Source organism: Marmota flaviventris, chromosome 1 (assembly GCF_047511675.1).
Source record: "Marmota flaviventris isolate mMarFla1 chromosome 1, mMarFla1.hap1, whole genome shotgun sequence".
Classification (NCBI taxonomy): Eukaryota; Metazoa; Chordata; class Mammalia; order Rodentia; family Sciuridae; genus Marmota; species Marmota flaviventris.
In genome coordinates, this window is record NC_092498.1 from 207,489,654 (window position 1) to 208,055,326 (window position 565,673).

The following is a 565,673-nucleotide window of genomic DNA, read 5'->3' on the forward strand; positions in this document are numbered from 1 at the left end:
TCTCTCCACTATGAGTTTGTTCATGTCTTCGAAAATTACTCAAAGAAAAGAAGGCTCTCCCACATTGCTTACATTCATAGGGTTTCTCTCCACTGTGAATTCTTTCATGTGTTCGAATGGAACTGTAATCCCTGAAGCCTTTACCACATTGTTTACATACATGGGGTTTCTCTCCAGTGTGAGTCCTTTCATGTTTCCGAACAGAACTGGAACAGGCAAAAGATTCCCCACATTGCTTATATTTATAGGGTTTCTCTCCAGTGTGAGTTCTTTCATGTATTTGAATATAACTGGAAAAACTGAAGGTTTTCCCACATTGCTTACATTCATGGTGTTTATTTCCACTGTGAATTCTTTCATGCTTCAGAAAACATTTGGTAAAACTGAAGGTTTTCCCACATTGCTTACATTCATGGTGTTTATTTCCACTGTGAATTCTTTCATGCTTAAGAAAACATTTGGTAAAACTGAAGGCTTTCCCATGTTCCTTACATTGATAAGGTTTCTCTCCATATTTCCAATATTCATATGGTTTGTATCCAGAGTGAGTTCTGTGTGTATCATTTAAGGATGAATGACCAACGAGGACTTTTCTACACACATGCCTTTCATCTGGTTTTATTGAAGGAGTTTTCTTATTCAGGAAAGGATCTGCAGACCAGCTGAATACTTTTCCACATTTGCTACCTAGTTTATGTTCAAAGAGTCTCTCTACAACTTGACTTCTGTAAAGGAAAAAAAAATAGAAGCAGTACATAACAAATGATTTGTTTATTAATGAGACATGCTCTTTTTATGTACGAATATCTGAACATGAATGTCCTGAATGTCCTGCACTATAGGTTAAGAATAGTTATCATCAAAACAGTGGTATTCACATCAGGTTTCTTTTTTCTTTTCTTACTTTTTTTTTTTTTTTGTGTGTGTGTGGTACTGGAGACAGAAGCAGGGTCTTGTACCTGCAAGGCAAGAGTTCTACCACTGAGATACATCCCCAATCCTTTTTGAGACAGGGTCTCAATTTGTTGAGGCTGGCCTCAAATTTCTGATCCTTCTGTATTTCTTTCACAAGAGATTACAGGCAGGAATTACTATACCAGCTCATATGAGGTTTCTAATACTATTTCCCAGGTAATTATTTGACTACACTGAATGTTTATATCACATTGAAATACAGTTGAGTGTTACTTATTGTTTTAGATAGCTTTTCACTGCTGTGGCTAAAAAACTTGGTGAGAACAACTTTAGAGGAGGAAAAGTTTATTTGAGGGCTCATAGTTTCAGAGGTCTCAGTCCATAAACAACTGGCTGGGGCTTGAGGTAAGGCTTAACATCATAGTGGAAGAGTGTGGTGGAAGGAACTGGCTCATATGATAATCAAGAAGCAGAGAAAGAGACACTATTTGCCAGATACAAAATATATGCCCCAAAGGCACACTCACAATGCCCACCTCCTCCAGCTATGCACTACTTGCCTCTAGTTACCACTCAGTTAACGCATGATTAACTCACTGATTGGGTTAAGGCTCTCATAACCCAATCATTTCTCCTCTAAACCATCTTACATTGTCTCACATGAACTTTTGGGAGACACCTCACATCCAAACCATAACACTTATGCAAAAATTTCAAGACCAAATCCATTTTGGATTTTGAAATATTTGCATGTACATAATGAGATCTTGAAGCTGTGCCCCACCTTAAACACAAAATTTACTTTTATATCATATATACCTTACACCCACACCTGCAAGGAATTTCATACATCATTTTTAATAATATTGTGCATGGAACAAAGTTCATATACATTAAGACATCAGAAAAATATCACTTGTGTTGACATGATATTGGTGCTTCACATGTTTCCAACATTGGAACATCTTTTTATTTTGGATTTTTCAATTATGGATGTTCAACTTGTATGCATTTTAAAAAATATTTTGAGATTTAATCAATTTGAAGCTGAAGTTATTTTTCCTCATTTGCTCATTTTTAAAATTTCCTGTCACTCCAGGATTCTTGAGGGACACTGCTTTCTTTTGTGAGTGTAAATTACCTTAGATTTCTCCTGCAGTTTTTGTAGTCATTTTTAATGCTCTCATCTTCCTGTCCTCTTCCTAAGAGTAGACAAAAAAATCATTATGAATTACTACAGTGTTATAGAAATTACTACAGTGTTAAATCCTAGGTAGGTTCATGGTATAATGTGCTCATGACTGGAATATTCATCAAAGTTTTCCTTTACTTAGTCCAAATCATGAAGCAACATTGATGACAAGAAACACTTGTTCTCTGATTGATTATATAAGGCAATGATGTTACTCTTACCTAGAGAAGCCAGGTTCCTGAAGGTTTCCCGCATCACATTTCTGTACAGCTTCTTTTGAGAAGGATCCAGCAAAGCCCACTCCTCCAGGGTGAAGTTCACAGTCACATCCTCAAAGGTCACTGACTCCTAAAACATCCCACACATTTCCAGCAGGAAAGGTGAGACTTGCTTTACTGGAAATCCATATTCACTACATAGTAAGATAACATGATTCTATGTTCTCTAAATGTTCATTCCATATTACTCAGTCATAAAGAAGAATGACATTACAGCATTTGAATTGGAGACTATCGTGCTAATGAAATAAGCCAATTCCCAAAATCAAAGGCCAAATGTTGTTTCCGATATGTGGATGCTATCATACAATAAGGGGTGGGGGATGGATGAATAGAAGTTCATTGGGTTAGATAAAGGGGAATGAAGAGAAGGGAGGGGGGAGGGAATCGAAAAGACAGTAGAATGAATCAGACATAACTTTCCTCTGATCATATAAGAATATACAATCAGGGTAACTCCACATCATGTACAAACACAAGAATAGGAAGTTAAACTCCACGTATGTATAATATGTCAAAATATAGTCTATTGTCATGTATAATTAAAAATAACAAATTAAAAATCTTTAAAAAATGTTCATTCCACTTCTTGGTCATCACACTAATTCTGACACTAGACTAGGGAACCATTAGTAAAGTGACAGCAGAACAAGAACACCTGTCATGCTGCTGGGTCACCCAACTTCTCTTTGTACAGAGTGTGCACAGCACCTCTCACAACAAACTACTACTACTCAGTGTTCACAAGAGAGTTAACAGCATCTGTACTGAGATTGCATGTTCTCAGAAATGCTTGAGAACAGAGTTTGACCTTTGCTAGTGTGTTTGGGAACTGCTCTTGGGATGGATCTCAGAATCCTACCTTTAAAGAGGGGTTAGCTGTTCCTAACCAGTTTCTGCCACCACATGATATTTGTCTAACTCCTACTGTCCCTGTGAATGTTTGCAGGTTTCTGACAGGTTCATCAGAGGAAGCCTACCTGATAAGCCCCCAAAGTACACTATGGATGATGAATTTCTAATGAGCAAGTCTGGTAGATATTATTTAATACCTCTTGTCACAACTTGTTACTTAGGGAACTGAGCACATCATCTGTGATTGTACAGAGACAACTTTGGAAGTTTCTAATTGTTTCTTATAGGCAAACCTTAATTAAATACTAAGACTCATGGAGAACAGTTTACTAGGCTAAAAGAAAAATGTTATAGTTTTTATTTGAGATGTAAAGGGACAATGAAATTAGGGAAAAGATAGCCCATGTTTTTAGAAAGAGCTCAATATTACGAAGATGTCACTTCTCATACATATGTACAAAATTCTATAATTCCAAAAACACACTTTTGACTTGACAACAAAATGTCTAATGATGTTTAAAATCTTTTTTTTTTCTGTTTTTTTAAATTTTGAGACCAGATCTCACTAAATTGCTTAGGGCCTTGCAAAACTGAAGCTGGTATCAAACTTGCAATCTTCATGCCTCAGGAGGATTACAGGCATTACAGGCATTCACCACAATGCACTGGCTGATTGTTTAAAGTCTTTGGGACAAGAAAAGTGATAGCTTACCTAACCTGGTCTGAGTTTCCTGTCAGCTCCAAAAAAAAAACAAGGAGTCCCCAGCCTTTTCATCATTTTATCTTGATGTGAGGCACAAAGGGAAGGAGTGTTGAGGGTTAAATACTGCCACAAAACATCCAAAAAAGGAATTAACATTTTTCCACTTTCTAGAATAGCATGGAAGCATATAGAAGAGGATATTCCTGTCCACAGAGGAAAAACACAAAGAAATTTAAAATCAACAACTCTTCTAAACTTGGAGAAGTAAGGTGGTATTCACTATAGCTTAATATTTCAAAATCCAACATTTTCCTACATATCAAATACAAACAACTGGATTTGAAATTAAAACCACAACACTATTTATACAGGAGAGAGAAACAATTTAATATAACATGAAAGCCTACACCAAATGTCATCGACAAAACCAAAATATAAACATAGAGATGCTGTTTATAATAGCTGGACAAAAATTAGATTTATTAGGGCTGGGGTTGTGGCTCAGTGGTAGAGCACTTGCCTAGTATGTTTGAGGCACTGGGTTTGATTCTCAGCACTACATATAAAAGTCAGATGATAAATTCATATGCTACCAAAATTCCTTACTAGCTGGGTGTGGTGGCCCCTGCCTATAATCTCAGCAACTGGGGAAGCTGAGGCAGGAGGATCATAGTTCAAGACCAGTCTGGACAACTTAATGAGACCCTATCTCAAGGGGGGGAAAAAAAAAAGACTAGAGATGGAGTTCAGTGATAAGAGTGCCCCAAGTTCAATCACCAATACTTGAAAAGAAAAAAAAAAATCTCTAATGCCTTTAAATTTATCCATCACTCTATCACCTACACATTATTATCCAAAGTACATGTATGAAGACATGAATTGGTGTGAATATACTTTCTATACAACCAGAGATATGAAAATTTGTGCTCTATATGTGTAATAGGAATTGTAATGTCATATATAAACAAAAAATTAATCTAAAAACTCTGCTTAGTAATAAAACACATGAGAAAGCTATAAAGAATACCAAAAACTGCATCTTGTGGTCATCTCTGGGTACAAACAAAGATGAAATCAGGAAGACACACCAGAAGTAACCTATTTATTCACCTGCATGGTGAGTCCTCCAATATTTATATTCTTACCTAAATTCAGTATGAAACTCATCATCCCACTCTCAGGTTCCAAACAAGAAAATCACCATACTGCACTAACATTAAAAAGGACAATTCTTAAATGGTGACGTAAACTGCTATTTTTTGAGAAGGACAATTATATCAAGGAAACAAAAGAAAGCAATAGGTTTCACAGGTCAAACACACTCCTAAATTTATAGACCACTCTCACTGTGCAGTTGCAGCCCAGGGGGGCTTCCTCCCACAATGTGCGGGGAAACCTGAGTAGCCAGGAAATGGAATTCTGGAATCTCCCCACACTATACTTGCCCCTCCTCTCAGCATAAAAAAATCTCCCTCCTCCACAGGTTCGATTCTGACAAGTGACCAAACTATCACTCAAAGCAATTGGAAAATTCCAACCTGTTGTGTTTTATCGACATCACTTCTGACTCCAAAGGTGTGCTGTTTGCTCAACACCAACCAATTCTCCAAGAAAGTGTCCCACAATTTAATTCTGATACCACCCAGATTTAGCACAGTCCTGAAAAATTCAGGGTTCAGTCTGACCACTGTCTCCACTGCAGATGCCAGTTCAAAGGAGGTGTTTGCTCTGTCTGGTCACCAATTCCCATAGAAGTTAAAGAAAGGTAACACCTTGAGTTTCCTCATTAGCATAAATTCAGACATTGCCTGAAAGAGGCTTATGATAACTAATCAAAGAGATTCCTACTGTTCAGAAATTCCGAGGGTTAAGCTTGCCAGAAGCTGGGACAAAGACCATTTGTTGTTGTTGTTTATTATACTATACACCAAAATAAAACCTCAAATTCATAAGCCATTTTCTCCAGCAGATAGACACCAAAGGTGTCTCTCAGACTGTACCTCACAGGTTTTCTCAATTAACATACATTGCACTCTGACCAGACTAACACTGTGAATATAAAAGCAAACAGCATAAAATGTTGAATTTTAACCAAGAGCTCTAATCTTGGTAAAGAGCAGTGATCAAAAATCTCCTACCTCCAGTACTTTGATTTGGAGAAACATCCTACCCCAAACGAACACTATCCCTTTACACTTAGAAAATGTTCCCATTTTTTTTTTTTTTTAAACCAACAAGGCCAGATACACGCTTTACAAATTCCCACTTTGGGCTTAATGATTAACTAAACTGATCAGTAGAAAAGAAACAAAACACTTAAATAAGCAAACTTTCCTTGTATCTCTCCTTTTTCCAGGTCTGACCCACCACATAAACCCCTCTTTAGCGTTACCCAAGCACAGGCGGACCTCAGGGGGAAAGTTCTCCTCTCCCCTAACTTTTCCTACCTACTCTTCTTTCCTACTCCCTACAAAAGAAAAGCCCTCTTCTGCCTTTGTATGCTTGCAAACCATACGGTTAGGACTTTTTCACCAATACTTCCAGGTGGTCACTTATGTCAATCACTTCGTTTTTAAAAACGAGGTGTAGTAACAGTCTAAGGACAGTATCAATGTGTCCTCTTCCACCTCAACCCCAACCGTGTTGAAGCGGAAGACCCCCTCTCCAAGGAGTCTGGCTTCGTGGAGAAGCACCTGGTAAATCAGAGATTGACTGGCAGCCAGCCCTAAGAAGCACTGGAAGATTGTGGATTTGAGACCTTCCTTCGCAAACATGTAGGAATTCCGGGCAATTAAGTATGCCACGGGGGAAAATGAGAAAAAGCTGGCGGCTCCCCAATCCCGCAGCTCCTCCCGCGCACGAGCCCACACGCGAGTCCGTGTCTCCCCGGGACCCTCCCGCCGACACCGCATTCTGGGGAGAGCGGGACTCCGGGCTGGCCCAAGTCGCCGCGCAGGGATGGGACAGGACGCCGGGGTCCCGGCTGCCAGGTCAGCCCCACGGCGAGGTCGGAAGGACCGAGGGCCGAGCGACGCCAGCGGCGGACTCATTCACCGGCTCCGGGGCCGACGTGGGGGGCCGGTCCCTCCGCCGCTCCCGCCGGCTCTCCTTCCCCACCCCGGCCCGCTCCCCAACACTGACCATTTCCGGCTTCCGGGGTCGCCCGGAGTCCTCCCGACGGTAACTGGCATCAGTGGACGTCACAAAGCGAAGGAGGCTGAGGCGCTGGCGTCTCTCAGAACAGCTGACCACCCGCCCGCCCGTCGCTGCGGCGCCTCAAATACGGACCCTTCAGAGTCTGGACCGCCCCTCCCGCCGCCGGGGCTCCTGATTGGACAGTTCGTACGGCCCCGCGCCCCGCGCCTCTGATTGGCTAGTGCTCCAGGACCCGCTCCCTAGGACCCGAACGACAGGAGCGGTCCCCTAACTTGGCAGATTCTGGCTACAGCACTTACCCGGCCTTGCTTCCTCCCCAGCACAGACCTGGCTCAGGCTGAGGATAAGGGGAACTTGCTCCTGGCTTTCCCGAGCGGTCAACCGCTTCCTATTGTAACTCAGCGGTCTCGCTTCTTCTTCCTGGAAATGGGGTCATAAGCATGCTCAAGGAATTCCAGACGGTGCCCACTGCCGCCTTTTCTGCGTCTAAGCCCACCCTGTCCTCTGCAGTCTGGTCTCCTCATAAAAGCCAGAGAACTCTCTATACTCAGAAATCTGGCTAATCATTCATGCTTAAAACCAACCTACTGTTACACTTTGGAAACATGTTTGGCAGTATCTATGCAAGCTGATGGAGGCCTCCCCTATGACCCAGCAATTACATTCCCAGGTAGACCCAAAGAGCCCATGAGATTTCCTGCTAAGGACACATAGTAGGCATTCATGAGAACTCCAAATTAGAAATAACAAACACCCATGGATATGTTCAGAGATATCAAAGATTATTTCTGAACGCTTTTAAAAATTTTTAGGGTTTCCTACTTCCCTAAGAACAAACTTTTCAAGTGGACTTCGTGGTCATCTGTGCTCTTGAACTCTGACCTGTCTGCCTTCATCAGGACTCCCTCAGCCAGTTTCACCTGGCTAGAACTCAGTGGACATCCCATTATTCCAAACACACCAGCTCTATCACCCTGAGCCTGTGCACTTGCTGTTCCTTCTACCTGGAAACTCCCCATCCATCAGCCTGCTTCATCTGAATCACAAGTGCATGCATTTCCATTTTACACATCACTCCCTCCAGACACTTTCTCTAAGCCCCTAGCTAGCTCTTAGAACTACACTTAGCCCCTATAGATGTCTAGGTTTCTCATTACAACTCTGACCATTTGGTCATCTCTTGATACAGGAGAGCTTCCAAAACTGAACCATGAGAAGCAGAGGACAGAGAATTCCTTTCTTCTTAATCACTGCTGACTCACAGCACCCCGAATATTTCCATATCAAATGAGCATGAAACTGACATTTATTGACTCTGAGAAAAACTCTATGAGGACAAGAGGCTGTAAGAACACAGAAGGAGTGTGAATCTGACTAGGCTCATTGAAAAACTGGCAATTCACTTGGAGGACTCTGAAGAACAAAGAGCTTCCCAGGACACGCTGGAATAGTGTTCTTGGCAGAGGGAACAGTTTGAGCAAAGGTGTGGAGGTGTGCTGAGGATGAGAGGGAAACCTGGAAATACATACTGGGCATATGTTATGTGGGGTCTTGATGATTCCCAGAGAGTCATCACTTTTGAAAGTAGGAGTCCAGGTAAAAGGCTGGGGCATCTTGAAAGTTCAGGCCAAATTCCATTTGGAATGAGGCAGCCATATCATTCCTTTGCCCTATGTATCAGGTAGCTCTATTGTGCTCTGGACCGGAATTTTCAGAAAACACAATTTAGCAGTTCATTGACAGTATGTTCTCTCAGCATAGAAGAAATCTGAAAAGGACCTAAGAGAGGGACAAGAAGTCTGTGAATATAAGAATGCTGGGCTCCATAAACTCGTTCTTCACTGATCCTTCTGGCACTCGGGCCAGAGAGAAAAAAGACCTAAGGCTAAGGCACAGAGATGGATGGAGATTGGCCATGGACAGCAGCGTTGCTGCTTCTCATAGACCACTTCTGTAGGTATCCACCCTATAGTATGTAATTCTAGTGACTATGGTGGAACATCCTGACCATCTTCGGATCATCCATGATGCTGGTTCCTCTATGTTCCCATTTCTGTGAAAAGACACAGATCATGTTAGGTTGGAGAAAGATCTCTTCCTTAGCTCAAGACTGTCTTCCTAAAGCCAGAGTCTAGTCCACTGGACACTTAAGATGACAAAGAATCATAACATAACCTCACATCTAAGAGTGGTCATCTGGTCAACCTCACTTTAAGAAAGTAGAAACTGAGGCTCAGAAAGAAGTAATCAGGTATAGACGCCATAGTAGGTCTGCACAGTCCTGGCTGTCACCAAAACATCATCTGATTGACCAGCACTTGGTTTTCTCTCTTCCTATATCTGTGTGATAGTCTCCTTAACTGTTTATAACACTCTGAATCTGGAGACAGCTTTCTGAAGTGGGACAAGTGACATTTTTTTACTTTTAGTTTCTACTATGACACATTATCAATATGTGTGGTTATCAAGTCTAATGTATGTAGAATACTGTGGCACATAGTAGCTGCTTGGTCTGTCAACCAAGTCCCTTCTGATTCCCTTTCTGTGCATTCCTCTTCCTAGGTCTACAACACTCATTCATTCCAAACATACTCTCTGTTCCAGTCTCTTAGATTTCAGATGAGTCAGACATTTTTTTCCTCCCTCAAGAGACTCGATCCAATGAAGAGTCAGGCACAGATGAAGGCACGGTAAGAAGAACACGAGCTGGGGGAACCCAGAATGGGAGAGTTGGAAGACTTCCCAGGATCAGGGCAATTTAGAGCTGGGAGTGTAAGAGTGGTTTCTCTTGGGCAATGTATGTGCTCAGTGTCTTCTGGTCAAACTGCATAGCCCTGCCTCTCTCCTTGGTCAACTTCTATCCTATCCCCATCATCCTGGTGATACCAGCCAGTCTAACAAGAGCAGTGTGTTCCTCTACAATAAACATATCCAAGACGATATGTTCCCCAGTGGATGCCTGAAACAATGGATAGCATTTAACCCTATATATATTATGTTTTTTTTCTTATACATACATACCTATGATAAAGTTTCATTTACGAATTAGGCACAGTAAGAGATTAACAATAGTTAAGAATAAAATAGAACCATTATAACAGTACACTGTAAAAAATATCATAATAATGTGGTCTCTTTCTCAGTGTGCCACATTATTCTGTAGTCACCCTTCTTCTAGTGATGATGTGACATCATAAAATGACTACCTGATGAGATGAAGTGAAATGATTGATGGCACAGGAGGGCACAAGATTTCATCAAGGTACTCAGAACAGCACTCAATTTAGAATTTATGAGTGTTTCTGAAATTTTCCATTTAATATTTTCAGACCATGGTAATCATGGTATATGAAACCACAGAATGCTATCTATAGATAAGGAGGGTATGACTATAATCTTTACAAACCCCACAGCAAGGGCTGTGTCCACATAGCTCAGGGCAGCCTTGCCTTGAAGGCTTGTATAGGTGAAGCCAATGCTTTTGTGCATTGAACTAATATGCTGTGGCTGCCAAAGAAGTGTGCTACAGGCTGGTGGCTGTACAATGGAAAGTAGGCCAGAGGTAAGGTGCAGCTTAGGTGGGGGTCACCTTCACCAGGGGGAGTGATGGCTGAGAAGGGAAGTCATCAGTTGCTTTGTCATGATGCAGAGATGGATGTTTCTACACAGGTAACATTAGCTGGTAAATCTCAGAGAGGACACGAGCTTGGAGAGAGGTGACAAGATTGAATCTGGACAGTGGTAGAGGCATATGGTGAAAATTAGTGTTGGAGGAAAGAGGTAGGAAGGAATAAGGAGGCCAATCCCCTGGCTTGACAGACCCCAGCCTACCTCTCTTCAGGGGAGACTACCCACCTGCCTGTAACCTATGGCAGACTGAGCCCATTGCAGGAAACTACACTCAGGTAACAACTGTACTAATATCATGGTGTCTCAGACTCCCAGCCTAGCCCCTCCACCAGATCCTCATTTGGTAAATGGGGATCAGCACGTCACCTGGACGTCCCTCCTCTCAGCCACACCTCTTCTTCTTCTATGTTCCACCTGTGCACCGAGACAGGAATGGGGAGCAGCAGTGCCTCACCTGGACACCTTCACACACAGGATGGGGATAAGACAGCTCCCAGGGGTAAGTGAGGCGATGCTCTGTGCAGATGAGGGTCCTCCTACCACACCTTTACCTGGTTCTACACAGGTCACCCCACGTGGCCTTTATCTTACCAGTTTTCACTCAGCTACACCCGTCCTCAGGCACTTGCCCTTGTCTTCACTCAGGTGTCCACAGCTGGCCTGTGATACCTTCATACTATAATGTCTGGTTCCCACTGTAATCTTTGGCCTCTCCCCAGTTCCAGTCACCTGCCAGGTGTCCCCAACAGGGCATGAGGTATGGACTAGAAGCCTTGGACCCACCCTTTTAAGTTCCTCATTATCAATCCCTTGCCCTCAACCTGGCCAGAACACTTGTGCAATACAGGTCCCCAGGTTGTGTCCTTGTCTCCTCCTTGTCCTGATAACTTTTCTTGATCCAACTCCTGTTCCTTCTCGGTTCCCTTGCCAGACCTTTACCCTCGAGCATCTGAAGGCTTCAACTCACCTGGTTTTCCCTGAGTCCCTCCCAATCCCCTACCCACTCACTTCCACCTGACCTCATTCTCCCTAGTCACGTTCTCTCCAAGGCTCTCATCCTATCTGGTCGATGTTTAGCCAGGTGCTCGGAGTGTGGTGTCGAACGCTGTCCTAGGTTTATTTCAGCTGTTGCTGGGCTAGCAGGGCTGGGGCTGTGGGTGCTAGGGCACCCGCTCAGCCCTGCACTCCCTGCCTCATTCTGCACCTTCTGGCTCAGCTCCGCCCCCAGCCAAAGCCCGCCCCTTCTTGGCTTAGCTACGCCTACCCATAGGTCATCCCCATTCTTCTTGCCAAAGCAAACCCCTTCTGGGTCATCCCAGCTCCAGGGACCCTCCCTCCCCTCCATGATCCCTCCCAGCCCATCTAGCAGCTCACCCCTTCTCCCTGATCTCAGCTCTACCAATCTCATTTTCATACAGGCCCTAAACTCCAAGTGGACCGACGCTTCCTCTTCTCCCAGCCGCCTGACTTCCATCCCCTTTTCCTGACTTCCATCCCCTTTTCGGGTGATTCTCCGTCAGTCTTCGCTCAGCCCACCCACCCCACCCCTGACCTCAGCCATGCATTCCCCAGGCTACTCTTAGCTCTCAGTCCAGCTTGTTTCCTACTCCCACATTTTTGTACTGGGGATTGAACCCAGGATGTCTCGAATGGTAGGCCAGTGAAGCAAGAGAGAAGAAGGGGAACCCCATTCATTACAGTAGGATCTCTTCTCTTTCCCCATCACCCATAGGCAGGAGGCTACACCGGAGGCCACCTCCAGTGGCTGCACAGCCAGCTGGTAAGACAGAGAGTGGAAGCAAGTTGAGGAGCTTGCGTGGCCAGAGATAGAGTTCTGAATCTCAAGGCAGAATGTGATGACGTGGGTTGGGATCTAAACTTTCAAGGTGGATTCTGTGTCTTGGGTCAACTGAAGGACATGAAAAAGGGCTTGAGGATCTGGGGTGGCTATCAGTGACTTGGAGTGGGGAATGGAGGGATCCAGGTCCCAGGAATTCATTTGTGGATCTGGAGACAGTGCCCAAGAACAAAGGGTTGGATTTGAGGGACCAGTGGCAAGGTCCAGGCACAAAAAGGGATTTTAGAGATTCACTGCAGAGGTGTCATGCAAGGAACAGAGAAGGATCTAGAAGATTGTCCAGACCTAAAGGAGGCATCAACATAGGGTTGGACTATGAGGTGAAAAAAAGATAAAACTCAAAAGGTTTCAGAAGTATTTCCTTGAAAATATGTCGTTAGAACTACTTCCTTCTTCCCTTCCAAATGCTTTTCCAATTTATTTCTCCACCTCTAACATCCTCTCTTTTGGTATTCTAACTTCTAAAGAAAGCCCTCAGTAATGCCCTTTCCTTTCTAAATTTAAAAGGAAGTCCTGGTTTATTAGTATGTAAATTTCTGGATAACAGTTAATAAACTATTTCTAAGAAACATGCCTGGAAATTTTGTTTAGTAGAACAAGCCCTATGTAGTTGTTTTGATTGCACACTTGTAGTTGTCAACCAGAATCAGGAACACTCATTCCCAATATGAACAGAGTTGTTTACTATGCAATAAAAGGTCTATGTAATTAGATTAGACTGTATCTATAGACTTTGGAGTCAGTCCATCCGACAATACTCTCAACAGTGACAGTCTGATCTGTCTGGTACACACAGGGCTTGCAGGAAAATGCAAACTGTGAATGTACCTGTAACGTGGAACTTCTAGAGACATCTGTGCAACCTACAAAACTGAGAAAATAGAAATGCAATAGTCAATGGTAGTTTGGGGGATACTCTTGAGTGATAATTCAAAAAGTCAGGAAAGGGAACTGGAAGAAGGTATCTTTATGACCTAACACATCTGGCTATCTCCAGGTATGATGTCTGCAAAACCTGACTTACGCCTACCTCACAGTCTATTAGTGTATTCTAACATAGAACCATAAAGGACAGGGAATCTGGAAAATACTAGTTCCCAATATTTCTCACACACACATAACTCAATCCAGAAAAATTCTCCCACCCTAGGTTTTCATTGTCCTTCCTGTTTAACCCAAAGTCAATCATCCATCTAACAGAAAAAATAACAGAGTAAAGGGCAACAGATTAAATTCACACAGAACTTATAATAAACTTGACATATTTACAAATTAATGCCAATTATTTATTAGCAATGAGAAGAGAATGAACTTCATTATACCAAATTTTCCCCCACAATAAAGAAGGGTAGAAAGTATATAATAGAAAAGGGATATCCCAAATCTGCCGATTTAGGACAGTGACAAAACTCTCAATAATTGTGGGCACAGTGGTGCATGCCTGTAGTCCCAGCTACTCAGAAGTCTAAGGCTGGAGGAACCCTTGAACCCAAGAGTTTGAAGATCAGCCTGAATGATATAACAAGACCCTGATTCAACAAACACCAAAATACCTGACAAAACACTCAACTATTAACAAAGACTAATTTTTCAATGTTCCATTAACCACAGAATAATTTAAAACTATATAAAAAAAATCAGATCTACTGCATAATAGAACTACATCTCAATTCATTCAGGAATCTTACAAACTTACATATATAAAATGAATGAGAAAAAAAATTATTAACTGGCATAAGAGAAAAAACAATACCTATTGAACTCATTAATTCAAGGGTACTTACAGAATTATCTCAGTTCAACATTTCTTTGTGAGAATAAGATTTTGAAATCCATAGCAGAGAGATCTACTTTAAGAGAAAGTCACTGATAAAGATTATTAATAAAGGTATAGCTTTTATAACATTTCCTTCAAATTGTGGTTTCTGGTGAGCAATACACCCAAATTAGTTTGTATCAAGCATTTTATATTTCTTTGATATATAGAATTTCAAAACATTGGTAGTTTCCACAAAAATCTTTGAAATGTTTGTTAAATTGAAAATTCCTTGGTTGGTTTATTTTTTTCAGTGTTGGGGATCAAACCTAGGGCTTCACATATGCTAGGCAAATGCTCTGCCACTAAGCTACATCCCCAGCCCCAATGTACATTTTTACATGCTGTTAGGACATAAGCCAACTGAAGACATTTGAATACCGTTCATATTCTTTCCCTGTGCGTTCTTCCATGGCTTTGAATTGAACTGTGAGGATTAAAAGCTTTTCCAAACTCCATTCATAGTAGTTCTCTACACATGCATTCTTGTGTGTGCTAGAAAGGCTGTGAGATTATCAGCTTTCCTGCATTCCTTAGGTAGGATTTCTCCTCAGGATCAGTTCTTTCATTCTTACAAAAGGAACTGGGACAAGAGAGTATTTTCCAACATCCCTTACATCCACAGGGTGTCTGTACAGTATTAAATTCATTCACATATTCATGACTGAAACAACAGAAGACTTTATCACATGTCTTATACTTGTACAATTATTCTTTGCTATGAGTCTTTCCATGTTTATACAAGGAATTTTGACACCTGAAGGCTTTCCCACATTCATTACATTCATAAGGTTTCTCTCCAGTATGAATTTTTTCATGTCTTCGAAAGGAATTAGAACTACTTAAGCCTTTCCCACACTGCTTACATTCATAGGGTTTCTCTCCAGTGTGAGTTCTTTCATGTATTCTAACATAACTGGAACTACTGAAGGCTTTCCCACATTGCTTACATTTATAAGGTCTCTCTCCACTGTGTATTATCATGTGTCTTCGAACACTTTTGAGACAAGTGAATATTTTCCCACATTCCTCACATTCATAAGGTTTCTCTCCAGCATGTGTTCTTACATGCATTCGAATGTAACTTGGACAACTGAAGGCTTTCCCACACTGCTTACATTCATAGGGTTTCTCACCAGAGTGAGTTGTTTCATGATTTCGAACAGAACTGGGACACTTAAAGGCTTTACCACATTGTTTACATTCATAGGGTTTCTCTCCAGTGTGTGTTCTTTCATGTATACGAAATAAACTGGGATAATGAAATGTTTTCCCACATACCTCACATTTATATGGTCCATCTCCACTGTGCATTATCATGTGTCTTCTAACACTCTGGAGATAAGTGAACATTTTCCCACACTGCTTACATTCATAGGGTTTCTCTCCAGTGTGAGTTCTTTCGTGTATTCGAATGTAACTGGAACAGCTGAAAGATTTCCCACATTGCTTACATTCATAGGGTTTCACTCCATTGTGAGTTCTTTCATGTATCTGAACATAACTGGAACTCCTGAAGGCTTTCCCACATTGCTTACATTCATAGAGTTTTAATCCATTGTGAGTTCTTTCATGTATCTGAACATAACTGGAGCTCCTACAGGCTTCTGCATGTTGCTTACATTCATAGGGTTTCTCCCCAGTATGAGTTATTTCATAGTTTTGAATGAGATTGGTCCAGTTAAAGATTTCATCATGTTCTTCATGTTCATAGGATTTTTCCTGATACTCATATAGTCTATGTCCAAAATCAGATGTGATGTGCCCATTAAGGGATGAATGACCAATGGTCACTTCTCCACATACAGGGCTTTCACGTGGTTTTAAAGCAGGAGTTTTCTTTTTCACAATGTGATCTGAAATCTGGCTGAAGATTGCTTCATATGGACTACCTTCTTTATATCCACATAGTCTCTCTATCACTTGACTTCTGCAAAAAATGAGAAGCACATTACTAAAGGTTTGTTTACTAATAATTTTATATTTATTTACAGATACTGAATTTACATTTTTAACATTATCAGTGAAAATATAGGCTTTATGCCCTGCCTCAATCTTCTGAACATGAATGAACTGAACGCTTTGCCAATGGCTAGACCATAACTTCTATGAAAACAGTGACACCCACACTGGATTACTTAATACTGCTTTCAAGTTAACTATTTTGCAAACATATGTATGTCACATTTAAGTTTTAGAAAAAATTTTATAAAAATAAATAAATCTGAAGTTTAATTTCTCATTTTTAAAATTTGCTGTCATTTTAAGATTCTCCAGGGACACTGCTTTCTCTTGCTAGTACAAATTACCTTAGATTTCTTTCTTTTTTTTTTAAAGAGAGAGAGAGAGAGAGAGAGAGAGAGAGAGAATTTTTTAATATTTATTTTTTATTTTTTGGCAGACACAACATCTTTATTTGTATGTGGTGCTGAGGATTGAACCCAGCGCTGTGCGCATGCCAGGCAAGCACACATCCGCAGCCCACAAATTACCTTAGATTTCTTCTACAATTTCTGTATTCATTGTCAATGTTCTGGTCTTCCCATTGTATTCCTAAAATACAGACACAGAAAAATCATTATGAGTTGGACATGGTAGTGAATGCTTGTAGCCCCAGTTACTCAAGATGCTGAGGTGGGAGAATCACATGAACTCAGGAGTTCAAGACCAGCCTGGGCAACATAAAATACCCCATCTCGAAAATCAGTCAATCAATCAAAAGGAAAAAAAAAGGGAAATAATTGTTATTACAACATTATAAAAACATTATAAAAATGTTGTTTATAATGTTGTCATTACAACTTTATAAAAAAATTATTAGTCTCTATTCATGATACTCTGTGACCATGCTTGACTTATTCAGCAACATAATTTTTTTCTACATTCCAAATCACCAAGAAGCATTGATGAGCAAAAAATACTTGTTCTCTAATTGATTAAGTGAGGAAAAGACATCACCCTTACCTACAGAGGTCAGGTTCCTGAAGGTTTCTAGCATCACTTCTCTGTAAAGATCCTTTTGGGAATGATCCAGCAAAGCCCACTCCTCCAGGGTGAAGTTCACTGCTACATCCTCAAAGGTCATTAAGTCCTAAAATATCCCACATGTTTAATATAGGAAGGGTAAGACTCAACACTGTTGATCTACACTGAAATCATAATAGGTTCACATAATGCTGTGGACTCAAAATATTTATTCTATGACTTGGTAATCAGATTTACCCTTTATTCACTCTCACATCCTCCAGCACAGCAATTGTGGTGATAGACTTGAACTATGCATAAAGCAATGGCTGAACAGGAACACACCTCTCATTGATGAGTTTATAGAGTAAGATGTGCAGCTTAGTTCACCGTTAATGTCTCTTTGAACAGAAGACCTACAGTCCCTGTCATAGCAAAGTGTTGGTGTACTGAAGGGCCTACCATTAGCAGTCCTGAGACTGCATATCCTTAGAACAGTCTCTTTCAATATTTGACCTTTTTATTTCTTCTAATTAGTCATATGACAGTAGAATGCATTTTGATACATCATACATACATTCTTCTGGTATTGACCTTTGATAGCATTCAGAATCTAGATTTTGGGAAAGACCCCACCAATCTAATAAAGAATCATAACTTATGGGAATAAAAACCTGTATGCAGAAACCTCTGTGAAGCATTATAGAGGATAAAAAATATATATAAGAGGATGGGGAGGGAGAACAAGAAAAGAACAAGAACAAAAGAAAATGTGAACTAAACCATATTGATGAATTGCTGAAGTCTGAATTGAATGGGCACAAGTTTGAGAGGTAAAAAGTAGAGTGGGGCCCATTCTTAGGAAGTCCCCCTTCATTTATGAGTTTTACCTCCAGAAACACTACAGTTCTCATTGTGATGGTCAGATTAAAAACTGTTTCCTGCTTTGAGCAGGAAGAAAATAAAAGTAGTCATTTTGAAATATGCCCACAGACATGTGTTCTTAAGTCCAGTCTTCAAAACAATTTCTCAAAGGCCTTATCAACAGGGATGTTATCAGAGCTTTATGTTACTAAGGCAGGCTACTTTATTTAAAAAAAAAAAAAAAAAAGCAGCAGCTTCTTTTGGCTCAAAGTTCTGAGGATACAAAGTCAAGAGCCTACATCTGATGATGGCCTTCTTGCAAGCAGAGTCTTGAGACAGTGCAGAGCATCACATGGCAAAAGACAAGATGTAGGGGTGTGTGTGTGTGTGTGTGTGTGTGTGTGTGTGTTTATGTTCTGGTTTCTCTCCCTCTGGTGATAAAACCAAAAGGATTCAATCATGGGGGCTCCACTCTGATTACCTAATCACCTCCAAAAGGCTCTAACTCTAAATACTACAGTGAGGTTAAGTGTCTATCCTCTTAATTCCTAAGGGTAGGGGTTAAATTTCAACACATGAAGCCTTGAGGGACACTCAAACTACATCCAAATCACAGTAAGAGCCAAACCTCTGGTGAAGTGTAACACCCAGCTCCACCCCTCTGTAACCTTCCTGCTCAACTAAGGCTTAAGGATGAAGAGTACTTACGGTAGTCACAACCCAGGAACACAAGCATCCTAAAAAATGAGGTCAAAATACATCAGTGCAATGTTCTGCCTTCCCCTACAGTTTACCATGACATGAATGAGGCTCCTGTGTAACAACTGTAGAATAAAACTGATAGAACTGCATGCTTCATACCTTATTTAAGAAGTCTCAGGGGCACACCAACAAATAGGGTAACCTGAATGGAGCATAAAAATGTCTAGAAACACACCATCTACTGAGACTGGGTCATGAAAAACTACAAAATATGTGTAGACCTACAACTAATAAGGAGGCTGATAAAGTAATCAACCTCAACCCTGTCCCCAACAAATGAAAGTCTGGAACCAAACAGTTTCACTGGAAAATCTACCAAACATTTAAGGAAGAAATGTTATCCAAAAACCCTGAAGGATAGCATTTCCAAATTTATCATACAAGACCAAAATTAGGCTAACAACAGCAACAACAACAAAACTACGGTCAACTGTCCCTTATGAATGAATATTGGTGCTGAAATCCTCAAATTCTTATTCAATGGTAGAGTAATCAAAACAATGTGGTGACGGACGGTATAAAGACAGAGATCTAGACCAATGGAATATGACAGAGAGCCTAGAAAGATACCACCTATCTTTTTTAAAATGGTAGATGACTTTTTTAAAAAATGTTTTTATGAGTGCACTATAGTTAAACATAACAGTAGGGATTATTTTGTTTTTTCAGTTTCTCTCAGTACCAAGGGCTCTGCATTGTCACACACCAGCAAGGCAGGTTCCTAGGAATAAACAACTGGGCCTTCCCTGACTTCCATTTGCAGACTCAACATTGGCCTTAACATGAAGTCACCGGGCATGGAACTCCTCCTTGACCAACACTATTCACTTACTTTTAAGGGAGAAAATACCCAGTGTTTGAGGAATCTATTAAAATCACTTAGGCTTTGTTTATATATATAGGAGGTAAAGAATTCTAAGGCACTTATCCATCATAGCTCAACTGCAAAAGCACAAGTGACTACCCCTTTAGACAATTACAATGTAACTTAATTATCATTTCCATGGCAACAAATTAGCTAGCATTAATTATATTTGAATATTTCTGGATGTTGCCTCTTAAGTCTAAGTACCAGAAAAGAGAACAGTGTTCATTGTCCACTGTCCCAAGCTCCTCACCCAGGAATGGAGACAAACTCAAGTTTTGGTGAGTCCTTGTCATCCACTAATCTACCTACCATACCTTCTGGTGGAATTGTCTTTATTTCTCTGCAGCCACTGTGGAACAGTGATTTTTCCCTATGCTCTGAGATTCTCATCCCTAGCAGCATTCTCAAGGCTAAGTGTTATTATCCCATTTGAAGTCAACCAAAAGATAAGACCAGATCTGGGAAATGTACTACACACAATATGGAGAAGAACAAAGGTTAATAAAAATTTTTAAAAGAAAGGATAAGGCTAGATATTTAACTTTTTTTTTCTGAAATCACCTCTTTCTTGCTTCTTTGGATATATTTTGTCTTATCACTCAAGTTCCACTGAAAAACTGAGGCTCAAAGAAGTAAATCTTTCCTAAATGACAAGGCTAGGGAGTGTCAGTGCTGGTGTTCAATCGATCCAGCCTACCACACAGGACATTTCCCCTCACCTCCCTTCCTGCTGACATGCTCAATATCCACCCTCCAAGGGATAACAGACTTCCCTGCTGTGTGCCCAAAGTGCATTTTCCCTTTCAGGAAAGGAAAGGAAATGGCACCACCTTATTGGGGTGGGTTTTCCTAGTCCTTTGGGATAGTTTTATCCCTTCACAAGGAATCCAGGGGGCAGGAATTATTTCTATCTTGTCCCCTCAGCACCAACATCTGATATTGTTGGTGCTAACAATATGGTGCTAACAAAGTGGGCTAACCAATATGTTTTCAAGGAATAAAGACCTGGTTAGGGAAAAAAAAAAGGCTTAACCACATAAATGAGGGTATATCAAGAGACTCCTCCCTGCCATGGGCATCCATCTGCTCCGTTATGAGATATCAACAAGCAGGACCTTTAAGAGGTGCGTAAGCCCTACCCTCATGAATGGATTAATGCATCCATGGATTAATGGATTAATGGGTTATTTTAAACTTAGCCAGTTTGGCTAAGTCTCTCTGGCACTTCCTTTCTCTGGACATGTGATGCCCTGTGCCTATTCCAGCTCTGCCAGCAAACAACCAGATGGCACCTCTCAACTCTGGACTAGAACCATGAACTAAAAATAAGCTTTTCTTTATAAATTACCCAGACTGTGGTGTTGAGTTATGAGCAACTAAAAATGGACTGAGAAACCTAGGAAGAGCTATGCTGAGAAGACAGGGTCGTGGATTTGAGGCCTTGCTTCCAGATATTTAGAAAATTCAGGGGGAATCAGATCCTCTCTGGGGAGAAAGGAGGGAGGGGGACCCCACATACCACAGCTCCTCTGCAGGAGCCCCCCCACACACACACACACACATACACACACTCACACACACACCCCAGATCCTCCCAGGGGAGACAGGCACGGGGACCCCACATACCACAGCTCCTCTGCAGGAGCCCTGCACACACACACACACACTCACACACACCCCAGATCCTCCCAGGGGAGACAGGCACAGGGACCCCACACACCACAGCTCCTCTGCAGGACACACACACACACACACACACACACCCCAGATCCTCCCAGGGGAGACAGGCACGGGGACCCCACATACCACAGCTCCTCTGCAGGAGCCCTGCACACACACACACACACTCACACACACCCCAGATCCTCCCAGGGGAGACAGGCACAGGGACCCCACACACCACAGCTCCTCTGCAGGACACACACACACACACACACACACACCCCAGATCCTCCCAGGGGAGACAGGCACGGGGACCCCACATACCACAGCTCCTCTGCAGGACACACACACACACACACACACACCCCAGATCCTCCCAGGGGAGACAGGCACGGGGACCCCACATACCACAGCTCCTCTGCAGGAGCCCTGCACACACACACACACACTCACACACACCCCAGATCCTCCCAGGGGAGACAGGCACAGGGACCCCACACACCACAGCTCCTCTGCAGGACACACACACACACACACACACACCCCAGATCCTCCCAGGGGAGACAGGCACGGGGACCCCACATACCACAGCTCCTCTGCAGGAGCCCTGCACACACACACACACACTCACACACACCCCAGATCCTCCCAGGGGAGACAGGCACAGGGACCCCACACACCACAGCTCCTCTGCAGGACACACACACACACTCACACACACCCCAGATCCTCCCAGGGGAGACAGGCACGGGGACCCCACACACCACAGCTCCTCTGCAGGACACACACACACCCCAGATCCTCCCAGGGGAGACAGGCACAGGGACCCCACACACCACAGCTCCTCTGCGGGAGCCCTACACACACGCACGCGCGCGCGCGCACACACACACACACCCCACGCCTCCCGCCGCCACCGTCTGGGCAGACGCAGGGCTGCGCGGCGAGCTGTCCAGAGAGGGTCCCGGCTGCCGGCCCAGCCCCCACGGGGCGGAGGGACCGAGAGCCCAGCGGCGCCAGCCGCGGTCGGCCTCCCGAGCAGAGGCGGAGAACACGGGTCCCCGCTGCGGGTTCCGCGGTCCAGCCGGCCCCTCCTTCCCCCTCCGCCTCCCACACTCACCATTTCTCTGCTTCCGAGGACTCGCGGCGTCCTGCCGACTGCTCCTGAGGTCAGCGGAGGTCACAGCGTAACAAAGGCTGAGCCGCTAGGCGCCTCTCCCGGGAGCGGTGGCCAGACCCCTACTGCGGCTGCGCATAAACGATCCCCAAGGTTCAGGCCGTCTCCCCAGCCTCTTGCCGGCGCTCCTGATTGGACAGTTCGTACAGCCCCGCCCCAGAGGCCCTGATTGACTAGTGATCCAGGACCCGCCCCGGACCCTCAAGAGACAGCGACCCTTACGTGTCTGAGTGGAGCCCAAGTGACAGATTCCAGCCACAGCCCTTGCTAGCCCAGGTGGCCTTCTGGGGCACAAGCCTGGCCTCACCCCGGGAAAAGCAGAACTCGTTCCTCCTTTCCAGAGCTGGCGCCTGCTTCCTACTGAACTCAGTGGGTCTTTCCCGCTTCTCGTCCTGGAGATGGGGTCACAAGCATTGAATAAATAACTTTCCTTTTCAAACAGTCTGACTAGACCCTTCTTGAAGTCACTTGAGGCTCTCTCAATCCCTCTATTTAAAGTTATCGATTTGAGACTTTCTTCGAGAATAGACTGTGGTATCTTGGGTGAGTACTCTGTCCATTTTATTTGCTTCTGTTCTTTCTAACCAGGTCACACCATCTGCTCACACAGAATACACACAGAGCACACACAGAATACTACAGCAGTCCTCCTTTACCCGCAGGAGATACATTCCAAGAACTCTAGTGGATGTCCTAAATCTCAGTATCAAACCCCATATATACTATGTTTTTCTCTATATGTGCACGCTGTGATAAAGTTTAATTTGTAAATTAGGTACAGTAAGAGATAAAAACAATAAGACAATAACAGAATTTTACATTATAATGTAATAAAGGTTATGTGAAGGTGATTCCTTTCTTTCTCTAGCTTGTTATACTCTACTCACCCTTCTTGGGATGACACGAGATGGTACAACGCATGCATGATGAGATGAAGTGAGGTGAATCACATAGGCATTGTGAGCTAAGTTAAGCTACTATCAATTCACTGTCTGAGCTGGTTCAGTGATCAAGATAGAAAAGTTCAGGCTAGATGTGTAGCTTAGAGTGCTTGCCTTGAATGTGCAAAGTCCTGGGCGCCACGTCTAGCACTGAGAAAGAGAAAGGGTTTGAGGAGGGGCAGAAGGAGAGAGAATCATCTGCCTCTAGTGATCCTGTATCATTTTCCTCTTAATATTTTTTTGTCCCAAGTTTAACCAAGAATAACCAAAATCTTAGAAAGCAAAAGTGCTCTTAAAGAGGACTTCTATATTGTATCTTCCTTCATTCCAGGTCCCAGGTTCATCCCTGGAGAAATGAGACTGCTTTTGTGTGTTAATAAAATACACACAGCTCAAGGACGGAGGCTAGTCAGTTCACCAGGAAAGTCCATGGAGTGGAACTTCTTAGTTGTTTAACTTAGTTGTTTTTAATTGTCAAAGAAGGTTGGAAATTTGAGCCTACTCTCTAGATCTCTGAGGATGGAGCCAATCCCCAGTGACAGATGATTTAATCAATCATGCCTACAGAATGAAACTTGCATAAAACTCCTAAATGATGGGGCGTGGAGAACCTCTGTGTTGGTGAACACATAGAGATGCTGGAAGGTTGACACCCCCAAATAGGACTTGGAAGTTCCACATATCCCCTTCTCCCATACCTTGCCCTACGCACCCCTCCCATTTAGCTATTCCTGGGTCGTATCTTTTATAAAGCATTGATAATAGTAAGGGAAGTGTTTTCTTGGGTCCTGTGGATCATTCTAGCAAATTATCAAGCACAAAGTGAGGAAGAGAGTGTGGGAACCTGACTTTGTAGCCAAGATGGAAAGAAGTGCGGGTTCTCTGAGCACCCAATTTTTCTGACACATTTCTCAAGAGTGCCCCACTTGTGGGACTGAACCCTTAAACCTGTGGTTCATTGAATAATGACTGTAGAGAATGATGGGTCTGAGTTTACAGATGATTCTCCACGAGTGAGCATTGGCTAGGAGAAGGTACCAAGTGACATCTTTATGGAACGATGACCCTGCAGGGCAGCAAGGTAGAGAAGCCTTCATATTGAGTATTACTTCAATTAGTGTTTGCCTGGAAGGCTAGATTTATAGATATATGTACCTATACTGATTCATAGGTAGTAGCTATCCATCCAGCAGATGACTTGGAAGGAGCCAGATTTTAGGACTGATAACAAAGAGCTATTGCACCAAGAATGTGAGAACAATTTGCTCCCAGTGAAGGATCACTGCAGAAGTGCTCTCAATAATCAAGTGGCAATAGACCCCTTATCTGGTTATCAGTAGGTCTCATCTCAGTGTAGGGGTAAAAAATAATAAGATTAAGTTTTCCCTGTTGTCTAAGAGAAAGGAACATTTCCCCCCCCCCCGCGCTTTTTCTTAGAACTTATATCTGTAAATTCTTCCTCTGTCCTTCAATATATACATGAATCTTTTAACAAGCTAATAAGCCTCTTGCCAGCATTAGAACTCAGGAATGTTTTTCTTAAGACTCTGGGAGCCACTTGTTTGAAATGTAAACATCCAAAGAAGATAGGGCCCTATCTTCCATGGGAGGTTAGCTTAAGTGCTTTCTTTGTCTTAACTATAACTGTTGCTTGTTGTGGAGAGTCAATGTTTAAATGCAACTAACCAAAACAGATGGCCACCCTAATTACCAGGTAAACTTAGGATGAAAGAATGTTAAACAATTCATGCTATCAAGTCCTTTCCCATGAAGACAAGTTCTGGTCTATCTTGAGAAAATGTAGTAATGGATTATATCTGCTGATTTTATTTAAAAGACAGAGTATCTTTTTGTCTTTGCCCTGCTGAGCCACACAGGGATGACATCAGGAATGGAGCACGAGATGGGTGATCCCTCACCAAGGCTGGTCTGGATGCTGCCATTGCCAAATGCTTTACCAACTAATTGTAGAGACCAGTGCTGATCCCGGAATACAACAACCTTAGTGCAAGGTTGATTGTTTGGATGCCTACTACCATAGAAGGGGCTTGGAATTTAAATGTGTCCTGAATATGGATTTATCTTTCCTACCAACCAAGAATCATGTTAGTTAGCTTTCCAGGACTATGACCAAATAGCTGAGATGAACAATTTATAAGGAGGAAAGCTTTATTTTGGCTCACAGTTTCGGAGGTTTCAGTCCATGGACTATTGGTGGCGCAGTACATCATGGCAGGAGAGCAAAAAAGAGGAGACCTGTTTATTTCATGATGGTCAGGTAGAAGAAAGAAAGAGAGAGGGGGAAGGAAGGAAAGAAGGAAGGAGAGAAGGGAGGGAGGGAGAGAGGGAGGGAGAAGCTGAAATCTCAAAATCCCCTTAAAGGCACCCCCACCCCAGTGACCTAACTTCCTTCCACTGTGCTTCACCACCCAAAGGTGCCACACTTCCCAATAGTGCCATTGCCTGGGGAACAAGCCATCAAAACATGAACCTTTGGGGGACATTTAAGATTCAAATTATATCATATTATATCAATTAGTTATACATAGTCTTTTAAGAGTTCTGTACCCCTGAGATTCTATACATAGTCTTTTAAGAGTTTTATACCCCTGAGATTCACTTACTTCATCATGTACTCTATCAAGAAAACAGTGAAATGGCACCTGCAAAATTCAATATGACTTATTTTCCTAGCTCTATGGTGAGTTAGATATGTGGGTCATGCCTCCCACTGTGAAAAGCTATAAAGAATAAGAAAATATAAAACTCATGTTCTTGTAAATATTGACGACTTGGGAAGGAAATGAAATGTTCTCAGGCCAGAATTTGGATAGAGACAGGAGCTCAGGAGTTAAACAGAGTCAGCTTTAACCAGGAATGAGCTGATGTAAATGAGCCTACATTTCAGTTTCCAAGGTCTGTAGAGTACAGGAAATGAACAAACCCTGACACAGACAGATTGGAAAGTGTCGGTAGAGATCTTCCTCCCCATAAAGCAAGGAATCATCAATGCAAGAGTACACTAGGAGCAAGGAATTCTGCTATAAGGGGAATTCAAAGAAAAATGATGATCAAGTTTCTGCACTGAGTTGAGGAAGGAATTACTTCTAGAGAGAATTTGGAACTATAAATGCAGGTTTCCAGAAGGAAATAATGGTTTCTTGGGCACCCAAAAATCTTAAAAGTAATTTAAGTTATCTCAGATTCATCCTGTCCTTCAGGGAGACTGGCTGAAGCACAAACAAATCTCTCGGAGAAATCCATCTTTAAATCAGATCTCAAATATCATAATGAACAGGGAAAAGTTTAAAACTCTTCTCTAACACAAGGCGCCCACTTTTATTCAACATAGTACTTGAAGTCCTAGCTAGAGCAATTATACAAAAGAAACAAAGTCACCCAAATTGAAAAGGAGGTAATCAAATTTCCTTAATTGTAGACAACATGATGTTATGTATAGAAAAACCTAAAATCTCCACCCAAAAGTCAGATCTGTTCAATAAATTCAGGAAAGTTGCAGGATACAAAATGAATATGCAAAAATCAGTAGCCTTTTTGTATGCCAAATAGTAAATTATCTGAAAAGAAGTTTTAAAATTTTTATTTGCAATAGCTAATGAAAAAGTACCTAGAACTAGTCAGCTATGCATGCGAAAAATCTCTATAATGAAAACCATACAAGACTGATGAAAGAAATTGAAGAGGACACACAAAAAAAAGAAAAATATTCTCTGTGTTTACGGATTCAAAGAATTAATATTGTTAAATTGTCCATACTGTCCAAAGAAATATACAGACTCAATGCATTTTCTATCAAAGCGCCAATGACATTCTTCACAGAAATAGAAAAACATTCCTAAAATTCATACAGAACCAAAAATAAAATTCTCAAATAACTAAAGCAATCCTGAACACAAAGAAGAAAAGTGAAAGAATTACAATACCAGATTTTAAAATATACTACAAAGCTGTGGAAACAAAAAAAAGCATGTTACTGACATTAAAAAAACTTCATAGATAACTCAGAAATAAATCCATATATTTACAGCCAACTTATTTTTACAAAGGTGCCAAACGCGTACTAGGGAAGACAGTCTCTTCAATAAATGATGCTAGGGAAATTGATATCCATAAGCATAATAATTAAACCAGACTGCTCACCATATGCATAAATCAACACATGGATTAGAGACTTAATGTAAGATCCGAAACTATGAAACTAGAAGAAAACACAGGGGACTACCTCTGGACATTGGCTTGGGCAAAGATTTTTTTTTAAAATAGACCTCAAAAGGCAATAAAAGCAAGGAAGTAAATGGCATTATCTACACATCAAAGAGATAATCAACAGAGTAAAGACAATTTTCAGAAAGGAAGGAATATTTGAAAACTGTTCATCCATCAAGGGATTAATATCTAGAAAAACTTAAGGAACTCAAACAACTAAAAAAAAGTTTTCATCAGTTACCAAACTACAGATACATAGGAGCAATTAGTTCCAAAGTTCTACAGCACAACAGGAAAACTAAAGTCTACAATAATATCTTAAACATTTCAACGTAACTAGAGGAGAATTTGAAGATTTCCAACAAATAGAAATGATGGTATTTGAAGAGATGAAGTGCTTTTACCATGATTTGACCATGTCTAATCTGTTTGTGTCTGAACATAAATTTAAATTTCCACAGGATTTTTATGTACATTTGTTGTAGGGACAAACAAGGCAAGACACCAAATATAGCAGGAAACAGTTTTATTTGGCTGCAGCCAGGTTCAGAGGGCACAGCTTTTGCTGTAATCAGTCAATCCCCTGAACCCCGAGTTCAGGTAGTTTCAGAGTTTTATACCCAGCACATAAGGGGAGGGGCTCAGAAGTTCACAGTCTGCAGAAGTTCACATAAAAGTAGCTTTTTCTTTCACTGTTCTGGGCATGTTAACTCTTCAAGGACAACACCTGAGATGGGGAGAGCTTCTTCTCCCCTTTCTTTCCTCCCCCTGCCAGCTGTTACCATGGAGCCTAATTGTAACTTATCTTAAAAATGTAGACATCTCTGTGAAGCCCAGCTCAAGGCCAGAGGCCTTGTTTGCAGAGTTCTACAAAGTACTGTACTGGATATGTTTGTGAAAAACTAGTAAGGGGGTGTCCAGCACCTGGAGTGGCCAAGTAAAACAGGGCAACACAAATAGGAAGTTTATCTACATTGGACTCTTTTGCAGACAGTCCTAAAATCAGCCATGGTGAAGAGGGCTTTTCTGTAGAGAAAGGGGGTGCCACTTCACATTCAGTCCCAGAATCACATGCAAAACCATGTCAATTTAAAAGTTTTAAAAAAGAAAATCTCTGCCTTTTCTCTACCACCTACTCCTCAATAGCCAATGCTCAAAGCAGAAACAAATCTTTCTTATGACTCAATCTCTTTCACAGTCAGTAAGCAATTATATTGCCAAGCTATTTCATCTGGCACAATTATCTTTCTTTTCCTTCACAGGTCTTTAGTAATAAAGAGATGGTTTATGAAAAAAACAGACATAGTATACTACTCAATATACAATGTCTGGAATACATATACAATATGTATTCAGAGAGTGGCTTTTTTGACTCTTGCCATACAGCAGCAGGGACAACAACCTAATATTCAGCAATAAAGTTTTGTTTCCTATTTCAATATGAATAATGTATAATCCAAGTGTATGTGTGTGATGATTTCCACATTCTTTAAAAAATTATATAATCATAGGCCTGGGTCACAGATGGCAGTTTACAGATATAGTCAGTTTCAAGGAAAAATATTGAGTACTGCTAAAATTAAGATTAGCCTCCAACCCCATATCAGATCCAAAACTACCTCAAAATGGATCAAAGACCTATGTGTAAGAGCTAAAACTATAAAAATCCTATTAGATGACTTTAGGTGTTCATGAAGTTAGATTAAGCTATAGTTTCTTACACAAATGGCATCAAAAGCACAGACAACCAAAAAAAAAATAGATCATTGATATCATCAAAATCAAAATCCTTTGGGCTGCAAAAAAAAAAAAAAAAAAAACCCAAAACAAAGTAAAAAGACAACCTGTAGAATGTGAGCAAATTTTTTTTTAAAGAGAGAGAGAGAGAATTTATTTATTTTTCAGTTTTCAGTGGACACAACATCTTTATTTTATTTTTATGTGGTACTGAGGATCGAACCCAGCGCACCTTGCATGCCAGGCGAGCTTGAGCCACATCCCCAGCCCGTGAGCAAATATTTGAAAATCACATATCTGATAACAGACTTGTTAACTAGAAAATACAAACATTCTTACAATTCAACAAAAAGAAAAAACAATCCTATTAAAGATGGTTATGTAGAAAAATATTCCCTTAAAAAGATATAGAAATGGTGCAAAAGCACATAATAAGATGCACAGCATCCTTATTCATTAGGGAAATGCAAATCAAAACCACAGTGAGATACCACTTCACACCTGATAAGATGGCTGGTGAAAAAGAAAGATAACAACAAGAACTGGCAAGGTTGAAAAGAAATTGGAACCCTAGGGCATTGCTAGTGGTAACGTAAAATGGTGCAGACTTTGGGATATAGTCTAGCAGTTTCTAAGTTAAACACAGAGATGCCATTTGGTCCAGGAATTCTACCCCTAAGTATATATTCAAGAAACATAAAAACATATATTCCAACAAAAACTTATACATAATCATGTGTAGCAGCATTATTAAAAAGAACAAAAAAAAATTAGAAATGCTGAAATATCCATCAATGATGAATGGATAAACAGAGTGTATTATATCCGTACAATGGAAGATCCTTTGATTAAAGGGAATGAAGACTGACACATGCTACAACATGGGAGAACCTTGGAAATATTATGCTCGGTAAAATAATCCAGTTGAAAAGACTGTGATTTCATTTATGAGTCATAGTAAATGTCTGGGATGAACAAACTGGTACAGAAAGTAGATTGGTGGCTGCCTGGGGCTGAGGGCAAAGGGATTAGGAGAAATGGGGAGTGACTGCTAATGGTGAGTTTCTTTTTGGGGGGTGATGAAATTTTTCTAAAATAGTTTGTGGTGCAGGTTGCCTAATTCCAAATGTACTAAAACCGTTGAAATAAGCACTTTAATGGATAAACTGTATGGAATTTGAATTATATCCTGATAAATCTGTCACATCTCAATAAAAACAAAACGAATATAAGAACTCATAAAGATGAAGAAAAGTTTTAAATATTTATTGAGCAACACCTATGTGATATACACAACTCTTTACACCAGTCTTAAAAAGTACATATATTATTATTATTATTATTATTATTGTGTGTGTGTGTGGGAGGTGCTGGGGATTGAACCCAGGGCCTTGTGCATATGAGGCAAGCACTCTAACAACTGAGCTACATCCCCAGCCCCAAAGTACCTCTTATTAACTCCATTTATAGATAAGGGCATGATCCTCTTTGTACTGAATTCTCCCAACACTTCCACGCTGGCTACTCAGGTGCTTGAGGAATAAAATTTCCTGAGGAAGGTCTTCTTCATGGCGTTCTTCAGCTCCTTGTTCCTTAAGCTAAAGATGATGGGGCTGAGAAAGGGTGTGAGGACCGTGTAGGTGGTGGCCATGAGGGTATCGCCTTCCTGAGAGTGGGGACCCTTGGGCTTGAGGTAGATGACAGAGGCAAAGCCGTAGTGCACGATCACCACAATAAGGTGGGAGGCACAGGTGGAGAAGGCCTTGTGCCGCCCCTCAGCAGATGGTATCCTCAAGATGGCAGCCACGATGAAGGTGTAGGAGAGGAGGATGAGGAGGAAGCAGCCCAGCAGGGCCGTGATGCACACCAGGCCCACACCAAGGGCAGTAGTTGGTACATTATTCCCACAGGCCAACTTCAACAGAGGTGGCACATGACATAAGAAATGCTGGATCTCATTGGGTCCACAGAAAGTGAGGTGGAAAATAGATGTTGTCACCACCAGTCCCACCGCCATGCCACCTGCCCAGGACCAGGCCACCAGGCAGGCACAGGCACGGGGGCTCATGAGCACGTTGTAGCGCAGCGGGTGGCCGATGGCCACGAAGCGGTCATAGCCCATGACGGTGAGCAGCAAGGAGTGGGTGAAGCCAAATGTGAAGGAGAAGAACATCTGGCTGGCACAGGCCAGGAAGGCGATGGAGTGGTGGGCGGAGAGCAGGTCAGCCAGCATGCGGGGGATGATGGCCAAGGTGTAGAGGATCTCGGAGATGGAGAGGGCGCACAGGAAGAGGTACATGGGGGTGTGGAGGCTGCGCTCGCCCCAGATGGTGGCCATGATGAGCAGGTTGCCCAGCAGCGTGAAGAGGTACATGAGCAGGAAGAGCAGGAAGAAGACAGGCAGAAGCTGCTGTGGGAAGGTGGAGAAGCCGATGAGGATGAACTCAGACGCCCAGGTGTAGTTTGGCCCCGGCATTGTGGTTGCACCTGGGGGAGGAGAAAGGGAAGAAAAACCCGTGGATAGGAGCACAGGGTCTTTAACGGGTCCTACCTGGGGAGACTTCCTGAAGAGGGTAATTCAGCCATCTAAGCCACAGTTAGTCATTATTTTTTAAATTTGTTGAGGTTTAAGTACGATTATACATCTTTCCAGGTGCAGTGGGGCACACCTGTAATCCCAGCAGCTCCGGAGGCTGAGGCAGGAGGATCTTGAGTTCAAAGCCAGCCTCAGCAATTTAGCGAAGCCCTAAGCAACTCAGTGAGACTCTGTCTCTAAATAAAATACAAAATAGAGCTGCGGATGTGGCACAGTGGTCAAGTGCCCCTTAGTTCAATCCCTGGTACTGCCCTCCCCCCAAAAAGATCATACATACAGTGCTTGTACAGGTCCTAGTAAGGATTCAACACATAAGAACTGCTACTGATAATAATTATTACACTATTATTACTATGTTAGCCTCATACACTCCTAACCCACCATGCATTTCTTTGTTCCAGTTTCTCTACCCTTCCCCCCATCATTATGAGTACAAATCCCACAAGGGTTAAGACAAAGTCACTCTCTAGTTGCCCCCATTAGTTGGAAGTCATCTCTTCCCTGTGTCACAGAAAGGATGTAGGGTCTGTTTAATTCTCGACACCACTGCTTACTAGCTGTGAGACTTGGAACAGGTTGCTTGCCCTCTCTGAGACTCATTACTCACCTGGAAAATGAACTAATAGTCTTTATCTCAGAGCCATTACTTAAGTTGATGCTTAAATGAGTTGATGCACAAGAAGCACTTAGCTGTCATCACCGCCGTTTGGTATAACTTGTGAGTTGCCCAAAAGGATGGCATCACCACGGAGTCATGTTGTCTGGCCCCAGCGGAGCCCTCTATCTCCAGGCACTTGCCAATATTATTCTCTGAGTCTCCTCCCCTCTCCCTATCCCTGAACTTCCCATCCTCAGCCTCTTGCTTAGTGCAGAAACAAAACAAGACTCAGTGATGGGTTCTCTTACGATAGGTGGGTTCTCAGGAAGAGAGGAAAAAGAAACCCTCAGTGGATGGACACTCCCATCATTGAGCATGACTAGCCACGCTTGTCCCTCTAGATAGATGAACAAAATCTCCCGCATATCCTTATAACAGGTCAACTAGAATAAAAACGTAGTCAATTTAAATGTCAACAGATTTAAAGACTTACACAATGTGCCCACAATTGATTTATGGATAGATTGCTTAACCAAAAAAAAAATTCTGAACCCCAAATATCAAATGATTATCATGGGATTGGATCTTCAAAGAAGCTTGCCTGAGCACCTGCTTCCCAGAAAATCAGAGACCTCAATCTTCTGCATCACTCATCTTCTCTTCTCTGAGAAGAAAGGGGCACCCACACTCTGCCTTTGGGGTATGTACATTTTACTGTCTTTAAATAATAAATCTTTGCTTGTACCTTGCTTTTGATGTATCCTGGGATTCTTTTCAGCTAAGGAAGTCAAGAACAAGCCCAGGCTGAATTGAGGTCCTATTGCCTACCCCTCAAGGGGTGGGGGGCTCTTTGGACCCTGTTCAATGGCACTCCATCTCCTTCCCTGAGCAGCAACAAGTAATATCTGTTCTCAGTGAGGGAAGTTCCCCGTCCTGCACCCACTCTAACAGGATTCCTTCTCTCTGCTATGGCTCCTCTCCTCTCTTTTCTCCAGGCTGCAAACAGACCTGACGCAAAATACAAAATTTATTTTAAAATGCAAAATGGATTGACACGTGGATAGACAAAAAGCAGTCCACTCATACAATGGAACATCATGCAGCACTATGAAGGGGAGGAGCATGATCCGTGCTACAATGTGGAGGACCCTTGAAAATATGATGATAAGGGAAAGAAATCAGACACAAAAATTCCATGGAGTATGTGACTCTATTTATTTGAGATGTCCAGAATAGGTAAATCAGCAGGGAAAGAAAGCAGATTTGTGATTGGCAAGGAATGAGGGCAGGGTAGAATAGGGAGTGACTAACAGTGGGTATGAGTTGTGAAAGTGCCTTGGAACTAAATAGAGGTGGGGGTTGTTCAACACTGTGAATATACTAACTGCCAAAGAATTGTAGGCTTCGTATGAATGAGTGTGTATGTGGGGTGTGTGTGTGTGTGTGTGTGTGTGTGTGTGGCACTGGGGATTGGACCCAGGCCACTGAGCTACATCCCAAGCCAGCCCTGTCCACTCCCCCCTTTTATTTTTACTTTGAGGCAGAATCTTGCAAAGTTACCTGGGCTGACCTCCATCCTCCTGCCTGAATCTCACAAGTCACTGAGATTATAGGTGTGTGCCACCCTATTCAGCTGAATTTTACATTTTAAAATGCTTAATAATTAACTTTATGTTCAATGAATTTCACCTGAATTTTTAAAATGAACTACATACTGCAACAAGATGAACCCTGAAAACATACTAACTGAAAGAATCCAGACAAAAAGGATCTGATTCTTAATATGAAAAGTCCAGAACAGACAAGTTCATAGAGACAGAGAGAGTCCACATTACCAGAGCCTGGTGCATGGGGAAGGAGAAGTGGGGGCTACTGGTATCTTCTGGGGTGATGAAAATATTTTAGAACTAGAGAGAGGTGATGATTGCACATTGCGAATGTTTTAGATGCCACTGAATTTGTGCCCTTGGAAATGGTGAATTCTATGTTGTGTGAAATTTACATCAAAATATTTAAAAGCAAAATGGGCCTCCCTCAGCCCTCCTCTACTCCTGACTCTCCTCTGTGTTCACTGCCCAGCTTGTCCACAGCAAGGAAGAAGGGTCTCAAGGTGCTGCTGGCTGATCCAGGGCTAAGGGACGGGCTCAGCCTCCCTTCTCCTGCTCCCTTCTCCTTCTCCTGCTTCCTTCTCCTCCTGCTCAGGGCAGCCTGAGCCTCAACCAGGTGCGTTGAGAGCAGTGCGGGAGGCTCCGCTGGAAAGCTCTCCTCGGGGTGGGCAGCCTCCTGTGTCTGCAGATTGGGGCACGGTGCCAGAGATCTCATACCCACTCCTCCACATACCTGCCTCCAACTTCCCACTATCACTTGCGCAGGCGCTGTAGGCTCCGTTACTTAAACCAAACATGCACAAAGTGTGTGCGTGCACACAAGCTGTGTTCAGACCCGAGCTTTTACACAGATGTCTAGATCCCGCCCGTGGAGATGGATGCACAATTGCAGAGTCCATAAGTCTGCACCCTGGGGTGGAACACTAATATGCACACTCACAGTACAGCACGGCACAGCAGAAGCATGCGGGCGATGGGCGAGCGCCGGTCTGTGTCCCTCACTAAGACCTGCGTGGACAAGTGCACAGTGATCGTAGGCACAGGACTCTGGGATGAGGTCCCTCGCCGCCGGGCCCTGCTCGCCTGGAGCCTCCTTCGTCTGCCTTTAGGTCCAAGATCCTCCTCCCACCCCAACACTCCGTTCACCCTCAGCCCTTTCCCGGATCCCTCGCTTCAGTCACCTCCCCAGAAGACAGCCTGGGACAAACACTCGCCGAGTAGCGGGGAGGTGGGGGACACCCGGCCGCCTGCGCCCGGCACAGCAAGCCCAGAAACGGGAGTGGGCGGGGCGAGAAGCTGTGTCCTCGCTTTATCCCTGTGGTCTCCAGCGTCGCCTTCCAAAAGAATCTCAGGGGATCCCAGGGCGGGATGCACCCCATCACCCCCCGGGCGAACCTGAAGACCCAGGCGGGACCTCAGGTTTCCCTGGGACTGGCTCACAGCTGCGCACGGGGTCCTCGGTGCTCAGGTCGGAGTGTGGCTCTTCTGAGGCCCCAGATGGGACTGTTAGGCCGAAGGATGGGAGTGACAAAGTGCCCAAGTCTGGACAGGATTGAAATAGGTCCTGGGGCACAGAAGGAATTTTAAAATGAGGCCTGGACCCGCCCCTTGTCCTCCAACCCCGGGCTCCTTCCCTCCCCGGGAAGGACTAGAGTGTGCAAACCCTCTCCCGGAGGAGGCCCAAACTTCCAAACCGCTTCCTTTGACTTTCCCTGGCTCCATGGTTCTGGATCAGGAACCAGGCAAGGGCCCGCCGGGTCAGGAAGTCCAGGGTCGGACTACTGAGTCTATAAAGGTGGCAGGGACTTGGCTGAGCCAGGCCTGTGGGAAGCACAAGTGGCCAGAGCAGGACTCTCAGGTGCTACCACGCAGTGCAGGGCAGGACTGGAGGGGAGAGGAGGACACAGCGCCAGGCCTGATCCTGTAGCCTGGAAGCTTGGGTGGGATTTCCTTGACTTCTGGGCTTGTCTGGTTCTTGGACCTAAATGGAGCTCAAGTGTTTAGAGGACTGCCAAAGCCTGCTGGTTGCTGTGGAAGGTGATGGTGACACTTGTAACCTGGAAGGCAGCATGAGACCTGCATTTGATTGTTAGGTTTGTCATAGGAAATAACCACAAACTACTGTAAAACAATTGTATTCATCCTGTTCTGGGGCCCAAAATCCCAAACCAAGGTGCTGGCTTCCCTCTGGGGTCTCCGAGGAGGAATGACTCCCAACTTGTCCCCTGGCTTCTGCCAGCAACCTTTGGCAGCTTCTTGCTTTGTGGACAGATGGCTCAACATCTGTCTCTGTGTTCATATTGCATTCCTCCCTGTCCCTTGTCCCCTTATAGGCCCACCCTCAACCCAGGAGAGTTTCATCTCAAGATCTCTACTAAGAACACCCACAAAGCCTGCATTTACAAAGGAGGTCATATTCTGAGGTTCCTGATGGACATGAGTTTCCTGGAGGACCCTACACAGCCCACTAGAGCCCCCTTCCTAGTCTCCTTGCTTCATCTCTCACCCTAGGTTCCTGCTGAACAAACCAGATTACAATCTTTCTCTGCTTAGAACCTGCCATGGCTCCACGTGCCCATGCAGTCCACAAGTTACTGTCTGCTCCTTCTTAACCTCTCTGATTTTCTCTCTAGATTCTCTTCTCCAATTCCAGCAACCCTCAACTTTTAACCTCTAGTCTAAAATGAGTCTAGAGCATTTTTAAGTCCTTGTATGGGCCAGGCTTTCTCTCACTTCGACCCCTGTGCCTCCGCTGTTCCCTGCTCCCAAGTGCCTCTGTCAACTGGTCTCAGGTTGCATGTCACGTCCTCCAGGAAGTCTTCCAAGATTTCCCCACTCTGCCTGGGTCAGGTGCCCCTCTGCCTCCTAGTACCCTTAGAAGTCCCCTGTCTCACAGTGTTGTCATTGCCTGGTTATGAGTCCCTAGCTCCCACTCAACTGTTACGTCCTAGTATCCGGGAGAGCATCTTCCTGGGTCCATACTGAGTTTCCAATCCCTGGAATGGTCTCTGTGTATAGGAAATATTCAGTAAGAATATAATGTGGGCATGATGCTGTGAGAGCGCATGGGTCAGGAGGATGAACGGGGAGGTGGCCCTTGTGCTGAATTTTATTTTATTTTTTAAATTTGGAGACAGGATCTGCTAAGTTGCTTGGGACCCCACTTAGTTGCTGAAGCTGGCCTTGAACTTGCAATCCTCCTGTCTCAGCCTCCTGTGTCGCTGGGATTACAGGCATGCACCACTACGCCTCCTTGTGCTGAATTTAAAAGAATGAGCAAGAGGTACTGAGCATCCAGTACCAGGGAGGGTGTCCCAGGCATGCAACAGAAGAAACAGTAGAACTGGCATGAGCAAAAGCATAGAGAAGTACCCAGAATGGACTTGGGTAGGCTGGGAAGTCAGCTGGGGCCAGACCGTGAAGGGCTGTTAGGCAGCTTAGAATAATCACTCCGGGACTGTGAACGGGAGGACAGATGATGATGGGTTTGGAGTAAAAGACAGGAAGGGTCTGGAGACTGCCACCTCGGGAGGGCAATGCCAGCAGGAGCTGAGGACCCAGCAAACGGTTTTCTCTAAGTTCCATCCTCCCAGAAGAGCAGAATACTTAGAATTTGCAGGAATTAGACTGGGTCCCCAGATATTCTTTCATAAGGCATTTTCTTGGCACAGCCTAAGCCAGGAAAGGACATCAGAGGGACAATCAGCCAAGAGATGGAGCCAGGACATAGGAAAAGGAAGCTTTGTTGCTGCACATCTGCACTGGGTTTGATTCAGTGGATGAACAGTACGTTTAAGTCATCTCACTCTCTGCACGTGCATCAGCCCCTACTGTGCACAGAACCTGTGTCCAGGAGAAAGACAGAAGGTGGATCAGACCCATCTGTTGCTCAAGAAAAAACCCCACCTCCTTCCCTTCACTGCATCCTGCCCTTGATTTAGGGAGAGAAAAGCTCTCTTTGTTTAATCTGATGCCAAATAGGAGAAATCTGGCAGATGTTCTTTAATGGTTTTGGTAATTTAATTGTGGATGGTTTCTTTTTATGTATCCTCTTACCTGCAGGGGCTCTGGAGAAGGAAAGGGGGCGATGACGACCTCAGGACTCTGACATCTTTATCACCGTTATCTTGCAGTATCTGGACAACGTATGATTAATAGCCCTTCCTTGTCCAGCAGCCCTCAGAGGTAGAATTGAGTCCTGATCATCTTTCATCTCTAGCACATAGCCCATGGTCCGTAAGTATTTATAGAGTAAATTTATTTATAGGGTAAATTTAAGTATTTATAGAGTGAATTTGTGGACTCAGTCTGAAGCACCCTTCCATGTCTAGGTCAATGTCTTGCTCAAATGGTCTCCTCTTTCTGAGATCAGCATCTACTTGGCAATAAACAGAAGCAGGAAACCTCATGCTTGATCTGGTCCTTGATGGTGGGGAGAAGAGAGGGCGGCCCCACTAGCTGCTTCCTATGGCAGAGATGACTCCCCTGGAACCTCAAGCCTGTGCATGAGATATCTTACCTCCCACTCAGAGGAGCCAGGAGCTGGAGACCCACAATGGCCAGGGCAGACATGATACCTGCTCTTGTGGACTTTATAGTGGAGGGAGAAGGTGGAGGGGGAGTAACTGAATTTCACACAAGAGAGTGGGGAGAGGAACGCAGTGACACAAACACTGGACAACCTCTCCCTCAGAGAGAAGGGCAGGCTGGTGGGGAAGGGCTTCATGGAGGAGGTGGCATTTCAGCGGACACATTCTTCTCCAGGGCTGGAGGGAGAAGAAAGGCTGGGCCAGGTAGAGGGGAGAGCATGTGCACAGGACCTGAGGTAGGAAGATGATTACCCACCCAAGGAAAAAGAAAAGATGATAGACAGGGTGCGTGGGCAGTGAGGAGCAGGGAGTAGCTCAAGATGCCGGAAAGGACAAACAGGGGTTCAAATTCAAAGGACCTTCCTGGAAATCCTGATAGTCCACGGATGACATTCACCTACATGGAGGATACTGCTTATGATACACGTGAGGGTATGTGGATTCAGTGATGTCAACCACTGCCGCAGTCAGGCTGGCTGGGCAAAATAACCGGGGGGTGACGAACGACTTGTGTACGTTGATACAGCAGGAGTAGGAGCCGTTTATTGCAGGACAGGAGCAGTATTTATACATTCCACACAGCTTATCTAATTAGCATAAACTAGATACATCAGTCAACCAATAAGGAATCTCCACAGTTAATGGCTTGTTTTTGTTACTTCTCAAACCACTCCCTCTGACATTTTGCCAGGCACCATCCAGACTTGTTTACGAACTCTAACATTCCCCTGGCAAAATTCCAGGTGTTACTTTGACTTGTTTACAGACTCCAACAAACCACATCTCAAAAATGCATTTCAGATAAATTGGAGCACAGTTGCCCACAATTTAGAGGGATTTTGCAACCCATAGACTCCCCATAGGTTGTAATGACAGAGTCATTTGCTTGTTGACTCAGCAAGTGTGTACTGAGCACCTCTGCAGTGCCAGGCAGTGGGAACTCCCTGCTCAGCAGGCCCAGAGGGGTCCTACCCTCAAGGGCCACCAATCTAGAAGGCAAAGAGGGTACCTGTAGCCCTACCTAAAGTAAATGAAGCTTGAAGCTATAAAGGGAGGGTTCTTGTGTGGACGTGCGTGATAATGCTGAGTACCAAGAACTCTAGAGTCACAAGTTTGTCCTGAGTTGATTTGAGCCTGATCTCATAGACTTACAAATCTTTCTAACTTCCTGTTGATAAACTCCATCTGATTTTCACTGATATGAGTATGACTTACTGTCTTCATGGTTTTCAGAGACTGGCTGAAATACTAATTGCTTTTGTGATAAATGTTTACCAAAAGGCAATGCTTTGCTGTCCTGTTTGTTATTGTCTTAGCGTGATTCCTGTCCTATGTATGCCGTGTCCAGCCACCTGCCACCTGCCACTGTGGGTTTCTGGACTGCTCTGATGCTGAATGCCCTTAACTGTCCCCATCCCACCTGACAGAGAACAAGGACTTTGGGTTGCTTCCCCCATCTTTGTCCTCTTTCAGCAGGAAGCAGCTTGATGACACCCCCCATTTTTCCACAGAAATGGAATATAAAAATTGACAGTGGGGAAATGTAACCGTGTCCACTTCATGCTTTGAATGTGGCCCTTGCTGCTCTGCCACTACAACTTATTTTTAAAATGGACACGTTTCTTTCTTTCCCTCTCTCCTTTCTCCTCCTTATTCTCTCCCCACCCCTGATCTCAGGGGAAACAGGATTACTTTTGTTCCCCATCCTAGGCAGTTACCTGTCCCTGAGTACATACCCACCATAGGAATGAAGTCATCCAGACTTTGGGGATGGCACAGGAAGGTCTCAGAAATGACTATCTCTCAAATTAACAAGTGAATTACAACTCCAACAGAGATCCCATGGAATGTAACCTTTGAAACACCTCTTTAAAAGCCCCCTGTTCCTGCTGATGGGCAGAATCACAACCTCTGGGACAGGAGTACCCTCTGTTTCTCCTTCACTAGCAAAGCAATAAACCTTCTTTTTCCTTTTTCTCAAAAAAAAAAAAAAGAGTATGTGTTAGAGAAGGAATTTATACAACAGGGTGAGCATTTTGATGGGGGAGGTAACAGAGGATGTAGAAGCTTTGGTGGCCCCCCCCCAACCCTGGAGGCCACCTCCGTCTGTGCTGTTAGCATGGAACATTCCCAGGGGCCGCACAGCTCTGCATGCTGAGGGGTTAAAGTTTGTTCTGTGGCATTGGGTTGTTTGAAGCTCTTTTGTGTCTTGAGGGAAAAGAGGGCCACTGCTAATTTTTATCTACCTGTCTGGTTGTTAATCAGAAACCATCTGGGGATCCTCCCTCCACAGTGGGCTGCTAGTGTCGCCACATTAGCTCTGAGCTGCTTCAAAACTTTTCTGCCTGCAGCTCTGTGTATGATAATTAGGGAATTTTTAATTTACACAAGTAAAGGGAGATGAGAATTGCATGTCAACTTTTAATAAGTCCCCAGGCGTCCCTTAATATCCCATGGCATGTTCACTGACAAAACTTGGAATTGGTTTCTGGGGATTGATAAGGCCCCAGTTGGGTGAGTTGTGCAGGTGGATGTTCCACTGGGCTTTTTAATGTAAGGCAAGGCGCTAACCTGGTTCATCTCTCATGTGCCCTCAAGGAAGGATGCCCAGGGGCTTGGACCAATGGGCACTGAGAGCTGAACATGGGAGGGTCAGAAAACTTCTACTAATTGCCTGGTACGCCTGGTATGACACCATGGCATTACTTCAATAGAATTCTCTGGTGACATTTTTGTTTTCTGGAAGAGACCAGCTGGTTACCGATGTGAACTATTTCTCCTCTCCTTACACGCAGATTAATAGGCATGTGGAAACTTGTATAGTAGAGTGGATGAGTTGGTGTCTCGGGGCACTGAATCCCACTGGAGAGATGCAGGCTAAAATCCTGTGACTTTGGTGAAGTACCTTTACCTCTCCAAGCCTCCTACTGCAAAAAGGGAGTCTAATAATAATAGTCCCTGCCTCATCATGTGTGTGCAGGTGAACTTGCGGGCACTTAGGAAATGCTCCATGAATGCTGGGTAGTATTATCTCAGTCCTAGAGGGTGTTTGCCAACCAACAGCTTCTTTTAGCATCCTCCATGCATGCCTTTCATTGAACCTCATTGAGCGGTTTCTATGCTTTCTGCTCTGGGAATTCAAGCACAGAGTGAGCAGGATGAGGTCCCTGTCCTCCTAGTGTGAAGCAAACTATAGGGAGAAAATAGTTCACAAGCATATGAGTAAGTGAATAGAACAGTTACACTTATGTATCAGAGTGTGTTGTGGTTGGATAGGGTTTGTCCCCACAAAGGTTCATGTCTCCAGTGTGGCAGTATTAAGAGATGGTGGGACCTTTAATAGGTGAGAACTAGTGGAAGGTGGTTAGGTCAATGGGGGCATAGCTCTCAGAAGGGATTAATGCTGGTTTCACAGAGTGAGTTATTTCTCAGGAGACAAAGTTGTAGAAGAGCAAGCCTGGATCTTGAATCCCTCTCAGTCTTTGTTTCTCGCCATGTGATCACTCTTCTTGCATGTTCTGCTATGATGTCATCCAAAATGTTATGATGTAGCCAAGGGGCCACCCAAACAGATGGGGCCACCCAATCTTTTAACCTCCAAAACTGTAAGTTGAATAAACCTTCATTCTCTACAAGAATGAAGGTTTATTCAACTTATAATTTGCTTATTTTGTTACAAGAAAAGAAAACTAAGCTGGGCGCGGTGGTGCACGCCTGTAACCCCAGTGGCTTGGAAGGCTGAGACAGGAAGATCACGAGTTCAAAGCCAGCCTCAGCAACTTATTGAGGCACTAAGCCCCCAGTGAGACCCTGTCTCTAAATAAAATACAAAATAGGCTGGGGATGTGGCTCAGTGGTTGAGAACCCCTGAGTTCAATTCCTAGTACCAAAAAAAAAAAAAAGACAACATTTTAAAGGAAATAAAAACAGTGTTGTGATTTTAAAATCAGGAAAACAATATTGGAAATGGTGGGCACAAAAGGCTTCTCTGAGAAGGTGACAATGTAGAACTAAAGAAAGAGGGAGCCATAACCCCAGTTGCTCAAGAGTCAGAGGCAGGAGGATGGTAGATTGCTTGCTAGTGTTTGCAAGTTCCGGGTACTTTCCCACAGCTCAGCATCAGTAATTATCAACCTTTGTTTGCTTTTTTGTTTGCAGTACTGAGGATTGAACCTGGGGCCTCACACATGCCAGGCAAGTGCTCCTTCACTAAGCTACACCCCCAGCCCCATTTGGAGTGAGCAGGATGAGGTCTATTTCGTTTCATTTATAACCTCTTCCCACTAATTTGCTTTTATAATCAATGGCGCTCTTTAACTCTACCTGTAATGGCCTAGGTACTTTACCTGTATATCTATAGCATAGAATATCTTCTTTTAAGGTCATAACTCCATTTCAAGCACTATGTAACTTACCCTATATTTACTTAAGGAGGTATACTGAATTTTGTAACACTTTCTGTTTTTAGATTTTATATATATATATATATATATATATATATATATATACATATATATATATACACACACACACATACATATATATTTATTTATTTATTTTATGTGGTGCTAAGGATCAAACCCATTTTCTTTATCCATTCATCTCTTGACAGGCATCTCGGTTGGTTCCTTAACATGCTATTGCTATAAACATTGATGTGTCTGTATCTCTAGGGTATGCTGATTTTAGGTCTTTTGGATAAATACCAAGGAATAGAGTAATTGGTTCATATGTCAAATGGATTGCTAACTTTTTGATTTCCATCCTGCTTCCTGATTTCCAAGACACCCAGGATTCTCCCAATAGATCTTCCAGAACCTGTATGACAGAGTAAATCCGGCCTCCTAAGCATTGGAGGGGAAGCCTTGGGATGGATCCCAAGAGTAAAGGGTCCCAGCCATAATTGTTTGAAATCCCAAGTCTGACTGTTCCAACAATCCTTCCATAGCTGGGGTGTTTTTGATTCTCTCTTGGTCTCTTCAAACATTTTTTTTTTGTCTTGTAGAATGTCTTATAATTTTTTTTAATGATAGCCAAAAATGGCATACTGGGTAAAAGGAACTGCTTCAAACAAGCTGTTAGTCATTGGTGGTGAGGTGTCGGGGAGCAGGACGTTCTATGGCCCCATGACTAGATCTCATGTGATCCCTGTGAGTGACCCGGTTCCTCTGGAGTCTGACAAACACATGTGTTATTCAGTTTCTCCACCCCTCCCCCTGCTGTCTCGCTCTCTTTCTCTGCCGCAGCCCGGCTGCAGCAAAATAACGCGGGTGGGGGTGGTGGGGGTGGGGGGGTTGGTGACGAAGAACTTGCCTACATTGATACAGCAGTAGTGGGAGCCTTTATTGCAGGACAGGAGCAGTATTTATACATTCCACACAGCTTATCTAATTAGCATAAACTAGATACATCAGTCAACCAATCAGGAATCTCCACACTTAATGGCTCTCTTTTGTTACTTCTCAAACCACTCCCTCTGGCATTTTTCCAGGCACCATCCAGACTTGTTTACGAACTCTAACATTCCCCTGGCAAAATGCCAGGTGTTATTTTGACTTGTTTACAGACTCTAACATTTCTCTCTCTAAAACACACACACACACACACACACACACACACACACACCCCCCAGATGGAACAGGATGGCTAAAACTGACTAGAGTTGGGTATTTTCATTCTCCGAGGTCATTAAGTTCTGTTAAAACCCCAGTTGCTAGATAAAAATAAGAAAGGAAAACAGGGGAATCCCCTGAAAATAGAAGGGAGATCAGTAGAATAGACCAGGGGGATTGAGGGGAAGGGGGAGGGAGGGGAAAAGGGAGGAATGGGGGAGTGAAACTGACCCAGCCCTATGACATCCATGAGCATACCACAGTGAAGCTCGCCTTCATGTATATCTATAATGAACTAATTTTTAAAAAACAATTATGAATAAATAGAAGAAAGACTGGGAGAATAGCCAGAAAAGATAGGAGAGGAGAGGAAGGGGAAGTACTGGGGTTGTGATGGAGCAAATTAAATTCCATGCTTCTATAATTGTGTCAAAAAGAACCCCAATATTATGTAAAATGATTATGCACTAATTTTTTTCAAAACCCAGCAGGTTAGGCTGCAGTTGAGTAGTTTCCGGAGCTCAGACCTTGTAGGAAGAGCAGGATGCACGGGCATCCCTCCAAATGGCTCCTCTTCCCCCCCTCAGCCAGAAGCACACCCTTCCCATTTACAGTCCTGTGACAACCTGGTACACAAAAGAGGCGGCTGATAACTGGATCTGCCAGAATTTTAACTCTGCTCCTGTCCACACTGAGCTTCCAGCATTCTCCAATTACAGTGGACATGTCCTGCCCTTGGCTCTGGCATTTAAGAGGTTGCCACCCAGGGGACTTTTCATCCCAGTAAATGGCGACTTTCTTGATTTGCCTGTTTATCTTTTCGAGAGTGGACGCAGCAATATGTCCTGTGACCTGTGACCTCTTACAAATCTAAACGTTTGCCTTTTCAGCTTATTCACATTTTTACTTATTGTTAGGCTCGAGTAGCCACTCTTACTTTCTTCCATGCCAGACCAGAAACTGGAAGTCCAGAATCAATTCATTTTGACAGGTAACTACCCTATTATTAGTTAGTTAATATTGCATTAAGTTAATTACTATTACTATTAATTAACCATCCTGCCAAAAGTTAGTAAAGTCTTAAAATGTCACGATACCCAGTGAGAACTCAAATATTGTTGTTTCCTCAAACACAACATTTCTCATCAAAATCCAAACAAGAACCAAACATTAATTCAGTTGTTTCATAGGACAATTTTACTCTATAATATTCTCACACTCAACTTGTTTATACCATTTATTTTCTGAACAAACTGTGTTATTTTTCTCCTATGAGAAGTTCTCTAAGTCATATGTGCTCGCTGTCTTACCCCAGTATCATTTTATGTGTCTCTGCAGAATTTAAGAAGAGAAGACAGGCCCAGGAGGACTGGTGCTGAGGGAGACTTCTTTCCTGGAGAGAAGCTGGGGGTGGTTAATGAGATTGCACCCCAGGATAAACTGAGGATGGAGGGGAAAGCAGCTCAGCAGATCTATGGCTTCTCTCAGATCCAATATCAGGTGAAAAGTTCAATACCATAATAACTGGATCAGTGACCAGATGTCTCATGTATGCCAGCAATGGAGATGAGAAAGTGCTTCATTCCAGTTGCTGTGAAAACACATCCAAGTATCAGTCAAGTCCTGTGATCACAGAGCACAGCTCAGGCACAATAAGCCTTTCCCATTGACTTCTCCCTGCCAGGATCCCAGGTGAAGTTCTTCTCCCACCCCCTGGGGCACTGGTGACATCCAAGGGAAGAAAACCTTCATGCTGTAGATTATACTAAAGCTTCTTCATCCTGGAACTATTGATATTTGCTGCACATCAGACTATGAACCACATCCCTATCTCTACCCAGTAGAGGCAAATACCAGCCACACGCAGGTATGACAACCAAGATATTTTGCATACAATATAATACATCTCTGAGGGTCAAACACTCCTACTTAAGTACCCCTGTTTTCTAACAATGACCTACTGAAAACTCTTGCATTTATGTGATGCAAATGAATAAGTGAACAGATACCTCAGGAACTCTGGGGCCAGAGTTTCAGGAAATCATTTCTTTGCATGATTGGCATTTAATTTGTCGTATGAGAGCCCTACTCTCTTTCCTAAATGTTTTAGAAATGTTTAAAGTGTGTGTGTGTGTGTGTGTGTGTGTGTGAGTGTGTGTGTGTGTGTGTGTGTGTAAGTTCATTGAACACCTGATGGATATAAATCCCTGTAGCAGTTACTGGAAACAGATGAGCTGAACGCACTGGGAACTGCCTGGAGCTAAGGGTTCTGAACCCCCAAAGAGACCACTTGAAGGTGGGGACTGAGCCATCTTTGTTAGACCAGGACACAAGAAAAGACCACTGACTCCAATTAAAATCATATTAAAGCAAGCTTATTATTTTGACCAGCCAGGCTGCCTCTCCCACCCAAAACTGCCCACAGCTTTCTTGCAGCCCAGCTTTATAGCCCAGAAAGTTACATAAAGGGGAGGGGGTTACAGATAATAAAACTCTGACGAGCATAACACAAAGGCTGGTTTACATTTTTGCTGGCCCTGACGTCAGAATTTATGAAGGTCATTAGAGCCTCAGAGAGGGTCATTATCTGGCCAGGGAAGGCCAAGATTGATGAGGCGACACTAAAGTTTAGAGAGGGCTGCTATCTGGTCAGAGAGCCAGGCATGGGTGAGTTCAAGGCATGGGCAGGCATTCCAAGCAAGTTCAGAATTTGCAGTAATTTATAGTAAAACTGAAATTATCTTTTCCTGGCTTTGTGGAGAGATGGCTCCCAATTTTAAGAGAAAATCAGGCTGGGTCTATCACTTGGCACATTGCAAAAAAGCACATTGCCTTTGCATATGTCCATTCCCTGTCTAGACTACCCAAAGATAGGATACAGAAATAGGGAGTGGATCAAAGTGGAAACTAATCTCGCCTGTGAGTTGGGTTGCATAAAATGCCCCTCACGCTGTCATCTGTTGCAGAAGCTACCTCTGTGAACCATGTAAAAAGAACAACCTCCTTCTCCCAGCTCTCTTCCCACCACCCACCCCTGCCTCTGGCTTCCTTACCATTCCTGGCCTGCAGAGCCCCCACTTGCCGGAACATTTCTCCCCACGTGGCGTCTCTTTTGTGTCCACCATTGGCCGGTCTCTGCTGAGAGCCATAGCTAAGTAAGAATGACGCATGGCAATTTCTTTGTCAGCCTACCCCATGTTGCTTAGAGGGAGGACTCTCCATTGTGGAAATGGGCTTGCCTTGGACCCAGGTCATTTGCAGTGACTTTGCATGAAAGGTGACCTTGCTCAAGGACCAGGGCGGATCTGGGTTTAGGGTGGATCAGGGTTTAGGGCGGATTGGGGTTTAGGGTGGTTCCAGGTTTAAGTGATTCCTGCTGGGAATAGGGCGTATCCTGCTGCCTCAGGCGCCCACCCGCTCCTTGAGTTCCCCTTGAGTTCTCGCGGGATTGAGAGAGTATTTGGGATGTAGAGTGCCGGTGGATTTTCCCCAGAACGTGCTTGTAGAGTGCCGTGTGAGTTCGGGAATAAAGAATTGCTGTTTGAATCTACAAGGCTGTGAGTGGCTCATGATTTTGTGCCCAGCCAGACTGCGGCAGGTCTCTGTGAGACGAACAGACCCAGGTTAAAGGCTGGTCATACTGGAGGGGTAAAGGAGTGGCAGGTGGGTGGGCCGCACACCGTTTCAATCATCACTCACATTTGGTGTCTAGTTGCTTCAGCTCATCTCTCACCTGGTTTAGAAAGAGCAAGACTGGATGGGAGAGGAAAGAAAGGATGTGCTCTAGAGCTTTAGGTGACTCGTCCCTTCATTTCCCACCACTAACCTCCTGCAGACTAGGCTCAGGAAGACCATTTTCTTCTAAGATGCTCATGCTCAGGATTGGAGGAGTGGCTGAGTGGGAAAGTACTTGCTTAGAGTGTACAAGGCCCCACGTTGACAGCAACAACAATAAAACAAAACACACCCTCCCAGAGAAACAGTCCAGCCATGCCTTCCTACTCCACCTCCACCTCAGCTCCTGGGGCCCCTGTCCACACACTACAGACTCAGGGCCTGTTTCTTTCCCATCGCCCATTACTAATGGCCTGGTCACCTCACCTCTGACCAGGTCCACCCCAAGGATAATGACCAACAAGCAGGGTCAGGACCACTGCCAGGCAGACAAACTTCCAAGGCTCATCCTGGGATAGCTGGGGATCCTGCTGCGCTGTGGGGCATGGGGCAGGGCTCAGCATGTGCGTGCTCAGTCAGTGCTGGGAGGGTCAAGGCCTCCATTCCATGGAAGGAGCAGAAGTCAGTTACACACTCAGAAAAGTACTGGGATAGTCTGGGTGGACAAAATGACTCCTTCCCAAGCCCCTTGACTCACCTGGTTCCCAGAGTGTTGCACATGGGTTTTTCTTCCATTGGCATAAGGTCCTGTTCAGCCTCCAACCCACAGTGCCTCCCTTCAGCCATGGCTGCAGCCTCCAAAAAAAAAACTCACTCTCCTCTGCTGGGCTCATAGCCCTGGGGTATTACTGGAGACACACCCATCCTGTAGGACTTCATCCTCTCTGGGTGAGTCTGAATCACTCATTGCTAGAGTGATTAGACAGAGTGATCATGAGATTATGGGGATCCGGAGTTTCCCCCTCCTTCTTGGTGGTCAATCATTAAAGGGTACACTGGACATCTGGATGGACAAATGACTCCTGCCCAAGCCCCTTGATTCATCTGGCTCCCTGGGCGTGCACGTAGGTTGTTCTTCCATTGGCATAAGGTCCTGTTCAGCCTCAACCCACAGTGCCTCCCTTCAGCCACGGCTGCAGCTCACTGTCCTCTGCTGCGCTCACAGCCCTTGGAGTTATGGCGACCTCTTGGGTGTTGTCTGGAGACACACCCGTCCTGTGATAGGCAATGTCCACTATCAGATGTTTCCTCCCTGGCTCTGCAAGGCCCCCAGGAACTCTAGAGACATTATCACAGTTCACGTCTTGGGGAGATGACACATTGTCTAGGGGAGGCCTTTTTGTTCCAAGTTTCTGCCACACATTCCATTCCCCTCCACATTGGTACATCCGTAGCTTCCCTAGAGTAAGTTTGGAGATTGCTGATGCCTTTTCCCTCTAGGTTTCCTGTTACATTTGTTCGTAAAGAGCTTGTACATGTGAGAGAGGAAGTGGCTATGACAAGTTAGGAGCCACTTCTACAATTTTTTTTTTCTCAGAAGATGTAGCCAAAGTCATTTGGACCCATTTCTTTACCATTTCAAAAAATAATGTAGCGGGCTGAGGTTGGGGCTCAGTGGTAGATCACTTGCCCAGCATGTGCCAGGCCCTGGATTCCATCCCCAGCTCTCAAGAAAACTGTAGAATACCAAGTAACCTGGAGAAGTGAGCTCAGGGGCATGAAGAACCTCTCGAGGACCACACCCCTTGTTAGGAAAATTTCATATTTTGTATCATTTTTCTGTTTCTTTCCTTTCTGGCTATAATCCTGACTTTTTCTCATCTGGTTTTTAGCAGTTTGACTAGGATGGGCCAAAGGCTCTGTGTGCACGATTATGTCCCCATCCATTGGAGATTATGCCTTGTGTTAATCCAGGGATATTTTTAACTGGTGGGATCTCCAGCAATGTGGTGGCTCCATCTTGAGGCCCTTTAATCACCACCTGGGTCACCCTCCTGCAGCTAGGAGACGCCACCCAAGAGACCATGTGTTTGGCCCTCTCAGGATCCTGGCCATAATTTCCTTCTGTGGTTGCCTCAAGTGAGAACTTCAGGAATTCAGCTCATAGCAGAGCAGGAGAGAGATGGTCTCCTGACACTGGTAGGATGCTAAGAAGATACCAAATTTCCCTCTGCACCATGACTACCACCTCCACTCAATAGCTAGGAGACTCATGTGGCTGGTCCTAGAGTCATGGGGCAGTACAGTGGTGTGTACCCTCCCCTGAATCTCCTATGCCACCCAAGGGGAAGGCTTCACCTGCCGGCAGGTCCATCCATGTCATGATCAGGGGACAGTCCAGAGCGGGATCAACCAGCCATAGTTTTGGAGACAGGAGAAAGACACCCCAGTGTCTGCAGTTACTGAGCTCACTGAAGACCCACTACGTGCCTAGGAGCATCGGGCAGCCTAGGGCAGATATGCTGGTTGGCACCGCATTTTCATGGGCTTCATGGCCAGTACAGAGCATCTTTAAGCAGAAGCTTACATGTAAATGTAATACATTTAGACAAAGATTAATTTTCACATGTAAAACATTTCTTATAATTTAAAATTGGGATTTTGGATGAGAGCATATTAACAGTGATTATTGAGATATGTTGGTATTGTAGAATTTTATTTTTTACACTTTCTTCTATGGATACATATCATTTTGTAATAAGAAAAGGACTTGCAAGATAAATAAAGAGAAAAATAAAGGTGACTTTCCTCTAATACTGCATTTATTTATTTATTTATTTTGGTCTCACTTGGCCATCGGTGTTCCTCTCTAATTTTACAGCCAGTAGTCCTCCCATCCACCCAGTCTGTGGCCTCCTGTGTCCAGCGGGAGACACCTACAGGCAGAGAGAGGAGCCAGGGCAGGGGAAGCTACTGTCCGTGGTGCTGAAGTGGACACCCCCTTACCCCCACCTCAGCCCCCACCATTCCACCCATAACCTCACTCCTTTGTCTTCCCACTGTATTCAAAACCCCTGCAACTTCCACTACCTGCAACATCTAAGGGAGAAGGGATTTCTGGTTGTGCATCTTCAAATTTTAAGTTCACATTGGAGCCAGTAGCAGACCAGATCAAAGTTTCTCAGACATAACTGTGGATACTTAGAAACTACTGAATGTTCCAGTGGTTTCCTCCAACATCAGGTTGCCATGTTTTCCAAAACTCAAACATCTCTTTGGGGTTAGGAAGTTACCTCAGGGGAAGAGCACTTCCCTAGCATGTGCAAAGTCTTGGGTTCTATCCCAAGTACCATAAAGAAATAAATATAGAAATGTAAACATATTTCTTTTATGATTTTAAAACATTTAAGCTTTAAAGTCATGATGCAAAAATAAAGAAAGGAAAAAATTGGACTCTATGTACTGCAAATGCTTAGAAGGTATTGGCTCAGTTATATTGTACATGCAGACTTGTAAATCTTCAAAAGAGAACAAAAGGGGGTGTGATTAAGTAGTAAGGAAGGAAGCCTTAGTGAGATAAACAATTTCCCCCAAGCCAAACAGCTAGTAAGTAGCAGACTAGGATTCTGATCTTGATAGGATAACCCCAAGAGGAAAGGAATTATCTTAGTCCATCTGGGATGCCATAGCAAAATAAATATCTTAGGCTGGAGAATTCATAAACAGTAAAAATGTCTAGTCACAGTTCTGGAGGCTGGAAAGAACAAGGTGCTAACAGTTTTGGTGTTTGGAGAAGGCCTGCTCATCATAGATGGAACTTCTGTGTGTTTCCTTGCATGTTGGAAGGGTAAAGAAATCTCCCACTGAGCTCATTCAAAAGAGGGAACTATACCTATTCATAAAGGATAATGACATAATCACCTTCCAAAATTCCTCCCTTTTCATGCCACCATATTGGACTTCAACTTATGAATCTGGGGTGGGGGGAGTACAGATCACAAATAATCAGACCCGAGCATGGACTCAGGGTCATCTGCCCAGATTGACTCTAGCTATCTATCCCTTGTTCCTGAAAGTAGATCTTGTCCTCATGGTCTGAGATGGGGCTCCAGTTACATCATCGATATTGCAAGCAGCAGAAAGGATGAAGGTGGAAGATGGGGACAGACTGTCCTAGTTTTCTGTTAGCGAAAGCTATCAGAATTATCACAAAACCTTTGACTTTTCCACTGACAGGACAAAGTCATTTAATCAAACCAGCTTCAAGAAAGTGGTTCAAATATAATCTATATATTCCAGAATGCTATGCATCTTAGTAAAACATTGATGATTCTAAAAGGGCAAAGATGGATATCAGGATAAACAATCCACAGTCCCTGACCAGTCCACCCCAGACACTCCCAAAATATCCACTGTACACTCGCCTTCCTAAACACAGGAACACAATCATAAAATCTCCAAAGGCTACAAACACAAAGTTCATCTGTCCTCTCCACTTTGCTCTCTTTTGCAGAACTTTCCCACAGATAATCTTTTGATGATAAAAACCCATATAATAAACATGTTGAGCCAGCTCTGGGTCACTGTTCTCAACTAGAGGTCAGTGTCTCACCTGATCCCAGCTTTCTCTCTTAATGTTTGTGTGTCTTTATTAATACCCCATGGCCCCTTGCTGGTTTCTAGAGTTTGGCCATGCAGGTCACGGCAAATGATCATCCCAATATATCCAAAAATTGGATAATCACAAGATCATGCCAACTTAAAATCTCACTGTAAGCTAGCTGCTTCCATTAATTGCAGACCAAGTTTGGATTAAGTTCCCCACTGCTTTAAAACAACTTTTAAAGCTGGATGCTTTTCCAATTCCATAGGTGAATAAGTGATGTGAAAAGACAGAAAGGAATCACAAAACTGGCTGGGGTTTAGTTCACAGGAAATGGCTTTCCTAACGTGCACGAGACCCAGGGTTCCATTTCCAGCAAGGGGGGAAAAAAAGCAGGCATTATTCTGATGAAAGCAGAAAGTTATAAATGAAATGAACATGAAGTAGGCTTTTGTTCTCAAGTCAGGAAAATGGGAAGCTCATGAGGAGATGAAAAGAATCAAAACCCAGGAGTGAAACAAGAGGGGTTGAAATCTCCAAGATCCTCTTCACAGAAGTGGGACCTCAGGGGACGTCTCTAGGCAGGGAGTAAACTGAAATGAAGGCAACCTCAAGTGTGATTGCAGAGTGAATTAAACTGCCGTAATGACCTTGGATACCACAAGCTTTGATCTTCCTTTCACATAATCTACAGAACGTTGCTTTCTTCACATTGTGCAAGTATTCAAACACGACAGCCACTATCAAGGTAAAGATAACCAGCCAATAAAAAGTGACCCTAATAAAAAGTTTTTGAAAAATCAGCAAAAATAACAGGCAATAAAAATACAGCGACTCCAATGATCAGACACAATATAAAGCAACCATGCTTAGTCATGCTGAGCTCGGAGCGCGGGCCCATGCCTGGTGCCCGGCTATCCAGAGGATGAAGCAAGATTTGCGCTGGAGCCCAGGAGTTAGACATTGCTCTGCATAGATTCTGTCTCTTAAAGTAAGAAAAGCAGAAGATGGTGGGAAGGAGCAGGAGCAAAGAAAACACAACTGAGTTTGCTATTTTTAATAAACCTAGTAATTTAGTAGCCACAGCAACAGTGAAAAAATCCCATGATGAGAAAATGCAGGCTACATTAGGAGATGCGAACAGAGGTAAGGATGGTAAATATTTAGTGTTCTGAGCGTTTGTGACTCAGAGGCTCAACCCTGCCCTTACTCTAGGTCCACCTTCTGCTCCAAACCCTCCCAAGACTCCCACCATGTGCTCAGGGGCTGTGAGGCCAGCCAGAGCCAGCGAGGGTCGGGCCTCACCTCCCGCACCTAGGCCACCACTTTGGTTGCCCGACTTCCCCAGCGCCCCCTGCTGACGCTCGGTGAGACTCAAACGCAGGTGAAACCGTTTTATTGCTGGTATCTGCCCAGGTAGCTTGGGGGATCTGCATGGAGGGGTCCCCGGACCGGCCTCGGTGGGTCACTACGCGCCGGAGCTCAGCGGCTCCACGCGCAGCCAGAGCCCGCCCTCGGCGCGCAGGATCAGCTCGGGCTTCCTGCGCGGCTCGGTGTCGTCGGGCAGGACGCGGAAGCGCAGCAGCGTCAGCGCCAGCACCACCTTCATCTCGCTCATGGCGAACGTCTGTCCGATGCAGTTCCTGCGGGCGGGGTGGGGACTCTTACTGCGCCAGGGACCCCCATCCAGGACGGGATCCCCCTTCCGACCCTGAACAGCCTGAAGGGCAGCGAGGGGGGCTGACGTGCCTGGACCGTTGTGGGTGATCCTGTCCCCAGAGCCTGGCCCAAGCCCCCCCCCCCCCACAAAACTCAGCCTAGAAGCTGGGGTGGGAAGGCTCTGAGCACACGGTGAGTGGGCCCCATTTTGGACCGACCTCTTTGGGGACACACCCAACAGCCACTCTCCTAACCTCGGCACACAAACTACAAGAGCGGCAGGAAAGACACCAGCATCTGACCATCCGCAACTTCCCCCCTTTCCGCACTACCATCCCCAAAGTCCCGATGCCATCACCCCTCCCCCATCTCAGACTCCCGCTTTCCTTACCTAGGTCCCGCGGAGAAAGGAATAAAAGCTAGAGGTGACCTGTCCTTGGCGTTTTCTGGGTCAAAGCGGAAGGGGTCATACACCTGGAGGGGAGGTCCACCAAGACACAGTTGCTGGGTGGGGTCTGCCAGCACACCCACGGAGAGACAGGGGTGCGTGTGGTGGGGTCAAAACGCCACTCCACCCCTGCAGTGGACAAGAATGGGAAGAGGGAAAGGCAGGCAGCACCTCAGGGTTCGGCCACACAGCTGGGTTGTGATGAGTCCCGAAAATACTGATGAGGCAGGTGACTCCTGTGGGAGAGAAGGGACAAGGTCCAACTGCCTGATGGAGCCCTTTTCCTGCACAGGAGCCTCCTCCCCCTGCCTTGTGGGTACCTTTGGGGATGACCCGGCCATCGGGGAGCACAACGTCCTGGGTGCAGCAGCGGGAGATAACTGTAACTGGGGGGTGCAACCGCAGACTCTCCTTGATGCACATGGTCAGGAAGGGCAACTGGGCCAGGTCGTCCCTAAAACCACCACCACCCCCAAATTATCCCGAGAGCAAAACAGAGTTTGCCCGCGTCTGGGTGAAACCTTTTCTCCTTCTCATAAAATAAGCCCCAGATGGATCAAGTATTTGAGAATTGGAAAAGCAATTAGGAAAGGACTGGAGAAGCTGTAACTAGGTATCTTTAGCAGTTTTTCTTCAAACACAGTATCCAAAAAAAAAAAAAACACCACTGTAAAGAAGTCAATAGTTTGCATGAAAATAAGTGTCCTTGATACTATAGAGAAGAATAAAAATATAAACAAGTAAAAAACAAAATACACACATTTAATTGTGTGGGGGGGTATCAATTTTGTTTTTTTTATTATTATTATTATTGTTTTTGTTGTTTCAAGACAAGGTCTGGCCCCCAAACCTTGATCCTCCACCTCAGCCTCCCCGGTAGCTGGGATTACAGGTGTGCACCAGTAAACCCAGCTCACTGTACCCACTACAGCTCTTCTTCATCCCCCTCTGTCTCTCAGTCCCCCCTTCTCTTTCTCTGTACTCTCTTTCTCTCTCTTCCTTTCCACCTTCTTCCTTTTCCATCTGAGCCTTTCCTCTTCACACACAAACCTTCACCTCTCTTCTCTCCTCCCCCTTCTGTTTTACTCCTCCTCCCTCTGCACCGCCCATTTTGGTAAAGACTTGCTTCTTGACCTAGAGCACTGTTCCTCAGATGAAAAAGAAAATTCTTCTGCTAATCATTCAGGGGCTCAGTTGAAACCATTATTTTACCTCTAGCCGTGTTTCTCTTCCTCTCAACCCCATTCCTACCCTTGTATGCTTGCAGTGTCCCCCACCAGGGATCATTTGCCCACCAATCTGAGAGCTCGTGGAAGGAGATCCCGGGACTGTTTCCTTCTCAGGTCTCTAGAGCACAGAGCAGGGCTGAGCACAGAATGGGGCATGGGAAGACAGTGTGGGCCTGTTTTCTGAATGAAGGCTGCACCGATGAAGGATGCAGGTGCTCTGGGTACAACAGATGACTTTTACTTCCAGGTATCTCCTATGAATCCTTGGATTGGATAGGAAGTTAAGAATTACGTACAAGAGAAGAACAAACTTTTAGGAGGTGAAGATCCTTGAAAAAGTGCTATTTGAAAGAAAATAGAGGAAGTTCAGGGGAAGTCCATTTCCTGACCATGGCTGACAGTCCTGTTCTACCCTCACAGATTGTCACAGTGTCACTGAATCTCCCATAAGTTCAGATCATTTGTCCCCAAATACTGCAAATGTACCCTTGCTAGTCAGGTTGGGTACTAGGCCCTGCCTCTGAATTGGATCCTATTCCCACAAAGCAATAATGAAATCACAAGCATCTTACCCATCCCCACCTGGGGAGCAGGGCCCATGAGAGGGGCTCAGGGAGGGCCTTGAGGACTCACTCACCACTCAATCTCTTTAGGATCACGGTCCCTCAGCAGGTCTTGCACCTCCTTCCGGCAGCGCTCCTGGTATTCCGGGTGCTTTGCCAGGTTGTACAGGGCCCAGGAGAGACCACTGGCCGTGGTGTCATGGCCTGAGGGGCAGTCAGGCAGCCTTGGGCCTCTGGGCTGCTTCAGCACCAGAGGGTGGACAGCGCCCAAGCATTGAGGTCCCAGGAAGGATGGGAAAGAGGAGAATGGACAGAATGCAGTGATCCAGGGTCCACCCAGCCCATCGCTGGGGTGGAGAGACCCTCCACCCCCTCTGTAGTCCTGCACTGGGGCCCTCACCCTCAAACATGAAGGTGTCAGCTTCTGCTCTTATATCCTCATCCGACAACTCTTTTCCATCTTCATCCTGGAGAGAAGACAGGACATCCCACACCCCAAATTACACCAGGTCTGCAGGATCTTCAGTGTGACTGACACAATCTCTACAGATCTGACTTCAGGGGCTGGGGCTGGGGCTCAGCGGTAGAGGGCTAGCCTAGCCCATGTGTAGGCGCTGGGTTCAATCCTCAGCACCACATGAAAATAAATAAATAAAATAAAGGTATTGTGTTTGACTACAACTAAAATACTTAAAAAAAGATCTGTCTTCCATCCAGAAACCCAAGCCACATGCACCCCTAGACCTCTGTTGGTCACCATCATCTGAATCCCCACCACACAGTCATCCTGCTGGGCTTCCTTGCCTCCTAGTTTGTCCCTGGCAGGAAGAATAAATGATCCATGAATATTTTCATATTCTGTATAATTTCTGTATAATGAGGAATTTCTGAGAAAGGGTTACTTACTGGAACTTGGGTTAGAGGATTATTAAATGGCAATTTACCTTGGACATTAAGCATTTAACATTCCAAATACATTTGCTCACACTCTCAAGTGAGAATCTTACCTTAAGTCCCCAGAGGGATTTGGTTCTCAGGCTAATTGACTTTACCTTTCCACTGAAGATAACTTGTTTATTTTCCAGAACAAAGTTTGTCCCCTCCCTCTCCACCCTGCCAGAAGAGCAATTGTGCCACCTGTCCTATATAAGCTTAAAAACTCAAGATTGGAAGCTTCAAAACAGATTAAAATCTTGCATCATCTGGGGAAGGAAGAGTTGGGAATTGGGAACCATTGCTACAATCCTACTCAGGGTGCCATTACTGTAATAACTGGATTTTGTATGTCACTTAGTCACTTATGGAATTGATCAAAGTGTTTGGTGCATTTGTCAATATAGATATAGATACAGATATAAATGTAGTATACAAACTTCTTAACTTGCAAATAGATTAAGTTATCAGGCCCTTCACAGTTTCAGACTATGGAGTCCCCTGCTGGCTGCATCCAAGAGTTATCTCTAAGACCTATTCAGTTCTGGCTTGATCCTCCCTTCTCAGATACCTCCTATGGCTTCCCAGTGTCCTCCTGTTGAGAAGCTCACCTTGGTCAGCAGGAGCACATCGATGAAGTCCAAAGTTTTGGACTCAGCCTTGGCCTTGAGGAAGTCACTAATACCATGATCAGGGAGGGTGCGGCGCCGCTCCTGGATGACAGCATCTGTGAAGTCATGCACCAGGCGGCAGGCCTTACGGAAGCGCTGCCCACTGGGGCTGAGAAGGTACAGGAAGTCCATGTGCATGAGGAGTTGCTCATTTCTTTTGACCACAAGGGCACTGAGCTCCAAGATGGCAGCAATATATTCACTGGGCTTCCTGTAGGATGAGGACATAAAAGGAGGCAACATCTCAACATAACTGATGCCCAAGGAGGACTTCTCACCAGCAGCTGGGAGCTACCTCCCATCAGGAAAAGTGAGTATCCAGCAACACATGGCCTCTCAGATACACAGTGGATATAGGCCATCAGGTTGACTTTCCTTTGTCTCTTCTCTCTCTGCATCCCATGTCTGTGACCCACCTTCATGCCCCAAGGAACCCAGAGCACAGTCTGGTCATCAAGCTCCTCTCCTTTGTTCAGTATCCAGTCCTGTCCTCTTTCCTGCCTGATACTGTTCACAGCTCACACATCGTTCTCTTCTAACTGGTCCTAGAAGCAGCCCCTGCCCTAGCCTCCTTGCACCCAGTGTCAACTCCAGGTACTGTCTACACGAGAAGTCCCACAGAGTTCAGCTCTGATCATGCCCATCATCAGCTCAAACACCTTCATTGGTTCCCTGAAAACCTCCTGATAAAATTCACACTCCTTTGCCTGACTTTCAATCTCCTTAAGACCAACCCACTCCTGCCACTTGATCCTCATCCACAGAGTCTCCTTCTTGCCTGTTGTACACACTCTGCTCATTTGAGCCCCCTTACCTTTACTCAAACAATTCCACCTACTTGGAAGAACTAATTTCTCTCTCCCCTTCCCTGTCCTTCAGTGCCAGTTCTAACTCACAACCTCCTGGAAGCCTCCTCTGGCCCCTACACATAGCCCTCCCTCCCCCACGGACTCACTTGAGTCCCTGGCCTAGGTTCCAAGACCTTAGGAAAGGACTCACTCCTGACAATTGCTGTCGAAACTGAAGACGCATTTCTGCAGACTGTCCAAGGTCATGAGGCTGATGTGCTCAAACATGTCCAGACAGGTGCTGCCCTCTGAGACCAGTTGCCGCCACTTGGCCTGGCCAGAAAAGAGAACACGGCTGGGGCTTGGCCTTGGCTCCCAGAGCCCCTGCCCAACTACTCCTACCAGGATGGACTCTTCAGAGCCAGCCTCATTGAGGGTCTTCTGTCCAAGGCCCCCAAACCCAGGGAGGATCATGTTCAGTAGGAGCAGAAGCTGTTCCTACTGAGAAATGAATGCCCAAGGCTGGCAATCAGTCCAAGTCCCAGCACTGCCTCTGTGCACCTTTAATCACCTGTTTGCTTCTCTGAAGTTCCACATGTCAAATCTTCAGCAACAGTTAACCTGATCTGCTTCAAAGGCTGATTATCGGAGATTAAAAACCCTGCTTCACCATTCATGCTCACTTACTAGCTAGGTGATCCTGAGCAAACTCCCTAATTTCTCTCACACTCAGAATGATTATTTGTCATGGGCAAAATAACCTGTGCTATTCATGGTTGTGGAAAATAAATTGGACAATATGTATTAAGCAATTGGCATATGGCATAATTTCTGGTATACATCGAGTCTTCAGGGTTAGCTTTCCTCATCTTCATAGAGATATATTGATTTTAAAAATATTTTTTAAAAATCTCTTATATTGGGAGAAGGAGTCATGCATAGATACTGAATGCAAGGTTCCTAGCCTGGACCATTTCTCAAAGGTATGTTTGTAGAAAATAACCCCAAGATGGAATGACTCCTCTGGGTGAGATTCAGGCTAGTTTCTGTTTGCTATTAAAGCAGATTCCCTAAATCTAGTGTAATGGAATATATCAATGAGCAGGCACCTAATGAAGCCAGCCTTGTCACCACCATGGGATTCGGTGGCTTGCAGCAAAGATTAAAGCAACAAGAAGCACAGGTTGCTTGGTGAGTCATGAGTAATCAACTACCCTTTGCCACTGATCCAGGAATCTCATGTCTTCTGGAAGAATCCAAGAACTGATAACAAGCTAACTTATTAACTTACAAGTAAGAAAAATCCTAAGCACTTCACAGAAACCTCATCCCCAACATTACCCTGCTTCCTAAATCCACATCTTTTGCAATGTGATTTTTCAGCAAGAAAAGAAGGAGAATCTATTTTAACCCCATTTGATTATGTGATAGAATTCTGACTTTGGCCCATACAATGTGACTAAAATGAGGTCATAAGCTCAATGAAGCCTATACTTCAAGAGACACTGCAGCCTCCTCTCACACCCATGGAACCCTATCTCTGCCTTGGATCCCCAGATTATCTTCTGAAGGGACAGAATCATGCAGAAGAGTACAGTTGTCCGAGATGAGGACATTCTACATCAGTCAACCCCTAAACATGCGAGGGAATCTTCCCAGGGTCATCAAAGTTGCCTACCTGACCCACAGCTGATCATATACCTTGAGTGATTCCATCTGCATCCAATTTATTTAGAAGAACCAGCCTACTGACTTATACCCTTGTTAGCAACTCTAAACCTCATTGATTTTCAACCAATGGGTTCAGAAATGACTTGTTAACAACAAATTCATCAGCACTGTGGCTTTACAGACCTTCTGTGAGAAAAGCATAGAAACTAACCCCTTCTGAGCACCTACCATGCACCAGGGACATAACTCCACTATATTATTTAGGACAACTTTTAAGTACAGATTTTTATTCCCATTTTACTAATGTGGAAACCGAGGCACAGAGAGAAAGACCAATGGTCTCAAAATGGTTCATCAGAGCCAGATCTGTAGATCGGCTCTGTCTGTGACCCTTCTCCCACCCAGGTTCAACTTTGGACACTAGGTTCAAGAGACTCACATGCATGACATTCGTACTGTCATTGAAAATCTTCATATAGGGCTTCAGGATGTTGAAATGGAAGGCAGGTGTCAGCAGGCGACGATGGTGGTTCCATTTGTCACCAGAACTCAGCAAGAGCCCATCCCCTGGTAGGGCAGCCATGGGCAGTGGGCAAGGGCACCACCTCACCCTGGCACCCAGGGTTCCCCCAAGCCCTGTCATCTGCAGTTACTTACCCAGCCAGGGCTTCAGGAAGCCGTAGAAGATCACATCCTTCAGTGCAACCGCAGCTGACGTGAACAAGAACAATTAGGGCCATGGAGAGGGGTAACGGGTGGACTGTGGGAGGAGGTGGAGGCTCCTTTAGGCAGGGCTTGCACTCCCCCCCTCTAAGACCAGCATAGCAGGAAGGATTCCAGGGGAGAGGAAATAGGGAAGAGGGAGGAGGCTAGAGGGGACCAGGCCAGGCTGCAGCAGCAGAGCCATGAAATAGCTACACACGGCACAAGACAGACCAGCATACCTGGGCGTGAGTCCTACAAGCTCCAACATGTTCTACAACATTCTAGCACAGCACAACACTCCACAGAACTTATAGGAAACCCTGTCCACCCAGCACCATTTGACATCTCCTGACATAGACCCGAGACATGTGACAGGGACACTTGTTATGTCCTGACATGGGCAAAACATACATGACCTGCCAAGACATATACAACATCCTCTGACATGAACCAGAGAAGGTCTAACGTGACATCTGTGCCCCACAGACAGAATTGAAATATGGTCCTATTCATATCCCAAATATGGCCCAGATGTGACCCAACACATGTTATCCAATGTGACCTGGATAATAAGACCTGCTTTAGACAACACTCAAATTAGGTCTCAGTCTCTTCTCCAAGGGACTCTGGGACCCAGACTCCAGACACACACCACACACATGGCCCAGATGAGGCCAGCAGAAAGAAAAGATAATCTACAATAGAATCACAGACAAAACCACACAGACTCTGACATGCCCCAAATGTCCTTGGCCACAACAGAGCCCTAGGCAGGACCATCACCAAGGATCCAGGTGTAACCAGGCATACATTAGCCAGCTGTAACCAGGATCCGGGAGTAAATGTACATTGGCAAGTTGTGACCATTCAACAGATGTCACATAGACATGCTCCAGACATGAGCAGACATGACCAGAGGTTAGACAGGTGGGGGTCCAGGTGAGACAGAGGCAGGAGCATCACTGCTGCAGCCCCTCCAGCTTGCACTAGGTCCCCGAACAGCTTGAGGCAGCACAGAGACCTTGGCAGCAGGCCAGCTGGGGTCATGCCAGTGTCTACCTGGAGCAAAGAGCACCGGCTTGATGCAGGTGGGGTGGAAGATGCGGACCACGGGGTTCCAGGGCCCCACCCACCAGCAGCACACATCCCCAAAGGTGCTCGCCAGACCCTGCGTGTACAGCAGACCTTCTTCTGAGCCCCGGATCTGGAGAACAAACAGAACCGGATGCACACTCCCCTGGGCTACCAGAGAAGGACCTACAGCACTAGACCAGGACAGGGAGTGCAGGGAATTCCACTCAGCAGGTCATCATCCTCCATGCTGAGCCCTGCCTGGGCTCTCTGCCCGCATCCTCTGCACATAACAGTCTGGATCCCTCAGCTACAGTCACAGAAATACTCCTTCCCCTCTTGCATCCCAAACACTACACACCTGGGTCATCTTCCATTGAGTTTCCCAGATAGGCATTGAGGCTCTGAATGAGAAAGTCACATACACGCTCATGGCCCTCCAGATAGTGAGTCACATGCCTGTGACCAGAGTCTGAATCCATATCCTGAGTGCTTAACCACTAACCTGCTTTGTGTTCCCCCAAACAATCACACTGGGGGTCCCATGCCTGCCAAGACTTGGGCAATCAGAATTGCAGTGATTAAATGGGAAATCTACCCTCCGATTCAGGCCAGGACAATTGAAGTGAATAATGGGTCATTGATGGGAATGCTGGGGGAATGAAGAGCTCTTTCATGGAAGTGAACTTCGGGGGCTCTTCATTCAAGCCCTGCCTTGAACGGAAAGTGGTGCCAAGAGAGCAGACAGATCTCTCTGGACATTATTTGAGAGCTGGATCTAACTGAGCCTGAAGATCAGCCTCCCTGGACTTTACACTAAACAGATTCCCTCTCTGACTTAGAGCACACCGTAGTGAGTCTCCACCATCCACAACTGAAAGAGACTTGAGCAGCCAGAGAGTCAGGGACCTGCCCCAATCACCAAGCACTTTGGTATCAGAGCCGTTGCTCTTTCCCCTGCTCAACTTGGTCTAGCCAAGAATGGGAAGGGCAGGGGGCAGGGGGAATGAACTAGGCTGGGGTGGAGTCTCCTAAGAAAGACTCCTAGGGCCTGGAGCAGGAGGGCAGGGAAAATGCAGGGGACAAGCCACAAGAAGGAATCCACCCACCAGAGTTGGGTATCGTGGAAATAGCAGCCACGCTCCTCCTCCAGCCACAAGCCCTCCTCGTGGCTCTGGGTCTGCAGAAGGGCAAGGCTGGGGCAGGAGTGGCAGAGGGGCTTGGGCGCATCCCCTGCCCTGCTCTGGTAGCTCCTCCTCCAGGAGGGCTCCAGCTGCCCTGGCAGAGACCCTGCTGTCCACCAGCTGCCACAATCTGTCTCCCTCCAGCCCATACAAAATGTTGGGGTTATTGGTCCAGATCCATTTCCTTGAACTAGGGGATCCCTCCAGGAAAGAGCCCTGGATTAAGGCCTCTTGGGACTCTGGAGGCACTGAGAACACTAGGGTGGAGGGGTGACCACAGTGGAAGAAAAAGACAGTGAGATGGGGTCTGTGGAGCCCACGAAAGAGAGAGGAAGAAGGTGGAGAGGAAGAGGGAAGAGGGGGCTGGGCGAGGCAGGGGCCCACGGAAGCCTGTAGGTGGAGAGCACTCAGATGTGTCATAGCGCCCACCACCAAGAGCTCTGCATGGGTACCTGAGGCACTGAGGACAGATCGGACGATGTTGGGGTGGCACAGAGTGACGATGGGAATGATGGGGCCCAGCCATGTCATAAAGCCCTGAGGATAGGTGCCCACCAGCTTCGACACTTCCTTCAAGCCCTGCTCTGTGGGTTGGATCTGAAAACAAGGCAGGGGTGGTCACCTCCTGACATGGTTGATGTCAAGTGTCAGCTTGTCAGATGTCCCCTGAAACATGATTTCTGGGTGTGTCTGTTGGGTCATTTCCAGAGGAGAGTGGCGTCTGCATTGGTAGACTGAAGACACACCCTCCCCAGTGTGGGTCCCCTGAGGGTCCAGAGAGGACGTGCAGGCAGGGAAAGGACAGGTTCTATCTCTCTTTGGAGCTGAGAACTCTTTCCTGCCCCTGGACATCAGAACTTCAGTTCTCAAACCTTTGGACTCAGAACTTAACATCAGCAATCTCCACCCAAGGTTTTTATGCCCTTAGGCTCAGACTGAACTAATGACACCACCATTCCCTGGTTCTCCAGCATTGATAGTGTGTAGTGAGACTTCTTGGACTTCATAATATATGAACCAGTTCCCCTAATAATCCCCTCTTCTCTCTCTCTCTCTCTCTCTCTCTAAATATACATACATATGTGTGTGTACGTATATACACCACACATGCATACGTACATACACACATATCTTATATACATATGTACACAGATATATGTATTTATTTATGTTTGCGTAATGTCTATATATATATGTGTGTGTACGTATATATATGCACGTCTGTATGTGTAGTACAATCATGTGTATAGTAGTCCCTTAAGATTGCAGTGCAGCTGTTGGGTGTGGTAGTTTTCACCTGTAATCCCAGTGACTCAGGAGGCTGGATTAGGAGAATCTTGAGTTCAAGTTCAGCTTCAGGAACTTAGTGAGGCCCTAAGCAACTGAGCAAGACCCTGTCTCTAAATAAAATATAAAAAAAGGGGCTGGGGATATGGCTCAGTGGTTAAGCACCCCTGGGTTCAATCCTTAGAACACAACAACAACAACAACAAAAATTACAGTAGCTGAAGAATTTGAAGAACGGCTATCACCCAGCACTTTGTTCTTTTTCTGTGTTCGAATACTTTTAGATACATAAATACTTAGTACTGTGCTCCACTTGCCTACAGCTTTCAGAAAGGTAACAGGCTGCCCAGGCATGAACCTAGGAACAACAGGCAACACCACGTAGCCTGGGTGTGTGCACGGCTACACCGTCTAGGTGTGTGTGAGGCCACCCCCTGGTGTAGGCAAAGGACAAAATCGCCTCATGACGAATTACTCAGTAGGGTTCCCATGATTAAGTGATGAAGGACTTTGTGTGTGTGTGTGTGGTGTGTGTGTGTGTGTGTGTGTGTGTGTGTGTGTGTCCGTGTCCTTTCGTTCTCTTTCTCTGGAGAACCCTGACTAATAAACCATCCCAAGAGCCACAATACGGGCTTCCTATGGCCTCTGCAGGTGGTTTGCCTTCTGCAGTGAACACATGTCCCAATTTTGTAGGGATGGAGGGAATCTCTGCCGCTCCTGTCCCATCCCTCTCAAGACCCTATCCGAGTCCCAACAGTGCATCCCAGGGCAGACGGAGAAGTCAGGTGACCTCCATCTCTCCATCAGGACTCTCCCACCCATGAGCACCTGCTGCTACCCACATTCTGGCAGATCATTCTGCGCATGCTCTCACTAAACCTGTGCCCTTTACAAGGGAAGCAGCCAGAGCACAGCTCCCTAAAGTGGAGGGCAGATCTAAGGTCAAGGTTTAGAGTAAAGGGTGGGGTCGAGGAAGGCTTCTGCAAAGGGAAGTGGCAACCAACTTCAATCTGGGTTGGGCAACAGGGCCCATGGGTTCATCTTAGGGGAGAAGAGAGATAAGAGGAAGGCGCCCCAGGAGGGAGAAGGGGGAGGCAACCCAGACCCACCTCTTGGCTGAGCTAGTCCACGGGAAGCGATTGCTCATTTCCGTGAACAGCCCGAAGCCCATAGATGGGCAGACACAAAGAAATGGTTCAGGTAGGAGCAGACCTGATCAGCACCCCTGTGGAGGACTCAAGTCCAGCAGCAGAGAATACGGGAACACCAGGGGGTCCTCACTCCGTGTAGCCCACCCTGGGAGCCCCTCAGGGATGCACCAACGCGGCAAAGACAGGCCAGAAATGAATCCCAAAGCAGACTAGGCCGCGGGAACAAGGAGGTAAGAGGGGCTCGGCCCATCCCGGGGTGAGCACACCCCAGAGCACCTGCCTTCCTTGTTCTCTGCTGTCCGAGACCTTAGCCCACCCGACACCCAGCTCCCTGAGCCCCATTCCTGACCCCTCAGCAGTCCATACACCCCAATAGCCCAACCCAGCCTGCTGCCACACTCACCATGCCCACGTGACCCAAGAGCCAATTCCGTTTGGGGGGCTGCGGGAAACATTGGAGGCGACGAGATTTTTCATAAAAAGCATAGATCCAGGTCAGGCTGCGGGCCAGGAGCCAGGAGGCCCCCACCAGCAGCAGGAGGACCCAGGGAGAGGCTTCCATGGGCCCCAGTCCCAGCCAGGACAGGCTCAGCTGTGGCATGCTGCAGGAAAGAGGGGACAGAGGGTGAGCTGCGGAGGCCCAGGAGAGACGATTTCTCTAGGGTCCCTGGGCAGGGACAGTGGTGTGAAAAGGGCAGGAGGGCTCAGAGAGGGGAGCAAGAGCGAGGGCAACCCAGGGAAAGCATCAGGGAGAGCAGAGACGAAGGTGGAGGAGGAAGAGGAGAAATTGGAGATGGGAGGAGAACAATGAAGAGAGACTGATGAGAGTCCAGATCTTCCTGAGTCATAGACAAATTTCCGGGGACTGTTACCCGGAAACCACCAGTTTCCCAGGCTGGCTGGCTCCCTGGAGCTGCCCCAGCCCTGGGCAACATCCTTCCCATATCAGGTAAAGATCCTCCAGTCCCACCAAATCTAGTCTGGCACCTTCTGTCAGGAGCAGCTTGTCCCCAACAGGCTCTTCTCCTCTCCTCTGGGATTTCTTTGTCCCTGGTTGATGACCTGGAGGAATCTGTGGGAGGCTGAGCTGGGCTGGGCTGGACCAGCCAATCCCAGCAGGCCTGCCTGGGCAGGCAGCCAAGAGTCGGGGTGGAGCCAACTGGGTGCAAAGGGGAACCCTTCCGTGGTCACGGGCATGGGCACGGGCACTACGTCCTTAGAACTTGGCATCTCCTACCTGAATAGAAAACATGTTGTGGGGGGTGAGAAAGGGTGACTGAGTGATAAAGTCTACAGCCCCACCTGCTCTTTCAAAGCCAGGGTGCAGGAGGTCGAAGGATGGATTTATGAGTTCAGGAGAGCAGGGCCAGGCCAGGCCTTCCCCCAGAAGGTCTCCAGACCTCCTCTCCAAGCATGGACTGCGGGAACATCACGCACCATTGCTCAGTGAAAAAACAAGGAGGCTCAGAGATGGAGACCTGTGGCTGACCAGCGGCATAGCCTGGCAAGAGTTCAAGTCCTGCTTCCAGCCAGCGCAAGGCCTGGAGTGAGACCTGACTTCTAGGAGCAGCAACAAAGAATCCAGCCCTGCCGAGCATTACCTGGATCAGATTCCAGGGATAAGGAAACCAGCTGAAAGAGCTCACCTGGGGCTGGGCTCATTTGGAGCAGGAAGGTGAGAGAAGAGAAGGGCTAAGAGGGGACCTCAGGTAATGGGGCCCAGGCAAGGGAGGGCAGAGCCAGGAGACCCTCGTCCTTGCTCTGATTGTGGAGCGCTAGCCCTCCTGGGCTCAGTCTTTCTATATGGGAATTGGGGTATCAGGTGAGAACATTAGAGGGGGCATATGGAGTATAGGAAAGGGGCTGGCAATTACGGCCTCACCTGCTTGAAGCCAGTCCTGTACTCTGCAAAAGACTGTAGGTCAAGTCTTTCTACTGTAGGCTCTACTTTTACATAAGGCAAGACTACTGTGTGCCAGCAGCTCTACATAAATGGGACCTACTAAATGCAACTTGATCTGCATAAACTATGCCCACGGAATGCTACTTACTTTTCACAGGGTCTATGTGCTGTACCCGTAGCATAAAGCATGCCTACTGAATGCCACCTGCTCTACATAAGGCATGTCAACTGTGTGCTGAAATACTCTACAGAAAACATCCCTCCTGAATATTATGTGCTCTACTTAAAGGGCACCTATTGCACACCATCTATAGTGCTTAAAGCATGGCTACTGTGTGCATATTCTACACAAAGTGTGTCTGATTTGTGCCGGATGCTCAGCTGCATCACAATGCCCAAGGTTTCCTGCTAACCTCTCCTCAGTATCTAAGAACCCAGACCCTGAAGCCCAATCCCTCTTCCAGGCTGATTCACCTCCATTAATTGAGAACAATGCCCTTTTATTAATTGGGACATTTAGACATGGTGGAAGCTCAGACCATATGGTGGCCCCAGAAGAGAAACACCTTGAGACACTTGAATCACCTGTCCCCTCCTCCTGCACTCAGAAGCTTTCACCCAACAGGTCTGGGGCTCCCCTCCTGGCCCTCTCTGTGTCCTGTCCAGGGTTGCCCTGCAGGGTGGTCTCAGGTGGTGGGGGGCTTCAGGGATTGAGCTTCTGGGAAGGAATGTGGGAAAGAGACGATCTCCTGACACTGGTAGGATGTTAGGGAGACCCCCAAACCTCCCTCTTTACCCCCACTCAGTGGCTCTCTGTTCCTAGAGCCCAAAGTATGGTAGTGTGTGCCCTCTCCAGAGTCCCCTACACCACCCAGGGAAAGACTTCACCTGTTGGCAGGTCCATCTGTGTCAAGGCCAGGGGACAGTGCAGCTAGATCCACAGCCCTAGTCCTGGAGACAGGATAAAGATGCCCTGTGGCTGCAGTTGAAGATGCACTATGTGCCTGGGAGCATCAGGCAGCCTAGAGCAGGTTGCTGGCCACTGCCACATTTGCCTGCATGTCACAGGCCTTGACTGAGTCCTTTAGGTATAGTAAGCGCTCCCCCACTTTATGAATGGGAATAAGGCTGAAAGAAATTTAGATGATTCGCCCAAAGTCACACTGCTGGTGGAGTCAGGGGGCCTGGCTTCGTACTGTGTGCCACTAACCACTAGGCTGCACTGCTTTTTGTCTGTGCCCCACTCCCAACAGAAACAGCCAGCAGATGCAGCACAGCAGCCTCCAGGCATGCAGGTTCAGGCCCTCGGCCGACAAACTGACCGGTGAAAACTCTGGAGCAACCTGGAAGTAGCTCCTGTGCCCTGTTTTTCCAGGAGGATCCATAGCTGTGAGTCCCAGAGTTATCAGGTGACTCAATTCTCATTCAGACATATGGGCCCACAGAAGGCATTTCCTGAGGATAACCCCAAGCAGCCTGTGGAGAAATTCACACATACACAATGGCAGTACATCCACAAAAGGGCTTACAGAGGAGCATGCCACAGACGCCAGCCACCAACCAGTGTGTCCAGATACAAGGCCCTGACCTCAGACCTGTGCACTCCAGAGGGCAACAACCCTATGCTCTCCTCCCCTCGGCTACCAAACACCACATCAAACAGACTTCCATGCCTCTGCCTTAGACTGCCGCACCATGCACACCCCAAAATGTACACAGAGAGCCCACACTGGATTTGACAGAACTGAATATGCGGAGCTTTTCTTCAGGAGGGTGCACAAGACTATACCCCTAATAGGGAATAGCCAGGCTGCTAAGTCACAGACAATCAGAGACCATCTTGTATGACCCAACAGAAAGCTAATAGATACCCAGACACAGTGAACATCAGAGAGAGCCTCCTAGGGTGGTGTTAGAGGTGAGCAGGGGTGATCACTACCTCCATACCAGGGAAACCGAGGTAAAGCTCAAGGCTGGTGGACATCTTCTAAAGGTTCCAGTCCTAATGAAATCCAAATCAGGAAGTCTCAATAAGAAATTTCTCCACCTTGGATTATTATAAATAGCTCTTATGTCTTTTTTTTTTTTTTTTTTGTACCAGGGATTGAACCCAATGGCACTTAGCCACTGAGCCACATCCTCAACCCTTTTTATGTTTTTTATTTAGAGACAGAGTCTTGCTGAGTTGCTTACGGCAACTAAGCAAGTTACTGAGGTTGTCTTTGAACTTGTGACCCTCCTGCCTCGGTCTCCCTGGTAGCTGGGATTACAGGCATGTACCACTGTGCCAGGCTCTAATGTCAATTTTAACTTTACATATATTAGTTTTCATTTTGCATCAGCAAATGTTCCTTTATTATTCAATATTGCACCCTTGCTTGGCTGAGTCTCAGGCCCTAGAAAGAAGTTTTGGGGTTCTGACAATTGAAAGAAGCAAGGTGCAGCTGGGATAAGAGACATACTTTATTTGGAGGTGGCAGCAGCCCTTCCTCTTATCCCCAAGTCTCTCCATAAGTCTTTTTTATATGCAGGCCAACCAAAGAAGGCACAGTGCCAACAGGTCACACAGTGAGCACACGCTCACAAACAGATATTTATGACTTTGAGTACATATGCTGAATCAGTTTATGACCTTGACTACATACTAAAAATATAGCTCACCAAAGTCTCAGTGAGGGATCCTAACTATAGCCATCTTGGACCTTCCTTAAAACTCTCAACCCATTAGATTCTATTTCTCCTGTTGTTTTAAAGCATTAACTGGAGTCACTCTCTTAATCTTTGTTTTCCTAGCTCGGGTTTATACCTGCCCCTCTTAGTCTCTCTTTCCTTCTTACATTACCTACTCCTGCCTTAAATCCCCTCATTTTTTCTTCTTCTTCTTGCCTTGGTTTGTATTATTCTTTTCTTTTTATTTTTAAAAAATATTTATTTTTTTAGTTATAGGTGGAGACAATATCTTTATTTTATTTTGATGTGGTGCTGAGGATCGAACCTAGTGCCTCATGAATGCTAGACTAGTGCTCTACCTCAACCCCAGCCCTCTTTTTATTTTTTTTACTTGCTCAATTTTTCTCTCCTCCCATTTTCAGCCCCTGTATAATAATAATTTAATGATCTTTAATAACTAATTTCTTAATCTATTTCAAACAGTACTGCAATTTTATACCCAGATTAGGGGAACTGTGGAGTACATTTTCAACCAGTTTTCCTCCTAAGATTTATTAGTACATGACTTTGCTCTGAGTGATTGCAGTTAATAGAGCTTAGTATCTTCTCTCCAAGTGGCACTGATTCTGGGCACAGTGGAGCGTACACACTGAGTGGGAGTATCAATACCTGGATATTCACCCAACCTGGGGAACTGAAAAGAAAGAAGCTCACTAAATTGTCCCTTGCATTAGTCTAGAAGAATAATCGTCCCAGCAGATGGATAGACATACAAAAAATATAAAAAACTACCTGCAAAAGCCCACAACACTTGAACACTTGATCCATTGACATAATAGTGGAGGAAATGTTGGAGAAAAAATTTAGAGAGTTCCTGGTTCAATGAGCTAAAAGAAGATGTAAGGAATAAACTTAGAGAGAAAATACAGAAAGAGAAATCATTTCAATAAAGAGGGATTCCGATAAAGAACCGAACAAAAATCCTGGAAATGACTCAATAAATGAAATTTTTAAAACAGTTGAAATTATCATCAATAGATTAGATCACAAAGAATAAGAATTCTTAGACCTTGAAGACAAAGTATATAGTCTTTAAAAGAAAGCTGACAATAAAGGAAAAATGTCAATAGACCATGCATGTCCAAAAGTTTAAAAAATTTGTGGTAACATTAAGAGACTAAATCTAATAATCATTGGTGTCAACAAAGGCACCAAAATCCAAACTAAAGGAATGCACAATCTTTTCAATCACATAATATCAGAAAATTTTCTGAATCTTAGTAATGAAGTAGAAATCTAAAATACAAGGTGCAAACAGGCAAGATGTAAAAGACACATTGTAATGAAAATGCCTAATACACAGAATAAGAATAGAATTTTAAAAGCCATGAGAGAAAACTAGCAGATCATATTTAGAGGAAGGTCAATTAAGATTTCAACTGATTCTTAGCAAGAAGAGTGAAGCAGGAGGCATCGTAATACCAGACCTTAAACTTTACTACAAATGGTATTGTCACCAAAATGGACATGTAGACCAGTGGTACAGAATAGAAGACACAGAGATAAACCCACATAAATACAGTTGTCTTATACTAGACAAAGGTGCCAAAAACACACAATTGAGAAAAGATAGCCTCTTCAACAAATGGTGCTGGGAGAACTGGAAATCCATAAGCAGCAAAATGAAGATAAACCCCTATCTCTCCCTATGCACAGAATTCAACTCAAAGTGTATCAAGGACCTAGGAATTAGTCCAGAGACCCTGCACCTAACAGGAAAAAGTAAACCCAAATCTTCATCATATCGGATTAGGCCCTGACTTCCTTAACAAGACCCCTAAAGCACAAGAAATAAAACCAAGAATTAATAAATGGGATGGACTCAAACTAAAAAGCTTCTTCTCAGCAAAAGAAACAATCAATGAGGTGAACAGAGAGCCTATATTTTTGGGAGCAGATTTTTGCTACACACACGTCAGATAGAGCACTAATCTCTAGGATATATAAAGAATTCAAAAAACTTAACACCAAAAAATAAAAACAAAAACAAAAAAACAACCCAATCAACAAATGGGCTAAGAAGCTGAACAGACACTTCTCAGAAGGAGATATACATTTGATCAACAAATATATTAAAAAATGTTCAACATCTCTGATAATTAGAAAAATGCAAATCAAAACTACTCTAAGATTTCAATGCACGCCAGACAGAATGGCAGTGATCAAGAATACAGACAACAATAAATGTTGGTGAGGATGTGGGGGGAAGGGCACTCTCATACATTGCTGGGGGGACTGCAAATTGGAGCAACCACTCAGGAAGGCCTCAGAAAACTTGGAATGGAGCCACCATTTGACCCAGCTATCCCACTCCTTGGTCTATATCCAAAGGACTTAAAATCAGCATACTATAGTAACACAGCCACATAAATGTTCATAGCAGCTCAATTCACAATAGCTAAACTGTGGAAGCAACCTAGAGGCCCTTCAATAGATGAACGGATAAATACACAATGGACTATTACTCACAATTAAAAGAGAATAAAACTATGGCATTTGCAGGTAAATTGATGGAGTTGGAGAATATCATGCTAAGAGAAGTAAGCCAATCCCAAAAAACTAAAGGCCAAATGTTCTCTCTGATAAGTGGATGTTGAACCATAACAGAGATGGGGGAGACATGGGAAAAAGGGAGGAACTTTGATTGGGCAAAGGGGAGGGAGGGGAGGGAGGTAGCATGGGGCAGGAAAGATGGTGGAATGAAATGGACATCATTACCCTAGGTACATGTATGACTGCACATATGGTGTGACACCACATCATGTACAACCATAGATATGTAAAGTTGAGCTACAATTGTGTACAATGAATCAAAATGCATTCTGATATCATATATACCTAATTAAAATAAATCAATCAATTAAAAAAAAGATTTCAACTGATTTCTCAGTTTTAACCCTAAAAGTCATGAGAGCTTGAGATAATATACACCAAGCCCTGAAAGAAAACGGATGCCAACCAAGATTACAATATCTTGGACAAGCAAAGCTGTCCTTCAGAATTAAAAATAAAAGCCTTTCATGATAAGCAGAAACTACAAGAATTCATAACCACTAAGCTTGTACTACAAAAAAATAAAATATTTATGCAGAAGAAATGAAAATTAAAAGTCAGAGCCTGCAGAGGGGTGAATCTCACTAGAAGAACAGTCAAAGGTGAATAAATTCTGAATTATCATTAGAAATAAACTGAAATGGCAAGAAATAAAAATCATCTCTCTATAATAACCCTAAATGTAAGTGGTCTAAACTCTGCAATCAAAAGACATAGATTGGGGCTCGAGTTGTAGCTCAGTAGTTGAACACTTGCTTTGCATGCGTGAGGTACCGGGTTGGATCCTCAGCACCACATACAAAAATAAATAAATAAAATAAAGATTAAAAAAAAGACATAGATTGGCAGAATGGATTAAAAAATAAGAGCCAACAAAATGTTGCTTGTAAGAGTCTCATCTCACAGTCAAAGACATTCATAGGCTGTAAGTGAATTGATGGGAAGAGATATACCATGCAAATTAAGACCAAAGGCAAGCAGGGCTAGCTGTCAAACAAAGTAGATTTCAAGTCAAAATTAATCAGAAGAAACAAAGAAGGTAATTTAATACTGGTTAAGGAAATCATTGAACAACAAGATATAATTTTTGAAATGTTTTTGCCCCAAACATCAGTGCACCTATGTACATAAAACAAACTTTTCTCAATATAAAGAATCCAAGTGAACACAATACAATATTTCTGGGTGATTTCAACAAACCTCTGTTACCACTAGACAGGCCATCCAGACGGACTCTTCAGAACTAAAAAATATTATTATTCAAATGGACCTAACAGACACATATAGAATATTTTATTTGCCAACAACTGAATTCACTTCCTTCTCAGTGGCACATGGAACTTTCTTTGAAATAGATCATATTTTTGGGCACAAGGTGGTCTTAGGAAATACGAAAAAGAGAGATAATTTCTTGCAGCCTATCAGATCACAATGGAATGACATTAGAAATGACAAGATTTTTTTTTTTAAAAAGAAACAATGTTTAACACCTGGAGATTAATAATACACTTTTGAATGAGGAATGGATCATAGACAAAATTGGAGAGAGATTAAAAAATTCTTGGAAACAAATGAGAATATAGATATAACATATCAAAATCTCTGGTACAGTATGAAGGCAGTTCTAACATCAGAAAAATAAAGATATCAAATAAATAATCTAATGTTACAACTCAAGGCCCTATAAAAAGAAGAAAGTACTAGTTCCACAGTTAGTGGAAGACAGTAAATAATTAAGATCAGAATGAAATTGAAAATAAAACAATACAAAAGTTTCATTCAACAAAGAGTTAATTCTTTGAAAATATAACTAAGATTGATAAACCCTTAGTCAAACTAACCAAAAGAGAGAAAAAGAGAAGTTCCAAATCAACAAAATTAGAGATGAAAGGGGAGAAGTACCACAAACACTTCAGAAATCCAGAGGATCATTTTGAAAATTTATATTCCAATAAAGTGGAAAATCTAGAATATATTGATAAATTTTGAGACACATGATCTGCTCAAATTGAACCATGAGGATATGGAAAACTTAAATAGACCAACATCAAGCAAGGAAATTCAGGCAGAAATTAAAAGTCTTCCAACAAAGAAAAACCCAGGACCAAATGAATTTTTAGTCAAGTTCTAACAGATCTTTAAAGAACAACGAACACCAGTCCTTTTCAAACTACTCTGTGAAGTAGAAGGGGAGGGAATACTCCAAAATGCATTCTATACAACCAGTATCATCCTGATACCAAAACCAGACAAAGACATATTAAGGAAAGAAATCTTCAAACCAATATCCCTGATGAACATAGATGAAAAAATTCTCCATAAAATATTGACAAACCACATAAAAAAGTACTTTAGGAAGATAGTATATCATTATCAAGTGAGTTTCATTCCAGTAATGCAAGGTTGTTGAACATACAAAACTCAATAAGTGTAATGCACCACCTAAATAGAGTTAAGGACAAAAATCAGATGATCGTCTAAATAAATGGAGAAAAAGCATTAGATAAAATCCAGCACCTATTCATGTTAAAAATGTTGGAGAAACTAGGGTTAGAGGGAACTTACCTCAACATTGCAAAGACTGTATGTGAAAAACCCAAGATCAACGTCATACTGAATGGAGAAAAAAACCAAAAACATTTTCTCTGAAATCAAGAACAAGATAAGGATGTCTACTTTCACCACTTCTATTCAAATATAGTTCTTGAAACTAAGAGCAATCAGGCAAGAAAATGAAATTAAAAGGATACAAATAGAAAAAGAAATCAAAATTCTCCTTTTTTTTTTGCTGATGTCATGATCCTATATCTACAAGACCCAAAAAACTCCCCCAAAAGACTTCTAGAGCTGATAAATTCAGCAAAGTAGCAGGATACAATACCAGCATGCATAAATCAATCACTTGCTTAATCTCCAATAATATCTGCTGAGAAAGAAATCTATCCCGTATATGCTAACCTCAAAATATACTTGGAAATTAATCTAATTTTGCTAAGTGACTGAAGCAAGACAGCGTTTTTTAACAAATGGTTCTGGGAAAACTGGTTGTTTCTATGTAGAAGAATGAGACTAGATTCTTACCCTGCACAAAAGTCAATTCAAAAATGGGTCAGAAACCTAGGAATTAGACCAGAAACTGTGCAACTCATAGAAGAAAATGTAGGGTCAGTGCTCCAACATGAAGGCACAGGCAATGACTTTCTCAGTAGGAATCCTAAAGCTTGGGAGAAAATGCCAAGAGTTAATAAATGGGATGACATCAAGTTAAAAAGCTATTGCACTAAAGAGGAAACAGTAATGTGAAAGAGAACCCACAGAATGAGAGAAAATCTTGGGTAGCTACTCCTCTGACAGAAGATTAATATATAGATTATATAAAGAACTCAAAAAGCATGAGGAAACCAAATAACTCAATTAGTAGCTGGGCAAATGAACTAAACACACACTCCTCAAAAGAAGAAATTACAAATGGCCAAAAAATATATGAAAAACCTTCAACATATTTAGTGACTAGGAAAATATAAGTCAAAACTACACTGAGGTTTCCTCTCATTCCAGTTAGAAAGTCAGTCATCAAGAAAACAAAAAATAATAATAAATGCTGGAGATGATATGGAGAAAAAAGGACATTTTTACACTGCTGATGGGATTGTAAATGAGTACAACCACTATGGAAATCAGTACAGAGTTTCTTCAAAATACTAGACATGAAACCACCATGTGACCAGCTACACCACTCCTTTGCATACCCATGTTTATAGCAGCACAATTCACAATAGCCCAACTATGGTCCAGCCCAAATGTCCACTGGTAGATGAATGGATAAAGAAATGTGACATATAAGCAAAATGGAGTTTTATTCAGCCATAAAGAAGAATGAGATTATGATTTTTTTCAGGAAAATGGATGAAACTTGAGATTATGTTAAGCAAAACAAGCCAAAATCAGAAGGTCAAGGGTTGTCTCTCATATCTGGAAAGAAACATGGAGAAGTCTCCTGAACACTGAAGGGAGATCAGTCAAGTGGAGGAAAGAGACCATGGGGCGGGGAGGGAGAGGGAAAGGGGAAATACTGGGGAAAGATTGACAAATTGTATTGTTATATTCGTGTATGTACAAATATGCAAAATAATTTGCCAATATGATGTACAATTATAATGCACCAATAAAAAATATGGGGGAAAAAAAGAAGCAAGCATTGAGCAGAAACCTGAATGCCACGGAGGAGTGGTCTGTGCATCAGGGCCAAGTCAGGAGTGGAAGAGCCGAGCACCAGCTGGGACAAACAAATGGCCTAAAAAAGTGTAGCCATTCTTGCTTCCTTCCTCAGCCCTGGTGAGACAAACAGAGATGTGGGGCAAGTTCCCCCAAGGGTCTGTGGGGAGCGGAACCAGCTGTGCCCAGGTGGTGAGGAAATCTGGCCCCATGTTCAAGTGGAAGCAGTTGTTGCTGTGTTTCACTCACCAAAACAAAGTTCATGAAACCAACGAGCCCCTGCAGACTCATCCAGGACAGATCCATTAGTGGGGCCTGTGAGTGTCTTGGCAGAGGGGCCAGGAGAGCAAATGAGCCAGTTTGAGGGTTTTTTTTTTTTTTTAATATATTTTTATTTGTAGTTGGACACAATACCTTTATTTATTTATTTTTATGTGGTGCTGAGGATGGAACCCAGAGCCTCACATGTGCTACGCAGGTGCTCTACCACTGAGCCCCAGCCCCAGCCCCGGTTTGGAGGGTTTTTAAAGGAGCAAATAAACTTCAGACAGAGAAGGATCCACAGGACTCAGGGTGGTCAATTCCATCCTCTCCTGGATGAGTGCCAGTTCTAGAGCTGGCCCAACTCACTCCAGCCCTAGAACGGGGGAACTCCTGCTGGTCCACAGGCCGTCCAAGAGCAGGGAAAGAAGTTTACTTCATCCAAAACTAAAGGAGGGGACTACCATGGAGTCTGCAGGGGAGACACAGAATTTTGTTCCTCATCAGGGGGTCTGCTTAGCCAGCGGGCAGGGGGACCCACCCAAGGCATAGGCGCTGAGTGAACCCCCTCTGCAGGGCCACTGTGTAGGTGACAGGCTTCAACAGACAGGAGCTACTATCCACCTGCCTGCAGCCCTCCAGGTCAAATAAGGAGACGAGGTTTTGTCAGTGGGGACATCTGCAGGTGGGCAGAGGGGCGGGGGGGTGATAGTCTGGGTCTGGCTCTTGCCTCCAAATCTTATGTTGGGGTCTAACCCCATTTGGGGGATATCACAGGATAGAAACCTAATGCTACTACAGTGTTTAGAAGTGGGTCCTTTGAGAGGTGACTAGGATTAGATAAGGTCACCAGGGTGAAGGCTCCATAGTTGAATCCTAATGGCTTTGTAAGAAGAGGCAGAGAGACCAGAGGATTTATCTATCTATCTATCTATCTATCTATCTATCTATCTATCTATCTATTGGAGCTGGGGATTGAACCCAGGGCCTTGTGCGTGCAAGGCAGGCACTCTACCAACTGAGCTATATCCCCAGCCCCCAGAGGATTTATAACATATGCACATGCACTGTTTCTTGACATGGGATACATGTGCAGCACAGGGACTCTGCTAACAAGAAGGCCATCACCCAGATGTAGTCCCTTGACCTTGGACCAGAACTTGCATCAAAATAAACCTGTTTTCTTTATAACCTAGCCAGTCTCTGATATAACACTATTAGTAACAGAAAATGGACTAAGATGGAGAATGACATCACCCTCTGCCCTCCTCTTTCCAACCAGTTACCCTTTTGGCCAGTCACTCCCACTGACTCCAGGAATGGCTGTCCCTGGGCCTTGCCAGGCGCTCAGCTGATGCTGCCCCCAGGTTGCTATGCTGTACTTCATGGTTTCCTTTGACCCTGCCCACACCCTTGTGCAGGGCCCCTCCTTAATCCACCTTGTTCAGCCCACTCAAGGTCCCTGCCAGGGCCTGATGGCTACTTCACCCAAAGGTAAGGGACTCCTCAACAGACCAGCTATGTGGGTGTAGAAGCTTATATGTTCACAGAAACTCTGAAAAGTCCCACCCAGCTGTTAGAATGGGAAGGAGGAGTGGAAAGATTGAATGTGCCTTGCAAACACTGAGACTTACCAATTATTTCCTTTTCTTATATGAAGCCTTTTAAATTATAAGTACTTATTCATATAATTATAAACTGTGTTTTGCCTGTCCTACAGCAGCACCCCTCACAGTGTCTTGTGAGGAGCCAGAGAGCATCGCGGTTAAGAACAAGGTGTCAAGGGACAGACCGCTTTGTCCACACCAGGACCAGCTGTGTGACTTGGAGCATATCTCTGTACTATTCTGTGACTCTGTTTTTTCTCCTTAAATCCGGGGATAATGACAAGGTGTTGTAAACATTAAATAAGTTAAAACAAGTGTAAAGAGTCTACAACAATGCCCCCTGATAAGCGATCAGCACCAAGCTGGTTGCCATTATTACTGTTCTGATAGAACATGGGCACCAGCTGTTTGGGGTCCCTCCAGCACCCAAAACAGAAAATTGATGGCTATAAAAATCCCCCATTCATCTCTCTCTCTCACTCTCTCTCTCCCTGTGTTTTCAGGATTTTAGGAAAGCAGTGAGCACCTAGCTTGGGGTCAGAAAGCCCAGGTCAAAGTTGGCCTACGCCACTTACCAGTTGTGTGGCCTTGTGCAAGTGACTTCCTGTCTCTGAGGCTCTTATTCCTCCTGGTTAAAAAAAGCATAAGAATAGGTCTAAGAGGGTTGCAGGAGTCAGTCAATATAGGTCTTATTTGGGGTTCCCCAGAAGCAGATCCTGACACAAAGGTTCAAGTGCAAATACTTTATTTAGAGGTGACCTCAAGACAGGAATTTAACTGCGCATTGTCTCTTTGGGCAGTGATCCCAGGGAGGTAGGATGGAAAGGGAAGGGAGCATTTCCACTGTGGATGGCAGGGCACAGTCCTGCTGGGAAGCTCCAGGAGGCAGACAGCACCTGAGTGACCCCCCAGAGTGAGGGAGCGGAGCCCTCTATCCACCATATCCACCCACCAGTACTCAGGGTGCTTCAAGGGCAGTGTGTCTCCAGAATGTCCTGCCTGCTCTGCAAGGGTCAGGCCTGGGGACAGGCAGGGCTCTCTCAGCAGTTTCCAGCCATAATCACAGCCTGGTGTGAACAGACACCGTTGCTCACACACTCACCTATGTACACACACTCAAACACCAACAGTGTGTAAACACATACACAAAGAGGCACAAAAACATGCACACCCATTGTGTGCACCCTCACATACACTCATGTGCACACCAATGCATGTTTTTGCACAGTTGCACAAATACACAGCCACACATACACTTGCACACAGTCACAGACACACATGGTCTCTCACATTCTCACACACTGAATCAGACTCCTTAGAGCACGTTGTCCCCAAATGGCCCAGCAGAGGGAGCCTCCTCACGTTCAGAGGAGGAAGAGGCCTAAGCAGCCAGTGACAACACCAGGCCTGGGTGAGTTTGGGGGATTACAGGGGCAGGTGTGCCAGAGTCTCAGGGACCCACATACCACCCTTCATCACTCCATTCACTGACCTGCTTAGTCCTTGGTGGAACCTCCAAGACTCCTGTTGGGCTGGGAAAGGAAATTCTTTTTTTTTTTTTTTTTTGTACTGGGGATTGAACCTGGGGACACTTTACTAACAAGAGACATCCCGCCTTTTTTATATTTTATTTTGAGACAGGGCCTCACCAAGTTGCTGAGGCTGGCCTTGAACCTACGGTCCTCCCTTCTCAGCCTCCCCAGCCGCTGAGATTACAGGCAGAAAAAGAGACATTTAACACCAAATGTAGATGACACTTTGAAGGAGTTGGCTTCATTGTGAAGCAGAAAAATAGAGTATTGGCTGTTGGGAAAGTGAGGACCAGGGCAGGAGTGTGTGGAGTGTGTGTGTGTGTGTGTGTGTGTTTGTGAGAGAGAGAGAGAGAGAGATTTTGAGGAACTACAATTACTTCAACTCTAATGAGAAAGATATCTGGTCAAAATACAAAAATCAATTCTGTTTCTATATTTCTATATTCCAGGGGTCAAACCACTAAGGTCTGTGGACAAAAACCTTTGGCCCCTTTTTGTTTGGCCTATGAGCTAAGAATAGTATTTAAATTTTAAATGGGTTAGAAGAGAAAGAGGAGGGGTAGAAAGAGGAGAAGCCGGATGGGGACATGTAAGGCCTAAAATATTTACTATGTGGCCCTTTAAAGAAAAGAAGTTAGCCAAGTCCTGCCATGAATAACAAATGGAATACAAATATTTTAAACTATCATTTTTTAAAACACCAGAAAAAGTGTACTAACACAGGTGTAAATCTAACAAAAACCCACAGGATATTTATGGTGGAGACTTTGATACAGTGATGAAAGAAATCCAAAAAGATCCAAATAAATGGATAGAAGAATAACGTTTGTGGATGGGAAGGATCAATACTGTTAAGATGTTACTGAGCAAGGTGGTGCATGCCTGTAATCCAAGCATTCGGGAGACTGAGGCAGGATCACAAGTTAGCAACCAGCCTAGGGAACCTAGCAAGACTCTGGCTCAGAATAAAAAAATTAAAAGGGCTGGGGGTGTAGCTCAGTGGTAGAGTGTCCCTGGGTTAAATCTCCAGTACTGCACAATAATATAATAATTAATAAAATTAAAGGGCTAGGGATGTAGCTCATTAGTACAGTGACTCTGGGTTCAATCCCCACTACCAATATATACATACATATGTGTGTGTGTATGTATGATATATAATACATATATGTGCTATATATGTATATAATATATAGTATGCATATGCATTATTTTTTTAATATTTCTTTTTTGTTGTTGTAGTTGGACACAATACCTTTATTTTATTTTATTTTAGGTGGTGCTGAGGATTGAACCCAGGGCCTCACACGTACTAGGAGAGCGCTCTACCGCTGAGCCCCAGCCCCAGCCCTGCATATGAATTCTTAAGAAGTTAATTCTCCTCAGTTTAACTGACAGACTTCTTAAAATATTAAATCCCAGCATGGCTCTCTATAGAAACAGACAAGCTGGTTATGAAATTTACATGAAATGCAAAAGGCATATAGTAGCCAAAAATTATTTAAAAATAAAATTGTAGTTGAAGAATTCTCTTTGCCTTTTCAAGATGTTCTATAAAACTGCAGTAATCATGAGTCTGGGCAAAAAATTAGACACATAAATTAATGGAACAGAAGAGAAACTCCAGAAATGCATCCACTGAAAATCAGCCAATTTATTTTAATCACAAACATTAAAGGCCAGTTTAGGCAAAAAGAATAGATTTTTCAGCACATGGTACTGGAGCTATCCACATATCCATAAACAATGGGACAAATCAAATCATTCCTCAGTTTATACAAACCTTAATTACATAAAATATAACATAGCATTAAATACAAAATCTTAAACTATAGAAACTAATAGAAGAAAATACAAGAGTAAAACTTTGTGGTCTTGGCTTAGGCAAGGATTCTTAAGAATAATTCATAAAAAGAAAAGAGTTGATAAATTATACTTTATAAAATTTTAAAACCCCATGAATAAAGGATGATTCTGAGAAGACAATCCACAAGCCAGAAAGAAGAGGATGAATAAATTATACCTCAGGCAAAGGACTTGTGTATTAATGCAAATATATAAAGAGCTCTCAAAATCCAAAAATAAACTAGGTGTGGTGGCTCATGCTTATAATCCCAGTGACTCAGGAGGATGAGGCAGGAGAATCACAAGTTCAAAGCTAGCCTCAGCAATTTAGTGAGGCTAGAAGCAAATTTAGAGACCTTGTCTCAAAAAATTAAAAATAAAAAGGGCTGGGGATGTGGCTTAGTGGTTAAGTGCCTCTGGGTTCAATCCCCAGTGCAACCCCCTCCCCCCAAATTCCAATAATAAGAAAGCAAACAAAGCATTTGAATAGACACTCTACCAAATAAATAGGTACATGAAAAGATGTTAAACACCATTAGTCTTTAGGAAATGCAAATTACAATCTCATTGATATTCCACTGCACACCCATAGAATGGCTCGAAAAAACTGATACCACCAAGTGCTGCTGAATCCATGCAGCAGTCAGACCTCTCATCCATTACTGATGGGGATTCAAATTGGCACCGACACTGTTAAAGCATTGAAAGAAATTCTAATGTGAAACATACACATAGAATATGAAGGAGCCATCCTTCTCCAAGAGCAATGAAAACAGATTCACACGAAAACCTATACACAATATACATAGCAGCTTTATTGACGATAACGCCACACTGAAAACAACCCTCATGTCCTTCAACTGGTGAACGAAACTCATTCCATGCACTGAAAGAGAAACAAAGGCTTGATACATACAACACGTGACTCTCAAATGCAATATGCTGATGAACAACCCAGACTCTAAAGCTGCACACGGTACAAACCCATCTGTACAAACACATGAAGAAAGCAAAACTACAGGCAGAGGGAATAGATCAGTGGGTGATTTTTTGCTACCAAAGGTGACTCTGGTAGTTGTGATTACATGGCTCTGGGCACTGTCAAAACTCAGAACTGCAAGACGTAACGCAACTTGTACATCTGAACATTTTGGTGCAATTTTAAGATGAAACAAAAAGCAACTGTATTCATATATTATATACTGTTTTTCTAAGTACACAATGGGAGAATATACCAGAAAGCGTTTATCTAAAAGTGAAGCAAATCTGCACAGCAAAAGAAACAATTTAGAGCATGAAGAGAGAGCCTAAAGAATGGGCTGCTCCTCAGGATGTTAATATCCAGAATATATAAAAAATAAAAAAAAACAAATAAAAACTTAGCATCAGAAAAACAAATGACCCAATTAATAAATGGGCAAAAGAACTAAACAGACACTTCTCAAAAGAAGAATAAAGGAAAAAAAAAGGTTCAACATCTCTAGCAATTAGGGAAATGCACATCAAAGCTATATTGAGATGTCACTCCAGTCAGAATGACAAGTATCAAGAATACAAGTAATAATAAGTATTGGTGAGGATGTGGGGAAAAGGTGCACTCATACATTGTTGCAAATTAGTGCAACCACTCTGTAAAGCTTCTGTAAAGCAGTATGGAGATTCCTCAAAAAACTAAGAAGAGTTTTCTGCACATCTCTTGGCACCTCGAGTGACTCTGCTCAGATTTACTCTTCAGTCTAGGCTGCGTGCCGGGCTTTCTGGACCTCAGACCCCTGAAGTCTGAATTTGCGGTTGCTCCTTTCTCTTCTGGTTTCTTGTGAGGACTGCCAAGCTTTTCTCCCTCACTTCATCCTCTGCTCTGTTGTTGTAGGGACAAACGAGGCAGGAAACAGTTTTATTTGGCTGCAGCCAGGTTCAGAGGGCACAGCTTTTGTTGTAATCAGTCAATCCCCTGAACCCCGAGTTCAGGGAGTTTCAGAGTTTTATACCCAGCATGTAAGGGGAGGGGCTCAGAAGTTCACAGTCTGCAGAAGTTCAGAGAAAAGCAGCTTTTTCTTTCACTGTTATGGGCAAGTTAACCCTTCAACACCTGAGAAGGGGAGAGCTTCTTGTCCCCTTTCTTTCCTCCCCCTGCCAGCTGTTACCGTGGAGCCCATTTGTAACTTATCTTAAAAAATGTAGACATCTCTGTGAAGCCCAGCTCAAGGCCAGAGGCCTTGTTTGCACATTTCTACAAAGTACTGTTGGGAGTCCCCTGGCTCCAAAGACTAACTTCCCCATCCCCCAAGAAGAGCCGTCCAGTGGGGAGCCCTGCTGGCTCACCTGATCCTTACCCACCAATCAGACTAGCCCTGCTGGCTCACCTGATCCTTACCCACCAATCAGACTAGCCCTGCTGGCTCACCTGATCCTTACCCACCAATCAGACTAGCCCTGCTGGCTCACCTGATCCTTACCCTCCAATCAAAAAGCACCCCATTCCAACTGTCAAACCACCCCTGGCTTTATAAATATGCAGAGCTGTTCCTCAACAAACCAGCATTTGCTCTGAGGAGCCTTGTTTGTTCTTTCAAGTACTATACTGGATATGTTTCTGAAAAACTAATAAGGGGGTGTATCTTCTCGGCCAGTGGCCAAGTAAACAGGGCGACACGAAAATAGGAAGTTTATCTACATTGGACTCTTTCACAGAGACTCTTTTGCTGACAGTCCTAAAATCAGCCATGGTGAAGAGGGCTTTTCTGTGGAGGGAGGGGGCCACTTCAGTGGGAGTCTGAGAAATCTGATTCCGCCTTCCAGATCTCAAGCACATTCTCTCTTCCCTGAATTTGCCCCTAGATAGTTTCTTATCTCTATCTACTGAGAGGTTTTCATGAGCTTCTTTTAAGGACAAATAAGAAGCAGAAGGTCACCGGGACAGTGAAGACATTTAGCAAAGAAATTTAAGAGGGAAAAAAATATAAAGTTAGTTTAGTGATAAATTTTTAGTATAATTTTTGATAACCAGTATAAAAGTAAATTCTGTAAATAATTATATGGGTGTGTTTATGGGAAGAAAGAATTTTGGGGCTCTGGTTTGTCTTTAGAACCCTGCAAGGTGTCCACAAAGGGCATTGCTGGCCAGTTCCTGAGTGGTAACAATTTATGTCTGGAGCAAGTGGGCAAAGCATGTTTCCTCCATATTGCAGAATAAAGCCGTGCTTCCTGAACAAACAAACAAACAAACCCCAACTAGGAATGGAACCACCATATGACCCAGCTATCTCACTCCTCAGTATATATCCAAAAGATCTAAAATTGGCATGTTACAGGGATGCAGACACATCAATGTTCACTTTTTTCCTTTTATAATACTTTTTCAGAATTTATTAGGTGTTCTTTTTATTTAATTGATTTTAATATTTTTTAAAATACACGACACACATCAATGTTCCTAGCAGCACAATTCACAATAGCCAAGATATAGAACCAATCGAGGTGCCCTTCAACAGATGAATGGATAGAGAAAAAGTGGTATAACACACAATGGAGTATCATTCGGCCATGAAGAATATGAAATTATGGCATTTGCCAGTAAGTGGATGGGACTGGAGACCACTGTGCTAAGTGAAATGAGCTAGACCCAGAAAGTCAGAGGCCATTTTTTTTTTCTGATATGTGAAAGCAAGTCCAAACTGAGGGGAAGAAAAAGGAAAAGAAAAGTGGGGCAGGGGGATCCATCAAAATAGAAGAAAGATCAAGGGAGTAGAGGAGGGGATTGAGAGGGAGGGAGGAGGGATGGGATAAGGGAAACACAGTGGGGTGAATCCGACCTAACTTTCCCAGGTACATATATGAATACACCATAGTGAATCTCACCACTGTGTATAGCCACAAAATCCTATTTTTTTTTAAGTTGTAAGTTAATAGCAGAAGATCAGTAGAGAGAAGGGAACAGCAGAAGAAGGAGTGGAAAGACAGGGCAAGCACTGCAGACTAAATCAGAGAAAATTCTATTCCATGCTTCAGTAATTATGTCCAAATGAATATTAACATGATATATAACTAAAAAGAATCAATAAAAAAGAAATGAAAACAAGCATACTTGAATTGATGAATAAATAAACTGGCAGGCAATTTTTAAAAAATATATTACATAAATGAAGAGACAGGCAGATGAAGAACCAATATTTCACACTGTGCATTTTATTTCTTACAAGAGTGAATGTTTCCTGTCAAAAGTATTACTTTGAGGTCCAGGGTGGTGGCTCAGTGGTAGAGCACTCGCCTAGCACATGTGAGGCAAAAAATAAATTTTTATAAAAACTATTACATTGATAATTTGAGGCTCCACCTGTCAGAGACTCACCTACTAATTCTGGGATGGTTCCATGGGTATCTAATATGCCTGGAGCTGAGACCCACTTTGAAAATGTCTTCACTTGTAGGTTGAGGTGTGATCTCTGTAGGAACCTGACCAAATTCACCTTGCTGCACACTGAATAACCTTGAGCAAGTGATTTGTTCTCTATCATCCTTAAGAATGAAGTGAAGGTGAATTGGGCGTTCAGCTGGGGGAGCTGCAGCATCACCTTGTTCCCCCCCCCCACAACAGTGTCTACTTCTGTGAACAGGAACAAAACTTCAGTGTCGGTGGAGTTACCAGGCCACAGTTATTCTGTGGAAGATGTCCAACCACACCCATATCTTACATGAAAATATTCTCACCTATTTCTATAAAAATTAAATATTTAGCCCAAAAGCTAATGGATGAAGAGTAACTGGACTTTTAATTGACAGTGATATCTGAAGCCATTTTGTTCTGACATGAAAATGTAATGTGAGACTTAAATATAATTTTCACCTGTGAAACATTTCAGATAGTTAGAAACTTGAAGTATGTGTGAGAGAATATAAGCAGTGATTATTAAGACATGTGTGGATTGTAGGTGATTTTATTCCTTCCATTTCCTTACAGGATTTTCCCCTATGGATAGGCATTGTTCTGGAATATGAAAAGCACTTGAATGGAGACTGCTACAGGCAAAGAAAAACGACTGTGATTTTCCACTTACACTATGTATTTTTTTTCGCCTCATTTTTCAGTGTCAGTTGTTATTTTACAGCCTGTGATCCTCCCAGGTCCTGGATCTGTGGCCTCCTGAAAAGCACTCAGTCTTTGCACTGTGTCCTGATGAAGACCCCTACACAGAGGAGCCAGTCGTGAGGCAGCCGCTGTCCCTGGTGCTGAAGGGGAGGCCCCGTCGGGCCCCTCACCCTCAACCCTGCTCTGCGGTCTCTATTCAATCAAGCCCAGGGCCACTTCCATTTACTCCCTGGAACTTCTAGATGAAATGGAAGTCCTGGTAGTGCCTCTCTAAAATATATATGTTTATATATATATATATATATATATATATATATATATATATATATATTTTATAGATATATTTTTATTTATATATTTATATATAAATATATTATGCATTATATATTATATAAATATATTTATATCTATATATAAATATCATATATATATATAATATTTTAAAAATATATTTATATATTTTTTCCAGTTCTAAGCTTCAGGCTCTTGTCAGACCAACTTGTAGTTTCTCAGATTTAAAATATAGATATTTAGAAACTTGCCAGTCATGGTAGCACATGCCTGTAATCCTAGCAGCTTGGAAGACTGATGCAGGAAGATCACCAGTTCAAAGCCAAACTCAGCAACTTGTCAAGGTCCTAAGCAACTCAGGGAGACCCTGTATCTAAATAAAACATTAAAAGGGGCTGAAGATGTGGTTCAGTGGCTAAGTACCCCTGAGTTCAAACCCCAGCACCAAAAAAAAAAAAAAAAAAAAAAGCTGACTGAATATTCCAATGGTTTTCTCCAATAGATGCTAGCCACACTTTTCAAAACTCAAACTCCTCTTTTGGGCTGAGGATATGGCTCAGTGTGACTTTAAAACATTTCAAAACCTAAAATGTAATGCCAAAAAGAAGAGAGAAAGAAGAAAACTAATTTTCATGGACTGTGGGTGCTTAAGAGATGTGGATGTGGATGCTTGGTTCAGTTGTGTTGTGCATGTAAACTTGTTCAATCTTCAGAATATACTAGTGGGGTGGGGTACTATTAGGTGGTAAAGGAACTGGGGCTTCGAAAACTAAACAATAAAATATGAAGCTCTGTTTTAATGATCTTGTGATGAAAGGGAAAAAAAATCAAAGACACGGAGCAATACAAGAAGGAGAATTTTTAAGAAGGTTCTTCTCACATAAGAACCTTAATGATCTACATCTCCCTGGGAGAGAGCAAATTGAAGCCAAGAAGCCACACAAGTGTTTGGTCAGCTTGTGTTTAAATGGCCTCAGTGACCTTGGGCACCACAAGCCCGGAACTTGGTTTAACATAATCCTCAAGCACAAGGGCTCCAAGGACACCTCTACCGAAAACTGCCTTTTTCAAATTCTACAAATATTCTTTCAAATCTGTTAGCAAATACCCAGGCGAAGATAAGCAGGAACACAAAAATCAGGGCCCCCATGAGTGAAAATCAGCAAAAATGACAGGCAATGTAATAGATGCACAGATACCACAATGATCAGACACACTGTAAAACAACCAGGCTTGTTAGGTTTAATAAACATAGTAATTTAGTAACCATAGAAACAGTAAAAATCCTGAGGTGAGAAAAGATTGGGTGTATTAAGAAGATCAGAATAAAGGTCAGGATGGCAGAAATGTTAGTACTATTAATTGCCTGCATTACAAGAGTCTCAACACGGCCTTCAATCCTGGTTCCTCTCCTGCTCAAACACCTCCCATGGTTGCCTTTGGGCCACACGATGAAATCCATATTTGAGCAACGGGAGAACCTGCCATCAGCGCGGGGCGCTGTAGTCAGCCAGGGACGCTGTCACGGTCTTGGGCTCAAAGACCTCAGCCTCGCCTCCCCCCAACCCACGCGCCCCGTCACCTCTGTCCCCCTGCGCCCCCTGCTGGCGCTCGGTAAAGTTCAAGCACAGGTGATCACCATCTTATTCCCGGGAATCTGCAAAGGTGGGTGGGCGGGTGTTGTGTCCCAGGACAGCTCTCTGAAGGTCACTCGGCACCCGCGCTCAGCGGCTCCAGGCGCAGCCAGAGCCCGCCCTCGGCGCGCAGGATCAGCTCGGGCTTCCTGCGCGGCTCGGTGTCGTCGGGCAGGACGCGGAAGCGCAGCAGCGTCAGCGCCAGCCCCACCTTCATCTCGTTCATGGCGAACGTCTGCCCGATGCAGTTCCTGCAGGCGGGGTGGGGACTCTCACTGTGTCGGGATCCCCATCTGGGCTGCATCCCACCGCTACGAGCTGGGGACCTCCCACCCACCCACCCAGATCAAGCTGAGGGGCAGCGAGGGACGCTGACGCGCCTGGACCACTGTGGGCGTCCCCATGTCTCGGGGCCTGGCCCAGACTCCTGCCCCAGCTCGCACCAGCAGCAGGGAGGGGACTCTGCCACACACACCCCTTTCCTGGGATCCCGTTCCAAACCTCGAGCCCTGACGCACGCGCCCCACAATCAGGCACGGGGCGTTCGGACGAGGCCACTCTGCACACCCTCACCCATCCCGCCTCCATGCCCGCTGCCCTCACCTGGGCCCCGCCGAGAAGGGAATAAAAGCCAGAGGTGACCTCTTCTGGGGGCTGTCTGGGTCGAAGCGCGAGGGGTCATAGACCTGGGGACAGGGCAAGAGAGGGCTGCTGGGAGGGGCCTCTTGGCAGGCACACCAGCCACCCCGGGGGAAGTCGGGCAGGTGCAGTAGAGGCACAGAGTCTGGTGTCCCAGGTCAGGTCCGCGCCCCATCACCAGGCCCCAGGAATGGGGAGGAGGAGCAGCACCTCAGGATCTGGCCAGACAGATGGATTGTGATGGATCCCAAAGATGCTGATAGCACAGACGTTCCCTGTAGGGAAAGAGGGGACAATCAGGATGAGGACCGTGCTGCCCCATGAGACCACCACCGTGCCCAGGAGCCTCCTCCCCCTGCCGTTGTGGGCACCTTTGGGGATGACCCGGCCGTCGGGGAGGGCAACGTCCTGGGTACAGCAGCGGGAGATGATTGTGACTGGGGGGTGCAACCGCAGACTCTCCTTGATGCACATGGTCAGGAAGGGCAACTGGGCCAGGTCGTCCCTAAGGAACCGCCCCCAAACAATTATCCAAGGAGCAAACAGAAAAACTCCCCCAGCCTTACTGCTGCCCCATGAAACCCTCTTGCCACCGCCCTCTGCCCCTCTGTCCTACAACAAAATGAATCCCAGACGGATCAAAGGTTTAAACATTAGAAAATCAAAATTACAAAAATACTAGAAGAAAAGTTGACCTGGTGTTTTTAGAAATATTTCTCAGCAAAATACACCTTTCAAAAGTGTACTCTTAAAAATATTGATATATTTGAAAGAAAGCATTATTAAAATGATAAAATGACTGAACAAAAGCAGAAACAAATATCCTTAAAGGGTTAATAAGGTTATCTGAATGTATAAGATTCACCCACATGCTAGGGAGGCATGACCTATTAACATAAAGGTGTGACTTCTTTCTAAATCAGTATATATCCAATGTGATCCAATAAAAATCTAGTTGGATTTTTAAGCTAGACAATTTTTAATCTTTATTTATTTATTTATTTTTGGTGCAGGAGATCAAACCGAAGGCTTTGCACATTAGAGGCAAGCACTGTTGCAACTAAGCTAGATCCCCAGCCCAATGATCTTATTCCAATTGGAAGGGTTAAAGTTCATCAGGGGCTGGGTCAATATAAAAATAAAAGTATCAAAGAAGAGGAGCCTAATCTACCCATTATTAAGACCTATTACAAAGGTATAGTATTTAAAGTATTTTTTTAAAAAATATATGGTACTGCAACAAGAACAGGAAAATAGATCCATAGAACAAAGTAGAGAGCTTGGAGTCAGACACATCAACTTTAGCATCTGGTAAAGAGGTTCCACACATTCCTGGAAAATGGATATATGGTCTGGTGGAGGTGTTCAGACAACTGGCAATATGGAAACAAAAAGAACTAAATCCTCCTCTACTCCACATGCAGGGTAGAGCCTCCCCCATAACTAAAAGATAAAACTGTAAATTTAATAGCATATCCATCATTTCCAACATTTGTCATATCTTTGTCAAAATTCTCTCTTTCAGCTATTTTGAAATGTATAATACATTGTTGTGCAGAATATCAGAACTATTCCTCCCCCCTAACTATAACTTTGTACCCATTTACAAACTGTCCCCATCAGTCCACCCCCTTCCCAGCCTGAGTAAAGAAAAAAAAACTACAAAGAAGATAACAGATATTTTTGTGACCTAGCAATAAGGAATTCTTAAAATCTCAAAAATACAAACCATAAAACCAAAATTAAAAAGGATAAATACAAACAAAAATGAAGAATTACTATATAATAAAAGATACCATGGACCAAATTCACATTCTGATGAGAGGTTCAGAGATATATGTAGATCTAGAATATACAAGGAATTCCTGCAAATCAACAAACAAAATGACAGGTGACCCAAGAAAAAAATAAACAAAAAGATATAATCTAGGAATTCCCAGAGATCAACCACAAGAGATTTAAGAAGGGGTGCACAGAGTCACTGGTTATCAGAGAAATGGAAGTATTAACAATGAGATGTTACTTCATATCTGTTTGAGGTAGGAATCAACAATGTGAGGAGTGCTGAGGATTGGCTGAGGGGTGTGGAGGGGTTGGTGGATCTCATGCACTGATTGTGGGGATGTGGGCAGGGGCTGCCATTCTGGAGGGCAACTGCCAGTATGTGGTCAAGGAAAAATGGTATGTGTTTACAACCCTTCCAACTGGCTCCCAAGTATGGGTTTCAGAGAGGTCTTCAGACAAGTGGATGAAGAGTCCATACAAAGATGTTTGCTGCAGGGACAGGATGGAAGCAGCCTGAGTGTCCAGCACTTAGGGGACTAAAGAGGAAAGCACCACATGACAGTTAAACACAATAATCTACATGGACTTAGAACCATGGAAGGCTAATAAAATCCCAGTGCTGCATCTCTGGAAAAGGTGAAAATCAGTATCAGAGCTGTGACCCAACAGCATATTTGCAAAGTTTATAATATACCCACTTCAACAACAAATTTTACAAAATAAAAGCATCAGTTTCTTTAGAATCACATTAGGGAAGACTAGACTTGGGATAAATGGGAGAAAATAAGTATTGCACAGTAAAATGATGACATCTAGTCAGGAATTTGGAGAGAGTGGTTAATTAAACTCCTGGAAACTGAGGAGTTTAATTTGAAAAATATTAATTATTTAAAAATTTCAAGGTTATTTTTTCAGGCTAGCCAATTGGATTATAGCTATCATGTGGAAAAATAAGAAGTCAAGAAAAAAATGTAAAAGCAAAATAAGTAGATGAGACAAACTTTATCGAATATGAAGTGTTCTTTAAAGTAATGATAATAAAGATTCTTGGAGCTTATTATCACTAAATAAATACATGGCACAGAGTAGAGTCCAGAAATAAACTCAAATACATATAAATGAAGTTGGCTTATTATGAAGCAACTGTTTAAAATCCTAAGGTAATTTCATTACATTCTGTTGGGACAATTAGCTATTTGGGAAAAAATAGATTCTTACCTCAGTACTTATACCTCAGTACTTAAACAGTACTTATAGATTTCATAGGGAAATGTTAAATATAAAAAGTAAATAAAATGTTAAATAAATAAACTATATTTGAAAAGAAATAAACCCTTTAGGGGAAAACACACAAGAACTTTACATTTTAAAATTAAAATGTGATGGGGCTGGGGTTGTGGCTCAGCAGTAGAGTGCTCGCCTAGTATGTGCAGGGTGCTGGGTTCTATCCTCAGAACCTCATAAAAATAAATAAAATAAAGTATTGTGTCCAACTACAACTAAAAAAAATGCAAAAAAATTAAAGTGTGAAATGTTTAGTAACACAAATTTAAAAATAAACAAAAACAGGAGCTAAAAAAGAATTAATAAATTTGACTACAAATAGATGAATCAAACCAAAATAAATAAACCCAAACAAAAAATAAAGTCAAAGATAATTTGGGGAAGGATATTGCATGGCAGAAAAAAAGAGCTAATTTGGGGCTGGGGTTGTGGCTCAGTGGTAGAGCGCTTGCCTAGCATGTGTGAGGCACTGGGTTCAATTCTCAGCACTGCATTTAAACAAATAAATAAAGGTCCATCAATAATATATATATATATATATATATATATTTTTTTTTTTTTTAAGAGAGAGAGAGAGAGAGAATTTTTTAATATTTATTTTTTAGTTCTCGGCGGACACAACATCCTTGTTTGTATGTGGTGCTGAGGATCGAACCCGGGCCGCACGCATGCCAGGCAAGCGTGCTACCGCTTGAGCCACACCCCCAGCCCATATATTTTTTTTAAAGAGCTAATTTTACTAATATGTAAAGAGTTCTTATACATCAATAAGAAAAACTAAAAATCCCAAAGTAGAAAGGATAAATTTTATGTGAACTGACATATCACATAATAAGAAATATGCATGGCTTATCAACAGATGAACCCAAAGCTCAAGATTACTAGTGCTTAATTGATGTTCATTAAAATAACAAAGAATTATATTTCACTTATCAGATTGGCAAATATTTTAAAGTTTCTTAGTGTAAACTCTTGGTAAGCACTCAAGGAATGGAGCATTCTCACAGTTTCTATGTAAGACTGGATTTTCCAAGAGCTATTAAGTTATAAAAGTCAAGTACCTTTTCTTTAGCAACTGCATTTCTAGGACTTTGTCCTGCAAAGGTATTCACATGTTTAAGCAAAGTGTCAGTATACACAGATATTTACTATGTTGTGTTTGTGATAGCAAAACAATGGAAACTGTACAAATTTCCATTGAGGGGGGAATGTTTTGATAAGGATATGGTGGAATACTAAATAGCTACCTGAAAGGTAGAAATAGGTATCACTAGTCCTATCACACTCTAGAGGATAGACTGGTACAGAAATACTAAAGGGAATTCAGCAATATTTTTTATAATTGAAAATGTTTACATAAATGTCCCCAACAGAGTTGTGAGATGAATAAACTACGGCATGCTCCATAGCACTCAAAATAAGGAGTCTCAAGACACAGTGTTGAGTGTAAAAACAAGGGCATATTTATACACATCTATAGAATCAGTGTCAAGAAAAAGATCTGGAAGGACATGTGACAAATTTCTGGCTCTAGGGACCTCTCAGGAGACAAGAGACAGGATCAGGTGTGGGGAAGAGGCTAACAAGATCATCTGCATCCATGAATGAAATTGGAGAGCATTATGTTAAGTAAAATAAGCCAAACACACATAGACAAGTACTGTCTCACTTAGAAGTAGAATCAAGAGCAATTGAACTCCTAGGAGCAAAGACTAGCATGTTGTTATCAGAGGCTGTGAGGTGGGAGGATGGGGAAGTGATAGTCCAAAGGTCCAAAGTCTCAGCTAGATAGGGGAAAGAAGGTTGTTGTTTGTGATTGGATTGAACCAGAGGGTGCTGTACCACTGAACTACATCCCATCCTTTTTAGTTTTTGAGACAGAGTCTTGCTAAGTTTCCCAGGCTGGTCTTAAACTATGATTCTCCTGACTCAGCTTCCAAATTGCGGAGATTACAGGCATGTGCCACAACTCCCAGCGAGCTTCATTATTTAAAGATCAATTGAACCGATGGGCTGGGGATGTGGCTCAAGCGGTAGCACACTTGCCTGGCATGCGTGCGGCCGGGTTTGATCCTCAGCACCACATACGAACAAAGATGTGTCCGCCAATAACTAAAAAATAAATATTAGAAATTCATTCTCTCTCTCTCTCTCTAAAAAAAAAAAAGATCAATTGAACCGAATAGTAAATGTGGCTAATGATTGAGTGCTATACATTCCAAAATTGCTAAGAGAGTAAGTTTTCAAATAGTTTCATTATAAAAGAATGTTAAGTAGTTGAGGTGATGGGTATGTTAATTAGTTTCATATAATCATTCTACATTATATTAAAAATCATAACATCTCTTTCCACCCCATATATATATATATATATATATTTTAAAATTTTTAAGTTTTAAAAAAATTAAAGAGAGGGGCTGGGATTGTGGCTCAGCAGTAGAGTGCTCGCCTAGCACGGGCGGGACCCAGGTTTGATCCTCAGTACCACATAAAAATAAAGGCATTGTGTTGTGTCCATCTACACCTAAAAAATAAATATTAAAAAAAGAGAAACGTAATTTATAATGTTTCAGTGTTTCAATTTCTGAAAAGGAAAAAAAATGTGTTCCCATGATTGTCTTGACAATTCAAAGTTATCTTTCAAATTTTGAGTTAAAAAAAAAAAAGAAAAGACCTTGAAGCGCTATTGCTTCAATGTGGGAGCTGAGGGCTCTGTATCTCCTCCCAGCTGAACAGAAATGGAGGGAAGGAAAGAATGAGCAAGAGGAGAGAATGTGAACAGACCCAGCATTGTCTGGAAAGACACAGGCAATCATCAAAAGCAGGAAGGGGACAAATGATGGCCTAAACAATACAAAAGGGTTATAATGAATTATTTGAACTTTTACCAAGGGCATAATTATTTGAAGGTGGAGGAATCAAAAAACATCATCTGTACTGGGCAAAGATTTAAAGTTGAGGACACTTTCCAAAATGTCTGACCAGTCCAATACCTCTTCCCCATCCCTGGACCCCCTGGGCCCCACCTCGTCCCCTCCAATTTGCCCTCATAATCACAGAGAAATGTTTCTTAATGCCCAGATCTGATCTGCCCCTCCCTTACTCAAATATCTGCCATGGCTCCTCATTGCCCTCTGGGTTAGTCATGAATCTTCCTTTAAGTAAGAACTTACTTTCCAGCTGCAAGAAATGCACTTATCTGTCAGCCTCCAGCTATGGGGTCTTCAGGCTCTATCACACAGCATCCAAGCCACAGCCTCGCTTTCCCAGACAGCACCTAGCCAATAATTGACCATGCTGATCCACAAGCACATGAGCATCTGTGCCCAATGTCTGGCTCCCCTAACAGCAGCATCCCTGCCCACTTTAATCTTTCTTCTAATATGGGATTCCAAAGGACTCAAACTGACACATTTTTGATTAAAGTCCAAACATGGTTTTCAAAGCATTGCAAGCAGGGCATCTGATACCACCCCCAGGAGTCTCTCTGTTCTTGACACTGCTTCACAAAGATTCAGCCACTGCTTCCCCTGAACCCTAAAACATGCCAGGCTTCTCGTACAAACTCCCAACCTAGCCTCTGCACAACCGTCCCCCTTGACCAGCTCTTCTGATCCCCACATTCAATATGGAAAATCTGTATTCACTGTCTCATTACCAGTCTGGCCTCCATTCTTTCTGCCCCAGCTTTGTCCAGGTAGGATTAAAAATGAAAAAGGAAAGATGGGCATGCAAGCATGTACCCAGAGTGCCAGCAACTCTGGAGTCTGAGATGCTGGGATCATTTGATCCCAGGAGTTTGAGCCTGGACAACATAGCAAGACCCCATTGCAAATAAGTAAATATGAAAGTAAATTCTAAAAATGGGACTGGACACATAGTTAGGAGATGGCAGGGCTGAAAATATGGATGTGTTTACCAAGTGAAGAGATGAATGAGTTTTGCCCACTGAGATCTTTGTGAACTCTTGGAATAGCCTGCAAGTTTTTTAAAAGAATAAAAATTAAAGCCAGACATGGTGGCATACACCTATAATCCCAGCGGCTAGGGAAGCTGAGGCAAGAATATCATGAGTTCAAAGCCAGCCTCAGCAACAGTGAGGCGCTAAGCAACTCAGTGAGACCCTGCCTCTAAATATAAAGTACAAAATAGGGCTGGGGATGTGGATCGGTGGTCGAGTGCCCCTGAGTTCAATCCCCGGTACCAAAATAATAATGATAATAATAATAATAATAATAATAATAATAATAATAAAGAGGAGTAAATGTCTTAGGGAAATGCAAGTTTAGACAGAAGTGCAAAGCAGAGGAGGATGGTTCATTTACTGAATCCATGCTGGGTGGCATCTGCTCGACTTATATTGTCACTAGTTCTCCAAGTAACTCTATGGGGTAGAGATGCCCTCCAGTTTACAGGTAAGAAAAGAGATTCAGAAAAGGGAATTGATTTTGCTAAATGTTGCGTAGCAAGTTCAAAAAGTGATACATGTGGATTCCCAGATAACTCCCAGCAAAAACATCTTCCTGTTCCCCACCTAGGAAGCAGGGCCCATGATAGGGGCTCAGGGAGGGCCTTGAGGACTCACTCACCACTCAATCTCCTTAGGATCACGGTCGCTCAGCAGGTCTTGCACCTCCTTCCGGCAGCGCTCCTGGTATTCTGGGTGCCTTGCCAGGTTGTACAGGGCCCAGGAGAGACCACTGGCCGTGGTGTCATGGCCTGAGGGGCAGTCAGGCAGCCTTGGGCCTCTGGGCTGCTTCAGCACCAGAGGGTGGACAGCGCCCAAGCATTGAGGTCCTGGGAAGGGTGGGGAAAGGGGAGGAGGGACAGAATGCCATGACCCCACCCCCTCTGTACTGCCACATTAGTCCCTCACCTCCAAACATAAAGGTGTCAGCCTCCGCTCGTATGTCCTCATCTGACAACTTCTTCCCATTTTCATCCTGGACACAGGACAAGACCCTCAAATCAGACCAAGTCTAACAGCACCTGGGTCTAAGCAGGGTCCGTCTCTTATCATCTCCAGAGCCTGACCTAGTTCTTCCTCCCGTGTTTCCTGCCTCTGTGCTCCTCAGAGGCAGCCTTCTACAGCGTGACCTCCAGCACTTATCTCTGACTGGTCTCTCCTTTCCTCAAGCACCTTCCATGGCTCCCCACAACCTTCTCAATCCCGTTCAACTTCTGTCTAATATTTACCATTAAGGTCCACGCTACCTCTTCAATTCAAGTCTCAGGGAAGCCCACCTTGGACAGCAGGAGCAAATCAATAAAGTCCACAGTCTTAGACTTGGCCTTGGCCTTGAGGAAATCATCAACATCCTGGGCAGCCAGAGTGCAGCGCCGCTCCTGGATGACCGCATCTGTGAAGTCGTGCACCAGGTCGCACGCCCTGCGGAAGCGGCGCCCATCAGGAGTGAGGTAGTACAGAAAGTCCCAGTACAGGAAGATCTGGTGGTGCCGTTTGGTTACGAGGGCACTGAGCTCCAAGATGGCGGCAATATATTCACTGGGCTGCCTGCAGGGCCAGGACAGAGGGGAAGCAGCTCCTTAGCACACAGGGAGCACTCCCAGCCAGGGTCCCAGGGCCACAAACCATCCAGAAAGGCATGCTGCCAAGCACAGTCCTCTGTGCCACTCTCTCTGAGCTGGCTCACATCCCAGGTGTCCGGGGCAGAGCATGGGCCTGATGCTTATCTCCTCGCCCTCTTATTCAACATCTGCTCCTGCCCATTCTTCCTTGGTTTCTCCTGAATCTGCCCCATTTTCTCCACCAAGACCTCCTCCTCTCTAGGTTTCCTTGCATCCTGTGTCTATGCGACCATCAGTCTTCCAGGGAATCAAACATCCAAGTTCAGCTCTGACCATGACTCTCACCTGCTCCCACACCTTCTATGGCTCCCTGGGAGCCCCAGGATAAAGTTCACACCCCTTTGCCTGGCTACTCAGTGTCCTCAAGATCTAGCCACTCCTTCCCTCCAACCTCATTTCCAAGGGGTATCCTCACTACTCTTGCACACGCTCTGCTGTGAGCCCACTTGCCCTTGCTCACACAAGTCCGCTACCTGGAAAGACTACTATCTCTTCCCCTCCCTGTCCTTCAGTGCCCAGTTCTGACCCACCCCCTCCAGAAGCTTCCACTGATTCCTCTGGTCAGTCCTTCCTCCTCCACCAATTTCCCAGGCCCTGGGCAAGAACTCACTCCTGACAATTGCTGTCGAAGCTGAAGACGCATTTCTGCAGACTGTCCAAGGTCATGAGGCTGATGTGCTCAAACATGTCCAGACGGGCACTGCCCTCTGAGATCAGTCGTTGCCACTTGGCCTGGCCAGAGAAGGGAACAGGGCTGGGGCTTGGCCTTGGCTCCCAGAGCCCTTGCTCAACTACTCCTACCAGGATGGACTCCCCAGAACCAGCCTTTTGGTCCTGTGCCTGTGGCTCCCAAACCCAGAAGGGACCAGGTTTGGTGAGAGCAGAAGCTGTTCCTAGTAGGAGCTGAAGACTCAGGTGGGAGTCAGGAGACCTGAGCTCAAGTCCAGCTCTGCCCCCCATGCTCCATGCACCTGGGCAACTCACTGCCCTCCCCCAGGTCAGTAACCTGCCAAGTCTTCAGCAACATTTAGTTAAGTTTACCTGGTTCAATGTCACATAAACCAGGTTAGAATGCCTGCTCACTTACTGCTGGGTAAACTTGGACAAGATCCATAATCTCTCTGACCTTTGGTTTCATCATTCAATGTGGCAATCATAATCCTCTCTACCTCAGAGGGTTGTGAAAATCACATTAGCACAGGGTTTCTGTATATAGTCAGTGTGGAGTAAGTGTTGGCTAGCATTATCATCTTCATTAGCATAATGAAGGATTTGGAAATGTTGCAAAATTCATTTATTTATTTATTTTTAGTACCAGAGATTGAGCCCAGGCGTGCTTAAACAGTGAGTCACACCCTCAGTACTTTTTTTTTTTTTTTTGAGACAGGGTCACACTAAGTTCCTTACAGCCTCAGTATGTTGCTGGCTTTGAACTCATGATCCTCCTCCCTCAGCCTCCTGAGTTGCTGGGATTACAGATGTGCACTACCGCACCCAGCTTTCCCTAAAATTTCTGAACACGGCCCTTCCCTGCTTAAGACACACTACCGTCCAACAAAGCACAGTCTTAGCCTTTGAGACTTTGTAGCTCCTTCCATTAGGAAGTGGAGACTTTTTTTTTTCCATCTCTTGAACCTAAGCTGGATTTGAGACTTGCTTTGGCCCATAGAGTATGTTCAACACCAGCCTCAGCAACTTAGTGAGGCCCTAAAACAACTTAGCAAGACCATGTCTGAAGGGGCTGGGGCTGTGGCTCTGTGGCTGAGCACTCCTGGGTTCGATCTCCAGCACACACACAAAAAATCATGTGCTAGTTCTAAAACTAAGCATAGAGAGGGACTGAATGTTTCTTCTCTCTCTCTCTCTCTCTCTCTCTCTCTCTCTCAACCCAGTCTCTGCCACGCTAGCAAGCCCAGGCTTGGTAGATAAGAAACAAATGGAAGAGTCCCACTGGACCACTAAAGCCAATGAGTTTTAAAATAGTAGACTGTGCAGAAAGAACTACTGTATACAGCATTACTGTGTTGAGTTTCTAGGGCTTCTGTGAGGGACACTAGAAACTAATGCCTTAGAAGCACCCACTATGTGCCAGGACCATAGCTCTGTGACATCATCTTGACCTCATTTTAAGTAGAGGTTATTACTCCCAATTTACAGATGAGGAAACCAAGACTTGGAGAGAAAAAGCTATAGCCCCAAATCTACCAGCAGAAACAGGTCTGCTGGTCTGTTGGGAGCCACTCCCCCTTTCTAGCTGGGCCCTGGGTTCAAGGAACTCACATGCATGATGTCCACACTCTGGTTGAAAATCTTCATGTAGTGCTTCAGGATGTTGAAGTGGAAGGCAGGTGTCAGCAGGCGCCGGCGGTGGCTCCACTTGTCACCGGCACTCAGCAAGAGCCCATCCCCTGGTAGAGCAACCATGGGCAGTAGGCAAGGCAACACCATTCCCTGGCCCCCCAGGTTGTCCCCAATCCCTTTCACCTGCAGTTACTCACCCAGCCAGGGTCTCAGGTAGCCATAGAAAGCCATTTCCTTGGGTACAACCATAGCTGGCAAAAGTGAGCATCATCAGGGCCCATGGAGTGAGGGAGGGTGGAGATTCCCAGCCAAGGGTCTGCACTTCCCTCCTCTGAGCCCAGAACAGCAGGAAGAGAGCCAAGAGCATAGGAATCAGGAAGGAGTGAGGAACTAGGGGCACCAGACCAGGCTGCAGAAGCAGAGGTTCAGCACCCTCCAGCAGGCCTTGACAGAAGGCCTCCGTGTTCTCTCTCACTCGAGAATGGCCCGGCACTCTACAACACGCCTTTCCAGGGACTAGAATGCCTGTCTCAGCACTCTCTGACATCTCCTGACATGCTGGGGACATATGTCATGGATACAACATGTGTTACCATGACCCACCACTACACAACATACATGATCTTCCCCAACATGATACCACATGGTCTGAAATAGACAGTCTAAGACAGTCTGACATGAACCAAATGTGACCTACATATGATCCCCAGACAGGATTTAAATGTGGTCCCATTAACATTCCAGATGTGACACAGGGATGACCCAGACTGTCTCAGTGTCCTCCTCTACTCCACACTAAGCACTAAGTGTTAGGGCTCCTAGAAAGACCAGAGGATCCACCTCCCTGCTCAGAGGCTGAGCTTAGGGACGCTTCCATCAGAGGCAGCTGAGACATACCAGAGTGCACAGAACTAAGGAGGAGGCCTTGGTATGTGGGGTGAACTTGAGAAGTCCTAGCACCTCCCTGAGCCCCAGTTTCCTTACCCAGGAACCGCCTGTCTTACAGCTAGTAGATAAATGTCTTCCGTTTCAGCTGCTGGACCCTTTCTCTTGGAACCAGCACCTCACACCTTCCCCAGCCTTAATCCAAGGAGCTGAGAGGTGGTTCCACCATCCAGAGCTGAGCTAGGCCTCCACAGTCAAGTCACAGTGACTAAGTGAAGCATGGGTTCTTCACTCAAATGAGGCAAATTTAAGAGAATCCTGGAACTACAGGGAATTTTCCCCAGGACTTGAGATCCTAGGACTCATCTTTAGCAGCATAAGAGTGAAGCCATCACAGGAGGAAGCAGAACTGAGATGAAGACTCTTGCTGGTATTGTTTGAAGAACTGGATCCAGCTTATCTGAAGACATTCTCCTGCCCTTTTCTTTGCTTAGACCACACCGAGTTGAGTTCCATCACTCACAACTGAAAAAGACCTGAGCCCCCAGAGAGGGCCAAGACCCTGTCCAGAGTCACTTGCCTGTGATAGGCAGAGCCATGGTCTTTATTGGATATCGCCCCTTCCCCGGCTCAGCCTGGCCTATCCAGAGGTGGGAAGGGCTGGGAACAGGAACAGGGAAAAGAGGCCAGGGGTCAGGACTGGGAGAGATACCTGGGGCCTGGAGCAGGGGGGCAACGAACTTAGGGTGGACAAGCCGCAGGACGGGGTAGAGGGGCCCGACCCACCAGAGGTGGACATCACGGAAGCAGTGGCCCAGCTCCTCCACCAGCTGCATGCCTTCTTCATTGTTCTGGGCCTGGGGAAGGAGAGGGCTGAGGCCAGTCCTGCCAGGGGACTGGGATTCCACCACAGCCCCACCTCTTACCCCTTCCACCTGAACTGTTCTCGTCTGTCTCTGTTTCTGTATCTCTATCCATGTGTCTATCCATGTGTCTCTGAACCCTCCCCCTCTTCATCTCTCTTTTCCTAGATAGGTATACAGACGATGAATGGATGGATGATGGATGATGGATAGATAGATAGATGTGATGTATTGTGAATAGATTATAGATAGGTATGATAGATAAAATGGTGAAGGCGTTCCTACACCCGCTGTCTGACAGGGTCACAGCGTGGGGGATGCTGCGGCAGGGCCACACCATCTGGAAACCGGAACCATTAGGAATGTTAAGTGTTTTGTTTATGATCCTCATGATATGGATAACAGGGCATACATCAATCAATAATAGAAGTACGTATGGCCTGAGATTGCAGGAAAAGTCCCAGAACGAGACGAAGGATGCAATTGAGACATGCCATGAGGTGCGTTTCAGTGTCTCTCAGGATACAGGCAATGGTGTTATTCCTCAAGCTTAAACAACAGAAATATTTATCCCATGGTTAACGATTTACACTAGCCCCCCCAACCCCATCCAAAAGCCACAACCTGTACAACAGCCTAGCTACAGAAAAACAATTGCTGTGCCAACAGTACAAGGACCACCGTGTAGCTTATGGTATCCCCTCGAGGACAAGAGGCGAATAAAAATACATTACCCCAACCAATAGACCCTCCTTTGCCTTATGCAGAAACTTATGATGAAAATGGAAAACACGTAGTTAATATAAATGACAAATGAGTTGAGGTGTAAAGCCTGCCCTTTAGTTAAAGATTACAAAGACATAGGAATTGGTGTGTTTTGACCAAGGATCAAGGAAGTTCTTTAAGAAAGCAGTTGAATAGGTCATATGAAAAAAAGGAAATTACCTTGGAAATTAAAAATAGAATAATGTAAAATTAACATAGATATAGTTTAGAGGCACTTCGGAGTAGTAGGCTTTTAAATAATAGACTTTCACTACTTTAAGTGTGTTTTACTGGGATTTTAGTTTAGAAGTAAGAAAGCTTACCAATAATCATAAGTCTGCTTTAAAGTTAAAGGTTAATGAAATAATTATAGGTATGCTTTAAAGTTAGAAGTGAATAATAGGTCAGGAGTCATGTAGTCTAGTTGCATCCCCTAGCACCTAGTGATTGACATGAAAACGTAAAAGCTTAATCATGATTGTCTAAGGTTACAGAAAAATATTTTGAACAATGTACTCAATATCTTAGGTAATCATTGTATGTCAGAAAAGATTGTAATTCTTAAAAATTATGTAAATCAAAAAAGTTTCCGCCTCAGGGTTATACAAAAGTACATACAAGAGGAAGTGAGGGGAAAGGGAAAAATAATACAAGGGGGACAAATGAATGACAGTAGAGGGGGCAGAGAGAGAAGAGGGGAGGGGAGGGGAGGGGAGGGGGGATAGTAGAGGATAGGAAAGGCAGCAGAACACAACAGACACTAGTATGGCAATATGTAAATCAATGGATGTGTAACTGATGTGATTCTGCAATCTGTATATGGGGTAAAAATGGGAGCTCATAACCCACTTGAATCAAAGGGTGAAATATGATATATCAAGAACTATGTAATGTTTTGAATAACCAACAATAAAAAATTAAAAAAAAAAAGTTTCCGGCTTTGAAACTATCCATTAACTACCTGAGAAAACACCTGTTAAAAGGTATAAAAATAAAGGTCCCTCCAGGGGCAGAGAGATGTCTTCTGGAAGTTGCTCTACTCTTCTTTTGTCGATGCCACTCTTCCTTCAGGACCACCCTGGACCTCTCTCCACCCCCCCCACCCCCACCCCCCTGCGGGGGCTGGACCTCAGCAATAAGAGATACAAAGATGGATACATAGATTAGTGATTGATGTGATGCATTATAGACAGATAGGGATACAGAGATGAACGTACAGATGATTGACAGATGGAGAAATGATAAATTAAATATAGATAAGATAGATACATTGCTAGATAATGACACATTATAGGCAGGTAAGATGAATAGATAATATATCGAAGAGATTAAAGATAAATAAGTAGCTAACAGAGGTAGAGATTAAATAGATAGATACTTGTGTCTGCATTTGTTTCTTTACTCCAGTTTATCTGTCCTTCTGTGTGTTTTTCCATCTTTTCTCCTCATTCTGTCTCTGTTCTGCCTCCCTCCCCCTTCCATGTGTATGTGCATCTCTGTCTCTATGTCTCTGATTATTCTTATCTCAGCTCCCCATCTCTCTCTCTCTCTCTCTCTCTCTCTCTCTCTCTCTCTCTGTCCTCCCCACCAACACCTTAAGATTCACTCCCATTCATTGTGGACTCATAGCTATTTCACTCCATCCGACTTTCTCCCTTGTCCCCAAACCCCAGCACAGCCTCTTGCCACTAGCTCTGGTTCCTCCCCAGCTTGGCAGAAAACAAGTTTAGAGGCGGTTCTAATCTTAGTCCCCAGCTCAGGAGAGATGTGAACTTGGAACTCACTTCAGGAGGGAACTGATGGTCAACTTAGGAGCTGGACCCCTGGCCAAGGAGGTGGCTTCAGGAGAGAGAGGAGGAGGAGAATTTGAGATCCCAGAGAATCCCATATGAAAAGCCTGGGGAAACAGCCGGAGGGAGATAGAGGGGCCACAGGGAGCTCAGGGGACACCAGGGGAAGGTGTCATCCAGGAACCAAGAGAAGAGGAGGTCCCTGGGCATGGGACAGTTAGCATAGCAGAGAACTTCTGGGAGATGGATGGGATGGGGCTGGAGATGTCCATGGGACTTAGGGAAACTGGAGGTCATGAGGGTGGTAGGGGTGGGGACCAGATGAGGAATGAGCAGGGAAAGGGAGGCCACGAACAAAGGGGAGTCTTCGTCCTTGAGGCTGATCAAGGAGATGGGAGGTTTGGTGCAGAGTGAATCTGATTAGAGGTGAGTGGAGAGGAATCTACATGGAACCTAACTGTCCAGTTCTGTGACCTTCTCCAGCATCATTGTGGAGGAGACCTCAGAGAACATGGTTGGCTGAGTTTCTCCAAAGCAATTTTTTTCCCCAAACATCCATGTAGAAAAGCCCAAACAGCAAGAGACTGCAGCTTGTGAGTCATGATAGGAACTGAGCTAGAGGTGGTCGAGGAAGGAGGATTGGAAAGAAGTTGTTGGACTAGGATGCAGAGGGGATGGAAGTCCTGAGGGTGATGAGAGGAGGTGAACAAGAAAGCGGGAAGGAGAGTTGTAGTGAGAGGCGGCCACACATCATCAGTGGCACTGGCGGTGATGCTCCAGCAAGTAACAGCAAAGCCAAGGTATGGTTCTGGAAACAGCAGATGCCCACAACACAGAGCAAAGGCCTCTGGGAATGAGGCCCAGGATGGTGAGTGAGGAGCCCCATCCCAGCAGGCGTAGCCACCACGGCAGAGGCCACAGCAATTCTTTCTGGAAAAGAAAGTGGCTGGGTGCTGCTCAGTGACAGAGGATTCACGGAGCACGTGTGCAGCCCTGGAAAGAGAGGAAGGGAGGGAGAGAGAGGTGAGAGAGGGGGATAGTGGCCGACTTGGGTCCATTGATACATCTTGGCGGTGGAGGGCAGGATAAGAAAAGAGAAGTTCCTGAGAAGTTGGAGTGGGAAGAAACCGCGGGCCCAGCTGTGTCCCTGTGGGGATGTGGGGAGGGGGAGGTGGGTCACAGCTCATTCATGCAGAGAACTGGCAGCCCTGAGGCCAACAGAGATGGGCCAGGCAGGAAGTAGACCCTGGATAATGCCCCACGGAGGCCACAAATCCAAGGGTGGAGACTGTGGACTGGCCGGGGGTCCCAGCTCTGTGCAGTCTTCCCCGGGAGCCCCCCAAGCAGGACAGGATGCACTAATGGGAGGAAGGCAGTAACCCATGTGACCCAAAGCAGTGGGGTAGGGAAGGGAAAGAAAGAGAAAGGGCTCAGGGCAGGAGGGGGACAGAGAAGAGGGAAGGCATCCAGTGGCGCAGAGGAAAAAGAGGTTGCCCACCGTCTCCCTCACTTCTCCGAGTCCACTCCCTGGTCCCAACTCTCTGAACCCACTCCCGCCTCTCAGAAAGTCCACCCACTCTGATGGTCCAGACGCAGTATGCCACACTCACCAGGCCTAGGTGACCCCAAAACCAGTTCCGTCTGGGGGGCTGTGGGAAGCATCGGAGGCGGTAGCAGTTGTCATAGAAAGTGTAGATCTTGGTCAGGATGCGGGCCAGGAACCAGGAGGCCCCGGCCAACAGCAGGAGTTGCCAAGGAGAGGCTGCCCAGGGCCCCAGTCCCAGCCAGGACAGGCTCAGCTGCGGCATCCTGCAGGGAAGATGGGACAGACGGTGAGCTACTGAGGCCCTGGAAAGGGACAGGAAACTCCAGCGACACTGGACAGGGGTGGAGACTTCAAGAAGGGGGTAGGACTGAGAGGGGGAAGACCCAGGGCAATCCAGAGAAGAGGCAGTGAGAAAGGAGAAGAGAGGGAGAGAGAGAGAGAGAGAGAGAGAGAGAGAGAGAGAGAGAGAGAGAGAGTCTGTTCAAAGCCCAGAGGGGCTCAGCCTGAATCATGGGGAAGTGGCCAGGGACTCGGTTACCCAGACACCAGGCCAACACGCTCCCGGGAGCCTCCCCAGCCTTGGGCTGATGTCACCCTCCCCATTCCAGGCCAAGGCCCCCCTCTCCCACCCCTGCTTGGCACCTTCTATCAGGAGTAGCCCGTCCCCCACAATCTCCTTTCCCCTCCTCTAGGACCTCTTTGTCCCTGGCTCCCGACCTGTAGGAGGCTGCAGGAAGCTGGCCTGGGCAGGGCTGAGCCAACCAATCCCCACAGGCTTGACTGCCTCCTCCCTGCCTGGGAAGGCAGCCAGGACATGGGGGAGGAGCCAGCTGGGTGCAGAGGAAGCCACCTCAGGGTCACAGGCATGGGTGGATCCTCAGGATTTCATGCCTTCTGCCTGATTTAGGGGCAAAGGTAGCTCTGGGCCCCCAGGTTGATAGCAGCCTCTGCCTCTCGAAGCCCAAGGGATGGCAGGCAAAAGCAATGAAAAGAGTTTGGGTGCCCCGAAGCCAGGGCCAGGTTCCTGGCTCCTTGAGCTCCTCTTCAAGAATAGATGGGGAGGGCATCCTGCACCATCTCTCAGGGCAGAAGGAGGAGGCTCAGAGAGGAAGACCTGTGCTCACCAGAGGCACGGCCTGGCAAGAGTACAAGTCCTGCCTCTAGCCAGCCCAGGACTTTTATTGAGACACGACTTCAAGGAGCAGGAACAAAGAATCCAACAGCGTTAATTTATCTGGGTCAGATTCTGGAGATAAAGAGCCCAGCTGGAAAAGCACATCTGTAGGCTCAGCATTGGAGGTCAGAGGACAGAGGGACATGTAAGGTTCAGAGGGACCATGAGTGAAAGGGGTCCAGGCTGCCCAAGTGGAGTCCTCGTTCTGTCATGGGAAATGCTGGTCCTCTCTGGGCTCAGTTTTACCATCTGGGAAATGGGATGTTGGGTTTTGTTGTTTTTGGTTTTGAGACAGGGTCTCCCTGAGTTGCCCAGGCTGACCTCCAACTTGCAATCCTCCTGCCTCAGCCTCCTGAGTAACAGCTTGTTCCGCTGCATGCCCAGCAGGATGTTGGCCTTAAAGCGGGTACGTCCTGTCCAGAAACTGTCCTGAATTCCCCTTTATGGTAGTCTTGGCTCCTCTGAGACCTCCCCTTAGTCAGGCTCCAAATGAGAGTGAGTTTGGAGGGTGGAGCTGTTGAGGGAGAGAGATAACGATGATCAAGTTTCCCCCAGCAATTGACCAAATGTTGGGAGATACCAACACTTGCCCTCCTGCTCCCCATGTGCCTTCTAGCCCTTGCTGACCCAGCTTCAGGTCCTGAAGGACTCAGAGCCCTTTGCAACTTGGGGTGTGCTGCCCCAGATTCTCCCTTCTCTGTGGAGGAATATCCACCTGGTGGTAGGTTCCTCCAGAGAAGAGCCAGGCGGAGGGGGGAAAGCAGCAGAGTTGAGCAGCCAGGTCTGGGGAGACGCAGGAGGGAAGGAGAGAAACCAGAAGTCACTTCCTTCAGCCACACAGTTAAGTAGTGAAGCAGGACAGCTAAGCAGTTGAAAGTGAGTCCTAGCACGCAGGAGGTGCTCATTAAGTATTTAGGAATGAAGAACTTCCGCAGTCGGGAGGTCTAAGAACCCGCCACCCACACTGTGACTGTTAGGACAGCAGCATCGGCTTTACCGGCTGCACTTTGGAAATGCAGAATCCCAAGGTCTAACCCAGACCCTCAAATGGGTGCAAATTCTTTGTCATTGTCCCCAATGGAAGGATGAGCTAATTTCCTTTCCCTTGAGTCTGGACTGGCCTGGGGCTGCTGAGCCAATAGATAGCTGTGGAGGTGATGACATGTCGCTTATGTTGTGGGGAATTAGAGTAAAACCTGCTAGAGAGTGACTGGCTGAGGGGCTGGTTGGAACTCAGTGATCAAGAAGGACTCCCCAAGAGGTGGCCTTTGAGTAGAAACCTGAATGAAATGGAGAAATGGGCCAGGGGTGAGGCAGAGCATCATGGCGGGGGGCTCATGGCAGAGCTCACTTCATGGTGACCAGGAAGCAGAGAAAGAGGAAAGGGCTGGGTTGCAATGTCCCCTTCAAGGGCACCCCCCCACCCCACAATGACCTAACTTCTTTCTGCTGGGCCCCACCTCCTACAGGCTCCACGATCTCCCAACAGGGCCATCAGCTAAGGACCAAGCCTTCAAATATGGCTTTAGGGGACATTTAAGATCTAAACCATGATAGGTAAGTAGATAGACAGACAGACAGATGGATAATAGGTACTACTGGTTCTGAGTCTAATTCCATTCTCCTTGAATCCTACTTGAGCATAACTGAGAACTCCAGTCAATTGCAAGCCACCAGAGTGATCCATCTTCAAAGTGCCTCTTTTTTTTGGTGGGGGTAGGGAGGTACCAAGGATTGAACTCAAGGGCACTCAACCACTGAGCCACATCCCCAGCCCTATTTTGTATTTTATTTAGAAATAAGATCTCACTGAGTTGCTTAGTGCCTCCCTTTTGCAGAGGCTGGCTTTGAATTCATGATCCTCCTGCCTCAGTCTCCCAAGCTGCTGGGCCAAGTGGCTCTTTCAGCCTCAGACAGGTTGTCCCAGCTGATACTCTGGAGAAAGTATCAGTTGAGAAAGTTGAGAAAGCTGTCCCTGCTCACCCTGACCAAATTGTACATTTCAGCATTACCAACAGATTTCTACACTTACAAATTAAAATATATATATATATATATCTCAAAACCAGGTAAGAAAGAAACAGGAGAAATGATTAAAATGCCTACAGCATTCTCTGGCACATGTTCAGCACCAAGCAATAAGGACACAGACAATAGCTCTGTGCTTTGGACTTTTCTGGAACATGCATCAGGGACTTGGCTGGCTGTGAACATTCCTTGTTCATTCCTGTGACAAGGAGGAGATACTCTGGAGAAGGGGGGGCAAGTGAGAGACTTGAGGTGAGACAGCTCAAAGTCAAAGCTGAACTCTGCCACTTGCCAGCTGTGTGACCTTCGTGTAATGGTTAATTTGAATTGTCAATTTGATTGGATTAAGAGATGCCAAGGATTAAGAGGATTATGGGTGGGTTGATGAGGGAATGATTGGCATGTGGAATAGCCAACTGAAATGGATACCCTCCCTAAGCCTGAGAAGCAACGACCAATAGGATGATGGCTTGGATGGAATAAAAATTGGAAGAACAAAAAAGCAGCAGCAGATGCAAGCTCAGTTCTTCTTGAAGGGGTTCTTGGTCGCTACTGTAATCGTCTGAGGATGTTGGACTCTCACTTCTTCACTCTTCCAAAGCAGACTCTGACTGATTCTCCAGAAGGCTTAGATCTCAGTCTAGGGTTGCACCATTGATTCCTTTTATTCTGGGGCTTCAGCCTCCTGGACTGCGCAGCTACTGGTCCTTCCAGCTCTCCAGCCTGCAGATGGCCATTGTGGACTATCCAACTTCTGGTTGCATAAGTCCCCTTTTTGTAATTACACTTCCTGTTGGTTCTGTTTCTCTAGAGAACCCTGACTAATACACTTGGGCAAGTGACTTACCCTATCTGAGCCTCATATTCCTTGTCCATGAAGAGGGAACAAGAATAGCCCAAGGGACCCAGGCACCCATGTGTAACTCAGCTGCTTGGGAAGCTGAGGCAGGAGAACTGCAAGGTCCAGGCAAACCTCAGCAATTTAGTGATATCCTAACTCAAAAAAAAAAAAAAAATGTCTGGGGATGTTGCTCAGTGGTAGAGCACCCCTGGGTTTAATACTCAGCACCAAAAATAAAGAATAGGCCTGAGGGGGCGAGGAGCCCAGTCAACATGTGTGTCTTATTTTGGATTCCCCAGAAGCAGACTCTGACAGAAGGGTTCAAATGCAAATACTTTATTCAGAGGTGACCTCAAGACAAGAATTCAACTGCAAGTTGTCTCTGTGGGAGGTGATCCCAAGAAACACAAAGTGGGATGGAAAGAGAAGAAAGCAGTTAAAGGGAGCTTAATATAGGATGTTTCCACTATGGGAGACAGGGCTCAGTCCTGCTGGGGAGCTCCAGGAGGTAGACAGCACCTGAGTGACCTCACCCAAAGCAAGGGAGCTGGGCTCTTTATCCACCCTTATCCATCCACCAGTATTCAGCGTCTCCAGAATGTCCTGCCTGCACTGCAAGGGTCAGGACTGGGCACAGGCAGAGCTCTCTCAGCGGCTTCCAGCCATGATAAGAGCCTGGTGTGCACACAGTTGTTCAGTGGGTAGTTCTCTCACCTCTGCTCTCAACACACACCCACATGCACACACACTGGCACACACAAATACACTTAGATACACACATACATGCATTTGCATACACACATACCTACATATGACACACAGTCGTCTAAATGCATACACAGTCACGCGTGCACACAGTGCACATGCAAACGTTGAATTAGTAGAGAATTAATTCCTTAGAGCCTGTTGTTTCGGAACTGGCCAGCAGAGGGAGCGTCATTCCCGCTTAAAAGAGGAAGGAGAGTCCGCAGCAGCCAGTAAGGAGACCCAGCCTGGTTGTATTATTAGAATTACACACGCAGGTGTAGCAGAGTCCCCGGGACTCAGTGGTTCCACATCTTTCCTCCTCCCGCCCAATGAAGTTGATTCCCCCTCGCAGCTCTTAGTGGGTGTTCATTACAAGTACAATGATCCTGTAAGATCCACGTGACAAGGGAAAACTGAGTTCAGAGAGAGGCAGTCATGTGCTCATGGCCTCTGCCAAGAAGGGGCAGAGCAGGAAGTAATGGCTCTTCAAGACCAAAGTATCTTGCTGGCAAGATGACAGGGTTGCTTCAAAGGAGGCTAAGGGATGTTTGGCAGACGACGCAAGTTGAAAATCCTCCATCAGAACAGGGTTGTGGGAGCAGCAGCAGCAGCAAGGGCCGAATAGCTCTAGCAAAAAGGGCAGGGTGCAGGGACCACACACTCCCATTCAATCCCAGAGTACCCCAGACAGGGGGTTCTGGACCACCATCCCAGAACCTGCTGCCAGCAGGACACCTCAGGCTGCTGCCTCCAGCATCGACACAGCCGAGCCCCTGTTGACACCAGCTTCTAAGCAGAAAGACTGGAGGCCTAAGCAGGGACCAGGACTCTGAGGGATGGGGCAGAAAAGGACTCAGGATCCCTGCTGAGGCCCTAACATAAGGTATTTTTAGGACTTTGAGTGAGTTGCTTCCCTCTGGGGTATCAGTTTTCACCTCTGTTAAGTGAAACACTAAAGTGATCTCATCAATCAGTATGAAGATTAAATGAGAACATAGGAAGAGCACACAGGATCATGCAATCCATTTCAGTCTCACCACTGCTAACTTTGGAGACATGCTTCCCAGGGCTCCGTCCTTAATGCCTCCTCCATGCATCTCTCCTCTCTCTCTCTCTCTCTCTCTCTCTCTCTCTCACACACACACACACACACACACACACACAAATTCCACTCAGCCTTAGTTCTTTAGAGACTGAGACTTCCAAAACATGCAACTCCCAAACATGAATCTCCCAAGTTCAAGAACCATCTAGCCAACCACCTGTTTGACATCTCCAACTCCTCCCAGCCAAAACTGATATCCTGAGCTCATACTCAAAGAAATAACTTACTCCACTCGCGTTCCTTCATGTCAGTTGGTGACAGTTCCCTGTATCCAGGGGCTCAAGTCCAAACCTAGACCACCCCCCACACACACTGCTTCTCCCAAACTCTACATTCTATTAACAAAATTAATGAGTGTACAAACTGTCCCCCCAAAAGCTGAGTTTACGTCCTAGGACAAATGACTTCCCAGCCTCCTACCCCTCACACAGCTTCCCTCAGTTGCTTCCCAACTGCCCAGAGCCCCTCCTTCCCATCCTGGGCTCCAGGTGTAAGGGTCTGGCAGGCTAGGGGATGAGGGTAGGAGGAGGTGTTTGCAAACCTTTCTTTTTATTCTTCAAAAATTAGAACCCTCAGCAAAAGGCCTTTGAGTAAGAGAGGTAGGAAGGGGCTTGTAAGCTTACATCTGGGCTTACAATAAACAAAAGAAAACAGCCCGATTTCTGGGATGACTCCTGAAAGACCGCCATATGAGATGGGGGGGTCTAAGAAAGTGATGTCCAGGTTCAGGGTCTGACCCCAGGTTCCAACTTCCAAGTCCTCAATTTAGAAGCCAGCCTGGGGAGGCGTGTCTTGAGTCCAAGAGATGGGTCCTCAGAAGGCTCAGTGGGCGGGGCCTGGGAACGTTGATCCGCAGGGGCGTGGCCTGAGAAACAATCCATCATACTCCGGGGGCTGGGCCTGAGCCCGAGGGGGCGGGGCCGAAGCTGGTCCCTCTAGCAGGAGGGCAGGTACGGGAACTCAAGGGGCGGGACCTGGACCTCAAGGGGCGGGATCAGACCCTCGTGGGTGGAGCCCTGCCTTGAGGGGCATGGCCAGCACCAACTGGCTGGTCAAAGGCGGAGCCTGGTCCTCCAGTAACAGAGCCAAGACTTCGAGGGGCGTGGTCTATGACCTCAGGACCTGGGGCGGGGCCTGATTCCTCAGGGGCGGGGCCTGGGCCTCTGCCCACGGGACTCAGGCCCGCGGAGGCAGCGGCTCCACGTTGAGCCAGATGCCATTCTCCGTGCGCAAGATGAGCTCCGGCTTCCTCCGCACTTTCCGCGTTCGGTCCACGCTCAGGCGGAAGCGCAGCAGCGTCAACGCCACCGCCACGCGCATCTCAGCCATGGCGAAGCTCTGTCCGATGCAGTTCCTGGAGAAAGGGGGGCATGGCCTCAGGCGCCGCCGCTGTTTGTGCGGGGGGGGGGGGGGGGGTGTCCCTGGGCCTCACATGACTCATCTCTAAAATAGGGAGAGCATCTTAGGCTAAATGAGGGTTAATGAGACCCCAAGAATTGCTGAATAAATGTGACTTTGGGGTCGAGTGTTAGAATCCTGGTGCAGCCTCGTACTAGCTTTGTGTTCCCGATAAATGACCTCTGAGCCTCAATTCCTGCATCTGTAAAGTGGAGACAGTGGCGGCCTAGAGCTGTTGGAAATGTGAGCCCAGAACTCAGGTTCTGGCACACAGTAGGTATGCCCAGCCCCCAGGAACGCTGTTGCAGAGTCTGATTTGGGAGTCTCTTGCTTCACTGGGGGTACAGAGAGGACCTGGGTTGGTGAAAGGGACACCTAGGTGGGGCGTGGTCTGTGCTTCTGATGGGCACACACTTGAACTTCCATTAGCTCTGTATCTTCCCCATGTGGCTTACCTGGGTCCTGCAGAAAAGGGCACAAAGGCCAGCGGAGAGCGCTGCTGTGGATTGTCTGGGTCAAAGCGGTAAGGGTTGTACACCTAGACAGGAACAGACCGGGGTGAGTCTGGGAGCTGGCCCAGCCATTCTAGCCTGGCCCCCTGGCTCAGCCTCTGGGGGCAGAGGCACTTTAGGACCTCCTCTTCCATTCAACCCCACACTCACTACAATCCAGCCACACCTGCACACCTGTCAGGTGTGCAAGGCTTAGGGCAAGGTTAGGGCAGGAGCTCACCTTGGAGTCAGGCCACACGGTAGGGTTGTGGTGGGTTCCATAGATGCTGACCAAACAGATGATTCCTGTGGCGACAGGTGGGATCAGTGGGACCAAAGGGAGATACGGCCTCCTCTAGAAACATCCCCCTTCCCAGATCCACCTCTGAGCCATCTGCTACCACTTCCTGTCCATTCTTCCCTGAAAAACCCTGCTGCCCTAACCTCCCCACCACCCCCGCCTGTCCCTAAGAAGCCTCCATTGCCTTTCTGGTTGTCGCACTGGCCACACACGGAGCTTTCTCTCAAGTGCAGCTCAGCCTCCTCCCTTGGCTCCTCACTGCCCTCAAAATGGGGTTCAAGTGCCTGCATCTGTCATTCAAGGATTCTACAGTCTGCACCCTGAGGCTCTGCTCCATGAGCGTCCTTGTTCTTCCATTTCCAGCCTCCAAGACTGTCCTTCCTCCTCCAAGAAGCACTCCTGATATTCCTCCCTAGTGGAGACATCCCTCCACATTTGGGCTTCGCTGGCCCTCCTCTCTCCCTTTAGCCCATCCCTGAGCCCATGTGGCTGGGAATGTCTGTGCCCTGCCGTTGCTCTCTGCAGACTGGGAGAGATCCTCAAGGCCTGGGCCTGGGGATGAGACATCTTTAGATGCCCAGCATCAACCAGGAAAGGTCTCCAGGTAACAGCTGGTGACTGAATGAAACACCTTCCCCTACTTGCACCCTCCCAGGGCCAACCCTGCCACACCAGCTCTTTCCTTTCCAACAGGATTCACCCACCTGTATCTCCCCCATTCACAACTAGGCTTCCCCCTGGCACCCAGAAACTAGGAGGGGACACAGCTGCCACATCCACAGGGACAAGGCACCTGGGGCAGACATGGCCAGGCCCCTATGGGCAACAAAGTAGCCACATAATGGGACAGTGCACCAGCATGGAGGGGCACACAGTGGGCACCTTTGGGAATGACACGCCCATCTGGAAGCTTAATGTCCTCTGTGCAGCGACGAGAGACAAGGGTCACAGGTGGGAACTGACGCAGGCTCTCCTTGATGCACATAGTGGTGAATGGCAGCTGGGTCAGGTCATCCCTGGAGAGAATGAGAGAATGGAACTGTGACTCTCCCAAACACATACACACACACACACACACACACACACACACACACACACGAGCAGCTGGGCAGGAAAACAATTCAGGGTGTCAACGCTGCCCAACTTCTGCTATTTGTAGTGTCCCATGTTGTACCGCTAACACTTAGGATGCAAAATATCTGACCGTCAACCAATCAGAAAAGTAACCAATAAAAAGAGCAAGCCAGGTGTAGTGGCGCACACCTGTAATCACAGCAACTTGGAAGATGGTGGCAGGAGGATTCTAAGTTTGAGGCAAGCCTCAGCAACTGAGTGAGACTTTGTCTCAAAATATAAACATGAAAGGGTTGGTATTTAGCTCAGTGGTAGAGTACCCCTGAGACTGGGTTCACCAGTCTCTCTCTCTCTCTCTCTCTCTCTCTCTCTCTTTCTCTCTCTCTCTCTCTCTAACACACACACACACACACACACACACACACACACACAAATAGCAAGCACTTGGGCTGGTTTCTGGGGGTCCCTATTGAGCCCAGCATTGATGCTTCAATGATGGATTACGTGGTGGACAGGGGGCACTCGGGGAGGTACCAGCATAACTAGAGAGGCTCAGAGCAACAGCAATTTATTTGCTTATATGGATCCATTTAAGTATGTATGTATGTATGTACAGAGACAGGGTCTCACTGTGTTACCCAGGCTGACTTAAACTCCTGGATTCAAGTGATCCTCCTACCTCAGCCTCCCAGTAGCTGGGACTATAGGCATGCACTACTGTACCCAACTATTTCATTATTTTAAAATCCTAGATGAAAGGAATAATAAAACCATGTGTACCAAAGGTTACTGCATAATCCAAATAGAGGGCTTTAGGTTAAACTGTGTCCATGAAAGAAAAAAAAAAAAAGACATGTTGAAGTCCCAGCCTCCAGCGCCTCCAAATGTAACTTATTTGGAAAGCAGTTTGTGTGAGGGTTAATGCTTCTGGACTTGGCATGAGAAGAATATGCCCCAGGATAGCCATTGATCCAGTGAGAATGAGGAGACCTATGGAACAGACCTGAACCAACTCTCTAACCCCAGAAGCCACAAGAGTGATGTACTGATGAGCAATAATTAAATACTTGCAGGGGCTGTGGTTATAACTCAGTGGTAGAGTATGTGCCTAGCATGTGTGAGGCATTGGGTTCAATCCTTATTGCCACATAAAAATAATAAATAAAAGTATTCTGTCTATTCACAAAAAAATTTTTTTAAATACAATAACATTTTTAAAATTTAATAAATAAATGCTTGCTGAAAATCACTGCATGTGAGGGATGTTTGTTCTGCAGCATTATAGCAAAAATTGCTGACTAAGACTATTGCATCCTGAGGCAGGCATAGGCATCATTATCATCCCCATGTTATAGCTGAAGAAATTGGGATTCAGGAAGCTCAAGTGACTTGTCTAAGGTCACACAATCAATCAGTAGTGGAGGAGAGAGTCACACTCAAGGCTCTGGCCTCAGCATGCCCCTTCAGCCACCTGACCTCCCCTGGCCCCCCCCCCCCCACAAAACTGACCACTCCAGTTCCTCCAGCTCCCGGCCTTTCATGACTTCCTGGATCTCTTCCCGGCACTTCTCCTGGTATTCTGGGTACTTTGCCAAGTTGAACAGCACCCAAGAGAGCCCACTGGATGTTGTGTCGTGACCTGCAGGCAGATGAGGTGTTTGAATGGAGGCTGCCATCTCCAGGCAGACAATAGTGTCCACTTCAGTGTCCCCTAAAGGGACAATCGTGGCCCTTCCCACCCTCCCACTCCACATTCTCACCCTCAAACATGAAGGTGTCTGCCTCAGCTCGGATGTCCTCATCTGACAGTTCCTTTCCATCTTCATCCTGGAATGGGTAGAACCGATGCTCAGGCCCCTGCATCCCACCCTCTGCCTCCTAGCGGCTCCTCCAGCGTTAGATCTGTCCCTTCTCTCTTAAGTCAAGTTGTGGGGAGAAATAATCTAGATGGAAGGAGATATGCTACTTGTATAAGAAAGATGGAGATAAAGTGAAAGATGGAGAAGGAAGTTCATACAGCTGTGCACTGTTTAATGATAGGAACCCATAATGAAATGCATTGTGAGTCAATTTCATGATGGTGCAAACATCGGAGTGCACTTATGCAAACGAAGATGGCTATTATGTCACTGGAGGATAAAATCTATGGAAACACCATCACACATGTGGTCCATCACCAACCAAAACATCATCATGAAGCACATGGCTGACTTATTGAGGAGCTACTAACATGATGTATTCCAAAGGCTGCCCCATGATAACTCTGTCTTCAGGTCTCAGAATCACCATGAGGAAACTGACATTCAGAGAAAAGAGTGATATGATTAAGGTTAAATATCCACTCAGTGGCAGAGACAGGGGTGGAATACAGGACCCTCTGGACCCAGAACCCAAATGCTGCTCAGAAATTCTATAGAAGGGCTGGGGATATAGCTCAGTGGCAGAGTGCTTGCTTAGCATGCATGAGACCCCAAGTTCCATCTCCAGCACTGCAAAAAAAAAAATCCACAGTGACCCTACATCTTCTGTCACATGTCTTCAAGGTCATATATCTCATCTTTGTAAACGTTTTGGACTGAATTGTGCCCTGTCCCCTAGAATTTGTAAGTCCTAACTCCTAGCATCTCAGAATGTGACCACGATTGGAGGGAGGGTCTTTGTGAAGGTAAGCAAGTGAAAATGAGGTCATAAAGGTGGCCTTAATCCAATGTAGCTATGGTTCTTATAAGAAAAGATTAGGGGGCTGGGGCTGGGGCTCAGTGGTGGAGCGCTTGCCTAGCACAGGTGAGGCACTGGGTTCAAATCCTCAACACCACATAAAAAGTAAATAAATAGTTATAAAAAAATATACTAAAGGGGCTGTGGCTGTGGCTCAGCTGTAGAGCACTCGTCTCACATGTGTGAGGCCCTAGGTTCGATCCTCAGCACCACATAAATAAAATAAAGGTATTGTGTCCACCTACAACTAAAAAAAAAAATTTAAATATATTTTAAAAAAAGAAAAGATTAAGACAGAGACACACGCAGGGGGGAGATGATATGCAGACACAAGAAAGTGGCCATCCCCAAGCCAAAGAAAGATGCCTGCAGTAGACTATTCCCTCACGGCCTCTAAGAGAACTCAACCTTGCAGGCACGTTGGATTTCTAGCTTCCAGAACTGTAAGAGAACACATTTCTGTTGCTCAAGCCACCTCCTCTGAGGCAGAGGCATCCCTTGGTATCCACAGAGCACTAGTTCTGGGACATCCCCCCATGGATACCAAAATCCATGGATGCTCAAGTCCCTTATATGAAATGGCATGGGGCTGGGGGTGTGGCTCAGTGGTAGAACACTTGCCTAGTATGCGGAAGGCCCTGGGTTCAATCCCCAGATCATCAAAAAATAATTAAATTAAAAATCAAATAAAACAAAAAAAATCAAATAAATTATATAGCATAGTGTTACATGTTACCATGCAAAACCTCCCATACTTACACTTTAGGTGACTTAGAATACCTAATACAATAGCTAGCTATTGTACTATAATAATAAATAATGACAAGAAAAAAGCCTATACATACTCAATACAGATGCAATTCTTTTCAAATGTTATCAACCTGAGGTTGGTTAAATCTGCCTATGTGGAACTTGTGGATATGGAGGGAGGACCCACCATCCACATTCTTTACAAGCACATAATGAACCTTCCACAGGATAGCCCACCTCAGAGGTGCCCCCCCCCCCCAATCCCAGCTACCCAGGAGGCCCAGGCAGGAGGATGGCAAGTTTGAGGCCAGCCTGGACAACTTAGCAAGACCCTGTCTCAAAATACCGTAAAATAATAAAAGGGCTTAGGATGTTGCTCAGAGGTAAGTGCTCCTGGGTTCAGTCCCAGTACCACAAAACAAAACCTCAGTTCATTTAAAAGGACCGAAATGTTTGTTACAGCAGCCTGAGCAGACACACAGTGGGTCTCACTTACATGCCCACATCTGACTCCATCCTAGATCTATGTGAGTTTGGGCATTTGTCATTTTACACACTTGGTGCAGTTCTGGGGAAGTCCCGGCTCCAGGGCCCCGCCTCACCCTGGCCAGGAGCAGCACATCGATGAAGTCCAAGGTCTTGCCCTGCTTGGCCTTCAGCCAGGCCTCGGCCCCCTGGTGGCGCAGCGCCTGCCTCCGCTTCTGGATGACTTCGGTGGTGAAGCGGTGCACGGTGTCGCAGGCCTGGCGGAAGCGCCGCCCGTCCGCTGTGAGGTAGTAGATGAAGTCGAGGTGGTGATGCAGGCGGTACTGGCGCCTGACGACCAGCGCGCTCAGCTCAATGATGGCCGATATATAATCGCTCATCTTCCTGCCAGGGAGAAGACCATGAGCCGAGGACCATGCCCAGTCCCCGCCAGCCAGGGGCACAGCTTGGCTAGGTCAGGCCTCCTCTCTCCACTGGGCAACGACAAGAGAGGCCCCATATCACCTATATTTTCTGTAGATTTTGTATGCCTGTCTGTGTGTGTGTGTGTGTGTGTGTGTGTATGTTAGTTTTTGCACTACTGGGGATAGAACCCAGGGCCTGGTACATGCTAGGCAATTTCTATCACTAAGCCCAGGGGGCTGGGGAGCCCCCATGATGACTCTCTGGTGAATTAATGAATGAACTAACAAACCAGGGTAATGACTATTTTATTAGGTCATTCAACAGATAGTCATTGAGCACCTCCCATGTGCCAGGGCAACTGTGACATCATTTTATCCTTCCTGCACCTCCCCAAGAGTCAGATATTATCATCTTTGTTTTACAAATAAGGAAACCGAGACTCAGAAAGGGAGGGGCACTTTCCAAGGACTGTATGCTATTTGCGGAGGAATGAGGGAAAGTAGCATTGCCTCATCCCTGTTACGTGCCAAGCCACTGACAACCATCTAATTAAGATAGTTACACCATGACCATGGGGGAAAATTATAATGTCTCTTTTTTGGGGGGAAGGGAACTGAGGCTCAGAAAGGTGGTATCGTTTAAAAAAAAAATAGGTGTAGAAGGACAGAGCACCTTTGTTTTGTTCATTTTTATGCGGTGCTGAGGATCAAACCCAGGGCCTCACAAGTGCCAGGCGAGGGCTTTCCCCTGCCTATACTCCAGCCCTGGTGATGTCATTTTTTTTGGAACCAAACAGCCATCTGTCCATCAGTGGCAGATGCCAGCAGCCTGGGTTGCCCAAGAGCTGGGAGTTCCCTTTCTCCTCCCACTGCCTCTCCCTGGGCAGCTGGCTCTGTCTCCCGAGGGAGGTCACACTCACTCCTGGCAGTCGCTGTTGTAACTGAACACACATTTCTGAAGACTGTCCAGGGTCATGAGGCTGATGTGCTCAAACATGTCAAAGGAGGCCACCGAGCCTTCTGCCAGAGTCCTCCGCCATTTAGCCTGGAAGAGAGCCAGGGCATGGGGACCTCAGACAGCATGCCACAGGTCATCACTCACCACACACCCGAGGTATAGCTCAAGGACTTGAGGTCTCCCCACAGCACGTGGCTCGCCCTGGAGCTGGGCTGGAGCAGTTGCTGTCCCCTTCCCCTGTCGCCTGAGACTCACGTGCATGACATTGGTGCACTGGTTGAAAATCTTCATGTAGGGTTTCAGGATGTCGAAGTGGAAGGCAGGCGTCAGCAGGCGGCGGTGACGGCTCCACTTGTCGCCTTTGCTGAGCAGAAGCCCGTCCCCTGGGCCCAGGAGACTGAGGTCAGGGGGCCTCCCCTGCTCCTCTGACTCCCTCCAAGGAACCCCTTGCCCTGCCCTCTCCTCCCTGAAACCCCAGCCCCAGCCTACCCGCTCGGCACTCACCTAGCCAAGGTTTCAGGAAGCTGTAGAAAAGGTCGTCCTTGGGAGCAATGGCAGCTGTGCAGAGACAGGAGGCAAAGATGACTCAAGACAGAGTTCTGACCCTGACCTCTGCTTATGACTTCCTAGGGCCACCTCTCCCACCTCCCACCTCACCCCTCCAGTCTACCCTTCACATCCAAACCAGAAAGATCCCTGAAACACACTGATCTGAACACGAAACCCCTGTTCATGTTACCTCCCACGATTCCCCATTGCCCTTGTGAAAGAGTTCAAGCTCAGCCTAGTGCTGAAAGGCCCTGCCCCGTGTGGCCTCCACATGCCTCTCACACATCAGATAATCCCTTTCTCATTGCACGCTGACATTCACCTCCAAACCTACAGCCAAGCTGGGTGCTCCATACGGAATGGAGTCATCCTCTAACCCTCCCCACTCTTTCCTGCCAGCTCCGGCCATCCGGAATTATACCTCCTGGGTTTCCCACCTGCAGTCACACCCTCCCTGTCTGTCCATCACGCTGGCTGTGGGGGGGGGGGGGTGGATCTTACCTGACTATCAGATCTGACCAGGTCTCTCCCAGTTCACACACCCATCAACCCTCAAGCACCAGCAGCTCAGCCCATTTCCAAAGCCCTGGATGATCTGCCCTTGTGCAGACCTCTCTCAACACAGACACCTTTAGCTGCATGTGGTGGTGCATGCCTGTAATCCCAGGGACTGGGGAGGCTGAGGCAGGAGGATCGCAAGTTCAAGGTCCACCTCAGCAACTTAATGAGGCCCTAAGCAACTTAGAGACCCTGTCTCAAAACTTTTAAAACGGGGGGGGGGGGGGGTAGGGATGTTGCCCAGTGGTAAAACACCCCTGGGTTCAATCCCTAGTTAAAAAAAAAAAAAAAAGACACCTCTATTGCCCAGCCCCCTCCTGCTCAATATCACAGAACTTTTCCCAGCTCTTCAAAAAGGCCATGTGCCCGCTCCACTCCAAGTCTTTCCAGGAGCTGCCACCTCATCCCCAAACACTCTGTCCTTATCCTCTGGTCTCAGATTGGGTGCTGCATTTTCTCTCTACAATCCGACTGGATGGTAATTGTCCAGTTCTAAGCCCTTCACGGGAAGAGACCATTTTGATCACTAACATTTGGTGCTGAAGAAATTTTTATTCAATGAATGAATGAGCCAATCAATCAATCAAAGAATGGGTGAATAAAAGAAAAATGGATTGGTGGAAGGATGCACGGGTGGTGTGTGGGTGGATGCACGGATAGCTGCATGGCCCTTCTATACAATGAAAAGATTTGGGACTGAATGGGGAGTGGCCCAAAAAGGAAGGACCTGAGATGCAAACGCAGTCACTGAAGACTGGATATGACTCAGCTCCCGCCCCACACACGCGCCCTGCAGTTGGCCAGTTGGTACACACAGTCATCAGTCTCCTCATCCTCCCATTCGACACACCCCTCAGCTGCCGTTCCCTGCCCAACCCATGATGTGTGACGCTGGGGACCCAAGGATGGCTGAGCTCCACGCCCTGCCTGGAGGAGCTCTGGGGTGGTGTGGGAAAAAGGAAGCAGAGGCACACCGTGCAATTATCAAGAAGACAGAAAGTGTGCCAGCTGCTAAGGGTGGCACAGGGAAAGGGCTACTAGAAGTCGGGGCAGGCTTCCTGGAGGAGGCAGCGTTGGAGAGGAAGGTGGGAGTCCGGTTACACCTCTCCTCCCCGGACTTTGAACTCCAGGTTAGGTGCCCGGTGGGGTTTGACTTGACACTCAGATCTGATCGATGGCTGCCCTGCTCAAAAACCTCCCATGGCTCCCTATTGATCAAGGGCAAGTTCATTTGCTTTTCAATCCAGCTGTTGCTTAACTCTCAATCTCGTTTCCTACTCCCCACGCACACAACCTGCACTCCAGCCAACCCAGTGACCTGAATTTTTCCTGGTATTTTCCACAGCTGTACCTTGAGAATGTCAGGTGCCTCTAGTTGGTAAACTCCTAGGCATCCTTCAAGGCCTGGTTTCACTGAAGCCTCCTCCAGGAAGCCTTCACCAATCCCTCTCCCCAGGGGAACCCTGGTTCTCCTGTCCTCAGGTCCCTCTCCACTCCAACTCTATCCCCCGGGCCAAGAGAGTCTGCGTCTGGGTCTCCTCCCATCAGATTCCCTCTCCAGCAAAGTGGAGCCCTTGATGCCTCACTCAGGAGAAAAGCCCCCCACGTGGTGCCCAGCAGGGGGCAGCTCTCCCACCCAAGGCTACAGATCATGGGGGTTGAGAGCTTGAGTTGGGTTCAAACCCCAGCCCTGCTACTCACTGACTGTCCAGACTTGGACCTTTACCACTCTGCCCCTTCCATCTCCTCATCTGCGGAAGGAGGAAACAGAACAATCTTGCCTCATGGCATCCTGTGACACTCAGCAAGCCAATGTGTCCTGGCACCCGGTAGATGCTCATTAAATATGTGTGCGCGTAAATGAATAATTGACCCGCTGCTGGCTATTTGGTTACTGCAATTATAATTATTGCTTATTGGCATCAAAAACTTGTGAGGTGGCTATCCAGGTCCCCTATTAGTGACAAATGAACGCACAGCTGGTGTGGAAGATCGCAAGGGCCTTCCTTAGAAAGTCAAATACACAGCTGGGGGTGTGGCTGGGTGGCACTGTATGTGCTTAGCCGGTGTGAGGCCCTGGGTTCCAAAAAAAAAAGTCAAATGTAGAATTACAAAAGACCGACCATTCCACTCCTAGGTATCCCAAGAGCAATGAAAACACAGAGGCTGGAGCTCGGGGTAGAGAGCTTGCCTGGCATGTGGGAGGCCCTGGGTTTAATCCCCAGCACAGGAGAAAGAAAAGGGGGGAGAAAAGGAAAGGAAAGAAAGAAAAGAGACGGAGGAAGGAAGAAGAGGGAATGCGGCCATACCAAGACGTGAGAGCAGAGACCCAGTGTGTGTGACTCCTTTTATATGACTTTATAGACCAGATGAATGCAAGGACAGGAAGCAGAGGGAGGTACCAGGAAACAGGCAGGGGGATGGATGTGATTACTTCTTGAACACAGGGGGTTTTACAGGGTGAGGAACATCTTCTGACACTAGGGAGACCTGTGGTTGCACAACTCTGTGACCACATCAGATGCCACCGACTATTCCCTTTAAAATGGTTGATTGTACGTTATATGAATTTCACCCCAATAAAAAAATGAGTGCATCCCAACAAGCTGTGCTGACGGGCTTAGAGATCATGACTTGTCTTCTGTAAAGGTTTCCACCTACTTTTGCCCATGCATAGTCCCTATTCCACGTGCCCAGAAGACTAGGAGGTGAAAGTTCCAAGAGACACCATCCCTGCCTTCCTTGGGGCCCAGGGACTCTGTAGGTTCAACCCCAGAGCAGCATCCCCCCCGCTGCGGTCCCAGGAGGTCCCAGAGGAGGACAGAGGCTGTGAGCTGCAGTCAGGCCAGCCTAATCCCAGCAGGAAGGACAGAGGGACGGGAGCTCCTGGGCCAGGAGGCCCCCTCCATGCTGACAGCCTCACCCTCTCCTGTCAGGAGACCCCCGTCCACTCCTCCGTGGCAGGAGGCAGTGGATATCCTGCCTGTCCTGAAGGAGAGGAGAGGAGGGGAGGGAAAGGGGCCTGAGTGTCTATGAAGTGCGGGGACCATGCTGGGGCTCTACCTGGGGACTTAACCACCACTCAGAAGGTGCTCAGGACACTGATGTTCTAAGGAGTCAGATGAGAAGGAAGAGGAGGAGGAGATGGAGGCAAAAGAGACAGAGGAAAGGCAGGGGGAGAGAGAGAAAGGGGGGAAGGAGGAAGTGGAGAGAGAAGAAGGAAAAGTACACTAAAAAGACATACAGCCTGCCCAGTGGTGTGGGTCTGCCATTCCAGCTACTTAGGAGGCTGAGGCAGGAGGATCTCAAGTTCAAGGCGAAACTGGAGAACATAGCAAGAGCCTGATTCCAAACAAAATAAAAAGGGCTCAAGATGTGGCTTAGTGGTAGAGCAGTTGACCAGCATGTAAGAGGCATGGGGTGCGTTCCATCCCCAGCACTGCAAAAAATAAGCCCTTATTCACGTCTACCCATGTTATTATAGCTATGCTTTTGCAATACTGGGGTTGGAACCCAGGACCTCGTCGTGCTAGGTGAGCACTCCACCACTGAACTACACCCCGGGCCTCACATTATGTTAGTCAGTCTTAGTAACAGCCCCCCTTTTACAGATCAGAAACAGGCTCTGAGAGGCTTGCAAAACCACTAGCATCACACAGCAAATATGGGCAGAAACCAAGATTTGGACCCAGCCCTTTGGAGCTCTGATTCAGGCTTCTGGCCACAAATGGGTGCCCAGTGCTTGGAAGAAAGAACCACTTCTCCCAGGGTCTAGGATCCCCTGTAGTTCAGTGGGGATCATCATTCCTTCCCAGATGCAATAAGGGGGGACCACGGGGCTGCGGAGGGCATAGCTGGGGAAGGAAAGGTGGGCAGCCCTGCCCTCTTTCACCACCCCTGGGGGGCAGCTTGGAAGGCAATCTCCAGATGTGGGTTTGTAGAGGCCCAAATTGGGGCCAGAGACCCCCAAATTCTTGGGGATCTTTCCTTCACTTCCCTCCATGCTCCAATGTCCCCTGATGCCCAAATCCATGCGAGACTATGTCCCACCGTGAGGCAGAAGAGCTGGACGTGGCCTCACCGAGCCCCAGTGGATCAAGACTGAGAACAAAATGTCCCGAGGGGAGAGCTACGAGTCTCTGGAGTTGGGTGCTGAGGGATGAGAGAGATGAGGGACAGCTGGAGTCCCAGAGCTTGGGACAGGTGTGGACCGCAGCAAGGAGACGCAAGCCTTCCATGTCCTTCCTGCCGGTCAAGGCCAGCCCAGGTGGTGAAAGCAGGCTGAAGGATGGGCCACCAAGAAGCCAGTCATGGTGGGAGTGTCACAACTCAAACGATGGGTGTGTCACGGGCTGGGATTGAGCAACACCTACTTAACCAAACCTGAAGAGAACAACTTCCTATCCAAACCTGCTTGGTTCTGACTTCCAGGGAGGTGGACAGCCTCTAGGCATCGTCACACTTCTGCCCTCGATGTTCCATGACCCATATTGCCATTGCTGCCTTGGTGAACTCCTATTCATTCCTTAAAGCCCTACTCAAATGCCCCTTCCTCTGGAGAGACCACCTGCCTAGAAGCCCAGATAGAATACGGGAGATGAGGGTTCAGTCAGCACTCACCCAAGAGGCCCAGCCTGCCTACCTGAGGCGCCCACCAGGGGCTTGATGTAATCAGGGTGCACAAGAACCAAGAGCGGCAGGACGGGTCCGATCCACACCAGGACCACATGGTGCATGCTGTCCAACACCTTCTTCTCGTCCTGAAGGCCCGACTCGTTTGGAAGGTACTGCGGCAGGTAAAAGAGGGGAGTGAGGACATGCTCAGCCTCAGCCTCCTCCAGTCCTGCCCTCCTGCCACCTCCCTCCCCTCAAAAATGAGCCCAGAAGTGCTAAATGATGGCGGGTGGTGGCTGCACCTGGCTGAGCCTCCACCTCCTCCTCTGAAAAATGGAGAACACCAAGTCTCCCTCTGAAGGCAGCCCAGAGGGTCAGAGAAAGAAGTGAGAGCCACCATGGGGCCTGACACACAGCTGGCTCAAGAAACAAAGATAAACCCAACACGGTGACACAAGCCTGTAGGACCAACAGCTTGGGAGGCTGAGGCAGGAGGACCCCTTGAGCCCAGGAGTACAGAGGCCACCTGGGCAACATAGTGAGACCCCATCACAAAAAAAGAAAGGAAAATAGTAATTGTAAACACATTAGTGGTAGGTGTTGGCTTTTTTCAAATATTTGCTATTTTATTAAAAAATACCACTAGGACCCTTGTACTGGGGCACATGCCTAGATCCCAGCCACTTGGGAGGCTGAGGCAGGAGGATCTCAAGTTCAGTTCCAGCCTGGGCAACTTAGCAAGACCCTGTCTCAAAAAAGAAAAAAGGGGCTGGGGCTGTAGCTCAGTGGCAGAGCACTTGCTTAGCACATGTGAGGTGCTGGGTTAGATACTTAGCATCACATAAAGACACACAAATGAAATGAAGGCATGCTGTCCATCTACAACTAAAAAAAAAAAAATTAAAGAAAAATCAAAAGGGCTGGGGCTGCAGCTTGGTGGTAAAGCATCCCAGGTTCAATTCTAGTACGTACGTGCATATGTATTTATTTATATATACATTTACATTGTATTTGTATATGTATCCATAGATACATATGTATATATTTATTTATAGAAAAGTTTACTTATTAGAAGTTCAAAGCCAGGTGCAGTGGTGCACCGCCTGTATTCCTAGTGGCTCGGGAGGCTGAGGCAGGAGGATCGCAGGTTCAAAGCCAGCCTCAGCAACCTAGCGAGGCTCTAAGCAACTTAGTGAGACCCTGTTTTGAAACTTAAAAAAGGATGTGGCTCAGTGGTTAAGCACCCTTGGGTTCAATCCTTGGTACCCAAAAAAAAAAAAAGTTCACTTACACAGTAGTGCAAATACACTAACACTAACCCTATCAATAAAACTAGGATTAACCCCACTTCATGTTTTTTAATTGGAGTTTTTCCCACATCTTTATTGGTGCATTATAGTTGTACATAGTGATAGGATTTGTTGTCACGTATTTGCACATGCACACAACATATAATACCACAATATAATTTGGCCCACTCTTTTTTTTTTTTTGGTACCGGAGATTGAACTCAGGGGCACTTAACCACTGAGCCACATCCCCAGCCCAATTTTGTATTTTATTTAGAGTTTTGAGGACCAGAAGTGACACTAGGTATCCCACTCGTCTCAGGCCTCATTCTTCTACCGGGTCTCAATTGTGTGCAAAGCTGCACCGTCAGCGACCCACCACTAATAATAACCACAGGCACTGCCACCGATCCCCCCAGGCGGCTGGGGAGGACTTAATAAACCCAGCTGGGAAAGCCCTCGCCCATCTCCACTGCCCACGGAGGAGGAGCAGGAGCCCCCTTAGCCCCCCTTAGCCCTCCTTAGCCCCCCTTAGCCCCCCCTTAGCCCTCCTTAGCCCTTCACAGCTCGGACAACCTCTGCATTTACGAGGTTCAACCTTAACTGTCAAACTACACGTGCGCACACGCTGCGCTGCTGAGTGATGCCTGTTCCACATGGACCTCTGGACGTGTCCGAGAACCCGGGGAGGTTTATTCTTTTTTCCACTTGACTGTTTAGAAAGGTCAAACGGCTTGTCTGGGGTTCCAAGTGAGTGGGCAACTGTCCTGGTGGGGCTCCCTCGCAAGCAGGTGCTGAAACAAGGGTCCTGGGGAAGCAGCTCATGTGGGAGGTGACCCTCCCAAACATGGGGAGATGTGGGGAAGTGAGACCGGAGGGACAGGGACGGCAGCCAGCGCAGGGGAGCTGTCAAGCCACCCGAGGGGGAGGCGACGGAGAGTCTATCCACCCGTGTCCATCAGTCCTTGGCTGCAGGCTGCTCCTGGGGGCACGAACTCCCAAAGCCCCTAGAATGCAGGTGCCAGCAGTGGAGGATGGACCATTTGCACCCAGACACGGGACAAGAGAAATGGGCAGGTTTGGGCATTGTCTGTCACAGTGGCAAAGTCGGGATCTGAAGGTGGACAGCCCAGCTCTATATATTCTGGGAGGCAGCCCTTCAGGATCCCGTCAGATGGATCTGAGTTCAAATTCATCTTCAGCAGCTGTGTGGCTGTGGGCAAGTCAACTCAACCTCTCTGGGCTCACATCTATAAAAGTGAATCCATTATACAGGGCAGATCCATCCCTGTTTTATAGACTGAGAAATCCAGGAAGGCTGGGCTGGGGCGGTGGCTCAGGGGTAGAGCGTTTGCCTAGCACGTGTGAGGCACTGGGCTTGATCCTCAGCACCATGTAAGAAAATAAATAAATAAAATAGAGGGACCGTGTCCATCTACAACTAAAAAGTATATTCAAAAAAAGAAACAGGGGTAGTTGGGGCTCAGTAGTAGTGCACTTGTCTGGCACGTGTGAGGCACTGGGTTCGATTCTCAGTACCGCATATAAATAAATAAAATAAAGGTCCATCAACAATTAAAAAAAGAAACAGGAAAAGGCTCTGATTCTAACAACCTAACCCAGTACTGGCCAGTGATTGGTCCCAATGATAATTAAATGAACAAATTAATCTCTTTGGTTCCGGCCTCTCCTTCTCTACCAGGTTCAGCCCTCTGCCCATCCGTACCCAAGGCAAATCGGGCCTCACCCAGTCCTCATGGGCCTCATGGGCTCAAGACTGGGCTGCAGAGCTAGCCCTGGCCAACTGCCCAGGGCCCCAGAGGCCAGTCACCACTGCCTCTTGGACCACCATCGAAGCCAGAAAGGGCTTCCTGGAGCAAGGACATTGGACATGGGGCGTGAAGACCGAGGAGAAGTTTATCTAGCAGAGAACAGAGGGCATCATTCAGCAAAGGCTGTTGGAAGCTGGAGCCTTGGTACAGAAACTGGAAGCCAATCCTCGGGACTGGGGAGGATGGTGAAGCAGGTGAGAGGGTGTGGTCAGAGTTGAAAGGGTGAGCCTTTCTCCCAAGGGCACTGGGGAGCCATGGAGGGTATGTGAGCAGGAGAGGGTCGTGGTTTGATTCAAGAATCCCTCTGGAGGACTGGGGGCATGGGTCAGTGTAGAGCTCCTGCCTAAAAACTGTACAAGGCCCTGGGTTCAGTGCCCAGCACTGCAAAAGTCAAAAACAAAGAAAACCTCTGGGGTCAGGATGGGAGACAAATTGAAGGACTGAGATGGAAAGCAGCTGTACCCTGGCCCAGCTGGGGAGGATGGACAGGGCTGGGGCTGGGGGAAGGAAGGAGACTCAGGCACACACAGGCAAAATCTGATGGTCCCCAGGGGGGAAGAAGGGCTGGGAACCTCCTCCCTCCTAAGCCTTCCATCTGAGATAATTCTCACCATTAAACAAAATGTTCTTTGAGCTACTAAGTGCAAATATGTATCCCAGTCCTTCTTCCCAGACAGTCAATCCAAGCATGCCCAAAATTACTTCTAGAATCCTTCCATGCTTCCGGTTTCTGCAGGACCCAGCAGCTGAGCAGACACTTCTGCCACAAGGCGCTTGCTAAAAGCCAAGCTCAGTGTCAAGGGCACAACAAGCACAACCCGGGGAATCCAAACAACGACCGTGAGGCTACCAAGAACTGTAGAGCAAGTGGGGAAACTGAGGCACGGGGCAGTTAAGTCGCCTGCTCCAGGCCACAGAACCAGTACATGGTAGAGACGGGTCTCCAACCCAGGGCTCCAAAATCCACAATGATGACCATTGCCTATCCAAAGTCCACTCGAAGCCCAGCATGATGCCTGGACCAGGAATCTCCAGAGGCTGTTCCTGAACTTCACTGAGGCCTACAAGTGGGTCCAGGGGTCCAAGCAGCTGGGTCCTGGGACCCGCAAACCTCCCTGCTCTCAGGATCTGGATTTCTCTCCTGACTTCTGTAGGCTTTTTGGAAAAGCCCAGGCTGTCTCATCCATAGCAGGGACAGTGAAGCCAAACAGCCTGAGTTTGAACCCTGGCTCAGTCACATACTTACTGGGTTACCTAGGGCCAGCTACTTAACCTCTCTGTACCTTGGTATTCTTAGGTACAAAATAATAATAGATAGTCCTGAGACCTAACTTCTAGGATTGTCAAGAGGGCTGAAGGAGTTAATATTTGCCTAGAATAATACTCGGAATATGTTCATGAAATAAAACATTGAAAGACAAGAAATGGTAAAAGGCTAGAATGGTGACCTGGGATCCACAGCATTTGAGGGAGAGAGTGAAGCCACACTGGGGTGTAGAGGAAGCAACAAAACCTATAGGAGCCTCCTTCCCCACTCCTGCTCCCACCCCTGCATCCCCCACTTTACAAGGGATGGTACCTAATGCTACAGCAGTAGCTACAGAATTATAGAAAGAATTCATCTTTAAAGTCAGCTCTGCCTCATCCCAACTGTGTGACCTCGGGTAAGTTGCTTGCCGCCTCTGAGCTCCAGTGGATGCACTCATAAGAGCAATGGGGAGCCATGGAGGGTATGTGACCAGAGTCCTGGAGGCCAGCAGAGCCACACCCTTGCTGAATCCCGGGGCGTGCCCAGCTCTGCCCGGCTGTACTCACCATACCCAGGTGGCCCAGCAGCCAGTTGCGCCGGGGCGGCTGGGGGAAGCAGCGCAGCCGGCGGCAGGTGACGTGGAAGCCCCAGCAGAGGCGCCAGAGCTGCAGCAGCAGGCGGAAGAGGAAGAAGAGCCCGGAGAGCAGGAGCGCGGAGACGGCGTACACGCGGAACGCGGTCCTCTGCAGCCCCAGGAGCTGCAGGAGTTGGTCGGTGATGGGCAGCATCTGGGGGGGTGGAGAGTCGGAGCTGGTGGGGCCACGCCCCTGCTACACCAGGCCACCCACGAGATGGCCAAGGGGTCAAGCAAGGTGTGCTCAAGTCCTGACACCAAGACCCCTCTGCATCCCCAGCCACGACAGCAGCTGGCACTCAGCCCCATCCGGATGCCTTCAAGCCTTGACGCCTGCAGGGCCACCCCTGGTGACCTCTGCCCCATAGAACTCTCTGCCCCTGTCCGGCTGATCAGAGTCCTCGAAGGAGCGGCTCTCAACCAATGGAGGATGCACATTGGTGGATAAATACCCCGGCTCCTTTGTCCTGGCTTTCCCAGCAGGACTAAACTCCAGCTGCCCACTGCAGAAACTTTCTCTGTTGGCTGTCTCTCTGCCCCTGTCTTACCTCCCTCTCCCTCTTCCTTTCCCCCCCCCCCCCCCACCAATTGAGCTGAAATTCACATAAGACAAAATAAAGCATTTTAAAGTGAGCAATCCACACAATGGAATATTATTCAGCCATAAAGAAAGAACAATATCCTACAATAGAATCCTATTGTAAAGGGAGCAACAAAAATATTGGCAGCCAAATGGATGGAGCTGGGGGGGACATTATGTCAAGCAAAATAAGTCACTCAACCTGTTGATCGTTTATTACAGGGTCTCACTATGTTGCCATACTGACCTTGAACTCCTGGACTCAATCGATCCTTTTGCTTAGGCTTCCTGAGTAGCTGGGACTGCAACACCACACCTGGCAAGTGAAATCAATAAGACACAGAAAGATAAATATGTACGTTTCCCTCATATGTGGATATTTACAAAGAAAGTCAGCTGGAATATGTAACAGTAATTATTAGAAGATGGAAAGCCAGGAAGGCAGAGAGGGGAATGGGTACCAGCACACAGTTAGGTTGAAGGAATAAGTTCTATCTACTATATAGAGATATATACACTAGAACTGGAAATTGAACTGAGGGGCACACTACCCCTGAGCTACATCCCAGCCCTTTTTATTTTGAGACAGGGTCTCACTAAATTGCTGAGGCTGGCCTCAAATTCGCTATCTTCCTGCCTCAGCCTCCAAATCACTGGGATTACTAGTGTGCACCACTGTACCTAGCAACCTATTTTTTAAAAAAATATTTCTTAGCTGTCAATGAACCTTTAATTAATTAATTTATTTATTTGTTTATTTATGATGCTGAGGATCAAACCCAGGACCTCACTCATGCCAGGCAAGTGCTCTACCATTGAGCCACAACCCCAGCCCTATTTTATGTATTTTTTTTAATGAAGAACCAGAAGAGAGTTATTCAAAGGCTCCAAACACAAAGAGATGAAAATATTGAGAGCCACAATCTAATTAGTATATATCATATACACACACTGAAATATCACACTGTACCCCATAAACATGTACAATGATGATGTGTCAATCCATTTTTTGAACGTTTAAGGGGAGAGAGAGGTTGACTACCTGCTCTGATCATTACACACTGTACACAGGTGTTGAATTTTGACCCTGCACCCCATAAACATGTATAATTGAGACTTTTGAAAATTAATTAAAAAGTTAACCATTCAGTGGCATTTAAGATATTCACAGGGTCATACAGCCATCAACTCTACCCAGTTCCAGAACATTCATCACACCAAAAAGGAACCCATGCCCGTTAGCACTCACTCCCCATCTTCCCTCCCTGAGACCCCTGGCAACAATTAACCTGCCTTCCGTCCCCGTGGATGTGACTATTCTGGATGTTTCATATAAAAGGACTCACAGAGGATGTGGCCTTTGGTGTCTAACTTAATCTACTCGGCATAGTGCTGTTAAGGCTCATCCACACCTTGCAAGACTCAGCGCTTCATTCCTACACTGCTCAGTGATATTCCCCTGAATGGACATGCCACATTTAAAAAAAAAAAAAAAAAACAACTGTAGTTGTAAGTGGACACCATGCCTTTACTTGTTTATTTTTATGCGGTGCTAAGGTGTGAACCCAGTGCCTCACACGTAATAGGCAAATGCTCTGCCCCTGAGCTACAGCCCCAATCCTGGGCATGCCACGTTTTGTTAATTCATTCATCTGTTGGACGGTCATTTGGGCTGTCTCCACTTTGGGGCAACTGAGAAATATACTACGCTGAACATGTATGCACACATTTTTTTTTAGTACCTGTTTTCAATTCTTTGGGATTCTTCGTCCTTACTGGTATTTTCTGCAGTGGCCTCTCAAAGACACAGTTGGCACTTGCCTTGGGGTAGCTCCTGGAGAAACCAAAACAAGAACATGAAGAAAACAGTGAGCAGGGATGAAGGGCTTACTGGGTGCCAGGCACCGTGATCAGGCTGCGAAACCCTCCTCGTGGAATCTCACATTGGTCCTTCGAAATAGGTTTCACCCTTCTCTCCATTTTCCAGGCCCCGTTCCTGAAATTCAAAGGAGACAGGAGCATGCGGAGGTTCCCTGAGCCCCTACCAGGGGCCAACGTCAATCACTCTCACTTTGGGGACCACAATTCCCGGGTAACCCCAAGAAGGTTCTTGAAAATGGCTGGGTCCTGCCCTCTTCTCTTTTGCTCCCAATCCTACCACCTAAGTGATCCTATCTGCTTGGACAACACAGCTAGAGGAATCCCTGTGCTCAGGTCCTCTCCCGGGTCCCCTATCCCCACATGCCCACCCGTGACGCCCTCCCTCCATCAAGTCTCTTCTAGGAGTCAACACCAAACCGCATCAGAAGTGAAATTTCCCCTCATTATCACACCCTGGGAAAACAGCTAGGAGCTAGGCAAAGGTGGGTCGTCGGCAAATTTGGAGAGCTCCGTTGGGAAGGGTGGTATGACTGAAGCACAGAACTACATGATCATGCATTAGGGTGGCTACTATATCCAAAAAAGCAGGGCTGAGGCATAGCTCAGTGGTAGAGCACTTGCCTACCATGCCTGAGTCCTGGTCCCATCCCCTGCATGATTTAAAAAAAAAAAAAAAGACATAAAATAACACGTGTTGGAAAAGATATGGAGAAATTGGAAACTCAATGCACTATTGGTGGGAAGGTTAAAGGGTGCAGCTGCTATGGAAAACATTAACGCTATTTGTTTTAAAAATTAAGTATGGAATTATCATAAAATCCAACCATTCCACCTCTAGGTAGAAACCAAAAAAAGTGAAAGTCCGATCTTCAGGAGCAGTTTGTACAGCCGCGTTCCCAGCAGCACTACTAACAACAGCCGAAAGGTGGACGCCACTCAAATGTCCATCCATGAAGAATAGATAAACAAAATGTGGAGCATCCTCAGAACAGACTGTATTCTGCACTCATTCTTAAAAAGGAAGGACATTCTACCTCCTGCTGCAGTATGTAGGAGCCTTGGGGACATCATACAAATATTGCGTGATTCCGTTTCTCTGTCATCCTCAGAACATAAAATCCACAGACAGAAAGCAGAGTCGTGGGTTCGGGGACTGGAGGAGGGAGACGGGGAGTGAAGGTGTCCTAGGCACAGAGTTTCAGTTTTGCAGGATGAAAACAGTTCTGGGGACCGAGGGTGGTGAAGGACGATGGTGGTGAAGGACAATGTAAGCCTATGTCAACACTCCATGCTTCCCAACTGTACGCTTAAAATAATTAAAAAGGCAACATTGTATCCAATGAGTATTTTATCAAGTTTAAAAATTTTGAAGAAATACAGACCCAGAGTTGGCAATCTTCCCTTTGGATGTTCCCCCGGGGTCAGGGTCGGGATGGAAAATAACCAAACTCCCAAATGGACTCACAAGGAGGTCCAAGTCCCGAGTCCCAGGTACATGCTTTGAACTTGGTGGGCAGCTCCAGGTGACACCCTGCACTGAGGCAGACTTGAGTTTTCATTTCTTTTTCCATTAAACAGTAGCTAAAGATTGTCTTCAGCAACGTCAGGAAGGCCAGCCACCTACTCTTCATTGTGACCATCCTCTTAGTGCCGGCCCGTGCCACACCCTCACTGAATGCTTTGCTTCAGCATTCAGTTGGCAAATACTTTCTGTGCCCCAGCTCTGGGTGTGACTCAGCACCAGGTGTTTGGGGAACTGATGGTATGAGCAGGATGCATGTGGCCCAGGCGCTCAAGGGAGGAGACCACTCACATGATGAAACATGATGTTAAGTACCTGGTCGAGTTGAAAGGAGGGAAAGCCCGGAGTGGCACGTTGGATAATGTCCCCTCGTAGATACCCTTTCCTAATCCTGCAACCTGTGAATGTAACCTCCTATGGCAAAGTCTTTGCAGATGTGATGAAGTTGGGAATTTTTTTTTTTTTATTACTTGGGATTGAACCCAGGGTGCTCTACCACCAAGCTACATTCCCAGCACTTTTAACTCAATTGCCGAGGTTGGCCTCAAACTTGCCATCCTCCTGTCTCAGCCTCCAGAGCCACTGGGACTTACAGGTGTGCACCAAAAATATTTTTTATTCATTCTAATTAGTTACACATGACAGTAGCATGGACAAATTAAGGATCTTGAGCTGGAGAGATAAGTCTAGATTACTCAGCTGAACTTAAATATAATCGCAAGTGTCCTTGTAAGAAAGAAGCTGAGTGAGATTTGTCACATAGAAAAGGAGAAGGCCAGGTGAAGAAGAGGCAGAAGTTGGTATGACAGGGCCACAAGAAGCTGAGAAAGTGAGGACAGAATCTTCCCTAAAACCTTCTGGGGGTGGGTGTGTCTGCCCAGCTGACTGAGTGTCAGGCTTCTGACCTCCAGACTGTGGGAGAATAGATATATATTGTTTGAAGCCACCCGGTTTGTGGTCATTTTTGTTACAGCAGCCACAGAAAACTCATACACAGGGTAAGGGGATGAAGAACAATTCTTTTACACAAAATGGTCTAAGGGAGCCCCCCTGGGAAGGACATCTGGGCAGAGACCTGAGTGAAGTGAGGAACCTAAATTAAAGGGGGGGGGGTCTTGTTAAATGCATGCAAAACATACATGCACACACACATGCCATTAACATGTGAACATCTAGGTCCTAATTCTGACTCCTTCAGTGGCTGACTATCTGGCCTGGGCCTCAGTTTACCCATGTGCACCTGGAGGTGATTGTAACACATGATTTCTGGGTTGACCCCATTGTGATCCTTCCTGCACATAACCCAGTGATGGTGGGGAGCCTATAGCATCATATGGGTTGGTTCGAGAGTTCTTGGAGGGATTCAACCTACTCAGCCCACAGGGGGCCACATGCATCATCTCTGCCCCTTGGGCTCTCTGGCTCCCATCTCAGCCACCATAATCAGCTTCTCAAGGCCTGAACTCCTGTGCTCTAACACCTTCCATGGCGCCAGTCTTCCCTCAGCCTGGCATCCAAAGCCCTTTGGAAGCGCAGCCCTGCCCACCCTCCACTTCAGCCTCAAAGATCCCCTTTCCCAATCTTCTTTGGATCCCTCTTTCTTCATCCAACTTATATATTTTGGGGCTCCCGAGGTTGCTCCTTCCCTTCCTTCTGGGAACACTTCCTGGGGATGTCAGCCCCTCCTGTGGCTTCAATGACCTAGTCTCTGGGTCATTTCTATGTCTTGGTGTCCCACACTGAGTATCCTATGGTGGGCTCAGCCACTGCCTGGATTTTCCCCTGAGGGCATCTCCCAGATTCACCTCAACCCCTTCCTCCCTCCTGTCCCCACATCCGAACTCCTGCCCAGTTCTGCCAGTTGTCTGCCCTGAGCTCGTTTCACATCCCCCCTTCTCCATCCCCATCATTCCAACTTGCACCAGGCCACCGTTGGAAAGTAGCCTCCTAACGGTCTCCAGAACTCCATCCTTGCCCTCCAGGAGCATGCCATCCTCCACACAGCAGCCAGAGGGGTCTTCCCAAAATTGAACCTCTCCTGCTGAAAATCCTGTCACGGCTCCCCATTATACTCTGAAAAAAAAAATCAGACTCCTCATGGATCACAGCACTCTTCATGGGACTGCTTCAGCCATAAAAAAGAAGGAAACAAATATTCAAATAAAATTTTGTGATTGTGTGTGCATGCACAATGTGTGTGTGTGTGTTGCTGGAGATGGAACCCAGGGCCTCATGCATGCTAGGCAAGGGCTCTGTTGCTGAGCTACATCTCCAGTTCTCAAGCAAATTCTTGTATACAAGAATCATCAAGAAGTGGAAAAATCCAAACATTCATCAACGATGAATGCAAAAATAAAATATGGTATATCCATACAATGGGATATTATTCAGCCATAAAAAAAGAATGAAATACTGATCCATGACACAACATGGATAAACCTAGAAAACATGATGCCGAGTGACAGAAGGTAGTCACAAAAGACCATAGAAGGTATGATCCAATTTATATGAAATGACCAGAACAAGCAAATCCATAGAGACAGAGAGCAGAGGAGTTGTTGCCAGGTGCTGGGGCGGGGGTGGGGGGCGGGTGGTGGGTGCAGGGCATAGATGCTAATGATGATGGACTCTTTTGGGGGATGAAAATGTTCTGGAACTAGACAGTGGTGGTGGTTGCACATCATTATGAGTGGCCTAAATGCCACTGAACTATGCACTTAAAAATGGTTAATTTGTAATATTGTTAAAATGGCCACACTACCAGAAGTAACATACAGATTCAATGCAATCCCCATCAAAATACCAATGGCATTCTTCACAGAGATAGGAAAAAAAACAGTCTAAAGATTCATTTGGAAAAATGAAAGATCCAGAATAGCCAAAGCAATTCGAAGCCAAAAAAGCAATGCTGGAGGCATCATAATCCCTGATTTCAAATTATACTACAGAGCTATCATAACAAAAACTGTATGGTACCAGTATAAAAACAGACACAGAGATCAATGGTCAACAATAGAACACACAGAGAAAAACCCACTCAGATACAGTCATCTGATACTTGTCAAAAACACAGATTGGAGAAAAGACAGCCTTTTTAACAAGTGTGCTCATAAAACTGGTTATCCAATGTAGAAGAATGAGACTAGACCCTTATCTCTCATCCTGAACAAAAATCAACTCAAAATGGATCAAAGACCTCAGAATTAGAACAGAAACTATGCAACCCCTAGAAGAAAATGTAGGGTTAAAAAAAAGAAAGAGAGTCTGCCACAGTGGCGCACGTCTGCAATCCCAGTGGGTCAGGAGGCTGAGGCAGGAGGATCTCGAGTTCAAAGCCAGCCTCAGCAAACCAAGGCACTAAGCAACTCAGTGAGACCCTTTCTCTAAAAAAAAATACAAAATAGGGCTGGGGATGTGGCTCAGTGGTTAAGCACCCCTGGGTTCAATTCCTGGTACCCCCCCCCCAAAAAAAAATAAAGAAAATGTGGGGTCAACTCTAACCTATAAGCATAGGCCACAACTTTCTCAATAGGACCCCTAAAGCTCAGGAGAAAATGCTAAGAATTAATTAATGGGGTGGCATCAAATTAAAAAGCTGCACAGTAAAGAAATCAATTAAGAATGTCAAGAGAGAGCCTATAGAATGGAGAAAATCTGCTAGCTAAGCTACTCTTCTGACAGAGGATTAATATCCAGAATATATAAAGAACTCAAAAAAGCTTAATACCAAAAAAACCCCCAAAATTAATAGATGGGCAAATGAATTAAACAGACACTTCTCAAAAGAAGAAATACAAATGGCCAACAAATAAATTTAAAAAATGTTCTACATCATTAGCAATTAGAGAAATGCAAATCAAAACCGCACTGAGATTTCATCTCATTCTAGTCAGAATGGCAGCCACCAGCAATACGAACAACAATACCTGCTGGAGAGGATGTGGAGGAAAAGGAACCCTTTTTATACTGTTGGTGGAACTGCAAATTGGTACCATCACTACGGAAATCAGTACGGAGGTTTCTCAAAAACCTAGGAATGGAAGCACCATATGACCCAGCTGTACCACTCCTTGGGATTTATCCTGAAGAATTAAAGTCAACTGACTACAGTGACCCATGCTCATACCATGTTTATAGCAGCACAATTCACAATAGCCAAGATATGGAACCAGCCAGGTGCCCTTCCATGGATAAATACATAAGAAAAATGTGATATATATGCACAATGGAGTTTGGTTCAGCCTTAAAAAGGATGAAATTATGTCATTTGCAGGAAAACGGATGAAACTCGAGAACATTATGTTAAACGAAATAAACCGAAATCAGAAATTCAAGGGTTGTATGTTTTCTCTCATATGCGGAAGCTAGAGAGGAAAAGAAAGCTGGGGGTGGGGGGTGGGGTGGGTTTGTCCTTGAAAATGGAAGGGAGATCAGTAGAGGAAAGGGCCCAGGGAGAGGGAGGATGGAAGGGAAAGGGAAATGCTGTGAATGACTATGGACGGATTATGTTGTTATGTTGTGTGCACGTATGAATATGGAACAACAAATCCCGCCATTATGAGCAATCAGCATGCGCCAATACAATGTAGAAAAAAGTAAAATGACTAATTCAGAGGCTGGGGGTGCTACTCAATGCTGGAGCATGTGCTTAGCACACACAAGGCCCTGGGTTCCATTCCCAGGACCAAAGAAAGAAAAAGAAAAAATGTTATATATAACTTTTAAAAAACACTTTGAGAAATTGACCATGGTGGCTGTTTCTGAAAGGGTCCTGGAAGAACTAGAGACAGGAGTAGAGAAGAAACCTAATTCAGTCTCCACCTTTCCAACTTCTAAACCATGTAACCCATTCAAAAGTGTTATCGCAGCTGGGTTCTGTGGTGCACACCTGTAATATCAGCTACTTGGGAGACTGAGGCAGGAGGACTGCAAGTTTGAGGCCAGCCTCTGTAACTTACGGAGACTCTGTCTCAAAAAAAAAAAAAAGGAGGGGGGCCTGGGGGTTGAGCTCAGTGACGGAATACCCCTGGGTTCAATCCCTAGTGCCACATACACACAGAAACTGTTGTAATTAATTACAAAAATTTATTTGTAGACTGCACCACACAAAGTGTGAGTCCTAATGTAAACTCAGGAGTTTAGTTAATAACAATGTATTGACATGGGTTCATTAATCATTACAATTGCATAGCATTAATGAGATGTCAATAATAGGGGATCTACAGGGGAGAAGAGTGGGCACGTGGGGACTGGACTTTCTCTGAAACTTTTTTATAAGCCTAAAACCTCTCTAAACACAGGGTCTTTAAAAATAGTTTATGCCAGGGGTGAAGCTCAATGGTAGAGTCCCAAGTTCAAATTTAGCTCTGCCCCCTCCCCAGGTGAGCCACCTGGGTGGAGCTGAGCCCTGTCCCTCTGCCCTCCTCTGCCAATCTGTGAAATGAGTTAGTAATAACAGGACCTGCCTTCTCGGGCTGTTGGGAGGGGTCAGTGAGACCAGGCATGGAAAGGCCTGGTCACAACCATTATTGCTCTTCCTGTGGCTGCTGCTTTATAAAAGTGGAAGAGATTCAAAACTGTCACCTCAGAATGCTGTGGGCGGCTGGTATGCCCATCCTCTCTCTAAGCCAGTCCCTAATATCCTCCCTGATGCCAAGCAAGGCACCCAGCAGCCCGGCCCTGGCAGAGCTGGCTCCACCCACCTCGCTGGGGCCCGGCCTTATCTGGCAGTGGAGACTGGCCCTGCAGCATAGCCCACGCCCACGGCGCTCTGGTTTGTCAGGTTGGCCCAGCCAGCCACCAGATGGGGACTTGTTATACAAGGTGTGTGGGCTCCCTTCTCGGGAGAGAAGGAATGCAGGATTTGGACCACGGCTTAGTACCGGGCACCACACACATGGCCCTTCTTGAATGGCAGGTGTCGGCCCATGGCCTGGCATCCCATAGTTGGCCGGCCCCATCACCCCACATCCCGGCCAGTAATCAAGGCAGTCTGTCTCCTGTCTGTCTCCTGGTACCCTCCTTGACTCTCTCAACACCAAAGGGCTGCCTTGCCCAGAGATTCTATCCCCCCAGGGTGCCAGACTCCAGAAGGTCCAGAAGGAGGGTGGTTCTAGGTCTGGGTGCTCTACACTAAGCACCTCAAATTTCTGGGGTTATGAGGGTCAACTATGACTAATAAAGACAGAACCAAGTCACCCAATGAGATGGGGAGAGTCTCACTGAAGCTTGGAAGCCTGCAGCTTCTTTGGGCCAAAGGAAATCATGGCAGAAAAAAGTTTTAAAACTACCTGTAATCTAGCTCGTTCTTGGGATGTCATTGTTTCTGTGTGCCATCCCAAGTGTGGCCACACCTGGACAAGAGCTTTATAAGCTTCAAATTCTATAAAGCTCTACCCTTAGCTGTGTGGCCTCAGGCAGCTCTCTGCACCTCTCTGAGCCTCGATTTCTTCATCTTAAGACAGGAACCATATTTCCTCATCTCATGACTGTGATGACATGTCATAGCTGTTGGCGTTGCCATCATAGTCATTATTGTTACCTGGCCATCTGGGATTTGGAGAATCCAAGGTTTCTCGTGGAGGGGAGGGAGGAGGTGGAGTCCCATTTTCTGAATGTCTGCCAGGTCATCCAAGCCCCTCTATGGATATCAACCCAGATCACCGCCAAGACACCAGTCCAGAGCTAATGTTACTGCTCGGAAACCTAAGCTGGGTTATAAAGAGACACTGGGGCCATCAGAAAGTGGCCCAGGATTTGGGGGTCAGACAGGGCTTGTTTGTTCAAATCCCAGCTCCCCCACTGAGTGTCAAGGGACACATGCTCCTCCTCTCTGGCCTTCAGTGTCCTCACCTGTAAAATGAGGGTGGTAGGGAAGAGGGGAATTTCCTCCTCTTCAGGGCCGGCCAGAAGCTTACAAGTACTTAAGGAGGAGTTTGATGTCGCCAGCTCTGGATGGGCTCCCATCCAGGAGCCAGAAATGGGGGAAAGGGAGGAGTTCAGGAAAGAGAGCTTCACCCATGGGGTGGTGAGCGCTTTGCCCTGAGTGCAAGATCAGTATTCAGGGTGAGTGGGCAGACAGACCAGATGGGGTGCCCTGAGCTCAGGAACCTCCAGCCAGCCCACATGGAGGCCAGAGGCAGCCTCCTTTTAAAAAAAAGAAAAAAAATCTCATTCTCTTCCTTCTTGTCTCCCTCTCACCTCCAGCCTGAGATTCCACAGGTGGTGGCCCTCCGGTGGCTTTGCAAGGCCCATGCTGGCCAGACACCCAGGGGAATGAATCAGACCCCTGGGACACCAGATAGCATCTATCAGACAAATGTCACCCAGGACCAATTGCACGCTCTCACACAACCTTCACAGGCGACTCTGGTGGCCTGGAAGGAGACCTTATCACAGAAGGGTACTCGGAGCCTCTGTGTCTACCAAGGATGGGGAGAGGGTCCCGGATGGTTGTCGGACCACCGGAGTACACCCCGTCCGCAGGACGTTTGGCCTCCCCCTCAAGACGACACACAGTGGCGAAATGTCAGGGACTTCGGCCAACCCCCAGGAGGCGTCACAGCGCAGAGCTTGAGCCCATTTGGGATGTCCCGGCCAGGAAAGGTCCCTGTCTCCATCATTCACACTCAGAAAAATACACCAGGATTCCGAGAGCGCACGGGGCGGGGGCGACCGGTACACACCCCTGGTGTCCTGGACACGCAGCCGGGTCCGAGGTCCCCGTGGTCCCCGAGGCCGGCTGCTCGCTGCCTGCCGCCCCGCGCAGACCTGGCACCCGCCCAGCGCGCCCCGAGCCCCGCGAGCCTCAGGTCACGGCCCGGCGCGCTCCGGTTACAGCCCCGGCCCCGGCTCACTCACCCTCGGGTCTCGGCCTCCCGCCTGGACGCCGATCTGTGGGCGCCGCAACCTCGGCCTGGACCGCGCTGCCCCAGACCCAGCCCTTTAACCCCGCCCGGCGGCGAAGCTGGGGTTCCGCCCGGGACACGCCCCCGGACACGCCCCCGAAGGCCCCACCCGGGTCCAGGAGGCCTCTGCGCGGGGACGGCAGCGCGGCCCCCGGAGATGGAGGGAACTGGAGACGGAGCCGCGGAGGCGTGGAGACAGACTGACAGGAAGGGAAACTGAGGCCGCGATGAATAAGGGACGGATGGAGACAGGGGAAAAGAGCTCGAGGACTTGGGCACCTAGAAGTCCCAAACCAGAGGACTCCCCACCCTCCTACCCCTGCTTGGCTCCCATTAGTGCCCCCTCCCACTCCAGCGTCTCTGAAGGCCCTCACCTCAAGGCTGGCCCCCAAGCCATCCCCTCTGAGACCCTACTAGCCCCCTCGGGGCCCTCAGGAGTTCTCAGACGCCACCAGCCCTTGGGAACCATCCCTTCTGTTCTCTCGGGGTCCAACTTGCCCCTCTGGGGTTCTGCAGCCAGCAGCAGCTGCCCCTCCTGGAAGACCCCTGGCCTCGACCAGCAGCACTTGACCAGTTCTGCCCCCCCCCACCCCTAACCCTCCCTGCCCACAGCCAGACACCATGACCCTTCCGCCAGGATGTTGTCCTTGGCCAGCCCTTCTGCTCCAGGTGTGTCCAGTCAACACTGCCCCTGGATGTGAGGCAGATACCACTCCTGGGTCGGTGGGGGGTGGGTGACTAACTTGGGCAAGTGGGCAGACAGTTGGGAGGACAAATGTAAGAAGCTACAACTCCACCCGCCCCGACTTAGAAGATTCCTCTACCACTTTGCTTTTCAGTAATGCTGCTTCACTTGGCGCTTGGCCCTTGGAAAGTGGGGGGATCGCGGTGAACATGTTTCCAAAAGAAGAAGAGGAGATACAAATAATTGAAGCTTGGCTGCTTAGAGGACGCAGACGTGAAGGATGTGACATTTGAGCTGAGACTACAGGGAGAGGTTGGATTTCAACAGGTGCAGGAGAGGGGGCGGGGCTCAGGTGGGGAGAAACTGGAAGGTGTGGCTTGGCAAGCGGCTTTCCCTGGCCTTGGGGTGTGAGAGATGAGGAAGCTGAAGGGGCACAGGAGCTGGCTGCCAAGGGCTTTAACAGCCACCCTAAGTAGCTGGGACAATAGGGAGCCATGCATGGTGCTTGAGCAGGGAAAAATCCTCTTGTTGACTAGTTTTAATTCACAGTAGAGTTTTTGTTTGTTTGTTTGTTTGTTTGTTTTCAGGGTTGTGGATTTGGTTTTGCCAATGGTGCAGGCAAAGAGGAGCTCATTAGGGACACTGGAAAAGACTGAAATTTGAGAATTTGAGAGGGATCCTGGAGGTGGCTGAGGGGGACATGGATAAAGGGTGGGATGGTTGAGACCTAGGAAGGGATGAGCCGAGGCCCAGATCCTCAGCCACTTTGATCACTGGCTGGATGTGGAACTCTAAGAAGCGGAGAAGGAGAGGAAAAGAGGGGTTCTCCAGTTTCTCTGCTGTTAGAAAGATGGAGATCGGGAAGAGGAATGAGTCAAAGAGGCTGGTGGTAAGAAGCAGTGACAGTTGACTTCCTGGCTCTGTGTCCTAGGGGAAGTCACATGTCTGTTCCATCCCTCTACAGATGAAATGGAGGTTATAGATGAAATGGATCATGAGATGAGGTGGTGTTTGCATTGTTGAGGGCATGAGCTGTATAAATATCAGCTCTTTGATTTTGGGGTCTGATTTGGGTTAGCCTAGGAATTCTCAACTAAAGCAGGTTTGGGCAATGTCCAGTGATACTTTTGTCACACTGGGGAAGGAGGGGGGGTGTCTACTGGCACGGAGTCAATACAGGCTGTAGATGCTGTTCAACATCCTGCAACACACAGAATGGCCCCACAACAGAGAGTGATCCAGCCCCAAGTGTCAACAGCGCTGAGGTTGGGAAACCCTGGGCAGGTCACCTCCAATCTAAAAGGCCTGTGGGATGCTCAGGGAGTCACCTGGGAGGCAGCTGGGCCCGTCATATGAGGACACAGCAGAGGAGTGTCTCTGAGTCACCTACTGTGGAAAGATGGCAGATCACTGGAAAGACGGGAGTGGGTAAATGAGGCCACTCAGGGAGGGAGGTGGACAGTTCAGAAGAGGATGAGAAGATGGAATTGTTGGTGACAGCAGCATTTGGAGAGAGGACTGGCAGAGGCGAGGAGCTGGGGGTGGAGATTAGGGAAAGGTGATAATAGGAACCATCACATGTACCCAGAGGTCAAGGAGCCCCGGACCTAGGAAGGAATGGAACTGCGTGGTGACCAGGTCACCAAAGTCATCAGAAGCAGAGGCAGTGGTTAGGCTTGGGAGGGACAGTGCAGCTGCTGGGGAAAACAATTTGGCAGGTTCTCAAAAAGTTAAACCTAAGGCTGGGGCTGGGGTTCGGTGATCCAGCACTTGCCTAGCATGTGTGAGGCACTGGCTTCGATCCTCAGTGCCACATAAAGTAATAAAAGAAAGGTACTGTGTCCATCTACAACTATCAAAAATAATTTTTAAGTTAAACATAAAATTACCATCTGACTCAGAAATTCTACTACCGTGTATAAACTAAAAAAATTAAAATGAGAAAACAAGGACACATGTCCATACATACACTTGTCTGGGAATGCTCCCAGCTATACCGTGTATGAGAGATGAAAGGTGGAAACGACCCAACTGTCCATCAACAGATGGGTGGATGGATAGATGAAAGTCGTCCATCCATACAATGGAATAATACTCAGTCATAAAAAAGAATGAGGTTTGGATGCATGCCACAATGTAGAAACCCCAGGACATTGTGCCAAGTGAGAGGAGCCGGACACAAAAGGTCATACTTGGTATGATTCCTTTTACATGAAGTATCCAGATCCGTAAATTCAAGGAGACAGAAATAGCATAATGGTTGCCAGAGGTCTGGTGGAGGAGGAGCAAGGAGTGAAGCCCATGTCCAGGGGTAATGGTTGTGGATCTCTTTTGGAGGTAACTAGATAGAGATGATGGGTGCACATTGTGAATACACTAAATGCCAATGAACTGTACATTTTAAGGTGGTTAATATTTAGTTGGGCACAGTGGTGCCTGCCGGTATTCCCGGCTACTTGGGAGGCTAAGGCAGGAAGGCAACTGAGCCCAGGAAGCAACATAGCCAGACCCCACCTCAAAGATAAATAAATAGCCAGATGTGGTAGTGCCTGCCTGTAAACCCAGTGACATGGGAGGCCAAGGCTTAAAGATCCCAAGTTCAAGACCAACCTCATCAATTTAGCAAGACCCTATCTCAAATAAAAAATAGAAAGGACTGGGGGTGTAGCTCAGTCATAGCGCACCCCTGGGTTCAACCCCCCAGTACCAATAAATAAACAAATAAAATAAAGTAGTTCAGTTTATTTACATGACTTTCATCTCATATTTTTAAAAATATTTTCTGGGCCATGGGTTGCAGCTCAGTGGTAAAGCAATTGCTGAGCATGTGCAAAGCCCTGGGTTCCATCCCCAGCACTGGAAAACAAAAAGATTTGGAAGGAAACAAATGTAACACTCAGCGGGATAAGTTGAAGATGGTTTAAGATAAACTCTATTCTCAAAGGGATAGTGTAGCACCCTGGGGGCTAGAACCAGCCAAGAGCTCTATCAGTTCTAGGACCCAGGGCAGGGGCTTAAGCAGTTACTGGAACAGGAACCAGAGAGGGCTCTGTGGAGAGGGCTGCCTGGAAGGAGCTAGGAACCTTCAGTCCATGGACAAAACCAGCCTGCGTGGACTACAGGAAAGTGATGAGGCATAAATGCCCAGCTTCACTCTCCCCCCCACCTCCAGTGCCTGCTGTGGCTCCCTGTTAGTTGAAACTAGCCAGAAGCCTCAAGGCAAAGGACCACTGAATGGTTCATACAGGTCAGCCTTCTGGGACACAGACAGGGGAACAGAAGGGAGGAGACAGGACAGGGAGAGCAGAGATCTGGAGCCAGGAGAATAGTTCAAAAGTGAGGGGTGAAAGTGGGGGCAAACAGCCCTCCCAACTCAAGCTATTCCCTCCTAACCACGCACACAAATGCCACCTGGGACCATTTTTGCCAAACCACCAAGACCATCTCTCCTACCACTAAGCCTTTGCACTTGCTGTGCCCTCTGCTTGAATTCTCTTCCTCTCACCCACTCAACTAACCCCTGCTTATCCTCCAGGTCTCGGCTCAAAGGCCATTTTCTCTGAGGGCTTCCCCAACCACTGGACTCAGTTCAGGCCCAGATTCAGTTCCAGAAAAATTGCTTTTGGAATGTTTTATTTATGAACTCTCCAGATGGGGTCGTGATCACCCCATGGGTGGACAGTGTTTTTCTCTTTCTGTGCCTTTTCCCCAGCCCCAGCTGGTGCACAAGGTAGATTCATTCAACAAACGCCAAGTTCCCACAGAATGCTAGGCACTGATCTACAGTAAACAAACAGAAACACATCATCTAAAAGCGTTTGAAACGTGCTATGGAGCAAAACCTAAAGTGGGAGGAGAGGAGGGTACAGAGGTCACAGGATAGACTGTGTAGGGCCTTGTGGGCTACAGGGAGGACTTAGATTCTATTACTCAGGAAGGCAAGAGCCAGGAGGGTTCTATGCAGAGGAGAGATGTGGCCAGACTTAGGTTTTAACAGGCTCCCTCTGGCTGCAATACTATGAACAGACTGAAGGAGGAGCAAGAGTGCCCCCAGCACTCAGCACTGGAAGGACTGAGAGCTGGGAATAGGGCAAAATTGGGGGTTCGTTATAAAGGGAGAACTGATTGGATATGCTGATAGACTGGATGCAGGCAGGAGAGAATCAGAAGAATCACAGTGACCCCAGGGGTTTTGGCCTGGGGGATATTTAGGCTGGAGTTTTCAATAGAGTGAACAGGAGAAAAGCAGGGAGTGGAGGAGGAAAGGGTAGAGAGAAAGGCCAACAGGTAGAGAGGGGTTCAGGGGGGAACAGGGAGCACTCGGGAGGGAGTAAAGACCCAGGTGGGTGCAGGGGGATGCCTTGGGACCAGAGGAGGGAGGAGGGGTACCCTATCTTCAGGAACCACTAAAAACTTGTTCCCTTAAAAGGAGGTGAGTGGGTGAGGCGGGGCTGCCGGGAGGTTTAGGAGCTGGGGTATTTAGGTGAAAGTACCTCTCCTCTGTCATGGGGACAGGCAAGAAAGGACACCTCTCCCACCTGAGCCAGAAACCTCATGGCTGGGTCACTCTGGAGGAGGTGCTATGGGGGAATGGAGAAAAAGACACTTCTCACGTAGGTAGGTATATCTTCTCATGTAGGTAGGTATGTCTTCTCACGTAAGTAGGCATGTCTAGGAAGGTGTCCTCTCTGGCCTTTGCCCAGAGTGACCCAGCCCCTCCCCTCCCCCCCACACACCTGCCTCCTTTCCCCATAGTCCACAGGGACTAACCTCCACCTGCCTCCACCGGAGCCCAGCGACACACATAGGACTTGCAAATAAGATAAATGACACTTCTAAAACCACAGATAGCTCATTCTTGCATTGCTCTCCTCCCTCACTTCTTTCCGACCTTCACCCTCCTACCCCTCCAGGCTGGCCTATCCCTCAGCCAATCAAACGCCAATCTCCTTTTTCTCATCCAATTAGATGCTGCCCCCAGACTCCCATTCAATTAAATGCTGAGCTCCGCCCTCTTAGCCAATCAGGTGCTGTTCTCTTTCCCTTCAGCCAATTGGACACTTGTCTGCTTTGCAGCCAATTAAACCTCACCTTTCTGCTCGCTAGCCAATTAAACTACTCTCCTAACTCTCACCTAATCAGAGTCTCTCTCTTCCCAGCCAATCAGAATTTTCCTGCCTGTTCACTTAACCAACGACTTCCACATTATCGCCCTTCAGCCAATCAGGTTTGACTTATACCCACCTCAACCTATTAGAAAAACCCTCCTGGGCTGAGGTTGTAGCTCAATGGTAGAGCACTCGCTTAGCATGTGTGAATCCCTGGGTCCCATCCTCTGCAGCACACATAAATAAATAAAGGTCCATCGACAACTAGAAGAAAAAATTTTTTTAAAAAGAAAAATCCCTCCTGTCCCTCAGCCAATAAGAATGGCCTTTCAGAAGAAGTCAGAAGGTACCTAGACCTGGCCCTGTCACTAGTTCCGTGGCGTTATATACACCACTTAGCAACCTTGAGCTTTCGTTTTTCTTAATTTAAAATGGGATGATCATCCTCCCTTCCTCTTAGGAACATCCTGAGGCAGATAGGTGTGAAAAGTGTGTAAATATCCTTTATTATTTCTCTTGCTTCCCTCAAATCCCCAAAAGTCGTTCCCTCTGCTCTTAAAGCCCAGTTTCAGCAACCCTTCCTCCAGAACCTTTCTATACCCCCTCCTCAGGCTAACCCCTAGCTCACCGGGCTCTCTCAGCTAGCTCATTACTGACTACTTGGGGCGGAGAGTGGCTGGCTGCCACTGTCCCCACTTTGGGAACAAGAGTCCAGAGCTGAGAACTTCTGGGGACCCAGCATCTCCCATCATGAGGCTTGGCAGAGTGTAGGTGCCATTTGAATAGTTCCTGACGAACTGAGTGAATGAACAAATGAACTCTAATGCCTATCAGCTATCAGGAGTGGGAGTCCTAGAATTGGACTTTGGGTAGGTCATTAATTTGCTTAAAATCATGTGCAATATCATGAGTTGTTTTTCCAGGAATACTGGGAGCCATAGTTTTAACCAAAGGAGCAGTGACTTGCCCAGGGTCATACAGCATGGTGGGGTCAGAGTCAGGACTTGAACCCTTGTGACCTGAGGAGCTTCCCTAGACTCTGATGCTGGCACAGAAAAGGCTTTCATTTGCATGAGCCAATTTACAAAGAAAAGTCACATTTATAGTAATAAGCAAGTGGAATAGCCAGTCAGTGGGAAGATGTTTCCTGAGCACTGTGGGCAAAGTACTGGTCTCAGCCCCCCAGATGGAGCCAGCACTGAGCAGGACAGTTCCCATCCAACTGGGGAAGGCAGCAGGAAACAAGCAAATGAATTAGATAATGTCGGAGAAGAATCTGAGTAAATACACAGGGAGGGACTGAGAACCTAGTTGGATGAGGTGGTCAAGGAAGGCTTCCAGGAGGAAGTGAAGCTCGATGTAATCACTGAACGAAAGGGAAGACAGTTCTGTTGGCATGCCAAGCAAAGTGGGCATCAGGGGCAAAGGCCCTGTGGCTGGAATGAGAGTGGCCTCCTCAGGGAGCCAGAGGACAGTGGGCTGGAGTGGAGAACCCATCAGAAGAAATCAGAGGAGCCAAACCACCCGGGTTCTTGTGAGATTCCACTGTGCACCAGGCAGAAATGAGGGGGGAAGAGAAAGGATGCCCCAGAGCAGAGGAACCAGCCGTGGTCAAGGACTGGAGGAAAAGAAATGCCTGTCACTTTGCCCTATTTGGGGTCTAGAAGTTACCGTGCCTTTGGTTGTGCTGATATAAACAGAAGAGCAGAGAGGGGGAGTGAGTGGGTTGGGGCAGAGGTGACACGGTCACCTCCATCAGGGAACCAGCTGTGTCATCCATGACCACAGGCCATCTCAGGCTAATTTGGCAAGATCTTTTATTGTCAAAGGTCAGCTCCCCAAAGAACAAAACATTGCAGCAGCAAACTCCCTCCCAAGAGGACCTGTCTGCAGTCTCCCCACACTGGCTTCCAGAGGGGTTAAGAAGGTTCTGGAAACTCCTCAAAAATGCTTGCAGGCTGGATCCAGTTGCGTGTGTGACTTTTAACAAGTCATTTCACCCCTCTGAGCCGCAGCTGGCCATTTTTTTGTTTGTTTGTTTGTTTGCTTGATACATTTGAAAATCAAATGCTTAATATAGGCTCCATCTTCTGCCCCTATTATCAAACTCACTCTCCACAAGAGGGCTGTGTGGTAGGGAGTTGGATTCTGATCATTTACAGGCAGAAACACAGAAGCTCAGAATAAGGGAGAAAGTTATCCAAGTTAGAAGTTGAACCTAGATGGGTTGAATTCCAGGGACCATCAGGCCATTTGGGTGGCCAGTCTTAAGACTCTTTTTTTTTTTTTTTGGTGCTGGGGATTGAACCCAGGGCCTTGTGCATGCAAGGCAAGCACTCTACCATCTGAGCTGTCTCCCCAGCCCCCTAAGAATCCTCTTAGCAGTCGACTGGCATTCAGTGGTGGAGCAAACAAGAGCTCCTCTGGTAGTAATTAGCCTCAGATGGGCAAGGGGCCCTCTTTCCTGGCCTCAACATCCTTGTCTGCAAAATGTGGATGTGAAACAGTTTCCACCTAGAATTCTCTTCTCACTGGCTTTGGGAGGCGCCGGAGATCAAGTGTGTGAAAATAAATGGTGGGGTTTTATAGTTCCTCAAAAAGTTAAGCAGTTATCACATGATCCAGCCAAGACGCTCCTAGGTATATATCAAAAAGAATGGAAAGCAAGCACTCAAATAAGTTCGTGTATGCAAGTGGCCATAGCAGTACTACATGCAAAGGACAAAACTGGGAACAATCCAGATGGTCATCAAATGATGAATGGATCATCATTTGATGGATACAATGATGAATGGATACAAATGCCATATACCCTTAGAGTAGGATGTTATTCAGCCATGAAAAGGACTAACGCGCTGATACTGCTCTAACATGATTGAACCTTGGAAACATGATGTCGAGTGACAGCCACGAGACACAACAGGCCACATAATGTGTGACTCCGTTTATATGAAATGTCCAGAACAGGCAAATCCACAGAGACAGATGCAGATTAGTGGTTGCTAGGGGATAGTGGGAGGGGGGGAGCAAGGAGTGGTTGCTTAATGGGTACAGAACTTCCGTTTGGGGTGACGAAAATGTTTTGGAACTAGAGGTGACGATTGCACAACGCCGTGAATGTCCTAAATGCCAATGAATTGTTTGCTTTAAAATGATGACGTTTTATGTCCTATGGATTTCACTTAATAAATAAATAAGCAAATGGTGGAAAGTAGATTTGACGTGCTTTTGTTTCACCGATTCCTTTGCCGCAGCCAGGAGACGGACACATTATGATTCCCATTTTAGAGATGGAAAGGTCAAGGCACAGAGAAAGGGCGTGCTCCAGCCAGGGAGTTGGGAAGTCTGGATTGGATCTGGGGGTCTCCCTGAGCTTAGGCAGATTTTCCTCTCTGGCCAAGAAACCACACAGGTGACAGACACTCACAGGGAAGTCACCACCCTGGGCTATGTGTGACTCAGAGAGAGGGCAGAGAGCGGGACTCAGGATATCGGCCAGCCTGACCCTGACCCAGTAAAGCCCAGCAGAGGCCCAGAGCTGGGGGACTCTCCCTTTATGTAGGCAGAAAAACTTGCAGAGTTTTCACAGCTCCATGCCACCCCTGGGACAAGTGCTCCAAGACCCGCCCTGCCCTGGGGCTGGATCTCAAAGAGCTGTCAGTCTGGATCCTACCAGGTTAGACACAGAGGTCTCCCAACCTCTTAGGGCTAATTAGGGCTGAACTAGAGAAGGGAACCCAGAACTAGGAAAGCCAAGAGCAGGAAGCCAAAAGGCAAAGAGGTTTCCTAGAAAGTGGGATATTGCAGTTGGGTTTTGAAGAATGTATAGGAGTTCGCCAGGTCAAATGAGATTATACTCACATACTTTACTAGTCACGATGCAAAGTTATAGAATCTCTGGGAAGGGGAGATTGGTGATATCTGGCAAAATTATACATGCACTTATCCACATATAGTACTAGTTACCAGTGATTAACTTGCCAAAACAAGAAAAGACTTATGGACAAGACTTTTATAACAATAAAGTATCAAAAGACTGGGGGCGCTGGGGAACATAGCTCAGGGGTAGAGCATGGGCTCAAGGCCCTGGGTTCAATTGCCAGCATTGCCCAAAGAAAGAAAGAAACAGAGTAAATAGTCCACATGACCATCAACAGAAGATAGTTGGATAAACTATGCCACATTTACACTGTGAAGTACTATACAGCTGTAAAACAAACCCAAGACAATCCAACAATTCCATTTCTGGGTACGAACCCAAAAGAATTGAAAGCAAAGGCTCAAAGTGTCTTTGGACACCTATGTTCACAACAGTGTTACTCATAATAGCCAAAGTGTGGAAGCTGCCCAAATACCCATCAATGGGTAAAAGATGTCCTAAACACACACACACACACACACACACACCTTAGAATACGATTTTGCCATGAAAAAGGAAAGAAATTCTGACACATTCTACAGTGTAGATGAAGATATTTTGCTGTGTAAAGTAAGCCCATCACAAAAGAACAAATCCTGTCTGATTCCAGTTCTATGAGGTGCCTAGATTTGTCACATGCACTGATTAGAACAGTGGGTGCCAGGGACCAAAGTAGGCAGATGGGGAGTGATGCTCAGTGGGACAGAGTTTCAGTTTTGCAGGATGGAAACAGCTCTGGCAGTGGATGGTGGTGAATGTGCTCAGTGCTACCGTCCTACTCACTTAAAAAGGTTTAAGATGGTAAATCTTACCTCAGGTGTGTTGTACCACAATGCAAAAAAGCAATGCGGCATCACCTCATGTGAATGGTCCCGTACCTCTAAGTCACATTTGTAGCAGAACTATTTCAGTGATGTTTTTAAACAGGATAGGTCGTGGGTGTGAAGATGAGATAAATTTTGCAATAAAGGCATAAAAATAGCCGGATGTGGTGGTGCACGCCCATAATCCCAGCTGCTAGGGAGGCTGAGGCAGGAGAATCACAAGCCTAAGGCCAGCCTCAGCAACTTACCAAGTCCCTGTCTCTAAATAAAACATAAAAAGGACTGTGGCCAGGTGCAGTGGCACACACCTGTAATCCAAGTGGCTCAGGAGGCTGAGGCAGGAGAATCATGAGTTCAAAGCCAGCCTCAGCAACAGTGAGGTGCTAAGCAACTCAGTGAGACCCTGTCTCTAAATAAAATACAAAAATGGGGTGGGGCTGGGGCTGGGGCTCAGTGGTAGAGTGCATGCTTAGCATATATAGGGTCCTGGGTTCCATCCCCATTACTGACAAAGAAAAATTTTAAACTTTCTGCACTCAAAAAGCAAAAATATTCCCTAAAAGTCAAATGGTTCAGGTTGAAAGAAACTATTTAGGGTGACTTTACAACCACAGTAATTTTTTTAAAAAGAGAGAGAGAGAGAGAAGAGAGAGATTTTTTTAATATTTATTTTTCAGTTTTCAGTGGACACATCTCTATTTTATTTTATGTGGTGCTGAGGATTGAACCCAGCGCCCCGCGCACACCAGGCGAGCATGTTACCACTTGAGCCACATCCCCAGCCCACAACCACAGTAATTTGATGACACATCCCCAGTGGCATATATCCACATGTTCAAAAAGAACCAGAGGGGCTGGGGTTGTAGCTCAGCGGTAGAGCGCTCGCCTTGCATGCTCGAGACCCTGGGTTGGATCCTCAGCACCACATGAAAATAAAGAAGTGAAATAAAGGTATTGTGTCCAACTACAACTAAAAATAAAACAAAAAATAAAAAAAGAACCAGAAAAAATCAAAAACTATTTTCAATACTCATATTGTTTAAGATACTACCTGTGAGCTTTGAGATGGGCGTGTGTGTGTGTGTGTGTGTGTGTGTGTGTGGTGGGATAAAGCAAACGAGTGGTTATGTTGATGCCATTGTACATGTAGCTTTTCAATGTGGGAAAACGAAAACACAGAAATAAGATTTATCAGGTTCAGTAAAAGCCATGCAACCCTGAATATGAATTGCAAGTGTCAGCATCAACCCATGATGTTTATTGTGTTCTAAAAAGTGGGATAAGTGGGGTGGAGGTGTGTCTCGGTGGTGGAGTGCTTGCTTAGCATGCAAGAGACCCTGGGTTCCATCTCTAGCAAGAGGGAGGGACAGAAGGAGAGAAAAGAAGGAGGAGAAGAGAAGAGAGAACTTCCTAAAACTCCAAACCATGTCAGAAGAGCTCAGAAGCCACTTCTAAGAAACTTCCATTGTCCAGAGAAAGCAGAGAATTTGATTATCAGTAATGATAAGAACTGCAATGTACATTTCAACAGTTCAAATATATGGATTCGTAAACATATGGGGAAGGGGATGGAATCTCTTTTACCTTTAGAGGATTTTAAGGAGCTTAATTAATATCTTGAATACTAGCAAAGGAGTCTGGGGTTATAGCTCAGTGGTAGAGCCCCCCACCAAAAAAAGAAAAAAATGGGTGTGTGTGTGTGTGTTGTGGGATAAAGCAAATGAGCGGATGTGTTGATGTCATTGTACATGTAGCAAAGGAAAAGAATCGAGCTTGTGCACAAGGGACTGTTTGCCTTTAGAGAAGTCTTCCAGAGAATAAAGGAGGTAAGAATAATAGCATTTAGGTTGCACTATGTTGTTGCTTCTAATGAATTACTAAATCTTGGCCATGATCATCAACAGATAATATCATAACAAAATACTATCCCTAAAGATGGAGGTTTAGAAGAAATAAGATGGACCACATGAGCAAGAGGACATCTGAGGTGTACTGGCGTGATGGGTGCCTAGAAAGGCTCATTTTACCATTTTCTCTACTTTTTTTTATACTGGGGATTGAACCCAGGGGTGCTTTACTACTGAGCGACACCTCCAACCCTTTTTTATTCTTATTTTATTTTGAGAAAAGAGTCTTCCTAATTTGCTTAGGGCCTCCCTTAATTGCTGAGGCTGGCCTTGAACTTGAGATCTCCCTGCCTCAGCCTCCCGAGTTGTTGGGATTACAGGCATGCACCACTGTACCCAGCTCTGTACTTTTGAATATGTTCGAAATTTTCTATTAAAAAAAAAATGTTTGGGGCCTAGTGCTGTGGCACACACCTGCAGTTCCAGCTAAGGGGGTGCTGAGCAGGTGGACAGGTGCCCCAGATGCAGAAATAATATGTGACCATGAACCTGGACTCACCTAGGGTATGGGAGTGTGGACATCACTTGAGCCCAGGAGTTGGAAGACAGCCTAGGCAATACAGTCAGTCCCTGTTAAAAAAAAAAAAAAAAAAGGTTTAGGGCTGGGGGTGTCCAGAGGGAATGTGTGTGGGTGCAGGGGGACTTCACAGCAGCCAATGTGGGGGCTAAAGGTATTGGGCTGTTCCTTGTATTGTTCTTGTAACTTTCTTGTACATTGAGATTATGTTCAGATTGTGTCCAGAAGAGAAAGCAAGGCGGGGCTCTCTGTTCTCAGAAATGCCCAACAGATAACCAGGGCTTTGTCTCACCTGGCAGGGCCAGTCCTGCACACAGGTGGCTAGAGGCCTGAGGGACCACGAGAGGCCGCATGACATGGTCAAGGCCCTCGGTTCCATGCCCAGCATCCCAAAAATAAATAAATAAATAAAAACACTTTTCCCTGTGTCATTCTCTTGAGGACGCTGGCTGTAACTAGAAGCCTGTGGTACATGGTCAATGTCCCCCCAGCGAGTGCCCACCATGGTCCCACCCACCCCGCACTCATGCCCCTCCACACCACTAAGGACTGAGCTCAGACTATCTGTGCAATATCCTGTGTCCTCAATGACAAAACTCCCTGCTCTCCAGTTCCAGGGCAGGTGCCTGAGAGATTAAATCTCACCTCTGCTCTTCCAGCAAAATAAAACTGATGTCAACTTCTGCCTGCCTGGAGGCAGCGGGGTCAACAGCTTGAACCACAACTTGCTTTTTCCCTTAGGCTGATGGAGTTCGACCAATTTAATGATTTGGCTGCAGCTTCAGACTGGCTCCAAGCCCAGCCCCAAGGCTTCTGCTGGCTGCTGGGGTGCTGGGGGCCAGCAGGGAAGCTCTGCATTTGGACAGATGCCCCAGATGCAGAAATAATATGTGACTATGAACCTAGACTTACCTAGGGTGTGGGAGTGTGGACAAACTAATAATTAAATGGATTATTCCATGGGCTGGACTGAATCTCTGTTGGGGAGGCTGAGGTAGGCAGGGTCAGCAAGAGCTCGGACTGCCACTGTCCCCAACTCCCCACCTGCTAAGCACCATCCCAACCATTGTATGCATGTGACCTCATTCTACCTTATGAGGTTGGTACTGTTCTCCCACTTTAGAGATGGACAAAGTAAGGCCTAGAGATGAAAATGGTGGAGCTGGTGAGCTACAGAGCAAGAATCTGAATCCAGGTGAGCTGGTTCAGCAGGGGTCAACAAACTTCTTGTTATTCTTTTTTTTTTTTTGATTCTGGGCACTCGACCACTGAGCCACATCCGCAGCTGTATTTTGTAGTTTATTTAGAGACAGGGTCTCACTGAGTTGCTAAGTGCCTCACTTTTGTTGAGGCTGCTTCTTGTTATTCTTCCTAAGCATGTGCTCTACCTCTGAGCCAAAACCCCAACAAACTTTTGCTTTTTTTTTGAGATGGGTTGGTTGGTCATGCTGTGTTACTCACATTGAGCTTCAGATCCTCCTGTAGCACATTTTTTTATTAAAAGGCCATATGGTAAATATTTTAGCTTTGTAATTCAGTTCTGGCTATTATAGCATGAAAATAGCCAGAGATAATGTGTAAATGAGTGGGAATTATGTGTTCCAATAAACTAAACCAATTGCATAAACAAATTACAGTCCTTCCATGCAATGGGATATTATGTAGCCATAAAAAAGATAAAAAATGATCCATGCGACAATGTGGAAGAACCTCGAAAACATCTTGCTGCCACTTGCCATAGCACATGCCTATAATCCCAGTTACTAGGGAGGCTGAGGCAGGAAGATTGCAAGTTCAAGGCCACCCTCAGCAACTTAGTGAGGCCCTTTCTCAAAATAAAAATAATAATAAAAAGGACTGGGATGGGGCTCAGTGATTAAGCACCCCAGTGTTCAATCCCTGGTACAAAAAAAAAAAAATGAAGGCAAGTGAAAAAAGCCAGACATAAAAGGTCCCACAGTGACCTGTTCAGAGCAGGTACATCCATAGAGACAGGAAGCAGGTTAGTGGTTGCCAAAGGTTCCAGGAGAAGGGAATGGAGAGGGATTGTTAAAGAGGACAAACGGGGACAGGGTTTTATTTTGGGGTGGTGACAATGTTTTGGAACATCGGTACATGTGATGGTTGCGCAACACTGTGAACACTAAACCACCAATGGGGAGTGGGGAGTTTTCCAAACCCATTAGCCACGAGGCAGATGCTTTCAGAGACAACCACCTAAGATTGCAAGAAAAAGCGTTGCCCCATAAATGACTGCAAACCTGCCTCTAAAGTTGCTTTTTGTTTCAGATGGGGGCTGCCAGATAAACTCACAAGGAGCCGGCAAAAATTATCAGGGCATTCTACCTCACCCCTTTTAGGTGACCTGGAGTAAATTTTGCTCATGATAATACTAAAATCTCCTCCCGAAGGCATTCTCAAACCTGCTGTTTTTGAATGTGTGACATATAAAGAAGCTTGACAAGGAACTGAGCAAGCCCAAGAATGTGCCTGCCTCTACATGCAATGACAAGATTTTGCTGCATGAATATGAATATGTATGAGTTTCCCCATAAAAACCCCTTGCTTTGTTTGCTCGGGGAGACACCACTTTGGGAATTATCCCTTGTGCACTCCTTATTTGCTGCAAGGGATAAACTGTTTTATCTCCTGGTTGTGCTTATCCGCTTTGTACTCACCAAAGAGTGTACCCACTGTGTTCTGTTACATACCCATTAAAAACAAGATGGGAGGGCTGAGGGTGTGGCACAATGCCCTGGCATGCACAGGGTCCTGGGTTCCATCCCCCTTACTGAAAAATAGCAACAATAATAAGATGATGGAGAATAATATCATGAAGTGTTTCGTATAATGGAGAGTTTCATGATATCTTGTTAAGTTAAAAATAAATAAATAAATAAATAAGTTCATGGGTACAGTCAGTTTTGCAAGGTGAAGGATTGGGACAGGAGTTGTAGCTCAGAGATAGAGCAGTTGCCTGGCATGTGCAAGGCTGTGGGTCTAATCCCCGGCGAAGGAAGGAAGGAAGGAAGGAAGGAAGGGAGGGAGGAAAAAAGGGTCTAACCCTAGAGCAGTGGTACATTCCTGTAGGCAGGAAAATTGCAAGTTCAAGGCCAGCCAGGGTAACTTAATAGATCCCATCTCAACATTTAAAAAATCAAAAGACTGGAAATGTAGCTCAGTGGGAAAGTGCTTCTAGCATGCATGAGGCCCTAGCACAGTACTGGGGGGAAAAAAAGTGCAAAGGTGAACTTCACAACAATATGAATGTACTTAACACTGGTGAACTGCACACGTAAGAAGGGTTAAGATGGTCTCAGACTGGTTGGAGGGCCCAGAGCTCTGCCTGTCTGTGCCACCAATGCAATCTCCATAGGAGCTGGCCCCACTCCCTAGCCAGTGGTTATTCTCAAGAGATCCCTGATCTGCCTGCAACCTGAGGGGTCTTGATCTCTCCTAGAAGGTGGACCTCAGAGATGAGAGGGAAACCTGGGGTAGAGGGTGACTCATCATGGGATCCCCAGTCTTTCTGCTGCCACCCAGGCCCAGTCCTGCCCAGGTGCCTTGGTGTGTGGGTGCTTGGATGTGTGTGTACCTGTGCGTGTGTTTCAGAGCCCAGCCCCAAACTGACCTCACAATCTTCCTCCATCAGATTTTACTCAACAAATCCTCCTGGACACCCACTTGGTCCTGAGTCTGTGTTGGGTAATTCTGGGTACCCCCAAAAGACTCAGCATCTCCCACTCTGGGGAAGACAGATCTACACAGAGACTCAAAGCCCTGAAAGACCCCGGCCTGGATCAAAGCGAGGCACCTCAGGCCAGGGAGCCCAGAGGCAATCAGTCATGGAGTCTTCTGGAGGGGATTCTCCTCCAGAAAGTCACAAACCCCAGATAGACCCTAAGAGAAATGGCCACTGCCTGGGACATGTCCTTGGCTCAGATCCAGTGCAGCTTCTCCAATTCTCTTTTTTCAGTGCTGAGGATGGAACCCAGAACCTTCTGCTTGCTAGGCAAGGGCTCTACCACTATGGTATACCCAGAGTTCAAGTTTTAAAAGGAGATTAAGGCTATCCAAACGCAGTGGCGCACGTCTGTAATCCCAGCTTCTCAGGAGGTTAAGACAGGAGGTTGACAAGTTCAAATCCAGCCCCTGCAAAAGCGAGGTGCTAAGTAACTCAGTGAGGCCCTGTCTCTAGATAAAATACAAAATAGGGCTGGGGATGTGGCTCAGTGGTCGAGTGTCCTGAGTTCAATCCCTGGTACCAAAAAAAAAAAAAGGAAATTAGGGCTGCCTGTCTGGCTGGCCCATGAATTTCTGAATTTGCACTGAGGCCAATCTGCAAACTTCTCCCCTTCATAATTACTCTGGCCATGATCACCCCTGGGCTGGTGCTTTGGAAGACCTCAGGGAATAATGAAAACAAGTGTCAGGTTTGGAGCCCTCCCCGTCCCTGGGTTCTAACTGTGTGACCTTTGGCAACTTACATAACCTTTCTGAGCTTCCTTAATGGATAAAATGGGGATAAATGGGTGGTTAGATAAAACCATCAAGGCCCCCCCACAACCCCTGTCAGTGGGGAGACAGAGGAGCAAACCCAGAGTTCTTGATGCTGAATCAAGATTATTCCCAAATTCAGTGGACACAATGAGGAGAGCTCATGTAAGAGCCAGCCCCTCGGCCTCCTGGGTTCCCAAGCCTGGTGGCCATACGGCCAGAACTAGCACAAGATAAGTGAGCTGAAAGATGAAATCAGAATTCCTGATTTTTCCTTTTGTCTCTGGTTCCAATTTATCTCAGCACAGAACTGTAACTGATCCTGTTTTATTTAAAATCTGAATATTTTATTTATCATTGAATCTTTGCATTCACTTTGATCTTTAAAGACATTGCATTCAGAATTTATTTTTCTCAAGAAAATGAGAAGAAAAGTCACAGACAGGGAGAAAATACCAGCAAAAGACAAATATGATAAAGGACTTGTAAGGTCAGGCACCGGTGACCAAAAGGAGGCAGATTAACAGCTGCGGAACAAGGCTTCTTTGAGATTAATTCCCAGGCGAGACCCTCCAGACCGATACAGCGGGTCCAGGAGAGTCGTACCCAGGCTCAGCCGGATTGGAATTTTATTGGGCCTAGGACAGAAAGGGAAGGTTTGGGACAGCAAAGGGAGTTTTTTAGAGGTCCTTGTCCTCCTGGGGTTGGTTGGGGGATCTTGGTGAGATCTTTGTCCTTCCAGGATTGATCAGGAGACTCTGTTGATTGACAGGTGTTGCGGGTTACCTGGTGCTTTGTTCCTTAGCCACCTCAAACCGACCTAACGGGACTGGGATCCAAAATACACCAAGGGCTCTTGAACCTTCACAATAAAAATAAATAAATAAATAAGCAACCTGATTTAAAAATAGGCCAAAGGTCTGGGCAGACCCCCCCCTCTCCAAATATATATATATATATATATATATATATATATATATATATATATGCATATGGAAAGATGCCCCACATAGTGTCATCTGGGAAATGCAAATTTTAAAAATGAGATACTATACATACCTATTAGAAGGGCCAAAATCCAGAACACTGAATGCTGGTGCGGATGGCGATCAAGAGGAACTCCCATTCACTGCTGCAAAATGAGGCAGCCTGGAAATTTCTTTGGAAGACACCTTGGCAGTTTCTTGCAGAAGTAAACATCCTCTTATGCGATCCAGTAATCACTCCCTGTTCCACTCCGAGGAGTTAAAAATTTAAGTACAATTTTGTGTACACTTTGTGCACACCGATGTTTATAGCAACCTCGTTCATTATTGCCAGTGCTTGAAAGCAACCAAAAATCCCTTCAGTAAGTGAACAGACAGTGGTACATCCGAATGATGGAATATTATTCAGCACTTAAAAAGGGAAAGAAAATAAAGTGAGCTGTAGAGTCACGGAAAGACAAGCAGGAACCTTAAATGCAAATGACTCGGTTAAAGAAGCCAGTCTGAAACGGCTACGGGCTGAATGATTCCAACTGTGTGATGTTCTGTAAAAGGCAAAATTGGGGGTTAGATTCTTTTTGTGGGGTTGTTGATTTGTTTGCTTGTTTTGGTACCAGGGATTGAACCCAGAGATGTATAATCACTGAGCCACATCCCCAGTCCAAAAAAGCATGGGGAAAAGAAAATAATTATTGGCTCACGTGGCTTAGGGGGAGGGGAAAATGAATAAATGGAGTACTAGGGATTTTTAGGTCAGTGAAGCACTCAGATTGACATTATGATGTCATATGTGTCATTAGGTTTGTCCAATTTCATAGAAGTCACAACACCAAGAGCAAACCCTGATGTAGACTATGGACTTTGGGTGATGGCAAGTGTCACATTAGTCACCGACTGTAGCAGATGTCCCACTCTGGTGGGAGATGTTGACAGTGGGGGAGGTTGTGCATGTGTGGGAGGGGGTTAGGGGAAACCTCTGTGCCTTCTGCACCATTTTGCTATGAACCTAAAACTTCTTTTTGAAAAATGATTAGTCTTGCTGAGCACAGAGGCACAGGCCTGTACACCCAGTGGCTCCGGAGGCTGAGGCAAGTGGATGGCTAGTTCAAGACCAGTCTGGGCAATGAGAGGGACCTTCTCTCAAAATAAAAAATAAAAAGGGTTTGGGGTATAACTCAGTGGTAAAGCACCCCTGGGTTCAATCCTTAGTAATGGAAAAAAATCATCTTAAAAATTAATTCATCTTGATGACTGAGGTTTTCAACTGCACCCAAGGAAGATGTCTTACCCTAGTACTGTCCCAGGGTGATTTGCAGCCCACATCTTCATTTGGCTGTACCAGGCAGAGCCCTCCCATCCCCCAAATCCTTGAAACATGAGGCTTGGAGGGGGATATTGCTTCTGACTTCCCTGGGGAGTGGACGCCCTTCACTCAATCCCTTAGCCTCCCCACTGTCTGCCCAGCTTTGTGCTGAGTGATGCTGCGTCCCCAGAAAGAGGTTAACTGATAACTGCAGATCCCAGGGGTGACTCCCTGGGGAATTCCAGGCCTGGGTCAGTCTGGGCTTTTCCAGGCCCGCCCAGGGCCTGCCTCATGCTAAATCCCCAGCCTGGTGGGATTCCTAGAAACTCCTAGGGCAGGTTTTGGGGTGGGAAGCAATTTAATTACATATGCAGCAGTTCAACCTCATCAAGCCCGCCCCATCTAAGGGCAGAATAAATGGGAGATGAGCTGATTTGGTAGGACACAGCCATGAGCACCTAGGGAAGAAGAAGGACCCTGCACTGTCAATCCAGGTAAGCCCATAAACTAGCTCCTCAAACAAAACCAGCTCTCAGCTACATCGGGTGTCTTGGGATCAGGGGCTGAACTGGGTAAGAGTTAACATCACCATGATCCCCAGGGCCTTGGAGCAAGCCTCGGGTAAAATAATTCTCAGTTCCTGAACCCATCCTTTGCCTGGGCCCAGACTTGGAGCAGGGGGTCAAGGCCAGCCTGGGCTTCTCGGTGCTTGCTCTAGTTTGTATCTAAAGCATCCCCCCAAAACCCATGTATAGAAGCCTTGGTTCCCAGCCTGTGGCACTACTGGGAAATGGTGGGGCCTCTAAGAGGGGGAACCTAGTGAGAGGAGATCAGGGTCATAGAGCATACCCTGTGGAATACGGGGTCCCTGGCACCTTCTGTCTCTCTTTTTGCTTCCAAGCTGCCACGAGGTGGGCAACTCCCTCTGCCAAGTGCTCCTTCCATGATGGGCTGCCTGGCCACAGGCCCCAGAGCGGTCCTCACTGCTCTGGACAACTGACCATGGACTACACCCTCCAAAACAGAGATCCAAAATAAACCTTTATTCCCCATTAGCTGATGATCTCAGTATTTTGTCACAGTGACAAAAACCTAGTTAGAAAAACCCACTCTCCCAGCACAGCCAGTTTTAGCAGGCAACTGAGAGTCCCTCTGTGGCCAGCAGCAGCCTCAGAGCTGTCATTGCTGGAAGTGGGCAGGGATTGCTGGATTGGCCTCCACTGATCTCTCTCAACATTGGGCAGAGTTTGCAGGAGTCAGAACAACCTGGTCTTCAGGCCTCTCTTGGTAGGGGCCTGGCTTACTGACCCTTAATATCAGCTTGGGAGGGACAGGAAAGGAAGAGCCCTTGGGGCCCAGATGACTTTGATCCAGAACACTCTGCTCCCGTGTCCCCACTGTCTCCCGCTCCAGCTCTGCAAGGGGACAGCCGTGTCATTCACCACTGGACTTTGACAGAGGCCAAAGGCTCTGCTTGGTTGTCCATGCCCATCACCTTCCAGCACTGCCGAGTACTTTGCTGAGGTCAACTGGGTATGTCCCCTGGAAGCTGGAGCCCCAAGATGACAGCCCAGGGTGTCCTCTGGATCCTGCTTGCATTTCTGGTGTGGTCTAAGCCAGGAACAGGTAAGTCAGAGGCACAGACCTACGGCCAGGACTCTCAGCTCTGAAGAAGTATAGGGAGGCCCTTTCTGTATCGGCCCCTGCATGGGGTGAAGCCAAAGAGTACAGGAAGCTCTGGATCTCAAGGATCCTTCAATCTGGCCACTTAGATGTTCCCAACCCACAAGTTAAGATAGGGATAGGGAGAAAGGCCTGGGAACTGGGAAGCAAAAACTAGGAAAAGCTTCCTGGAGGAGAGAATCATAAAACTAGGATTTGGGGTCATGCTGCTGGTCCCCAAGGCATCAAACTAGAACAAAATTACAGAGGAATTACAGAATGGACTATCTGGACAAAATCCAGGATTCTAGACAGCAGAGCATGGGGATTAAAACTCTGGGTTTGGAGCTGGGGTAGAGCTCAGTATTTGAGTGCTTTCCTAGCATGTACAGGCCCTGGGTATGGGGTGAACTTGCTGGTTTCAAATCCTACCTCTGCCACTTCCTAGCTCTGTGACCTTAGGTAGTTAACTTACCTTCTCTACCCTTCAGGCACCTCATCTGTAAAAGGGAGCTAATAAGACCTATCTCATAGCCTTGTGAAGATTAAATGAGTTACATAAGTCACCTCGCGTGGTTCTGGTAAATGTTTAATAAACACTGTTGATTACCCAACAACCCACTCCTAACCCAGCTCTGGGTCAGGTCACCTAGCACTTCTAGTTTCCAAGTTTACCCACCCAAAAAAGGCACATATCCACCTGTTCCTCCCTTGGGCATCTTGGAAGATACCCTTCCCTTAAAAATTCCCTAACTTCAATCTGTTATCCGAGACTGTCCATCTTTCCCTCTAGATATATGGGGACACTCCTGGGTCCTGTATATCGCACTGCCACCACCCTGCCATCAACCACCTTCAATACTCACCTCTTCACTGTCCCCCTTCTGTATTCTAGCACCCTAAGAATCAATCATCACATGGAAGCCAAAGGAATAATCTTAGGATGCCAGCCGGGCTGTATCTCTCTCTTGCTTATAATTTTGCCATAGCTCAACCATGCTCAGAGTCCAAGCCCCTCAACCAGCAGGCAATAGTCTCCGAGCCTCAGTTTCCTCCTCTACATAGAGACAGGGCTGGGAGCCACACTGTCATCATCAGATGGAGCACTAGCATGGGCATTGGGAAGACATGGAACAGCAGGGGACCCTCAGGGACAGGTGAGGCTGGATGGCTGAGCTGATGCACTCTCTCCTCCCACAGCCTCCTTGCCCCTGGTCATGGATTCTGTCATCCAGGTCCTGGCTGAGCTGGAGCAGAAGGCGCCAGTGACGGAAGTCAGTCTAACTGCCTCTGCACGGCTGCTGTCAGCCCAGGACTCTGGTGCCTCCAATCCCCTTCACCACTTCCTGCTTGAGACACCAAGTCACAAAGCTGCTGAACTGGATGCCCACCCACTGAGTCCGGAGCTTCAAGGCCTGATGAAGATGGTGGCCCAACACGAGATACGGGGAGGGCAGGAACACGGGGTGGTGCTGGCCCCCGATGGTTCCACAGTGGCTGTGAAGCCTTTGCTGGCGGGGCTGGAAGCTGGACTGCAGGGGCGCAGGGTTGTCAACTTGCCCTTGGACAGCCAAGCCACCCCTTGGGATGCTGAAGCCACCCCTCCAGGACACAGGGATGCTCCTCCAGAGGGAACCTCTGCAGATGCTGGAGCTGCCTCTTCAGATACTGAAGCCACCTTACCAAATGACAAAGCCAAGTCCCCCACCACTGTGGACCGAATCCTGGCAGTCACCCTCGCAGCAGATCTAGGCCTGACTTTCCTCCAGCCTCCCCAGACCCAGAGCCTTCCAGGCCTGGGGACAGAGGGCTGTTGGGACCAGCTCTCTGACCCCCAGATCTTCACGCTGCTGGACCCCAAGGCATCAATGCTCACCATGGCCTTTCTCAATGGGGCACTGGATGGTGCCCTCCTTGGAGACTACCTGAGCCGAATCCCTGAGCCGCGGCCACCCCTCAGTCACCTGCTGAGCCAATACTATGGAGCAGGGGTGGCTGGAGACCCAGGCTTCCGCAGCAACTTCCGACGGCAGAATGGGGCAGCTCTCACTTCACCCTCCACCTTGGCCCAGCAGGTGTGGGGGACCCTTGTCCTGCTACAGAGACTGAAGCCGGCACGCACCCAGCTGCAAAACGTGAGCCAAGAACAGCTGGCCCAGGTGGCCACCTATGCTGCCAAGGAGTTCACTGAGGCCTTCTTGGGTGAGAAGTTCCCCTACCCTAGTGACCCTCCTCACAGATACAGACACTCCCAGCCCCATGGTCAGGGGGATCTGGGACTAAGGGAGTCTAGAGGCAATGATAAGGGCTCTGGGTTGGGGGCCAGGACTGGTGAGGAAATGCTAAAGTTGGGCTTCAAAGGATGAATAGGAGTTCATCTGATTTTTTTAAAAAAGGAAGAGGACTCTGATACTTTCTGTTACTGAAAAAACAAACACTTGAGATAAAGAAACTTAAAACAAGAATGGTTTATTTTGGCTCACAGTTTTGGGGGTTTCAATGCATGGTGGGTTAACCCATTGTTTCTGGTCTGTAGCAAAGCAGTTCATAATGATAGAAGTATCAAGTGACAGACGAAGCTTCTCTCCTCATGGCAGCTGATAAGCAAAGAGAGACTAGGGACAAGGTTCTCATTATCCCCTTGGAGAGCAGGCCCCCAATGATTTAACTTAATCCCATTAGGCCCCACCTCTAAATATCACCAAGCTGATGACAAGGCTGTTAATACATAGGCCTTTGGGGACATTCCAGATTCAAACAGTAGCAAGGGCATTCCAGGAAATGGGTTCAGCAAATGCATAGAAGTTCAAGTGGGACTTCACCCAGTTTTTCCTGTGCACCTTTAGGTGAGATACTTCACTTCTCTGAACCTATATTCTTAAATAAAGTCTGATAAGCCATTGCAACCTCTTAGATTTGCTGGTTGGTTAAGAAGTAGCACATGCCGGGCATGGTGATGCACTCCTGTTATCCCAGTGTCTTGAGAGACTGAGGCAGGAGGATTTTTGAGTTCAAAGCCAGCCTCAGCAACTTAGGCCCTGAGCAACTTATGGAGACCCTGTCTCCAAACATTAAAAAAAAAAAAAAAAATTGGGGCTAAGAATGTGGCTCAGTGGTTAAGGGCCCCTCGTTTCAATCCCTGGTACTGAAAAAAAAAAAAAAAGAAAGAAAGAAAAAAGAAAAAAAAGAAAGTAGCACACAGTAGGAGCTCAGTAAATGGGTTGAGATTCCCCCCATCCCCGTCAGCATGGCTAACCCTCCCTAGGGTTCAGGGCAAGGCCATCTGGAGAAAGCATCCGACCTTGAGGTCTGAGCTAAAATTCTTGAGCTTTATTCTGAAGTTGATGGGAAACAGTGGGTATCCCTACAAGACCGGAATGCTGTTAGATTTAAAACAGATCCCAGTGACTCTTACTGAATCTGGGAAGATCCTGGAGGGCTGGTCCATATGTGCACTTTAACGAGGCTGCAGGCGACAGGCAGGAAACGCTTGCTGACACCACGTTGGACTCCTTTGCCCACAGGATGCCCAGCCATCCATCCCCGATGTCGCTGGGAAGCGGCACCTTACCGGGGCCGCCCGAAGCCATTGCAGCTGCCGCTTGGGTTCTTATACGTGCATCACACGTACGTGCCAGCGCTACCCTGCACCACCTTCACTGGATGCTCAGCCAACATGCGCTCCATGCAGCGTTTCCACCAGGACACGCGAGGCTGGGATGACATCGGTTACAGGTGAGCTGACCCTTCCCCAAGGCTCCTCCTTCCCCTCCAGACCAGGGGCGGAGCTGTAGATCCAGGATAGAGTGAGTGGGCGGAGCCTGACAGGGTGGAGGAGGAGTTTGCGGTGGGTGGGGCCAAGCCAGAATGGGGGCGTGGTCTAGACTAAGGACGGGGACCTTAACAGAGGTCAGAAACACCTAAACAGTGGGCTGCCTGGATGAGGGGAAAGAACTAGGCCAGGAAGCAGAACCTGGGCGAAGGATGGGCCCCGTGGTAGTGTCTGGGTTTGGAATGGGGCAGTGAAGGCCGAGCCAGAATAAAGCTGCGAATGGGTCAAGAGCTGGACTTGAGGCTAGGGGAAGAGAGTGGAGAAGCGCGGCCAGTGCTGAGAGGGGGATCCAGAGAGCAAGTCAGTTTCCCAGGTGGCACTTGGTGTGGGAGTGGCACTGAGCCGCATAGATTAGGGGCAGTGTGTCTGGGCAGGTCTTGTGGTCAGATGGCCCTTGTCCCTGGGGCAAAATCTCGGGGAGGGTTCAGATGAGGGGCAGAGCCTGGCTCACGCCACATGATACCTCCTTCCCCTTCCCCTCTGAAGTTTTGTGGTGGGCTCCGAAGGCTACGTGTACGAGGGCCGCGGCTGGCACTGGGTGGGCGCGCACACGCTCGGCCACAACTCCCGTGGTTTCGGCGTGGCCTTCGTGGGCAACTACACGGCGACACTGCCCACCGAGGCCGCGCTACGCATGGTGCGCGAAGTGCTGCCGAGTTGCGCGTCACGCGCTGGACTCCTGCAACCAGACTACAAGCTGCTCGGCCACCGCCAGCTCGTGGCCACTGACTGCCCGGGTGACGCGCTCTTTGGTCTGCTGCGCACCTGGCCGCACTTCACCGAGGTAAGTCTGCGCCGCCTGCACTCCTGCAGATGGCCGCCCTTCTGCGTGCACAGACAGCTCAGTGGCCTCTGACCCCTGTCTGTCATCCCCTGCCTCTACAGACCGAACCAGGCTCGGATCTTATTTGCAACCCTATTCTGGCAAGCAAAGCCCAGTCTTCAGTCCCTGCTGGCAACATCCCCTGTCCTGGAACTTCTACCTGTACAATCTCAGCCCAAACCCTGAGCCAGCCACTTTGTTCTTTGCCTAGGCCCCAATATCTCTGCCCTCCCACCATTGCCTGGGCCCTGACCCTGCCAGCGTCCCTCTGCCCTCGCAGCCTCAGCTAGGTGTTTATGACCTAAATCCAAGTCCTAACCTGTCTGCCTGCACAAACTCATCCCAGAAGGCAGACTCTACTGCTCAGGCCTGTAATCCCAACAGCTCAGGAGGCTGAGGCAGGAGGATGGTGAATTCAAAGCCAGCCTCAGCAAAAGCTAGCTTCTGGCTTTCTACCCAAAACTCCTTTGTCTTCACAACCTCTGTCCAGTCTCCAGTTGTCTGTTGCCCAGATAATCTGAGCCCTAGGAAAGCTTGTTCAGCCCCTGAAATCTGGTGAGAACTGGAGCAATCTAGGCCCAGCACAATCTCTGCCTGAAGACCTCATCCCAGTCCCTGACCTCATTCCCTAAAACACTTAATCACTAGCCAGGTGTAGTGGTGCATACCTGTAATACCAGTTACTGGGGAGGCTAAGGCAGGAGGATCCAAGATTCAAGGCCAACCGCAGCAATTTAGCCAGACTATCTCAAAATAAAAATGAAAAGGAATGGGGATATAGCACAATTGTAGAATGTTTGCCTAGCATGCTCAAGGCCCTAGGTTCAATCCTTAGTAGCACAAAACAAACAAACAAACAAACAACAACAACAACAACACACATCTGGACAATCATGCTACTTGTATAACTACCACTCTATTTCATTAAGCTGTTGATCTTTCCATCCTGGCCTGCAATCAGTTTTATATTCACTCCCTCACTTTGAACCCTGATCCTCTCCCATGTCCAAGATCCCAAGGGGAGAGCAGACCCAGCTACAAACAGCCCCAAGAATCATACTCTCCTGTCTTTTCTAGACTGAAAATTAAGAACTACCAGGAGGCCCTTCCAGAGATTCAAGAGGGAGCCACCTCTAATGATCCTGCCAGCCGCCACAGATCTCCAATAAAGACACCATGGAAAGGAAGTTCTTGTTCACACATTGTCTGTGTTTGCATGCATCATCCTGGTTTGACTTTGCCCAGAAGCAGACCCTAAGACAAGAGTGCTGATACAAAGGGCTGGGGATATGGTTCAGTGGTACAGCGCTTGCCTAGCATGTGGGTGGCCCTGGGTTTGATCCCAGCGCTACGAAAAAGAAGGAGAAGGAGAAGGAGAGAGAGAGAGAGAGAGAGAGAGAGAGAGAGAGAGAGAGAAAGAAAGAAAGAAAGAAAGAAAGAAATCTAGTACAAATGGTTGATTGGGGGGTTATCTCAGGACATATCAGTTGCAGAATGAGAAAGCAAAGCAGGGAAGGAGAAGTAACCAGGAAGAGATGTGTTTTCTAGCAAGTTTCCACTGTGAGCAAACAAGGTTTAAGCCCACTGGGGGACAGTGGAGGACACATATCTCAGAGTTATCCCACCCAAGAGGTGAGGGTCATTGACAAAGAGGAAGTATTAATTTGATGGCACTTTTGGAATGCTTGTCCCCTGGGTGAATTAGTCTCAGTTTGCTAGAGAAAATCCTCCAGCAAAAAATGCAGGGTATTGGGAGCTGGGAATGGGGCTGGTGTGCAGTAGAAGAGTAAAGGCCCAGATGATGTGGTGGGACACAGTCTTGACACGTGTACAGTGAGTGGTGTGAGTGTGGTCTGAATGACATGTCTAAGGTGGACATATCTGAGGTGTATGTACACGTGCATAAATACATCCAGCTCCAGAAGAAGGGTCTTTGGCTCTCACTAAAGCCCCCCCCCCCCCCGCCACCTTGATTTAATCACTCCATGTGGCACATGTACCATAACATCACATTGTACTTCACAAATGGATACAATTACAATTTATCAGTTAAAAATAAAGATAGGACCAGGAGTGTAGCTCAGTGTTAGAGCAGTTGCTCAGCATGCATGAGGCCCTGGGTTTGATTCCCAGCACCACAAAATAAATAAATAAAATTTAAAAATAAAAATAATTGCCAGGTATAGTGGTGCATGCCTGTAATCCTCATGATTCAGGAAACTGAGGCAGGAAGATCACAAATGTCAATCTCAACAATTTAGCAAGACGCTGTCTCAAATAAAAAATATTTTAGCCAGGTGTGGTGACACATGCCTATAAGCCCAGAGGCTCGGAAGCCTGAGATAGGAGGATCACGAGTTCAAAGCCAGCCTCAGCAAAAGCGAGGCATTAAGCAACTCAGTGAGACCCTGTCTCTAAATAAAATACAAAATAAGGCTGGGAGGTGGCTCAGGGGTTGAGTGTCCCTGAGTTCAAGCCCCAGTACCCCAAAATAAATAAATATAATATTTTTTAAAGTTTTAACGTAGCTCAGTGGTAAACTCCAGTACCAAAAACTAAAAGTTAATTAATTAATTAAAAATAATTACAAAAAAAAGACCCTCCTGTTCAGAGAGGGCTACAGAGTTTTCAAGGCCCAGTGTGAAATAAAAATATAAGATCTCCTGTTCAAAGTAAGCATTTCAAGATGATGACAGCAAAGTGTTAAACTAAGCATGGGACCTTTCTGTGTCTGGGGTCCTTTGTGACCGTCCAGGACCATATACCCATGGAGTCAGTCCTGTCTTTCCTGCTCCATGGATTCTTTTTTTTTTTTCTTCTTTCTTCAGTACTGGACATTGAACCGAAGACCTCACACATGCTAAACAAATGCTCTACCACTGAGCTGCATTCCCAGCCCTTTTTACTTTGAGATAGGATCTTGCTAATTTGCCTACACTGGCCTTGATGTTGAGACCCTCCACCTCAACCCCCAGAGTTGCTAGGATTACAGGCATGCACTACTATGCCCACCTGCCACTCCATGGATTCTTGTTATCTTTGCCTTTGCACAAACTGTTGCTTTTCCTTGGTATGATCTTCTAATTTCTTTTATGCTTCAGGTTGCAAAGATATCGCAAAGAACAGAGAAGTCCTCCTGAATTTTTCCAGCTCAAAGAGCGTCACTGCTGCTCAGCCTTATTTCCCTCCAAGTCCACCTCACCAGTGAGAAACATCCTCTATTTGCATTCATTATCTGTATCCCCCAATATACTGGGAGCTCCAGGAGAGTAGGAACCAAGTTCATGTAGTTCCCAGTGGCTTCTTCAGTACCTAGCACACAGCAGGCACTCAGGAAACATTTGTCAAATAAACGAAGGCTCGCATGATGAACCTTTTGAAACTGATATTATCATCTTGTACAAATAAGGAAACCGAGGCTCAGACAAAGGAAGTGACTTGTCTGAGGTTACACAGCGAGAGAGGGACCAGCTGGCACTCAAACCCACCCCTGTCCAGCTTCTGGGCCATAGTGATGCTGACTCACTCATTTATCATAACAGCTTTTTTTCTGCCCCCATTTTCAAGTAAACATTTATTGAAGCGTAAGATACAGGACAGTGCACCAAACCATGTAACCTGACGAATTTTCACAACAGAACACACCCAAGTAACCAGCACTGAGCTCAAAAACTAGAACATGTTAAACGTGTGTCACATGAATTTCACTTCCATTTAAGGAACAACAACAACAAAAAATGTCATGGTGGTACACATCTGTAATCAGAGTTACTCTGGAGGTTGAGGCAAGAAAATGGAAAAGTTTGGGGCCAGCCTGGGCAACTTAGCAAAACCCTGTCTCAAATTAAAATTTTAAAAGGTGGGAGGAGCTGGAAGTATAGCTCAGTCACATATCGCTTGCCAAGCATCATGCCAAAGGAAAAAGAGAGAGAGAGAGAGAGAGAGAGAGAGAGAGAGAGAGAGAGAGAGAGAAGACTTTTTCCCATTTCTATAAGGAGATCATGCCAAACATTTTTCCAGTATGAGTGAATCAATCTACACTGGCTAGCATCAGATGAGAACTCTCAGTGCTCCATATCCTTACCAACATTTATTCAGCATGTGCCCATTTTGCAGAGAAGCCAACTGAATTTCAGGGAGAGGAGCATGTGTTGCCTTCCGGTCAGTGAGGGATTCTGGGACCTTCTTGCCAGAAATGTACTCTGCTGCCTTCCCTCTGCCACCTACCCTCCATCCCCGCCCCTGCATCCTGCCCCTTCTGTGCCCTCCCAGCCTGGCTGTGGTGTGGGGTGGGACAGACAGGGTCACGTGGACCTGGGTTCAGCGGGAGGAAGCCAGGCAGGGTGCAGAAAGCTGCTGATTCTGGGGCTGGCCAGGAAATCAAGGTAAGAGGGATAATACATGTGGCCCCCCAAGTGGGTTATCTGGAGGTAGAGCTGAGAACCGAGGGGCAGTCAAGATGCGGAAAGTATGTGGGCAGACACTGGGCAGCACTGTCTCTCTCTAGTCCTACAGGAGAGCCTCCACCATGGAGTCACCGAGACAGAGCTCCCAAACCCAGCCCGCTGCCCCACCTCTGCCGACATCCTACCGCTGGCACACAGGAGGTGGAGGGGAGAAGGGGACTGGTGGGTTCCGCTGGGGCCGCTTCGTTGGTTGGGGAAGAGCACTGAGCCACCAGGAGCCCATGATTAGCAGCCAGCCAGCCCCCCGCTTGCTGTTCCGTCGGGTCCTCTCTGCACCCCCCAAGGAGTCACGGACCAGTCGCCTCAGGCTATCCAGGACCCTCTGGGGAAGACATAAGAACCCACCGCAGGAGCCAGAGCTGGAGCCAGAAGCCCCAGGTACATGCTTCCCCCCACCCTGAACTTGGGCAGGGCTGGGTGGCCGGATGCTTGGGTTTTGTCTGCCACCAGAGCATCAGCCCTCTAGACACAGGAAGTTGTGGGGAGTGCAGAAGCCCAGCAGGAAGTGACTGGGGCCGGCAGCCCTCTTCCCTCTTTTCACCTAAAGAGGGATGACATAGAGTTGCCAAGGACCTATGTCAGGGGCTTCAGACTGATGAAAGGAGAGGGAGCAGAGCACATGAGTACTGTCCAGATGCCAAATGGCTCTCAGCCCCAACAGGTCTCTCCTGTATTCAATGGTCTAGGCTCCGTCTCTTCTGCCTGGATACCCACCTCCTCTGCCTTCTGATCTCCAGCCTTGAGTCTTACCTGTGTCTCTTGGTCTCCTTTGAGCCTCCACTTCCCCATTAGTTAAGCGGGAAAATGATGATCTCCACCTTGAAGGTCACAGTGTTTCATTCATTCATATTCATCCCTCCATTTATTCATTCAGACAGGCGTTTGTTGAGCATGGATCATGTGCCAGTCCCCGGTTGAGGCACTAAGATGCACAAGTGAACAAGGCAGATGACATTCCCTGCCCTGTGGAGCCCACAGTGTGGTGGTGGTGGTGGGTGGAGGCGACAGACAGTAAAAAAAAAAAAAAAAAAAGGTCAACCAAAAAATGACAGATGGTTCCAAGTGTCGTGCCAAGGGATCTAGAAGGTAATGGATATCATGAGGATTAGAGCTCAGGAATGTGGCACAAGCCCAGCCCAGCATATTGTAAGTGATCCATTAATAAGTAGGAGTTATCATTTGTTGCCCCTAGTGGTAAAGCAAGGGAGCAGGCGGTCATTTGACAGGGCTGATTCCACTCTTCTATTACTGGGAGCTCAGTTAAATCTCTCTATTCATATTTCTAGTTTGCAGAGGCATCTCCTCCCGGGATGTCAAGGCTTGTTCACTGCATAGGATCCAGAGAAAGCACTCCAACAAGCAAATCTGCTCAAACACCTCTCATGGGTCTCTACTACCCTTAGAATAAAACCCTAGTTCCTCCAACAGGGAAACCTCCACCCAAGACCTGGCTCCCATCTCTTCCTGGGCTTTCTCCTCCTGCCTCCGAGCCCTCCCCTCTGTGTCTCTGGGCTGTGCTCATCATCAGTCTTTGCTCAAGATGTTCCTGCCACCTTTTCCCTCATCTCTGCTTACCAAAATCTAGCCTTTTGTTCAAGACCTACCATGAGCTTATTCTCTCTGGGAAGCCTTCCTGACCCACTGACTGCTACCTCCCCTTCCCCAAGAAAGGGACCTCCCCCTACCCTGAGGTTTTTCTGTTCTTTCTCAAACTTTGAATCTTTCCACCTTAGACTTATTTGTATAAGGACTCATGGCTTCTGTCCTGTTTAGCCTTTTTTAGTGATTTTTTTTTAAATTTTTATATGGTGCTGAGGACCAAACCCAGTACCTCACATGTGCTAGGCCAGGGCTCTACCACAGAGCTACAACACCAACCCCTGTGTTTTAGCCTCTTGAACCTACCCACTACCTTGGTTAAGAAAATAATGCTGTGTTTGTAGCCTGGCTTGGCCACTCACAAACTGTGTCACCTGGGCAAGCGGGTGGGCTGTGTGTTTGGGGGGACAAGGACAAGAGAGTGGTAGATGCATGCCTGACATGATTATCAGAGAGTGCACCTAAGAGGGGACCGCTGATGAGCCTTGGTGCATGGAGACGGTGACCGGAGGGAGAAGAAATGACTAAGTCATCTAGCACCTCCTTCTCTTCCCAGATCCAGAGCCGGAGCCTCATGTCCCACAGATCCCCGAGGCCCCCACCCCTGATGTGCCTGTCTGGGATATTGGGGGCTTCACCCTGCTTGATGGAAGGCTGGTGCTGCTCGGGGGCGAGGAGGAAGTGAGAGAGGGCACGTGGGCAAAGGGAGGGAAGGAGGGAAAGGGACAAAATAGGGTTGGCATGGGAGAGAAAGGCATCTGCCCCTTCCTCTGCCTTTCTCCCTCCGCTTTCTCACTGCCTGCTCCTGTGGGAAAACAGGGTCCTCGCCGGCCAAGGGTGGGAAGTGCCAGCTCAGAAGGCAGCATGCAAGTGGCCATGGGAAACCTCAGGGATGCAGGTAAGTCTCTTGAGAGGCGGGGAAGGCTCGGGTATTTGGGAGCCTCTCAAAGTGGGGCAGACTAAAATGATTCCAAGCCCTAAACTGCCACTTCCGACCACCCACAGATCGGACCCTTGGAAAGGCAGAGCCAGAGGCTGCTGGCTCCAACCAGGTCCACAATGTTCGGGTGAGGCAGCCAGTGGGAAGAGGGGAGTGCGGGCAGGGGTGAGCAAGGACTCCGAAACCCTCAGAGCCGAAGGGGCACTTTTACTGGTTGATCTGGTGTAGGTCGCTGATCCTCTATGGGTCTCTGTGTCCCCCTATCCATCAGATAGGGATAATGAGAATTTTCCTCTTGGGTCTGTTTACAAGGAGTCAATAGAGAATGCAGAAAAGCTGATGGTGGATGCTTTAGAAATGCAAGCTGCCGGTTGTCTTTATTATTGCTGGTAATACAGCCTGGGTTTGGTGTGAGTCCACTGAGACCAGCAGATCCTCCAGGACATCTGGGAGGGAAAGAGCTGAGAAGGAAGCACAGAGTTCTTCCCAGCTGATGTCCACCTCTCCCCAGGGGTTGCTCAAGAGGCTGAAAGAGAAGAAAAAGGCCAGGTCTGAGCTGGGAGCCAATACCTCCAGGGATGGGTAAGGGTCTCTGAGGGGCTGGAGCGGGCAGAGGGCCTGGGGTTCAATATGTGTCCCACAGCACCTATCAATCCCACCTTCCCTAAACACCTCCTATCCCTTCCTCTGTGTTCTGCCCCAGGTCACATGATGCTGGGGCCATAAATATCCTGACACAGAGCCTGCTTTTGGTTGAAGGGTTGGGGTGAGCTCTAAAATGGAGCCAAGTCAAGACCCTGGTCTGTGAGGGTCAGGGAAGGAACACTTTAGCTGACACCTTGGTTGAAAGTTAGGCCAAGGGTTGGGAAAAGCAGAAGGAACAGCAATGCAAAGGCTAAGAGGCAGAAAGGATCAAAAAACAAGGCCAACTGTGGAGTTCAGAAAGAGGGTGACAAGGGTTGGTCTTTCTGAGGTCATGCAGGCCACCTTGAGAGAGGGTAGGAATAGGATCCAATTTAAGTTCAAGTTCCTGGCCTTCCTCTACCCTTCAGGCTATGGTGGGTGTGGAGGGAAGGGAGGAATGATGCTTGTTCATGGGTTTCTGCCCCCCCCCCATCCCCCAGTACTATGGGCTCTAAAGAATCACTGGCCACACTCTCTGAGCTGGACCTGGGTGCCGAACGGGAGGTGCGGGTCTGGCCACTGCACCCCAGCCTCCTGGGAGAGCCCTACTGTTTCCAGGTTAGTGCAAGCCATCCTCCCCCTGCGTCCCACCCCCGACCTTTTGGCGCCACCATTGGCTTCAACCACGCCCTTGGATCCCCTGCCCCAACAGGTAACGTGGGTGGGCGGTAGCCGCTGCTTCTCCTGTCGCTCGGGCGCTGAGAGAGATCGCTGGATTGAAGATCTTCGTCGCCACTTCCAGCCCAGTCAGGTCATTCATTGCCCGAGAAAAGCTGGACATGGAGACCCTGCCCACGGGCCCCTGGCGCGCCCCTTCCATTCTACCCAAACGCTGCGCGATCCAAACTCTCTCCCCTGAAACACCCTCGCCCACACCTTCACAACCTTTCCATCTATGATGGAACCAGTCAGCAACAGATCAGACAGCCCCTCTATTTCATCCTGGCACGATCTGCGTCCAAAACCCTACCTACCCGTTACTCCTCTATATCATGGAGCCCCGATCTCTCCGGGAACCGCAACCCCTCCCAAAGCTAGAACCTTCTGTTTAGTTATCTTGGACCCCCGAGGCCCCACGCTTTTTCCCAAGGGCCAGCAATCTCCTTGGGGCAGGGCGCACAGCGTTGGACGCTCCGCGCTTCTCCCGCTTATCCAATTTGGAGCGCTGAGGCCTCCGAAACACTCTGCCTCCTGGTTCCTGCCCACAGGACAACGTGGAGCGGGAAGAGACGTGGCTGAGCGTGTGGGTGCACGAGGCGAAGGGGCTGCCCCGAGCGGCAGGGCCATCGGGCGTGCGAGCCGAGTTGTGGCTAGATGGCGCGCTGCTGGCGCGCACCGCACCGCGGGCTGGCCCAGGCCAGCTCTTCTGGGCCGAGCGCTTCCACTTCGAGGCGCTGCCACCGGCCCGTCGGCTGTCACTGAGGCTTCGCGGCGGAGGCTCAGCGGGAGCAGATCTGGGCCGTGTGACGCTGAATCTGGAGGAGCTGAGCGCTCCCCGCGCGCCCGCGGCGGGACTGGAGCGCTGGTTCCCGCTGCTGGGGCAGCCAGCGGGTGCGGCCCTGCGGGCGCGAATCCGGGCCAGACGCCTACGGGTGCTGCCGTCGGAGCGCTACAAGGAGCTGGCGGAGTTTCTCACCTTCCACTACGCGCGCCTCTGCGGAGCGCTCGAGCCCGCGCTGCCTGCGCAGGCCAAGGAGGAGCTGGCAGCCGCCATGGTGCGCGTGCTGCAGGCCACCGGCCGGGCGCAGGTGAGGCGCTACGACTGCGCGGACCGGGACAACCTAGGGACAGATAGTGGAGTGGGGAGGCGAAACCTGAGCAGTACTAGTAAGGGACGAGAATCTCGGGCGGGGCCTGAGCATCACCTGTGAGGGGCAGGGCTTGAACTTCAGCTGCGAGAGGCGGAGCCTGAGCAGAGCCTCCGTAATACAGGGCTTGTTTTTGCCGTGAGGAGTGGAGGTTTTGGTCTCAGCTATGAGCCCCAAAAGTGAGGAGTGGGCAGTCAACAAGGAAGGGCAAGAATGAAGAATGGTGTGAAGATCGGGGTCTAGGGCCAAGATTACCCCGGCTCAGTCTGCACAACGTGACTGACCCCTGCCTTATCCAGGCGTTGGTAACAGACCTGGGCACTGCGGAGCTCGCACGCTGTGGAGGCCGTGAGGCACTGCTGTTCCGAGAAAACACATTAGCCACCAAGGCCATTGATGAGTACATGAAGCTAGTGGCCCAGGATTACCTCCAGAAGACCCTAGGTGAGCTGGGGAGGGGAGCAGCTAGTGTTAAAGGCTTGTTGGGTGGGCTAAGGGACCCGAAGAGATGTAGGAGGCCCTGGGTAGCCTGGATTCTGGTGGTTCTTTGGGGGTGCTAGTATCCTGGGGGGAAATGGAAACTCCTCAAGATGTTAGATGCCTCTGGAGTAAGTTAGAGATGGGTTGAAGGCTGGGTGCAGTGAGTTTGGGTCATAATGACCCTGGACTTTATCTGGCTCTTCCTATCTTCAGGGGAGGTTGTTCAGCATCTCTGTGCCTCCACTGAGGACTGTGAGGTGGACCCCAGCAAGTGCCCAGCATCAGAGCTGCCCCAGCACCAGTCCAGACTTCGAAGCAGTTGTGAGGAGGTCTTTGAAACCATCATTCACTCCTATGAGTAAGAATCAAGGACCCAGCACCTGAGCCCACCCCATTCCCCACCACTCAGCCACTGTGATAACTTCAACCCTCCTGTTAGGGCTGCCAGACGAAATTTAGGACACTAAGTTAAATTTGATGCAATATTTGGGTTATACTTACACTAGAAAAATTACTTGTTATTTATTTGAAAGTCAAGTTTAACAGAATGTCCTGAAATTTTATTGGCTGTCTGTCAACCATATCTTCAATTCCATGACACCTGACCCCAGGTAACCTTGAGGAGGTTCCATACCCCAATTTCATGCCATTTGACCCTAGTTAACAGGAAACCTCAATCCTATGACTTCTGGTTCCAGATGATGCATACCCCTAATCCCATGACTCTCCAACTTTAAGTCACCCTGTATCCCAAATCTTATAAAACTGAACACAGGAAACCTGGGATTCCTGTCCCTTGACTACTTCTGACTCTAGCTTAACTTTGGTGCTTAAATCCCATGGCATCTGACTCTAAGTGGCCCTGTAACCCTAATCCCATCCTACTTCATATCATATACTCTGACACCTCAGTCTCATCTCCAATTATAACTACATCTCAAGCACATGAACTTTGTTCCTATGTGATCCAGGATACCAAATCCAAGAGTACTGATTCCAGAGGTTGCCATAACAACTACACTATAAGTACTGACCTTATGGGGACTTATAACCCCAAGTATCATTAAATCCTCAATCCTGGTACCTGGACCCCAGTGAGAAGGAAGCCTACATGGCTTCATGAGTAGCTCCTTGGGGGATCATAGACAAGCCATGCAATGCTTCCTTTGATGTATGACCCCTGCTCTTATAACCTTAACCATCCAGGACCTTTATGCCCATAGCTGCCTCCTCTGACTATTATCTCTTCTGCCCTAGCTGGTTCCCGTCAGAGCTGGGCACTGTCTTCTCAAGCTGGAGAGAAGCATGCAAAGCACGTGGCTCCGAGGCACTGGGCCCCCGACTAGTGTGTGCCTCCCTCTTCCTGAGGCTCCTATGCCCTGCTCTCCTGGCACCCAGCCTCTTTGGCCTGGCACCAGAGCACCCAGCACCTGGTCCAGCTCGCACCCTCACATTGATCGCCAAAGTTATCCAGAACCTCGCCAACCGTGCCCCGTAGGTGCTGGGAGATTGGGAGGCCATGCTGGGGGCACAAGGGTGGCAAGATGCCTGACCTGACTCATCCAGCCTGGCTCTGATTTAGGTTTGGTGAGAAGGAAGCCTACATGGGCTTCATGAATACCTTCCTGGAAGATCATGGACCAGCTATGCAACACTTCTTGGACCAGGTGGCCATGGTGGATGTGAATGCTGCACCCAGTGGCTACCAAGGCAGTAGCGACCTGGCTCTCCAGTTGGCAGTCCTGCATGCGCAGCTCTGTACGATCTTTGCTGAGCTTGACCAGGTGTGACCTGAGCACAAAGCCCTGGGAAGGCAAAAAGCCTGGGAGACTCTGGCTCCAGAAGCTCACTTAACATCCTCCTTGCATGCCTCACCAGACAACCCGTGACAGCTTGGAACCACTGCCCACCATCCTGAGGGCCATCGAGGAGGGCCAGCCTGTCCCTGTATCTGTGCCAATGCGTCTTCCATCACCCCAGGTCCATTCCAGGTAACCTCAAGTCTGGTCTGGGTTATGATGGTTGGGAGCAGAGGCAGGGCTCTCACACTGGGGGGGGGGGGTCACAAGTGAAAATCACAGGGATCGTGGGGCAGGACCATGGTGGGGACAGTGTCAGAATGGACAGAGGCCAGAGGTGGGGGGCTCACATATGGTAGAGGGCAGCTAGTCACTGAGTCAGATTGAATATAAGGTGAGGATAGAGTCATGTCGGAGGGCAGAGAGAGGTCACCTCATGTCAGAGAGAGAGAGTGACTTTGCAATCAGAGATCTAAGGTCGCTTTTCAATCAGATGTTGTGGAGGGGGTAAAATCAGGGGTTGGTTTGAGATCAGATGTTAGAACATAGTCATCAAGTGTCAGGGCAGATTCATATTGTAAGCAGAGGTCAGGCTTAGGTCAGATGAGGTCAGGCATTATGGGCAGGGTCATATTTGGGTTCAAGGTCAGGGATCATATTCTACCAATGAACAGGAACAACAGGATCAGCGTAACATTTGTTGGGGAGAAGATGGGGCCACATTGCTAAGGAAGAGGGTGCCCTTGTAAGCAGAGGTCAAACCCAGGATCAGAATGTAATCAGAGGTAATGGAAAGGATCAGATCAAGGATTACAAGTGTCAGAGGTCAGGGGAGAGGCTAGAAAGAGAGGAAAGGTTATGTCAAGAGTCATAGAGATGACAGAATGTAGTCAGAAATCAAGGATAGGGTCTCATTAGGGTCATAGGTTAAAATATGATCTTTGGGGACAAGGTCACAGGGATGGGGTCATTTCTGGCCAATGGGCAGGGGTCATTTCAGGGGCTAGTTGAGGGTCTGAGATTCTCGATGGCACCCCAGTTTCTCCGCAGGGGAGAAGCCCGGCTTCTTGGCCCCCCGGGACCTCCCCAAGCACACCCCTCTCATCTCCAAGAGCCAGTCTCTGCGCAGCTTTCACGGTGCAGGGAGTTGGGCCCGGCCCCGACCCGATGAGGAGCGCCCCCCGCGGCGCCCCCGGCAAGTGCAGCGCACCCAGAGCGTCCCCGCCGGGCGCCCTGCCCGCCGCCGTCCATCTGCCGGGCCCCGGCCGCGACCCAAAGGCTCCCTGCACGCCGGCCCCGCGCCCCGTGGCCGACCCTGGACGGGGGCCTCTGCCTCGCTGCCTCGGAAGCCATCGGTGCCCTGGCAGCGCCAGCTGGACCAGCCGCGGGACCGAGACCAGGCTCTGGGCTCGCACCGCCCAGTGGGCAAGGTGAGGTCTGGCCCAGCTCCATGTGGGCGCGGGGTCTGGGAGTGGATAGGAACGGGACTGGAGGAAAGACCGAAAGCCAGGCAAGACTGAGTTCAAATACCAAGCTCGCGGCACTTCGTGACTCCAGGGCCAGACTAACCCTCTCTGAGCCTCAGTTTCTCCCTCCGTATAACAGGAACGTTATATGGCAGAACCGTGGGGAAGCAGATCAGGATCTCTGGGGAAAGGAAGAAACGAGATGACGCTTCAGATAACAGCTGCTGTCTCCCCACAGTTGGCAGAGCTACAGTGCGAAGTGGCGGCGCTTCGCGAGGAGCAGAAAGCATTGTCCCGCCTCGTGGAATCACTAAGTACCCACATCCAAGCTTTGACCGAGCAGCAGGAGCAGCTGCGGTGTCAGCTGCAGGACCTAGACTCTAGGCTCAGTCCTAGGTGAGCCCCGCCCTCTCCACTAGTTCCACCTCCAATCGGGCCGCACCAATGAGATCTCACCAAGCTCCGCATCCCCCCCACCCCCATACCCGGGATTGAACTCAGAGGCTAACCACTGAGTCACATCCGCAGCCCTTTTTATTTTTTTGTTTTGAGACAAGTTCTTACTAAGGTGCTTAGGGCCTCACTAAATTGCTGAGGATGGCCTCGAACTTGTGATCCTCCCGCCTCAGCCTCCTGAGTCGCTAGAATTACAAGCCTGAGCCACTATGACCAAGCTCGGCTTTCATTCAGGGCTCCCAAATCTCTCCTTGAACGGACACGGACACGTCCCCAAGCCACAGGTCCAGGCCCTGGCAGCCCCGCCCCTCTGCAGCGTGGTCAGTCCCCTAACAAGTCCTCTTCTCCAGGTCGCCCCCCTCAATCAGTCCCTCTTAATCAGGTTGGGCCAGGACAGGGATCACTTAGCCTGGTGGTTCTCCCACCCTGTCACAACCCCTCCCAGGAGGGGCCAATCTCCACCTCCAGGCGTTGATTACCTGTCTTCACATCTTATCCATGCCAGCTCTGATCAGACCTCTCTTCAGACATATTTAGGCCCCACCCTCCAGCCTAAACAAACCCTGCCTTCACTTCAAGCCCCGCCCCCTAGGTCTCCTGTCCTACCTAGAGCTGAAAGAGACTTCTCAGCCTCTGTTCTTTCCCCCTTGCCCCTGACCCCTACAGGGCATTGCAGTCGAATCCAGAGGGTGGTCTTTCAAGTAGTGAGGGTCACAGGCTGAAAAATATGGTAAGACTCCTGCTGGAGCCCTGGGGAAGATCTGGGCTGGAAAGGAGCCAGGGCTGGAGATCAATCCTTCTCTGGCTACAAACCCACCTCCACTGCCTCCCCAGGAGCGCCGCCTGACTGACATGGAGCATACTCAGGCCCAGCTGAGGGATGCTGTTCAGAACCTACAATTTCGTCCAAAGATACCAGAGTCACGGAGTCAGCCCCTGCCTCTCAAAGCACCTTGCATCAATGGAGATACCACCTGAGCTGCCCATTCTCTATCCCATGTGGTCTGGGAGCAGACAGCCGACTTAGGAGGGTATCTGACCCTGCCTTTAGCCCTATGTGACCTACAGTGGAGAGTGGCACTGTAGGTGCCAACCAACCACTCTGGCACTATGAGGTTGCCCAGTAAAATCTTAATTTCAGTAAAATCAGTGGTTTGTTTGTCCCTAAGGTTTGCTAATCACGGAGTAACCCCTCACCCCCATTCAGTTCTCCCAAATTCTCTCCTAATTTGAGGTCTCATGGAAGGGAAATGTAAGCACATTCTCACCAGCTATGTGACCTTAGGCCATCACTCTAGAAGCCTTTATTTCATTGTCTATAAAATGGATCTGAAGTTCTCCTACACCGTGGAAGACCCCTAAAAGTATTCAAAAAAAGGTATTCATCATTGGTATAGGCAGTGCCTGTTTCTCAAGGAGGCATGGATCCTACAACCCATTTATCCCATACCACCCTCCCTACCTAATCCTCAGGCTCCAGATAAGAGAATTCTCCTAAACCCCAAATCCCAAACCAGCTCCCTCATGGCATGGAGAGCGTAGTCTGGGAGGCAGATGAAGGAAGGGTAAGGAAATGTGAAGTTCTGTGGGTGAATGGTGAGTAAATTAGTAGGCCTTTAAATCATGGGTGAGGGGTAGGGTGGAATATTAGGCAGGTGAATAGGTTAGTATTTGTTGGATGTTTGACCTATAGATGACTAGTTAGGTAGGCAGGTAACCAGGATGGATATGTCTACTTAGAAAAGACCTGGCTCATAGTAGGAAATAAATATTTGAATTAATTAAGTGATTATATATATTGTGTGTACATTTGTTAAGATCTTCTGAAACTGAGCTGGGCTGTGGGGAAACAATGAACACAGGACCCTTGTCCTCGTGTGGAGAAGATAAACAAACATGAAAATGACGAATGAATGGGTGGCAGAGTGAAAGGATGTGAATTGGGATGATTGGGTGCTTACTTGGTTTTCCAGATAAATAAATATTTTCTTAAGTGGTGGAGGGACGGGCATGTAGGTGGGTTGTGAATAGATGAGTGTGTGTTTGGATAGATGAATAGGTGGTTGGAGGGGTGGATGGTAGGTGATTAGTTGATTGGATGGGTAGAGGAGTGGATGACTGATTAGGCATGTGGATGAAAGGATGGGAAGGTAGATGAACCGTAGATGGGAGAAGATAGCAGTCTTGTAATAGGCTAGTCCTGGAGGGGCAGTGAATTAGGGGGCCTTAGCAATGGGGATCTAGGGCAGCTCTAGGGGCATGGAGATGCTTAAGTCCAGTGTGAACGATGGAGAAGGATGGAGTGAGTTTGTGGTTGGAAGACAGCTGAAGTGGACAAGGGACTGGAACTAAGGATTGGGTGGAGTTCTCAATGACCTATGAATGACCCATGGAGGAACTTCTCTGCCCCCTTCCCACTCCTCTGGTGCTATTAGCAAACCTAGCTTTGGAAGGACCAGCGGGGTGATGGGAGCCATTGGGGGCGAGGACAAGGGGGTTGTCATGGCAACAGAGCCTCTCCCTGGACACTGAGGTCGCGCGGGCCCTTTAAGGGTGACCTGCTTGGACACTCCCAACATGGCTGCGCGCCCGCTGGCCGCCCCCCCCCCCGCCCCCCAGCCGGGCGGCGCGCGGTGGGGGGTGGTGGGGGCTCCCCAGACCTCCCCATCATGGCGGCGCGGCGGGGCTGTCGCGCTGAGGTCACGGCTGCGCGCCGGGGGGGCGGGGCAGCGGGGGGAGCGATTTAAAGGGACAATGTCCCCCGAGCGGTGGAGGCGGCGGCGGCTGCGGAGGCCGCGGCACCGGCACCGGGAGCGGCAGCAGCGGTAGCGGTGCGGAGGACCGCACCAAGGAGGGGAGCTCCGAGCCCCGGGACCCGGCCGGCGGCACCGCCTCCTCGGTGAGGCCCGACTGGGCCTGGGGAGCCCGAGGGCGGGGCGGAGCCGGAGCGGGGAGGGGGAGGCCTGGGCCGGGCCGGGCCAGGCGGGACCCCCCAGGGCGGGGGGCGGGGCGGGGCCTGCAGGGGCGGGGCCTGGTCGGGGGCGGGGCCGTGCAGGTGGGGGGAGGGGCGGGGGTCTTGGGGCAGGCAGGTGTCTCCCCCTACCTCGGCGGCCCCGCGGGGTCTCCCGCCCCGGGGTGCACGGGCGAAGCGCGCATCCCCGGGACCCAGGACCCCCAAGGGGTGCGCCAGCGCGGCGCAGCCCCCGTCTCTGCGGCCCTCTGGGGGCGTCTGGCCAGGAGCCCCCTCCCCAAGCTGCCAAAGTGCTCCGAAGTTGCGGTCCAGCCTGTTCCCCGCGGGCAGTGCCCACCCGGTGGGCACCTGCAGGTGCTTCCTCCAGGCCTGGCCAGGAACCCCCACCAAGACTGCCAGCCCACCGACAGGCCCCCCGGGAGCCCCAGGCCCCCTGAGGTCAGCGCCTGCAACCAGGCCTGGAGCCCCGGCCCCGCCCCGGTTGCCTGGGCCCGGCCTCCCCACCATCTCCCTGGGGAGGGCGCCTCATTCCTGCCCTTCACTTTCTGCCTTTACCTTGAAGGTATTTATAGGTGGAGAGACAGCCCCCTTTCCCTGGGGTCCTCGTTTCTGGACCAGAAGCCCCAGGGGTCCCTTTTGGCCTCGGACCAGAGCATTCTTGGTGGAGGGTGGGGAATGGAGGAACCCAGGCTGGGTATGCGTGAGGGATCATGCTGGTGAGAAGCAAAAGGGTTAATTGGTAGGGTCATTTGAGGCTGTATGTGGGTGTGAAGGGGTTAACGCTGGAGAACCCTAAGGTCTTTCGGGGGAGGGTTGGAGTGTGGGAAAAGTGCATGGGTAATTGATACAGGCAACCCAAGTGAGAAAAGTAAAAGGGTAATGATGGGGGGACTTAAGTAAGTGTATAGGGTCAGAATGTGGAAGTGGCTGGGATGTGAGGAAACAGGCATGGCCATACGGTGTGCACGTGCAGAGAAGCCAGGGTGCGACTGGCTAAGGTGAAGCTGTCTGTGAATGGACAGAGGAATCTGAGAAAAGTGATAGGATTCATGATGGAAGAAAATAAGGTGGCTGGGTGTGCAGTGTAAAAATGGGGTAAACCGAGGCAGTAAAGGATCTCAGTAAATAAAGGGGTTATCCGTGGGAGATGGAGGCATGCTGCTAGAAGGGATCATTGGAATATAATATGTAAGGATGGGACCTCAGCACCGTTTATCTAGCCCACTTGGACTGGGAGGTAAACTGAGGGAATGAACTACAAGGGTAAGGATTAGAGTTTTGAGGGAGAAAAAACTGAGAAGTCCTTTTCTTACCTCTGCTAAGCATTGCCCCCTCTCTGTCTCCAGACCCACAATGACCCGCTGAGCCAATCCAGCACTGAGAGGAGTCAAGCAGAGAGCACCCATGGAGGGGCCCCTGGCAGGTGGCCTGGCCGCCCCAGATCGTCCTCGAGGCCCAGAGAGACTGCCTGGCCCAGCTCCGAGGGAGGACATCGAGGGTGGGGCCGAGGCTGCTGAAGGGGAAGGTAGCATCTTCCGGTCTACCCGTTACCTGCCTATCACCAAAGAAGGCCCCCGGGACATTCTGGATGGCAGAGGTGGCATTTCTGGTAAGAAGGTGGGCCCTGTGGCCCTGAAGGAACATTCAGCCTGTTCCCCAAAGTTCAGAGAGATCCAGGTTACATAGCACAGCAGGGTCTGAGTTGGAAGTCCAGAGCCTTCTCTTTGCACTCTAGTTTCCCATTTTAGAATTGTGAAAACCAAGACACCCCCCCCCCCGTTAGGTGGCAAGGAGCTAGGACTCAAACTCAGGTTAGCCTGGCTCCCACCTCTGAGCCAGAACTAACTGGACCCAGATGCCCATCTTGGCATCCTGAGCAACCTGCCTCAAGCATACCTGTTCCCCAGGTGCACCTTATTCCCATCAGTCTTTCTCAGGTCCTCTTTTCAGTCTTGGGAATTCTTGCTCCAGAGCCATGGGCCAAAACAGCTTGTGCCCTCTAGTGGCTAGGGAAAGACTGGGGAGTCGGGGATGCCTGCCACCCCTTGGTGCATTGGTTTGCCCTGCAAAAGGGTATCTCACTTTGTCCCCATCTCAAGATTTGTTATTAATGCATTAAATACTGAGCACCTACTATGTGCCAGGCTCTGTTCTGGGTGCTGGGAAAACAGCTATTAACAAAAGAGGCCAGAGTTCCTGCCCTCTGGGCAAAGGTATTCTAGAAGGGAAGATGGATGACAAGTAACTAAACACATATTGTAAGTGCAGGTAGTGACACAGACTGTGAAGGTATTAAGCAAAGTTCCAGTATCATGCCTAAGGGACCTGGGAAAGCCTCCCTGAGAAGGTGGCATTTGAGTGGAGCATGAGATGAATGGTGGGAAAGGCATGCCGGATGGAGGGAAGAGCAAGTGTAAAGGTCCTGTGGTGGGCAGGAGCCTGGCATTTTTCAAGGACCAGGCTGGAGCCTGATGTGGCTGGAGAATAGTGGGTCGATACATCAGACTTCTCCCTTCATCTCCTTGGCCTGTCCCCAAAGGCTGTTTTTCAGGAACTTCCAAACACCTTGTCAGAGGTTTCCAACATGCCATACCCTTTCTGTGATCATTTCACTTCATTCTTAAAAGAATCCTGTGGGGTAGCCTTGGTGACTATTATCCCCTGTTAGGGATTGGGAAGACCAAGACTTTGTGGTGAAATACATTGCCTAAGGTCGCAGAACATGGCAGTCACATGGCTCAACAGCCCTCATCCCTTTCCACTGTGCTGCATCCTTGTGGGTCCTGCCCATCAGCACCACTCACGTTGCTCAGGTATTTACAGAGGCATCTTTGTGGGCCTGGTATTGGGACACAGCAGCGACCACGGACCCCACCATCTGGAGCAGGGGAGATGGAAGCACACTGTGCACATGTTGTGGCCCAGTTGCTGGGGCTATGAGTGGAGGGAGTACCTAGCCCAGCCTTGGAGCCTCCAGTAGTCTGCCAGATAGTGAAAGAAACAGGATGAGGGATGATCAGCCTGCGAAGCTGGTGGGAGGTATCCAGGCAGGGATCTCCACACATGCAAAACTTGGAGACGTGGTGGCACCTACAGGTGTCAGGCAGCAGGGTGATAGTGAAGTGAGACTCATTTGGGCTGAGGGTTAGCTGGTCAGTACCCAGTGAACCTTAGAAATCCCCTCAAAGCTCAGAGAGTGGCAGGATCTTGTCGCAGGTTACACAGTTGGCCAGGGGAAGGCTGGGATCTTGACTGTGTAGGAGCCCAAGGAAACAGACCTGTAGGTTGTGAAGAATGGGGCATTTCTTCTCCACCTGCAGAAACTCCAGGTCTGGAGAGAAGGAAAAGTTAGGTAAATATGTGTGTCTCCCTCCCCCCCCCCCCCCCCCGGGGATCAACCAGAGGGATTCATGCATGCACCTGTTTTGCAGCCTGGAGAGGAGGGGACTGTGGCTGCCAGGGAAGGTCAGGTCCACTCTTCATCAGTTTTCCTGAGCAAATGGGGAAACGGGATGGGGATGGACTGGTGGTGTGGAGGCTAGAGGAAGGCCTGGGCTTTGGACTCTCTGTCTCTCGCCTGCCTTCTTCTGTTGTTCAACCCCTGCACCTGCCCTGAGAGTCTTGTGATGCCTATAGATGAGAAAAGTCTCTGGGGGATGCTGTTCTACCCCAAGGTCTGGGCCCTCCCTCATCCTCACTCAGCCCTTGGATCCCTTCCAAGGACTCTCTGGAGTGGTCACCTCCAAACTTCTCTGTCTGGACATGATGTATCTACTACCTGTTCTGTCTTCTGCTGTGGATTTTGGCCAGGAGTCCCCACAACTGCCCTGGAGCCTCTATCCAACATGTCGCTAAGTTGGGGCTCTCAGGTACGACAAAGTGTCAGGGGGCTGAACCATTCCACATGGATCAGTAAAGAGCCTGGTGCATGCCTGGCATTGTACTGGGCACAGGGGACTCAGGGACAAACGACGCATCATTTGTGCCCTCTTGGGGCCCCAAACTGGAAAGGAAGTCAGAGCGTGGAGTCAGCAGGTCTGAGGCTCTGAGTTCAGCCTCCAGCTTTCACCTTGAGAAGTCACAGAGACATCCCCAAACCCCCGGAAATTCTACCTCCTTTCTTTCCTTCTACCACCATTTCTCTGGATGGAGCATTTTACTGTGGTCTCATTGGCACCCATCACTGTCCCTACAAGACTTATTTGGTGCTCGTACCCATTGTACAGAGGAGAAAACGGAGCCTTGGAGCAGGAAAGGCAAGCCATTCAGGTCATACTACTGAGCCTTGAACTCGGATCTGTCTGGTTCCAAAGTGTGGCTCTTGGCCACTCTGCCAAGCTGCCTGGCCTGAGATTCAAGTTGTTCATGGATACCTCCTTTTGTCGTTTGCAAGCCCTCTCTGGGATCCCAGATGGCAGGAGCCTAAGAGGGCCCCTTCGCATGGTCACTGCTTGAGGGTTGCATCCCAGGCACCTCCTGCAACCCACAGGGACTGCTGGATCCCCATTGGTATGGAGGCCTCTGGGCAAAGCCCCACCTCCAACGAGTCTCAGACATGGGCCCTCCTTGGCCTCTTTCCTCCAAAGTTGCTGCCACTAAAAATAGGAGCCTCGCCGGAGCTGCTCAGACAAAGAGGCCAGTGTGGCCCCCTGGCTCTTGGAGTTCTTAGACAACAGCAGACTTACCAAATCTGGGACACCCAGAGTCTCAAGAGCTTGGGGTCTCAGAATCTTAGAAGCAGGACACCCAGGATCCTCAGACCCACACCTCTAGGCTGTACTGGGACTGGTTAGTTGCAAATCAGTCACCCTCTCCTAAGAAACTTCTGTCTGTGACTTGAGTTCATTTGGAGCCTGTGTCCTAGGGTCCAAGCCCTGCTTCCCAGCCCTCATGCTCTGCAACCCCCAATCCTAACTCCAAACATGGCTCTGCTCCCTGCCCATCTACACTAGTGGTTTTCAAATAGGGGCAGTTAGGCCACCGGGGGGACACCTTGGTAATGTCTGGAGACACTTTTGTTTGTCATGATTGTGAGATAGGGAGGTAGTGGCATCTAGTGGGCAGAGGCCAAAGCTGCTGTTCAACTTCCTGCATTGCCCTCACCCGGAGAATGATCTGGCTCCAAATGTTCAACTGTGCCAAGGTTGAGTAACTCTGCTCTGGAATATGCAAATTTCAGTACCCCCACCCCACCCTTCAGAAGTGATGCCACTGTCACAGCCCTTTTCTCAGGGTCAGAAGCCAGACCCCCAGGCAGCGACCTAAGGCACCCCCCTCCAGTTTTTATTCCTCGACTCCCAAAGGTCAGCTCTTAATTTCCAGGGCAAATTGGATGGTGGGTATTAGAAAGAATTATTCCCAGCCCTTGCCCTCTTTCTGGACCATCCTCAAATTGAGGCTAGTCCAGCAATTGCATCTGTCGAGCCCTGGCCAGGGCACAAGTTCCCCCAGTGTGTTAACCTTGGCCCAGGAAATTGGCCTGCTCCCCAGTTGGCACGCTTGCCCATGGCAGGCAAGCGTGGCAGGCAGAGGAGACGCAGGCCAGGATTCCTGTGGTCGCTCCAGGCGTCGGCTCCACAGGTGGATAATGGAGAGTTGGCCCTATCTGTGTCGGGGGATTCCCGGGAGGGAATTCCATTCTAGGATTTAAGCCTGGGAGAGGGTCCAGAAGGCATAGCTCAGACTGGCCAGGCTCATCACTCATCATCTGGCATGTATTTGTTGAGCACTGTGCGCCAGGCACTGGGATACTGTAGTGGGTAAGGCTGACACAGTCCATGCTCTAGTGGGGCTTATGTGCTTGCAAGGGACCCACACAAGCAAGCATCCTGAGAGGGACCCAAGCAACTTGTGGGACAGCTAAGAAAAAAATGAAGCAGATGCTAAGAGAGAGAGAGAGAAAAAAAAAAAAAATCTGAGTCACTTGAGTAGCTGGCCAGGCAGAGGGCACAGCAAAGGCCTGAGGCTGGGAAGAGTTAGGTGGCCTTGAGGCTTCACAGGAGGGTCCCGAAGTCAGGGCAGGGGCAGTGAGGGACCAACAAGGGGCAGGTGAGGTTGGAGAAAACAACAAAGATCCAACTTCTGAGGGCATTGTGGTGGCAGTTGGGAATCTGGCTTTTACTGTAAGTATAATGAGAAGCCAGGTGAGTTTTTACCAGTGTGTGACTTTAAGAAATCACCCTGGCTTCCAGGTCAGGAGAAAGAGAGGAGGTTTGGAAAGTAGCAAGGCCCTGGGATCCCCCAGAAGACTGAAGAAGACTCCTCAGAGAAACCCCTTTCAGGGCTCAGTACAGAGGCCAACGGCCTCTTGGGGAGAGTGGTTGAGAGCCGGCAGGGCCCTTCTGAGGCACCTGCAGGGCTCCCAGAGCTGGGGCATGGAGCCCCGGCCAGGGGGACCCCAGCCCCTCAGGGTCTCCCCTCTCTGTTGCAGACGGGCAGTCCCATCCTGGCCTCAGCGAAGCCCTCCCCTGTGCCACCTCCGCCACCCATCGGATCAGCAGCTGGTGAGTGCCATGCTGGCCCTGACCTCAGGGAGGGCAGGGGGGCAAGCAGGATGTGCCCAGGCCTAAGAGAAGTCCCTGGGGAGTAGAAGGGGTCAGGAGGGAAACAGGAGGCCAGGCACAGGAGGTGGATCCCAATAGACAAGCCCCTGGGTATGTGCTAAGGGCGGGGGAGAGGTCTGGGGTGACACAGACGGTCAACTCTCATTATCCCTGCCAGGAGCAGGGCCAGAGAGGCAAGAGCCTGGAGATTGGACCCTTGAAGTCCTCTTTCTGCCAACTGACCCTTAGAACGATGCTAGGCCTCTCTGAGCCTCAGTTTCCTCAACTGCAAAATCAAGCTTATAAGATATATCTCACAAATTTGCCTTAAGAACCCAAGGAGCACTGGGTAAGAAGAATCAACCACAGTGCTCATGTCCAGCCACCCTTTATTAAACAGACTAGCAGGTGCTAATATATGATAATGATGGTATCAGGATTAATTGTTAGCTTTCAGAATTAATAATAAGTGCTAAGGGCAGGGCTCTCAGCATGTGTTTATCCCACTGAATCTTTGCCACAGCCCTGGAAGAATAGTTCTGTTAGTGATGCATGTCACCAGTGAGCATCAGAGAGGTGACGTCGTTGTCTCTGCTCCCCTGTCTGTCAGCCCATTTCCTCATCTGTTCCATGTGCATGATTGATACCCCTCATGGAGGCAGGACTTTAATAAGGAAGGGAGACTTGATCAGGAACAATCTTAATAAGAACTTGCATTGGTCACTGGCTAACTGGGAGCCAGATATCCAGTGAAGCAAAATGTTTTCTTGAACACCAAATTGTGTGTATCTTCATCCTGTGTCTTATGGAGTCAAGGTCCCCGTTTTAAAGGTTGTGGTTACAAGCATTTAAATAAGCCCCTGCCACATGTGATGTTTTAATTGATGACACCCATGATAAGGCTTCTTAGACATTGTACAAGGACAAGGAGATCCCTCTTAGATATCATCCCAATTTTTAGGATTAGAAACTGAGGCCCAGAGAAGTTGCCTTACCTTCTCCAACCCTGACTCCATCTACCTCCCACTTGAGAGAGTCAGGTCACTGGGGCCAGAGGCTAAGTGGGGACCATCAAGCTTTTCTGACTCTGCCTTTCCAAGAGGGGAGATGGAGGGAGCAGGTGCATCCTTCAACCTTTCTGCTGCAAAGTTAATTTTTACCAAATTCAGGGGAGAGGTTTAACTAAATTAACCAAGTCACCCCATTTTGGAGAGAATCAACACAGAAGCAGCTTGATACACAGGTCAGAGCCTTAAGTCCTCCTGGGAGAGATGAGAGTTGACTGGGCCACCAGACTTGGGGACACTCCTTAGAAGTAATTCCATCCCCCAGACACTCTCCTATGATGCAGTAGGGTCAGGCTATGTGGACAGGTGTATTCTGGGAGTTGAAACTGGCTTTTGACCCAGCAGCTCTGGAAGGGTTCGCCTGGACTCCCTTGTCCCTCCCTTCCCTCACCCCAATGCTACCAGACTCTCTGAGGTCACCCTTGGGCTGGATATCTGGGGCCTGCCTCAAACTGCCTGGGAGGACTCCTTACCACCACTACCCTAGAAAGGTAAACTGAGGCCCATGGCTAACCTGTCCCCCTTGGCACTTCCTTGCAGCTGCTGGGATGGAGGCAGCCTGGACTTCCAGCCAGGCTCCTTACCACCCCATCTCCTGGGCCCTTTCCCTGGTCCCCCAGATGGCCAGGGGCCCTGGGAGCACCCCCTGGTCCAGGAGGCCAGGGAGGGCATCCCATCTGAGCGGAGATTCGAGGACTCAGTCATTGTGAGAACCATGAAACCCCATGCTGAGCTCCAGGGCTCTAGAAAGTTCTTGCACCACCAGGGAGAACTGAAGCTTTTGGAAAAAGCCCCCAGGGGTCGCCCCAGGTTTGACTGGCTCCAAGACACAGATGAGCAGGAGCCCCCACGGGACTCAAGGCTGCACCTGGACCTGTCTCCTCAGCCACCACCCCTGGCCTCCTTCAGGAGGGTGATTGTGCCGGTGGAAGATACCTCCAAGACGTTGGACATGGAGATGGTGGGCACCAGAGAGGACCTGGAGGATCTTGAAGGCTTGGCCCAGCCTTCTGAGTGGGGTCTGCCGACATCGGCCTCCGAAGTAGCAACACAGACCTGGACGGTGAACTCAGAAGCATCTGTGGAGCGGCTGCAGCCACTGCTGCCCCCAGTCCGAACAGGGCCATACCTGTGTGAGCTGCTGGAGGAGGTGGCTGAGGGGACGGGCAGCCCTGATGAGGATGAAGATGAGGAGCCAGCTGTGTTCCCCTGCATCGAGTGCAGTATCTACTTCAAGCACAAGGAACACCTTCTGGAACACATGAGCCAGCACCGCCGAGCCCCGGGCCAGGAGCCCCCCGCTGACTTGGCCCCCCTAGCCTGTGGAGAGTGCGGCTGGGCCTTTGCTGACCCTGCTGCCCTCGAGCAACACCGGCAGCTGCATCAGGCCTCCCGGGAGAAGATCATCGAGGAAATCCAGAAGCTGAAGCAATTTCCAGGTGACGAGGGCCGTGAGGCACGGCTCCAGTGCCCCAAGTGCGTTTTTGGCACCAATTCCTCCAGGGCCTTTGTGCAGCATGCTAAGCTGCATGTACGGGGCCAGCCGACCAAGGAGCCTTTTGGTGGTGGCAGCAGGGTTGGAAGCCCAGGCCCCGACGCCAGCACTCTCCTCTATCCAACTTATGGAGCTGCTTCAGGCCTCAGTGCCTGTGTCTTCTGTGGCTTCCCTGCATCCAGTGAGAGCCTGCTCAGGGAGCATGTGAGGCTCCTGCATGCTCATTCCCACTGGGAAGAGGATGGCGAGGCGTTCGAGGTGGACCCAGCCAGCCAGCCAGGCACAAGCCAGGATGCATACACCCGCTTCTCTGACAGCACCATGGACTACTTTGGCAAAGCTGAGCCGCTCTTGGCCCCCGCGTGGCGGGAGAACCCTGTTGGATATGACCCCGACCTGGCCTATGGCCCAGATTGCCAGCAGCTGGGCATGAGGAATTTCTCACTGTCAAAGCCAATCCCGCACGACTCAGGCCAGAGACCTCTTGGAAGGCTGGCCTTTCCCTCACCCCTGGCATCTGCCCCCTACTCCATACAGCTCAGTAGAAACAAAAGCACTGTCCACCTGCCGGAGCTGGGGGACCATCGCCACCCTTGGAGCGAAGAGGAGGAGGAAGAGGAGGATGAAGATGTAGCACTGACTTCTGAAATGGATTTTTCTCTGGGAAATGAAGTCTTTCCACCTCCATCTGTCCCCAGCCTCATCCCCCAGCCAGCCCTAGAGCTGAAGCGGACTTTCCGAGATGCCCTACAGGCAGCCGAGGCCTCCAGGGCACAACAGCAGCAGCTCCGAGGGATGGTGCCCATTGTTCTGATGGCGAAGCTAGGGCCCCAGGTCATGGCGGCAGCAGCTAGGGTACCCCCCACACTGCAACCAGAGGAGTTGGGGCTGCAGGGCACCCACCCCCTGGATTTCCTGCTCCTGGATGCTCCGCTGGGTGGCCCCCTCGGGCTAGACACACTCCTGGAGGGAGACCCAGCCATGGCCCTGAAGCACGAGGAGCGGAAATGCCCCTACTGCCCTGATCGCTTCCACAATGGCATCGGCTTGGCCAACCACGTCCGTGGCCACCTGAACCGCGTGGGCGTCAGCTACAATGTGCGGCACTTCATCTCTGCTGAGGAGGTGAAGGCCATTGAGCGCAGGTTTTCCTTCCAGAAGAAGAAGAAAAAAGGTAGAGTGGCTTTGCTTTGGCACCCACCTCCCTCCACAGCCTGGGCGCCAGGAGGCTGGGAAGCTGAGTTCTACACCCACCCACCCTCACTCTAAATCCTCCCTTAGTGCCATGCAGGGTGAAATTGGGGTCTTCCTTCCTGTGAGACCTGGGAGCCACAGCAAAGGTCACCACCAAAGGTTGGTGGATGTGTGGGGATGCCCCAATGTCTTGGCCATGCCTGCAGTGGAGGAAGGAGCCTGGGCAGAGGAATTGGCCCCAGGCAAAGAATTCCATTTAATTTCTTCATTCAACAAATATTTATTGAGTGAGGTCCCCTCTGTTCTGGGCACAGGGGCCGAGGGACACAGAAGTAAACAAAACAGGAGACCTTGCTCTCCTGGAATTCATGGCCCAAGTCAAGAGCGAGGGGACCCTTGGTGGACTTCACAACTTGGGGCTGCCTGTGAGGTATGCAGATTCTCAGGTGACAAGGTTCTGATTCTGAAGGTCTATCTCCCACAGGAGTGCCCTGGGTGGTTCTGACATTGGCAGTCACAGAGTCCACTTGGGGAGATGCTGGTGTGGTGCATTTGAGTGTGAGAGAGTGTGTTTGTATACACTAAGCTGGGGGGGTGTGGGGTAGACAGGCAGGAAACCAGGCAGTTATGACGTCAAGCAATGAAGGCTGGGAGAACCTGGAGGCTGGGAGAACCTGGAGGCTGGGGAAGCCAAGGGAGGAAATCTCTGACTCCACCTGGGGGCGGGGCTCAGAGAAGGCTCCCAGAGGAGGGGGCAGCACATCCTCTGTTTGCCGTTTCTTTATACAGTATGTATTTAATCTGCAGTACTGGGCAGTGGTGAGCAAAAATAGACACAAGAAGGTCATGCACTGAGTATTCACCAAACTGATTGTGAATCCACAACTGGAGAATGACAGGATCCCTGGAGGGAGTTCAGCCTTCTAGAACTTGAGAGATCAGCCTTCTAGAGTGTGTCTGGGGTTGGGATGCAGGAGCTGAATGCTGTGAGGCAGGCAGGAATGCAGTGGCAAAGGGAAAGAAGGCCGTCCAGTGTGGTCCAGAGGGTGAGAACCCCGGGGAAACAGAAGGGGTTGGGCCTAGAAAGTGGCTACCCCATCCCTGCCCCATCATAGACAGTCTATGTCTTCTCTTTTCAGTGGCCAACTTTGATCCCGGCACCTTCAGCTTAATGCGCTGTGACTTCTGTGGGGCTGGGTTTGATACTCGGGCCGGTCTCTCCAGCCATGCCCGGGCCCACCTGCGTGACTTTGGCATCACCAACTGGGAGCTCACCGTCTCGCCCATCAACATCCTCCAGGAGCTGCTGGCCACCTCGGCTGCTGAGTTGCCCCCCAGTCCCCTGGGCCGAGAGCCTGGTGGGCCACCTGGCAGCTTCCTGACCTCCCGTCGGCCTCGCTTACCTCTTACCGTGCCCTTCCCACCCACCTGGGCTGAGGACCCTGGGCCAGCCTACGGAGATGGTAAGGGGAGGGGGTGGGCCAGGCTGGAGCCCTGACCCTTTCCAGGAGCTCCGAGGGATGGAGTGGATGGGGGTGGGGGCAGCCACTACTTTTTTGGAAGCATTTTGAGTCATTTTACAAAGTATATTGACAACTTTTCTCACCACCTTCCTGCTATTTAGGGGTCATTTCTGTTTTGCTCAGGGGCTGGGCCAGTGCCCTTTCTGAATCTAATTTCCAGGCAAATGGTTATTGAAGTCTTAGGAGGAATCAGACATTGTACTAAACACTTTACAGTCACAAACTCATTGAGATCCTTATAACAACCCTATTAGGGTGGGATGTTATGACCATCCACATTTTACAGATGAGGAAACTGAGGCACAGAAAGCCTAATTAACCTTTCTGAAGTTACAGAGCCAGAAGGAGCCAAGTTTTGAAGTCCAAGCAGTTGGGCTCCAGGTTTCTTGTTTTTGATGAATGAATCTTCTATCTTGAGCAGTGCTGCCCAGTAGAACTTTCTGAGATGATGAAAGTGTTCTTTAGTTATCTGTTCTGTTCTGGAGAGTCACCCCTGGCCACATGTGGCAGCTGCGCACTTGAGATATGGCTAGTATTGAGTTAGTGGCAATTCTACTGGACAGGGCAGATCTACAAGTCCAGATTGCAGATGCTCAACCAAAGTCAGCACTGGTAAATCCCTCCCACACTCAAAATCTAGAATCTATATTTCACACAGGGGGCCTGGGATATGGTAGAGGAAGTGGAGAAGTGAAGGTCTCAGCCTTGAAAAAGCTGACTTTGCAGCAACTTTTATAAAGCAGAGAACTTGTCTATGTGGAGCAGTTGGGCCCTGAGAAATGAAAGATATCTGAGCAAGGGAAATTGGCCCAGTTGTGTTTGGGGCTGGGGCTTCCGTTTTCCTTACTTGCAGTTTCAGGGTTCTACCCAGATCTGTTTTCTAGGCTTGACTGGACTCATCCCACCTGCAAGTCCACTGAAGAGCACTTTGGAGTTTGCAAAGGGTAGGGGTAGGGATATCAAAGACTCTTCTCTTCCTTGAACAAGGAAGAAATTGAGGCAAGTGCCTAGTTGAGATTATATCTCTAGGAGAGAGAGAGTGGGGATGTGATCTCAGACTTCTTGTCTTTGTTAGTGTTCAGCTTACTCCATTTGGTTTGTAGTGCCTCAGTAGTGGTTGGGAGGCATAGCTAGCTCTGAGGATGGCTGCAGGAGATGGTTGGTAGATTCCAGCCCTGCCCCCCTTTCTTCTGTATCATCCTAGCAGAGACCTGGATGTCAGGCTCATACTTTCTTATCTGGCACTTGGAACAGGATGGGAGTATGTGCTCCGCAGCCAGTTTCACCTCTGGCCAAGTTGTTTCTAACCAGAATACCAATGTGTCAGCCCTATGCGCCTGCCAAGGGAGCTGACCAAGCCACTGGGGTGTGAGGAGTCAGCCAATGGATGGGAGGAAGTGAATTTGGCATTGCCCTGGCCTTGTCCAGAGGGAGGAAAGAGAGCTATGATTTATTCAGTGAACATCTGGGGGTGGGGGGGCGCGAGGAAAAGGAGCAGTTGGGACGGTCCTAGAAGCTTTATCTTAAGTACGAATGCCCGAGATCCCGGCTAGCTGTGGGCAGTGGCCCTGCAGGGCTGTTCTTAGAAGTCTCCTCCCCTCTCCCCAAGTGGGCCGGAGCTGGCGGGTGCCAAGTTGGGGGCGGGGCAACGGCCTGATTCTGGCCCCACCCAGCTGTCAAGGAACAGCTGGGCGCCATCGGTTTGGAGTTGAGGAGGGAGGAGCCGGTGGAGCTTGAAATGTTAGATGTCTGAGCGTTCCCTAGGACTGCAGGACAGCACCGTCGGAAGACAGCTGGATACCAGGATGATGTTGGTGGGAATCCTCGTGGTTGAGGATCAGGTGTCTTCCAGAATCGTCGACCCAAAGAGGGAGACTTGCAGGAAAGAGAATGGGTTAGGATCCCGGGGCAGGTCCTAGCTCCACCCCCCAAGCCCCGTCGGGTCTCTAAAGTCTGATAATATTGAGGTAGATGCCTGTGGCAGGAGGATTCCAATCCTAGCCGGGGATATCCGGAGCCCGGGATGGGGCGGCAGTTGGAAGCCGCTCGGCGCGCGACCTGGCTGCATGGGTGAGCCTGGGCCCGCGGAGAATTCCCAGCGCCTGCTGCCTTGAGTCCACAGGGCCCAGACTAACGCTTCACTCGTGGCGCTAGGCGCTCAGCAGGCCATCCTGGACGTACCCCGAGGGGCGGGGCGGAGCGCGCTCTGTGGCGGTGGTGCTCGGCGCTCGGCTGCTTTCGCCTGGGGCGGCCGCCCCGCGTGCGCCGGAGCCAAGATGGCCGCCTCCACCGCCCAGTGCCGAGTGACAAAAGCGGAGAGCAAAGCGGCGGCGGGGCCGCGCACGGGGGCCGCCCGGGAGCGCGCGCCCACGGGGGCGCCCCCGCCCTGCCCCCCGAGCCCGGGCCCCGTGACCCTGCCGGCGCCGGCGCCGCCGCCGCCCCCACCCCCGCTGCCGCCGCCGCCGCCGCGGGACGGGCCCAAGGCCGAGCCGGAGCCGGGGCCCGGGCCCGCGCCCCCGCCGGGTAAGAGCCGGCACCGGGGAGGGTGCTGGGTGGGGAAAGTCGGCGTCCAGCCCGCCGCTGCCGCCCTCAACGCCCGCCGTCCAGTCTCCGGGACGCCCCCTCCCCCCAGGCCCTCTAGTCGCGCAGGTCTCGGGCCTCCTGTCGCTGCTCGCGGGGTCCCGGGCCTCAGAAACACTGCCACTGGCCCTTGGGATCCTCATCCCGCCTGACAAATGCCCCCTGCCTCTTTTGGAGTCCCAGGATCGTCCCTTGTCACGGTTCCGGTTTCGTTGGTGCGGAAACCCACTTTGGCCCTGTCCCATCTGACAGACGCCCCCCCCCCCCCCCCCCCCCGCACGCGGAGACTTTGACAAAGCCCTCGGTGTCCCCGTTGCCGACGGCTTCCCTGTCTGCCTTCTCCTTGCCTCTGTAGGACTCAAACTGATCAGGGGACCTGCCTGGACTCCTGCCCCATTGCCTCCCACTGAGCGCCTCCGAGGCCATCCAAGACACAGTTCCCATCCTACAGAGCTCTTGTCATGCTCTGAACTCTCAACTTGCAGCTCAACAGACCTCCCAGGCTCCTTTCCTTGAAAAATTAGACCATGAACACCCACCTCTTACTTGGGGAATCTTCCTGGCCTGATACTCATAAACTTCACACAAAATTCAGTGATTGTCACTGTTCTTTTTACCAATCGGATCCTTCTGGGCTTGTCCAGGTTCCCAGTTCTTGCCATTTTTCATTCAGATTTCAGCTAGTAATGGGCAGACCTCCCCTTCCCCACATTATCTCTGAAGGCCCAGCCTAAGCTGTCTTGCCAGCAGAGATTCCTCATTAAGTCTCAAGTCCCTGTCCTTGGTTCCTTGCCTTTGCATTGCCTCTCTGGCCTCCTTACCCTGGTCTTCTTTTGTCAGATTCCCTTTCTGACTGTACCCACCTCTACCTTCTCTGTAAGTTCTGCCCAGAGATATGTTTTCTCTAAGGTTCTCCAGGATGGGAATCTGAGCTCAGACTTGTACACAGGACTTGCACTGTGTACCCTGACCTTCCCATGTTCTGGTGGGTGGAAACTGCTGCTCCTCTTTCCTGTGTACCTGCATTGTGCTGGTGTTGGGAGTTATGGGTTGAATTTCAGCTTTCATGGGTGAGCTGCTTCTTAGAGTGAGAGCAGGCACCGAAAATGAAGAAGTGCCACATTCTTCATCCTTCTGGGAGTAGACAGCCTGACCCTTGCCTGGGCTGAGCCCATCTCCTCCACCCCACAGGCCTGGGTTCTGAGGAAAACACAATGGTGGCCATGGACTTGGGTTCTCCCCTGCTTCCTAAGAAGAGCCTTCCTGTCCCTGGGGCCTTGGAGCAGGTGGCTAGTCGACTGAGCAGCAAAGTGGCCGCCGAGGTTCCTCATGGCAGCAAACAGGAGCTGCCGGACCTCAAGGGTGAGTGGCCCAGGTGACAGGGCAGGGATTATGGCTGGTCCAGGTTCCTGGTTTACAGGGGACCTCTCAGGCGTGGGGGTTAATATGGGTTCCCAGGTTGGCCGTGGCTTTCTCTAGTACATCTTAAGGTGCCAAGGAGACACTTAGCTGTTTATACCCTTGAGCTTATGCAGCCCTGGCCATGCCCAGCATCCAGCTTCACACTGGGCAAGAGAAGGGCATCCAGAGAAGCAGCGGTCATGGCAGTCAAGAGCTCACACTCAAAAGCCAGGTCATTTGCCCACCATCCCTTGTTAGCAATGCGATCTTCCAGATGACACTGATTCATTTTGTTGACTCTAAGGTGGTTATGAGTCTTGACTTGTACTGTGCTAGTTCCCAGGGATGTGACAGGAACAAAATGGACCTGGCCCTTGACTTTAGATCATTAAAGTTGGGGGTGGAAAAGCAAAGAAGCAGGTGGGCAGGGGAAAAATGTCCTTTTGTAGAAGCAGGTGCAAGGGAACCACAGAGACCCTGGCTGAGGCCTCTGGCCTAGTGTTTGGGGCATGGGTTGAGCTGTAGAGAGCAGTTAGGACTTAGCTCAGTGTGAAGCATGTGTCTGGCAAGTCATTGTTTGTGTGAACCTGTTGCCAGGGCATCCTTATGAATAGGAGATCTGAAAAGTGTCCATATTGGCTGGACCACAGAAGGGCTCTATCTGCTGCTGTGTGCCCTTGGGCACAACTCTTCCCCTCTCTGAGCCTCAGTTTCCTTACTTGCAAACCAGACTGGCTAATCCCCACCTCATTAGAATCATTGTGAGGCTCAAGGGGCCTTGACAAAAGTAAAACATTTACACAGAACTGGGTGTGAAGTGGGAGGAGAAAGGACAAGCTGAGCCCACAGGCTTCACAGTTTGTTCTCCTGACCTCCATTTCACCCTCCAGCCCAGAGCCTGACCACCTGTGAGGTCTGCGGCGCCTGCTTTGAGACCCGCAAGGGCCTGTCCAGCCACGCACGTTCCCACCTGCGGCAGCTGGGTGTAGCAGAGTCGGAGAGCAGTGGTGCCCCCATCGACCTCCTCTACGAGCTGGTGAAGCAGAAGGGCCTGCCTGATGCTCCCCTTGGGCTGCCCCCAGGCCTAACTAAGAAGTCCAACTCGCCGAAAGAATTGGTCTCTGGGGCTACCCGGCCAGGTCTGCTTGCCCTGGCCAAGCCCTTGGATGCCCCTGCTGTCAACAAAGCCATCAAGTCTCCTCCTGGCTTCTCGACCAAAGGCCTGGCCCACACACCCAGCTCTCCGCTCCTCAAGAAGGCACCGCTGGCCCTGACGGGTTCCCCTACCCCCAAGAATCCTGAGGACAAGAGCCCCCAGCTGTCCCTGAGCCCCCGGCCGACCTCCCCAAAGGCACAGTGGCCCCAGTCTGAGGACGAGGGGCCCCTGAATCTCAGTGAGTGTGGGTCCTGGGAGCTGAGGGAGGCCCCAGTGTTGGGAGGGACTGGGATGTCAGTTGGGCCTCAGATCAGGATGGTTCAGGGTGGGGAGAGTGGGGACTGCAGCTCCCACATCCTGGGTTAGCCAAGGAAGCTTGTTGGTTGAGGCACTCACTGTGTCTCCTGTTGGACCAGCCTGCATATGATCATCTCTCTCCAACTTTGCTGATCTTCCCCTGGAGGCCTGGCAACAATTGCTGAGCCTGCCAGGGTCATCCTTACCACTTTGTGGCAGCTCTTTATTCTTTGCTGGGCTAAGGATGGGGTAGTGTAAGTAAACAGGGCTCCTGTGGGCCTGGATTCCTCAGTGGGATTTCAGGGCATTTGAGGTCCTGTAGGTAGATGAGTAGTCCATCTGACAGGAGGTCCCTGTAGTTGGCCCTGTCTTTACATCTTCCTGGTCATTCTTTGCATAGGTTTCTCTGTTTGTGCCTGAGGGTGGAGTTCCTCCAGCTGGGCTGCCTATGGGCCTGGAAAGTAGGATTTGGGAAGAAACCCTCCAAATGCAATGAGCAGGTTTTGTGAGGATGTACTGTAGAACATCAGGCTTTCCCATGTATTTGTGAGCATTAGAGTCTGGGGATGACCCCAGAGTCTAGTCACCACCACCACTACCTCCCACCCACCAAGTTGGCACCTCATGTTCCCTTGAAATTACTCTACTGAAAGTGCTGTGTCTTCAGAAACAGGGTTCTTGGCAACCATGCCCTTGGCTGTATGATGCTTAGCAACCCATCCGGGCCCCTGCTATCTGCCCCCACAGCTGTCATAGCAAGGGTCCCAGGGAAGAGGGCCCAGGAGCGTCAGACTTTGCCGCAGGAATTTGGTCACTGTCCACCCCACTTCCTTAAGCTCTCTACCTTCACCTTGATGCCAAAGAACTAGGCAAGGAACAGGATGTTCTGCTGCCCAAAGCTTCTCAAAATAAGTCTGCACCATGAGACTTGGACCCTGAACTGCCTGGGCAGCTGAGAATCACACCAGACCCTCCTGTCTCCTTCCCCCAGGGCCGGCCAAGGTGGCGGCCGTGAACCCCCCCTGTGTTTTGTCTCCGCAGCTTTAGATAGTGACGGGGGCAGAGAGCTGGACTGCCAGCTGTGTGGTGCCTGGTTTGAGACCCGCAAGGGCCTGTCCAGCCACGCCCGTGCCCACCTGCGCCACCTGGGCGTCAGCGACCCGGACGCCAAGGGATCCCCCATAGACGTGCTCCACGGGCTCATCAGGAGGGACGGCGTCCAGATCCGCCTCCCACCCGGGCGCGGAGCCCTGGCCCAGCTGGGGCGGCCTCCTCCCGCCTCTGCGGCCCTCTCCTTGCTCCCCCCCCCACCGCCGGCCAAGAAGGCCAAGCTGAAGGCCGCGGGTACGGCCAGCCCCTGGGGGAAGCAGGACCTCTCGGCCGCCGCAGCCGCCGGCATTTTCTGGGCCTCTGATGTGGAGCCATCTCCTCTCAACCTCTGTAGGTTCTCGCTTCAGCCGCCCTCTCCTCCCTGCGGGCCCTGGAGCCCCTCCCGGGGGAGGGGGGTCACGGCCCCCTCCCTACTCTCTCCCCGTTGAGGCAGGGAGTAGACAGGGGCCCTTGGCAATGGTCCGGCTCTGCCCAGGGAACTTTTTGGCAGTGGGCTATTCAGCCCTCTCTCTTGGCCTTTGACCTCCATGACCATGACCCTCCCTGAGAATGAAGGCCAAGGGGAGGGTCCTGCCTTTTGATGTGGAAGGTGCTCACATCTGCCTCCCCAGTCTGGGTGGCATGTGGTGCCTAGGTTGCCGCTTCCTTCCCCCATCAGTTTTGGGTTCCTCAGAGCTATGGAATCTTGGTTCTGTCCTCTGTCAGGACTGGGGGCCCATTTGCTCTCTGGAGTCTTCCCCTTGTTCCAACTGGGTGTCTGTCCCCCTGCCCTAATCCTTATTTCCCTTACTTGCACCTGCCCACCATCACCACCCTAGCCTGTGGGCATGCTGCTGCCCACACCCAGCTGACCAGGACACTACTGCAGATGACCATTGTAATAATAAATTCTAACTGCTCCTCTCTCCTGCTGCAGCCTCCGGCCCAGAACCAGCTCGAGACATCCGCTGTGAGTTCTGTGGTGAGTTCTTCGAGAACCGCAAGGGTCTGTCGAGCCATGCACGTTCCCACCTGCGGCAGATGGGCGTGACTGAGTGGTACGTCAATGGTTCGCCCATCGACACACTGAGGGAGATCCTGAAGAGACGGACCCAGTCTCGGCCAGGTGGACCCCCCCACCCACCAGGGCCTAGCCCAAAATCCCTGGCAAAGGTGGTGGGCACCGGAGGCCCTGGCAGCTCATTAGAAGCCCGCAACCCTTCGGACCTTCACATCTCACCTCTGGCTAAGAAGTTGCCACCACCACCAGGCAGCCCCCTGGGCCACTCACCAGCTGCCTCTCCTCCTCCCACGGCCCGGAAGATGTTCCCAGGCCTGACAGCAACCTCCCTGCCTAAGAAGCTGAAGCCTGAACAAATGCGGGTGGAGATCAAGCGGGAGATGCTGCCAGGGGCCCTTCATGGGGAGCCGCACCCATCTGAGGGTCCCTGGGGGGCGCCGAGGGAAGACATGACACCCTTGAACCTGTGTAAGTGTGAACCTATGGCAGGGCAGGGAAAAGGAATGGATGGGTTTCTTCCCTGCCTCCCCTTGCAGGTATCTGTAGCACCCAGGGTTGAATTAGAAGGGAGGATACATGTGAAGCCAGTTATACATTCCCCCTGTGCAGATCTGGGCAACAGAGCTGCTGCTTGATTCTCCTTTATTCATACAGGGGAGGTAGAACTGTGTCATATGTGATGGCAAAACTATTTTATCTTTTGTGCCATCTTCAATCAGTTGGTAGTGGCTGCCATCCAGATTCCTGGGGAGGTCAATTAGTGATATCTACCATGGCAGGAGTAGAGGGACTGGCAGTAGATGTCTGAACTGTCTTTCTGATGTTCCTGGTAATTGATTGCTTGACGTTTGGAGTCAAATTTGAGTCAAGAAATCTTCTCCTCCATAATCTGATAATATCCAACCTTGGGCAAGTTTCCTCATTTGGAAGATGGAGATCAACATAGTCCCACATTTGTGGTTGTCTCAAAGATGAAGCACTTAGCACAGTGCCTGGTTACAGAAAGCTCTGTGCATAGTAATTGTCATCATGTCACCGTCACTTGTTTCCCTCTCAGACCATTGCTATGTTTATTCTGCTTAGGTCGATTGACTGCCTGCTGTATGCCAAGCAGGTGAGGATGGCCTAAGGTCTGCCTTATAGCTTGTATGCCAACTCTGTGCCACGTGCTTTGAACCATTCTCATTTTAGATTCTCCCAGTAACACTGGGAAGTGAAGATTTTTCATCTCCATCTTGCAGAGGAGGAAACCAAGGCTCAGAGAGGGGAGGTGACTTGCCCAGCATCACACAGGGAACCATTGTGAATCCAGCTAGAATTTGAGGTGACAGAATAAGCAGAAGGGCTCGATGTACATAAGGACCTATGAAGGCCCAAATGTGGGAGCAAGTCACTGGAGTCTGGAGGTGGGGTGGGGACAGGGGCAGCTAGGCAGCTGGCACTAACATGGGCCTTGAGCTTGGAGGCTTCCTGCCCGCAGCCGCTGCCTCCTTCTCCCCCCACCCCAACCTTGGACCCCCTGCAGCGTCCCGGGCAGAGCCGGTGCGCGACATCCGCTGCGAGTTCTGCGGTGAGTTCTTCGAGAACCGCAAGGGCCTGTCGAGCCATGCACGCTCCCATCTACGGCAGATGGGTGTGACCGAGTGGTCTGTCAACGGCTCTCCCATCGACACGCTGCGGGAGATCCTGAAGAAGAAGGCCAAGCCGTGCCTCATCAAGAAGGAGCCGCCAGCTGGAGACCTGGCTCCTGCCTTGGCTGAGGATGGGTCCCCCACAGTGGCCCCTGGGCCTGTGCAGTCCCCACTGCCATTGTCGCCCCTGGCTGGCCGGCCAGGCAAACCAGGAGCTGGGCCAGCCCAGGTTCCCCGGGAGCTCAGCCTGACACCCATCACTGGGGCCAAACCCTCAGCCACTGGCTACCTGAGCTCAGTGGCAGCCAAGCGGCCCCTGCAGGAGGACCGACTCCTCCCCGCAGAGGTCAAGGCCAAGACCTACATCCAGACTGAACTGCCCTTCAAGGCAAAGACCCTCCATGAGAAGACCTCCCACTCTTGTAAGCAGTGGGTGGCAGGGTCCTGGGAGGGCATTTGCCAGGGCCTGCAAGGCCGGGCTATGCCACATAAACCCGCACTGACCCCCAAATAGGGCCCCTGTGGGAGGCGGGATTGGCTCCTGGCCTGAGCAAGGCCCTCTGGGTATTCCTGCCCCCTTCGGGCCGTGGCTCAGCAGTACCCCCTCTGCCTGCAGCCACCGAGGCCTGCTGCGAGCTCTGTGGCCTTTACTTTGAAAATCGCAAAGCCCTGGCCAGCCATGCACGGGCACACCTGCGGCAGTTTGGTGTGACAGAGTGGTGTGTCAACGGCTCGCCCATCGAGACGCTGAGCGAGTGGATCAAGCATCGGCCCCAGAAGGTGGGCGCCTACCGCAGTTACATCCAAGGCGGCCGCCCTTTTACCAAGAAGTTCCGAAGTGCTGGCCATGGCCGTGACAATGACAAGCGACCGCCCCTGGGGCTGGCACCTGGGGGCCTGGCCTTGGTTGGCCGCAGTGCTGGGGGGGAGCCAGGGCCTGAGGCTGGCCGGGCAGCCGACAGCGGTGAGCGGCCTCTGGCAGCCAGCCCACCAGGCTCTGTGAAGGCTGAGGAACATCAGCGGCAGAACATCAACAGTGAGTGCATGTGGAGGTGGGTCATGAGGGAGGTGGGCACCTGCTGGGCCCTACTCACTGGGTTCTGCCCTACATTCACTCCCTCAGATGCTTGCTTCTCCATTCAGCCTTCCACTACCCAGGCGGCAGCTGGTCACCAGCTGTATGAGTCCCCAGAGTATCTGCCCCTTACTTGCTGAAGCAGGGTGTCTTCAGGGCCCTGGCCCTTCTGCTCATTTCCCATCTCTCTCCCCACCTTAGAATTTGAACGTCGACAAGCCCGCCCCCCAGATTCCACTGGGGTCCGGGGGAGTGAGGAGGCCAATGACTTGCATCAGAAGCTGGAAGAGGTGCGGCAACCTCCACCCCGGGTGCGGCCAGTCCCATCCTTGGTGCCCCGACCCCCTCAAACATCACTTGTCAAGTTTGTAGGCAACATCTACACCCTCAAGTGCAGGTATGCTGCCCCTCGGGGAGTGAGGGAGAACGCCCACCTGGGCCTCGGCCACCAGGCTCAGAGCAGGATGGGGTCCAGCAGGGGTGGCAGATATAGCTATAGGAGGTACTACCCTTAGGTGCAGTGGGGCCCAGGGTTCCTCAGACTTTGGCATCTCAGAGCATCAGGCTGACACCCCAAGCTTTGTAGCCAGTGAGACCCGGGTTAGTGACCTTAGGCAGGGACTTACCTCCCCAATGTCTCAATTTTCCCATCCTTAAGACCTGCTTGAAAGATTTTTTTATGAGGACCAAGTTTCATAGTCATAAAGCACTGAGAACTGTGCCTGGCACTTGGTAAGCCCTCAACATATATGTGTCTGATTAAGAAAAAATAGGTCTTAGTTAATTCTTACCAAAGTCCAAACATACATCAGAGACCAGGAAACAGGACATCTTGAGATGAGGTGACTCAACTCAGGCCATACAGGCCAAGTGAGAGTAGGATTTAAATCCAAGTCTTTGGAACCCTATGTTATGAGGCCTTGTTGATGCTGGCTTGACAAGAAGAAGAGGGGCCTGGTGAGTTGGGTAGACTCTGCTTCTCTGTACCTTCTACCATCTCAGATCATATGCATTAGACAGATGGTAGAGGTACTTGGGAAGCAGGAGGTCTCTTACCCAGCACCAGTGACTTCATCTCCAGGGGACCCTGCCAGAGCCCCATGATGAATCGAGGTGACCGTCCACAGAGAGACACATGGCTTCTGGACCCCTCTTCCCTCAAATCTTGAATTTGATCTGTTTATCTGAGTAGTAGCAGGTGTGTCAGGGATGTGTTCTGTCCTCATGGCAGCAGCCTCTCCCTCTTCCTGTTCTCCCACACAGGTTCTGTGAAGTGGAATTCCAGGGCCCCCTCTCCATCCAGGAAGAGTGGGTACGACACTTACAGCGGCACATCCTGGAGATGAATTTCTCCAAAGCAGACCCTGCACCTGAGGAGCCCCAAGCCCCACAGGCACAGACAGCAGCAGCAGAGGCACCCTAACAAAAGCATTCCAGATTTCCTCTTGTGCCACCTCTGTCTACTGTTTCTCCTCTACGTCCTCTTCCCTCTCTTCCTTTCTTTTCCGTTTCCAAAGGAGCAAGCCAAAACCTCAAACCGGTGCCCCTCGGGGGCCGGGCACACTACAGATGGGCGCCGGGAGCCAGCTAGCCACCCTTCCCCCAGCCTGAGGACTCTGGGGCCACAAGGGTGTCTTCCACAGGGGTAGCAGCCAGTCCCTGGTGGCAGCTGATCTGTTCACAGGGGAGGACAGCATTACCCCATGTCTAGCAGCCAGACAGGGCTATTTCTGCCATCCATGGCCATTTGCAGAGACCCCAAAGACTCCCGTTCTGGTCCCCTTTTGTCCCCATGAATATCCTCTCACACACGCACATGCAAACATACACGCACACACGCACCTCGTGAGACCCGGGATCTGCCCTAGCCCCCCAGTTCCCGAGTTAAACGATCACATCATGCCACGGTGCTTGCTCAGGGGAAACTACGCTCCCTCTGTTGACCCGCTTGGGCCTGGGAGCCCCCGTTGAGCCCACAATGCCACGGAAATCCTTGTTGGTTGCCCCCCAGAGGGGCCTTCCTAGCTGGGGAAGAGCTCAGAGCTGACAGCTGCCTCCTGCCATGTCAAGGCCCCCCAGAGCCTCAGGGGCTCCAGGGCCGGAGGGTGGGGGGGGATGGGACTCTCCTCCCCCATCCCTCCCTCCCTCCCCCTTTTCACTGTTGCTTTCTATGTATAGCTCCCTAGATCTTTCACTTTTTTAAAAACGCGTTTTGTGTAGAGAAGAAGGAACGTGGATCTTTTTATTTTGCAATCCTGGGCCAGCTAGATACCGGGAGCAGATTGACCTTTTAACTTTTTTCAGTGGCCACCTTTTGGTTATCGATGTACCTAGAAGTATGTAAATTAGATTAAATTTCTCTTCTGGAAACACCCCGGGGCAGGCGGCCAGCGTGTGTTTTTCTGTCTAGTGGACAGGCTGGCATTGGCCGGTAGCCGGGGCTGGGATAAGGGCCTCATCCACTGCTCAGAGCCCTGGAGGCCCTGAATTTCCCCTTTGGCCGCCAAGTCAGCCAGACACAGCTGGGGATGACCAAGTTCCCAGCTGTTGGCTTTGATGCCACTGTTGGTGGGGAACTTGCTGGCTGGTGAAGTGGCTTCTATGAGCAGAGAAACCAGGGCTCTGGGCAGCTGGTCTGGGAAGGGAGCCAAGATCAAGAAACGATTGAGGCTAGAAAGAGCTTTCCAAGGGTAGGAGCTGTCCACGGAGGGAGTTGGAGATGCAGTGGGGTGGGGGGTAAGAAGCAGCACACAGCTACTGGAAGCATTTGTGGGGGGAGGTGGGTTGGTAGGGTGCAGAGAGCTGGAATTCACTTGCCTTTAAAACATGAAACTTTTTTTTTTTTTGGTGGTGGGGGTGCTGCTGGGGATTTCACCTAGGGCCTTACAAGTGCTAGGTAAGCACTACTCTAGCACTGAATGCTACAGCCCTAAAACATGATTTGTATGAGACACTGCACCCCAAACCCAAGTAACACCAGAGGAAGAAGGGGGAGCTACTAACTCCGTTGTGATATTTTCCTGCTTGGCAAATGTTTATTGAACATTTTCTGAGACTTAAGATTTTGTTGGCTGCCCCTCCTTGTTCATTGCATGTGGTTTTCAGCTCACTGTTTTCACTAAAAAGCCAAGTGGAAATGATCTCATGAGGTGTGGATTGCAGGGGCCTCATCTACCCTAACCCTGTTTTTCCTTGATCCTTTGTGCTGTGCCCACCCCTGGGAAGGAAGCTTTAACAGGTGGCAATAACATGCTCACACAGGTGGTCTGGGCCCCCAAGCTTCTCTTACCTGATGGTGCTTCCCATCTAGCACTGGGTGGATATAATCAAGACTTGGGAAGCAAGGAGGGTGTATTTGTGAAAGGAGAGCTGATCCAATGTTGCTTCCTTTTCAACTTTTTAAAAAAATATAAAATGAGCTAGGCAAGTCTGTAACCTCAGTTATCCTGGAGGCAGAGACTGGAGGATCACACGTTCAAGGCCAGCTGGGGCAACTTAAGCCAGACCGTGTCTCAATAAAAAATAAGGCTGGGTATGTAGCTTGGTGGTAGAGCACCTAGGTTTAGTCTTTGTACCACAAAAGAATAAAATATAAAATGGTGGGTGAATGTAAAAAAAGTTCAGATAATACAAGTTCATATTACAGTAACGTGGGAAACCCCTCCTCACCTGCCACTGTACACTAATAACTCTGCCTGTCTTTGTGAGGGTCACCTATAATTCTTGCCATGGAAAGTCTTTTCCTAAAACTTCTGAGCATGGTTCTTCCCTGCTTAAGCCATTCTACTTTCCAACAAAGTACAGTCTTGGCCTTTGAACTGCTCACTCTCAGCCTGTCAAGGTGTTGGATGTTAAAATCTTCAAATCAGTGAATGATGGCTGTGGCAAGTTCCACAATGAAAGCTGTAGGATGTAGGAGAGGTGTCCTAGGAACTTGACATAGTTTGGAGGCCAGGCAGGCATCCCCAAGGATTACAAAGATGGACCTCAAACTAGTGCACATCAATGAGAGCCCTGTGCTTCCTATGTGGAGTTTTTCATCTAATGTATCCTAAATGGTTTTTCCATGGGGCAATGAGTTCTGCGTAAGCTCCATTCTGGGAGGAGGTATGCTATCAAAACATTTATGCACAATTTCAACCATATAAAAGATAATAAAATGAACCCTCATTAATTGTTATCAGGTATTATTAATTCATGAGTTATAACTCACGAACTTATCTATAGCCCTCTGCCTACCTCCCATTTCTTCCTTTCCCCACATAAACTACAAGTGAAGCATATCCTGGCCATCGGTTCAATTATTCTCTTAATATTTCAGTATGTTTCTCTGAAAAATAAGGACTTCAAAATGCCATCATTACTCCTAAAGTGACAATCATTTTTAAATATCCAAAAGTAACAATAGCAGGGCTGGGGTTGTGCCTCAGTGGTAGAGTGCTTGCCTCATTCATGAGGCACTGGGTTCGATTCTCAGCACCACATAATAAAATGAAGGTCCATCAACAACTAAAAAAAAAAAAAAAAAATTTTAAAAACAACAGTATACCTTAAAAAAACAAAACTTTAAAGCACACCAAAAAGTGCACAAGTCATAATTGCACTCCTTGGTGACTTTCACAAACATGCTAAATACCATTTTCAGTGTCTGGTTCTGTCAAGTTATCTCTCAGAAATTATGAGATGTCCTTAACAGTGGTTCCCACATACCTAAGGATAATGCTGAGGGCAAACCTGGCCCTGGGCTGTACTGTGTGTGTGTTGGGGGTTGTTTCCAGGCATCAAACATAGGCTCTCCTGAATACTAGGTGAGTGCTCTACCACTGAGCTACACCCCCAGCTGTAGCCAGCACTATCATAGAGTCTTTAAAGTTCAGAAGGGGTTTAGAAGAGACATTCCATTTTTTAACATTTAAGCATCAAGGACCTTGAGGAAATCAGGAATTCAAAGTCCCCATTTTATTTTTTAAATTATTATGCTTTAAATAAGGATAAAAAAATCCTTGCAGGTTTGAGGGAACATTTGAGGTTAGATAATACAAATAGATGTATTTCATCTTTTACATAAATATATATCATATTCATGTACATACATATATTTTTTAAATGTGAGGTGTTGGGTGTCGATTTAGGGCTCCAAGCATACTAGACAAGCGCTCGACCACTGAGCTACACCCTCATCCCCTACAAATCTGTTGATTGTTATGCAGCAAAAAGAAAATGTAGCAATTATCTAGTGCATCTGGCACCAGAATGATTTCTTTACATATATTATTTCATGTAAAATTTGCCACTTAGTCTTAATTTTCTCATTCCAGTATGACTTAACCATGCTTGTTTCGGAGCCGAAGTCCAGAGAAGTATATAAATTTAGCACAGGTCGGCTCAGTACTTCGATAGCACAGTTGGGACTTGGAAAGTGTTCTGCGTGGTGGAATCCGTTCCCTCAGGCGCGTCTCCAACCGCACACGCACTTCTTAAGTGCGACCGCTCTTGGGCCTCGGGTCTTTCCGTAGTGTATGCTCCTCCTCTCAGAACCCCGCGGAACTCCACCTCTCCACCGGCTCATTTCGACCAATCAACGCTGGCTTGGAATAACGGGAGGCGGGTAAGGGGCGGGGCCTTAATGAGATTGGCAGGGTCTTAAGCCACTGGTACGAGGAGATTCTGAGATAGACAGCAAGACAGTCAAATGGACGCGAAGTCCGCGGCTGGCACGAGCCAATGCGGTCGAGAGGCGGGACTGTGGTGTGTGTAGACGGGGCCCGGGCGATTGTCGCCGCTATTGCGGCGTCAGACGCGCAGAGCAGCTCCCCGGAGTCTTCAGATGTAGTGTTCGCCGCCGCCATGAGCTACACAGGTGGGCCCGGCAGGGTGGGAGTCGCGCCCGGGGTGGTGGGCGCGACAGGGACATGCCGGTGCCGTGCCAGACTCGCCCACGCCTCCCCTGGCGCTGGGGTCACTGCCCTCTGCGGTCACAAAATGGCGTCTTGGGCCGGTAGCTTCAGAGTCGCGCCCCTCTCGTCACGGCGCCTTGGTTTGCTGTGCTTGTAGATTGGCGTCTTGGATCTTGGCCGCCCGAGGTCTTGGCTTCTGTTGTCTGTCTCTATAGGCCCCGAAACCTTGGCGCTGAGGTCTAGGTTCTCATGACCTCCATCCCTGGCCGGTGCGTCTTGAACCTCGACGCCTCCAGTCGTCGTTTTTAAGGCCTTGGCCTGTCAGATCAGTCTGCGGGCTCCGCTGCCGTCGCCATTGCGTCCCCTACCCTACGCAGTTTTGCGGCAAAATGCCGCAGCTACTTCCCCATCCCACTCTCCTTAGCCCGCTTGGGAGCTGGGAGAGGAGCCAGGCCCCAGGGGAATACGTAAATATTTGAAGGGTTTGGGCTGAGTGGGGGACTTTGGGTCCTTAGGGACTAAGCTTAGCCTTGGCAAGGAAAGGCTAACTTCCAAATGATTCACTCAGTATCTGTCAAATTTACCGTGTCAGGTGCAGAATGGGCACTGGGAATGCTGACAAGAATTCTTAAAGCAACTTAGAGACGGGGGTAGACCTTAACAGGCAAATAAATAAGCACAGGCAGTATTCTGATGGTCAGTACTCTGAAATGGTTGATACATTATATGGAGAGCATGGAGACCTTTGTATAGACGTGAGGGTTAAGCAGATACTAAGTGGAGTGGAAGAGAGTAAAGATTGTTGGTCCAGGAAGTTGTTGTTGTAAAAGGCCCCAGGGCATGAACTGCTTGACTTGTTGATCTGCCAAGGAGACCAGTGGGATTTGAGCATAGAGGAAGGTGGAGGATGAAACCATAGAGGGGATGAGGCAGAGGTATGTTTTGGCAATCCTAAGTCATCCCTGGGGAAATTGCCAAGGCCACCTGAGTTTGCCTTGGCAGTGACCATTGAGGTTTCTCAGCACCATAGACTGGACCTCCCCTTAGGGGAGGTATTTGAGGCTTGAGCATATGTGGTTGCTGGGTAACCTGCATTCTACTCAGAATGTTCAAGACTGAGAATGGAACTTCAGTCTCTAGCTTCTTTGTAGGCTACTCTATGTTGACCTATGCCACATAATGTTGGCTACTATATGTACCGGTTCTCCCTGTTCTGGCCCCCAGGTCAAGAACTTGTCAAGAACCCCACTGTTTCTAGCAGCCATCTCCTAGCTCTGTAGTTTTCAACTAGGTTGATCCTGACCCTTCCTCCTCACCCCCAATTTGGCAATGTCTGGTTGTCTCTAGGAGTAGGGGGGTTCTACTGACATCTAGTGGATAGAGGCCAGTGATGATGCTCAGCATTCTACAATGCACAGTAAGTGCCCCACCACTACTGGTCCCATACATCCGTGGTGCCAAGATTAGGCAAGCTGTGCTGCAGCCTTTTTGTAGCATTTCTAGTTTGAGGAAAGTCAGGGCTGTTGCTGACCTCTCTGAAATTGAGTTGTAATTCTTGTCTCCAAGTGTTACCAAGAACTGAAGATGGTTCTATGGAATTTAGGGGCAGGACTGCAGAAGATTCCAAATGAAGGGTTGAATGCTGTGGGCTAGCTTAATAATGGAGCATTAATTTTTATAGATGAGGGAACTGAATCAGAGAAGTCACTAATGGCTAAGCCTGAATTTTAGCTCCAGATCTTATAGACTAATAAGCTACTGATTATTTTTTTTCTTAATATTGATAAGATGAAAACTGCAGTAGCTTTATAATGTTGGTCTTTTCTTTTTAAGAAGTACGTCAGGGTTGGGGGTGTAGCTCAGTGAGGAGAGTTGTATAGCATGTAGCATGTGTGAGGCCCTGGGTTCCATCTCCAGTCCAAAAAAAAAAAAAAAAAAAGAGGAAGAAGCAGATCACTAAATTCAAAGGCATTTTAAGTCACATTTCAGGTGACTGCTTTAAGGATAAGCCCTGAAAGCCTTGAAGCAAATGTTACCATTATTATTAAGCATAAAAGGATGGGACTGGAGTGGTGGCTCAGAGGTAGAGTGCTTGCCTAGCACATGTGAGGCCCTGGGTTCAATTCTCAGCACCACATACAAATAAATAAATAAAGGTCCATCAATGACTAAAAAATATTTTTTAAAAACACAAAAGGTGACAGAAATAATTATCTTTTTGTTAACTTATCAAGCTTGTGAACTCCTTTGCTTTATTTATACTTGGGAAGGGTGTCTCCCTCTTTAGGGAGAATGAAAATGGGAGCAGTAGAAAAAATAGGGCAGAAAAAAATTCTGGAATCAGGCTTTCAAACAAAGGTCTGAAATGCTGCCATCTTTTTAGAAACATTATCACTCACAACTGCATTGTGTTAGGAATGCACAAGTGGTTTAGCTGAGTGGTTGTAGCTTGGGTTACATTTAGGTTGCGTTTTGGATGTCAGTTGAGACAATCAATCTGAAAGCTTGCCTGTAGTGGAGGCCTTGCCTCCAGGGTGACTCAAAACTCCTGTGTCTAGCAGATTGATGCTGGCAGTGGTTCCTTACCATATGGAGCTCTCTGTAGAGCTGGAAGAAACCTAACAAATGATCCAAGAAGGAGCAAAGCAGAAGTCTTTAAGAAGTCACTCAGCCGGGAGCAGTGGTGCGTGCCCATAATCCCAACGGCTCAGGAGGCTGCAGCAGGAGGATCATGAGAAAAGCCAGTTCAGCAATTTAGCAAGGCCCTAAGCAACTTAATGAGACCCTGTGTCTAAATAAAATATAAAAAAAGGGCTGGGGTTGAGCTCAGCGGTTGAGCACCCCTGGATTCAATCCAAGTACCAAAAGCAAAAGAGAAGTAACTCAGTCATATTGGTCATACTGGCTACTTCTGTTTCTTTGGAAGGGGACTATATCACCCCAGGACATAAGAATCATTGGAGGTCATCTTGGAGGCTGGTTATCGCCGTTTTCGGCTCAGTTAGTTGAGGTTGGAAGCAACCTAACCAAGTTTAATTGTCCTAAATTTTGTCACTCTATGTCATTTTTTTCAAAGAATACTCTTAAAAAGGGGGGTGGGCTGGGATTGTAGCTCAATGATAGAGCGCTTGCCTCGCACGCATGAGGCTCTGGGTTCAATCCTCAGCACCACATAAAAATAATACATCTATAACTAAAAAATATTTTTTTAAAAAAGAAAAGGAATTAAACTAGAGATACTTTTGTATTTTTAAGGCTGCTAAGAGGGAAGGGTTATATTGCCAAATTTGCATTCCGTGGTCTAACCCTTAGCTTTATAGGACCATCCAGGACTTATTTTTTACCCCAGAGCTGATCAGTCTGTAAAATTGAAAGAAGAAGAAAACACTTTATGCACACAATAAAAATTTATTCATGACTGGCTAAAAAAAGACTTCCCCAGAGACAGTGTTGTGGGATAGAATATTAATGTGGGTAGCACAGTGTAGAGCAGATGTTGCTATTGGCCTCTGGAGGTTTGATAAGTTTGCTGGATTGACTTCTTTTTCTCTTCTTGATGATACTGGGGATCCTACCCAGGACCTTGAATATTCTAGGCAAGTGATCTACCACTGAGCCACATCCCCAAGCCCTATCTTTTCTTTATTCTCAGGGAGAAATAGGGCTCCTCTCCTGAATCAACAGATCTCTTACTTATGTACTGCAATCTACAGATCTCTTACTCTATAGTTATGTACTGCAATCTAGTATGTATTTTTATCAGGGTGTGGTAGGTTCCCCATTGGAGTTGCAGTATGGTCATCTCTCTGTTTCCTCAGTTTCTGTATCTGTGGATTTAACTAACAGAAGATTGAAAACATTCAGGAAAAATAATTGCATCTGTACTGAATATGTACAGATAATTTTTTTCTTATTATTTCCTAAACAATGTGGTGTAACTACGTAGCATTTATGTTGTATTAAAGTATACAGGAGTATACTTTAAATATATTTTAAATGGATTCATCCCAGCATTATAAAACAAACAACACATTAATTCTGCACCAACTAGGCTAAAGAAAGATTGTAGATGTCCCACAGCTCTGTTTACCTCTATATGGGTTTTGACATATATGTGGGAAAGAGTAGGTTTGCAGATCTTTTTTGGACCTTGGGAATTGCAGGTTAAGGGATCTTGCCTGGTACTCTTCTGTTGGCTGCCGTGAAGATGGAATGAGATACTCAGACAAAACTCTTAGCACCCTGCAGGGGAAGCACTTGTTCAGTGTTGGCTGCTTTTTGCTGTTATCGTTGTTGTTAAGATCTTAAGAGATGAAATAGAGACTGTCAACAAATGTGAGAATGTCTGCCAAGGGGAGGTACTTGGTTTTGTTTTGTTTTTCTTTTTCTTTTTTTTTTTTTTAAGAGAGAGAGAATTTTTTTTAATATTTATTTTTTAGTTTTCGGCGGACACAACATCTTTGTTTGTATGTGGTGCTGAGGATCGAACCTGGGCCGCACGCATGCCAGGCGAGTGCGCTACTGCTTGAGCCACATCCCCAGCCCAGGGGTTTTGTATTTTTAATGTAAATAAGCTTTTGAGGGTTTGACTTTAATTTTCAGATCATGGACTGTCTCCAATGAAAAGAGGCAAATATTGCCTATTTCCTTTCATGTCATTTATCATAATTTCAGTGCTAAAAGTAAATCTTTTTTCTTTTTCTTATTTGTTTGTGTGATTGGGAAGAGGGTGCTAGGGATTGAATCCAGTGACACTTTACCACTGAGCTACATTCCTAGCCCTTTTCATTTTTATTCTGAGATTGTCTCACTAAATTGCCCAGGCTAACTCCAAGTCACTGGGGTTGCAGCGACTAAAATATAGTTTTAAATCAAGTGTTAGGGGCTGGGGATGTGGCTCAAGCGGTAGCGTGCTCGCCTGGCGTGCTTGCGGCCCAGGTTCGATCCTCAGCACCACATACAAAGATGTTGTGTCCGCCGAGAACTAAAAAATAAATATTAAAAAATTCTCTCTCTCTCTCTCTCTCCCCCCCACACACTCTCTCTTTAAAAAAAAAAAAAAATCAAGTGTTAGGATCAATCATAGTTTGTTATAATCAGTCTTTAAGAGTAGTGGTTCTTGATAGAGGGTCAAATTTTCCTTACTTGATGCTAATTCCTTTTAAATGAAGATATAGTTTTAGAGCGAGAAAAGAAAGTATTTCATACCACTACAGGTTGAGTATCCCTTGTCTAATACTTGGGATCAGAAGTGTTTCAGATTTCAGATTTTTTTGGATTTTGGAATATTTGCATATACTTTATATCTTGGAATGGTACTTAAATCTAAATGTGAAATTCATTTGTTTCATATGCCTCTTGATACTTAGCCTGAAGGTGATTTTGTAGTGTACCTCCATTTTGACCATGATCTGTCACATAGGAGGTCAGATGTGGAATTTGCCACTTGTGCCATTGTTATTGATGCTCAAGAAGTTTTCAGATTTTGAAGCATTTCAGATTAGGAATGCTCAGCCTGTATGTAGTTTGATACTTAATATTTCCTTGTAAGCATGCCAGCTCCAGATAATTACACCTGAGAAATAACAGGGACTGGAGGTGCAGCTCAGAGGTAAAATGAGGCCCTGGGTTTGATCTCAAGCACCATGACCAAAAGAAAAAAAGGTAATAAACACTGTTTTTCTTCTTCTTTTTTGGTGGCACTCTGTATTGAACCCAGGAGCACTTTACCACTGAGTTACATCCCCGGACCCTTTTTATGTATTATTTTGAGACAGAGCCTCATTAAGTTACTCTGGCTGTCCTCAAACTTGGAATCCTCCTGCCTTAGTCTCCCAAGTTGTTGGGATTGTAGGTGTGTGCCATTAAACCCAACATATACACTTTCTTAAATGGAAAACCTAAAATATAAAGTAGTTTCTGTTTCAGATTTAGATTAGGAGGAGGAGGCATTTGCTTTAATATCACTTCAAAACTAACCATCATCCTTGTTTGAATTGGAAGTAGCATATTTTACAGTGATTTGGTAAAAAGTATTTTCCTGATTGAACTGAATGATAATTTGAGTATTCATTTGGCAAAATGGGTTACCGGCTTAAATGTTTAAAGTTTTTATCTAGTCCTTCTGGTGCAGCAAGTTAAACATAGCCTACCATCCATTGGTTAATATGTTCCAGAGATCTGATTAGAATATAGAATGTAGCTGGGAGCTCCAGTAGCTTGGGAGACTGAGGCAGGAGGATTGCAAGTTCAAAGACAGCCTCAGCTCTGTCTCTAAATAAAAAACAAAAAGAGCTGGGGATGAGGTTCAGTGGTTAAGTGTCCCTGGGTTCAATCCCTGGTACCAAAACAATAAAAAATAAATACAACATGGAATTCAGAGGTTTGGGTGGTTTTCCAACTGGATGGAGGGCTTCGTCTGTACTGTAGAGGAAAGTGTTAGTCATTTTCCTGTGATTTGTTCGGAGAAATTAACCACACTGTGTATATGTTTAGGCTTTGTCCAGGGATCTGAAACCACTTTGCAGTCGACATATTCAGATACCAGCGCTCAACCCACCTGTGATTATGGTAAGTGTGGGCTCCTAGTGGGAACTAGAGTGTTCTGCCTTTTATCAGCAGTGTTGTCTTTGTTGCCTTGGACTTTACTGTCAGTCTGTCTTCCTTTACTAAACCCAAACTTGTATCAAGTGTTACAGTGGGCCATGTGAATAGCTAGTGCTTCCTTTTGGCAATTAGGATAACAATGTCTGTGTTACTGAACAAGCCAGAGTATAAATGATTAGTTTCTTTGGCCCTTAAACATTTTATAGAAGTAAGTACCTATGGTCTTCGACTAAAGATCTGTCTTCAGAAAATTCTCCTTGAGAACCTGGAAAGGAAAGTAGCCAATCAAAGTCTAAATGATTAGAAACTGAGCTTTTTACTGAGTTTCCAGGAGAAACTGAGCTTTTAACTTACCCCAGGGTGGTACTCGTGCCCACTCTCGGGGAGAGGCTGTTTGAATCTAGTTGGCTTTTAGAGATTGCAGTCAGGCCACCTTAAGCCAGTGACCTCCACACACATACAGCGTTAAATAAAATTGTCCAGTTGATTTCTCAATTGTGGACAGACAAACTTAATTCTCTAATTCAGAAATAGCCATCCAACAAGATTCAGAGGTGCTGTTCTGTTGGTGTGCAGCAGCAGCCCAGAACACCAGTAAAGCTTGTCTTTCCATGGTCTCTGACCCTAGGGATGTCTGTTGAGAAGGAAAGGAGTTCTCTTTGGAATGGTTAATGTCTTGGTTACTGAGGTGGGTGATTTGTTTTACTCTCAAGGTCTAAGGAAAGATTGAACTGACATTCCCTCAGGAGTCACTGAATATATGGACTTAAATAAGCTCCCCGTGAATTAGAAAGTAGTCCCAGGGTAGGAAGAGAATAAAAATGTTTTGAAATTGGGTAAGGAGTGTCAGATATTTCATAAATGAGGAGAATTTTGGTTTTTGTGGCTTATCTGTCCTGTTGTCTCTTTCTGCCTCTTTTTTTTAAATCAAATGTAGTCCCAAATGGCACATCTTTTTTTTTTTTTTTTTTAGTTTGGGCATGTAACCCAGGATCTTAGAGCATGCTAGGCGAGCACTCTACCACTGAGTCAATCCTCAGCCCTTGGTACATCTTTTTAACTTTCTTTTTTATCTGGTTTATATATTCTGGATACAAGCCTTTTCTCAGATTTGCCATTTGCAGATATTTTCTCTCAGACGAACTTGTCTATACTCTTTGTCATTATCTTTTATTTTTAATCTATAATAAATTTATAAATTTTTTTTTTAGTTGTGGATGCAAACAGTATTTATTCATGTAGTGCTAAGGCTCGAACGCAGTGCCTCACACATGCGAAGCAAGTGCTCTACCACTGAGCCATAACCCCAGCCCCTGTCATTGTCTTTTTTTTTTTTTTTAATTTTTTTTTATTTTTTAGTTTTTGGTGGACACAACATCTTTATCTGTACGTGGTGCTGAGGATCAAACCCAGGACTGCGCACATGCCAGGCGAGCGCGCTACCGCTTGAGCCACATCCCCAGCCCCTGTCATTGTCTTTTTTGGTTTTGTTTGTTTGTTTGTTTCTGACAGTTGTTAATTGCTAATATGTAGAAATATGATTATTCAATTTATGTATTTGATATGTTTTATTTATTTATTTATTTAATCATATCTGGGTTTGAACCCAGGGACACTTTGCCACTGAGCTACATCTTCAGCCCTTTTTATTTTGAAGACAAGGTCTTGCTAAATTGATGAGACTGGCCTCAAACTTGTGATCTTCCTGCTTCAGCCTCCTGAATCACTGGGATTACAAGCATGTGTTACTACTCCAGGCTTTATTTGACACTTATAAATTTAGCTGGGTGTGGTGGCACAGGACTTGATCTCTATAGCTCAGAAGGTTGAGGCAGGAGGATTGCAAGTTCAAAGCCAGCTGTAGCAACTTAGTGAGGCCCTAAGCAACTTGGCAAGATCCTATCTCAGAAATAAAAAGCATTGGGGATGTGGCTCAGTGGTAAAGCACGCCTGGGTTCAATTCCTGGCACCAATATATATGTATATATTTATATGTATGTGTGTGTGTGTGTGTGTGTGTATATATATATATATATATATATATATATATATATATAAATTTACAGTATTTGAATTTAGTTTGTATGTTAACCTTGTAATAAGCCTTGCTAAGTTCATTTGTTCTCTTTTGTAGATTTGAGGGTTTTAATATAGACCATTGTTGAATGGAATTTTTTTTCTTTGTAAGTTGCAGGAACAATATAACAACATTTAAATATCACTTAAACATTGGTCAACCGGGATCCTACCATTTTAATATTTAATCTTCATTAACTTACCTATTTTATATGTTTGAATAATTTACAGGTGGAAGGGTTGTGTGTCCTGCTTTATTTTGCTTATGTTAGATGCATTTCCTTGTGCTACATAAAACAGGAGTTTTTGTTGTTGTTACCAGGGATTTTGAACCTGGGGAGCTTAACTGAGCCACATCCCCAGCCGTTTTTATATAAACTTTGAGATGAGGTCTAAGTTGCCAAGGCTGGCTACCTGGCTATAAATTGTTTTGGTGGCTATATTCTCACTGAGTAAGTAGGCTGTAATCCTGGAAGTTGAATATTTAAATTGTGTTCTGTTTTTGGTCTGTAAGTATTGCTTATTGTGACTACCTCCTTTTTCTTTTGAAAAAAAGTTGTAGCTGGACACTGTGGTGCCCATGTATAATCCTAGCTACTTGGGAGGCCAAGGCAGGAGAATTGTAGATTCAAAGGTCAGCTTGGGCAATTTATGTCTCAAATGTCCCAAAACAAAAAAATGGAAAGGTCTGGGGATTTAGCTCAGAGTTCAGTAACAAAAGCCAAAAAGAACAAAACTGTCCTTAAAATTCCCTTTGTCGTCCATGATCTCATTCTTTCGGGGGACAGAGTGAATTGGGGTCTTCTTTCAGACTTGGCAGGTCCTATGGAGTCCTCAAGTCCCCAAACATCAGTCTAGGCACAGGCTTTCTCTTGCCAAGGGACCCAGCTGGTGAGTGCATTAGGGAGCCTGGTCGCTCCAGGTATAGCAAGTAGCACATAGTGAGTGCTTGACCAAAGGGACTCCTCTAGTGGCAGCTTTTCACAGAATGTACCATACTGTTTGCTTCCTTACTCCTTTCTATCAGATTCTCAGCACCTGAAGCCTGAGGTGACCAGATTGTGACTCATAGACAGAGCCCCAATGACTCTGCCTTTCTCTCTCAATCCTTCTTCCTTTGAAATAGCCAGAGGCCAGGCTCTTGTTAGTTGTTCACAGTGTAGCTTTGCTGGCCTCTCTTTTGTTTGTGGGAATGGCTCCTTCATTGCCCTTTCTTTAAAAGGTTTCCAACTCCTGGCCATCCCTTGTTACTCTCCCTTAACGTCAAGCAGCATTCTGGGTTTGAACAGTGTCTGGGACAGCCAGCCTCTGCTTAGAATGATAGTTGTTGCTGGGTGGCCTATAATCCCAGCTACTCAGGAGGCTGAGGCAGGAGGATCATAAGTTTGAGGCTAGCCTTGGCAACTTGGTGAATCCCTGTCTCAAAATTTAAAAGGTCTCAGTATGGGGCTAGGCTTGTAGCTCAGTGGTAGAGTACTTGCCTTGCATGCATGAGGCCCTGGGTTCGATCCTCAGCACCACATAAAAATAAATAAATAAAAATAAAGATATTGTGTCCATCTACAACTAAAAAAAAAATTTTTTTAAAAAAGGAAAAAAAGTTCTGGTATGTATGTAGCTCAGTGGTAAAGCACTCCTGGGTTCAATCCCTGGTTTTACCCTTGCCCTCACACCACTGGGTGTGGTGGTGCACGCTTGTAGTACCAGTGGCACCAGAGGCTGAGACAGAAGGATCACAAGCTTGAGGCCAGCCTCGGCAATTTAGCGAAACCCCATCTCAAAAAAAAAAGGGCTGAGAATGTGGCTCAGTGGTTGAGCATCCCCCGGGTTCAGTTTCTGGTACCAAAAAAAAAATGTTTCGTAGAACCATGGTTTTGTTTGCCATACGCAAAGAGGACTTTTTCTTTGTGAGCTCTTTCATACCCATAGTTCATTAAATGTAGCAGTCATCTAGAGTACTTTGGCTAGTTTCTGACACCTTTCCATTCTCTGCGTTTGTTGGGTTGTAGGGGAACCCAAATGCAGAACCATTTTCCTGGTTCATCTTTTTAGTTCACTGTTTCTCTTCTGTGGTCTGGATTCTGCCATTTGTCAGGCTGCCATTTCAACAAGCTCTGTTAGCCTCCTCTGGGGTGAGCTTGTCTCGATTGTCTGTAGGGCAGAGATGACATGTAATAGGAGGGAACTAGAGGGTCTTACCATATTTACAGGGTGTGGATTTACCTTTCTCATGTGCTCCTTTGAGGAACATTGATATTCAAAGTTCCCCTTGTCAGTTCTTAGTGGCTTTGTGCTCCTGAAGGAATGGATTTTATCACTTGTTACTATCGACTCCAGAGCATAATCATCTTATAATCCAGATTGTTTTTTCAATGGCTTTTCTCAAGCTAGGAGTTGCTCTTGGCTTTCCCTCAGTGATGTGCCTCCCACTCAGCACACTTATACACTTCAAGGGCTTGTTGGCCCTCCCTATTTAGGCAGACATTTGGGGGACTGGGGTGGTTTGTTTTCCTGCTCCTTGTAGCTTGATGGGTAATTTGGGTGACATTTCAGCATTGATATCAATTGTACCAACAGCCTCTTGCACAACACAGTCTGTGACATCTGTCTTATCTATGAACCCAGGGCTTCAGGCATGCCAGGCAAGAGCTCTAACCTGCAGTCTACATGAGAAAAAAAAAAAAAAAAAAAACAGTTTTCTTCTTCCTCTAATTAGTACTTGGGAGGCAGGGGTGGAGGGATGTTATGTTTTAATTCTAGCTTTTCAATTTAGAAGTGTAGGAGCCAAGTTCAGTAGTTGAAAGTTTTGGGAACAAGAGACTCCTTAAATACCACAGCTCAGGGACTGGGATTGTGGCTCAGCAGTGGAGCGCTCGCCTAGCACGGGCCTTACCCGGGTTCGATCCTCAGCACCACATAAAAATAAAGGCATTGTGTTGTGTCCATCTACACCTAGAAAATAAATATTTATATATATATAAAAAAATACCACATGCTCAGAGCTATTTGTTGCCAGGGGCCAGGGCAACGAATAGCCTGGTGTATTTGTAGGGGGCTGTCTAGCGTGAGGCATCTATCTCAGTTAGAGGAAGTCCTACAGCCAGCCAGTCAGGTAGTGGGAGTAACTATTTTCATTTGTGAATTAAACTGAGTTAAATTCATGTTCTTTTGGAAGTGATTATAGATGTAATTGCAGTTTTATTTTTTGTAGGCTATGGAACTTGGAACTCTGGGACAAACAGAGGTAAGTATCATTCCTGCAACCACTCTCCTCTCCCCCAGGATTGAACCAGTTGTTTCTCTGCCACTGCCAGCTTGACCAAAGGGGGATTTGGGTGTCTTTGGGGCCAGCTGCTACATCAGAGAAGATCTTTATTGGAATAGCTGGGGCCCACCTGCCCTTGGGTGGCTAGGGTCCCCAGCTTATCTCTTGTGACAGAGACACCCTTTTCTGTATGTTTGTTTTGATCTGCCTTCTCCTTCCTGCCCTGTCATCTGTCTATCTCTGTCTCCTCCGCTGCAGGCTACGAGAATTATGGTTATGGCTATGGCTATGGCCAGGATAACACCACCAACTATGGGTATGGTATGGCCACTTCAAACTCTTGGGAAATGCCTAGCTCTGACACAAATGCAAACCCTAGTGCCTCGGGTAGCGCCAGTGCCGATTCCGTTTTATCCAGAATTAACCAGCGCTTAGATATGGTTCCACACTTGGAGACAGACATGATACAAGGCGGCGTGTACAGCTCAGGTGGAGAAAGGTGAGTAGGGGCTTACCTAGGATCTGAGATTCTGCAGGGGTATCTCCTGCCTGCTGGCATTTCAGTTGAATATGCTTCTGTGACCCTTTTCTCCATCCTTGCTCTGTTCTACTGGGTGCTTTGCTCTCAATGGGGTCCATTGTACTTCCTTTCTCTGACCTATGTTGCCCTCGTGGTCAGCTTCTCTCTAGCTTCAGGCAGGGAACAAGTTTGGATTGGCCTGGCTGCATCATACCCACAGAATGGCTCCTCAGGAGCAGTGTGTCCAGCAGCCCCTCTCTTTGGGACAACACTTTGGTGTTCAATCTAGACTTTGCATCCTGCAAGACAGAGCAAGGTTGAGCTGGGGATGTGGCTCAAGCGGTAGCAAGCTCGCCTGGCATGTGTGCGGCCCGGGTTCGATCCTCAGCACCACATACAAACAAAGATGTTGTGTCTGCCGAAAACTAAATAAATAAATAAATATTTAAAAAAAAAAAAAAAAAGACAGAGCAAGGACGGGTTAGGTTTGTGTGAACAGTGGGCAAGCCCTTGGGACTGACCACTGTGAGCTATGCTGTCTTCCATACAGAGGAGGGACAGAAATGGACACTTGCTGGTCATTTTTCAATGCCTTATAAATGTACACCTGTTGAAAACATCCTTATGAGGAACTCTTGCTATCCTCATTTTATAGATGGAGAAACTAAAGCGCAGTCATGTCATTCCCTTTGCCAGAAAGGGCCCCTTGACTAAGTGGTGGGGCTGGGTGGGACTTGCACCTAGATATACCACACTGCAAAGCATTGTCTATGGGTAGTTGTCATTGACTGAACTGGTATCCATCTAGGGGTACTTGTGCCCTAGTGAGGAGAATAAAGAGGGGCCTGGCGGTCACTGGTAAGGCCAAGTGTGGCCCCAGGGCCATTGGGGGAGGGAGCAAGGGAACTTGCTTGCATGGACTTGAGTCGCTGTAGTGCACCACCTTGCCATAGCTTGGAGCCCAGGGAGCAGGGACGAGGGGAGGAATGGCAGTGCTAGCTGCTTCTCTTGTATCTGCTGGTGCCTTCTAGGGACTTAGGTTAGGGGAGGAGAATGTAAGGAGGGTCCCCTGTGTATGTGAGGTTTGTGTGGTGTGGGGCATGGGCTATCGCTATGGTTAAACTGCCTCTCCTGGGCAGGAGTCCTTGCCTCCTTCCCAGTTGCTGTATAGGGTTTAGAGCCCTTTTCCAGCGCTTTGGCAAGGTCACAATGTCTACTAAGAAACATTCACCATTTTATCCCAGTTCATCTGGATTGTGAGGGGCTTTGGAGGGTTTTTGTGGGTCCCCCTAGTCACGTAGGATGAAGTCTGAATTGTTTCTCATGGGCATCATTTGCCTCAGTGGCTAAGCATACATTATGCTGGGATACTTACCTCTTCTCCTGAAGAGCACCCTTGGGCATTGTGGCTGTCACAAATGGATTTTGATTTCTGAAGGGTCATGGGAGCAGCCTGCCTCTCATAGGGCCTTGGATTAGAGCTTTCCTGCTAGGTGTTAGTCCTTCTTAGTGGCCCCTATGAGAATGTCATCTGAGAAGCCTTTCCTCCTTCTAAAATTCTCTGCTTTGTTAGAGTCCAGAACATTTTAACTGGCATTTCTAAACACTGAGTCTCCCTGACAGGGCAGGGTGAGTGCTAGAGTTGCATTTCCTGTCCCTGGTCTGGGAGGTTGAAAGGATAGCAGGAGCAGTTGGCTTGGCCAAAAGGCCAGCTGAATATGAGCAATTCTGAGGGAACTCTGCCTGATGCTTGCCACATGTCTCTGCAGATATGATTCCTACGAGGCCTGTGACTCAAGGGCCGTCCTGAGTGAGCGTGACCTGTACCGGTCGGGCTATGACTATGGCGAGCTTGACCCTGAGATGGAAATGGCCTATGAGGGCCAGTATGATGCCTACCGTGACCAGTTCCGCATGCGTGGCGGCGATACCTTTGGTCCAAGGGCTCAGGGCTGGGCCCGGGATGCCCGGAGCGGCAGGCCAATGGCCTCGGGCTATGGGCGCATGTGGGAAGATCCCATGGGGGCCCGGGGCCAGTGCATGCCTGGTGCCTCCCGGCTGCCCTCCCTCTTCTCCCAGAACATCATCCCTGAGTATGGCATGTTCCAGGGCATGCGTGGCGGGGGCGCCTTCCCAGGTGGCTCCCGCTTTGGCTTCGGATTTGGCAATGGCATGAAGCAGATGAGGCGAACCTGGAAGACCTGGACTACGGCTGACTTCCGGGTAAGTGAGGAGGCCTATCCCTCCTGGTCTCTGGTTGGAGTGGAGTCATCCCCTCTGACCCAGTTCCCTTTCTCTGGCTCAGACCAAAAAGAAGAAGAGAAAGCAGGGTGGCAGTCCTGACGAGCCGGACAGCAAAGCTACCCGGACGGACTGCTCAGAGAACAGTGACTCAGACAATGGTGAGCACGGGGCCTTGCCTCCTTCCCTTTACCAGCCTCTGTGGAGATTCTGGGATGAATTTGACTCCTGTCTCCTTACAGATGAGGGCACTGAGGGGGAAGCCGCAGAGGGCACTGAAGGTATCGACACTATGGAAAAAGGATCCAGAGCAGTAAGTGGCCCCTGGCCCTGAGCTTTTTCTCCCTGCAGGTGAGGCCTGTGAATACCAAACTGAGCTGAAATGCAGGCCTCACCACAGGGGTCTTAGGCAGTGTTATCGCCTGTGTGCATGGGTGGTGGGTGACCAGCACCAGCTCCTGGCCCTGGGTCTTGTTATTTGGAGTCATTATAAGTAACTGCACACTTTAAAGTTGGATTTTAAAATTATATTAGGAAGGAGAGGATGAGGAAGGAAAAGAGGATGGGAGAGAAGAAGGCAAAGAAGATTCAGAGAAAGGTGAGTCTTCTAGGGGGCCTGGGTTTTAGGTGGCTCTTCCAGGTACTCATGGGAAGGATCCAGCTGAGGGTAGGGTTGTGGCAGAAAAGTGGCTGGCTGGCTGGCTGGGGACCTGCCTTGTGGGGCTGGGTATGTGCTGGCAGGGACTTTGCTTCCTCCCCTGCCCCTTCCTATCCTGACCCTATTCTTCCTAGGTGGAGTCTGTGGATGGCATTGTCCCTGTCTAGCATTATTGGTTTTGCCTTCAGGTTGGGGCAGCAAGCAAAAGTGTGGGGACCCCTAGGCACAATCCCTGCTATTGGTCCCTCAGTAACGTGCAATTCCGAGTCCTCAGTGGCTGGTGTCTTGAGTTGGGACCCTTGGTGCAGTTTTTACGGCTGTGGTTTGCGTGTCCTCTCCCTTAGCGCCTCTCCAGCCCCTGTTGGGAGTCCGTGTCCCCCCATCTGAGTGATGAGCGCCAGCAGGTACCTACCAGCAAATCCAGCCTCAGCCTACTGTTGCCGCGGTGCCCGGTGGGGGGTGGGCAGGGCCTTGTGAGCAGCCTCCCTGCATCCCACCACCTGGCCCCTCTGAACATGTGCCAGTGTCCCCTCCAAGACAGCTTCTTTTTGCCTTCCAGCTTCCCCATGGCCCACTCCACAGAGAGTGAGGGTATCCTGGAGAGCAGAGGGTTCAGCGTGTATCTCCCCATTCCTGGCGCCTAGGCCAAACCTACTTCCTGCCCAGCCCAGGGTATCCAGCCCTGCTCATGGCCAAAGGCCTTGCGTAAACAACTGCTCTCAGATGGACCCTCTGGAATGGACAGCGGGTGATTCAGCCAGAGGCCTTAGGCCTGCCCTTTCCTGGCAGAGCCAAACTGGTGATTGTGCCCCTCTGTTCCCACAGGGGCCCTTATCACCCAGGATGAGAGTAGCCAGGCCAAACGCAAGTTGCAGGCAAGCAAGAAGAGCCAGGACAAACAGAAAAAGCGGCAGCGAGACCGCATGGTGGAAAGGTAACCAGCTTCCCTCCATCCCTTTGCCTCTGCCTCGCTCTGGGGCTGCCGCCAGGAGAGCAGGGCCATAGCTCTGCCATCTCGCCGCCCTCTGGCCTCCCTTGGGAGCCACCACCTGCTCGGCCGTGCATGGACCCTGCTTCCCGCCAGGCCCAGCTCCTAAGGCCTGACTCATCCCCTGCCCCTCTGTGGCCGCCTGGCGACCGCTGGCATCTGTGGCCTGAGACCCGACACTGCTCGGCACCGTTGCCCAGAAGCTCCGGCGCTAGGTCACTCAGCGCACGAGCCCCGAGGTGCACTGGGGGCCCGATGCCCCTGAGGGAGGGGGCCAGCTCATCAGAGACTCAAGGTCCAAGGCGCCTGTGCCACCCCAACTAGCTGCCAAGAGGCCGCCGCCGTGCTCAGGAGAGATGGCAGCACCTGTGGGCTATGGCAGCCTCGGGCCTGCCCTCTGCCCTACCCGCCGGCCCTGTCAGGCCGGGCCTGTCTGTGGCTGAGCCCTTCACGCCCCTTGGTCGGGTCTGTCTGCCCTCAGGGCTCCCGCACTGGCGCTTGCCTCCTCCGCCTCAGACTCTTGCTCTTGCTGGACCTTCCTCAGCCTCGCCGGCGCCTGGCCCCTGGGCTCTCCAGACAAAGCTGACCCCGTGGCCCAGATAAGGACGTCCGGCAGAGGTAGGGACCCGCCCCGAGGCCTCGGTGGCGGCTGGCCTCCTCCGCCCCTTGCCACGGCGGCCTGCTCCAGCCCAGGCCCCAGACCCCCGGCTTCTGCTGTGGACACCAGGCCCAGACAGAGCACCTCGCCCAGGTGACTCCAGGCTGCCCTCTGGCAGGCCGGGCAGGCGCCCTCCTTCCAGCTCAGACTGGTCTCTTCTTGGAAGAGGAAGATGAGGCAGCAGGTGCCCAGGCCTGCTTGCCTTCCATCCCTCCCGACACCACCCCCAAGCATTCTGAGCAGAGGATGGGCTGGGCCTTTGAGTTCCCCAGAACCCAGAAGGAAGATGCAGCACCTTTTCGGGCCCTGCCTCGGGACTGCGTACTCCACTCTGCACCTCAGGGCCACCTGGCTCAAGCCAGGGCATCCTTCCTTCCGGTTCCCACCTGGGCCAAGTGCACAAGCTCCTGCCCAGCCTTGGTAGAGTGGCCCTCCGGCAACCTTCCAGCGACTCCTTGCCTGTTGCAGCAGCTGCTGCCTCAGGCTTCGGCCTCCTGCCTATGGGAAGGAAGAGCTCCTCCCCTGTCCCCTACGTTGCAGTAACTGCAGCCTGCAGACTCGCCCTTTCTGCTCCCGACCCTCCTGGTCCCAGCCTGTCCCTCTGTTGGGACCGCACTTCAGAGGCCCGTGAGCAAGCCCTGTTTCAGGGCTCGCAGCTGGGTTGGGTGAGGCGGCAGCACCTTTCCCTGGGACCTTTGCAGCCTCAGCTGCTTGTTTCCCTCCTGTGGCAGGATCCAGTTTGTGTGTTCTCTCTGCAAATACCGGACCTTCTATGAGGATGAGATGGCCAGCCACCTTGACAGCAAGTTCCACAAGGAGCACTTTAAGTATGTAGGCACCAAGCTCCCTAAGCAGACGGCTGACTTTCTGCAGGTAAGCCTCAGAGCAGCATAGCTACTCTTGATATTTTTGGGTCCCTGGTGACACAGGGCAGCCCTCATGAAATTCCGTGTCTCTGGCAGGAGTATGTCACCAACAAAACCAAAAAGACAGAGGAACTCCGAAAAACTGTGGAGGACCTTGATGGTCTGATCCAGCAGATTTACAGAGATCAGGATCTGACCCAAGGTGAGGAGGTTCTATCCCACTGCCCACCAAGTAGCATCTTGGCCTGCCCTCCTCTGCTTCTCCATACAGGATTGTGACATCCCTTTGTTTCTTTGGAAGATTGAACGAGAAAAGCCTCAGTCCCATATAGATAATCATGTTGAAAAGCTGGGCTGATATTTTTCCTAGACTTCTGGGTTTGTCTTAGGCACTTAGGACCAATGGTGACTCCCTTCTTCCTCCCTCCTCCCCCCACAGAAATTGCCATGGAGCATTTTGTGAAGAAGGTGGAGGCAGCCCATTGTGCTGCCTGTGACCTCTTTATTCCCATGCAGTTTGGGATCATCCAGAAGCATCTCAAGACCATGGATCACAACCGGAACCGCAGGGTGAGTTGCCATAGGTGGCCTCTCCCTCCTATTGGTGAACTGATTGAGGCCTCTGGGGATGTCCTGTGGTTGTAATGAGGAGAGGGGGAAGGCAGGGGACAATAGATAAAGACAGTTCCAGTCCAGTGCAATCACTGTGGTTACATAGAGAAAGCCAGGAGATGAGGACATGGCCTGGGAGAAGGTGATGTTGAGCTGGGCCTTCAAGACCAGTGCACCAAGGGATATGGGAACCACCATTTCCATAGGGGCCAACCACCAGATTAGGTTCAGAAAAAAGATGGAGAAACATACAGGGCCCCTGTTGCTGGAGCAGTGGTTGGACTTCAGAGGTTCATAGGCACTATAATCTAGGGTGAGAGGAGAGCCTTCGAAGTACAGGAACAGGAGGTTGGCCTGTGGGAGTGACCAGGAGCCAGGGATGACTCAGGTTTCTGACTCTGAGAACTGAGTAGACAATGGTGCTGCTGAGATTATGCGTGGCAGGGGGTGGGGTATATCTAGTTCGCACATTTGGCAAGAAAATGAGTATGTTCTTTTTTGCTGGCATATCCGGAGAAGATGTTTTCTGATTGAAGTGGTAATATGTTGGGTAGGAGGTAGCTGTTAAAAATCAGGTGATGTTGCAGGACTGCAGTAAGGAGATAGCACAGAGGCCCAGATCCAGTTCTGAGCTAAAAGGAGATGTGGCCGACGACACAGAATGATGGGATTTATTTGTTGATAGCACCTAAGGTGAGCATGGGAAATGGCATCTCTCATCCTTTTTCATACCCATCTCAACTCATTTCTGGTCGTCTTCAGTGCACCAATTCTCATTGAGGGGTCTGGCTTGGTAGTTACAGGTTGAGAATTGGCAAATATCTAGAAAGATTAGGAAAGGATCCATTGGCTTTGGCAACAGAAAAGCTGTATTGCCAAGAACAGTTTCTTAGGCTGGGAACTGATGGGGGATAGAGAGAAAAGACAGTGAATGGTGCAGTATACATGAATTATTAAAATTGTTGAAAAATCTTGGGGTGCAGTGATGTGTTCCTGTAATCTGAGCTACTTAAGAGGCTGAAACAGGAGGATAACAAGTTCAAGGTCAGCCTGGACAATTTAGCAAGAAGAGATATAGTTTAGGACTGGGATGTAGCTCAGTAGTAGAGTGCTTGCCTAGCATACAAGAAGCCCTGGGTTTAATCCCCAGTGGGCCGCCCCCCTCAAACATGTAGGAAATGAGTGATAGCAGTTGATCCTAAAAGAATTTAAATGCTACATGTGGTTTTTTTTTTTTGTTTAAATTTAATTCCCCCTCCCCATCCCAGTACTGGGGATTGAATCTAGGGCCTCATGTTTGCTAGGTAAGCACTCCACCACTGAGATATACCCCAGCCCTTTTTATTTACTCTGAGACATGATCTAAGTTGCCTAAACTAACCTTAACTTGTGATGCTCTTGCCTCAGTTGCCAAGTTACTGTGTGTACCACCACATGCAGATAAATACTCTTATTCTTTAAAAAATATTTATTTTTTAGTTGTAGGGGGACACAATATCCTTATTTTATGTGGTGCTGAAGATTGAACCCAGTTCCTCACACACGCTAAGGGAGTGCTCTACCTCTGAGCCACAACCTCAGCCCGATACTTCTATTTATTTATTTATTTTTTAAGTTCTGGACTATGATCATGAAAGGAAAGCTTCCTGTTATTATTTTAGTAACAGCTTTACTGAGGTATAATTCATATGCCATATAATTCACCCATTTAAGATGTATAGTTCAGGGGCTGGGGCTGGGGCTTAGCAGTAGTGCACTTGCCTGGCATATGTGAGGCACTGGGTTTGATTCTCAGCACCGCATATAAATAAATAAAATAAAGGTCTATCAACAACTAAAAAGTCTATTTTAAAAAAAGATGTACAGTTCAATAGTTTTTAGTTGATACATAGATTTCTGTATACTCAGAAGCCACTGCCACAATCAATTATAGGATTTTCATCACCTCAAAAAGGAATTCATACCTTTTAGCTATCACCTCTCGTCTTCCCCTTATATTAGTTATCAGTCTGGTACATATATTCTTTTTTTTTTTTTTTTTTGGTACCATGGATTGAATTCAGGGTGTGCTTAACCACTAAATCACTTCCCCAGTCGTTTTTTATATTTTATTTAGAGACAGGGTCTTGCTGAGTTGCTTAGGACCTTGCTAAGTTGCTGAGGCTGGTTTTGAACTTAGGATCCTCCTGCCTCAGCTTCCGGAGCCTCTGGGATTATAGGCATGTACCAATATACCCAGCCACATTTATTTGGGTATTTGGGTTGTTTCTTCCTTTTGGCTATTAAGAGTAATGCTCTCAGGAACAGTGGTGTGCAAGTTCTTCTGTGCACATTTGTTTTCATTTCTCTTGGGTATTTACATAGGAATGGACTGCTTGAGTTAAATAGTAAATCTTTTTTAGGGTGTGTGTAGTACTCGTGGTTGAATTTAGGAATATTCTGCTTCTGAGCTATATTCCCATTCCTTTCTAAATTTTATTTTGAGATAGGGTCTTATTCAGTTGCTGAGGCTAGCCTCAAGCTTGTAATCCTCCTGCTTCAGTCTCCTGTGTCACTGGGATTACAGGAGTGAACCACCATGCCCAGATCAAATTTTTTTTTCTTTTATTGCTTTCACTTTGGGTGTCATATCCAAGAATCCATTGACAAATACAAGATTATGAGGATTTACCCCTATGATTTCTTCTTGAAGAGTTTTATGGTTCTAGTTTTTACAGTTAGGCCTCGATCCACTTTGTTTTTTTCATATGGTGTGAGGTCAGGGTCTCACTTTATTCTTTTACATGTGGGTATTCAGTTGTCCTAGCACCATTTGAAAGAGACTATTTTTTCCTCATTGAATGATCTTGGCACTCTTGTTAAGTTAGTGGACCATAGCTGTGTGGTTTTATTTCTGGACTTAGAATTTTTTTAAATTATTATTTTTAATTTTTATATATATATATGTAATAGCGGAATGCATTACAATTCTTATTATACATACAGAGCACAATTTTTTATATCTCTGGTTGTATACAAAGTATATTCTATTCACACCAATTTGTGTCTTTATACATTTGGATAGTAATGTCCACCACATTCCACCATCATTTCTAACTCCATGCTCCCATCCTTTCCCTCCCACCCCTCTGCCCTATCTAGAGTTCATCTATTCTTCCCACGCTCCCCCTACCTACCCCATTATGAATCAGCCTCCTTATATCAGAGAAGACATTCGGCATTTGTATTTTTGGGGATTGGGTAACTTAGCATTATCTTCTCTAACTCTCCATCCATTTACCTGCAAATGCCATGATTTTATTCTCTTTTATTGCTGAGTAATATTCCATTGTGTATATATGTCACATTTTTTTAATCCATTCATCTATCAAAGGGCATCTAGGTTGGCTCCACAGTGGACTTAAAATTCTATTCCATGGTTCTGTCTTTATGTTAGTACAGTTATGTTAGAAAGTACTTTATGTTAGTACTTTATGTTAGGAAATAGCCTTGTGAGATTTGAAATGATAAAATGTGCATTTTCCAACTCTATTGTTATATTTCAAAATTGTTTGGATTATTATGTGTCCCTTGAATTTCCATGAGTTTTAGGATCAACTTAACAATTTCTTCAAAGAAGTCAGCTGGTATTCTGATAGGATTGTGTTTCATTTCTAGACCAAATTGTGGACTATTACCACTTTTACAATATGTCCACTAATCCTTGAATGTGGAATGTCTGAATTTATTTAGATATTCAATTTTTTTAATATTTATTTTAGTTGTATTTGGACACAATATCTTTAATTTATTTATTCATTTTTATGTGGTGCTGAGGATCGAACCCAAGGCCTCACTCGTGCTAGGCGAGCCCTTTACCTCTGAGCCACAACCCCAGCCCAAGATATTCAATTTCTTTCAAAACTGTTTTGTAGTTTTCAGAATGTGTTCTGTGCTTTTTGTGAGTGTGCGATTGTTAAAAGGAAAACAATATTTTAGAATAAATTTGATATATTTAGAAATGGAATCAAACCCTGGGTCTTGCACATGCTAAGCAAGTTCTTTTGTTTATTAAGGGTATATCAGTTATTTGCAGAATTAGTTGTGCTTTTTCCTTTTCAATCTGGATGCCTATTTTTTCTTTTTCTTAATTAATTATCCTGGCTACAACCTCTGGTATTTGGTTGAACAGAAGTGGTGAGAGTGCATGTCCTTGTCTTGTTTATATTGTTCATATCTTAAGGGGAGAGCCCCAGACTCATCATTACCCATTTTGTCCCATCATCCCAGGTAGAACATTTATAAAAATGAGCAATATATAGATCACTTATGGTAACCTTGAAATAATATTTGAATTTCTTATTATGTTTATAGAATTGAAAACTTGGGACTTTATGGGTCCAGTGTGATAGCTGAGGGTTTTGATTTGACTGAGGTAGTTCTCTCCTTGGTCTAATTTGTTTATAGTGTTTTTATCCTGAAAGGGTGTTGTATTTTGTTGTTTATAGTATTGTTCTATAATTCTTTTTATTATTGTAAGGTTGGTAGTGATGTCCTCTAGTCATCTGAGTCTTCTGTTTCTCTTGGTAAATCTTGCTGAAGGTCCTTGTGCTTGAGAAGAATCTGTATTCTGTTATTGTTTGCTAGAATATTCTAGAGATTATTGTTTGCCTAACCGTTTTATTGTGCTTATTCCTTTTTTAAAAAATATACCTTTATTTTATTTATTTTTATGTGGTGCTGAGGATCGAACCCAGGGCCTCACAAGTGCTAGGCAAGCGTTCCACCATTGAGCCACAACCCCAACACTGATCGTGCTTATTTCTTTGTTTTATTTTATTCTATTTTTTGGTACTGGGGATTGGACCCAGGGGCACTTAACCACTGAGCCACATCCCCAACCCTTTTTACATTTTACTTAGAGACAGTGTCTCACTTAGTTGCTGAGGCTGGCTTTGAACTTGTGATCCCCCTGCCTCAGGCACCTGAGCTGCTGGGATTACACATGTACACCATCGCACCCAGCTTATTTCTTTGCTCTTTTGTCAAGTTGCTGTATGTGTGTGTGTGTGTGTAATTGAAAATGGAATTTTCAAATCACCAGTTATTATTGAATTATCTATCTCCCCATTTCAGTTACTGGTTTTCATATTTTTGTGCTCTCAGTAAGTGCATATATACTTAAAATTGTTATAGTCTCATTATTATAAAATGTCTGTGTCAGTACATTTGTTTTGTTTTGTTTTATGATTTGTTTTGTCTGGTATTAGAATAGCCAGTTCTGCTTTCCTTGGTTGATGATGTTGCCCTGTCCTTTTACTTTCTTTTTAATTGTGTGTGTGTGTGTGTGTGTGTGTGTGTGTGTGTGTTTGGGTGTGTCACTGAGGATCAAACCTAGGGCCTTGCTTATGCTATGCAAGTGCTCTACCACTGAGCTACATCCCTGGTCTCTATTTGTATTTTTGAATCTAAAGTGTGTGTCCTGTGGACAGCATATAGTTCAACCTTGATTTTTAGCTGTCCATCCTTCAATGTCTTTATATCAAATTCTTTAATTCATTTACCTGTAGTGTTAATTGTCTGATTTAATGTCTGTAATTTTCCTCTTTTACTGCTTTATTTTGTATTTAGTGAATATTTTTCACTGGAACATTTTAATTTGTTTAGTGATTTTTTTTTTTTCCACTATCTTTTTTTTTGGTTTGACTTCCTTTTGTGGTTTCTCTAGGCCTTATCTTTTTTTTTTTTGGCACTGAAGATTGACCCCCAGGGACACTTAATCACTGCATTATATCCCAGCTCTTTTTAGTTTTTATTTTGAGGCAGAGTCTTGCTAATTTGCTTAGAGCCTCACTAAATTGCTGAGGCTGGTTGGCCTCAAACTTGTGATCCTCTTGCCCCAGCTTCCTGAATTAATGGATTACAGGTGTGCACCACCATACCTGTAGGCTTTACCTTTTATACGTATAACATCTCTAAATCCACTTCAGATATAACTTAATTTCAAGAAGATTGTTACTTCTGTGTAGCTCTGTGTTGTAATTATTGCTTTCTATACTTTGTTTATTTTAAAGAAGTTGAAGAAAGAATATTGATTATATCTTTCTAGGTTTTGTTAGTATTAGTCTTATTTCCCATTTTTCATTTTTCATTCTTTATTTGTTCCTATAGAGTTGTTATTTGTGGTCATTTCTGTTGCTCCCCTCACCTGATTTAAAGACTTTTACAATGGAAATTTCAAACATATATAAAGGCACATGATTTAAAGACTTTTACAATGGAAATTTCAAACATATATAAAGGCACATCTCAGATATCACATCATTTTATCCATAATCATTTCAGTATTTAGCTGTGAAATATAAACAGTTTTAATTTACTATCATTATTACCCCTAAATAAAAATCAATGATAACTGTTTTTTGGTGTGGTGGTGGGGATTGAGCCCAGGGCACTTTACATCCTCAGCCCCTTTTTTTTTTATTTTGAGACTGGGCCTTGCTAAGTTGCCAAGGCTGGCTTCAAACTTGAAATCCTCTTGCCTTAGCCTCCCAAGTTACTGGGATTACAGGCATGCACCACTGTACCCAGTAATAACTTCCTTCTTAATACCGCCAAATAACTGGTATTCAGATTTCTTTGACTAATATTTTTAAAATCAAAAACTTAAGACCCATACTGATGTATGTACTACAGATGGTTGCTATATATCAACCTGCTTTCAGTACATAGGTTCTTCCTTCATGTCTTATTTTTCTTGCAGCTGATTAATAGGAAGAAACTGGATTGTTTATATTGTAGTTTCCCAGAGTGGATTTGGTGATTGTGCTCTTGCCCTCACTTCCTTTGTCTTTACTGCCAACAGTATTTAATTTCTGTAATATATAAGACAAATAATTGCAGTATATCTATGTAATTGTGTGTGTGTAGTTTTATACAATAGTTTTAATCAGTTAAGAAGGGAAAAAATGGGGCTGGGCACAGTGGCAGGAGAATCAACAATTTATCGAAGTACTAAGCAACTCAGTGAGACCTTGTCTGTAAATAAAAATACAAAAATTGGGCTGGGGGTGTGGCTCAGTGGTCCAATGCCCCTGAGTTCAATCCCCAGTACCAAAAAAAAAAAAAAATGTGCCTTTATAATGTCTTTTATAGTTAACTAAATTCTTCTGTGAATATTCACATTACTATCGGGTTTAATAACAGCAAATTCTCTCCCTCCTTCCTTCCTAACTTCCTTGGCTTTGAACTTCTTGGGATCCTCCCAGCCTCCTAGGTAGCTAGAATTACAGGCATGCATCACCACACCCAGCTTTTTCAGTTCTGGTTTATCTCAAAATATCTATTTTTCCTTTATTCAGTATAGGATTCTTGGTTGATAGTCTTTTTTTTTTTTTTTTAATATCTTTATTTTATGTTTATGTGGTGCTGAGGATGGAACCCAGTGCCTCACACATCGTAGGTGAGCGTGCTACCTCTGAGCCACATCCCAGCCTAGTGGATAGCCTTTTTATTTCAGCATGTTATCCTGATGTTGGCTTGGAACCTTTGAGTTTCTCTTGTAAGTGATGATTCGTTTTTCTCTTGCTGCTTTCAAGATTTTTCCTTTGTCTTTGACTTTTAGCATTTTTATTGTATGTCTCTTGGTGGGTTTCTGTATTTATTCCACTTAGAGTTCATTAATCTTTTTTGTGTAAGTTTGTTTTTCATCAGTCTTGGGGTAGCTTTCAGCTATTATTTCCTCATTTTTATTTTCCTTTTCTTTCTTTTTTTTTTTTTTTTTAGAAACAGGGTCTGAATTGTTTAGTGCCTCACTTTTGCTGAGGCTGGGTTTGAACTTGCCATCCTTCTGTCTCAGCTTCCTGAGACATTGGGATTACAGGCATGCGCCACTGCACCTGGCCCTTTTTCTTTCTTATACTCCTGTTGTGCATAAGTTGGGTCACTTAATGGTGTCCCATCATTGTCTGAGACTTCATTTTTATTATTGTTTTTCAGATTGTATAATCTCTATTGAGCTACAGGTTCAATAATTCTCTTCTTATCTACTGTTCAGCTTCTCTGGTAAATAGTTATTGTACTTTTCAGTTCCAAAAAGATTTGTATTTTTGTTTTAGTATTTGTTTGTTGATGTCTGTCTGAAGAGGTGTGACACTATACCTTTTACTTCTTCAAGCCTTTACTTAAGCATTTTTAATTACTACTTTGAAATCTTTGTTAATGTTGACATCTTTTCACTGCCACAGGTAGTTTCTATCATCTGCTGTGTTTCCTTGAATGTGGGTCAGAATCTCCTTTCTTTTTTTTCTTTTGAAGATTTTTTTTAGAGAGAGAGAGAATTTTTTAATATTTATTTTTTAGTTTTCGGCAGACACAACATCTTTGTTTGTATGTGGTGCTGAGGATCAAACCCAGGCCGCACGCATGCCAGGCGAGCGCGCTACTGCTTGAGCCACATCTCCAGCCCTCAGAATCTCCTTTCAGTGACTGTTTTTTTTTTTTTTGGTACCAGGGATTGAACCCCAGGGGCACTTAACCACTAAGCTACAATCACTAAACTACATTCCAACCCCCCCCCCCCTTTTTTTGGTGTGTGTGTGTGGTGTTGGGGATTGAACCCAGGACCTTGTGCATGCGAGGAAAGCACTCTACCAACTAAACTATATCCCCAGCCCTATACCTTTATTTTGTTTATTTTTATGTGGTGCTGAGGATCAAACCCAGTGCCTCACATATGCGAGGCAAGCATTCTACTGTTGAGCCACAACCCCAGCCCCCTGTTTTTTATTTTGAAGCAGGGTCTCACTAAGTTGATTAGAGCCTTGCTGAGTTGCTGAGGCTGGTCTTGAACTTGTAATCCTCCTGCCTCAGCTTCCTGAGTTACTAGAATTATAGGCATGCGCCACCACACCCGGCTTCAATGTCTCATAATTTTGTGTTCAAAACTAGACATCTTATAGATAATATATTATATAATACTGGTTCCCCCCCCCATATCCAGCATCTTGTTCTGATATTTGTGTATCTGTTTGATTAGTGACTTGCCAAATTTCTTTTAGCAAGGTCTCTTTTTAGAGAAGTCTCTTTCATCCCCACACTGTGAAGCTCTGATATTATGCCTTGAATTAGAAAGTCATGGGCATGTGCAGACATGCTGGCTTGATTGGGAACCACCCTGACATGGTTTTAGTAAGGGCTCTTTCTGACTGTCTCCCAGACCATACATACTCAGCTGTTAACAGTCTGTTTTCTGGCTGATTGCTATATGGTTCTCAATAATGCCCTGGAGCATAAATGGCACTCTACTTTAATCCAATTAAATTTGTGGTCCTTTACAGCATTGATTCTTGAGATTATTGTTTGAGATTTATTCTGAACCCTGGGAGGCTGTTCTTTGCTGTTTATTTTTGTTGTTTGTTTTAGTTTCTCTCTGGTAACTTAGCTACACTATGGTTTAATTTATATTACTATCAAATCTTCCAGTCTCCTTCCAGTTCTTTTTCTCCACACCCTTCATTGTTTGAGAGAGTTCTTAGTCTCAAACTCTTAATACTCTTACTAGTGAAGTTGGGAAGAGATTAAGAGCTCACAGATTTAAGGCCAGGCTCTCCTGGGCAAAATCTCTTAGCCAAGGCTCAGGGTGAGCACAAAGGGTTGCTTCCAAATAGTGACTCTGGTGCTTCAGGAGAGATAGGGAGAAGTGAATGGGCTGTGGCCTCTTTCTGGTATTGGTCTGCCTCTCTTAGCATTGGACCTCTACTTTGTGAACAATCCAGGGCTATGTGAGCCCCAGTGTTCTCAGCATATCTTACCCTAGGTCACATCTCCATTCTGTGCATAGGGACTAGGCAGAAGAAAGAAGTTGTCATCTCCCACCTGTACTTATTCAGAACTTAGCCTCAGCTGCAGGTAGGTGGGGACAGGATAAGAAATGCTGACATCCTGTTCCATCCCTAAGCTGTAATGAGGTTGGTAGACACTGGGGCTTATCCTCCTACTTGCATAGGAGTGGAGTTTCCATCACACTGAGCTAGGGAGGGCAGGGAGGCAATAGGTCAAACAAACACAGCTGACACTCTTTCTCGCTGGATTTTAGTAGCTTTTCCTTGTTAAGTATTTCTTCATTTGATATATGTCCCTTGGACATATTCAGAGACTTTTCTTAGTAATTTTCATCAGTTTCATTGGCGAGTGGGTTCACAGGGCTCTTCCACCTGCCATGCTAGAAGACTGTCCTCTTCAGGTAATTTTTAGGAAGTCTTTTAAATTTTGATTCCAAAAATTAAATAAAAGTGATACCAGATGAAACTGTAGATTAGTTTATAATTAAAGACATGAATATGCTTGAGGAAAATATTAGTAATTATCAATCTATAATTCAGATGTATAGTCCAGTGTAGTTAGAATTTGTCTCTGGAATGCAAGGATGCTTCAATATGAAATCAAAGAACATAAAATACTGGAAGGGAAAACTATGTACAAATAATGTGATTACATTCTTAGAGAAGTGGAAAATTTTTTTAAAAAGTGTATATATAATGTATTTGTGTGTGTGGTACTGAGAATGAATCTAGGGCTGTAAGCCTGCTAGGCAAGTGCTTTACCACTGAGCCACATACCCAACCTTTTTTATTTTTTATTTGAAACAAGGTCTCACTAAGTTGTCCAGGCTAGTCTAGAACCTGGGATCCTCCTGAGTACCTGGTATTACACGTTTGTCACTGCACCTTGCAACTTGTTCTCAAGTTAGTAGAATTTGATAAGGAGGTGGGATTCAAGATAGCATACAAAAAGTAGTTGGTTTTCTTTGTTCTAGTAATAATAAGTTAGAAACAAATGTGGTTAAAAATCTCACAGTAACTACACCGTGTTTGAAGTATCTAGGAATATAGATTTAAAGAAAGGCATAGCACCTTTAAGAAGAACTACAAATACTCCAAGGATACAAATGGAGGAACATAAAGAACATATTGTGTTGTAAATGGGGAGTTAATATTTAATGGTAAAACAAACAAAAACCCAGTTATCCCCAACTGATGAGGATAGTACAATTCCTATCATAATCTAGGATAGGGATAAGTGGATTGATTGCAAATTTTTAAATTTTTACATTTTCTTTTTCCTTTATTTTATTGGTGGGGGTGTGTGTGCCGGGGATTGAACTCAGGGGCACTCAGCCACTGAGCCACATCCCTATTTTGTATGTTATTTAGAGATAGGGTCTCACTGAATTGTTTAGCACCTCACTTTTACTGGGGTTGACTTTGAACTTGTGATCCTCCTGTCAAAGCCTCCCAAGCCGCTAAGATTTACTGATGTATGCTACCATACCCAGCTATTTTTATTTTTAATTGACACATAGTAGTACATATTTAGGATATACAGTATACTATTTTAATACTTATGTACAATACGTAACCAAATCAGTGCGACCATTAAATCTGTCACCTCTTACATTTATCATTTTTTTGTTATTGGAAACAGTCTTCCCTACACTATTTTGAAATATACAACTAATTGTTGTCAATAATATTCCACTGTGCTGTACTACATTAGAAGTTATTTCTCTATGCAGATGCACCCATGAACTCATTAACTATCCTCTTTCCATTTCTCCTTGTACCCCTTTTCTAGCCTTTGGTAACCTCTATTCTACTTTCTACTCCTATGAGATTAGCTTTATAAGCTTCCACATGTAAGTAAGGACATACTATGTTGTCTTTCTGTGCCTGACAAAGTTTTCCAAGTCTAACTGTAGCCAAAAAGATTATACAAAGGGCAGTTATGAGTTTATAGATATTAAAGGTTATTACAGCCAGGTATAGTAGTGCACATCTGTAACCCCAGCTGTTCGGTTGGCTGAGGTTGGAGGATCACAAATTCAAGGCTAGCCTGGTGACTTAGTAAGAACCTGCCTCAAAATTTTAAAAGGAGGGTTTTTTTTTGTTTTGTTTTGTTTTTAAAGTTTGGGGTGTAGCTCAGTGGTAGAGCACTTGCATAGCATGTACAAGGAGGTCCTGGATTCTATCCCCAGCACCACACACACAAAGAAATAGTTTAAAAAATTAATTTAAAAAATAATATACTGTACATGTTATTATTTATATGTATTATATATAATACACACACATACATATATATATTTATTTTTATTTTTTTAAAATTTATTTATTTTTTTACAAAGTCAGCAGCAAAAAGTGGTGATGGCACAAGAATAAAATAGTGCAATCAACAGACCTAGGGAAAAGTCCCAATATGTTTTTTTTAGAACTTAGTATTTGTATAGGTGTTGTCTCTGAAACTTCAGGGCCAAGTGTTTCTGAGTTAATTTTTGGGTTTCAGAAAGACAATATGGTGTGATCAGTAGCTTCCAGCAGGATCTAAGGAAGAGTCTGGTAGTTGAATCATCCATCAGTAGTTATTCAAGTGACATACAGATGGGATAAAGAAAGATGAAATAAACCAGGCGCAGTGGTGCATGCCTGTAATCCCAGTGACTTGGGAGGTTGAGACAGGAGGCTCCCAAGTTCAAAGCCAGCCTTAGCAACTTAGGTAGGCCTTAAGCAACTTAGTGAGACCCTATCTCTAAATAAAATATAAAAAAGGGCTAGGCATGTGGCTCAGTTGTGGGGCACCCCTAGGTTCAGTTTTATTGGTGGGGGTGTCAATCCCCTGTACCAAAAAAAAAGATGGTGTAAAAATGGAATGTCAGGCTGGAGACATAGTTCAGTTGGTGGAGTGCTTGCCTTGCATGCACAAGGCCCTAGGTTCAATCCCCAGCACCATACCAAAAAAAAAAAAAAAAAAAAAAAGTAATGTCATCCCATGTCTTGTCACCAAATGAATTCCAGGGGAAATATTTGTTTTGTAGAGCCTTTTGGACTTCAGATTTGTATAAACCAAACAAACAAAAAAACCTCTTTCAATTCAGCAGGGAAGTAATGATTTATAAATTTCTGGAAAGTTGGACCCCTGCCTCATAACTATATATTGGATTCCAGAAAACGTAGATCATTTGTTTACTTTGAGTGTGTTAAAGGAAGCCTTCATGAGCAAGCCAGAAAATCCATACACCAAAACAAGTTCATCTCATAGAGGTGCTGGGCACCAGCGTGCATATCAGCACTCAGGCTTGCTAGTGGGCAAGGAAGTCTCATAGGAATCAGCACATAATATTTTCTCTTTCATCTGGCAGCAAAAATATCTCACAATGACAACATGCAGTGCTGACAGAAGGTGGGAGGACCAGTCATGATTTTTTAAGACAGGGTCTAACCATCTTGCCTGGTCTGGTCTCAAACTCCTGGCTTGAAGTGATCCTCCCACCTCAGCCTTCCCAGTAGCTAGGACTATAGGCATGCACCTCACCAGGTTCACTGTTCGTTGTTTAAAATACAAGTGGAGGAAATGTGGCTTGCATCATTTTTTTTTTTTTTTTTAAAGAGTAATTGGTGGGGCTGGAGTTGTGGCTCAGTGGTAGAGTGCTCGCCTAGCACATGCGAGATCCTGGGTTCCATCCCCAGCACCACATAAAAAATAAATAAATAAATAAAATCAAGGTCTTGTGTCCAACTACAACTAAAAAATAAATATTAAATTAAAAATAATAAAAAAAAGTAATTGGGCACTATCATTTTGGGGAACCTATTTGGTTAGAATTAAAAGCACCAGCCTGAGAGTACTTAATTTAATTCTGGTGGTGTTTGGTTATTATGATGAAAATCTGGAAACATTAAATGTGCCTCAGTTGGGAGAATTTATAGTGTGTCCATCTGTATGCCTAGAGAGGGAAAGATAATGTGTTAGCAAGAAACAGTTGCTAAGGAATACTGATTGTATCTTTAACTTGTTACTGAGCATGTCTGAGGCTAATATTTCCCCCAAATGGTAGGATGAAAAATGTGTAAAGAAAAAAGTGAATGTGAGAAAGGGAGTAGAAACAGCAAGTTTATGTGGCTTCCAGGAACATGTAAGCAAAGTTGGCTGAACTCAGCTGGATTCCTAGAGGGTGGAGTCTGTTCCCCACATGATAAAAATAGCATTATCCTCTTTCTGCTTATGGCTGTATGATGATGAAAGTGAGATTTACCTGGTCTCCCACCACTGATGAAATGACCCAACTTCTAGGTGTAAATCCTTCCAGACAAAACTCAGTCTTGATAACTGTCAATCACACACCTTTCTATATATGCATTTAGTTGTAGATTTTACTTATATATATACATATATTTATATGTATGTTTTTTAGTTGTAGATGGACACAATCTCTTTATTTAATATTTATTTTTAGTTGTAGTTGGACACAATACCTCTATTTTATTTATTTTTATGTGGTGCTGAGGACTGAACCCAGGGCCTTGCACGTGCTAGGCAAGAGCCACAGCCTCATTTATTTATTTGTTTTTAAATTTTAATTTAATTTTTAGTTGTAGTTGGACACAGTACTTTTATTTTGTATATTTGTTTTTATGTGGTGCTGAGGATTGAACCCAGGGCTTCTCACGTGCTAGGTGAGCGTACTCTACTGCTGAGCTACAACCCCAGCCCTATTTATTTTTTTATGTGATGCTGAGGATGGAACTCAGGGCTTCACGATGGGAGGCAAGTGCTCTACCACTGAGCCACAACTCCATCCCCTCACACACCTTTCTTACTGTGCCACAGAGAGGTGAGCCATCTGTAGGGGGCTGTATGGTGTTCTTTTAAATCTGATTTATTCCCTTACATCTCCATTTAAGAACCATTAGGCATTTTCTAATTTTTCACCCCTACAACCAGGTGCATGCATGTTTTGAGGTATTAAACTCAGGATTAGGGATTACTGAGAGCTTTACTTTTAATACATTCTATCCAACTGCTTTCCAAAAAAATATGTAAACAATTGCTCTTCCCACCAGCAGTCTATTTTCAGCCTTACCATTACTGCATGTGTTTTGTCATGCTGGGAATCCTAAAGGGATGTGTATCATTTAATAAAATATACTGTTAGATTGTATTCCTGTTTTTGTATTCTCTTTATCGATCACATGGGTTGTGCATTTGGCATTTAATAGGTTTTTTAGTTTGTTCACTTTTTGTTTTGTTGTTGAACTTGGGATTGAACCCAGGGATGCTTAACCACAAAGCCACATCTCCACCCCTTTTTATTTTTTGAGACAGGGTCTCGCTAAGTTGCTTAGGGCCTCGCTAAATAGCTAAAGCTGGCTCTGAACTCCTGCCTCAGCCTCCTGAGCTGCTGAGATTACAGGTGTGCACCAGCACTCCAAGCCCTAGAGTTTTTATATGAGGAAATTAGAATTTAGCAGTAGGCATATAAAAATATATAGAGACCTATAAATCTCTCTCTTTAATCAATCACACAGTAAATATGATGTGGAAGGATGGAGCATTTAAACAAAAGATAAGATCATATGAGGTAGTGGTTCCGGGCTTGTGAAGTGGCTGGACGATTATACTTGAGGTACACTTAAAGACCCCCAGTCTGGTTAGGGTCTTTGGCGGGGCTGAGCCCTGGGTCGGGTGGGCTTGCCGGGTTCCTGGAGCCACTTCTTCAGCCCTGTCTGCCCTGCCCTCAGCTCATGATGGAGCAGTCTAAGAAGTCCTCGCTCATGGTGGCCCGCAGTATCCTCAACAACAAGCTCATCAGCAAGAAGCTGGAGCGCTACCTTAAGGTGAAGGCGCACCCCTCTTTCCCCACCAGTCAGCCCTGACTCCTGGTACCCGTCCCCAACCCCAACCCTGCTTCTGCGGGCCCATCGTCCCTTCAGTGTCTTCCTTCCCCTTGCAGGGAGAGAACCCTTTCACTGATAGCCCCGAGGAAGAGAAGGAGCAGGAGGAGGTGGAGGGCAGCGCCCTTGACGAGGGGGCATCGGGCGAAGCTGCGGGAGTCATGGAAGGAGAAGAGATTGCTCTGGTCCAGCCCCCTGTGCCCCCTGAGCCGGCCCCCGGGACAACGTCGCCACCGCCACCACCGCCACCGGAAGAGGAGGAGGAGGGCGTCGTACCCCTGCTGGGCGGGGCGCTGCAGCGCCAGATCCGCGGCATCCCGGGCCTCGACGTGGAGGATGACGAGGAGGGCGGTGGTGGTGCCCCTTGACCCGGATTCCAGGCGGGCGGAGCCCGTGTGGCCCGCGTGGCCCGCGTGGCCGAGGCTGGAAGTAGAGCCTAATAAAAGTTCTTCCTATCCACCTAGTTTGTGTGTCAGTGGGCGTTGCCGGCGGGTGTGGGGAGTGAGCGAAGGGATACGCTTGCGCGCGGGCGGGAGAGTGAGAGCGAAGCGCGCCTGCGCAGGGGATTAACCCTGAGGCACTGCAGCTCGACCACAACTCCCGAGATGCTATGGGCGTCCATCCTGAGCAACCCGGAAGGCAAGGTAGAACCACGGGGGCGGGCCCTGCGAATGGGCCAGCCAATGGTAGCGTGCATAAAGAGTGACGTATGCACCTGGTCTTCCAGTAGCCGACGGCGAGAGGTGCGTTGAACGCATGCGTCTTGTGGAAGGGTAGAAAAAGGGTCTGCTGGCGAGTCGCGTCGAAGATATGGAGCAGGGCTACGGAGGTTAGTATAAACTGCTTGGCGCGTGGAGAGAAGGCACTGTCCGGCTAATGAAGCCCCCGTCCTGCGGGTTCGCATTATCGGGCTTTTAGTGGGAGCTCGGTTGCCGCAGGCCCGGCCCTGCGGAGAGGCTGCCGGGACGCGCGCGCGCCGTTCATTGGTCCTCGGCGCAGTCCCTCCTGGGCCGCTGCGTGCGGATTGGTCGTCAGGGCCCTAGGGGGAGGTCGGGGCTCGACGGGCCAACGCTGCGGCTGGCTTCTGGGGGCGCCTCGGGTCGTCCGGGCGGCTTTTACCCCAAGATGCGGCGAAGCCCGGGCAGGCATTAGCGACCTCGAAGTTCGAAGTCCCGCCTTTCTCTTCCGAAGACGCCACAAAATGGCGGCGCCAGGGGGCGGAGCTTAAGCGTCCGGTCGTGGGGTCGAGGCCCAGGCCTAGGGTCTGCGGCCAAGGGTCGAGTTCGGCGGGTTGGGGGCCGGTCTCCTATCTCCAAGCTGCCGCACCAGGGTCGTTCCGTGGAGGCTCGACGGGACCTCCTTGGGAGTACTAGGCTTGGGCACCCGTCCCGGAAGCCATCCGGGCTGTGCGGGGTCAGACCTATCGCCGCCAGCCCCGCGGTGCTGCGCGGCGGGGCCGAGTGCGGGCCCATCTGGTGTTTGTTGGCCATGGGAGCTATAAACAGCGTAATTCGATATCTTGAGTATCTTGATCAAGATATTGAGTATCTTGTGTGCAAAGGTGGAAACCTGATGTGCTTTGGGCTATGCGACAGATTGGCCATTCTCCTTCAGGCATCCTCTTATGGGGCTAGAGGGCCCGAGGGGTTGTGTAGGAGAGAACAACCCTCCATCTCCACTGGCCTGAAGTATCTGCCTACCTCAGAGCCGATCTTCTGGAGTTCCTTGTTTGCTGTCTCTGGAATGAGCCTCCTGGGAGGCCTTCTGCTCTGTGCTGAGAGCCAAGTTTGCCTATAGGGAACAATTGGAACTTGCCTGGTGGGGCCCGACCTAGAGCAGAAAACTTAGTGGTCTGATGAAAGGATGAGGGTCTTGAGAGGGGCAAAGTAGGAGGATCCCAGCAGCAGGAGTTGCTGAAAGAAAGGTCCTGAGGGCGGTGCACGTGTGCTGAGTTTCTGCAGGATCTTAGGAGAGGCTCAGCCTGGCTGTCCTGGCATTTCGATGTCTGGCTAGATCTTCCAGTATTTGCCTTCCTACCCGCCAGATTTTTTTTTTTTTTTCTTGGTACCAGGGATTGAACTCAGGGGCACTCAACCACTGAGCCACATCCCCAGCCCTATTTTGTATTTTATTTAGAGACAGGGTGTCACTGAGTTGCTTAGCGCCTAGCAATTGCTGAGGCTGGGTTAGAACTCTTGATGCTCCTGCCTTCACCTCGAGCAGCAGGCTCCACACCCAGCTCCGCCAGATATTTTTGTAATCCTGTTTTAAGGCCCTTTAGTTTAGAGAGCCTCCCACCCCCACTTCCTGCCTGCCTTAAACCTTTAAGAACCAATTAAGAGGGCTGGGGATATAGCTCAGTTGGCAGAGCGCTTGCCTAGCACATGTGAGGCACTGGATTCGATCCTCATCACCACATAAAAATAAAATAAAGGTATTGTGCTGATCTATTAAAAAAAAAAAAGAACCAATTAAGATCCTGCAACATCCCTGATTTCTTCTGTCTCAGGAAGTGTTTTAAGATTGGGTTAATACACCAGTACCTCACAGGGAAGCAGCGAGTGCCCCAAGGTTAGTGTTTATTGCAGAACAGATGGGGATGGCTGCTTAGTTTAGCAGGATGGGGTAGTGAGGGAAAGGTATAGCTTGCAGAAGTGAACAGAGAGCAAACCTAAAGCATAGTAGAACAAAGGATCAGGTCCTCTAACCTCTGCTGTAAGACTCTGAATGGCATTCAGGGGCAGTGCTTGTCATGTGTAGGTACATGGTAGGCATTTGTTCTAGTAAGGGAAGCTACATTCTTGCTTCATCAAAGTGAAGTCATTTGACTGGCATGGGCAGTCAACCTCCTGTGCCCTGCTCCAGGAATACAGATGAAGAGAAGCTATTTCCACACTCTTGCCTTCAGGGACAGTGGGGCCCAGTTTGATGCCTTAGGGCCAGGCTGAGGTTCTGGGACTTTAAGGCCTGGGGAGCATTAGAAGGTTTAAAATCAGAAGGGAATCCCAAGGGGCACAGTTTATATCTCCAGATTCCCAAGTTTCTCTCATGGGGTACTCTAGATGGGCTGAGCTGGTTTCCCAGCTGCACGGTGGGTGGGTCAACCAGCATGGGGGACTGTGTCCCAATGCACAGCTTGTCCTGTGATATCTTCAGTTGTGATGAGGGTTGAGGGTGACTGCCCAAGCTGTCTTCTAGTCCTGTTTCCCTCCCTTCTTTTTTTGGTTTTGGCCTTAACCTGACCCGAGTGTGATGAAGCATCAGCCTTTTGGGTGGGAAGATGACATAGAGGGATGGTGCTGCTATGGCTATGCTGCCTTCTTCTAAGGCTGGCACTGAACTCCTGGGAGGATGTCACTTTAGACTCCTCAGAGAACCTTAAAGCCCACATTCCCTAGTATGATAAATAAGATCTTAATACACAGGATCTTCTTTTCACAGGCTATGGGGCATGGAGTGCTGGACCTGCAAACACCCAGGGTAAGCTGATCCTGCATAATGTGTTACAATATGAACTTCCTTCACCTGAGGCCCCAGTGTGGCAGAGCTGAATATGATGCTTGCCCAGATCAAGAGGGGTGGTGACCCTGGGGCCAGCAAGCATTTTCTCTAAAGGTTCAAATAATAAATATCTTTGGTTTTGCATGTGATCTCTGTAGTGCAAAAACAGCCACAGGTAGGTCAGTGTGTACTTATAGATATTGAGATTTGAATATCATAATTCTTGTGTTGTGAAATATTCTTAATTTTAGCAAAAAATTTCTTTCCTTTTTTTGGTACTGGGGATTGAACACTGGGCTGCATCCCTAGCCCTTTATTTTTTGAGACAGAGTCCTGTCTCAGGCTCTGGAGTTGCTGGTATTACAGGCATGTTCCATTGCACCTGGCTAAAATATATTTATTTGTTGTAGGTAAATAGACAGCTGAGAGTATCATCAGAGGTTTTTTTTTTTTTTTCCTGTATATGATTGATATACTTTATTTTTCATTATAGCTTTAAAATTATAGAATTAAGTGGATAATACATAGAGTTCTTTATATCTGTCTCTACCAAGGCATGGTTTTTTCTACTAAGATCTGAAAGGAAACATGCATGAGAGTATAGAACTGTGATTCCAGCTGCTTGGGAGGCTGGGCAGGAAAATCCTAAGTTCAAGGCCAGCCTGGGCAATTTATGAACCCAGTCTCAAATAGGGCTGAGAATATAGTGGTAGAGTAGTTGCTTAACGTGCACTAGGTTCTAGATTTGATTCCCAGTACCACAAAAAAAAAAAAAAGGTAGGGGCTATTCTTTTCAGTAGTAGAGCATATGCTTAGCATATAGGAGCCCATGAGTTTAATCCCTAGCACCCTCACCCCAAAAAGAGATCTAACATTTGTATGTTACATCTGTGCCTACTAATAAACCAATATCGATACATGAGTAACTAGTTTATTCTGCATTAAGATTCACTGTATTTTATAAGTAATTCATTTCATGTCAGTTTTTATGTAATGAAATGTTCTTTTGAGTTGTTTTTCTCTGACCATTTAGAAAAGTAAAACCGTTTCTTAGCTTGAGGGCTGTATAAAAACAGGCAGTAGGTTGGGTGTACACTAGCATTCACCTGTAATCCGAACTACTTGGGGTGCTTAGGCAGGAGAATCTTAAGTTCAGGGCCAGTCTTACCTTGGCAAGCTAGCAAGACCCTGTCTCAATTAAAAGAGGTCTGAGCCAGGCGAGATCTGTAATCTCAGCGGCTTGGGAGGCTAAGGCACGAGGATCCCAAGTTCAAAGTCTCCCTCCGCAACGGTGAGGCACTGAGCAACTCAGACCCCGTCTCTGAATAAAATACAAAATAGGGTTGGGGATGTGGCTTAGTGGTCAAGTGCCCCTGAGTTCAATTTCTGGTACCAAAAATAAAACAAAAAGTCAAGGATGTAGCTTAGTAGTGGATTGAGTGCTTGCTTAGTATGCTTGCAGTCCTGGATTCTGATCTCTAGTAATATTTTTTTTTTTTAAAAAAAAGGCAATGTGCAGGCAGGCTGCATGTGGCCCAAGGCCTTTTGCTGACCCTTTCTCTAGAGTCTAGATCATTATTTTTATCTTATTTTGAAGGACCAAAATATGCTGTCATGTGGTGAGGGTCTTTTGTTTTCTTCCAGCCCCTATTCCATGAAGTCAGGGCTTTCTTTGTTTTCTGGGCTTGGACCCTGTCCCTACCGCCAGTGGAAGTGGGTTTCTTTTCTGTGGATTACCCTGTGTCCCAGGAAGAGGCCTCCCAGGTCCCTTGTGACACAAATGACCCCTTAATCATTTGTGTTAAGGACATGATTTTCCACTGATACCCTATTTGTGTGGTTGGCAGTCCCTGGGCTTTAGCACTGGTAAAATTTGACACCCTTCACATACTGGTGTTTGAACCCTGGGGCATTCTGCCACTAAGCTATAGCCCCCACCCATTTTTGTTTTAATTTTGAGACAGGATCTCATGAAGTTGCCCAGGCTGGCTTTGAACTTGTGCTCCTCCTTCCTCAGCCTCTTAAGTAGCTGAGATTATAGGTATACATGCATTATTGTGCCCAGTTTGAGACTGACCTTTTTTAAGGGCTGTCTCTGGGGTCTAGGCTAGCTTCTCAGCTGATATTCCACAGTGGACCAGTTTCCTGGAGTTCATGCAGCCTCCTTTCCCTCCCTAGTCCTCATGAGGGAAATTGGGTTTGCCTAGGAGAGATCACTTGATATTGCTTAGTCTGCTCTCTGTAGCAAATGAGCAAGCCTAAGGGTAATCAAGGGTGCCTCAGGAGCACTTCTGTGGCCACTGCAGCCTTGGCTCTTCTGGAATGAAGTGAAAATTGTCCCTCCAGAAGGGTTTCAGACACCATTGTTCTACCAGTAAAGCTCTGCGTGCTTTTTTTTTTTTTCTCTTAAGGTACATATGGAAGTGGTGTGGCCAGCTGGCAAGGTAAGCTCTTATGAGTTTTATATAGGCAAGTAAGCCTATGAGCAGGCACCCCTGCCTTCCATCCTGGCTGCCTTCACAGCTTTCCTGATGGCTGGGCATGACAGGCCATCATCGAGTTTTAGTGTTGTTTTCCTGGCTCTATTCCTAAGGATCCAGCTGGCCAGAACTGCTATACTGAGCATGAGGTGCTGTGGAGACCCAAGGGACAAAGCCAGCCTTAAGAGGCTGTGATTGAGAGCAGACTGGGTCTGTCAACTGCCCAAACTGCCACTCCCAGGCCCTCAGCCACCTCTGACTTGAGAGGGAGAGCAGGTTCTAGGCTTTGACCCAGAAAACCCACCACTCAGCTGAGGCTGCTCTTTGCTCTGGCCTCTTCCTGCTGCATTTTGGCAGGTTAGACACACAGTGTGGAGTGATGCCAGCAGCACTTGGTCCCATAACCCTCTCCTTTGTGGGTGGACCAGGGGTGCTCTTGCACACATATCTGCCATAGACAAGCCTCATAGCTGCTGAGATCTGACTTGTTTCCTTTTTCCTGTGATAGGTTATGACAACTACAATTACTATGGTGCCCAGAACACCAGTGTCACTGCAGGAGCAACCTACAGCTATGGCCCAGCCTCATGGGAGGCCACCAAGGCTAATGATGGCGGCTTGGCAGCTGGGGGCCCTGCCATGCACATGGCATCCTATGGCCCAGACCCATGCACCGACAATTCAGATTCTCTCATTGCCAAGATCAACCAGCGTTTGGACATGATGTCCAAGGAAGGAGGCAGGGGCGGGAGCAGCAGCGGTGGGGAGGGCATGCAAGACCGAGAGAGGTGAATATCAACCTGAGCCCTTTACTGGGAGACTCTTGGCTGCCTAGCTTTATGCAGATGGGAATGGATACCCACTTTTCATGCCTTTCTCATGACTTGGGCCATTTGGTGATTGCAGCCGGGCAGGGGGCGAGGGCAAAGCATTGCAATAGTATTTCATATTTATTTTGAATGGAGGCTTGAGGCATGGTTCTTGATTAAGCTGCTTCAGATGACTGACTTATGCATCACGCTACTCCTGTGGCCAAGGGCTCCATGCCCTTCATTCAACAATGGAGGGTGTTGGTGGGGAGGGGCTGTGGGTACAGCTCAGTGGTAGAGCTCTCTCTCAGTATGTGTGAGGCCCTGGGTTCCATCCCAGCACTGCCAAAAAATGTAGTCGATGGTGTTTTGCCTTCATAGCATTCAGGAGGGGTACAGAGTGGTTTGGTTGGTTGGTCTTGAATGTAAGGGGTCGTTTTTGCTGGAGGTGGGGAGGTTATGCTGATTGAGGGTAGAAAGGGACACTCTAGATAGCTGGGCAGAGCCCTTAGCTGCCCCTAATGGCTTGTGCTTCCTTCACAGCTCCTTCCGCTTTCAGCCATATGAGTCCTATGACTCCAGGCCTTGCTTGCCCGAACATAATCCGTACCGCCCCAGCTATAGCTACGACTATGACTTTGACCTGGGGACCGACCGCAATGGCAGCTTTGGTGGGCAGTACAACGACTGCCGGGACCCAGTCCGTGAGCGGGGCTCCCTTGATAGCTTCATGAGGGGCCGGGGCCAGGGCCAGGGCCAGGGCCAGGGCCGCTTCCAGGACCGGAGCAATTCCAGCACCTTCATGCGCAATGACCATTTTATGCCACCCTCAGCTTCCTCGGAGCCCCTTTCTGTTTCTTGGAATGAGCTGAACTACGTGGGGGGACGAGGTCTGGGAGGCCCCTCCCCCAGCAGGCCACCTCCTTCCCTCTTCTCTCAGTCCATGGCCCCTGACTATGGCATGATGGGCATGCAGGGCATGCAGGGAGCAGGCAGTTATGACAACACTATGCCTTATGGATGTGGTCGGTCACAGACTCGGATTCGGGATCGGGTAAGCACGAAGTTCCATCAGGTCTTGGCTTTTCTTCTTATTAGCTCTACAGAGGTTAAATTTATGTACTTTAAGGTCCACTCATTTTTAAGTGTACAATTCCACTTTTAGCAAGTTTATAGATTTGTACAACTATCAACACAATTTTGTTTTACAATATTTCTATCAACTCAAAATGAAACTGTTGCCAGTTAGCAGTCATTCCCTATTCCCTCCCCCAGGCCCTGACAACCATTCATCCGTTTCCTGTCTCTGGATTTGCCTCTTCTGGACATTTCATGTCAGTGGAATCACATGTGGCCATTTGTGTCTGACTCCTTTCACTGAGCACGATGTTTTCTTTGAATTTCAACTATGTTGTCTTTTCTCTGCTTTTCAAAAAGACTGTTTTCTGCTTTTGTTCTTGGATCTTAAGAACTGTGTTCTTCATTTTTGTGGGATATCTTAATGGCCCAGGGAAGTGGTACATGGGGTGTGCTTATATCTGTAGCCCAGGAGGAGAGGGTTTGAGCGCTTCGGACCAGACAGCATGGGCAGGAAGCGAAAGCAGTTTCCCATGTACGAGGAACCAGAAGCCAAACTGGCTCGGGCTGACAGCGAAGGAGATTTTTCTGAAAACGGTATGCCCTGGGGCCAGTGGGCTGGGTAGACGAGATGAGTCAGTTGCCCAGTAGACATGAGGGAAACCAAGGGTGGTGTGTTAACCCCAAGTTCCCTCAGCCCCTACTGTGTCAGGATGGACTTGTTGGTCTGGTTAGTAAGCATAGGAGAGTGAAAACAGGGAATGGCACCACTCACCCAGGGACTGACTTTTCCTTTTCCCTTGTATCTGGCAGATGATGGAGCTGGCGACTTCCGGTCAGGAGATGAAGAATTCAGGGGTGTAAGTCCACCTTTAGGGGCCAGCCCCCTTTGTCTCAGTGGGATTTTTTTCTTTTATTGCACTTCTCCTTCAAGAGGTGGGGATAGCTACCCTGCTAGACTCCACTCTGCCTACCTCTGAGTGGATTTGGAACCCCAGCTTGTAGCTGAGTTTCTAAGATTTTTCAGACAAGAATGATTCTCTTTCTAAAAGAGCTTCTAGCCCCTTGCCCTGATCCTATGTAGTGTTGGACCCAGCCATGTGCGTAGTAAATGCACGGGTTGTGCAAGCTGAGACTGGCAGACACACACTGGAGGCTCATTGGCTGCCAGCTACATGCTGGGTGTGACTGACCCAAGTCCATGTTTTTTCTGTCCTCAAAACTAGCCACAGAATAGTGGCATCTAAAGCCAGGTCTTAAGACCACACCATGTCTCTGGGGAGGGTACCTTCCCTGTGTTCTGCAAATTCTGATCCTTCTGAGGGGTAGATCCTAGAGAAGGTTTCCTGTATGAGAAGCCTTCTTCCAGATTCTTTTTGATGGTCAGATAGGGTGGGGGTTCTCAGGATACAGTGACTGTAGCTTTTGACTCTCACTTGCTTCTTATTCAGCTGGTTTAGATCTTTATTAAACCCATAGCATAAGTCTTGAGTCAGGGAAGCTCTGCAAGTCTTCTGACTGCTACTTTAATCTTAGGCTCACTGCCTAAGGCATAAGCTCTGTTCAGGTATACAGTTAGAGGGATTGTGTTTTATTTACACCTGATTTGTTAGAATATTGTGTAAATACAAACAAATGCTTGGAAATTTGAAGCCTATTTTCAATTCAGAATGCTGGAATTAGCTTCCTACAGATCATAGCTTCTTTATATATATATATATATATTTTTTTTTTTTAAGTTGTTGTCAGACACAATACCTTTATCTCATTTATTTACTTTTATGTGGTGCTAAGGATCAAACCCAGCGTCTCGCACATGCTAGGCAAGCACTCTACTGCTGAGCCACATCCCCAGCCCAAAATCATAGCTTAACCTACAGTTAATAGATGGGCTCCTGGTATTTTGGAGTGCAAAACTACAGATGTGTATTTGCTAAGGGGCAAGTTTTGTAGCTTTAGAAAGAACTGAAAAAGGGTTAGCGACTTGATGACAGAAAAGTCACTATCACAGAGTCTCTGAAGGCAACCAGGTATAGCAGCAAGACTTTCAAGCTCCTCTCCAAAGTCTTGAGGCTTGTCCTGATGCACAGTGGCTCATTTCCTGGTGGCACAGCATCCTAGGTCTAGGGTAACACCATCTATCAGGTGTTGACATGGGCTGGACTTTTTGTGGAGAATTCTGGAAGTACTACCTCACTGCCCAACTTTGCATATGCCCTTTTTCAGGAGGACGAATTCTGCGACTCCGGGAGGCAGAGAGGTAGGCATTACCCAGTGTCCCTTGTTAAGTGTCCTGTGTCTATCCCACATTTACCACCCATCACCCAGTCAGGGTGGGCTTATGAGCATGCCACAGGCCTGCATAGAGGGGCCCATGACTCAGGGTAAAGGGGGGCTGTGGCTGCTGGGTGGGTATAAGTTGTGGTAATCACTCTGAGACTTTGTTCCAAAATGTCTGGGGCATTATTTGCTGAAAAAGGATCCATTTGCCTTCCTTGGTGCAGGCTGCAGAGTCGGGGAGCCCAACTCAGTGTCTGTGACATTTGTGATGGTAGGAAGGGATAGTCTCAGAAGCCTAAGGGAAGAGGCCTCCATTCTGTCCCATCTTCTCTGTCTCCCTCCAGCCAGTGCAGGTTCCTGAACTGTCGTGGAATTTATAAATCCAGTCAGTCTGTCAGTTGCCAACCCAGAGCTGTGCCCTCAGTCTCCCTGCTGGGGATACTGGCACCTGTAGTGCCTGCGGGTATGTGACAGCAGATACCTGTCAGGGCTGGGAGTAAGGTAGTAGAGGGCAGCCTGTCAGATATAGCAGGCCGAGGTCTCTAGAGTCAGCCATTGCTCAGTAGGTCTCGTTGGTCCAGTACAGGAGACCTAGGAGCCTAAAGTAAGCAGTGAGCAAAGAACAAGATTCTACCCTTTGGAGGGACATGAAGAAACCTGAGCCACAGTCTGCCTGAGTCTCCCCAAAACTACTTGTTTCTCTTGCTGTCTGGCCATAACTGGTTACCCCAAGGATAATAAGCTGGCTCAATTGTGGTAAACGGTGAAGGCCCTTGGCTTCTCCTCTTAGGTTCTCAAGCTTAGCTGACTCTCTGAGGTGCCCCCACCCTACATATTGAAGCAGTTGTGTCCTTAGTGCAGGACCACACCAAGTGTTCAGCAGCTATGCAGCCGGGTAAATGCTAAAGCAAAGGTGACGTGTTTATTGCGCGCAGGTCCTGCTACCTACCTGGGATGACTTTGCTATTAAACAGCAGTCATAGTTTCAGGCAGTGACCTCTTGCCAAAAGTCCCACTACGCCCTTTTGAGAGGCTTCTGAGCAGCGCACGCCGGTCGCCATCTTCGTGGGACAGTATCGGGACTGGCATCAGGGGTAGGGGTCACAGTTCAGATGCTTATCCAACCTTTTCCAGCATTCAGCCCTGGCCCTGAGCCTCAGGACTTGCCTGATCTCACACTGGGACGCTGGCCACAAAGCTCTCCAATGAGCTCCTGCGCTGGCCCCAGGGGGCAGATGGGAGGACCAATTGGTCTCTTCCCATTTTTGTTTCTAGGATTGCTTCCCACATAGCCTTGGGAAAGCCCTAGGTTGGTGGTGTCTGTGAACGGAAGATGGAGGTTGGGCCAGCAAGGACTGTCAGACCTGCTGAGGCCCTAGTTCAGAAGAGGCTGTCAGGATGGTCATCCGGAGGGCAGTAGAGTGGCTTGTTTTATTTCCCAGGCCTTCCAGCTGCTGTGTTGGTACCTGGGGAGAATTACTTTCTCTTTAAGTGACAGTGTGAGAAGACCTAATGATAGCGCACCAGATTGGACTAGCAAACTGGGGCAGGTCAGAGCAGACGGGCTACATGTGAGTGGGATGGACTTGCCATCCTTGCCTTGTTAGGCCATGTGAGGAGTGAGGTGACTGACTCCTCTGGGTTCTCATCAAAGACCCTTGTCCATCAGGAGCCTTTGATGGCCACACCTCAGGGTGTCCTGACTCTGCCACATTGTGGAGGCAGAGGCCGGGCATGGGCATAGGGTGTGCTGGCCAAACTGCAGCCCCCAACAAGGCCTTGGAGCTCAGTTCCTCTGCAGACTCCTCAGAGCATCTCGAAGGGACTTCTTTGTTTCAGGAGAGAAAGATGAGGAGGACGAGGAAGTGAAGAAGAGACGAGAAAAGCAAAGGAGGAGAGACAGGATGCGGGACCGAGCAGCTGACAGGTGAGAAGCCAAGAGGATGAACAGAGCCAAGGATTTAGGCACAGACCCCTTGTTTATTGTGGCCAGACCTGGGCACTGTCTCGGCTTTACTGAGCTTACCTGTTCTGGCTCCATAATTTAGGAAAGTCTGGTTTGGTCTGAATGCCAAGTGTCAGGAAATCTTAAGCCTAAGTCAGTGTAGACAGAACGTGGGAAACAATTGAGAACATGTAGAAAAGACAGGTGTAGTTGCATTTCTGCTCTTACTTGGTGAATCAACCTCTGGCGGATTTCTTTCTCAGTCTCACATCTGGAATTATACCTTGCTGGCAAGACTGTGTGGCCCATACATGCCCAGCAGGGGTCTCCCTTGTGCTCCAGCAGGCCTGAGGGGTGTCCTCTCTCCTAGCTTGGCATTTGGCATTCCAGAAAGTGACCTTCATTTAGCAGAGCTGGCAAAAAGGTGACTTGGTGCTTTGTCCAAATCCAGATCACCTCTGGAATAAGATATAGCAAGAATATATGTATACATCATCCTACCGTCCCGATTTTGCAGCTTCTCTGTACAGGTTCTCTTTTTATCTTAACGCTCAAACAGGACAGATTTTTCCATGCAAAGAAATGCTTGGCAAAAAACAATAGAGACTGAGAAGTCACAGGTTCATTTCTTCGTAAGTGGTACAGAAACTCATGAAAACTTTTTTCGTCAACAGATAAATGACTGTTAGTTGGGTCTATTTTCATGTAACATGGAAACTGAAATAACTTTAAAAAAAAGAAATCTTTAGACAGACCACACTGGAAAGCTAAGGATCTCAGTCATCTTAGATTGTTACAGAGGAGGTAAAAATATAGTAGGGAAGTGTGGATTCCCTGCCTTTCTTTGGTAGCTTTCTTCTAGTTCTTTTCATGGAACTCATGAAATAGTCCTCTTTGCTCCTCTGTTTGGAGTTGTCTGTAAAAGCCAGAGTGCCTTATGATGTAGTCAGAGATCAAAACCAGGTAGGGAGAAGTTTGAGTTGGCAGATGAGGAATCCTGAATGCCACCTGCCTGCACCCTTAACCCTCTCGGTTGGGGGTGTACAGGGGTGCTGCAAGCTGCTCTCCCTTGCCATACAACCTGATTGCATTTGGTGAAGCTTTGGAAGCACACGACAGGAGCTTAAGCTTTTATTTATAAAATCCAGAATGTTAAGTCTCAAGGAAGAAATTATTTTGTGTTATGTGAACTTTGAATTATGTAAAGTCTTCAGAAATTTTTTTTCCCCTCAGTACTATTGATTGAACGTAGGGGTGCTCTACCATCAACCTGGCTTGGAACTTGGATCCTCTTGTCTTAGCCTCCCGAGTCACTAGGATTACAGGTGTGCAGTGCCACAGCAACTAGAATTTTTCTCTCACATAAAATAAGATTGTCACATGTCATCTTGGTGGCTAAAGACAAACCCATCTGAGAAGCTGTGGAGTTAAATACGAAGTTCCCAGAGCAGTCAAGTAGAGATTGGGAAGTCCAAAATTCTAAAAAGTCACCATTTCAGGGTGTTCTCTTAGAGAATTTGGGCTAAAGAGAGACTGATATGTTAAAGAGTTATTGTGTGAATCATTTTCCTGAAGTAGCTGCACGGCTGTATCCTGTTCTTCAGATGGTGGGGGTAAGTTTGGGTAACTACTGCTCCGCCTCCCTGCAAAAAGTGAGAAGGCTTGGTTAAAAAATTGTGTTTCCTTTACCATTTCAGCTCTACCCAGAGATGATCTGGTGATCTTACCTCACCACTGTTCTTTTCATGTTCCTTCTTCAGGATTCAGTTTGCCTGTTCAGTATGCAAGTTTCGCAGCTTTGAAGATGAAGAAATCCAGAAGCATTTGCAAAGCAAGTTCCACAAAGAGACACTGCGATTTATAAGTACCAAGCTGCCTGACAAGACAGTAGAGTTCCTCCAGGTAAAGGACACTTGGCCTCCACTGCAGCATTTCCCAACTATTCCACAGGTGTCAGATCCCTTGCAGAGAAGGGAAGCGGTAGGGAAATGAGAAGCCTAAATATGATCAATTTCTTTTCCCAGATTAAAGTAGTTGTACAAATCACTGAGTCAGAGGTGCAGTTGAGAGCTCCAGCTACCATAGTTTCTGTACAGAATCTCAGATAGGATCTTCCCACCCTCTGTGCAGGTGAGAAATATCGTCCTCTCATTTCATTTGGTGCCATATCCCACCCCTCTAGGAATACATTGTAAACAGGAATAAGAAGATTGAGAAGAGGCGTCAGGAACTGATAGACAAGGAAAGCACAAAACCAAAACCAGATCCTTTCAAAGGTGAGTTATGATGCCAGAGAGCAGGTTATTTTAAATGATCGTAAGGCATGGAAGTGACCCTTATAATAGTACAAATGGGGCTAGGTGTGTAGCTTATTAGTAGAGTGCTTAGCATGCTAGAAGCCCAGGGTTCTATCCTTAGCAGAGAGCTGCTGAGAATGTGAAGTCAGGCCCCAGGGGAAAAACACTTACAATGGAAAAAAAATCCCAAATCTGGCTAATGGAGATCACAGTTCCACAGGCAGCTTATCAGAGTGATGTTAAACAACATGGTGGGGGTCCCCCCCTCTTTGTTATGAAGAGAGAAGACTAGAATGATCAGCAAAGTTGACATGTAGAATTCTTGAGTGTAGAGCCAGTTGCTGTGACCCCACATTGCTGTGGGAGAGCAGGCAATGCCTTTCTCATTTTGTCCTAACTGAATCATTAGAGAGCATTGAAAGGAGAAAATGTGGGATTTGTTGGGGAACAGTGAGAAAGCATCACTTGCTTGGGTTGCATGACAGGGATTGGCCAGGAACACTTCTTCAAGAAGATCGAGGCTGCGCATTGCCTGGCCTGTGACATGCTGATTCCCGCGCAGCACCAGCTCCTCCAACGGCATCTGCATTCAGTGGACCACAACCACAACCGCAGGGTGAGTCTTCTGATGTGGGCATAGGTGCCTTGAGAGTGGGGCTCAGACCTTCTGTCTCATACCGAAAGTGTTCACACCGATAGGGTCTCTTGTTGTATTTCTATTGTCTGTCATTTCATTGGCTGTAAGATTCACCCCAATTTCTGTTAAAAAGTAACTCTGGGCTGGGGTTGTGGCTCAGCGGTAGAGTGCTCACCTAGCATATGTGGGGCTCTGGGTTCGATCCTCAGCACCATATAAAAATAAATGAATAAAATAAAGGTATTGTGTCCAACTACAACTAAAAAATAAATGTTAAAAAAAAAAGTAATCCATGTAACATATTGAGACTTGTATCTTGGTTCCCCACCCCGCCACCCCCACTACACACAGAAAAGTGAGAAAATAAGTTGCTTAGAATTTATCAAATACAATAGCTGAAATTGTCCTGATTTCAGAATGTTTTTTTTTTTTTTTTGAATTTTTTTTTTTAATATTTATTTTTTTAGTTTTTGGGGGACACAACATCTTTGTTTGTATGTGGTGCTGAGGATCGAACCCGGGCCGCACGCATGCCAGGCGAGCGCGCTACCGCTTGAGCCACATCCCCAGCCCTCAGAATGTTCTGTTAACCACCACATACATTCCCTAGTAGCTGGACAGCTATGGACATCTGTAAGCTGAGGCTCAGGGCCATTAAGAGCCCAGGGGTATGGGGAACCTAGGTTTCAGGGCAAGTTGTGTCCTTGTGAGCTAATGGGTCCTGAGGCTAAATGTTTAACTTAAGAGTCAGCACGGTTTATTATTGTTGTTGTTGTCAGTTTTCAAGTATATTCAATTCTCCTTACCCATGAGTTTCACACCCATAGACTGAAGTAGTTGCTGATCAGTATAACAACTATGTACGTAGTATTTAAAGTGTAGGGAGGATATACATGCAGTGCATAGGTTTTGTGCAGATGCCTGTACCATTTTATATATGGGCCTTAGCATCTTTGAATTTTGTGATCTGAAGGGTTCCTAAAGCTCATCCCCTGCAAGGCCATGTATCTGTGTCTGGTGAGGGGTGATAAAGAGTGGGTGTGGCTAGTTTGGTCCATAGGCTGTAGTGTTGTGGACCTCTGGTTTAATGTGGCATTGTTGTTGGTTGAGACCTGTTTCAAAAAAAATAAAAATTAAAGGTAGATGGTAATTGTTGAGGAGAGAGGTAGAAAGATTTCACTTATTTGTTTTTCATGTTGGGAACTGAATGGTAGGGTCTTATACATACTAAGCACACAGTCTGCCATTGAAAACTATACCCCCAGCACCATATTTTAAAACATGTTTCTTTTTCTACATCAAGGTTTGAACCAGAGTGCTTTATCACTGAGCTACATCCCTAGCCCTTTAGTTTTTGAGGCAGGTCTTGGTAAATTGCCCAGGCTGGCCTGGAACTGGGACTCTCCTGCTTCACCCTCCCAAGTAGCTTCGATTACAGGCATTCTCCACCACACCCCACTAACAACATCTTTATCTATAGTTACCCAACTGGTAACTGGTGGTTTCAATAGATGCTTACCATGCCACAGTACTATTAAAAATGAGCAAAAAAGCACTCTGCAAGCAAGGGATTAGTATGTCAGTGTGCAAGCTCTAAAACACATTGACACATTCTTATTGCTGCTGTTAAACTTATTGTGAAGGCTTATCCATTTCCCTTACTTAATCCATATAGTTTGTAATTGTAAATTTTCTTGCTTCTTTACATGGCATGTTGATAGCAATGGCATGTCTCTGTTTTTGTCTTCAGATTATTAAACTGTTCTACTTGGTTTCACTGTCTTTATTCCAAAGACTCACAGATGGCCTGCTTTCTCTCATTTTTGTAGCCTGGCATTTTGATATTTGTGTCAACAAAAAATGGTATTAGTTGCCTCTGAGGGCTGCTTGGAATAATCTGGCTAGTTTGTTCTCTTACTCCTCTGCATTTTAGAAATCCCATGTTTGGTTCCCTTTGCAGTTGGCTGCTGAACAGTTCAAGAAAACAAGTCTCCACGTGGCTAAGAGTGTTTTGAACAACAGACACATAGTGAAGATGCTGGAAAAATACCTCAAGGTTTGTATTTTGGAATCCAAGGGGCAGGAGAAGTCTTTGAAATGGAGGATGAGTATGGAATTATATCCAGAGTGTAGTATTTATGTAGTCAAAAGACTCCATTTATATATATATTTGTTCTAATTAGTTATACATGACAGCAGAATGCATTTGGTTCATTGTACACAAATGGAGCACAGCTTTTTCATTTCTCTGGTAGTATACGTCAAAAGACTCCAATTTTGAGTCTTTTTGATACTGGAATGCATCAGTCCAGCCTTGGCTACGTGACAACTTAGAGGGTCAGCCTGAGCAACATAGTGAGACCTGTTTCAAAAAAAAAAAAATTAAAGGTAGATGGTAATTGTTGAGGAGAGAGAGAGATTTCACTTATTTGTTTTTCATGTTGGGAATTGAGTGCAGGGTCTTGTACATACTAAGCACACAGTCTGCCACTGAAAACTACACCCCCAGCTTAAGCACCATATTTTAAAACATGCTTCTTAATTTTGTAGGGATGCTTTTTAGAATACCTTTTTCAGGGTAGGGACAATATTGGCGTGTGCTAGTGAGAAGTGTGGCTTCTGAGGGTGTTAGACTTGGGTTAGAACCATCACTCTAATGGTTAATAGCTGTGTGATCTCAGGCAAGTTAGTTTGCTTTTTTGTTTTAAATTGAGGGGGGGGGGGGTTCTGGGGATTAAACCCAGGGGCACTTAACCACTGAGCAACATCCCCAGCTCTTTTTATCTTTTTGAGATAGGGCCTTGCTAAGTTGCTGAGGCTGGCTTTGAACTTGCCATCTTCCTGCCTCGGCCTTTAAAGCCACTGGATTATAAGAGTGCACCATTGTGCTCAGCAAATTAATGATCTTGAAGTTTCATTTCCTTATCTGTAAAGTGAGAACAATCTTCATATAAGGGCCATGAGCTTAAATTAAACTAAAATTTAAAAATAGTCTTCCTGTAACTGTTTATTAAGTCATTTAAGAAACCCTACATCCAAACTATGCCTCCTGGTTATATGTGTGAATAAAAAATGCGAAACAGGGGCTAGGCCTATTAGCATATACATGTGAGGCCCTGGGTTCAATCCCTAGTACCACACAAAAAAAGTGGGGGGACTGGGGTTGTAGCTCAGTGGTCAAGTGCTTGCCTCGCCTGTGTGAGGCACTGGGTTTGATCCTCAGAACCACATAAAAATAAATATACAGGGGCTGGGGCTGTGGCTCCCACAGTGGCAGAGCACTTGCCTCACACATGTGAGGCACTGGGTTTGATCCTCAGTACCACATAAAAATGAATAAACAAAAGATATTTTTAAAAAATAATAAAATAAAAATAAATATACTGTGTGTTCATCTACAACTAAATACATATTTAAAAACAAAGAGAAGATTGCAAAATAGTTCTGGTGAAGATTTTCTGAGAAGTCTTTTTTGAAGCTGTTGGGAATTTAAGAGATTCTCTGGTGGACTCTGCCAGGCCTGAAAACATGAGCTCCCAGAAACCTGGCCTACTTCAAACTCATTTCTCCAACTGATCTGTGTTTCCTTTTGTATAGGGTGAGGACCCTTTCACTAATGAAACCGTTGATCCTGAAATAGAAGGAGATGACAATTTAGGAGGTGAAGATAAGGAAGAGACACCTGAGGAGGTGGCTGCAGAAGTCTTAGCAGAGGTGATTACAGCAGCCGTGAGAGCTGTTGATGGGGAAGGAGTGCCAGCTGGTGAGAGTGGTGAAATGCTGGCTGAAGGGCAAGTCCCAGTGGGTGCAACAGAGGCCAGCAGCGATCTTCACATTGAACAGCTACTGGAAGAGCAGACTTCCTGTGGAACATCATCTGAGAAGGGCAGTACCGAAGCTGAGGCAGGAAGTGAGGCCACAGTGCTGGCAGCAGAGGCAGAAAATGCCCTAACAGTGGCTGTTCCTGCCCCGGCTGCTGTGGAATCTGAAGCGGGACAAAGTGATGCAGAGGCCAAAGATAATATTCATACAGAATAATCCTCTTTTTCCCTGTTTCAAGGGATGTGTTATATAATGCATTGTTCTTTCTTCTTTGATTTATAAGCAGTACTAGGGTGTGTGTTACTGGAATATGCTGTAAGCTAATTTTGATGAAGAGACTCAACCATTTCCTTCTGAACTATGTAACCCATGGGCTTGTCTTACACAGTTGCGTGGCTTCCCACCTTGATTGAAGGCAAAAGTACATTCCCAAAGCAGCTGACACTTCTCTTTACATAGCAGTTGGAATAATAAAATTTAGGCAATTAGATCTTGATACTTGTTAAATATAGCCACTGACTGAATGCTTCTTCTTTCCCCCTCCTTCTTTGGTTGGGAGCAGACCAATGTTAGTCACATATATTGCTTTGTAATGGATTTTTTTTTTTCCCAAGCATTTTTTCCAGCTTCAGCTTTTGACTTCTGCTTTTGTAGTGCAGTGTATGGTATGATCCTCACAAATTGTGGCAGCATCTTGTTAGCATGTGATGTTCTTGTCACATCAGTGAACTCTTATCAAAAATTTGATGAATCTCGCAGACGGGCACTACTGGAAACACTCAGTTGATACTCAAAATGAGAAAGCCAGTTGGGTGTTGTAACACACACCTGTATTCTCTGGTACAGGAGGATTTCAAGTTCAAGGCCAACCTTAGCCACTTAGTCTCAAAAATAAATAAAAAGGTCTGGGGATGTGATTCAATGATTTAGTGGGTTCAATCGTCAGTACCAAAAGAAAGGGAAAAAAGTGAAGCCAGGCCAGGTGCAGTGGCACGCCTGTAATACCTGGGACCCGGGAGGCTGAAGCAGGGGGATTTCAAGTTTGAGGCCAGTCTAAGCAACTTAGCAAGATTCTCAAAAAATAAAAAGGGCTGGGGATATATCTCTGATAAAGTGCCCCTGGGTTCACTTCACAATAACAAAAAAAAAGAAGAAGCCAGCAGCAGTAGGACTACAGTCCTTGGTATATCATCCTTCCCTAGCATGTGCAAGGCCTTGGGTTTAATCCCAGAAACAAAAAGCTATAAACATTTCATTTAGGTTACCAGGCCCGATGGTGCGCGCCTATAATCCCAGTGATTTGAGAGGCTGAGTCAGGAGGCTTCCAGGCCAGCCTTAGCAGCTTAGACCCTGCCTCAAAAAGACTGAAAATGTAATCCAGTGGTAAAGCCCCCGCAAGGACTATTCCCCAGTAACAAAAAATACTTTGGAGGTTTGTGAATCTGTAAGAAATAGAGGCTAGCTGTGCTGAAGATAGTATACACAAATTATAGTTTCATGTAATCAGAAGAAGTGGACAGTCTTTCCCTTTTGAAATTATACTAATAGGTCTGTTTCTTTATAAACCTATTAACTGGATACATCTCACATCTTGAGAAACACTAGCCAGTTGGGAATTATTTTAAATAAGGCAGTTAAATCTTTGGTGAGCTATCTACTGTATGTATACCTGCTACTAATTCATGATGACAATTCTAAACTCAAGGAGGTTTATTGGAGAGACAAGATGAACATTATTGAGAAAGTCAATATTAACCAAATGCAGAAATGAATAGCTCAATAGCCAGTAAAAAGGTGCCTCATGAGTCATTTCTTGCACATCATTCCTTACTGCTACATAGATGTGGCCTAACTGCAGATTGAGCTTGTCCTCAGAAGCTTTTTTCCTTGGGGGGTGGCAATGCCCTAGTAGCTAGGGTTACAGGTGTGTACCACCATGCCTGGTTCATTACCATATATATATTTTTAAGTTGTCAATGGACCTTTATCATTTATATGCAGTGCTTTACACATGCCAGGCAAGCACTCTACCACTGAGCCACAACCCCAGCCCCTTATTACCATTTTTTAAACGAGCAATCTGGTGGCATTTGGCACATTCACAATGTTGTACAACCATTGCTTTTATCTAGTTCCAAGGCATTTTCCTCATCCTAAAAGGAAACCCTCAGACCTGTTAACTACCCATTTTGTCGCCCACAGCTTCTGACTACCACTAATCTGCTTTGGATTATCTCTTCAATATATAAAGGGAATCAATATATGATCTTTTGTTTTCATACACCATAATGCTTTTTAAAGTCCCTCTATGTCAATACCATTTATCAAAAATTCACTTATGGCTGAAAAACATTCCATTGTATGTATATGCCTTATTTTTAATCTTTTCATCAGATTGATAAGAATTACTTCTGCTTTTTTTTTTTTTTTTCTTTGTGTACTGGGGATTGAACCTAGAGGCGTTTCAACACTGAGCTACATCCCCAGCCCTTTTTTTTGTTTTAAATTTTGAGGCTGGGTCTCACTACATTGCTGAGAATGGCGTTGCATTTGAGATTCTCTTGTCTCAGCTTCCTTTTTAAAAAACGTTTCTAGCTATCATGGTGGAAGGATTGGCCTCACTGTGTTTTTTGCTCCAGACACTAAGCAAGCCTCTACTACTGCACTGTATCCCCAGCACCTCACTGAGGTTTGGTTTTGGTACTGGGGATTGAACCCAGGGGCCCTCTACCACTGAGCTGCTTCTCCAGCCTTTTTTATTTATTTTGAGATAATCTCTAAATTGCTGAGGCTGACCTTGAACTTTGCAACCTTCTTGCCTCAGCCTCCCAAATTTCTGGGATCACAAGTGTGTGCCACCACACCTAGCCCTCCTTGTGCTTTGGACTGGCATTTGCCTAATGACATGATAATGGACATATCTTTCTGTGCTTGTTGACCACTTGTGTATCTTTGTAAATCTACTTGAGTTTTTCACCCATTTCTCCCCTTTCTTTTTGAAATTGGTCTGGCATATGTTGCCTACACGGAGTTCATACTTGTGGGCTCAAACAATCCTCCCACCTCAGCTTGATTAGTAGCTGGAACCACAGGTATATACCACTATGCCCAGCTTCCATTTTTAAATTGGATTACCTTTTTAAGTTACAGAAAGTATTTATATAAAACTTATGAGACATTATTTGCAAATATCATCCCATCCCGTGGATTGTTTCCTTTTTTTTTTTTTTTTTCTTAGAAACTTTTCAATATTTTTTAGTTTTTGGCGGACACAACATCTTTGTTTGTTTGTGGTGTTGAGGATCGAACCCGGGGCGCCTGGCGTGCGAGCGCGCTACTGCTTGAGCCACATCCCCAGCCCCGATTGTTTCCTCTTTTGATAGTGCCCTTTGAGGCTCAAAAAGGTTTTATTTGTTTGTTTGTTTGTTTTGGTACTGGGGATTAAACCCAGGTGTGCTCTCCCATTGAGCTATACAACCCCAGCACCCCCACACCTTCGTTTTTAAGATAGTTTCTCCTGAATGTGCCCAAGATGGCCTTGAATTTGCAGTCCCCCTGACTCAGGCTCTCAAATTGCTGGGATTACAGGCGTTTGCCACTAGTCCAAGCAAGGCACAAAAAGTTTTAATCCTCAGTATTGCAAAAAACAATTTTTTTTTTCCCCTGGTACTGGGGATTGAACTCAACCACTGAGCCACATCCCAGCCCTATTTTGTATTTTATTTAGAGACAGGGTCTCACTGAGTTGCTTAGCCTCACCATTACTGAGACCAGCTTTGAACTCATGATCCTTCTGTCTCAGCCTCCTGAGCTGCTGGGATTACAGGTGTGCACCACTATGCCCAGACAAAAAACTAATTTTGAGCAAGCAAAGACAACTTGTCCACATTGTTTCATTTGTTACTTGTGCTTTTTATGTCATCTAAAACCAATGGCAAATAAAAGGTAATCAAATTTACTTCTTCTAACAGTTTTATAACTCTCATTTAGATCTATAATCTATTTTTTTGTTTGGTTTTGTTTTTAGCGGGTGAGTTGTACTGGGAATTGAACTCAGGTGCTCCACCACTGAGTTAGATTCCAACTCTTTTTACTTAGAGACAAGCTTTCCCTAAATTGCCCAAACTGACTTCTAATTTGTGATCGTCCGCCTCAAGTCTCCCAAGTAGCTGGGATTATAGGCATGTGGTGGGTACTAGGGGTTGAACCCAGGGGCACTTTACCACTGAGCTGCGTTCCTAGCCACTTTTTAGGACAGACTCACCATACTGTCCGTGCTGGCCTTGAATTTACAATCCTGCTGCCTCAGCCTCCAGAGTAGCTGGGATTACAGGCATCCAGCACCAAGCCCTGCTCCAAAGTCATTTGTTGGAGAGACTAATCTCCTAATGAATGTTTTTGGCACCCTTATCAGGTCAGCTGACCATAGCAACATGGGTTTATTTCAGGACTCTCCGTTGTATTCCATCATTCTATATACCTATTCTTATGCCAATACAACACTGTAGCTTTGAGGTAAGATTTGAAATGGGGAAGTGTTAATACTTCAACTTTCTCTTTCTCAAGACCACTTTAGTTATTCTGTGTTCGTTGAGTTTCCATATGAATTTTAGGGTCAGCTTGTCAATTTCTACAAAGGAGTGTACGGGTCAATTTGGAAAGTACTGCCATCTTTAGTCTTCCGATTCATGAACACAGATATTTCTCCACTTAGATAGGCCCTTTTTTTTAATATTTAAATTTTAGTCGTAGTTGGATACACTACCTTTATTTTATTTACTTTTATGTGGTTCTAGGATCGAACCCAAGGCCTCACATGTACTAGTCGAACACTTTACTGCTGAGCCACAACCCCAGCCCTTATTTAGGCCTTTTAATAGTGTTTTTTTAGTTTTCAGTGAATAACTTTTATAATTTTTAAATTTTATTCTTTTGATGCTACTATAAAATGTAATTGTTTTCTTAATTTCATTTTTGGATTGTTCATTGTGAGTGTATAGAAATACAACTGATTTTTTTGTGTTTATCTTGTATCCTACAACTTTGCTGAATTTGTTTACTGGCTCTAATAGAGTATGTTGTATTCTTTAGGATTTCTTTTCATGTCACCTGTGAATGCAGATAGGAATATGGATATCTTTTTTACCTTTTCTTATCTGTTGCTGTAGCTAGAACTTTCATTATAATGTTGGCATCATTGTATAACTTACCTTCTTTTTTTTCTTTTGAGACAGAGCACCTCTGTGTTGCTCAGGCTTGTCTCAAACTCCTGGGCTCAGGTGTTCCTCTTGCCTCAGGCTCCTCTGAGTAGCTGGCAATACAGGCCAATGCTACTGTCCCCAGAAGGTAACATTTCTTTTTCTTTTTTCCTTTGTGTTGGGGGATGGGTACTGAGAATTGAACCCAGTGTTGCTCTATCACTGAGCTTAATTCCCATTTTTATTTCTTTTTATTTTGAGACAGGGTAATGCTAAGTTGCTTAGGGCCTCCCTAAGTTGCTTAGGCTGGCCTCACACTTGCAATTCTCCTGCTCACACCCCCCCCCCCCCCCGCCCCCATCACTGGGATTACAGGAATGCACTATTGCAACCAGCAGCATTTCTTTTTAAAGTATATTTGCAACCTCAGTAATCTTTTTTTTTTTTTTTGGTAGAGGGGGAAAGTTTATTTGGGGGCTCACAGTTTCATAGGTCTCAGTTCATAAGACAGCAGGCTCCATTCCTTGGGGCTCACACTGAGGCAGGACATCATGGCAGAAGAGTTTAGTGCAGGGAAGGAGCTCACATGATGATCTCGCCATTCTATTCTAATGTTCAAACTTCAACATGTGGGGAAGCAGGACTCGTCACTGATAACTGGCAATATCATCCATAGTCTCAACAATTCCAAGTTTGTTCAAAGTTCAAATCCAAAGTCTTCTCTGAGGTTCAATGCAATCTCACATTGTGAGCGCCCTTTTCACCACTGTGATGAGAGGACTGGACCAGAACAGCAGTAAAGGAGGAAAAGTTTAGTTGGGGGCTCACAGTTTCAGAGTTCTCAATCCACAGACAGCAGGCTCCATTCCTTGTGGCCCCAGATGAGGAAGAACATCATTTGGGAGTGATGGCAGAGAGTGTAGTAAAAGGAGGCAGCACACATGATGATCATAAATCAGAGGAGTAATCTTTCTCTTGACTGAATTCTATTAAATTTATGTGGAAGACCTTTTTTTTTTTTCCTACAAATAGTAAAATTTTAACTGAATGCTTTGAATAAAGAACCTGAAGTGCTGCAGGTATAGCTCAATGATAGAATGCATGATTAGCATGAATGAAGCCTTAGGTACAATCCCCAGCACCAAATAAATAAAATATGTAATCTCTTTATGGGTACCAAGTTTATGAGTCACAGGTCAATAAGTTGGGTGTTTTAGTGCCTGCAGGGCCTAGACATTGTGGATGCAAGTATCATTGTGTATGCATGTCTTTGCTCAGTAACCTGCCAATAGCTACCCACTCAAGTCTAATCCTGAACCTACTCTATGGGAAATACCAATGGATTTTAGCTTTTCAGATGCCTGCAAGGATTTAGGAACAACTAAGGAGGGATGAGATACGGAGTTCAGAATGCATGGAAAACTTTCCTTATTTGTTGCCAAGAAATCATCTCTGAAAGAAGTGCTAAATAGTGTCCTCTTCAAAGATAACCCTCATGAGACAGGCATGCTGGCACATGCCTGTAATCCTACTGACTTGGGAGGCGGAAGACTGAGTCAGGAGGATGCCAAGTTCAAGGCCAGTCTGAGTTGCAGCAGTCTGGCTGGGCACAATTCATGAGCCACTTATCAAGCAAAAACGAACTTTATTTTTAGAACACACGCCAGACCACACCAGCTCTTCAGGAATTCCCTCAGAGCCCAACTGCCACCAACGGCTTCCCACAAGCCTCTCAAACCCCCCCCACTCCTCCTGCTCTTGAGGAGCTGATTGGCTGGGTTGCACGGGCGGAGCCAAAAAAAGTCACCCAATGAGCAGCTCCATGGTCTGAAAGGGTGGGGAAACAGCCCAATGAGCATCACAGCAGAGGAGCCAATCAGCTGGCAGCTGGAAGTTTGCTGGGGATGCTGTGAGCCAATCATCAGCTGGCAGCTGGAAGTTTGCTGGGGCCCCTTGGGCTGTGGCTCTCAACACTGAGTAACTTAGGGAGATTTTGTCTCAGAAAACAAAAAGGGCAGTGGTAGAGTGCACCTGAAGATTCTTACCGGGATGGTGGCACACGCCTGTAATACTAGTGGCTTGGGAGGCTGAGGGGGGAAGATTGAGAATTCAAAGCCAGCCTTAGCAGTTAAGAGAGCCCTGAAGAACTCAGTGAGGCCCTGTATTTAAATAAAATACAAAAAAAAAGGGACTGGGGATGTGGCTCAGTGGTTAAGCACCCCTGGGTTCAACACCCGATCCCTTAAAAAAATCAATAAAAAGATCCTCATGGGTCAACGACTAACTTCAAGGTTACAGAATGTGTGTACATGTACGAATTCTCTACTGCATTAGTGCCCAAAACGAGACATGTTTTCTCCTTAAAGAGACTTCAGTTCCTAATTTCTCCCCATTGAAGGACAATGAGAATGAAAGTACTGATTATTTCAATAACAGTTCAGTCTTCCTAAGTGTTCAAAATAATCCTTCGTGTAGCTCAAGAATGACAAAATATAAGCTGAGTGGGGTGGCACATACCTGTAATTCCAGTGACTCAGGAGGCTGAGGCAGAATAATCCCAAGTTCAAAGCCAGCCTCAGAAACTTAGCAAGGCCCTAAGCAATTTTGTGAGACCCTGTCTCAAAATAGAAAATGGGCTGAAAAATGCAGCCCTGGGTTCAATCCACAGCACCAAGAAAGAAAAAAAGGAGACAAAAACAGAGGAAACTAAGGGGAGAAGAGAGAAGGAAGAATTTGCCTGCTGTTATTTATCAATCTCACTAATGTTGAAATACGTCTTTACTAAGAAAAAGTGATATTTGGTCCCTGGATGTATGTTGTTAGTTTTCCATTACCGTCTAACAATTTATTCAAAAAGTTAGTAGTTTAAGACAATACATATTTATTATTTCTCAGTATCTGTGGATGAGGAATCAAAGTGAGCTTAACTGGGCCCTTAACTTGCAATCAAAGTGTTGGTCAAGGATGGGTTTCATTTAAAGATTCAGTTGTGCTGGAAGGGTGGTGCACTATAATTCCAGCTACTTAGGAGACTGAGGCAGGAGGATCCAAGTTTGAGCCCGGCATGGGCATCTTAGGAAGACCCTGTCTCAAAATAAAATTAAAAAGATCCAGGGTTGTAGCTCAGTGGTACAATGCTTGCCTGGCATTAAGTGAGGCTTTGAATTTGATCCACAGTAGGAAGGGAGGGAGAGAGAAAGGAAGGAAGGAAAAGGCTTATTATGGAACAGTCTTTTTCCAGAGTTGGTTGGCAGAAGTAAGCTCCTGAAGCTGAAGACTTCAGCTTCTTGTTGGCTTTTGGCCAGAAACCATCCTCGGTTCCTTGGCACATGGGTCTCTCATGCATGGCAATTTGCTTTGTCAGAAAGTGTAAGCTGCCTAGCTTGCCTGGTGGTACATACCTGTAATCCCAGTGACTCAGAAGGCTGAGGCAGGAGGATTGCTAGTTTGAGGCCACCCTCAGCAATTTAGCGAGACCTTCAGCAATTTAGACCCTGTCTCAAAAAGTAAGAAGGCCTGGACATATGATATAGCTCAGTGGTAAATTCCCCCATGGGTTCAATCCCCAGGATCCCTTCCCCACAAAATATGAAAGCTGAGAAAGCTGAGTTAGATGTATGTCAAGGATTTAGTCACTTAGTGGGGAAATTTACTCTCTTTTACTCACTTTTTGCCATACTCTTATTTTTTAGAAGCAAGTCACATACAAGGGAAAGAGATTATACAAGGGCCGGACACTTGGAGCAGGGATCACTGGGAACCATTTGAAATTTACCTACCACACAATGTTTGTATAAATCTAGATTGATCAGTTCATTTTTCTGGAAAGATAAAAGGGACAAGAAAAGATGTAAGCTTTCCCTCCTGTTATGTACTTAAGCTAACGGGGTGGGGGGGGATGCTATTCCTACAAATTTTTACAACAGTCTTTCCCATGGGTTTCCTGTTAAAATACATTATCAGGTATCCTTCTCCAAAATAGGCTGGCTTCATCAACAGTGAAAATTTGCCAAGACATGGAACCCTTCCCTAGCCGGACACAGTGGCACACACTTGTAATCCCAGTTGACTCAGGAAACTGAGACAGGAGAATCCCAAGTTCCAGCCTGCCTTGGCAAATTAGTAAATAAGATACATTAAAAAATTAAAAGGACTGGGGTATAGCTCTGTGGCCGAGTGCCCTTGGGTTAAAAATTCTTAGTACTGCAAAACAAAACAAAACAAACAAACAAACTTTCCTCTTTCCTGCTCAGCAAATACCAAAGAATTACTTCAACACCCAAAGCAGTCTTACTTAACCCACTGCCACACATTCTGGCCTTGAACTTGAGGGATCACCAGAAGCTCAAAACCAATATTTTGTTTATTTATTTATTTATTGTGCTAGTGATGGAATCCACAGCCTTGCTCATGCTAGGCAAATGCTCGGTCACTGAGCTAAAACCCCAGCCTTGTGCCCAAAATTTTAGTAGTACCTTGCTTAGTCTTTAAACTTTCAATTGCCAGCTTTCACCACGAGCCTTAACTGAGGTCTCTTGCATATCTGTTTGTTTCCTGGCCACACATTCAGAAGTTTGTGCATTTCAACTTCATCATTAACTTTTTTTTCCATTTATTTTTTAGTTGTAGGTGGACATAATACCTTTATTTTATTTTTATATGATGCTAAGGATTGAACCCAGTGCTTCATACATTTGAGGCAAGCGCTCTACCTCAGAGCTACAACCCCAGCCCATCATTAATTTTTCTATTCACTTCACTTGCAATTTTCCTCATAGATTGATTCATGCTTCTCTCTCTCTCTCTCTCTCCCCTCCTCAAAATTTTGAGCCAGACATGGTGGTACACACCTGTAATCCCGCAACTGGGGAGGCTGAGGCAGGAGGATTGCAAGTTTGAGGCTGGTTTCCATAACTTATTGAGACACTCAGAAACTTAGCAAGACCCTGTCTCAAAATAAAAAAAAAAAAAAAAAGAAGAAGGAGGGATGGGGATATAACTTAGTGGTAGAGAACCCTGAGTTCAATCCCCATTAACCCCTTTCCAAAACAATAAAGATTGAAAATAACTGAAATATCACACAAGGACATATGCATAAACCATACGTGTAGTATATGACTACAAACCTAATGCATACGCAGAAATCGATAATTTTGAGTCATACAAGATGAAAAAGTTGTAGAGATTTATTGTACAACATTGTGCTTATAATTAACAATACTGCACTGTACACTTAAAAATCTGTCCATAGTGGGCTGGGGTTGTGGCTCAATGATAAAGCATGTGCTTAGAGTGTATGAATCCTCAGTACCCTCCCCCCAAAAAATTGGTTATAAGGATAGACCTCACATTATGTGTTTTTTTCCTAATGTGTGTGCATTGTAGGAGCAGGACACAGCAGGGAACAAGTCAGCAGGGCTATGCTAAGTCTTTGATTTGGGCTTTTTGTTTGTTTGCTTTTGGTACTGAGGATTGAACCCAGGGTTGCTTAACCACTGAGCAATATCCCCAGCCCATTTTATCTTTTATTTTGAGACAGGTCTTGCTAAGTTGCTGAGGCTGGCTTTGATCCTCCTGCCTCAGCCTCCTGAGCCCCTGGGATCATAGGTATGCGTTACCATGCCCAGCTGAGTCTTTAATTTGGAAAACAAATTCATAAAAGAGAGGAGAAATAGAACATTGCTAAATCTCAGAAAATCAACATCTCCTCCCTGCCCATCCTTTCCTGATCATTCCCTCGGCTAACCAGGAATAATCACCTGTTTGTTTTTATAGTTTATTCAGCCTGTCTGTTTTTGACACCTACACAATTATTAAGCCATCATATATGCATATGTGCCCATTTCTTTGGCTTCCCCTTATGTTCATAAAAATCACTCATGTTGCCATATGTGCCTGTGGTGTATTCAGTTGCATTACATTACTGTTTATTTATGCTACCATAAATGGACATTTGGGTTAACTTGTGTGAGCTCTTAGGAACAGCACCATTCCAACCCTTTTTTTTTTTTTTGGTACTAGGGATTGAACTCAGGGGCACTTGACCACCGAGCCACATCCCAGCCCTATTTTGTATTTTATTTAGAGACAGGGTCTCACTGAGTTGCTTAGTGCCTCACCATTGCTGAGGCTGGCTTGGAACTCACCATCCTCCTGTCTTAGCCTCCGGGTCCGCTGGGATTTCAGGAGTGTGCCACCGTGCCCGGCCCAAACCTTTTTTAAACTTCCTAAAGTGTGTCAGCAAGTTTCTGTGAAATAGAAATACTGGGTCATATGGTTCAATGAAGCTTCAGTTTCATCAGATAAAGTCAAAGTGTTAGATTTTAGTCAAACATAGCATGTATGAGGCCCTGGGTTCAATCCTCAGTACCACAAAAACAAACAACAACAACAACAAAAAATTGTGAACCAAATATCCACTGTCATTCCTTGTTTGACCTTCAGACTTCTTCTTCCTAAGGATTTTTTAAAAAAAGAATACACACACACACACACACACACATGCATATATAAAAATATTGAGACAGGGTCTCACTGAATTGTTGAGTCTGGCCTTGAACTTGTGATCATCCTTCAAGCCTCCCAAATCACTGGGATTACAGGTGTGTGCCACTGTGTCCAGCCTATTTTATATTTTTATTGTGGTGCTTGGGATTGAACCCAGGGGCATTTTACCACTAAGCTACATTCCATGCTCTATTTTATATTTTACTTTGAGACAGGTTCTCATTATGTTGCCTAGACTGGTCTCAAACTCGTGCTTCTCCTGCCTCAGGCTCCTAAGTACCTGAAATTACAGACATGTATCATTGCATCTGGTCTAATGACTTTTAGCTTATGTACAACCTCTGCATTTTCTTTATATTTTGAAACTTTGAAAAATTTATTTGCCAGGCATGGTGGCTCATGCCTGTAAATCTTAGATTTGGGAGGCTGAAGCAAGAGTATCACGAGTTCAAGGCTAGCTTCAGCAACATAGTAAGGTCCTAAGTTAGCAAGATCCTGTCTCAAAACAAAAAATAAAAAGGGCTGTGGATGGGGGAATATGGCTCAGTGGTTAAGCACCATTGGGTTCAATCCCCTGTACTAAAAAAAAGAAAGAAAAAGAAAATTTAAACTTACTAAGTAAAAACACAACAAAATACAGATTAATAATAAAATAGCAGAGACTAAAATCATCCTTAGGACCAATATGTGCCTGTTTGTGCAAGTACAATAGTAATGCTTTATGATGAAGCATACTTTTTTAAAAAGACAAAATACTTTTATTTTATTTATTTATTTTTATGCAGTGCTGAGGATTGAACCCAGTGCCTCACATGTGCCAGGCAAGCACTCTACCGCTGAGCCCCAGCCCCTGCCCAAATTTTATATAAACTTAAAATGACTAAAAAAATCTACTGCTGGGTCTCTTGGTACATCCCTATAATCCTAACTACTCAGGGAGTTAAGGAGGATGGATCACCAGTTCAAGGTTAGCTTGGACAACTTATCAAGATTGTATCTCAAAATTAAAAATTAAAGGGCTGGGGTTTTGCTCAGTGGCACAGCATTTGCCTAGCACATGTGAGGCCCTGGATTTGAGCTTTACCACTACATATAAACAAACAAATGAACTAAAGGCATTCTGTCTGTATACAACTACAATTTTTTTTTTAAATTAAAAATGAAAAGAGCTGAGAATATAGCTAAGTGGTGGAGCCCTTGTAAGGCCCTGGGTTTAATTCCAGTACCACCATAAAAAAGAAAGAAAGAAAAATCCACAAATTAAAATTGCAGAGTATTTTCCATATGATAATAAAGAAATATCTACTTGAAAGAACTTACTATTTACTTGTTTCCTTCCTTCCTTCCTGTACTGGGGATTGAACTCAGGGACACTCTACTGAGCCATATCCCCAGTATTTTTTATTTTTATTTTGCAACAGATCTCACTAAATTGCCTATGTTGACCTCAAATTTGTGCCAACACACCTGGCTTGTTATAGTTCTTTTTTTTCTTTTTAGGTACCACAGATTGAACTCAGGGGCACTCGAGCACTAAGCCTCATCCCCAGCCCTATTCTGTATTTTATTTAGAGACAGGGTCTCACTGAGTTGCTTAGCACCTCATCGTTGCTGAGGCTGGCTTTGAACTTGTGATCCTCCTGCCTTAGCCTTCCAAGATGCTGGGATTGCAAGTGTGTGCCAAGGCACCCAGCTTGTTATATTTCTCTTTTTGTTTTTTCTTTTTGGTACCAGGGATTGAACCTGGGGTGCTTAACCAGTGAGCCATATCCCCAGCTAAGCCTTTTTTATACTTTATTAAGAGACAGGGTCTCGCTGAGTTGCTAAATGCCTCACTAACCTACTGAGAGCTGGCTTTCAACTCATGATTCTCCTGCCTCAGCCTCTGGAGTTGCTGGGATTACAGGCATGGGACACTGTGCCCAGTTCTTGTTTTATTTCTTTATATAATAACTGGCTAATGTATCTTCTATTTTCCTCTAAGTATTCATAAAAAATGACAGATTGTACTATGTGACTTTCAAACTGGCAGTTCCCAATTACTTCCAAATATATCTTTTGTCTATAACAATAATAAATTAAATAGATAATGCAAGACAATGAAGGGAAAGGGCAACCTAAAATGGATACATTCCTGTTTCTTTAACAACAACAAATTAGTTGTTATTTCATATTTACATAACCCTATGTACATTCCTATTTGTTTTTCTTCTGATCATCTTCCACAAATTGCTGAGTGGGCAAAATCAGGAGCCAGAAGATATTCACAAATTTCAATACTCTGTAACACAAATTAGAAGGAAGCTTTGAGGAATCAGTTACAATTAACACTTTTAGTTTGGCAATTAATTATTTATCTCATGCTTTGTTAAAATGAAGAGTAAGTTTAGCACAGTGGGTACATGCCTATAATTCCAGCTACTTGAAAAGCTGAGGCAGGATTCTGAGGCCAGCCTGGGCAATTTAGAAAACCTGTCTCAAAATAAAAATTGCTTCTTGGCCTTTTGGCTAAGATCAAGTGTAATATGTGATCAAAATAAAATAAAAAAGGCTGGGGATTAGTGGTAGAGAATCTGCCTAGCATTTGAGAGGCCCTGGGTTTCATCTTCATTACCACAAAAAAAAAAAAAAAAAAAAGAATGAAATCAATCAATAAGTAAATAAATAAATAAAAGGTGAAATTTAGTTTTTAGTTTGCTTCTTAGAACTCATCATTAACTATGATTGCCCTTGGTTAATCATGAACAAACAACACAGTAGAAAGTTTTATATATATATATATATATATATATATATATATATATATATGTGTGTGTGTGTAATTTTTTTAAAAAACTGATGGTAATGAGGACACATCCCTAACTCTTTTTATTTTTTATTTTAAGACAGGATCTTGGTAAATTGCCCAGGCTGGCCTCAACCCTGCATTCTCCTGTCTTAGTTTATTCAGGCATTAGGATGTGACAGCATGCCCAGCAAAAAGCAATTAATTTTAATGTTATCCAGTCATATCAATGTATTCTAAAATAAGAAGTCATGAGGAAAATCTTTACTACTTAGATTTTTTTTATTTTATTTTAAAAAACTTTTGACCCGGGAATTGAACCCAGTGGTGCTTTACTGAGCCACACCCCCTTCCCTTTACTTAGTGTTTCAGATAGGATCCCACTAATTTGCTTAGGTTCTAGCTAAACTGCTGAGGCTGGCCTTTCCATCCTCCTGCTCGAGCCTCCCCAGTTGCTAGGGTTATAAATAAATTGCTGGGATAAACGGGATGCGCCACTACAGTGGCCTGCTAGAATTTTTGTTTTGTCCTGTATTCTTGCTAGAATTTTTGGAGTGGAGTTAGTTTGCTTTCTTTTCTTTCCTTCTTCTCCCCCCTCTCTCTCTTTTGGTGGTGCTGGGGGGGGGGGTGGTGTGCTTGCTGGGCGAGCGTTTTACTATGAAGCTACAACCCCATCTATTTTTTAAAAGATGGGACTAAAAATGAGTGAAGATAAAGGTAAACGCGGGAGAGGCGGTGGTTGTTTCCAGGTTTGAGAAATTTCACAGAATCGTCACATTAAGTTGCAAGAGACCTAAGCCTAGCCTCCCTTTACAGATCCCAAAAGCCTTTTTGTGCTTTGGGTCGATGTTTTCTTTGTAAGCCCCAGAAGGGGTCTGTGATTGTCCAGGGGTCACACATCTAGACTAAGCCCATACTGGAAGGAGTTGACTTATGGGTTGAATCTTAAGGATGAGAGTGCCCTGGGCTCGGAGACCAGCGCTTTTCGATCTTCAGGGACCAGCTAAGAAAGGTGCCGTCTCCTCCTGGTGACAGCCTTCTCTTACCTCCTTTCCTTCACTTCACCTCAACCCAGCGCCCACACCGTAGCTCTCGCCTTCATCCCGGCACCACCGTCTCCGGCGCTCAGCTTTCACTCAGGCGGCCTCCCTCAGACAGGAGTCTCTTCCCGGTCCCTTCCATCCGTCCTCGGGATCTCTGCGTCGTCCTCCCTCTCTCTGAGGGTCTATCATCAATATCCTCCGTAAAATTTTGGACGCTTGTCTCAACCTTCAGATCTTTTCTTTCAGGCGCAGCCTCCAGTCCGTGGGTCTCCCTCAGCTCCTTCCCTTGGTCTGTGGGGCCCCCTCTCTAGTCTGCAAGGTCTGTGGGGCCCTTTTCTCAGTCTGCGGGGACCCCTCTCTCTGTCTGAGGGATCGCCCTCATTAGATCTTCTGGGTCCCTTCCAGCAGCGACATTACCTCAAACCCTGCGCGTCGCATCCCTGCACTCTCTTCACCTCCGCAGTTACCTCTGCGCAGCTTGCTCGCTCCCGCGCCGGGACAGAGCGCGCACGCAGGGCGGCGGCGACAGCACGTGGTCGCGCGCGCAACGTGCGCGGTGACGTCAGTGCGCTGGCGGCGGCGGCGGCGGCGGCGGCAGGGCTGTTTGTTCTGCTCTCCGCAGCCGAGGAGCCGAAGCAGTAGCAGTGGCGGCAGCGGCGGCGGCGGCAGCTGCCGGCGGTGCCTGCGGGCGAGCTGGGCCTGTGAGTGCAGCGGAGCGGTGGGCGCGGCGGGCGGGCCCCGGCGCCGCGCAGGCAGCCCAGGAGAGAGGGGGCGGCGGCAGCGGACGGCCGGCGGGGGCGGCGTGCGGCCTAGAGTCTCAGGTAAGGACCGGTGCCCTTCGGGGCGACGGGCGCGCAGGGCGGGCAGCGGGGGTCCACGGCGCGTCCCGCGTAACCTGCATTGCGTAATGGGGCCGGTGCGCCACCACCTACGCCATCGGCGCGGCGCGGGGGCGGGGAGGCTGGGGCTACGCGGGCTTGGGCCTGTGGGCCTCCCGCGCCGCTCTCGCCGGGTCGGGTTCGCTGCACCCGTGGCTTCGGGGTGGTCGGGTGGCTTGCCGGCGTCCCACCTTTGGCGCCGTGGCCCCAGACTCAGTTCGACCGGAGGGGCAGGCTTGCAGGCGAGGGGCGCGGGCGCCGCGGCGGGGCGGGCGGCCGGGGGCGGGCGGGGGGCGGGCCGAGGCGCCCGGCACTTCCTGCCGCCGCCATTTTGTCAAGTGAGGAGGAGGAGGAGGAGGAAGCGGCCGCCGCGGGGTCCGCGGCGCGCCGGGCCGGGGTAAGTCCGGGCCCGGCGTGGTGGCCGCGGGCGCCTCTGTACCAGGCTGAGACACTCCGGAGCCGTCAGGGCCTTGGCGCTCACGTGGGCTTTGTACGGCGCGCTCTTCCGGCACCTGGGTTCTTCTGCCCGGACTGGGGCAGCTCGCCCCCGCCCCGTATTCTTACCTTATGAGACGTCACCCTTGGCTCTGTCGAGAACCAGGCAGGTTTCCTCTGGAGGGAGGGGGCTGCCATCTCACGCCTGTCCGAAGACAACCCCCAGGGGATGGGAGAGGTGACTTGGGCGAGCCAGGCTCTCCTGACCCACCCATCCCCAGCTTGGCAGCCCCTCGCTGGGCGCTTTGTTTTGTTGGGTCGGTCTAACTGGCGTCCTTGCCTTGGCCTCCTGTTTGAGGTGTTGTATGTGTGTGTTCTGGTTTGGGGTGGGAATGTGGGGGAGTTGTGATTCAGCGAAATAAAATGATCCACCCTGCACGCGCACACACGGAAATAGCACAACTTCGTTCTCCTGTGATGCCCCCAAAGCTCGGCCTTGGATGAAGATGGGAAATCCCACTTTGGGTGTAGTGGACGGTGTAAATACTTATGTTCAGGCCCGTGGATGAGTCATGTGCTTCTGCTGAGTGGCTGACCTCCCTTTTACTGAAGAAAACGCTTTGTTTTTGAATTGTTGTTTTAATCTGCTTGCTTATTTGTTTGTTTATGCAACCTGGTAAGGTTTATCGTCTTGGTGCTTGGGTTCATTTTTGTGTTTATATGTTGGTTACAAGTGACGTCTTGTACTCTGTGCCTTGTAAGAATCGGAAATGTTTTTTGAGAGGGCTCTTCTAAGTCCTTAGTTACCAAAAAATCAAGCTGCAGTGTGTCTCTAATCCAGTGACTTTTTGGTGCTGGAATTATGTTTGGGAGATTTTTATGAGTAGAACTGTTAAGTTTCCAAAATTGTTAGCCCTGGGAATTTGTAGATCTTGGAAGTTGTAAAGAAAGTTATATTCAAAAGAATTTATGAATGTGTTTCCAATTTCAAGGCAATCTTGTATGCCACAGTCTGTTTTATGACTTTGACAATAATTTAATGAACATTCCTTTAGGTTTAATTTGGATAGGAGTTATCTTTTCACCAAGACATGGTAGGTAGCCAACCCCTTCCCCCCAAAAAAAACTTTGGGGAAAGGTAAACCTCTAAGATGATTTCCATTGATCAAATTGAGATGGAAAAGCCTAATCTGGAACTTCATACATTGCTGCTCTTATCCTCCATAACTCTTAACTTGGGTAGGCGTGGAAAGTGTCCAGAAGCTCAGGCTGGAGTAAAGTTGTCTATAAACCTCTTAAGATGATTTTAGATCGTTTCAACTGAAAGATTCCACCTCCTTGTAACTTCCCAGCATCTCATACATGTAGATTGCTGAAAATTAAAGGAATTTTGCATTCTGAGAAATTAGAACCATGAGAGTGGTTAAGGATAGTTTGGGGTTTCTATATTCCTAGCTTGGAGAACAACAAGGCAAAAAAAAAGAAGAAGAAAGGTTAGGCCTCTTTAGTAAAATTTCCACTAAATTATTGAATTGTTTAAAGGAATTTAGACTTTGTTTCCAAAAGTTACCTTTTTGAGCCAGTTTTTGTGATCTTTGTACTAAATTTACCTTTTTTTGGAGGTGGGGGAGAATGCAATATTTTCACATTACACAATTCAGGTTATTGAATGACTTGAGATCCACAGATTCTGGAGAGATTTGAAGTTTGTTTTTTAAGCAAAAACTGTTTGATGCCTCAGCAATTTGAATCCTGGGCTATTAAATGAGCTTCCTACAACCCACTGTCATGGTCTGTCAAGATTGTATGGATGTCAGTTATTTTGATTTCTAATTTTGATTAATCTTGTAAAGTAGACCATGTTGGTCTTAATAAAAGGAGAGAAAAGCTGCTACTAATGTTTCATAAATCTTTGTGTTTAGAAAAGACTGGACATTTACTAGGTGAATTGTGGGGGATTCCTTATTGATGCTAACATAAGACATGTTTGTAAAAACAAAGTGTCCTTAAGCTACTTAAAAAAAATAAATAAATTTGGGCTGGGATTGTGGCTCAGCGGTAGAGCACTGGCCTAGCATGGGCATGACCCGGGTTCGATTCTCAGCACCACATAAAAATAAAGGCATTGTGTTGTATCCAGCTACAAAAAGATATATTCTCTCTCAAAAAATAAATAAAGAAGTTCCATGAAGGCATAGTTTTTTGTTTATCATTCTTTCTGTTTGTTGTGTACTCAATGCTTAGAAGATGATCTTAAATTCTTGAGTGAATAAGCTAAGAGATAATTGAACAAGTATTTGGCATGTCCATATTACAAAATGCAAGTAATTCCTTTAAAAATATTGTTAGTGGACATAATTGATCAATAGTGACTAATAAGGAATATGAGCTTTAAAATAACATTGAGGTCCCTAGGTATTTCTGTAGACTTAATGTGAGCAGTGTGGCATGCAGTTGCTTTTATGTACTGACTATTGTACATTTCTCATTCGGCTATTTAATTATTTATTTGTTTGTTTTTGTTGTGGGAACAAACCCAGGGCCTCACACATCCTAGGAAAGCACTCAACTATAGAGTGAAGCCCTCCATTTAGCAATTTGAAATGTGTAATGAGTGAATTTGGATTGTAGTTCAACCCAGGCATGTATGGATAGAATTTCTTAATGTGAATCCCATGTTGTCACTAAAAACATGATCACTTAATATTAAAAAGAATGTGCGCTTTTTTTTTTATGATTTGTGGGTATGCAGTGAACTCATCTATATAATTAATAACTAGACTTTTACTGTGTGCAAGACAATGGTTTTGTATAATAACATTGTTTTGATAAGTATAGTTTTTTTTAAGTGTGTTCATCAACCAATGTTTATTGGATATCAATTATATGTAATTTGAGGATCACACTGTTATTGTAAAAAAATCCTTTCAGACATCTTTTTGTATGGGTTTTTCTTTTTTCTTTCTTTCTTTAGGTGGGGTACTGAGTATTGAATCCAGAGGTGCTTTACCACAGAGCTACATTAGAGCTGTGTCAGTCTCCCCTCCCCTCCCCTCCTCCCGCCCCCCACCCAGACAGGGTCTCAATTAAATTGTTGAGGGTCTGCAAAGTGGCACAGGCTGCCCTCAAACTTAAGATCTTCCTGCCTCAGCTTCTAGAGGGAGCAAATTTCGGGAAGGGATTACAGGCTTTGCCACTGAGTGCCTGGTTTCTTTCTGTGTTTTTAATAATGACTTTGAGATAATTCTCACACATGACAAAATTACGAGCACTTAGCATATTCACAGAATTGTGCATCCATCATTATAATCAATTTTAGGAGAGTTCCATCTCCCCTAAAAGAAACCCTATATCTGTGTAGCAGTCACTCCCCCTCAACCCTGGAAACCACTAATCTATAATTTTTTTTTTTAGATTTGCTTTTTTGGGGGATATTTTAGTAGTATGGATTCTTTCACTCAAAATGTTTTCAAAGGTTCGATATTTGTAGTGTGAATCAGTACTACATCCCTTTTTGATATTCCATTATATGGATGTAATACATTTTATTTCTATATATTAATCAGTGGTGGAATTTGGGTTGTTTCCACTTTTTGTTGTGAATGATACTGCTATAAATGTTTGTGCACAAGTATTTGTGTGACATGTATGAACTTTCTTGGAGCAGCTGTCTAGGAATGGAATTGTTTAGGTCACATAGTAATTGTGCTGAACCTTTTTAAGGATGGATGCACAGTGTCTTTAACTCATTCACTTTCTAGAGTTTTTAACAGAAGTGTCAAAAGCTTTATGGAATGCAGTGTAAACATTTAAATGAATGAGGAAATGGAAGTACAAGAAGGTCAGCATGTTGACATGTTGTACTGAGGTCTGCATGATTTGATCCTTATTTGATTTTAACTTGTCTGTGCTTACAGAACAATTTGAAATGCTGGCATATAAAATCAGTTTGGCTGAGCGCCATGGCGCACACCTGTAATCCCAGCAGCTCAGGAGACTGAGACAGGGGGATCTTGAGTTCAAAGCCAGCCTCAGCAACTTCAAGGCACTAAGCAACTCAGTGAGACCCTGTCTCTAATTGGGCTGGGAATGTGGCTCAGTGGTTGAGTGCCCTTCAGTTCAATCCTTGGTATCCCAAAAAATAAGTTAAAAAAATAATAAAACAGTTTGAAGGATGTACTCCAATCTTGACCAACTGCTGTTACAGTATAGATTGATTTTAATATTAATTTTTTTTTTTTTTTAAGTCTAAACAGGCTGCCTACCTTTTACTAAAATCACATCCATGGGTCTGGAGATATAGCTCAGTTGTTAGAGTGCTTGCCTCGCATTTACAAGGCCCTGGGTTCAATCCCCAGTACCCCCTCCCACCCAATACACAGACATACATCCATATGTATAAGTCATAAAATGTAGTTCATTCTGAAGAAATAGATGATGAGTTCAGTGTCAGGGTTAGGGGAAAGAGGCAGTCTATCCCATTCCTTTTTTGACGGTGCTGGGATGGAATCCTAGGCCTCACCCATGCTAGGCAAGCAACTTTGTCATGCTCCTGAGCTACATCCCCAATTGTACCCCCTTCCCCTCCTCTCAGTGGGGAACAGAGTCTTGCTAAATTGTCCAGGCTGACCTCTAACTTTGGATCCTCCTGCCACAGCATCCTTAATAGCTGGTATTACAGGTATGTGACTGAAGTTTTTAGCATTTTTTTCCCTACAAATGACAGTTGTGTAAAAAAAAAAAAATGTTATATGGGATTCTGAGAAGCAAAAGCGTTTTGGGCGCTTGATCTTTGTTCTTTCTCCTTTCTTGCCCCAAATTGGACTTTGTTTCCTCAAATCAAGTCTCTTAACCCTGGGATAGCAGTCCAGTATTACTTGAATGTGCTAGGGAGGGTGACTGTAAAGGACTTGAGTAGCTTCTGGGCATCTAGTCCAGTCTTACTTTTGCTGTCCTGTCCCTAAGACTCTGAAACCACCTTTCTGGCACAGTCAAACCCAGTTTGATTCCTGGCCATGTTGCCCGCCTGCTGTACAATCTTTAGTTTCTAATTCAACCCTCCTTGAGTTTCATTTGCGCACCTTTCCTATGAGGGTAAAATGAGGAACTTAAAGGGCACACAGCACTAATCTTGGCACCAGTGCAGTGCCCTCTCAAGGTTAGCTACTTCCTGTCATTGCCCAGGGTGAAGAATAGAATTGGGTATGGATTTGGTACATTCCTGTAATCCCAGCAAAATCGGGAGACTGAGGCAGGAGGATCACAAGTTCGAGGCCAGCCTCAGCTATTCAGCCAGGCCATAAGCAGCTTAGTGAGATCCTGTCTCAAAAGATTAAAAGGGTTGTTTTTTAGTTTGTCTTAGGTATGGGCTATTCTTTGATCTTTTCTTCGACATGTGTCGGCCTGTTTGATCCAATGTAGAAAGGCTGTGGGACCTCATGCTTCACCACCCTGGATTCAATCCCCGATACAAATAATTAAATAAATAGAAGCAGGAAGAAGATGCAAGGGATGAGAGTACAGCCATTGACAGTTAAGAATGTGTACTAGTGGATGTAAGGGTTGTTTCCAGCCACCAAAATCCTCCAGTGCCATGCCAAGGGTACTATGTCATCTTCTGAGAAAGTTGTGAGTGGAGAGCAGTGGAGGAGAGGATTTGAAAGGGGATTGCCTTTGTTTTATCTGATAATGAGGTAAATAATGGTGATAATGGGATCAGTGAAAATGAAGCAATTGAGGGCATCCACCCTGGGATGTATGTTGCACAGTTTGGAAAAATGATCCAGCAGAAGAAGGTGATCCACTGCATCTCCTGGCCTAAAATGTAACTTATCTACTTCATGAAAACCTAGTTATCTAAACAAAGGTGTTGGACAGGGATCCAGAGGTGCTGGTGAACTGAAGTTTTTCCAGAGATAGGCACAACATCTCTCCATACCTTCCTCACCTTCCTTGGCTTTGATTTAAATTATATTGAAATGTAGGCTTGGTAAAAGTATTCTCGTCCTCAGGAAGGCATGTGCCACCATGATCTCCTGAGAAGGGTTTCATATGGTGAACCAGGCAGCTAGATAGATGGGCCAGGGAAGTGGAGTTTCTGACTGGGAGACTGGGGGCCTGCTACTGGACTTTGAGTCTTTTGACCAGACCAGAAGAACCAGTTGATGCTAGTCACTATTACTAGGGCCTTCGGGATCCAGTTCCTTAAGGGATACCTTTTGTTTTTGTGAAATATAATTAGAAGTTTATATTTCTTTCAGAAGTTGGTCAGATAATCTGAGCATTAATTTAATAGAATTTGAATAAATGTTCCTATGTGTTCTGTTTCATTTGTGACATAAATTAAAACCTTTTTTTTTTTTTTTTTTTTTGTCTTAGGTATGGGCTGTTCTGTGATCTTTTCTTTGACTTGTGTTGGCCTGTTTGATCCAGTGTAGAAAGGCTGTGGGACCTCATGCTGTGGCAAGCAGGATTGGTTAGCCTTGGGTGGAACTGTATAAGAAAGGGAGAACTGTGAAATCCCCTGCCCAGCCCCACCCCTTTGTTCTTGACCTTCAGAAAGTTACATAATCTCATAAGCCTCAGTTCTCTTTTGTAAAATTGGGTCAGTATTCCTCAGCATTGACAGTGGACAAAGGTGGCATCATGTGAGTAAGATTCCTTGGGGTAGAAAAGGTGGAGATCAGGAATGCTTTCTGAAGGATTATGAGAACAGTTGTTCAGGCCTTTCCTATTTTGCAGTTGCCACACTCTGTCTTGATTTCAGCTGAAGGTTGAAATTCCTTTTTCTTTTTTTTTTTTCCTTTTCTTTTTTCCTCCTTTCTACAACTGCCCCACCCTTTGGCAGTATCAGGAGTTGAACTCAGGGGCACACACTATCACTGGGCCACATTTCCATCCCCACTTTGTTGTTGTTGTTTTGTTTTTGTTTCTAGTTGCTGTTTTGTCAAGAGACACTATAGCACACTGTGGAGTCAGTGCCAGGGGAGAGGTGTTGGGCTTGGTATTATGCAATTTCCAGAAATTACCAATTAGTAATTCCCCTGTCCTTGTGTAGGGCTGCTGTCCCTAGTTTTCCTGCTTCAGGGAATAATACATACATGCCTGTGGGCAGATTGACCTATGAGGTTATGTTGTTTGTGTAAGAGAATAAGAAGATGGTGTGTTTAATTTGGGCACTTTACACCTGAAACATTTTCCATGCAGTTTGAGGACACATGTTGTGTTCATTATTTTGAGGGTTGAAACCAGCTAGAATGTGGAACCTTTCAGTACAGCCTGAAAGTATAGGCAGCCACACTTTGACTAGGGCAGACCTCACCTGCTGTGTAGTTTTGGACTATCACCCACCTTTTATTTTTTTAATTGTTATTTTAACTGGGGCTTGAATGGGGTGCTCTCCCACTGAGCTACATTCCCAGTCCTTTTTTGTTTTGAAAAGAGTCTCCTTAAATTACAGAGGCTGGCTTCAAACAACTTCTCCTGCTTCAGCCTCCCGAGTTGCTAGGATTATAAGGCATGCACCATGGCATGTGGTTCCAAGTCTGTTTCTTTCATTTAAAGTGTATTAAATAGGTATGAGTTCTTAAATAGGTATGAGTTCTAGAGAACTCGGACTGGAATCTGGGTTTTAAGGAAAAGTAATTCTTTGTATCTGGGTTTTTCAAATCAGGTCATACAGTGGATTTAATGGGTTGCAATCACTGTTTAGGGGAAAGAGAAATGTCAGTGAATGACACATTTCAAGTTTTAATTCATAAAATCTTTGTTCCATCTTATGTACATGATTACTATGGGTCATGTCAGGAATGTAAATGACATTTTTTTGTTGTTACTGTGTGGTGATTGTGAGTAGATTGGTTTGGTTTTTCTTCTTTTAAGCCCTTTGTATTCCATTTTTTAACATTCCACCTAAGAGTAGCTGTCTAATATGTTTTTTAGTAGCTGGTGAAATGCATAAGTCTTTTATTTTTTTCCTTGTGCCCACTGATTTCTAAAACCTTTGTTGGAGATGAGGAGGGGTTTGAGGAAGTATGTAGTGGTGAAGGTCTAGTTAGTGTTTTGAAATAATAAGTATAGTGTTGGGATGTAGCTCAGTGGCAAAGGGTCTGTCTTGCATTTGCAAAGCCCTGGGTTTGACCCCGCAGTTCTGAAAAAGACAAAAAAAAATGTTCTGTTAGAAAATGGCTGTTAGGTCTCTTTCAGAAATGTTACAGCAAAAGGAAATTTACTGGCAGATGTGACCAGGGAGTTTGAAGTCAGGCTCAGACACAGCTGAATCCAAGGGTTCAGATGATGGCTTCAGAACTTGTTCTTTCTCTGATATTCTGACTTAAGGTTAAGATTGCCCGGGGGCTGGGATTGTTGCTCAGTGGTAGAGTGCTTGCCTAGCATGCATGAGGCAACTGAGTTCGATCATTAGTACCACGTAAATGTAAAATAAAGATAATTTGTTCACCTGAAACTAAAATATATAAGAATGCCCATTCTTCCATTCTTATGGCAGAGGACTCAGGGTTGGATCGTTGCCCATCCCTGTCATGTACAGAATGGGAGTGCTGAACCATCTTGCCTCCAGTGTGGTACCTTTGACCAGTCTCTCATCCATTCACTCATCTCAAGTAGTAGTTCCAGCTGCATCTTGCTCATCATTATGAAGTATCCCAGATGGGATGCTTGTTCAGCATTCTACCCTGTACTGGAAGTAGAATGTAATCCCTAACTTGAAATTTTGAATGTCTGAACAATGGAAGCTCATTGTCCATACTTGGTCATAAACCAGAAGTCATTGAAATAGTTTTAGAATGAGTTGCTCATGAGAAGAGTAAAGTGAAGATGCTAAAGGATGTGTGTATCCCAACTAAATCTGTTGTTGGAAGAAGAAATGAAAGACATGGTTTATCTTATGTCAGGCACAGATGGAGCTGCTGTGGGAGCTCTGGCAGGAGTCAAGTCTCAAGAGTTACTTGGCCAGACACAGTGATATATATACCTGTTATCCCAGTGACTCAGGGGGCTGAAGCAGGAGGACTGAAATTTGAGGCCAGCCTAAGCAATTTAGTGAGACCCTGTCTCAAAAATAAAAGGGACTGGGGATGTGGCTCAGGGTAAAAAACCCAGTTCCAAAAAAAAAAAAAAAAAAGTCATTTATGTTGGCCGGTGGCCTCATTTGCCTTAATAGGGCTAAGTTTGTTAAGTTTGCCCTGAGGAAGCACAAAGGTTGAAAGCTTACAACATCAAAGAATTGAAGGAAAGTCCTGAATTAGAAGCCATGTTTGCACAAATGAAATTGTAATGGAAGACATTTCACCACAATAGATTCATCATCTCCCATGCCTGCAAAAGCTACAGTTGTAAAATTTGCTATTTGCTAAGGCTAAGTTGTTTCTGTACTCAAGTTCTTGTAGTCTGCTGCTTGGCATTCCTCTAGTATTACAAAAGGCCTACTCAGATTTCCATAATCAAAAACAGTGTTTAGCTCTACTATAGTAATCATTTCCCTCCAGCTCTCACCGTTGGAAATATTCAGTGTTCTTTAAGGGAGTAAAAATAAGTGAAACTCCTGTGGCCAAGAATGAGATGAGTCCTACTTCTCACTAGAACATCATCAGTTCTTGAGATGAGGTTGGAGAATGTAAAGGCGGCTGTGGATTCTTCTTTCCACAAAACTTGCCCATGTGTGTGAACATTGAACCGTACAGGCTATATAATAGATTTCTTGCATTTTATATTCCTAGGATAAGAAATTTATAATGGTATTAATGAAAAGACTCTTGATGGATTGTTTTTTGTTTTTGTTTTTTGTACTGGGGATTGAACTAAGCGGGACTTTACCACTGAGCTGCGGGTCTTTACCACTGAGCTGCAGCCCCAGATCGTTTATTTATTTTTTAAGTTTTGAGACAAGATCTTGCTAAACTGGTGAGACTGGCTTCAAATTTGTGATCTTCCTGCCTTGGCCTTCCAAGTTGCTGGGATTGCAAAAGCGTGCACCACTATGCCCAGCTCTTGATGGTTTTGAAGACTTTTACATGTATGCTGCTTTTGTAGACATCTACAAATTTATGACCCAAAATAGTGTGGAACATCCATTTGGGTTTGTTTTTGTAAAAATCCTAGAGGGTTTTTGTTGTTGTCATCGTCATGGTTTTTTGTTTGGTTGGTTGGTTTTGGTTTTTGTACCAGGGATTGAACCCAAGGGTGCTTAACAACTGAGCCACATCCCCAACCCTTAATTTTTTTTTTTTTTTTAAATTTATTTTGAGGCAGGGTCTCACTAAGTTGCTTACAGCCTCATTTAGTTGTTGAGGCTGGCTTCAAACCTGTGATCCTGCTGCCTCTGCCTCCTGAGCTGCTGAGATTATAGGCATGCACCACTACTCCCAGCCTACAGAGGGTTTTTACAAACTCAGCAAGTTACCTGTGTGTGAACAGTGCTGTCAACCTGTCCAGGATAGCTGTGTGTCCCCCACTTTTTCAGTTTGCACACTTTCTGAGGGATGAGCAATTTCAGAATAGGCAAATTGCAGTGTCTACAAATGAAGAAAGGTCTTTGTTCTGGGACTCTTCACTAAGCTGCTGCTGTTTCTTAAAACTGTCTCCAGGATTTTGTGTTTCTGGAGCCTTTACTGCAGAAGGTAACACTGTGGGCCCCTTACCAGCCTGATCATATATTTGGTGATATTGGATGTGGATAGACTTAGAAACTAAGATTTATGGCTGTGGTCCCTTACATGGCTTAGTGCCTGATTTTAGCTGTGGAACATTTGTTCAACTGTGCACTTGAACCTGCATGCTGAAGAAGACAGCTTGTGGGACAGTATCATTCTTAAGCATAACATGCTTATGCTTAGAAATATGGACACCAGGTGGTATGTGTAGATGCCACACTACTCTTCCTTCCCGCATCCCTGTCTGGTGAAAGGAATAGGAAATACAGTACAATAAACTAGAATAATTCATACTTCTATAATTGGGGTGGAGTTGAGTCAGAAGGTAGAAAACATGGCACCTATTGCAAACTTCACCCCTCCCCCATCTCTAAATTTTACAGATTAAATCTGTGTGCCCTAATGGATATTTTCCTGCATTCACTTACCATTGGTGTTAGCTTTAATTAATCCCATTTCACTACTCTGTTGAATTGCAGTTTTATTGTACAGGCATGACTTCTGTTAAGCAGAAATGAGATTGAGTTATGTGAAAGAATTTTGTTTTATAAAAGGTGGTGCTACCCATGTATTGGGTGTTTTCATGTTAATCTTCATAAAAAAAAAAAAAACTTGAATCTGAAGGCTTTCGGTTATTAAAAAAAAAAAAAAATGCTAAGCCTGGGTGCAGTGGCACACGCCTATAATCCCAGTGGCTCTAGAGGCTGAGGCAGGAGGAGAAGAGTTCAAAGCCAGCCTCAGCAAAAAGTAAGGCACCAAGCAACTCAGTGAGACCCTGTCTCTAAATAAAATACAAGATAGGGCTGGGGATGTGGCTCAGTGGTCAAGCGCTGCTGAATTCAATCCCTGGTCCTCCCCCCCCCCCCCCCCCCCGCGCGTGCACGCACACACACACACACACACACAAAAAAAAAAAAAAAACCCAAACTGCTAAGTAATATATTTATGTGTGCAACTCTTCACTTGTTTCCCTTTGACACTAGGAAACCATTGAAACTGACAGATTAGCTGTCTGGAAATAACACCACCTTCACATTCATCTATTTCGAGTTAATAACTCACATCTTTGTAATCTCAAAAAGGCAGTTTTGAATTACCAGTGTTGAAGCAGGTTCTCTGAAGGACTCCTTTGAGTTGCACCACATACTGCCTGCAGCTTACTCATCCTTGATATCGTCTCACAAGAACATATTTTTCTGTTTTTGCTCTGGTAACCAATAAATTTCCTTTGTGTGAGAGCTCTTAACCCTCTCTGGCCTAAAGCTCTTTTCACTTGCCTTTCTGACCCCCCAATTTCCATTGTTCACTCTAAGGCAGTGCATATCTTTGCTCTCTGAAAAGTTCAGGACTTTAGCAAAACAGCTGCTGATGAATGGGCTTACCTGTAAAGTTCAGAACTATATTTTGACATCTTTTTTTTTTTTTCCTGTTACTTCCTGCATGCCTATTCTGAAATGGTGATTCGATTCCAGAGATCAGCTACTCTGATTTCTGTTCGTCATTAATGTTATCTGGAGCTGCAGTGTTGGTGCCTCTCCACTTCACAATATGCTGTCTTCCCAAGCTATAAGCTTGAGCCCACTGCTTTTGCTCACTCCATTTTAGTGAAGTTTAAGTAATTACTGGGTCCTGGTACTGAATTTGTGAGTTGCCATTTATTCCTTCAATCCTCAAAAAATCCATCTTATTAAAATTGGGGCAGTTGTATAATCTCCACTTCCTGATAAGGAAGGTTAGGGTTAGGGTTGGTTAGTAGCAGCACCTGGCTCCAGAGCCCATGAATTCCAGACTCCTGTGCTGCAAATTGTGGGAGGAGGGAATCCACCCTGTGTAACTTCACTGTCAGGAAACTCATGGTTTAGATTGTGCATAATATGCAAGAGATAACCTGAGAAATACTCTCTGAAAGGTACAGGCTGAGGAGGAAAGGAAACTTTTTTTTTCAGCTGAGTGTAGGAAAGGAGATTGGTAACCTATGGGCTGGCCCTTCAGTGTTCACCAGGGTGGCAGAAGAGCTGCATAACTAACTGGGCAGATCTCATTTTCAGCTAGTCAGGAAAAGCAGTGCCACCTTGCTGAGGAGTTTATTTTTTATTTTATTTTATTTGTTTAGTTGTGTCCAACCACAACTAAACAAATAAATGCCTTTATTTTATTTATTTATTTATTTTTATGTGGCACTGAGGATCGAACCCAGGGCCTTGCATGTGCTAGGCAAGCGCTCTACTGCTGAGCCATAACCCCAGCCCAACAAATATTTATTTTATTATTATTATTTTTTTTTTAGAGAGAGAATTTTTTTAATATTTTATTTTTTAGTTTTCGGTGGACACATCATCTTTATTTTTATGTGGTGCTGAGGATCGAACCCAGTGCCCCGCGCATGCCAGGCAAGCGTGTTACTGCTTGAGCCACATTCCCAGCCCAGGAGTTTATAAAGATATTCACTTACGTGAAATTTAACCACAATCTTGAAGTTTCCATTTCAAGCACCAGGCAGCTTTGATGTCCTTCATTTCCATGGTGGTGTTTTGCTTTGCTTTGTTTTACTCTAGTGGAAGCTGTGAGTAGAGAGGGGTTTTGGGGAAGTCTGTAAACTGGAGCATGTGTGTCCTTAATCCAGGTTCCCAGGCTTGTTAAAATTGAAGTATGACTCTGCAACTTGTACACTCAGAAAAATAAGAAATTATATCCCATCTGATTCAAATGTATATATGTCAAAGTCATTGTACTGTCATGTATAACTAATTAAAACAAAAAAAAAATTTAAAAATTGAAGTATGAGCTAGGTGCTTCTTGGGATTTTAGGGAACCTCTCACTCTTGAAGCACTGCTTATTGTAGGATGGTATTAAATTCTAGACTGTGGATGCTTTTTTATCATTTAGGGACTCTTACTCAAAAATAATTTCCTGCCAGGCACATGCCTGTAATTCCAGCTATTTGGGAGGCTAAGGCAGGAGGGTAGCAAGTTCCAGACCAGCCTGACTGGGTAATTGTGAAACCCTATCTCTAAAAAGAAAAGAAAGAATTGGGGATGTGGCTCAGTGGTAGAGCAAGGTTGTCTAGCATGCACAAGTCCCTGGGTTTGATTTCCCCCAGCACTACAAAAAAATAGACAAAAACTTGAATCTTGATGTGGGAGATGGGCATATCCCTCTTTCCCCTATAGAAGCTTGGAAATGAAGTCCTAGGCTTGAGAAAAATTCAAGCCCCTGGGAGGGTAAGAACACTGTATTTGCCCTCATCAGTGGAAGGGTTTTTCTTTTCAAAACTATTGTCCTGGAATGAATGTTAATTATCTAGATAAGGATCATGCCCTCTAGTTCTTTTGTTCTTGGAGAAAGTCCCCCCCCCCTCTGGAATTTGCTTTATATGACATCTTTCATTTCATACCTGTCCTCCCATTTTGTAAGCAGAGCTTGGAAGCAAGACTGACCCCTTTTGGTGCATTATCTTTTTTTTTTTTTTAAATAATGAGATTTTTTCTTTTTTATATATTTATTTTTTATTTGTACATAATACCTTTATTTTGTTTGTTTATTTTTATGTGGTGCTGAGTGTCGAACCCAGGACCTCACATGTGCTTGGTGAGTGCTTTACCACTGAACCACAACACAACCCTAGCCCCTTGGTGTGTTATCTTTATGTGTGGAAAATGTGAACAAAGGTTCAAGTGAGGACACAAGATTGAGCTATGATTCTGGAAGGTGCCAATGTTGGGTCCAAGTGGAGTGAATCAACTCAAGATGATTTAAAAGTTATATTACCTGATAGTTTAGGCAGGATGGCTCCTGAGCTCCCATAGCAAATTCTAAAATTTGACCTGTGTATCACTTCCTGTCCTTTATCATGGAGTTTTTCTAGTGAGCACTTGTTCTTTCTTGTCATTTAGCAATTTGTGCTAAGTGACAGGGACCATCCAGTATTGGATGTCAGCTATAAGCAGGGTGGATAAATCATGCCTTCCTGCAGAACTCATTTGTTAATGGACTGCAGGGCAGACTGTGCCTCTTTTTTTACTTAATTTTACTCCATGATCATAGGTTTATGAAATGTAAATATTTTAGAGTTGTTAGTAAATCATGACACTCACTTTTATTAAATTTGGGTGTTTATTGAACACTTTTATGTAGCTTCTCCTTTGACCCTTAGACAAGCCCTGTGAGGAGTTGAGGAGTCTCAGATAAAGCCATTGTGTATGTGTGTGTGTGTGGAGTGGGGGGTTGTTGTCAAGATATGTTAACATAAGCTGGATGTGATGGTTTGCAGCTGTAATCTAGCTAGTAAGGCGACTGAGGCAGGAGGCTCTAAAGTTTGAGACTAGCCTGGCAACTTAAGGGAGACCCTATCGAAAAAAGAAAGGACTGAGGGTACAACACAGTAGTAGAGTCCTTGCCTAGCATGTGCAAGGACCTGGGTTCAATCTCTAGTATTTCACACAAAAATCTACCACTTTTACAGGTTTCGGCATAAAACATGTTAACTGTATGCACATGGTTGTGCGGTAGATGTTCTTAAAAATTTTTTTATCTTGCAAAACTCAAAGAATAATCGTTGAACAACTCCATTTTCCTTTTCTCAACAAATCATGTGTGACAATTACCTGTCTAATTTTTGTTTCTGTGAGTTGACTACTCTAGATGTCATATAAGTGAAATCAGACAGCAATTGTTTTTTGTGACTGGCATTTCACTTAGCATAATGTTTTCCAGATTGATTGTGGTTGTAGTATGTGTCAAAATTTCATTCCTTTTAAAAGTTGAATAATACTCAGTTGTATGGATATGCCGCATTTCATCTCCTGCTGATGGATACTTGAGTTTCTTCCACCTCTTCTTGGCTGTTGTGAATAATGCTGCATGAATTTGGGTGTGTAAATAACCACTTGTCTTGTTATTCACACATACTTTTTCACTTTGTGAACCCAGGCTAGAACTCGGAAGACTGCTAGCCCCCACAAACCTCCCTGGATACTGCTTATACACTGAAACTGATTTGGAGTTGGGAAATTTGGGGGGGGGTAGCTGTGAAAAGTGGACCCAAGGCCAATGGAGATGGTTCAAGCAGTGGTATCACATGTCTAGCCAGTTGTCTTTCAGAGCAGTCTAAGAAAAATCAGAGGCCTGTTAAAGGTGGATTACGCTCTACCCCTTCTTTACTTACCAGGATCTTCTAAGTTACCTCACCCATTCACATAGCAGGTAGTTTGAATTATGTCTTGATTTCAGCTTACTCATCTAGAAATGACTCACAGAATCAAGGTAGCTTAATGTTGCTCTATGCATTGCCTCAAAATGTATCCAGAGAGCTTAATTTCTGAAATGCTTTAAGCCCAGGGTCCCTTTTGACTCATGATCAGATATCAGAGGGAGAGGCAAACCTCTAGTGATGCCTGTGATGGCAGGCTCACTCTGTGTTTTGTGACTTATGCCTGGACAACTTGTATTACTTTCTACTCTTCTTCCATCCAGTGATTCTTGAGTATTGAACATTAGTCCTTGTAAGTTGGAGATTGATTACCATATTATATAATCTGCTTCCCCCAGAAAATCTGGTTCATTCTTATAGATAAGATGGTTTATTCATCAGTTCATGAGTACTTTGATGGTTCTACTTTTTTGCTCCTAGGAATGTTCACGTTTTTGTGTAAAAATATGTTTCCTTTCTCTTGGGTATATACTTAGAAGTACAGGTGAGTTCTGGATCATACAGTACTTTTGTTTAGGTACCTTTTGAAGAACTGCCACACTGTTTTCTTGGATGGCTACCTGATTTTACATTCCCACCAGCTGTGTATGAGGTTCTAATTTCTTTGCATTTTTACAGTACTTGTTATTTCCTTTTTTTATTACAGCACAAATTTATTTTAAACTCACCAGAAAGATACTGAGGATTAAACCCAAGGGCCCTCAACTATAGAACTACATCTCCAACACTTTTTACTTTTTATTTTGGGGCAGAGTCTTGCTAAGTTGTTGAGACTGACTGCTAACTTGTGATCCTCCTGCCGTAGTGTCCTTAAAAATTGAGATTACAGAGGACACACCATACCAGACTTCTGCTTCATAACTCTTCCCTCATCACTCTGAGCAGCAATTTAATAAAAAGTGTTTACGTTTTCAGATTCTTGGAGACTATACTTTCTTCAAGTGAGTCTTATTATGTGACCAATTACAAGGTTGTCCTTGGTGCAGACCTGAATGCATGGTGTGATTAAAATGCTGTTTGTTTGTTGACCACACTGGGGATTGAGCCCAGGGATGCTCTACCACTGAACTTTACCACCAGCCCTTTTTATTGTTGAGACAGTGTCTTGCTAAGTTGTAGAGGTTGACCTTGAATTTGAGATCCTCCTGTCTAACCCTCTCAAGTAGCTGGGATAACAGGTGTGGGCCTCTGTTAAATTTGGGGGTGGGACGGCCAGTACCAGGGATTGAAGGGGGGGCACTCAACCACTGAGGATGCAGCTTGCCTCAGCCTCCTGACTGCTGGGATTACAGGTGTGCACTAAGGTGCCCGGCTTAAGGTGTTAAAGTCTGTATCATCAGGCTTATTCCTATGTACTTTTATTCAAATAGTATTTAAATTGCTCTTTTAGTAGTTCAGTACTGAGATTTTGGGTCAAGGATTCCAGTTCATATTTCTTGGTCGTTTTACAAGCACACATGCATACCTGTGGCTACCCATTTTCTCATTGAGCTTGTGCTGAACAACTTCCAGTTGACAGCTTCATCTGGAAGATGAAGACTTATTCATTAGGGATCTTCTGCAGGTGATACCTCACAGGTTTGGCCTATGAAGCCACTCTTTTTATCATTTAACCATCATTGGCTTTTTTTTTTTGTTGTTTTTCTGAAAGAAGTGGGATAGTGTTGGATTTCATGATTAGTTGAATTAACCTGTTTCTCTGATGTGTTTGGGAGCTCAGTGCAAATGGAATAGACTGCCTAAGAGGTAAGCAATGAGTACCATGTGACCAATTACAAGGTTGTCCTTGGTGCAGACCTGAATGCATGGTGTGATTAAACTGAGAACAGTTGCTCACTGGAATTTTGGTAGTCATCTGGAACAAGCTGCTTAGCCTCCAGGCCTGTTTTCCTATGCATAAAAAATAGGGTAACAAGCACTCCACCTAAAAGATTATGGAGGGTCCTACATTTGGGACCAAGTTCTGTTTGGCACAAATGGAAGTCGAGTATAGCAGAGAACATTGTACCTACCAACCCTAAATGCTCAGATTTCCTAGAGATGCTATGAGACTTAGTTGTAGGTGATTGTTTGGTTTGCATTTCAAGTTGGAATGACTGATCTGTAACTCCCATTGTGAGATTTAGTATGACCAGCACAGTCATCTTTGTTTCCTTTGTATTCCTTTCCCTGCTATTTACTTGTCATCTTGAATTTTAGTTCACCAGCCTTTTATTATTTTCTCTCAGTCCATATACTTCTAAATAATACATTGCTTATAGTTTGTTTGTGCTTGAGCTTAATAGCAATGGTGTTCACCATTTTCAGACTTTGACTATTTCCTTGGTTAACAGCAAGTCCCATTTTCCCAGTGTGGAACACCTGTAAGACTTTAAATTGAGCCACAAATATACTACTTATATAACTTGAAATACTGTTTTTGAGTTCTTTTCTGGTGAGAAAATGGGCAGATTATTTGAAAAATGTATTTTATATATACAAAAATGTATATAAAGTCTGTATAAGCTCTAGATTATGATTTCCCACCTTTTTAATGAATCTTTGTCAGTTTCATTGAAATAGTCACAGAATTTAAAACTTGGGACTTAAGGGGTTAATGATTAAACTATGTTGCAGCAGGTATAACTCATTCATCTTTAGTGAAGTGTGAATGTGGCGCCATTTATTCATTCTTGTATTGGTGGACATTTAGGTCATTAGAGTTCTTTTTTTTCCCTTGGGCAGTACTGGGATTGAACCCAGGACTTGCACATGGTAGGCAAGTGCCCTACCATTGAGCTGCATTCCCATCCCTTAGAGTTGTTCATTTTAAAGGGTGAAAGAAACACTGTTGAGCATTCTGCATGCATGCATATGAGATGTGCAAGTTTCTTGCATCCCAGGAAAAGAATTGCAAGGCCATCAGGGATAATCACAGTGTCAAATTATTTTCAAAAACAGTCGCAGCAGTTCACCTTCCCACATCCCAAAATGTTAAACCATATTTTTGCTGTAATTAAATTAATGGACTTATTTTTTTGTAGTCTTGATCATACACAGTGTCATTGTAACCTGAGTTATAGATTAATGACACTGAGTGTTCCTCCCTTTCTTCCCTCACTCTGGTACTGGAGGTTGAACCCAGGGGTGCTTTACCATTGAGGTACATTCCCAGCCCGATTGATTGATTGATTGGGGCATGGTCTCAACTAAGTTGCCCAGGCTGGCCTGGAACTGGCAATCTTCTTGCCTCAACCTCCCATGTAGTGGTAGTATAGGCATGTACCAGTCTGGCTGAGCATCCCTTGTATTTATTCATTGTTTGTGTTTACAATGTCTGTACTAGTCTTTTGTTTATTTTCTTTCAGATTGTATATCTTTTTTAAAGAATTGATTTGTAGTTCTTTATAGGATCTGAGTACCAGATCATTGTGGATTATATATTTAGCAAATATTTAGTTTGATGGCCCCCCCAATAATATCTTTTGATGTACGGAAGATCTTAATTTTAATGTGCCCGAATTTATGAATCCTCCTTTTGTGGTTGAAGGGAAGAACATTACCCTGAAGTCAAATATATTCTCTATACTAAATGTTGTAAGGTTTTGCCTATCCAGTTTGTTATGCCCTTGATCCATCCAAAAATGATCTTGGAGTGGGAGTATAGGGTGAGGAGTCATGTAGATTCTGAATCTTATGGATTCTGTGATCTCAGATAGAGAACTGATTTATTCTAGTTTCCCCTTCCTCGGCTGTAAAACTGAGATCCTAGACCCTACCATGTGCAAGGTTCTCATGAGATTGGAACATAACATACAAACACATTGAGTCTCATGCCTCATAAGCATTCAGTAATTGCTTTTTGGTCTGAGTCCAGCAGTGTTCCCTAAGCATGTGGACACTCAGGGAAAGTTGGCACTTGGAAAATTGCTCCTAGCATATTGCCTGCCAACTACTACAGGCATTATGGCCAGCCTGGGTTTGGCTGCTCAGCAAATTCCGTGGCAGGGCAGTAGCAGCCTGGAGAATGTATAGCTATGTACAGAGCCTTCCCAGGGCACATACAGGTGCTAAGTCCATTCTAGAGCTGAGTTCATTTGGTATGAAATGAAATATATTTTAGAAATGAAATAATAATAAGAGCATGTTTTAACTGCTTGCTGTGTCCCTAGTGCAGTCACAAGGCTGAGTCCAGACACTGCTTAACTTATTAGCCTCTTAGCATTTGTGAGGAGCCTTAAGGTATTGAGTGGAGCATAGCTTTCTGAGGTGGAAATGCTTTAGTGACTACAGTTGATGGCACAGTGTAAGTTCTTGTGGGCAAACAAACAGATGGCTGGGGATCTGGAGGTTGTCTGGCATTTTGTGTTGCAGGGTGTCTTCTCTGGATGACTTGTGAAAGGATAGGATGGGTTGGGATTGTGTGGTAGGTTTAAAGATGGTGGCGATCAGAGATGCTTTGAATTTGTCCTCTGGAGGAGAGTAATGACCATGAAGCATGGGTGGTCATTTCTTTGCTATGAACTCTTTCAGTCCTACCCTTGATGGTCAAACATCAGAGTGAGGGCTGGGGATGTAGCTCAAGCGGTAGCGCGCTCGCCTGGCATGCGTGCGGCCCGGGTTCGACCCTCAGCACCACATACTAACAAAGATGTTGTGTCTGCCGGAAAAATAAAATAAATAAATATTTAAAAAAAAAAAAAAACATCAGAGTGAAAGCTTCCATTGTCCAAAGGACATTAACTTCAAGCATTGCCAGTGGAATCTATTGTGGTAGATATTCTTGTTGGCATCTAAGTCAAGGGCCTTGTCCTGTGTCTTTCACGGTGGGACTGTTGAGCTCGGCACATAATATAATTAGATGTCAAAGGCTCATTGATCTTTCTCTTCACCCTGTAATGATCGTACTTGAAAAACTGGAAACATCCCAGTATAAATAGCTGGGGAGTGGTTATATGCTCATGGGCTTTTCACATGGTAGTGGCTACAACATCACAGTTAAACGTCACATGCATTATTCCATCAAAAACAGAACATAAGACTGAGATGAATTTTGATTGCAAGTAATCCTGTGAACTGGGTGTGGGGATAGAGGTTATGGTGCCAGGGGGGCTTTATCCATAGCACTTTTTGTGTTGGGGGTGTGTACCTGGTGACCTAACCCAGGGGCGCTTTACCACTGAGCTTACATCCCCAGCCCTTTTATTTTGAGACAGAGTCTTGCTAAGTGGCTGAGGCTGGCCTTAAATTTACCATCCTTCTGTCTCAGTTTCCCAAGTCTCTGGAGTTACAGGCACGTCCAGCTCTCTTGTATTTTATTGTAATGACAGTTATGTTTTAATCACAGGGTCTTAGTTTACAGACTCAGGCAGAATTGTTTAATGCTGCTTTTTCCCTCTGAACTTGAAGATGTCCTGCTATTGAAGCCAGTAGGGAGTTTTGAATCTGGTGCCTTGTTGTCTCAGTTTCTTGTCCCTTCCCCATTGTTGCAGAGACAAATATCTTTACTAGTTTGAGATTTGATTAACATTTTAAAAATTGGACCAAGTTTCTCCAGGAAACATTAGTATGAAAAGCATTCTAAAGAGCAGCTTTGCTCTATCAGTACAATTGAGTTCTCTCAAAAGATTAACTGTACATTAAACTATAGCTGGGTATCAGCTTTCCCCTCCTCTGAGCTAGGAGTAGCTTCTCCAGCAGGTGTAAATGCAAGGTTCCGACAGCCTATTCCTGTACTTGCCCTAATGTACCTACAGGTCTCTCTCTCCCTCTCCTGCAAAACAGTACCCTCAAAACCATCCTGTGGTGGTGGGGAGGGGGGCTGTTATTGGTGATTTTGAATGAAGCTGCTGCTATAAAATGTTCTTTGTGGGAACACAGTTTCCTTTTTCTTGTGGTACTGAGGTTTGAAGTCAAGTACTCTACCACTGAGCTACATCCTTAGTCCTTATTTTTTATTTTGAGACAAGGCTCACTAAGTTGACCATGCTGTCCTTGAACTGGTGATTTTACTATCAGACTCTGGAGTAGGTGGAATTACAGATGTGTGCCACCATGCCCCAGCTATATGTGTCCCCCTCCCCCGCAACAGAAGACCTGTACATGGGATGGCTAGGTCATTAGAATAAGTGAATTTCAGCTTTATTAAAAAAAAAAAAAACCTATTAGACATTTATAGAGTGTATACGGCATTTTTCCTATCAGCAGTGGATGAGTTCTTCACTGGCTCTTTTGTAGGGGATTTGATGGGGGTGGGGGGATGGAGAGGCAGTGGTATCTCAATGTGTTTTTTTTTTTTTTTTTTTTTTTTGAGAGAGAGAGAATTTTTTAATATTTATTTTTTAGTTTTTAGCGGACACAACATCTTTATTTGTATGTGGTGCTGAGGATCGAACCTAGCACCGCACACATGCCAGGCGAGCGCGCTACTGCTTGAGCCACATCCCCAGCCCCTCTCAGTGTGTTTTAATTTGCATTTCTTAATAAGTAATCATTGAGCATCTTTTCAGGTGTCTATTGATCCTACGATTGATTATCTTCAAATCTTTAAAAAGTTTTTTTTTCTTGAGTTTGGGAGTTCTTTATATATTCTGAGTACTACTCCTTTGTCAGATAAGTAATTTTGGAGTGGTTTTTCTCTCTCAACCAACTATATTTGTGTTTTCTGGTTTTGTGTGTGCGACATATGTGCCGCTTGCCCCTCCTCCCTTTCCCTTTTGTGGTACTGGGGATTGAACTCATATACTCACACCTGCTGGACAAATACTACTAAGCTATATACTCCCAAGACTAGTGTGCACATCTTTTCATTTTGTCAACCGGTGATCCTTCCCCTACCCCACACATAGATTTTTAAACAAGCTCCCAAAGTGATTGTTCACTGAGGAGTGAGAGCAGGCTCTTTCTAAAGCAGCAGTTAACTCATGTTTTTTGCTTATGAGCCTTAAAAGGCCTGAATGGGCAGAAGCAGATGACTGCTTCCCATCCCACCCTGAAAAACAAATGAAAAGAATTTCCACACAGCTTCCCTAACACCTGTGGACTAAACCAAAATTATAACAAACTATTTCCAACAGTCACCTGCTTTCTGCCCATTCAGGCCTTTTAAGGCTCTTACGCAAAAAACATGAGTTATATTTTAATTCCTGTTTCCCAGAGTAATGGTGATTTTTTTGAAGCCTTGCTCTACGGAGGAGGAAGCAGAAACATTATGCTCCAGAGTTCACTTACATTGGAACTAAAAGAACTTTGGAAGTATGTTCCTGTTTTCATGTGCCTCTCAATGTGTTCAAATTTGAGAGTTCTTCCTGAGGCTGAGAATCATAAAACAAACTGGAAATTGTGTGAACCAGCTCTTTAGCTGAACTTGGCAACTAAGTCTGGATCCTGCCTCATGCTCTTTCATCCCATCCCCCACCCCCACCATAGACTCCAGTTGATTACTCTGCTGACTAGGCACCTTTATCACTGCAAAAGAATTGGGTAACTTTATACGAAAGTTGCAGAATTTCCCAGTAACCATAAGTCTGAATTATGGGAGAATTATTTTTAAAATGTACAGTAGGAGGGGGTGCTGTGTCCATTCATTGCTTATCAATCACCTTCTAACAGAGTGATAGGGCCTCTTACCTAAGAAAAGACATGGGTCACAAATAGGCAGCACTTGATCAGAACAGCCTCTCTTGCCCAATGCAAAAAGCTCTGCCTCTTTTGGAAGTAAGATGCCTTCCACTTGGCAGACAGATGTGATAGCTGAGTGTGTGTGCGCCCTAAGTGTCCACTTCTGCAAGTGATTGTGATGCTGCTATAATTGAGGATGGGCTGAATATTAATATAGCAGGTTGTTGCTATAAAGTTTAGGATATGACCTACAGGGATGACATCAGAATGTGCCTACAGTTATTGAGTTCTGGAATCCTAGTATATTATTAACCTGGGCTGTTTGGGGGATCTCATCATGTGTGTCCGATTTTCTTTCTTTAGTTCTTAGGTGGAGTTGGATTGATTATTTTACAAGTGATATGATTTTGCATTTTTCTGTGTAGCTGATTTTGTTGTTGGAAATAGAGTGTTATAATTTTGGTTTAGTCCACGGGTGTTAAGGAAGCTGTGTGGAAGTTCTTTTCATTTATTTTTCAGGGTGGAATGGGAAGAAAAGGGATGTGATCACAGCTTTTTACATGAAGAGTGCAAGGAAAGTGTGTTAACAGTTGTTTTCTTGAAAGCCGTTTGAGTTGACCACAGTCTTTTACAGATTTAGCCGAAGTCCAGGCCAAATATTCCAGCAGTATGTACAGTGTTTGTGTTTGTGAACATGTACCCATGTTTGTGTCCTCTCCAGAGTCCATGAGCAAGCCATTACTTAATAATGAATTCCAAATTGGGTTTTGAGTAACTGGGTCAAACATAGGACAGGCCAGAGGCACCTGTCTGGTGATTGTTTGCTGAGTTTTGGGCAGCTCGTCATATTGTGACTTTTAGTAGTACTCCCAACTAGGAACATGGTTAGTTATAATGGAGCTTCCTTTAACTTCCATTTCAGTTCATAGATGAGATTGTAGAAATGTCTGACATTGGAAATGTGAACACACACACAGGCTGCATTAGCAGCATCCCCACTCCTGCTGCTATGTCCTTGTATGCTACTGTACATTTCACCTAACTTTCTGATTCTTCCATCATTTTCTGTGGTGAGGGTTAGCCTCAAAGGAAACAAGACTCTCCTAGTTAGAGTCCACAACTGCATTCCTTTTGTGGATAAGTGTGGCATTCCCTACTAGACCGGAGCCCTATGCAAAGGCAGGTCTCTGAAAGAGACCCATTAGCTATGCAAGTATAAACTCCCTTGTACTTGCCCATTAGACAAAAGTATTGGGAGTATGTCAACCATTGATGAGTAAAAGACTTGAAAAATAATCAAAGCTGACCCCCTCCCAAACACACTTAATTTAAAAACTAAGTGAAGGCAAATTGGGGGTCCTCGGTCTTCCATATATTTTGTAGAATATTTATTATTTAGGAAGCAGTACATCTCCTGTTTTCTTAGTGACAGAAAGAGGAAAGCTCTTAAGAAGTTTAGACCTGCAGAAAGAACAGCTTGAAAAGTGTTTCAGTCTCTGGTCAGTAGAAAGCCCAGATCTCCCAAGTCCTTCTGACATTTGAGGGTGCTATAAAGAGAATTATACCTGCCCTGGCTGTCTTGCTTTGTCTTTTATCAAGATGGTGACACATATATAGCTGAGGGCTGCTCCTATTCTATATCTTGTGATCACCCGTTTTTAGTAGGGGGGGATACCTTTTCTCTGTGTGTGTGTGTGTAAAATTTAATTTATGTATGTGTTTATCTGCTAGAAAGTATGCTGACTGCTTTTTTTTTTTTTTTTTTTTTTAGTCCTTATGAAAATACAAGGTAGATATTACAACCCTTTCCCCCTTGGGTTGAGGTGCCTGCAGAGATCTGGCTGGTTCTCCTAGGGTGAAGTTAGTCAACCCTATCAGAGATTGATATCTATTCCCCCCCCCCACACACACACACACAATGAGGAAGGAGGGCTGGGTGGTGACTCTGGTAAAGTGCTTGCTGAGCATGCGTGAGGCACTGGGTTCAATTCTGGCACCACATAAAAATAAACAAAATGAAGGTATTGTATACATCTACAACTAAAAAAATATTTTAAAAAATGAGGAAGGAGCAGCTGCAACTGGGGTTATGTTCTTAGAAAAACAAACATGTTGGTTGATAGTGAAGTCTCGGTCAACACACCTTTGTTAAATGGATTTTCAGAGGATTTAGAACAAGTTGGTTTATTTTCTTTTATGACCCTGAATTTTCAAACTCAAAGCTCTGCTGTTTGGTGAAGGGGTACTATAGAAGCTCAGTGTAGTTGGAAGATCAGGAGAATTTGTGTACTCAGGTACCCCCTTACACCTTGTGTTGGTCCTCTTGGCACCCTGCTTACTTAAGCAGCTATGGCATGGTCCGCAGATATCTGGCCTCTAAATGTTTATTGAGACCTTTCAACCTGCTAGATACTTGCATGGTGTTGTCCATACTACATATGAACTTGGAAGAGGGAGAATAAATGTGATCACAGTATCACAGTGTGGAAGGTACAGTGATTATACTTTCAAATTTTAATTCTTTGTTGCTGGTAAAAGTATTTGACTTTTATCTATTAAAGACTTTCAGTATGATTGAAAGGACATCCTTGCCATGATCCAGATCACAGAGAGAAAGCATCTAGTTTCTTAGTGTTGAGTATCTTAGTATTGAGTAGGTCCTGTGATCGTGATAAGACAAAATCTGGCTCCAGTAAAAGTTGAGAAGGCTACCTATAACCAGGCTTGGTGGTAGGCAGGTGAGGTGCCATGTAGAGGACAGGGTACTCCAAGCATAGGAAGCCTAGCATATTCAAAGGCCAAAATTTCACAGCAAGTACCTGAGAGAGTAATGAGGAACCTGACTAGAATCCTTGGACCCTTTCCATGTGCTGGGTGCCCTGAGGTGCCAGGGATATAATCTGTGTAATTGTGTAGACATCAGACACACACACCTGGCACTCCCAGGCTGCAGTATGGTGTGGCATAGCTTCCTTCAGCACACTGGTTTTTTTGGGGATGGACAGGTTCTATCAAGGATCAGCTGCAGCCATATGGTTTGTTCCTTGGGCTTCTGTCCCCCTTCACAGAATCTCTAATTGGTTGCCGACTAGGAAATTATAAATGGCACATAGTATAATGGTGAGTGTTGAAACAGGAAAATGATCACATAACTGAGGTGGATTTTTATCTCCTCCCTTTTGGAGCAGAGTGTAATGTTTCTTTGCTTTCCGAATGGCTTTTGGGGCATGGATCTTGGGATAGCTTGCCCACCTTTTACTATCCTTTACTGCCACATAAAACTTCACACAGAGGGCCCCAGATGCCTAGGAGGCAGATCTTGGAGGTAAGCCAGGCCCTAGAGCCCCAGGCTCTGAGGGGATTTGCAATTCTGTTCACTTTGGATTAGTCCTGGCACTCAGCCATCATTACAGCATTCTTCCCTGGGAACTCAGCAGAAAAGTCTCAAAAATTGGCTCCGTGAACCTTTGGAAACACAAGCCTGTCCTAGGTTGTTGACTGCCTGTAGTATTTTGAGAAGACTTGTGCAAAAACAGTGGGAAAGTGGGGAAGGGATTAGCCCTGGATTTCTGGGCCAGTTTTTTCTATGTCATCTGCTTCCTGACCCCCCCATCCCCACCCCCCATCCCCCATGGTATGGTAGTATAGCCAAATTTCAGTTATGTTCAGTGCTGGCAGCAAAAATCCGTACATCATTCCTCTTCTTATCCCCTTGGCTTTTAGATTGGAGAGGAAATCAACAGTGACCCAGGGCACCTGCCCCACGTAAGGGCATATGCCACTTAGCTACAGAGGAAATCAGCCAGTCTTACTCCTCCATTGTGAACTACACATCCATATAATTACAGGTGCAGGGAAGGAGAACATTCCACTTTGGCATTTTTGTTGTTGTTGTTGTTTTACTTAATACAGAGATGTTAAACTTCAGATTATAGGAAAATTGCTACGTTGTATTCGTGAAAACTCAGAGACTCTTGATGTGTCTTGGTGTGGGTCTTCCATTTCTAGATCACACCAGTGGTTTAAAAGCATGTCTTAAATGTTTAGAATCACATTTTAAAAGGGGGAACTTTTGAAAAAATTCTGACACCTGGGTTCCTGCTGAGGACCCTTTATATTGGAATCTCTGTGGGAAGGGGCCCAGACAGCAGTATTTTTTAAGGTATTTCAAATGCTGCCAGGTGTGTGGTTCTGTACACTACTTCTTTGTATAGGTCTCATCTGAAGTCAGAAGCTTTACAGTCTTCTAAGAAGAAAAACATACTAGTCAAGTTGCATACTATCCTGGACTTGGTTAGTTTTTTTATGCCTGTTTCTCAGCTATCTTATTGCAGAGTACCAGAGTCTGGGGATGGAGAGAATGGTAGTCTGGTTTATGAAGACCCAGTTAACTAGGCTACACCTGGGTCCTATAAAATCTGGGGATTGAAGTCCTAATTTAAATACTGAAGCTATTTTTAAGTTATTTGTGATGGAAAATTAACTTAAATGAATGGAATTGAGAGTCTTTGCTCTAAGTTAAAATGGGTATGCCTCTTTTTGCAGTGCTGGGGTTCAAACCTAAGGCCTAACAAAGACTAGGCAAGCCCTCTACCTCCCAGTCCAGGAAGGAAATTCTGAAACCTGCTACAATACAGTTCAACCTTCAATTCTTTATTTAAGTGAAAGTAGCCAGGCACAGATGGACAAAGACTGTGATTCCACCTATAGGAGATTCCTTAATAATCAAATTTCCTAGAAGAATAACTTCTTCTGGCTGTGTAACAGTGTTGAAACCTGTCTGAGGGGTGGAGTCAGGATGATTGGCTCAACCTTGTCTCTGCAGAATAATCAATATCTAGGCAAAATACGAAAAGCATGTAAATCGCCAAAGTTGTAGTATATGATCGATTTTTCTCAGCTGCATTGCATTTTTTTAAAGTTGTACATGACTAGGATGTATTTTGATGTATCATAATACATAGAGTATAATTTCCCATTTTTGCGGTTGTACATGATGTGGAGTTACACTTGTCGTGTATTCATATAAGAACATAGGAAAGTTAAGTCCAGTTCATTCTACTGTCTTATTTCCATTCCCCCTCCCTTCCCTTCATTTCCATTTGTCTAACAATGAAAAAGAAATGAATTTATTTACCTCAAGGAAGTTACATATAAGACAGTGCAGCTATAAGAGAAATGCAAATTAAAACTACACTTGAGATTTCATCAAACTCCAGTCAGAAAGGCAATTATCAAGAATACAAGGCTGGGAATTTTACCCCACCCCCCTTTATTGAGAGTTAGTATTCACATATCATGGAGGATCCAATTCCCAGTACCACCAACAACTTGAGTTATATCCTCAACCCCCTTTGGTTTTTTTGTTTGTTGGTTTTGTTTTTTTTTTTTTGAGATTGGCTTATTACTCCAGTTTCTTCCATGCACTGACAGTGGTAGAGTGCTTGCCTAGCACATGTAAGGCAGTGGGTTCTATCCTTGTACCACATAATAAATAAATAAATAAATAGATAGATAGATAGATAGAAAGATAGACAGATAGATGAATAGATAAATAAAATAAAGGGAGCCTGTCTGAGGGTTAGCATGATAGTCTCCAGTTCCATCCATTTGCTGGCAAATTCCATAATTTCGATATTCTTTCTGGCCGAGCAGTATTCCATAATGTATATTTTAAGTCCTTTGTGTATATACCAAGAAGTGGGAAAATGGGTCAAACAGTGGTTACATTCCAAGTTTTCTGAGGGATTTCCAGACTGCTTTCCAGAGTGGTTGCACCAATTTGCAGTCCCACCAGCAATGTATGACTATACCTTTTTCCCACATTGTTACCAACATTTATTGTTACTTGTATTCTTGTTGGGAGCAGGTACTGGGGATTGAACTTGGGTGGCACACGACCACTGAGCCACATCCCAGCCTTATTTTGTATTTTAATTAGAGACAGGGTCTCACTGAGTTGATTAGTGCCTCACTTTTGCTGAGGCTCGCTATGAACTCATGATCTTCCTGTGTGTATCACCATGCCCATCCTTGTATTTTTTTTTTAATTGTAGATGGACACATACCATTATTTATTTGTTTGTTTGTTTATTATGCAGTGCTGAGGCTAGAACCCACTGCTTCACATGTGCTAGGCAAGCACTCTACCAGTACTGAGCCACAACCCCAGCCCTGGCCTTGTATTCTTGATAATTGCCATTCTGACTGGAGTGAGACGAAATCTCAGTATAGTTTTAATTTGCATTTCTCTTATAGCTGCATTGTGTTATCTGTAACTTCTCTGAGGTAAAAATTCAGTCCTTTTTCATTAGCTTTAAAGATCATAGTATAGCTCGCTATTATAGAACGGAAGCTGTGGTTTTAAGTAAGCCACAAGCCCCCAGTGTTCAAAATAGATACATACCTTGGAAGCCAGCTTTAGAGTAATTTTGTGTATGAATAAGATATTCTAAGGGAGAAAGTTTGTTCACTAGGTTTAATGCATAATATGGAAGAATTGAAGAGAGATTAGAAACCACAGAATCTTACTAGTAAAAGTCACAAGGAATAGGAAGACATTAAAATGCCCTATCCCATCTGTCCCTTTTCTCCTTTTTTCATTGCACTACCACGTACTAATATATCACATGTTTTTTGTTGTTTTTTAACACTTCCAAGAAGTAGGTGGGTGAGGTTTTTAAATATGTTTTTTATAACTTTATAATTTTGTATGTGGTGCTCAGGATTGAACCCAGTGCCTCACCCATGCTAGGCAAGCGCTCTACCCCTAAGTTTACAACCTCAGCCCAGGTAGGTTGTTTTTTTTTTTCTTTATAACTTTATTTATTTTTTTTTTATGTGGTGCTGAGGATCAAACCCAGGGCCTCCTGTGTGCTAGGCGAGCGCTCTACTAGTGAGCCACAACCCCAGCCCCTGTTTTTATTTTTTATTGTCCCTGTGAACCATGAAAGCAAGTGTCTTTGTGTCAGATCCCAAGAACCTGCGGTGTTGTGAAATATGTAGGATGTTGAATGGATTAATCAAATATCCACACTTTTCACCTAAGCCAGGAATATCTCAAGTGACATTGTAGCAGGGAGGGCAGTCATACCAAGGCAAATGGCCTTTTGCTTGGCCTGACTCTATTAGGAGTTGGTTTGTAGCCTATGCATTACCATTTCAGCAGCTCCTGAAAGGAGGCCAGAGTGTTGGGGCAGCAAAAGTGGGAAGCAGACCCTATAGATCCATGTTAGTGAACAGGAGATGTAAATAGTAGTGGGATCACAGAAGCAAAGTTAGTGGAAAGAGCAAGCTGAATCCTTAACATAACCCCTAATTTGGGGCTTTGCAGGGTCTGAAGTGCTTTCAAGCCTGCTTCTTTCCTTTTGGGTCTTACTGGAATCAAAAATATCATCTGTCTCTAATTCAGTAGAAACCCAACCACTACCTTCACCATCATCACACCCTCCACCCTCCTCACCCCTCACACTTGGAATCGAACTCAGAAGCACTGCACAACTGAGCTACAGTTCCGGCCCTTTTCTTTTTTATTTTGAGACAGTCTTCCTAAGTTGTCCAGGCTGGCCTTGAACTCATAATCCTCCTGCCTCAGTCTCAAGTATCTGGGATTACAGTTGTGCACCACACTTTTTAAGACTCTCATTCCTTTGGTTGATATAAAATCTCTAATATCCTGTATGTCTACCATTACCCAGTAGAGATAGTGAACCCAACTCACAAAAGAACTTGTATCTGTTGCATGAGGTGGGGAGGGTCTTATTGTTTTATAAATATGCCAGTATGAGAATGTAATAAATCAGAGAAAAATGAAAACTAGACTTGGAGAGAGAAGAGAAGGGTATGTGTTTGTGAGCTCCATCCCTCTGGGACACAGCTGTAGCAGAGTGTGATGGAACCTGGAAAGGAGGGCAGGGCACTTGTTTTCTTTGGTTGGTGTTCTGTACCTTAAAATGAATTAGTGAAACCCCTGGAATACATGTTTGGGCAGTATTCTGGGTGTACTTGCTCTCATTTATTATTAAAGGGGTTTGAGTTTGTTTTGGATGTGATGATTTTTTCTTCTTTAGCAGGAGTGGTGCATTTCTTCACTTTACATGTACTGCATTTTGATGCCATTTCTGTGGCAACCAATGAACTCTAAGGAAACAAATTACAAATTACATATTAGTTGGTGTGAGGAAGAAAAAAAAGAGAGAGAAAAGTGTCAGAGTGGGTAGGGTGGGTAGAGAGAGGTGATGGGATGGGGAGGGAGGGGAGGGGGGAATAGGAAGGGTAGCAGAATACAATAGACACTAATACGGCTGTATGTATAAACGTGGCTGTAAAATCAATGTGATACTGCAATCTGTACACGTGGAAAAAAGAATTCATACCTCACTTGAATCAAATGTATGATATGTCAAGATCATTGTAATGTTTTGAGCAACTAATAAAAAACAAAAAAATTTCAGATTTATAGGGCTGGGATGTAACTCAGTGGCAAAGCGTCTGCTTTGCATTCGCAAAGCCCTGGGTTCGACCCCCAGTTCCAAAAAAGACCAAAAAAAGCCCCACCCCCAAAAAGATTTAAAAAAATTTCAGATTTATAGAAAAACTAGATCTGCCATGAACAACTAAAAATATATTTTTAAAAAAGTAATTTATATATGTGGTAATTTGTCTGTATGTACTTCAGCAAACATCTCAAGAACAGGGCATTCTTGGAGCTCCAGTGGTATGGTTGGTTAATGCATGGTACTTACAAGAATAGGGCATTCTCTTGAAAGCAGGAACTTGACCAGGTATTTATACATCTATGTTCATAGCAGGACCATTCACAGTAACCAGAAGCAACCCAAATATCCCATGATGGGTAGGTAAAATATGATATATGTATTTATGCATGATATACTCATGGGTAGGTAAAATATGATATATGCATTTATGTAGACAGTAAGCTTTAAAAAGGGATGGAATACTGGCATATGCTGTAAGGTGGATGAACCTGGAAGATGGGCTAAGTGAAATAAGCTAGTCATAAGAGGATAAATATTGTGGGGATTTCCACTCAAATGAGATCCTAGAGTAATCAAATCCATCGTGACAGAAGAGAAAATGGTAGTTGCCAGGGGCTGGAAGAAAGGAGAATGGGGGGTTAGTGCTTAATGAGTACAATTTCCCTTTTGAGGAATGCAGAGAATTCCAGAGATTTATGGTGGTAATAACATGAATGTACTTAAAATTTTCTTTTTTCTTTTTTAAGAAAAGAATAAGGGCATTTTCCTCTAAAACCACACTAGGGGACAGAGGTATAGCCCAGTGGTTAGTACACTTAGCAGGCTCAAGGCCTTGGATTCTGTCTCCAACACCACAATAAATATTGTTATATACAGGAAAATTAGCAATTTTTGCATGTGATATTGAGATTTCCTGTGTTGTCCAAAAATGTCTCTTCTGACCACACATTGTGATATGTTAAAATTTTCTTTTACAGAAATATATTTGGGTTTGTAAAAAGCAAATTGAGGGCTGGGGATATAGCTCAGTTGGTAGAATGCTTGTCTTGCATGCACAAGACCCTCGGTTCCATCCCCAGCACCACCAAAATAAATAATTAGATAGATAGGTAGATAGATTGATTGATTGATTGATTGATTGATTAGAAGCACAGGTGGGGATATATGGATGGAAGAAGGTTGGTTGGTGAAGAGGGTCTGAATTTAGTTAACCTAGCCCTGCGTTTGTAGTGATCTGAGTCCCTGTGGCACTGGAGCTGAGTTCCTAAAATACCTGCCTTTGAAACCTTCTAGTTGGATCTTCACAGGGTGGTCATTAACAAACCTCTGTGTGTGTGTCTGTCAGTCTGTCTGTATGGAATCTTGCTAAGTTACCCAGGCTGGTATTGAACTTGGAATATTTTCTGCCTCAGCCTTGATAGTAGCGGGGATTACAGGCCACTGCATGCAACTCCCTATGTATCTCTTGAGCGTTATAATATGGTTAATGATGTTGAGGAACTGGGTTTAAGTGTGTTTGGGATACTTTGGGCCTCTGAATATACCTTTTCAACTGCAATTTGAAAATAATTTGATTCAGATTTTAAATAATTTTGTACCCAAATTAAGATGTGCTGTTAGGTGTAGAGTATATGCATTTGGGCTTCAAAGATTATGGAACAAAAATGTTAAATAGCTCAATTTTTTAATAGTGATTACATGTTAAAATGTTTTATATATATTGAGTTCAGGGATACCTACTATTAACTTTATCTGTTTCTCTTAAATGTGGCTACTAGAGAATTTTAAATTACATGAGTCACCTAGATTCTATTGGATACACACAGGTACGGAATTTCACTTCCTCTCTGCAGCCCCACAGCTAATGCCCTCCATCCAGTCAATCTTCTTACTTTCCTTTTTGTGCAGGCATCTTTCTCTTCTATCCTAACTAGGCTTCAGACCTGTGAGTGCCCCTGGTATCCAGTCTCTGCTTTGGCATAGCTCTGTGATGGCTTTTACTCGGTAAGGCTGGGGGAAGGGAATGGTGCTTCTGTTACCTGTTGAGGGCCAGCGGGACTGATTGTTACTAGTTGATATGTGGGAAAAGGCTTCCTCTCTTTCTCTCTTTTTCTTTTGGCCCCAGGTTCTTAAATAGCAGGACAGAGACATGGGAAACATTGGTAGGAGGGCATTGGTACCCTCCCTGGATGAGGCCTAAGCATAGCTAGAGATTGAGGAATGCAGTAATGTGTGGTTCTTTCTTTTTCCCCACACATGCATTGTAAATCAGTGGAGGCTTCATTCTAAGTTGATGATTTCCTTCAAGTATTTTTTCCCTGTTCCTGATTGAAAACTATATACATGTCATTTCAGGAGTTGGAAAACACAAATGTGTCAAGTAGAAAATAAAAATAAGGACTGGGGTTGTGGCTCAGGGGTAGAGCGCTCACCTAGCATGTGTGAGGCCCTGGGTTTGATTCTCAACACCACATATAAATAAATAAAATAAATATATTGTGTCCACCTACAACTAAAAAATAAATATTAAAAAAAAGAAAATAGAAATAAGCTGAAGACATATATTGTCTTTCATTTATTTTCTACCCTAAGATGTTCATGTACTCATATTTTCCTTTATTCATTCATTCTATACTCTAGACCCTTATATAAAACTTCATGTGTAATGAACAGTTTCTCCATTTTTAAAAGATTTTTGGAGTATTTAATATAAGGGCAGTGAGGACTTATAGGACATGTTTCAGGTTCAGTGGGAGTTTGATAGTCCTTGCCCTGGCTTTTGGTTTCTCCCAAACTGAAGAAAGCTCTCTACCAGCAAGTGGCTGTTAACTCCTAATTGGACTTAAAGAACAAAAGGAGCCTGCAGGGAAGCACACTTGGACTAAATGAAGGTCTTTGGCCATCAAAGACCTGAAGAGTTTGTTAGATGCCAGTCCAAGGCTTCCCCTGAAGCTCCCTTAGATGCTGTGTGCCAATAGCTGGTTATGCTACTGGTTGATGCTTTCACCTGCAAGGGGTGAAAGCAGGAAGAAGAGGATATTGAGTGAGCCTTGCTAGGAAATGAGACACACCTTGTGTTTCCCTTCTAGCACTATTGTCCTCCTTGTTAATGTCAGAGTTGGGTTACTTCATTTTGCTGGGTTATTTACTTTGTGAAAGATAATGTGAAAGTAATGGCAAACAGCAATGTGAGTTCTTGGAAAGTGATAGTTCCCTGCCAAGTTCTTTGATTCCTTGATTGTTCTAACCTAAAATGGTGTGGGATTTTGTCCCCATTCAATGTCTTGCATCCTGAAAGTTCCTGAGACCCAGAAGTTATCAGTTATTATAATCCAACCAAGCATCCCTCTCACGCTGACTAGGTTAGGTGATCTGGGCAGTAGAGATGGGATGTTGGCTGAGGATGTTCTGGCAATGCATGGAGGTGGTTGTCTGGGCAGCTTACTCAGATAAGAAAGAGTAAGCCTGAAAGGAAGTCAAGGTGGTGTGCCAGTCAGAGGCTTTTGTCCTGTTTCCCTGGGGTCACATGAGAGAGTTGCCTATGAATATGGATTAGTGGCCTTTTCTGTACCCTTGGTGTACAGAAAACCTCGCAATTTGTCACTGTCAGCTGTCACTGACTCGCCGTCTTTGGGCCTTGGGTCAGTCTTCAGTTTCTACTCTGTAAACTGAGGACTTGGGGTCTTTTCCGCTCTGACATTAATTTTGTGTCACTTTCTGTGTTTCCTTTCTTTTGAGAAAAGTGGTACTCTCCCTTCCTTCTTGTAGTAGGAATTGAGTACCTCATGAGAGGAGAGATAAGGTGAGATAAAAAGTTGTCTTTCCTGGAATGACTTAAGAGTATATCTGGATATTGACCAGTTGTAACCACCTTTTTTCCAGATCTTTCTTTCAAAGTTCACCTTCACAGTGAAGGGTCCAGTATAATGTTATTGAAGAAAGGGTCACCCCAATAACATCAGCTCTTCATCAAGATAACCAGACTTAGGTATTTCAACCCTAAGTTGTGTTTCCTTGTCTTGTTTCCAAGTATGTCTCCCGGTCTCCTTTTGGCCATCAAAGACCTGGTTTGGCTTTTTTCTCTGGCTGTGGCTAAAGTGTTGCTCCAGAATCTCTGAAGCACTTATGCTGCCTTTGTTCCGAGTTCCTTTTGTTCCAGTGAGCATAGGCTGAGCCCAGGGATACCTGTGGTTGTGCAGTCTCAGCCATTGTTCTGCTGCTTTAAGAGGAAATTTAGAGGCACAGTGTGCTCCTCTGGGTTGCTTCTCAGGGGATGAAATTGTTGAAAGTTGGTTGAAGTTTCACTTTTCCTGCTCTATTGGATCTGCTCATGAATTCAAGTTGTTTCCACTTATACATGACCAACCAATGTGCCAAGCTGATGTGTTGTGGAGTATTTTGGCCACAGGCAAGGTGGTCATCAGCCATGTGAATTATTGTCTGTCTGCATCTTGTTTATCTCCCTCTTCTTAGCTTCCCAGGTTCCCGGTTTGATCTTGACCACATGCATAGAGGTTGGCATTAACATGTTTTCCACTAACAAAATTTCCTGGTATTTATTGTGCTGGAAATGCTATATAGTTACCCTTAAATGTATTGGGGCGGGGGTCATGAAGCTTGTTGACTTTGTTTTCATCCTTTTGTGGGAAATGAAAGGTTCATCAAGTGTGATGTCATTCTCAGAAACTTTCTGATCTATACCAAGGATGGCCCAAGACTTATTATCAACCCAGTTTGACTTACTTAGGTTTCTCCCTCATAGATCTTTTGATTTTTTTGTGTCCTTCAAGAAGTGAACATTACCTTCCACGCTTGGCTGCTTTGAAATTCCTTCTATTCTCCAGTATTTCCTGTATTTTTGTCCTACTAGAACCCTCTAATTAGTAGGAAATACTCAGCCTACTCTCAAGCTATCCCACAGTTAGCTTCTTTCTCTTTCATTTTTTCCTCTTTTTATTTGTTTGTTTCTTTCTTTTTTCTTTTTCTTTTGCAGTGCTGGGGATCAAATACAAGGTCTTGTACATGGTAGGCAAGCACAGTACCACAGAGCTAACCACAGTCCTTTTTCTTATTTTGAGACCGGGTCTTGCTAAGTTGCCCAGGTTGGTCTTGAACATGTGATTCTCCCTGCCTCAACCTCCTGAGTAGCTGAAATTTGTAGATGTGAGCCAGAAGGGAGTCTCTTAAGACAGGATTTTTCTGCACAAATTGACAGTCCTGTTCTTTCATGATTCATATTATGGTATAGATTGAACTTTGGGCTCATATCCTGCACTAGCTCTGTTGAAATAATGAATATGTATGAAGTGAAGACAGGTAAAGAAGATGAAGTAATAGCTTCAAAGAGGCAACCAGAGAACATGTTGCTCTTTTTCCTGTGAAAGGCCCAACCTGAAACATACTCATGACACAGCCTGAGTTCGTTGGGGGATGCCCAGTTTGAATTAATGGTGTTTCATTCTCATCATGTTTCAGCCTCTCATTTGGATTTTAGCCAGGTCACAGTTGCTTTGCAAGATAGTGGTTGAAAGCCAACTCACTAGGTAGTTGCACAAATACCCAGAGAGTCTTGTGGGGGCTTTTGAAATAGAACAGAAGTCAAAGAGGTTGAGCTTTTTAAACATAGGTATAGTCATTCAAAGACCTGCTACCATATCCCACTTCATTCTGTGGTCCCATGTGCTCACCCACATGTTTATCGTTACCTAATTTTATCTGAAAATTTGCTTTTCTAATGTAACATTTTTTCACATACACTTCCCTCTTCTTCACAATGTCTGTATACCTATGGCATGGGGTCTACAAACTGTCTTCCTGGGGCCAGAGTTCTGTTTGCATATAACTAACCTTATCTGTTTAATTGTCTATGGTTGGTTTCATGTTGTGGTGACAGCAAAATGGGTTATTTTGACCTGTATCCTGCACAGCTGACTGTGCTTATTCCCTGGCACTTGATAGGAAAAGTTAGCCTAGCCTGTCCCTGCTGGAGTATGTTTTAGCCCAGCAATCTTGATCTTGTCCACAGCAATATTTGTGGTTTTTTATATTACATGTTGCTCACAGAAACATTTTAAATTCATGAATCCATCTACCCAGATTTAGCAATCAATACCATGATGTAACCCATATGCAACAATGGAACCTTTTATTATACCTGAACTTCTCATGCTTCCAGCTGCTGGCAACGTTTATAGAGAAGAGGGGAAAATACAGCATTCTCAGTGTTCCTGATGTAACTGGCCTGCTGCTTGCTTTCTAAAGGAAAGGGACTGGAATTCTGGTTGGCAGGGCTCAGCTGCCCCCTTCAGTAGGGGACAGAGGTTGAGAGTGTTCCACATTCTCCTAGTAGGAAGACTGGCTTATCTCTCTGCCTTTGGCTCGTCTGGGTCAAGGCAAGCTGCAGAGTCTGAGGTAATGGGGCCCCACTTGGCTGGTCCGAGAAACAGGGGGCAGGGTGTGTACAAGCTGCGTGAAGGAGGATTAAGTCTTTTAAGAGCTGCCTCGGCACACGGCCACTGGCCCAGCTCCAGGCAGTGCAGTCTGGCTGATGACATGAGCACTGTTCTCACCAGCTGCCTGAGCCAGTCAGATGGAAAAGTAATCCTGTTTGTGCTTCCCCACTGACACAGATTGCACAATTATATAGTGCCGTCATCATGAATGTGAAGTAGCCACTGTGTTAAGAACAGGAAGGGAACAGGCTTTCTGATACTCAATGTTGTGAAACCAGCGTTTCAGCAAAGATGTTTCTAGGGTAGGCTAAGATACTCCACAGATTGATTAATACTGAGATATTAGCAGGTTTTTTACACATGTTAGGATTCCCCCAACCCCATTCTCTTTGTCCCTGGGTAGAATCTTTAATTTCCCCCAAATGATTGTTTAGACAAGAGCCTTTGGGAGCAGTGGGGAGGTAACCCACCTCTGCCTGAAAGTTAAAATTTTTTATGAACTTGTATTTTCAGTATAGGCCGAGTCCACCAGCACTAGTCAGCATAAAACAAGTTCAAGCTGTATCCCCTCAGATTTCTTTTGCTTGAGAAGCATAAATGAAAATTTGGTCTTCATTCTCCTTGTCCTTCCCAGTTTATTATTTTATCCTTCAGTGGAGAATTGTGCTTCAATGACACCCGTGATGTGGACTGAATCTCATTATATATGGCCAGGTGCTGGGACAGTTGTTTCAGCTCTGATTTGTTTGGGGGGTGAAATTCTTTAGAAATTGTGCTTTCTAAAGAAAAGGGCCTGGAATTTTGGTTGGCTGGACTGTATCCAGCCCAGGCCTGGCTCCTGGCTCCAGAATTCAACTTGAGTCCCAGCTCATGGGCTTCCTGGCATTCAGATACCTACCTTTTTAGTAAGGGTAGACTCACTGATGGATACATGAAGTGTGGTGCTGATTGGTGCAGCGCCCCCCCCCCCCCCCAATCTTCCTTGTGGTTATTGTTCTTGTGCTTGGTTTGAAGACAGCTGTGGAACAGAGCACACTTGAGTACGTGCTGCTCCAGGTGACCTTCAGACAACCAGGCCACCACCCACACAGCTTCTGTGTTGCTATGGATATAATGATGAAGATGGTGCCACTGTGTGCTGTATTATTGCTGTGAGGATTCAGCTGTTGCAAATCAAGTGTTCAGTACAGAGCATTAGCCTAGGAAGTGGCAAGTACCTTCTGGCAAACTTTCCTAGGCCCTAGTATGGATACATTTGATGGTGGCTTGTATGAAGCTCTGCTGAAAGTATAGTTGCTGGTTATTTTATGGAAGGATCCATAAAGCTTTTAGTTAGCTAACATTTGTCCTTAAAACTGCTCCTCCCTTCCCTGTCATCTTGCTGCCTATGCACTGACACTTTAGGAAAAAGGAGAGTCTGAATAGACAGGACAGAGTTGAATAGACAGGACAGAGTTGAAGAGGGGACCCCAAGACCAGAACTTCAGGTAGAGATACAGGTACAAAGTTGTAGCTGGTCACAACCTTCTTGGATTACTCAGCCTCTTGCAGTGGATGGAACTGGAAACTGAATCTTCAGAAATCAGTTATAGCTGGTCTCTCTTCCTCTCTGGCTTGCCAGCCCTCCAAGTCCCAGAACAACTGTTTCTCTCTTCTTCCCTTGCTGCTCCTCAGAACACCCATCTAGAGTTCCTAAAAGCCTAATCAAAGGACAGGAGCCTTTGGTGGTGGTTACGATGGGGTAGGCAATGAGAACCACTTGACTAAGGAACCAGTGGAGAGGCTCACTGCCACTTACTTTACAAGTAGGAACACTGTCATTGCAGAATATATTCAGACTTTTAAAACTTGTTTTGGATTTATTTGAAATAAAAGTTTCTGTATCTACAGATTTCTGATTTGTTTAGACTATTAGCTAGAATATAAACAAGGTTAAGACTACCAAAGGAAATCAGATAGCTTCTGCAGAAAGCTGGAAAACATCATTACAGTGATGCTTTGTTAAATACTATTTATAAGTATTCTGAAATCACATAAATGAGGGCTGAGATGATAGTAGCAAAGAATATCCTTGAAAAGGAGACATGTTTAATCAGAGGTCTGTAAGTTGGGGAAATAAGTACTAATGTTCCTAGCAACTGAACTGTGTAGTTGTTGAAAAAATGAAACATGTAAATTGAAGAGCTAAATATTTTTAACTTTATCCTTCCATAAACCGTAGCTAACTCCTAAAGAGAGATGAGCACTTATTGGGCACTGTACAACACAGCTTTAGAACCAGCTTAGATACCACTGCCTGCGTTTTCTTTCACATTGATTTTTATATGGTTTGCTACATTTTACAGCAACTTCTAAACACCAATCTTTGCAAGTTATAGGATTGTCAAAAGGATATAGTGCAATCTAATTGTGAAATTGTGATTGCATGTGTCAATCCTGTAGTGCCTCGTGGGGTTTATCGTGTCATGCTGGGGCACCTTGGCTCCAACTGTGACAGCATATATCTTTACTTCATCTTTTTCTTCTTATTCTTTTAAACTGGGAACACGCTTTGAAAGAGTATAAATCCAGAAATAGGAATCCAGTTGGATCATGCATCCTTTTTAGGATTGGAAACAATAAGATGAAATTCTCTTACTGCCACTTGACCTTTAGCTAACTCCTAACAGTAAATGGCAATTCCTGTCTCTTGGCCACAGGTCAGAATGAGAGTGGGAAGGGAGCAGCTTTTTTGTTTGTTTTAAATCCTTTAGATTGGAAAGTTTGTTTGAAAACAATGTCTGATTGTCAAAAGAATCCTGCCTGCCCTCCATCCATCTTCTCACATGTGCTGGTGTCCCTCTTGCATAGACTGGTGCCTGTGCTGTTACTATATTGCATATATTGGGAGTCCTATCCCTGCCTCCCTCACTCACCAGGAGCACATGTTCTGTCCCTCCCCCTTCCAGTCCCATTCTGGCCATTCTTCACTGGTGTCATCTTGTCCCTCCAGGTCAGCAAAGGTCAAGTATCCTCCCTGTCCAAGACCAGAGCAGTCCTGCTTTATGATATTCTCCCAAGTATTACTTAATCACTCAGGAGAGTATCATGTTGACTTCTGAGTCCCCAGGCCTGCCACTTAGCTCGAATGGGACACTTTGGCTGAGTGACTTGTGTCTGGCCGCCAACCACATTGTTCACATAAGAGCTGTTTTCCTTTCCTAGAGCATTGAGATTGAACTGGAGGCCCCAGAGTGACAACTGGTTATGGTTGCTGTAGGGCCCACCTGCTGTGTGCTAGGAAGGCAAGAGTGAAGTCAAAGTAGGCCTACTCTCAGGTGCTCAAGGGCTGACAGGAAACTGTTAGATGGAGATGTTGTTGCCTGCCTGCGTGTGTGCTCCTAGCTGGGATAGCAAATGAAAGGCCTAAAGGTGATAGGAACAGTAGCTGTGTTGTTTGGAACATGACCACTTCACAATGGGAAGAATTTATCCCAGGAAGTTGACCTAATCAGCTCTGTACCTTAGAAAAGTTTTCTGGCTTTGTGTAGAACTTTTCACTGGGCCTCTTCCTTGGTCTGTAACAAACTAGAAGTTCTGGTTAACTTTCCTCCTGTTCCTTGTCATGGCAATAGGAGTGATTCTTGAAGTTCACAAGTATTTTAGTATCCTGCGGTTATGTACAGGAAGGGTGAGCCACAAAATGTAAGCTATCTGGGCTTAGGAACATCATGATGAGTCAGATTATGGCTTCTTAAAGTATGAGTGCTACCCAGATCTGTTATAGAATGGGTACAGAACAGTAGTACTGGGTATCTCATGGTGATACTCTGGCTTAGTTATCATTACCTGATGGTCTGCAGGGAGGGCACACATGTCGCCCTTCACTGGTTGTCCAGAGCCTCCTAAGAGAAACTTTTTAGGTATTTGGGGCTCCAGGTCTGTCCTAATTGTTGATCGTGTCATATTTTCACTTTTCATCCAACAACTTTCAGTTCTTTCCTTGTAGGATTGACCTCAGGCATCGTGGGGGGGGCGGCGGCGGGGGCGGGGGGAGTCCTGCGCCTAATTGTCATGTTAGTTAAGGATGATTACCAGCCTGTCCAGAGGATCTCTTAGACCCTCTGGGGTTGTGTTCAGCTTACTCATTGGCATTTCCTTGGTTCAAAGGCAGTTTAAACTGTACACAATCGGGTGCCATGTTCTAGGCCATCTTCCTTGCTCAGATCTGGTCTTTACACATCCTGAATAAGTTATTTCTTTTCTGTTAAGTGGGATGAGGACAGAATCAGAGTCAAGAATTGTAACGACTTAAGTGTTACTGCGTATCAAATATGAGCTGCCGGCTAGGAATGGTATTTTTGACTTTTATAGTGTAAAGCACCAAGATGAGGTGATGTTTAAGAAAGAAACTTGGATGATGGTGGCTCACGCCTGTAATCCCAGCAGCTCAGGAGCTGAGGCAGCAGGATCGTGAGTTCAAAGCCAGCCTCAGCAAAAGTGAGGCACTAAGCAACTCAGTGAGACCTTGTCTCTAAATAAAATACAAAATAGGACTGGGGATTGTGTGGCTCAGTGGTTGAGGATCCCTGAACAATTCCTGGTACCCCTCCCAGGGGTACCAAGCTTTCTGCAGAAAAATCTCCATCTATCTTATATACAGAAAATTCAACTTCTTTGGCCTGTCTGTGCCTGAAGTAAAATTTAAGAACAGTAGTCACAGACCCAGAGCACATGAGTCCTGTTCCTTGGCTTTGTTATGAGCCTCTTTGGAAAGAGAGGAAGCATAGCCCAGCCTAGAAGCTTCAGTTACCTTGGCATTCAGCTTTCCTCGGGGACATTATTTGGCGATTTCCAGAATGTCATTACTTAATGGAAAATTTATGGGGCTCCTTCCTCTTGGTGGAATGAGTGTGGTTGCACCCCCTGGTGACTTGTATTCTTACTGCCTGTCTACTCCTCTGCCCTGGGATTGGAGCTTCTCCCAGGTGTGCCCCCCCCCCCCCCACACACACACACACACTTGCTGCAACTCACCTGGCATATGCTGAGTGTATAGCATCATCTGTGTTTTTTCCTGGGCTGCTTTCTAGGAGAAATCTGATCATGGCAACCAACTAGACAGCATGCTTTAGCCTTACTCCCTGCACCCTCCCTTTCTCATTCCAGGCTTCTCTAGTGCACTGAAGCTTCCCCTCTGACAGGACTACATTGAACTCAACCCCTGTTTCTTTGGACATGTTGGTCCTACCGCATGTGAGTCCTTTTATGTCGAACACCAAGCATCCTTAAATCCTAGTAACTTGTCTCCTCTAATGCTGCTCCCCTGAGAATGAGGTCCTGCCCTTCATTACTAAATCTAAAGGCTTGGTAAAGTCTATTTCTTGTCTCCTCGGGAATTAAAGCATATCCTTTCTGCAAGGCTTCACGCAGCTGGATGCAGCTTCTAGGGTGCTGCCTTCCTCCAACTGCTCCTTTGGCTTCCCGGCCCACCTGCTATACCCTCTAGTCAGCAGTGATATGTTTGAAGTCACACGCACACACCCTGCCATGCTCTTGTGTGATTTGGCCCAGATCCTAGGTCTTGTACTCTTTCCCTTGTACTCATCCCTTTGTACTCTTTCTCCTTTGAGCAAGCACTTTTTCACAGTTCATATTCCTGCCCACAGATTTTGAGTGCTCCCTCTCCCTGGATCTGAGAGTGACTACTTCCTTTCTTTAATTGGGGGTGTCTTCACTTAGGCCTGCAGGACCCCCTCTGTCTTTTCCAGGCTTCCAGCTTGACCTGAGCTATCAGGCCCTCATGCATCTCCTTCCCATTAACAGCCTGACAGCTACTATTGCCTTGATTCATATTACAGGCACTTCTGGGTCTTCATGGCAGTTGCTTCAGGCCGGACTTGTCACCAGAAGCAACCCTGATGAGATGAGGAGGTGTCTCTAGCACCTGAGGCAGGCCCACCAAGTTAGACATCTGCCTTTGCTAAACAGTTATTTGGTGAGATCTGGCAAGGATTAGTCTAACATATGCTTGGCATGCTTAAGGACATGAGTTCAATCCACAGCATCAAAAAGGAAAGAAAGGGAGAAACCACCTTAGGGTGTGATGCTTGCTGGGTGCTTATTAGATTAATGCATTGTTTCACAAGGCCTACCTTCAAAGAAAGTTGCTTTTGGGAAATGCCCCATCTTGTCCCTGAACTCATAACTCAACTGCTCTCTTCACAATACCACACACATACACACAAAGGGCTGCTACATCATGTCCTTCCTTCCTTTCCTCACATGTATCCATTCAAGGGCCAAAGGGAGTTCTCTCCTAGGTATTATCCTTTTCCTGTGAGTTAAAGATTTTTTATTTATTTGTTTATTTTTAGTTGTAGTTGGACACATCACCTTTATTTCACTTGTTTATTTTTGTGTATGGTACTGAGGATCTTACCCAGGGTCTCGCACATGCAAGGCGAGCGCTCTATCGCTGAGACACAATCCCAGCCCCTTATTTATTTTTAAGGGTATTTTTTTAATATTTATTTTTTAGTTATAGGTAGACATAATATCTTTATTTTATTTTTTTGTATGGGGTGCTGAGGATTGAACTCAGTGCCTCATGCATGCTAGGCAAGCTCTCTACCTCTGAGCCACAACCCCATCCCGAGTTTTGTTTGTTTTAGATGATTCACATCCCCACTCTGGCTTTTTTGGGATTGGGGTATCATTGAGGATCAAGCCCAAGGCCTCATACTTGCTAGACAAGTGCTCTACCACTGAGCTGCAACCCTAGCACCAGCATTTTAAAATCTTTTACAAGGTGTAAAGGAGAGGGAAAAACATCCTTCCTCTTAAACATGAATTCAGTGCTCAGATGAATCTGAACAATCCGTAGTACAAATGTGTTCATCACTACCAATCATTTGTGAATTTGTGAGTTGCATTCGCATCCTGCCCCCTTCAGAGTCTTCTAGAGATAGCCCTAGGCTGCTCCCGTCCTATCCTTTCCCTGTGCAGCCTCTCAGAAATGTGCTTTCTCCATGTATTCTTTAGTCAGATGATAGCTGAACTTGCAGTCAGAGTACCATGAAAGGAAGAAGCTGTCTTCCTGAAGGTGTCCATTTTCCCAACTCTTTGTGAACTCTTAGAACTACTCTTCATCCAGGACCTTGGACCTGTGGAGTCAGGGTGGGGGTTCTCAGTGGCCAGAACCTATGTGCATGGCTCCTAGTCTGCCTTCCACAAGCCAGGAGGTCCCCTCTTCTCATCCAACGACAGACTACAGGGTTGCTTTATGTAGCAAGCTGTCCTTTAGTGGTTTTAAAATATGTTAATTTGTCAGAACTTTGTTTACAAAAGGGTTCTGGGAGCCTTGGTTTAAATTACACTTGAATTGAATTATAAAGTATTTGATCAACATCTAGAGGGCCTAGGCATAAACTGCTTGTTGACAAAGTTCATTCCAGAATGTACCAGAATGAAAGCCATGACCGCCAGCTAGCTTTACCTGCCTTTTCTTATCCCTCTGCCTACCTGTATTCCTGAAAGCCTCAACTGATTCCTGAATCAGAAAGGTTTTCTTACCTCTGCTGAACTGCCAGGTTCATTCCTAGATATGCATATTAGATGCAGGCAGCCGCCAGTTTATTATTTTTCTTACTGCTGAGCCTGAGTTTAAAGCTGGTCATACCTCTTTCTTGCCAGTAGAAAAGTGTCATACAAGACACAGAAAGAATGCAAATGGCCTGCACATTTAAGCAAATGTTTCTTCTCATTAATAGCCATCATGAGAACTCCTGGCACTGTGAGTAAAAGGTGGATTGCTATGTTTCTGAAGGGCAGTTTGCAATAAAAATTCGTATATTCCCAACTGGTCATTGTACGTACATCTTAGAGTTTGTGACATTGGAATATATGGACAGTTGCATGAAGTCACCTTTGCAAGGATTCTTGCAGCGTGGTTTGTAGAGTTGGTGTGACCTTCAGCAGGAGTTGTTCGGGGAAGGGAACAGGGTGGCACTCGTGAGCACTGACAGCCAAGCAAGGTTTTGTCATGAGAGGTGCCCTTTCTTTCTGGTTGATAAAGTGCTAAGTGGAATATGGATCCCCTCAACCCCATTGGGGAATGGAATGCAGGGGCTCTTTTGTGCTGAGCTGTATTCCCAGTCATTTTTATTTGCGACAAGGTCTTGTTAATTTGTTAATAAGTTTTTGAAGCTTATCTCAAACTTGGAACCTCTTTACTTCCACCTCCCAAGTTGCTGGAGATGTTAAATTCTAATCAGCAGTAACTTTTTGTGGGATTTTTTTTTTCCCCCCATGAGCAAACATAAAAATTTAAGTTACCAAGAAATGTAAGTGTGAGACTATGCCCAGAGCATTCAACAGTGGCCTGTGTGGGCCAACCAAGGCGGGGTGGGCAATCCAGCCTGCTTTTCCCTGCCTGGCCTTGGTTCACCAAATGGAATTACTGACTTTTGACTCAGTGCTTTGTAAGCATCTAATACAAATAAGAATTTGAATGTAAATGCCAAATTGGGGGCCTTGCAAATCTTCCTTCAGCATTTCCTGAACTCCTGAAGATGGAAATAAGGACATATAGATTTGTGGAACAGCTTTATTGTACCTCCTCCCCCGTAAACTCTGTAGTGTCCAGTGCTGCCCCCCACCACCCTTGGCTTCTGGTTAGCTCTTACCTCTGTGCCCTGCCCCTCACTGTTTGTTCGTTCTCTCTCTTTCATCCCTGATGTATGGCAAATCTTGGAGAACAGGCATTATAGCCCTTTTAGTTGGGGCATGGAGTTATGACCTGGCCAATCACTGTCAGAGTAACTCAGTCCTTGGAGGCCCCAGACAGGAGAACATGTTACTGCCTTGTCTCTGATGGGACTTTTCTCTTCCCTTGTAGAGTGCCTGGTGAAGAATGTGATGGGATCACTAGCATGTCTGCGGAGAGTGGCCCTGGGACAAGATTGAGAAATCTGCCAGTAATGGGGGATGGACTAGAAACCTCCCAAATGTCTACAACGCAGGCCCAGGCCCAACCCCAGCCAGCCAACGCAGCCAGCACCAATCCCCCACCTCCGGAGACCTCAAATCCCAACAAGCCCAAGAGGCAGACCAACCAACTGCAATATCTGCTCAGAGTGGTGCTCAAGACACTATGGAAACACCAGTTTGCATGGCCTTTCCAACAGCCTGTGGATGCGGTCAAGCTAAACCTCCCTGTGAGTAATTTGGGCAGGGTTCAAGGTTGTTCCTCTTTTGTGTGTCTCCAGGTGAAGACACATTCCAAGGGAAGGGACAGATGGGTTTGGAGCCATGGTGAAAGCTCTGAATACCAGCACCTGTGGGGCCTTTGAGTGTGTGGTTTAATGGGGGAAGGAGAAGCCAGGCTTGTGGTGGCACATGCTTGTAATCCCAGCTACTTGAGAGGTGGAGGCAGGAGGATCACAAGTTCAAAATGAACATGGGCAACTTAGCAAGGCCCTGTCTTAAAATATAAAGGGCTAGGCTCTGTCCACCAAATACGTAGTTCAGAAGTAGAATGCTCCTGGATTCAGTCCCCAATAACAAAAGAAGAAGAAAACAAATGAGGGAAAAGAGAAAGAACAAAGTAACTGGCTTATAGTAACTGGTTTCTTAGCTACTGGACCCTGGAGAGAGTTGAGAGCAGTTGAGTAAAGATGGGTGAAACAAACAGGAAAGACTGCTTACAAGTTTCTGTCCAGTTTCATGGTGAGCTGAAATCAGAGCACATGGTAGTCCTTGTCTCCTTCCCTTTTCAGCTATGGTTTGCTTGTTCAGTAGAAGTAGGCAAGGTCAGACTTTGCTGTAGAACTGGTTTCATGCATCAGCAGAAGCTAGCATCATTGTCACTGTCACTTAATGAAGGCTGGAGAAAAGCTTCAGGTAATTTCCCAGGGAGCAAGTACATGGAGGTGACCCTAGGGGGAAGAAATAGGCCAGGTCCCTTGGAAAGCAACTTTGCCCATCTCCCTTTTGGTGGCTACAGTGTCTCCACCAACTGAGCTATATCTCCAGCCCCACTGGAGAGTTTTCTTTAATTTGTCCACATCTGCTGCTCTGTAATCATAACTTGTCTCGTGACCGAACCTCAGGGAACCTAAGGTTAATAAATGTTGTAATTTTTTCTTACCTTCAAAACCATCAAGGACTTATTTCTAAATTGTCCTTTGTTATATGCTAAGTCTTATATAACTTGGTGAGTGAATTAGGTGGCAGTAACCACTGACCCAAGTTGGGTTTATGAGTGCTGGAACTGCTTATGTGGAGGAGCAGACTTAGCTTCCACCAGGCATCTAGACTGTAGGAGGAGGGATACCTTCCTGGCTTGGAAATCTTATGTCTGTGACAACTATCCAGTGTGACCTGTCCACTAAATATGTATCATAAACACCCCGGGAAAGAGGAGGCTGGAGAGGGGGCGCTGCAGATTTGGGTAATGAACTGGCTCAGGAAAGGGGTACGATGTGTACCATTGATCAAGACAAGGAACCAGAGGCATCTGGCTGGGGTTGTTTGCTACATGGGTATGACTGGGCTATGCAAGGTCCACAGTTGAGGGTGACATTCTAAAGCAAATGCAAAGAACCCGCTGCAGAAGGGAATCCAGGGCAACCTAGGGCCTCTAAGGATTTCATGGGGAGAGGAGGACAGGGGTGGGTAGTAGGAGGTCTACACAAAGGTTAGAGAATCTCCAGCAGACAACAGTTCCCCCAAATTTCTGCATCAGAGATGAGGATTCAAATCTGACTGCCTTGTTGGCCTTTTAGAAGGCATTGGTGACCTTAGGAAGATGCAACACAGAAATAGAAACTAGATTTGTTATGGTGGGATTGAGAAGGTGAGGATAAAAGCATCCATTTCAAGAAACTTGGCTTTGAAGGGAAATGTGTCAGAACCAGAGTAATGGAAGGATCAGTTTGTTATAGGAAGACTGCATGAGTGGGAAACAAAGGCCTGGAGGGTTGAGAGGGCAAAGACCAAGGAAAGGGGAATTTAAGGAACTTGAGATCTCTGAGAAGGCAGCGTCTCAGGTAAGGTTGAGGGAACAGCACTGGCCAGTGGAATAGTTGGGTGGGAAGTATGGTTGATGAGACCAAGGGGTCAATTTGTGTGAAATGGAGACTGACTCCCAAGGGTGACCATCATCTCACTGCTCCTGGTAGACTACCTGTCTAGCCACCTGCGCAGTCTTACATGGAAAGCTTTTTTTTTTTTTTTTTCAAGTTGGACACAATATCTTTATTTTATTTATTTGTTTTTATGTGGTGCTGAGGATTGAACCCAGGACCTCACACATGCTAGGCAAGCGCTCCACCATCGAGCCACAATCCCAGCCCGAAAAGCTGTTAATAGAACCACTCAAGCAAGAGCTGTTAATAGAACCACTTCCCTTTTTCTGTTTTCCCTGATCTTCATCTGCATTTTGGCCATTTATTTGTCATGTCCTAAACATACTGCCTCTGCCTCCATCCCAGCTCCCTCCTAGTCTACCCTCTACCATTATGCTCTTTGCCTCTAAGCCACTTGATTTACTGTGGCCAGTGAAAACACTGAATACTATCTTAGAAACCTTTGATCAAGAATAAAATCTAGATATCCTTTGGGTCTGGGGTATTTGAGTGTGGTTCTCTTGGGAAAGGCAACTAGAGCATAGTATATCTAGTGTAGTAAGTTTAGCCTTGAGTTCCTTTCTTGAACTAGGTCTTCTCCCTAGGGTGCCTGGTGTATCTAGCCCTTACATTGAAGTGATTTCAGAGCAACTTAAAACTCTTCTGCCCACTATCAATATCAGCAGGATCTGGTACTCAACTGATAGTAGTTTTGCTCTCTCTTCTGCAACAGCTTTTCTACCCCTAGCTGACCCACTATACTTGATATTCTACCAAAATGTAGCTTAATTTTGGGAGTCTTCATCCTGACTTGGGGAGATGACCTCAAAGAATGTAGTTCTCAATGGGTGTGGCCAAGAGGTCAGAGTTAGACCAACACTTATTGAGCCTCCTGCCTGGTCCTTTGTGTTTCTTCTTCTTGGAAACCTAGCACTATTTGATCTATCTTCAGTTTCCTTGTATGTTTTTGAAAATAAGCTCTTGGATTTAGAATAGTTTAGATATAGAGAAAAGCTGTGAGGATAGTAGTACACAGTTTGATTTCAAAGACCTTAGAACATACATATCTGCTCTCTGGGGCCCCTTCTCTTTTGTACTTTAAGATCCAAAGGTTTGAGGATTGTGTCTCTTGGATGCTTTCCTTAAAAGTACTTCATTGTGGTTCATTCTGTACCCAAATTTGGATACTAATGAAACCATAGTGGTATACTACATGCTAGTGAAAGAAGTGTTGAAGTCCCATGAACTTGACTGAAGGTTGAGGTTTGTGCCTTATAGTTCTTCCTGAGCATTTGTAGGGGAGAGGCTCCAACACTGGTGCCAGGGGGATTTGCAATTTTTTGGATGATTAAAATATCAAATGGTGAGGACAAAAGAGGCCCTGCTGTGATTGTTTTATTAGTAAAAACTGCTTTTTAAAGGCTGTGTGTACTTTCACCATTATTTATTAAAACTGAATGAATATTTAACATTGAGAAGAAAAGAGGGGGGGATTTTGATAAAAAATGTGTTTCAGGACAGGGCAGTTTGCAGCTTGCATATTTTCCTTCCAAATTGCCACCCAGCATTTAGGAATCCTTCCCTGATTCACTTTTTTGGGTTCCTCTGGAGGTCACTCACTGATACCATGGAAAGTATGTTCTCTGACTCTCTTTGCTTTACCTGTGGAATAACCTGAGTGAGCCCCACAGACCATCTGGCTGTCCGAGCATGGCTGCTGAGATGACACTGGCCTTTGCTCTTTCCACTCCCCAGGATTACTATAAGATCATTAAAACACCTATGGATATGGGAACAATAAAGAAACGCTTGGAAAACAACTATTACTGGAATGCTCAGGAATGTATCCAGGACTTCAACACAATGTTTACAAATTGTTACATCTACAACAAGGTGAGATGTGGGGGTGGGTGCCCAGCTATTCTGGGTGAAGGAGATGGGAGACCTGTCCGGAGCCTTAGGGTAGGAATGCTGGGAGCTGGGCTTGGAGTCTTGACAGCAGGAGACAGTTGGAGGTGGAGGCGACAGACCTGTGGTTTTGCCTGGGACTGGGTGTGTTTCATTTGTGGGGAGGAGGGTACTGGCCACTTAAGCTGTCCTTGTGAGCCTGAAGCATGTGCTTCTGGTACCCTTGGGATTTTGGTTCCTCTGCATGTCTAGTAGAGAGGTTTGAGAAGGACAGTCCACTGGGATGGTATAAATTGTCAGGGAAAGCCTATTCAAATGTAGTCATGCAGAGGTGTGTGCAGACAGAAACCTCCATGTGTGAGAGGGTACATTGGGGCTGACCACAGAGCCTATTAGTTCTGTGGGTCACAGTCTCCTGGAACTGTGGACATGACCATTGATAAATCTTGGCCATAGAATTGAGTGTCCCCCTGATTGATCTTACTTGTAGACCCAAGGGTCACTTCCTAACCCCCTAGTCAAACCTTTCGGCTCGGCTGTGCCATGAAGCCAGATCATTTGTTTACAGTTCAGACCACAGATGTGATTAAAACCAACCCTTTCATAGAACGACTCTGGAGGGAGACACTATACAGAACTCAGCTTTTGACCTCTGCTGGTGTAGTGGGTAAAATTGCCCAGAAGAGATGGGTAGGTGAGTTTCTTGAAGTTTACCATGTTTTGTAAAGTCTTAGCTCTCCTCACTTAGGTGGCAGTGACATGTACAAACCAGGCCCATGGTTTAGAGCTGAGTGGGAAGAGCATGTCTGGACAAGATGATAGAGGGGACCCATGAAACAGTGTGAAATGGGCCTTGTCTATACCCCACTAAGCTGCCTTGGGGGTATATTGGGGAGCACTCTTGGAGCCCTGCTAAAGTATTCATGGCAAGAAATCCTGTGTAATTCAAGTATTTCTAGTGAAATAATATGAGTTGTGTCCAAGGAGGCCCTAAAGCAAGGAGAGCCCCTGTCAGGGATTGACTGAACTTGGTAGATGCTTAAGGCACTAGGATGGTTTCTCAGGCCGGAATTTAAACTATGAGAGAGGGAATTGCAGTAAACAAGTGCAGGCTCAGCACCCCTGTAGGGACACCTGGTAGTATAATAACTGTTGTGGCCCTTTGGGGTCCAGATCAGAGAAGGAGCCTGAATATAATGCTTTATGCGTTGGGGTAAGGGGTGGCCCATCCATAGAGGTGGGGAGGGGAGGGCTTCCAGCACTACCTGTCTCTCTCCTCATCCAGCCTGGAGATGACATCGTCTTAATGGCAGAAGCTCTGGAGAAGCTCTTCTTGCAAAAAATCAATGAACTGCCCACAGAAGAAACTGAGATCATGATAGTCCAGGCAAAAGGAAGAGGACGTGGGAGAAAAGAAGCAGGTAAAGTACTGAAAAATCAAATTGGCTTTGTTTCTATCTAGTATTTGATCCTTTTCCAGGTTTAATAGAGGACTGGGGTTGTGAGGAAGTAGATGGTGACAGCATACACCAAAGTGATGCTATTTTGAACTCTGTGGGGTTAATTTCAGTACTGGATCTCCTCCACAGGATCCCATGACCTTGTGACCTCCCCCCAAGTAGCCATTGTTGGGCCCTGCCTTGTAGAAGATGGTTGATTTACTTAGATCAAAAAGACAGCACAGCTTTTTCAACCACTTAGACATTGTTTGAACTCTCATCTTGATAGTTCTATAGATGGTTTTTACCTTTCCGTTTTATTTTATTGAGAGAGAGAATTTTTTTTTTAATATTTATTTTTTAGTTTTCGGCGGACACAACATCTTTGTTTGTATGTGATGCTGAGGATCGAACCCGGGCCGCATGCATGCTAGGCGAGCGCACTACTGCTTGAGCCACATCCCCATCCCCTTATTTTTTATTTAATTCATCCAAAAGCAGTTTTAGCCAGTGTCTCTGTCCTACAGACTTGAGGTTTGTTATCTGAATTACCCTAATGCACTTGTGTCACAGCCATGCCTGTCTTTGATGCTTAGTCATCTGAAGTCAGTTATTGCCCTTCTTGTGTATCTCTGCATGTCCTGTTGTGTCTTCCCCCATACACACCCCAATTGACACAGGTTTCCAGAGGTTAGCTGCCCATTCAAAAGAAATGTTTTTGTCTAAGAAAATATCTTAACTGCTTCCTTCATCTTGTCCTTTGTGGCTCTGTGCTGCAGAAGAACAACGTTTTTGAGGCAGTCCTGGGTATCCTTCTTGTGCTTTTCTTAAGGAGGAATCTTTAGCCTGGTCTCCCATCCTCTTCTGAAGTGGCACAGTGGTCAGCTGAGTCCCCTGCAGTACCTGAAGTAACCAAGGAAAACGAGTCTTGCTGAACATCTTTTGGCTCTTCCTTTTTCTTAACATGAGGAGCCTATTCCTTGCTCTCTGTGTTCCAATTTGGGGAGAAGGCCAAATGTAGTGTCTGGGGAAGGAGAATTGGGAAACTCACAGAACCACAGAACCTCCTCCTTGCTCTTCACAGGGAGCCTAGACAGCCTAGAGATGAAGGCTGCTTTTACAGAGCATTTGGCATTTGTATTCCTTTGCATAGCAGCCAGTGTGCATGCAAAGGATGTGGAAATCCAGATCATACTCTCAGGTTCAGATTTCATGGTCCACTTGCTCATGTTAGAGCTCTGGTCATAACCCCTTGTTTTTGGAGCTGGTTGGGTATGCTGTGTGACTAGTTTGTTTTCTCACCCATCCATACAGATGAAGGGATGCAGCCTGAGGTAGTCCAAAAAAAACAAACAAAAAAAACCAGCAGCTGTCCACTGAACCCAGTGATGCCAAGAAATGGGGTTGTGCCAGTTTACAGAAACCTTGGTGAAGGTGGTTACTGCTGGCATCTGCCAGGAACACCTAAAGGCAGTACTTTAGGGAATGAGGTCAGCTTTGGCTGAATGCTCTAAGGAGCACTTCTCTGATGTCCATTTATAATCCTTATGCTAACAATCAGCATGAATTTTCTGTTCCTTTATCCCATCTTTGAAGTAACATTTGTGCCTAAATGGGAAGTTATGGTCACGATGCCCCAGAAATTGTGGTGCTCTCCAGGCCTGGGGCTTATGAATGGGTTGGTACAGTGGCATCTGGGGTATGGGTGACATTGTCTCTGGGACAAATGCACCATGTATTTGTGTGCTAGTACCCTGGCAAAGTCAGCCAGTGTGTTTAGTACAACTTCTAACTTCCTGTCCTTTTTATTATTGGTAGGGACAGCAAAACCTGGCGTCTCCACGGTACCAAACACAACTCAAGCATCAACTCCTCCGCAGACCCAGACCCCTCAGCAGAACCCTCCACCTGTGCAGGCCACACCTCACCCTTTCCCTGCTGTCACCCCAGACCTCATCGTTCAGACCCCTGTTATGACGGTGGTGCCTCCCCAGCCACTGCAGACACCCCCACCAGTGCCACCTCAGCCACCACCCCCAGCTGCTCCAGCCCCACAGCCTGTGCAGAACCATCCACCCATCATCGCAGCCACCCCACAGCCTGTGAAGGTGAGCATCTAGAGTTCTGGCCAGTTGCTACCACCAAGGAATGGGGTCTTATAGGAGACAAGTAGTCCTGTCCTTTCTAATGGTTTGTGCAGAACCTGTCCTAGGCACTGACCAGGTCATCTCACTATGTATTTCATAATCATATTACATTCCCCAGTGGATACCTTCCCCCTTCCTCTGTCTCTAATTTAGACTGCATGTTTGCAGTTGTCATCTGAATAGTTGTGCCTACTGTGGGAAAGGTCTCTAGCATTTTGTAGGAAAGGGCTTTATTAGGCTTCTTTGACCTGAATCCTGCACTCAGTTGTGTACTTTCTCCTATCACCGTCTTTTCCCATCCTAGCTACAAAGCAGAGTGATAGGATCTCCCTGTCCTCAATCTTTTGCCTGCCCAATTACCTTTGAGCCCAATCACTGAGAATGTTGAGACCCTGTACAGGGCCTGGTTTAGGGGAGATCCGAGGAGCGGCTGTACTGGCTGCCATATTTGACCGAGCCTTTTACACCTATACTTCTGGCAGACAAAGAAGGGGGTGAAGAGGAAAGCGGATACCACCACTCCCACCACCATTGACCCCATTCATGAGCCACCCTCACTGGCCCCAGAACCCAAGATCACCAAGCTGGGCCCCCGGCGGGAGAGCAGCCGGCCTGTGAAGCCCCCAAAGAAGGATGTGCCAGACTCGCAGCAGCACCCAGTGCCAGAAAAGAGCAGCAAGGTATCGGAGCAGCTCAAGTGCTGCAGTGGCATCCTCAAGGAGATGTTCGCCAAGAAGCATGCTGCCTACGCCTGGCCTTTCTATAAGCCTGTGGATGTGGAGGCTCTGGGCCTGCACGACTACTGTGACATCATCAAACACCCTATGGACATGAGCACAATCAAGGTGAACCCTCACTCCCCTGGGTTGGAGGGTTAAGCTGGGAACAAGATGGGGCAGAGGCCTCCCTCCCCAGCTTTCCTCCTAGACCAGACCCTGGCCTTCAGCTTCCACAAACTGTGTAGCTATGTACTTTCCCAGCTGCCCAAAGAAACCTGGTGCCACCTGCTGGGAGTTGGGGGATGTGCATTGAGACAATGTGCTTGGCTATTTTGGTTGCAAGCAGTGGTGCTGCCCCATTCTCCTTATCAGGAGAACTGAGATGTGTCCTCCATTGCCTTGGTAGATGTTCCAGAAGAGCTTGGGGATTGGTGATTTTGCCAGGCTCTCTGTGATAGAGAGGACCTTGCTGTCTCCTCTGTGGGAGAAAAAGTATATGCAAAAATCTGAACTGGGTGCAGCCCTCCTTTCATCTTCTCTTCTTCAATTCTGGCCTAACTTTTGCCTCCTGGGATTCTGTCTCTTGCCCTTTAGCCAGTCACAGTGACAACCCAGGTGAACTTGATTTGTTAAGCTGGGAAATTCTCTGCCCAGAGACTTGCTTTTGAGTGTCTCCTTGGGCATCTGATTCTGAGAACTGGGGCAATAGCTTCTCCCTTCCATCACCACCACCACCTGGGCCTGATTTAAACCAAGAGCCACTAAGAAGCCAACCTGCTCCTTAAGCACCTTTTGCTGCTACCACATTCCGTGGCTACCTTCCCACTAAAACACAGGCAGACAAGGCTAAATGGAACCTGTCTTGTTTTTCTAGTCTAAATTAGAGTCCCGTGAGTACCGTGATGCTCAGGAATTTGGGGCCGATGTCCGATTGATGTTTTCCAACTGCTACAAGTACAACCCTCCTGACCATGAGGTGGTAGCCATGGCCCGAAAGCTCCAGGTGAGGCTTTGGGGAGAAGGGGTCAAATCTCTTAGGAATATGAGCAGATTTAATTTCAATTACTTTGTGATAATGCCACATAGTTTTGGAAGTGTTGATTCAACTCAAACTAATGCATGCATTAAAGTTGGGGTTATTGAAGCAGGATGGCTGGTTTTGGGGGGGTGCTCCATTGAAAGCCCCCTCCTTACCCTCCACCTACATTCTGATGCCCTTGGCCATAAAAGCATATGTGCTGTGCATGGCCCAGACTCCTCTTTAAAATAGACTTGTCTGAAGTCAACAGGAGACACTCTTGCCAGGTAAACAGTTCATTGCACTTGTGAGCCAAATTAACTGCTCACCTGGGTTTCTTCACCAAAGCCTTGAAAGGCTTTGTTTGCCTTTTGACTGCAGAGTGCCTCTTTCTTGATGGTTCCACATGACCACAGTTCTCTAAAGGGAGGAGTTTGAGGACCCTGTCCTTCGGGTTAAGTCCTGGGTAGTAAAAATCACACATGGGGGAGATTTTAGCATAAATGTATAAACTGATTCTGCTTTTAAAGAAAGAAAAATTAAGTACTAGGAAGTAGATACCTGATTATCTTTGGGTAATAAGAATTTTGGAGATACAGGGCTGGGGATGTGGTTCAGTGATAGGGTGCTGTCCTAACATGTACAGGGCCCTGGGCCCGCTCATGCACGCACGCACACACACACACACACACACACACACAAAAAAAAAAAACTTTTTAAAGAATAAAATCATTATTTAATGCTTATTTATAACCTGCTTTTTGAAATTCTTAGAAAGTAAGCATATATGATCATATAAATTCCCTATCTTCCCAGGGCCGTAGGTTGTTTCTGCTTTCAGATTTCCTAGCAGGCTTAGGGCTAAGCCACCTGTTATCACAAGATACAGGTTTACTGGTTGTGGGTCTCAAAGCTTTCTTCTGCCTGGTTTATACAGCCATCTGCAGAGTTCTTCTGAAATTGAGGACTTGGTAAGCTTTTGGTGACTTGTGAGTTTGTGCTACACAGAGGTTACCTGAGTCCCACTTGCCCACCTTTCAGTTCTACCAGTTCCGTACACTGTCCCAGACTCATACCATAGTGTCTTCCTTCTTCTCCATTGTTATGTAGCCCCATCATGGTTCTGTCATTCAGCCTGTATCTGGTCAGGGGCTGTGTTTAGTTTAGAGGATATGTTCTCAAATTCTGGCATAAGAAATAAAACATTTCCTTGTAGGGCCAGGTGAGCTTGCTCTTGCTAACGTGGACCTGGCCTTATTACTCAAATGCATGCTCAGATTTAAAGATTTTTATATTTAGGACTTGTTTCTTTGTTTTATTTTTCCTGAATTTGGCAGGGAGTGGAGTGTTGTGCTCCCTTTTCATGTAGTGCTACCCATCTTCATAAAGACGACTGCCCCTTTGCCCCTTAGTGTTTACATGTCCCATTCTTGGAACATTTTTTCGTTGTAGATGGATGGACATGATTAAATAAGTCAATTTATTTTTACGTGGTGCTGAGGCTCGAACCCAGGGCTTCACACATGTAAGGCGAGCGAGCGCTGTACCACTGAGCCACAACCCAACTCACATGTCCCATTCTTTTTTTTTTTTTTTTAATTTCAATGTTTATTTTTCAGTTTTCGGCGGACACAACATGTTTGTTTGTATGTGGTGCTGAGGATCGAACCCCGGCCACACGCATGCCAGGCGAGCACGCTACCGCTTGAGCCACATCCCCAGCCCCACATGTCCCATTCTTGAAAGAGTTCAGGCTTTCTAATTTTACTGCAGTTCTTATACAGGACCACCTGGTGGCAGTGATGGCTACAGATTTGTGTTAAATGCTTCCCTCCTTCACTCCCTATTCTCTTAAGACTGTTAGCTTTTACCCATGTTAGATAGTTGTGCCCTTTCTTTATCCTTATGAATACAGCAGAACCCAAACAAGTTCTCTGCCAGCCCTGGAGAGTGCTGTTTTGAGCCACTTTGTTAGGGAAAGGGAAGAAAAAGAAAGCATCCTCTAATATGTTCTAGCTCTCTTTTCCTAATTTGTGTATCTTTTTCCCTATCCTCAGCTCAAACCGTAGAGCTGCTTTCTCTTCACAATTTCTGCTTTTCCAAAAAAAAAAAGTTTTAGGGGTTTTAAGGCATGGTGATGCACTTCTGTAATACAGCGGCTCAGGGGAGCTAAAGCAGAATTGCGAGTTCAAAACCAGCCTCAGCAACTCACTGAGGCACTGTCTCTAAATAAAATACAAAAAAGGCCTGGGCATGTGGCTCAGTGGTTAAATGCCCCTGTATTCAGTCCCCAGTATCTATCCTTTTGGGAAGGGTTGAACCTGTTTAGACATGCAGTTTTTTAACCTGTAGTACTGCCATTGAGATGCTTGCCTCTGAAAATATTGCCATCTCTCCCTGCCAGGAGACAGGTAGCCTTAAGTTCTTCGATATCAGCTTGGGTTTGGGGGTTTTTGTGTTGGGAGTGGTGTACCAGGGATTGTATTCAGGAGTACTAGACCACTGAGCCACATCCCCAGCCCTACTTTATATTTTATTTAGAAACAGGGTCTCATTGAGTTGCTTAGCACCTCACTTTTGCTGAGGCTGGCTTTGAACTTGTGATCCTCTGTCTCAGTGTCCTGAGCCACTGGGATCACAGTTGTGCACCATTGCGCCCAGCGGCATGGTTTTTGATGACTAGAGTTTTCATTGGGGTGGGGGAGAGAGAGTATGACAGACATAGACAAAACCCTTGCCCTTGCTTACTGTTTAAGAGGTATTGGGACCTGCTTAGTTAAGTTTCTTAATTGGGTTATGCCAATGGAGTGGGATTTATCTAAAAAGTTAAATAGAAAAGAATCTATTTCATTTTCCTCCTTCAGCCACTTAAGAAAATTTGTATCTACCAGTCTGGCAGCCACAGTCACAAAGATGGCCAGTTGACTTCTAGACTTAAGAATTTCCTCTGGAGCCTAAAGGAGGCATGGGCTGAAGGCCATCCGTATATCCAGAGCTGCTGCTGGCCCTGCCTTCTGCTCTCTGTTCTGTTATATAAGAGTAATTTAGAAAGTTTGGTAGTGATTGCAGTCCATGTGGCTATCACCAGAGATTTATTTGCAGAAGAAAAAAAATCACAAATTCTAGGTGATACACAGGTGTTTTATCGCAGTGAGAAAAAGTAAATGAAAAGTACATTGTGCTGCCTGAAGTGTATCCCAGAGGCAGGAAATGGTTTTGAGATAGGTGTACATGTGTCTTTATATCTTTATTTTAATATTTATTTTTTAGTTGTTGGTGGACAATACTTTTATTTTATTTTTTTTTTAATGTGGTGCTGAGAATCGAACCAAGTGCCTCATGCAGGCTAGATGAGCACTCTACCTCAGAGCTACAACCTCAGCCCGGTGTCTTTATATCTTACACACACAGCTGCATCCCTAGCACCTGGCACCTAGTGAGCCTCCCACTTCCTGTGTCCTGTAACTCCAACTCTTGGCTCCAGATCTGGTTCATCTGGGAGTCTTGAGGCACTATGGTCTTCTAGCACCTGAGCATGTCTGTTTCATTAAAGGGAGGAGTGTGCTTCCCCTGTGGATCAGTTGCAGCCTGTGGTATGTGATCCTGGGTCAGGATTTCTAGCAAGAAGAGATATTTGGCTTTGAAATTAGCGGGGCATGCTAAGGCTGAGAAACACATATGACACATATGACCCATACCCATAGAGGAAGGAGTTGGGAGATATTGGACGCCAGATGGAGATCTGGGCCCACCTTGACAGCTGGACCCAACCAGGACAGTTCCAGCCCTGCCTGATGTTAGTTTCTTATCCCAGCTTGCTTCCTGTCTTGTACTCCTTATTGTTTGATCTTGGCTTTGGGTAAGACATACTCAAGGAGTATGAGGAAGCCTCAAAGTGAGTGCCTCCCACCTTCATCCCCATTGTCCAAAATAACCACAGTCTAGGGCGGAGGAACAGAGATGTCCTTGTGGCAAGGGTAATGTTATCTCAAAGCCAGCCCAGAGAGACTGCATATACAGACAAGTGACCTGAAGCAACTTTCACTCTAGGCCTTCTGACCTGAGGAGAGTTGGTTACCTCATTTTGTGATGTCCTGATATCCTGACATGTCTCAGAAACACTATCCTTCCCTCTGCTTCTTTCCTGAAGGCCTGACTCTTCTAGGATCTTGTGGCCCTAGCTGCCCTTTATGGGACCTGAGCCTATCCATATCTAAGATGCTCTGGTGGGTTGGAGTTGGGGTAGCAGCTCTCCTGGCATGTGACCAGGTGCTGTGGGGCTTAAGGATTTTGCATGCTGCCCCATTAGGGGCCTTCTCTGTTATGAAACTCCTTCTTCCTGCCTGGTTTCTTCTCAACAGGCTGTAGTCATCTCTTGTGTATCTTTGTCCTTGTCCTTGTCCTTAGGCCTGCTCAAGAATTTATTTCTGAATAGATTAGAAAGTTATTGCTCTTCTAGTACTTCATCAGCCAAACCACTGAACACACCACAGAATCCCAGGTAGGGCCCTACTGGAAGAAGCTGTGCACTGGGTGGCCTGAAGGGGAGGGAAGTGACATGTTTTGTTATAGAAGACACCCAGCTGCCTGGAAGAGGAAAGTGTGTTTCTTGATCCTTCAAGAGGGAGTCCTAGGGCAGGCTTCAGCAAGTGTGCACTGAGTTGGAACAGCAGCCTCAGTGCTTGGCCCCACGCACTGCTCTCTGAAGCATGAACACCCACTTAGGGAAGGTACCTTTTGTTGTATGTATTGCTGCGTTGATTACTTTGTTCTGTGATTAAAGCATGTCTCAGAGTCCTGCTAGGAGGTCTGGGAGTGGCTGTCTGGTAGAAAACTTGCCTAGCATGTGTGAAGCCTGGATTCTATTCCCAGCACCATAAACAACAAAAAATCCTACCAGGAAATCTGTTCCTTTGACTTTTGTCTAGAGCAATCACTGGATTGATGGTGGAGTCATCAGAATACAGGGGGGAACCTGCCAGCTGGTTTGCATGTCCTTACCCTTGGAACCCCAGATGAGGCTCCTGTTCTTTGAGCTCTAAAACCTCGCATAGTTCTATATGACTTTTGAATCTTGGAGTCAGGAGATCTTAGGGTCTCTTGGAATGAAATCCTATGCCTAGTCATCTCCATGGCCTCTGCTCAGGTCACTTGCACTTCACAAGGTGACTGAGCCTTTCTTCAGTACACCCATACCTCTGCCTTATGTACACTGAAGCTGTCTCAGCCAGGAACTTGGCCCTACTAATGTGAAGAATGGGGATATAAACTCAAGCATATGGCCTTGCACTCTGCCAGGCACACTCCCATCTTGTGGCCTTTGCATATACTCTTCCCTCTGCCTGCAAGGTTCTCTGTAATGGCAATTCTTATTGCGTCCTGTGGAATCAAAGGCTGGCAGAGCCTCCTGTTCTGGGAATCATAGATCTGATGGCGGGCAGCAGCCTCAGGGCACTATTTCTTAGGGTTTTGCCTTGAGCCCAGCATTTTTCAAGCACCCTCAAACTAATGTTCTCAGTGAGCTGGACCTGAGTCATTGTGTACCCTGTTCAGTGAGTACCAGCCATGTTAGGACTTGGTCCTACTAATGAGTTAGTGAGATTTGAGAAAGGAGTGTTGAATGACCTGAGCCAGAGGGCATGAGCCAGCTCCTCACCACCCATGTTAGTGGCAGAGAGGGGTCCTCATCCTTGCATCCTTCTTTTACCCTCTTGCTTACTTCCCCGTTGAGTTGACCCCAGTAGCCAGTAAGATCAAGGTGACCCTTGCGGGCATGGCTTCCCTCCCCAGGATGTATTTGAAATGCGCTTTGCCAAGATGCCAGATGAGCCTGAGGAGCCAGTGGTGGCTGTGTCCTCCCCAGCAGTGCCACCCCCCACCAAGGTGGTGGCCCCACCCTCATCCAGTGACAGCAGCAGTGATAGCTCCTCGGACAGTGACAGTTCCACTGACGACTCTGAGGAAGAGCGAGCCCAGCGGCTGGCTGAGCTCCAGGAGCAGGTGAGGATACCAGCCTTCAGAGTCCATGGACCTAGAGGTTTCTGAGTGATGTCCCTTATGGCCTTTCCCATCTGCTAGATCAAGTACGTGTTGATCATACACGTAGTATTGGGGGAGGGGGGCTCATTTTTCTGAGTAAAGATGAGGCTTCTGTGTCCTTTCCATGTCTGGAAGGAGGAGGCCATGCCAGGATATCCATCTCTCCTGGGGCTGGCTGTCGGCTTGCCCCCTCCCTCCAAGCTAGTCATTGGGTCCTTAGTGCTTGATGTATCTGTACACTCTTGCCCAACCTCTGAGGAACCCTCCTTGTTAGCATCTCGGGACCAGGATAGCCAAGGGCCGGCTTGGACAACTCCTCCCCTGAGGAGGACCCTGGCATACTTTGGAATTTGGGGAATGGGTGAGCATGGGAACTTTGGAATCTGATTATTGAGGCACGTCACTTGACTGAGGGCCAGCCCTACCTCTGCTTCCTGCTCTGCCATACCCTGATTCTTGGGGCCCCATGGCGTCCTTGTACTATATAGTTTGATGCCCGGGGTGTGGGTTATAAAAAGGAGATCTCAGCCCTGGGTATAAATCTTGCCTGTCTGCTCTACAGCTCAAAGCCGTGCACGAACAACTTGCAGCCCTCTCGCAGCCCCAGCAGAACAAACCAAAGAAAAAGGAGAAAGACAAGAAGGAAAAGAAAAAGGAAAAGCACAAAAAGAAAGAGGAAGTGGAGGAGAATAAGAAAAGCAAAGCCAAGGAACTTCCTCCCAAAAAGACGAAGAAAAACAACAGCAGCAACAGCAGTGCAAGGTCTGTGCTTCCCAAGTCTACTCTGGGTGGGGACCCTCTGTCCAACACACCCATGGTGAGGTGGGCCAGGCCGGCAGACACTCACTTGCAGCAACATTTAGTTGTTCTCTGTTCCCTTTTCTCTGGGATGAGTCTTTGGAGCTCCCTGTGTTTTGCAAGAGAGGATAGTATGGTGTAGACACCAAGGATGCAGCCACATCCCAGCTTGTGCATCCCTTGGTCAGTTTGTTGTCAGTTTTTACTAGGTATTCCCAGGGAATTAATTTCTCAAGCCTATTTCTTGTGAAGACCAGCTGGGTGGGGTGTGGGAAGCCCCCTGCCCCCATATACATGGAGGAATGAGTGCCTGGCTTCCTCAGGAGACCTGTTCTTGACGGTGTCTGCATCGTCCCTTCATAGCAAGAAGGAGCCAGCACCCATGAAGAGCAAGCCCCCTCCCACATATGAGTCAGAGGAAGAGGACAAATGCAAACCCATGTCATATGAGGAGAAGCGACAGCTCAGCCTGGATATCAACAAACTCCCCGGTGAGAAGCTGGGCCGCGTGGTGCACATCATTCAGTCACGGGAGCCTTCACTGAAGAACTCCAATCCCGATGAGATTGAGATTGACTTTGAAACTCTGAAGCCGTCCACACTGCGCGAATTGGAGCGCTACGTCACCTCCTGTTTGCGGAAGAAAAGGAAACCTCAAGGTGCACTTGGGCCCTCTGGATATGGGGGTCCTTCTCATGGACACCCTCTCCTTTCTCCCTCTGTATCCTTCTTTTCCTATTGTAAAGTCAATGTGCTCAACACAAAAACCTATGAAAGGTTATGGCATTTATGCTTCACCTATCAGAGCCTTCTAGATCCTCTGGCTCGTGGCTGTCTGCAGCCCACCTGCACCTCTCTTTTGAGCCTTACTCTTAGCTGAAGCTGTTTCCATCCTCAGCTACCTATCATTCAGTCCCCCAAAAGTTACCTCCTACCTCTGGAGCCAGGGTAGAGCAAGGCCAGGAGGAAAGACAGGCCTGCCGTGTCCCAGGGATCTGTGTACTGACATTATGTCAGAACTGAGCCAAGCTCTGTCCTTCTCTAGTAGAGATATGAGCCTCTCTCCAGGCATGTTTTTCAAGTTGTGTATACCTCACCTTGGCGCATAAGTTTTCCCTTGGGACCACAGTACTTGGGATCTGTGTTGGAGCATTTTTGCTTACACTCTTTATATTCCCAGCCCAGGCTGGCTCCTCTTCAAGTGCACTGTATTATAATATCCACTGGGCCTCCATCCGTGTACTAGATGAGAGCTCTAGGAGACCACTGGGGTTCTTCTCTGTCTTGCTTTGTCTCTGGCATCATGTCTCTTATAGGTCCTTTTCACCCTCTGCCAGAAGGGTAACTTAGGGAAGCCCCAAGGCCAGCAGTACTTCACAATTGCTCTCTGACTTGTTCCCAAATCCCTGAGAAACTCTCCAAAGGATTTTCTAAGAAATTGATAGGGCCTTGAAATTCCAGCACAAGCCAGTATGTAGTGGTTACTAGCAGGAAATGTGGGACCACTCAGGTCCTGTGACAGTGGCAGCTGGTAGGAACAGCGCTCAGACCCATGAGGCACAGGCTTCCCACTTGTCCTTCCTCTGGCATTTTGGATATGCCATAGCTAACAGCAGCCTCCTGGGTAGGGGTCTTACCTGACACAGTGTCTGTTGCTTGAATTGCAGCTGAGAAAGTTGATGTGATTGCTGGCTCCTCCAAGATGAAGGGCTTCTCCTCCTCAGAGTCAGAGAGCACCAGCGAGTCCAGCTCCTCTGACAGCGAAGACTCCGAAACAGGTTAGGTGACTCCTTTGTAAAGCATTTTGTTAGACTCCTCCCACCAGTGCCCAAAGGCAACAGTCTGGCGAACTTGATGGGCTCTTCTGTCTGTCCATCTCCCTTGTTAACTTTTTCCCTGAGGGGAGGTGAGTAACCCTGTGCTGCAGTGGTCATTCTCTTTATGTGTCCCTCACACCCCCACTCCTGAGGCCTAAGCTAGGAAGGACTAGTAGTCAAAACCATTAACGCTGGGGTGGTGGCTCAGCGGTAGAGCACTAGCCTAGCATGTGTGAGGCCCTGGGTTCGGTCCTCAGCACCACATAAAAATAAACAAATAAAGATATTGTGTCCATCTACAACATATATATAACATATATGTGTGTGTGTGTGTGTACACAATACCTTTGTGTCCTCCTACAACTAGAAAATAAATACTAAAAAAAAAAAACATCGACACTGCAGAACTCAGGTGGGTAACAAGCAGGGGACTAGGTCTTCAGAACTGTGGGTATTGGCGCCCAGGTGATGCCATCACCTTGGTGTGGCCCTGCCTAGCCTTTTGCCCCAGGGAAGACTGCATCCCTACATGTTGCCCACATCACTGTTGCATACAGTGCTATATTGCAGAGAATGTGCTTGGCCAGACTGGTGAGAACTGAGCCACCTGCAGCTGGCAGACTGCATTGCCAGTTTGCTTTTGATCCCATTGTCGTCTGGGCTCTGGGCACTTAATCCTCTCCAGAGTGTGCTTACTACTGTGAAGAATGCTCCTTGTTCTGCTCTCACTCTGCATGTACCTGGACACCTATGTCCTGCTCTTCTAACAGTTCCTTGTGTTCTATGGATCTGCACTGGTGTCCCATCAGAGTCCACCTTCTGTGTAGCAGCTTTAGAGCTGGAGGGCAGGGGCAGGCAAGTGGCAATGCTGGGAGCTAGTTTAGGTAGGAAGGAGACTGCTTTCACTAGGTGTGTATTTTTCTCATTATTCTCAGGGGGCAAGTTCTCAGGCTGGCCTCAGGGAGGGGTAGAGAAGGAGCCGTGGAAGCTGGGAGGCCTGGTGCATATATCATATAAATGAGCTTGCCCCTGGAAAGGTCAAGTCCTATCAGCTGAGTAGATCAGCAGCCGAACACCTGGGACCCAACTGTGGGGTCCCAGGTGTGCTTTGCCAGGTGGATTGGGGTATACAGATCCGTCTGGAAACATGTATTTGAGTCAAGAGGTTCCTGGCATTTTCTTCCACAGTCCTATCACAGTTAGAATTTTAATCTAATTTGAAATAAATGCTAACCCCCACAAATTGAATGCATAGAAATAATGGCCTAATATTTCCAAAGAAGGTGAAGGCTTCTGTGCAGCAGTTGGGAGGATTCGTGTTGCTCCAAGGTGTATGTACATGGGGTCAAATGGACTGAGCCCACCTCTGCTTAAGGGTTCTGGGGTTGGGGGAAAAAGGCACTTCCGGACCTTGGGGTGGGCTGGGGCTTCTCCAGGACTCCTGTAGTCTAGACTACCTCTTTTTTGATCAGCCTAAATGAGATACAATCTGCTAAGGCACATTTATTCTACATTTCTTCAGCACTGGCTGGAGATACTGCCTGGGGCATGTTGTTGGCCTCCTTTGTTGCCATTCTTCACCTTCTGTTTTTTCCTAACACACCAACCTAACTTTTTTTATTACTTGTATTATTTCTCCTCCTCCTTACTTTTTTATTCCATCAGCCAGCAGGGGGTGCTGTACACCTGATCTGCCAAAAAGGTCTGGCCCTGGGCTGGGGGTGGGAGAATGTCAGGGGGGGTCCTGCCCTTGACAGGGTGAATAGCTGTATTCTTAATCCCAATTAGCATTCCCAGTAGACACTGACTTTTTCACTTTCAGTGCCAGCCAAGCCTCCAGTTTTTCTTTCCTCTGGGTTTTTGCACATTTTACGTTTTCTATCACGCTGCTCCTTCCAGGGGTTTTTTAGGTTTTTCTTCTAAAGATCCCACTAGCCAAAAGAAAACCTCCAAAGGCTGAACTGGCAGGGGACCTAATCACTAAAACAACTTGGCTGGATTGTGCAGGGGGACTGCTTTGGCCTGATGCTGTATTTTAGGGGGTTTATGATCATCATGTCTTAATTGCAAGTCTCTGACTGTGGAATTTGTTTCTGGTCCCCTCCAGTCCTCTTCTCCATGTTTGCTTTAGGCAGAAACCCTCCTGGGCTCCCACAGGTGCCCTGTCCCCACTCCTGCCACTGGCCATCCCACAACTCAATTTTCAGCAGCTCTCCATTGCTGCCTTTTTTTTTTTTTTTTTTTTAACTTCCCCCTTTAAAGAAAGTGGAAAGATTGTGCAACAAGTAATTTGAGAGTCCTGGGAACGGCCGTCCTGGCGGGATAGAGGGTGAGATTTACGGTGGTAGAACTGCTGGCTTGCATGCTCTCGGGCTCCCTTCATCCAGCTCAAACCACTCCCTTAGCTGCCTCAAGGGGGCTGTCCCCTCTTCCCAAATGTCCTCCCCACCGTGGGTGTTGCCTGGCTCCATTTTATCTTCTAAGTGCTGGCAAGCAGGGCTGGTGATGGAACAGTAGCTTTTCCTTTGCCTTCTATATGCACTGGCAAGCTCTGTCATGAGCTGACTGGGCACTTCTGCTCAGGAGGGACCTACTATGAGTGGTTTGTATAGCAGATTCCCAAAGTGGGAGCACACGTGGCAATGGTGAATGATGAAAGCATCTTTCTGCCACCCCATGCCACAGAGAATATTGTACTGTACTATTCCTGGTGGTGGGATAGGGGTGCCAGTAGGCAGCTCCTCCAATATCTGCTTTCCTAGGTCCCAAAGAAGCAGAGAAGTCCCATTTTCTATGGTGGATACAGGCAGCTCTGCCTTGGGGGAAGTGGAAAGGGTAGTGGGGTGCTGAAGATAGATAGTTCTCCTTGGTCTTTTGGAACTTGTTTTGCCCTTCTTGTTCTTATGTTTCCATGTGGATTAGAATTGAAATTCTTGAAAGGGCATATTTTTGTTGCTTATATTAAGGATCAGTTCTGACTTGGTCCAGGGTATGAATCTCCAAAGAAACTGAAGAGTGGTGCTAAATCACTCTGGAAGAGGGTGGTAAATGGAGCCCTCTTCTGGCAGCCATCCATGCAAAAATGCTGCAGGCTGATCAGGGCTGGGATGCTGAACCTCTGGGGCCAGGTTGCAGTTTAGAGATACTGCCCAGATGAGAGTGTGGGGGCTGCTTTCCCAGCTGGGTCCTAACCACTGTGTATTTTCTTGTTCCCTGCCCAGCAGCACGCAGTGCTGTCCCACCACTTCCTCTGAACTGAGCTTTACTTGCGTTGTATGGTTTTCAGTGAACTTCAGTCTAGCTCTAGCATAGAACTACATGTTCATTGTTGGCTTATGCAGGATTAGTACCTGGATGTCCCCCTACCCCCACTTCTAGAGCACCTGCAGACCTGGCCTGGGCAGGCTGGAGGCAGGCATTGTAGGTTCTCCCCTTCTCACTGCCATTCCCAGTGGGCTACAGCCTTTGCTTTCACCAGCACTGGGATCCAGTCTCCCTGGCATGAGGCATGGGATATCCTGGACTTTCCTCCAGATCTCACTTATCATGTTGCTGACATCTGGCACTTCTCAAATGCCGTGCACAGGTCTTGGTAGGCAGTGGTGGCCGCACAGTTTGCATCCCTTTCAGGAGCACCCCCACACCTATCTGTGCCAAGACAGAGGTTCCGGGACATATGTGGAGATTTTCTCTGATTTTGTCCTGGTCTTATGGTTACAGCAGAACGCAGTGCAGCTATTTTAGTCTCCTGATTTCCTTTTCCCAGGATTGGAGAGCATGTGGGCGTTTCTTACTAGCTCCAGGGTAAAAAGGAATGTTGGATGTTTTGGAAGGATTTGAGCTGGGAAGTGCAGAGAGAGGCCATGGGACACTCTTAACCACACAACCAGTCTGGGCTTCTTGGCCCCCAGAGTCTTTGAGGGACTCATTCCAGTCATATCTCTAGGCCGTGGCTTGCCTGCTCCCAGGGTATGACATTTGCCCTTGGAAAGGAGTGAAGTCCATGTAGGGGTTGGGGGTCTGCACAGCCATGTGACAACCGTATACAAACACACACACACACACACACACACACGAGTTACAGCTGGAGGAGTTTGGGGCTTCACTGGGTTGAGGGCCATCCTTATGGAATGTGGCTTACAGTGAAAGGCCATGGTGGGTGGGGTTTTCCCAGGCATGTGTTGAGGACCAGGGAGCAGTGTGTTATTGCATCCAGGACTCCAGCAGAGGTGTGGTTCTGCTGTTGCTACAAGGGTGGACTTGCTTGGTGCCCCTCCCTAATCCAGAAACCATGTTTGATGCCCTGGAAAAGGAAGGGAAGGACAAGACTTTCCTCCTTGGTCCTTCTCCATCCCCACCCGCTTCCTCAGTAGTGTCATGGAGTCTTCTTTATAATTCATGGGGTTTATTTATGTTTGTTTGTTTTTGCTTTGGGGATCTAGAGGAATGCAAAGATGAGGCTCTGCTCTTTGCCTCCCTCATCTGGAGGTCCTGCACTCCACACCCCTGTCAGGGGTGGTGGTTCTCTAGCCACACCAAAGAAAAAGACTCGAGTTAGCAGATGACTGATGGGCTTAACATACTGGCTAGTGGGACAGGGAGAGGTGTCTGACATTGAAAGGGAACAACTTAGTAATGGTGAAGGAGATGTAGCAGGCAGGCAGTTGGGACACATGGAACTTGTTAGTGGAAACAGGTGTTCTGTCTAGAAGTGTGAATAAGCTCAGGGCAATTTTGGAGAGGTCTGAACATGCTGGATCCATGGCCCTTCTAAAGGAAAGGTGGGGTCTGTTCCTGCCTTAGGCAGGGTTCCTAGTCTCCAGCACCATTCTCTCGTGCCCTGTCAGCCACTGGGGCACAGAAGACTGGCTCAGTCTGCAGTTCTTCTGTTCTTGTGACTTGATGGTACATTCCACACCATTTCTCTCACACTGATTTCTCTCTTCCTCTATGTAGGTCCTGCCTAATCATTGGACACGGACTCTTAATAAAACGGTCTTCAGTTCCAGATTCCTTCCCAGCAAGCTATAGCTTAAGTCCATTTTCTTCTGTGAAAGGGACAGGACTCCATCAAGTTATGGAATTCCTCAGAGCCCTGGGCCTGTCCCCTGGGGTGGATTAGTCATGTCCAGCAGCACACGCCTAATCCCGCCTTTGGGAAGGCTGCCTGCCTGGCCGGCTGCCCAGGCCTCCCTGTGCAAAGACTGCCTGGCTATCATGCCCAGCCTCCCTGATCATCTGGGGTCCTTTGGGTGGGTAGCATCTCCTGGAGGGTGATGACAATCCCCCCATATACGTGTACATGTGGTGCTCCTCCATGTGCAAAGCCTGATCACAGTATATTTTCTTTCTTCATTCCCTCTTTTTCTGAGACTCCAGACCCTAAGTGCTTCCCTCTCAGGCCTTCAAGTGACTTTGGCCCAGGAAAGATTTCATTTAGCATAAGAAAGAATACTCTGACCTCCCCAGCTTCCCCATACAAGGAGTGGGGGCTTCAGAGACAAGTCCATCTGGGCCCTGGAAGACTCAGTGGGGCCATCCTGGTTGGCTTGATTAGGAGGCTATCACCAGCCACAGCTGACTCAAGCCTCCTGAAATCCTCCTTCCATCCCCATTATTTCTATTTCTAGAAGTTTATGTTGCCTGGTGGGCATTTTCTCAACTTCTTTGGCCTCTTTCCTCAAGAGGAAAGTAATTTCCAGAGCTTCTGGTGAGGGTCACTCCGGCCATCAACCACAGCCCCTTGTGGGCCACCTGCTGCCCATCTTTTGAGGGGCATTACCAGTCCCCTAGAATGATGATGACAGGCACTGGGGCTGGGGCACTTGAGGGTGGCCACATCATCCAAGCCCTTCCAGGGGCACCAGATAGCTTTTTTTGCTCTAACATTAAATATCAGCCCTTTTTTGGTCATGAGACCAGCATCTCAGCAAAAAATACTGCCTAACATGAAACGTTCCCTAAGAAACTCTGTCTGCATTCTAGAGGGCTCTTTTTCCCCTTCTTTTTAAAAAGTGTGTAGTTTACGTGTACTTCCTAGAGGTCTGCCATCTCCTGGAACCTTGGAGTCTGCCTTCTGGAGCTGGAAGCACATTGAGGAGGTGCCATTTATTGTCAGGTTGTGGGTGCCTGCCTGGAGAAGTCTGGCAGCCCTCCCAAGCTCCTTGTGTCCTTGTGCTGCTCACTGCTCCAGACCTGCTGTGGCCACAGGGTCTAGCCGTAGCTTCCCCCAAATTTCCCAGGGCCCTGCAGTGATACTTCTGAGTTCCTAAGCCACTCCCAGTCCTTTCCAGGCATCCGGCTTCCAGTCAGCTCCATTTGCCAAACAGACTATTTTGAGCTGCCCTTTGGCCTGCGCCTTATGTGTTCCCAGTGAACTTGGCTTGGCTGGGATGGGGCGCTTTGTGCCCAGAGATTCCCACAGGACACTTGGGAAGCTGCTGGCATTATCTTTCTGGGAAGATTCTGCTATCTTGGACCAAATGGCAGCCTGGATTCCCACAGTGTCTCAGCCACATGCCACCCCTTTTCTCACCCCGACAAGGTGTATGCAGGTTGTAGCTACAGTCCAGTTCTCCTGCTGGGTCCTCCTTGGTCCTTCTCCATCCCATCTTTCTTGCCTATGGGGCTTCCATCTGGCAGAGCATATCCAGAGCCCATTGAGCTTGAGAGCTCTATAGACTTAAGCTGTCACCTGTGCTGAGTGCCTGGGGAACAGCAGAGAGGACAGTACCCACACACTCTTCCTTGTCGGCAGCTTCCTGTTCCCAGGCAATAGAAGGATTCAGCCAAGGGCTAGCTGGGGTCCTTTTGGGGAGCTAGCGAGGGCTCCTCTTCTCTACCCAACCCCACACTGCCCTGCACCCTCCTTTTTGTCTCCTTGGCTGAAGTGGGGCTGGGTGGTGGGTGGGATGGGAGAAATCAGTGTTTTAATCAGATTTTACAAAACGTTTTATTCCTTTGTACAATTAATATCCTATGTAAAGATGAAATTGTGTTGAGTTGAAGATTGTCATGGAATAAAGATCACACAGTACTTGAGGCCATCTCCATGTAACCCTTTCCAGAGAGTTTTGTGTGGGGGTGTCTGGGGCTGGTGTGTTGTGAAGCTGTGCACTTCATGTCTTGTCATCTTACTGGTAACTCCAACACAAGGCCCAGGCTATGGGAGCCAAATAGGGCTGTCCCAAAACACACTCCATCTCTCCTTGGCCCCACCACTGGCTCCTTTAGTCTCATCTGGGTCCAGCCTTCCACCTTCTCTCAGGAGACAAACCTGGAACACACTCCCTGTGAGCTTTCCGAGGCAGCCAAGACACTCCTTAGAATCCCCAGGAGCCCGCTATACTTGGTCCCATGCCTGATCGGGTGGACCTCTGCTCAACTACCCCTCCTTTCTGTAAGGGAAAAAGGAATGCTTTGTTCAAGGATACTAGACAACGTGCCACCATGGCCCCACTCACCCCCTTTCCACCACTGGACCGTGTCTGGACATATTTCTGAGGCTTCTCTAGGTCAGACTTCACATGGTGACCTCGCTTCTTTCCCTAACTTCCCTTTTCTGTGCCAAGTTTCCTCAGAAGTGTGCCCAGCATTTGAATAGCTACTCTGGCCCACCACCACCTTGCACTGGAACAGGTGCTAGACGAGCTTATCCTGGAGAGGTCCAGGACTGCTCCTCCTATTCCTTGGTTCAGTGGCCTGTGCCTCGTAAGACATCAGAGCTCTGCAAACCTCACCTCACCTATGGTCCAGAGGCATCTAGCCTTTCCAGCTAGTGTTCCTCCAGCCTCACAGCAAACAGATGTTGCCTTGACCCTGCAGGCTTACCTAAACTGCCCTCTTTTGTATATCTCATCTACAAGAACACAACACCCCTCTAGATTTTTACTCCAACCTAGAGTCCTGAGCCCTGTATCCTGGTGTTTGGGTTTGGAACCTCATCTTTGGTTCCCATGTCCTAGATATCCTCACTTGCTGCCTTCACCATTTGTATGAGGACGTGTGTCTATAGCTGCTGAGGTGTGTGTCCATGTCTTGTCTTTCGCCATGGAGTGGTGAGCTTTTATAAGGCATGAGGTTTTTTCTCATCCCTTTGGTGGCACACTGCACCTCAAGGTCATGCATCTCAAAAGCTTAGCACAGCCCTCGAGAAACAACTCTGAGCAGAGAGGTAGCCTCGATTTAGACAAAGCATACATCCTCTGAAACCAGCAGTAAGGTTTGGCATCCTGGCAAGGAGTTCAGGGGAAGCCAGGCAAAGGTACAAGGTATGAGATTCTTGCCTCCATGACAAGAATCTGAAAGATTCTACCTATATTACTTGCCAGCCTGGAGCACAGGCTGGGGTGGTTTCCTTCTCTGGAACTGGTACACCATCTGTTGAGGAGGCATCCAGCTGGTAAATATTCTTTAGCATGAACCTCTGGGAAAGGAGCAGAGGTGAGTGCACAGGCCATAAAGGATGTGTCAAGGAGGCAGGCACACCCCAAAAATGTCTACACGATGTCAATACCAAGCCAATGGCCCCGGAGAAGTTAGGGTACATGCTGTCTTCTCTGGAACATGTTGGCTCTGCCCCCAGAGAATGGACTTCTCCCCTGAGGGAAGAGGAAGCAGGCTGGTGTCCTCCTCCTTTGATAGCCATGACAGTGGGCATCTGCCCTGTTTGTACCTGTTCCTTCTGTGGAGGCTAATTTGCTTCCTTTCCTCTCCAAAGGTGCTCACTGGGGGGACCCTCTCTACCTTCCCACTGATGGTACTTTCCTCACTCATCCTGTGGCTCTGCGACCAGGCTATGACAGCACTGGTCTCTCAACCCCAGCCATTGCTTCCCCTGGGACAATGGGAAGGTGAGGGTCTCAGAAGGCAATGCAATTAGAGGCCCCAGATTGCTACACTTTAGCTGTGTAAGCCTGAACAAGTCTCCTTAACTTCTCAGCTCATTTTTTTCAGCTGTTCAATGAATTGGATCATTTTCAACATCATAGGTTATCCCAAAACAGCCAGTTGGGGTCCAGAGCACATGGACAACGAAAATGACATACGGATAGGGGGAGGCCTTGGGCAAGAACTCTTTAGCTCAATTTCCATTGTGGCCAGCAGATCATCCTTTAATGGCACTGGTGGTCAAGCTTGGCAGGAGAAGCTTTTTTCAGGCATAGCCCCCACTAGGAAAAGTGGATGGATAGGTGACACCCATCATTCCCTTTCCCATAATGACCATTCTGGATCAACCTAGATACCCTCTAAGCCCTGCACCCTTTTTTTCCTCTTCTGCATTCAAAGCCAGCTTATGACCTCCCCCAGAGCCTTACCACCTTTTTTTCTCTCTGCAGAGATGGCTCCGAAGTCAAAAAAGAAGGGGCATCCCGGGAGGGACCAGAAGAAGGTATGTGGCTCAGGGTCGTCCTCTCCCTTAGGTGAGAGCTGGCAGGCCACTCAGTTTTTGGCCCCAGGGGCACCTTGGGGCTGACTGGGCCTGTTGTGCCTGCCTGATATCAGCCTCTATATCTTTCTGTCTGCGCAGCACCATCACCACCACCATCAGCAGATGCAGCCGGCCCCGGCTCCTGTGCCCCAGCAGCCACCCCCTCCTCCCCAGCAGCCCCCACCACCACCGCCTCCACAGCAGCAGCAGCAGCAGCAGCAACCACCCCCACCACCACCACCCACACCCTCCATGCCACAGCAGGCAGCCCCCGTGATGAAGTCGTCACCCCCACCCTTCATCGCAGCCCAGGTGCCAGTTCTGGAGCCGCAGCTCCCAGGCAGTGTCTTCGACCCCATCGGCCACTTCACACAGCCCATCCTGCATCTGCCGCAGCCTGAGCTGCCCCCTCACCTGCCCCAACCACCTGAGCACAGCACTCCGCCCCATCTCAACCAGCACGCCGTGGTCTCTCCTCCAGGTGAGCGGTGGCACTGCCCCCTTCCACCTGGGTTCTACCCTGCCATAACTGGGTACTTCAGACAACTTCTTAGCTTCAGCTGCTGAGGTCAGCAGCTTCTTGGGACAATCTTTAAATAAAAATGGCATGGAATTAGCATTTTAATACAGAAGATACGGATTCATTTTTGTGGGACCAGGCATTGTGTTAGGTGAAAAATGATGGGATCCCTCTGCAGTTCACATTTGGGGGATGTAGGAACACATCCTGATAAAAGTTAGTCCTGTGGAGCCTGGAGAGCATGTAGTGGGTGATGTAGGACAGGACCACCACCATCCTGATAAACTGGTGAAGGTCTGTGAGTATGTGACCAAGGCCTGTACTGAGTCCTAAGGAAGCTGTGTGAAAACAGCCAGTGGAAGGGTTGGCGGGGACAGCACAGCTATAGAGGGTGGGGAGAGTGTTAGTGGATAAGAGGCCAAAAGGAGGTCACTAGAGTTCAGGTGGGGTCAGCGTAGAGCAGAAAGGCTAGCCTTGGTCACAGGGCTCTTTGACCTCACTGCCACAATGTTGTGTTCTTCCAGCTTTGCACAATGCACTGCCCCAGCAGCCATCGCGGCCCAGCAACCGAGCTGCTGCCCTCCCCCCCAAGCCCACCCGGCCCCCTGCCGTGTCACCTGCCCTGACTCAGCCACCCCTGCTCCCACAGCCCCCTATGCCCCAGCCACCCCAAGTGTTGCTGGAGGATGAAGAGCCATCTGCCCCACCCCTCACCTCCATGCAGATGCAGCTGTATCTGCAGCAACTGCAGAAGGTGCAGCCCCCAACGCCGCTACTCCCTTCCGTGAAGGTGCAATCACAGCCCCCTCCACCCCTGCCCCCCCCACCCCATCCCTCTGTGCAACAGCAGCTCCAGCAGCAGCAGCCACCACCACCACCACCACCCCAGCCCCAGCCGCCACCCCAGCAGCAGCACCAGCCCCCACCACGACCAGTGCACTTGCAACCCATGCAGTTCTCCGCCCACATCCAGCAACCTCCACCACCCCCAGGCCAGCAGCCACCCCACCCACCCCCAGGCCAGCAGCCACCCCCAGCCCAGCCCGCCAAACCTCAACAAGTTATCCAGCATCACCCTTCACCCCGGCACCACAAGTCGGACCCCTACTCAACTGGTAAGTGCCCCTGCCCTTGGGCTCTGGGGAGGCCAGTATTGGGCCTGAGTTTTATTCTTGGGGGAGAAAAAAAAGAGTTAGCTTATGTTCCAGACTATAATGAGCTCAGAACTGGGCATCAAATGCTTGGGGCAGTTGAAGAGAGGGGCTGTACCCAGGGAGCATTGGTGCTTCCTACAGTGTCTTTATTAGATGTCTGTCTCGCTTGCAAACTGAGATTGCTCAAAGTAAGGCTTCCTTTCTTCCTTCTCTTAGAACACACAGTCAAGAACATGGCAGTGCACCCTTAACTCCTGCAAGGTGGGGAATCCAGGAGCCCCAGGGAGGCACCTAATCCACCTTTGGAGTTCAGAATAGGCTTCCTGGAGGAGGTGACTATGGTACAAGCAGTAGTTGAATTAGTAAACAAGATGGAAATGAGATTCAGGCAGAGCCAGGAGCAGGTCTGGGCTGTGAGTGCTGTTTTGGAACAGGGGGGCTCTGCTCTCAGCACTGTGAGGTCCACCTGGTAATCAGAATATTCTGGCCATGTCCCAGCTTATATCTTGTGATATGGTAACATTAAGGATCAGGGCAATGATCCTGGACTGACAGCGTAGGTTGTACAGTCTGCCTTGGGGGCTCTCCAGATGCAGCCCACAAATTGAGCAGCAGAGCAGGGCTGTGGCTGCTCCTAAACCCAGCAAAAGCTTCCAGGTGCCAAATGGATTGCCCGTGTCCTAATCTGAGAGCAGCTGTCTGTCCTCCCTGGGAAAAACTAGTGTAGGGCTTCATCACTGTGCAGCTGTGGCTGTTCTCAGCCCAGAGCAGGCCAAGCTTCCCTGTAGGAGGAAGGTGATCAACAGATGACAGAAGAACTGGCATTTCAGGCAGCTTAGGCCAATAGCCTAGGACGTCAGGCCAAGTCTTTGAATCCCAACCCCCCACTCAAACTCCTACAGCCTAGGAAGGGGCATAAGGAGTGGTGAGGGTTAGAACCCAGCTGGGGTCTTTGAGCCAAAAACTAAGTTGTCGAGAGTTCCACAGAGGCTCAGCCGGCATCCCTGGGCACCTGGTCAGCTTTTCAGTGCCATCCCTCTACAGCCACCAGCAGGAGGATGGTTCCTTACAGCATTGGCCCAAGGGTCTAGCCCTAGATGGGAGCCTGTCGTATTCATGTAGCCTGTGGATCACTGGAACCAGCAGAAGAAGATGGTAGCATCCAAAGGGGTCTACCCACTACAATGGGAAGTAGTGTCAAGACCAGTAAAACCAACCCCACAGGGTTATGAGGCTTTAAGAACAGGGCAAACATTGCCACAGTGTAGGCTCCAAGCAACTTTTATTAGTGTTTTTTGGAGGGAGGTGTGAGACCTACCTTTATAGAGTAACATGAGGGTATGACACACCTGGGGCATTATGGTCTACTCCAGGCTTACCAAGATAGGGACCTTCAATTGGGGGGCCCTTGGAGGACCCAGGAGTACCTTTGCTGATAGACAGTGGCTTTGAAGCAGGACCTGGAGGAGGTCAACATATAGGACCAAATTAGATTGCTCGGTGAGAAACATGAAGTTGAACTCAGAGCACATTGGAAAGGCAGCGCTTACTTTTGTGGACAGTGTGGCTTGTCCTGAGCTGTAACTAGCCAAACTGTATCAGGTGGCAAGACCTCTTTCAGGCAAGGATTTGGGCAGAAGGGTGTCTGGGTTGCATTGGATTGGGTGGGACTTGGCTCCTTGCCCAGACCTGAGGGGCTGGCTCACTATGACCTGGGTTTCAGTTTCCTTACTGTACAGCTGAGAAAACTGAAGTACTCCATGGTCCATTTCCCAGTGGCCAGCAGTAGGGCTGTCCAAAATTCCTCTTGACCTGCAACTCTTTGGGTCTCTCCTAGCCACATAGTGGGCTAGCTTGAAGCCCCCGGATCTGTTCTACCTGCTGTGTTCAGGTGGAGTCCTGTCCCTGTCTTGCCTGTTTTGCAGATAAGCTGAGTTAGGGTATAGGACTTTAGGAAGGATCCTGAAGATCCCCACCCTCACCCCCAGGGTCTAAGCCCCAGATACTCAGCAACCACCCATGTGGGCCAGGTTGCTCAGAGGAAAAGCAGGGAGGTTAGCCAGGTTCATCCTTTTGGGTTGACATCCCTTGTGTTTAGCCCAAGCCACACTTCAGAACTAAAACTACTTTCAAAAACTACTAGTCCCTGGACCCCACCTGAGAACCCCATATATCAGGAGGTGTGGTTTTCAAAGCTTCCTGCGTCTGGTATGCAGAAAGATGAATATACTAGTACTGGTGTCATGGGACTCCATAAAGCCCTTTGAGCACTCAGCCCAGGGACGTGGCTGAAAGGGCCCCATATCCTGAGAGATAGGGAGCTCTCAGCCCTTTGGAGGGGGGGGAATCAAATCCTTACCAGGCAGGCCCAGTAGAGGATCTTTACTCTTTCAAGCCTGACCAGGCCTCATGCTGGTTCTACTTCCAGGCTTTCCCTTCCCGTTATAGTTTACTCAAGGCCCAGGGCTGGTGGCCTCTACACTAACCCCCTGACATACTCCTTGTGCCCTCTCCTAGGTCACCTCCGTGAAGCCCCCTCCCCGCTTATGATACATTCCCCCCAGATGCCACAGTTCCAGAGCCTGACCCACCAGTCTCCACCCCAGCAAAATGTCCAGCCTAAGAAGCAGGTAAAGGGCCAATCTGGGTCACAGCCCTCAGGGGCAGGCATGGACCACAGCCAGGGGTGTCTGCCTGCCTCACCAACCATTGTGCCTCTGCTCTTTCAGGATTTGCATAAGGCCTCAGTGGTCCAGCCCCAGCCCCTTGTGGTCGTGAAAGAGGAGAAAATCCACTCACCCATCATCCGCAGTGAGCCCTTCAGTCCGTCTCTGCGGCCGGAGCCCCCAAAACACCCAGAGAGCATCAAGGCCCCAGTCCACCTGCCCCAGCGTGAGTGCCCTCCTTGCCCCACAGCTGGAGCTCAGGGTCTCAGCCCTGTGCCAGACATGAGCTTACTGTGGGGCCATGGATCGTGCCCCACCGGGATAAGATGGGCCCTGGCCCACAGGCTGTTTGTGTTCCAGGACCTGAGTTGAAGCCTGTGGATGTTGGGAGACCTGTGATCCGGCCCCCTGAACAGAATGCAGCCCCTCCAGGGGCCCCTGACAAGGACAAACAGAAACAGGAGCCTAAGACGCCAGTGGCACCCAAAAAGGTAGAAATAATAGGCCTATGGTTGCCCTGAGGTCCTCCACACCAGGGAGGCACCTTAGAGGGCATGAGCTCCCTACTCAAGCATAGTAGGCTTCTCACTCTTCTTCATTTCTCTGCCCTGCAGGACCTGAAAATCAAGAACATGGGCTCCTGGGCAAGCCTGGTACAGAAGCATCCAACTACCCCATCCTCTACAGCCAAGTCATCAAGTGATAGTTTCGAACAGTTTCGCCGTGCTGCTCGGGAGAAGGAAGAGCGTGAGAAGGCCCTGAAGGCACAGGCTGAGCATGCAGAGAAGGAGAAAGAGCGACTGCGGCAGGAGCGCATGAGGTGGGCTGTGGTCCGGGCAGGGCATCGGGGCTCTCAGGGCCACACCAAGGCCCCAGGCTGACCCAGGGCCCTGCTCTGCCCAGGAGCCGAGAGGACGAAGATGCACTGGAGCAGGCACGGCGAGCCCATGAGGAGGCACGACGGCGCCAGGAGCAGCAGCAGCAGCAGCAGCGGCAGGAACAGCAGCAGCAGCAGCAGCAGCAGCAGCAGCAGGCTGCCGCTGTGGCTGCCGCCGCCGCCACCCCCCAAGCCCAAAGCTCCCAGCCCCAGTCCATGCTGGACCAGCAGAGGGAATTGGCCAGGAAGCGGGAGCAGGAGCGAAGGCGCCGGGAGGCCGTGAGTTTGGGACCATAGTGGGGACTCTTGGGCAGAAGTCTACCTGCAGGAACTGGCAAAGGAGGCCTAGGAGTGGGAGGGGCAGATAGTGAGCCCAGGCCTGCCAGTGCACTCCAGGCTAACCTCTGGTCTCAGAGGTGGCTCAACTGGGACATAAATGGCCCAAGTGCTTTGAGAATGGGCACTGAGGGAAGAATCCCGGGGAAGGTGTGAGGGGCCGAACCCAGACAACATGGTGGTGGGTATAGAGAAAGTCTTAGAGCTACAGTAGAAGGAGGGCACCTGAACTCATTCCCACCCTCCTTCCTCTTTCTCTCCAGATGGCAGCTACGATTGACATGAATTTTCAAAGTGATCTATTGTCAATATTTGAAGAAAATCTTTTCTGAGAGCGCCTAGGTGACTTCTGACTTTGATTTTCTGGCAAAACATTGACTCTCCATAGTGTTAGGGACGACAGTGGAGGCGGTAGCAGGGGCCGGGTTGTCTCCAGGCCTGGCCCTACTGCATGCTATGCCCAGGGCAGGCCTGAAGGGCAGCTGAAGATTGCAGAGCCCATCTGCCTTACAGCCAGCCGGAGGGACGTCCCACCACCCCTCTCACAGGACGTCAGCTCAGAGCACGCCTCAATACGAGCAAGAGCAAGTGCCGGCCGGACTCAAGGCCTGTGTCCCCGTGTGTGGGGCAGAAGCCCTTCTCTCCGCCAAATGTCTACACAGTATACACAGGACATTGTCGCTGCCGCCACCGAGACTGATTTTCTGTCCCTGAGAACATGACGTTTGTGACGTCCTGCCTGATGGGAGTCTTTCCCCACACCCTAGCCATCGCCGCTTGCTCCTAAGAGGCCAGGACAGGTCCAAGTGGGCTGCAGCGGACGAGGGCAGTGGCCCACATCCCCTTGCTGGCACTGACTTTGCCTTGAACAGACCCCTCCCTCCCCTCCCCCCACAAGCCTTTAATTGAGAGCCGCTCTCTATAAGTGTTCGCTTGTGCAAAAGGGAATAGTGCCGTGGAGGTGTGTGTGTGTCCATGGCAATTCTGATCGAGGTGACCGTCCCATGAGTGTGGGCGGGCCTTGTCCGGGGAGTGAGGCCACCAACCAAAGTCAGTTCCTTCCCACCTGTGTTTCTGTTTTGTTTTTGTTTTTGTTTTTGTTTTTTTTTCTATATATATATATTTTTGTTGTTGAATTCTATTTTATTTTTAATTCTCTCTTCTCCAGACACAATGGCACTGCTTATCTCCGAAATGGTGTGATCGTCTCATTGAGCGGCGGCTCCCACCGCACTGTGGGTAGTGTGTGACCGTGGCTGTACTGTATAGTGAACATAGTTGACATATCTTTGTTTGAAGTTTGTTGGTGACTCCACCAAACCAGTGTAAAAAAACAAAACTCAAAAAAATCCACAAAAAAAAAGCAAAAAAAAAAACAACAAAAAAAAAACCTGCCTATATTTTACTCGGTTTCAAACTCTATTAGTCTATTTTTAATTATAAACCAGAAAGCTGCGATCCCCTTCTTCCTGCCATTTGTTGGCTTTTCTTTCTTTGTTTTTAATGTCAAGTCTGTGTTTTGTTTTGGGGGTTTTTTGTTTTGTTTTGTTTTTTTTTAACCAAGAAAGGAAGGGACTGAGGATTAGGTGGGCTCCAGGAACTAGGGGGTGAAGGGGCACAGACTGAGGCAGAGGCTTTCCCTGCCCAGTACCCAGTCCCAACCAGTTGGCTGCTCCCTCCCATAATTTTTTTTTTTTTTTTTTTTTTTTTAATAATTGGAGCCCTTGGCGAGGTTATGAGTGCCATGAGAACCCACTACACCACGATGCTGGTGCCTCAGTGTTGGCCAAACTCTGGAGTCACTGACTGGTTTGACTTTCATACGGTGAATATGCATTTGGTCTGTACTGATCATGGAATAAACACATCTCTCTTTTTTAATGCTGGTGTCTCCCTGACATTTCTTTGTGAACCAACTGTTGCCTAGGCTAGGCCCAGGTTCCTCTATTCTCTCAGGACCTAGGCCACAAGAACTACCATCAATGACAACATAACCCCTTTCCTGTAGCCTGTTCCTGCTTTTCCTGGGCAGGAGCCACTTAGGCTCACAGCAGCCACCCCAAACTGAAGGTGTGACAGGGAGCCCAGATAAACCATCATCCTTCCTGTGGACCTTGGCCTAGGTGGGTGACATGCCCCAACAGAACTCTGGCCAAACTCCAGACCGTACTTTTCCTATTTGCTGTCCTCCACCTTGTCCCCCACTTACCAAAGGATTTGGGCCACTTATCCCACCTTGCTTGCCTCTACCTAACTCCTCCTTTCATTTAAGCTCAGGGTTAACCAGATACTCTTAGGTAAGTGTACATTCCCCCAAAATAGGATCCTTGTTCTCTCTCTCACACACACACACACATGAACGCACACATTTCCACTCCAGAAAGCCCACAAGTGGCCTCCCTGCCAGTGGGCTTACTGTACGCACATACCCCAGCCACAAGGCATGGGTGGCACCAAGAACAGCCCCAAGGTTGTAAGGTTCAAGCATATAATTTATTTGTATGCGGAGACAAACTGAAACATTTCTAGCACTGTTTATTAACCCACATTCCCCTTTTTCAACCATGAAGATCCTTCCTTGTCTTGTTTAGGATCTGCCAAACCTCCTAGGGAGGGTGTAGTTAAGGCATCCAGTCAGTGGCCCCCCACTTCCTCAGTGTCCCTGCCCACCCCAGGCACTTCATATACCTGTGCCTGTTTGAACTGTGCCAGTTCAAATTTGACATATTTTGGTTTTTGGGGGTTTCTTCCATCTCATCTCACGTTCTTCATTTTTGTTATTTGTTTTGTTCAGAAACTTCCCAGGCTGAGTCAGTGGTTGAGTTGGATAGTTTTGTCTGCACCTTCCTGCTAAAGATTTTTAACTGCCATGGCCTTCTCCACACCCCTCTGATGTTTCTCTAACTGGGTTGTAATTAGAACTGGGATTTATTTAATTTTTCTGGCCATTTCCAAATCCCTCCCACAGTACTAGAAATCTTAGTCCTATACAAGTTAAGAGGTGTGTACAAGCCCCATTGTACTGTATGCACGGATCGCTTGGCCAATAATCATGTCAGTGAATCTGAGACTTGTATTAAAACACTTTAGACATTTGTAGAAGGGAATTCGTAGACTTTTCACTTATATACTAAAGGTTCTTTTTTTTTGTGCAGTTCTCATTGCAAAAATAAACATTTGTACTGAATATAAAATTACCCTTCTATGACTACTGCTGTCTTTTTATTTTATTTTTTATTTATTTATTTTTTTACTATGGAGTGCTTGGGGAATTTGTGAGTCATCCTTGTGCAGGGGCCATGCTAATTTTCTGTAATCATTCCACTTTTAGTATAAGTGCTGTGGAAGTGAGCACACTACTGCTGTCTTTTTGAGGGCAGAGTTGGGAGGAAGGGTAAAGTGGGTGCCAGGGTCAGGGTTTGTTAAAGAAGAGATGTTCCCAGACACTTAGAGCAGCCAGCCATACAGCCAGATTCGAGAGCTCAGAAAAGATTCTGGGACCATAAAGTTGTCAGAGGTCTGATTTGATGAAAAATAAAAAACCAGTTATGGGGCAGTTGCACAAGGCTCTGGGTTCAATCCCCAGGACCTTAAAAAAAAAAAAAAAGTAATGATACAGGCTAATCAAGAAAGGTAGGTGTTGAAGTCTAGAGAGAACAAAAGTTGGTGCAATGGCTGGGCACAAGCCTGTAATTTCAGCTATTTGCGAGGCTGAGGCAGGAGGATAACAAGTTCTAGACGAATTTCAACAACTTATCAAGATCCTGTCTCATAGTAAAAACGGCTGCAGATGTAGCTTAGTGGTAAAGTGCCCCTGGGTTCTATGCCCAGTACCACCAAAATCAAAAAATATAGGCAATGTGTAATCAGTGGTGTCATTCCTTTCTGAGACGCTATAAATAACTGGAAAGATGGTGCTGGGATTTAGCTCAGTTGGTAGAGTGCTTGCCTCATATCCACCAGGCCCTGGGTTCAATCCCCAGCACCACAAAAATAAGTGACTGGAAAGAGGTGGGCGGTGAAGATAGAGTTTTAAGTTAGATGAAACCAAGAAAGTAAAAATGGAAACGGGTATCCACTGGTGGTAATGTAAGTAAGTGGATAACGCTTCAAATCGGAAAATAAATAGCCACAGAAACACATTATAAGTAACCATCAGAATCTGAAAGCTTTCCAATGGCTGTGAGATTGGAACCACAGATTAATGCTTTCCTCAGTAAATCTTTCTGGATTGCTGTTTGTATGACTTCAGGCAAACGTCTTCCTCCTGAAACTTGAGGTTCATGGATCCGTAATGCAAGAGCGTCATAATAATATAAGAGTTAAATGAGTGTTCGTCCCTGAAATCTCGGGGGAGGGTTGCAAAAGGTGGGGAAGAAGGTGGTTCCTGGTAGGGACTTGGCTCTATGACCCAGGGTTCCATCATGCCTGGCGCAGCTTCCTCTTGCCGCCAAGACCCCAATCGCCCCGGCCCTCCTCCAGCTTCCAAGATGGTTTTATCCTGTAGGAGTCGAGGTTTCCTCTTCATTGTTCTCTACCGGCGGAGCCCAGATCCCGGTCTCAGTCCAGGACCTGTCGCTTGGACATCAATGGCCGCCACTGTCCAATCACAGCCGTGTAGGGGCGGGCTGGTGGGTCCGCTGGACCAACAGGAGAACTGGACGGGGCAGAGGCCTCAGGACTCGCCGTTGGAACCAGGACTAGGTGAAGTATGCTGCAGGGTCCCACGATGTCAAGCCGAGGGGAAGGCCACGCGCTCCAAGGCGGGAGCTACTCGGGTGGGATGGTAGCCGAGGCTACCGAGACCTCTTCGGGTTGCTTCGATCAACCGCCACACCATTGCCCGTTCTTCCGCTTCCGGGCCTTCGAATCTACCATAGTAGGTTCCGGCCCCGCCTCTCCATCTCATTGGCCGAGCTACAGGCCAACCTCAGTTCATTGGCCAAGCCTCCAGCCTTCTCCGCCCAATGTTAGGCCCCACCTCCTTCATGCTCCACCCACCTGTATATGTCACGCCCCTTCACCCTAGGCCCCGCCCATTTCGCACAGGGTCCGCGTTTGTCTGGGTTCCGAATTTCCCTCTTGCCTTTAGACCCACCCACCTGCTGCAGGTGTCCTCCCAGGTCTAGTCCTTGTCTTAAGCTCCACCCAGACCTTCCTAGGCCCCGCCCACGCCTCCTCTTTTCCCCCAAGGCCCCTCCCCAGCCACCTAAGCCAGGTCCTCGAGGGCTCTGTCCCAGCACCCTACCTAGACTTGTTCCTTGTCCATGTCACACCCAGGTGTTTACCTGACACTTTAGGTGAGTCTTGTGCGGTGGCGGTTTCCGTCTGAGCTGACCATCTATTCCCTCAGCGAGTCCCAAAGCGCCGACGGCACGGAGGGTCCTCAGACCAAAGGCGGTGGGCTCCCCGGGCCAGATCCCGCCTCGCCAGTGCTGCCAGAGCCCCTGGCCCACGCTCCCGACCGCAGCACTGTCGTCATCCCGGGGCGCGGCGACATGCCGGAGCTGGTGGTGACTGCTCTGCTGGCGCCGTCGCGCCTCACGCTGAAGCTGCTGCGTGCCTTCATGTGGAGTTTAGTGTACTCGGCAGCTTTGGTGGCCGGGGCAATCTATGGCTGCATCTCGCTCACGCACGTGCTGTGCCGGCCCAGACGTGGCTGTTGTGGGCGCCCCAGGCGAGCGGCTCCGGCTTGCCTGAAGGACCCCACACTGGGCAAGCATGACTTCCTGAGCCTCAGGGTAAGTGCTTGCGGGCGGGCGCCATTGGGGCTGTGGGATCTCAAGGTTTTGGGATGCGATGAGCTAAGAGGAAATAATTGAGTCCAAATCCGGTTCAGTACAGAGTCCTGGGGGTTCAAGTCTAGGAAGGAAAGATTCAAAGGGCTTTCATCTTGCCCTCCCGCAGAGCTCTGGTCTGCGCCTGCACTATGTCTCCGCTGGCCACGGCAAGGGGCCTCTCATGCTGTTTCTGCATGGCTTCCCGGAGAACTGGTACGTCTGGGGCACATGGGACTGGGGAGCGGTGGAGCTCCCACCACTAGGGCACCCAAGAAGTGGGGATGAGGGCTGAGCAGTCCTAGGGTTACAGAGCAGCATTATAGGGCCCAGACAGTGCCAAGAGGGCAGGGAGACCACCAGGATGCCTGGGATCTGTAGACCCTGAGGGGATGGGACAAAGAAGCATTGAGATTGAAGCTGACCTATATTTGGAGTACAGCTGGCCTCTGCATCTGCCTGGGTTTCCCCCATCCTTTCTTCTGGGAAGTCCAGAGCAGGAAGGTGGGGTTACCAGTCTCAGTTGTGTGTAGGATGGAAGTGCCTCCTGGGGGCCCTGACTCAACTTCCCGCGACACTCCCTCCTGCTGAGCAGGTTCTCCTGGCGCCACCAGCTCAGGGAGTTCCAGAACCACTTCCATGTCGTGGCTGCGGACCTGCGTGGTTACGGCCCTTCTGATGCACCAAGAGATGTGGACTGTTACACCATCGACCTGCTGATGGCTGACATCCAGGATGTTATCCTGGGCCTGGGTGAGGACTCAACCCCATTCAGACAAGGCTTCCCCCATCCTGTACATGCCCATCTCCTCATTCTTACTCCTTGCTGGGACTCATGTTGCCCACCCTGCCTCACTCCTACCTGATATCTTACACCAACTCCTCTGTCCTCCAGGTTACTCCAAGTGCATCCTTGTGAGCCATGACTGGGGTGCTCTCCTTGCCTGGAATTTCTCCATCTACTTCCCATCCCTGGTAGAGCGGATGGTTGTGGTCAGCGCTGCCCCCATGTCAGTGTACCAAGGTGTGTCATGAATGCTGGGATGTGCCAGCGTACACGGGTATACGTTTGTATTTGCACTTCTCCATTCATGCCAAGGGTTAGGAGTATAGCAGTGAACTTGGATCCCTTCCCTGTGTCACTCCTCAATTGAAAATCAATGACAGCACACTTAAGAGTGACCCACATTTTTTAAGCACTTTCAAATACAAGTTGAAGGATTATAGCTTAGTGCTAAAATGCTTATCTAGCATGCTTGAGGCCTAAATTCAATCCCCAGCACTGAAAAAAAAGTTGTTGCGTAGGACCAGAAGTGTTTCAGATTTCAAAATTTTTAGATTTTACAATTTGTACATACACATAACGAGATACCTTGCAGATGGGACTGAAGTCTAAACATGAAATAATTCATAGTTCAGCCAGGTGTGGAGGTACACACCTGTAATCCTAGTGGCTTGGGAGGCTAAGGCAGGAGAATCACAAGTGCAAAGCCAGCCTCAGCAACTTTTAATGAGGCCCTAAGCAGCTCAGCAAGACCATCTCTAAATAAAATACAAAAAAGGGGCTGGGGATGTGGCTCAAGCAGTAGCACGCTCGCCTGGCATGTGTGCGGCCCAGGTTCGATCCTCAGCACCACATAGAAACAAAGATGTTGTGTCTGCCGAAAACTAAAAAAAATAAATAAATAAATAAATAAAAAGGGCTGGGGAGGTGGCTCCATGGTTAAGACCCTCTGGGTTCAGTCCCCAGTACTGGGGGGAAAAAAAAAGAAAAAAAGAAATAGTTCGTTTTTTCATATATACCTTGCACTCAGACATAAGGTAATTTGTAGAATAGTGGTTTTTTTTTTTTTAGTTGTAGTTGTATTTATTTATTTATTTTTATGTGATGCTGAGGATCAAACCCAGGGCCTTGCACATGCAAGGCGAGCGCTCTACCACTGAGCCACAACCCCAGCCCCCTGTAGAATAGTTTTTAACAATTTTGTATGTAAAAAAAGTTTGTAGAGGGCTGGGGTTATAGCTCAGTTGGTAGAGTACTTGCCTAGCATGTGTGAGGCACTGGGTTTGATCCTCAGCCCACATAAGAATAAAATAAAGGTATTATATTCATCTACTATAAAAATATTTTTTAAAAAGTTTATAGACATGAACCATCAGAGGTCCAGTGTGAAATTTTGCATTTGTGGTATCATGTTAGCATTCAAAACTTTTGAATTTTGGAACATTTCAGATTTTCAGATGAGCAATGTTCAACCTGTAATAATTGCCTCTAACAGGGAGCCTGTATACAATAACCTACCCAGGGCTCCTGGTCTTACAAAAATATGTTCCACCTGGAAGAGACTGAGACAAGGGAGGTTGAATGGCTTTCTTGGTGGTGAAGACATAGACAACTAAGCAACCACTACTATAATAGCATGAGATGGTAATTTCTGTCCACCCAATGTCTTATCACATCACCTGATTTGGGGCATTTTGGGGGGTGAGTTTGTTCCTGGGGATTGTACACAGGGCTTCAAGCATGTTAAGCTTGGGCTCTATCTACTATTTATACTCTACCCCCATCCATATCACCTGATTTTATTTATTATTTTTTTATTTTTTGTCTCACTGGGGGTTGAAACTAGGGCTCCATGCATGCTAGACAAGCAAGTGTTCTACCACTGAACTATCCCTCCAGCCCTCACTTGATTTTAATTCCCACCATTGTAGTCAAAACTGCTCAGCCCCCACCACCATTGTTGTTTCCTATCTGTTTCCAACTCTAGATTGAAAGCTCCTTGAGGGCAGGAAGTTTTTCTGTCCTATTCACTTTTGGGTCTCCAAAGTCTAGAACCAGATCTGGCACATAAATGCCAGTGAATGCATCCAGGCCCAGGCAGCAGAAGCATACTGGTGGCTATGGGAGCTTCGAAGAGGTAGAGAGAGGCGCTGTGAATACAGTGACTACCTGGCAAGGAAGAAAGCTGGTACCTGGGCCAGGAATGGGACAAGTGTCTTCATAGCAAGGCAGGCAGTGGCGGTATTCTTGAGGACTGTGTGCCTGACAGGGGTGTTGGGATACAAGAGTGCAGAGTCATTCCAGGCCCAAGCTCTTGCATTGTCTTCCCTTCATTCCCTTCCCAGACTACTCAATACGCCACATTGGCCAGTTCTTCCGATCGAACTACATGTTCCTGTTCCAGCTTCCTTGGCTGCCAGAGAAATTGCTGTCCATGTCTGACTTCCAGGTGCAGTGGGGTGAAGGCCTAGGGGTGTGGGGTAGCAGGTTGGGACTAGGAAGGCTGGACACTGAAGTCAGAGCCCTGTTCTGTGCCCAGATCCTGAAGACTACCCTCACCCACTACAAGACAGGCATCCCACACTTGACCCCCAGTGAACTTGAGGCCTTCCTTTATAACTTCTCTCAGCCTGGTGGTCTCACAGGGCCCATCAATTACTACCGAAACCTCTTCAGGTAAGACTGGACCCAGGGTAAAAGCGCAGAAGAGTTCCAGGGACAGGGAGTAGGAGTAGCCATCCTTCTGCCTGTCTGTCTGTCTTGGCCATAGGAACTTCCCTCTGGAGCCCCAGGAGCTGGCCACACCCACACTGCTGCTGTGGGGGGAGAAGGACCCCTACATGGAGGTGGGGCTGGTGGGAGCCATTAGTAGACGCTTTGTGCCAGGCCGACTGGAGGCCCACATCCTGCCAGATGCGGGGCACTGGATCCCCCAGAGCCACCCCCAGGAGATGCACCAATACATGTGGGCTTTTTTGCAAGACCTGCTGGACTAGTGACCCTTGCTCGCCTGCCTGCCCAGATACACAAGCACACAGAAACTCAGGAACACATCATCTGTGTGTGCCTGGGAGTCTGTGTACATACATGGTGAACTCCTGGATCAGCCCTGAGTGTAAGTCTTCTGGATGGCACACAAATGCATGTGTGGATTCCCTGAGGCACACCAGTCCAGGCATGGGTGTGTGCATGCATGTGTTGCAAACATATGGACCCTGGGAACTCTCCTTCATGTAGCTAGGTTCTAGAATTTAGTTTCTGACCCTCCTTACCAAAGGTGCTGTGTAGACTATAAACTGATATTTCTGTCTCTGGCTCCCAGTCTGGATCTCAAGTCTTCTCCAATATTCTATCCAATATGGTAGTGCTAGCCACAGGTGGCTACTTCAATATAAATGTGAATTAATTAAGATGAAATACAATTTAAAATGCAGTGCCTCAGTCACAGTAGCTATATTTCAAGTGCTCAATTGTCACATTAGTGCAGAAAGTTCTATTAGTGTCAGTGAGAATGTTCCTAGTTTAAGAGTGCGGGACCTCCTTGCCTATCTATCTCCTGACCACCTTACACTCATAGGAAGGCAGGTGAGTATACAGATTCCCCTCCAGCTGGACTCAGGGCAGCTCCCAAGTATCCCTTTCCCCATTATAACCAAGTTCAAGTCAAGTCAAGTTCTCTCACCCCAGCCTGTGCCAGCCTGTCTCAGATCTCTGGGCTCCATTAACAAACATGAGATTCTAGACTCAGCATAGGAAGAGGCCGGCTCTCTGTATGGTCATCTGGGATCTGAGGGCTTTCCCCTTCGGCTCCTAGAATCTTCTGCTCCAGATTAACTGAAGTTTCTGCTGATTATGGAGGCTTCTGGCTCCGGCCTCAAATGAGGGGGTTAGAAGTGGAGGGTGGACCTCCAGCATCAACTTCTATCTCCTTGACTTTAGAATTTAGGGTCTTGGGGATAGTGTCATCACCTGCCGCATGAGGACTCAGGAGACCTGAGAAATTCATTCTAGCTTTGGGATGAGTCTGCCTAACCAAAGCCCAACTTGCCAAGCCATCCCCTTCTGCCCTCCCTTTTCCCCACAGAGACATACTTTCACTCAATTTAGATTCCAGGCATTGTTCTAAGTCCTAGGTATACAGTGTGCACCATAAGCCCATCTTAAAGCTAAACCTTGCAAAATTTGATCTGGCTCACAGAAGCCTCCCTTTGCACAAGTGGTTTGACATCTCTGTGAGACTAAGAGTGAAGTTTGGGATAGGAAGATTTGGGATTGTAAGACATAGCCCATGTCCTGGAATTCACAGGGAGGAGAGAGGGCTATTCAAGTGAATGACAGAGCTCAGGTAAGACTTCTCTGAGAAACCAGAGGCTGGACCCCAGTGGGGGTGGGGAGGGGTTGCACTTTTCCCAGGAGTAGGAAACCATCAATAGGCAGGGACAGAGCTCTGCCTATTGGAGTAACAATGTGGAGGCCAGTAGCTGCTAACCAGACCGCCAGGGGCTGTGGGGAGTTTGAATTCGATTCTCAAGGGAAGTCAGAGCGGGTTTTCAGCAGGGTAGGGACATGGCTTGCATTTTGAAGAGCTCCCTGTGGCGGCTGGACAGTCCCATAGTTCCCTGCAAGAATGCGAGTAGAGAGACAGGCAGTGGACTGTCAGCACAGTGCAGCAGCTCAACCTCAACAGAGCAGGCCTCCCCTGCAGGGGGCAATGTCCACCTCCTTGGGGGCCAGAAGGAGGAGTCCCTGAGACTTGGGGCCCAGGAATCTTGGAGCCTAGGGTTGGGGTGAGGAGGCCTGCGGGCAGGATGAAGACGGCGTCCAAGGGGTGGTGGGTCTGGCGATGGTTGCCAGGGTGATGAGGGAAAGGTTGATGGTTGACCGGAACGGGTAGCGGTTGTCTGGGTGATTGGAGGGGCCCAGGCAAAAGTTGACGGGAGGTCTGGGAGAGTTGCCGGGGCGACCCGGTCCGCTGACGGTTGCCAGGGTAACTAAAAGGCGCTGTCTTCCGCCTTCTAGGTTGCGGGAGGGGAGGGAGGCGAGGTCTTCTAAAGGAAGCGATCGCGTTGATTGGGCAAAGTTCTGGCCAGTGAGCCATTACAAACTCGAGGCTCAGTGGATGCCCGCCTCCCCAGGCCCGCGCCAATCAAGGTGCGTCCTTTCTCCGGCCGGGGGCTGGACGTGCGCAGCACTTTGGGCGGGAGTAGAGACCCCGAGAGCTCCAGCTGGGGCTCCTCCGGGACTTGGACTCTCCCACTTCTAAATCGTGCCTCTAGACCACTTTCTGTCATTCACTCACCCGTCCATTCATTCATTCATTCATTCACTCACTCATCTGTTGGTGCCACCAGCTCTACACCTCTAACCTCCCATCGGAGACAACCGAACACTGGCAGCCGGGTGTGTTCAGGCACCTTTGGAATGTGGAACTGGTGGGCACTGACCCGGAGGGAGGGAGGGAAGGAGAGAAGTCGGCCTGGAGGAGGCGATCCTGGAGCTGAACCTTGCAAAAAAGAAAAAGTGCTCCGACCTACGGAAGGCTCCCACGCACGGGTAGTTTATCATTTCCGTGAGACTGGAAGGAAAGTTTGGAATAGAAAGACGTAGGATTGCAAAGGACTTCCAGTGCCAGCAAGGGAAGATCTTGAACAAACCTGCCTATCTGGAATATGACTTGGGGGCTGGGGAGGAGGCTGGACCAGAGGGGAAAGACAGGGTGGGGATCCTGGAAGGAGGATTGGTATATTTCAAACAGTAGAGAATGATACTCCAGTCTAGGAACTGGGGGGTGGGGTGGGGGAAAGCAAATATGCAGGGAAGGCACAAAGGCAAGTTTGGGTCATGTTCAAGGGATCTGGACCCTTGGGACAGATATGACATCAGTGTTTGATAGGGGGGAGAGACATTGAAGCTGGGAGAGTGATTAAGGTGTCCCCCAAACAGTGGAGATTGAGACTGAGCCCTGGGGTCCCCCATCTAAGGGAAAGGCATAAGAGAGAGACCACAGAAGTAGGAGGCAAACTGAGCATGTGTGGCACCCTAGCAGTGGAGGAGAGGGGAGTGGCAAGGAGCAGCAACATAGTTCAGGGCTTCAAAAGCTGCTGAGAAATCAACTGTGAGGGGTTGGGGCTGGGGCTCAGTGATAGAGCACATGTCTAGCCTGTGTGAGGCACTGGGTTCGATCCTCAGCACCACATATAAATAAATGAATAAAATAAAGGTCCATCCATCAACATCTAAAAAAATTTTTAAAAAAAGAAAAGAAAAGAAATCAACTGTGAGGACTGAACCACACAAACTGACCCCTGATGATCTAGGAGAGCTAAATTTCCCCCCAAATCAGGAGGGAAAAAAGCTGGGGGTGAGTGAGGTTCAGCAGGGAGGGAGAGGGGAAGATTGGGGTAAGAGTTCAGGGAACTGACACATTCAAATGGGAATTTGAGGCAAGTTTACTACAGGGGCCATCCCTGTAGTAAACCAGTGGGGTGGGCAGAAGTTGGGGAAACCAGCAGGGGTTCATGCAGCACCCTGTGGCAAACACCTATGGAGATCCATTATCATGGCTGGGTGCTCCTGCCCAAGCAACTGGAAGAAAAACAGCCTAGAGAGAAGGTCATGTGGACAGGATCTTTGGTCAAGGAATACAGCCAGCTGAAATGACCCTGGAAGGAGGGATCCAAGAGGACCAATGTCCCTTTCTCACTTTATTTTTTTCCCCCAACTTCATCTTCTGTCAGTGCCTCTTACTGTCCAAACACATCCAGAGCTAGAGGACAAGACATCTTCAGAGAGCTTAGAGTGAAGCTGGGAGTGGTGGTGCAGGCCTGTAATCCCAGTGGCTGGGGAGGCTGAGGGAGGAGGATCACAGGTTCAAAGCCAGCCTCAGCAAAAGTGAGGTGCTAAGCAAACTCGGTCTCTAAATGAAATACAAAATAGGGCTGAGGATGTGGCTCAGTGGTTGAGTGCCCCTGAGATCAATCCCCTGTACTAAAAAAAAAAAAAAAAAAAAAAGCATAGAATGGGGGGGGTGGAGAAGGAAAGAATGAAGTTGGGGTGCTGCAGAACAGGGAGAGGGGAGAGGAGTTGGGGCTGAGCAGATGTTTGATGAACATTGACTGTGGGCTTATTTTATCATGGAGACCTCAGACTATGGCTAAGGGAGGAGGTAATGAAAATCCCATGGAAGAAACTCCCCTTCTCTGAAGTAGAAAGGAGGAAAAAATTAGGTGGCCAGGGAGACCAGGGTAAGTAGTTAAGAGACGTCAGGGTGTCATTGTTCAGAATTGAGCACGAGGAAATGGGGTTCAGGGAAGGCCATGGGCATGGAAGGTCAGTTTTGGTCTGAAGCCCAGGGCCTGAGGAGACTGGCCTCCACCCCCAGAGAGGTGGGAATGACCTTTCCTCTTCCATCCAAAGCCGCAGAGCTAGTAGGTGCTCAAGTGAATTGAATTCCCTTCTTTCCACTTCTTTTTCTTCCCCATTAACTCTCACATCCCCTCCCTGGGAAAGCCCCTCGAGCCCCCATCTCTTCCTCTGGTTAGCCGCTACTCTAATGAGAGCTGGATATATCTGTGTCCAGACAGAGAGGTCTAGGGATGGGGTAGAAGTCTGGTTTCGGGCACATTCAGGTCCCAACTCCTAATTCATGAATTCCACTGACAGTAATTAGGGTTAGGGGTGCGCCTCAGTGATAGAGTATTTGCCTAACGTGTGAGACCCTGGATTTGATCCCAGCACTGCCAAATAAAAAAAAGAAAGAAAGAAAAGAAAAAAAGGCAATTATTTTCCCCTGGGCATCAAGCTCTGTGTTAGCCATCTAGCATGGAACAAGACAGATGCCCACAGAGCTCACAATTTGGTGGGGAAGCCAGACAGGATCACACAGAAGGGTTGGCTCCCTGGGAGACAGGAAGGCAAAGCTTTCCGAGTGATTATAAACGAATCAGATCAGCTTCCCCTGCTAAAATCCTCCAGAGGTTTCCACTTGGGGTAGATTCCCAGACCTTTTGGCCCCTCAGGACTCAACTCACCAATTTCCCTGACCTCTCACCTCTTGCTCACTCTTCACCTTCTTCTTGCTCTGTCCTCCTCACTACTCCTCTCCTCCACTGTCTTCTTCCTCCTGTAGGATTTTGCTCCTGCTGTTTCCTCTGCCTGGAACACCGTTCCCTGGCTCTTTGTCTTGCCAGCTCCTCTCCTCTTGGCTATAATATTCCATCCTTAGTGAGGCCTGTCCTGACTCCCCACACTAAAACCACTCCCTCCCTCCCTCCAGTCACAACCGTCTCATCTTGATAATTCCTATTTCTTTGCCTTCTCATTTCTTGTCCATCTCCTGTTAGGAGAACAGGCTCTGTCTTGGGTCACCTCGATCTAACATAGGGCCTAACACTAAGTAATAACTCAATAAATGTTTATCATGCCTGTGATTCCAGCTACTCGGGAGGTTGAGGTAGGAAGATGGCAAATTTGAGGTCAGACCTTGCAACTTAATGAGACTCTGTCTCACAGTAAAAAATATAAGGGGCTGGAGATGTAAGGCAGTGGTAGAGTGTTTCCTAGCATGTGCAAAGCTCCAAGTTCAAAACTAGTCTTGCTAATAATAATAATAATAATAATAATAATAATAATGTCCAATGACTGAATAAAAGTGAGAAGAACTGGAGAGTGAGAGTGAATGGACAGGTAAAAATGGCCTTTGGGGAATAGGAGCAGTGTTTGTGGTTGTAAGAACAGCCTGTACAAGGTGGGGGAGACTGAGAGGCAGGATGGTGAAGCTGACCCGGTGAAGAAAGGCTGTGCTGCTCTGGGCAGAGGGGAGCATCAGAGGGTCCCAGGAAGGCATTTCCAATGGACCTGGCTGGGTTCCACAGCCTCTGGGGTTCAGCCTCTGAGCCTCACCCCTGCTGGATCCTGTTGGGCTCCCATGGCCCACTGCCTGGGCGTGAGGATCTAACCACAGCTTCCGCACAGCGTCGGGGGTGTAGGGGGTGCAGCGGGTGTTTACAGTCCCAGGAGGAGAGGCCCAGGGCACGTTCTCAGGTTCTCGGTCAGCATGCCGGCGTCTGTGTCTTGGCCTGGCCCCAGGTTGTGCATCCCCAGGGACTGAGCTCACTGAGAAGAAATGTAGTCCCCAGCCAAAGCAGCCAGCCGAGACAGGGACTGGACGGGGGCTCAAGCCCATCCCCGCATCAGGAATAAACTGAGCAGCACAGGCTGGCTACGCCGTGGGAACAGTTGCTCTGACTGTCCTGTCCCCTACAGATCTGAACACCTTGGGCCAGTCCTATATTCTGTGACTGGAAGGCAGCAGCAGGATCCTGGAGCCAAGTGGGACCCCACCTTCTGCTGAGTGGGTGCTTTGCAGATGTGCCTTTTTCCTTTAGTGCCCACTCCCCAAGTATCATTAGGCCTGGTTTTCACCATGACTGTTGCATCTCCCTGCTGCATGAGCAGGGCCACAGACTCTGGTCTTCTTGTCTAGTAAAATGTGTGGTCAAGTTCCTTGGTTGCTTCTTGTGACAGGGAGCTCAGTGCCTCCTTGAGCATGCATTCCAAGAGACAGTTCTTTCTCAGAAGGATCAGGAGAGAAGCTGGTCTTCCCTGGGGGTTTTAGTTTTGCCCCCTCCAGCCACAGAGCCTTCTCTGGATCCCATGACCCCCAGAAAGGTACTGAAGAGAGGGGTTTGAACCCTCTGCAGCAGCTCTTCTGGTAACTTCCTTAGTTACCAGAGTCTACCCTATTACCTGATGTTAGAGGATGCTGTGACCCTCATCCTCCATCTGGCCCCCCTGGAGACCACAGTTTCCCAGGTGGGCAACAGAGCAGGATACAGACACCTAGAGCACCTTGTAAACAAGACTGAGTCAAGACAGGGTATGTGCTGAGAGCTCAGGGGAGCAGAGAGGCTCTGATGGGGGTAGGAAGGGGTTCCTGGAGTGGGACCCTTGAAGAAGAAATAGGAGGTCACCAGATACAGGAATGGAAAAGGGGTTGGTAAGTATGGAAAATAGCACAACATTCCCTACAAGTAGAAAAAACTTTTTTTTTGGTCTTGGGGATCTAACCCAGAGGCACTTTACCACTAGGCTACATTTTTACCTTTTGTTTTGTTTTTAATCTTGATACAGAGTCTCACTAAGTTGCTTAGGGCCTAAGTTGCTGAGGCTGCTTTGGACATGTGATCCTCCTGCCTGATCCTCCAGAGTTGAGTTGCTGGGATTATAGGCATGTCTTTTTTTTTCCCCTGAGACAGGCTCTTGTAAAGACTGACCTTGAACTTGAACTTGTGATCATCCTGTCTCAGCCTCCTGAGAAACCAGGATTATAGGCATGTGCCACCTTGTCCAGCTGAAAAGTGCATTTTAAAAGAGAACACATTTGTTGTCAGTTCCTGCTTGGGGTGGAAGTCAAAGGGTCCTTTGGTCCCAGGCAGGGGGAAGAAGCTGGGTAAAGGCCAAGGAAGTAGAGGCATGCCAAGCGAAGATGGGAGGATGGAGTGGTTATGAGGGGCTAAAGAGGGGCAGGTCCAGCCAGCAGAGCCTGAAAGCCAGGCTAGGGGGACTTGAATTTCTTCCTGGGATGAAGGGTACAGGGAGGGACTTGAGCTGGGCCTGCCCCATGGGCCAGCTGACTCAGCACCCTCGCTGTGAGTCAGTGTGCCCCTTCTTGCGCAACTCTTTTTTGTCTTTTTCTCTGCCCAAACTCTACCCTCCCCCCACTGCTTCCCCATTCTACCTCTGCAGTCCATGTGGCCTGGAGTTCACTCAAGCCCAAGTTCAAACCTTAACTCTTGGGCTGGGGTACAGTTCAGCTGTAGAGCACTTGCCTAGCATGTGCTAGGCCCTGGGTTCCATCCCCAGAACTGTAAAAAAAACAAAAGCAACAAACAAACACCCACCTCAGCTATTCTACTAAGCCTCTGGCAAATCAAATCACCACTCTTCTATACATCATGCAGCTGCGCCCAGGAGATGGGCAGGGATCACCCCTCCCAGATGAGGGTTCACCTGTAAAATGGGAGTGACAGGGCATCCTCAGCTCCTAACTGTGGGGCTGTGCTACCTGCCAGTCTAGGCAGGACTGGAGCTGGGGGGTCAGTTCTGAAGCCAGTCTCTGGTTAGTCATTCAACTTCACCTTTACCTCCTCAGGCTGCTTCTCTCTTTTTTTAATGTCCCTTCTCTGCCTCCTTCCCCTTTTCCTCCTCTACTCTTTAAAAATCATCCAAAGGAAGCCAGGTGCAGTAGTGGGCACCTGTAGTACCCAGAACTTGAGAAGCTGAGACAGGAGAATCACTTGAGTCCAGTAGTTTGAGACCAACCAGGGCAACATAGTGAACTCCCACCTCACAAAAGAAAATCCTCTGTGTGTGTGTGTGTGTGTGGGCGGGGGTGCTTCAGTGGTAAAACTCTTGCCTCACAAGTGAGAGAAGCTCTGGGTTCTAGGTTCTATCCCCAGCACCACATATACACACAAAGGAACAAAGCACTGATCCATGCTACAACATGGATAGACCTCAAAAAACACGATACTTAGTAAGAGAAGCCAGACATAGAATGTGACATCTCATATGAGTCCATTTATATGAAATGTCCAGAACAAGCAAATCTGTAAACACAGAAAGCAAATTAGTGGAAAGGAAAATGGTGAGTGACGGCTGCCAGTGGGAATGGGGTTACTTTTGGGGTGATGGAAGACAGAGGTGATGGTTGCCCGACACTGTGAATGCACTAAATGTCACTCAATTATACACTTTAAAATGGTTAATGCTGATGCTGGCAGGTGGTGCACTTCCGTAATCCCAGTGATTCAGGAGGCTGAGACAGAAGGATTGTACGTTTGAAGCCAGCCTGGGCAACCTAGCCAGACCTGTCTCAAAATAAAAATATAAAAAGAATGGGAGCTCAGTGGTAAAGTTCACCTGGGTTCAATTCCTAGTACTAGGAAAAAAAAAAAAGAAGAAAAGAAATGAAAATCAGAGCTGAGTGTAGATCAGAGGTTCTGTGTTTCCCTAGCATGTGCCAGTCTTTGGATTTTTTTTTTTTTTTAAATAAATATATTTTTATAACTTTATTTCATTTATTTATTTTTTTATATGGTGCTGAGGATTGAACCCAGGGCCTTACCCATGCTAGGCAAGCACTCTACCACTGAGCTACAGCCCCAGCCCCTTTGGATTCTATACACAGTACTGCAAGCGAAGCAAAACAAAGAAAATCGTCTCTAATGCCAAAAACAGTGGGCAAAAGTTTAATGGGCATCAGGATATCCATACAGTCTACGTATCTCCCAACAGGATAATTGTTTGTTATAAAGGAGGATGGAGCTGTGCTGCTCTACCCCACTTACTCTGGAAGATGAGGTAGGAGGATCAAAAGTTTGAGGCCAGCTTGGGCAACTTGATGAGACCCTGTCTCAAAATAAAAAGGGCTGGAGATGTAGCCCAGCGGTAGTGCATTTGCCTAGCATGCGCAAGGCCCTGGGTTCAACCCTTAGCGCCATCAAAAAAACAAAAGTATGGTATGGGAGGGGCTGGGGTTGTGGCTCAGTGGCAGAGTGCTAGCCTAGCATGCATGGGGCACTAGGTTCGGTCCTCAGCACCACATACAAAAATGAAATAAAGATATTGTGTCCACCACCTGTGGGAGACCAACATCGCACTTGACTGAGTTAACTCCCCTGCTGGGCAATGTGGTCTCAGGCACCCATGCTGCTAGACTGCCCTGCTCTTCTAGGGTTCAAGTGACTGTGTTTTCCCACAGCCCCATGGGTGGAGCTATGCTCACCAGTTTCTTTGTAATATAACCCCTTGCCCTGTTTAGGGTAGAATGTTCCATGGAAGTGCCTTGTGTGTGTCCCCTTCTATTACTATGCCCTTGGGTGTGGCCTACTTAGATGTCAGTAAACCTGCTGATAGTGGACATCATGAAGATAGACTCAGCCCCCCCGAAACCTGACCCCTTGTCTCATTTGAATGGCTTCTCCTCAATAAAAGGGTTCAGCACGTGCTCCCTTGCTCTCTCTTTCTGCCAACCTTTAAGGTCAAAGGATACCAAAGAAAAAGGTATCTGTGTCTCTTGTGTGGTTATTTTGCGCAGCCCAGTTAGCCCAGTTTCCCTGGAGTGACCCCTGAGCCTTTTAGTTGCGAATAGAAACCCGGCAACCAGCTACAACTAAAAAATAAATATTTTTAAAAATATTTATTTATTTATTTATTTGTTTTAGGTGGACACAATATCTTATTTTTATGTGGTGCTGAGAATCGAACCCAGTGCCTCACGCATGCCAGGCGAGCACGCTACCACTTGAGCCACATCCCCAGCCCCCCAAAATAAATATTTTTAAAAAACCAAAAAACAAAAGTATGAGATGGGGGGAAAATGGCACCTTCACAGTAGGAAAACTTGGCCAACTTTGCCCAAGTGATCAAGGTGAACATCACCAGTGTTGGGAACCAATGTCAGCCATACTTCTGTGGTTCCTGCCAAAGATGCATAACCTGAATTTTTAGGAGGAACCAGGATTTCAGTCAGCTGAGGGACATCCTTCAAAACAACTCATCTCACTTTCCAAAAAAAAAAAAAAAAGTCAAAGGAAAGACAAAGCAAGGCAGAGGAACTCAATCAGAGTGAAGGAGACCACGAAACATGATGATGAGACCCACTGCATGACCTGGGAACAGATCCTGAATCAGCAAAGAAAGATGGGTAAAGGATACTGTTGAGGCAACCAGCAAAACTTTGAATCTGGACTGCAGGAGAAAAACTGGAGTAGTTTACAAAGGAGAATGCCCTTGTCATCAGGAAACACAGTGAAATCCTCGGGGGCAAAGGAACATCAGGCCTGCAGCTTGCTTTGTAACAGTTCAACCAAAGAACACTGTGTGTGTGTGTGTGTGTGTGTGTGTGTGTGTGTTTATAAGACAAGTGTGGTAAAGCATGGTTGGTTGATAAATCTGGACAAAGGCTCATGGAAGTTGTGCTGTTCTACAATTTTCTGTTTAAAATTATTTAATAATAAATAAATACATGATTTCAAAAGAAGTTGAAAAGAATGTCCAAAGTTTTCTGGGGCACCCATGTGACTATATCCTACCCAGATAACCCTCACCCCATCATTCGGTTGCTTTGGGGTAACCCCTAGGCTCTTTAGAATCAGTGCCTCAACCCCACTTCTGCCCCCAATCACCCATTCCTTTGTTTAGCAGTCTCATTACCAAGCCAGAATCCAGAGGGTCTGTCTGCTCTCTCTCCCCTCCTCCTGAGCCCTGGCCTGCCCACTCTTCCTCCTCTGGGTGCAGCCCAGTCCCTCTGCTGGGATGTCTTTCCTCCAGCTCCTCCTTTAGGGTTAAACCTCTAGATTCTCCTCTGGGAAACCCTTCCCAGGAGAGCAAGGTGCAGCTTCAGGTCCTAGAACAGAACAGGACATAGAGCTGGAGCCTTATCCACACTAGTTAATATGCGGTTGAACAAGTAAGTAACCCTTCCACAGCCACAGACAGCTCTCGCCAACCCCTCCATGTGCCCTTTCGGATTCTGTGGCTCCTTCCGGACCATCTCTGATATCTTAGTGCTGGGGATGCCTGTATCTGTCTGTCTTCAGTTCTTTTCTCTAAGAATTCAAAAATATATTCAAAATAACATTTTTACCACAGCCAAAACGTTTAGCCAAAAACCCAGATCTGCAGTCCCACAAGTTTAACAAAATGGCCCACATTTAGTTATCTTGATTACTGAAGAAAATATGGTGGCTCCTAAAACAACAAGCAGATAAGCAACTGGGAGAGTTTTCCCTTCTGGGTATTTCAAAGCTTTGCCCTTGATTATTATTTTTTATTTCATCTCTTCCAAAATAGACAATTGTTCCAATTTGAAAGAAAGCTTATAGATTTTTGCATTAAATATTGGTGAGGCATGCTAGGATTTAAGAACTCCCAACAACAAGAATCAGAAAATGACCCACAATTAAATAAAAAATGGTCCTAGCAGGGTGCAGCGGCCCACGCCTGTAATCCCAGCAATGTGGGAGGCTGAGACAGGTGGATTGCAAGTTCAAGGCCAACTTCAGCAATTTAGTAAGACCCGAAGCAATTTACAGAGATCCTATCTCAACATAAAAAACTAAAAGGGCTGGGGATATAGCTCAATGGTACTTCTGCCCCTAAACGTTTTACTATGCAGTGGAATCTGGTATTCAACATCAATAGTGCTTTTGAATTATACTTTTTAATAACATGATATTTTTTTCACAAATGCAGTACCTCATCAAATATCTGGTAAATACACTGCAATTACAATTAGGGTTGGGAGACCAAGTTTCAGAAATAATTGGTATTCACTTAAGATAACATTGTGCCTGGCACAGTGGTGCAGGCCTGTAATCCCAGCGGCTCAAGAGTCTGGGGCAGGAGGTTCGTGAATTTAAAGCCAGCTTCAGCAAAATCGAGGTGCTAAACAACTCAGGGAGGCCCTGTCTCTAAATAAAATACAAAATAGGGCTGGGGATGTGGCTCAGTGGTGGAGTGCTTGAGTTCAATCCCGGGTACAAAAAAAAAAAAAAAAAACATGGCAAGACAAGTCTCAGGCAAGTCTCATGATCAAGACTAGGAGTGCAGTCTGTTGGTTCCCACTGTGTCTGGCTCCCCTCTGCCCTTACTTGGGACTCCCCAGGACTGGGCTTGCACTCTCTTAGGGTCCCATTCTTATCACAGAGACAGAGGAGGCTGCAGGAAGCCTTTGGAGGAAGACTGATTTTGAGAAAGGCAGTTGATTACCCTGAGCAAAACAGGCTGAGTGGCAAGGCTGGGAGGTGGGCAGGGCCTGTAAGAGATGGGAAAGAGGGGCCTGGGTTGACTCTGGAAATCCACACATGGTAGGAAGAGGAAGGCGGTACTTTCTGGATGGGCTGATGGTAAGAAAGGGTGCACACGCAGGTGCTTGAGACTCCCAGTGCAAGTCTCCAGGATCCGATACTACAAATGTTGCCCCAGGCTCTTGGCCTGGCAGGGCCTGAGTTTCAGGTTTGTGAGTGCCTCGTTCTTTCACGTTCCTTTGAAGTTTTGCATAGGTCTGCATTTGTGCTATGGTGACTGCGTGTTCATGAACTTCTCAGGACCTCAGTTTGGGGGGTTTCTGGGGAATCTGTGGGTGTCCTCAGCTCTGGGTGTGTCCTCGGCTCTGGTTTTGCATTGGAAGATACGGGTAGGGGTGTTCACGAACTGCGTGTGACTGTCACTGCAGGTTCGCCGCGCATCTCTCCGCGTGGCCGGCTTAAGTTTCCTAGGGTCCCTAGGTCCCAGGCTCTGCGGCGGGAGGTTGGACAGGGACCCCGGGAGGCCGGGCGGGGGGCGGGGGCGCGCAGGGACAGCCCCGGGGCGGGGCGAGCCGCCGAAGGTTGGGGGCGGGGCGGCCGGCCGCCTCACTTCGGCGAAGTTGGCGGCGCGGAGGCTGGCCCGGGACGCGCCCGGAGCCCAGTGAGGGAGGGAGGAGGGAGGGTCGCGGCCGGCCGCCATGGGGCCGGGGGCCCGGGGCCGCCGCCGCCGCCGCCGTCTGATGTCCCTGCCATCGCCACCATCTCCTGTGCGCGCGCTGCCCCTGCTGCTGCTGCTAGCAGGGCCGGGGGCTGCAGGTGAGGGGCTCCGGATCTGGCGGGCGGGACAGGAACGCGGGGGAGGGGGAGTGCGAGAACTTCCCAAGTCTGGGGCTGGGGGATCCTGGGAGTCAGAGAGCAAAGCCAGGGTAGGGGTGCAGGAGCTGGATTACGTGCCAGTCCTGGGGGATGCGGGGTACGGGCACTCAGAATGAGGGGCAGGGCGCCAGAGGAAAAGAGACCCTTGAGCAATTGAGGCTGGAGATGAAGGGACCCAAGGATCTGAGACAGAGCTGGAGGTGAGGGGATCAGGGACTCGAGATGGGGGGGTACCAAGAATCCGGTGTTCGCCTCATCTCATCCCTGCTTGCAGTCCTGATAGGTTACCACTGGGGCCGAAGTACCCCGAGGCCGAGGACCCCTCTCACAAAAGCCCCAGCCCTCGACACCCGGGGCGGGCCGGGCCGGGCTTGGCGGGGGGCGGGGAGGGGGCGCGAAGTTCTCGGAGCTCTGAACTCGGAGAAAACTTCCCAGGCCGGAGCGCAGCAAAACCCGGAGCCGGAGTGGGAGCTGGAGCCACAGCAGCGCCCGCGCCCCCTCCCTCGCCTGCGGCCCCACTCCCAGTTCTGGGAGCCGTGATCCTGCAGACCCCGGACCCCGCCTCTGTGCGGGGAGGGGAAGGGGAGAGGGCCCACGTGCTCCTCTCGCGCTTCAGCTCCCCCTTCGGCCGCCCGAGCCCCTCCCCACTCGGCCAGGGCCCCCCGCCCCTCCTCCTCTCCTCTCTCCCCTCCCCCGCTCGGGACAATGGCTGCGCCGTCTAGACACCCCCTCCCCCCGGCCGGCCTCGCGCTTTCTTTGCCAGACAAAGCGGGACAGGCTACGGGGCCTGAACGGGGGCTGCTGGGGCGCCCCCCCCTCCCCAGGAGTCCTGGTCGGCGGGGGAGGGGCCCGGCGGATGGCCCGGCAAGGGGTCTCAAGACGCCACTGTGGGGGTCAGCGCAGTGGCCGGGTGGGGGTTTCTGGAGGGTATGGCCTCACTGGACCATCCCAGGGCCCAACTGGGCAGGAGCAGCCGCCCCGCAGAACCGGCACACTCATGGTCTGTCACACACTTGCAGGCACACACAGCTCTGGGTCACACACTTATGGAGATGCAAACGTGCATGCACACAGACCCAGTACATGTAGACGTGAACACTTGGTGCACACAAGATACACCCAGATGCACACAGTTCACACGTCCACATGCCTGGACACACAAATATGATCACACATGCCATTCCTAGCCCAAGCCTGGCACACACACGCTGTCTGCACACACTCGGATACCCACAGATACAGATTCAAGAACATGCCTACACCCCACTCACACGTGCAGAGAAGCACATCCAACCGCTACATAGACACACCCATGTACAGTTGTATCCCAGTTCAGGCAGGCACATGTGTGGCTCACATGGCGCACAGCACAGCAGTGTAAGGGTTTGGGGAGGAAATGGCTCATGTCACACAGCCACCAGTGTAGTTCACAAATACCCACAGTCTGGGTGACAGTGCCCTGAATTTGTCATGTTGGCCATTCTTTTTTGGGGGATGGGTGCTGGAGATTGAACTCAGGGCACTTGACCACTGAGCCACATCCCCAGCCCTATTTTGTATTTTATTTAGAGACAGGGTCTCACCGAGTTAGCGCCTCGCCATTGCTGAGGCTGGCTTTGAACTCACCGATCCTCCTGCCTCAGCTTCCTGAGCTGCTGGGATCACAGGCGTGTGCCACACCACCTTACCTGGCTCCATTCTCATTCTTATTCTGTTACTGTCTCTCCCTATCTCTGTCTTTGTCCTCTTTCTCCTCTCTGTGTATTCCTACTTCTGGTTTCTTCGTTATGTCTCCCTGTTTCTGTTTTTCTCCAAATCCCTCGCTCTTTCCATCTGTCTTTGAGACACACACACACACACACACACACACAGTGGCTCACACCTGCTTGTACACATTCAATTCTCCACTAGCTCTGTCTCAGCCACACCCCTGACCCACCTGAAAGGACAGTTAGACTTTGCCACACCCAAGAGGGACACAGCCCTCAGGGATGGGGACTCCGGACAGGGCAGCACTTGTCATTTGCCAGCTGCCCCTCCCTACAACACACACCCTATCCCTGTGACACCTGTAGTTGGCTCTCCTTGTAACCTTCACTCACTCCTGAGTACATGCCTTGACCCCTCTTCCAAGAGTTAACACACAGACCTCCTAGCTGGAATAGGTGCTCATCATCAGGTGAAGGGAGACCCTGAGACCCAAGAGTCCCTGCACCTCCATTATCCTTAGACCTGGACGTGAAGTCACATGCTTTCTAACCTTCAGCACACTCACTTCCTGACTCTGCACTCCCCTTTCTGCACATCTTAGTTCTGGCAGCTTCCTGAGCCCCCACATCTGGCACAAGCCAGTCCCTCCTTCTTCCCGCCCCTGCCTTGTGGTTCCCAGGGCTAGAGCTGGCAGGGACAGCTGCAGCCTTAACAGCTGGGGCCAGGGCGGGGGCCGTGGGAACCGTAGGTAGGGGGCCTCCCTGCACCCACAGAGACACCCCCAGCCCAGTGCAGCTGTTGCCTGGCAGAGGAAGGGAGGGGGTCTGTCACTCGGATTGGGGTTCTTGGGCACCCAGCTGACCCCTCACCTTCCTTTGCCCCCCGCAGCCCCCCCTTGCCTGGACGGAAGCCCGTGCGCAAATGGAGGTCGTTGCACCCAGCTGCCCTCCCGGGAGGCTGCCTGCCTGTGAGTGCCTGGCACAGCGCCATCAGTGGGCCTTGCGTGGGAAGGGAGTCTTCTTCCTCTGCCTCTGTGTTCCCCGCGGGTGCTTGTACCACTTCCTACATGTGTGTGGCTTGGGCAACCTCTTTGTGTTGACCCATTGGAAACTGAGCAGGGTTAAAAGCAGGGGCTCTGGAGTCTGCCTGCGCTGGATTCAAATCCCACATCATGTTGCTCACTGGTTGAGAATTAAACCCTTTAAATCTCAGTGTCCTGATCTGGAAAATGGGCCTAGTAACCCCGACTTCATGGAGGTCTAGGCCTCTTGAGGTCACATTTTAAGGCTCTTAATGAAGGCAGCTCTTAATTAACAAACTTTCAGGGTCCAAACTATAGGGATTTAGTAGTGGTGAGGACATCATTCATTAGCTACCATATCTCAAAACTTTAATAGTGGGGGGTACAGGAGGCCTATAATGCAGTTGTGCTGTATGACCTTTGTCTAGGCACTTCCCCTCTCTGAACCTTACTGCATTTGTGAATAGGAATGCTTCTCCCTGGCTTGTGACTGTGAAGAAGCCCAAGTATTTAGTTCTTCCCTAATAACAAGGAAAGGCAGGGGGTTGGAGGAGCAGAGTTGTGGCTGAGAAAGAGCAGAGAGTCAGAGCTGGGTTTGAATTCTGGGCTCTGGGACACCTTGAGCAAACACTCGGAGCTTTCTCAGCCTCAGTTTTTGCATCTGAAAAATGGGGCAATAATAGCTCTCCCTTTATGGGATTGACTGTGAGGCATATCATAGGATATGCTCAGGGTACAGCAAGTAATAAATAAATACTCATAAATAATAATGATAGGAAATAATGCTCAAGGTTATAGGGAAAGGCTTGGCTCCTTTTATAACAGGTAATAGCAGTTCACCCAGTAGCCATTAATGGATTCATTAAGGTATTTATTTATTCAACAGAATGTGTGCCAGACACTGGGTCAGGCTCAAGCTGGGTGGGTCTAGGGCGATTTTAGACCCAGAAGAGCCCCTTCGAAGTTTCATCGCACTTACTTTAGCTAGAACCCCACTTAGGTTTACCTCTTTGGGGATGCTAAAGCTGGCTGGGGGGGTTACTGGGGCTGAGTGTCTGCGATGGTGGGGCTAGGGGAAAGTGTGATCTTACCTGGAACCACTTTGGAGCTTAAGCCCCCGGGCTCGGACGCCTGCGCATTGGAACTCCAAGCCTGGAATACTGCCGACAGGTGAATGCGCCCGAGGCTGCCCCGCCCCTCGACAGGTGAATCACCGGCACACTTGGCCTCCCGGAGCCCGGATCGCCCGGAGTGGAGCGGGCTGAGTTTCCAGAGCAAGGGTGTAGGGGAACCATTTCCTATACTCCCCAATTCCCCAGCAATCACAAGGTCTCAAATATTCCTGTCCTTTTAGGGGTACCTCAAACTCTCCCTCTCCCTATAGATCCCCGAGTCACCTCCCCAAAGTAGGATTCAAGCCCTTGTCCTTATTGCCTAATCCTCGCTTCCCCCACTTTCCCAGCAGGCCGGTCCCCCCCCCCCCCAAGCCCGCGCTCCCCCCTCGATCTCCCCCAAAGCTCAGGCCGTGGGGCGGGGCGCGGGCTGGGGCTGGAACCGGCCCGACCGGTCGGCGGGGGCGCGGGCGTAGAGCGTGGGAACCCGCCCGGGGCGTAGGGAGGGGGCCGCGCGGGCCGCGCCCTGCCTGGCGGTGGGACCCGCAGTCCAAGGCGCCCGGCAAGCGCGCCCCCTCCCGGCGCACGATCGCGTTCGTCGTGGTATCCCTGCGGGCTTTTGGGGAGGGGGCTGAGGGCTGTACCCTCGGCTCCTAACGCCACCCGCGCCCTTGCCGGCTGTGCCCCGACTTGTTTCGCTGGGGGCCGGGGTGGGGGGACATTGTGGTGACGCTAAGAACTGAGTCACCTGCTTGAGTTCGGTCCCAGGCGTCTGGGACAAGCCCGGGGGGGAGGGAACCGACGAAAGTAGCAGGGGAGGGATGGGGCGGGCACAGGGAGAGCGCGGGGTGGAATGGGCCGGGACACTGCCAAGACAGCCTGGACCCTCTGGCTTGCCAAGCCCCTCCCTCAGAATCCTTTCTCCGAGGGTCCCCTGGAAGTTTCCAAACTCAAGACCAATCCTCTCTCCCTTTCTCATTTCCCTTACACTCAAGGCTGCCTTTGTGGGCTTGGGGAGGGGTCTGCAGACGGAAGGGTCTTCCCCAACATGAGGGTGGAGGTCCCCTTCCACAAAGCCCAACCCTCCTGCATGGGAGAAAGTTTGCATGAATCCTGGAGAAAGGAGTTGAGGATTTGTGGGAGTCCATCCGCCTGTCCATGTGAGTGAGAGTTGCCCATATCCGCGGGGGAGGCTGCGGCTTGGTGTTTGTGTGTGCCAGGCCAATATGTCCAGTCGGCTGTCCTTCTGTATGTGTATCTGTGGTTTCTGTGTCTGTCTGGGTGTGCCTTGCTAGTTGTCTCTCAGAATCTGAGACCCATCATTTGCTGTTCCTTCTGCCTGAAATGCTCTTCCCTACACAACCCTTTGGATTCTTTTCATCTTTAGTCTGTGAAAATAGAATACCCATTCTCTCTTTCCCATTATTCCATCTACTTAGCCCGTGTAAGAGTTTTCTGTGGCTGTTGTAACAAATTACCACAAACTGGGTGGCTTGAAACAACAGAAATGTAGTCTCTGGAAGTTCTGGGGGCCAGAAGTCTGATATTAGGTGTTGGCAGGGCCAACAAGGGGAGAAGTCTTCGCTGCTTCTTTCAGCCTCTGATGGCCCCAGGCGTTCCTTGACTTGTGGCTGCCTCACCGGTTCTCTGCTTTGTCTGCACATGACCTTCTCTTCTCTCACCCTCCCAACTCTCTATAGTCTTTCTCTTATAAGGACACTTGTTATTGGATTTAGCACCCCCCCCCCCATAATCCAGGATGATCTCATCTTGACATCCTTCATGGAATTACTTCTGAAAAGACTCTTTTTTTAAACAAGGTCAGAGTCACAGTTTCTGGGACATGGACGTGTCTTTTTGGGAGCCATCACTTAACTCACCACAACTTTGTAGCCTTCCTGGCTCACCTACACGCTGCCAGCATGTAGTACATGTAGTATGTCAGTTTGTTACTTGTCTGTGTACTCTTGCCTAATCTGGCTGCTGTTGAGTATCAAGAGAGGAAGAACCACTTTTATTGTTTGCTTCTGTGTTTACAACTTAGCAAATAGTAGGTACTCCGCAAATATTCATTGCAGGAATGAATGAGTGTGGTCAGGTGGAGTCAGGAGGCTGAGGCAGGCTTGAGGATCACAAGTTCAAGGCCAGCCTCAGCAACTTAATGAAACCCTGTCTCAAAGTAAAATATTTAAAAAAGGCTAGGAATATAGCTTAGAGGTAGGGTACCCCTGGGTTCAATCTCCAGTACTAAAAAAGAAAGAAAGAAAAGAGTGAATGAGTGGGTGGAGTGTGCTGGTCTGTTTTGCCTGTCATATGTATCTTTGTACCTGCGTCCACCTTGCCCAGTAGTGCCCCCAAAACACTGTCTCTGCCACAGGTGCCCACCAGGCTGGGTGGGTGAGCGATGCCAGCTGGAAGACCCCTGCCACTCAGGTCCCTGTGCTGGTCGTGGTGTCTGCCAGAGCTCCGTGGTGGCAGGCACTGCCCGGTTCTCCTGCCGATGCCCCCGTGGCTTCCGAGGTGAGAGGGGGCATTCTGGAGGGGAGCCCAAGGCAAGCAAGGGTGTGATCAGTCCCAAGCTCACCCTCTCCTGGTTCCTCCAGGCCCAGACTGCTCCCTGCCGGACCCCTGTCTCAGCAGCCCTTGTGCCCATGGTGCCCGCTGCTCGGTGGGGTCTGATGGCCGCTTCATCTGCTCTTGCCCACCTGGCTACCAGGGCCGCAGCTGCCGAAGTGACATTGATGAGTGCCGGGTGGGTGGGCCTTGCCGCCATGGTGGCACCTGCCTTAACACTCCTGGCTCCTTCCACTGCCAGTGCCCAAATGGCTACACAGGGCCACTGTGCGAGAACCCCACAGTGCCCTGTGCTCCTTCACCATGCCGTAATGGGGGCACCTGTAGGCAGAATGGCGATCTCACCTATGACTGTGCCTGCCTTCCTGGTGAGTGAGTGGTACTCAGGGGAGGCGGCGTGGGTGGGGATAGCAGGTCAACTTCTCAGTGACCATTCTTGCCCTCTCCTCCTGTCCTAGGGTTTGAGGGCCAGAACTGTGAAGTGAACGTGGATGACTGTCCAGGACACCGCTGTCTAAACGGGGGGACGTGTGTGGATGGCGTCAACACCTACAACTGCCAGTGCCCTCCTGAGTGGACAGGTGAGCACCAGGACTGAGGGAGCTGGGTGGCAGACCTTGGGTTGGCACATACCAGGTGGCTATACTGGTGCATCTGTGTGCCACAGGCCAATTCTGCACAGAAGATGTGGATGAGTGTCAGCTGCAGCCCAATGCCTGCCACAATGGGGGCACCTGCTTCAACACCTTGGGAGGCCACAGCTGTGTGTGTGTCAATGGCTGGACAGGAGAGAGCTGCAGTCAGAACATCGATGACTGTGCCACAGCCGTCTGCTTCCATGGGGCCACCTGCCACGACCGGGTGGCTTCCTTCTACTGCGCCTGCCCCATGGGCAAGACTGGTAAGTGGTCATTTGCTCTGTAGGCAGCAGAGAACCACTGAAGGCTCTGAGCGGAGTCAAGACAGACTCTGATTTGAGTGTTAGAAAGATCATGCTGGGGGGTTTGGGATATAGCTCAGTTGGTGGAGTGCTTGCCTTGCATGCACAAGGCCCTGGGTTCAATCCCCAGCACCACCAAAAAAAAAAAAGAAAGAAAGAAAGATCATGCTGGGGCCAGGTGTAGTGGTGCATGCCTGTGATCCCAACTACTTGGCTGAGGCAGAATAATTGCAAATTGGAGCAAGGCCAGCTTGGGAAACTTTGTGATACCCTATTTCAAAATAAAAAGGTCTGGGATGTTACTCAGTGGTAAAACCCCTGGGTTCAATCTCCAGTATGAGAAAAGAAAAAAAAAAAATAAGAAAGACTAGTCTGGAGCTGGGACTGGGAATGTAGCTCAGGGACAGAGTATGAGCTTGGCATGTGCCTGGGTTCCATCCCCAGCACCTAGGAAGGAGGGAGGGAGGGAGGCGGGGAAGGAGGACATGCTGGAGGATGGCTTTGGGGTGAAGGGTGAGCTTGGGAAAGGCCTGAGAGGAGGCTGGCACACTGTCCAAGGCAGAAACCATTGGGATAGGAAGGTGTGGTGTTTGGGAGGAGGCTTGGAAATGGAGGGAGGGTATGCCTGGTAAGCAAGGCTTGAGGGTAGGACACTTTTCTAATCAGAAGAGTCTGTAGATTTTTTTTTTTTTTTTAATTTCTTTCCTCAGTTGTAGTTGGACCCAATATCTTTATTTATTTTATGTGGTGCTGAGGATCGAACCCAGTGCCTCACGTATGAGACGGGCGCTCTACCACTGAGCTACAGCCCTAGCCCCGACGCTGTAGATTTTTAAACAATATGTTTGTAACTTTTTAAAAATAGTCTGGGGACAAAAGATTAATATACAAATAATAGTCAAATCTTGATGGTATGAAGGATCAACTTTTCTTATGTTTGAAGTTTTTCATACTAAATAGATTTTTTTTTTTAAAAAAGCTACTTAAGGGGCCGGGGTTGTAGCTCAGTGGTAGAGTCCTTGCCTCGCATGTGGGAGGCCCTGGGCTCTATCCTCAGCACCACATAAAAATAAAATAAAGGTATTGTGTCCATTATTTTTTTAAGCTACTTGATACTCTGCAGGTTAATAAGAGCAAAAACAAGGGTTTGGGTGGCTCAGTGGTAGAGCTCATGCCTAGCATGCCTAAGGCCCTGGGTTCAATCCCCAGCACCAACTCCTCCTGCACCCCGCAATGGGAGGGATGTGGGACCTTTAGGCAGAGCTGGAGAATCACCCTTGGACCTCTGCTTACCCTTTCTTAGGCCTTTTGTGTCATCTGGATGATGCCTGTGTTAGCAACCCATGTCACGAGGATGCTATCTGTGACACAAACCCTGTGAATGGCCGGGCCATCTGCACCTGTCCACCCGGCTTCACTGGTGGGGCCTGCGATCAGGATGTGGATGAATGCTCCATTGGTGAGAGGGCACCTTTTGAGAATGAGACGAGAAAGAGGGGAGTTGCAGGGTCCCCACTGGTCATGCCCACACTGTTTGTGCCCCATCCCACAGGTGCAAATCCGTGTGAACATCTAGGTCGGTGTGTGAACACGCAGGGATCCTTCTTGTGCCAGTGTGGTCGCGGTTACACTGGACCTCGCTGTGAGACGGACGTCAATGAGTGTCTGTCAGGGCCCTGCCGCAATCAGGCCACCTGCCTGGACCGCATTGGCCAGTTCACTTGCATCTGTATGGCAGGTGTGTGGTGGGCGTGGCTGGGGATTGAGGCCTAGTTCCATGGAGTGGAACTAGGGTTGGCTTAGTGAGAGCACCAAGTGCTTAGTGTGGGTGAGGCTCTGGGTTTGATTCCCAGAATCACTTAAGAAAAAGTGAGATCCTTAGAGATGAGGTGGGGGCAGGGCCAGAACAAAATTTTGCGTGAAACTATGGGAGGGCATGGGTCCAGTGGAGTCAGTAGCCCTGTGATGGACTGAGAGTGGAGTCCAGGCATTAGGATCGCACTGGGGTGTGGGTGGGTGGGGATGGTAGAGGTGGTGGTGGATGACAGGAGGGTAGGGCCAGCAGCTGCAGTGGGGTCACATGTATCCTGCAGACAGTCTTGCACTAAGGAGGGTTGGGACTTGAAGCTGCGTACAAGGCTGCTGTGGGCCCTGCAACTGGGCAGAACATGACTTTAGAATTAGGTTGAAAGGGGGTGTTTTAAAGGCAAGGCATAAACCTTGTTCCGGTTGGCACCACAGCTGGGTGAGCGTCCAGCCTGTGATTGAAAACTGAATCAGGTTGAGCAGGAGATGGAACCAAGACTCAGGAAATCTGTTTGTGTAGGAAGGGGGGGAACCTCTCTTTCTGTGCCCCCTTCAGACCAGAGGGTAGCTCCCACTGCCCTAATCCCCTTTTCCCAACCCCAGGCTTCACGGGAACCTACTGTGAGGTGGACATCGATGAATGTCAGAGTAGCCCATGTGTCAACGGTGGTGTCTGCAAAGACAGAGTCAATGGCTTTAGCTGTGCCTGCCCTTCAGGTGAGAATCCTGGGATGGGAAGCCTAAGAAAGACTGGTCTGTGCAGGGGCAAAGGATCCAGGGTGGGAACCCTTAAGGTCATGTTAGCAGATAACTTGCAAGAGGAAATTTTTGAAAACATTGAAATGTGAGGCACTGTGGAGCACATCTAGAATCCCAGCTAATTAGGAGGCTGAGGCAGGAGGATCACAATTCCAAGGTCAGCCTGGGCAACTTAAAGAGACTCTGTGATACAGCCAGTGTTCCGGCCCCAGTACCACTAAATAAATAAAGAAAACCAAGTAAATTAAAACTATATAAAAAGTAAATAATCGAAGTAGATTAAAAATAAATAAAAAGGGCTGGGAATATAACTCAGTGGTAAGGTACCTCTAGGTGCCATCCCTAGTAAAAAAAAAAATTTAAATTTATTTAAAACTAAATAAATGGGCTGGGATTGTGGCTCAGTGGTAGAGAGCTTGCCCTCCCACGTGTGAGGCACTTGGTTCGATCTCAGCATCACATAAAAACAAACAAAATAAAAAGTTGGGTTTTTTTCTTTTAAAAAAGAACCTCAAATTAAACACAACATTAATAAAACTAAGTAAACGGGAAGTGGGGTTTCCCACACATACAGGGCAGGGACGGTGAGGGGCCATGCTTTTCTTGTCTGTACCTCCTTCACCCCACTCCTCACCCCAGGTTTCAGTGGGTCCACGTGCCAACTGGACGTGGATGAATGCGCAAGCACGCCCTGCAGGAATGGTGCCAAGTGCGTGGACCAGCCTGATGGCTACGAGTGTCGCTGTGCAGAAGGTGATGGCGGGTCAATGACAAGCTGGCAAGAATCCGGAGGCAGTGCTAGTAGGGGAGAGGGCGCCAATAACAGACTTGGACTCGGGAGAGCTCGGGGGCGGGCTTCTGGCAAGGACAAGGCAGGGCCAATGACAGAGCTTGTGGGGTGGAGCTAATGATGGACGTAGACTGAGATAAGGCTAAGGGTTGGGCCAAAGGTTAGCATGTATAGGAGCTCGATCCCCCCTCTACCTTCCTATGACACCTAGCCTCTTACCCGTCATCTCCAGTCAAGCGAGAAGCTGATAGGGTAAAGACTAGAGGTTGGGGCACAGGCCAGGGGAGCGTCCTGGAGGTTGGAGCTGGATGGAGTGAAGGCAAGCTGGAGGCGTGGCCTAGTGGAACCCCTTTCCGGATGGCTTGGTGGGCAGGGCCTGAGATGGAGCTGAGGCCAGGATTGGGCAGAGGCCATAACTGTGGGCAGGCCCTTGGTAAGTGGGCGGAGCCTGACCCTTTGGCCCTGCAGGTTTTGAGGGCACCCTGTGCGAGCACAATGTGGACGACTGCTCTCCAGACCCATGCCACCATGGACGCTGTGTGGATGGCATTGCCAGTTTCTCATGTGCCTGTGCCCCGGGGTACACAGGCACGCGCTGCGAGAGCCAGGTGGACGAATGTCGCAGCCAGCCTTGCCGCCATGGGGGCAAATGCCTAGATTTGGTGGACAAATATCTTTGTCGCTGTCCTCCTGGCACCACAGGTAGGGCAGGGGGCTGGACTGGGCAGGAACAGTTCACCTGGAGGGGCACAGTTGGGAACGGTGCATGACAATGGGGGCTACTCCTTGCCGTGTTTCCCTCCCCAGGTGTGAATTGCGAAGTCAACATAGACGATTGTGCCAGCAACCCCTGCACCTTTGGAGTCTGCCGTGATGGCATCAACCGCTATGATTGTGTCTGCCAACCTGGCTTCACAGGTAAGCAAGTGGTTGCCAAGGAGAGGGTGTCATTATAGGGTAAGGGTGAAGTCACCCGTCTCTGTTAGCTGGATTTCGCCCCTATCTTTGCACACATGTCCGATGAAGTTGTGTTCACTCTGCCCTGAGACTGTGCCCTTTATCATTGGCTTGGGGTTGTCCCCATATTGGTAAATTCATGATTATTCTGGAGAAAAGATGAAGCTGTCTTAGACTCAGGGACAAGATTGAGCCTGTATGGTGACAAGGTAATCCTTGGTAGAAGTGAAAGTGGCTTCATGTCATGGTGCAAGGCAGCTCTGGGTTGAGGAGGTGGCTGACCTAATTTGCATAGGAGCTGATATAGTATGAGAATAAAGTTGTCTTTGCACAGGGGTATGGCTTTGCTAAATGGAACAAGGTGTCCTCTGGTTGGCTCCACTGTCCCTGTCCAGGGATGAGGTTGCCTGCATATTTCCCAGGTCCCCTTTGCAACGTGGAGATCAATGAGTGTGCATCCAACCCATGTGGCGAGGGAGGCTCCTGCGTAGATGGGGAAAATGGCTTCAGCTGCCTCTGTCCACCCGGCTCCTTGCCTCCACTCTGCCTCCCTCCAACCCATCCCTGTGCCCATGAGCCCTGCAGTCACGGCATCTGCCACGATGCGCCTGGCGGGTAAGACCCCTGCCCAACTCATGACCCTTCTGCTGTCTCTCTGGCCACTTGCCACCCTGACTGCCTCCCCTGCCAGGTTCCGCTGTGTGTGTGAGCCTGGCTGGAGTGGCCCCCGTTGCAGCCAGAGTCTGGCTCGAGATGCCTGTGAGTCTCAGCCCTGTGGGGCTGGTGGTACCTGCGTCAGCGATGGAATGGGCTTCCACTGTACCTGTCCCCCAGGAGTCCAGGGTGTGTGTCCCACTCTCTCTCCCCGGGCTCTCTGACATCCTTCTCTTCGTTTCCTTTCTGCTCCATTCTCGTCTACATTTCCCTCTCTTCGCTACTCCTTTTTCCCTCTGAGGTGCTCCCTAGGGGGTTGGATATCAGGGGGGATCCCAGGGAGGAGGAAGATGAGAACAGGGAGTCCCTCAAGACTATCCCATTCTGCCCCCTCCCACAGGCCGTCAGTGTGAGCTGCTGTCCCCCTGCATCCCAAACCCTTGTGAACATGGGGGCCGCTGTGAGTCTGCTCCAGGTCAGCTGACTGTCTGCTCCTGCCCCCCAGGCTGGCAAGGTACATTAGCCACTGCTTCCTTCTCCTCCTCTCTCACCTCCTCTGTGCCTTACCCCATACTGGGTTATGCTGGGGGCCAGAGGGAGCTTCACCCCAACACTGTTTCTTAGGGGAGCTTCCTTCTGGGAAAGAAGAGAGCTGGATGTGGATACTCACAGCCCATATGGGTCTGCTCTGGAGAAGAAGCCATAAGGGGCTGGGGCTGTTACAACCCAGCTGTTCTGGGGACAGCTTCCTGGAGGGCAGACTATTTGTACCCACTGAAATAGAGAGAAGGAAGTTCTGGAATGGCATGTGGAAAATATCTTTACCTATCTCAACCTACAGGTTCTTCCTGTGCCCCAGGTACCCTCAGACCCTGCCTTGCACCCTCTAACTGTAGGTGTTACCTTGCTCCCCACTCCCAGGCCCACGATGCCAGCAGGACGTGGACGAGTGTGCTGGCCCCTCCCCCTGCGGCGCCCATGGTTCCTGTACCAACCTGGCAGGAAGTTTTAGCTGCACCTGTCACGGGGGTTATACTGGCCCTTCCTGTGATCAGGACATCAATGATTGTGACCCCAGTGAGTACAGGGGAGCTCTTGGAGAGTGTTGCCCTGGGGACATTCATCAAGCCTATACTGTGGTGCTGTGCTCTCATGGTGCTGTGTTCACAGCTCTGTGCTTGCCTCATGTTACTCCTATGGAAACTGAGGCCCAAGAAGGTTTCTTGACTTGCCCAAGATCATACAGCAAATAAGGGAATGAGCTGGGCTTGGAGCACAAGTCTGTCTGACCCTGAAGCCTGTGGACTACCTCTGGCAGCAAGCATTAGGATGGTGTATAGAGTATGAAATAAAGGTCCCCAGAGTGGACTGGGGATATAGCTCAGAGGTAGACCTCTTGCCTAGCGTGCCTGAGGCTGTGGGTTTGATTACCCAGCTCCGCCAAAAAAGAAAAAAAAAAAAAGAAAGAAAGGGAACTCAGAGAGTTTACTCTAGAGTGCTATCTAGTAAACAAATAACCAGGTCATGGATGCAATTTTAAATTTCTAATAGCCACATTTAAAAAAAAAAGGAAAAAGAAGGCAAAGGGTGGAGCTCAGTGGTAGAATGCTTACCCAGCATATCCATGAGACCCCATATTCAATTTCCAGCACCATGAAAAACAAAGAAAAAGAAATGGGCAGTAATACATTTAATACTGTATTTTATTTAAACAAGTATATAAAATAGTATAATTTGAACATGTAATCAATATTAAAATGATTGAGATATTTTACTGTTTTAAACTAAGTTTTCAAAGCTTGAAATTCAGTATGTATTTTATACTCACAGTCTATCTCCATTTGTATTGGTAACGATTTCAAGGACTTAGTAACCACGGCAGGCCTGTGCTGAGGCCAGGAATGAAAGCAAGCATAACTGGCAGTACAGCTGTCCCTCAGTATCCATGAGGGATGGTCCCAGGACCCCCATGGATACCAAAACCCGTGGGTGTTTGTGCCCCTTCTATAAAATGGCTTAGTATTTGTAAAGAACTCATGCACAGCCTCTCAGATACTTTAAATCATCCTTACGTAAGTTATAATATCTAATACAATGTCAAGGGCATGTACCTGCTTGTTATACTCTATCGTTTAGGAAATGATGACAAGAAAAAAATGTCTGTACATGTTCTGTACATATGCAGTTTTTTTTCTATATTTTCCGTCCACTGTTGGAATCCACCAATGCTGAGCCCAAGGTTATGGAGGGTCGACTATATTTACTTGGCAGCTCAAAGGGGCTTTTTTGGTTCTCCCAAAGCCCTCCCCTTCCCCTTGGGCAAGGTTTCCAGATGAGACAGGAGATAAGGCCACAAAAGGGGACATTATCCCTCTGACCAAATTTATCCCCTCTCAGCAGAACCTGGTTTCCTCCAGGGTTCCCCTCTGTGACCCTGTATGGGAGGCAAGGCCAGGTCGGCCAGGCAGTGGGGGCCAGGTGGGCTAAACAGACCTCTTCTCTTCTGACTACAGACCCGTGCCTCAATGGTGGTTCCTGTCAGGACAGTGTGGGCTCCTTTTCCTGCTCTTGCCTTCCTGGCTTCGCTGGCCCACGCTGTGCCCACGACGTGGATGAGTGTCTGAGCAACCCCTGTGGCCCTGGCACTTGCACTGACCACGTGGCCTCCTTCACCTGCACCTGCCCACCAGGCTATGGAGGCTTTCACTGTGAGAAGGACCTACCCAACTGCAGCCCCAGGTGGGTGGGGCCTCGACTTCTTGAAACTCAGGGGCTCTGGCATCAGACGAGGCCTGAAACGGAGGGAGGAGGACTAGAGAGGAGTCCTTGGCTTGGCACCCATCTGAGGACTCTGATGCCTGAAGGGGCAGGGCGAGGCTTCGGTTTGGAGGGTCATCCTTAGAGACTCCGCTCCTTGAAGGAGCTGGGCCAGGGCAGATCCTGCAGGTAGATCCCAATTTAGCGCTGAATCTTGGTAAATTGAGGCTAAGGCATGAGGTGGGTTCTCTGCTGGCGCTGCAGCTTCTTGTGTGCGGGGTATAAGCTAGCCAGAGAGTGGGAAAACTCCATCCAGTTCTAGGAGGGAGGATGGGAGGGGGCGGAGCTTGACGCTCTTCCTCCCACTCCCCAGTTCCTGCTTCAATGGAGGGACCTGCGTGGACGGTGTGAACTCATTCAGCTGCCTGTGCCGCCCCGGCTACTTGGGTGCCCACTGCCAATATGAGGCCGATCCTTGCCTCTCCCGGCCGTGTCTGCACGGGGGAGTCTGCAGCGCCACCCACCCTGGCTTCCACTGCGCCTGCCGGGAGGGCTTCACCGGCAGCCAGTGCCAGGTGGGCGGGGCCACAGGTCCTGGGGGGAGGAGTCTGGAGGGTCTGTGGGAAGGGCGTGCCCCTCCTTCTGGGAGCAAAGCCCAGTACTGATTTTGAGGGTCATTTCTAGACCCTGGTGGACTGGTGCAGCCACGAGCCCTGTCAGAACGGGGGTCGCTGTGTTCAGAATGGTGCCTATTGCCTTTGTCCCCCTGGATGGAGCGGACGACTCTGTGACATCCGAAGCCTACCCTGCAGAGAGGCTGCAGCCCAGATTGGTAAGGGGGAGCCCATGGCCTGGTTGGCGTGTGCGCCTAGGGAAGGGTGTGTGTGAACCTATCTTCTGCTGGTGTGAGCCAAACGAGGGCCACCGTGATGCAGTGTGTGACCGAATGTGTGTGGGTGTGTGATTGTGTGACAGCGACCGAAATGGTATGTGTGTCTGTCACCATGAGACAGCTGGGATAGTATGTGTGACTGAGCCGGTATGAGCATTAAAATCGTGTGTATGTCAGTGATTGAGACATACCAGCTGAGAGGATGTGTGACAACCCTATGGAATGTGGGTGAGATGCTAGGGACTGATGCCAGCAGGGATGTTGGGTGGTGTGTATGATGTAGGCAGAAAGAGGAGGAATGTAGCTGCCTCTGTGTCTGATGGCACTCTCCTCTTCCCAGGGGTGCGGTTGGAGCAGCTGTGTCAGGCAGGTGGGCAGTGCGTGGACCAGGACAGCTCCCATTACTGCGTGTGTCCAGAGGGACGCACCGGCAGCTACTGTGAGCATGAAGTGGACCCCTGCTTGGCCCAGCCCTGCCAGCATGGAGGCACCTGCCGTGGCTACGTGGGAGGCTACATGTGTGAGGTAAGGGTGTGACCCAGAGAGAGGGAAGGGAAACTAGTCATGTCTGGGCATGTCTGGGTGTGCGTGGGCACATATTTCTATGTGTCTATGACCTGGTATGGGTATGTCACTCTCTAGGCATGTCTGTGTTTTAGCTTTTGTGACTGGGTATATCTTTGTGGGTGTCACTGTAGGTAGATCTGGGGGTGTTTGTTTGGGTTTGCTTCTGACTTCAGTTGTTTCCTGGGCACATCTATATGTGTCTGTGTGCATGGCGTCTCCTTGTGAATGAATGAATGAACCAGAGTGTGTGTCTGGTTGTGGTACCTGAAGGGCATCTGGGTGTCTTTCCTGTGTGTTTGCATGTGTGTGTCCCTCTGCACTGGTTGTGTTTCCTTGTATCTGCATGTGTGTATCCTGCACACTGGGCATGTCTCCCTCTGCTGGGTGTGTGTGGGTGTCCTTTTGTGCTGGGATTCTGCCTGTCTTCACAGGTATGTCTAGGCATGTCCGTGGTTCTCAGACTGAAAGGATCCCTCTCTTGCCCTAATACAGTGTCCAGCTGGCTATTCTGGTGACAACTGTGAGGACGATGTAGATGAATGTGCCTCCCAGCCATGTCAGCATGGGGGCTCCTGCATTGACCTTGTGGACCGATATCTCTGCTCCTGTCCCCCTGGGACACTGGGTATGCCGGGGCCAGGGTTGGAGGATAGGATAGGAGGCCAAGTCTCTATCCCACCCTGATCACTTGCCTCTCATCCCCAGGTGTGCTCTGTGAGATTAATGAGGATGACTGTGGCCCTGGCCCACCCCTTGACTCAGGCCCTGGGTGCCTAAACAATGGCACTTGTGTAGATTTGGTGGGTGGCTTCCGCTGCAACTGCCCCCCAGGATACACTGGCCTGCACTGTGAGGCAGACATTAATGAGTGTCGTCCAGGTGCCTGCCATGCAGCCCACACCCGGGACTGCCTGCAAGACCCAGGTGGGCACTTCCGCTGCCTTTGCCATGCTGGCTTCACAGGTAAGCATGAGAGGTAGGGCCGGCCTGGGACCTTTGTTCCTGGTATTTCTTCATTGTGGTTGATTCAGGTGCCACTGCTTTTTCAGGTCCCCGCTGTCAGACTGTCCTGTCTCCCTGTGAGTCTCAGCCATGCCAGCATGGAGGCCAGTGTCGTCCCAGCCCAGGCCCTGGGGGTGGGCTGACCTTCACCTGCCACTGTGTCCAGGTAGGTCTGTGTGAGTGGCATGGGTGGTGACTCCTGGGGGAGGATAAGGGGTGTGGCCTCAGGAAAGGGTGTGGCTTTAGGGGGAAAGTGGATGGAAATGCTGAAATTACGTAGAAGTTAGGAGTGTAGGGTCTCGAGGTTGGGGTTTGGAGGTGTGGCCTTCTGAACAAGGAGTGGTTTGTATGTGAAGAGTTTGGGCAGGACTTGGAGAGGTTGGGGTCTCAACCTCCTCCATCTTGACCCTTCACCCTTCCTTTTCTTGACTCTCTTTCCTTTTCTCTTTCTTTCCATTTCTCATTTTTCCTTTCCTTCCCTCCTCCTTCCATACTTTTTTTTTCTCTCCCCGCCCCCATCCCACCTCCAGCCGTTCTGGGGTCCGCGTTGTGAACAAGTGGCACGCTCCTGCCGGGAGCTGCAGTGCCCCGTGGGTGTCCCATGCCAGCAGACAGCCCGCGGGCCTCGCTGCGCCTGTCCCCCAGGGCTGTCGGGGCCCTCCTGCCGGGGCTCCCGAGGGTCTTCTCAGGGGGCTGCCAACGCCACCTGCGCAGCTCTGCCCTGTCTCCACGGGGGCTCCTGCCGTGCTGCGCCGCTTGCTCCCTTCTTCCGCTGCCTGTGTGTTCCGGGCTGGGATGGCCCGCGCTGTGAGACCCCCGCCGCCGCGCCCGAGATCTCGGAGGAGCCGCGTTGCCCGCGAGCCTCCTGCCAGGCCAAGCGCGGGGATAAGCGCTGCGACCGCGAGTGCAACAGCCCGGGCTGCGGCTGGGATGGTGGAGACTGCTCGTTGAGCGTCGGAGACCCCTGGCGACAGTGCGAGGCGCTGCAGTGCTGGCGTCTCTTTAACAACAACCGCTGTGACCCTGCTTGCAGCTCACCTGCCTGCCTCTATGACAACTTCGATTGCCACACTGGAGGCCGGGAGCGAACCTGCAAGTGAGTCCATCCATTCGTTGGTGCGTGGGCTCCTCTTTTGTCCCTTTAGTCATCTCTTTGCCCCCTTCTGTCTGTTAATGCGCCACATCTGACCGTCCATAGCCTTGTCTCTTGCCCTTTTGCCTCACTCTGCTCATCAGTTCATTCTTGGACGCTCTGTTGGGCTGTTTCTTCATTTTCGGGGTCTGTTTTGCTGCTCATGCCATCTGCACATCCATGTGTGATCTCTTGTCTGAGGGTCCCGCCATCCATTTGCCCTGTCTCCCTCAGTGTGACCCATAGCTGCCCATTTCTTTTCATCCACGTGCCCTCGGGTCTGCTTTTCTCTTGCCTATACACTCCACCTGTCCATCCTCATTCCCTGTTTGTCTGGCTTTCTATCTGTGAATTCTTTGAGTTCTTCTTGTGCCCAACTGCTTGTCCATTGCTTCCCTGCCTCTCTCTCCTCATCTTTCTCAATCCTCCTCGCCAGCATTCTGTTTAGTTGTTCCTCAGACACCGATGGCTGGTCCCACCTTAGGACCTCTGCACTGGGTGTTTCCACTGCCTGAACTGCTCTTCCCCTGAGAAGCCACGTGGCTCTTGACCATCTCCTTCATGCCTTTGTTCAAATGGTGTCACTTTCTCTGAGAGCTTCTCCCTGGTTACCTCCCAGGATGTCCCTTGCTTTATTTTTCTTCTTAGCATTTAAATCCATCTAGCACTGTGTGTGTTTATATTTGTTTATGTCTATTTATTTTTTTTATTGACATGTATTGGGATGCTGTATTTTCTGCTCATCCATCTTATTTGCCATGTCTCCACCTGCTGGAGTGCCAGCTCCTCCTTGGCAAAGATTTGGGGCTGAGTCATATCCTTGATGTCTGTGGCAGCACCCGGATATAGCAGGTGGTCAATTAATAGTTATCGATTATATTAATACAGGTTGGGCATCACTAATCAAAAAAATCTGAATACCAAAATGCTCCCAAAATTGAAAGCTTGTTGAGCACAGACATTATACCACAGTGGAAAATTCCATACCTGACCTCGTGTGATGGGTTACAGTCGAACTCACGCACAGTTGGGGTTGTGTCTCAGCAGCAGAGTGCTTGCCTACCATACATGAGGTTCTGGGTTCAGTTCCCAGCACCACAAACAAAACCTCAGGCTCACCAAAAGTATTGTTTAAGTTACTGTCAGGATATGTGTATAAAGTTCATATGAAAAATAAATGAATTTTGTGTTCAGGTTGAGCTCCATCCCTAAAATATCATATATATAATCCTTAAAATATTATACGTGTATGTATGTAATATGTATACATGTGATATATCATATATATCATTGTGAGATATATATATGTATATATATATATATATACACATACAAACATATATATGGTATATCACACTTATATGCCAATATATATGCAAATATTCCAAACCCCCCCCAAAATGTGAGTTCTGAAACACTTCTGATCCAAGCATTTCAGATGAGGAATATTCAACCTATGGTTATCCAACCAGTGGCCTCACACGTGCTGGTACATTCCAGTCCTCTGTGCAAGCACTCTCTAGAGCCTGTTGCTCTATATGCTGTGTGTGCATTTGGGGGCTTAGAGGTCCCCTGACCCCCGTTCCTCTCTGCTCCTAGCCCAGTGTATGAGAAGTACTGCGCTGACCACTTTGCGGATGGCCGCTGTGACCAGGGCTGCAACACTGAGGAATGTGGCTGGGACGGGCTGGACTGTGCCAGCGAGGTGCCAGCGCTGCTGGCCCGCGGCGTGCTGGTCCTCACGGTGCTGCTGCCTCCCGAAGAGCTGTTGCGCTCCAGCGCGGACTTCCTGCAGCGGCTGAGTGCCATCTTGCGCACTTCTCTGCGCTTCCGCCTGGACGCGCGGGGCCAGGCCATGGTCTTCCCTTACCACCGACCAAGTCCTGGTTCAGAATTACGGACCAGGCGGGAGCTGGCTCCTGAAGTGATCGGGTGAGTGACTCCACCTGGAGCAGCTGTGAGTTCAATTCCCAGCACCACAAACAAAACCTTAGGCACAAAAAGTATTGTTTAAATTACTTCCAGGCTGTGTGTATAAAGTACATAGCGAAACATAAATGACTTTTGAGTTTTGGCTTGGGCTTCATCCCTTAAATTATATATTTGCATATGTGTATGCAAATGTCTACATGCAAATATTCCAAAGTCCCTCCTAATCCCCCAATCTGAATTCTGAAACACGAGGGAGGCTCAGAGCCCAGCAGGGGAGGGGCACTCGTGACCTGGATCTTGTGTGTTCTCTTCCCTGAGCATCTGAGAGTCCTCCTTAGCAGTGTTTCTCCCACAGGCTTTCCTTCCTTCCTTCCTTCCTTCCTCCCTTCCTCCCTTCCTCCCTCCCTCTTTTCTATTTTATTCTTTAGATACTGAGGATTGAATCAAGAGCTTTGCATGCTAGGTAAGCACTCCACCACTGAGCTACATCCCCAACCCTTTTTATTTTATTTTGAGACAGGGTCTGGCTAAGTTGTCCAGACCCTTGTGATCCTTCTGCCTCAGCCTCCTGAGTAGCTGGAATGACAGGTGTGCACTGCCATACCTGGCTCCCACAGGCTTTTCAACCTCTTCTTCATTGACATTTACTGCCAGATCATTCTTTGCTGTGGAGGTCTGTTCTGTGCATGGTAGGATACTTAGATACTTAAAGCATCCCTGGCTTTTACTCCTTAGATGACAGTAACACTGCCCCCTAGCTGTGACAATGAAAAAACACCTCCAGATATGAGCAAGTGTCCCTTAAGGGGAGCTTACAGACTTATGCCTTGGGTGTAGTGCTACTTACTTCTGGAGATACAGGTGGTTTAGCAGAGTGTTTAAGGGCCATGTGTAGGCTTTTTTTTTTTTTTTAAAAGAAATGAGAAATGTAGAAAAATGTAAAAGTATCCTGTTGGTGACCTGGTAGAGGGAACAGAAAGGGACATGGTGTTTGATGAGTATGCTGAAGGAGCTTGAGAAGGATGGGTCCCAGACACAGAAAAGAGATATCTGGATGGGGGTAGGGGCAGGCTCTGATTGGATGCAGCTGGAAGCAGAGGAAATGGAGGAGGGATCTGATGTGCCTTTCCTCTGCTGAAATGACTGAGTGATAGGACATGTGGTGAAAAATAGGGGCTACTCTGGGCTTGTAGAGTCTGAAGGGACTGGAGATGTGGTGGGGAGACCCCCAGGAGGCAGAAGATAGAAACAAGAAAGACAGTAGGATGTTGAGAATCATCGAAACTGGGAAGGGATCAGTGAAGTGGGGAGAGAAGGAAACAGAGCTGTGAACGGGGATACAGACGTTTAGATTGGGTGAGAGAAATTAGCTTCAAAAAGAGAAGGAGAAGCACTGGAGCTGAGCTCAGTGGCGGAGCGCTTGCCTGGCACACCTTAGACCCTGGTTCAGTCCCCAGTACTGCAAATGAAAAGCAGAACCTATGCTCAGAACCTCACCTCACCACTAGGGTGGGTGAGGAAGTTACCGCGATATTGACATAAAAACATTGTCTATTGGACTTTTGGCTCTGAGAACACCGGTGGACGCAGCAAGACTTGTTTTCGGGGTGCAGTGGGATTGGAAGGCAGGTGGGTAGTGGAGACATGGCAGGTGGAGATGGCTCTTGTGAGGCTGGTGTGGGGAAGGAGGATGGGGCTTGGTGTCTGAGATGCATTAGGCAACCTCTGAGCCCTTGGATCCCTCGGCTCTGGCCCCACAGCTCTGTAGTGATGCTGGAGATTGACAATCGGCTCTGCCTGCAGTCGCCTGAGAATGACCACTGCTTCCCTGATGCCCAGAGCGCAGCTGACTACCTGGGGGCCTTGTCAGCTGTGGAGCGTCTGGACTTCCCGTACCCACTGCGGGATGTGCGAGGTGAGGCTGGGCAGGGAGAGCGATGAGGCCCTGGCGGGTGGCTGCAGCCCCAGGGCGTGGTGGCACTAGCGTCACCTGGTTCTTTCTTGCAGGGGAGCCGATGGAGCTTCCTGAGCCAAGTGTGCCGCTGCTGCCACTGCTGGCTGCGGGCGCTGTCTTCCTGCTGGTCATTCTCGTCCTGGGCGTCATGGTAGCCCGGCGCAAGCGTGAGCACAGCACCCTCTGGTTCCCCGAGGGCTTTGCACTACACAAGGATGTAGCAGCTGGCCACAAGGGGCGGCGTGAGCCTGTGGGACAAGATGCACTGGGCATGAAGTAAGGACCCTGTCTTCTCCTTGCCTCTGCCTGTGGGGACTCTGTGAGCCCTGCACTCCACCTCGGTCTGACTCTGACCTCTGACCCCATCTTCACCTTACCTTAGACTCCGTCTGGTATTCCTGTGTTCAGTCTCTTGACTGCTGACGCCATGATTCCTGGGGATCACCCCAGATTCCTGACCTCTGATTTTATTTCCTATATCATCATTTCCCTGATTCATATCCTTCCTGGACAACACCCTAAACCAGTTTCTCAAAATTTCCCGATTCATTCCTATGTGACTGCCTGACTCTATGACCCTTGTCTGCATCCCAGCCCCTCCCCAGCTCCCCATCCTTATTCTCTGATTCCCACAACCAACCCTTGCTCCAACCTATCCTTACCTTTGACCTCACCTCTGACCCCCTTTCCACCCAACTCATGTTCATTTCTCATGATCCTTAATTTCAATCTTAACCTTGGACCTCACCTGTAACTTGATCTCTCTCTCAAGACCCCAGACCCCATTCTGAGTGTAACATTTCCCTGTGATTCCATGACTCCTGACCCTTCACCACAACCTTTTCAATCCTGGCTGCCTACCCGATTCCATATGAGGGTAACTCCATCTCCATGACCTCTGACACCATCTTCTGTAACCCCTGTGGTATGCCTGTGGCCCTCATCTATCCCCTAATCTACTGCTCTGACCCCTGACCCCACTCCTGTCTCTTCCCTGATTCCACTTTACAACTCTGGCTGCCAGCCAGCATGATCCCTGACTACACCCCTTGCAACCTTGATTTTCCCTCCCTCCTTCCCTCCCTTGTTGAAATCTGTATCTTGGCCCTCCCCCTGCACCTACTGACTTAGTGCCCCAATCCCAACTCCAGACCTCTGACCTTGCTTCTATGACATCTGCTCTGACCATTCTCCAAATCCTCCTCCCAGGCCAGATGCCTCCAGTGTTCTTTCTTACGTTCTCTTCTTCCCATTGGTCCTACAGGAACATGGCCAAGAGTGAGAGTCTGATGGGGGAGGTGGCCACAGACTGGATGGACACAGAGTGCCCAGAAGCCAAGCGACTGAAGGTGCTGTCCCTTTCCCTGCCCCTTGCCCCTGTGTCTGGAATGGGGACCCCAATCATTAGTGGGAGAGCACAGGGGAGTCTCTGCTCTCCCTCCCTCCCCAGCTCCAGAGAATAGCCATAGTTTTGTGACCTCATTTTCTCCTTGGTGTGGCTCTGTGCTCTTGGAGGAAGAAGAGATTAGTCATGGGACCCACAGGGTTCTCTAGGTAGAAGAAAGCATTCCTCCATCCTGCCCCTCCTCAACCAGGTTCCTGCTCCCAGGCCAGCATGGGGTCATCTCAAAGAAATGCCTTGACCCAGGTAGCAAGTCTGCTTTCTGTCTGTTGGTTCTAAGCTTGTCCAGCATCCCCAATGTGAATGTGTATCCACCTGGTCCTGCTTTATTTCATCTCCTGGTGCCTTCTCATGGGCTCTGTGTTAGCTCAGACTGTGTCCTTGTCCATTTTCTATTCAGTCCAGAGCTGGATAATGTGTTTTTTTAAAAAAGAGGTTTATTTGGCTCACAGTTTTGGAAGCTAAAAGTCGGAGGTTTGGGCCACTCTGTGGGTTTGGTCTCTGATGAGAATCTCATGGTAGATGGCATTATGGTATCAGGAGTTCATGCAGGAAAGATCATATGGTGAGGCAGGAAGCCAGAGAGAAATTCAAGGGCAAGATTGACTCTTTTTATAACTCAGTTCCCATTCAAAGGAACTAACTGGGTCCCTTGAGAAACTACATTAATCCCTTTCAAGGGCAGAGCTCCCAGTAACGCAGTTATCTCCTCTGAGACTCCACCTTTTAAAGGTTCCACCACCACTAAATATCACTGCATCGAGGACCAAGCTTCCAGCACATGAGCTTTTGGATAACCTTAAACCATATCCAAACCATAGCAGCTTGCCATAAGATTATATCATAGACTGGGTGGCTTCAATAACAGAAATTTACTTTCTCACAGTTTTGGAGGTTATCAGGGTTGGTTCCTGGTGAGGGATCTCTTTCTGGCTTGTGGACAGTCACCACCTATTTACTCCTTTCCCAGATAAATACCAGTTCTTGAAGGGTTAATGCTTATCCTCCACCCCTATGTTTCTTTTACCAGGGGTTTGTAGTTTCCAGAGTATAAGTTTTGTGCTTCTCTTTTTCAATTTAATTCTAAATATTTAGTTCTCGTTGCTATTGTCAGTGGGTTGCTCTCTTAATTTCGTTTTCATTGTGTTTGTGTTGGGGTGCTGGCAGGTGCTGTTCCCTATGCCTCTTTGTGTATGTAATACCCACTTTGGCTTCCCAGCCTCTCCCTTCTTCCATCCTGGATCGAAATTGCATTTCTTCCTCTTATTAGCTCCCTGAGCTCCAGGGCATCCTTATTTCCTTGTCTGTAAGAGAAGCAGGATATTAATGATTTTCCAGAGTGCATACATCTCCATCACTAAATGTGGGAATGCCCAGCCCCATTCCTGGTAGTGTCTCTCCCCACCTCCAAAGGGTGAGGTCTGAGAACCCGGTCCCTGTTCCTCCAGGTAGAAGAGCCTGGTATGGGGGCTGAGGAGCCTGTGGATTGTCGCCAGTGGACCCAACACCACCTGGTTGCTGCTGACATCCGTGTGGCACCAGCCATGGCGCTGACACCACCACAGGGAGATGCAGATGCCGATGGCATGGATGTCAACGTGCGTGGCCCAGGTCAGCCACCTCCCAGAGGAGGCCTTTCACCTGTCCTACATTGGAGAGGTTACATCTTGGTCTGTGATCTGGGGAATGTCTGGGCTTCTGTGTGTATGTGTGCGTGTGAATTGAGATTCTTGGTTTGTACATAATAAAAGCCCAACTCAGACTAACTTAAGTAAATCAAGGCATTTACTGCCATGTAACTGGAAGTAGTGGGCCCATTTGGATCCTGGAATCAGTATTCCACTCTCCATGCCTTAGCTCCTGCCTTACAAAACCTTTCTTTGCTAGTGCTCTAGCAAAAGTCTCAGAATGCCTTCTGATTGGATGGACTGTGGTCACATGCTCATCTTTGAGCCAATAGGTGTGGCCAGGGGGCTGGAATATGCAGATTGGCTGGTCCATTTGCCTGTTGTTGAGCCAGGGAAGGAGATTGGCATCTACTAGGGTTTGAGACTGGAGAATGGGGTGCAAATGATTTCTTAAGGAAAACCGCAAAAGCTCATGCAGGGTGTAGCAGATCCTGTTGTCCAGATCCTCTTGGATCAATCTTTGCCACATTTCAGAGTATTCCTTTTCCAGCTTTATTTTGTTTTTACTCCAAATGGCCTATACCTGTTGCTTTCTTGAAGTCCCCCATGCTACGGGGGCTGGAGTGGCTGGGAGTATTTTGTCCTTGGGGGTGGCTCTTAGTTGGTGGATGCAAGAGTATGGAAGGCTCCTTTATCTTGAACTAGATTACAACTCTGGGGTACAGCTAACTTTAGAGTCCTCCTGTGGGATCAGACTGGAAACCCTTCTGGAATTTGCCTGATCTTGTGCTTGCTGGACCTCCTCTGTCCCTTGTCCTATATCCCCGACTCCCTAGGAGCCTTTTTGTGATCAATCATGTGCCCATGAGTCCTCATCCTGGGGGTGGGTGTGCAGATGGCAGGATTTGCCACTTTCTTGTCCTCCTATGTGTCCTGTTTGCTCCTAATACAGTGCCGTTGGCATTATCTCCTGGAAAAACCTGTGTCTTTGTGACATGCTCTGGTCCCTACAGATGGTTTCACCCCGCTCATGCTGGCCTCCTTCTGCGGTGGGGCCCTGGAGCCAATGCCAACTGAGGAAGATGAGGCCGATGACACATCAGCCAGCATCATCTCAGACCTGATCTGCCAGGGGGCCCAGCTTGGGGCTCGGACTGACCGTACAGGCGAGACTGCTCTGCACCTGGCTGCCCGCTATGCCCGGGCAGACGCGGCCAAGCGGCTGTTGGATGCTGGGGCAGACACTAATGCGCAGGACCACTCGGGTCGCACCCCTTTGCACACAGCAGTCACTGCTGACGCCCAAGGTGTCTTTCAGGTGAGACAGGTCCACCTCTTTGGACATTAGAGATGGGGTTGGCATCAGCCGAATATGGGTTTGAGCTTGGTTCGTTCTTTCAGAGCTTGTTTTTTTTTAATTTGGAAAATGGAAGCTGGGTGCCATGGCTCATGCCTGTTATTTCAGCTACTCAGGAGGCTGAGGCAGGAGGATCACAAGTTTGAGGCAACTTCACCAGACTCTATCTCCAAAAAAAAAAAAATGGGAATAAGTCTGTAGCTCAGTGATAACATGCTTGCCCTGCATGAGAGAGGCCCTGGGTTCTAACCCCAGCATCACAGAAAAATGATAAAGTGGGAATCTGCCTGAATACAATGTCTGGCAAGGGCAAATTGTGTCTGAATTAAGATTTTTTTCCACTTCAGGATGTTACAGATGTGTATCTATACAGCTGTTCTATTTGTCACTGTCAGTACTGTATTCAGTTAATCACATGAGATATTCAGCACTTTTTTTTTCTCTTTGCAGTGCTGGGGATCCAACCTAGGGCCTTGCCCACTCCAGGAAATCACTCTTCACTGAGCTACATCCCAGCCCAACGCAATTATTAAATAGGTTTTGTGAATGAGGTGTGGTGTCACATGCCTGTAATCCCAGTGACTCTAGAGGCCGAGGCAGGAAGATCACAAGTTCAAGGCCAGCTTTGGCAACTTAGTGAGACCCCCCTCTCAAAATAAAAAGGGCTGGAGAAGTAGCTCAGTGGTAGAGCACCCGTGGGTACCTGGGGAAAAGTAAATAAAATGAAATAGGCTTTTTTGTTAGATGATATTGCCCATCTGGAGGCTGCTGTGAAAGTGTTCTGAGTACTTTCAGAGGTGGGCTAAGCTTAGCCCTGATGTTTGATAGTATAGGTGTATTACATTTGTTTTCAGTTTAGTATCTTCAATATTTGATGGGTTTATTAGGATATAACTGCACTATAAATCAAGGGGCATCTGCAGCTTGGTTCCAGAGGAATGGGGATTGGGGACCTCAGTGGGGGGTGCAGGCTTAGGGGTGCTCCTGAGCCTTCCATTCCTGCTATGGCTTCCCTGCGGCATCTTCTCTTTTCCAGATTCTCATCCGGAACCGCTCCACAGACTTGGATGCCCGCATGGCGGATGGCTCCACCGCACTGATTCTGGCGGCCCGCCTGGCTGTGGAGGGCATGGTGGAAGAACTCATCGCCAGCCACGCCGATGTCAATGCTGTGGATGAGCTAGGTAGGCTGGCAGGCTGGCTGAGGAAGCCATGGGTGCGGCTGGGAGGATGTCCCCTGGGCCCTGACTGTTGATGTGAATTTGCAGCCGTGTCACTAAAGCTCATGCACACATAACCTGGCTCTCACAAGGACTTAACACACTTTTGCAAGGTCTTTAGGGCATCTCAGGGGTTTAAAAAAGGGTGTGCTTCTCCAGGACTCTTCAAGCTGCTTTGTTGGAAACTCACTTTACTTCTACCTGCTGGACAGTTGTAACAAAGTTGCACATTGAACAAATTTGTAATGATGGTGGCTCCCCAGAGCCCGCTTGCTGGCTCAGACCAATCTGTGCTGATTCAGCCATCTGTCTGCAGGGCCAGAGGGCTTCACACAGCTGGAGATACGTTCAGACACTTCCACACTTCCTTTAGAGTAGGTGTTCTCAACCTCAGCGTCATGCAGTTTGGGGTGGGATAGTTATTGGTTGTGGGGGGACTGCCCTGTGCACTACAGGGTGTTGAGTAGCATTCCTGGACTTGACCCCTTAGATGCCAATTGCTATTGGCATCTTGATGTGTGACAACCAAATGTTCCTATGGAGAAAATTGTGCTTGGTGGGGAACCACAACTCTAGAGTAGTACCGGGCAATAGCACTTTCTGTGGTGGTGGAAAGAAATATTCTTTGTGGGCACTGTCCAATATGGCAGCCACTGGCCATGTGTGGTGACTATTGATTACTTGAAATGTAGTGGGAACAAGTGAATAATTAAATGTTCTTTTAATTCATTTAATTTTAAAAAAATTTTTAAATATTTTTGTTTTAGTTGTAGATGGACACAATACCTTCACTTATTTATCTTTATGTGGTGCTGAGGATTGAACCCAGGACCTCACGTATGCTAGGCGAGTGCTCTACCACTGAGCCCCAGTCCCAGCCCAGTTTTTAAAATATTTTTTGTTTAATATATATTATAACTTTTTGTTTTATTTGTTTTAAAATACACACACACACATACATACAAATGTTCAATTTTTTTGAGTCATAATTCATGTACTGTATAATTTACCCTTTAAAAATCTAAAGTATAAACTTTGGGCTGGGGACCTATCTCAGTGGTAGGGGGCCTGCCTAACATGTGGGAGGCCTAGGCCTAGGGCTCCATCCCTAAAAAAAAACCAACAACAACAAAGTATGATATATTCAAAGATTTTATTTTTATTTATCTTTTTTTTTTTACTCTACTGGGGATTGTAAAATTCATTATATTTTTGCATAACCACAGAGTTGTGCAGCTATTGCCACAATGAATTTTTGGAATATTTTCATCACCTGAAAAAGAAACTCTCACCCCTTAAGCAACATTTGCCGATCCCTCACGTCTCCAGCCCTAGGCAGCCATTAGGTACTTTCTGTCTCTGGATTCACCTGTTCTAGACATTTCATATCAATGAAATCATGCCATGTGGCCCTTCGTGTCTGGCTTCTTACTTTATGTTTTCAAGGTTCATCCACCTAGTGTCATGTGTCAATGCTTTACTTTTCTTTTCTTTCTTAATATTTTTTAGTTGTCAATGGATCTTTTTTATTTTATTTATTTATTTATATGTGGTACTGAGGATCAAACTCAGGGCCTCACACATGCCAGGCAAGTGCTCTACCATGGAGCCACAACTCCAGCCCCTTCTTTTCTTTTTAATTAATTAATTAATATTGTGGTACTGAGAATTGAGCCTAAGACCTCATACATGCCTGGCAAGCACTCTGCCCCTGAGCCATATCCCCAGCCCTTGTTTTTATAGCTGAATAATATTCCACATTGTGGTTGGACCACTTATCCATTTATCCATTGATGGGCATTTGGGTTTTGTACTTTTTGGCCATTATGAATCATGCTTCTGTGAACATTCAAGTACAAGTTTTTGTGTAGAGTAGTTTTCCTTTCTCTTGGGTACATACCTAGGAGTGGAATTTTTAGGTCATATATTTTTAAAGAATATTTTTAAAATTTATTTTTTAGTTTTAGGTGGACACCATATCTTTATTTTATTTTTATGTGATGCTGAGGATTGAACCCAGTGCCCCATGTGTGCTAGGCGAGCGCGCTACCACTGAGCCATAACCCCAGCCCCCAGGTCATATGTTTTTTCAAAGCAGTTGCCCCATTGTGCAATTCTACCAGTGTTGTATGAGGGTCCTCGTGTCTCCATATCTTTGAAAATGCTTGTTTTTTTTTTTTTTTTTTTTTTTTAAATCCCTCTTTCTTCTCCTTTTCCTCTTTTAAAACATGGTCTCACTGTGTTGCTCAGGCTGACCTCAAACTCCTAGGTTCAAGCGATCCTCCTGTCTCAGCCTCCTGAGTACTAGGACTCCAGGCATGTGCCACCTTGCCCAGCTTTTTCTGTCTGATTATAGCCTCCTAGTGAGTATAAAGTGGATAGCCCTCTGGTGGCTGATGATGTTGAGCATCTTTTCATGTGCTCATTTTATCTTCTTTGAAGAAATGTTTATGGAGATCCTTTGCCTGCCCCTCCCCCTTTTGCATAGATAGTGAGATCCTTTTTTTTTTTCAGTGCTGGGGATTGAAGATCATGCATGTTAGATAAACTCTCAATCACTGAGCTCCAGGGTTTGTCTTTTTCTGTGGTACTGGGGATTGTGTGGTGCCCAGGGGCACTCTACTACTGAGCCACACCCCCAGCCCTTTTTGATTTTTTCATTTTGAAACAAGGTCTCACTAAACACTGAGGCTAACTTGGAACTTTCGATCCTCCTGACTCAGCCTCCCAAAGCCCATGTCTGTAATCTCAAGTGGTGGGAATTATAGACATGGGCCACCATGCCTGGCTTCTTTGCACTTATTTATGTTTTTGGTACTGAGATTTGAGCCCAGGGGCACTTTACCACTGAACTACATCCCTAGTCCTTTTTATTTTATTTTGAGACTGAGCCTTGCTAAGCTGCTGAGGCTGGCATAGAATTTGCAATCTTCCTGCATCATTCTCCCAAGTTGTTGGGATTATGGGCATGTGCCACCATGCCTGGCTGCTATTATAATTATTATTATGGTACCTGGGGATTGAACCCAGGTGTGCTTTACCACTGAGCGACATCCTTAGCCCTTGTAATTTCTATTTTGAGACTGGGTCTTGCTCAGTTGCTTAGGGTCTTGCTGAGTTGCTGAGGCTGGCATAGAACTTGTGATTGTCCTGACTAAGCTTCTTCAGTTGCTGGGATTATAGACATGCACCACTTTGCCCAGCTTCTTTAATTTTCTTGGTGTTATTCTTGATGGTGTCCTTGGAAGCATAATAATAGATAAATTGTATATCATAAAAAAAATATACAATTTACCTATTGTTGTTCATTGTTGCTTTTGTGTTTGGTGTCATGTCTCAGAATCCTTTGCTTAAGGAGGTGATGGGCACCTCCCATGTTTTCTTCTAGAGGTTTTATAGTGTGAGCTCTTACATTTAGACCTCTGGTTCATTTTGATTTAGCTTTGCATAGATAGGATACAGTTGTTTGAGCACCAATAGTTGAAAAGACAGTTCTTCTCATTAAATGTCTCAGCACCTACTTTATTGAATTTTCATTAGTTTAAATGTGAAAGTCCACATGTGACGAGAAATGTCTGCATTGGACAGCACAGCTCTAGGTTCAACCAAGTTAGGTCCACACAGCAGCTCTTATATATGAAGAGCCACTGGGTGTGTGCACACAGTGTACCCCTTGGTCAGAGGAGTCATGCAGCTCTCCATACACACGAACCCAAATACAGGTACCAAGGCACTTGTAGCAGCCTCTCACCCTCCTACCCCCTGCCCACTTATGATTCAGGACCTGGGACATGAGTCTTACCTTGACCCTGATTTCTTTTCCCCTTCCAGGGAAATCAGCCTTACACTGGGCTGCGGCCGTGAACAATGTGGAAGCCACCTTGGCTCTTCTAAAAAATGGAGCCAACAAGGACATGCAGGACAGTAAGGTGAGCCCAGGCCCTCAGCCCACTGGAGGGGGGCCAGCATCAGCATAGCCCCCCACAGGTGGCAGAGAGCAGGGTGGGATAAAGCTGGTGGGGGCATTCATCCTGCCTGAAGCCAGTTTTCAGGGGTAGGATTTGGGGCCAAGAGGCTTCAACAGTGGATCAGAGAAGTGTGTCGCAGTTGCTCTGTGACCTTGGGCTAGTTGCCTAACCTGGGTAAAGTAGGGCAGTAATGATACCCATTCATCACTTCTCTTGAGGATTCAGTGAGCTAGTGTGTTTTCAAAGTGCTCACTGGAACCTTAGTGAAAAGTAACTGTTAGGATCTTTGCTTAAAAATCCTTCTAAGGTGGTTTTATATAATCTCATTTTATAAATGGGAAAGATAGGTTTGGAGGGGTGGTAGATTCTCTGCTTATTTAAAATTTCCATATTTTATTTATTATTTTTTTTCCTTTTACCTTTAAAAAATTACTTTAAAATATAATTTATTTTGATTACTGAGATTTTTGGTGCTCCTTTAAGTTCTGTGCCTCAGGTGACTGTCTCACCTGAGTTACCTGCTGGGTGAATGTGGTTCAAAGGAAACAACTTGCCCAGGTTCCCTCTGCATAGCTGGGATTCCAGTCCAGGGGGGACAAGCTCCAGTGCACAAACTCTTGGTCCTCAGGCTTCCCCCAGAGCCTGGAGACCTTGCTGGTGTTGACCAGAGTGTCCTTGACCTTGACATCTCTGGGTTCTGCCCCCTCCCCCATCCCAGGAGGAGACCCCGCTGTTCCTGGCTGCCCGGGAGGGCAGCTTCGAGGCTGCCAAGCTGCTGCTGGACCACTTTGCGAACCGGGAGATCACAGACCACCTGGACAGGCTGCCACGGGATGTGGCCCAGGAGCGACTGCACCAGGACATCGTGCGGTTGCTGGACCAGCCCAGTGGGCCGCGCAGCCCCCCTGGTCCCCATGGCTTAGGGCCCCTGCTCTGCCCACCTGGGGCCTTCCTCCCAGGCCTCAAGGCAGCACAATCTGGAGCCAAGAAGAGCAGGAGGCCCCCTGGGAAGTCAGGGCTGGGGCCGCAAGGGGCCCGGGGCAGGGGCAAGAAGCTGACGCTGGCCTGCCCGGGTCCCCTGGCCGAGAGCTCCGTCACTCTGTCGCCGGTGGACTCGTTGGACTCCCCACGGCCCTTTGGTGGGCCTCCTGCTTCCCCTGGAGGCTTCCCCCTTGAGGGTCCCTATGCAACCGCCACAGCCACCGCAGTGTCCTTGGCGCAGCTCGGTGGCACAGGCCGGGCAGGTCCCCTAGGGCGCCAACCTCCTGGAGGCTGCGTGCTCAGCTTGGGTCTGCTGAACCCTGTGGCTGTCCCCCTCGACTGGGCCCGGCTGCCTCCACCTGCCCCCCCTGGGCCCTCATTCCTGCTGCCCCTTGCACCGGGACCCCAAATGCTCAACCCTGGGACCCCCGTCTCTCCCCAGGAGCGACCTCCGCCCTACCTGGCAGCCCCAGGACATGGTGAGGAATACCCAGCAGCAGGGGCCCACAGCAGCCCCCCAAAGGCTCGCTTTCTGCGTGTCCCCAGTGAACACCCCTACCTAACCCCATCCCCAGAGTCCCCTGAGCATTGGGCCAGCCCTTCTCCCCCCTCCCTCTCGGACTGGTCCGATTCCACACCCAGCCCTGCCACTGCCACGGGGACCACTGCCACAGCTGCTGGGACACTGCCTGCCCAGCCACACCCCTTGTCTGTCCCCAGCTCCCTTGCTCAGGCTCAGACCCAGCTGGGGCCCCAGCCAGAAGTCACCCCTAAGAGGCAGGTGTTGGCCTGAAACATGCCCAGTTCCTGGATCTTGGGGAGTTGGGGGGCATCCCCTCCTGACTCCTCCCTACTTTAGTTTTGTTCATTCTCTCCTTTCTGTCCACCAGCCTCCTGCGGTCCTGCCTTGCCCTGGTCATCAGCCCAGGGCCTCAGTTTTCCTTTATTTATAATGGGTGGGGACTGACCTCCTACCCGCTCAGTCTTGTAACAAGTCTGGGACCTCCTCTTACCCCCTCTCTGCCACCCAGTTTTCTCTTCCCTCCTCATTTTCTCACACTCTGACATGAGTGAATTATAATTTTTTCCTTTTTTTTTTTTTTTTACATTTTGTATAGAAACAAATTCATTTAAACAAACTTATTATTATTATTATTTTTTACAAAGTATATATATGGAGACACTCCCTCCCCCCTGCGAATCCCCCAGTGCCCCTGTGGGGCTGAGTCTGTGGGCCCATTCGGCCAAGCTGGATTCTGTGTACCGAGTACACAGGCATGACTAGGATCCCGTGTACTGAGTACACGACCCTGGTATGTACCAAGTAGGCACCCTTGGGCGCACCCTCTGGGGCCAGGGGTCAGGGGAGACTTGGGAGCCTCCTCCCCACCCCTCTTCCCTCACTTCACTGCATTCCAGATGAGACTTGTCCTGTAGCCTTGCTGGGGAAGGGCCCTTCTGGCCTGAGCCCCCCTCCAGGCTCCCACCCTCCCAGAGTTTGGGCCATATCCCTTTGGGAACGGGGGGCAGCTGGTGGAAAATGGGGGCCAGGGGAGATGTGTGCATTCTATCCTGTCTTCCCATAAATATGGAACTGCAGGCAGGAGAGAGGAGCTGCCTGGGTGGCACCTTCTCCGGTACTCCCCTGGCCCGGGCTCATGGCAGAATAGAAATATTTTTAGGCTATTTTTGTAATATGGCTTTTGTAGCTGAATTCAAGCCCTGCATTGTACAGCCCCATTTCCCTCACCGCCTAATAAAGGAATAGTTAACACTCAGTGTCATTGGTCTGTGTCTAGGTAAGGTGGGGACTGGTGGTGGCTGGGCTCTTGTCTTTCCAGGGCTAAGGTGAGCTCCCATCTTGGGCTAAACCTATTTGGTTTCCTTGGCCACTCATGCTTTCTCTTTTAGCAGGTGACTCCACTGATTGGATCAGGGGTGGTTGCCAGAATTAAGTCGAGCCAATCAAATTTCCATGTTCAAGAACTTTTTTTCTTTAAAAACAAAACAAAGAAAATATATATATATATTTGTCTCTTTTTAAAATATTTTAATTGGACACAATACCTTTCTTTATTTTTATGTGGTGCTGAGGATCGAACCCAGTGCCTTGCACATACTAGGCGAGCGCTCTACTGCTGAGCCACAACTCCAGCCCCTGTTCAAGAACTTTCTATAATGGAGATGCTAAGTAAAACTATCAGTTGGTGGGATTTTAAGGTCTCGGGTAGATTAAGAAGTATTGGTTGCAATTCGAGGCAGTGGGTATTTCACACTCCTGTCCCCCATGGTGCTGGGAATGGAACCTAGGGCCTCAGGCATGCCAGGCAAGTGCTCTACCACTGAGTGACATTCCCTGCCTTTGTGCCATGGCTACTGATGAGCAGCCAGACAGCACCATGATAAAGGTAATGTGCCAGGAAAATCGGTTGAGCGCTAAATTGGCTCCCAAAGGCTGGAGGGAGTCTCAGATCCAGATACAATATTGATTGCACTTAACTGAGTGTTCATTCATTCCATTGAAATCAGCAGGTATGTATTAATTGCTATGTAAGTGCCAGGTGCTGGTTCTGTATGACTCTCACCTTGACTTCATGCTGTGGAGTTCTGAAGATATCCCTGTGGACATGTAATAAAGACTCTCTTACATACACAGCTTCAGTGGGTTTCTTTTTTTTTTTTTTCTTCCTCCTCCTTTCTCCCCTCCCTCCCTCCCTCTCTTTCTTCTTCTTTTCCTCTCCCTTCCCCCGCTCTGAGCTACATCTCTAGCCCTTTTTATTTTTGCTTTGGCACAACGGGGTTTATAGGTATGCACTACTGTGCCCAGCTTGAGTGGGTTTCTGTTTTTTGCAACAAACTATGCTCCAAGACAAGTTGTGTTTAAGGCTCCCTAGGAAAGTGCTATAGTTTGGATCTGAATGTCCCCAAAGGCCCAGATGTTGAAGGCTTAGTCCCCACTCCATGGTACTATTGGGAGGTGGTGGAACCTTCAAGAGTGGGCCTAGTGGAGGAAAAGAGAGGTCATGGGCGTGCCCTGGAGGAGGATATGGGGACCCTGGCCTCTCCTGTATTTCTTTTCATTTCCTCGCTGCCATGAGGTGAGAACTTTGCTCCATTGTGTGCCGTGATGTACCACCTCACCACAGGCCCCAAAGCAAAGAAGCCAATGGACTGAAACCGTGAGCCAAAGTAAACCTTTTCTCCTTCAAGTTGATTTTCTGAGGTATTTTGTAATAGGGATGGAGAGCTGACTGACACATCATGGAGGGTCAGTGGAATAGGATGTCCATAAATTCTCCCTGTCACTTGGAGTGCTCTTGGATGTAAGTGACACAAGAATCAATTGGTTTAAGCAAGAGAGAAGTTTACTAGGTCACATAAAGAAAAAGGGCCAGCTTCCGTGAAGTTTGATCCAGCAGCTCAAATGATGTCAACCAAGGCTGAGTTTCTTTTCATGCCTACAGCTTTTCTCTTCCTCAGTTTTATCCCCAGGCTCCAGTCTCTCTTTTATACCCCACAACTCCAGCACTCTCTCTACGACAGCAAAATAAATGTCAAAGTCATAGACCATATTGCACTGTCCAAGGACAAGTGGGGTTGATTTTTCTAGGGACCTCAATTGGGTCATGTATCCATCCTCTAATGTAGAGTTTCTTTTTCTTTCTTTTTAAAATGTTTATTCTTAAGTTTTAGGTGGATATCTTTATTTTACATTTATAAGGTGCTGAGGATCGAACCCAGTGCCTTGTGCATGCTAGGTGAGCACTCGACCACTGAGCCACAACCCCAGCCCCTAATGGAGGGTTTCTTAACTTCAACAATATTGACACTCGGGACCAGATAATTCTTTGCTGTGGGAGCTGTCTCCAGACATTGATAATTATTCACTGAGAGGCAGAATCAACCCCTGCAATGGGATATGGGGTGTGCTAATTTCTTTCTTTTGCAGTATAGTGGAGGGAACCCAGGAGCTGGCATTTGCTAAGCATATGCTGGACCACTGGCTACACCCCAGCCCCAGCCCCAGCCCCAGTCCCAGGCTGTGCTAATTTCTTAATGAGTTTCTTAAAGTCCGCTTTGTTACTGGGGGTGGGATACATTTAGAGGCAATCAGGTTTGCAAGATGAATTCTGTGGAAGCAACAAATTAACATTCACTCCACTTTCCCCTTCCTTTGGCTAAGTAGAGATGCAACAGTCTTTTCTAATTTTTTCCTATCAATTGAGTGCTCAATTGGCTCCCTAAGGCTGGAGGGAGTCTCAGATCAAATTGGATCAACTATCAAGTTGGTTTTATGTCCTGTTCATCTAACTGCTACCTATTTATTGGGCTCCTACTGTAAGTCAAGTCCTGGGCAAGTTGTTGACAGTAAAATGATGGACGACACAAGCCCCCCCACCCCACCCCAGTCTCTACTCAGGGATTTGAGGCTAGTTAGGGGGGGTATAGGAGGTGCCCATTATGTTCCCTTAGAGTTTACCATTTTTAGTTCAAGCTGGAGGTGTCTGGCTGTAAACGCTTGAGATTTCTACCTGGCGACTTTCTTTTGTGTGATGTAGGAATAAACCTCGAAGAATGAGAGATGGTTGGGAGTTGGTGGATACATACCTCAGCTTCCTCACCTCTCTCTCTGGGGGAAATTCTGAGGTAGGATCCAGTTTTTTGAAGGCTGCCCATTGGGATTGAGGTTCACTTACCCATGACAGCACCGCACCTGCTCTTCCTCATTTTGGAGCTCTCTGGAATGATCTCTCTATTCAGAATTTCTGACACTTGACTCCTTGGCTGGAGAGCAGTCCATCTTAGCTGTGTGTGTGAGTAGATACTTGGGAGTGGTAGCTAAAATACCTGTTGGGGCTTACGAAAGTCTGGGGAGCTGGGTTGTGGTTTAGCTGTAGAGCACTCGCCTAGCACATGCGAGGCCCTGGGTTTGATTCTCAGCATCACATAAAAATAAATAAATAAAATAAAGGTATTGTGTCCAACTATAACTAAAAAAAAATATTAAAAATAATAAAAAAAAGAAAGTCTGGGGACCCTTCTTTTTGAAGGCCATAGAAATGAGGAGACAATCACCCTCCCCAGTCTATTTTCTCCACTGTATCTTTCAACCCTGGCTTTATGAAACAGGGCCTTGGAGAAGAGTGTCCCACCGAGGGAATCCACCTTTTGTACCAGGTAGAACCAGCTTTACTTGTTAGCACTTGAGACTCCCAGGAATGGTCAGGGAGGGGTGCCAGGTGGAGAACCAGGAAGCCTGCCTGCCATCGTGGTTGGGGAAAATGAGCTAGTGGGATTCAAGGTTTCAGGTGATGTGACTTCATCAGTGCCCCACAGTTGGGATGGTTTGGGGACTTTGGATTTGATGTCCCAATTAGCTTTCTTTCTTTTTAAAAAATTGGTTCTAATTATACATGATAGCAGAATGCATTTCGATTCATTGTACAGATATGGAGCACAACTTTTCATTTCTCTGATTGTACACAATGTACAGTTGCAGCATATGTGCAGTCATACATGTACCTAGGGTAATGATGTCCCTCTCATTTCACCATCTTTCTGCTCTCATCCCCCTTCCCTTCCCTCCCTCCCCTTTGCCCAATCAAAGTCCCTCCATTCTTCCCACAGCACCCGCCTCAGCATCCACTTATCAGAGACATGATAAGATCCACTTATCATTTGGCTTGTGGTTTTGGGGGATTGACTTACTTCACTTCACGACATTCTCCAACTCCATCTATTTACCTGCAAATGCCATAATTTTATTCTCTTTTAATGCTGAGTAATATTCAGTTAGAAACTCCAGTGGGCTTTTTCACAGTCAGGACAACAATGGAGCAGCTGAGTGGCTGCCCTTTGTCCTCCAGATCTTCCCTACACCTTCTCCACTCTGTTCTGTGCCCCAGAGGATGACGGTGGTGGTGGTGGGAGACATCAAGTGACTCCTTTGCTCTCTGATGCCCACTTGGGATTGGCCAATGGGAGGCACAGGTGGGAGATTAGAGGGCGAGAGGTATTCACTTATTTATCTTGACATGGAGTCTTGTTATTTGCCCAGGCTAGCCTCAGACTCCTTGGGTCAAGGGATCTTGCTGCTTTAGACTCCTGAGTAGTTGGCATTACAGGTGGACACCACTGTACCTGGCTTATGAAATGTATTTATGAAATATATTCATTTCTGTGGTTTGCTGCAGGGGGAAAAAGTATACTCATTGATCTTCATTCAGCTACTTTCTCTGCATTGGGGTCATTTCCCCTCTTCTTGGCTCTTCTCAAAGGATGGTTCCATCCATTGCCTACTCCCTGACCATGTCTCATTAATATAGCATATTCTCTTTTAGTTTTTCATCTATTTTTATTTATCAGTCTTCATCATCATCAAACATATCTTTCTATATAACCATCATCAGCAGCATCAACCATTATCTTCTTTGTTTCTTTCTAATTTTCTATCTTCTTAATTTCTCATTTTTATTTTTTTTAAGTACTGAGGCCAGAACTCAGTAGTGCTCTATTAATGAGCTACATCCATAGCAGTTTTTTTTTTTTTTTTTTTGAGACAAGGTCTTGCTAAATTTCCCAGGTGGGCCTCAAACTTACAATTCTCCTGCCTCAGCCTCTGAGTAGCTGGGATTATAGGTGTGTGCCACTGTACTCGGCTTCTCTATTTATCCATCTATCCATCTTTCTCTCTCTCTCCATTCAACCATCATTTATCTATCATCTTTTTATCCATCTATTGATTTATAGTCTTTGATGCTTTTACGTTCTATCATTTATCACCTTTCTTTTTTTCTATCTATTCATTCTTTCATTCATTTTTCTATATTTTTTTTAAAGAGAGAGAGAGAGAGAGAGAGAGAGAGAGAGAGAATTTTAATATTTATTTTTTAGTTTTTGGTGGACACAACATCTTTGTTGGTATGTGGTGCTGAGGATCGAACCCGGGCCGAACGCATGCCAGGCGAGCGTGCTACCGCTTGAGCCACATCCCCAGCCCCGATTTTTCTATATTATTTTATAGGTACATTATAGTTGTACATAATAATGGGATTTGTTGTTACATATTCATATAGATACACAATATAACAGTATAATTTGGCCAGCATCACTTGATTTTGTTCAATTAGACATTTGAACTGCTGGGTTAAAAAAAGAGGTGATTTCATAATTACTTTAAAAAATCAAGACGCTCAGTCTCTGGAGCTTTAATCAAATGCCTGCTCCCATGATCATTGCAGAGTAAGCTGTACACAGGTTTGCTAAAAGTTCTACCCTGAAGGAAACAATCCTCTTAAAATTCAATGCTGCACAATATGAAATAATGCCATTAGTCTAAACCTTAGACTTCATGAAGAGTCAGGTGGGAAACTCGGAACTGAAATGACTATGTTCTACCTCTGTGTCACACTCAGCCTAGAAATGCATCCACAGGAGGTGCGTAGATGACTACATCATTGTCATGGCAAATCACGCTGCTTCTCAGGCACCCATCATGCCAGAAGATCTCAAGAACAGAGAAAAAAGGAACAAAGGAGATGTGTTCAGGCAAGTTGGTGTGGAGAAAGCCTCTCTCTCTTGTTGTTTTTTTTTAAAGGTAGAAAGATTTTCTTTGAGATAAAGATTAAGCAATCATCTGAAATGAGCCTCCTCATTTGATTTGAGAATCAGCAGAGAAAGTATTTTTTGAAATTAAGATTATCAGAAGTCCATATTGAAATAAAGAACTCCTACATTGATGAATTTGATACTGCTTACAAGACAACAACAGGAATCTTTGCGACAACTGCCAACAAGATGTTTTGGGGAACAAGAATTTCACTACCAGACCAAAAATTGAAAACATGAAAAACTGTGTGGTTGTTAAGATATATCAAAAGCAAAACCAAAAGTAACAGCTAGAATTCTTGAAAGCACTTTCCTTCTCAGCAGATCTCTTGGGTCCATCAAACACATGGGATGCATGATTATTTCTTACTTTTTAAATGAGGGAAAATGCTTAGCTCTAAAATAGCAAATTAACATTTTTGGGAAAAGAATACACCAGAACATGTATGCACACAGTGTTTTAGCCAGCTTTTTTTGCTGCTGTAACTAAAAGAATAAATTTATTTAAACGTTCGCAGTTTCAGAGGTCTCAGTCCATAGGCTCCATTCCTCAGGGCTCCAGGTGAGGAAGGACATCATGGAGGAAGAGTGTGGTGGAGGGAAGCAGTTTACATGATGATCATAAAGTGTGTGTGTGTGGACACTCCACTTAACAGATGCAAAATATAAATCCTAAAGGCACCCCCCGCCCCTGGGACCTACCTCCTCTAGCCACACCTTACCTGCTTTCAGGTACCACTCAGTTAATCACATCAGGGAATTAATTCAGTGATTGGGTTAAGGCTTTCACAACCCAATCATTTCTCCTCTAAACCTGCATTTCTCCTCTTCATGAGCTTTTGGGGGACATCTCACATGTAAGCCACAACACACAGTCATTCCTTAATGTAGAACTCCAACTCCAATCTCCTACACTTGACGTGGAGAGGTTAGCTTTAAACAGGTGTTTCTCCCCTGGGAAGGGGAAGGTTGGGGAAGGTGGAGCTGGAGCCTGCTGGTTGGCTGTCAGGAAGCCATAGGTAAATATAGAGGATCAATGTAGGGGCTAGCTCGAAGCTGTCCACACCATTTCCATATTAAAAATCAGTGCATTTGGGCTAGAGATATAGGTCAGTTGGTAGAGTACTTGTCTCACATGCATAAGGCCATGGGTTCGATCCCTGGCGCATGTGTACACACACACACACACACGCACACACACACACACACATGTACACACATCATCAGTGCATTCAGACAGGTCAGTTGGATCTGCCAGACTGTGGGTAACATTAAGACCACCCTCTGTGTCCTTTGCCCCACTCTCTAGCTCCATAAATAAATGCTCTGAGCAAGATACCTTTCCAACCAAGACCAGGCTGTTTTGTTCAAGATGGAATATATCTTCTTGTTGTTGTTGTTTGTTTGTTTTGTTTAAAGGATTCTGTTTTGTTGTTTTGTTTTATTTTGGCTTTTAGAGCTAAGATACTGAGATGGGAGCAATTTGAAGAATTCAAATTGGACTCAGTTTTCTCATTCATTTATTTTGTTGTTGTTCAGCTCTATGAGGTAAAATGAACATCTATGAAATGTAATAAATTTTAAATTTGGGGATGTCTTGATAAGTGAATGTAGCCATATAGCTACTACCAGAATCAAGTTTTCTTGTGTCTTTTTGTAGTCAATATCCTCCCAAATTCCTGGCTCTGGGTATCATGGATCTACTGTCTGTCTCTAGAATTTCAAGTAAATGGAATCTTGTAGCAGTGGATTTTAAGTCTGGCTTTTGAGATTCATCTGTGTTGTTTCATGCAGCAGTTACCATATTATGTGTACCCCTTTTTATTGCAGAAGATGGCATGTGTGATGTGTTGTACAAATATACCACAATTTCCTTACCCATACTTGTTTCCATTTGTGACAGGTCGTGCTACATTCCATGGGCAATTACAATGTGTGAGAATTACAGCAGCTCCACATCTTTATTAATACTTGGTATAGTCAGTATGCTAAACTTCAGCTATTCTAGTGATATATGTTTTTTAAAAATTTATTTATTTATTTTGCAGTACTGGGGATCAAACCTGAGCCTTGCAGGTGCTAGATAAGTGTTCTGTAACTGGGCTAAACTCACAGCCCCTATATTAGTGATATTCTTCTATATTCTATGTTTTATGTTTCAGTAGTTCCTCCATTTTGTTGCAGAGTAATATTCCATATATCTTTGTTTAACGATTGAAGGACATTTTTATCATTGAAGGGTTGTTTCCAGTTCTTAATGGTTATGAATGGTACTGTTAAAATGTTTTTTTTTTTTTGTGTGTGTGTGTGTGTGTGTGTGTGGTATTGAGGATTGAACCTGGTGCCTTGCACATGCTAGGCAAGCGTTCTAACACTGAGCTACATCCCCAACTCTTTTTATTTTTCAGTTTGAGACAGGCTCTTGTGAAGTTACTTAGGGCCTTGTTAAGTTGCTGAGGCTCCCTTGAACTTGTGATCCTCCTGCTTCAGCCTCCGGAGTTTCTAGGATTCCAGGCATCCACCACCACACCAGGCATAGCATACTTGGGTTTAAATTACTTTAAATATTTTCTTCTTAAAAAAAAAAGGTATGCTCTATTACTGAGCTACATCTCAGTGCCTTTTTAAATTTTTAATTTTGAGAGCAGGTTTCACAAAGTTACGCTAGCTGGCCTTGAATTTGCAATCCTCTTGCCTTAGCCTCCCAAGTAGCTAGGATTACAGTGTGCACCACCACACCCAGCTCCGCTTCCCTTTTAATTGTAATTTCTGTCTTTAAATCACATCTATCTTCCTGCATGTTACCATATGGAATTAAAAGTAGTCACACAACTCCTTCAATATTTTTCTTAGATATTTCTTTCACCTGATATCCTAGTTCCTTGTACTTAAAATTTGCCTTCCACAAAAACCCTTGATTTTGTATATAATGTAGCCAAGTTCTTTTTCAATTCATATAATGTACTTTACTCCAGTTTCCAATAATATTTACCTCATTTTATTCTGAGAACTCATCTCAGGTACATCTTTCTATCAATATCATGATCATGGCCACTTAAATAATCTCTAAGAAGATTCAGACCTGCCCTGCATCTTTCTTTCTCCTTTGTGTGTGTGTGTGTGTGTGTGTGTGTGTGTGTGGAGGTGGGTACTGAGGATGAACTCAGAAGCTCTCCACCAACTGAGCACATCCCCAGCCCTATTTTGTATTTTATTTAGAGACGGGTCTCACTGAGTAGCTTAGTGCCTCATTTTTGCTGAGACTGGCTTTGAAATCACCATCCTCTTGTCTCTGCCTCACCAGCCGCTGGGATTACAGGCATGTTTCACTGCGACGGGCTCCTGCCCTGCACTTCTTCCAGTCTCTACTCATCACCTAGTTCCAAAGCCACTTCCACATTTTCAGGTATTCGTTATAACAAGAATCCAACTTGTGGTGCTGATTTTCTGACTTAGCTTGTGTGTGTTTCCTGGTGCTAAGAATTGAACTGGGGGCCTTGTGCATGCCAGGCAAGAGCTCTCCCTCTGAGCTATGCCCCAGTCCCTGTGTTCGCCTCTGTTGTTTCTGCTACAGTATGATATAACATCTTGGGTAATTTCTAAAGGAGAGAATTTTTTAATTTTTTTTTTTCCCTGGAGGCTGGGAGGTCCAAGAAGCCATATCTGGCCAGGGCTGTGGTTTCACCATCCCATGGCAGAAGGTAGAAAGGCAGGAGAGCATTAGAAACAGGGAGGGGGCTGAGACCACTCCAAGGGTCATTATCTACTTCCCCAATGTTGACATTAGTCCACTCAAAAGATTAGAACACTCACGACCTTATCCTCTCTTCTAGTTCCCACCTCTCAGAGTTGTTGCTTTGAGAATGAAGATCCCCCCACGTGGGGCTGGGGAAGTGGCTCCGTGGTAGAGCGCTTGCCAATATGCACAAGGCTTTGGGGCCTGTCGCAGCACTGGAGAAGAAAAATAAAAAAATACAAACGCGTCAATCTTTAGGAAGAATATGAAAGTCAATCCTGTTTTCCAGGTGGGGGATTTGGGTCTCAGGAGGGGCACCCGTTAATGAAAACCTAGATCCTCGTGAACAATGCAAAGCCAGTCCTCATCTTGAAACCCCGCCGCTGCGCGCCAGGGTCCTCTTCAGCGCCACCCTCACCTCCTTGTTGCGCAGAGTGTACACCACGGGGTTGAGCAGCGGCGTCACCACCGTGTAGAACACAGCCACCAGGCGGTCCCGGGCGGGGTTCGCCCCGGAGTCGGGCCGCAGGTAGATGATGGAGGCGCAGCCAAAATGCACCACGACCACCGTGAGGTGCGCGGCGCAGGTGGAGAAGGCTCTGCGCCGGCCGGCGGCGGAGCGGATCCGCAGGATGGCCGCCACGATGAAGGCGTAGGACAGGAGGATGAGGAGGAAGGAGAAGAGCACCACCAGCACGCTCAGGAAGAAGATGCCCAGCGCCCTCTGCGCACTGTCTGCGCAGCTGAGCTGCAGCACCGGGGCGATGTCGCAGAAGAAGTGCTCCACGCGGCCTCCGCGGCAGAAGGGCGAGGAGAAGATCATGCAGGTCTCCACCAAGGCCACCGAGAACCCAGAGCAGAAAACCAAGGCTCCCAGGCAGAGGCAAACGGTGGGTCTCATGATCACCGAATAGCGCAGGGGATGACAGATGGCCACGTACCGGTCGTAACCCATCAGGGTAAGGAGGAAGCAGTTGTTGCATCCTAGGACCAGGAAGAAGAACATCTGAGCCCGACAGCCAGAGATGGAGATGGCCTGGCTCTCCATCAGCAGGTGGGCCAGCATGTTGGGGATGGTGACCAGCGTGTAACAGGTCTCAGAGAGGGACAGCACCGCCAGGAAGCGGTACATGGGTGTGTGGAGCGTGCGATCCACATGGATGATGGTGATGATGGTGACGTTGCCACTGACGGTGACCAGGTAGGTGAGGAGGAACAACGCGAAGAGTGTGGTCCTCAGGTGCGGAAGGTTGGAGAATCCCACCAGCACGAACTCTGTCACTAGCCATGTCCCATTTCCCCTCTGCTTCTCCGGAGCCTGGGAAGAAAGGACAGTAAATGCACTAAGTAAGCAGTAAGTAGAGGAGTCTGCTTGGCCTCAGGTCCGGTGGGGTAGCAGAGTCATCCCTGTTTTATAAACAGGACAGACACCCAGAAATGGTAAGTCATTTGTTTCCTGGCATCACCCAGTTGACTAGTGTCTCCTCAATGAGTAAGAAAATCATAGGAACAAATAAGGAGAAGATGCTGGGGGGTGGGAGGAAGGCAGTGAGAACATTGTTATCTTAGTTTAAAGTCCCTAGAAAGGGATCCTAGATAAGGATTCGAGAGTAAGAGTAAATCGTTTCTGGGCACAGTGGTGCATGCCTGAAATTCCAGGGACTCCCGAGGCTGAGACAGGAAAATCTCAAGTTCTAGGCAGCCTCAGCAGCTCAGCAAGTCGCTATAGGGGGAAAAGAAGGTAAATCATGTGGAAGTCATCCAACAAACCAGAAAAGAGAAAGCAGTGGCCTCTCGGGGCACCTGGAGCCTAATGTGACCTGTGGCTCCTGAGAAGGATGAGGAACACACAGCTCACTGTTAGCCCACCCTAGGGGTGAGGGGCGAGGGGGTTCATGCATGAACCCCACCTCCCCTTAGTCATTGGTTGAATGTTTCTCCCAGCTGATGTTCATTTCCAGGAGGTCATTGTGTTAAGTGAAATAAGCCAGGCACAGAAGGGGAAATGCTACCCGATTTCTCTCATATGTGGAGCTAAAACAATTGAATTCATACAAGCTGAGACTAAAGCTGGGTGCGGTAATGCATGGCTATAATCCCAGTGACTTGAGAAGCCAGGACAAGGGGATTGCAAGTTCAAGGCCAGCTCAGCAGCTTACCAAAACCCTGTTACAAAACAAAACAACAACAACAACAAAAAGGGCTGGGCATGCAGTTCAGAGGCAGAGCACCCCTGGGATCAATCCCCAGTACTGGGGGTGGGGGATGGGAGGTTGAGGGGGAACAGAGGCTAGAATGGTGGTTGCCAGAGATGGAGAGAGTTTTGGGGAGATATTGTTCAATGAGTGCAAATTTCATTAGGAGGAACAGTTTGAGGAGATCTATTGTGACCTATGGCTTCTGAGAAGGTTGAGGAACACACAGCTCACTGTTAGCCCACAAGGTGGCCACAGTAGTCTTACAAACCCTTGAGACTATATTGTGTGTTCTCACCACAAAAATGATAGCCACGTAAGGTAGTGCATTTGTTAATCAGCTGAATTTGGCCATTCCACATTGTATATCTATTTCAAAACATCATGATGTACACAATAAATATATGCATTTTTACTTGTCAATTGAAATAAATATATGGTTTCTTAAAAGAGTAAACTGGCTTAGGAGCACAGTGTGTGTGTTTTTTTTTTTTAAAGAGAGAGAGAGAGAGAATTCTTTAATATTCATTTTCTAGTTTTCGGTGGACATAACATCTTTGTTTGTATGTGGTGCTGAGGATCATACCTGGGCTGCACGCATGCCAGGCGAGCCCGCTACCGCTTGAGCCTCATCTCCAGCCCCCACAGCATGTCTTTACCTCCTTTGAGACAGGAAAGGTGCGGAGACAGAGGGACTGGATATTTGTGCCATCTAGTGGCCTTGGAAGTAATATGCAAACCCAGTGACACTTGTAGGGAGAGAAAAATTTAAATGACTGTGCATCTTAAAATATTCATCAGCAGGGGCTGGAGCTGGAGCTGTGGCTCAGTGGTGGAGCACTTGCCTGGCATGTGTGAGGCACTGGGTTCAATTCTTGGCACTGCATATAAATAAATAAAAGGTCAACTAAAAAAAATAAATAAATAATTCATCAGCAGCAGTGGGATGATGGATATTTAAATTATGACTTAACTTTTTGAGAAATTAGTTGACATTTTCACTTGGGAAACATAAGTTTTAAATTTTAGTTCTGAAGAACTAAAGTGAGTAAAACGTCTAAAAATGTTAAGGAGCCTCTAGATATTCTGGTTATGAAGAAAAGACAAATGAGGACTGTGGAAGAACTTCACAGGAGAAAAGGCAGTAAAGAGGGATGCCCATTTTTCCTGAAGAGAGCAGATCCAGGAAGCAGGCAGCCATGTGGATCTAGCACTGGTGGGTAATTATTTTCAGTCAGGGCTGGCTTTGTGGGCTGCCCAATCTTTGTTTCAGTTCTGTCATTGTAGTGTACACACAGTCGTACTGTGTTATGGAAATGAGTTTCAATCAAGCTTTATTTTTATGAAAAGTCAAGGAGCTGAATTTGGCAGTCATACTGTAGTTTGCTAAGCCCTAATCTAGCACAAGTAGGAGGAACTTCAGTCAGATTCTCTGAGGAATGTAATGAAAAACCCCAAAGCCTGACGTTTTTAAAAATAATTGAATTGGGAGTTCATAACCAACTTGAATCTAATGTATGAAATATGATATGTCAAGAGCTTTGTAATGTTTTGAACAACCAATAAAAAAAAATTGAGATGAGGTCTCAAATTGCCCAGGCTGACCTCCAACTCCTGTGCTCCAATATCCACTTTGCCTCAGCCTCTTGAATAGCCGAGACCATGGGTCCATGCCTGGCTCAAAGACTGACTTTAAATGTTTTAAACTTTATTTTCCAATACTGGGGATCAAATCCAGGGCCTCGTGCATGCTGGGCCAGTTGACTACCACTGAGCCATATCCTCAACATTTTTTTTTTAAGGTACCAGGGATTGATTTTTTTTTTTTTAAGGTGCACCTGTCCACTGAGCCACATCCCCAGCCATATTTTGTTTTGTATTTAGAGACAGGGTCTCACTGAGTTGCTTAGTGCTTTGCTTTTGCTAAGGCTGGCTTTGAACTCTTGATCCTCCTTCCTCCTGAGCTGCTGGGATTATAGGCCTGCACCACTGTGCCCAGCTATCCTCAACATTTTTAGTTTTTTTATTTTGAGCCAAGGTCTTGCTCACTTGCCTAGGCTGGCCTCAAACTTGTGATCCTCCTGTCTCAGCCTCCCAAGTAGCTGGGATTACAGGTGTACACCACCACAACTGGCATAAATCTTCAGATAATAAAGGCAGTGATCACTAAAACCAAAACAAACACACAAAACTAAATAAACAGAACACATGAACAAACAAACAAAACCGCCCAGGGTCACTCTCCACATTTGCAGAGTTCAAATGAAGGCCCATATGCCATGGGACTGAATATTTAAAGCTAAAAATAATGCTAGTCCAGTGCACTTTTAGTCCCAGCTACTTGGGAGGCTATGACAGGATTTGATTGATCCCAGGTGTTTGAGGTTAGCCTGGCAACATAAGTGAGACCTGGTCTCAAAATTGATCAATCAATCAATCAAACAAACAATCTCTTAGTTATATGAAACATGTTCTAACTCCCTACATTGAAAAACATATTTTTATAATAACCAAATGCCAGATTCAAATATGGAGTTCCGGGTCTCTTTAGAGGTCCACAGCAGAAGATGGTGGTGATATCTGAAGCACCCTGAGCCTGTTCCTGACCCATGGCCTGTCCCCTTCTTTTCCCACCCCAGACTCCAGCCAGCACTCCAGGGGCCTCACATTTACCCGCACAGGCACCTGCAGGCTGCAGCCTCCACCAGCAGCCACTGCCTGGCCACATCCAGGGCACACACACCAGCAGTGTGGGCCACGGCAGAGGGATGGACCCAAGCAAGGGGTGCACTCTCAGATCTGATGGTGGCTGGCAGCCACCTAAGCAGGCAATTGTAGAGTTCTATGCAGCACTGATTACACAGGCGTGCAAGCTCAAGGTCAACACATACTCTTGGCTTTGTGGAAACTGTGTGCCTTGGGGTGGGATAGGACAGAAGAGGGTCAGAGTAGAGTGCCTAGAAGCATCACTAGCAGGGCAGAGGCCGCTGTTGCCCAAGGCTAACAGTAGGCAAGAGGAAAAAATGCAAACGTTCGATACCATTTGGAGGAAAGATATTTAGTTTTGTGATAATCAAAGAAATGCAAGATGAAACAAGATAGCTTGTTCTGGGGCTGTGGTTGTAGCTCAGTGGTAGAGCGGTTGCCTAGCATGTGTGAGGCACTGGGTTTGATCCTCAGCATCACATAAAAATAAATGAATAAAATGAAGGTATTGTGTTCATCTACAACTAAAATTTTTTTTTAAAAAAGATAGCTTGTTCTTCAGAATTAAACCTAAGGGTTATTATAGGACCCAGCATTGCCACTCCTCCGTATAGACCAAAAAAAATTGAAGACAGTTTTTTGAACACGAACTTCCACACAGATGTTTATAGCAGCACCACTCACAAGCACCTCGCTGGTAGAAATGACCCAAATGTCCATCAGCTGGTGAATGGATAAGCAAATGGGCAATCCAAAAATGAAGTATGATTATTTCCATAAAACCACAATGTTCTAATACCTGTCACAACTCAATAGAAATGTGATGCTCCGTGAGAGAAGCTGGACACCAAAAGCCACATATTGCATGATGATGTGAAAGTTATGTGTGGGAACCTTTGGGAGTCAGGAGAATTTTCAACAGCCGAATGGTGCTTCTTGGAGAATCAGAACCAGGCTGATGGGGTCTGAGCTTTTAGTTGTCATATAAGAAAGGGGTGCTTTATGTATTCTTGCAGCCTCCCTTCAGGAATAAATCAGCCCTGGTCGAGCATCTTAAAGCAGGGGATTGAGTAGAAAAGCCCCTTCCATACATACTCCTGCATCACGTAGGCGTGAACTCTAGTACAATATTCCAGGCTTCACTATTTTACCCAGGCTGGTATTGAACTTTCAGCACTCCTGATTTCCTAGTGGCTGGGATACAGGTGCTATGAATTTTTTTTTTCTCTCTGACAAAAAAAAATATATAAAATAGCTGGACTTTTAATTTTCTTCTTTACTGGAGAAGCATGGAATAGAAGGAATGATTTGTTCCTATCTCCCAGTCACAGCACCAGGATTTGAACCCATGTGTCTGGCTGCTGTGTCTCTGGCAGCTGCGCTCTAAGGGCTGTGAGTCTCGCAGGCTCGTCTGTCACTCTACGCACCACACATGCTCATTGAGCATCGGCTCTGTGCCAGGTGCTACTCTGTGCACTGAGGACACAGCAGGGAACTACACAGGCAGAGATGGCAGTCCTAGAGGAGGACGGGAGCTAGTAGAGGGAGTCGGCAATGAGGAAAGTAAGGAAAGTAAGATGTAGAGTAGGAGAGAGGTACAGGAAAGGAAGAGGAAAGAGCAGAGGGCTGAAAGGAAGTATTTGGAAATTTAACCCTCAGTCTGTACAATTTTTCTTCTCTAGCCTGGGGATGGACCAGGGAGGTTCTGTAGCTGTGCAAAGACCCCAAATTCACACCTAAAGGAAATGAGAAAATTAATGGGGAGGCTATGTGGGGCATTCCCGTTGGAGGTACCAGCCTGTGCAAAGGCCCAGTGGCTGGACAGGAGCAGCCAGGAGAACACACAGGTAGAAAAAAAATGAGTGAGAGGAGGAAGGCAGGAGCAGGCAGGTGACAGAAGAATGTGGTGAAAGGTCTTGAGGGCCACAGGGATGACTGTGGCATTGACTAGGTATGAGGTGAGAGCCATGCAGGGTTCTAGGTAGAGGGATCATGAGTCAGGGGCCCTTTGCCAGGGGTCAGCGGAGGTCTCTGTTCATCTCAGGGGGAGCTGGAGAGGGGGTGCACTCATTATGGAAATCTAAAGGGGTACAAGGTGCCCCTCTCTACTCTCACCTTGGAGGTGGCATCTGTTTCAGCCACTGCCGCCGCCCGGGAGACAAGGAAGGAAGAAGAGGGGAACTGGCTGTGGCGGGGGTTTTCCCCTGCAGTGGCTGAGGACTTGCGACACTGAGTCTGCCTCAACATGTCTGGAGTCCTCCGTCCAATCCTTGCACTGGGGAGACTGTTAGTCCAAAGGACACGAAGAGCAGTTCTTGCTTTCATAGTACCCATTGACAGATCCTCAGGACAGCTGTCCGCCTGGTGGGTGAGTTCCCAGTGAGCTGCTGAGTTCAGGAACCTGGCCCATGCCACCTCTTGGTGCCAGCTAGAGGGGCCCAGGTGTGCTTCCTAAGACCTAGTGGAGCCCCAAAGAAAAAGAAAGTGGCATGAGGGGCTCGAGTCCTTCTTTTCTTCTTCTTCATCATCATGGATTGAACCCATGGGCAATTAACACTGAGCCACATCCCCAGCCTTTTTTTTTTTTTTTCGACTTTTAATTTTGAGATAGGGCCTAGCTAAGTGGCTGAGGCTGACTTTGAACTTGCATCCTCCTGCCTCAGGCTCCCGAGGATTACAACTGTGCACCCAGATGGAGTCCTCCCTTTTCCTCTTCTTATCAGGAAGCGCCCCCCCCAAAGCCAGGAACCCCTTCCAGCTCCTCGATCCTTCACCCTACACGATTCTACAAGTGTGTGTGTGTGTGTGTGTGTGTGTGTGTGAGAGAGAGAGAGAGAGAGAGAGAGAGAGAGAGAGAGAGAGAGAGAGAGAGAGACTGGGGTGGAATGGAGTGGGGAATGTGTGTGCCCAGGAGTGTGCACATGTATTTCTGCCCTGAAGCTCCAGGCTCTAACCACACCAGAACACCGCGCCACCTGTTGCTGACTCGTCACCTGTGTGCCAGGTCTCTGCGTCTGGCAGTGGGTGATCTTGGAGGGGTCACTTTGGCTTTCTTCAGATACTCCGCCTTCCTTCCTGGCCAGATCTCATATATTCCTGCACCGGACATGCTGTGCACTTCAAAAACCAGAATTGAACACCTTTCCGGCAATCTCCCTCCAAATCAATCACAGCCCTGTGGTTTGGGGTGAATATTCTGACCCTCTGCAATGTCACTCTCCCCGCACTCAGTTTTGAATCTCAGTCCTAAGGCCCAGGTTGGGCCAAGGTGGCTTCTCCAGCCCTGAGGTCACACTCACCATAGTGCAGGAAGGCTCACACTGTCCCTGCCAGCATCCCTGTGCCTGAGAAGGGAGGGGCTGAGGATCCTGGTCCTGATATCGTGGGGGTCTCTAGAGTTGCCACCCCAGGGGACCCTCAAGTCACTAACAAGCCCCCCAGAGCCAGGCTGTCGGTGCCTGAGGGCTTTTTGGCTCTGGAGACTGGAGACCCCAGGGCCTGCTTCCTCAGCACCCAGCCCCTGAAGGCTCAGAGCAGGGGAAGGACTAATTGGCACTTCCCCTTGTGATGGCAGTCACACGTGCACGCTCAGCCCATCAATGGTCCTGGTCCCCAGGAGTGTCCAACCTGAGCTGGGCGAGCCTGCTTCCTCAAGGAAGTGAAGCCCCAGGCCCTGCTGTCCCAGGGAGGAAGAAGTTGATGCTTCAAATCATGACACAGACACTGCCCAGGCCCTTTCTCCTGAGGGCAAGGGGACTCCACCCCTCTGCTGGCCTCTGGAAGGGCATAGAACCTTCACGGGGGTGGGGTGGGGGGTGAGCGAGCTGACAGGAGCCTGCAGCGCAGTGTGGGACAGGCGTGGTGAAGGCCCATCTCCTGTCCAGTCCCTCATCTTAGGAAGATATCCGTTTTTTCCTTCCAGTTGTGGCTTGTTCCTAGGTGTTGGTTTTGCAGCTCGGACATCCTCTTCTCTCCCTCTTTTGTTGGATCTTTCTAAATTCTTTTTCTGTGTCTTCTTAGACAACCATGTGTTTTTGTCCTTTATTTTGTCAATGCAGCGTGCTCTATTGATTGATTTTTGAGTGTTGAATGGTCCTGTGTTCCTGGGATAAATCCCACTAGGTTACTGTGTATAATCTGTTTTTCTTTCTCTTTCTTTCTTTTTTTTTTTGGGTGGGGGGAGTACTGGGATTGAACTCAGGGGCACTCGACCACTGAGTCCCATCTCCAGCTCTATTTTGTATTTCATTTAGAGACAGAGTCTCACTGAATTGCTTAGGGCCTCACTTTTGCTGAGGCTGGCTTTGAACTCGACATCCTCCTGCCTCAGCCTCCGGAGCTGCTGGAATTACAGACATACACCACCATCCTGGGCTATAATCTGTTTTATATGGTGCTCAATTTGACTTTCTGGTGTTTTGGGAGGATGTTTTGCATCCATATGAATAAGAGATCTTGGTCTATAATTTTCTTTCTTATGATACCTTTGGTTGTCATGAGAAAAGAGATGTCTTCAGAAGGGGGTCCAGAGGGATTCCTAGAGAAGAGGGGACTCTACTCTGGACTAGTGGGATCCTTGACATACCCCGTGAAGAAGAATCTCAGCACACACCAGTAAGGGTACCGAGGTTTATTTAGGAAAGCAAGGAACACACATTCAAGGGAGAATGTGGGCCACCTCAAGAGTGAGAGATATTTTTGGGGTTCCGGGCCTTCTTTGAAAGGAAACTTGGGGAGAGGTGGGCATGGGAGATGAGGATGACCCCAGCCTGATCATTCTCAGGATCCATGACCTGATCAGTAGGTGATGATGGAAAAATCCCCTAAATTATAGGTTTTCTTAAAGCGTCCTCTCTCTCTTTACTTAATCTATTTATTGGTGAGCTAATTAACGGTGTATAGATAATTTTTGTAAATGGGTGAATTTATGGTATCTTTAAGATTTACAGGTTTTGCAGAGTTTGGGAGCGATGGGTCTGGGAGAGAGGCTGGCTTGGATGCAGAACCTCAGATTAAAATTGTATTTCCTTGTTCTTCATTTCTACCTAGTGTGTGTACGTGTGCGTTGCTGGGAACTGAACCCAGGGCCTCATGCCTGTCAGGCAAGCACTCAACCACTGAGCCCCATTCCCAGCGCCTCTATTTGATTTTTTTAAATCCTACCTCAGGGTTTTGATACCAGGGTGATACTATACTGGGCCTCATAGAATGAGTGGGAACATGATCTCTCCTCTTCTATTTTTAAGGAGATGTTGTGAAGGATTGGTATTAATTCTTCTTTAAATCTTTGGTGAGAAATCAACCAGTGGTGCTATCTGGCCCTGGATTTTCCTTTGGTGGGAAAATTTTTATTACCAATTTTTAAAATTGTTATGGGTCTGAGCTATGCGCAGTGGCCTATGCCTGTAATCTCAGCAACTGGGGAGGCTGAGGCAGGAGGATTGCAAGATTGAGGCCAACCATAGCAACTTAGTGAGAACTTGTGTCTAAATAAATAAATAAATAAATAAGGGCCAGGGATATGGCTCAGTGGCTAAGTGTCTTTCAGTTTAATCTCCAGTACCTCCAAAATTGAAAATATAAATAAATTAATAAAAATTTATAAGTCTGTTTGGATTTCCGCCCCTTTCTTCTTGAGTCAGTTTTGGTATCGTGTGTCTTCCTAGGAATTTGTCCATTTCATCTACCCTATCTAATATTTTGGTGTGCAATTGCTTTACTTATTGTGTTTTTTTTTGTTTGTTTGTTGAGAAGGGGGTCTCACTACATTGCCCAGGCTGGCCTTCCACTCCTGGGCTCACGCCGTCCTCCATCTCAGCCTCCTGAGCAGCTGCCTGCCTGTTGTGAAACTATGATGGTCCCAGCACTCCATCATAGGCCCTATTTATTTCTAAAGATCAGCAGTAATGATCCTCTTTCAATTCTGGTTTTCAAAAATTAAGTCTTCTCTGTTTTCTTGCTAGATAGAGCTTTGTCAATTTTGCTGATCTTTTTAAATAAGTTGTTTCTAATTATTTTCTTTATTGCTTTTCTATTGGTGTTTTGTTAATTTGCACTTTAATTTTTATTTTTTACATTTTCTGCCTTTTTGTGTGTGTGTAAGAGAGAGAGAGACTGAGTAAGGATTGAACCCAGGGGCACTCCACCAATGAGCTACATCCCCAGCTGTTTTAAATTTTATTTTGAGATAGGGTCTCCCTAAGTTTCGATCTTTCTGACTCAGCCTCCCCAGTAGATGGGATTATAGGCATGTGTCATCATGTCCAGCCCAAATAATGCTTTATTGTCCATCCTCCTAAAGTATGCCTTTTAATTGGAGAGTTTAATCTATTTACATTGCGGTCATTGCTGATAAGTTAGGAGTTGTGTTCAGCATTTTGCTATTTGTTTTCTGAATATCATTTCCTGCCTTCAGTTCATCCATTATATCTTCCTTGGTGTCATATAGGTATTTTCTAGTGTACTATTTTAATTCTCTTGTCATTTATTATTATCCTTGTTTTGGTATAAGGTATTGAACCCAGGGGCGCTTAACCACTCAGCCACATCCTCAGCCCCCCCCCCTTTTTTTGTATTTTATTTAGACACAGGGTCTTGATGAGTTGCTTAGGGCCTTGCTATGTTGCTGAGGCTGGTGTTGAACTCTCAACCCTCTTGCCTCATCCTCCAGAGCTGCTAGGATTACAGACATGGCTACGGTGCCCAGTTTATCATGTATTTTTGAGTCGTTGTCTTAGTGATTACTCTGGAGATGACAATAAGCCTCTTAGTTGATAAAAATTTAGTTTAGATTAATGCCAACTTAATATCAACAGGAGTGTGTGTGTGTGTGTGTGTGTGTGTGTGTGTAATATTTCAGGCAGGCATTCGAAGAAGCAAAGGTAATAATTCTAGCTGAAGCAGCTTGCATTTCTCCCCCAACTTGTGAAGTGAAACATCTTGAACACAGCAGATGCCCTACATATTCCTCCTGACTTTCACACATCGGGATGGGACAGGGGCCGCTTGGGATGCTGGGCCTTGGTAGCCAGCTGCAGGTTGCCGTTGTCCTCACGATCACCAGGGTGCACAGCGGTACTGTGCTGCGTCACCAGTACCGTTTAGATACAACCACTCAATAAATTCCATGAGACACTCTTTTTGTTAGTTCTGCCCAACTGCAAGACTATGGAAGTGTTTTGAGCACATCTAAGGCCCATGTTTAGTAGGTAGGTTAAACAGATTTGGGGAGCACTTGTGTGGAAGTGGCATTTAAACCACGTGATTTCACTGATGAGGTGACTGGACTTGGTGCTCAGATGAAAGGGACAAACTGTGTGGAGCAGGTACTGTCACTCCCCTGCCCTTCTCCTCTTGTTCTGCTCACTTTGGTGCACATTACCCTGTCCTCCAATGCCCAGTGCCTGCATCTATGTGGCTGAGGACTTTCTCTGGACACCAAAGCTTACTCTGTTCAACGTGCAGCAGGCCAGGAGCACTGGGGTACAACCGTCCCCAGGAGCATTCCAAATCTCTGACATGATTGACGTTTTCAGACCTTGACTTTCTTACTCCTCTGGGCTTCCTGGAGGGGGTAATGCTACAGATGTGTCTTTCAGGACAAGCAGGAGTTTGTCAGAAGACTAGGAAAAGGGTGTGTGCATGTATGAATATGGAGCAACAAATTCCATCATAAAAGTGTGGGAAAAAAAAAATAAAACAGGCAGAAGTAAAATGGTGTAAAAGAGCATGGAAATCTCCGGGGAAGGTCACTTGGTGACTTATTTCCTACTTATTTCCTTATTGTTAGTTTATGCTCGGGTGAGGGTCATTTTGCAGACTGGAAATATTGGCAATATTTGGAATTAGAGAGGGCAGCAGGGGCTAAGGGTCTTGGATGTGCACATGGGCAATCTGAAACTGAACTTTGAGAGCATGGGGAGCTATGGAAGGTTCCTGAGTAGTGGGGGACACAGCCAGAGCCCCGAGTTCAGGTGGCAGGTGCCGAGGAGGTGCTGGAGGAAGTGCTGGCGGGGCTGCTGTTGCAACAGAGCAGAGCTGCAGGCTGGAGAGAGCGGGGCTGAGGGCACGGGGAGACGCTGGGAGAAGAAAGATGTGGTGACTGCTAAGGTCTGAGCAGAGGGCGGGGGCTGGGAGATGAGTGTCCAGGCCACGTGAAGGCTGGGCAGTCCGTGTCATGATTTGAAGCATCAACTTCTTCCTCCCTGGGACAGCAGGGCCTGGGGCTTCACTTCCTTGAGGAAGCAGGCTCGCCCAGCTCAGGTTGGACACTCCTGGGGACCAGGACCATTGATGGGCTGAGCGTGCACGTGTGACTGCCATCACAAGGGGAAGTGCCAATTAGTCCTTCCCCTGCTCTGAGCCTTCAGGGGCTGGGTGCTGAGGAAGCAGGCCCTGGGGTCTCCAGTCTCCAGAGCCAAAAAGCCCTCAGGCACCGACAGCCTGGCTCTGGGGGGCTTGTTAGTGACTTGAGGGTCCCCTGGGGTGGCAACTCTAGAGACCCCCACGATATCAGGACCAGGATCCTCAGCCCCTCCCTTCTCAGGCACAGGGATGCTGGCAGGGACAGTGTGAGCCTTCCAGTACTATGGTGAGTGTGACCTCAGGGCTGGAGAAGCCACCTTGGCCCAACCTGGGCCTTAGGACTGAGATTCAAAACTGAGTGTGGGGAGAGTGACATTGCAGAGGGTCAGAATATTAACCCCAAACCACAGGCTGTGACTGATTTGGAGGGAGATTGCGGGAAAGGTGTTCAACTCTATTTTATATTTTGCACTGGGGGTTGAACCCTGAGTCTTGTACATTCCAGGCAAGCGTTATACCAGTGGGCTACACCGCAGCCCTTTTAATTTTGACACAGGGTATCTCTAAGTTACCCAGGCTGGCCTTGAGTTTGTAATCCTCCTGCTTCAGCCTCCTGAATAGCTGGGATAATAGGCGTGGGACACCATATTTGGCTATTAAGTCATTTAAAAAAAATTTTTTTTTTGGTTGTAGATGGACACATACATTTATTTTGTTGATTTATTTTTATGCAATGCTGAAGATTGAACCCAGTACCTCACACATGCTAGGCGAGTGCTCTACCACTCAGCCCCATAGATTCTTTCTTTTTTTTTTTAATATTTATTTATTTATTTTTCAGTTTTCAGCGGACACAACATCTTTGTTTGTATGTGGTGCTGAGGATTGAAGCTGGGCCACACGCGTGCCAGCGGACTGCGCTACCGCTTGAGCCACATCCCCAGCCCTAGATTATTTCTTTATGAGAAAAAACTGGACGTGAAATTCCAGGGCCACAGTAGGGCTTTTGGTATGTGGATATGGGCAACTTGTGTGCTCTTACGACCTGCCAGGCAAGGAAGGGCAGAGGACCAACCGAAGCTCTCACACGGCAGCACACAGTGCTCATTCTCCAATTTTTAAAAAATTCTTTTTTATTAGTTTTTTAAATTAGTTTTTATTAGTTCGCTATGGTTATAATGACATGATTGTACAAGCATGGACTAGAATATGCTTCAGTTTGGTTCCTAGTACTTCCCCTTCCTCTCTTCCTCCTTCCCCAGGTTACTTTTCCTCTGTTCTATGGATCTCTCTTCTATTTATTTATAGTTTTTTTTTAATACTAAATTCTCCATTCTTGATTGGTGCCAACGTGATACATGAAAAGTGCTCTCTTTCAAAAAATCGAGTTGAAGTCCACATAGTATAAAATGAGAATTAAAGTGGGCCATTCAGTGTTCCTGGAGACATGCATATGTTGTATAAATACCACTTCTTTCTAGTTTCAAGATATTGTTGCTGGGGAGTGGTGGCACAGTCCTGAAATCCCAGCAGTTTGGGAGGCTGAGGAAGGAGGATTGTGAGTTCAAATTCAGCCTCAGCAACTTAGTGAGACACTTAGCAACTCAGCGAAACCCTGTCTATAATAAAATACAAAAAAAAAGGTTTGGGGATGTGGTTCAGTGGTTAGGTGCCCTGGGTTCAATCCATAGTAAACAAAACAAAACAAAACAAAACAAAAAACAAACAAACAAAAAAGGAAAGAAATGGCCATCATCCCCAAAGGAAACCCTTAACTCATATGCAATCACTCTCTATTCCCCTCCCCCAGTGCTAGCAACCATGAAGGTGCTCTCTGTCTCTTTGGATTTTCCCAGTTTGGAAATTTCATATAAATGTCATCATACAATATGTGGCCTTTGGTGTCCGGCTTCTCTGACTGAGCATCATATTTATCATTGGGTTGTGACAGGTATCAGAACGTCATGGTTTTATGGATGAATCATATTTCATTTTAGGATGTGCCCTGTTTGCTTATCCATTCATCAGCTGATGGACATTTGGGCCATTTCTACCAGCTGGTGCTTGTGAGTGGTGTTGCTATAAACATCTGTGTGGAAGTTCTTATTCAAAAAACTGTCTTCAGTTCTTTTGGGTCTATACCAAGGCGTGGTGATGCTGGGTCCTATGATAACCTGTGTGTTTAATTGTGAAGGACAAGCTATCTTGCTTCAACTTGCATTTCTTTGATTATCACAAAACTAAAATATCTTTCCTCCAAATGGCGTAGGATATTTGCATTTTCCACTTGCCAACTGTTAGCCTTGGACATCAGGGGCCTCTGCCCTGCTAGTGATGCTTCTAGGGATCCTACTCAGGCCCTCTTCTGTCCTATCCCACCCCAAGGCACGTATTTTTCTCTTCCTGTAATGGTTACAGCTTGCAGTTTACCACAGCTGCCACTAGGTGGCGGAAAGCCAGGCCTCTCTCTCTATCCATCTTTTCCTTTCAAAGGAGGCATTCCAGGAACTCAAGGCTGAGCCGTGCTCATCTAAGCCACTTAACTTAAAAAAACAAAGCCAAGAGTATGTGTTGATCTTGAGTTTGCATCCTTGTGTAATCAGTGCTGCATAGAACCCCACAATTGCCTGCTTAGGTGGCTACCAGCCACCATCAGGTCTGAGAGTGCACCCCTTGCTTGGGTCCATCCCTCTGCTGTGGCCCACACTGCTGGTGTGTGTGCCCTGGATGTGGCCAGGCAGTGGCTGCTGGTGGAGGCTGCAGCCTGTAGTTGCCTGTACAGTACACGTGAGGCCTCTGGAGTGCTGGCTGGAGTCTGGGCTGGGAAAAGAAGGGGACAGGCCATGTTAAAAATAGCTAAAAATAGGCTGGGTGAGGCTCAGGGTGCTTCCCATACCACCACCATCTTCTGCTGTGGACCTCTGAAGAGACCAGGAGCTCCATATTTGAATCTGACTTTTCAAGTCATCAGTAAGGTATGTTGTTGCTATTATTATTTGTAGTGCTGGGTATTGAACCCAGGGCATGCTAGGTCAGCACTCTGTCACTGAGCTACCCTCCCAGCTCAAGAAGGTTGTTCCCTAGGTAGGAAGTTAGAATCCAGGTAGTTCTCTGTGCCTATGGATTCAGTATCCAGGGATCAAAAATGTAATCAGGCCTTAAGTGGAGTCCTAGATTCTTGGTTTGAGGTCTCATTTTGCTTTACTTTCATTTTACTTGTATTCCTGTCAGTATTCCTTAGATGATCCAACATAACAACTATTTACATAGTGTTTACATGTATTAGTCATAAGTCATCTAGAAATGATTTAAAATGAAGAACAGGAAGCATAGGTTATATGCAAAGACTGTGCCATTTTACGTAGGGGCTTCAGTATTCCTAGATTTTGGTATCCATTTGGGGAGGGGGTGTGTGTCTCTAGAACAAATGCCCTGTGATACCAAAGAAGAGCAGTGTAATTCATTTAACTCCTATTATTTCCCCTGTTGCTCGTACATTTTATTTTTAAAATTTATTTAATTTATTTTTAACTTTAAATACTCAGACATATGGTGTGTGTGGGCCTTCAGTTGAACTGTGCAAATGATGGGGCTGTGTGGGTCTGCATGATCATTATTTTCTTAATGATTTGTAAGAGTTAAAAATAGGTTGGGTGAGGGCTGAGGATATAGCTCAGTTGGTAGAGTGCTTGCCTCACATGCACAAGGCCCTGGGTTCAATCCCCAGCACCACACACACACACACACACACACACACACACAAAAGGCTGGGTGTAGAGGTGCACACCTGTAATTACAGGTACTCAGGAAACTGAGGCAAGGGGATCATAAGTTTGTGACCAGCCTGAGCAGCTTAGACTAGATCAATGACAGAGTGTCTCTGGCTTCAATGTATGCAAAAAAAAAAAAAAAGTTAAACATGGTGTAGAATTGTAACTTTCTTCTAGTTTGTGATTTGCTTATAAATCTGTGAGGTTCAGGAATTCCACCTTTTATATAGTGACATCTGATTATTTTTTTCTCGGGGAAGTCTTCCATATAATTGAGTGTGTATCATTTTCTCTCTCTCTAAAGTTGCTGATGGTCTCTCTGATATTGTTTAATTTACAATAAAAAGGCTCTGTAGACCGTCTTCTGGACATCTCTGCTCAGTATGCCTTTTCTTAGATCTGGATTTCTTAAGTGGAGTCCTAGATTCTTGGTTTGAGGTCTCATTTTGCTTTACTTTCTGAAGATTTAAATTATATGAATCCCTCTGAGAATCTTACTGGAGTTCCTCCTAAGTTGAATGTCTTTTCAATTTTGCTTGTGCTAGAATAGGGTGTGGCAAATTATAGTCAGGGGGCCAAATCTGGCCCCCTGCCTGTTTGTAGAAACAAAGTTTTATTGAAACACAGCCAGGCACACTCATTTTCATAATGCTTATGGCTGCTTGTGGACTAGAATGAGAGAGCTGAGCATTGCAGCACAGCAGAGACTAGACGGCCCACAAGCCAAAATACGCCCTCTCCAGCCTTTGACTGAAAACATTTGTCCCTCAGGGCTGCAGCCACAGGCTGTATGTTTCTTGCTTCCTAGTTTTGTTCTCTTCAGGAAAAATGGGCATCCCTCTCTCACCACCTTTTGCTCCTTTTCTTTCTAACCAGAATCTCTCTCAACTTCTTAAAGGATATTTTTAGTTGCTTGTGTCTACTTTATTTATCTCCACAGTTAGAATTTAAAATTTATGTTTCCAAAGTGAAAATGTTAGCCAATTTTCCAAACATTTAAGTGCTGATCTTCAGCTATGCATGAGGCTGTATTGTCGATGAGTATTTTCAGGGGCACAGTCATTCAATATTCTTCTCTTCTTGTTAATGGTTACAGCTTGCAGTTTACCACAGCTGCCACTAGGTGGCGGGAAAGCCAGGCCTCTCTTCCTACCCATCTTTTCCTTTCAGAGGAGGTATTCCAGGAACTCAAGGCTGAGCCGTGCTTATCTAAGCCAATTAACTTAAAGAACTATACACTTATTTTAATTAACGTACACAGGTTGTACATAGTTATCTTGTCAATGTTGTGATGTTTTGAACTATGTAGACATCATGGGATGGCTACATTGCACTAATTCACACATGCATGACCACATATACTTATCATTTTTTTGTGGTGAGAATACTTACAATTTACTCTCAGTTATTTTCAGCACTATGTTATTATGAACTGTAGTCTCCATGTGTGCGATAGGTCTCTTAAATGGATTCCTTCCATCCAGCTTAAGGTTTCTAACCTTTGACAAACATCTCCTTAACTGCTAACCTTCAAACCGCTGTTAATGACCTTTTTACTACCTATTTCTCTGAGTTCAACGTTTTTTAGATTCCACAAATAAGCGAGATCATGTGGTGTTTGTCTTTGTGTGCTTGGCTTATTCCACTGAGCCTAAGGTCCCCCAGGATCATCCATGTTGGTGTGAATGACAGGATTTTCTTCTTTGGATCACAATTGCTTCATCCATTGATCTGTTGATGGAGAGTCAGGTTGCTCCCATGTCTTGGCTATTGTAAAGAATGTTGCAGTGAAAACCAGAGTGCAGATGTCTCTTTGACATTCAGAGTTCATCCATTAACTATTTGATTGATTGATTGATTGATTGGTTGATTGCAATGTTGGGAATCAAACCCAGGGCCTTGCTTGTACTAGGCAAGTGCTCTACCACTGATCCAAAACCCATAAATTAACTCTTGATAAGCAAGAAAAGATAATCTTAGGACCATTTTCCTTATAACAAGTCCCATGTTTCAAATGAGTGCAAAATGTGTTCTCTCACCCCCCACACCTCCTGAGATAGCAGGTTAATAAATTATGAAATGATAAAGCTATCATCAATTTCAGGATCTCTCCTGAGGCCCCATCATTTGAATTAAATGGGGTAATAACCTCAGAGTTCCTTTGCAGTTGATTTACCCACAATTTATCCATAAGGCACAGCACTCAGGACACGCAATAGTCTTAGAAGGCTCATGAAGTTATATTAATTTCTTCTAAAATCTGAAGGGAAAAAAAAATGAACATTTAGAGTTGAAGATTACATTCACCTTGACACCAGCACAGTCATTTTCCTGGTACTGGGGATGAAGCCAGGGTGCTCTACCACTGAACTACATCCCCAGCCCTCCTTATTTTGCATCAGGGTCTGGCTAAGTTGCCTGGGCTGGCCTTGAACTAGTGATCCTTCTGCCTCAGTTGCTGGGATTATAGGTGTGTGCCATGGCGCCCTGATTATTTATTTATTTATTCTTTTTTTTTTTTTTTTTAATGAGAGAAGGAAAAATGTCGATGCAGTCCTGGGTAGTAGGGTTTGTCTTTTCTCTCTCTCCTTTTTCTTCCTCTCTCCCTCACTTCCTTCATTCTTTCACCCTGTTCCTTTTGGCAGTTCAGGGGGTTGAACCCAGGGTCTCACGCATGCAGGCAAGCACTCTACCTCTGAGTTGCACCCCTAGACACTTAAAGTGCTATTGGGTTTATTTCAGGTCTCAAAGTTATAGGTGTCGCCTTCTCAGGGGTTCTTTCCCCCATCCTCCCGCAGACCCTGTAAATTCCTCACCCACATTCCCTGGGCTCTTACTGTTTTCTTGCTCGCCAGACTGACATTGAATCCCCTGTACATTTGACAAGCAGGAAGTGTTTGGAAACTAACATCTGCTAGGAAAAACCTTCAACCAATGACTAAGTGGAGTTGGAGCATGAACACCCCAGCCCTCTGGCCTCTCGGGTGGGCTAACACTGAGATGTGTGTGTTCCTCAACCCTCTCAGACCCCAGGTGGAAAGAGATTCCAGTTTCTCAGATAGGTCATTTCCTTGTTAATACTGCCTGTCTCCCTTCCACTTCCCTTCTTGTGATTTCTGGGGTATTGAATCCTTATCTAGGATCCGTTTCTAGGGACTTTAAACTAAGATAACAATGTTCTCACTGCCTTCTGCCCACCACACCCCCAGCATCTTCTCCTTATTTGTTCCTATGATTTTCTTACTCATTGAGGAGACACTAGTCAACTGGGTGATACCAGGAAACAAATGACTTACCATTTCTGGGTGTCTGTCCTGTTTATAAAACAGGGATGACTCTGCTACCCCACCGGACCTGAGGCCAAGCAGACTCCTCTACTTACTGCTTACTTAGTGCATTTACTGTCCTCTCTTCCCAGGCTCCCGAGAAGCAGAGGGGGAATGGGACATGGCTAGTGACAGAGTTCGTGCTGGTGGGATTCTCCAACCTTCCACACCTGAGGACCACACTCTTCGCGTTGTTCCTCCTCACCTACCTGGTCACCTTCAGTGGCAACGTCACCATCATCACCATCATCCATGTGGATTGCACGCTCCACACACCCATGTACCGCTTCCTGGCGGTGCTGTCCCTCTCTGAGACCTGTTACACGCTGGTCACCATCCCCAACATGCTGGCCCACCTGCTGATGGAGAGCCAGGCCATCTCCATCTCTGGCTGTCGGGCTCAGATGTTCTTCTTCCTGGGTTTGGGTTGTAGCCACTGCTTCCTCCTTACCCTGATGGGTTACGACCGGTACGTGGCCATCTGTCATCCCCTGCGCTATTCGGTGATCATGAGACCCACCGTTTGCCTCTGCCTGGGAGCCTTGGTTTTCTGCTCTGGGTTCTCGGTGGCCTTGGTGGAGACCTGCATGATCTTCTCCTCGCCCTTCTGCCGCGGAGGCCGCGTGGAGCACTTCTTCTGCGACATCGCCCCGGTGCTGCAGCTCAGCTGCGCAGACAGTGCGCAGAGGGCGCTGGGCATCTTCTTCCTGAGCGTGCTGGTGGTGCTCTTCTCCTTCCTCCTCATCCTCCTGTCCTACGCCTTCATCGTGGCGGCCATCCTGCGGATCCGCTCCGCCGCCGGCCGGCGCAGAGCCTTCTCCACCTGCGCCGCGCACCTCACGGTGGTCGTGGTGCATTTTGGCTGCGCCTCCATCATCTACCTGCGGCCCGACTCCGGGGCGAACCCCGCCCGGGACCGCCTGGTGGCTGTGTTCTACACGGTGGTGACGCCGCTGCTCAACCCCGTGGTGTACACTCTGCGCAACAAGGAGGTGAGGGTGGCGCTGAAGAGGACCCTGGCGCGCAGCGGCGGGGTTTCAAGATGAGGACTGGCTTTGCATTGTTCACGAGGTGCCCCTCCTGAGATCCAGATCCCCCACCTGGAAAACGGAAGCCAGTCCTACACCAAACGAAAAGGCTGTTATTGATTAGTTTCCGAGACAGTAAAAACTCAATAAAAGATGATTTTCCCCCGTTTTCTTGGTTTCAGTGATTTTGAAGCGATGCAACGTAGGCACCAGGGAAGGGCGCCCCTGCTGCCGCCAAAGCTTGGTCCGCACTGGTTGGTCCGCAGTGTGGGGTGGTTTTTAGCCAGAAGAGAGAAGGGCTCGCGCTGTGTCCAGCACCCATTTATTTTAAGAGGTAATTCATTTTTATTTATTTATTTATTTTTGTACAGGGTGTTGAACCCAGGGGCGTTTAAGCCCTGAGACACATCGTCAGCTCTTTTAACATTTTACTTAGAGGCAGGGTCTCACTGAGTTGCTTAGGGCCTCACAAGATTGCTGAGGCTGGCTTGGAACTCTTTCTCCTGCCTCAGGCTCTAAGCCCCTGGGATTAGAGGTGTGCACCCCCCCACCCAGCTCACTTTTTTTTTTTTAAACACGGGATCAAGGCTGTCTTTGTTCATTCTTCCTTTCAAAACCACACTCTTAAGTTGTTTTCTTTATCAGCTTCTAGTGCTTTTCCTCTTTTGTCCTTGATTTCTTTTGTATATGCAGCAAATGAGGGATGGAGCGTTTTTTTATATTCATTTTTTTATTTTTTAGTTGTAGTTGGACTATTTGTTTTTTTATGTGGTGCTGAGGATGGAACCCAGGGCGTCGCTCATGCTAGGCAAACGCTCTCCGCTGAGCCACAACTCCAACCCAACCCAAAACAAAACAAAACAAAACAAAAAACGTATTATAAACCTTTCCCTTTCTATAATTTTGCAGTGTCAAATTCAGTGGCATTAGCTATGTTGACAATGTTGAGCCAACATCCACCACCACTTCCTTCCAAAAGTTTTTGATTGTCCCACTGAATGTCATTATACTCATGAAGTAACAACTCTCCCTTTCCCCTGCTTCTCAGTCCTGGGGAACCCCTAATCTACTTTCTATATCTGTGAATGTGCCTAATCCTGTTATAGCCTCAAGTGGAACCACACAATGTGTGTCTTGCTTGTTTCATTTAGCATCATGTTTAAGGTTCATCTATGTTGTAGCATGTGCCAGAACTTATTCCTTCTTACGGATGAAAATATTCCATTGTATGGATGAAAATATTCCATTGTATGGATGAACCACTTGTTGGAAACAAACTTGGTTTGCTTCCACCTATCAGGTATTTCGAAGAATGCTGTTGTGAATATTTGTGTACAAATATGTGTTTGTGTCTCTGTTTTCAGTCCCTTTGGTTGTATAAGTAGGGATAGGATTTGTACAACAAGAGGCAATTCTAGATTCTTATTTCTCCACATCCTTGGCAACACTTACTTTATCTTTTTACAAGTGACAGACATGGTATTAAACATAAAGTGATGTCTAATTGTGGATTAGTGGTTCCCTTTTGCTTAATTAAACATTGGTGATGGCTTGAAATCTGAAGTGTCTTCTCTGACCATAATAAAATAAAATGAGAAATCAGTAACAGAAAGAAAAACCAATAGACAGAAATTAAACAAAACACATTTGGCCAGAAAGTCAAAGAAATAATTACAAGTCAAATTTGAAAATACTTTCAGATAAATGAAAGTGAAAAAAATTATACAAAACTTATGGTATGTAGCAAGAGCTGTTTTCAGAGGGCAATTCATAGTAGGAAAAGCTTACATTAGAAAAGAATAAAGATCCCATATCAATATCTTAATTTTATACATCAAAGAACTAGAAAAATAAGAATTTGTTAAACATTGGTGATAGGGCTGACACCATGAGATTCTCCGAGAAATTATGGTTTGTGCTTAATGTGCCCTATTTTTCCTTCATCTCAATAGATCCATTTTATTCTCTGCTCTGTTATGTCTCAGGAGACAAACCTGGATGGGCCTCATTGCTAGCTCAAGGCTTCTGTCTGACAACCATTAACAGGTATTTACATCTTCCGGAGTCACCAACTGGGGGTGCGGCACCAGCCCTTGACTCTGCCCACACCTGCAGAATTACCTAGCGGCCCCTGAATTACCTCCCAGGAAGAGGTCTCTTATTTCCCAGTGGATCCTGTCAATACACTTCCTATTGGAATCCCTGAGAAAGGAAGAAGGCAAAGCCTGCTGAAAGCTTTTCCCACGCACTCCCTTCTGATCACATTGGGGAAACTGAGTGGTCACCTCTAACAGCTCTGACTTCTCATGCAGACTCCATGCCTTGCCCTCCCCCACCTTTTTAAATATTTATTTTTTTAGTTGCAGTTGGACACAATACCTTTATTTACTTGTTTTTATGTGGTGCTGAGGATTGAACCCAGGGCCTCGCATGTGCTAGGTGAGCACTCTACTGCTGAGCCACAACCCCAGCCTCTCTTTGAGTCTCTGTTTTTTTTTTACTACTCATTCTGCATATTTAAGTGTGTATACGATTATATGGTTCTCACAGGGCTACTATTTTGAAAATGCTTTTGAGTGGATATCATTTGCAGGATCAGATGAGAGAGATTCTGACTTATCTCTTGCTGACTTATCTCTCCCTTGCTGGCTTTGGTGAGTTCAGCTGCCATTTATTTTCTCTGTGCCGCTGGCGTTGGAAGCCAGGGCCAGGCGTGTGCTAGGCAAGCGCTCTGCTGCTGAACTGCATCTCCAGCCCCGTCAGCTACCATTCTGGAGCAGCTCACTTGGCAAGGAACTGAGGGTAGCCTCCAGCCAAAAAGTCAGTGAAGAACTGAATTCAGCCTAAAACAATGTGAGCTAGGAAAAGCACGTTTCCCTACTTGTACGAGCATGTGGAGAAGTCATACCCCCCTCGCCCGCCCCCCCCCCCCCACTCCATGGCATGAATTCTGGGAAGAACCTCTCATGTAGGTTCACTCACTCAATATCTTTCTTTTCCTTTTACATCTTTTTTTTTTTTTTTTTTAAATTTTTCCTTACTGGGGATTGAACTAAGGGGGATTTATTGCTGAGATCCAGCTCCAGCTCTTTTTATTTTTTATTGTTTTATTTTGAGACAGAGTCTTAACTCAGTTGCCCAGGCTGGCCTCCAATTTGTGGCCCTCCTGTCTCAGCCTCTCAAGTTGCTGGGATTACAGGCATGTGCGCCACTGTGTCTGACTTCCTTTTACATTTTGGAAACAGAATGCTGCTGTAGTTTGGGTTTCAGGGAAATCTTGGAAAATAGGTTCCTACCTAGCTCCACAGCTGACAATTTTTATCATCATTTATTTTATTTTTTAGTTGTAGTTGGACACAATATTTTTATTTTATTTATTTATTTTTGTGTGGTGCTGAGGATCAAACCCAGTGCCTCACACATGCTAGGCAAGCGCTCTACTGCTGAGCCACAACCCCAGCCCGAGAATTTTTATTATTATTGGCCAATCATAGTAACTCTATTCTCTTGCTAGAGAGTGGTATGAGGGTGGGCACATGATTCAGGAAGTCAGTGGAAGGCGATTCTATAGTTTTCTTGCATTTAAACCATTAAAAAAATGTTAGATGATACATTTTCTTTTCTTTTATCTAGTTGAGTCTGTGTGAGAAGGTGATGTCTGGAGCTTCTGTAACCATGTTGTGACACATATGGAGGATGGTAGAAAAGATGAAGAAAAAGTCTGTGTCCTTAGTGATGTTTCTTGTTATAGGAAAAAATCAGTTGTGCATATCATTTAGATCCATTTGCACTTGTGTGTGTTTACTTGCAGTCCAAAGCCCATTCCTCAAAATGAAAACAGGTGTTTTCAATAGTGTTTTCCCTTTAATTTTCCCTCTGTCACTATCCAGAGGTCAAGGATTGAGGGGAAAATTTTTAAAGTTAGAGTGAATAAAGATGCTATACTTTCTTTTTATATCTGGTTTTGCCCTATGGGAGGTTTCTTACTGTCCTCTGCTCCTTATAGCTGCAACTGATGCTTTTGGAGCTCATTTTCTGCTGATACAATTTTGGGGGTGTATTTTTCATTACTGTAACAAAATACCTGAGGCAGGTTTACTTTCTAAAGTAAAAAGGTTTGTTTAGCTTATAATTTTGGAGGTGGACAATCCAAGATTGAGTGGCCCCATTGGTTCAGCCTATGGTGAAGGTCTATTATGTTGGGAATACGTGTGAGAGTGAGTGATAACATCTGATCTCAAAACAGGAAGCCAGATCACCCTTTCAAGGGCAGCTCCCCAAATGACCTAATTACTTTGCTTTAGGCCCCATCTCTTAAAGGTCCCATCACCTCTCAGCACCATGACATGAGAACCAAGCTTCCAATGCATGGATACAGTCAAATCATATGCAAACCATACCAGGGAGCTAAAAGGATTGTTCTAGAAACCAATTAAACCAATATGATGCTCAATACCACATAAAAATAAAAAAATAAAAATAAATCCAATCTAAATAGCACATGAATCTCACATTGAGAAACATGGATGGGCGTATCCTTTAGTGTGGCTGGGCTGCCTTAACTGCTCTTTAGGAGAACTGAATTTGATGTGTATGTTTGTAGCTGGTCAGTATTTCCATTTTATCTCTAAGTAAAGCATTGACAAGATCTAGGAAAGAATGAATCTTTGCAAGAGGATGAATCATAAGTCAAATTATCATATGCATTAGGATATTTACTATAAATAAACCCCACAGAAAATAGCCAGTGTTGGCAGGCAGGTGGAGTGTGCTGTTTGGTGGGAAGATAATATGGTACCACCACTGTGGAAAATAGTATGGGGGTTCCTCGAAAAGTTAAAAACAGAATTAGCCTATGATCTAGCTGGGCACTGTGGCACATGCCTGTAATGCCAGCAGTTCAGGAGGCTGAGGCAGGAGGATCAAAAGTTGAAGGCCAGCCTCAGCAATTTAGCAAGGCCCTAAACAACTCAGGGAGACCCTGTATATAAATAAAATATAAAAAGGGCTGGGGATGTGGCCCAAGTAGTTAAGCACCTCTGGGTGCAATCCCTGGTACCAAAAAAAAAAAAAAAAAAAGTATTAGCACATCTACCTGATCTAGCAACTCCACTGCTGGGAATACATGCAAAAGAATTGAAAGCAAGTTCTCAAGGAGACTTTTGTACACCCATGTTGGTAGCAGATTATTCATCAGTCAATAGGGGGAGTGGGGAGCAACCCAAGAGTCCATCGGTGGAAGAATGGATAAACAAATGTCCAAACGTGGTGATCCGTGTGGTGGGATACAATTCAGCCTTACAAGGAAGAAAAGTCGGACACAATGTGGATATTACGCTAAGTGAAATAAGCCAGTCACAAAAGAGCAAATATTGAAGGAGTCCACCTATACAGGTACTCAGAGTAGACAAACCCAGAGAGACAGACAGGGGAGCAGTTGCCAGGGCTGTGGGTGGAAGGGCTGGGGAGGGAGTGTTTAATGAGTAGAGAGTTTCAATGTTGCAAGATGAAAAGTCCTGCAGCTGGACGGTGGTGAGGGCCGCACAAATAGGAACCTACTCAGTATACTTAAAGCTGCTGAGCTAAATGATTAAAACTAGGTAAGACGACAAACTTTATGTTAGGGTGTGTATTTTGCCACAATGAAAAATAAAGTAAAATAGAAGCTGTGCTCTAAAAGGCAGTTCCTGTTAGCAAGAGAAGATTTATGTGTCTTATAGATAGCTCGGCTCTAACAGATCCGAAAGCACCTCCTAAACCGGTGGGGCCAGATGGACTGGTGTTACTGTATCCAGTTGTGCAGACTCATCACTTCAGCTACTCACACAGAGAAAGTTCTTCTCCAAGGGATGTAGCCTAATGATCTAGTCATTCGCTCCATCCAGTTTGAAATGCAAGATTGGATAGTTAAAAGCAGGATTAGCATATGAAACCAATTAATCCCAAATAACACATGAATCTCACTCAAGCATGACAAATCTTCCCAGGCTCAGTGGTAAAACATGTGTGAGGCCCTGGGTTTGATGCTCAGTACCACATTTAAAAAAAAATCCAATCTAAATATACTTAAAAAAAACCAGTAGGCTTGGAAGTATTATGGTTTGAAGAACAGTGAGCTAAATGAACACATTTTCTTTATAAAGTTCCCAAACTCAGGTATTATGCTATAGCAACAGAAAGCAGACTAACACAAGACAGAAGGCAGTATCCTTGTTGCTAGGTGGACTCTCACAGTCTAGAAGAGAAGACTAAGTGGGCAACTGTTCAGAAAGACCTAATATCTTTCTTGCTGTGACTGTTTCCCCAGAGCCACCTTGTGTCACTACTTCACTTTGGGAGTGCAGAAGTAGTTGTGTTTGAAGCCCTGTGATGCCCCACATCAGCAGATTTCGTCCTTTTGAAAATTACAGGCTGTGTGGAAAGAAAGCATCCCTAATTATATTTCCTTCCATCTCAGCTTGCCTCACACACTCTCTCTCTCTTTATTAACAGGGGCAAATAACTAGCCAACACACACATGTAGTCTGGCTTCTCCCACCCATGTCCCCAAAGGCTCAGACTCAATGCGTGCGTGACCTGTTATTCAAGACATCATAGCTACCAGGCGTGGTGGTGCACAAAGCTGTAATCCTAGCTACTTGGGAGGCTAAGGCAGGAGGATTTCAAGTTTAAGGCCAGCTTGGGCAACAAAACATAAGAAGGGTTGGGGGTGTAGGCTGAGGTAGGAGGATCACAAGTTCAAAGCCAGTGTCAGTAATTTAGTGAGGCCCTGAGCAACTTCGGGAGATCTTGTCTTAAAATAAATAAAAACAGGGCTGAGGATGTGGCTCAGTGGTTAAGCACCTCTGGGTTCAAACCCTGGTACAAAACAAAACAAAACAAAAAAACAATGCAAAGGAAATGTGAGGTATGAGAAGAGGGAGGGAAATGGGACTGAATATTTCCAACCTCGGGTGGACTGAAAGGAGATTCAAAAGAAAAATAAAGTTTTGGACCAGTTTCTAGATTGTGTGTATTCATGATTGTCTAATAGTAAAACTTTCTGGCAATAGAATGTTCCTACTCCCTTTAGGTACTGGGCATGACTAAAGAGGGACACATTCAGGGGATGTTGGTCTTATCCACTGGTAATAATTGCCTTGATTTTTATAATAGATAATATATATATAATAAATGCTTATCATGTTGCTGAGTAGTAATCCACAGAATGGATGTAATGTTTAACCATTTGAGCATCTGCCGCAGAGCTACGTCCTTAGTCCAGTTTTCCCAAAATTTGACTATTACAAATAAAGCTGTTATGGGTCAGCTCACTCTAGGATATTTGATTTCATTGTGTGTGTGCTTTCTTTTTTTTTTTTTGGTGCTGGGGATTGACTCCAGGGTCTCATACATACTAGGCAAGTGCTCTACCACTGAGTTACATCCCAGTTCTTGATTTCAATTTTACTTTAAGATGATAGATAGTAAGCACATTGAATTTTTTGTAGGCTGCCTCTATTTCTTTTTTTTTTTTGCAAAAAAAATTGGGAAATCAGTTCATTTATGAATCACTAACAACCCAGTTAGTAATGCTTTTGGGGTTTCTGTGGATTTTTAAATTTTTCCCGTTGTGAGGAGTAGTTGGTTTTCATGGCTCTGCTTGAGTGGGTGGAAATACCAGTTCCACAGGCCTCTGTTGGGCTCTACCTCATGCAGGATTGGGGCCAGGGATGACTCACACCTCACACCTCACAAGCATGGTTGGAGGCCCAGGCAAGCTGCTGATGGCTCAAGGATGTGGAAGCAAGGATTAGTGAGGTTTTGTGCAATTGTACACCGATTTATATCAGGGACTTGACAATCCACTGATTTTGGTGTCTGAGGGGATCCTGGAAGTAAATTCTCTTGAATACTGAAGGATGACTGTACATACTTCATACATAAGGTTGTGATGAGCATCAAGTGAGTAAATACTTTTTGTAGTTTTTGAGAAAGGGTTTCACTAAATTGTCCATGATGGCCACAAACTTGCCATCCTCGGCCTCCTGAGAGGCAGGGATTACGGGCGTGAGCCACTGGACTTGGCTTTAGTAAATACTTTCAAAGTGTTTGAAATAATGGCTGGCTCATGGTGTCTCGGTGAAAGATAATCAAAGTAGAGGTGACTAAATGCCATGTGGGGTCTTGATGGGATAGTGGAACAGAAAAAAGACATTTGCAGAAAAACCGATGACACTGGAATAAAGTCTCAAATTTAGCTAATAGCAATATGTCAACATTAGCTTCCTAATTCTGACAAATGCACCCATTTCTATAATATATTAACAATAGGGTAAGCTGGAATGAAGGATATGTAGCAACTCTCTTGTTATTTTTACAAATTTTCTATAAACTTAAAATTATTCCAACATAAAAAAGTTTATGAAAAAGGTTTTATAAAGGAGAGCAATGCATCAATGTGGTGGAGACTGTGAATGTGAAACTCTAATAGGGTAAGTTCAGGAAACTAGGTGTGGGGACACATGCCTGTAGTCCCAGCTACTTGGGAGGCTCAGGCAGAAAGATCACTTGAGCCTGGGAGTTTGAGGGCAGCCTGGGCAATATAGCAAGACTCCATCTCAAAAAAGAAATATATGTAAATGGGGCTGGGGTTGTAGTTTAGTGGTGGGGTGTATGTTTAGCATGCAGAAGGCTCTGAGTACAACCCTCAGCACCATAAGAAGAGAAAAAAAAATCTGGGGATCCTGTTAAGGTCAACCTGGTTTACTTGTGACCTGGCTCAGGGAGAAGTGAGTTCTGAAATGAAATGAGTGGTTTCAGGTAATCATGAATTTGACAAGACGGGCAAAGTTAATCAACCTCAAAGAATTTTGCTGGAGAAAGGCCAATCATTGTTCTAAAAGCCAATGCTCTGGTGAACAGGCAATGCTTCTAAGAAGAAGCTAGAAGTGTTGGGATTTTTTCACCCACACTTTGTTTTGCCATTCTAGATGACACTTGTTGCTCTTCATTTGGGTGAGCAATTTACTCACTCATTGGGTAAAACTTTATCAATATGCTTTTGTACTGAACTCTGGGTCTTAGATTGAGTTTCTTGGAAGAGGAATGAGTAGGTAGTTTGTTTGAGATGTTCTATAGATGATCCAAGGAAACCCTAGTGAGTGGGAAGAGCTGAGAGAGGGAAGGTGGCCAGAAGAGGGTATGGTATCAAGCAAGTTACCACTGGGGGCAGTGGGCCTTCATGGCCCAGGGAAAGGCTGGGAGTGCGTGTAGAAACACACCTGTGAGTTGTCCTACCCCAGGGTGAGAGACCTGGGTAGTCACCTATGTCCACTGACCATTGGATTGAGGGCTGCCCAGCAGCAGGAGGTATTAATTCCTCAGCCCTTCTGGCCTGCTGGGCAGCACTGCTGAATAAAATGGGCTTTGAAATCCTCAAAGAGATGGAGATTCTGCAGCTGGGATGTAACTGCAAGGGGATCTGGGTGGGTCCCAAACACTACACCCTGTGATAGACACGAGAGAAGCCAGGCAGTGATTAAAACACAGCATTCATCTTGGGGGTGCTCCAGTTTGGTAGCTCTTCCTGAGTTCTCATTCTGCCTCTGTCATATACGAGCTGTGTGACTCTCAGCAAGTAACTCAATATCTGTGTGCTCTAGCTTTTTCAACTATAAAATAGGTAGTCAGCCTACCCTACAGGACTGTGAAAATAAAATGAATTATTATATGAAAAGTGCTTGGAACGACCCCTTGCACATAACAAGTGCTTGCCCCAAAGTAATGAGCACGCTTTCATTATTGTCTCTGGGAGTTTGAGCCTAGAAGGCCCTTCTAAGGAAGTTTGTGGTTCATCCTGTTAATTATAGGTCCCCTCACTAAGCAAGGCCAAGCAGAGGTGACTTCTTTACACTGCCTGGGAAAATTGGGTTGAGTGAGACAGGAGGTAGAGGGACCAATTTGGAGACTGCTGGAATAATCCAGAACAGCTCTCATGAAGCAGGAAGGAAGAGCCTGTTTAGATTAGGTTCCGGAGGAAACTGGAGGCGTGTTCACAGAGTCATTAGGTATATACAAGTCATAGAGGAATTTTGCTAAAAGTAGGAGCGGGTTTCTTTCTTTCTTTCTGATAGTGATGGGGATGGAAACAAGGGCCTCGTCCAAGCAAATGCTCTACCACTGAGCTGCATTCCCAGTCCCTGGAAATACTTTTTAAAATAGTGGGTGATATTAAGACGTAGGAATGATTCAGTATAAGGTAAAATTAACCACGACTGAGAATCCTCAGAGGCAAATCCCAGAAGGCTACAGAGAAAGGGAGACAAGTGTAAAAACAAAAACAGCGTGATGCGTCTTGGATAGAAGCACGGCACTGACTGTAAGAACGACTCCTCCTTTACAGACTGGTAGTTCGTTTTCCAGAGGTTGAACAGTCTGGGACGTGGTGGAACGGAATCCGGACCACGTTACTCCACTCCCTGGGAAGTGAACCCCACCTTCCAGGGTCTAGAAAAGGGCAGATGCCCCAGGGCAGGAGGGCCTCCGGCGAGGGGGCGGGGCCTCGTGCGGGGTGGGAGGAGTGAAGAGGGCGGGGCTTGCTTGGGAGGAGGGGCTTGCTTGGGAGGAGGTCCTTGATGACCTGGCTCTGGAGAGCGGGCAGTGACAGTCCACTCCTGGCTAACGTGAAACGGGTCGCCTCGGCTTGTGAGGAAAGCAAGCTGCTCTTAGAGGGTCCAGAACCTGCGGGACCGCAATGTTGGGCCAATGAAAGACCTCGGAATATGGGCCTGCGCGAGTCTCGTCTGGTGGAAGAGGACAAGGAACGTGGCCTGTAGATGAAAAAAAGAAGAGGGTTTGCGGTCTGCAGCGCGAACCAATGAGAAGCAGGGGAGGTGGGGCCTGTGCACAAATTGGCCAGTAAAGACAAAACTTTTACGGGCGGGTTCCTCCCCCTCCACAGCGTGGCTCCAGTTCTGCGCATGCGCTTTTAGGTGGACTACGGGGCGCCGCTGAGCCAAGTGGGCAAAAGGAACATAGCAGTGCGCTCGGCTCACATGACACGGGGGTGCCGAATTCCGCTGGAGTCAGGGCCACTTCCTGTAGGTGAAGGTTGAAGGACCCTAAGGGTCGAGCTGGCATAGAAGCATACTGTGCATGTGGACCTCGATTCGCGACTTGAGGTCGAGAGTCGGCCTTGGAATTCGTGCTGTCCAACGGAGAGAGGCCTGGCTTGGGCCAAGAGGGTCGCACTCGCTAACTTGGGGGCGTGGTCTCCTGCGTCTTGGTGACGTAGACGTGGGGTGGGCTCTCCACTGGGCTTGAGATTGGGGGTCCTGTGTAAAAGAGGGGCGGGGCTTCCCGCTGATACATTGACAAATAGGTAAGTGGGAAGAATAACTGTTATTAGTGTCGTTGTCGCATTGGTTTAGCTTGAGTGGTGGTGACGTAAGGGAGTGGGGTTGGAGTCGTGAGAGGCGTGGCCCGGCCTCGGGAGGCGCGGCTAGCCTCTGACGCGTTTGGGGCGGGGTCTGATAGGATTGGGGGCGTGGCATCTTAGAAACTCTCGATAAGGGGCGTGGCCCAGGATCCTACCTGGAAGAGGGGACGTGCCTTCTTCCGGTTGAGATTGTCGGTGGCGCCCAGGTCTTGGCACTGAGCTTTTCTCCCTTAGGTTCCACCTCATGGAGAACCCCGCGGTCACCGCCCCTGCCGAGGGCTTCTTCCCCTCGTTCCTGCTCGTGACTTGCGGAACACTGTTGGCTGCCCTGCTGGGCGCCGCTCACAGACTGGGGCTCTTCTCTCAGCTGATGCACAAGGTGCCAGGGCACAGCGGGAGGCGGGCTGGGGACACCCAAGGAAGGAGGGCCCTTATGGTGCGCTTCCAACTCAACTCAGTTTACAGGTGGGGAAAGCGAGTCTCAACTAGTCCAGAGTGGTGGGGAGAGTTTTTCTAAGGCTTAGCCCCCATTTCCAAGTTGTATGTGGGTCCTGGACTTTGCCACTACTAAGAGATAAGGGAAACTATCGGTGCCTGGACACACACACTCCGCCTGCCTCTTTACCCAGGGGCCTGAGCCCTTATCACAGAGCAGAGGACACCACCTAGGATCGTGCTGCCTTAGCCCAGTGGCATAAGTGGGCTGAAGGCAGACATGAGAGGGTGTGGCTGTGATAATTGCAATCTGCTGAGCTTAACGTTTTAGAGGAATTTTCTCACCCATCCCTACCCACCTCCTGAAAGCAGGTGCTGCTGTTTCTTTTCTCATTTCCTCAAGAGGAAATGGTGGTCCAGAGAGGTTGTTTACCCTAGGCCATAGGTTTGGGTAGAGCTGACCCCCCAAGTCTCACTCCAGACCACTTGCTGTCTGTCAAGAATTTACTCCTTCCCAGACCCTTTCCTCAGTCCCTCCCTCTTCTAGTGAGGAGCCATGTCACTGATGTTGAAGTTTGTAGAGATTTAAGGTGATGAGGATGCTGGGGCTGGGATGCTTGGCTCAGTCTGTGCTAGCAGGCGTGCTTCTGTTCCAGGCATGTGGTGGCTGGCAGCTTGCCAGCTGGCCCTGGGCCTGCTCAACAGTGAGTGGGAAGGATCAGGTAGGCTGAAGTAGCAGTCCAAGTGCCTGGCCCTGCAGGGATACCAGTGAACAGGCAGGAGTCCCTGCTAGTGGCTCCCTGCCCTGGCTATACTCCTGTGGGTTCTGTATATCCATCTTCCCTCTCTTCTTGTCCCAAGAAAGGCAGTGTAACATGGGTGCTTAAGAAAGAGGGTTCTTTCTATTGAACTTTGAATCTTGTTTGGGCAAGTCTTGGTGTCCTCACCTGGATGAGAGAGATGATAAGAAGAGAATATGATAAGATGAGGTGCCCTGCCCTGAGCCTAATGTATACTATGGTATGTGTTTAACCAACACCCAAGTTACCCTGACCTCTGACCTTGCTCCTGGCCCTTCTCCCAGCTGCCCATGCTGTAGCCCTTGACAGTCTTGCTCTTGTGGCTCAGGTGGACGAGACGAGTGTCCGGCATGGAGGGGAAAATGTGGCAGCTGTGCTGAGGGCCCACGGTGTACGGTTCATTTTCACACTGGTTGGTGGGCACATTTCCCCGCTTCTGGTGGCCTGTGAGAAGCTGGGCATCCGCGTGGTAGACACGCGCCATGAGGTCACTGCTGTCTTTGCCGCTGATGCTGTGGCTCGCCTGACAGGTGAGGGCAGTACAGAGAGGACTGGGGGCTGGTGGGACAGTGGCATAGGGCATCTCTGAGTAAGAGTGGCTTTTGGGAGGTAGGAGGATGGCTGGAGGGTGGGCATGGCTGTGACAGGGTCTTTGTTTCAGGGACGGTGGGTGTGGCGGCAGTGACGGCAGGTCCTGGCCTCACCAATACAGTGACTGCTGTGAAGAATGCTCAGGTGGCACAGTCCCCAGTCCTGCTCCTGGGAGGGGCCGCCAGTACCTTGCTGCAGGTGCCTATCCTTGTGGAGTGCAGGGGCTTTAGGGAGGTTCCAAGGGGCTCATATGGTAATGGTCACACCCTGTCTCTGCCAGAAACGGGGTGCTCTCCAGGCCATTGATCAGATGTCCCTATTCCGGCCACTCTGCAAGTTCTGTGCATCTGTACGGAGGGTGCGGGACATTATTCCCACCCTGAGGGCTGCAATGGCAGCTGCCCAGTCGGGCACCCCAGGTAGGTGGGGTGGAGTGCTGGGCAGTGGTCAGACCTAGAGGCTGGGGGAGGTGCTGCAGGCTCAGCCTCCTCCCTGACCCCATAGGTCCAGTGTTTGTGGAGCTTCCTGTCGATGTGCTGTACCCCTACTACATGGTCCAGAAGGAGATGGTGCCAGCCAAGTTGCCCAAAGGCCTCATGGGTCGAGTGATCTCCTGGTGAATAGAGCCATTCCCACTACACTGTCCCCCCTCCCCCGCTCACCTGCAGCCTCCTCTTTGCACACATCCATCCTCCTTTGACTCATTCATTGATTTGAACATGGACTGAGAGAAACCAGCTGTGGGGAGAGCATCCAAAGTAGAAGGAACTGCATGTGCAAAGGTCCTGAGGCAGGAATGAAATTGGTGGGTTGGGAAAGCAAGGTGGCAGCAGGTGAGCAGGGTGGAGAGGGAAAGAGGCTGAGCTCAAAGTAGCCCTCCTTCTCTTCCTCCTCCTCCTGTTTCTCCTTTCCCCTTCCCCTCTGCCTTTCCCTTTGCTTGTCTTTGCTCCTGCTTCAATATTTAGTGAGCCCCAGCTATGGCATGGGGTGACATTGATGGACAAGATAGGTCTCTTAGAAGTAATCTGGGGGCTGGCTCAAGCAACAGGGAATTTATTTTATGGCCTTGTTCTTGATGCTCTTAGCCCTCTGGACTCCTGATCACCTGTTCCCTACTTCTCTCTCTCTCCCTCCACACCCCTGTCGTGGTGCCCCTTTCAAGGCTAGCTCTTCCCTTGCCTTTCCTTTAAACTGTGGGTTCTCATGGGTCTGTCTTTGGCCTCATCTCTCTCTCTGCAACCTTGACTCCTTAACAGCAAACATGCTTCTGGCTTCGAGCTCCAGTGGCTTCCTGCCAACACCCACGTATCTGTCTTTAGTTGGATTGAGAGTTCCCTGAGGGCAAGGCCTGGGCAAGATTTCTCTTTGCCTCCAGGGCCTTAAGAAAACTCAAGGCTTCGGAAAATGCTCTTAACAAACAGGGGAACAATGTTAATAACTCCGGCTTGGTTGAATGCTTCGCAAAGTACCTTATACCCTTGGTTGAAGCTTGGAAGGGAAGGTTTTTTTTTTTTAAAAATAAATGGAGGAGGAAGCTGAGAAAGGTGAAGTCACTTGCTCAAAGTCACACAGCTAGGAAGTGGCATAACCTGGGGGGCCCAAGCCGACATCTACCTGACCCACAGGCACCACCCCCATCCTGACACCTTGCGTTTGCATTACTTGTTTCTGCAGGGGCCTTGTCAAGTTGGGGAGGCCACAGAGGCTTCTGAGAGCAGACAGGCAGCTGGAAGCTTGGTGTCCCTAGGCCATTGCTTATGCACCTCTGTTCTTTCCACTTTGCTCCCAGTCACTTTCCTGGTCCCTCACCTTCCTTGGCTGGAATCCCTCTGGTGCACTCTGGTAATTGGCTGCTTCATTTCCTCCTCGCAGGTACTTAAAGAATTGCCTGGCCAACCTGTTTGTGGGGGCTTGGGAGCCTCAGCCTGAAGGGCCCCTGCCCCTGGACATCCCCCAGGCATCCCCTCAACAGGTGAATTCCTTACCTGGCCCAGGTTCCCCATCTGGCAGAGCTCTACAGACCCTCTCCCAGAGCCAGGATTGGGACCTTAGTCTTGCGGGCGGATGGTGACTCAGGGACAACCCTTTGAGCCCCACTTCTTGCCCCAGGTTCAGCGCTGTGTGGAGATCCTGAGCCGGGCCAAGAAGCCCCTGTTGTTGCTGGGGAGTCAGGCCCTGCTGCCCCCAGTACCTGCTGACAAGCTTCGGTAAGGGGCTCTAGCCTAGCCCTTGTTCCCAATCCCTGGTCTTCTGGTGCCCTGTGGGGAGGGAGGAGGCCCTGGGCACATTGATCTCTGCTTTGCCTGAACCCCCAGGGCTGCTGTGGAGACCCTAGGCGTCCCCTGCTTCCTGGGGGGGATGGCACGGGGGCTGCTGGGCCGCAACCACCCCCTCCACATCCGGCAGAACCGCGGTGCAGCCCTGAAGAAAGCAGATGTTGTCCTCCTGGCAGGTGGGCCTCAGCACCCTCCCTCCCTCCAGAAACCTCCTTCCCCATGACTCTGCCCCTCCTCATCACTGATACCCGCCCCCCACCACCTGCCCTCTTTCCTCTGCCTTCACACCTTCCCTTTTGAACAGTCTTGAGTCTGAAATTCTGCTGAACCCCTCCCAGGATGCATTTGTGTGCTGTGCCTGGGCTTCCACTGAGGGTGAACCCTAGTGTCCCCGCCGTGTCTTACATTTACACAAAAAGCCCTTTGAATCCTGTGCCAAGTGCATAATAGGCATTCTCTGTATACAGTCTTACTGTATATAGTCAGGCATTTCTTAACAACAGGGTTACATCCTGAGAGATGTATTGTGTGAACATCATCAAGTGAACTTATGAAAAATAATGTGGCTGTGACATCACTGGGTGATGTCATGTCATGGGACCATAGTCACATGTGTGTGTGATCTGCCACTGACCAGAACATTGTTATGTGGTTCCAGGACTGTAATAACCTTCCCCAAACTCAGTGATTTACAGTGATTTCTTAAGACCTACCTAGAGGTTTGGTGGTAATTCTGGGTTTGGTCAGACTGGTTCATGAGTCTTAACTCTGGCCAGGCAGCTGTGCTAATGGAGATGGGCCTTGCTCATTTATTTGGGAATTGCCTGGCTCTGTGGCTGTTCAAGGGTGTCTCGGCTGGATAACCAAGTCTCCATGTTTACCTCCATGTTCTGCATCCTCCAGCAGCCAGCAGGCTAGCCTGGGTTGGGTCACTATTTGGAGGATGAGAGACATGCTTTTTTTTTTTGTTTTTGTTTTTTGAGGCAGGGTCTTGTGAAGTCACTAGGGCCTCTCTGAGTTACTGAGGTTGGCTTTGAACTTGTGATTATCCTGTTTTAGTCTCCTGAGTTTCTGGGATTACAGGTGTGTGCCACCACACCTGGCCTCTTTTTTTTTCTTTGCTATGCTGGAGATTGAACCCATGGCCTTGTGCATGGCAGGCAAGCTCTGTACTACTGAGCTCCCATCTTTGCCTTGAGGCGTCTTTACCCTGGTCTTAGGAATGGCATGCTATTGCTTCTGCCACATTCTGTTGGCCAGAGCTGCTCATGACGCCAGCCCAGATTCAAGAGCTGCAAAGTCATTGCAAATGGTATAGGAACAGGGAGAGGTGAAGAATGGGAACTATATAACAGTGTCCACAGTGGATTAAAAGTAAGGTAGTGGGCATCACCTAGGGCACTGACCCTCTGATATTGATGCCCTATCCCTCATCCCAGGAGCTGTGTGTGACTTTCGCCTCTCCTATGGCCGTATCCTCAGCCATAAGAGCAAGATAATTATCATCAATCGGAACCGAGATGATATGTTGCTCAACTCAGACATCTTCTGGAAGCCCCAGGAGGCTGTGCAGGGTGAGCCCCCAGTATCCTCACCATTTACATGGTCGCTCTCCTCATGGCCTCTGCTGCAGCTGACTTGAGCTGGGTACTGGGAGATCAAGGCCCAGACCTTGCCCTGTGGGACACCCAGGCAACCTGAGACACATTTGGTTGTCAGGCTGGTGGGTGTTTCCATAGGAACAAATGGAGAGGTGGGTATGGGGGTAGGGGGCTGGAAATGTGCACATGATCACTTGCTTGGGTACATTTGAACTGCCTGTTGCCCTCTCTGTGTCAGCTTATTTGTTGGCCCCTGAGACTCTGCATCCCATCCCTTTCTGTGCTCTACTTTGCTCGTCATTCTGAGGACAGCGATTCTCCCCCATGGTGTGGGAGCATTCTTAGGTGGGCAGCAGGTCTAGTGTATTTGTGTTTGGGAATGTCCACCCTAGCAGCTGGTGGGCATTCACCTGGAAGGGGAACTGGCAGAGGAGGAGAAGGGCTGTTTAGGGCCAGGACAGAAAGGACATGGCCCAAAGTGGGAAAAGACTGAGGAACTGAACATCTCCAGGCCTCCGATCACTTCTCAAGTGGGGTGTTTACTCATTCACCACCTGGATGCTCACTGCAGGCTCCTGTGTGCCTTAGTTTGAGAGACCTCCTTAAGTGGGGCAGAGCTATTTTTATTGCTGTGTTTTGAAAGTAGAATTGACAGGACTTCATGATATGGGGTGTAAGGGACAGGGAGGTGACGAGGTTGGATTGGATTTGTAACTTGCTTTGTATTCCCTAAACCTCATTTCCCTGGTTTGTGCTGTGTCTTGCCAGGGCTGCCCTTATCTGGTTCTGGTGACTTAGGTGTGTTTAGCCTGTTTTGCCCTAGGAGCACCCTGGCCTGCTTCCATGCCTTCTGCTTGGATGCTGCTCTTGGCTTCCTGCCATCTTCAGGCCTCCGGTGCTGAGGGCAGGAGGAAGGCACTGCTTTGAAGCTGTGCTCTCTCTGTTCTCTAGGAGATGTGGCCTCCTTCATGCTGAAGCTGGTAGAAGGCCTTCAGGGCCAGATGTGGGCTCCAGAGTGGGCAGAAGAGCTGCGGGAAGCGGATCGGCAGAAGGAGCAGACCTTTCGGTGGGGGCTGGATGGCGTGGACATGGGAGGGTGTGTTCCCAGCAGGCTCTGCCATGGGGCCTACTGACTTTTTGCAGCCCTGTTGTAGGGAGAAGGCAGCGATGCCTGTAGCCCAGCACCTGAACCCATTGCGGGTGTTGCAGCTGGTGGAGGAGACTCTGCCTGACAACTCCTTTCTTGTGGTTGATGGTGGGGACTTCGTAGCAACTGCTGCCTACCTGGTACAGCCCCGAGGCCCCCTGCGCTGGCTTGATCCTGGTAAGGAGAAGCCCACACCTAGGGAAGCTTTCATAATCCAGACCCTTCACAACTATCTGTATTTTTTGTCCTTCTAGGGGCCTTTGGGACTTTGGGAGTTGGCGCAGGGTTTGCACTTGGGGCCAAGCTGTGCCAGCCAGATGCTGAGGTGAGGTGCGGGAAATGGGAGACTTCTTTTTTTCTGGGTCATGAGCCGCCCTAACCATTCTTGTTCCCCCTACCAGGTCTGGTGTCTGTTTGGGGATGGAGCCTTTGGTTACAGTCTCATTGAGTTTGACACATTCGTCAGACACAAGGTAACTGGGTTTCCCTGAGGGAAGCTTAGAGCCCCTTCTGGGAGAGGCTGTCAGGGGTGGGCTGAGAAGGGGTAGCCTCTGTGGCAGAGGCCCTGTTTTCTGGCTAGACTGGCCTTTGGGTTGAAGGTTGTGCCTGGCCCTATTTTTTTTTCCTGCAGATTCCAGTGATGGCCCTGGTAGGCAATGATGCCGGCTGGACCCAGATTTCTCGGGAGCAGGTGCCCAGATTGGGCAGCAATGTGGCCTGTGGCCTGGCCTACACTGGTGAGGGGTCTGGGCAGGGTGTGTGTGGGTAGGTGGGGTCCTATCTCAGGCCCATCAGGGCTAGTGTTCCTCTCCTGGACTGGCTACATTCTGGGCTGGGCCTCTGCCAGTATCTGACTTGCTCTCTTTTAGATTATCACAAAGCAGCCATGGGTCTGGGGGCCCAGGGCTTGCTACTCTCACGGGAGAATGAAGATCATGTGGTCAAGGTGCTGCGTGACGGCCAGCAGCAGTGCCGGGATGGCCACCCAGTCGTGATCAACATTCTCATTGGGAGGACAGACTTCCGTGATGGCTCCATTTCTGTATAGGGCCTTGTGGGTCAGTACACTTGGCTCCCTCCCTATATCTGGACTTCCTGGATGGTTTAGAGTCTCATCCTTGCCTGCTCTGAGCCTATTCCATGAGGTCAATAACTACAGTTATCCCGAGAAAGGTGTGGAGGGATCAAAGCTCAAGAGGTACCAGACAGCCATGGAGAACCTTGGGCCTTTGTCTCTGTGGGTCCAACTGTGCCTCTCTACCCTCCTCTCTTACGTATGGACTGAATAAATCACTTCTGGCCCAGGTGGGCCCAAGGACTCAGCTGCAGAACCTGTGCATATTGATTTATTGTCCACAAAGATGGAGGTGAGGGAAAGAAGAGGGAGACAGGAAGGGTACCTTACTCTCCCACTGGCTTACTGGGGATTTCAGGGTGCCTGGGCACTGCAAACTCTTCTCCCCTCTGTGGTCCCTGAAAGTCCCACATACCCGCTCTAGTCGGGCCCATGCACACTAGTCCTCACACACAGACACACACATGCACGGAGGCAATAAATATGTTCCGTACCAAAGTGCCCCCAACCTGACACTTCAGGTGGGGTCCCTCCAAAAGGGAGGGGTTAAGTGCTCAATTTTTTCAGGAGTGGGGAATGGGAGCTTGGGAGGGTAAGAGACAGACTCTGTTATCTCCATTTGCTGGTTGGAGGCCAATCATGGGGTCTTCCCTGGAAAAGAGGGTGGGGAAACCAGCTTGCTCTTTATAAACCCCAGGCTGCCCCTATCCAGCTGGAGCCAGGATAGGGGCTGTTCCCCTCAACAGCACCTCATGATAGCCCTTGGACCCTCTGAGGGAGGGAGAAACGGAGTGCAGTGCTCAAAGCTAATACTGATTTGGTTGGCAGCAGCATAGAGGACTGACTAGGGGGTTTCTCACCACCCCAGGTGATGCTCACAGTAATTGGTATTTCCCTGGCAAAGGGGAGGCAAGAGAGGCCAGCCTAGCAAGCAGAAATCTGCCTTTTGGCAGCAAGAGAAGCCCTGGTGCTCAGAAAATATGGCTCTGACAGCTTGTCCCTAATATCCCTGCTGCCTGGCCTTTGCAGTAACTAGTGCCCAAATACAGGCCGCTGGAAACTGGGAGTGATTCTCGGCATGAGAGGTTGGTACCTTGACAACTCCCTAGAAACCAGGAGTTCGGCCTGAGCAACAGGTCTGGGCCTCTCAGGTCATTAGGGCACTGCCTTAGCTACGAGGAACCTTCCTTAGTAACCAGCGGCCCGCCCGCTCTGCGGGCTCAGAGGCACACGTTGATCTGCTTGGAGAGTTCTCTCTCCAGGTCCAGGATGAGGGCGTCAAAGTCTTTGAGATTCAGGTGCGGGTTGAAAGGCGCGTCAAACTCGTCTTCAAAGTCTGCAGCGCCCCTTGGTCCGCCAGCTTCCTCGTCGTCGTCGTCCTCGCTGTCGCTGCCAGTCACGTGGTCGTAGTCGGGCCCAGACAGGAAATCCCGCCCACAGGGTAGGAAGTCCCGCCCGCAAACGCTCCAGTCGCCAGCGTAGCGGTTGCTGGGAGGGCTTTCTGGGCCTCCGCGGCCACGGGGCCGAGTCACCACTTCGGGGCCCGCTAGCGGCAAGTGCAGAGGTGGCTGTCGTTTGGGCCGCAAGTATGGTGCGACCTCCGGAGCCTCTGGGGGCCGGCGGGGATCTGCGGGAGCGGAGGGCGAGCTTGTGGTGACTTCCACGCACATTGAGCGGCATCGAGGACCTGATTGGCCTCTGGAAAGGCAAGGCCTTGGACCGCATTAGCATTTCATTGGCGGGCTAGAACTGGTTGCTTAGGCAACCGGGCCTGAATGGTCCGCCAGGAGGCGGGGCTTCTGGCCGCATCAAAGAGGGATTGGCTGGATCTGAACCGGTTGCTGAGGCAACCGGGTAGCGGTTTACCTGCGAGGGGGCGTGGCCTGCTATAAATCCCAGAATTTAGCCACAGGGGAACGCATCTCCACGACTGCCTTTCTGTATTGGCGGCGCAGGCCGTGAGTGTACTCACCTGGCCAAGACTGCAGCAGGTAGTGGAGCACCTCGATGTGCCGTTTGAAGTCCACTGCGCTGGCGAGGCCTGGGCCAGTGTTGCGTATGCGGGGCCGGGCGGGTGCCTGGCGCGCTGGCAGCAACACTGGCCCAAAGCACACAGCCAGGTTCTGCGGAGTCATGCGGTTGTGGGCGTGGAAGGAGGAGACAAGGCGCAGGTGGTCCAGGAGAAGCGTTAGCGTGGCCTGGGGAGAGGGTTGCGATGGTGGGCAGGAGGCAGGCAAAGTTGAACCCCTGCTGCCCCTGTGAGATACTAAGATGGCTCAGAGTGGGAAACAGGTTCAAGGTTTCATAACTGGAAGGAGGCTGAGATAAGACTATTAATCACTAGATATTAGTATGAGGATACCATTTTGCTGGAGGGGGGAGATTGAGGCTAAGGACAGTTTAGCTTTGGAATGACAGAGGTTGGGCCCACTCCTCTGTTAGGCTGGGTTGTCATGAATCCCATTATACAGATGAAGGAATTGAGGCCCAGGGAGGGAAAGAACTTGTCCAAGATCTCACAGTCAGGAATTTCTCTTCCTAGTAGGTAGACGGATCTGTATTTTTACTCTGTGTTTGAAATATCCAGAGTCTGTGTTTGAAATATCCTGACTCTGACCTTGGGCAATTCACTTAATTGTTTTGGGCCTCAGTTTCCAAATTGGTATTGCTCACTCCATGTCCTGCAGCTCCCATTGATACCACCAGGGCCAACTCACCCTTTCCACATCTGGCAGGCAGTTGAGGAGGCTGCGGGTGCCTTCAGGACTTGGGTGAACTCTGCTTGGGGGCCCTTGGGCCATGGCCTCCAAAACCACCTGATAGAGGGGCTGGGTGATGAGTGGGGTAGGCAACTCTCGAAGATAATCCTTGAGGATGCCTGCAGACACAGGGCCCCCTCTGGTCAGAGCACCCCTGGCTTCTGAGGCCAGAGGGGTCCCCGAGGCTGGAAGTGGGTAGAAGAAGAGGAGAGCAGATGCAGGAGAGTGAAAACAGGTTAGACATGAGGGGTGAGGTCCTAGCAGGGCCACCAGACCAGCTTTGAGGTAAGGGTTGAAAGGAAGTGAGTAAGCAGGGGAATGGGGGCTAGGCTGACCCGTGATGACATTGATATCTGGGTACAGGTCCTCGGAGAGGCAGACAGCTGCACTGTCTCGCTCAAAGGCATCCCGAAGCTCTTTCTTCACTGCTGCTGAGCCACACAGACGGTACAGCCCTACTACCTGGGTGTGGGGACAGAGAGAGGATGTCCTGCTGGGGCCACAGACTGATCAGACCCCAGTGGGTTGGGGGATGGAGGTCTGGGCCAGGGTGTCAGTGGACATTGGGCTTGGAGGGTGGGAACTGACTACCACTGGCTGCTTCCTACGCCAACGACACTTGTCAGGGAGTTCTTCCCTGGGTGCTCAGACAACCTGTCCTCACAACCCTTTGTTTGGATCTGTCATCTTGGCTCCCACCTCCTCTGACTTTTCAAGTAGCTTCTTATATCCTCCAGGAAGCTTCTCTGTCAGCCAAGCCAGGTCCTGCTTTAAGCTCTCCTAGCTCCTGGGTACCTCCTCCTTTTAACTTGCCTTCCAGTTGCAGTCTTACATTTGTGAGCTGCTAGACTTTTCTGAGACTCTGAGCTTGTGAGGGCCAGGATCCTGTTATCAAATGGGTGGGTTACCCATGGGTTCTGACTTGGCGTGTGGGGAGGTGTGTCTCTTGCCCTTATCTAAGCTAGGGTTGGAACTAGGAGTAGCCCAGGCTGGAGGATAGGTGTTCATACTCTGGGGTCTTGGGAGTGGGTCTAAGGTTTGGGGGTCAGCAGATGGGGGGGGGCCTGGGACTTACCCGAAGCCCTCGGCGCTCAATCTGCCCAACACACTTCTGAATGATGAGAGGCACTTGACCTGGAGGCTGCTCCCGCTCCACCAGCAGCGGCAGGGGCAGCCCAAAGACACGGGGCTCAGCTGTGGCAGGTGCTTCCTGCTGCTCCGACAAGGTCAGTTTGGCATACAGCAGCCCCTGGGGTTCCAGGCGTATGGCCAGCTGCTGGGCCTGGCACCCTGAGGACACAGAGAGGTTCCTGTGTCCTGGCCCCGCCGCTAGGCCAGGCCACACCCTTCGCCCTTCACTTAGCCCCCTAAGCTGGGTCCTGTGCCATATCCCTCTCCTAAAATTCCATTCCATGTCCTACCTCGGAAGACTGTGGGCAGCAGCACAGTGCCCTGAGCACAGGGCCTGTGCCGCCTCACACCAGGGTCCCAGGCAAGCACTAGGGCCCGCAGTAGCTGGGCTGCCTCCAGCTCCAGGTGAAAGGTGTGGTCCAGCCTTAGGAAGTCTGGTCCACTTCTTAGTGGCCCTGTCCGGGCCCGGGCCACTCCATCCACTTGCAGCAGGCAGCAGAGGTCTCTTGGGGTGGCCGCTGATGTTGGCCGCAGCCCCCCCAGCCCGTACAGGTGCAGGCTGAGGCGGCCCCAGAGTGCAGCAGGGGGTGCTCGGGCTGCTGAGTCCACCTCATAGGGCTGGAAGGTGGTGGGTGATGGGGGCCCTGCCGGGCGCTCTGGTGAGTCGCCATCACTGAGGTACCCAGCCTTCGGGCTCCGAGTGCCCCCGATCACTGCTGCCCGCCTTGGGGCCCCCACACTGCTGTCCAGGTGGTATCGGCTGATGACAGAGCCAGCAGGAGCAGCCCTCTCCCGCTCCCTGCCAGCCCGGGGGCCTCGCAGGCTCAGGCGGCGACGCAGCTCTGGCAGCTTCTTCATCTTCATGGAGAGGCGCCGGGCAGGGCCTGGGGACTTGGTGCGGGAGGTTTTGGTTGGGGGACTGGCGGGGGCTGCACCTATGAGAAGAACAGACCTCAGGGTCCAGAACCTGGGCTGGGGACAGGGTATGAGGCATGTGTGCACCTAGGGAGGGACTGGGGACATGTGAGGCTTGAGGTCACTGGGAATGGGGAGGCAAGTGTGAGGCTTGTGCTTACCTTGGTGGGTAGGGCCCTCTGGCTCAGCTGAGCCTGGCTGTGGTCCCAAGGACTCAGGTACTGGGGATCTGGGGTCTTCCTCAGGGATGGGGTTGTACCAGATCTCGCCGGCAGGCTCTCCACTGCTAGATGTTCCTGGCCCCAAAACTGCTTCCTCAGGTGGCTTGGCCCCACTCAGCACCCATCTGCGGCTACTGGGCTCCAAGCTCTGCAAGTAGGCTCCCCTACCTGTAGGGCTCCGAGATGTCTCAGGGCTTGGGGGACCCTCTGCTCCAGCCTGGGACCCTTCGAGGGCCTGGGGCTCTGGTTCTGGAGGGTTGGGCTCTGGGCGCTGGGCTGGTCGTCCTGGTGGAGAGCAAAGGGAGTGAGACTCAGCTCCTTACCAGAGCAGCCCCAGCCTAGGGTTCTTCCCCTAGCAGGGCTGTGGTTGGGGTCCACTTAGTATTGGCCCTCACTCCATGCAATTGATTTGACAGGTGGGAATGCCCTTCCAGTTCTTGGTGCCTGCTGGTTTGTTTGGAATGGGACACCACCAGCTAGTGATCTCCTCAGCTGCCAGTTTAAGAGTCCCCTCTCAGTCCCTAGCATTCCAAAGGGGACTATGTTCTTCCAGGATCAGGGGTCCAGGTCAGGTGTCTTTGGGCCCACAGGCCCTTTATTCCTGTCTCCACTCTTCCAGCTCTCTCATTAATCCTGGCATGGAGGCCTGTCCTGTCCCCTCTCACTGGGTGGCCTTGGGCAAGTCACTTCCCCTCTTTGAGCCTCAGTGTCTGCCATGCGGAATGGGAAGATGCAACGCCCACCTCTGGGGAGACTTTAGGGTGTTAGTGTGGGAAGGGCTTCCAAGACATCATGTTATGGCTAAATGCAAGCCCTCAGCGGATGTTGGCTTGTACGGCTCCTGGGACAGGAGCAGGCATGATGACAAATGGAACAACGAAGACCAGTTGAATGCTGGTTCTCTCTGCAGCACCCAGTTCTTCCAAACTCTGTCCCGCTCCTAGGGTGGGCTCTGTCCCTTGGATCAGCCCAGATCCCCAAAGTCAACGCCTTGTGGCCTCCGCTTTGCTCCATCCTCTGTCTGACATCATGGGCTACTTCCTGTGTGTGTTTATGTGTGGGCACCCTGTCACTTATCTGGCCCTGGGAACCTTGGAAATCTTTGGAAAGGAAGGAGGGGTCAGGTCCATGGAGCATGGAGTGGTCTGGCCTTTAACTGGTTCCTTCCTGGGCTCTCTGACCTATGTAGCTTTGGTTTCTCTGAGGCCTTGTCTTGCTGCCAGTTGACCCACAATTCTCATCACCTTGGGTTTCCACCCCCCACTCCACCCTGTTTCAGGGGTCTCTATCATCAGTAGCGGAGGTCAAAGAGCTCTGGCCCAATCACCCAACTGCGGTGTGCCTTAGTTTCTCCATTTTCATAAAAAGGTACAATTTCCTGGGACTGCCCACGGCAGGCGCAGCTGCAGTCACTGGGGGAGCAGCTGCAGTCCTCAGTGTGCCGCTTCTCTGTCTGTGCAGGAGTACGCCCCCCATCTCCCATCCTGGCCTCCGGGGCTCCTGGTGCCCCCTTCGTCCTGCCTGATGGGGCCCCAGCGTCCCGGTGTCCGGGCCTCCCAGCCCCTCCTCCCCTCTACCCTCCAGGCGCTCCGTCGAGGCCCCATTTCCTGTCAGGGGTGAGGTCCCCCTCCCGGGCCTCCCAAGGAGCCCGCGGCGCTGGCATCTCAGGCCAGCTACACATAACGGTCCTCGCCCCCTCCCCCGCGGCCCCTTCCATCCAGGACCCTTGCCCGCCCGCGTCCTGAGCCTCTTGACCCACAGGAGGCTCTCCGGGGCTTCCCCGTCCTTCCAGTCGTCCCTGCTCGGGGTTCCTGGGACCCTAAGACGGGTGGGGCTCCGCGCCCTTTTCCTCTGCCGCGCCTCGCACTCACCGCGCTCCTTCGCGTCCGACTTTTTCCGGGGAAGTTTTTCCCGGCCCCGCAGGCGGGAGAAGGTTTTTCGGAGCAGGGGCTCGGCCATGCTGGGGCCCGGGCCGGGCCGAGTGCGCGCCCCGGGCTCCGGCCGCGCCGCCCGCTGCCCTCCCCGCCCCGCCCCGGCCTCCCTGCCTGCCCCCCGCCCCGCGCCGGCAGGAAGCGCATTCCGGGAATGCTTGGCCCAAACTTTTTTTTTTTTCCCCTTCCCGCGGCCGGAGCAGGCGATGCTGGGAGATGTAGTTGCCTGGGGCCGGGAGGGGACAGGATGGGGGCTCTGGGATACTCTTCTCCGCTCCAACTACCCAACTACGAATGAGGCACAGGCCTGGCTCTCCTCTTCCTTCTTACCCAGCATCCAGCAACTTCATGGGGTCTATCTCTAAAACGTATCCTGCATGTATCCCCTCCCCTCTGTCCCATCTAGTGCTTCAACCCGTGCAAGCCCCAGTATCACCCATTTGGTTATCGGGCCTATCTCCCCAGACCTCTTCCTTGGTCTCCCTAGTGCCACTCTGCCACCCTCCCCACCAACTCTCCTTACCACTTCCCAATTTCAGTTACTACTGCTGTTTAACAACCGCCCCCAAACTTAGTGGTGTAACTGGGTGCGGTGGCGCACGCCTGTAATCCCAGGAGGATAGCAAGTTCAAAGCCAGTCTGAGTAAAAGCGAGGTGCTAAGCAACTCATTGAGATCATGTCTCTAAATAAAACACAAAGTAGGGCTGGAATGTGGCTCAGAGGTCGAATGCACCTGAGTTCAATCCCCGGTACCCAAACAAACTTGGTGTAAAACAGCTGCTTAATGCTCACAGTTGGCTGTGGGTCAGGAATATGGACTGGGCAGAGTCGACATTGTCTCAGTTGGGAAGACTGAGGCTAGGAGTAACTCAGAATGGAGAGGAGTGATCATCTGGAGGCATCTTCAATGACTGGTCGTAATAGTTTTTCCTTATGATAAATACCCGAGACTATGTAACTTTATAAATAAAAGCGTTTTATTTAGTTTATAGCTTTGGAGGTTCAAGGGAAGGATAGAGCTTGTTTCTGGTGAAGGCCTTAAGGATGATCGTAGCAGCACAATGACAGGAATGTAGCATGGATCCAGAGATCACATCTTAAGATGGAAACCAGGGAGATTCAGAGTCAGGCTCACTCTTATCAACTTGCTATTGCAAGAACTAATTTGGGTTCTCATGAGAACTACCTTAATTTTTTCCTAGGGCACATACCATTGACTAAATACCTCCCTTTGGGCCTCACCTCTTAATCATCACATCTGGGACCAAGCTTCCAACACAGCACATCCAAACCATAGCACAGGTCTTAATTGATGCCTACCATGGGCTGGGGTTTCCACTGGATGAGGGCACCTACATGGCCTTTCCACAGGTTCTGGGCTTCCTCCCAGTATGGAGATCTCAGGGTAGTTGGACTTCTTGGATGGCCACCCTTGGCTCTAAAAGTGAGCAGGCAGAAGCTGCATTATCTTTTCTGCATTATTTTTTTCCTAACACTATGTTACTTCCAGCCCCAGATTCAAAGAGAGGAGACAGGCCCCACCTCTGTCAGTGGAAGGCATGTCAAGGTGAGCTTGTATCTGTGGATGTGGGATGGGAGATATTGTGACTATCTTGGGAAATATACCTATTTCACCCCTACTTTCTATTCTCCATGCAGTGTTCAGAGTGAATTTAAAGCTGAAATCAGATTATGGCATCTTCCTGCTGAAATAGTCTGCCCATGATTGTTCATTCCACCCAAAATAAAATTCAGATTCCCATCATAACCTACAAGACTCTTGCCCCATTTCCTTTACTATCCCCTTAACTCACCATAGCTTATTTTCTGTCCTTCTTCTTATCAAACTGTTCCTGCCCCAGGCCCTTTACACATAGTTTCTCCTGCCTGAGAAAGCCTGATTCTCCTGAGATGGCCTCTTATCACCTCCTCAGAAGGCACTCCTTCTCTGCCCACTGCTGTCCAGCCATTATTACATCATTCTTTTTCCTTCTTTCTAACACTTGCCATAACTTGAATTTAACAGTTCCTGTGGTTTGTTTGCTTATTTGCCTCTTTGTCCAGGTGGGGGCTCCACTAGGTGATACTTGCCTATCTTGTTCACATATGAGTTCAGGCACCAGTTAATGGAAGTCTGGATAGGAGATGGTAGCCAAGAGACATGGACAGAAGAGGTTGTGTGCATTTGGTTTTATTGTGTCTCACTGTGCATATCTTACTTTAATGTATCTTCTCTGTGTTTATGCTACTTGGAGTTCATTGAGCTTCTTGTATATGTGTATTCATATCTTTCATCAACTTTAGAAGCCTTTTGACAATTATTTCTTCAAATACTATTTCTGCTTATAATCGCTTTCTTAGACTCCCATTATATGTATGTTGATATATTTGTTAGTGTCCCATACATCATTTTTCTTGTATATCTGTGTTTGGAAGGAATCAATCTGGAAAAGGGTGGAGTGCACCCTCCTTCTTGTCAAATCTTTGCTAGGATGCCTTGAGGCAGCTGCTGACAGTGGGTAGAGAGGTTGGGGGTCAAGATACCTCTTTGTAAGTAGATTAGGGGCCACAGGTATAGTGCCCCACAGGGGTACCCTGGAGCCTCAGAGGATCTGGGAGTTGACAGCAGCACTTGGTTTCATGCATATCACATCAAATAATTAAGAAATATGTTCAAGTCAAGTGTGTGGTATGTGCCTGTAGGTCCAGCTTCTTGGGAGGCTGAGCCAGCAGAATTTCTTGAGCTCAGGAGCTTGAGGCCAGCCTGGACAACACAGCAAGACCCTGACTCAAGAGAGAAACAAGAACAAAGAAAGAAATACCCTCATGACACAAAAATATGTAAATATTTATTATTTTTTTAAACCTGTTTAGCAGGATTTCTATTCCTTTTTTGCATTTTTTTCTTTATTGCATTTATTTGTCTATATGTGGCTCATTTAATTCACCATTGGCTAAAAAGATTCTGTCTTAGCAATCAGAAATTCTTGATGAGAGCAAATTATCTGCATGTTGTATGTTATGAATTGATGTGAATGCTGAATTCCACACTTAATGAAGTTTATACATTCTTTTGGATTTTGGTAGCTTCTATATGGGTTTCACAGCCTGTGTCTGTGCATGCACATGTGTGTATGTATTTTCTTTCTTCCAAGTATTCTCATTGGCTGTAGGTCATTTTGGCCCTGATATATTGACCAAACCCTGGAACATACAGGGATTTATTGAAAGAGCAAATGCAGGTAGGTAGAGATGGCCAGTTAGGTTTCAGGAGAACTCTATACCTCTGTGGCACACAAACGGAGTTGATAGACTCCAGCTCCCTCACCCATTGTGTGGGATGGCTGAGGTGCAGTGGTGTACACTGACTCATATCCTCATTCAGATTGGGTCCAGCTACCTGCTGTGGAAACTCGCTTTTTGATACACTCTTTACTGACTTCCCTTCCCTGTGGATTCTCCACTCCATTTTCAGCATTTCTTGATGGATCACTTCCCCAACAAATCACTAGTATTTGAATGCTTGTCTCAGGGTCAGTTTTCAGGGGACATGGAACAGACACATTCTCTATAGGCCTCAGTTTCCTCATTGGTCCAAAGGGAGGGTTGTTAGCAAGGTAATGGGGGTGCAAATATCTGCCAGCTCCTTAGTGTGCTCAGATCTTGGGGGATGGAAGACAGGGAAGCTGCTCCCCAAGCTCCTTCCACCCCCAGTTGGCATTCTCAGTTGTCCCCACACTGGCTCCCCTACATTTACCACCCACCTGGGGGAGGAGGTGAGTGACCCATCCTGTGCAGTCCTCCCTGGCTGAGAGTCAGACCACAGAGGAGCCAGGGAAGAGGAGGTGGAGCAGTGCTGAGGAGCAGGAGGTAGAGTGCGAACTGCTTCCTGAGATGGGGCATGGTCTCATCTGAGTGGCAGTCAGCTGTGTATCGTTTCTTGGCCCAGGGCCTCCTGGTAGCCTTTGGAAAAGTGCATCTAGGAATTGAAGCTGAAGTTCAGCTGGGTTCCTAGTTGGTCCTTCCCCCTGCAGTGATTCCTTTTATAAGATGCAGGCTTGCTGGACTGGCCACCTGGCAGGAGCTGCTCTGGTGTCCAGCTTTCAAGGTTGGGGTGCCCATATGGCTGTTATAAATATTGTAGGCTGGCTGTGCCAAAGGAAGGGGAGTCAGCCTGGAGAGGAGTGGCTGATCAGATTGGGGGACAAGTGGCCTGATGTGGAGAGGACCTTGGCAGATTCCCATGGCATCCTTAGCTCCTCACTCCTTCATCTCAGGTGTCTGGGGTCTCCTGCATGTTCCAAAGAAAGTTTTGGTTATTGACTTGTTCCTGGGAGGTCGCCTTTAAGCCCAGTGTATACTACCTGATGAATCTCTGTACACCTGGGACCACATCAGATAGTTTATGTCAACAGTGTGATTCATGTTGGAGCCTTGGGCCATACTATTTGACCTTTGGAAGGTTTGGAGATTGAGTAACAAGTTAGCCACAGGGTCATTGCATTAGTCCATTTTTTTTTTGTTACTTCAACAAAATACTCAAGGCAAGGTAATGTTATAAAGAAAAAAAGTTTAGCTCATAGTTTTGGAAGCAGAGCAGGCATTAATTCTGGGAGGTGATGGGAGGAGGAAGTGGCATATGCAGAGGACCTATGGCACCATCTTCAACTGTCCCTTCCTTTCCTACTGCTGTAATTCAGCCTGCCACACTTTTTGGTTCTTTTTGATCTTGCCTCTTGTCCCACCCATTCATCTATACCAGGGTGGGCAACTATGGCCTGCAAGCCAAATCTGTCCCTTGAGCTAAGAAGAGTTTTGATTAAAAAAAAAAAAAGATTGAAAAAAAGGGATTGTATTTTGTGACATATACTGTAATATGAAATTCAAGATTCAGTGTCCATAAATGAAGTTTCACTGGCCCATTCCTCAGTGTCTCCCCTCGGGCTGCCTTCGCGCTGTAGTAGTGGGTTGAGTTGTTGGAACAGAGACTGTGTGGCCTGTAGAGCTGATGAGGCTGACTAGAGGTCTGAGGAGTCCAGATCGATGGTAAGCTCACTGCTAAGTTTGTTCTGAAGCACAAACCCTCATGTCCCCTCTGCTCTGTGAAACATCCTCTGCTGCCCTCCACAGCCCTCTGCAAATCCAACTTCCCTGGAAGTCTGGGCTCACACAATACGAGTCACCTGTGATTCTTCCAAAAGAGACATACCTTCTCATCATGGCAGCTTTGCACATGCTGTTCCCTCCCAGGAAGAGACTGCAGCAAAGCAGGTGGAACTGGTGGGTCCACAGCTGAGAAGCCTTTCTTGTTTTCTTCTTCCTCTTTGTTTTTGGTGGTGCTAAGGATTGAACTCAGAGCCTTGTACATTGTAGGCAAGCGCCATATCATTACTGAACTACAACTTCAACTCCTGTTTCTGAAGAATAAATAGAATTTTAAATGCATTTTGTAAAATGGCACCATTGCCACCTTGTGGCTGCTTCCTCTAACTGAAGCTTCAACTAAGTCCACTGGGGAGCCAGTAGGGTGGCTTGTATGTAGTCCCAGCTGACTAAGAGGCTGAGGCAGGAGGACTGCTTGAGCCTGGGAGTTGGAGGCCAGCCTACCTTGTCAGAACAAAATAAAACAACAAAACAAAACTTGTCTCAACAAAACTTGGTTTTTGGCTTTCTACAGGAATCCTTCCTGCCCTGCCAGCCCAGTGATGCTCAGACTTTAAGGATCACATGAATTCCTTGGAGGATGTTGTTGCTATTGTGACTCAGTGGTCTGGGATGGAGACTAAGCCTTCTTTCCTAACAAGCTCCCCAGGATGATGCCTCTGGGTCAAAGACTGCTTTGAGTAGCAGGCTCTACTTTTTCTGTAGAAAAGGAGTTGGCAAACTTCTTTGGAAAATGGCCAGCTAGTAAATATTTTAGACTTTGTGTGCTGCAGGATCTCTGTGGAAATGACCCAGTCTTGCATTAGAAGTGTGAAAGGAGTCATGGATGATATGTAAATGAGTGGCCGTGGTTGTGTTGGGGTAAAACTTCATTCATAGGCAGAATTAGAATTTAACATAATTTTAGTCTGTCAAGGAATATCCTTTTAATTTTTCTACCATGAAAAAATAAAAAAAATTCACTCTTAGCTTGCAGGATATAGAAAAAACAGATTACAGACTAGATCTGTCTTGTGGGCTATAGCCTGTAGACCCTGCTCTACACTGAATTCCAGACAATGTCATGTCCTTGTCAAGATCCAGGCTCTGGGCTGGGTCCTCTGAATCTCAGCTATTACTTGTCAGCAGCTTTACTTTTCAAACCTCACTTTCTCCATCTGTAAGAAAAGTTTTTTTTTTTTTAAATACACCTTTTGTAGGAATGTTGTTTGAAATTTAATGAAATGGTGCATACAAAGAGCTTAGCCCTGTGCAAATAGTAAATCTCAGTGGTCAGCATCATTATGGTCATCACATTAATACCCAGAAAATGAATCCATGCAATTTAAATCCTTTATCTTTTCTCCAGTTATAACCCAGAGTCCCTTGTGAATTTGAGAAGATGTATATAGACACAGTCTTTGCAGCAAACTAACTGTATTAGTTTTCTAGGGAGGCTGTAACAATGTACCATAAACTAGGTGATTTAAACCACAGAGATTCATTGTCAAGTTTTGGAGCTTAGAAGTCCAAGGTCGAGATGTGGGCCGGGCACTGTAAGACAGGGAATCTGTTCGTTCTTCTCTGCCAGCTTTTGGAGGTTTGCTGGCATTGTCTGGCATTACTTTGTCTATAGAAGCATCACCCCAATTTCTTTACACGGTGTTCTCTGTGTGTGCATGCCTGTGTCCAAATTCTCTCCTCCCCTTTTTTTGTGCTGAGGATTAAACCCAGGTCCTCATACATGCCAAGCACATGCTTTACCTACTGCTGAGCTACACCTCCAGCTCCAAATTCTGCTTTTAACTAAGGATGCAGTCATACTGGATTTTACCTAATCAACCTCTGTAAAGGCTTTGTCTCCAAATAAGATGACATTCTGAGGCACTTGTGATTAGGACTTCAACACAGTTTTTTGGGGGACTACAAGCCAAGCAAACTTTCCAGGCCATCTGATCGTCTTGCTGTCGTTTATACGTGTAGAATCCCCGGTTCAGCCTCAGGTGATGGCTGTCACTGGAAATACATAGGTTTTGGAGCTAGAACAGAGCTGGTCCCCAAACTCTGGCCCTTAGGCTTCTCAAATCAAAGCCACCTGGAGTTGTAAAAAGGGCAGATTCCAGGGCTTGATGTCAGACCTACTGAATTGAGATCTTCATAAGCCAAGTGCCAACATCTTTAATAACCCCAAATGGGGACATGGAAGCCTGTAGATGCATCATTTCTCATTCAAATTCATAGTCTTAAGTGGAAGTCTGAGGGACACCCGAGGAGGACGCAGCCAGTGGCTGCCAATCTCAGAAGATGTGTTCAAAATCTTTCCTCAACACGGAGGAGGTGCAGTGATATAACTGGCTAGGCCATGGCTGCCTTTGTCCATGTTAACATGACTGTAGCCACATCTTTTGTTTGACTAGTGTTATCCATGATTCTATAAGCCTGAAGATTAATCTCAGGCTACTTAGAAGTCTGCCCTGTGTCTCTGATGGAGAAAATGAATGCTTCCCCTTTGGTTCATCTCTTTATGACACACTAACCACATCATATCATAAGGATTTATTTAGGTGACTCTGTTCCCTGCCAGACTCAGAACTTTTTGAGGCCAGGATTGGGATGCATTTCTGTGTGCCTAGCACCCAGTAATGGTCCCAGAACACAGAGGACACCCAATCTGCTCTCCCTAAGACCAGGAGGAGGCTACTCTGCCAACCAGCTTCCTCAGGGCTGCCTTCATGTCCTTGTTCCTTAGGCTGTAGATGAAAGGGTTCAGCGTAGGGATGACCACGCCACACATCAACGCAGCTGCCTTGTCTTTCTGGGAGGAGGTGGGGGATACAGGCTGTAAGTACACAGCAAAGATGGTCCCATAGAACAGCGACACCACGGTGAGGTGAGAGCCACAAGTCGAAAAGGCTTTCCACTTGCCCTGTGCAGAAGGGATCCTAAAGACGGCTCGGAAAATGCAGATGTAGGAGAGGAGGATGCAGGAGAGTGGACCGATGCCCATGATGATGCCAAAAGCAAAGACCACCCGCTCGTTGGCATGCGTGTCTGAGCAGGAGAGCTTCAGCAGGGGCATGAGGTCACAGAAGAAATGGGGAATTTCGGAGCTGGCACAGAAGGTCAGTTGAGCCATGAGGCAGGTGTGAACCAGGGACTGGAGGTTGGTGACCAGCCATGACCCCCCAACCAATAGCCCACAGACACGGGAGCTCATGAGGACGGAGTAGCGCAGAGGGTAGACTATAGCCACCAACCGGTCTATAGCCATGACGGCCAGGAGGAAGCTGTCCATGGTCCCGAAGAGGTGGAAGGCGTACATCTGGGCAAGGCAGCCTGCGAAAGGGATGGCTCTGCTCTGGGTCTGGATGTTCACCAGCATCTTGGGGACAGTGGTGGAGGAGAAGAAGATGTCAACCAAGGAGAGGTTGGAGAGGAAGAAGTACATGGGCGTGTGCAGGTGGGAGTCTGTGCCGATGGCCAGGATGATGAGCAGGTTCCCCAGCACAGTGACCAGGTACATGGACAGGAAGAGTCCAAAAAGGAGGTTCTGATGCTCTGGCTTTTCTGAGAGTCCCAGGAGGAGGAATTCTGAGAGTGTCGTTTGGTTTTCTGGTTTCATGGGCATTCTCTGTTTGCTGGAAACGGGCGAGGGAAGCAATATAAAACTGGGACTCAGATGGGCACCCAGTCCCAGCTTTCTGCTGAGACCAAGAAGGTTCTGTGAGGCTGGGGATGTGGCTCAAGCGGTAGCGCGCTCGCCTGGCATGCGTGCGGCCCAGGTTCGATCCTCAGCACCACATACAAACAAAGATGTTGTGTCCACTGAAAACTAAAAAAAATAAATACTAAAAAAAAAATTCTCTCTCTCTAATAGGGTTATAAAAAAAATAGGGTTATTAAAAAAAAGAAGAAGGTTCTGTGCAAATCCACACGCTCCTTACAGCAAATTCCTTTGTGTTAACCTGTCTTCAGGCTGTCTTCACTGGGTTTCCGTTCCCCTGAGCTAGTCATGCCTGAGACAGCCAGTGTCTCAGAGATCTCAGTTGTTCATAGTCAATTTAGATGTTGTCCAAGTTGAGTCACCTTTTGCAATTGTTTGGATAAGTGTCGCCAGAGGCCCACGTGCTTTCAAGGCTTAGTCATGACTCTGTGGCACTGTTGGCTGGAGCCTTTAAGAGGTGGGACCTAGTGAGAGAAAGTGAGGTCATTGCAGCCTGTCCTTGAAGGAGATGTGGGACCCAGTCCCTCCCTCCTTCCCTTCCTCACTCTCTGTTTCCTGACTGCCGTGAGGTGGACAGGCCCCCTCTGCCATGTGCTCCACTATAATGTACTCTGCTACCACAGGTCCAAAGCAACAGGGCCAAATGACCATGGACTAAAATAACCTTTTCCTCTTTATAAGTTCATTATTTCAGGTATTTTGTCACAGTGATGGAAAGCTGACTGATATACCTTTGTTTTTAGTAGAGCAAAGTTTCACAGAAAACACAGTGGAATCAAACTTAAACCCAAAGCCTATAAATAGAGGGAATTTGGTCATGTTCTTCTCTTCCTTTCCCATTGTCTCTTCCTCTTTCTCTTTCTTTCCTTCCCTTTCACCCTTCCACCAGCAAGATACAGCTTGAACATCAATTTTGTATTAAAAACAGACTAATGGCTGGAGGTGCAACTCAGTGGTAGAGCACTTGCCTAGTGTGTGTGAGACCTTGGGTTCCCTCCCCCCACACTGCAAAGAAGAAAACTGTGGTGCATGTATATACACAGTGGAATACTATTCAGCCCTAAGAGGGAAGGAAGGTCTGTCATTTGCATCAGCATTATGCTAAATGATATAAGTCAGATACAGAAAGACATTAATACATATGATCTCACTTATATGTGGAATCTCAAAGCATCAAATTCATAGAAGCAGAGAGTAGAGGGTGGTTAGCAGAGGCTGTGGGATGGGGATTGGGGAGTGTTGGTCAAAGGATGTGAAAATTTAAGTTAGGAAGAATAAGGTGAAGGGATCTGTTGTATAACATGGTGACTACAGTTAATATATTGCATTCTTGAAAATTGTTAGGAGAGTAGATTTTAAGTGTTTTCATCACATAAAGTATGTCAAGTTATGCATTTGCTCATTAGCTTGATTTACCAATTCTACTGCATATGCAGATTTTAAACATCATGTGCACTATAAATATATACAATATTTGTCAACTAAAATAATAAAACATTGCTATTAGGTGGAATTCAGTGGTAGAGCACTTGCCTGTCATGTTTGATTCCCAGCACTGTGAAATCAAATTACTGTTGTATTAGATATACTATTTAATTAAGTGATACAATTGTAGTAGCAACTACAATCAGCATAATTAGTCTTGGAGTTATTTAAAATGACTTAATTCAGTGTATAAGAGCAGGAATGCTTTAGTGAGCTGGGGAGTAGTCTTCTAGCCTTGAGTATTCAGCATGCTGGGATAGCAGTCAGTAGATTTTCAGGGGGAGTCAGATACCACTGATGAATACAGAAAGCCAGCTGGCTAGGCAGAAATTTAAGGAGAGCTTGAAAATTAGTTTAAACCAAAACCCAGACCAAAAACAGGGACCCTTAAATCTATTTGCATTTTGGAAGCCTATTTTCCCATGAACAGTAGCTTTGTAGGATAAGTCATTTAAAATTTTCTAATGTTCTAGACAGACTGTTACTTCCAGTTGAAATAGTTCTGCACCACCATAAAATGTACATTGTTTATATAAAGTCCAATAGCTGTTAAATAAAATAAAATAAATAAAATAAAATAAAAATCCGGGGCACAGTCAGGCCTATTCAAAGGTAAACTGTTTCCATAAACATGACAAAATTGTGCTCAAATGCCCATTTGATGAAAAGCAAAGCATGCTAGGTGCTTCTTCTTGCTGTTGATATGATCATGAGAAAAATGAGCTATAAAGTAACATTTGGTTATGAAATCATATAAAAATAGTGATTTAAATGTTACAGACTCCAGAGAAATATTTAAAGAATTGTAGAGGAAGGGGCATGAGGAGGAAAGAGGAGGGATGGGAAACGGGAGGAATTGCAGGATGAAATTTACCAAATTATGCTGTGCACATATGTGAATATACCACAGTGACTTCTACCTTTATGTATAAAGTACCAATTAAAAAACTATAAATAAATAGAAAGGAGACCAGTAGAGTTGAGGAAGGGAATAGGGGATAAAAGAGAAAATACTGGGGTCTAAAATTGAACAATTTATTGACTCTTCTCTGTTTTGTCTTAATCAATTTGGGACTTAGGAGAGGCTTCATGTCAAAGCCCATAGAAGTAGATATTTTATTGCAATCATACAAGACCAAAGGCTGGCTGTTTTCTTTCTCAGTCTCCATCTCCCAGTGGGCACATTTATCCTTCATTTCCTTTGTTTTTGGTACTGGGAATTGAACTCAGGGGCACTTGACCACTGAGCCACATCCCCAGCCCTATTTTGTATTTTATTGAGAGAGAGGGTCTCACTGAGTTGCTTAGTCCCTCACTTTTGCTGAGACTGGCTTTGAACTTGTGATCCTCCTGCCTCTGGGATTACTGGTATGCAACATGGTGCCTGGCCCTTCATTTCCTTTAATGAATATCAATGAAGAATGTATTATGTGCCAGTATCCATTTCTCTTAAGATAAGTAGATGATGTGCAATAGAAAACTTACCATGGCATGACTTACCAAGTCCTTATAAATCTTCAATATTGTCTCTTTCTGCCAGAGAAGATATTATTTTGCTCAATTCACTTCTTACCTAGTTAGGGGCACACTAAAAAAACAATTTCCAATGAGAATACATCAGAAGAATTTTTTTTTTTTTTTTTTAGAGAGAGAGAGAGAGAGAGCGAGAATTGTTTAATATTTATTTTTTAGTTTTTTGGGGACACAACATCTTTATTTTATTTTTTTGTGGTGCTGAGGATCGAATCCAGTGCCCCGTGCATGCCAGGATAGTGCGCTGCTGCTTGAGCCACATCCCCAGCCCCATCATAAGAATTTAATGAAATATTTGTATCAGGTTGAAGCTAGATTATTTATGAGTATTCTTAGAACAACAGTAGGAATACTGGGGTTGAGAGAACTGTTGGGGCATCTAGCTTGCAGATCATCTGAACTTAGATTTTCCTTCACTTTCTCTTGTTCCATTGTCCTGGCCATGGCCAACTTTTATGAGATGTGGCATTTCAGAGCTAAACTTTATTCTGTCAACACATGCTAGGAAAAAATAATACATTACAAAAATTATAAATTCTTATCCCTCTGCCTTCTAAGGAACATAAGTCTCCAGAAAAATCCAAGGGTTACTGAAGTGATTAGGATGTAAACGAGAACATAGTATACCTGTAGGTCTGTAAAGGAAAAGGATCTAGGTAACTGGTGTTGATGGTGTACACCTATGGTCCCCAAAGCTGCTTGGAGGTCTGAGGCAGGAAGATCACTTGAACCCAGGAGTTTGAGGTTGGTCTAGGCAGCAGGAGACCTAGTCTTAAAAAAAGATACAAGTGACCTCAAGGTGTTGTGAGAATCACAGATTGATTAAAACAGCTGCTATGTAGAGCATGGTAAATGGGGAGTTTTAAAGAAATATTAGCATCAAAAATCTCTAATTCCAAGAGACCTCCAGCAATGCCCTATATCACTTTTCAAGGTTTGTTGGAGTGGGGTTTGAGGTTTTTGTAATGCAACCCACAGGTTTTCCTGGGCTGCACATCATATTGTCATTCCTTCTGGAACACATTTGCAGCATGCATCAGGGTCAACTGGAGGGCTTGTTAAATCACAGAAAACTGGGCCCAAACTACAGAGTATCTGGAGTGGGCTCAGGAATCAGTTCCTCTAGAAAGTCCCCAGGAGATGCTGGTGCTGTTGGGCCAGCAACCACACTTGGAGAACCACTGTATTGGAGAAACCTGTTTTTCAATGTGTCTTCCATTTGTGCAGGTTCTCCCAACTGCAGACCCTGTGCACTTCCTCCCACAAGTCCTGACAAAGAGGGTCTTCCCGCTGTCCCCTTTGTCCACTCAGAGAGTCTAGAATTGGTTTCAGTCCTCTCTCTCAGCACCCAGGAAGGAAACGGCTTCCTCTCCTCTAGACCCTTCCAGCTCCATATTCTCTCCCCTCACTTGCTCACCAGGATGGCGTCCCAATGGGTGGTCTCAGCAAGTCTCCTTAATCCTAGCTGACAGAAGAAGCTTAGGAAGGAAGGGCATGGGGGGCTGGTGGTGGAGGTGGACCTGATGTCTATGGGAGGAACTGATGTGCTCCCCCCACCTGTAGCCTGGGGCTAGTGAGTGGGAGGCTGGGGGTGCAGCAGGATGTTTATAATTTCTGGACCCTTGGGGAGTCCATCCCCATGGCTCCTCGTTAAGGAAGAGGATACTAATTATTTTGTTTCTACTCTTGTCACATGTCACCTTCTCTTTGGGGAAGATGTGTGCTTTGGGATTACAGAGTAGGTGAGGAGAGAGAGAAACTCCTGGGGGTTCCCCCTCACTGGGGCACCTCCCTCATGCCCCCTCTCCGTCCAGAGGGAGCCTCATGGAAGTGCCTGGGCAGGGTGGTCCAGGGTGTTCAGGACCTCGATGGGCATTTGGATTCTCATCCATCCCTCACAAGGAAAACTCCGTGGGGAAGAAGATCGATACCATCAAGGGAAGCTCGGGAAGAAATGAGCAATCAACAGACACTGAATGAACGAGTTCATCAGACCATTTCTTGATCACCTGCTGTGAGTTGGATGCTATGCTTGGGAGTGAGATTTCAAACCACGTCCATGTTGAAAGTGCCTTCCTGTCAGCCCCGGGCTGTCAGTGTCAGCCTTCTGTAGGGAATCCCTCCTGCACCCTTGCTCAACTCTGTTGGCATGCTTTGTGCTTTGTTCTTTGGGAGCTGCATTTCTGTCTCCCCAGGGCGCCTTCCTGTCTCTTGGAATACGTTCATTTTTACCTTATCCCCCACTGGCCTTCTGATTTCTTTTAAACAATTAAGTTTTAAGTGGGCCACTGTGGTGCCCACCTGTCATTCCAACTCCTCAGGAGGCTAAGGCAGGAGAATTGCAAATTTAAGATCCTGTCTGCACAAAAGTTAACTTTTGGACTCTGAACTCGGGGCCTCACACGTTAGGCAAGTGCTCTGTCACTGACCTACAGCCCCAGCCATTTTTTATTTTGAGACGAGGTCTCATTTAGTTGTTCAGACTGGTCTCGAACTTGTGATTCCTGCCTTAGTTGCCCATGTAGCTGGGATAACAGGTATGTGAAATTATGCCCAGATAAAAATTAACCTCTTAAATGTGTCATTCTACTATGCAATGAAATAATGAAATGCCGCCCCCAACACAGGCTCTGCCTTCCCATTTTACAAGCCTTCTTCAGGAATAATCCCTTTTAGTAATTCTTGGTTGGCCTTCTACTCTTTCTCTCTCTCTCTCTCTCTCTCTCTCTCTCTCTCTCTCTCCCTTTTTATACATAAAAGTAGCATACTATAATATTGTTCTGCACCTTGCATTTCATTTCTCACATAATTTATTTTGGTGATGTTTTCACATCCCTAATTTTGTTTACAGCTCCTTATTTTCCATTAAACATGTGGTGCCATAACTGATAGAACTTCTTTTTTTTAAATGATGATTATTATTTTTTTCAATGCCAGTGCTTCTCAGTCCTCAGCATAATTTCAGTTTTCATGAAATAAACAGTGACTACATAAAATTTCATTTTTTCTGAAACTGAAATCTGAGCTCAGGGGAAAGATTCTTCTTTCCCAAGAAGTTGATTGTCTGTTCCACTGAGAATCAAGATTCTCCAAGTGAAGGAAGCTGTGCTTGGATCCTGTTTACAAATCACAGTAGCATCACCTCACAATGTAGTGGGGTGGTGTGTGTGTGTGTGTGTGTGTCTGTCTGTCTCAATTCATGAAAGTCAAAGCCTTAAGACTTTGGGTGACCCAAATTGCCACAGAGGTCAGGCCTGTGATGCTGGAACACAGGCAGATGTTGGCACAACTGTTGCAGAAAGCTGAGGTCAATTTGGGCAAGGCAGAGTCCTGGCCCTTCAGAGCAACGGGCCACCACTGTTCCCCAGGGGCTACCACCATGCTTGGCCATAACTTGCTCTCATGGTGGTGTCGACACTGTGCAGCTGCCACAACATAGCACTGGATTTCAATGGCATAGCTCAGCAATACCTCCCAGTGGGCAGGGCCTGTAGCAGATCCAAAAGCTAAAGGGTAGGTGAGTATTTCTGCTCCAGTGTGAGCCAATACTAGAGAGAGTTGAGGGAACCACAGACAGCTAGACCAATCTTGCCTGCTGGTGTGCTGACGGTGACTCAAGACTGGGCCCAGGCGTGGTAAAATTGCTTTCTTGCATAGGCTCCTGCCCTAGAATCTCTACATCACACAGATGCGACTTCCTATAGGTGGCCACTCCTGATCCGTTGCTGTTCAGAAGCACATGACAGTTGTAGATTCTCTGAGTTGGCTCCCAGTCTTGGCCACCTCATGGAAACTACCCAAGAACAGCCAGAGTCCACACATTCCCTTAAAGCTGGGTGTATTCCCCCATAAGGTTCCCACCCACAGGCTCAGACAGGCACAGCGTCTCTGCAGGGTCTCGTGCAATGAAATCAAATGCCCAGTCTGGCAGCCTCTTGAACCAGCTCAGCACATGTCTTAAAGCTCTGTTGCTTGTCTGGTGTCGATGTTACCTGGACAGAGCCACAGGGGCAATTCCCAGGAGGAAGAGGAGATAGTCATGGGTCTGGGCCTGGGCTGGGCACAAAGTCTTGAGAGTCGAGGTATCTGGAGTCTGGGACACAGAAGGAACAGGAGTTGGTGATGAGGTCTGGTGATGAAGCCCAGCCTGAGGAAGGTGAAAAATCAAAAAACCAACTCTCCTTCATGCAAAACATTTCTAGGATTCTCTGCCATCTACCCTTCATGCTGTGAAGGTGAATCAGGGACCTGCCAGTAAAAAAATCACCCATGTCTTGAAAACCACTTTTTACTGTAAGTAATTACAGGCTGTGGAAAGAGATCATAAGTGGGAAGATCAGGGGGGTGGGGGGGGGTTCTTTGATCGGCGCTTGAATAACTCAACTTCCAGTGATCTCACATTAAACTGAAGCCCTTTTCCTCTGCCAAACATTTCTGCAGATCAAAAGTCATCTCAGAGCCTGGTGCAGTGGCGCACCCCTGTAATCCCAGAGGCTGGGGAGGCTGAGGCAGGAAGATCACGAGGAAAAGCCCTGTGAATAGGTGCATATTGAAAATACTTAAAATGTGCCAAACGGAACCAGGCATGGTGGCACATGCCTGTAATCCCAGCTGCTCAGGAGGTTATGGCAGAAAGATTGCAAGTTTGAGGCTGCCTGGGGAACTTCGTGAGACTCTGCCTCAAAATAAAATTAAAAGGGCTGGGGGGCTGGGGATGTGGCTCAAGCGGTAGCGCACTCGCCTGGCATGTGCGGGGCGCTGGGTTTGATCCTCAGCACCACATAAAAATAAAATAAAGATGTTGTGTCCACCGAAAACTAAAAAATAAATAAATATTAAAAAATTCTCTCTCTCTCTCTTAAAAAAAAAAAAGGGCTGGGGATGTAACTCAGTGGGAGAGCACTTGTCTAGCATGTGTGAAGCCCCAAGTTTAATCCCCAGCACTGAAGAGAGAAAAGAGGAAAAAAAAAAAGAAAAGAAAAAAGTGTGCCTCATGTGTCTGTTCCTGACAAGCCATACTGCAGTTTTTTTTGAAGAATAGATATGTACACACTGCTGATTCAACTTAATTTTTCAACAAGCCCCTTAGTACGTGTAAACATGTGGACAAGAGACGGACCTCCATTGGCCCAGCAGCACCATTAAATGACAGCCGTGTGACCTGGTAGCACACACTGAGGTTAGGTCTTTGATGAGGAAGGATGTCGGCAGGGACATGTGCATTCCTGTGGCCAACTGAGTCTCTCTGCAGCTGTTGCGCATCCACCCAAATCAGGACCAGTCCCTGCTTGTCATTTCTCTGGTAGGGATCCAAGAACGAGGAGCAACTTGAGAAACACTTCCCAGCTGGAAGGATGAAGATGGAGTGTCGAAGAAGAAAGTTCCTTAAGACCCTTGTGCATGATTTTCAGCAGCAGTGCCCGGGCTGCTGGTGAAGAGGAGGGAGGGTGGTCATTGTGACGGGAGGGGAGGAGGGGAAACGAGCTGATAGGGAGAGTCTGGGAGGTTCATTCTCATTGCTAATAAGAGGTGCTATGACGGTGGTATGCCAAGCACCCTTCATGCTTTACTTCTCAATCTCATGACTCTGGTTCAAAGAAGCTCTTTTATTTTTAATTGGTTCTGGGCATCCAAACCAGGGCTTTGCACGTGCTGGGCAAGTGCCCTACCACTGAGCTGTATCCCTAGCCCCAAAGTGACTATTTTTACCTCCACTTTGAAGACAGGACAATGGAAACTTGGGGAAATAGAGTGATTTGTCTAAGGGCACATGGCTGTGAAAAAGAAGACAGGACACGAACTCAAGGTCTTTCAAATTCCAGTAACTCTACTCTTTTATTCGGAGTATCTTTTTTTTTTTTTGGGTGGGGGTGGTACTGGGAATTGAATTTAGGGGCACTTGGCCACTGAACCACATCCCAGCCCTATTTTGTATTTTTTTTTTTTTAATTTAGAGACAGTGTCTCACTGAGTTGCTTAGCACCTTGCTGTTGCCGAGGCTGGCTTTGAACTCAGGATCTTTCTGCCTCAGCCTCCCTAGCCTCTGGGGTTACAGTCATGCACTACCGTAGCCATCTCTGAGTCTTCTTTAAACTCAGTTTCCTCATCTATAAAATGAGATTCACAATAATGGCTACCTTGTAGGGCTGTTGGAAAGATCAAATACGATGAGGAAATTATAAGGAGAAAAAAGTGCTATGTGCAAATTAGCTTGATTGTGGCAATCACTTTATAATGCATACATATATTAAAACATCACTGCATACACCTTAAATATATACAATTTCCACTGGTGAGCCATACCTCAATAAAGCTGGGAATAAAATAACATGAAGCTTAAAAAGTAAAAAATAAATATACAAAGGAGGAAATCCTTCGTGTTTGTAGCCACCGTGTCCGTGCAAGTTTATTGTGGTGTTACACAACTCTTGTCATTATATCTGGGAATGAAATCCTTAGGCTTATTTATCTATTAAACATCACCTATTAATTGCTCACAATTCCTCTGGAGGTTTTGTAATACTTTCGTCCCCTTTATTCACCAGTACAAGTTGGTGTGCAGGCTCCGCCTTTCAATATGCGCGGTCATATCATAGTATTTTGTATTCCAGGCCTTTGGTGAACATTGTACTATTTATAAATGTTTTCTACTTTCTTTGTTTTAAGACGGGTCTAGCTGTGTTCCCAGGCTGGTCTGCATCTCCTGGGTCACCATCCTCCTCAAGTCCCAAGTAGGAGGGACGGTAGGCACGTGCCTATTGATGCTATTTACTTTTACTTTGTGTTGTTCCTTTGCTTCACTTTACCCAACGCTTCTGCTCTTGAGATAATTAATATGTACATATATTTTCAGGTAATTAATATTAACAGCACTATGTGTTCTGGTGTTTTTGTGCAAATCTTTTTTTATATCTGAGAGTGTATTACCTGTTTGTTCTACTTGTTTGTTTGTTTGTTTATTTGGCAGCACATACATCATGGAAATTTTCCAGGTAAAGAGATAGATATCTAACTCATTATTTTTAATAGCTGCTTAATGTCCCATGATATGAGTGTACTCTGATTATGCAACCATTCCACCTTTGAGGACATGCAGGGCATCTCCAGTTTACCATTTGTTGCTACTATGAACAATTCACCAGTAAACATTTCTCTAGGGCGGAGTCCCAGATGTGGGATTTCAAATAGGTATTGTCATATCAATTTTCCAAAAGTGCAATAATAGGTCACATTCCCACTAATGAGGTGTGCCTCTTTCAACACCTCTTTGCAAGCACTGGATCTTATATTTTAATTAATTAATTAATTAATTAATTAATTTCTGGGTACTGGGGATTGAACCCAGGGATACTTTACCACTGAGCTCCATCCCCAGCCCTTTTTATTTTGAGACAGGGCCTTGCTGAATTGCTGAGGCTGGCCTTGAACTTGTGATCCTCCTGCTTCTGTCTCCTGAGTGGCTGAGATACAGGTGTGTGCCACCACACCTGGCTGAGTCTTTTTTTTTTAAAAATATATTTATTTTTTAGTTTTAGGTGGACACAATATTTTATTTTTATGTGGTGCTGAGTATCTAACCCAGTGCCTCATGCATGCCAGGCGAGCAGTCTACCACTGAGCCACAAACCCAGCCCCGTGGCTGTGTCTTATATGTAAAAAAATTATTCCCAATCTTATGAGTGAACAGGAGCAAGTCACTGTCTCTTCCATTTTCATTTCCCTGATGATAGTGAAGTGGAACCTCTTTCCATTTGTTTATTTTATTTTAAAAAGAGCCCCTTTCCTGTGATTGCTCATTCAATATTCTATTTGGATTATTTGTGTGTTTTTTAAAAAAAAATATTTAGTTTTTTAGTTGTATACAATACCTTTATTTTATTTATTTATTTTTATGTGCTGCTAAGGAGACAACCCAGGGCCTTGCATGTGCTCTCGCAGGTGCTAGGCGAGCACTCTACCACTGAGCCACAACCCCAGCCCTGGATTATTTGTGTTTTATTTGCAGGAGCTCTTTAAATGTTCAAAATTATTGACCTTTTAGTGGTTATGAGTAGTATCCGGTCCCAGACTGTGAAAATATTATTATTACTATTTTTGCAGCACTGGGGATTGAACTAGGGCCTCACACATGCTGTGCAAATGTTCTACCACTGAGCTACACCCCAGCCTTGTCTTTAATGATGTTTTCAGTCTCTGTCATATCAGCCACACTACATCGGCTGTCTATTCATTCTTGGGTCAACTTTGCAAATTTATATTTATATAAATTATAAACTTGATTATAAATTATATAAATTATAAAGTCTATAAATTTGTATTTTGTTAGTCAATCGTAGTTTCTATATATTTTCAAAAGTGTTGCTGTACATTTTTATATAATAGTTTGTTATTTTAATGTCTTCCATACCTGCGTTTATGTTTTCTTCTTTCTAATCTGGTATAACTTTTTTTTTTTGACCAGATTTATGAGATATTTATCTTATTTATTTATTTACATATATTAGTGTGTGTTGTTCTGGTTCTTTTTATCTTTTGTCTTTTTGAATTCTCCCTACTGTCTTTTGGTTTGTTTTGATGCTCTTTTTAATTTTAAAAATATGCTTCTTTGTTTAAGTTGTTCTTTGTTAATAACAAACGCACTTGCCTTTATGATTTTTCTCCTAGGGACTGCTTTAATAGCAGCCCACCTATTTGTCTTGAGACAGTTTCCTTTTCACTGTTTTTTTTTTTTTAAGAGAGAGAGAGAGAGAGAGAGAGAGAGAGAGAGAGAGAGAGAATTTTTAATATTTATTTTTTAGTTTTCGGCGTACACAACATCTTTGTTTGTATGTGGTGCTGAGGATCGAACCCGGGCCGCACGCATGCCAGGTGAGCGCGCTACCGCTTGAGCCACATCCCCAGCCCCTCACTGTTGTTTTAATAGTTCATAAAACTTAAATTTTTTCTGCAAGTCAGAGATGACTCAGGAAACTTTTGAAGATTTGTTGAGATACTACAGGTCAGTTGAATCATTGTCAACATGTCATAGTAAGTTTTTGTCTTACTATGAAGTAAGTTTACATTGTAAGTTTGTCTTCAGGAAGTATGGCAACTCTGGATTTATTTAGCATCCACTCAATGACCGTATCAGGAAATATGCATGTTTCCTGATCTTAGGGTGAACATGCAGTATTTGTCTTTTTGTGCCTGATTTATTTAGCTTAATATAATATCATCCAGGCTCATCCATGTTGATGGGATTTCACTTTTTGTAGCTGAATAGTATTCTATTGTATGTTTATGCTGCATTTTCTCTATCTTTTCATCCATTGGTGACAGGATTTAGGTCAACTCTGTCTCTTGTAGCTGTCTTGATTAGTCAGGTGTCCTCAGGCTTGAGGACATAGGCTCATTCTTGCTCAGTCTTGCAGGAGACTCTAAGCCTTTGCCTCTATCGCCTAGTTTTATTTTATTTGTATTATAATTATTGCATATTGATCATACACAGTAATGGGTTTCACTGTGACAATTTCATGCAAATGGGTTTCACTGGGACAATTTCATAACATATGAGGTACCTTGATCATATCCAGCACCCCTATTTCTCTCTTTCCCCTCTCCTTCTCCCCCAGCCTTCTTCTCCTTCTTTACTAGTATACTGCTTTTGCTCTTTACCTTTGTTCTTTCTAGATTCCAAATATGGGACAAAACATGTGATCCTTGTCTTTCTGAGTTTTACCTCCACTTCCCTCCATTTTCCTGCAAATGGCATGATTTCACCCTTCTTCGTGACTGGATAAATCTCCCTTGTGTATATACCACATTTTCTTTATCTATTCACCTGTTGATGGACACTGAGGCTGGTTCCAGAATCGGTCTGTTAGTGAATCCTAATTTAAGTTTGCTGGCAGTAGAGTTGAAGAGAGTAACAATTTGTGTGGCCTGGGGCTTATTTTTACTTATTTATTTAGTTTAAAAATAGTTTTAGTGGACACAATACCTTTATTTTATTTGTTTATTTTTATGTTGTGCTGAGGATCTAACCCAGTGCCTCACACATGCTAGGCAAGTGCTCTGCCACTGAGCCACAACCTCAGCCCCTGGCCTGGGTTTTTTTTTTTTTTTTTTTTTTTTTTAATGGGGCTAGAGAGGAGCAAAAAATGTCAGTGTCTTCCATTGTTCATCCTAGGAGTCTGTATCAACTAACTGCTGCTGCGGCTTGGTGATCTGTGGCACTAGATTAGGACTTTAGTCTCCTTGGGGACATTAGTCAAGGATGAAAAGAAATGGGTAAGGAGCAACTGGCACCCTTTTGAGATTTTATAACTAGAATTTTATTTGGTAATGATTAGGGAAGCTCAGCACAGTGGTACTCAGTTTTCAAGCAGTAACAACTCTGTTTGATTGCTACCCATTTATTTGTTTACTTGTTTATTTTTATTCTCATTAGAGTATAATCAGAGGTTATGCTTGTCTTTTAAGGATGAAGAAGTCTGAGAAGGTGCCACAGAACTTCAATAGAATATATGCCAAACCAAAAAAAAAAAAAATGTTAACTAAAAAGTATTTAATTTAGAAATTTTAGGAATAGAAGAAGGCAATTACATGTATTTGTTGCAAGATACACTGATCACACTTTGTCTTTTCTTTTTTGGTCTTGGTGCTGGGTATGGAACCCAGGGCCTGTGTATACTGGCATGAAATCTGCCATTGAGCTATACCCCAGGCCCTACACAATTCTTTTCTGGTTGAGGCTACAAGACGTACTTAATAACATTATATCATCCTAACAATAACTTATTATGTAGTGTTTTGAGAAAAAATGATTGTTGTTATCTTCTCCTTGATTGGACTTTATGTAGTTATAGAAATTTACTATGCAGACCATTTTTGGCACAAAATGGAATGTGATCTCCAAGTGTTTAGGAGAGATGACCTGGGGTTTTAGAATAAAGATGCAAACCCCTGGCATAGTGGCAAGGCTTGAAATCCCAGCTACTTGGGAGACTGAGGCAGGAGGAGCACAAGTTCAAGGCTGGCCCGGGCAATTTAGTGAGAGTCCTGTCTCAAAATAAAATAAATGGGGCTGGGGATGGAGCTCCTGAACAAAAGGAAGGTGAGGTAAAACAGTACTTTAGCTTTACGATGCCTAGTTACTGGCAGGCTAGCAGCTGTCCCATGGTAGGTCACCTTCCAGATGTGGAAAGTCAAGCTCTTTCCCAACCTCTAGAAGGCTCTGCCCCTACCTGCCACTGGCCTCAGCCACCCCCCCGCCCCTTCGTCACCTTAGCCTCTGACTCACACTGGCTCAGAGATTCGCTGTGACATTTCTGTCCATGTCTTAGGTGTGTGAAGCCTGATTGATCCCAAAGCTCCTTTTAAGAAGCCACATGTGGGAAGAGCACCAAGCCTCCACAGGCTATCTTGTGTCACTTGTCACCTTGTCCTTGAGTGGGAGTGTTTATCTCATGAAGCGTCCACATCTTCTCTGAAGGCGGATAATGACACCTTTTGTGCAGGGTCATTGTGAACATGAAGATCAGAGACAGGTGCATGTAAAGAGCCTAGCACAGTGGGGCACACATCCAAGGGTCAGAGTTGATGTCACTTACGTTTTAGGAGGATGTGTCTGCCCATTTCTTACTTTAATTCTCTGTCCTGGGCACTGAGATCAGCAACTTGGAATAAAAAAAACCAAAAAAACAAAAAACAAAGGAAAAATGATTTGCTCACAGCCCCAGGAGGCTGCTAAAATACTCTGAGAGAAAACTGAATAATTCTAACTCAGAGGTTGGGCAATATTTTTCTGGAAAGGACCAGAGAGTAAAGGGCCAGATAGTTTTAGCTTTGTGAGCCACATGGTCTCTGTCCCCTCTGTCTTTGTAGATCAGAAGCAGCCATAAACAGTGATAGTCACAGTTGAGCCAGTGAAACTTCACAAAACAGGCAGCACGCAGGGTTTGAACCCTGGTCTAGGTCAGCATCCTCTTAAAGCAGGAACATTTTCTGCAGTACCCATGACAGATGGGGAGATTTGATTGATACAGAACTCCTTACCTCTAAAATTGCAAACATGGTGTAGGAGACCAGAATATGCCACCTAAAATATGACCGAATGACTTCACCCCTCATGCCTGGCAGGCTAGCAGCTGCTCCATGGTAGGTCACTTCCAGATGTGGAAAGTCAAGCTCTTTCCCAACCTCTAGAAGGCTCTGCCCCTCCCTGCCACTGGCCTCTCTGGCATAAGGATTGTTTCAAGCTGATTATTCTGAGAAACTTCAGAACTTGGAGTAGCTCTGAAAACAGGAGAGACGTTTTAACTGTAAAGTACAAATTTATGTCTATGAAGGAAATCACCCTTTGTAAGGGTTTCTCTCTCTCTGTACCAGGGAGAGAACATTAAATCCAAACCACATTCAATTTGTTTTTCCTTTGTATATCATTTGCTTATTTCTTATGCAACTGGATGGTTGAGTCCCTGGTCAGCCAGGATCCAGATAGGTCCTTGGCTTGGCTGCCAGTAACACAACTGAGTGTGAGGGCTGGAGAGAAGAGACTGGGTCTGGTTGCTGCCTTTATTCCTGCTAGCTCCTGCAGGGATGTTAATGTCCAAATAATATTTGTTGGATGAATGCATGAGTGGACAGAGATCTCCAAAGTGTTAGATCATGGAGGAAGGAACTCCTATTACCTGAAAAGGCAAAGGGACGCTTCACAGAGTGGTGACATGGGCCAGGTGTCTAAGAAGAGAGTGTACGATGAAAATGTACTGAATCCACCTAGCCGCCTGAACGTCACTCATCACGGCTTAGCAATAGCACACCATGGAGTGTTGGTTGCTTCCCCTTGTGATTGCTTGGCTGACACTTGCCTGTAGCTGTTTCTCCTTGTCATCCCCAGAGAATATCCCATCACATACTGCCAGCCTACGCAAAGATCAAAATTCAAAATCCAAAGGACAGCTTTTATTGAATGTATATTGCTTTCTTGTAATCTAAAGTAAAAAAAAAATAGTAAGTTGAACTATTGTAAGTTGGGGACCATCTGAAATTATGTGTGCATATGTGTACGAGTGTGTGTGTTTACGTGTGTTTACATGAGCATATGAATGTGTATGTGACTGTGCATATGTATGTGGATGTGTTCTGTGTGGGTATATATGTATAGGTATATCAGTGTGTATGTGCATATGTGAGTGTGTTTGTGTGTGTGTGTGTGTGTGTGACAGAGAGAGAGAGAGAGAGAGAGAGAGAGAGAGAGAGAGAGAGAGAGAGGGAGGACATTCCAGGTAGAGGAAAGAACGTGTAAAAAATCATGCCATGTTGAGAGACTCTTGTACAGTAGTTTCTTTCCATTGTTTTTCTTTTTTTTTTAAACTCAGTTTTTTTTTTTAAGTTGTAGGTGGACACAATATCTTTATTTTATTTATTTATATGTGGTGCAAACTCAAGCGCCTCACATATGCCCAGCGAGTGTTCTATCGCTGAGCCACAACCCCAGCCCCTCTTTCCATTCTTGGTCCATATGCACATCTATTTGGGTTCAGTTGGAAGTGCATAAACATCATTTTCCTATGAGCTTTCCCCCACCTAACATTATTTGATCCCTGTACCCTGCCCCAGTTCCGCATACTCCTTGTAATTACCACTTCAATGGCTGCTTCACACTGCATGGAGTGGCTTTTACTAATTACAGATAAAACTGAAATAACAGCTTAAAATTTTTCTTCCTTTGTCATTTCCTTATGGTAACTGCTCCAAAGTGGAATTACGGATCAAAGGAAGTTGGAGATGTAGCTCAGTGTTAGTGCACTTGCCTACCATATGCAAGACCCTGGGTTTATTCCTAGTACAGAAAGACCAAAACAAAACAAAAGCCAAAAAACAAACAAAATGCCAAAACCAAAAAGTGTAGAGAACTTTTACATTTTACACCTCTTGACAAAGCTGTTTTCCTAAGGTTGTAGCAATTTATATTGCCACCAGGTGTTTTATTGTTAGCTCATCCAACTGTGCTAATTAGGAGGGTTTTAACAGGTCTCTGCAGGGCTGGTGGCATTTGCTTTTTTTTTTTTTTTTTACTGCTAATGCAAGAGGACAAACTCAGCAAACTTCCCTTATGAGGGTTGACTTAGTCACAAAGGGAGAGTCCTGATGGCCTGGTCACAAGAGATGAGGTCTTGAAACTGTAGTTTCCCCAAGGGATCACAATCAATTATAATTTTTTTTTTTTTGTACCAGGGATTGGACCTAGGGGTGCTTAACTATTGAGCCACATCCCCGGCCCTTTCTATTTTTTATTTAGAGACAAGATCTCACTAAGTTGCTTAGGGTCTCTCTTGCCTCAGCCGCCTGAGTTTCTGGGATTACAGATGTGTGCCACCTTGCCCATTTTCCTTCACTAATAAGGTTTCCTGTTATCGCCAGTCCTGTGACTTGTGGATTCTTTTTGGTGTGTATATCTGATGTCCTTCCTATAAGTTATGGCCCTTTGTTTTCCATTCCATATCCACCTGCATACGGCTAAACTATCTACCTAACTTAACAGGTGTTTTTTGGGATATATAATTCACATATTACAAAATTCACCCTTTGAAAATATATAATTCAGTTTTTTTTTGCTATTTATAATACTTGACTTTTTATTCAGCTATAAAATTGTCACAGTTTTAGTTGAGGTTGTCATTACGTTTTATCTGGATTATTACAGTGGTTTTTTAAATTTCCTAACTAAACCTTTTATTTTTTTATTGGTTGTTTTTTTTTTTTTGTATATTCAGAGTACTGCAACCATTACCACTATACATTTCTGAAACTTTCTCATCACTCCAAAAGGAAACCCTGTGCCCATTAGCAGTCACTCTCATGTACCTTTGTTCAACCCCTAGCAACCACTAATCTGTTTGCTGTCTCTGTGGATTTGGCTGTTCTGGGCATTTCATAGAATAAGAACATATGTTGCTTTTTGCAACTGACTTTTCTCATTTAGCATAATGGTTCGTCTACATTGTAGCCTGTATCAGTCTTTCATTCCTTTATATTGCCAAATAATATATATTCCACTGCATGGATAACAGTTTCCTTTTAATTTAAAAATGCAACTGTTTTAAAGAAAAATATCAACAGAATAACAATACATAAGGGATGAAGGTGGAATGCAAAAGACTAAACTTTGGGAAACTGTAATATAGAAACATGCACTTGGATACATGCACAAGTCCACATGAAAGATCTGGGACATGACTTCTGGGCATGCAAAACCTTTAATTCTGTGGTTTGGGAGGGAGAATTGTTTATCCCATCTTCCCACCTATGCTATAGAATCATCAGTGGGAAGATGGTAGGTGGAAAATGTTTGTTAGAAAATGTATCTATTGCCTGTCTCTCCACCCTCCCATCATCAAGAATCTGTGCAAAGAGGTTGATATGTTGACCTAAAAACGTTAAACCCAGGGGCTGGAAGTGCAGCTCAGTGGTGGAGTGCTTATAAAATGCTTATCTGGGGTGTGTGAGGCCCACACACATGTATACACACACACGTATACACACACACAGATTCAAGCCCACCCAGGATGGCATGCAGCAGTTGAAAGATGGTCCACTTTGACACCATGGTATTTGAACCCCAAGCACCAGGGACAAACTGTAAATTATTTTCAAGTGAAATTTCAAAATTTATGATTTGCCAATCAGAAATTACTGGCAACAGATTAGAGCTGACAAACTCATTTACATGGATTAGACACTCCAGCTTTTCTTTACTTTGTAATTAACAATGAATAACCCAGTTGCAATCAAGATTAAATTAGGGAAACAAAACACAATATCCTTTTATATATTTTATGAAGATCTGGAAGACAGGAGCTTGAAGGCTCCAAATCTAATGAAATGACAGGGAGGGCTGGGCTGGACCTCGGGGACAGAACTTATAGACGGCTATATGAGGCCCTGGGTTCTATTCTGTCCCCAGCCCCCAGAAGAAAAAAGAAAACCAAATAAAAAAAATATGTTTTCAAGAAATGACGAGGAGAGGGAAATGCTGATTTCTCTCATTTGATCAGTGTATGCTGCATGTACATGTTGAACTATCACCCTCCCTGGCAATAAGTGCAGTCATTACATGTAAATAAAAAAATTAAAAAATAGTAAACACACACACAAACTACCCTAGTTATTATTTTTTGTTTTCATTAAACTTCTTTTAAAAAGTTTAGTTGGCAAATTATAATTGTGCATGTTTATGGGGTTATGCTAAATGATGTTATGCTAAATATTTACATTATGGAATGATCAAATCCTTGGAGCCCGTGTGTTGAAGAGAGATTGTTATTCCTATGTTCATTGCAACATTAAATAAACTTCTTATTTTGGAATAATTTTAAGTTTACAGAAAAGTTGCCAAAATAGTATACAGAGTTTTTATACATCCTTCATTTACTTCCTTGAATGTTAACACATGACACAAGACTCATGTTGTCGCGCAATTACTAACTCAACTCTGAATTATACATAGATTTCACCACAAATACCCTTTTTCCATTGTAGGCTCCCATCCACGATGCCACACGGTGTTTAATTATCTTGTCTCTAGTTTTCTCTGATCTGTGACAGGCCTGTCTTTTCTTGATCTCAAGAGTTTTGAAGAGTACTGGCTAGGTGTGTTGCAGAATGCCTCTCTGTTTGGGTTTGTCTGATGTTCACTCATTTTGAGACTGGGGCGATGGTATTTTGAGAAGAAAACACCCTATTTATTTATTTAGTTTTAAAGTAAAAACTCCAGACTTAGCCATTTTTTTTTCCATTTTTTGCTCTCTGACTATTTTACCCAGAGTAGTACATCGCCTTTTATTTGGCCATTTTCATTGACAGATAATAAGTTTACATCATCTTAGAATATAGTGTGATATTTTGATACATTTTTACAGTGTGTAATGAATGACTTAGGATATTTAGTTTATCTGTCAGACATTTTCCATTTTTTTTGCATTAAGAACATTCAAAACCCTCTCTTTTAGCACTTTTGAATGATATAATTTATTACTATTGACTCTAGTCACCCTTCTGTGTTCGAGAACAGTAGAACTTAGCCCTCCCATTTGGCTGACTTTGTACCAGTTAATCCATCTCTCTCCATCCACCCTTCTACCCTGCTCTCCCTTGGCCTCTGGAAAAGGGGATACACACACACACACACACACACACACACACAGAATGGAATACCATCAGCCACACAAAGGACAAAATCCTGTCATTTGCAGCAACATGGATGGATCTGGAGATCATCATATCAAGTGAAAGAAACCAGTCCCAGAAAGACAAGTCCCACATTGCCTTTTATTGTCATGTCTCCTTTGTTTCCTCTTGCCTGTGACAATTCCTCAGCCTCTCCTTGTTTTACACAACCTTGCCAGTCTTGAGAAAGATTGGCCAGGTCACTTAAGAATGTCAATTAATGTGGATTTGTGTGATGTTTCCCTCATGACTACATTGGTTCCAGAAAGCAGAGCAGTAGCAGAAGCACCCCTTTTATCACATCATCTCATGACATCACATCATCCACGTGACATTCCTGTTGATGTTAACCTTCCTCACTTAGTTTTAGGTTTGCCAGCCCCCATCCCCCAAACATCCAAATTACTTGAATAAGTTCATTGCAATGTAAGTCACATACTATAGCATCCACCTATTCAAAGTTCATGTTTCATTGTTTTTTGGTTTATTATGTAATTATTTAAAATCTGTGGTAAATTATATATAACAGAGCATTTGCATTCTAACCATTTTTTGGAGCACACATTCAGTGGTATGAATTATATTCACATTGTTATACAATCATCACCACCATCTATTTCCAAAAATTTTTCATCACCTCGCATAGAAACTTTTTAACCATTAAATAATAACTCCCTGTCCTCCCCTACCCACAGCTCCTGATAATTTCTAATTTACTTTCTCTATGAACTTGCCTCCTCTGGGGTTCTTCTTATTAGTGGAATCATATAACATTTCTGCTTTGTGTCTGGCTTATTTCTGTTAACATAATGTTTTCAAGGTTCATTTGTGTTGGAGAAGCACTTGAGATATTTTAACAGATAGAAGTTAATATAGGAATTGAGTCAGGAGTGGTGGCACATGCCTGTCATCCCAGCCACTAGGGAGGCTGAGGCAGGAGGATCATGAGTTCAAAGCCAGTCTCAACAAAAGCGAGGTACTGAGCAACTCAGTGAGACCTTGTCTCTAAATAAAGTACAAAATAGAACTGGAGATGTGGCTCAGTGTTTGAGTGACTGAGTTCAATCCCTGATACCAAACAACCACCACCACCACCACCACAAAACCCCCAAAACCAAAATTCAGGTAATAGAGGCCTCAAAAGGCAAGAATGAATCACCAGGATTTATTATTTATTTATTTTTGCAGCTCTGGGGAGGGAACCCAGGGCCTGTGCAAGCCAGGCAAGTGCTTTAACCACTGAGCTCTACCCTCATCCACAAGGTTAGGATACAACCATAAATCATTCCTGTAGGAATCAGATGATGAACCTAGGCCTGGGGGACAAGAGGGAGAGTTGAGGCTGTCAGGCTGTAGCAGTTTGGAGGGGGGAAAAGGAGGTTCTGGGTGCATCTGTACATGTGTCTCAGAGATGGGGTTGCTGACCAGCTGGTGATAGCATGTACACTGTAGGGGACACAATGATGGTGGCTCTGTGGAGGGCAAAAATGGTTGGAAAGGAGATGACTTGATATTGCCGGTGAAATCAGAAAGAATCAAGTTCCATTTTCCTCCTCCTCCTCTTCTTGCCTTTCCTCCTCTTTTGCTGTGTACTGTCAGGAGCTATAGGAGGCCGATTGAGTGCAGGGATCCTGCCTTGAGGTCTTGGGTGTGGATTCTGGGTGAGGACATGCATCATCAGTAGGGGGATTAATTGAATGAATTGGCTGGGGCTTATAATTGACTGCTTATAATTGATTGCCTGGAAGAACAACTTCATAAACAGATGGAATATTTTAATCTCAGATAACACAAGTGTTCACAGTGCAGGTGGATCAGTTTCCAAAGCTCGAAATCTCATTGTCTTTCTTGCATCTCATGCTGTGTTGGGAGTGGTGAATGAATGATGGTCTTTGAACTGCCAAGAGACAGAGGCAACACCCCTCCGGAGAACTCTTAGTGTGAAGGTGCCACACTAAGATGGAGATGGCCCAGTTGTATGGTGACGCCGTGTTCATAGTGAAATTCCTTGCTAAGTAAGGAATTTTATTAGTTCATAATGTTGGTTCAAACAGCTGCTGTCCAGAGAAAGAGAATTATAAGCACAAGCTTGATAAGCCCTAATTGGGCTCTTTTATCCTCAGTTTCAGCTCTGTTTATCTTGAAGAAGATTTCTCACAATGCCTTCTGATGTTTAAACCTATGTAATAAATGTGCCAAGCTTGCGGTGGTCAGTCTTCTTCCACCAGAGTTTGGCTGATCCACTGGGTCCTGGCCTTTTCTCTACTTTTGTGTCGGTTTGTCTTTTCTTAATCCCCCTCACAGCCTGGTTCATATAGCCCTGAATAAACTGTTGCCCAGGACATGACCATGCTGCACTTGTAAATGGCTGTGCTTCTTTGGTAGTGGATAAAATTTGAATGCCAGGAAGTAGAAATTACTCATAGAAAGTGGGCTTGTTTTTAGCTCATGGATTCTGTACATTTCTTCTGTGGTTGCTAGGAACCCTTAACATGCCATTCATTATGATATGTACGTTTAAAATGTTTTTTTTTCTATATTTTTCATTGGTGCATTACCATTATATGTAATAGTGCAATTTGTTGTTACCTAGTCATACATGCACATGCACGCTATAATAATATACTTTGGTTTATATTATTCCCCAGTATTTCCCCTTTCCTTCTCTTCCTTCTTCCCCCTGGTCTCTTTCCTTTACTCTACTGGTCTGCCTTCCATTTTCATGCGATTCCCCTCCCACCTTTCTTTTCCTTTTTCCTCCCTAGCTTCCACATATGACAGAAAACATATGACACTTGACTTTCTGATTTTGTTTTATTTTGTTTAACATAATGCTCTCAAGTTCCATCCATTTTGCTGCAAATAACATAGTTTTGTTCTTCTTTATTGATGAATAAAACTCAATTTTTGTATACACTGCATTTTCTTTATCCATTTATCCATTATAATGTGCACTTTTAAACTGCCTCCTTCACTTCGACCTTGTCTGGTGGTGTATTAGTCAGCACAGAATAGGTTATGCTGCAGTAACAAATGACACCCCCACACCCCAAAGCCCACTGGCTTCTGAAAACAGAAGTTTAGTCTTGGAACCATCAAGTATAGGAACCAGATTCTAAATAATCACATAACAGAAAACATAATTTTATTTTATTCACTTTTATATTTTACCATTTTAATTCTTGTGTGTGTGTGTGTGTGTGTGTGTGTGTGTGTGTGTTGCAGGGCATTGATCCCAGGCCTTGTGCATGTGAGGCAAGCACTCTGCCAACTAAGCTATATCCCCAGCCCTGAATTCACTTTGTTTTATAAAATTAATGTATAATTTTAAAGTGTGGTTTTAGTTTTGAAGAAAAAAATCAACAAAAAATAAACCTTGGTCTTATCTGAAGAAATGATATTTGAGCTGTAATATGACAGATAAAAAGGAGGCTGAGTGTGCAGCCCAGTGGTGGATGCTAACCTAGCAGGTGTGAGGCCTCGGGTTCCTTCCCTAGTACCACAAAGGGGAAAAAAGATGGCTAAAGATGATTGGGAGGAGTGATCTTGGTAGAGGGCTCTGAAGTGGGAGAGAGCCTATTTGGGTGATGGGGGAAAAGGCCAAAGTGACTGGGGCAGAAAAAGTGAAGGGAAAAAGAGGGGAACATGTAGGGACCTAGAAGTTAAGACTTTTTTTTCTTATCCAAAGAACAGGCGATTATGAAAGATTTTAAGAGGATGCTTAGCAGGTCAGATGTGTATTTTAACTTTTTAATTTCCAGTGCTAGAAATGGAACCCAGGGCCTCATGCACACTAGGCAAGCACTCTGCCAGCCGGGCCCAGATCCACATTTTTAAATCCCTGATTTGCATTTCAGGAATGACTTGGAGAACAGAGCAGTTAGAGGTGGGTTTTCAGAGAAACGAATGCAGCATAAGCTGCAAGGCCCTTTCTTTCCAGGACCCTGGCGAGGTCCTGGGAGAAACCCTGGCCATTTTGTTTGTGGGGCTGAACTAATTCTGTACAGGTGTTTTGTATTTTTCTTAAAGAGGGACTCTTCCTCCACCCAATGTACAGGTCCTGCAAAACCTATAAACCAGTGGTGGATGCTAGCCTAGCATGTAGAGGCCTCGGGTTCCTTCCCTAGTACCACAAAGGGGAAAAAAATGTTCCTGATTCACAATAAGAAATATCTAGGCTAAACTTTCAAATCCTTACTTTCTTTTTTCATTGCTGGGGATCAAACCCAGGGCCTTATGCTTGCTATTCAAGTGCTTTACTACTGAGCTACATCCCCAGCTGCTGCCTTATTGAGTGATTAAAGAAAACTCTTATTCAGAAGAGGGGTGTTTTGAAGAACTAAGCCATGGATTTCAGTGGTGGGGAGACTATTAGATGAGGTACAGTTTTTGGTGGTGACCAACTCTGGCCAACTTTAGCAAAACTGGAAGATAAAAACTTATTGGATATATCTAAGGAGTAAAACAGTATTTAATATACATATAGATATAGAAAAAGGTTGCTATAGTAGAAATAATTAATATATTCATCATCTCACAGATACCCCAATTAACATATTCATCATCTTACAGTTACCCCCCTTTATTGTGGCAAGATCACCTGGAATCTTCTTTCTTAGCATAAACCCTAGGTGCGTAGGAAATCCTGGAGGGCAGCCCTCATGTGTATCCTCTAGCCTTGCTCTGCCTGTGCATCTGCCTCTTTGTACCCTTTGACCTACATCTCCCCATTTCTGCTCCCACTGTTGGTGTAGCAGGTGTTTGAACATCATGCTGGCAAAGTTCATGTAAACCCTCACCTCTGCTAATAAGATTATTGGAAAAAGTGAGGTCAGGCACCAATCCTGTTTCTTGAGCCAGAATATGGATTCAAAAGAAGCAGGAGAGATTCCCTCTATAGAGGCAAAGGTTACACCTGTTCTCCATCCAATGAAAAAGGCCCAGGCTGCTTTCTTCTTCATACCAGGCATCAATGGTATTGAAGAGAAATTCTCTTTCTTTGGGATCTTTAATGGAAATGTCAGGAAGGAGACTATACCTTTCAGAATGTATGTTTGCCATGGCAATTTGGAAGCCATAGATAGCAATGGTGGGCTTCTGTAATTTGAACTTCTTGGCTAAATCCTTCTGCCAACTTTTCATTTACTATGCCATTACTTGCAAATGTGATATAAAAATCTGTCTCCTTGGGCTTCAGGGCTTCCCAGTGCTAAAAGACCTTGGGAAGATCCACCTCCTTGGCTGTGCCAAAAGAAGCCCAGCTTTCTTACACATCTGCCACATATCATGGTATTCAATAGGAAGGATGGCCACGCGGGGGCAGGATGGGTGGTGGTAATGGTGATTGTGAGGTCTTCTCAGCAGTGGTTCATCCTTCATGCTGGGGGCAGTGACTTTAGTTTTCGGCTTGGTGGGCTCCTGGAAGAGCTGGCCAGGACACGGGTCCTGTTCTCCTGTTGGCCAAGCTGAATTCCTTCAGTGGCGACAGTGCAGCTGCTGCTGGCCCATGATGGTGGTGAGCAGTGTGCAGATCCAGAGCATGAAGGTGGTGGTGGCAGAGGTGGAGAGCAGAGAACGTGGTAGCTGGGACCCCAGAGCACTCCTGTGTTTTTGGTAATAGCCATCCTAATGGGGGTGAGGTTCTATTTAATTGTGGTTTTCATGGACAATTCGAATTTACTGGAAGGATAGTTGTCAAACCTTTTTTTTATTAGGGCCCTATAGAAAATATTTTCAGCTTTGCAGGCCATAGGCTGCCTGTCGTAACTACTTCACTCTCCCTTGTTGGACAGAAGCAGCCACAGACAGCATGCAGATGAATGAGCATGGCTGTGTGGAAACAGAGCTTTATTTGTGGAAAAAAAAAAAAAAAGGCTGCAGACTGGAGTTTTCAAGTGGGCCATAGTGTTCTGAGCCTTGTATTCAGAGGCTCCAGATTATTGGATGTTTAGCCTGCAGCTTTGTACATGAGTGGGTGCACAGGACTTGGCATGTGCATCGTCCTTGATATACTGGGGTCTGCACTTGCCTACCTCTGCTTTGGCCACTTGCTCTGCCAGTCCCATGCATAAAGCCCCAACCGCTGCCATGGTTGTGGCTGTGCCGCAGATGAGGAACACTGTGTCTACCACTGAAGATGACCCTGTATGAATCACTCTTTAGTAAGGGACTCAACCAGATCATGAATGACATGCTGGGCTGGGGAATGTAGCTCAGTGGTAAAATGCTTCCAGACTCTGGGTTTGATTACCAGAATGCCCCCCCCCCCCAAATCCTTTAAAAATATCTCATCATCAGGAATGAAACGCCTATGTGAATAGATGGGTGTCAGCTGCCTGGGTACTTAGAGGAGAAAAACTTTGAGGCTAAATCTTAGTTCAGTGGGAAAGGAGATGTAATTGATTAATCATGACTCTCATGGGCACCAGGATGAAAGTAGTGATATACATTTGCTAAATATTTGTGTTCCTGATTTCCAAGGTTCCTTATAGTTTCAACAAGGCACAGTTCTGTGTCTGGATACCTCCCTGGGAACATTTTGGAGATGGAACAGTCATGTAAAATATAGTCATTTAGTTCAGAAGCATGGTCTGTAATTTTACAAATTCCTAACATATCTGCTTGTGTAAGAGACACAGTGTGAGTAATGGTGTGAGTCTCCCAATTCTGTTCATGATAGACACAACCCAGGAGGCAGCTGGACAATGAGAGAAAGAAATCAATCCATTACTACTTTTACCTCAGCCTCACAGTTTACATAGAAAGCAGATTCCAACACATTTTTTTTTGGCAAGATCTGACAGCTGTTTATTGAACACTAATTATTCCAATCAAAGATTCTTTCCTGCCCTCTAGAAATTGTAATTTCCAGTGTTTCATTCTGAGTAAGAGGGGAGCATCAACTAGAAAGACTATAGGGAATGGCTTTCTGGAATAAATAGGGGTGGGAGGTAGTGGAAAGAGGGCCAGGGGAGAGAGAGGGCCTCTTAGCTTGGGGGAATGGGGATAGCAGAAGCTTAGAGGGAGTGCTGGTGGCAGGTGGGATTGCAAAGCTGTGAGAAGTCAGGATGTGGGGTTTGTTCTTGGTCCCTAAATAATAGGTCTCATGTCTTCTAGAGCTTTCCAGAGGGATCATTCTTGTGGGTTGTATGGAGGAGAGATGGAAGGATGGGCTCAGAGGGGCAAGGAAGGACCATGGTTGCAAAAATGAAGGTAGGAGAGGGTGGAGGTGGAGTTCGGAGGATGGCATGGAAGAGCAGCTGAGGCAAGTGTGTAGGCTGTTCCAAAGTCAGGCAGGGCTGGGCATGGTGGCTGGCAGGATATGAAGGGGCAAGAAGAGAGGAGTCATTGATAAACACGGAACCCCCAACCTGGGGTCCGAGGATGTGGAAGCGAAGGAATGTTTGGAGAAGGGACCAGGAAGAAAAGACTCATCTTTAGTCAGAAGTTTTCAAGATGGCGGATGTGTCCACAGCAAGGGCCAAAGACTTGGAAGACAGCACAGCCCAGTGCTGAAATTCCACAGAGGTGACCTGGGCAGGTGGTTGTTGAAAATTTCTAGAAGTCTCTCAGAAAACTACCACCAAGGTAGGAAAAGAAAAATTTTTTTTTGTCAGTTCTAATTAGAAAAGATTTTTGTTGGATCAAAACTTGGCAGATAAGGAAATGAGGCTGGGCTGGAAGTCAGGCCTTGACTCTGTTTATGTCTTGCGGTGTGGCTTTTGACTAATTACTTAACTTCTCTCCACCTGTATCATATGTTCTGCAAAATAACAGGATGACATTAGGGGATCAGCTGTGATTGAAAGTTGAGTTGTGAGGATGGATGGGTGGATTTCCTTGGGAAGAGTTCAGTGCCTTATAGGGAGAGACATTAGGAGAAAGGGGCCAACTTGACACCAACTTGCTAGCTACAGAAGCAGGGTATAGGGGGAAGAGCAATTTTTGCTTACAGAAACCCCAGGGTTTATGAGTAAATCACTGGGAGATGGAATGGATGTAGATTGAGGAGGAGATTATAGTTCCAGGTGAGATGAAGGAGCCAGCTAAATTGTCACTGGGGTGGGAGGTGGTGAGCAAGCAATGTTTGCCAGTGGAAAATATGAGCTTTATCTAGTTAAATTTCCAAGGATATGATTCATAGGAAGAAGATCTCAGCTGAACACAAGAACAGAAAGTAGGATAAGTGAATGCACTCAGAGGTTGCATTAATAGAAGTAGAGAATCCAGCCTGAGAGAGGTGATGCTAATGTTATCATCATGCCTTGTACTCAGTTGAGGTTGGCTTGCTCTAAGAAGAACATGGATGAGGGGGTGTAATGAAAGAGGGATTGGGTACCAGGTAGCCTTGGGAAGAGAAGATCTTAAGGAATGGTGAGAGCTGCCTCTGAAGAGAGAGAGCACCTGAAGGAGAGCTTCTCCCTGCTTTTTCTACTTCTATTGTAGATAGAGTCGTTTCCGGAGGGTGCTTTGGATTTCAGGATTCACTTTCCTTGCTGTTCCTTCCTGAACCAGTTCTGCTTTTGCCATGCGCCTTGTCACCTGCAACAACAGGTGTGATCAGCTTGGGGGGCTGGGTCCCTAGGGGAACCGATGCAATGGGCTTACGGGGAGGTTAGGGAACAGGGCAGATGGGTATCTATGCCCCAAGATGGCAGACCTTCATTGTCTCCTCCTATGCCATAGTTTCTGTGGAATCATTACATGGATGGGTATAGCTATGTCTCTATACCTATATCTACATTCTGATCTGCAACAAAACACATCACCGTTAGAAGGAAAAACTTTGTCCAAATATTGGTTAAATAAGAATGGTTTGTTCACAAATGTTTATCTGTATTTCACATTCTGTGGGCTTTGGGAGTTCCTGCACTGGGGAAATTTGTGGCTGGAAGACAGACATCCTAGCTTCTGTGTTGGGTTTGGAGATGGGGAAAAGGGAGAAAGATGAGGGGGAAGCTCAGCGACCTCCACTTACACTATGCTCAGCCTGAGTGGGGGTTCCAGGTAATCTTGTTCTAACTTACCTCCGTCAGAAGTTGCAGGATGGGTCCTTTCCTGTTGCAGAACACATCTGTTAGGGTTTGGATGAAGGTAGACCCATCCTCGTCATGTCTGTAGGCGAGGTGCCCTGGGGAATTTAAGAGAGGAGGGCTTGGGGAAGCTCTGGGGGTGGGAGTGCAGGGGACCCTGGAATAGGGTGGGCCCTGGGGGAGAGGCTCAGGGATCAGGGCCAGGGGAGGAGCAGAGGCCACTCTGGGCAGCTGGGAGTGCTTACCCTCCACTGTGGAGTAGACATGGAGGATATCCGTGTAAGTTGGGATGGTTTGAGGCTCATCCTTGGTGACCATCATCATCTCATCTCCACCTATTGTTTCACCGAGGTCTCTGTGTTCTGAAAACACCAAGAGAAGAAGTCAAGGTCAGAGAGGCAGATGCAAAGGGGGAAAGTCAGGACAGTTCAGCACATGCCAGGCTTAGCTAGGGCTCTGGACCTGGTATGAGGCCGCACTACGAACATGGACACTGGGTTCTCGACCTGTCCTTACCTCCTCGACAGGCCTGCACGATGTAAACCTTAGGCTTGCCTCTTAAGGCCCGGCAGTTCTTGTTGTTCAAGGTCTCAAAGAGGTCGTCCAGCTTGACCATCTCCTCATCTTCTCCCTTGAGGAGGCCTTCTTCTCCATGCGCCATGAGCACCACAAAGGCGCAACTGACGGGTTCTTTCCAGTTATCTATGACATCCTGGAAATTTTTCAATTCTTCCTGGAATTGCTGGAGGGACAGAAATGGACGGGTTCAGATAGGGCCCCAGAGCTCACCCATCTGGTCCACCCCGCTTCTCTCTTGGCCTGGGGTTGGCAGCCCAGTACCTGGGCAGTGGGATCTCTCTTCGTGGTATTCTCAAATCTCAGCTGCTTGAACATGTATTCCAGGGCACTTATATCTACTTCTGAACCTTCTCGGGCTTTGGTGACACACAGTGTCAGGGCCAGACGGGCGCCTGACATATCATATGCCTCCTGGTCCAAAAGATGACAAAAATCAAGGGCAAAGAGGTCAAGGAGAAGCAGGAGATGTATTCAAAAGAGTTAGGGTTGCCAGGAAAAATAGACAGTGCCTAGTGACAAATAAAAAAAAAAAACAAATAAGATTTTAGTATATCTCAAATATTGCTTGAGATATAATTATACTCCAGTGTTTTTTGGTTGTTGACATGAAGTTCAAATTCAGCCAGACATCTCTTATTTTTATCTGCCAAATCTGTCAGTGCAACTGGGTTCTGGCTCTGCCTTAACAAGACTCCTTGGATAAGTCACTGCTCTTCTCTGAACCTTGGTTTCCAAATGCAGATAAGTGTGTGAGTAGAATTTTTAAGGTCCCATCCAGTTGTCACATTAGTGGCTTTATCTCTGTCCCCATCCTTCGCAAGAGTGCGGTGAGTATTCCTTCATGACTTCCTCAGTGTAGAGGTCTGAGAATTTCTGAAGCTAATTCTGAGATTCTACCTGATTCTGTGTGAGGAAGACTATTGGGGTCTTTTAAGAAGAGAAGCAGGATACTGAGGACCATAGTGATAAGAATGTGATCTTTGGAGACAGAAATACCTACGTTTCTTCCCTCTCCCTCCAATTTGGGTTCCATCCCAGAGTCCTTTTGTTGTCATCTGGAAGATCACAAAGAACCTTCTAGCTCTGAGCCCAAGTCATTATTATTTTTTCATTCTTGTGCTCTTCGGGAAACAATGAGTTCCTCTCCTCCCTCCCTGTCGCCCTGTTGAATCCATCTCACCTCCTCCAAAGGCCGAGGATTGATCATTTCCTCTTCCATCTGTGTTCAACTCTCGTCACCCTTGCTGATCCTGGGGTCAAGAGAAGATAGGTTAAAGGTCTCCAAAGGAAGACAGTAGGAATCAGGGGGCAGATTGGTTTGTCTATCTGGATTTTTGAGAGTGAATAGGACCCCAGTGCTGAAGACTCAGTACCTGGTCAGACCTAGACAAGAGATGACAGACCATGGTGTATTTCCTCTATAGAGTGACAGTCTGGTGGAGTCTTTTATCCATGGAGTCCTTGGAAAACCTGTAAGCCCACCCCAAATGCCATCCCTCTGGACCTTTCCTGTCTGTCTTTCAGGATACTTATCCTGTGATGGGCTAGACTTCTCCTTGGTAGGTCCTGGATGGAGGAGCATATTCTCCTCTTTTCTACTCGGGAGATGTCTGACTGGGGAGGCATCAATCACTAGGTGCTTCACGGTTGGGTTTAAAATAAGAATTTAATCAAGGTGAGGAATACTATTTTGAAACTGTCTTGGTGAGTCTCTAATCTGAAGAGGTCAGTATATCTCCTTCTTTCTGTTTTGAGATTGAACATCTGTCAATGTCTCCATTTTCCTCTCTGTTTTTCTCATTTGGTTGAAAGGAAAGACTTCTGTCATACTCTTGGGTGCCCCAGTGCCTTAACTTTGTTTATACTTCTTCCTCAGCCTGGACAACTTGTTTACCTGTCAAGACCCTTTCCCCGTGATTTGGATGGCATAATGTCTGACATGCCTTCCTTATCCATTCATGCACCCATCCTTTTATTTATCTATCCATGTCTTCATCCAACTTGTCTACCCATGCATCTTCCCATTTACTCTTCCATCCACCCATCCATCAATTCACCTACCTGCCACCCATTACCCACTAACCATCCATCCATCCACCCACCATCCATTATTTATCCTTCCACCCATCCACCCATCTGTCCAGCCAGCCAGCCACTTATCCAGCAATACACTCTTTCATCTATCCAGCACATATTTCTTGGGTATCTGTTGTATGTTAAGCACGGGGAACACACTATACATGACAGACATTCTTCTTGCCCTTCTGTAGCTTTAATCTATGACAGAAATGAACATTAAATCTCTCTTTTTCTCTACACACACACACACACACACACACACAGCAGGTGTTGTGAGGAAAAGGAGGTGAATGTTGTGAAGGAGGAAGCAGAAGGAGTACAGCTCTAGAACCAGATAAACCAGACCCAGGAGCTTGGTCTCTCCCAGCTGCGAAACCTTAACCATCTCGCTCTCCTCTCTGAGACTCACTTTTCCCATTTGAAAAGGAAGGACTTGGGAAGAGTGCTAGGTGCTTGGCGGCAGTGGGCCAAATAAAGCAGGTTTTATGACCTCTATTAACTTTTTGTACATGGCCGCTCCCCTCTCTAGATTCCCACAGTTCTGCCTATTTTTACTTTTTTTAAACATTTGTTCAATATCACTTTAATCATCTCTTTATGGTCACGCATATATAGATTGCAGAGGCATTTACAGGTAGAAAAATAATTTTACAAGTGTATGATCACACATTTTATACGCAATATTAAATAATATTAATTTGTCTTTAATAGAACAAAGAGTGACATGAACATAAAAGAGTAGTATTTTCAATTCTTAACCTCATGGATGAATCAGTCGGTCAGTTTCCAGATTGAAAGCCTGACATCTTTATTTCTGTCTCCACCAGCTGTGTGGTACAGAGGTGGTGTCAGGGAGAACAGCTAATAAACAAAAGAACAAAGGAAAGAAAGCCTGGCTAGATGGATGGGTGGCAATCTCTCCAGTTCTGCTGGCACTGAGAGGGGGACCGTGTGTGAGAGACGGAGGAGCTGGTAGGTACCAGTCACTTACCAGCTGCAGGAGTAGTTGCTCCTTAAGCCAGGCTCAGTCTTGTCACTCTCCTAGCTGCTGGTACCAAGAAGGAGTCAGGTCCACTGCCAGTCTTGGAGAGGGGGCTGACCGGTGTGGGGCCTTTCTGGGTTTCTCCCGAGAGGCCTGTGATTCGTGCAGCACAATCATCTGGCCCTTTATTGCCAGCGAATTTTCTGTCAGTCGGGAAACCTCATGACTAGGGGACACGCCCTTGGCACAGCCTTGGTGTGGAAATAGAGTCAGACGCCCGTGGATGAATGATCTCAGGGCTTAGCTGACACCCCCTGGCTAAGGTGGCTGAGATGGAGCATCTAAATTAGCCAGTGGTTTTTGGGCCAGCCCAGCCACAAGACCCTCCACCCGACCATAGGTTTAGCTCATCTTGTTACCATCCAGCATTTCTACCAAGACAACCCATCCATTCCACCGTGAACTGGGCAGACAACACTGACTGTACTTGTTTATTATCTCATCACTCCTCAGGAGCATTGTTGATTGGCATTGCTGCTCCATTTTGCAGGTGGGGAAACTGAAGCTCATGGTGGTGAAATCCAATGACTGTTCCACATCGCCTAACCAGTTGACGGGCACGGTTGGCGTTCATATCCAGGAGGGTCCAGTCCAGCTGCCTTAGCTGATACCTCAGCCCCTGTCTCCTCTGCTTCGTGGCCTCCCTCCTCTGTTCTTTCTCGCCATTTTATTTTATGTCAATAGCTTTAATGAGATATAATTCACACACTTTACAGATCACCTACTGAAAGTGTCCATTCCAATGGCTTTAGTAGATTTACAGAGTGGTGCAGGGTGTCCTCACCACAGTTTGTTTTAGAACATTCTCATCACCTCAAAACAAAAACAAAAACAAAAACAAAAACCCTGTACTCTTTTAGCTATGGGCTCCACTTCCTTCATACATCCCAGTCCCAGGCAACTGCTAATCTACTTTCTGCCTCTATGGATGTCCCTGTTCTGGATGTTTCCTAGGAATGACATAACAATGTATGTAATCTGTAATCATTATTCTATGTGTTTGGCTTTTTTTCATAGCACAATATCTGCAGGGTTCTGCAATATAGCAGATATTAGTACTTCATTTCCTTTTTTATGGCTGAATACTATTGGGTCACATGGGTATTCTTCATTTTGTTTACCCATGCATTTGTTCTTGGCATGTGGGTTGTTTCTATCTTTTGGGCGTTTGAATGATGGTGTTATACATATACAACTTTTTATGTGAACTCATGTTTTTATTCCATTCCTAGGGGTGGAATAGTCAAACAAGACAGCACAACTGGACCACTTTTGTCCCTCCAATTCTTTCATTTGCTTTGAGGTTTCCCAGGAACAAATGTAAGGAGTCCACCTTCAGTTCCCACGTCTGCATTGACTTACACATATTTAACTGTTAGTTTATATATGGGCTCATCTACAGTTTTGTTGTGATACCGTTTTACTCACTTAATTTTATGCCTGCGTCATCTTCCCATGTTAGCACTTATGAATCAATACCCCTTCCATAAGTTGGTGTTCTTTTAAAAACTTTTGATTGGAGAAAAACCTACATGTGTAAAAGTATACGAATGCTGATGAAGTTTCACAACTCAATACATCCCTGCAGCCAGCACCTGCCCAAGGGAAACAAAGTGACCAGCCCTGTGTCCCTGAATTTCTTCTTCGGTTTCCTTTTGGCTATTACCTTGTTGCTGCCACCTCCAAAAATCATCCTAATCAAGGACGCTATGGACCATTTCTTTCTGCTTTTGGTATATCATATAAATGGAATCAGATAGTATATTCTTTTTAGTGTTTGGTTCATCCGCTTAATGTTATGCTTGTGAAATTCAATCATTTCAGTATGTGCAAGTAGCTTTTCAATCCTATTGCTTTAGAGCAGTGTTTCTTAATCTTTGTTCATTATTTTCCCCTAAACCATCGTAGACATTTACCCTTATTGTCCCTCTGTGAAATTTTATACAACAGATATACCATATCTATCTATCTACCTACCTACTTACTTACTTACCTACCTACCTGTCTATCTAATCTATCACTTATCAATCTATCCATTCGTTACCCATCTATCCATTGTTTGATAGAGATCCATCTGTCATCTATCATTCCATCTGTCTGTATACCTATCTCTCTATCTGCAATATGACATATCGTATCTATCTACCATGAGCAACTTCATGGTTTATAAAATTCACATTATCTCATAGACTGAATGTACAGTAATTTGTTTAGTCATTTCTCTGCTAATGGACATTTCAGGTGTTTCCAGTTTTTCTCTATGACAAGTAACACTGCCACTGAATTTAAATTCTCCTTTACTGAATTTATTCAACAAATATTTATCAAATGTTGTGTCAGATGTTGAGCCAACATAGGCAAATAAAATGGACACACTTCCATCTTTGTAGAGATTACAATCTCATGTTATCCTCTCCTTCCCTTCCTTTTCCTTTTCCATTTTCCCTGTCACCAACAGCACTCACAGATCTTGCAAAGTACCTCACTGTCCCTAACAAGTATTAATTACAGACTGTACCCCTTCCATAAGTTTTCTGTGCAGGGGGAGACACGGGGCACTGTTGGGCTCTGTAAGGGAAACACAGAGCTTCTTGTCACAACACGCGCTCTGAATCTCCTTATAATCACCCAGGTAGGGTCTGACTATAGCACAAGGGGATAGAGCAAAAGGCCTGGGAAGGTGTGGAATCATCTTCAGCATTTGGGAGACATGACATCACTTAATTCTGCAATGGTGCGAAAAGTACACATTTTTCATTGGAAGAGAAGTGAAAACAGAGAAACTCTGAAATACATTGTACCCAACATTCCACCCTTACCCGGGGTCAAACATTTTAGCCAACCTGAGTTTCTGCCACCATGTTGCTCTTAGAAACTTCATTTTTCAAAATATGTTTATAGGATCTGGTCATCTGAGAAGATCAGATTTTGGAGTAAGAAATTTGAAATGGGAGGCGGATGCAATGGTGCTAGAAAATGTCCAGCACCTGGATTGTCTCAAAATGAAACAAAACTAAACAGAATGCAACAACAAACAAAAAACCCTCAAACAATAAAAAGCAAAAAAATATGTTTATTTATAGTGTTTGCCAATTTCCATGGTGTAAGTGCTCCCACAATGGCTCATCTCAAGTTTCCAACATGGCGTCATTGAACATGGATTTGGGAAGTCCCAGACTGAAAAGGGTATCTATCTTCTCAGGCATTGTAGGGAGGCAGGTGGGTCCAGAGAGTCTGGTCTCTGGGTGAGGGACATGGCTGAGCTTTTCACTCAGAGCCAGGCACACAATAAGTGCTAAGGAAGGAAAAGCTGGGGGTATGAGTGTGCTGGGGTGTCTGGTTATTTCCTCCAATGGAGAATGGCAGAAATGGCTTCTCATCAATTCCACTTTAGCCCACCAATTAGAGTTGAGGAAGCCCTGAGATACATGTTTACACAATGTCAGAATGTGAAAGAACCTATGTGTGACCATGGGCTAAAAAACAGTTAATTAATCTACTAGTTTAATGACTTAATTAATCAGAATTATTGGACATTTGGCTAGCCAGAGAAAGACAGCTTGGTATAGAGACTCCGAGGAGGGAGATGCCTTGGGGCCACAGGGTCATGTGCTGGCTTTCCAGGGGAGATGCATTTCAGTTGAGATCAGAGGAATGAGTACGTGTATTCCAGGTGGGCATATGGGGGGTAGCTCATGCAGGGGGATCCCAGCATGGGCGAGAGCAGAGGTGGAGGAGAGATCTTGGAAGCTTCAAGGCTCCATGCCTGCCACCGTGAGGCCCTAGGATGAAGTGTGAGGGACAGTGGTGAAGAGAGGTGGGTTGATGGTGAGAGATGAATCTAGATGGAGAGAAGTGGGTCCGGATGGGGAGGGGTGAGTCCAGGAAGGAGTGGGATCACGAGGGGGCCTGGGGCCACTCCAGGGAGTCTGGGTTTGGCTGGGCTGTAGGGTGACCAACTATCCTGGTTTGTCTAGGACTGAGGGGTTTCTGGCATGTGGGGCTTTCAGTGCTAAAAAGCCAGAAGAGTCCCAGGCAAAGTGAAATGAATTTGTCACCTAATTCACAGGCAATGAGATGCCGCTGAGGAAATCTGATCAGGAGGGTGACACAATATATCTCTTGGATCACAGGTCAAATGAGGCTTCTGGAGGGAGCTGTCTCTCAACCTGCCCTGGACCAGGTTGGATGCCAAGTCCACAGCTTCCGGCACTCCTTCTAGGCAGTCACGCTGCTCTTAGAATGCTGTTTTGGGGTCTTTCCTCCCTAAAGACAGGTGGCTGATGACAGCATGAGCCTCACATGTCAGGTTTGCTTAGTTCCCAGCAGAACACGATACAACATTCAATAAATGTCCATAGATGATGAAGGTCTGGGGTTGTTGGAATTGACACTTCTGTTCCTTAAAACTACAAAACTCATCAAGAATGTAGCATGGAACTTTGTGCATTTTTTTTGACCAACATTTCCCTATCCCCTCCCCAGCCCCCATCTCTGGGAAAATTCTACTCTCAACTTCTAAGAGTTTGACCTTTCCAGATTTCACATGAAGGAGAGATCCTGTGGGGTTTGTCTTTCTGTGCCTAGCTTATATGTCCTCCAAATTCATCTCTGTTGTCTTAAAATGACACGAATTCCTTCTTTTCAAAGGCCGAGTAGTATTCCTTTGTGTGTGTATGTTTATTTATATATATCTACCCTGTTTTTATCTCTGTGTCTCTGTATCTATCAGCCTATACCACATTTTCCTTATCCACCCATCTATCGATGCACACTTAGGTTGTTCCCATGCCTTGGCTGTTGGGAATTGTGCTGCAGTGAACTGAATATTTACGTGCAGATAGCTCTTTGACAACCCGTTTTTATTTCCTTTGGAGATAGACCCAGTAGTGGGATGGTTGGAGCACATGGCAGTTCCATTTTTAATTTTTTGAGGACCCTCCATACTATTTTCCAAAATGGCTATGGTCATTTGCACTCAATTTCAATTAGACAAGAGGAATAAGTTTGTGAGGACTTTTGCACAGCAGGTGACTATAGGTAATAATAATGTATTGTATATTTCAAAATTCTAACGGTAAATATTTAATATATTTAATTTTCAATATTAAAAAGATAAGAGAGATGATGGATTTTTAACCTGATCTAATCATTTCATATCACATACATATATCAAAACATTATATTATATCCCACAAATACACAAAATTGTGTGTCAAATAAAAATAACATTAATAAAAAATTTAGAAAGGAGTGTATTATGAAAACAGTTAACACAGGGCTTGGGCGGCATAAGACCCAAACCATGAAATCTTAGTGGAATGTGAATCTGAATGGCAAGAAGGAGATGTGTCACTATGGGCTGGGGGCGGCTGTTAGCTAATTAACAAGCCGTATTAATTAGTTGTATTTATTATTATTAATTTGTTAGTTGTCTAACTTTAGTATTTTAGTGCTTTATTGTTTCATTTTAGGATGGAGAACAGGTTCTGTGATGTGGTCCTAGGGGATCCAGATAGTCCGTAGATGGAGGTCAAGGTGACCAGTGCTGAGATGGGGCTGTGGGATCCCTAAGGAGGCCCCTGACATGGCCCTGCACAGAGAAGTGGGACTGGTTGTCCCCAAACCTGCATATTCCTTCTGCCTTGGCTGCAGGCAGATCACGTCACCTTTCTGAGCTGGAATTGCCCCACGTGTTAAACCCACTTCTGTCTGGTGAAAAGAGAGTGAAAGGGGAACTCTTAAACTGTGGGTGGAAATGTAAATTAATACAGCTGGTGTGGAAAATGGTGTGGAAGCTCCTCAGAACGTCAGGAACAGAGCTATCGCACCACCCAGCAGCAGGTCAAAGAGACATCTGCACTCTCAAGCTCATTGCATTAGTAATCACAATAGCCAAGCTATGGAACCATCCTAGGTCCCCACTGACAGACGGGTACAGAAAATGCGGTTTACATATATTATTCAGCCATAAAAGAGGATGAAATTTTGTTATTTGTAACAATATGGGAGCATGGAGGACATTATGTTAAGTGAAATAAGTCAGACCCAGAAAGACAAAGGCCACATGTTTTCACTTACATGTAGATGTTAAAATAGTTGATCTCATAGAAGTAGAGAGTGGCACGGAGGTCCACAGAGCCTGAGAAGGGTGGCAGGAATGAGATGGAGAGAAGATGGTTAAGGGGGACAGGGGTGCAACTGAAAGAAGGAATAATTTTAATTTCCATAGCACTGCAGGATAATATAGTTGACAATAATGACTTACATATTTCAGAATACTGAATATTCCCAGCACAAAAGAATGATCAGTGTTTGAGGTGATGGAGATGGCAATTACTCTGATCCGATCATTATACATTGTAGGCATGAATTGAAATGTCACACCGTCCTCCATAAATATGTATGACTGTTTCATGTCAATTAAAAAAGAAAAACCCCACCCTACTCCTGAGGGTGAAATGAAATGATCTCTGCAAAGTGGCCTGGCACCACCTTACCATTTGGCAGACTTGGATTCAGACCCTGGTCTTGGAGCTGTGGACATGAGGTCATCCCTGCTGCCTCCATGGCTGCACGTGGCAATGACTTGGGGAGCTCTTTTTTTTTTTACTTATTTATTTAACTTTTAATTTTTATTTATTCTAATTAGTTATACATGATAGCAGAGTGCATTTCATTTCATTGTACACAAATGGAGCACAACTTTTTACGTCTCTGGTTATATGTGACATAGAGTCGCAACATTTGTGCATTCATACATGTATGAATGTAATGTACCTAGGGTAATGATATCCTTCTCATTCCACCATCTTTCCTGCTCCCGTGTCCCTTTCCTCCTACCCCTTTGCCCAATCCAAAGTCCCTCCATTATTCCCATGCCTTCTCCGCACATTATGGATAGCATCCACTTATCAGAAAAAACATTCGGTCTTTGGTTTTTTGGGGATTGGCTTACTTTGCTTAGTATGATATTCTCCAACTCCCATGCATTTACCTGCAAATGCCATAATTTTATTCTCTTTTAATACTGAGTGCGTGTGTGTGTGTGTATCTATCTATCTATCTATCTATCTATCTATCTATCTATCTATCTCACAGTTTCTTGATCTATTCTTCTATGGAAGGGCATCAAGGTTGGTTCCACAGTTTAGCTATTGTAAATTGAGCTGCTATGAACATTGATGCGGCTGCATCACTATAGTATGCTGATTTTAAGTTCTCTGGGTATAGACTTGGGGAACTCTTAATGACCTGGAAACCTGGACCCTCCTCCAAAGATTCTGATTTAAGTGATCAAGCTGGGGTCTCAACCTTGTATTTGGAAGAGAGAGAGAGAGAGAGAGAGAGAGAGAGAGAGAGAGAGAGAGAGAGAGAGAGAAACTCCAAGGTGATTTGAATGTATTAAGAGTTGTATTGAAGGGCTAAATATGAATGACCAGTTTTGGGGAAGAGATAAATAATAAGTAGACAAGTTAGTGCATGAGATAATATGATAGTGACATGTTTAAAATGAAAATAGACCCAGAGAAGTGATAGAGAACCCCTGAAGGAGGCAGCAGGATGTTTGAGTCAAATCCTGGGAAGTGGAGGTGCTCAACCCACGTGGCCACCTCCTCCTTCCCTTCCAACAGCAGTTCACCAAGGTGGCTGTATGCTGGAATCCCCCAGAGAACTTAAAAATATCAAGGCAAGCCCCCGCTCCTAGAGACCTGACTGGGTTGGTGGGACCCAGGCCACATGGAACACAAAATTAGTCACAGTGACCACCTGAAAGTGTACAGTTCAATAGCATGAAAGTACATTCATGATGTAGTGCAACTGTATTCCAAATAGAAGCTCTGCACCCATTAAAGCAGTCTCTTCCTTTTCTCCCTTTTCTAGCCACTGGAAACCTTTAATATACTCCATGTACCTATGGACTCGCCTATTATTATTTTTCGATTTGCTTATTCTTACTTATGATTGCCAAAAGGTGGAAATAACACAAATGTTCATCAATGGATCAACAACACATTGTATGTTCGTACAATGGAATATTATCCAGACACAAAAAGAATGAAGCCCTATCTATGCTACACTGTGGATGAATCTTGAAAATACAAAAGCCAGGCACTAAAGACCACGTGGTGTAACTGGTGGTGGGGTATCTTATCACTCTTAATGTCACATTGGGTTTCAGTTGGTAAGGGATTAATACTGCATTGTTCACAATCAGGTAACAATGACATCCTGAAACTTCCTATCCTTGGACTAACATCTCAAAGTTTCATTGTTATAAGAGGAACATATTTTAGTGAACTATTGCACAGCATGGTGACTTTAGTTAATAATGACATATTTTATATTTTGAAATTATTAAAAGAGTAAATTTGAAGTGTCCTTACCACTGAAGCTGACAAGATGTAGTGTTGGATATTCTTAGCCTCATTTAATCATTTCACAATGTACAGCTAGATCTCTGTATTCATGGGTCTCACATCAGTACATCCAACTGTTAATTGAAAAATATCTGCAAAATATTAAGTCTGTACTTAACATGTACAGATATTTTTCATTATTTACTAAATGACATAGTATAGTAAATATTTACATAGTATTTACATTTTACTAAGCATTCCAAATAACCTAGAGAGGATCTAAAGAGAGGATGTGAGGATGTGTGTAGATTAAATACACATAAAATGCCATTTTACAGAAGGTACTTGAGCGTCCGTGGATTTCGGTATCTGTGGGACGACTGTGTACACATATCAAAACATCACACTGTATCCTGTAAATACATGCAATTTTTATTTGTCCCTTAAAAATAAAATAAAAATATACTATTCATTAAAAACAAACAAACAAACAAACAAACCCAACCAATGGCAGTCTCGGCCTAAATGTGACTTATAGCTCAAGTAGAGGTGGGTGGGGATCTTCTGGTCCCCAGGCAGCCCTCTCTCTGGTTATTTTTCAGCGCAGTGAGAGATGCTATGTGCTTCCTAGGTACCATTTTCCTAACAGTTCTCAGGCATGGTGGATTTTTCCTGCTTTTACACATGGTCAGAGAATGGTCCTGCACCAATTGCTCATGCTACCCTGGGCACATCCATGATTCCACCTCTGCAGTCACCGAGCCTTTTCTCTGCCAGGTGCCTGCATGCTCACCTTTTTTTTTCACCAGTGCATAATTCCATCTGAATCCCGATCTTGACCTCTGAGGGCCTCTTTGCCTATGTTGTGAGCCTTAGCAGTGAGACCTCACCATCCTGATGAAAGAAGGTGGTGTTGCTCAAAGACTTCTGGCCCCATTCCAGCATCCCAGCTCTCTTGGAGAGTAAACAACACAGGGCCCAACAAGATGAGACGGCATCTGGACAGGCAGGATTCTGTCGGCCACAATCTGGGAAGACTCCCAAGTGCTTCAGGCATTCCTTCTCTCTCTGAAGGTATCAGAGTTTTGCAAGTCATTGAGCTTGCAATACAACAGGGAGGGCAGCTGTGCATCTATAATTTTTCAGTCACCCATTCAGAGCATTTTATTTTTTATCCTCATTCATTTATTGCCACACTCACAGTAAAATATCCAAATGTGTTTAATACTGATGGTAATACTGGTAGTACTTGTTGTGGGATGAAAATCTTGATTTTATTTGCATGTATACTTGCAACTCAGCTTAGTACAGGAGGTTGATCAAGGCAAGGAATACATATCACACATGTTACTTTTTAAAAACATGTTTTTTTAAATTTGTAACTGGCATAATAACTGTGCATGTGTATAAAGTACAGTGTGACATTCCAATACAGGTGTACCTACCATCTCAAATGTTTACTGCACATGTTACTTTCCAAAACAAAACCATTATATATGCATATATTTAGCTTGTCAATCAGTGACACGGAATCCTACATTTCAGGTAGGATAAATATTCCTTTGCTTGAATTTTTACTTTCCTAAGCTACTGGATTAAGAGACACTCTCTATTCCTCAAACATTGTAAACATGAAAACTAATCCTGCCAACAACTGTGCAACTCCAGAGAAAAATGAAGGTTTAAGAAAAATTAAGTTGGTGTCAAAAGTGGAGCAACTGGGCTCTGAGGCTACTCTCCCAGACTCCTCAGTCCTCTTATTTTTCTTGTCCATAAATCAAGAGCTAGTTCAATGAAAAAGAAGTGAAAGAAGGGCTTGGCTACCCTGCAAGCCCACCTTGAGGAGGCCAAGTACACCCAGGAGAATAAGGGAGTTGACCAAAACTGCTCTGGGGAAGCTAAATCAGGTTGGTAGCAGTCTTCTTTCTGACTTTGACCTAGTATGTCCACCCTGCACCGCCATGTTTTTTGTTCTGTTCTGCCTCTTGGGAATCTACGTGTAGTTCCAATTCCTACTCATTTGCCATTGATGTTTGTGTGTGTGGGGGAAATGCAGGTGGAAAGAGATGAAGATACAAGTGGGAAATCTTCACTGCAGCAAGCACATAAAATTGAGTAGGAGGCAGATAGAGCAGAATGGCAAAGGATGTTTGCATTGCAATTCAACTCTCAGCTTGGATTTCTGACCCTGGTGACTTGCCTTATGTAACCTCTTCATGACTCTGTTTCCTTATCTCTAAAGAGCACCTTTTCAGAGTTGTTAATACATCTAAAACACTTAGGGGAGTTTCTGTGGGCTAAGAGGACAAATACTCAGCAAATATCTCCTGAATTCATACTCTTTCTCCTCCAACTCCACTTCCTCTGTCTTAGCTGAGATGGGTAATGTCCATGATCTGGGCAGTAGATGCACAGTGGATCTCCAGGAGTTGGTTGTGTGGTGTGGACAAGCCCCTGCCATGCGCTGGGATGAGACCTCTTCACGGTACCCAGGAGGTTGGCCCTGGTCCTCTGGCTGGTGTTTTGGAAGCTGTGTGGTGTGTGCACTATTTGTCTTTTTTTAGAATGAATGTGGAGGATAGCAGCAGGAAAGGGGGCAGCCAGAAAGTGATCCAATGCTTGAGCTGAGCCAAGTTTTCTGGGGAGTTCCTCCTCCATATCACTGTGGGAAGCAATGACTTAATTGCAATTAGTGATGGCTGTGGTAGTCGTGCTATTAATGAGGCATGAGATGAAGATAAAAGAATCATTATCATAAGTTCTGGCCATGAACAAGCAGAAATGGCATTTGTGGTTATTTTTGCAACGAAGTCACTAACATGTTTTTGTGTTCAGAAGTGGGTGAGGGAAGCGGTGGGAAAGAACTAGCGTGAGGGAATCCAGCAAGTACGGGAAAGGGTGCTTGTGTGGAAAATTACTGCTGGAAAAGCGATTCCAGTGGCATTTCTTGCACAAGACCATTTCTCCATGGAGGGGTGGAGCCAAATTCTCACTGCTGTCAGCAACATACCTACTGATAGGACATCTTGAATCTCAGGGGGATCTACGGAAAGAGACTGAGGTGCAGGACCTGAGAAGCCAGGAGAGGAAAGGTCCATGTGAAATCAGATTTTTCAAATGCTGACTTTATGAAAGTCTCCCCATTGTGGGAAAGAGATGGAGCTGCTTGTGCTGAGAATGCTTAATAGTTAGGTGGTGTTCTTTCTATACTGGGGAATGTTTTGGGGTAGAACTTCCTCTTTCCTCCCTCCTTTCCTTTTTTTTTCTTTGAGGTGCTGGGGATGAAACCCAGGGTCTCCACCTTGGGGGCAAATGCTCTCCCACTGAGCTGCACCTCCAGACCTTTTTATTTTTTGAGACAGGATCTTGTTAAGTTGCCCAGGCTGGCCTCAAGCTTGTGATCCTCCGGCTTCAGCTTCTGGAGTAGCTGGGATTACAGGCATGTGTCACCCTGCCCGGCCACCTCCCTTCCTTTCCTCCTTCTTGCTTACAATTATTGTCTGACTACTGTGTGACACTCCTGATGGATATAAAAGATAAAAAAAAAAGTCACAGTCATTCTGTTACCTGATTTCAGAAGTGACATCTCCTCACTTTTGTCATGTTGTTATTCATGGGAAGCAAGTCACTGGGTCAAGAAGGATGAGACCATACAGATGCGACTACCAGGAGGTGGGGACCCCGGGGAACAATGTCAGAGGCTGCTGACCACAAAAGGAATGATGTCACTTGCCACAACATGGGTGGATGTGGAGGACCTGGTGCTAAGTGAAATAAGCCAGGCACAGAGAAACACCTCAGGTGTGATCTTGCCTATGATTAGAATCTAAACCAGCCAAACTCAAAGAAGCAAAGAATAGAAAGGGTGCCAGGGATGGTGTGGGGAGGGGAAAAGGGGAGATGGTGGTCAGTGTGTAAAAAGTCTCAGGTTAAAGATGAATAAGTCCTGGGGATCTAGTGTACAGCATGGGGCCTATGATTGATGATCCTTTATTGTATACTCAAGAATGAGCTATGCTGGTATGTTTTAGTAAACCTTTTAAAATCAACATGTATGGATTGTACCTATCAGTTCAGTGTAACATTTACATGCAGGCATATAACACGCACTGATCAAATCCTACTTCCTTTTCCCTACCTTCTTCCTTCCTAATGAATGGGTACGATGGATCTCATGTTAAATGTTCTTACCTCAAAAGGAAAATAAGACAGAACAAACAAATGAGGTGGAAGGAAAATTTGTGATATTGATTGTGCTGATGGCTTCATGGGTGTATACTTATCTCTCCGTATATCAAGTTATAAACATTAAAAATTTATAGCTGATGGATGCCAATAATACCTCAATAAAGTGGTTTAGAATATGATGAATTGTCTCAAAAAATTAGTAGGCTTCAGGCTGGGGCTGTAGCTCAGTGGTAGAGTGCTTGCCTAGCATGTATGAGGCACTGGGTTCAATCCTCAGCACCACATGTAAATAAACAAACAAGTAAATAAAACAAAGGTATTGTGTTTATCTACAACTAAAAAATAAGTTAGTAGGTTTCAGTCTGTTGTTTTTTGGTTAGTTCCAATGGTTAGGAAAAACTATAGCCAAAGAGTTTGTCTAAATATACTTAAATACTTAACATGCTTGAAATACATCTCTTCAAATTTTTCCAGCAGAATTTTATCTCCTTCTATTTTTTTCTTTCTTAAAATTGGGGTAAGATTCATAAAACATACAATTTACACTTTTTAAAAATTTATTCATCTATTTTTTGGTGCTGGTGATGATTTAACCCAGGATCTCCTGCGTGCCAGGCAAGCATTCTACTACTGAGCCTCACCCCAGCTGGAATTAACCATTTTAAAGGCAACAGTCAGTGACATTTACTACACATGCAGTATTGCACAACCACCATCTATTTCTAATTCCAAAACATTTTTATAACCTAAAAATAAACATGTGCTAATAATAAGAAAATAATTTCAGCTTCAGAGTTGACCCTGAGAGGCACTTAATTTTGACACAGTGGAGTACTTCTTTGTCATGGCAGGGGGCCTGTCTTGTGTTCTGTGGGACACTAGCACTACCTGTGGCCTCTACCCACTAGATGCCAGCTGCATCTTCCATGCCCCATTGTGGCAGTCAAAATGTATCTAGGGGGTGACTCAAAATGGGGTTGGGAGGGAGAGCAAGGGAGGAAGATTACCTCTAGATAGGGAATAGGGGTGGGAGGGAAAGGGAGGGAGAAGGGGAATAGCATGGGTGGTGGAAGGAGACCCTCATCATCATACAAAATACATGTATGAAGACGTGAATTTGGTGTCAACATACCTTATATATAATCAGAGAAATGATAAATTATTGTATAATGGTATATTAATAATTGTAATGCAAAAAAATGTATCCAGGCATTTCCAAGTGTCCCCTGGGGGACAGAATCACCTCTGGCTGGGAACCACAGTTTTAACCCTCTGTGAGACTCCGCAGCACAACCTCTTTGTACTTGATTGCTTCTGCATCGGAACGTATCCCTTCCATGGTTAGACATGTACCTATCTAATGGGACAGGCTCTCTTTTTTGGGGGGATGTAAATGTTTTGGAATTAGATAGAGGTGATAATTATAAAACACCGTGAATGAACTAAATGACATTAACCTCAAAATGGCTAATTTTATGTTATGTGAATTTTACTTCATTAAGCAAAAAAGCATAGGTCCCCCCCGCCCCCCTTATGGGCACTTTCCTGCAGGCCAGACACTGGGGCAGATGACATACAATATTCCCTCAATGGATCCTCGCAGCAACCTGCTGAGAGAGGTGCTTTTGTAACAGTGGTCCCTTCACCTTCTGAATAGAACCCTCATTCCTCTAAGGTTTATTTAAAACAATTTTTTTTTTCTCTCTTCTCCTCTCTCCCCCTCCCTAACAAGATTAGGCAGACAGTGTTCTCTTTTCTTCCCCTAGTTAACTGCCCTTGAACACACCCACTCCAGGAAGGAGATGCCTGCTGAGGATCTGGGAAGTGAATACCTCCCAAATTAACAAGTGAATCCTAACAAGTCATGGGGTACCCTGGGACCCCCTGCCAGAGCACACCTGGAATGTAACCCTTGAAGTTCCTATAAAACCCGCCCTGTCCCTCCTGATAGGGAAAGTCACAGCCTTTGGGACTGGAGTCTCCTGTGTTTCTTCTTTGCTAGTAAAGCATAAAACCTTCTTTTTCCTTTTTTTTTCTCAAAACAGTGTCCATTGGCATTGGCTGGCATTAGGGACAGAAACTGAGCTTTCGGTTACACTTTAACCAACCTCAGTTTTACAGGTGAGAAAATGGAGGTTAACAAGTGAGCAAGATGTCTGAGGCAACACAGCTAGAAAGGGTCAAGCTCATGTCTGCTTCTCTTCCCTGCAGATGCTGGATTGCCTCACAGCTCTGCCAGTCTCTTATTTTTTCAGGAAAGTTGGAGAGATAATAAGGAAGGCAGCATGATTGTGGTGAGTCAGATGGCACCTTACACAGGGATTTTCCAATTCTCAAATGTAAAATTAGTTAATGCAACAGTCCCAGAAACATGCTGCAAACTTTAGGTTAACTTCATAATGTATGTATTTAACAAATATTTAACCAACGTCTGCCGTGTGTCAGGTACTCAGAATACAGAGGGATCCAAGTAAGACTCTGTGCCTCCCTATTGCAGATATTTTGGGGGCCTCATCCATATCTTCTTAGCACTGTTTTCATGCTGCAGTGATTTCCTATAATTTTAAGTTGCCTCAGCATTCACATGAGTTTAACTCTCATCCTAGAAGCAGGGCTCAGTTACCCTCGACAGTTTCCAGTTCTCCATTTCCTCTCAGGTCATCTGTGTGGCCATTCCAGACACCTGCCTTAGCCACCTCCTGCTGCCCATGTCCCTACCTAATAGCTAGATACAGCTACTTGATTCACTCTCCTGACCCCACTCTCCGCATGGATTGTACAGCTACATGGCCACCACCTCAGTCACAGCACGACCTCCTGGAACTTGTGCCTGCTTGCTTTTGCATCACCAGCTAAAACTCCCTGCAGAAAACCTGTTTGGATAGCACCCCGTACCCAGTAATGGCAGTGGTCCCCCAGTCCCTCTGTCTCTCTCTGTAGCCCCTGACCTCTGTGGGTATGGTGACCAGATGTGCTATGTACCCCAGGACCGTTAAGTAATAAAGTCTTCATTTCCAGCTCGTGTCTCTCCTAATCATTGAAAGAGTGTTCTCCAGCTTAAAGATCCTAAATTAAAACTTGCACACTGGCTTTCCCAACTGCCAGTTTCAGAAACTCCCAGCTTGAGAATTACCTCTGGCCACCAAAGCTGGCTTGGCCCATGAAAAGGGCAGGTCAGAAATAAACTCCATTCCCCCGGGAGCATCACTCTCTGACTGACTGCAGTTAGTCAATATATATCCCAGCTTTCTTAGTCTTTGGTTAAAATAATCCAGACACGTTTTTCACACTACCTCTAGAAGTCTCTAGGAGGACTGAGCCTCAGTACCTATAGTAGTAACTTATCTAACACCCCTTTCTGACCACCTCTCTTCTCTGTATCACTGCTCTGCTTCTGTACAGGAGACTCCTGGGACTGCCTTCCAGGCAAACTTCTTACACTTGAATTCTTATTTTGGGGTTTGCTTCTAAAGCACTCTAAACCAAAGCTGTACTTGCAGGGATCCTATGGTCACTGGGTGTCCTGATCCTTAGAGCTTGTGAGTGTTAGCTTATGTGGCCAAAGGGACTTTGTAAATGTGACTGAATTAAGGATCCTGAGATGGGGAGGTTATCCTGGATCATGCAGGAAGGCTCAGTATCATCATAGGGATCCTTATGAGATGCAGCAAGATGGCTGGTATCAGAAGGGAATTGATACAAGCAAAGAGCCAGAGTCGGGGAGAGGCTTTAAGATACTGCTGCTGACTTTGAAGATGGAAGAGGCAATCAGCCAAAGAATGCAGGCCATCTCTCGAAGCCGGAAATGGCCAGGAAATGGGTTTCTCTAGGAACCTCCAGAGGGATCACATCCCTGTGAACACCTTCATTTCAGGCCAGTAAACCCACTTTGGCTTTCTGGCCTCCAGAACTTTCTTAAGGCATCTATTTGTGTTGTTTTAAGCCAGTATGCTTGTGGTAGTTTGTTACAGCAATAATAGGAAACTTATTCAGAAGTGAAAATGGCTGTAAGTTGAAGTGTTGGGTGGAGGGAGATTGCTGAGATTGGGAGAGCAAGCAGGTGTAGGTCGGTTATGTGGCCTTATGGGCCACAGTAGAACTGTGTGGTAGGAGCAGTGGGTGCCGCTGGGGTGGAGGTGGCAACTGGTCTGCTCTGTAGAGTAGAATGGCTGCCCTAAGATGTGCTCTGCAATGTGGACAGAGATGGCAGCTGGAGAACCAGACAGGGCGTTGTTAGGACCGTCCAGTCAAGAGCTGATGGTGGCCTGGACTAAACAGTGAGTGGGGAGTAGAGCAGGAGATGGAGGAAAACAGATGAATTTAAAATTGGTATACTCTGGTTGCCGCAGGTGGTTTGCTATAGTCTGGATGTGGTTTGTCCCCTAGGAGTTCATGTGTTGGAAGCTTGGTCCCCAGCATAGTGATGCTAAGAGGTAATGGGACCTTTAAGAGGTATACCTGGTGGAAGTCCTTAGGTCATTGGGGGGCATGCTCTTGGAAGGGATTAGGTAGCTCTCCTGGGATCCTGAGATCTAGTACGAGTTGTTCTAAGAATGAGTCCAATGCCTGAATCCCTCTCTGGCTTCCTGTCTTGTGATGTAATCTCTTGTCTGTGCATGGGCCATCTGCCACGAGATCCTTACTGGAGCTGATGCAGGTGCCATGCTTGCGAACCTCCAGAACTGTGAGCTGAATAAAACTCTTTATAAAGTTGCCCAACTTCAGGTACTTAGTTATAGTATTGATAAATGGACTAAAAAGGGGTGCAAATAAAGCCTTCTCTTCATGCATAACACGGTGTGTGGTCTTAGCCCATGCTATTGAATGATTTTGGTCAAGTGACTAAAGGAGTGAGATGGATTGGGAGATGGATGTGCCCACTATCTAAGGAGAAAGTTGCAGGGCCAGATTTTCGGTTTCATGGGCCCGAGGTACTTTTACTTTTGTGGGCCACTTTACCTATAGAAAATCTTTAAAAATTCAAAGTGGCAGTGACATAGCCCACACAAAGCCTCTGGAGTAGTTAAAAATCATAGCCAGAAAGTAGAATGAAAGTCACCAGGGGCTGAGGAAAGAGGGAATGGGTATACAGTTTTCATTTTGCAAGATGAAAAGCGTTCTGGAGATGGATCGTGGTGATATTGTCCACCAATGTGAATGTACTTAAAGCCACTGAACTGTAGTCTTAAAAATGACTAAGATGATAAATTTTAAGTTATGTATATCTTATTACAAAATGAAAAATTGAAAAAACCTGCATCAGTATAAAGAATATAATCTGGGCTGGATTTTAAAGTTTTGGTAGTTTTAACATTCATAATTTTACATAATGGAATATATCATGTATATGCAATATAAGATACATTCATCATATTTATTATTTACTCACATTTTTCTTCTTTCAAAAATATTAGAATGAGCTGGGCACTGTGGTGTATACCTGTAATCCCAGTGGCTCAGGAGGCGGATCCCAAGTTCAAAGCCAGCCTAGGCAATTTAGCAACTTTCATTTGTGTGTTGTGTGTCCAATGCACAATTCAGTCCTGGAGATCTGGCAGCAGAGAATGGATGCATTTCAACATTGGTGTGTATTGGGTGCTCCTGGGGAAATGCAGCTCTCTAGACCTAGCCCTCTGAAATTTAGCTTCTGTAGGTCTAGAATGTGGCCCAGGAATCTGGATCCTGGTCAAGCACTCTAGGTGTTCCCATGCAGAGGATGCCTGGACTATTCTTGGGGATAAGAAACATCACAAATTTTTAATTTTATTTATTATTAACATGTATTAATTACACACATTAATGGGACTCACATGGATGGAATGTGCATTGATAAAATCCAACAATCCAACCACCTTTTCCCACCTCCTGCCCCCACCCCTCCCAGTCTCTAGAAATCACTACTTTAGATTGACCTTGTTTTTAGTTTTTACATAGGAGTGAGAATACATGGTACTTACCTTTCCTTTTCTGGTTTATTTCACTTAACAAAATAATCTCCATTTCCATCCATGTGGCTACAAATGACAAGATTCCATTCTTCTTTATGGTTGAATAATATTTCATTGTGCACATGCACCACATTCTCTTTTTCCATCTGTTGACAGACACCGGTGTGATTCCATATCTTTACTATTGTGAATAGTGCTACAGTAAGTGTGAGTGTTCAGCCATCTCTTTGATATGCTGGCTTCATTTCCTTTGGATTTATACCTGGGGTGGGATAACTGGATCATGTGCTAGACCTATATATACACATTTTTGAGGGTTCTCCATGCTGTTCTCTATGGTGGCTGTACTTATTTGAATTCCCATCAACACTGTCTGAGTTTCTTTTTCTCCATATCCTCACCGGCATTTGTTATTTTAGTTTTCTTGATGATAACCATCCTGGCTGGGGTGAGATGATATCTCATTGTAGTTTTGATTTGCATCTCCCTGATGGCTAATGATATTGAGCATTTTTCATGTCTTTGTCAGACCTATCTGTAGCAAAACCTTCCCACAATTACTAGCACCTTGTATTTCTTCTTTTGAGAAAAGTCTACTTTGAGTAGTTGCCCATTTTTAATTGGATTACTTATTTTTCATTATTAAGTTTTTTGAGTTCCTTATATATTCTAGGTATTTACCATCTGTCATGTAGTTGACAGATATTTTCTCCCGTTCTGTAAGCTGTCTTCACTCTCTTGATTTTTTTCCTTTGCTGTGCAGAAGCTTTTTAGTTTGCTATAATTCCATTTGTCAGTTTTTACTTTTGCTGCCTGTGCTATTAGCCATGCACACAGTCTTTAAACTTCAGGGGTAGCCCCATGCTTGCTGGGTGGCATACACAAATCTTGCCACTGCTCTGAGACAATTTCCTCTTTTCTCACGTGGGGATGACGCCCATCTTATGGTGTCCCTGTCTGTTACTGAGAGCCTGAAGCTCATGCCTGGGGAAACAGCTGAAATCTCAGCTCTGAGGCAATGCAGGGGATTGTGCAAATGCAGATGGGAGTACTATATGAGCTGTGGTGAACTGGGGGCTGAGTCAGCAAGGACAGGGGTGGCAGGCTCCAACCTACAGGGCAAGGCACTGCTTGCAAAAACAGCATTTGCATCCCCACGCAAGGTTTCTGGGAATCAAAAAGGGAAAAGGTGCCTGCAAATGGACCATCCCTGCCCCAGGAAGGACCTGCAATAGACTCAAAAGCCATTGGGTGGTTCTACCCATCAGGACACCATCCAAAGGAGGGAGCGGGTAGAAGCACTTAATCTCCAGCACCCACACCACAGCAGTGCAGAATTGGCTGTTTGCTTTCCTAACTTCCTGTTTGCTTCTTGGTTCTTTCAGACCTACCTGTAGCAAAACCTCCCCACAATTACTAGCACCTTGATACTGAGTTATCCTTTAATGTTTTCCTACCCACTACTCACATCTTTGTAAATATAGTCATTTCTTATTATTCATGGTGACTATGTTTCTTAAAGTCCCTGTGAACATTCAGTCAGTAAATATGGAACCATGGCTCCTGGACAGATGCTGGGGCAGGCTCCTTTGAGCCTCTGGTCACACTTTTTGTCAACTGATCAATACATAACCTTGTTTTATGTGTTTCTGCCAAAAGACAACTTATTTAATAGACATTGTTGATGCATTTAGGGTGAGCTCACAGCCAGCAGCCATATTCTCATGCTTGAATGAATCTTTACCATCATGCATATGTTTTGTTTCCTAAGGAACACCACCCCCTCTTGTACTTAGGGACATTAGGCAGCAGTAACCCTGGGGGCATTTTAAATCCTATTATCTGTAAAAGCATAAAAAAAGCAAAGCATACCTCAAGGAGGACCCTTGGCTCAAGTGAGGGCTGAAATAAGCAGGCGGAGCATCACCTGGTTTGACCCCAGCTGGGGGATGTGCATGTCGTGTGGTTAAGCTTTCTCAGGGCTCTGTGCATGCCCACAAAAGCACCATGAGGATTGATTTTGAAGTTACAAAAAAATTTTAGTGAGTAGGTGAATTCCCAAAGATGGAGTCTGCGATTGGTGAGGATGGACTGTCATTTCTTTATTAAACATCTTCAAATCAAGCCTGCCATCTACTTCTGGTTGCTCTGTAGATTGGTACAGGGAGGAAGGGCCTGAAGGAGAGAGACTGGTGAGGAAGTCTGAACCCCAGGGAGCCCCCATGGCTCTCAGTCTGTGGGGTCCCTCTTGAGATGAGGGAGTTGGCCGTGATACTCAGTGATTCAGAGTCAGAGATAGTGGGTTTGAGCCCCAGATTTACTCTCTTTGCTGTGAATTTCTCCGTCCAATGGCATAGTTTACCCCATCTCCACATGGCTGTCATGAGGCCCAATGATCCTGGTCCAGGCTTGCAGTGGGGAGCAAGGGAAAGGTGTGGGGTTGTAACAGGGACCTAGAGAGGCTGCCTTTGCTAAAAGCAGTGACTCTTTCCTTAGGCCTTTAGGTGTCCCATGAGTAACTAAAAGGATAAAGCTTGGCCCCTGTGCCTGCATTTTATATCTCTGTCTCCTTTATCACCTTAAACTTTGTGGCACTGCTCGGCTTTGCACGTAGGCATGTTAATCCTTTAAGGAGTGCTCATCTAAAAACTAGTAATACAAGGTTTGTTAGCCCTGAATTTATCTAACCTATCTCGTCTCTCTTCAAGACTGAGAAAAGATTTGTAGAGACGTTTGACTGTCAGGTTTTATAGCCTCAGACTCCTGGGTGGGGCCCAGAAGTCTTCAGTCATTGTCTGACACCTTCGAGGAACAGCAGGAGGCAGGCACATCACCCCACAGTGATGCTGTCGCCAAGCCGGAGCAGTCATCTCATGATCACCGGTGATGGATAAATGTCCTGAGCAACAAGTGGGAATTGCTCCCCTCAAGCCACAGGACTTCTCTAGAGCTTCCTTGCAGAACCAGGACTGAACTAAAGATCAACATGACCACAGTTTGACCAGACCAGACCAGACCTCTCGCCCCCGGATCCAATTCTTCTTCTATTTAAGCCAAGAGCTCCATCAGCACCCTGAAGACAGGGCTCACATGCTGAATCTCCCTTTGCCTCCCCTACATGGCTTTACTGATTAAAGTTCTTTTCCTGCTTTTCACCATTACCTTTCTGTTTGCCGTATAGGAAAATGGCCAGACCTGGTTTGTTGGGACTCTGGGAGTCAGGCCTCTGGCCTAGGACTCTGGTTACAGAGTTTAAAGTTTGCCTTATCCCTTGTTGACCTTGTAGCCTGGGACAAGTTGTAATATCCTGTAATATTCTTCATTTTACAGGTTATGTTTCTGAACCGTCATTTCCTTCTCTGTGAAATGTGCTGTGTCCATGTGACTGGCTGGCTTTGCTAAAAAGACACCAATATTCATGAGGGCCATTCTCCCTTGGGCACTGCCAGCTCCATAAGGAGGGACACATTTGGCTTAGTTCTTGCTACTCCAGCACACAGCAGTTCCTTAGGAAATACAAGTCGTGCCTGGGCGTCTGTGGGGATTGGTTTCAGTACCCCTGTGGACACCAAAATCTGCAGGTGCTCAAGTTCCTTATACAACGAGGTGAGGTGTTTGCACACGACATTATCCTCCCACACACAACTCTTCTGTAGGCTTTCGATCACCTAGATGACTTAGAATACCTATCACAATGTAAATGCTATAATATAATCATGATATTATATTGTTTCAGGAATAAGGACAAGGAGAAAGTCTGCACATGTTTAGAACAGACATTTTTTTTTTTTCTGAATGTTTTTGATTCAATTTTGGTTAAATCTACAGATGCAGGACACACAGAGATAAGGAGGGCTGGCTGTGTTTGTGGTTGTAATGAACACCTCCTTTGCTATCTATATCACACCCTGGAATCTGCTTGGAGACAGCAGATAATAACCACAGGCTTAATATGAAGAGTTCTGTGAATTATGACTGGAGGAAAGGAGGCAATCAGGGCAGGCTTCCTGCAGGAGGCCACCCTGGGGCCTCAACCAAAAGAATCAACTACAATCTCAGCACCTGGTTCAAGGCCTAGCACTTTGTGAAGTGAATACAGATCAGATCTCAGGGGAATTCTGCTTAGATTGCAGCCTCTGGAGTCAGTGATGAAAATCCCGGCTTTACTATTTACTGTGTGACCTTGGGCAAGATGTTTAACCTCTTGGGTGCCTCCATTCTCCCAACTGTAAGATGGAGATGCTAATAACTTAAATTCACTCACCATATGCTATACGCAGAAACGATGCTACAGGTCTTACCCATGTGAACTCACCTCTTCTTACCATAAGCAAAGGCGTTCCTGTAATATTCTTCATTTTACAGGTTGGGGAGAGATCACCAAGGGACAGCATCTTGCCCAAGGCCAGGCAGCTTAAAACTGGGGAGCCAAGACTTGAATACTTATAATCTGGCCACAAATCTGTTCTGCTAACTACCAGGATGCAGTGTCTATAATGTGTTGTATAGTATGTAATTGACATACAGTAGGTATCTAATAAATGACAATTGGTATCTTTAATTATAATTCTGCTATAAGGCGCTTGAAGGAACAATGAATCAGAGGGGAGAGAGGGCCACGGTGCTGGGAGCCTGCTCTCCCAATGGCCCAGCCCGCACAGTCAAGCCAGCTGGGGCTGGGGGCCTGCATGTCACTTGCGGGCCGCGTTGGACTCGTTGGACTCGCTACGCGGCGGCGGAGTGCGCGGGTCCCAGTTATTGACCAGGCGTTGCGCCTGCTCGAAGTACACATGTGGGTGCCTCTGACGAAGACGCAGGCGAACCACGTTGTAGTCCACGTCGTGCCCGATCTTCTTGCAGTTGAGGCTCCAGGTGAGGTCATCGCGCGTGGCGAGCAGCTCCTTTAGGTTCTTTTCCGCGTGCGTGATATGGCGCTGCAGTTTGTCAGTGCCCTGGAGAGGGGGCGGGGCCGTGCTGGGAGACCGCCAGCGGAGCCGAGAGCATGGCGCTACTGGGGTGGGCTGACACACCTAGGCCAGGTGTGCGTGTGTACCGAGCGCAACTGAAGAGGGGGCGAGTCTCAGATGGGGGACGGGGGGGGGTCCGTCACACTTGGCCAGGTGTGCAGGTGGAAATGCGCAGTCTGGGAAGAAGCATAGCTGAGAGGGGCATTTAGTTGCGGGGTTGGGGGAGAACTGGACTGGGTGTCCCTGAAAAAGAACCCGCAATGGGTTGAACCGAGAAAGGGAATGCACCTGGAGAGTGAGAGAAGGGACGGACCTGGGATGGGGAATGTACCTGGGCATGGCGTGCAGGAAGGAGACCGCACAGGCCCGGGATGAGCGAGGGGGGGGGGGCCCTCATCTTGGAAGACAGGGGTTGAAAGGACTGTAGGGCCCCCTCGTGGATAGAATAGAGGCTGACCTGGGTGAGGGGGTCTTACCAGTTCAGGTGTGCTTGAGGAAGTAGTCTTACCTGGGTGGGGCCATGCCTAGCCGGGGCAAGGCTGCGCAAAGGAGGGGGCGAGGAGGCGGCGTACCTGGACAAGGCGCGCGGCCTCGGGGAGTTGGGTGCCGACGTGTTTCTGGTGCATGAGAACTAGAGGTCTGTTCAGTTTCTCTCGAGTCGCCAGGTGACTTTTCGACAGAGGACCCTGTCGGAGTTAGGTGTGCGGAACACTGAGTCTCAGTCGACCCCGCACCGCATCCCGTCGCCATCCCGGTAGACCTTTTCCCTAAACCTTACCTTGATGAGTCCGCGGGTGACGTCCATCTCTTGGTTGAATTTCGTGCACCGGTGGATAGTTCCCCTCATTAGTCCTAACGTCATATTTATTCTTTCCTGGGGGTGGGGAATTGAAGCGGGATCTAGCTTGCTCTCTGTCCCACCTCCTCCCACAGCGGAACTCTTCCACCCCCGACCGCAGCTGCCACCTCCCGGCCGCGCTGGCAGCGTGCACCTTCAGTTCCAACGTTTCGCGCATCTTCTGCGCCAGGGAGGCGCACACACGGTCGCTTATTTGCTGCTGTTGCTTCTGGATGTCCGTCTCATTCTTTGCCATTTCTGCCAAGGTGTCCTTGGACTCCATCAACAACCGCTTAGCTTTGTACAGCGCGTAGGCGCACTCTGCCAATGCACCGGACAAGCGCTGGTGGGCGCGGAGCTGTCCTTTCCCAGATACTAGCTTTCTGCATCTTTCTCTTCACTATTCTCAGGGGGTAGTGGGCCAGGGGGGCTTACTGAGGGGTTGGAAGAAAGTCTAGGGGAGGGGCTGTTAGTGGGGATCCTGAATGGCGTCTTGGGTTGGTTTCCTTAGAATTAGAAACTGAGTAACTGAGTGTGGGGAAGATGTCCAGGGGAAGAAGCTAAGCTAGATGCGCTGGGCAAGACACTGGCTTGTTATTCCCCAGGGAACCGGGCAGCTAAGTGGGTGAAAGGGTGCATCAGTAGTCAAAAGGCACCATGGCACCCACTGTTGTGCACTCCTTCCTGTGGAGCCTACCTGGGGTAAAGGTGCCCACATGGTCAGGAGGAGGCGTTTTCAGGCCCTGAGGACGCGGGGTGGGGGCGCGCGTAAGGTCCACCCACGAGTAGCGGCCGGCCTGCTCCAGAACTTTATCCAGCGGCTGGTTCATGAGTTCCACAGCCTGGAGCCTTTCCTTACAGTAGAAACCCAGAGCGTCGCGACAGGAGGCCAGAGCCTGGGGTCAGTGAAGAGAAAGCGGAGTGTGAGCTGGGAGGTTGAGGTAGGTGGCCCAAAGTGGTTTCTTTGCTTCGGGGGGGCGCCAGACCGACAGGCTGCAAAGCGTTTCTGTCTCTAAACTAATCCTTTCCAGTTTTTTTTTTCCATTTTTCTTTTTTTTTGGTGCTAGTAATTTAATCCAGGGCTTTGCACATGCTAAACACTTGCTGTACCAGAAGGCCACACCCCCAGCCTTTCCTTCAAGTCTTTTTTTTCCCTTACAAAATAAAATTCTTGTAAAGGATTTTATTTATGGAAATATTTTTTGACTGAATTTATTTCCTCAAAGTTCCAGAGAAATATTTCCTTTATGGAATCGCTTAAAAAATGACATGTATTTTTCATGAAAAAAGATTTTTTTCTCTTTGGTCTACATCACACCATCCTTCAAGGTTCACTTTATTTTTCACTTAAATTTTTATTTTAACTGACCAATAATGACCACATATATTTATGGGATATATATATATATATATATATATATATATATATATATATATATATTTAACCTTTCCATCACCATACATACTTATTTTTTTTGTAGTGAGAATACTTAAAATCACAGATTTAAGTGTTTTACCCTAGCTTTATTGAAGCAAAATTAACCCATATAAACAAATATATAATATGAACAACTTGTTTTTTTTTTTTTTTTTTTTTTGCCTTTTGCAGTGATCCAACCCAGGGCCTTGGGCATGCTAGGCAAGCGCTCTATCACTGAGCTACATCCCCAGCCCCACAGGAGAGTTTTAAGTAGTTGATTAAATGACTCCACAGGGTTTGGCAACACCAGTTTGTTGTTATTTTGAGGCCTGACTTCATCAAAACAGAGGCCTTTTTGCTTATGTATACAGCCATATAAACACCTCCTCCCATCCAGATGCTGTATAGAATCTTTCCACAACCCTGTAGCCTTTTCTGCTGCCCTTCCCTCTCTAGCTCTACTAAGCTAACTTAGTTTTTCCTGTTCTTCAAGGGGTTGGTAAGCCACAGCCTATTTGCCTGGTGGCCTGTTTTTGTAGGTAAACTTCTGTCAGGACAAGGCTATACAGGCCCATTCATGTGGGCAGGGCTCTGGCCATGTTCTTCCCACGGTGGTCACGTTGAGTAGTTATGACAGAGAACGTAGAGTGTACAAGCCTGAAAGTATTTAACATTGGTGCTTTGGTGAAAAGCTTGCTGAATCTAGAACTTCATTATACTTGCAACACACATCACATACATATGAATTATGGAATCACACAGTGACTATCTTTATGTTCAGCTTCTTTCTCTAAATGTGTGATCCCTTTGGCATTCATCCATTTCAGTAATAACATAGACCTAAAACGTCTTTCATTTGTTAGTTCAAATGTTCATCAGGCTCTAATGTGTGATGGACAATGTGCCAGCATGTGGGGATGCAGTTGTCAGCAAATGGAGATGCTCTGGCCAGACCTGGTTCCTACCTAAACGAAGCAAGAGTCAGCATATGCAGAGCAGATTGTCTAGCAAGAGGATCAGAGGAATGGGGAATTGTCCAAAGGGGCACATGGGATCAAGAGAGATGGTTTTTTTTTTTTTTTTTTTAATTATAAGGGCTGGGGATGTGGCTCAAGTGGTAGCACACTCACCTGGCATGCGCGAGGCACTGGGTTCGATCCTCAGCACCACATAAAAAATAAAATAAAGATGTTGTGTCCACCGAAAACTAAAAAATAAATATTAAAAAATTCTCTCTCTCTTTAAAAAAATTATAAAATAGCTGCAACACAAAATTTGCCATTTTAACGAACTTATGTGGACAGTTCAGTGGCATTAAGTCTGTACACAATGTTGTAAACCATTGCCACTGTTCATTTCCAGAACTTTTTCATCGTCCCAAACATTTGTACCCCTTAAAGGGTAACTCCCTGTTTGTTCACTGGTGGGAATGAACAAATAGGAAGGAAATATTGATGATGTTGAAGAAGGTGAGTGCAGAGGTAGATGGGATTAGACTTGCTTCTTGGTATCTGCAGAGGATTGATCCCAGGATCCCCTGCAGATACCCAAATCCACAGATGCTCCAGTCCCTTCTATACAATGGTGTAGTATTTGCATTTAACCTATGCTCATTCTTCTATAGACTTTAAATGATCTCTAGGTTAATTATAATGTCTAAAGCAATGTAAATAATTGTTATATGGTATTGTTTAGGGAAAAATGAGAAGAGTCTATGTATGTTCAGTACAGATGCAATTTTCTACTGCTTTTGGTTGAATCTGTGGGTGAGAAACCCACAGTTACAAAGGACAATCCATACGGGATTGACAGGAACAACGAGAAAGATTTCTTCTGGCAGCTTCTATTTCTTGGGGGCACTGAAGAGTGAGGAAGGAGTAGGGTGTTGGAGAGGTCTGAAAGAAGAGGAGGAATGAAATAACTTGCACAGTGGGATGGCAAGCCTTCTAGTACCATGGGAAAGTTTTGCATGTCAATTTGAGATTTTAAGTTGAAACAAGGCTGCTTGGCGGTGAACATTTTTCTCCAGCAACATTCAGCCCATGTCTTCTCCAGTGTTGGGTGTCTGTTTCTAGCTGCATCTGTCTTTTTATACCTTCCTATTTCCCATTTTCTCTTTTGAACACATCCCTCCTGGGTCAACCTTCATGGTCTTTTCCCTAATCTGTTTCTGGCTTCCTGAAGGAGGGACTTTTCAGGAATCACTATTAAAGGAATATAATGGTGGTTGGGGTGTGCACAATTGATGTTCAGCACCATGGACAGCACCACACCAGCCCCCCCCCCCGCCCCCCAAGCCTCCCACTCCACCATTAACCCCCTCTGCCAGCCTGTCCTTTCTCTGAATGACCCTTGAATGTGAACTCTGCCAGGGCAAGGCCAGCTCTGGTCTGTTCACTGCCTTGTCAGCCATACGGGATTGACAGGAACAACTAGTGCCAAGCACAGTGCCCATGACAGTAGGGCACTGGATTAATATTTGTCAAATGGATGAATCTAAAGTGCACAAAGCTAACCAGCTGATCTTACTGGCCCAAAGGCTTCCTGAACTCTGGATTCTCTCTCACCTTCATTAGCATCCCCATAAGGAAATTCCTGTTGCCAAGAGCAAAGAATATAGGGAGAGAAGGTGTCTGACCAAGTGTGAAGAGCTAGCTAGACTCAAGACACTTGACCCAGAATCATAGCCCAGTCACTGGCTGGCTCTGTGCCTTGAGGAAGTCATCTCTCTTTGAGTCTCAATTTTACCATCTCTAATGAGGGATTATAGTTTCTGTTTCCCTGGAGAGTTTTAAGGAGCTCATTCAGTGATTACTTAGGGTTTGGCACACAGTGGGTGTCTATTATTATTCTGAGGCCCAATGCTGCCCTCTCTCAGGACCTCCGTTTTTCCACTTTTCAAAGTGGAAATGTGGGGCTGGGGAGCATAACTTGCTCAGCATGCATGAGACTCCGGGTTCAATCCCCAGCACTGCAAAACAAATGAACAAAAAACTAAAACAACTGAAAAACGAACCAGAAAACAAAAACAGGAAAAAGAATACAGAGAAAAAAAAAGTCAAAGTGGAACTGTGATGAGTGTCAGGTAATGTGGGTTGAAGGATTTGTTGCTGTTAACAGTCTCCAAGGTCTGTTACAAATCCCAAGAGCAGTTCATCCATTACCGATCCCTCTCCAGCCCCTCTAACTTGGCCCCAGGTCTCCTAACCTTGAGTAGAGTTTCTGATTTTTCCATATCTGTTTCCATTTTCCTCTTCAAGACCCTCAGTTCCTCCTTCTCCCACGTAAGCATGCTGTCAGCTTTGTCAGGGATCTAGACAACAAGGTGAGAAGTGCTTTCACCCTCAGGAGAGGGCTGAGGGTGATCCTTCCTTCTGGAATAGGAGAAGCTCTGCCACCCTTATAAACTCCAGGCTTGGAGGATGGAGTTGGGGCCTATCTCACTCTATCTGCAAAGACTTGATCCTTTCAGGGACTCCTACTTGCCGGGGTTATCTTCTGGAGTTTGGGGTTGGGAGCTTCTTCCTTTTATAGATAAGAGCCCAGTGAGCTGGAATGGGAGTGACTTAACTTGAAGGAGGGTTGTTCTCACTCTTTGAGAATAGGGGCCACTTCCTCAGTGATGGTCTCATCCCTTAACCTTGGCTAGTATTGAAGGGATCTCATCATATGGATGATGGCGATTTGCCATTTTGGGGTCTCACTGTTTAGATCTGAGGGCTGGAACCTGGAATCTCATCTATCAAGCAAGGTCTCATTTCTCCCCAGGGTGGTTGGGTTTTTTCCCACCTTTAGTGGGTAGGGGTCTGGCATTTTACTTTAGGGGGAAGATTATGGGAGGAATGGTACTGGGGGGGGGTCTCACCATTTCTCCCTGGCTGGGGTCTTAACTCTTGGTGCAGGGTCGGGAATTTGATGTATCAGTCTGTAGATAGGACTGTTCCCAGGGTCTGGGGGAAGGTGTTCTCAATTCCTAAGCCTGGAAGCTTGGGTTTTATTTCACATTTTGAGTCGAGTTTCATTTGGGTGAGACAGGTCAGCTGGGGATGGAGGCGTTTTTCACTGGGTTTAGGTGGATTAAGGGTCTCACTTGGCATGGGGGGCTGGTGGGTGGTTTTATGCCAGGGCTGGGGGTTGTGGATTTTACTCTTTGGGAAGATTTTTTTTCTTTGAGTCTGATTCAGCGAGGCCATCCTGGCTGGGGGATTGGAATAGTTTCCCTCTCTTGGGGAAAGGTTGCTGAGAATCTCCTCCCTTTGGGTGGGTCTCACTCCCTGTGACTTGGGGGCTTAGGCATTTCACCCTGGGGGTGTGCTCATCTTATGCCTCTATTCACTATAGAGTTGGGACACGGGGGATATTCTCTTTGGTGTGGGGGAGGTTTTTCTCAGGCTGAATACCCTGGGCCCGAAGCTTCAGCTTTGCCACTAGCTTTGGTGCTGGGGAGGGTCCCACCTTCTCAGACTTGGGTCGGTAGCCCCTCAGTTTGACGCTTTGCTTGTTGATAAGCAGGCCCTTGCGCACTTCGCTGAGCCTGACGTCCGTTGCCTCGCGCTGGCGCAGCAGCAGCTGCAGCTGCACGTTGATTTGATGCTGGGTGCGGCCGAGGCGGGCGGCGGTGAGGCGCGCCCCGCGCGCGTGTGTGAGCACCGCCTCGGCCGTCTGCATGGCGCGCGCGTCGCGGTGCAAGGGCAACGGCAGGCGAGCATACCACGCCGGGGGCTTCATCTTGCTTTTCCACAGCGTGACGCCCTCGCCCGGCGGTGGCTTCTCTACGGTGCCGCCACCTTTGAGCATCTCCACGCGGAAGCGCCAAGGCTCGATGTAGGCGGCGCGGCAGAGGTGGTGCGCCATGTGCGGGTCCCGCACACTGTCCTTGGGTTGCCACATGGCCACTACCTCTTGCCCGCAGCGGTCGGTCAGAAGGTGCGCCTTCCCCGATTTGGCTAGTGCCTCCTCGCGCCATTCTGGGGCTCCAACCCGTGAGTCCTCGCTGGGCTCAGCTGTGGGTAGCAACACCGGCATGGTCCCTATTTGACGCCTGGGCCTAACCTGGAATCTCCACGGTAGAGGCGCAGGGACCACCCTCTTCCCGCCCCGCCCTAACCACACAACTCTTTTCTTGTGGAGCCAGTTAATTGAGAGCGTCCATCACCATGGCGACAGGGACAACGGCGCCCTTGGAGTTCCATTAGTGGGGGAAGGGAAAGGCAGCGGGGAGTGGGGTTAGGGTTTGCTCTGGAGTCCAGCAGAGGTGCCTTGGAATTCTGAATCCTGGAGAAAGCCAGTCTTCTCCTTCTCCTCATTCTCTTCTTTCTCCCTCTGTTCCTTCTTTTTGATTTTGGAAAGAAGTAACGATATCCCTGTTTGCCCTCAAAATGATGTTGCATGAACAAAACCATAAGGAATCCACCGAAAAACTATTGCTACCAATAAGTTCAGCAAAGTTGAAGAACATAAGATTGGCATACACATGTCAATTATGTTTTTATTCACTTGCAATGAACAATCAAAAAGTGAGATTAAGAAGCATTTCCATTTATAATGTAATATAATATAAACAATTCCATTTATAATAGCATCAAAAAGAATAAAATACGTTGGAATAAACACTTTCCAGCAGTTTGGCCCTTCTTCCAGCCTCTGAGGCCATCCTAAGCTCATTCCCACGTGAAAGCTTAGAACTTGCTGTTCCTTCTGCAGGGAGCACTCCCTTTCATGTTCTTCCCGTGGCTGGCTCCTTTACAACCTAAGAAGCTTGCTTAAATATCTCCATCTTAAAGTGGCCCTTCCTTACCACAATGACTAAGCCTCATTTTCCCCATCACTCAGGATTTTTAGTGCAAGCTACAGAAACAGAAAAGAATAAGAGGGGCAAAGAAGAAGGAATGAACACCCCCGGCTTTGTAAAACCAAAGGGCCATTCAGTAATGGGGAGGAATGAAGTTGGCAACCTCCATGCTAGAGGTCTGTTACCAGGAAGAGAAGGACGCAGGCAAACTTTGGTGATGGAGGCTTATGTGTTTAGCATAGTTATCACTTGCCAGAACCAATGGTTTCTGGCTCAGCTGTCTTCATGAGGTCAAGAGAGTGTAAGGTCACTATTCTGGAATTAATCAATGTTCAAATTCTAATTCTGATTCTTAATTAAAGTCTCTTAACCACTGCTGCGTTTTCTCATCTGGCAACTAAGTTAATGGACATGCGTTAGCACAAGTGGAGCATCTGCTATCAGGGCTGCCATAAGGCAAGCATTGTGCAGGTGCTTAGCTTCCTTTTTATTGGTTGGATGGAGCTATTCCCAAACAAGGTGGTGCAGAGAGGGTTTTCCCAGAGACAGCTCACGTGAGACAGCCATCCTCACTCAGCCATACACCTTTGTTGTTCATTCTGAGGTCCCTCTTTCCTGACTAGAAGATCCTATTGTCTTGGTTGGCTGCCTGTTGTACCGAGCACCTCTGTCAGGAAGACATTGCATCAGCTTACCCAGAGACACTTAAGTTAGCTTTCTCATGCCAGGCCTATGCAGGAGGACTTTGGCTTCCAGATGACCCTCTGGTGAAATTCATTGGGGCTATAGGTGAGGGTGAGTTCTCTGCCATTTTGACATTGTATTGGTTCAACACACTCTTAGTACATAATGCTGTTATCTGAGCACTGAAGTGGGTACAGACCATTGCTCAATCTTGCCAACTTTTCATTTTCACTTCCCAACCCTGAGTTTGACTCTGTGTCTACTCCCCCAAACTCACCTCTCCTTCCTGGCTTTGACAGCCCACTTTAGACACTTCTCCAGCCTGACATGTGTCCCTGCATTTGAGGCACAGGTGAGCTCTCTTCTGCTCATGGGTCAGCAGGTGTCTGGAAGGAACCACTGATCGTGGGGCTGAGATGAGCTTTTATTTTCAGGAGATTCAGAGATCAAAAATGGTGACATTTGAGGGCTGCGGTTGTGGCTCAGTGGTAGAGCACTTGCCTAGCATGTGTGAGGCACTGGGTTTGATTCTCAGCACCACATACAAATAAATAAAGGTCTATCAACAACTAAAAAAAATATTAAAAAAATGGTGACATTTGAAAAATGCTCAGAAACATGGTGTGGTCCAGCCTCTGAAATCTGTGGATTCCATATCTCTGGACTCAGCTATTGTCCAGGGGAAAATCACATCTGTACTAAATGTGTACAGACTTTTTTCCTTGCTGTTGTTCCCAAATAATACAGTATTTCAACTATTTACAGAGACATCTACATTGTATTTAGTATTTTACATAATCTAGAGATGATTTAAAGTATATAGGAGCATGTGGGTGGGATCTATGCAGATACTATGTTATTTTACTTAAGGAACCTGAGCCCCTGATGATTTTGGTACCTGGGCGCGTTCTGGAATCAATCTCTATAGAAATGGAGGGAGACACATAAGCCTGAGGCCTGGGAAAATGTCTCATTATTTTTCAAGACCCAATTTCTTTCTTAAGCCAACACAATATTTTTTGTTATGAAAGTAATATATATATATATATATATATATATTTTATATAATGTGTGTATATATATATATATATACACACATTATATAAAATGTGTAAAATACAGAAAACCATAATAAAGAGAATAAGAATTATTTTAAGCTATACTATCCAAAGATACCTATTGTAAACATGCTCATGTAATTCTAACCATTTCCCTATGCATGTGTGTGTACACATCTCCCTTCTCTCAACATACTGAAACCTAAATATATTTAACTCAGGCCAATGGGGAATCATATTAGTGCTCTGATTTTTATAATAAAGGTCACTTTTTGGAAATTCTTTCTTGTGGTTGTCTTTGCTGGGGCTGTCTGTTCTATATAATGACTCATGTAAAGTAGGGAACTGAGTTCTATCCTGGGGTGAATTGCAGGATAGATGAGGAAGGAGAACCTTCTAAAACTCCTAGTTGTTCTTTTCTTTCTTTTGGTATTACATGGAGATGCCCTTTGCTCTGAAATCTTGGCAGGTAATTATCAGAGACCCCTTTTTAGGTTCCCCGATGTCTTCCCTTCTGGGGCACGAGGTTCTACTTTTAGTAGGTGCCCCCCTTTCTCTTGGAGATAATCACATCAATTGGTCTCTTGTTCCAGGGGGATATGACCTAGAATCCATTCTGTCTTTGAGAAATGAGGTCGCTTTCCTGGTGGAGGTGTCAGGAGACAGTGGGAAGCCCCAGGCTGTGAAGGGAGGTCCTTCCTAGTCACCTCCTACAAAGGTGGTGACTGTGCTGGTCAGTGAGTGATCAGGACTGGTCCCCCTGTCTGTAACCCCGTCAGCCCACTGAAGTGACTCAGGCAAATGTCCTTTTCCAGTTGGCAAATACCATTTTTTTTTTAGTCCCATTCCAGTGACCTGTAAGTAGCATTTGAAACTGAGGAACTCCTGAGACTTGAATGCCCTCCCCCCTGCCCTGTCACACCATTTCCCCCACCTCTATGCTATCCTTCATTAGCTGGCCTTTTGCCATCCACTCCTCAATATAGTGTCCTTTAGGTGAGATGGCCCATCCTGATGACTCCACATGACCCCCACCTTCTGGTCTTCATACCTCCTGTGCAATCTTCTCCCCTTGAGTATGGACCTAATGACTCACTTATCTTTTTTTAATCATTCTGTTTCATCTTAGTTTTTAAAAAATGTAAAATTGATTTATTTTTTAAAAACACACAGTAATTGTACATATTTGCAGAGTGCAGTGTACTCCACGTGTATATTATGCAGCTTTGGAATTGCAGCGATTAGCATTTCCATTGTCTCAATCACTCATCATCATGTCTTTGTGGTGAGACCATTTGAAACACTTCTTCTAGGGATTTTGAAATATGCATCGCATTGCTGCCAACTCTGGCCATTTGACTGGGTAGCGGAACAGCAGGGCTTATTTCTCCTCTCCAGTTTTGACTTTGTACCCGTTGGCCCGCCTCTGCTCATCCCTTTCTCCCCACATCCTCCCCGTTCTCTGGTAAACTCTATTCTGTTTCCTGTTTCTATGTGAATAGCTCTTCCAGATTCCACATAAGAGTGAGATGGTGTGGTATTGGTCTTTCTGTGCTGGGCTCATTCCCCAGGGACTTCAGACTTGTAGAATCTAGCACATGAGATGGGATGCCAGTTCTGAGATTAGCAGAGATCATGGCTTCTCTTGCTCATCTCTTGTTGTTCTTTTTCTTGCTCAATCTGAAGGAAGCCATTCACCTTGTTGTGAGCTGCCCTATGCAGACTCCCTTGTGGCCAGGAACCACGGGCAGCTTCTGGCTAACAGCCAGTGAGGACCAAGCCCCACAGCCTAGTATCTCATGAGGAACTGAATCCTCCACATCCACATGAGCAAGCTTGGAGGCAGATCCTTCCAAAGTTTACCTTTGAGATGAAACAGCTATCCCAGCTGATGTGTTATCTGCAGCCTGGAGAGAGTCCTCCAAGCCAGAGGACCAAGCTAAGCTGTGTCCAAATTCCCAACACACGGAACCTATATATTGTAGTCAGTATGTGTTAAGCTGTTAAGCTTGGGATTATTTGTTACACAGTAATAGCCAATTCATGCAACAGGTTCCCACCCTCCATTTACTTCTTTTTCTTCACTTTTCTCCATCAGTGGACTTGGACATTTCTTTTAGATTAGGAAGACTGTGGCTTTAAGACCCAGTGGGTGGTTCAGTGAGGTGAGCTTCAGGTTTTTTAGAGCATCCAAGTTTCTTACCTTGAGCTACAGAATTCTATTTTCTCACACCTGGTACCTGTCCATCTTCCTTCCCAATTCACCACTCTCTCTGTCCTTGGTGATTCTAGAGGTGATTTAGGGTTGTGTGTCTCCGAGGGTTCAAATGTTGGAGGCTTGGTCCTCAGTGCCATGGGTTGAGTTGGTGGGCACTTTAAGAGACTGAGACCAGTGTGGAGTAATTACGTCACTGGGGGCACTGCCTTCAGAAAGGATTGATGTAGTTCTGTGGAACCCCAGCTAGTTACTTTGAGAGAGGGTTGTTTATTTTATTTTATTTTGAGAGAGAGAGAGAGAGAGAGAGAGAGAGAGAGAGAGAGAGAGAATTTTAATATTTATTTTTTAGTTATCGACGGAAGCAACATCTTTGTTTGTATGTGGTGCTGAGGATCAAACCTGGGCCGCACGCATGCCAGGCGAGTGCACTACCACTTGAGCCATATCCCCAGCCCAAGAGAGGGTTGTTTAAAAGAGCAAGACTGCCCTCTCTTCATTTTCTCTCTGGCTTTCGCTCTTGTCATGTCACCTTTTCCTCTTATGTGCCATGCCATTATGATGGCATCTGCCATGATGTGACACATCCAAGGGTCCCTTACCAGAGGCTGAGTGAATGGGGCTGTCTGATCTTGGATTTTCAACCTCTAAACCTGTGAACTAGATAAACCTCCTTTTTTTTTTAAATAAAGTACCCAGCCTCAGGTATTTCGTTATAGTAATAGAAAATGGGCTAAAACACTCACCAAGCTTGTATCTCATAGTATTTGAAGTTTCTCTCCCTGACCAACCCAAAAATGTTCTCCCTTCTCTGGGATGTTCTTACTCTGAATTTCTATATGGCTTATTCCGTCTGAACTTTAAGGTCTCTTTTCAAATATTATCTCCTAATGGGCCCTTCCTCCACTGACTGGTCTGAAGTTTCACACCATCACCATGATGTGCTACATCCTTAAGGAACCATAGTAATCATAGGTTTGTCACTCTCTTGCCTGTCTCTAGAATGTCAGTTTCTTGATGGATATCTTATATGTCTTAGTCATGAATGAATCCACAGCCCAGTTCCTGGCACAAAGGCAGCCCTTAATGCTTATTTGTATAATGACTTAATGATGGGACCCTCCCTGCTAGGGCATAGTACATGTATCCACCAACCAAGGACTTTCTACTTCTTCTGCCATGGATGTTCCCTGCTGTTTGTCCAGTCTCCAAGCATCCTTCCTATTTGGGCAGGAAACCCAAATTAGGTGGGAGGCAGGACAGATAAAGACTTCAGCCACTGATGGGTATTGAATGGTTCCTTCTGAGAAGGTATTTTAAAATTCTACCCTCTGGTACCTGTGAAGGTGACCTTATTTGGAAATAAGATAATTGCAGATATAATTAGTTAAGATGAGATCATGCTGGAGAAGGGTGAGCCCTAATCCAGTAAGACCAGTGTCCTTTTGCCAAGACAGCCACGTGTGAGAGAGGACAGAGACAGACAGGCAGAATGCCCTGCAAAGACATGATGATTGACAAAGGAGATGTCTGCCCTCCCTTGTTCACTGTGGCCTTATCTATAGTAGCCAGGACAGGGAGGCAACCTAAACGTCCATATTGGATAGAGAAAATGGTGAATGGATAGAGAAAATATGCTACATATACAAAAGGGATTACTTGAGAAACAAAAAACACAAAGAAACAAAAAAAAAAATCCTGTTCTTGACAATATGGGAAAACCTTGAGGACATTGAGTTGAGTGCCACAAGTCAGGCACAGGCAGATGAGATACCATCTGACCTCGTCTGTATGCAGAACCTGAAAGAGTCAGAATCCTAGAGAGTCAAGTGGTGGTTACCAGGACTGGGGCATGGGAGACTCTGGGACACGTTGGTGAAAGCACTTGAGGAACAAGTTCACAAGATACACTGTCCAACAAACTGGCAGAGTTAATAACAATATATTGCAAACTTGAAAATGAATAAGAGGATAGATTTTTAAGTATACTCACCACCAAAAATGTGAGGTAATGTATATTTTCAATAACTTGATTAGTTACTCCACAATGTATTATATGTATATCAAAACACCATATTGTATCTTAAAAGAATATAGCTGTCTCTCTCTGTGTCTGTATAGGAATGGCTTCAAGAATCCCTCAGATACCAAGATTTGAGAATGCCCTTATATAAGATGGCATAGATTTGCACATAACCTACACACTTCCTCCCATAGACTTTAAATCATCACTAGAGAACTTATAATTCCTCACACAATATAAATGCTATATATATAGTTGTTATACTGTATCCTTTAGGGAATAATGACAGGAAAGAAAGTCTGTACATGTTCAGAACAGCCAATATAAGCAACAATGTAATATTCTAATATAGTTATGTCTTTACATGGTCATGTTAATTTGTTTTATTTTTATTTTATTATATGTGTCTTTATTTTAAATATTTATTTATTTTTGAGATGGCATTTCACTATGTTGCTCAGGTTGGTCTTAGACTCCTGGGCTCAAGTGATCCTCCTGCCTCAGCCTCCTGTGTAGCTCTAGCTTTATGGGCACACACCACCAAGCTTGGTGAGTGTTTTAGCCCATTTTCTATTACTTAAAACTTAAGCCCTACCCAGCTTAAGTTTTTTATTTAAAAAAAATTTTAATTTTATTAGCTATTTAAATTAGTTTATAAAAAATTGACAGAGCATTGAGCATAGTCACCAACAAAATAGTGCTTTAAATATGTGGTTGGTTGAATCTGCAGATGCAGAATCTGTGGATATGGAATCCACAGACGTGGAGGAGTGAGTGTATACATTTTTTATTTCTCAATCACACACACACACACACACACACACGCAAATAAGCATAGGATGTGAGGACTGGAGTGAGTGCAGGATGGAGGATCTACAGACGGAGGAATGCCAAAAGTTCCTGGGCCACCAGAAGCTGGAAGAGGTGAAGAAGGGTCCTCCCCAGGATTCTTTGGAGATAGCTTGCCAACATCCCCATTTTTCTACTTTCTGCCTCCAGAACTGTGTGAGAGTAAATTCTTGTTGCTGTCGGCCAGCCAGATTGCAGTCATTTGTTACAGTGGTCCTAGGAGGTGCTTATATTAATAATGGCATCTGCCCCTTTAGTCTGGGGTCCACTACCTACACCTGCTCCCTCTCTGCATGAGGTCCCTTTTCTCTATGCTCAGCCATTTTCTCTCCTGATTGTCTGAAGCTCATCTTCAAATTTCCTAATTTCCCACCTTATGCTAAGCTTACCAGGTCTCCTGAGGCAGGGAACCCATTGATATGGTCCACAAAGATCTGTCTCCTGGGATGCAGAGTAGGTGTGAGAAAAATGGATTGTGAACTTGAGGGTCAAACCGGAGAACAAAGAATCTCAATCTGTTGGTCTGTCTGTCTCTCTTTTCTGTCTGCTGAGACTCAAACCCAGGGTCTTGCACCTGCTACACAAGTGCTCAATCACTGAGGCACATTCTCAGTCCTCTCTTTCTTAATGGATTGAATGAGTGAGTGTTTTGAAAAATACAATGTCCTCTCCATATCCTTGGGTTCTGCACCTGCAGATTCAATCAACCTGAGGTCGGGGAAAATGCAAAGCCAAACAAACAAACAAACAAACAAACAAACAAACCCTCTGTATGTCTGCATAGTTAAAAACGGAATATTATGCAGCCACCAAAGAATGAAATCCTGAGGTTCGCAACAACCTGGATGAGCCTGTAGGATTTTAAGTGAAATTTTAAGTGAAATAAACCAGGCACAGAAAGGTAAATATTGCATGATCTTTATCATGTGCACAATCTAAAACAGTTGAGCTTGAAAAGGTGGAGAATAGAATGAGGGCTACCAAGGTCTGGGTGGTTAGTGGGAAGGGAAAGAAGGGAGATGTTGGGGGCTGGGATGTAGCTCAGTTGGTAGAGTGTTTGCCTTGCATGCACAAGGCCCTGGGTTCAATCCCTAGCACCACACACACACACACACACACACACAATTTAGGAAGGGACATGTTGGCTGAAGTCTACATGATTATGTCAGATAAGAGATCTGCATTTCAGGAGATCTATCATACAGCAAGATAACTATAGTTAGTGGTAATTGAAGAGAGTGAGTGTTAAGTGCTTTTGCATGCACAGAGGATAACTGTGTGAGATGATGAATTTGTTACTTAGTTAACTTTTTTAGTCATTCCACAATGTTAAAACAGTCATCCTTCCATATCAGCAGGTTAAACCAATCTTGAATAGAAAATGTTTTTAAAAAATTGCATCTGAACATGTACAGAGCTATTCCTTGCCATTAGTCCCTAAATAATTCACATCATTTGTATTCTACTGGCATTCTAAGCCATCTGGAGATGGTTCCAAGTCTATGGCAGGATGCACATAGTTCCATGCAACTCTTTTGCCATTTTATGTAAAGGACTCTAGCATCTGTGGGTTTTAGTGTCCTCAGGGCCCTGGAGTCAGTCCCCTTCAAATGCTGAGAGATGACTATATTTATTGAACACCTGCTCTGTGTCAGGCACGGAGCTAAGAATGTGAAGAGGAGGGTGATGAGACAAAGTCCCTGGCCTCCTGGGGCTTCTCACTGGGGAGACAGGGGATGGAAAACCAAAGATCCCTTCAGGATCTTGTCGGGTAGAGACAACTTCTTACCGTGCATGGAGTCACCATCATTGTCAGGATAACACACTGGCCAAATGGGATAATTCTAATGTTTTTATTTTGGTAAAATAGGCATAGCATGAAATTTATAATTTCATCCATTTTTAAGACTATGGTTCAATGCATTAAGCACAGTCACACTGTTGTACAGACATCACCACTGTCCATCTTCCCCAACGAACCTCTACCCATCAATCAACAACTCCCTGTTCTCCCCCCACCCCCCAGGCTCTGGGAACTCCTGTTCTTTCGTATCTGGCTTCTTTCACTTGACATACTGTCCTCCAGGGTGACTTCCTCCTCTTCTTCCCCACCCCCCTTCCATCCTGCTCCTCCTCTTCTCATTTCTCTTCCTCCTCTCCTTCCTTCTTAGGGTCAGATGCACGGAGAGGGTCTGGGGCTAGAGTTGGCCTGGGGTGCAGAGGGAGGGGGGCCCAGTTCTCAGCTGGAGTTCAGAGTTCAGAGTGAGGGGAAGTGAACACTCCATAAGGGGTCCTTTGCAGGGGTCCACGAAGACCACCAACATGCAGGTGGATGAACAGCCACCTCCTCTGGGATGGCTGAGAGTCCCAGTATCACCTCAAACTTCATCCATGTTGTAGCATGTAGGCATGATTCTAATGTTGACCTAGGAAACACGTTCTCCCCCAGCAAAACAATCCATCAACATGTTAATGATGATTATGAATCACCACTAAAGATTTGGATAATATTTTTGGTTTCCTTTTATACTTTATGCATTTAATTTTTTTTTCTGTATAAACACAAATGACCTTGATAATGAAGAAAAGTTTTAAAAACCTGTACCTCTGCTGAGCGCCAAGGCACATGCCTGTAATTCCAGTGGCTTGGGAGGCTGAGGCTGGAGGATTGCAAGTTCAAAGCCAGCCTCAGCAAAAGTGATAAGCTAAGCAACTCAGTGAGACCCTGTCTCTAAATAAAATACAAAAATAGGGCTGGGCATGTGGCTCAGTGGTCAAGTGCCTCTGAGTTCCCCCTAATGCCACCCCCCAAAAAAACACCTCTCTACCTCTCACCCCCTCTGTATTCTCTGTCAATCATGTGTCTCTTCAGTGTCTTCAAGTCCTGGGCCTACCATCGAGGACACTTCTATTACTATACTATGATGTCTTTCCTTTTTAATGCAAAGTTTTATCTTTGTTCACATTTAAGTAATGTGACACAATTATTTACATCAATGCTGGGTGTTTGCCATTTAAAACTTGCGATTTGTTTTTAAATTGAAAGACAAAATTAATTATGTTTATCATATACAACACGATATTTTGAAGTGTATGTACATTGTGGAATGACCAAACCTAGCTAAGTAACATGCATTTCCTCACATAGTTATTATTTCAGTGGCAAGACCCTGTTATGTCCAATATCTAACATTTTTCAAGAAAACAACATATTATACAACATCTATAGTTGACATTTGGTACAATAGGTCTCTTGAACCTATTCTTCCTGTCTAACTGAAAATTCACATGCTTTGTCCAATCTCTCCCTGCCCTTGACCACCACAGTCATTTGTAAACAGTTTCTACCCTCAATTCCTATAAGATCAACTTTTTTGGCTTCCATATATGAGTGAGGTCATGTGGTATTTGTCTTTCTGGGTCTAGCTTATTGAATTTAGCAAAACATTCACCCACATTGTTGCAAATGACAGAATTTTCTTCTTTTCAGAGGCTGAGTTAGTATCCTGTTGTGACTGGGCAGGTGTGCCTCAGAGATCTTGGGAGTTTGGTGCCAGGCCCTTGTAATAAAGCAGATGTCACAATAAAGTGACTCATATGAATTTTTTGGTTTCCCAGTACATATAAAAGTTAGGTTTACATTGTACTGTGGTTTTTAAAGTGTGTATCATGTCTAAAGAAAGCAAGGAGCCTAATTTAATTAAAGGATACTTTATGATAACAGTGCTAACGATCACCTGAGTGCTGAAAAATGGTGCTGATGGGTTTGCAGGACCCAGATGACCATAAACCTTCAATTCATAAGAAATGTAATATCTATGAAGTTCAATAAAGTGACACTCAATAAGACAAGGGATGCTTGTACCTTACTTCTGGTTGCCCGTTACTCTCTCTGCTTCCTCTTGTGAATACTGGTCTAGAGGGATGTCTCAGCCGCAGATGGCATAAAATGGGTAATTTGAGGGGAATTTGACAAAGGCGTGGTAGGGACTTTGGAGATGGTGCAGGATGGGAGATCAGTGCAGTCATCTGGAGCTGGCAGCGCCTGGGAGTTGTTACCCCTCCTTCGGCTGAAGCAGAGGCGAGGTCATCTGTATGGACTCGGAGAATGCAGCCTGCCAGGGCACAATCTCCTGGAGCATGTGGGAAAGAGACCTGAGGAATAAACAAACACTGCAGCTCCACTTTCCTCCATCCCTCTGACCTTCTGCAGGGCCTTCCCATGGTTGAACCCAGCCAGAAGCCAGAGGACAAGGGAGCATGTGGGTGTGGTCCCTGAGGGCCAATGCACTGGACACTGGCCGAGGGGAGGATGGCTGGCATGTCCCTGGAGGTCATGTGGCAGTCCCCAGCACCATGTGAAGACCTACTCTGAGTGGGGGGGCCAGGCTTCCTACCTGATTCAGTACAATGCTGGGCACAAAGTAAGTGTTAATATATTTTGAATAATCTCGAAAAGAGATTCACTTTAAGACGATTTTGGTGTTTTCCTCATATATAACGTGAGGTTTTGGAGTACACATTGTTTCCTTGATATTCAAATGCCGCAGTCTGGCTGGGCACAATTCAGGAGCCACTTGTCAAAAGAAACGAACTTTATTTTTAGAACCACACACTCCAAACAAAACAGCTCCTCAGGAAAAACCCTCAGAGCCCAACTGCCACCACCGGCTTCCCACAAGCCTCTCAACAAGCCTCCCCTGAATGCGGTGATGCTCTTGAGGCCGATTGGCTGGGTCGCATGGGCGGAGCCAAAAAAGTCCCCCAATGAGCAGCTCCAAAGTCTGAAAG

At 46.6% G+C, this 565,673-nt stretch overlaps 21 protein-coding genes, 4 long non-coding RNA genes, 3 other non-coding genes and 2 pseudogenes across 58 annotated transcripts in view; 12 read left to right on the top strand and 18 right to left on the bottom strand.

The window, feature by feature from the left end:
- Positions 1-7,150, bottom strand: part of LOC114090063 (zinc finger protein 709-like) — an 8,484-nt gene extending 1,334 nt beyond the window's left edge. Inside the window, exons 1-4 of the mRNA XM_071609770.1 lie at positions 7,085-7,150; positions 2,329-2,455; positions 2,057-2,117; positions 1-725 (exon numbers count right to left, since the gene is read on the bottom strand). The exon at positions 1-725 is cut by the window's left edge and continues 1,334 nt beyond it. Coding sequence (XP_071465871.1) covers positions 1-725; positions 2,057-2,117; positions 2,329-2,455; positions 7,085-7,087 — 916 coding nt within the window. The 5' untranslated portion in view covers positions 7,088-7,150. The remainder of the gene's footprint in view (positions 726-2,056; positions 2,118-2,328; positions 2,456-7,084) is intronic.
- A 6,709-nt stretch (positions 7,151-13,859) lies between these two features.
- LOC114090272 (zinc finger protein 709-like) lies at positions 13,860-22,737 on the bottom strand. Of its 2 annotated transcripts, XM_071601607.1 has the most exons (5): positions 22,644-22,737; positions 18,940-18,968; positions 17,368-17,494; positions 16,896-16,956; positions 13,860-16,333 (listed from the first exon to the last, which is right to left on the bottom strand). In XM_071601607.1, exons 3-5 carry the CDS (start codon positions 17,486-17,488, stop codon positions 15,112-15,114), a joined length of 1,404 nt encoding a protein of 467 aa, XP_071457708.1. In that variant the 5' UTR covers positions 17,489-17,494; positions 18,940-18,968; positions 22,644-22,737; the 3' UTR covers positions 13,860-15,111. The 2 variants fall into 2 exon arrangements, with proteins under 2 accessions (XP_071457708.1, XP_027788206.2); XM_027932405.2 differs by lacking the exon at positions 18,940-18,968.
- Positions 22,738-30,967: 8,230 nt separating this feature from the next.
- Positions 30,968-31,040, bottom strand: Trnav-cac (transfer RNA valine (anticodon CAC)). Its single transcript has one exon. It is a non-coding gene; the product is annotated as a tRNA-Met (tRNA).
- Positions 31,041-31,130: 90 nt separating this feature from the next.
- Positions 31,131-32,081, bottom strand: LOC114090377 (olfactory receptor 10H2-like). The gene has a single exon (XM_027932569.2). The coding sequence runs from the start codon at positions 32,079-32,081 to the stop codon at positions 31,131-31,133; it is 951 nt and encodes a 316-aa protein (XP_027788370.2).
- Positions 32,082-54,205: 22,124 nt separating this feature from the next.
- On the bottom strand, positions 54,206-67,279 carry LOC114090316 (cytochrome P450 4F3). Of its 4 annotated transcripts, none has more exons than XM_027932467.2 (13): positions 67,173-67,279; positions 66,589-66,787; positions 62,552-62,696; positions 61,445-61,498; positions 61,227-61,354; positions 59,328-59,449; positions 58,269-58,539; positions 57,125-57,191; positions 56,799-56,928; positions 55,253-55,386; positions 55,104-55,168; positions 54,876-54,958; positions 54,206-54,468 (listed from the first exon to the last, which is right to left on the bottom strand). In XM_027932467.2, the coding sequence occupies exons 2-13, from the start codon at positions 66,784-66,786 to the stop codon at positions 54,294-54,296; spliced, it is 1,572 nt and encodes a 523-aa protein (XP_027788268.2). In that variant the 5' UTR covers position 66,787; positions 67,173-67,279; the 3' UTR covers positions 54,206-54,293. The 4 variants fall into 4 exon arrangements, with proteins under 4 accessions (XP_027788268.2, XP_027788270.2, XP_027788271.2 ...); XM_027932469.3 differs by lacking the exon at positions 62,552-62,696 and adding an exon at positions 64,200-64,344; XM_027932470.2 differs by lacking the exons at positions 59,328-59,449; positions 61,227-61,354 and adding an exon at positions 64,200-64,344.
- Positions 67,280-89,819: 22,540 nt separating this feature from the next.
- Positions 89,820-108,011, bottom strand: LOC114090086 (cytochrome P450 4F6). Its single transcript, XM_071601616.1, has 13 exons — positions 107,932-108,011; positions 107,354-107,552; positions 103,038-103,182; positions 101,638-101,691; positions 101,420-101,547; positions 99,750-99,871; positions 98,795-99,065; positions 98,427-98,493; positions 98,140-98,269; positions 90,853-90,986; positions 90,692-90,756; positions 90,446-90,528; positions 89,820-90,093 (listed from the first exon to the last, which is right to left on the bottom strand). The coding sequence occupies exons 2-13, from the start codon at positions 107,549-107,551 to the stop codon at positions 89,916-89,918; spliced, it is 1,575 nt and encodes a 524-aa protein (XP_071457717.1). The 5' UTR covers position 107,552; positions 107,932-108,011; the 3' UTR covers positions 89,820-89,915.
- A 3,641-nt stretch (positions 108,012-111,652) lies between these two features.
- Positions 111,653-174,658, bottom strand: Cyp4f22 (cytochrome P450 family 4 subfamily F member 22). Of its 5 annotated transcripts, none has more exons than XM_071601652.1 (16): positions 174,527-174,658; positions 157,322-157,392; positions 134,812-134,903; positions 133,317-133,385; positions 132,422-132,643; positions 127,514-127,658; positions 122,269-122,322; positions 122,020-122,147; positions 121,727-121,851; positions 120,519-120,786; positions 118,209-118,275; positions 117,958-118,087; positions 116,257-116,390; positions 115,315-115,379; positions 115,038-115,120; positions 111,653-114,538 (listed from the first exon to the last, which is right to left on the bottom strand). In XM_071601652.1, the coding sequence occupies exons 5-16, from the start codon at positions 132,641-132,643 to the stop codon at positions 114,361-114,363; spliced, it is 1,599 nt and encodes a 532-aa protein (XP_071457753.1). In that variant the 5' UTR covers positions 133,317-133,385; positions 134,812-134,903; positions 157,322-157,392; positions 174,527-174,658; the 3' UTR covers positions 111,653-114,360. The 5 variants fall into 5 exon arrangements, with proteins under 5 accessions (XP_071457753.1, XP_071457758.1, XP_071457760.1 ...); XM_071601657.1 differs by lacking the exons at positions 157,322-157,392; positions 174,527-174,658 and adding exons at positions 143,014-143,200; positions 144,333-144,387; XM_071601659.1 differs by lacking the exon at positions 157,322-157,392.
- On the top strand, positions 132,541-136,265 carry LOC114090091 (uncharacterized). The gene is made up of 4 exons (XR_011704367.1): positions 132,541-132,625; positions 132,770-133,424; positions 135,057-135,432; positions 135,789-136,265. It is a non-coding gene; the product is annotated as an uncharacterized lncRNA (long non-coding RNA).
- Positions 165,657-170,481, top strand: Pglyrp2 (peptidoglycan recognition protein 2). Its single transcript, XM_027932151.3, has 4 exons — positions 165,657-165,751; positions 166,988-167,989; positions 169,312-169,522; positions 170,106-170,481. Exons 1-4 carry the CDS (start codon positions 165,661-165,663, stop codon positions 170,473-170,475), a joined length of 1,674 nt encoding a protein of 557 aa, XP_027787952.3. The 5' UTR covers positions 165,657-165,660; the 3' UTR covers positions 170,476-170,481.
- A 97-nt stretch (positions 174,659-174,755) lies between the features above and the next one.
- Rasal3 (RAS protein activator like 3) lies at positions 174,756-185,934 on the top strand. The gene is made up of 18 exons (XM_027932147.2): positions 174,756-174,827; positions 174,950-175,286; positions 177,064-177,188; positions 177,327-177,405; positions 177,513-177,574; positions 177,959-178,029; positions 178,572-178,689; positions 178,784-178,882; positions 179,340-179,879; positions 180,239-180,383; positions 180,633-180,777; positions 181,677-181,913; positions 182,002-182,203; positions 182,298-182,410; positions 183,258-183,648; positions 183,824-184,080; positions 184,807-184,870; positions 184,975-185,934. Exons 2-18 carry the CDS (start codon positions 174,971-174,973, stop codon positions 185,116-185,118), a joined length of 3,108 nt encoding a protein of 1,035 aa, XP_027787948.1. The 5' UTR covers positions 174,756-174,827; positions 174,950-174,970; the 3' UTR covers positions 185,119-185,934.
- Positions 185,935-186,926: 992 nt separating this feature from the next.
- On the top strand, positions 186,927-211,561 carry Wiz (WIZ zinc finger). Of its 13 annotated transcripts, none has more exons than XM_071601674.1 (13): positions 186,927-187,039; positions 188,458-188,720; positions 193,542-193,614; positions 195,261-197,389; positions 198,549-198,872; positions 202,704-202,874; positions 203,804-204,307; positions 205,408-205,806; positions 206,393-206,944; positions 207,957-208,529; positions 208,724-209,143; positions 209,384-209,579; positions 210,446-211,561. In XM_071601674.1, the coding sequence occupies exons 2-13, from the start codon at positions 188,516-188,518 to the stop codon at positions 210,603-210,605; spliced, it is 5,706 nt and encodes a 1,901-aa protein (XP_071457775.1). In that variant the 5' UTR covers positions 186,927-187,039; positions 188,458-188,515; the 3' UTR covers positions 210,606-211,561. The 13 variants fall into 13 exon arrangements, with proteins under 13 accessions (XP_071457775.1, XP_034491193.2, XP_071457790.1 ...); XM_034635302.2 differs by having other exon boundaries at positions 208,002-208,529; XM_071601689.1 differs by lacking the exon at positions 205,408-205,806.
- A 3,371-nt stretch (positions 211,562-214,932) lies between these two features.
- On the top strand, positions 214,933-249,735 carry Akap8l (A-kinase anchoring protein 8 like). 2 transcript variants are annotated; one of them, XM_027932135.3, is made up of 15 exons: positions 214,934-215,042; positions 221,575-221,649; positions 226,973-227,005; positions 227,285-227,342; positions 227,445-227,525; positions 229,316-229,769; positions 229,852-229,948; positions 230,030-230,100; positions 230,322-230,385; positions 231,271-231,379; positions 232,823-232,964; positions 233,054-233,159; positions 233,397-233,527; positions 249,124-249,219; positions 249,336-249,735. In XM_027932135.3, the coding sequence occupies exons 1-15, from the start codon at positions 215,030-215,032 to the stop codon at positions 249,642-249,644; spliced, it is 1,839 nt and encodes a 612-aa protein (XP_027787936.2). In that variant the 5' UTR covers positions 214,934-215,029; the 3' UTR covers positions 249,645-249,735. The 2 variants fall into 2 exon arrangements, with proteins under 2 accessions (XP_027787937.2, XP_027787936.2); XM_027932136.2 differs by having other exon boundaries at positions 214,933-215,042; positions 227,285-227,525.
- A 278-nt stretch (positions 249,736-250,013) lies between these two features.
- On the top strand, positions 250,014-268,635 carry Akap8 (A-kinase anchoring protein 8). Of its 2 annotated transcripts, none has more exons than XM_027932142.2 (14): positions 250,014-250,105; positions 252,718-252,756; positions 255,189-255,221; positions 255,766-256,045; positions 256,610-257,120; positions 257,611-257,740; positions 257,957-258,003; positions 259,370-259,403; positions 261,263-261,350; positions 263,129-263,270; positions 263,551-263,644; positions 264,151-264,281; positions 266,263-266,358; positions 267,900-268,635. In XM_027932142.2, exons 1-14 carry the CDS (start codon positions 250,087-250,089, stop codon positions 268,338-268,340), a joined length of 2,085 nt encoding a protein of 694 aa, XP_027787943.2. In that variant the 5' UTR covers positions 250,014-250,086; the 3' UTR covers positions 268,341-268,635. The 2 variants fall into 2 exon arrangements, with proteins under 2 accessions (XP_027787943.2, XP_071457876.1); XM_071601775.1 differs by lacking the exon at positions 250,014-250,105 and adding an exon at positions 251,721-251,847.
- Positions 262,484-263,184, bottom strand: LOC114090082 (uncharacterized). Its single transcript, XR_003582302.3, has 2 exons — positions 263,096-263,184; positions 262,484-263,011 (listed from the first exon to the last, which is right to left on the bottom strand). It is a non-coding gene; the product is annotated as an uncharacterized lncRNA (long non-coding RNA).
- LOC139701815 (uncharacterized) lies at positions 266,339-285,325 on the bottom strand. Its single transcript, XR_011704405.1, has 2 exons — positions 285,100-285,325; positions 266,339-266,664 (listed from the first exon to the last, which is right to left on the bottom strand). It is a non-coding gene; the product is annotated as an uncharacterized lncRNA (long non-coding RNA).
- On the bottom strand, positions 273,758-284,158 carry LOC114090081 (uncharacterized). Its single transcript, XR_003582300.2, has 3 exons — positions 283,661-284,158; positions 279,469-279,570; positions 273,758-278,268 (listed from the first exon to the last, which is right to left on the bottom strand). It is a non-coding gene; the product is annotated as an uncharacterized lncRNA (long non-coding RNA).
- On the top strand, positions 284,240-367,256 carry Brd4 (bromodomain containing 4). 5 transcript variants are annotated; one of them, XM_034635300.2, is made up of 20 exons: positions 284,240-284,478; positions 332,278-332,596; positions 336,263-336,400; positions 337,701-337,836; positions 339,673-339,962; positions 340,484-340,846; positions 341,595-341,723; positions 347,529-347,738; positions 348,340-348,539; positions 348,939-349,234; positions 350,243-350,353; positions 359,731-359,783; positions 359,922-360,303; positions 360,867-361,457; positions 364,014-364,126; positions 364,226-364,388; positions 364,523-364,653; positions 364,777-364,982; positions 365,066-365,318; positions 365,639-367,256. In XM_034635300.2, exons 2-20 carry the CDS (start codon positions 332,312-332,314, stop codon positions 365,705-365,707), a joined length of 4,119 nt encoding a protein of 1,372 aa, XP_034491191.2. In that variant the 5' UTR covers positions 284,240-284,478; positions 332,278-332,311; the 3' UTR covers positions 365,708-367,256. The 5 variants fall into 5 exon arrangements, with proteins under 5 accessions (XP_034491191.2, XP_027787939.2, XP_027787938.2 ...); XM_027932138.2 differs by having other exon boundaries at positions 364,014-364,388; XM_027932137.2 differs by lacking the exon at positions 284,240-284,478 and adding an exon at positions 284,887-284,932 and having other exon boundaries at positions 364,014-364,388.
- Positions 367,257-368,624: 1,368 nt separating this feature from the next.
- On the bottom strand, positions 368,625-368,730 carry LOC114090418 (U6 spliceosomal RNA). The gene has a single exon (XR_003582342.2). It is a non-coding gene; the product is annotated as a U6 spliceosomal RNA (small nuclear RNA).
- Positions 368,731-370,060: 1,330 nt separating this feature from the next.
- On the top strand, positions 370,061-375,246 carry Ephx3 (epoxide hydrolase 3). Of its 2 annotated transcripts, none has more exons than XM_071601792.1 (8): positions 370,061-370,079; positions 370,729-371,116; positions 371,283-371,368; positions 371,748-371,905; positions 372,048-372,176; positions 374,282-374,385; positions 374,476-374,612; positions 374,707-375,246. In XM_071601792.1, the coding sequence occupies exons 2-8, from the start codon at positions 370,874-370,876 to the stop codon at positions 374,930-374,932; spliced, it is 1,083 nt and encodes a 360-aa protein (XP_071457893.1). In that variant the 5' UTR covers positions 370,061-370,079; positions 370,729-370,873; the 3' UTR covers positions 374,933-375,246. The 2 variants fall into 2 exon arrangements, with proteins under 2 accessions (XP_071457893.1, XP_027788174.1); XM_027932373.2 differs by lacking the exon at positions 370,061-370,079 and adding an exon at positions 370,421-370,498.
- A 13,131-nt stretch (positions 375,247-388,377) lies between these two features.
- Notch3 (notch receptor 3) lies at positions 388,378-423,517 on the top strand. 2 transcript variants are annotated; one of them, XM_027932457.2, is made up of 33 exons: positions 388,378-388,564; positions 391,223-391,301; positions 394,845-394,987; positions 395,071-395,409; positions 395,500-395,622; positions 395,709-395,942; positions 397,285-397,440; positions 397,534-397,719; positions 398,391-398,504; positions 399,186-399,299; positions 399,805-400,038; positions 400,144-400,254; positions 400,716-400,908; positions 400,985-401,136; positions 401,348-401,461; positions 401,869-402,024; positions 403,461-403,686; positions 404,078-404,279; positions 404,389-404,536; positions 404,937-405,121; positions 405,656-405,788; positions 405,869-406,126; positions 406,213-406,331; positions 406,696-407,261; positions 408,897-409,229; positions 410,990-411,144; positions 411,237-411,459; positions 412,448-412,532; positions 414,034-414,196; positions 415,227-415,531; positions 416,607-416,754; positions 420,622-420,719; positions 421,477-423,517. In XM_027932457.2, exons 1-33 carry the CDS (start codon positions 388,447-388,449, stop codon positions 422,530-422,532), a joined length of 6,969 nt encoding a protein of 2,322 aa, XP_027788258.2. In that variant the 5' UTR covers positions 388,378-388,446; the 3' UTR covers positions 422,533-423,517. The 2 variants fall into 2 exon arrangements, with proteins under 2 accessions (XP_027788258.2, XP_071457902.1); XM_071601801.1 differs by lacking the exons at positions 388,378-388,564; positions 391,223-391,301 and adding an exon at positions 393,336-393,627.
- Positions 423,518-433,336: 9,819 nt separating this feature from the next.
- LOC114090172 (olfactory receptor 10T2-like) lies at positions 433,337-434,461 on the bottom strand (the record flags this gene model as incomplete). The annotated part of the gene is made up of 1 exon (XM_034635310.2): positions 433,337-434,461. A coding segment is annotated over one exon (1,014 nt), but the record flags the coding sequence as incomplete, so codon positions are not given.
- Positions 434,462-442,729: 8,268 nt separating this feature from the next.
- Positions 442,730-454,581, top strand: LOC139707079 (olfactory receptor 10T2-like). The gene is made up of 2 exons (XM_071617078.1): positions 442,730-442,784; positions 453,418-454,581. The coding sequence occupies exons 1-2, from the start codon at positions 442,730-442,732 to the stop codon at positions 454,428-454,430; spliced, it is 1,068 nt and encodes a 355-aa protein (XP_071473179.1). The 3' UTR covers positions 454,431-454,581.
- A 10,734-nt stretch (positions 454,582-465,315) lies between these two features.
- Positions 465,316-474,003, top strand: Ilvbl (ilvB acetolactate synthase like). Of its 3 annotated transcripts, none has more exons than XM_027932040.2 (16): positions 465,326-465,774; positions 466,066-466,210; positions 467,395-467,596; positions 467,728-467,855; positions 467,938-468,076; positions 468,162-468,273; positions 469,530-469,629; positions 469,767-469,864; positions 469,973-470,109; positions 471,373-471,507; positions 472,486-472,600; positions 472,689-472,858; positions 472,936-473,006; positions 473,083-473,154; positions 473,313-473,418; positions 473,551-474,003. In XM_027932040.2, the coding sequence occupies exons 2-16, from the start codon at positions 466,076-466,078 to the stop codon at positions 473,727-473,729; spliced, it is 1,899 nt and encodes a 632-aa protein (XP_027787841.2). In that variant the 5' UTR covers positions 465,326-465,774; positions 466,066-466,075; the 3' UTR covers positions 473,730-474,003. The 3 variants fall into 3 exon arrangements, 2 of the variants coding, with proteins under 2 accessions (XP_027787841.2, XP_027787842.2); XM_027932041.2 differs by having other exon boundaries at positions 465,326-465,493; XR_003582294.2 differs by lacking the exons at positions 473,313-473,418; positions 473,551-474,003 and having other exon boundaries at positions 465,316-465,774; positions 472,689-473,006; positions 473,083-473,113.
- Positions 474,004-474,005: 2 nt separating this feature from the next.
- On the bottom strand, positions 474,006-480,809 carry Syde1 (synapse defective Rho GTPase homolog 1). Its single transcript, XM_027932038.2, has 8 exons — positions 480,654-480,809; positions 478,723-479,067; positions 477,937-478,581; positions 477,591-477,805; positions 476,851-476,977; positions 476,474-476,634; positions 475,729-475,954; positions 474,006-475,383 (listed from the first exon to the last, which is right to left on the bottom strand). The coding sequence occupies exons 1-8, from the start codon at positions 480,739-480,741 to the stop codon at positions 474,977-474,979; spliced, it is 2,214 nt and encodes a 737-aa protein (XP_027787839.1). The 5' UTR covers positions 480,742-480,809; the 3' UTR covers positions 474,006-474,976.
- A 7,727-nt stretch (positions 480,810-488,536) lies between these two features.
- Or1i1 (olfactory receptor family 1 subfamily I member 1) lies at positions 488,537-489,484 on the bottom strand. The gene has a single exon (XM_027932524.2). The coding sequence runs from the start codon at positions 489,482-489,484 to the stop codon at positions 488,537-488,539; it is 948 nt and encodes a 315-aa protein (XP_027788325.1).
- A 6,328-nt stretch (positions 489,485-495,812) lies between these two features.
- Positions 495,813-497,050, bottom strand: LOC114090030 (deaminated glutathione amidase-like; annotated as a pseudogene).
- Positions 497,051-511,119: 14,069 nt separating this feature from the next.
- LOC114090174 (ribonucleoside-diphosphate reductase subunit M2 pseudogene) lies at positions 511,120-515,898 on the bottom strand (annotated as a pseudogene).
- Positions 515,899-518,245: 2,347 nt separating this feature from the next.
- Positions 518,246-520,639, bottom strand: Casp14 (caspase 14). Its single transcript, XM_027932037.2, has 6 exons — positions 520,601-520,639; positions 519,682-519,831; positions 519,358-519,583; positions 519,087-519,203; positions 518,836-518,939; positions 518,246-518,350 (listed from the first exon to the last, which is right to left on the bottom strand). Exons 1-6 carry the CDS (start codon positions 520,637-520,639, stop codon positions 518,246-518,248), a joined length of 741 nt encoding a protein of 246 aa, XP_027787838.1.
- A 25,089-nt stretch (positions 520,640-545,728) lies between these two features.
- On the bottom strand, positions 545,729-553,287 carry Tektl1 (tektin like 1). The gene is made up of 7 exons (XM_027932241.2): positions 552,718-553,287; positions 551,471-551,575; positions 547,540-547,738; positions 546,997-547,163; positions 546,783-546,878; positions 546,577-546,690; positions 545,729-545,989 (listed from the first exon to the last, which is right to left on the bottom strand). The coding sequence occupies exons 1-7, from the start codon at positions 553,285-553,287 to the stop codon at positions 545,729-545,731; spliced, it is 1,512 nt and encodes a 503-aa protein (XP_027788042.2).
- Positions 553,288-561,912: 8,625 nt separating this feature from the next.
- On the top strand, positions 561,913-561,985 carry Trnaa-ugc (transfer RNA alanine (anticodon UGC)). The gene has a single exon. It is a non-coding gene; the product is annotated as a tRNA-Ala (tRNA).
- Positions 561,986-565,673: the final 3,688 nt, after the last annotated feature.

What these genes read in the sequence shown, in the direction of transcription:
- LOC114090272 (XM_027932405.2), bottom strand. An exon ending in CAGGAACCTGACCTCTGTAG is followed by an intron (nt 16,957 to 17,367) that starts GTAAGGGTGATG and finishes TCTGTATTTTAG; the next exon opens with GAATACAATGGGAAGACCAG. An exon ending in AATTGTAGAAGAAATCTAAG is followed by an intron (nt 16,334 to 16,895) that starts GTAATTTGTGGG and finishes CATTTTTTGCAG; the next exon opens with AAGTCAAGTGATAGAGAGAC.
- LOC114090377 (XM_027932569.2), bottom strand. Translation starts at nt 32,081, where the DNA reads ATGCCGGGGCCAAACTACACCTGGGCGTCTGAGTTCATCCTCATCGGC.
- LOC114090316 (XM_027932467.2), bottom strand. Translation starts at nt 66,786, where the DNA reads ATGCCACAGCTGAGCCTGTCCTGGCTGGGACTGGGGCCCATGGAAGCC. An exon ending in TCTTGGGTCACGTGGGCATG is followed by an intron (nt 62,697 to 66,588) that starts GTGAGTGTGGCA and finishes TTTGTTCTCCAG; the next exon opens with ATCCGGGGCTCAGAAGAAGG. An exon ending in TTCGACAGCAATTGTCAGGA is followed by an intron (nt 58,540 to 59,327) that starts GTGAGTCCTTTC and finishes CTCATCCTACAG; the next exon opens with GAAGCCCAGTGAATATATTG.
- LOC114090086 (XM_071601616.1), bottom strand. Translation starts at nt 107,551, where the DNA reads ATGCCGCAGCTGAGCCTGTCCTGGCTGGGACTGGGGCCCTGGGCAGCC. An exon ending in CTACCTGAGACCCTGGCTGG is followed by an intron (nt 101,548 to 101,637) that starts GTGAGTAACTGC and finishes TTGCTCTACCAG; the next exon opens with GGGATGGGCTCTTGCTGAGT. An exon ending in TTCGACAGCAATTGTCAGGA is followed by an intron (nt 99,066 to 99,749) that starts GTGAGTTCTTGC and finishes CTGGCCCTGCAG; the next exon opens with GCAGCCCAGTGAATATATTG.
- Cyp4f22 (XM_071601659.1), bottom strand. Translation starts at nt 132,643, where the DNA reads ATGCTGCCCATCACCGACCAACTCCTGCAGCTCCTGGGGCTGCAGAGG. An exon ending in AGACACCTTCATGTTTGAGG is followed by an intron (nt 118,088 to 118,208) that starts GTGAGAATGTGG and finishes ATCTGCCTGCAG; the next exon opens with GTCACGACACAACATCCAGT. An exon ending in TGGGCGTGTCATTCCCAAAG is followed by an intron (nt 115,380 to 116,256) that starts GTGCCCACTGTG and finishes CTGTCGCCACAG; the next exon opens with GAATCATCTGTTTGGTCAGC.
- Pglyrp2 (XM_027932151.3), top strand. Translation starts at nt 165,661, where the DNA reads ATGTCCCCTGGAAGCTGGAGCCCCAAGATGACAGCCCAGGGTGTCCTC. An exon ending in GTGGTCTAAGCCAGGAACAG is followed by an intron (nt 165,752 to 166,987) that starts GTAAGTCAGAGG and finishes CTCCTCCCACAG; the next exon opens with CCTCCTTGCCCCTGGTCATG. An exon ending in GTTCACTGAGGCCTTCTTGG is followed by an intron (nt 167,990 to 169,311) that starts GTGAGAAGTTCC and finishes CTTTGCCCACAG; the next exon opens with GATGCCCAGCCATCCATCCC.
- Rasal3 (XM_027932147.2), top strand. Translation starts at nt 174,971, where the DNA reads ATGGAGTCACCGAGACAGAGCTCCCAAACCCAGCCCGCTGCCCCACCT. An exon ending in ACCAGGTCCACAATGTTCGG is followed by an intron (nt 177,575 to 177,958) that starts GTGAGGCAGCCA and finishes ACCTCTCCCCAG; the next exon opens with GGGTTGCTCAAGAGGCTGAA. An exon ending in GTCACAGGCTGAAAAATATG is followed by an intron (nt 184,871 to 184,974) that starts GTAAGACTCCTG and finishes CTGCCTCCCCAG; the next exon opens with GAGCGCCGCCTGACTGACAT.
- Wiz (XM_071601674.1), top strand. Translation starts at nt 188,516, where the DNA reads ATGGAGGGGCCCCTGGCAGGTGGCCTGGCCGCCCCAGATCGTCCTCGA. An exon ending in ACCCATCGGATCAGCAGCTG is followed by an intron (nt 193,615 to 195,260) that starts GTGAGTGCCATG and finishes ACTTCCTTGCAG; the next exon opens with CTGCTGGGATGGAGGCAGCC. An exon ending in CCAGAAGAAGAAGAAAAAAG is followed by an intron (nt 197,390 to 198,548) that starts GTAGAGTGGCTT and finishes TTCTCTTTTCAG; the next exon opens with TGGCCAACTTTGATCCCGGC.
- Akap8l (XM_027932136.2), top strand. An exon ending in GAACAGTGACTCAGACAATG is followed by an intron (nt 229,949 to 230,029) that starts GTGAGCACGGGG and finishes GTCTCCTTACAG; the next exon opens with ATGAGGGCACTGAGGGGGAA. An exon ending in AGACGGCTGACTTTCTGCAG is followed by an intron (nt 232,965 to 233,053) that starts GTAAGCCTCAGA and finishes TGTCTCTGGCAG; the next exon opens with GAGTATGTCACCAACAAAAC.
- Akap8 (XM_027932142.2), top strand. An exon ending in AAAACCAGATCCTTTCAAAG is followed by an intron (nt 263,645 to 264,150) that starts GTGAGTTATGAT and finishes GTTGCATGACAG; the next exon opens with GGATTGGCCAGGAACACTTC. An exon ending in TGCTGGAAAAATACCTCAAG is followed by an intron (nt 266,359 to 267,899) that starts GTTTGTATTTTG and finishes CCTTTTGTATAG; the next exon opens with GGTGAGGACCCTTTCACTAA.
- Brd4 (XM_027932138.2), top strand. Translation starts at nt 332,312, where the DNA reads ATGTCTGCGGAGAGTGGCCCTGGGACAAGATTGAGAAATCTGCCAGTA. An exon ending in CAGCGAAGACTCCGAAACAG is followed by an intron (nt 350,354 to 359,730) that starts GTTAGGTGACTC and finishes TTCTCTCTGCAG; the next exon opens with AGATGGCTCCGAAGTCAAAA. An exon ending in CGCCAGTGGCACCCAAAAAG is followed by an intron (nt 364,654 to 364,776) that starts GTAGAAATAATA and finishes TCTGCCCTGCAG; the next exon opens with GACCTGAAAATCAAGAACAT.
- Ephx3 (XM_071601792.1), top strand. Translation starts at nt 370,874, where the DNA reads ATGCCGGAGCTGGTGGTGACTGCTCTGCTGGCGCCGTCGCGCCTCACG. An exon ending in GGATGTTATCCTGGGCCTGG is followed by an intron (nt 371,906 to 372,047) that starts GTGAGGACTCAA and finishes TCTGTCCTCCAG; the next exon opens with GTTACTCCAAGTGCATCCTT. An exon ending in TACTACCGAAACCTCTTCAG is followed by an intron (nt 374,613 to 374,706) that starts GTAAGACTGGAC and finishes TCTTGGCCATAG; the next exon opens with GAACTTCCCTCTGGAGCCCC.
- Notch3 (XM_027932457.2), top strand. Translation starts at nt 388,447, where the DNA reads ATGGGGCCGGGGGCCCGGGGCCGCCGCCGCCGCCGCCGTCTGATGTCC. An exon ending in CTGTCCTCCTGGCACCACAG is followed by an intron (nt 400,039 to 400,143) that starts GTAGGGCAGGGG and finishes TTCCCTCCCCAG; the next exon opens with GTGTGAATTGCGAAGTCAAC. An exon ending in CTGCCAACCTGGCTTCACAG is followed by an intron (nt 400,255 to 400,715) that starts GTAAGCAAGTGG and finishes CATATTTCCCAG; the next exon opens with GTCCCCTTTGCAACGTGGAG.
- LOC139707079 (XM_071617078.1), top strand. Translation starts at nt 442,730, where the DNA reads ATGGGAGATGAGGATGACCCCAGCCTGATCATTCTCAGGATCCATGAC. An exon ending in CAGGATCCATGACCTGATCA is followed by an intron (nt 442,785 to 453,417) that starts GTAGGTGATGAT and finishes ACCGGACCTGAG; the next exon opens with GCCAAGCAGACTCCTCTACT.
- Ilvbl (XM_027932040.2), top strand. Translation starts at nt 466,076, where the DNA reads ATGGAGAACCCCGCGGTCACCGCCCCTGCCGAGGGCTTCTTCCCCTCG. An exon ending in CCCAGGCATCCCCTCAACAG is followed by an intron (nt 469,630 to 469,766) that starts GTGAATTCCTTA and finishes TTCTTGCCCCAG; the next exon opens with GTTCAGCGCTGTGTGGAGAT. An exon ending in ACACATTCGTCAGACACAAG is followed by an intron (nt 473,155 to 473,312) that starts GTAACTGGGTTT and finishes TTTTTCCTGCAG; the next exon opens with ATTCCAGTGATGGCCCTGGT.
- Syde1 (XM_027932038.2), bottom strand. Translation starts at nt 480,741, where the DNA reads ATGGCCGAGCCCCTGCTCCGAAAAACCTTCTCCCGCCTGCGGGGCCGG. An exon ending in GCTGCCCACAGTCTTCCGAG is followed by an intron (nt 477,806 to 477,936) that starts GTAGGACATGGA and finishes CTGTGTCCTCAG; the next exon opens with GGTGCCAGGCCCAGCAGCTG. An exon ending in CCTGCTGCAGTCTTGGCCAG is followed by an intron (nt 475,384 to 475,728) that starts GTGAGTACACTC and finishes CCGCTCCCGCAG; the next exon opens with ATCCCCGCCGGCCCCCAGAG.
- Or1i1 (XM_027932524.2), bottom strand. Translation starts at nt 489,484, where the DNA reads ATGCCCATGAAACCAGAAAACCAAACGACACTCTCAGAATTCCTCCTC.
- Casp14 (XM_027932037.2), bottom strand. Translation starts at nt 520,639, where the DNA reads ATGGAAGAGGAAATGATCAATCCTCGGCCTTTGGAGGAG. An exon ending in ATCCTCGGCCTTTGGAGGAG is followed by an intron (nt 519,832 to 520,600) that starts GTGAGATGGATT and finishes CTTTTGGACCAG; the next exon opens with GAGGCATATGATATGTCAGG. An exon ending in TGTCTACTCCACAGTGGAGG is followed by an intron (nt 518,940 to 519,086) that starts GTAAGCACTCCC and finishes TAAATTCCCCAG; the next exon opens with GGCACCTCGCCTACAGACAT.
- Tektl1 (XM_027932241.2), bottom strand. Translation starts at nt 553,287, where the DNA reads ATGCCGGTGTTGCTACCCACAGCTGAGCCCAGCGAGGACTCACGGGTT. An exon ending in ACCGACCCAAGTCTGAGAAG is followed by an intron (nt 551,576 to 552,717) that starts GTGGGACCCTCC and finishes CTTGTTGTCTAG; the next exon opens with ATCCCTGACAAAGCTGACAG. An exon ending in TCACCCGCGGACTCATCAAG is followed by an intron (nt 546,691 to 546,782) that starts GTAAGGTTTAGG and finishes TAACTCCGACAG; the next exon opens with GGTCCTCTGTCGAAAAGTCA.